Source organism: Ochotona princeps, chromosome 5 (assembly GCF_030435755.1).
Source record: "Ochotona princeps isolate mOchPri1 chromosome 5, mOchPri1.hap1, whole genome shotgun sequence".
In the NCBI taxonomy this organism is placed as follows: Eukaryota; Metazoa; Chordata; class Mammalia; order Lagomorpha; family Ochotonidae; genus Ochotona; species Ochotona princeps.
In genome coordinates this window covers 7,331,434-7,908,149 of record NC_080836.1, presented here as the reverse complement: position 1 = coordinate 7,908,149, position 576,716 = coordinate 7,331,434, and the positions used below count along the sequence as shown (strand labels likewise).

The following is a 576,716-nucleotide window of genomic DNA, read 5'->3' as shown; positions in this document are numbered from 1 at the left end:
GTTCATGTCAAGATAGATTTTAATGATTTCATCTTGACTATCAAAATTAGCAGAAAGCTAAATGTGCTGAAATCAGAAGAGTTAAGAGCAAACATCAATTGCAATTCTAGGAAAGTATTTGGTGATGAATCATAAAGATCTGTTATAAGTCAGGAATTGTATTTTTAGGGAGATGAAAAATATACTTTACTTTCACATTTTATGCCTTCAGCGGACTCATTTTCTCAGGTGTTAATATGAATAGACATAAATAGTCCAGGAAGTACTTTATGAAACACAAGCTATAAAATTAATCATCTCTGCCAAAGAGTCTTTCATTTCTCATCATTATAAACAAATTGGACATAAAACAGCCAGAGTTGATGTGCCATTGCTGGTAAGTTGTGTGTATGTGGAGAAATTTGGTTAGTGGATAGTGCTATCACCTTTATTTAGCAAAGGGGAGAGGAAAAGAAAATATAAAAACATCACATTAAATTTCATTGATCTAAAAATGACAGGTATTTGTTAGAATATCGGAACGCCAAAAGCCAAATTCGTGGCTTCGAAAGGGGAGGCAGAGTGGGGACAAGTACAAGAGCTGCAAGACTGTGACACTTCAGACTTAGAGCTGCTTACTCATGGAGGATGAGGTCTCTGCCTGGCAGACACATCTCTAGTTGATTTCTCTCCTTTGTCAACTCTCATGTGCATAGAATGAAAGAATGTGTTAGGGTTACACAGACTCCACCAGAGACGAGCAAAAGACAAAGTCCTTGATAAGAAGATACACTAAACTACGTAGAGCATTAATTTATTTTGCACAGCCAAAAAAATGGATGATGAAAGTCGCTTGTTTCATACTAAGATTTTGAAATACACACACACAAAGTGCATGTCCCAAGGTTAAATTTTAAAGTATATACCAGCATAGGGTCATAGATAAGATTTCCATTTTCCTATGAGACTTACCTCAGAAAATGTATTCATATCCTTATAATGTAACATATATTTATAGATTTATGGAGAAATGTAGACTTATATGTACATTATAGCATATAGATCTTTTTCATTTACTATAGAAAAATCATCTGTGAAATAGCTTGAGCCTATTATAAATATTTCGGGGATTGTATCTACTTAATTATAGCTATGTGTGATTATCCATATAGTGGTGATATATGTCATGGGAAATAATATTCTTTTTAAAAGAGTGGGTGGTTAAATAACTAAATATGCTTTTTCGAGGAGCAATGCATATCAGAACAAATATGAATTATTTGCTCTGAGGGCTAAAGGCTTATCATGTATCCAAATAATAACATCCAACCTCTATTTAGGGTGTATAATGTGTCAGCTGTAAGTATAAACTTCTTATATAAACTAATCTTTTGACAATAACTTTACAACTAGGGTATAATTACCTACACTTTTGTAGATGCTCAGCTGTAGAAGATGCAATTTCACTAATTTTTTCCAAAAGTCCCTCAGCTTCCAAGTAGAATCACCATTTTAAGCAAAGCTCTTTGGTGCATGGTCCTGAGTCTGGAATGAGTTGAACAGTGAATGGTGAGTGTACATAAAATAATGCAATATGAATGGGAGCACACCGTGGGATCTCAGCTAATTGTTACTGACAGCCTCTACTGCTAAGTTTTAAAATCTACTTATTGTCATTTAATGTGAAACAGACCCACAGATGTTCTATGCACAATTTCACCCCTTAAATAGCTACAACAGCCGATGATAGGTTATATTAAGGCAGGAAAAGGAAACTCTGTGTATGATTCCCAAGTGAGTGATGGAGAACCAAATCCTTGAGCCTTCATCTGCTTTCTCCCAGGGTGCACATTAACAGGAAACTAAATTTGAAGTGGCAGAACTAGGACGTGAATGGTGGACACTGAACCGTGGAGAGATTGAAAATATTTCAGTTAGTCAAACTATACAAATTAAAGCCAAAATGACTAACATATGTCTTTCTGTTTCAGATAAGAATATTTCTGAAGGTAACGACTTGATCGAAAGTTATCGAGAGAACAGGTTTTGATTCAGAATATTGATATGTATGTTCTTTCATTGACAGAAATATCAGAACAGCTGATGACTATGTGCAGTTGATGACAGGACAATCTGTGGCAAAGTCTGCGATCAATGTAATGTGAGCCATGGTCAGGGATGATGCTATCTGTGTCATCTTCTCCATGACATCTCATCTGGTCCAGATTAGTGTCCTGAGCGGAGGATGTGGAGTATCAAATATAAAAGTAATATGAGAGTTGCACAATAGTGAGGTGGTTTAAGGTTACACTATTAAGAGTTATAGGTAATAAAAAAAACAGATGAAAAATAAGAATCAGCAATGCCATACGCAACTTTAGTAAAAACCAAGAAACTCCTACAAGAAAGGAAACGCATACATTGTGGGAGATCGTCCCTGGACCTGCCTGCCTGGTCTATGTGGGAGGTTATATTCATGTGGCAAGTGGCACAAGATGTCCCCGGGGGAACTTCTTGATAAGGGTCTTGGCCCACTGAGAACTCAAACTGGCCATTCAGGCCATGCAGGCAAGGTTGGTGGGCTGCACCCCAGTCTCTCTTCACTGTCCTTGGACCAACTGTGTTGGGACTTCATTGATAAGCAACTCTGGGAAGTCAGGTGTGGTCCACATTGCCTGCCAGCCTTCCTGGTATACGTGACTCCCAGTCCAACTGCCAGCCGGGAGAGTTGTATCTGACCTGTGATATGACTGGAGGTTCCAGAGAGATAGACATGCCTTCCAGCCAATTACAGTGCCATTGGTGGGTGGGAGGGCTGTTGAAAGATGCCCATTTGCTTACCCTTACTTGTCTATATGAATTTGTGCCTGCTTTCCAATAAATAGACATGTTCAATCAGATTATCTTGGGTGATTCATGCAGAACACAAACACTGCCTCATCACTTCTGTGGTTGTGGGGGGAGCTGGTCAAGTATACATGATACAAGACCTGGGGCAGCTGAGCACTACCACTGTCAGGTGGCCAAAATGAACACCAAACTCTGGTGTAGCTATGATTCAGCAGTGCTTATAGTATAGGAAGATGGCCAACAGGCAGACCTGTGTGTGTGTGTGTATGTGTGTGTGTGTGTGTGTGTGTCCTAGCTGCATCCCTATACTGTGAAAGCTTGGCTCAGCCCTGTGCCCTTACCCCTGGTTCCAGGTTTCCTTGTCTGTCTCCCATAATACAAAGCTTCCTTGCATTATCTTTGTCAGAAAGAATTCACTAAATTAAGAGAAAGGAAAACTGATCCTACAAGTTTCTAACTCACAAGGAGTCCCCTGTTGTTTGTAGTTAAGAACCATAATAATCAGCATTGTCTGGAAGGGAATCTTGGGGAAAATGTAACTGCATTTACATAATCCTTTCCCAGTGGACTGGAGCCTACAAGACCAGGTCAGGATCTTAGCATGTGCACATCTCTCAGCTCCAATAATTGTCTATAAGGACCTTTCCCCCCGATTCCTGTGGGAACCCGGAAATTAAGCAATAGCAGCGAAGCTTCATGCTCTGTATTTAGCAGTGAAGAACTATGTTCTCTCACCATCCTTTTGTCAGTTTGCCAGGTATGTGGACTGCATTTGGGGTTCTACAGCAATGGCTCCAACCAATTTGGGGTGTTGTTTCACAACAGTACGCATCAATGAAAGTTACTCCACTGTTCTGTCAAAGAGTGACACAAATCAAAGCATTAAATTAAAGTGAATAACAGTAAACAGCAACATTATGATTAAAACCAAATACCAAAAATGTCCCTGCAAAAATTAATGTCTTGCTTGAAACTAGGAATTGAATTGAGAATAGCATAAACCTATTGTTTCTTTGTTTCTGTTAACTTTCATTTTTAAATTGAAAGGCAGAGATGCAGAGATGGAATGAGATGTGGAGATACAATGAGAGATCTTTCCTCTGCTGGTCCACTCTCCAAATGCCCACCACAGTCAAAACTGGAGCAGGTTAAGGCCAGGAGCCAGGAATCCCATTTGGGGCTCCAATGTGAATGGCCGGGACTCAACCATTCGACCCATTATCTGTTGCACCGAAGGCTTCACTTCTGCAGGAAGATGGATTGGACCTGAATCAGGAACATGAATATTAAATCTTGCTTGAACATTATAAATTGCTAAATATAATCATAAAAAGAAAGTAATAGCACTCACCAAGACCAAAGGCAAATGTGAAGATCATCCCAGTAAAATGACAAAAGACTAAAACAAACAATGAACAACCCTAAGATGACAGGGCCAAAATACCACCTATTCATACTAACCCTGAATGTAAACTTAAACTCATCAATCCAATGAGAATAATAAATTAGAAACTGGATTAAAAATATGAAACCCTATCTATTGCCTTCAGGAGACATACTGCACCAACAAAGATCAATGGAAACGATATCTCATGGATATTGATGTTTTGTATTTCATTTTCATTTTTTCAAAACAGTATTTTTTATTAATTTCTTCACTGTCTCATAAGTCGTACCATGTCTTCAAGAAGGTTCTTGATATTCTTCATTGTTTCAGAAACATGTTAGTCGCTCGGTAGCATGTTATTTAACTTCATTGTACTGTAAATTTCTGTTTTTCTTCCTGTTGTTGATTCTGTATCATGGTTTTTCATTTAAGGGGATGTACAGTAACTGTGTAAGAGACTATCATATCCAGATGTGAGGGTACAATGCAGTATGCATCTCTACTACTGAATCAAAGATGAATTCCCAATAAACTGTTAATTATATCTTGACAATAAAATGCTGGACACTCTGCCATTGTCCATGCCCGCAATGATGGATTTATGACTGTTTATGAAGAACTATATTGCTGTGTTAATATAATGGAAATTAGTGGGGAGAGGGGATGGGAAATCCAAACACCTGTGGAACTGTATCATAAAATAATAATAATTAAAAAAAAGGATGGTTCAAACTGTGTCTAAAACTACTGTGCCAAATATCTACCACATCACCTATTTCTCTATGTGCACTTATAGCTGATAAATTAAGCTGAGTTACATAAATGAATGCACAGGAATAGAGTTTTCAAACAGAATAATGGAGAAAGAGAAGGTGAGGCAACAAACACTTTGAAGTATGCACCCAATGTCGCTTGCTTAATGCTCGGGCTGAGGTTGAGTGTGAAACATACCTGTCACACTTCACTACTTCATGCTGCTTACACATAGAGGTAATTACAGCATGATTACAGGCAGACAGATTAATGCTAGCTTGTTGCATCAGAGTCAGCAGGCATGTCAGAAACTCCACTCTCCTCTGTGTCCTTTAACTCTAGAAAAGGAGACAAAGAACCTGCAAAACTCCTGGCTCACATCAGTCCTGTTTTGCTCAATTCCTCCTGCCTGAGGAATAACAAACTGTTACCTCCGGAGGCTGCCAGCATCTCAGGAGAGAATAGGAGTATGAAGATCGTTCTTATCTAGCCTGGAACCTTCTGGCCTTATGTCTTGTAAAAACAAAAGCCATCTTCACCAGCGTGTCCAAACGGTTTGCATATTGGTGGAGCCTTTAGTTTTGCCGATTCTATTCTCCAGCAGAACTTCAATCATGTTCAATAAATACAGAACATGTCCAGAACATTGTTCTCTCCATACTTTGCTCATAATGCCACTCTAACCCCATTCTTCTTTTCATCCAGGGGTCATATTGTCGAAACTTAAAATGTTCTAAACTGTTTTGTTTTATTCTTTAAAGATTCATTTTTTTTTCATCTGAAAGAGGTTTACAGAAAGAACAAGAGACGGAGAAAGGTATTATATCCACTGTTTCACTCCCCAAATGGCCAAAGGGCTATTCCTGCCTATCCAAAGCCAGAATCCAGGAGCTTCGCCCTGGTCTTGCATATGGGTATAGTGACCCAAGGACTTGGGCCGTCTTCTGCTGCTTTTCCAGGCCCAAATCAGGGAGCTGTATGAGGAGTGGAACAGCCAGGAAATGAGCTGGCACCCATAGAGCATGGTAATGTTTGCAGGTAGGTGATTAGCCTGTTGAGCCACTGTGTCAGTCCCAAAAGTGCTTTCCGTTTGCTGGTACATCACGTCTTGTTACAAAGCTGCACTTTTGCTGTCATTGCAATTTCCTGGGTGTTGAATCGCCACTATTTTCCAAGTGAATTATTATATTTCTGAAAGACTCTTGGCTGCTCTCACTCTTGAATACTTGCCAAGTTTCCTTTTACACTGTTTTACTTATATGGTGTGACAAACTGAACTGCCTGAAGCAGGAATTATTTCTCACTCCCCTTTTCATCTTTAATCACTAGTCCAAGGTCTTCCATACGATACTACTCCACTGTCCTTCTCAACTGAGTACTAATGGAAAAAAAAAAAAAACTGGAAAGAATACGGCTATGGATAGCCATTCACACCAGCCAGTGGCTCCCTCTGTCAAGCATGCTTAAATTTGTAAGAAGTGGGAGCAGAATGCAACTGTCACATTTTAGAACTGTATCTATGGAAAACAAGAACTTTGTTCTCTTCATGTTGATAATTAAAAAATGAAACCCAAATGTAATGGCTCAGTGGCGATAGCTCAGTGGCTAAATCCTCAACCTACACACTCTGGGATCCCATATGGACACCAGTTTCTGTTCTGGCTGCTCCAGTTTCCATCCAACTCCCTGCTTCTGACCTGGGAAAGCAGAGAGAAGACAAACTGGCAAACTTGATGGAAGGTGAGCTTACATACAATCCATGCAATAAATATAATGTATATAAAATGACATATATAGTAAAAGGCAATTGCATAAAATCACTTTAACCTTAGTGTATGTCTTTAAGAAGGTTCAGCCCAGCTTAGTCCACGGGAGCATGAAATATCTCGCCTTGGACACAGTGTGTGTTCAGAAACACAAAATGTTGTATTGTCTCACAATCTGTGAAATATTTCATTTACATTTTACTTTTTCATCCACGTTTTTCTTTCAACTACTATGCTTATAGACATAGATCTCTCTCACCTCATGAAAATGTTTACTTGATCTCTCTTCCCTCTACACCGTCATTCATTTTTTCATCACCTTTACCCTACCAGAATGTTGACAGCATTCAATTAATGCCTCTGTATAATAACCTGTCAGCCACTGCACATCCACCTGTCAGCCACTGCACTTCCACCTGTCACCCACTGCACATCCACCTGTCACCCACTGCACATCCATCTGAGTCTTGCCTCCATCACCGAGCAGGGAGGGACTTGGACTTTGCAAGCATATTTTGGTTTTCTAGATTTCAAGGGATTTTGTCTTTAACTCCCTGCACTCTTCAAGTAGATTTTCCCTTCCTAGAAAGATTGCCTTTTCTGTCCTTGAGTTATTATTTACTTTCTGTCATTTCGTTGTCATTTTTTTCTCTAGATATAAGTATAGATATAGATACAGTAGACAGTTATAGATATATATCTAGAGATATATCTAGATGTGTATGTATGATGAATATATATACTCATCCTATACACATACACTCATCATATATACCACCTTATATATAATCACCTTTCATTTATATATGTATATGTGTGTGTGTATAAGGTGGATATATACACACACACACATATATATATTCATCCTCTCTATATAGATGCATTCCTTTATGATGTTCTACGATCTTTTCTGGTTCTTACACCTGGCATCGTTTACTAAGAAATCACATCACTTCAATGAGTGCCTCAGTGTGCGTATAATCTCTCCAAGGAGGTTTCTACATTTTCTGTGGCTCTGAATCCAAGTCAGTATCAGCCAGGTGTGTGTGTGTGTTTAGATCAATTGCCTGGAGAAATTCCCATTATATGATACCAATAAAGGTCTGAGGGATTTCCTGAGGTTGTCCAGCCAGCAGATAACCAAGCCAAGTTGAAACTTTGGCTTCTGTCTGCATGATTTAAGCACTGCTCACACCTTGTGATGTCTTCCATTTGTTTGCGTTTTCTTAATTATACACAAATAATAGAACAAAGAAGAAGATTCTAGTCCAATGGACGCAAGTACTGGAGCAGGTGCTTAATCTGTTACCTCTCAGAGTGTGCATTAGCAGAAAGCTGAAGTTGAAGTAGAGGCAGGCCTCTATCCCTGACACTCTGGACTGTGATGGACACATTCCAGAAGGCTCTACAACATCAACGTTTGTTCAGTATTGAGCTATACGGTAAAAGACACACTTCTTCCCCCCAAAAAATTTGTGATTCTAACTCAATGAATATGCTTTATTTTGTCAGGCAAACATGAGCACAGAGCAGGCAATCAGAATGACATCGCATAGCTATCTTGTCGTCTGAAGCAACGGATTCTTGAAATGCATACGGCATAAGCTACCACAGAGGAAATTTGAGGAAGGATGTGCAATTCTGTCTTCCTTAAAATGCTTGTTCAGGAAATGTCAGTTTGACTGTAAATGTTCTAATTGCTTTCATTGCATGTCTGTATTTTGATATTTCACACACAAACACAAGCATGTATACATAGATAACTTATAAAATGTAATTTTGTGCGTATTAATATATTTAAATAAATCATATATAAGCTATATGCATACTTTGCTATAAAAATCTGATTTAGTCTCATTTTTAAAGACTATGATTGCTGTACTCAGAAATATTTTATCATACTTTATTAAATGATTTCTATTGTGAGTTCTGTTTGTGAAAAATTTGTTGTGATGTATATATTCATGTATAGGGGAATGCTTCAAAAGTTTTTTAGAAAATATAACTTACTCTTCAATTCCATTTTCCATGAACTTTTGAACTTTGACATATATATAATTCAATTTTATTTGATGTTATTTTAGTACTATGTAATGTGCACATTTTGAAATCATTTTTTAAGAGGATAGACAGGTCCCAACACAGTAGCCTAATGACTAAAGCCCACACCTTGTATGCACGAGGCTCCTATATGGGTACTGGTTCATGTCCCAGCTGCTCCACTTCCCTTCTAGCTCCCTGCTTGTGCCTGGGAAAACTGATAGCTGGAAGCATTGGCAGCTTGCACCCTTGTGGAAAACCCAGAAGCTCTCGCTTCACATCAGCTCAGTTCCAGCCATTGTGGCCATTTGGGGAGTGAACCAGCAGAAGGAATATTTTATTGTCTGTGTCTCCTTCTCTCTATAAATCTTTCTAAGTAAGTAAGTAAGCAAGTAAATACATAGATAGATAACTAAATAAATAAATCTTTAAAAAAAGAAGATAGAGACATTGAGCTTGCTGTACGACAGAGCTGGTCGAGGAATTATATCTATCTCAATGTGAGGGCAAAGAGGTTGGTTGAGGCTTGCTTCTTTGATGAAAAAGTACATGTAGTAAAGATACATTGAGAACACAAGGAAGGAGGAATGGAGCCTTGGAAATCTCTGCAAAGCTCGAAAAGACAGCGCATGTCCATCGTGACCTCACTGCTGAGTATGAGGAAAGCTCACCATACTCTCCCTAAACAACTCCTCTGAGTGTGCAACTTTGAAATTTATTGTACCAAAGATTTTTTTCTTTTTATGCTTCTCTCTGAAATAGTAGGTGAAAAGTCACACATTCATAACATCGACTTCAAGAAAGCTGTCTCCTAGGGAAACACCCTGGTGAATCATTGAGTGCCCATTTTCAGTAAGAAAACAATCCTTGAAACCAAAAATGTTCCCTGACCATGCTAGGATAATAAAAGCATTCTTATGGCATCATTTAGGTTCTCCTTTGCTCATTCCAAATGTCAACCAGAATAGCTCACTTCATCGTGGATTTTGGAGGATACATCAGTCATCAATTAATAAACAACCAAGAGATGTATAGTTCAGTTCAACGACATATAGCCAAAGCTTTAAACTTGACAAGGATTGGGCCATCCTTGTACAGATATCAAACCTGAAGCCTTTATGGATCCAGGGTCGCAAGGCTTTTCAGTGTCAAAGTGATCAATTATAACAGTAGTTGTTGATAATTGCTACATGCAATGTCATGGTATAGTGGGGATATTATGAATATTGTCAGTTTATTTCTTTTAATCTTGTGTCAAGTATCACATGATTTAAGTCTTGAAAATTGGCCCTTGTGTGTATGGTTCAGAATCAATTATTGCCTTTCTTGGGATTCATGTTGTCCTTTGAAAAATCAATTTGTCTTTTTGGTTAAGTAGAAACTCAAAGAGTTTTACACAGTTTACTGACTCAAACCATATAATTTTCAGATAGTAAATGCTGCTGTAAAATACCCAGGAAGAGAGGGCAGGCATTCGGCTTAGCAATTAAGACATCCACATTCTATAAAGCAGTATCGGGCTGTATAGTTGTAGACCCTAGAAGGCTGCAGTAATGGTACAAGTGGTATATTTCCTGCCTATGTTGGCAAACAAAATGTGTATTGAATTCCAGTTTTCTTCTGGCTTCAATGCTCCAAACTTGGGGCTTTCATGGAAATTTGGGAAATGAACTGCCAAATGAAAGCTACCTAATCTCTCAAAGAAATAAATAAAAATGTAAAATCACTAATATAAATGGCAGAGTGTGTGCTAACATTTACAGGAATGTCTTAGCGCTGGTGTCAATCACAAAAGTCCTATCTCTGAGTTTATTCTTCTTATGCACAAACCACTGGAAGAAGCTTTCAAAGACAGTCGCTTGGGCCCGGAACCATGGCTTAGCAGATAAAGTTCTTGCCTTGAATGAGGTGGGATCCCATATGGGCGCTAGTTCTAATCCTGGAGGCTCCACTTCCCATCCAGCTCCCTGCTTGAGGCCTGGGAAATCAGTCAAGGATGGCCCAAAGCCTTGGGACCCTGCACCCATGTAGGAGACCTGGAGAAAGTTCCTGGCTCCTGGCTTTGGATTGGCTCAGCACTGGCCGTTGCAGTACCTGGAGAGTGAATCATCGGATGGAAGATCATCTTTTCTGTCTCTCCTCCTCTCTGTGTATTTGACTTTCCAATAAAAACAAACAAATCTTTAAAAAAAGACAATTTCTTTAGGTCCTTAACAATTTATAGGATAAATGTAGTAAAATGTCATTTCAAGAAGCCATGTAGAAGTGAGGCAAAAAAGAAAGCTAAACATAAGGACCACATGATATAAATATCAGTAAAAAAAAAGCTAAGAAAGGTGAAAAATTAAGAAAGCAAATTTTGGAGAGCCATTTGTATACTTACAGAGGAATGTGGGCAGTCTGAATGTTATCTATAACTTGTGGCTGAAAACTAAGGGTAACAGAGTGTTGAATCAAGGGGATCCAGTGAAACCTTGTAAGTCAGCATTACACATTAGATAATACTGGTTCTTATCTTGATTTTGCATGCAGAGAACACTACATTTGAGGGTTTCTACTATTTAGTGAATAATGCATGGTAAGCCCTTGTCATATATACCAATTGTTTGGTGTCATAGTGTTATGACCTGATTATTATTCAAAATGACATTATGTTCATTTTCCTATTTAATAAATGGGGAAACCAAGCTGGAGAAAAATCCTCTAAGGTATTCAAGATCAGAGTTTAATGTCTGTACCTACTGGGATCACAAGCAGGGCTCTCTTGGTTTTATACTGCTATGTGACAAGCTTGGAATGAAAGAGAAGATGCTAGGTTGGAACAAGGTGTGTTTTCAGGCAGTCATGCTTTGCGAAGTGATGCTAGTTAAGATTCCACATGTACATTTTCTCATTGGTCATAATGTGGGCACCAGCACTAGTCTCTTTGACACAGAGCCATGAAGACTAATTAGACTACATCCATGCATCAGCTTCAGCTATTTGGAAAGGGTTTCTGTGCCAATCCCAAGCATGAGCATTCAAATAATATTGCAACCAAGTGCAGATTAAAGTTACTTTGAAGAATCACACAGGGTACACTTTGCCCACCTAAATGGGCAAATGTAAGAGAGAGATTTGCTAATGTTTTAATCTTAGCTTATATAATTCTTAATTATATAATACTCCAGGAAAGGAAAAACACACTGAATATTGATTGCAGTCATTTGTTTGTATGAATTCTAGCACCTGCTTTGGTTGCAAAGGCTGCTTGGAAATTAAATGGGTAAATTACTTGAGGTTTCATGAGATCAACAGCTTCTACCTGATAGAGAAAATTGTTCAGCAAAAGCAATCTCTTATCATTTTTCCAAATCCAATCAGTGAAATGCTTATCCATTTAAAATTCTTTACTATCAAAATCTTGTCTTTTTCACCTGTGTCTGCATCTTTTCTGAATGTATGAATAGTGGATGAATCCCTCTCATTTAGAGAGTAATTTAATTTCTGTGCCCACATGAATCACAGGTCTAGACAAGGAATTGAAGGGACAGTTTTGAACCATTGCCTACAGCTGGAAGATGGAGTTGGCCTCCCTATACTCCCTGCTCACCTCCATAGAATGTCGTCAGAGGACCTTGGCACTCATGTACTTTTTATTTACACACAAATGATATATAATAATTACAAGCAAGCTTGACTCCCATTTCAACCTAGGTTCTAGACAATGACTAATGTATTTTATATCAGAAATTGTTTATTCTGAATGTCATTTTTAAGCCATTCATCCCTACACACACACACACACACACACACATGCACACACGCACACACAAACACACATGTGCGCACCATTCTAGAGGTGACATTTGTCAGTTTGATCTCAGATATTGAGTGTGTGTTCACATGTGCTTGTGTTGCCATTTGTCTGTGTTTTGGGCTGCAAAGACAATAATGAACCACGCCTTTCTAAACTAATATATAGTAATTTATTAGTCATGTGTTTAATAAATAAATAAACTATCACTGAACTTTCTAATATCTTTATGGAACTTCCTTCAATATTAATGGCTTAACTATTCTCTCAAAACTGAAATTTCGTGGATAGGCTTTGGGGTTTAGACAGGGCAATATATATGAGAAAAAAAATAGATTCACAGAATCTGTTAACTTGAAGTATACAAGTATAATCAACATTTTAGGGCCTGGCACAGTAGCCTAGAGGCTAAAGTCTTTACCTTGCATGTGCCGGGATCCCATAGGGATGCAGGTTCTAACCCTGGCGGCCCCACTTCCCATCCAGCTCCCTGCTTGCATCCTGGGAAAGCAGTCGAGGATGGCCTAAAGCCTTGGGATCCTGCACCCGTGTGGGAGACCTGGAAGAGGCTCCTGGCTCCTGGCTTCAGATCTGCTCTGCACCGACCATTGCAGCCACTTGGAGAGTGAATCAACAGACAGAAGAATTCCCTATCTGTCTCTCCTCCTCTCTGTATATCTGACTTTGCAATAAAAATAAAATAAATCTTAAAAAAAATAACAAGTTAATCAGCATCTTAAAAAATACTAAAAATGCAAATCAGAAGCATAGTTACTTCACTTTAAATGCATTCAGTTCTATTTTAATGTCTGTCTTCAAAAACCAAAGTCAATAAACAAAAACTTATACTATGAAAATTGCAGCTTATAAGCCTAATAGCACAGGATGACAGGTTTTTTTCAGCTGTGTATTAGGATAGCATCTGATATATTGTACGAAGCTCATGTACAATAGATTCATTTTATTTTTATCTTTACAAGCAAAGTTTATAAAGAGCTGTTTACATTTATATGGGCATTGTTGCCTAACACTCCCCTCCAAACTGATTGGAGGCATTGTTGTAGAACTATCAAACTTGGTGTGTTTGCCAGACGTGCAGAACGCCAATCACGGACACCAGAGCGATGAGAGAAATAGGCACTTATTGCAAAGTGCAGAGCTAGGAGCTGAGCAACTAGTGCTTACATTCTTGGTTCTCTGAAGAGTTAATGATGAAGTTTCTTATGGACAGACAATTGGGGTTGATGGTGTACTTGCAAGGTTCTTAACTTGTCAACAATGCTGTGATCTGTAGGGAATTGTAGATGGTCTGGTGAGCTGCAGCCCATGGGAGTGGCTCCAGAGGGAGGTTACTTGATTAGAGTTACAGAGTCTCCTTCCGGACAATAATCGGCATCTAAATTCTTTTTTATTGGAGAAAAAAATGACTCCTTCAGTCTGTTGAGTAGAAGCCTGTAAACCTGTAAGGGCAGCTGGATTAATCCCTTAAGTCAGTAAATGTCTTTTACAGAAGGCCAGTGAGGACATTTTGTGCAAAGCAAACGGACAAGGGCACCTGGAGCTAGGGAAAAGGGCGTGGGTCTGGGCCTTGCTTTCACGTTATAGGGGCTCAGCTTTAGCAGGACAATACACGTGCAGGGCCTTATCCCAGGATGAACTAAATTCCCGGGCTCTTGATCATGTCTAAAAATGTGGGATAGATGCTTCATGACTGAGTCAATCAATCAAAAATTCTAGGTAATCAATCAAAAAATTTAATCTCACTATGACCAATTACAAACAAAATTAAAATCAGCATGTAATAACATTTTAACCCATCAAATAAGTTGCACTTCATATTGATTATAGAGCGCTTGATAACATTCTTACTGTTAAGCTTTGAGAATGCAAATGACACATGACACAATGCTTTGAGGTTTTTCAAATGCATATGAGAAATTTTAAAATCATACTGTTACATGAAGATCTTGTTAAAGTGTGAAAGAATTTAAGTCAATTAATAAACACACCCTAAGAAGAGCATTTGACCTGGTTGGTTATATCAGCAGTTACAATGTCCTCATTTTTTAGTAGCATACCTGGGTTGGATACCAAGTTTTTGCTAATTGTGTGAGATTTCTGCTTTTGTATAGCAGGAAGGCAGAAGCAGTCATCAAAGCAACTCATTTCCAAACATAAAGAAGGAAAAATCATACCTCACATTGTTTATTGTTAGTTTAATTAGAAGGTAAGATTTAGGGAAGTATTTATGAACCTGTCTTCAATTTTTTTTAAGTATTGGTTTTATTTTTCTTGAAAAATAATTTTAAAAACATTGGTTTCACAGTTATACTCTACATAATGATCACTCAGATTGATCGAAAACTGAGTCCAAATCTTATAACTCTTGATTTACTTCCTATTTTCCCGTATGTTTGTTCTTTCTAATCTAAAATATAAAGTAAAAAGTTAAATACTAAGAATTTCTACCTCAAAGAGTTTACTTTTTGACGACTTCTTTCAATTTTTGATTATGCTTTCCAATTTGCTTTGATTTTTCTGAAACATCCACAGGCTCGTTTTCATTAGGTAGTCAATAGTTTATCATCTATCCATATGTATTTCATTTATCTATAAACTATCTAGGACAGAATTTGGAGGATGCATGTAGCTAAGAAAAGCCTTGCGCCATTGGGAAGGTGTCTCTTATAACTTTGGAGGTCGTACCTATGAAAGATGAATCACACTTTGGGTATATGACATCCACGTCACCGCACTGACTTATACCATTCCAGGAACAACACAGATTAATGGTATTTTCACGTATCATTCAAGAAGCTATGTGAAAAGAATCAGCATTCTTGACATCTGATCTGTACAAGTCCTAATTTGTAGATTCTTGAAGTGTCTGAAACAAATAAGGATAAATGGCTACTCTTATGAGTGAAGACATTGATATGTATGCATTCGTTCTAATATTTTATTTTATCACATTTTAGAAAACAGCATGCATCCCAAGAAGTTAACAATACACAGAAGAAAGTGATGTCAAGGTCTGTGATCTCGGGCATAGTTTTTGCATTGTCCTCGTACGTCCTGTTGAATCTCAAGTAATGACTACAGTTGGACTGAAAAATCCATAAGCCAGAATGTACTTAGTATTTATTCAAAAATCTCACTTTTGAGAACCTATGTAAAGAAACAAAATTATTATATTGAATATTTATCTATAACATTTAAAATTTTCTAAAATCTTGTCTTGATAAGCTCAAATACTGAAAATTGATGTTGCCATTCAATTATTTTCAGTTTTAAAGGCATAAATCAATGCATTAGTGCATACAAGGAAGAGAGTAAGTGGGAATAGATGTTAATTATCTGTGTTTACAAACTCACAATAACAAACAATGTATTTTAGAAAGAAAGCTAATCAAATTGTAATACATACTTACGAATTGTATTTTGTATAATTTTAGTTCCTAAATTTCTCTAAATAAAAATATGTTGCTTTTATATTGAGAAAGTTAACACTCGTTTGCTCCTACAGTCCCTGTTCATACTGGAAGCAGTCGCTGGCAAATGTGCTTGCTATTGTCCTATGGGATGTGAGAGATGAATCATAATACCAAAGCTTCCTAATTTCTGCCCTATATTATCTTCCTACAGTTTTATCTACAGAATGAAAACCGTATCTTTATCTATCAGCAACAGATACATTTTAATTTAATTTTGTACCATGAAATTATACAGCATGATGTAATTTCTATAGGTGAAAGTTGTCAAATAATTTCTGTTGTAGTTGATATTAGTCATGTTCCTAGAGACATGTCAACAAATTTTTCTGTTTTTAAAAGATTTGTTTCATTTTTATTGGAAAGTCAGAAATACAGAGGGGAGGAACGATTGAGAGGAAGATCTTCCCTCCAATCATTCACTCCCCATGTGGCTGCTATAGCCGGAGCTGAGCTGATCTGAAGCCAGGAGCCTGGAACCTCTTCCGGGTCTCCCACAAAGGTGCAGGATCCCAAGGCTTTGGGCCGTCCTCGACTGCTTTCCCAGGCCACAAGCAGGGAGCTGGATGGGAAGTGGGACTGCTGGGAATAAGAACTGGTGCCCATATGGGATCCCAGCGCTTTCAAGACAAGGACTTTAGCCACTAGGCCATGGCGCCGGGCCCATGAAATGACTTTTTTCTTTTTTTTTTTTTAAAGATTTATTTATTTTTATTGAAAGGCAGATATACAGAGAAGGAGAGACAGAGAGGAAGATCTTCCATCCAATGGTTCCCGCCCCAAGTGACTGCAACGGCTGTTGCTGAGCCAATCCGAAGCCAGGAGTCAGGAGCTCTTCCTCCAGGTCTCCCACGCGGGTGCAGAGTCTCAAGGTCTTGGCTCGTCCTCAACTGCTTTCCCAGGCCACAAGCAGGGAGCTGGATGGGAAGTGGAGCTGCCGGGATTAGAACCGACACCCATATGGGATCCCGGGCATGCAAGGCGAGGACTTTAACCACTATACTATCGTGCCGGGCCCTGTCAATGCCTTTTTAAAACAAGAGTGATAACTCTGTCAAATTCTGCCCCCAGTACTCTCCCTTTCATTCAAATATCTCAATTTTTTTCTCCTTGTCACAACATACAGTTGCTTTTTTCTTAAACGATGTACAATAAATAGCTACTTGCCTTTGTGTTAGTAGCACAGTTTCTAAAAGTGTCATTTTTGTGACAACAATGCTTTGACAAATCTGACTTTTTGATAGCAAGGCTCATCTTTATGTGAATCTAGAGACTAGAATGATTGTCACTTCTAAACGCTTAGAAGAAAAAGTTATCACCATATTAAAATTCATCTGCATTTTCAGTCAGATTTTGTGGCATGAAGGAGGTGGGGCTCACATATGAGAGACAGAGTAAAGGTTTAATATGTCTCTTGAGTTCCATAAATGAGTGTTGTTTCATCATGAGGGTTTAGAGTCACTTTGTGGTGTTCTTCTCAAGTGTCAATCAAACTGAGGTGAAAGATTGTGAAGGGTTTGAACACAGAACAAAATAAGTTGGTCAAATTACCAAATTCTTTGAGCAAAATAGATTTCCACTACACTGTTTCACGGCAAGAGCTGCATGGCTTAATTTGATGGAGAAAACATTTTAACAGACTTGCCATAATCTGTTTCTCTTTTAAAAGTTGGTTTAATTGAAAAAGTTACAGTGAGAGGGAGAGACAGAGAGACAGTGCCAGTGTTACCACAAGTGTGAGCACACATGCATGAGACACAGAGAGAAAGAGAGAGAGAGAACTCTTCCGTTGGCTTGCTCACTCCCCAGAAGGCTTCCATAGCTGGTGGTCAGGCAGTCCAAAGCCAGGACCTAGGAGGCTGTTTCAGTTTCCCCAAGTTTGTGCAAAGACCCAAGCATGTTGGTTATCTTGTACAGCACTCCCGGGGTGTTAACAGAGGGAAGGATGGATCTACCATGATTTGAACAGTGTACGCAGGGGTTGACGGAGTAGAAAGTTGTACGGATCCAGGTATACCACAATGCTGGTACCTTTTAGAGCCTGTTAGCTTGATACACCAAATTCTGGCAACACCATAGCAAGTTCAGCGTCTTTTGTGACAATAAAGAAGACATACATGTGAGACATTTATTTTGACCAGAGCCACTGAGCTAGTAAGTTTAAATGAAAAAATAAACAGGGCCCAGTGGCATGGCCTAGCGGCTAAAGTCCTCGCCTTGAAAGCCCCGGGATCCCATATGGGCGCCGGTTCTAATCCCGGCAGCTCCACTTCCCATCCAGCTCCCTGATTGTGGCCTGGGAAAGCAGTTGAGGACGGCCCAATGCATTGGGACCCTGCACCCGCATGGGAGACCCGGAAGAGGTTCCAGGTTCCCGGCATCGGATTGGCGCGCAGGCCCGTTGCGGCTCACTTGGGGAGTGAATCATCGGACGGAAGATCTTCCTCTCTGTCTCTCCTCCTCTCTGTATATCTGGCTGTAATAAAATGAAACAAATCTTTAAAAAAAAGTTATAGAAAAAAAAAATAAAAAATAAACAAACAACAACAAAACCCTTTCCTCTTCTGCCTTACAGCTGTTTTGCTGTTATTTTTGTTGTTTTGTAAACCTCGTATAGAACCCTGACTTCTTTAACTGTGTATGTAGTGGTACCTTCTAATAGTAGTTTGTAGAGGAAATGCCTACATTCATTTTCAGCAGTATCTTAATTACAGATGCTAAATGTGTCCCATTGCAATCACATAAACTAGTATACCTGAAGCTATGAACTGTGAATTACATGTACAGAAATGATGTGTCACAATGATAGATACGACTCCTCATAGTGTTGGAACTGTAGCAAAAGAGAAGGAAGACTATCAGATGTCCTTTCAATAAACATTACCATATCATGCTACGTGAACTATAGTGGTTAAGGTGCTGCACCACTGTTGCTGTTCACTTAAGCTGGTTCCCAGGTACAGGGGCAGTGCCATTACAGCAGGGGGCTATGTTGCATAGAGCACATCAGATGGAACACTTAGTCCTTGGGTCCAATCTTTCTCACAGGCAAAATATGTTTCAATTAAAATGAAAGACAGAGGCACAGAATGAATGTTCTGTTCTTTCCTCTTGGACCCAGCAAATTCACTAGGGAAATATGTGCTGATGGAGTATCTTTAGGACGTCATTTAGTTGCATTTCCTTCAGAATTCCAGGTGTTTTTCATGCAGTGTTTGTTAGGCTGGAGATACCGTCAGTCAATTGCACAGGAAAATAATTGAGCTTTTGAATCCCGTTATTATTTATTTCAAGTTTATACGAATGCTGTTCCCTCAGATTCAGACCTGTATTTAACCTTACACTGTCTATTTTCTTGTAAAGAGATGAAGCAATTCCAGTGAATGGCTAAGAGCATACTTTCAGCAATTCTGACATCTGAATCTTTCAGTGGAAAAGTTATTGAAAGTTATTATACATCCATTGAATCAAGCACAATTTCTGAGATTTAGAAAGAGAAAAGCTTTTCCTTCACCGACAGTTGGGATACTTTTCAATTTTCTTCTCTTGAATTTCTTATTCCTTGGCTAATTTTCCTCTTGAAACAGAACTATAGAGCTGTGTTTACTAGAACGTTACCTCCAATATTCACTCTCCCAAGAAATACTATGTCTCTCTCTGGAGATATTGTCTCTTAGGAGTGTGGTACACCATAGGTTTAAAAACTTCAATGCGGACATAAATCATGTGGAACCACCACGTGTAACCTGTGACTGTTAGGCAGTGTCTGGTCCTCACCTTCATAGCTTCTGAAGCAGGTGTCCAGGCCCATCCAGGAATTTCTAATTCCAACTCCCTCCTAATGTGCATCCTTGGAGAAATGGTGACAGGGTAAGTCCCTGGGTCCCAGTCACTCATGGGAAAGACCTGAAAGGTCTTTTCAGTTTTCACATTTTTAGTTTTTTCATCTTATTTTTTTATTGGAGAGACAAATTTACAAACAGAAGGAGAGGCAGAAATATGTTGCATCCACTGGTTCACTCCCTAAATGGCTGAAATAGCCAAAGTTGAGACAAGTCGAAGCCAGGAGTTTCCATCTGGGTCTTTCACACAAGTGTAAGGACTCAAGGCATTGTGGCATCCACACTGGTCTCCCAGGCCATAAATACGGATCTATAGAGGAATTAGAGCGGCATTGCAAGAGGAAGATGAGCCAATTAAGCCACTGTGTCAACAGCAATTTTTGTTGTAATCTTTTGAAACAAACTATTGCAATCTACTTTTTAGGTATGCATGAAAAATATGTGCTGTGAATCCCTCTGAATCAGAAAATTTTTTTTCCCTTACTAAACCAATATTTCATCATGGTATTAAACTATACATTTAAAATATTTCCTCATAGAATTCTGAGGGCTCCAGCTGTACAAATTTTATTTCATATTACAGGACTTGAGTGATACAAAAATAAACAAAACACATGCAATGAAGATGGATATCAATGGAACACCCACAAAAGGATTCCTAGGAAGGACAGCGGAAAGGAGAGACAGAAAGAGGAGAATTCAGGGTCAGCAGATGGGAACAGGCCCAGTGACATGAAATGAAATATAAGTGCTCTCCTGCCACTGCTCATGAATGGCTGCAAGGCCACATTTTTGCTTTCTTCTTACCACCATGGAGCCGATCAATGCAAATCATGCTAGCAAAGCTGAGAGATACCAAAGGAGTATGAGTAACTACGATTTATTCCAACAAACCACATAATGCAAGTGAATTATGTAGGGATCTGACAGCAGATATTGCAGGTGACTGGTATTTTGCAACTGCAGGATTGTTGGAACTGCTGTTAGCACCCAGCAGGTGTTTGAAGACCGGTAATTTCTATGAAATCCATTTATATTACACTAAACTTCATGTAAATATTTTCTCAGACAATCTAGCATTTTATTGTAAACAAGCAAATACTAGAAATAGTTTTTCTTCAACAACACTTTCGGCAATTGCTCTTGAATTAAAATACAGAAAGCTCTAGTATACCAGTGTCATTTTCTGCTGTTGTTGTTATTTGTTTCTTTTCTTTTTTCTTTTTTGACTGTGAATGTAGTGGGTAAGCTGCTTATTACAGTGACTTACAGAAAAACTAATAAATTTAACATAGATAAAGAATATTTACCAAGATCTTTAAAACAATGTGAACTGACATTTTGAAAAGTGTGTTCACTTTGTTATAATTTATAATATGTTTTCCTTTTTTTATTTGTTTACTTAAGGAGAGATCTTTTATGCATTGCTTTTTCCAAATTGACTACGAAAGTGTCATTGGACTAGGACAAAGCCATGAAGCCAAAACTTCATTCTGATCCTTCATAGGAATTGCAGGTGCCCATGTTTGGGCACCATCCACTACCATCTCAGGTACATTATCAGGATCAGCAGTGAAGCAGGTATGGACTTGAACTGGTGCTTGGTCGTGCGACATCAATGTCAGAAGAAACTGTGGCATCACATCGCTGGCCCTTACAAACTTTAAGTGAAATCTTGACTGACATTTGAATTTCCTCAAGGAAATTACCCATGGTCATAAAGATATACTTCACATTTCCTTATCATTTCTGACTGTGTCACAATTGAATCGTAACAGAGAATTTTTAATTTTGTAAAGGAAATGTTACAAAAATGTGAATGTGTGGAATAGTATATTCCATGATACCCAACACATCTGTAGAAATGGCCATTCCAAGGTGATGTCACGGTGCTGGATCCAACAGAACAACAGCAGAAGAGCACTTAAGATGACCAGGCTCATCCTAGGCAGAGCAATCAAAACAAAGCAATGGTTGTAAGATATAGAAAAGGAATTCACAGGTTTTCTCCACTACTAGAATGGTCCAAGATGGGGCATGCCAGTCTTCATGATTTTCTCCCATATTCAGAGAAAATGTTTGGTCCATGTCACAGCTCTCATTAACCTGATGTATTCCTACACAGCTGGAAAATGGTCTACCGGATGCTCACATTTATAACTAACTTAGAAAGCAGGATTCGCTTGCTTCAGGAAATGTCCCAGCCTCTACGGCACAATGATGTCCTGGTAAGTGTAAACGCACAAATCAATGACATGCAGCCTGGGAATTCTTAATCAACTGATTGAAATCATCAAATGCTATTTTTTTTAAATTTAGCATAATTTAAGACTCATCTGCATACATTTAAAATGTATGAAATTGTACTGTCATCAATGATATTTTATGTCCCATTTATGAATAGTGGTTCTTTTTCCATTTTGTGTCTCATTACTAAAAATAGTAATATTTTTCAATTTTACCACAATCGTCTTCTCATGATACAGCAATATACTATGCATGCATACCTCAGAGTTTGTGTTTACTATTTTATTCACTCCTAAATCCTGAGCACAAGTTTTCAGTTATCTCTTAAGCTTAATTCACAGCTTCCATATCACACCAAGATTTTTGCATCATCATCTTTTTTAAATTTTTAGAATCTATTAGGTATTAGGTGCTAAACTAGACCTAAGGGATGCAAAAATAGACAAGCACATACTCTTCCAAGTTAAACGATCAGCCTTCCAGCCCAGAAGAAGTAGGAAGCCTTTAAAGATGACATTGAATAGGTGTTTAATATTTTGTGATGTATCCAACTGATGCTGAAGTACAGGTTTACATTTTCGACCTCACTCCATGGATGGATGCATTGCTAATTTATACGCATGCAGCCAATACAAAATTAGATCTGATGAAGAATTCGCTGCACAGGAAAGGGGCAGAGGGAGCATTCCCATGATCAGGGACACAAAGCAGTGACGTTAACACGACGCACACAAAGGTGAGGCCACTCTGGATGAGGTTTGCACCTGTCTGTCGAAGATGCCCCAGCGCAGGTGAATGCTCTGTGAGGACTGGGTTCAACCTCTTGCTCAGTAAACAAGCATTGAACTATAGGGATAAGATAAGGTTATTTATGTATCTGTTATAGTTCTTTTTGAAAAAAAATTTAATGAGGAAAATATCCACAAAATGTGAAATCTAATAATATATAGTGCACAATATAATACCATTTGGTAAAATCTTGGAGTTGCACACTCACTGTGGCAATCAAGTTTTTTTATTACACTGAAGTTAACCCCCAGCCATCTTATTTATTTTTTTCATTTTCCATTTCGGCTTGCTGATGTTTGTTTTCTTTGAATACTCAAATAGCTTAATTTTGATGATTCACAATTTATCTGTTTTATCTTTTTTTTTTTTTTTGGTAGTGTCAGAGCTAGGAAATTTTGCCTAATTTAAGCTCATAAAAGTCATAGGTGTAAAAGTGTTTTATAATTTGTTTATCCATTTAAGTCCTGGTTCTCTTGTTGCGCAGGTGTGCCTTAGGATAACCACAGTAAAACAAGCATCCCGAGAAAAGACCCACAGAGTCTTGCTTTCTTATGTTTGTTTTTTTTCCTCCTGTGGATATGACAATTATTACTTTCAAAAATAGTCCACAATTCATGTTCTGTTAATATGTTCAAGTTCTGGGTGAATATTGTGTCAAGAAGCCAAGCCCTAGAATCTCTCAAGGTGGATTTCCTTTGACATGTGCACACACACACACACACACGGCTAGGTAGCTTCGTGACTTTGCAGACTAAGGTACTACATGAAACACCCATATTCTGCATCAAAGGGCAGGGTTTTTGTTGTTTGTTTGTTTAAGTTCTATTGCTCTGCTTCTGATGCAGCTCCCTGCTAATATATAATGGAGAGCAACCAAAAATACCTCAAGTATTTGTGGCTGCCTCACCCATGGGAGGACCTTGATGGCTTTCTGGGTGCCTGGCTCAGCCTTGGTTGCTTTTGTTGCAATATCTCTCTCTTTGTTTCGCTCTCTTTTCCTGTTTTCACTGTCTTCCTCCTCCCAGAGTTATGGCTTTTAAAATGCATCTTTGTTAAAAGAAGAGAATAAATAATTCTAGGTGTGATTGCATTTTTGTGCTAAATTAATAAAATACTTAAATAATGTGTGCTATTGGTGGAAGAGAAAAATGAAGTCTGATATATGGGTAAAGTCAACGTTAATAAGAGGACAGATCTAAAAAACAAGTAAATGCAAATAAATGCGATTGTTTTGTGACAGAGTGATATTATGAAGAAATGTTTGGGCAGTGGAATTGGGTATGTTGAAAAAAGAGAAAGGTGAGGATCTGTGTAGTAAGCATAATCAGTAATATTGTCAATGGGTTCAAGGTTAATAACATTATTTTTCGGTATGAAGTGTGTTTAGACTTCCTCCCCAGTATACCCCAAGGAGACTATTAAATTCAAATTTCAGTCTCCTGGCCTAAGCTTGTAACGCCTTCATGAACATGATGGAGATGAGTTTTTAAGAAGCTACAAATGGTTAACAAATGTCTGCTGAAGTCCACAATAACTAACCAAATTTAAGTGTAGTTTAAACTACTTGTGGATAAAAATTGTGCATTGAAAATGTATTTTCTTGTTTCCACAATATGAAGCAATTTGTGGCATAAGAGCCATCTGAAAATAATGTGATTTTTCCGTCAGGACAACCATGGAAAAGTGCTTAATTTATTTTTTTAAGATTTATTTTATTTATTTTGGAAAGTCAGATATACAGAGAGGTGACGAGACAGAGAGGAAGCTCTTCTGTTCATTGATTCACTCCTCTGATGATCACAGCAGCCAGAGCTATGTTGATCCGAAGCAAGGAGCCTGGAGCTTCATCTGGGTCTCCCACGTGGGTGCAGGGTCCCAAGGCCTTGGGCCTTCTCGACTGCTCTTACCCAGGCCGCAAGCACGCAGCTGGATGGGAAACAGGGCTGCCGGGATTAGAACTGGTGCCTATATGGGATCCTGGTGCATTTAAGGCGAGGACTTTAGCTGAGAGGCTATTGTGCCAGGCCCAAAATTACTTAACTGAACTGCTTTGTTTCCATCACTAAATAACACAGGTATATTTTATGTTTAGAATTTAATGACATAATAATATATACATTGATACACTGAATAAAAGTGAAAAAAAAAGATATGTATTCCAATAGTAGATTTACTGGGTTTTAACCAGTGATCCAGTTTGTGGACAGTTGAGTTAAAGTAAATGATGAAGCAATAATGAGAAGCAATGCCTAATGATAAGATGAAATGAACTTCTTTTAAAGGTCACACACCCCTACCATCTTGTTGTGTTTCTAGCTCAGACTCTAACTGGTATTTGGTTTCACAAATGAATCCTTGATTAGCACCTCTGTATCAATGGAACGGAATTAATTTCATTTCTATCCAGCAAGATTTTATGTAGAAGTATTTTTCTATAATATATTCATTGCCAGTGACATAATGGAGTCACTTTGTGATTAAAAAGTAATGCATTCTGCAGCAAGCATCTGCTTTAAACCAAGTACATTAAATTTTGCTATTGGATACAATCTCATAGATGAAAAAAAAAGGGTTCTGTGTTTACATCTGTATTAACTATAAAAGAGATCTCAAACTCCCATCTCCATCCCATTTTCAGACATTGTAATCTGTTATGTGTGTATATATTTACTCTTTCCCTAAGAAGTCTTCCATGATCATCTTGCTGCAACAAAAATCTGGTCGATTTCATTTAAAACTACTTAAAATCAGGAATGCCAGAAAAGTGGTAACTAGTTCTTAGTGTTGCCTGAAAAATTTGCTAAAAAAATTCTGATTTTGAATTTTTTTAAATAACTTGATTTTAACTGATACATAAAGGCTGTAGATATTTCTGAGATACTATGTGTGGGTTTTTTTAAAGATGTATTTATTTTTATTGGAAGCCAGATATACAGAAAGGAGGAGAGACAGAGAGGAAGATCCTCCATCTGATGGTTTACTTCCCAAGTGGCCACAACAGCTGGAGCAGAGCCAATTTAAAGCCAGGAGCCAGGAGCCTCCTCCGGGTTGTCCAGCTGGGTGCAGGGTCCCAAGGATTTGGGCCGTCCTCAACTGCTTTCCCAGACCACAAGCAGGGAGCTGGATGGGAAGTGGGGCTGTCAGGATTAGAACCGGCGCCCATATGGGATCCCAGAGTGTTCAAGGTGAGTAGTTTAGCTGCTAGGCTACCGCGTGGGGCCCTGGGATACTGTTTGTTTTAATACATGTATATGCTATGTAATATTCCATCAGGTTAAAAACAACAGCCTCCTAAAATAGTTACAATTTCTTTATGTTCAAACATTCAAAACATTTTCTTCCAGTTATTTTTCTTGAAAAGTGTGTAAGAAATTATGCCTATGTATAGTCATCCCATTTTCAATAGATCAGAATTCTTATTCCTATATAAATACAACTTTCCATCAAACAGCATCCTCTAGTCAAAATTCTCCTCCTCTGACTTCTATTTCTTTCCTCACCATATAGTTATTATTATACCTTCCTTTTCTACCAGATCAACACATTTTAAGTTCTATAAGTGTGTGGAACCATGTAGTACTGGTTTTTGTATTTGGCTTATCTCACTTAACATAATCAGCTCTAATTCTACTTGCAAATCGCAAGAGGTCATCTTTTCTTTCGTTTATATGTGCCTCATTTTCTTAGCCATCCTTCACCCTCTTCTCTTTTCCTGGCTGTTGTGCACAATGTCACATTAAAAATGAGAGGACACATGTCTCTGACATATTTCTTTCTTTTATCTTGAATCTCCACTAGGTGGCAGGACTTCTTGGTCATGCCTTAGTTGCTTTTCAGTTCTCTGAGGACGAACCGCATGGTTGTGGACAAAGTGTGTATTCATTTACATCTCTACCAAGTATATCCCCCAGATCCTTGCCAAAGATGGTTATCTCTTGCTTTTCCAGAAGAAATCAACGCAGCTCAAGTGATGTGATGTTTAACTGAGGTTTTGATTGTCTTCCTCTGATGATCAGTAAACCTCAGTATTTCGCATGTAGCTTGATAATTTGCAGGTTTCCATTTGAAATAGTATCTGTTCATCCCTACTGCTTATATTCAAACTGGAATATTTGTTTTTTTCCTACTATTGACTTGTTCTTCATGATGGTGATTGTAAATTTCCAGTCACATGTGTAGCCTATAAACATTTTCTTCTGTTCCAGAGTTGTCTCTTCACTTTGCTTCTTTTTGTCTTTCTTTTTTTTTTTGTAAAGAATTTCTTTAGTCTGGCAAAATTTCTATGTATGTTTCACTTTGCTTCCTGTGTTTTAAGAATTTTTGTATCAAAATCTTCGCCAACTTCGATAGTTTGTGAAGCTTTTCCAATATTTTATTCCTATATTTCCAAGTTTCTGATCTTACATTGAGATCTTAAATGTATTTGGGGTTTATTTTACCGGATGGGAGATGCTCAGTTTAATTTTTCCGTGCATGGTTACCCAATTTCTTATTACTACTTGTTGAAAAGGCTTCCTTTTTCTCCTGCATATTGTTATACCTTTGTCAGAGATCAGTTGATTGTAGTTGAATAGCTGTGGCGTCATTAGTGCTGTGAAAGCCTAGCCAGTTGAAATCACCGAGAGGCCAATTCTGCTAGTTAGTTACTCAGACTTGCAAGCCACTGACCATGCTGCCCACATTACTCTCTTAATTGGAAACCAGCAAAGGATTGAATGAGCCAAAAGCATCTGGTAGCTGGGTGACAAAATGAACAGATTGGCCTTGTGCTGTTCTTTGAGGGACATAACAATGGGTCAGCCCACATGGACGAGCAGAAATTCTCATGTAGACATTTGTTAGGAAGGGCAACCCAGCCAATTCCTCAACATACCATCATATGTTATTACCGGAGCAGTGTTAACAACCGTGAACATATGGAATCAACCAAAGTCCCAGCATCCATTAAACGAATAAGTAACATATGTGATAGATACAATGTAATACTAGTCACTTATAAAAAAGGAATGGGAGTCTGTAATTTGCTGTGATATGTAATTAGAGGGCAATGTAATGTTAGAGAAATAAATCACAAACAAAATGTAAAATGGGGCATGCTCTCCTATGTGAGAGCTAAACAAACAAAAATCTGAACACGGAATGTTCTAGAAGGTAAGTGACTGCTAGTGACAGATGAAGATTGGATTAAAAGGGGGACTTTCTAGTGTAGTTTATGGATTGTGACAAATAAACTAATGTAATATATTAATAATGATTGGACCTGGGGAACCATACAACTCTAGTGGATTTTTGTTTCATATATTTTAAACTACTCTGATACAAAATACTAACTTGTTTTTGTTTCTTTAACAATGAGAGGGTGAGAAAAGACAGCTTTTCTCTTACAGAAAGCTCCCATCAGCTACTTAATTGCTCAAATGCCCATAAAAGTTAGGGCCGAGACAAACTGTATCTAAGAAATGGGAACTCAATCCATGTCTCTCATTCTAGTGGCAGGAAAAAGAATAACAAAAACAAAGGGGAGGGGGACAACCAAGAATTGTGTTTTTCTTCTTCGTTAACTATTCCTCTTAGCTGTGTCATTCTCCTTTGTTGTAGTTGGACAGGTATGACTCAAAATGTTTCCAGAATGCTGTTTTTCGCATGCACTGTGGATATATTACTTGTGTTTAAATCTTAGCCACATAACTGGTTGTGGAGAAGTGAGAGTGAAGCCTTCTGGGGGCTGGGTTTGTGGTGTAGTAAGCTAGCCTGCTGCCTGTAATAATGCCATCCTATACGGAAACATCTGTTTCAGTTCCAGACATTTTGTTTCCCATCCAGCTCCCTGCTGAATGCTTAAGAAAACTGGAAATAAGACGTGCTGTGGTTTGACTGGCCTGCCACTATTACAGTACTGGTTCATATCCAACCTGCTCAAATTTTGACCCTGCTTCCTATTAATATGTGAACCAGTGAATGAAAGATTCTCTCTCTCTCTCTCTCTTTCTCTCTCTCTCTCTTCATAATACCACATTTCAAACAAATTCAATGTGTACAAAAGAAAGAAAGCAGAAGAAGATGCTCCAAGTCCTTCTGCCCCATGACCCTCAGGATTCTTTGATGGAGCTCTGGGCTCCTGGCTTTTTGCCTGGAACAGACAAGACTTTCTCTCTCTCTCTGTCTCTGTCTCTCTCTCTCTCTCTCTCTCTCTCATACAAGCTCTCTTTCTCCTATTTCTGTCTTTCTCATCTATCTTTGTATCACTGCCTCTTCAAATAAGTAAATATTAAGAAAATAATGCACTTTGATGCAATTGAAGTAGACTTGTTATTTTGGATTAGCGTGATATAGTTGTTTTTTTTTTGATAATTGATTTTAATTTCTGACATTGGCTAACTGTGGGAACATGTTGCCAATTTATATTTTTTTTGTATTTTTTTTTTATTCATTGATTACGTTGTATTATGTGATACAGTTTCGCTGGAACTGGGAATCACCCCACCCCTCCCCCCGCCCTTCCCCCTAGGGTGGTACAAGTGTAAGATTTTTTATGCAACACAAGCAGCAAAATCTTCGATATTTACAATTCTTTTCTGACTTCTTCACAAAAAATGTATCAGTTCTTATAATGAACATATGAGGTACATGAAAATAATTCTTCTTAGGAGCACTAAGAAAATATATAATTATTCAATTTCACTTAAAATTTTTTCAATACTGTATATATATCTACTTTAATCATATAAATTTTAATGAATATATTATCGAAACCTGGTTTCAGTATTGGGGCAATGATACATAAATAAATGCTTTATTTGAAGTGATTTCTCCCCTCTTAATTTTTGGTTTTTCAATGTCAACTTCCTTCAGTAAACTCTTGTTGAGAATTTGCCTGTAAGAAAATTTCAAATACATCTCCTTGTGTTTCATGCTACTACCATGGATGTGGCAAAGGCTGTCTTCTTTTTCCATAACTTCTTGGGTCATGTAAATACTTGTAGTAAAAACTGCTTCAAGTAAATTGTTCTCTAAACTTTGAGTAGAGTATAATTTACGTAATTCAAATTATCCACTAAGTTTCTAACTATTCTTCGTCCTTTAAGAAAACATACTCCATTCTAAGAAATCACTGTCACTGGACTATGAATTATTTGAAGAAACCACGTTTTTTTGTTTTGTTTGTTAACTGTTGAGGCAATGGTAAAGGTTGCAGTTGAGATCTGGAAACTGAGAAAATAAATTTCCCATTCATGTTTGATCTTCTTGAGATTCCTATTAGCTAGGAGATCTTGAACATGTAGTTCAACCTCAATGAATTTTAGGTGCACCCAGTATACCTAAACAACCATAGAACCCACACAAGAAGATTTTTACTGAGATAATTCACAAGTGACCTGCACTGGCACTCTAACATCCTAAGAAGACAACAAGTATTTGCTCTTATATTTGCAGTACAGTAGTGAATGCCACAGCTGGGGAATATAATGGCTATTTGAAATTATGAACAAATAGCAAATGAAGGCATAGTAGATGTAAAACTTGGAATGCATGGTGAAAAGATCTGTTTCAAAGTGCCTGCCTACCTACCAGTGTCATCGTTTTTGCTATTTTTCTCTTCTTCCCCAATTTCCTAGTGTGTACCTTTTCTCTACAGGAATAGGTGCAGCTGTCTCAGAGTCAGGTGGAAAATAGACTGCCCCTTGGGGATTCAAGTGCTCGTGATTTTCAAGAGTCTTATTTGCAAAGAATTTGCCAGGACAATTTTCTGCAAACACCAAGCATGTCTTTTTTTTTTTTTTTTTTTTTGGTACTAAAATTGAAGTTGTCAACATGTTCCTGATTTTCTGCATGAAAAAGATGAAACAATAAAGTGAGACAAAAAGGAATTTAGTAACAGGAGTGACTCCAGGCAGAGCAGTGGAAACCCAAGTGCCTGTCAGTGGGAGTAAACATACCAATCATCTGCATGGCATACAGATTTTCATTTGCCTCAAAAATATGATAATGATTGGGCACTTTTAAATTCTTGGCACTCTCATTCCCATGGCTGTGCTTGTTTCTGCTCCACAACTATTCTCTCTTTGTTGTTTTGCAAGCAAATCAAACCTTTGAGGTCTGATTCAGTAACCCTCTTCCAGAATTGTTTTGTGCCAGTCATAAAAAGTGATACCTCCCACCTGCTGAAGATGAAATTAAGGTGAACTCTCTGTCCTTCAAAAATGGGAGTTTAGCAGCCAGATTGATGGACAGAAATCCAACAGGACAGAGATAAAATAAGCCCCCTTTAAAAGAAGTGAACTTTGGTCTTGTCATGTAGATGCAAATTCCCATTTATGTTTACTTCTCAAGGCCATTGAGTAGCAGACTTCAGAGTGTCAAATTAACTGTCTCTCTGAGTAAAGATTTGCAGTGTGTTTTTGAGCTCAACAACAAAACAGGTGACTCAGAACATTTCTCATTATTGGGAGCATTCTGGATTTTTTTAACAAAGAAATTTATCTTACAAACTGCCTTTTAAGAGATTTATGGCCAGGGTTGCAGGAGTGAATTGCATCATTTTGTGTACTAGGTCCTCATTGGCGAAAAGCAGGAGAAGGAATGTTGAGAACAGAGATTGTTCTGGCCCTACATCTGTTTCCAGTCAATCTCGGGGATTGTGTATTTTATTTCACTAAACAATTTACCTCCCTTGTATAGTTGGAAGCCTGTGAAATTGTGTTTGAGAGATTCTCATCCTATAAAGCAGAGAAAATCAATGACATCCAATCACTTCCCACTTCTCCATCCAGGAGGCAATCCTTCATGGAGCACTCACTTAGAAACCTGATTTTGAGTACATGAAAGGGATGGCATAGATACAGGCCGTACAGCACACTAGGAAGGAGGATGTGATAGGGAGGGGTGAGATCAAATGACCAAGATGCACTAATAGGGAAATGGGAAGTAGTATTTGTGAGCTTAGAATTGGTGGCAGATTTGCTGTGGGAACAGATATAAGGTGATGGATGGGTTGAGTGCATGGCTGCAGACTCAGGTATAAACTCTCAGTCTTATAAGTTAGCCTTAGTAGGGAAAAGAAATAGTTCTTCCATTTAGTTGTTCATTGCTTAACTTACTGCAGTATTCAGCTCTAGAACAGGCTGCAGATAGGAAGGTGGAATCACATCTAAGCCTACCATATGGTGGCTGGAGTACAAGTACTTGGGCCATCTTCCACTGCTTTCCTGGGTGCATTAATAGACAAGAAGGCTGAAAATGCAGGAGCCAAGATCTACCCTGGTGCTGAGATGCTGGCCCCATAAACAAACACTTGAGTGTGATTGTTAGTTCAAGTGCACAGTATGAATCATGGTAACAGGTTCAATTGACTGTTCTTTGAGAATTGGTTGATTGTTTATTTACTCCTCCATTTCTGAGATTTATTTTTATTTATTTGAAAGTCAGAGTTACATAGGAAATAAGGAGGAGGCAGGGAAGAGTAAGAGACAGAGCAGAGAGTGACAGAGAAAGAGCAAAAGATATTGAGAATTTTCAAACCAGTAGTATACTTCTGAAATAGTTCCTAAGGCCAGGGTTGTGCCAGGCAGAAATCAGGAGCCAGGTGCTACAACCATGTCTCCCACATGTGTGCAGGCCCACAATTAATTGAGCCGTCTTCTGCTGTGTTCTGCTGCATTCTTAGGTACATTAACAGGGAGCTGGATAGGAAATGGGGCAACCGGGTCAACCAGCAGCCATAAAGAATGCTAACGTAACAAATGGAGTCTCAGTTTGCGACACCACAATGCTAGTTTGAGCTTTCATACAATTTCCTAAAAAACTTTTAATAAGAGCTCTTGCTAGACAATACACACATAATGTGTGTTCGTGTCATCCAATTATATTGTCATGAAGATAAATTCAAAGAATCAAATATTCTAAAATGAATGAAAGTCAAGCTGCTGCCAATAGTGACACTAGCTAAACAATTGTTACAATCATAATTCATCTAGAAATTAGGACACAGAAAGTCGGACCCTAGTCATATGTTACAAGGTTGTTTAATGGGCTGATAGTGTATCTTCCAAGTCTGCCTCTTACTAGGATATCTATGTAGAACATGAGCGCCAATAGAGCAAAATGACACCTAGGTACTAAGTATTCAGTAAAAGGTAAGACCTTATAAACAGACAGTGATTGGTATGTCTCACAAATTCTTGTTCAAAATCAAAGGATCTCACCTCTCTTCCACCTGTTATTCTTTCTCCAGCCTCAGTTTTGAGTAGTGGTGTCAACGAGGTTCTTGAAGCCATGTGCATTCATATCAAGTGTGTTAGTTCTGGATTTCTAATCCTTTATGTACATTATTTTATCTTCATACACAATTATTACTATTTGTTTTATTAAGAGAGATAGAGTCTGCCAGTATTTTTTTTAATTTCTATAACTTTTTTTAAAAGATTTATTCATTTTATTACAGTCAGATATACAGAGAGGAGGAGAGACAGAGAGGAAGATCTTCCATCTGATGATTCACTCCCCAAGTGAGCCGCAATGGCCGGTGTGCGCCGATCCGAACCTGGGAACCAGGAACCTCTTCCGGGTCTCCCACGAGGGTGCAGGGTCCCAATGCTCTGGGCCGTCCTCGACTGCCTTCCTAGGCCACAAGCAGGGAGCTGGATGGGAAGTGGAGCTGCCGGGATTAGAACCGGCGCCCATATGGGAACCCCGGGGCTTTCAAGGTGAGGACTTTAGCCGCTAGGCTACGCCGCCAGGCCCTGATTTCTATAACTTTTAAAAAGCCTTTATGGTGTTATGGATTCTGCTAGAGACTCACAGAGCTACAGAAGGGCAAATCCAGTTAGCTATTATAATTCTGAAATCCACATGAAAGAAAAGCAAAAAAAAAAAATCATGATATGATTCTCAGGTGTTGATAACAGTTGGATGTCTATAAAGGAATTACTCATTCCCTCCTACATACATCCCACCATTCACCTTTACAAGTTAAATGTCCGTCTTGATGCGTACACTGCCAAATGTTGCATGATAATCAACTTTTAGAAAATAATATAAAATAAATTCTTCTTTGCAACCTTGATGTAATTGATGATCCATTTCATTCTTTAGATTGTAAAGTTATTTGCTGAAAGCATGCAGCAATATTTTCTTCATTTTGATAAAGAATGATACCCATTGTACATAGCCTAGATTTAGTTCCAATCAACCTTGACAATTGTGCTGAAGGGCACATTCGTGGTTTATTAGGGGAAAATCAATTACTAGTTAATCAGACATCAACATCAAATATCATAACACTCTTCCAGCAGGCATTAACAAGTGTCTTCCACTGAACACAGAGTTATGACTATTTTAAATCATTTGAGTCTAACCCCTACTTATACTGTGAAACTGTTCTTGACAGAATTTTCTCAATACCAATATACTAAGTTTTGTGGCATTTATACAACAATGTTCATATATTGGGTAATACCAAGATATAGTCTACCACAAATTTGTTTCTGATTCTAAATTTTTCCTAAAATAGAATTTGTTTTCCTGAAACAAATACGTAATCTTAAATATTAACAAACTATTATAAATTATTTCGTATTTCATATACTAATATAAAGAGATAATCTTTTATACAGTCTGTAGATGCAGTGGCCAGGGCTAGGCAAGGCCCAAACCAGGAACCATGAATTTCTTCTAGGTCTGCCACTTGGTTCTGGAGACCCAAGTACTCAGGACATCTTTTGTGTGTCTCAGGAGAACTCACATTAACACTCACAAGGAATGCTGTTATTATAAACAGAAGTGTTATCCACAGCACAGGCTCTGGGATCCAGCATTTAAGAATTAATGACTAAAACTTAAACCTGGTGCTGAATGGAAATTGTAAGTGCAATACAAAACAAAGACATCAACCATTTAAGTGCAATCAAAACCTTATGGAAACATGTTTGCCTTAATTTAAGAGGAAAGGATGTCAATCCAAAAAATAGTACTTGTAAATTATAATATTATTTCAACCTCAAACAGCCTTTATCACTTGCAATAAGATGTTGTAACTAATGAATCAACAATCAATGTATCAGACTGCTTATGATCTACATCAAAGAACTGTAAAACCTAATATACTTTCAATACCCTATGTTATTCCGTAATGGGGTGGGAGAGCAGAGAAATAGTCCACCTTCTTAGAATGTATGAGGAAGACGTTAAGTAGAATCTATCAAGAACATAACAGGTAACTTATAGGCAACAGACTCGAATCAGCATTAGACTTAACAAAACTATGAAGGCATATAGGGGGAATCAAGAGCGATACTGACAACCTCTTAACAGGAGGTCATATACACAGAGCATGGGAGGGGGGAATCTCAGAGTGGAGCAGGAGGACAGGAGGAGGCTTGTATTCCAACCCTGGAGACTCCAGGATCCTCACCTAGGACTATCAGTACGGGCACCAAGGGCTATATCCCAACTGCCAAGGAGACCAGTGGGAATTGGACTGTCCTTGTAGGGCAAGAACTCTGAGGTCATCCACTCCCTTTTGTGTGTTCATGCATCCACTCTAACTGCAACACGAGATGGCAGAAGCCCAGACCCTTCCTCACAGGATCCAATGTCATCAGAACAACAGCTAGGAGCCCTGAGTGGTCCTCAGGAACAGAAGAACAGTAAATCTCCTTCGGGACTTGGGAGGCGAGCTTTCTCTGGTCCTTACTTAGTTCCAAATTTGGATCCCCACCCTCTCTTGCAATGACCAGTAAGGTTGCTCTGGTGCCGCCCCAATAATTAAAATTAGATTAGATAGACAGAGATCAATAAGGAAAGTTTAGAACCAGGAAATGGACAGCTTGCACTCACATATACCTTACTAGGTAGGACACAAAAATTAGTTACTCCTCACTAAAGTGTTGAAGATTTCTCTGCATACCCCTCCTAAAACTGTTTTGCAGCTCAATTTTTAACATATGCTTAGTTAGAGTTGTAAGGCAGTTTGGACTATCCTAAAATTCTCCAAGTTCAGTAAAAATTATGCTTCAGTACTATAAACAGCTAAATATAAAAATGAAAATAGACACGAGACAGCTGAAGAGTACCCTATAACCATTTTAAGGCATATAGCAGCCAGTTGTGTATAAACTAAAATTGAAATGTCAATGAAGTAGTCACAGGGTGTGGCTAAGAACTTGTATTTTCTAACATATTGGTCACTCAATACCATGTCAATTAACTCCCCCCACAAAAAAATCTTGTGCAAAAGGGGCATTTAGCCTTTAAAGGCAGTGCAATGAGTATTATCTGTATTAATTTGCTTTTTCTACTGAACACTCTCCAGTTTAATATCAATGAATGATAACTCTGAATTCAGAAGTTGATCCAAGAGGGCAAATGTGTCATGGAATTGGATTAAATAATAATAATGACTAGGCAGCAGAGATTCCATGGCACATATTTTCGCTGTCTCCAAACTTCCTTATCAATGTAGTGTCATGTTTGAGAATGCATAATCTATCACATTAATAGGAAAATATGAATTTTATTTAGTCTTTACTCTTACTTGTTTCTGCCTTGTGGATATAAGAACTTAGATATTAATTGATATTGTTAGTTATAGTTTCCCAATTATGTAGTCACATTTGGGATTTGAATTTTATAATAGCTCCATAGTTGTTCAGTTGTTGGTTGATACATAGTAAACCACAAGTAGTTGAAACATATGTTGATGACAATTATAACTTGCTGATATTTTATTGTTACAAATGTATCACATTACTATTTCCTTTTTATCTTGATTTGTAAAAAAAATTTGCTATCATGGCTTTATTCTGACTCATGGTTGGGTTCACTATCATTTCATTGTACCTTTGGCCTCTAGTTTTGACATGCTGATTATATCAAAATGGATATATGAGTGTACCTTCATACACATGTGTAAATATATGTGCATCTGTGTGTGGCTTTGTGTGTTCATGCATCATGTATGTGTGTAAGCTCATATGTGCATGTATCTATGTAGCTTTGCTTGTTCCTGTGTGTGTCTGCACTTTGTGAATAATTACTGCTGATTGCTTTCTTCTTCCTTCCATCTTTTTTTAAAGATTTATTTATTTTATTACAAAGTCATGTATACAGAGAGGAGAGACAGAGAGGAAGATCTTCCGTCCAATGATTCACTCCCCAAGTAACTGCAACGGCCGGTGCATGCTGACCCGAGGCCAGGAACCAGGAACCTCTTCTGGGTCTCCCACGCAGGTGCAGGGTCCCAAGGCTTTGGGCCATCCTCGACTGCTTTCCCAGGCCACAAGCAGGGAGCTGGATGGGAAGTGGAGCTGCCGGGATTAGAACCGGCGCCCATATGGGATCCCGGGGTGTTCAAGGCGAGGACTTTAGCCTCTAGGCCACGCCGCCGGGCCCTCTTCCTTCCATTTTCCTTGCTTTTGGATAGATCAAATTCTCCTTTGCTGATAAACACTATAATTCTCTGTGATTTATTGTGGTTACCCCTATTCTATTTTGATAGAATAAACTGAAATTTACTATTCTGGTTGTCGTATCAATTTAGTTAGTGGGATTTCAGAATCAAAGAAAATAATGAAATAAGTAAAATAATAAGAAGTTAGACTGCAAAAACCATAGGATATTTTTGTACATCAAAGAACATTATTTTAAAATGTGAAAAGCTTAAATATTATCTAGGAGAAAGTATTTCTAAATTATCTATATTCTAGTGGGTTTTTTTAAAGGAATATACAAGGAACTTTGGGATTCACAAATAAAACAATAAGGAAAAATTAGTAAATGAGCATAGCATTTGAATAGTCAATTCTCTGAAAAAAAGATACACAAATAACCAATGAACACGTGCAAAGATCTTCAACAACATTAACCATGGAGACACAAGTTAAAATCACAGCAAGAAAGAACTAATGCCTTCTGGCATTTGGAAAAAAAAAAGTGAAAAGAAGAGGAAATTGTAGTGAGAATGTAGAGAAATTGTGACACACATGGATGGTGAGAATGTGAAGTGGAGCATTGTGGAACGCAGCCTATCACTCATAAAGAGTAGTGCTCAGAGTTAACTTGCACTCAGAAGACACCTTCATCCTCAGCCCAAAGAACCACAAACAAGAGCTTCAATAGATACCCTGACACTCATTCATGCTAGCCAAAAGATGGAAAAATCCAAATTGACATCAACAAATGAATGAATACATAAAAACTAATGTATACATTATATTATAATAAAAAAAGCAATATAATAAAAATACGTATTAGTTTTCCCTAAGAAAGGAAAACTAAACAGAACATCTGCTTTGCGATTACAAGGCAGCTCTTAAAAGCATTCTATAGTCGGGTGGAGGGTGTTAAACCAAACAACTCAGGACAGGCATTTTATTAATTTCACTAGCATGAGATATCTAGAGGCAAATCCCAGAGAAAGAAAGAATTACCGTGGTCTGTGAAAGTAGCAGTATGGGGAGCTATTCCCATATTGGGTGAAGAACTTAAGCTTGGGCTATTGTAAGTCATCAAATTGTACACTTAAAAATAGTTTAAATTATAACTATATATTCTAGCACAATAATTGTAAGTCTCTCCTAAACATATTTTAAGAGACTGCAAAATATATTTTACTTGAAAAATGCAAGTAAATAGTTTGATGTAAGGAGCAATCACTAATATTAAAATCTACAACCCATCCCCTTGTCAGAAATAACTAAATTAAAATGCACAAAGCATAATCAATTTACACAAGAAGCCACAATGGCTTATATCTGGAAAGATACACAATTTCAGTAAAGAAGTTAGAATCAAGCAATGGACAGATTAATGAAAAAAGATAAAAGATAAATTCAATTCAATAATTTCATATATTTAGAAGCTAGACTATCTTGATATATAGTTCATAGTACCTTATGAGGTTACTTAAATGTTCATAAAAATAGGAATTAAGAGATAGCATATATGATGCAAATTTTTAAAATCCTTGCAGATGAAAGGGATTCAGAAAGAAAATTAGAAAAAACAGAATGTTTTGAAAAAATTGTGATGATTTTTTGAACCAATATAGATATCTTCGAATTCCATTTATCAGTGAATATTTTGAAGGATGTTTGTACACTTCAGAAGCAGTTTTGAAAATAATTTGACCTTAACTCAAATCCAAAAGAGAAAAATAAATACATCAAATCAATCATTTTAAACCATCAGCTGTTGGTAAATGTGTTATGAAAACATTCCCACTTGAGTAAAATGTTCCATATTAAGAAATGTCCTCCCTAGCGTATATGACAGTGACCCAAACACTGAACATTGCCTGAACTCCATCAGCAGAACGCCCTGTGAAGGACTCTCGCACAAAGGAAGCGAGGACTCCATTTTGTACCCTCTAAGAAACCAGCCTCTGCCTTGACTTTTAACAATTGTTAATTACAGAAAATGGAACCCAAGATAAATGATCCATTTACCTAATAATCCAAATGATGTATGACCATTGTCAATTGTGATGAATGAGAATTTAATCTATCTACTAACTAGGTGTTAGTATAGCATATCTGATCACTTAGAGGGTGGTGTGAGTGGAGTGTTTATACGTGAGTATATGTGTTGAATTCTTGGAAACTTAGAATGTCTTTGTACTCTCAGTAATCAATGAGTTAACTACAGATAATGAGTCTATACTTGTAAGAAAGGTGAAAAAGTTATATTACATGTTAACATTTCCCTTTTTAACACTATACTTCAGAAAACACTAAAATTAATAAGCATTTTTCCTTATCTAGGATTACTACAGGAGTTTAAAAACCAATACTGGGACCCGGCCACGTGGCCTAGTGGCTAAAAGTCCTCGCCTTGAATGTGCTGGGATCCCATATGGGCGCTAGTTCTAATCCTGGAGGCTCCACTTCCCATTCAGCTCCCTGCTTGAGGCCTAGGAAAGCAGTCGAGTATGGCCCAAAGCACTGGGACCCTGCAGCCTTGTGGGAGACCCGGAAGAGGTTCCTGGTTCCCAGCTTCAGATCAGTGCAGCACCGGCTGTTGCGGTTACTTGGGGAGTGAATCATTGGACGGAAGATCTTCCTCTCTGTCTCTCCTCCTCTCTGTATATCTGACTTTGCAATAAAAATAAATGAATCTTTAAAAAAAAAACACAATACTGTGCTTTGAATTTTGTAATGGAAAGTCTCTTCATGGAAAGAGATAGCATCAATTAAATAAATCATGAAATTGAATGTGACTGCATCTATCTGAAAATCTGCCTGTAGATGAGTCCCAGCTCTTCTTCTGATGCTGGCCTCCTGTTACTACTGACCTTGTGTGACAGTAGGGGCTGGCATAAAGAGCGGGTTTTCTTACTCACACTCAAGGATTCCTGGATGGAGTTTCCTGTTATGCTGGCTCAATGTTGACTCTTGTGTCATATGTGGAGTGAACCAACTAACAGAAGTTTTTTTTTTTCCTTTTCATATAAAATAATGAAATAAAAATTAGGTTTAATTAAAAAAATAAAATGATAATTGTAAGAAATCGACACCTTGTTTGCAATTTAAAACCTAAGATATAAGTATTAGAGAAACATCATAAATTACCAATGGAAATCAATATATTGTGGTCTGCCAAGGGTCTGGTTGACAGTCAGAATGACAATGACCTGCTTCTGATCTACTGCACCTTGCAGAAGAGTCCTGATGGGGCTTGTTATGTAACATTATCCCTCAAAGGGAAAGCCAAAGGACTCCTCAGATTTCTGCATCCTTCCCAAGACCCATGATGTTTAAAGAAATGATCTTTAAAAAAATCAGTGTCGGTTTCATGCCCAGATCTATTTTGTTTTACCTAAAGTTTAACAAACATTTAATTAAAAGTTAGAAATTCAAAAAAAAAAATCCCTGAAAATGTCTTATCACAATGAATTAACTAAATAATTGCTGGTAAGTCATTTGATAGGGGTACTATACTTCATTGGAAATTAATGTAGGTGAAGACAATGTAATGCCTGGAAAAATATCAGTATGAAGAAGCAAAAAGCAGTATCACTGTATGTGTGAGATGATGAAAATTTAGAATATAATTATAGTATAGTATAGAGAAAATTCTGGTAGAAACATGCAAGCTTTCAACAATGGTTGAAAGACTTCGTAAGGTCTTTATCAGGTTTTTAAAACATTTTTATTAGAAAGTCAGATTTATAGAGAGACAAGATCTTCCATCTGCTGGTTTGTTCCCCAAGTGGCAGGCATGTTCCTGCAGGGCAGATAACAGATGCAAGCCAAGGAAATGGACCAGGTACACTTAGAACTTCATGACTAAATGAGCTGTGGGACTTCTGTCCAGAGGCGGTGCAACTGGTGCATAGGATCATTCCTTCATACTCATATCTTTGTGAGTTCCAGGCAATCGCTAGGGATTTTCTCACAGAAGGAGTTTAAACTGTCCCTGTAATGGCAAGCCTTGCTTTAAGGTTTATGCAATTTACATCGGTACCATAGTGGCCTTGTTTGTTGGAAACTCGTAGGCCACCATGGGAGGTTCCTAAGCCGGTTGGCATCATGGTGATGAAAGACATCACAGGTACCCTTATTCTGATGTAAGTGGCAGGTGGACACTCCTCCTTCAGGGTGTGTCTAGAACTGACCACTCCCTATCGCATCTGCTTCCAGCACCCTACAAGCAGGCATAATCTCTCAACCAGCTCATTGATGTCTAATCCTGCAGATGTTACTTACCAGTTAGTGGTGACTGTCATGAATTTGTGATCCATTACCCTCATAACAGAGAATATATTTTAAAATGTGAAGCTATGTTACTTTCTGTTGAAACCTAGTAAGAGCTCTTACAAATATAAAGTTTCACCTAAGGGCTACTTGCGTTCCCTCACCTGGTCCAGCACCTCTTGCTTCTTGCCTGGCTTTACTAGAACAGTGCTTATTGTCACATTCTGCCTCTGGATGGTGGAGTTGGCTGTTGCTTCTGAATAGCCTGGCCTTTGTTTTGCTGATAGTGCCTGGACCTCGCTCTCTTAATACTGTGCAGGTTAATTGTTTCATTTCTTTCAGGTCATTGCTTAACTTCAGTTTCTCAAAATCACTGGCTTAAATACCTTATTTAAAAATAAAGTCTCTTCTCAGACTCTTCTTTATTTTCTTTATTTTTTTTTTGCAGTATGCAACTTCATTATTATTATTAATATTATTGTTATTATGTTGCTGTGTGACGAATCATCATTCTGACAGCTATTTATTTTTCTTGCATTGCAACATGAATTTCACAGAAATGGTGTTTCTCTTCTCTCTCCCTGAAGTGTCATTTGCCATCTGTAATGTCTAACATATCCTATATATTCAGTAAGTGATTGAATGGATGAAGGAAGATATGAAATATGATGACATGATTGTAGATTACAGCTGTAAGAATGGTAACTGTTGCTGTAATTCCACCTGCCAGCTTGAAATGAACAGCAGTGAAGCCAAGGACAAGAGGATGGTGTTTCCTTGTTCTCTCAAGGTCTCTGTGATGGTAACTGTGCGGGTTTCCACCCCGGTCACTGTACTGTTCTGCCTCCCTAAAGTGAAACACGGTTCCTCTGGTGCACATAGTTCTGGTTCAAGAACTTTACAAACCATCATATAAATGGCATATTCCTTTCTGCTTACCCCAGCCATCTTGAAATGAAGGGATATATGTCTGTCATCTGGCACCTGTGTCATGGTGGACCAGAGCTCCTTCCAGCTGCTTTCCCAAGATACTCTCATCTAAAACAAACGCCTATTATTTAAGTCATACCTTTATCTTGGGTTTCTTTGCTTCGATCCAACCTGGTTTTATCACTAGTAGTAAGTGCCCTGCCTGGCACATAGTGGAATGAGGTAAGTAGTTTTGAACACAGTAATCAAGAAGTACAAATGGGAAAGGAAAGAATGGATGAAAGAAACGAGGAAGGCAGGAAGGACAGCAGGGAGGAAGGAACGGAGGAACCAGGCAGGAGAACAAAGGTGGGACTCCATGTTTTCATCATTTAGATCTGCTCTCATATTTTCATGAACAAAATAAATCAGTTAAGAACTGGGTAATAATATTTTACAAACAGTTAAGTGCTTGGAACTGTATTAGGTTCTCATATATGCTATGCTTTATGAAAATCAGTTACAAGAGCTGGGTATTCATGCTTCAGAGAAGACCACATGGCTTGCAAGCAGAGTTATTTGCTACTTCTGTGGCTTTGGGCAAGTTATTAGAGTTGTGCTATACCTAATTCTTATTAATAAAGTGAAAATAAAAATTATACTTTCTGTATAGCACAGTACTTTATGATGAAACTTAAAACCTGTGTAAAGTCTAGAAAATACACGTTAGTGAGTCCTGTGTAAAATAAACAAAGGCTCTGATAAATAATTTGCTCAAGATAAGACAAATGGAGGTGAGCCTGTAAATGGGATTGTAACTCCAAACTCTTGTTGTTGGGATACACTTACACAATCGTGCTGCTCATACATACACCCATAAAGTGATAGATTACAGAAAATCATATCACAAAGCAAGGTTTTTTTCTAGGTTAACTCTTCATGATTCTGTGTAGTTATTCATGCTTGGGAAAACGCTCTGTCCCTTATATGCACATACATAGAAGCACAGGCAATGCAAACTGCACTGAAAAGCAAGAACACAGTCAATATGCACTGAGATGGGAATGTATCACATTCCCTGGGCTCCGGCTTGGAAGAGCAAGGTCTTAATGTGCTTGGGAAAAGCTTGCTGGTAAATGTGGTCTTTCAGCAGTGGAAGACCTATAAAGGAGAATACAGGAAGGCATTGCCCTTGCAGAGGTCTCCTGGAACACTGATGTTGACACCTTTCCTTTGAAACTTCAGACTGAAATAGAAACTTGGAGGTGTCAGGTTGCCGGAGTGTTGGGGATCTGTATGGAATAAGAATTCATGTCATCTCCAGTGATATTTAGTTCAGAGAAACCATTGTTACAATTAATCCATGTCATCAGCTTTTTGTTTTGTATATACAAATACAATACATGTATAATTTGTATATATATATGCATACACATCCATATATATACATTATATATGTGTGCATATATGTATATATTCATTTAAATTCCCGAATCAACCCTCAAATCCTAACAATTTTCATACACTTAAGGATGATGCCTTTATCCCTGTGTGAGGAATGGTCAGAAAGTTTCCTTGAATGGCAGCTGACCCTAGGTAACGTCTCTACTGATGGACTTCCATCAGTGACACTTCCCTGTGATGCTTTCTGAGTAAGGATAGGAAGAAACATTCCCTGGTTCCTCCCATCACTCTGGTTGAAGAAGGAATACTTCTGATTGCATGGGTAGTGATATGGAGAGATGCCACAGCCACAACACATGAAGTCTCAAATCATACTATTTTTACTTTATCATGGTTTAAAAGTGACACACACTTAGAAAGACCATAGTTTAGGTGTTGCATTGAATCCTCTTGGCTAATAATCCATGGTACTGTATTTTCTTACTACATGGAGCAGGGGCAGCAAGCTATAGCTTGTAGTCAGTCATGATATCACATCTTTATCATATGTAAAGCATGGTTTGTGTTAGATGATTCACTCAACCATAGGCAATGTTTAAGGTAGGCCATGTTGAATGTAAGATGGTTTTAATCCATTTTCAATTTACAACAGTTTGAACTCATAGTAGCTCAAGATGCATCTGTGTGAAAGAGAAGGTATCGAAAATGTGGGGGGCAAATGGAATTAAAATAGGTTTATCTTGGCCCCCAAATTAAATCCAAGCATGTGAGGGGTTTTAAATAATTCATCAATATGGGCATTGTGAAAAAAATGATGGATTTTAAATTATGAACACCAAAATAAGCAAATCTGTTAATCCCCTCTTTCCATGAATTTTTAAAGAATCCTAAAATATGTTTAAGTGCACACACACATATAAGTCTACATGTATCTACATAAATATTTATGTGTGTATATGTATTTAAATTTGATCTTGTCTTTATTATCTATTGCTAAATCTGAAGTTACTCCCAAAAGTGTGAGTTAAGGTGATAAACAGGTGTTTCTGAGGCTGCCTAGCTTTGCTGTGTCCTCTACTTTAAGGTCTGTTATTTCCACTGTATTCATTAAAGTTGTAGTCCTAGTACCAGGTTCTACCAGTGCAAATTTGCTGCAGTATTCATAGCTGTGGTTGTTAGCAAGAATTTTTGTGCTTAGTGGAAGCCATTTCTCAATTGCAACCCTTTAGTTAATAAATAAAGGACATTTGTATAATTACTATCAAAGTTTTATTTGAAAATGCACTGTTTGGGGCCCGGCGGCGTGGCCTAGCGGCTAAAGTCCTCGCCTTGAAAGCCCCGGGATCCCATATGGGCGCCGGTTCTAATCCCGGCAGCTCCACTTCCCATCCAGCTCCCTGCTTGTGGCCTGGGAAAGCAGTAGAGGACGGCCCAAAGCTTTGGGACCCTGCACCTGCGTGGGAGACCCGGAAGAGGTTCCAGGTTCCTGGCTTCAGATTGGCGCGCATCGGCCCGTTGCGCTCACTTGGGGAGTGAATCATCGGATGAAAGATCTTCCTCTCTGTCTCTCCTCCTCTGTATATCTGGCTGTAATAAAAAATGAATAAATCTTTAATAAAAAAAAGAAAATGCACTGTTTGCTAATAGAAGTATCTTGGATATTTAGGGGGAAATGGAAGGGAAAACATGCAGATTATGGTTTAAATGAAACCCTTAATTGGGAGACTTACAAGCTTTATTGCACTTTTTGTTTCTAAGATTTCTATAACTGTCATATTTCTTTGAAAGGATGATTGTAAAATGACATAGATGCTTATTAATTACATTCATTGTCATTAGATGAAGATGTGAAAATCAGTCAGAAAATGTACTTGATCATAAAAGTACCATTTTTTCTCAGTTGTCATAATCAGTAAAATATAACTTAATAGGGATGAGGATAAATGAAAAATCTCAGTTACTCCCCGCATTGAAAACTTGTACACCCCACACCTGATGTGACTAACTCCATATTCATCAAAGAATTCTTTATTTGTTCTGTCTGTGGTTGTGAGACAAAGTCATTGCTACATTAAATAATTGAACAAGATAACATAGTGCTATTAACCAAATGAAACCGATATCTGAAGCTCAATTAAAATGCTCTGGGAGAAAGTTTGGCATGAAAAGTAAATTATTAAATTCAATAAGAACTCTACAATGGAGACATTTCTAGTGGAGGAGTCTTTAATCATCAAACCACTGGGCAATGCATGATAAGTCTAGTGGCTAAATCCTTACAGTGTGTTTGCCTGGCTCTCATATGAGCACCAGTTTGCATCCTGGCTGCTCTGCTTCCAGTCCATTTCCCTTCTTGTGGCTTGGGAAAGCAGTAGAGGATGACTAAAATCCTTGGGACCCTGCACCTGCCTCAGAGACCCGAAAGAAGCTCAAGGCTCCTGACTTCAGGTCAGCTCATCATTTGTTGTTGTGGCCATTTGTATCTCTTTCTCTCTGTGTATCTGCCTTTCCAATAATGCATAAACAAGCAAACAAATAGGGCCCGGCGGCGTGGCCTAGCGGCTAAAGTCCTCGCCTTGAAAGCCCCGGGATCCCATATGGGCGCCGGTTCTGATCCCGGCAGCTCCACTTCCCATCCAGCTCCCTGCTTGTGGCCTGGGAAAGCAGTCGAGGACAGCCCAGTGCATTGGGACACTGTACCCGCGTGGGAGACCCGGAAGAGGTTCCTGGTCCCGGCTTCGGATCGGCGCGTACTGGCCCGTTGCAGCTCACTTGGGGAGTGAAACATCGGATGGAAGATCTTCCTCTCTGTCTCTCCTCCTCTCTGTATATCCGGCTTTCCAATAATAATAAAATCTTTAAAAAAAAAAAAAAGCAAACAAATAAATAAATAAATGCATCTTAAACATTATTGAACCATCTGTTCTGCTTCTCATGCAGACACAGGTAAAACTCCCAATAACTAGTTCATCTATTTGGTTGTTTGGTGAATATCATGATTCATTGCCTGCTTTTTAATTATTGTCCATGCATAAGGGCAACAGGATCTTTAGAAACACACTCATTCAGTAGCATATTCATAGATTCACAAAATCAGAGAAGGTCAGAATAGGATAAAAGGTGCTGAAACAGATGGCGTATCCATTTTCCATTCGCGTGACTTGTCCGTATTCACAAAGTGATTATGGTCGTGATGGTAATTATGCCTTCCAAGAGCTTCCAACTTATTCTATCATTTTGTGACATGTTTTCTTGGCTAATCTTTACAGCAGAACACACATTATTAATTGTTATGTCCATTAAACTTTGCATTAAGAAAACTGTTTATTTTGTAGTACCTCTCAAAAGTAAATATTGAGGTATTCATGCAGCAAAAATATGAACACTATCTCTAACAAGGAAACTACACAAATCAAACCAAGAAAATCAAAGAAAAAATAAACAACTTGTGGGATATCCATGTTTGTGGAAAGCAGGACTCAGCATTGTCAACATTTGATTTCCTCACTGTGTAAACATTCAACAGAATTCCAACAACATCACAAGTTATTGTGGAATATCAGAAATTGATCCTAATTGCGCAAGGGGAGGGAGAAGGTCTTAAACACCCATCATAGTATTATTGAAGAACTGTTAAATGATTAATAGTATCAGACTTCAAGTATTATCACAATGCTTTAGCATTCAGATATTCCAGAAATAAATTAGCTAATTGTAAAAGAATTTATTTTTTTATTGGAAATTCAGATATACAGAGAGGAGGAGAGACAGAGAGGAAGATCTTTCATCCATTGATTCACTCCCCCAAGTGGACACAATGGCCAAAGCTGAACAAACCCAAAGCCAAGAAACTGCAGCCTTTTCTGGGTTCCCCACACAGGTGCAGGCTCCCAAGGCCTTGGACCATCCCCCACTGCTTTCCCAGACCACAAGCAGGGAGCTGGATGGGAAGAGGGACAGCCAGGGCATGAACTGGTGCCCATATGGGATCCCGGTGTGTGCAAGACGAGGACTTCAGGCTCTAGGCTACCACACAGGACCCACAGACAGATATTTCGTCAAAAGAACCAAGGTAAAAATATGGAGAAAACACATTCTTTCAATAAATGATGTTGACATGTTCATTTTACAATTAAAAGTATAAATAATTAAAATTTCAACATTGATTTTATACTCTTTTAAAAATTAATCCCTAATGGGAAAAGTATAACTTTTTTGCTTGTTTATTGTTTATATTACTTCTGTGATACAGAAGTGAATCAGTTTTATAGGTATACCCCTCTACACTCCCTTCATCCTTATCCATTCTCCCCTATGTCACTCTTTTCTACATCTTATTGAAATAGTTTAGTACCTCAGCTACAGGAATAAGTTCAACATTCTGCTATTTAAAGTGCATGACAGCATTATAAGTATAGGAGATGAGAGAATATCTAGCATCAAATTCTCAATGTATATTTAAGAAGAAACCCCAAATTAATAGAATTCCTACAGGATGATTCAAGGGAAAAATCTTTATGACCTTGCATTTGACATTCATTTTAGACACAATTTTGAAATGTATGAAAGAATCGATGACCTGCACATAGATCTGCTCTGAGAATTTGCAGGCATCTTTCTTTCAATTGGTAATGTTCTATTTATTTCAACAATTTTTTTCTTAATTGAAAGGCAGAGTTACAGCGAGAGTGAGAGCGACACCAAGGTCTTGTATCCATTGGCTCACTCAGCAAATGGCTGAAACAGCTGGGACAGCATTTTGGTCAGGCCAAAAGTAAGGGTCAGGAACTCCTGTGTCTCCCATGTGGGTGCAGAGACCTGTTTCCCAGGCCATTAGCAGGGATCTCATTGAAGTGGAATATCTGGGAACCGTGTGGGATGGCACTGCTGCAAGCAGTGGTTTAACCCACTTTGGGTCCCTTGTTCTAATCTCAACTGGCTGTGCCTTTACCTTGCTATTTCATTGTATATACATTTCTGACTATTCAGCTGTGACCAGAATGCTTTGTTTCCCATGTGTCATCCTCGTTAAATTCTGCAGGCTTGGTTTATGTAGCTTTTCTATTGTTACACCATATGGCCACTGGGGGGTGAATCAGTAGATAAAATTTCATTTCTCTTTCAAATCAACAAAATAAGGATTAAAAATCAGAAATTAACTGAATATTTGTTAGTCCTCTTGAATGACCTTTGGAAATCATTGGTTCCACATATCTTCTTTCACAGACAGGTAAGAGCCATGCTTGGAAAGAGTGCCATAAGCAGGAAGTCCTAGTTGCAGAGGAGTCAGTATGCTGATGCTGAGTTTCTGCAGTCTTCCCAGCTTCTAGTTGTCTTTCCTGTGCCCTGGAGCTTTTGGGTCTTTAGAAATAATTTGCATTCTCCACTTACCCAATGGTATCTGCCTGGCTTTGTTCCACTTCAAAATGTAGTCTCTTGAGCATTTGGAAATTGAGATCTGGAGCTTGCCACAGTCTGGAATATGAATTACAATCCACTGAATGCTCCAGATCTCAATTTGCTAACAGGAACGGTGGATGAGTAGAATCATCAGGTAGGTGATCAGGGCCCAACTTTATGGATGGATGGGACCAACTGTGAGGATCTGGCTGTGAACCTCATCTCCAACACCACTGCTTACCCTTGCATCACTCGCGCAAGCTGATGTGGACCTCTAGAAACAGAGAATTCTGATTGGCTCAGTGTCTCTTGTGAGCACTCAGCCATGCAAACTGTCCAATCAGCAGCTGTATGGGCTCCCTAAAATGGAATCCTGTGGCATTACCACTCTAAGAGAAGCCAAGATTGCAGGCAGGCTCTGCTGATCAGCAGAGAAACATGCTGAGTGGCTTAGGCTCTGCTTTCCTGGTCTTTCCTCATCAGAAGACCCAATAGGGAAGATGTCCAGACTCTATAGAAGCCAGGAGATAGTGAATGTGTGAGACTAAAACTCTTTGAGCCTTGTGTGTAACACGTGGGAATATGCTAGAAATAGAGTACGCTTCAGTACTCCCCATGGCCTATTCCAGAATTCAGATCTGAGTTCCATGGTGTGGCAGCTCGTTCCACAATCCATTTGTTCATCTGGCAGTGAACTGTGGCTATGCCATCCCATCACATCCCATCTCATCCATTTCCTGTAAGCTCAATCCTGTGAGACTCTTAGAGCAACTCCTCATTCAAAACCCAGGTTCCCCCACCACTATATATCATCATTGATTATGAAAATGTCATCACGAAAAACTGGGACTCTATTGCTGGGTTCATGTCAAAGAGGCTGTGGTGATTTTTTTTTGTCTCCCCAGTGCTTACCAGCACCCTTGAAGTTTCTGACTCAACACCCAGAAATGTGGCCCTTTTACAGACCTGAGTCCATGTGACTGCTTATTAACATATTTCCACCACCCTTGTAAGTTATAAAGAACACCGCTATTTTAACTCCAGGATATGGGCCAAGGTGTGCAGAGCATAATAACATGGACTCACAGAGAGTGTACTGGAGACACGGCACAGTTTGATTTAAAGCAGACCATTCTAGAGAAACCAGTAGTGGATTCTCACAAAATGATGAAGGTGAGATCTTGTGTTCTGTTATTGGATATATATACATCACCGCAAAGCCAGTATTAATCCACATTATATGATTCCAGAAAAGTTATTGTGAATACTAAGGCAAGAGAATGATAAGGAGGGATGAAAAGGTGAAAAAGAGGAAAGAAAATGTAAAAATGGAGTTGGAAGAAACAGTCAATATTCACAACTAATGTGATTTGGGTTATAATGTCCAGAGAAATCAGGTGTGTGTATGGGGGGTGTGTGTGTGTGTATGGGTGTGTGCATGTGTGTGTGTGTGTGTGTATGTGTGTGGTTAAATCACCTTTAGTAGCGTAAAATAACAGATACCCCAAATTCCATCTCAATGAAGTAACAATAATATGGAAAGATATCAAAGATTTATACACATCACATTGAATAACATCTGTATAAATGAGATAAAAGCTGTGTTGATGGCTGCATAGATCCGCATTATACAAGGCAATATCTCTATGTGATTAAATCACTTCCAAATGAAATAAATGTGGCTGTTCTTCATGTGTAGAGCAGATTCTACAAATAATGCAGAATAGAACTAAAATAGATATGACATTCTTAAAAATTTAAAAAAAAAAGAATTTCTTTTTGAGTACTGAGACGTCAAACAAAGTCATGAAAATGCTTAGGATTATATTGCCACATAAATAAATGCAGGGACTAGTTCAGTAGTCCGAATAATACTAATGACACAATGCATAAAAACATTTGAATAACAAGAGGAGGGGAAGTATGTAATTCTTCATGAGAATACTTGAATTTATATTTTTCAAATGATGGTACTGATAGTACTAATTATTTACTTATTAATAACATGACACTGACTTTCCTATACTTGCCATATTCCAAAATCAACATCAGGATTATGATAAATTCAATTATTAAAGGGGAATTTATGAAAACTTTAAAAATAATGAGAAATATTTAAAAGGTCTTGGGATGGAGATGTATATGCTAAGAGAGATTCAATAATCGCTAACCTAAAGAAAATGATACATTAGATCTATTCAAAGTAGAATTTGCTTCACAAAATAAGAAACAGAAGAGAGAGAAAGAGAGATGGGAAAAAAGATATAAAAATCCATCAGGAAGCAATTGACCAAGGACAACTTCTTTTATGAATTCTTCACTGTAGACAATAATCATTAGAAGTAAAAGTCCACTTGTAATAATCACAGGGATAAATAAATCTATATTAGGATATCAGTGCATTTATATTAATTAAATCTATTTCAGAAACAAATAACATGAAAAACAGTATTGATGATAACAGACTCTCAAAGATGATGTACAACAAGACACTCCCATTCTCTTCTGCATTAGTTTGGGGATGCATCACTGTCTGATACTCTATGACCGAACACCTATGTACTCTGCAAGGCCACACCTGAATTCCTGGGTAGCGTCTTAAGAGATGTTATGACAGGTATGCTAGTACAGATGCACAGGAATACTTAGAAGATCAGCATTTTCAGAGCTTGAAACCATTCATCTGTGCCTACATTAAGGACAGCATGCGTGACAATGTCACATGCATACAATGAAACAAAATATATTAACAGACAAAATGAATGAAACAAAGATATAGCAAGGTGCATGTATCTTATTAACTTGCTGAATGAACAAGACCCATAGAATTCCATTTTTAAAGGCTTATTTATTCTTATTTGAAAGTCAAAGTTAGACAGTGTATACAAATTCTTTCATCTGATGCATCACTCCCCAAATGGTCGTGCCAGCCAGAGCTGGGCTGACCTGAAGCTAAGAGGCAGGAGCTACCTCTGGGTCTCCCACATGGGTACAAGGGTACAAGGTCTTGGTCCATCCAATGTTGCTTCCTCAAACCTTAAGTAGGGAGTTGGATTGCAAGTGCAGCAGCTAGGATGTGAGTTGGGTCCACATGGGATGCTGACACTTTGGGAAGAGGATTAATGCCACAGTGTAGACCCCTCTTACAGTATTAATTCAGAGGTGAAACATTTACATCTAATTTGGATTCTTTGAAAGTGAATAAATGTGAAATTTATAAGTGAAAGTGTGGAAGTAATGAAGAGAATGATTCCAAAGGATTTTTTAATAACATTTATACTATCCTACCGAAAAATAAAACATGTTTTGGGCAGGGAAATTTTTTTCTCATGCCAGAAACACTTGAATTACATGCAGATTTCTTAACTTTGATTCTGTGTCTCATAAGAAATAATTTTAGTTTTTCTATGTAACTATGGAGATAGAATATTATATAATATCATTTAATATTTAATATTTATTTAATATTATTTATATAATGTTTTTCTATGTAACTATGGAGATATGATATTATTATTGATTATATAATAATCAACAAAAATATTAACAGCATTATTCTATAACAATGTAAGAAAATGGCTTTATTTAACATTTGTTCTTTAAATTCAAAATCAACAGATGCTTTTAGACATTTTTTCTTTTATTTTCTACATTTTTAGTTTCATTGAGTTTTGATTAACAAAATTACTTAAGTTAAAGGCCACTTGTGTAATGTTTTGATACAGATATAGCATTTATTTATTAGCACAATGAAGTTAATCAGCACCACTATCATCACACCTCATTGTCAGTTGTGCTTGGCTGTGTTTTGAAGTGAAAATATTTCTTATACTGTGATAAATATTTTGGGAGAATTCTGTAACTTCTTTTGGGCAAAAGCAAGTTCCAGGCTGCAAAGGAAGGAAAGAAAAATCACACACAAAGAAATTAGTAATGTTGGGCTCGGCGGCGTGGCCTAGCGGCTAAAGTTCTCTCCCTGAACGCGCCGGGATCCCATATGGTTGCCGGTTCTAATGCCGGCAGCTCCACTTCCCATCCAGCTCCCTGCTTGTGGCCTGGGAAAGCAGTTGAGGATGACCCAACGCCTTGGGACTCTGCACCCGCGTGGGAGACCCGGAAGAGCTCCTGGCTCCTGACTTCGGATCAGCACAGCACCGGCCATTGTGGTTACTTGGGGAGTGAATCATCAGACGGAAGATCTTCCTCTCTGTCTCTCCTCCTCTCTGTATATCTGTCATTCCAATAAAAATAAATAAATCTTTTAAAAAAAGAAATTAGTAATGTAAGTTAAACATACAAACAAAACACATGCTTTAATAACTGTGGTTCCCTTATGACATCTTTGTGCTTATATCAGCTAGTTAATCATTCTGATTAATAAAACACACATGAATAAAATATTAGACACGGTGCAAAGCATGTTCTCAGATAACAATGGAATTAAAATAGGAATCAAAAAGATAAATAGATCTGGCAAACCTTAATTAAGTGATATTTCTAAATAGTCCAGCTGTCAAGGAAGGGTCTCAGGAGAAATTTAAACAACATTCATTGTTAAATGAAAGTAAAATATAAATTCTAAGGCCTTGTGCCCTGCATTTAAAGCAGTGCTTAGTGGGAAATTTATAGCATCCTCTCTTCATCTTGGAGGAATGATGGTCATCCAATTTCACCATTGTGAATGGTCATTTCTAGAAGTTAAGAAGATCAAATAGATAACCAGTAGATTATTAGGGATGAAAATATTAGAGATCAATGGAATTGAAAACAAAAATACAAATAAAGGCCATCCATGAAACAAACAGTTGTTAATCAAAGCAATGACATACAGAAACTTTCAGCTGGCATATCCCTGAGAACAGAGAGGACAAGATGGCCAGGCCAGTCGATATCAGGCTGGGTGAGTGATTAGTCCTGTGTGGCTTTACAGTGGGCCCAGTGACTGAGTGAATACATTGGTAGAGATGTGGAGTTTGCATGGGCTTCACAGCCAGGACTGTCGCTCCCCAGCCTCTTCCAGCTGCTGTCCTATGAATGAGCAGCAGCCAGGTTCAGGACTGGGCAGATGGGCAAGCAATAGATTTTCTTCAGAGGATCACATGAGCCTCAGATTCAGTTTCTAAGGAAGAGACACTATGACTCATTGTAATTTGCTTTGCAAGTTATAAAACTTCAATGAATTTCATGTTCTAAAACAACCAATACATTGATTCCTAGGCATGAAATCCCAAGAAACATGGCTTCTGAACAGGGAATTCATCCTCTGATGAGAGGCTCTCCAAGGGGACCAATTATCATGGCCTTCCCTGGTTGTGTTATGACATACATCATTGCAAAATATCCTGACAGAGTGTGAAATGGCTGGAAAGCACATGAAAACAACATTCCAGAGTCTATTATGTACATTATAACATATATATATATATATATATATATATATATATATATATATATATGCAGTTATTATTTGAAGGTCAGGGTCACAGTGAAAGATGGACAGATAAAGAGATTATTCATGCATCCATTCACTCTCACAAAGACTGAAAAAATAGGGGTGGGCCATGCTGATTTCAAACGGCAGGAACACCACTTGGGTCTCTGATGTGGGTTGCTGGGATGAGAGCTTGGAAACCATCACCATCATCTGCAGCTTTCCCAGAAGCATTACCAACTTTTCCACATGGAATTTTCATAAAATGAAATAAATCCATAAATTTAGTGTAGTGCTTCAGTTCCTCAATTCTTACTAAACTATGACCCTCTCAGCAGCATCACACTGATATTTTAATCTCTGGCATTACCTCCCTTGTCAATATCATTTAACGTCACCAGCTAGCATGACTTGGGAATTTTGTATTTCCATAAAAAATCACAAACAGCGTCAATGGAAACTGGTTTGAACTTGGTCATTTGGAAGGATATCTGCTAATTTCTTCCATTTCTTTGCTTCACTCTTGAGTGTCTGCACAATGGCTTTGTTCAGGAACATTGTTTTGTGACTTCCAACTTTCTTTTGAGTGGGAGCTTTGGCCTGGCTGCAACTGGACCTGAACCCACCCTGTTAGGTGGAGCTACATGGCAAATTAATTGCACTCCAATTAATGGTGATTCTAAGGGTTTCCTAGCCACCCACTTTAAGTATTAGGCCTTTGACCACATGTGACCCTGTGTTCTGTGTCTGCTATAATGTTTCTTTTTTTCTGACATGTTATCCATTTATAGGCAACCAAATTTAGGTTCAGTTCATCATATTTTATTTTAGAATCTGTACTCATTGGATTGATAACTAAGATTTATATGCCATTACACAGCCTACTATTTCTGCAAATATTTCTTGCTTCTGTGATTTACCCCATTATGGTTAATATTTACATTTCCTAACAAAAATATAGCAGCATTAAGAAAAATAAACAAAAACACCTCTTTTATAGTTTCTGCATAAACAAATCTATTAGGACTCTTCTGATCTTTTGTTTACAAACATGATTTATTCTATTGTAGATTTTCTCTCTGCCGCTCTCTTCCTTTAGAATGTATTTTATGACAGCTATTTTTCTTTGACCACTTCAAGTCCTCCAAGTTTATGAATGAAATGTTTTGCAGATACCTATCAGAAATGTTTTTCCAACCAGATAAATATTTACAGAGAATTTATTGAAAAACAAAATGTGTTTCATATTTTAGACCCTATGCGTTACCAGTAGTGGTAAATCCATATCATGTCAGGAAGTCTGAGGTTTGTGTCTGGTGTGTTTGGGTGTATGTGTTTGTGTGTGTCTCTGCATGTGTGTCTGTGTGTGTCTCTGTGTCTGTGTGTGTGTTCACTGGTTACATCTGACACAGGGTATATCATCCTTGTCATCATTGTAATCCTTCAAAGTAATTAGCAATTATTGTCTTAAGGAAGATAACATGTGCAAAACCAGTCCAGTCTTGGATAAGTACTTCCTTTTCTTGTCATTTTACTTATTTGCATATTTTTGACTTGGATATATTTTATTTTATATTTAAACTATTTTCTTTACTTTTTAAAAATAGATACCAATTACTTTTGTCCCATCTTTATGTTATGCATACCACCAATACAATCTTATTAATACTTATATGAAAACCTAGGCTCATACTGTAGAACTGCAGATGAAGCTTCCCTCTAGAGATGCCAGCACTCCGTGTGGCACCTATACATGTTCTTTGTTGCCTCATTTCTGATTTAACTCAATTTTTGTTCAATTTATTTTAATATTTTATGATACAATTCCATAGGGTCTGTTATTTCTCTGTGCCCTCACCAAGTCCTCACCTTCCCATTGATTTCCCCTATATCATTGCAATAGTACAGTCCTTCATAATCATTCATAATCCCATCATTCTGCTATTTAAATGCATCCTGACGTTGTAGGTGCAGAAAATGACAGAATCCAGCATCCTACTGTCAAGGTACATTGAACAGTTTCATTGTTTATTAACTGTGTAATAGAGACTATCACATACAGATATGAAGATACAATGCAGTATGCACCTTTACTGTCAAATCAAAGATGGACTCCCTATAATTCACTTCTAAGTGTACAGAAAAAGCAGCAGCAGAACAAAGTATGTGAGGCTTTGACACTCAAATAGAAGACCTGGGAGAAGCCCCTCCCTCCTGGTTTTGCCTGGCTCAGCCTCAGCCAGGGCAGCTCTCTGGGGAGTTAACTAGTGGATGAAAGTGCTCTCTCTCTCTGTCTCTCACTGAAGCACTCACTTTCAAATACACAAACAAAATCTTAACATAGAGCTATATGAAAACACTAAATGGAAGCTATTGAATAAAAATTGCTAATTAAATGCACTTTATTTTGAAATCTCTAAAAATCGTATTGCCTTTTGGTTCACATGCTGTAATTTTACAGGGGATAATTCTAATATGGGTTTAAGTACAACATTAAGCAGTATTGAACTTACTGATTTCTGAAATACATCTGCAACAAATTCTTTTCTCAAATGCTTAATCTGTGTTTTTTTTCCCAGCAATTGTGTACAACATCCTCACCTCTGAAGATTGTACGAGATGTTGGAAACCACTGATGCTAAGCAATACTAGATGAGGTTATGAACTCATCACAATATATTTGGAGGAAGCAATAGCATCAATCACCTTTGATACAAAACAAAACAAGCAAAAGTAAAAATTGGGGGGAAATCTGTCATCATACAATTCAACAAATTATTGACTTGCTAGTGTAAAGCAAATGTTCTGTTTTAGATGTGACATTTAATAGGTTGTATTATTTAAGGGGAAACACATGACAAGATCATTTCCTCTCAGCTTCTGAGAGTTTAGCAGATTTCCAAAGAGGATGTAGTCACCCCAGGAAAATGCTCATTTGTTTCAACAATTCAATCCCTGATCTGTTGAGACAGGTCTCAAGACAAGGGGTTTATCCAAGATACACACAAGACAAGCAGCATGGGAAGCAAAACTAATACTTTATGTATTTATGTTGCTGTCTTCATTTGCTGAAGACACCAAATGAAAAGCAAATTCCACGATCACTTTTCGAATCTGTTCTTGGATGTAGGGTGTGAACCACAATTTGAAATTTGTGACAGACACTTTGATTATTTTGATCCTACTCACACAATTCCTTGATATAGAAACTCTTCAAAGAGTAGCGTCACTGCCAAGCTTGCACATAGATGTTAGCCTAGTGTAGAGTCTCACGGCCCCAGTGTGCATTTATAGCACAGCCACATTGCACCAATTATCTCTTCGTCTGTCATCTCTGCTTATGTGTGAGGTCTTACCTGCATTGAAGGCCTCCTAACTGATTGTTTCTAATTTTTGTGCTTTTTTATTAACACATTTCTCTTTGAAGAGATAACAAGAGGGGAATCCTAGCAGATCCATCAAGCCGTCTATGCTTTTGATCAGCTTCTTTAAAAAGATATATTCTGTCATCTGATTTCAGACAATAAATTTTTCTCATTATTTCATTAAATATAGAACCCTGTGTTTCTGTGTGTGGGTGAGTGTGTTTTTAGGACCCCAAATGGAAGGCCTGGCGGCGTGGCCTAGCAGCTAAAGTCCTCGCCTTGAACGCCCCGGGATCCCATATGGACGCCGGTTCTAATCCCAAAGTTTTGGGACCCTGCACCCACATGAGAGACCTGGAAGAAGTTCCTGGATCCTGGCTTCGGATCGGCGCAGCACCGGTAATTGCAGTCACTTGGGGAGTGAATCATCGGACGGAAGATCTTCCTCTCTGTCTCTCCTCTGACTTGCCAATAAACACAAAATAAATCTTTAAAAAAAAAGAACACAAATGGAAACCTTAAATATGTGTTGAAATTGTCTATGGATCTTATGGTACAAATTATGTCTTATGTACAAATGATGCCAACACATCGCAAAAGCCTTATCATGGCATGTGCGATATTTTCCACAGTGGACCTCACAAATGAAGCAAAAAAAAAATGTTTAGAATCCATTTCATCTCAACATTTCAGGTATGAACTGCTAATGCATCATAATGTAAGCCCCAGAATGACTTAGTATCTAACTGAAATCTAAAACAAAACAAAACAAAACAAAACAAAACAAAACAAAACAAAACAAAAACCTTCAACCAAAACCTGTGACATGAGATTGGCATCATCTGGGCCCTATTGGCCTGTAACCTTCAACATCAATGATTTCCCTTCTTTGTAGTCTTAGCCTAAAGTTGGCCAAAATAGATATTTTTCCTTACCCTAGCACTGTAACTCACTCTCCCAGAAACAGAACTGACATATTAATCCAGTTCATCCCTTATTTTTGCTCACACACCAGCTTTCTGTGTTGTACTAGTCAGGTTATTATTAAGATGAAATGCATGAAGAAGGCTAATTTTATGAAGGAAAATGTAGATTTTGCTCCTGCTCACAGTTCCGGAGTGACTAGGTCAGATCTGCAAAGTCCATATCTCATCACGGCAGAAGCCTCATGTCTCTGGTTCCATCGGTCTGTGATTTCAACCTCCAAGCACACAGACACCAGAAGTCAGTTACGGGAGAGTCTCAATCACCAAATCAACCCCAAATCGCCTCCCCAAGTGCTCACCTTTGAATAACACAACCAGGTTGGTTTCTGTTCTCTCTTAGCTTTTCATGCTCTCTTCACACTCAGGCCTGAGATCCAAAGTGAAATCGTATTTTTTAATCCATATAGCTGTATCATAGCGATATAGTCATAATAACATTCCTAGCAGATATAATCCCTTTTTGCTTTGGTTTGTACATTTCCTACTTTTTAGTATCTATTAAACTTTTATTATTTTTTCAAATATTTGTTTATGTGAAGGGCTTAGGTAGAGAACAGTAACATGAATCTGAGCAAAAAAGAAAAATAGAGAGGGTCCATCGTGATAGCCTAGTGGCTAAAGTCCTCACCTTGAATGCACCGGGATCCCATATGGGCACCGGTTCTAATCCCGGCAGCTCCACTTCCCATCCAGCTCCCTGCTTGTGGCCTGGGAAAGCAGTTGAAGACGGCCCAAAGCTTTGGGATGCTGCACCCAGGAGCTTCTTCATGGTCTCTCACATCGATGCAGCCCTTGGGGCATTTCCCATCTTCTACTGTTTTCTTAGGTGTATGAGCAGGGAGCTGGATTGTAAAGTGAAGCAGCCAAGATTGGAACCCACACTCACGTGGGATGCAGGAGCTGCAGTGATAGAGTGAGACACCATACCTCATCTGTCACACTTGCCATCCTTTTATTTATTTATTACCCTGGATTGTGAAGTCTTATAGGTTAATGCTGAGTTCTTTTCATCTTGGGGGTTTCAGTGCGTAGCTAACTGCTGGAACTAAGTATGGATGAAAAACATGTCATGGAATGAATGAGCCTACAAACCTGATTTTCTTAAGCTTAAAATTTAAAAATCTCAGAAAAAGCTAGTTTTGTCTGTTCCTTCTTTATAGGAACAAATATGATTGTGCTACAGAAACAATAAGAACCTTCAAGTTTTAAAAGCTGTGTGAAAGAATCACTTCATTAATCTGAAAGAGAGGCAGCAAGAGAAGAGTAGAAAGAGGAAGAGATAATGTTTCAGTTGGCCACAGGGATGAGGGCTGGATTAGATTTCATCAACGAACCAGGTATTCCATCCCTGTCTCCCACTTGAAGGTAAGGGACACTTGGTACTTGGCCATCTTTCGCCACTTTCATAGCAAGCTGGTTCAGAGGTGGAGCACCCAAGCCTGTTACCCAAATGCGCACATTGTATGCTGTGCTGCAAATCTTTATCCTTTGTCTCTCATTCACATGGAATTTCCTTTATATACTATAATTGTCCAGATACAGGATCCTGCTGATTCCAGCTGGGTGACCTATGATTTATGCAGAGCTTGTGCGCAGATGGTGTAAGACATGCTCACTCATCCCTCTAATTCGGAATTAGCCGCAGAACCAAGCCTGAGTGCAACCAAGAAGAGAGATAGATTATTCTCCTGAACCAAAAAGAAGAAATAACCTCACGTGGGTGAATCTTTTCAAGCTTAACAATTCATAAGTGGACAGAAACAATGAGATAAATTAATGGACAGGTAGATAGATGCATGATAAACAGTTGGACAGATGTGGAAGAACAGGTTTAATGGTAGTTGGTTCATGCAATTATAAACACTGGTAATCCCATATTCTACCTGTAAAGCATAGATTCCATAAGGCAAATGATGCAATTAATTCCAAATACAAATTACTACAATTGGGATTGGGATAGGTGACATCCTTGAGTAAAAGGGCATGAAAGATAAGAGCTACCAAATCTGACATGAGCATACACGCCAATGTATCTAGATACACCATTATACCTCTCTCTCCTTTGGCATTACCAAAAAATAAAATAGTATTTTTGCTTCTTAGTTTGTCCTTTCTTGAAGCTTAGAAGCATACTTGTCGGTAATGACCTAAAACAGGAAAGGCAGCTTTCATCTCTGACAGTCCTTCAGATTAGAAAATTCTGTCATGGAACCTAATGAGAAAAAAAAAAGTATGGAAAGAAAATTAGGGCTTGAATAGAGGGTCCAATGTGCAGCAGGCTACTTTTCTGATCCATTCTATGCTCATTTTTCTAAGTTCTACAAACAAGGTGATGCTCTCAGCTGTGGTGTTATTGTGCCCAGTTTCCAGATGAGTCATGCTTGTCCTAGGCTCACTGTATCAGTCCTTCTGTTGAACAGCAAGCAATTAGCCAATTGAGGCCCAGGAAATGTAACATGAGTCTGCTGTGGAAAAGCATTTTACCCCTTTATGAAGCATGTGTGGAATGGCCTTCTTATGCACAAAGCTCTCACGAGGAGAGTTGAAACAGGGGGTCCTAGCAGCTATGATATAGCTATTCCAGGCCCGGTTACCGAAACAATATCTGAGAACTTACATTCAATTCACCAAAGGACTCTGTGATAGTGAGCTAACCGTTGCTCCTTGTGGTTACACTGACCCATATTAAGATCCCCACTGGACGCAGTATGCACTCTGTACTCTTAGTCTGTTAAGGACAAGGTCATCACACTTCGCTCCACAGCCTGCAAGACTTAAGATGAAGGAGGCCACTCCTCTTTCAACTGTTTTCATTTTGTTCTATTCTGGGTGGAGGGAGTTCTGTCTGGGGCCAGAATCATCTTTTGAGTTTCCTCCCTGCTTTGCAGAAATGCAGGGCTGTTTCTCTCTGTCTCCTTCTGTAATCAGCAATTATTCAGATCCTACAGACAGCCTGTGCTGTGTTTAATTAGGTCACAAATCAAAATGTATCCCAAACAAAACCATCATATCCACAAGGTGATATTTTCTAAGCTCCCATATATATCTTCATCTAATTATTAGTCTAAGAATCATCAGTCAGTTTCTAGTACAGATGGTGGTAGAAGAGCAGTAAATTTCACCTGAATTAACAGATGGTCAAATTGGATTACAGTTTTGCAAATGGAAATTAGGAGCTTTGGGAAAAACTGACTTTTAATTTTTTTTTTATGGTAGCACAGCACTCATCAATGATGAGATCTTCATTCTCATATAAGCACAGTGAGGTAGAGAGCCTCAGTTCTTGCCACTTCACTCATTCCAAATTTTTGAGTTTTAGAAATCAATAATTTGCTTTGGAACCGTACTCATTTAATTTTAGTAGGGATAAATAGATACAGAAATTTGAGGTATAAATTTAATTGCAAGTTAAGAGTATAGATTTATGTAATCTGAAAAGTGTAGATACATTAGTCATATCAGTACATAGATAAGAGGTATAACAAGCAATATAACTTAAAGTTTAAATGCATATTTAATATGTAGGTAAATATATTTGTATAAACTTGCAATCTAGGTAAGCTAGAAGGGTAAATATTTACTAACTGTTGGAGTATAAATGACAAGTTTGGAAGTGGATATATCTACAGAAAGAAAAAGCACAAATATTTTCCAAAATGTGTAGGCTACAATATAGACATCTATATATTTTCTGTTCCATTCTGATAGATCAAAACTAAAATTGTCAGCAGTAACTTTAAGGGGAACTCATGCAAATGCCAAAGTGAGAAAAGAGAAACTTTACACCGCAAAGAACCTTGCGACATCTTTCCTCACTCATGCCCCGTCTTCTCTGTAGTCCGGGAGTCATCTTCCGCCTGTGTTCCTATGAGGAGTCCCTGATGCTCACTTGAGGGGTCAGAATGTTCCCTGTTCACAAATCATTGTGTGGGTGTTCATTTTAACTAATTAGCTCATATATACACAGATCTGTGCATGTATATGTATGTGTGTACCCATACTGAGTGTTTCCTTATCATATAAGGTATGTTATTTATTTGGCAGAGTCACCCCCATGCCTATAATGTCAAATATAGACCAACTTCACACCTGAATTAAAACCTGGGAGAGGGTAGTTTTACCCCAAGATAGGCTTGTAAGACCTGGGATTGAAGCACATTTTTCCAGACAGGATGAGTTGTCTGCTGTGGTCAGAAGAAGGAGCTAATAATAATGGCTAGCCACAGTCACTTGACAATCCCGAAAATTTAGAGACTCCTAATACAAATACATAGAATATCCTTGAATATAGTAGAAAAATAGGTAGTAGATACTGAGAAAAAATAAATCCAGGACACAAGATTTCTTACCATAAAAAGAGGATGATATTATGAAATTGTTGGGTAATAGTCCATAAGCGATTCTCATTATTCTTGGAATGGGACTTCCCACATTGAGCGTGTTTCTAGTTGGAATTCCTGTTGCATGCAACATCCCATTTTCACTTTTGTTTCCAAGTCTCACGGCTGATCATGCCCTTTTACAAGTTCTGTTGGCTCTGTAAGCTTGGTTTAAGTCTTTCTCTCTCTCTCTTTACTGTATTGCTATACAACCATGGTCCCTCTGATACTGTACCAATATACTCTAATTGCTTTATTCTTGAGAATCTCAGGTCATTCACTGAGAGTGTTTCGGAGTCTAGCACAAATCCTAACACACACTAAAGGTGAACACATGCCTAACTACAGACAAAGCAATGCTTACTTCAAACACAGCATCTAGTGCTAGAAAAATATATATGTGTAAACATTTTAAATAGGTCATCACATTTTCCTTTATTTTACTTCAACTATGCTCTTTAATTCCTGGCATTCCTCCATTCTGTCATAAAAAACCATTCTGATTCTGCAGTATCTGGAAGATTCTAGGTAGTTTGAACAAACATCCACTATGCTTCCAGAGTGTCCCTGATACTCTGAGAACATTTCTGATGTGAAATGATAAAAATTTCAGGAAGCAACATTACCACAGCTATCTTAAAGAAATAAGCAATATTTCTGTGGTGAATGGGCTTTGACTTTGAGGTCCACCATGATTCGTGGCACAGCTATGTTCAATTTAATCAATATGGATAAGCTTCAGTTTCCCTCACCCACGCAATAGAGTTAGGACAAGTGCTAGGAGGTTGCAAGAGTGCCTAGGACTTTCTAACTGCCATTAGTGCCGCGTAACAACTCCCCCATACAAGTAGGAATTATGAAAAACAGGTGACTGAATCACCTCCCTTGGGCACAACTTGTAAATCCTGGGAGTGATATTTCGACTCTAGATATTCTCTTTGAAAACCTGAGCTCCTAATTAGTAGACTATCATGTCTTTAAACACCAAGAGAGTACAAGTGGGAATTATACCTTAAATCTAAATATGGGCAAACTTCATGCCCATTGTATTGGACAGTTCTCGGTTCACAACTACCACTGGAATGAGTACATCAATTTACTGGTAAGAGTTGGCATTAATGAGGAAAAGAACATCTGCTTAAAGTATCCAGAAGAGAAGAAACATATATTTGAGGATTAGGGGAAGGAAGGGAGATAAAAGAGGGGTAGGAAAAGCCAGTACAGATTATTTTTTTTTTAAATAATTGTGTCTGACTCGACTATAAGATGTTGGACTCTATGCTTGGCATATACTTGCAGAGAGGGAATTTCAACTGAACTTGAACTATGGTTATGCAACAAGGTGGAGGAACCCACCATGGGGGGAGGGTGGGGGGAGAATCCCAGATTCTATGTAATTACAACACAATGTAATTAATGAATAAATTTAATTAAAAAAATTGTGTCTGTGCCAGGACCTAGAATGTGGGGATTTACAGTGCCATTAGGAACCCTCCTAACAGCATGATCGTTATGGACAATTTTTCAACATGTGGCTAAAATTGCATTTACAACTTAGCTTGCATAATGATACCTTTCAATAGAGGGGAGATTTGGATAATAGATAGTAAAACACAGACAGATAGAGGATCAAGTTCTAGTAATTCAATAGCACAATAGGTGATGCCAGTTTACAAAAAGTGTCCTTTATCTTGGGAAAGAGTAGAAAAGACAAATGTAAAGACACACAGTATTCAGTAAATGATATCACATTACACCCAATAAAATGTTCACAGTAATTACATGTTAGTGAAAAAGAAAATAATGAGATCTGTGCTGTTTCATAAAAGAGCTTACATTTCTCCCACCACTCCTACCCTGGTAATAGTTAAACCTCATTCATTTTAGATTAAAAAGGACGTTGGAAACTCTGGCCCATCTCCTCTGGCAGAAGCAGTGCTAAATGATGGCCTTTCCTGTGTAGTTTTTCTTCATAGCCACAAGGCACAGCACATCATAAGGTACATTTGAGTCATTCAAGGGCACAGAAAATGTAACCAACATTCTGTTGATTCTGGCCTCCCCAGGAGCAGTGCACAGCAACACTGCCTCAGGGACACACACAAACAACTCGAGGAAAGGCTTAAGCATAGTTTTGTTTATGCCCAGTTATTATAACTCCTTTCATCTGCTCTGTTCAAATCTTTCTCACTTCTGGTTGCTCAGAGTACAAATGAGTTCCCTGGGGATAAGGGCTAATGCTATTTAATCATGAACATCTGCTAATAAATCACACGAAGAAACATAATGAATTATCTGATCTATTTGGGGGTAGTAGAATCATCAACTTCTAAATGTCCTTTGGGAGAATATAAATACATCCCAAAGATTTTAATGGCTTATTGCATTAGCTGCCATCATTTATAAGTCCTGATTTTTATTTTTTTCTGTTGGAATTTTAATCTCAATATTTTATGGTAATATGGTTTATGATAATATGACTTTGGCTTGGCTAACAAAGAAAGGGAAGTCTTGAAAAATTTACAAAGTTGAAATGAAATTATCTAATACTACCATGCATCATTATTAAATCACTTCTTGTCATTGGATTCTGGGTATACCTAGTTAATTAAGTACATAATGAGTATAGGGTTGTCCCTCAAATATGTGCACAGTTTTTTGCTCAAAGTGGTTTCACAATAGTACTGTTTTGTGTTATGAATGGAAGTCCAAACATAATCTATGATTTTGTAAATAAACAAAACATGCAAACAAACAAACTGGGTGATTTCCACAGTCCTTAGCAAAATTGCACCCTAGAATCCACTGAATGTTTACTGCTGTTACAGCGTGTGAGAGGCCCAAGCTGGACAAAACCTCCTGAGTGAGCTAAATACTGTTATACAAGACATGTTCTCGCTAAAGAGAATGGAAGTTTGAAAAAGAGAATATCCAAAGAGGTTTGAACTGGCAATGAGCAGACCACAATATCAATAGTATGAGTTCTTTAGGTTTGTAGAGAAATAAGACTGAGACAAGTTTATTTTGGTGTTAAAACACAAGCAAATAAAACACATGATTCTTTTTTCTTCATTAGATACATTTTCCGTGAAGTTTTGGAAACTCCTGGTATCCATGAATTTTAAAATTATTGTGCAGCAAAATATTATTTCAATGTTATATTTTTTCTGTGAAATCCCTGAATCACTTTCATATCCATGTCAAACCACGTGTTAGGTTCTGGAACAGAATTAATCCTCCTATACGTATGGGCAGGTCAAACATGACCAAATATCAGGCAAATCAAGAGTGTTACCTTGATTTCCCAGGAAAGCAAGCAGTCAACAAAACATCTACAGAGATATACCCATTACTGGAGTATATTACTGATGGAGAAAAAAATAAATAGGAAGCTCTCCAAATCTGTGCCCCTCATTTTTCTACCACAGAAGATTGATTAATATGCCGTGTGATTCTAGGAGCTTAAGGATGCAGCAGCAAGTTCAGAAAAGATCTGCTTGCTTTAGAGGAATAGCGTTTTAGAGGGGCAAGCAATCACAGGGCAGAAGGAAATATTTGAGACATGGGCCTTGCGTCAGTTTTATAAAATAACAACTTTTTGGAATTGCATTTGAATTTGTTTTTAAAGATCCCTCTTAGTATATTTCTCATTACTGTCTTAGGTTTCCTCCTGGAGGAGTTCAGCCAAAAAATTTGTAACAACATAGTTCAAATCGATTCCAGCTTAAGCGCAATTGTTTACAAATATTTGAATTTATTTAATGTCATGCTAAGGTCACTCTATTTCCCTTCCTTTATACAGTCGTTGCTATTGATTATATATTCTCGTACACCACTATCGCATCATTATGTGTTGAATGCCAACTGCCAAAATCTGCTATCATTGATAACTGAAATTTCGTTTAAATGGAAAGCATGAGAGAATGACCCAAAACGCCTTGGGACCCATGTGGGATACCTACAAGAAACATCTGGGTCCTGGCTTCAGGTTGGCTCAGCTTCAGCCATTGTAGCCACTTGACGAGTGAACCAGTGGATGGAGTAGCTTTCTCTCAGTCTCTCCTCACTGTAAATCCGTGTTTCGGATGAGATCAGGTGTGTTCAGGGTGGTATGGTCATAGACTGTAAATCTGTCTTTCAAATAAAAATACATACAGCTTTTATTTTTTTAAATAAGAATAATGTCATGCCATTCACAGAAAAATGGGTGGAAGTGGAGATCAGTATATAATTGAAATAAGACATATGAAGACATAAGACATATGAATATTCTGTATTCTCTCATGAGAGAGAGAGGGGTGAGATCCAAAGTCAATCTTTTATACAATTCTCTTATGATTACCATTCCCATGACCCAATGACCATGTATCAGGCCTGATCTCCCGCAGTTTTCACCACCTCCCAACAGGACCACTCTGGGGATACAGCTTTCAATACATACACATTTGATGGGCATTCCACATTCAAAATTAAAAAATAAATAAAGTGAGGTTTTTAAAAGATTTATTTAATATTGCTTTTTTTTTTAAGAAAAAGAAACAAGATTGTAGAGAGAAAGAAGGAGAAATAGAAAAAGAGATATTCCATCCACTGATCCACTGGCTCCCTCCTTACATGGCTGCAGTAGCCGGAACTGAGCTGATCAGAAGCCAGGAGCCAGTAGCTTTCTCCAGGTCTTCCACATGGATTCAGGGGCCCAAGGACTTAGGTCATACTTCACTACTTTCCAGGCCACAGACAGGGAATACTACTGGAAATGGAACAGCTGGAATATGATCCAGTATCCATATGAGATGCTGTTGCCACAGGTGGAAGATTAGCTTGCGATGCCCCTCAAACAAGCCGTTTTTTAAACATGTCAATTCAAATAAGACTCCCATTTCTTCATCAAGTTCAGAAAACAACTGTATCTAAAATTTAAGAATCCTAAAACTTCACATCTTTCAATACATTGTATTCTTTAGAAAAAATAAGCAACTAACTCAAATATTTGGGTAAGCATTAAGGTCTGGTTTTATTTTCTTTTTCAAATCCAGTAGATCTTCCCAACCAGCAGTGCTTTCGCAATCTCCAAATCCAGTAGATCTTTTAGGATTTGTTCTTTATGATTTTCAAAGTTCAGATGAATTGAATATTTTTAAAATAATTTCAGATTTAACAAATAGATTAAAAATATGTTTAAAATCTGATCATAACAACCACTGCAGACACTGAAGCTATAATAAAACAATTTAAGATAGATTAAAATGAGTATATATTAATTATATGCAAATTAACAGAGCTTATAAGTCTTTATTTAAAAAACTGTGAAAAAACAAAATGTGGGAGAAAGCTACCCATGAAAATAATAGAAAACCAAAACATCAAAAAACTTTAAGGTACAAACAAGAGAAAACTGACGTATGCACCTGTACATGATGAAGTAAACATTTAAAAACTGCTCTATTGCCAAAATTAAAACTAAACAAAAGTCAGGATATTCCACTTTAAGAACTGACACACAGCGCAAGACTAATCCTTTTAGGAACAGTGCATGCACAGACAATGGCAGAGAGTCCAGCCTCCTATTGTCAAATACATGGAACAGTTTCATTGGGTGTCCATTTTTTATTTGAAAGTAGATATGCATACTGCACTGTGTCTTCATCTCTTGGTATGCTAATCTCCATTACTCAGTTCCTAAATGAACATATGTATATATATATACACATATATTATATATATGAATATATGTATATATATACACATATATTATATGTATATGAATATATGTATATATATACACACATATATGTATGTATGTATAAAATCTTAATGATCTATTAATCTTGTACTATAGGATGCCAGACCTTCTAACATTGTGTCTATCTAAATTATCAAGATACACTTCAAGAGCAGGATAATGGACTGGTCACTGTTGAAAGACTACCCTATTAACAATATAGGGGAAATCAGAGTGGGGGAGGAGGGCAAATGAAGAGGGTGGGAGGGGAGATTCCTGAACCTATGGGAATGTATCATGAGTTTTAAAAAATAATACTGCATGTAAATCAATAACACGTTAACTCATGACTCTACCTGAGGGCAATTTATTCCCTGGTTAAGAGAAGCAAAGGCTGGGCCTGGTGCAGTAGCCAAATGGCTAATGTCCTTGCCTTGTATGCTCCGGGATTGTAATCCCCACAGCCCTGCTTTCCACCCAGCTCCCTGCTTGTGGCCTGGGAAAGCAATAGTGGATGGCCCAAAGCCTTGGATTCCTTCACCCACGTGGGAAACCTGGAAGAAATTCCTGGCTTTGGGTTAGCGGCTGCTAGGGAGTGAATCAGCAGATGGAAGATCTTCCTCTCTGTCTCTTCTCTTTGTATATCTGCCTTTCAATAAAAATAAGTAAATCTTAAAAAGAGAGAGAGAGAGAAGTGAAGTTAAGGAGATAATGAAAGACTCATTGAGATTGTTGCAGCTGTTGAAAGAGATCACATTTTAATATTAGTGTTTTGAATAGGAAGATAGATAGGAAATAAACCCTGGAGTAGGTGTCCCCTCAAATCCTTGGCTGATGCTCAGTTACAAATGTCCAAAACATTATTAGGTCATGTACAGTGTAATTTCCATGGAGTTGAAAATGGAGATTTCAAATATCTGCATTGCACAGCAGCATGAGAGTTAAGGGAAATACATTATAATACATTTCTAACATCAACCAAAAACTCGAAAGTCCACACCTTTCAGGCTAATAGCCTAAAGAATTACTCACAAGGAAAGAAGCCAAGAATGAAGTTGATCAGTCTGTAGCAGGAATATAGCAAAGCATAGGGGTGAAGTTATGTCATCACGTAGTTCCACTCATAGGAACATAACATTATAAAATTTACATTATAAAACATGTTGGGTTATCTTTATGACTTTGGGGTGGGCTAGTATCTGTTGAACTAACGAAAAGAAAAGTAGCTAATTACAGAAGGAGAAATAAAACCACTTAAAAGAAAACATATATATTAAAACTCAATACGTAAAACTGATAAAAGGCATATTTTTCGATATTTTTCACAAAAAAGACTTTCTGAACATGAGAAGAACCTACATTATGTACAGGACATATAGTTGGCATTAAAATTTGGCTAAAGCTTGATGAGGTCCCATTTGTTTATTCTGGTCTTGATTTCTAATGCTTTTGGTGTCCTTCTTAGAAAGTAGGGACCTACCCCTAGATATTGCAGAGTATTTCCAACATTTTCTTCCAAAAGTTTGAAAGTTTCTGGATGTAGGTTTAGATCTGTTATCCATTTAGATTTGATCTTAGTGTATGGTGAGAGATGTGGGTCTATCTTTTTGTTTCTGCAGGCTATTAACCAGTTGTCCCAACAGCATTTATTGAACAGACCTTCCCATTTGCCTGGATTGTTGTTTGTCTTTTTGTCAAAGATTATTTGGCTGTATCTGTGTGGGTTCCCTTCTGGTGTTTCTATTCTGCTCCATTGATCTTCCTCTCTATCTTTGTGCCAGTACCAGGCTGTTTTGATAACCACTGCGCTATAGTATGTCCAGAGGTCCGGAACTGTGATTCCCCCTGCTAACTTCCTGTTCTTCAGGATGGTTCTAGCTATCCGTGGATTGGATAAGAAAGCTATGGTTCATTTACTCCATGGAATACTACTCAGCTATTAAAAAACACAAAATGCAGTTCTTTGTGGCCAAATGGGCCAAACTGGAAACCATAATGCTAAGGGAAATGAGCCAATCCCAAAAGGTTAAATACCACATGTTTGCCTTAATTTAAGATGATATGATGTTATGTATAACATGTTATGTTAGGTATGTTATATGTTGTGTATAAACTAAAATTGAAATGTCCATGAGGTGGTCACAGAAGGTGGTTAAGAACTCGCATTTACTTTTAACATATTGGTTACTCATTACTATGTCAATTAATTCCATAATGATGTAAATTTTTGCTGATGGTAGGTTGGAGCTTTTAATTGATCGGGATGATACTCTGCTGGCTCTGCCTTCAGACCAGAGAGGGTATACCTAAGAAGCCGTTGAACTTGACTGGACAATAAGATGCTGGACTCTGTGTTTGGTATATGCTTGCAATGGGGGAATCTCAACTGAACTTGAACTGTGGTTACGCAACAAGGTGGAGGAATCCACCATGGTGGGAGGGTTTGGGGAAGGGTGGGGAGAACCCAAGTATCTATGAAACTGTGTCACACAATACAATGTAATTAATGAATTAAAAATAAAAAAATTGGCTAAAGCTGTGAATTATTACAACATATGACACTGACTGGTAGAATGGCTATTTAAAATCTACATAAAATTGATAACATCTCTATAAAGAGATAGAGAAGTGAAAATCTAACTAAAAATGTATAATATGCAAAATAATGACAACCTCACAGTTATAAAGCTCAGTGATGAAATGAGATAGAAACAAGATTTTCTAACAGGATTATCAATTTATTGAGAAAAACTGAAGAAAACCTAACTCTATGTCACAGCATGTGTGCACAAGAAGGATGAGAGTTTTAAAGATGTCAACACTTGAATTTAATGCCCGCTGCATCAAAATCCTGATAAAATTTGTCCATGCAGATTAAAAACGTTATCTTTGCCATCCTCCCTGAATGAAGTTTTAGGAAATGACGGGGCACTGTTGAAGGAGATGGGTAAGATACTATCACACATTTTAAGTTTGTAGTGATTCAGAGAGTGTGTCACTTGCTACAAGTGAAAATGGATAAATGGGTCCATACACTTGTGAGAATTTGGTTCTGGCTGAAATATTTTATCAATGGATTAAGTTTGTATTTTTAAATATATTAAGCCCTGGAGTTGATATTCTATTCAGAAAAATAATGCAGTAAGAATTGTGCTTGGTGCAGACAGGGCTGTTAACTCTGCCCAATTCACATGATCATTAACATGGTTTTATTGTATTTGCATATTCTCCTGAAAATGCCCACATATTTTTCCTTCTGATAGCCACCCTGGAAAAAATTGGATATCCTCAAGCTCGATGTTGAGTTCACTCTTCATCCCTCTTCCATAACTAGGCCGATATATCTGACTCTATCTTCTGCCAGGAAAAAGAAATATCCATGTGAACGACTCTTTTTTTTTTTTTTTTGTAGTGTAAGGGTTTCTCTTCACTATTTACTTCTGGGATGCATCAGAAAAATAAATTAAAAACAAACAAATAAACAAACAAATAACCTGTTTGGGTGGTACCTTCATATCTTGCAGAATCCAGCATAACCTAGACCTGTTTTCTGTCTTCCTCTGTGAAATTACTAGAAGAAACACTTCATGAATCCATAATGTTATAAGGGAGAGAGGAGATCATGAAGCCAAGTGGAGATGGTGGGAATTCATGCCACTTCCTCTTGTAACTAAATAGAGTGTTGGGTGCAGACATCCGGTTGGGCGGTTGAGCTGGGCTTGGAAAGAGGTGTGGCTAGCAGAACACATTTTTGTAGAAGACAGGAGCTCACTGCTGAACAAATCTTAGCAAAGGATTAACTTAAGTTCACTGATCTCCAAAACTTCACATTCTCACTTCTCATAGCAAATTGCTCGTGTTCTTTTTCTGTTTTAATTTACCATACATATCATAGGCTTGACTAACTCTGAGACACTAATTAGATACGTTTAAAGAATTCTTACATTCCCTGGACATAAGGGAATTTTTAAAAATTAATTACATTGCATTATGTGACACAGTTTCATAGGCACTGGGATTCCCCCCCACCCATACCCTCCCCCCATGGTGGATTCCTCCACCTTGTTGCATAACCACAGTTCAAGTTCAGTTGAGATTCTCTCATTGCAAGCGTACACCAAGCAAAGAGTCCAGCATCTTATTGTCCAGATAAGTTCAATGGCTTCTTAGGTATACCATCTCTGGTCTGAAGGTAGAGCTGGCAGAGTATCATCCCGATCAATTAAAAGCCCCAACATAACATCAGCAACAATTTATAACGTTATGGAATTAAATGACATAGTATTGAGCAAGCAATATGTTAAAAAATGCAAGTTCTTAACTACATCCTGTGACTTCTTCATTGACATTTCAATTGTAGTTTATATACAACCAGCTTCTATACACCTTAAAATGACTATAGATTACTATTCAGCTGTCTCGTGTCTATTTTCATTATAGTATTTAGCATTTTATAGTGTTGAAGCATAATTTTGCTGAACCTGGCTTTTTTTAGGAAGTCTAGACTGGCTTATAACTCTAACAAGACATATGTTAACAGTTTAGGTGCAGAACAGTTTTAGAAGTGGTGTGCAGAGAAATCTTCAATACCCTAGTGAGGAGTAACTAATCTTTGTGTCCCACCTAGTAAGGTATAAGTGAATCTATGCTGACCATTTCCTGTCTGATTCTAAGCTTTCCTTGTTGTTCTCTGTCTATCTATTCTAGATTTGTTTGTTTGGTTGGTTCTTTGTTTGTTTTGAGGGGTATCCAGAACGATCCTGATGGTCATTGCCAGAGAGGGTGTGGACCCAAAGTTGGAACCAAGCGAGGACCAGGGGGCTCCCCTCCCTAGTCCCGAAGGAAGTTTACTGTTCTTCTGTTTCTTTGGACTGCTCAGGGCTCTTGGCTGTTGTTCTGATGCTCTTGGATCCTGCAAGAGCGGATTTGGAATTCTTCCATCCCATGTGGTAGATTCAACATAAGGGAATTTTGTTTGCTCTCTATACTTGATTTTGCTTCATTTGCCCCTCGTTTATATATCTTGCTCTAATCCTTGAGTGATGATTTTACATCTGCGTATTTTTTTTGCAATTGTATTTCTAAAGCTAAAGTATTTGAAGACTTGAGAAAGTATTTAATCATATACAAAATCTCTATTTTTTCATTTAAAGAAATTTCTCCAAAATTACATTTTACAGATATGAGAAAATAGTTTAACTTATTTAAATATTTAATTGCTATAGCAAGAAGAATTTTGCTATGCAAAATTTTCTTTTAGGGTTACAACAAGCCACTCTGGAAAATATTTGAAAATATTAGTGACATAATAGTCAATCTTCATTTTTATGTTTGTTTCGCCCAAGCTGTCTTCACATCAATGCATTATTTCTCTATCTATTGTGGAGGCTTTGTGCTGCCTCCCTGTTTCAATTATTCTCTCAAACATTCCTATTCTTGATCATTCAATTTTGATGAGTAACTCTGAACCACATCATTTCTCTGTTTCCACTGGGGGGAAAAAAACCCTATACTTAACAAAGTTGTTAAATTTGCATAGCTCCATCAACTGCTATTCTTTCACTAGAATAACCTATCATGACAAACAAGTGTCAGAAACATTTCTTTGGCCCTCGAAGTCCCAAATCAATCTTTACCCATATACAAAAGGACTAAAACAACTAATTTTAACCCACTTATTGCTAACATATTTTCATAGATTACACCTCACAGAAAAGCACTTTTAAGTGGGGAACAGTCAATTCTTGTTCTTTATACTTTTTTAAATCATTTCTCAGAATATAATTATCTTCCACTTAACCTCTTGTGACTTTCTTTTCTTTTAAAATTTATTTTTATTGTAAAATGAGATTAACAGAGAAGTGAGAAAGAGAGAAAGATATTTCATCCGTTGCTTCACTCCCCAAGTAGCCACCATGGTTGGGGCTGAGCCGATCCGGAAGAAGCCAGGAGCCAGGAGCTTCTTCTAGGTCTCCCACACAAGTGGAGTGTCCCAAGGCTTTGGGCAGTCCTCTACTGCTTTCCCAGGCTACAAGCAGGGAGCTGGATGGGAACTGCAGCAGCTGGGACACAAACTGGCACCCATATAGGATCCTGGTGATTTTCTTTTTTGATTTTGTTTTTCAGGATACAGTTTCATAATCTTTGAGAAGGTTGTTTGTCTCTGAGGTCGACACAGTTTGAGATGGCCTCTATCGCATGTTGGTGCGCTGTTCTTGAGTTGTGTCTCTGCTTCTGAGGCCAGCCACCTGATAACACACAAGGAAGCAACAGATGGATCAAATCCCTGGTCTCTAATGCCCCATGGGAGGCCCAGAATGAATTTCAGAATTGTGACTTTGGCCCAGACAGCATGAGCTATGGCTGGCATTTGGGGAAGTGAAAGTGTATAGAAATATCTGTCTGTGTTTAAAACTGATATAAATCAATAAATACACATAAAAATCAATTAATAAAGCATAAGATTAATCCTTCTTAGTAGTCATTAGTAAATGCTTTCATTTAATTTTGGAACTATAATTTTTATTTTCAGAGAAAAAACCCTCAGATTCACATATAATGTGTCATTCAATGTTTTTCACAGAATCATGTATTAAAGTGTTTGCTTTGAGTGGGGATGAGTTAACAACTGAATAAAATAGGCCAGTGGAGGACTAAAAAGATAGGAAGATCACTTCAAATAATTATATTTAGAATATGTTTAACAAAAAAATTTCTCTTTGAAGATTTGTTTTTCTAGTTTTTATCGTTACAGCAAATACTTGGAGAGAAGAGAACAACCTTCTGTCCATTGTTTCATTGCCAAAATGGCCACGATTACTGGAGCTGAGCCAATGTGAAGCCAGGAGCTTCTTCTTCATCCCACATGGATGCAGGGACTGAAGGCTTAGGCTGTACTTCCATACTTTCCCATGCCATCAGCAGAGAGCTGGATCCAAGGTGGAACAATTAGGACAGAACTGGGACTCATATGTGATGTTGGTTCTTGCAGGTGGAGGATTAGCCAGTTGAGCCTTGTGTTGGTCCCATACAAACTGTGCTTATTTAATGCTAAATAGATCAAAATCTGAGTTCGTATAAAAGTTAATCAGTGGAGATGAAATCTGGCAAAAAAAAAGATTATATAGTCTTAATAACATTCCAGTTCACACATTCAAGTCTGTCTCCTGCATTCTTACTTAAAAACTAGTAAAATGATTTTGCAAAAGCCACAGTGTAAACAGTTCAAGCCATAGTATTTTCAGGAACTTGCTGGAAAAAATGGTAGTGTACATTTCAAACTGGTCATCACTCATCGCTTCTTCATATGTGTAGAAATTAATATAAGATTCAATACTCATGATAGCCAACTGTTAATTACATTTCTTTCTTTTTGATGAATCAAAATAATAAAAGCTAAATTTTTACTAATCACATTATAAATATATTATGAATTGAGCATCTCTTATGCAAAAATTCTAAATACAAAATTTGAACCTTAGACTTTTGGAGAACTGACATATTTTCATAAGCGGAAATTTCAAGGTTGACTCATGTGACATTTTGCAGTCAAAATGCAGATGCTTTAAGAACATCTAATCTAGTCAGACTGATCGTATACGAAGTGTATGAACTGTAAGCCAACTTAGTGTTTAGACTTTGGTTCCATGACCAGGACACCTCACTATGTGCATGTAAATATTTCCAAAATTAAAAAAGAAAAATCTGAATCCGTTTTGGCCCTATAGGCTTCATATAGTGGATACTCAACCTGCATCCAGATAACCATAGCATCTGGGATTACAAATTCCTTACATATGTTCACACACATTCATTAAATTCTGTCTGTTATTGATTTTAGGAATATACCTCAAGTCAGGCCTGGCACGATGGCTCACTGGCCAAATCCTCACCTTGAGTGCACTGGAATCCCACACGGTATCTGGTTCATGCCTGAGCTTGTTCCTATCCAGCTCCCGGCCTGCATCCTGGGAAAGCAGTAGACCACGGCCCAAGGCCTTGGGACCCTGCACCCATGTGGGAGACCTAAAAGACACTCCTGGCTCCTGGCTTGGATTATCTCAGTTCTGGCCCCTTGGAGAGTAAACCAAGAAAAAGAAGATCTTTGTCTCTCCTCTGTAAATCTACCTTTCCAATAAAAATAAAATAAATCTTTTAATAAAGAATATGCCCCCGAACAATTTAAACAATTAATGCTAATTAAACATGGAAATGCATGTTACTTAGCTTGTCAGTTGTTAGCCAACTATCACAAGAATAAAACTATTTTCACATTTCCTATGGCACTATCAAGGAAGTATAGTATTTTTCATAAATATAAGATTTTAAAAGCAGTACCACACTATCAGGATTTCTGTGTGTTTAGTCTTTATTAACTCTGTCAGTCTTTGGTTTTGTACATTTTTTTGTTTTTTGGCAGCAAAGGAGATCAGAGTGATAGAGTCTAAGGATTTTTTTGCAAGCACATGGGGTAGCATAAAATGTTTATGAAACGCTCATACTGTGAAAACTCTATGTATGGATTTCAAAATGTGTTCCCCAAAGTAAACAAACAAATAAGTAAACATTTTTTTCTCCATTTTCCAATATTTCGTAGCATATAGGTATGAGTACAAGGTTATATTCATATATAGGGAAAATGAAAGCAAGTGAAATGGCCTGGGAATAAACTGGTCAATATTATCAAGGATAACCACTTTCAGTTTAAATGAAATGCATGATTTCTGTAACCCTAATGACAATAAACTCTCCCACTGCACAATATTTGGTATTTGGAAATGCTATTACTCATGTCTGCAACTCATTGTTTCCCGAGGCCAACAAGCAGCTCATTGTGCCTGTTCTTTTAATAGCAGCAGATAAATGGTGGGTTCTGAGTAAGCAAATCAGGATTTTTCTCTCGTTAAGAAAATGGGTAAATATTTTGCCACAACACACACAGGAATTCACAGAAGTGTTCACCCAAAACTCAATCTCACATAATTGAAAATGGAGATATTTCGCTCATATAGACTCAGGAATGAACGACCCACTGAGTCTGATTCAAAGCTATAATTGTAACTATTTTATAGCAGTTCATTCAAACATATAATGTAGGTGAAGAACTTACTTTAATACACAAAAAGACAGAAGCAAAGAATTTGGCTTTAGTCTTTCATTACCAGAATAGTATAAAACCACTGAAGGTTTCCACTACAGATACTACAAATCTGAACATCATATATTCTAAATAAGCCAGTCTCATGAACAGGAGTGTCCTTTGAGCAACCCACTATCTGAGTTTTGAGCTCTTGACTTTATTTCAGAACTGTTTAAAATATCTACAAGACGAGACGTCCACCCTAAAAATTAAGACACCTTTGTCACAAACTGGCATCCCTGGGTTGGGAGCTCAGCTCCAGTTCCTGCTTCCAGCTTCATATTAGTATATACTTATTTAATGGCTCAAGTAATTGGGTCCCTGAAACAAACGTGGGAGACCTATATCAAGTTCTGGACTTAGGATTTCAACCTAGCAATGCTCTGGCCATTGTGGAAATTTAGGGAAATTTGTAGAATGAAGCAGCAGAACTCTCACCCTCTCTGCTCCTCTCCTCTCCTCCCTTTCCTACTGCTCCCCTCCTCTCCTCTCTCTCTCTCTCTCTCTCTTTCCCTCTAAAACATTTTTAACCTTCAAATTATTCCTTTGTTGACACAGATGCTAGTTAACCTGCCTCAAGTGAATTTTAATAGACAATAATCAACAAAAACTGTAGGGCTACAAAACATGAATCCTTTTTAGAGCTGTTCTAGTCTACGTCACAGAAATAGTAAACCCTTTATACTTGGCATGGAGAAAAAAAAAATAGCTTCCCTTTTAAACATGAGATTCACAATGAAAAGGCAATTGCAATTAAAGCGATTTCGACCGGACAGCGGCCTAAAAGTTGTCACATAGGCACACAGACCACCTGCAGCCTTTTCTCCATGGCCCTGAATCTCAATTATGCTTGGTAAGATCCACCATTCCATGTTAGTGAGAGTGCCAGTTGTTGCTAGTCTCTGAGATTCTCAGCATCCCTTGCTGTTTTTAGGCTTCCGTTGTCCACATTTCTGAATCAGGAATTGTTATTATTTGCTTAAACACTTTCAAAGGTGTTGTATATTTCCCAGGTAAAATACGGCAGACACCACGTACTTCAATAACATGTCACCCTTGCCTTTCAGATAAAAACCCTACCCTATGTCTGGTTCCTGACTTTTCCACCTATTACAGCAACCCCTACATTCTCTATGCTCTCCCCTCTGTGTCTTTAGCACGCATATGTTTTTAAGATTCGTTTTTTCTATTGGAAGGTCAGATATACAGAAAGGAAGAGAGACAGCAAGGAAGATCTACCATGTGATGATTCACTTCCCAAGTGACTGCAATGACTGGAGCTGTGCCAATCCACAGCCAGGAGCCAGCAGCTTCTTCTGGGTCTCCAATATGGGGTGCAGCTTGCCAAGGCTTCAGGCTGTCCTTGACTGCTTTCCCAGGCCACAATCAGGGAGCTGGATGGGAAGCAGGGCAACTGGAATTCGATCTGGTGCCCATATGATATCCTCGTGCTTGCAAAACAAGGACTTTAGCTGCTAGGCTACTACATCAGGCCCTAATGTGTGTGTGTTTGTGCGTGTGTGTGTGTTAATACCTTATTGCTTCTCTCTGCACTGTGGCTGCAATAGTATTCTCCCTTCGGATAATAAAATGTGCATAAACTAAAACTGAAATGTCAATGAAGTAGTCATAGGATGTGGTTAAGAACTTGCATTTTTTAAAACATATTTGTTACTCAATACCATGTCAATTAATTCCATAATGTTGTAAAATGTTGTTGATGTTATGTTGTGGCTTTTAATTGATCGGGATGATATTCTGGCAGCTCTGCTTTCAGACCAGAGATGGTCTCCCCAAGAAACTGCTAAATTTATCTGGACAATAAGATGCTGGACTCTATGCTTGCAATGAAAGAATCTTAACTGAATTTGTACTGTAATACTGCAACAAGTTGGAGGAATCCACCATGGGGGGAGGGTATGGGGAGGGGTGGAGGGGAATCCAGAGCCTATGAGACAGTGTCACATAATGCAATGTAATCAATAAAAAAGATAAATCTCTAAAAAATATAAATGCTATCACTCTTGTGGTATCTAATTCTACTGGTTATTTGTTTGTTTATTTGAAATGGATGACGACAGGCATAGAGGGACACAAATATGCACATACTCTAAAGAGAGCATTTCCACTTGTTTGCTCACTAGCCATCTACTTGCAAAGCACAGGCCAGGACTAGGCCAAATCAGGAGCCAGGGGCTCCATCTGGGTCTCCCACATGGTCCATCCTCCACTGCCACCTTCTCAGCAGCCTGAGCTGCATCAGAAGCACAGGAGCCAGAATTTAAATTGACACTTTGTATGAGATATGGTGTATCTCACTATACCACATCAGATCCAATCTGTCTTTACAGATTTAATTCAATATTATCCTCCAAACAAGTCTTCCTAACAGCTCTACTCTGCCAGCAAAAGAGAAGAATAAAAGAAAATGAGATGGAAGGTTTTTAAGTGCAAACTCAATTGACTCCACCGTTTGCAACAGGGCTAGTCCGATTTGCACACTCGTTTTTTCCTATCACTATGTGCTCCCTTGGTAAATTCTGATGGTAAAATTCCAAAATTATTTAACACAGAGATGTTTTCCCCGTAACCAGTGAAATCTCCACTTGAAAAACAAAATTAAACTAGAGGTGTTTAATCTTTGATTACTTCAATAATATTTCAATGGCAGTGATTCATTTGCATAATCTACCTGTGTGTATTCTGCGCTTTATCTTCCCCTGGTATCTGTTTGCAGTGTGGATGAGTCCACAAGACTGTTTCAACGATTCATGTAGCAGCCCCTTAGCCTACAAGCAGCTGTCTTGACTTAATGATTTTTTTTTCACCAAAACCTGTAAATATTTGCTTGATTTAATAACAATATGAAAGGCAGAAGAAAAGACAAAGTATCATGAAAAGAAATACCATGAAGCCACCATGATGATTTATACAGCACAACCTGAAACACCTTTGCAGTATGTTTGTATAATGACAGCCTATAAAAAGTGAATGACTGGGTGGAATTTATTATACCCTGGGATTTGCACGAAAGATGAGTTTTCTGGTAAACAAAGACATGAAGAAAGCCTGAAAAAAATGGGAAAGCATCAGGGACTGACACATTTCTTTGACTGATGAGAAGCCTTAAGGTATAACCTCAAGGCTGATGTCCTGGAAAACTTGAATTGCACACCTGGTTGCACTAACTAAGGGCAAATGTTGTGGTGTTGAGTCTCAGATTTCTATTTGTATGAAGGGAAATAGTGCTAACTCACTCCCAGAGTAGGAGAGCTGGGAAAGGAAATCTTGGACTGGATACTTGACAGAGCAGTAAGGCTTGGTCTATGGTGGGCATGGTCATCATATCGCGACAAGCATCGCTCGAACCACAGCCAAAATGTCTTAGTCTCTCAGAAACATCTGCCATTTTGACACACAACAGAGTCTATGTTTCAATAACGCACCAAACCATTGTAGTAAAAATGATTGCCTTGCATATCCATTTAATAGTGCATATACTTACTTAGACAAATGTATAAAACCAGCATATGTATGCTGAACTTCCTTGTTCTACCTATATGCTTTCTTTCCGGTCAAGATAAAATCAAGTTAGAGTGGATAAACTGTAGAATGAAATATTATAGAAAATATTGGAAAACCAGTTTGAGGCCCAGATGCTCCAGTTAACACAATTCAGCTCCCATCTAACACATTTGGAAAAACAATGGAAGATGCATTGGGTACATGGGCCCTTGATACCTACATGGTATCCAGATGGAATTCCAGACTCCTGGCTGCAGATGCTTACAGACATTTGCTGGGTGCACTAGTGGATGGAAGATTTTATTCTTCTTTCTCCTTCTCTGCACCCTGACTTTCAAAAACGTAAGACAAATCTCAATAAAAATGTCAGTCAAAATGGTGACCACTTCCTTATCCCAGAAGGTATATTTTTGCCTTCACTTTTGTTCTCAGAGAGGCTGCTGCATGTACAGGAAGAGGATGTTCTGGGTATTGGTTGTTAGGTGGAGACTCAGAAAGCAGAATGGCTTTCTGACTGATCTTCAGGGACAGTGGGTGGTCTACGCTAACTACAAGGGGTTATTGATTAGGCAAGGATGCTCTGAACGTTAAAAGGTGCGAAGGACTAAAGTTAGAGGTTTCTGTGTAATGGTCATTTACTTTAACAAGTGGGAGTTGACAAAGGATTCTTTTTCTTTTAAAGTTATCATGATGATCCTTAATTGTAATTTTTTTTCTGGCTTAAAGTGTCCTAAGATGGCTTTTGTTCTGACTTGGGAAAAAACACATGGAATGGCGTGGGTTTATATTTAGCCATATTCCCTCTAGGTGTGGGAAGTGAAGCCGCTGTGACCCTGTCCTCTGCTCATCTTTTTAGTTGAGAAAAAAAGAGCAAGTTCCAGGGATTTCTATCAGCTATAAGCAACTTTCCCACTAACCTTCATTCAGCTTGTGTTGCATTATAGAACGGATCACTGACTTCTGAGTATCACTTCCCCAACAATAGCATCATCCTGTCACTCTGCTCCTTGCATCATGTCCGTGTCAGCCATCTTCCCAGATACAGCCAAAGTATGGCTTGACTCAAGAAAGCCTCAGCCACCTGCAGTCATTCGGCAGCTCCTTGCAGATTGCATCCCTCCTCTGACAGCTCCACCTCCTTGGAATGCCTATGCCTGTGGGCCACTTTGAGTGCATTACTTTTGTCATCTCAGCTATCACCTGAGTATGGCTGGCCCATGGACTATGTCAAACCCTAGGGAAGAAGCTGAAGGATCTGATGTCAGTGCAGAAGAGTTAGTACAGGCCCTCTCAGCTCTGTGGGTCCTGGCCACTCCAGTGTCAACACAACACATGGGAGCCAGGGATCCTACAATTCTTTTTAATGAATGTGACAGTTACCTGACATTTCACCATGATAATTTTAAGCAAAGTATTAACAGCTTCACTATTATTAAGCCATCCATTTTAAAACACAATATCTTTAAAAAAAAACCACTTTACTTATATTATTGAAAAATACATATCACATCGACCAGAGAAGGAGAGACAGAGAGAAAGATCTTCTACCTGCTGGTTCACTCCCCAAGCAACCACAACAGCCAGAGCTCAACTGACCTAAAACCAGGAGCATCTTCTGGGTGTTTCACATGGGCACAGGGTCCCAAGACCTTGAATCATCCTTCACTGCACTCCCAACCACAAAGAGCCTGACTGAAAGTGGGACACAAAGCAGTTTCCACGTGGGATCCCAGGGATTGCAAGATAAGGATCTCAGACATGAGACACCATGCTGGGCTCTGTCATCTCATAATGGTGTTCCAGATAATGTGCAAACATTTTCACCACATTCTACTTCCAAGCATTTTTATTATCTCAAAAAAAGAAATCCTGAAACTTCAGACCGATCTCTCCCTGTACAGTGCATTCCTGTCCAGCCCATCCCAAGAACAATTCATCTTCTTTGTCTCTTGCTTATTCACCCTGAAAGTATAAATGCTATTTGAATAGAATTGTATTTTCTGTGACCTCTGATAATCAGCATTTTTGGCTCACTATAATGTCCCCAAGGTTCATTCAAATTGTAGTTCCTTTTATGGTTGAATAATACTCAATATATGAATAAACTGCTTTATTTCACTCATCCATCACTTGATGGACATATGGTTTTTCTTAAACAGCTACTAACAGGTTTTTGTGTGAATATATGTTTTTATTTATCTTGAGTGTACTCCAGGATTGGGATTGCTGAGCCACATTACACATCTAGGTTTAATTATTTGTTGAATCCCCATGGTTTTCTAAAGTATCTGCGTCATCTAACACTTCAACCTCATGAGGACACCAACTTCTCCACATTCTCACCAGCATTTGTTGTCCTAAACTCTTGATTTGACCATAGGAAATGGTACTCATTATGGTTTTAATTTGTATTTACAGAATCTTTAATCATGTTACACAGATTTTCTTGCACTATTCAGCAATTTGCATGTCTTCCTTGGAGAAGTGTATATTCAGATCTTTTGTCAATATTCAATTGTGTACATGTGTAGCTCTGACTTGAGAACCAGAGAAACAATTTGGGAGACAAAGAAAGAAGCACACAAAGAGAAAGAGTGAGAGAGAGAGCTCGGTCTTCTTATTCACTCACCAAGTCATTACTTCATGGCCATGACTGGGCCAAACCAAAGTAAACACAAGAACTCCATCCTGCTTTACCACAAAAATGGTAAGAACACAACTACTTGATCCATTCATTATTCATTGTCTTTCCTGGTCCTACAGTAGCTGCGATTGGGAGCTAGAACGGAAAAATCAAACTCGATTACTCACATAAGATATGGGCATCTTAACTGCTACCCCTAATATTGGCTGGCTGGCCCATTATACATTTTTAATTAGTCATTGATAATAGTTAATACAGGTCACACACATTAATACACTATGAGATACAGACTTGTAAATATCATTTCCAGGTTTGTGAGTCATCTTTTCGATTCATCAGCCTTGTTCTCCAAAATACAAATTTTATGTACACTCCTGAGGACAGAGTGCTATGCTTTTATCTAACAGGTCTGTAGCTTTAGCTCTTAGGGTGTTTCACCCATTTTGAAATCATTTTTGTGCATAGTAGGACATAAAAAGCTGCTTTGTTCTTCTGCATACAGCTATTCGGCAGTCCTAGAAAACACGGTTCTTTCCTCACTGGATGGTTTCGGCACTGTTGGAAAATCAGGACTCTCCATTCTGTTCTGCAAATCTATATGGCTATTCCCATTTCATGACACCTTATATCTACAGATTTTGAGATATTGAGGCAAACATGCACATTTTTCTCAAGAGTATTTTGTTTTCATGCAAGTCAATCATATTTTAAGCTTGGCATTATACCTGCAAATATTCTGCAATGATTCCTATCATTGTCAACTCTGTATTTACTCCCCATGCACATGTACTTGGAGTGTGTTTCATTTCTCATACACTCCGTAGGATGCTGAAGAGCTGGCTTAGCATGGCCATCCCTGCGCTTGCCTTTGCTGCCTGCTGCTGCCATCTGCCTCCTCCATTCCCATCTCTTTCCATGTGTCTGTCCTGTGGATCCTGTTCAAGCTTGCCTCTGTTTCCTCTTTGCCAATGTATATAATTACATTTACATATTATCTCCTCTTTTACTACCATTCCTCTTTTTCTGACTTTTTATCCATGCACCTTTTTGTATCTCAACATGGTGTCATATTGCGTGTATGTATATTCATATTCTTTAACAAAAGCTCTTGCAAAAAAGCATAAGAACAATCATCTACTATTTTCTAGTATTTCTTGTGCACAGGTGCTGAGCTGAGCATCAGAGAGGCAAAAGACTCAATATACTCAGCCGCAATGAAAGGAGAGGAGGCCTCAGACTGTTTTTAAACTCTGCCATTGGATGCAGTTAACTTTGTCAAGTAAATCTGCCTTTTTGACTTGACAGTGTTTGAGCTCTTGACACTTACATGGAAGACTAAGAAGCAGTTCATGTCACTTGCTGTTTTGGCTGTATGGCACATCCCCTTTCTTTTTTTAAAAATTTTTTTTATTAATTACATTGCATTATGTGACACAGTTTCATAGGCACTGGGATTCCCCCCACCCCTCCCCAAACCCTCCCCCCATGGTGGATTCCTCCACCTTGTTGCATAACCACAGTTCAAGTTCAGTTGAGATTCTTTCATTGCAAGCATATACCAAACAAAGAGTCCAGCATCTTATTGTCCAGATAAGTTCAACGGCTTGTTGGGGAGACCATCTCGGGTCTGAAGGTAGAGCCAGCAGAGTATCATCCTGATCAATTAAAAGCCCCAACATAATATCAGGCACATTCCCTTTCTTTTCTCTCTTCTCTTTTGTCTCTCTCATAGATAGATAGGTAGATAGATAGATAGATAGATAGATAGATAGATAGATAGATAGAGAAAACTTTAAAAATAGTGCAAATTCATTTTATAGGAATCTACACATGGCTCTAAAATTTTGCAACAGAATAAACTACTCTTCATTTCCCATGAGTTGTTTGAAGTCCTCTAATCTTTAGTGCAGTATTTGAAATCAAATGCATAAAAGAAAATGTGTATAGGGGAAAAAAGGAGAAAATATAGAACAGGTGTATTTTAACAATAGAATAACTGATTAATAGAAACTATTGTGGAAACTGGGAATACAGGTACTGGAAATCTGAAAGGAATGAAGTTTCAGTGCAAAACAATCACTGAAAGCATGCTTGAGATCCTTGCGTGAAGTGGCCTGAGATGAGATGTTAGCTTCCACTTCAGGAAAGTCATAAAGTCTTGGTGAATTTCATGTCCATTTTAATAAATCATGGTACATGTGTTGCCATGATCTTCTCTATATTGTTTGTTTGTTTCTTTCTTTCTTTCTTTCTTTCTTTCTTTCTTTCTTTCTCTCTCTCTCTCTCTCTCTTTCTCTTTCTTTCTTTCTCTCTCTCTTTCCATTTCTTTCTGAAAAAAATAAAAAAAGAATTCATTTGCTATTCATTTGAAAGAGTGATAGGGAGAGAGAGAGAGAGCACGAGAGGGAGATCTTCAAATTTGTGATCAAAGGACACAAACTCATGACCTAGACCAATAAGTACTGAGGATTCATGAAATGAAACCACTTGAGAAGAAACATTGTGAAGTAAGTTTGGTCTGTTCCCTCCTCCCCCATAAATGTTGGCTTCTTAAATAAACACAAGTGTCTCCTTGCTTCAGCTGTCATCTCTGGTGAATTGGCTGTTCAGCTGCGAGCAGCCAGGGCCTAGTTTTGACTGTTAACAGAATTGCAAGCCAGCCAGGAGTAGCTGTGTAATCTCCAAGCAGTGTGGTTCTCCCAGGGGTCAAGCAGTCACTGCTGGTGTCCACCAGGCTGCTCTTGGTGAGCTGGCTCTGTGGTTGGGAGTTCATGGACATCCCAGAAGCTGAGGAGTGTCCAATTACTCAGTGTCCCTTCTGTCCTCGCTGTGGCGTCAGCTGCCTAAAACACCTTGTGGCTCCAAGGGGATGGTCCTTTTACCAGTCAGGAAGCTCCAAGGACTGATGTGTTGAACTGTGTGCACACTGCAATCCTGCTGCATTAGCATTTAGCTTAGGTCATTTATTCCAGTACTGGTGGGTGAGAGAAGATTCTAGGACTCTTATCCCAGGCCCTTAAAAAGAAGGCTTTAGTTTGGATGAGTATTCTGAGTAACCTTTGATGAATATGGGAAACTCAAATTTCATCCAGCAGTTTTCTGAAACCTTTCCCAGTTGATGAGGGCAGCCTGCAGTTAAGGTCCTGAGACTGAAAACTAACTTGGAAATACTGCATGACCTATGTATGCATTAGGTTGCAAAGAATGAGGTCCCCAAGATCTCATAAACTGGGCCATCGCTTCCTACAGAAGCAATAGTGAAAACTAGAATTATAATAAAGCCATAAAGCACCTTTCTAATAGAGTACCAGTGAAAGACTCTGACATTAGGAAGTAGTTTTGTTTACATTAGCAGATGTGCAATTCTTTTGCAGGGATTAGGCTTGTTTTGTGATGTGAATATTCCAGTTAACAGTTTTGCACAAGGGAGCAAGGGCTTAGGGGTGAGAGGAGTCATGGAAAGCTACACATATGCTAAAATAGGAGCTATCAGGCACGATTTTCACAGGACAGACACTGTGGGACTGGAAGGATAATAGCAAGCCGAGCAAGTGCGAAATTGGGAGCCAGTGCTAAACTGGGAGCAAAATCGTTTCCAGCACAGTGCATTGCACTGGTCCCCCAGGAAAATTTGACATTCTACAGGCTCCACCCCAAATAGTTCCAAGAAGCCCGCAGACTTAGAGGCCAATAGATGGCAGCAAGATAAGCACTGCTGACAACCCAGATATTTAGGACAGCTGGTATCTTCCTAATCCGGGGCACTGCTTGAACTAGATCCAAGAGAAAGGCTGCATAGACATCTCTGTGGCTACAGCACAGGATCACAGGAGGTGTCGAGCAGGTGAACCAATGGCTGAGATGATAAAGTCTATGGAAGAAGCCTAGTTGAAGACCCGAGACCTGAAACTCAATACAAGGAGTGACACATGTGACTATAAACAACGGGATACCAAACCCAATCAGGAAATCTGACTTGTAGACCTGTAGGTAACACACCTTAGAGACCTGCCCTGAGAAGAATCTGCTAACCAGAATTGCAGTGACCAAGAGTAAACAAAGAGACAGAGGAACAATGAATATGGCTGAAGACTCTCCAGCAAAAGAACAAGCGCCTTAGCCAAACTCAGAGTTAACTGAGGAAGACATGAAGAAAATGGGGGACATAGAATTAAGAACGCTTGTTATAAAACTCATGAATAAAAATGAAAAAAACACATAATACAGGAGGAGTTTAAGGAATTTAAGCAATATGTCACAGAGGAAATAGCAATGCTGAAGCAAAATCAAGCCGAATTATTGGAAATAAAGAACACAACAGAGTAAATTGAAAATTTGTGGGGACCCTTTGCAGTAGCCTAGTAGCTGGAATCCTTGCTTTGAACATGATGGGATCCCGTGCAGGCAGTGCTTTGTACCTGGAAGTCCTGCTTCACGTCCAGCTCCCTGCTTGTCACCTGGAAAGGCAGTCAAGGATGACCCAAGTCCTTGCGACCATGTACCTGGCTCCTGGTTTCAGATCGGATCAGCCTTGGGGCAGATTTCTAAGCTGTGTCACCCACAGGTTTGTAATTCAATTTTACTTATTAAAGTTAGTACACGACTCTTTGTTTGAAGTCACTTGTGTTACTCCCTCCAGCAAGTTTCAGAGAGCTGTTATGTTAGAATTCCACCAGGAACTCAGGAGCCCCACCTCCTGGCTCCCCATGCTCCACCGCCTCTGATCCCATGCTGAGACTGCACCTTTGTCTATATAACCTTTCAAACTTTGGGTTTGAGCAGTTCTCAGGATTAGAGATATACCAGGTGTCCTAAATAGCTAGGTTTTTGGCAATTCTGATATTGCTGGAACCTGTTGGCCATTAGGTCTAAGGGTCACATGGACCTATTTTGATCTAAGTGAAGCCAAAGCGAGTCTTATTTTCCCCGAGGGACCAACAGCAACGCACTGAGCTCAGTGAGTTCGCTCCAGGCTCAGACCATGCACAACTCATTTTTATCCCCACAGTCTCAAAGGCTTTGCCACACTGTACAAAATAGTGCCTCATATGCCACTTGTGGAGCTCTTGATCTATTCGTCATCTGGTCTGAGGGCTACCCTAATCGATTTTGAGTGCATCCTGCAGGATGTCACAACATTGCAGTTCACTGAGCCAGGGATTAGTTCACCCCAGCTTACTGCATGTGCAGTCTTGGCTCACTTTGCATTTGCGTCTCTACACAAGATGGTCTCCGATTTGGCTCTGCTGGGTTTCACTGCTAAATGAGAGACAAGATTACCATCGATGCAACATTGATGAAGTCAATTGCAAGTAGGATGCAGTTTCTAAATGAAATATAGTTTTCGGTAATTATTTGTTACCAAGAATCACTCTGTTCTAAAATGGGTAGCTAATCAGAAACACAGAGAGTGATGCAGTCTTTGGTCTCTTGTGTGTGTGGACTTCAAAAGTGTCTTCTTTTTAGGAAAACAGCCTGGTGGCTAAGATGCCCCTGTCTCCACATGAGAGGGGCTGGGTTGGAGTCCAGGGTTAGGTGGCTGACTCAGCTTCCTGCTGGTGCAAACCCTGGGGAGCAGCTTCCATGTTTCAAGAACCATGTCTCCGCTGCCCACAAGGGAAGCCACAGTTCACTTCCTTCTGCAGGCATGACTCGACTCAGCAGCAACTTCTGCACCAATTTGGGGAATAAACCAGCTGATGGGAATGTTTTCTTGCCTGCTCTCCTCTCTCTTCCTGCTCCTTCTCAAATGAAAGTTCAGTTGAGATGTAATTCATATCTAGTACAATCCACTTGCTTAAAGCACCAAACACAGTAATTTTTACTGCACTTGCACAAATTTGCTAACAGCCCCACAATATGGTTTAGAATATTTTCATCACTCCAAACAGAATTCTTTATCCACTATTTCAGCACACTCTCCTTCCCTATTCACTCTCCTTCCGCTTTCACTTGGCTTACATCAGACCTGGGGGGTTAGGATTTTAAGCGTTTCAAATTAAAAGAAAAAGCAAAAAGCAAAAACAGAACTGAAGGACGGATGCTTATGGGGATAGATAACTTGACAACATATCCCACAATATAAAATAGTAAGTTTCTGTTTATTTTTTTAAAGTTTTATTTTCTTTTACTCTCAACACTTTGAGAGACAGAAAGGAAAGACTTGCTAGATTTTCTGCATGTGTCAGAATTTGCCCGTCTGCCGGAATTTGTACTAGATTTCCAATATGGGAGTTTCGCATTGCTAGCATCGGCTTAGCCCACCTCACCACAACACCAACATTTTCACTTTTTTAAGATTTACCTTTTTTTTTCTTTCTCTGGAATTAAAAGAATACTCAGCAAAATACTCCCTGGATACATCTCAGGCAGAAGACCTGAAGTTCTGCCCCACATTGAGATGCATGCCCTTTAAGAGTTATCACATTGTAACAAAACTGAAATGTACTGTTTTCAATGGGTTAAGTTTTTGCTCAGCATTCTGTGTGCTATGCCTGCTTTGGTTATCTTCTTTAGTTTAAAGTTGAAATTCTCAACAGCCAAACAGGAAAATATATATATAAATACACATATATGTAATATCTGTATATATATGCCTAAGTCAATGGTGAAGCTTTTGCAGACATTCTGGGTTTGCATCCATTTCCCATGAAGATCCTTTACGACAACATTTAGCTCATTGATTAGCCTCTCACTATCCCTCAACTGCAATCCAAGCTAACCCCATGTTTCATCAAAGTCCACACTTACTATTCTTTCCACTTTGGCACATCATCAGAAACTGTGGCAGAACCTGCATTGCTTAAATCTAACGAGTCCCAATAGTCCCAATCGTAATAACATCATAAATAACTGATGCATGCCGAGTTAAAAAGCCCATCACGGGGCCCAGCAGCGTGGCCTAGCGGCTAAAGTCCTCGCCTTGAACGCCCTGGGATCCCATATGGGTGCCGGTTCTAATCCCAGCAGCTCCTCTTCCCATCCAGCTCCCTGCTTGTGGCCTGGGAAAGCAGTGGAGAATGGCCCCAAAGCTTTGGGACCCTGCACCCGTGTGGCAGACCTGGAAGAAGTTCCTGGTTCCCGGCTTCGGATTTGCACAGCACTGGCCGTTGCAGCTCACTTGGGGAGTGAATCATCAGATGGAAGATCTTCCTCTCTGTCTCTCCTCCTCTCTGTATATCCAGATTTCCAATAAAAAAATGAATAAATCTTAAAAAAAAGGCCCATCACACAGTAACATGTGTTGATATGCTTAAAATGGGTTTTGTTGGATCTGTGAACATTTATCTATATCATTATATGTTGCTCTGTGCTAAATTTCATAAACTTTGCCTTTTACATTTTACTTAATGATGTTTGTGAACTTCATGATCCATTCTGTTATACCTCCATCAAAAATCAGGGCAATTTAAAAGGAAGGAAAAAAATCAGGGCATAAAACAAATGTCGTAAGTAGTTCGATATATAACTCCTGCTGCAGCCTACATACTTCTGAAAGCACAGGGTTTATGATCTGAGGCTTCTTTATTTCAAAGCTGTTACTCTTTTCTTGACAGAATATTTAATGCCCATGAAGGACAAATATTTTAAAAATTTGATCGCAGGACTTACGAATTCATCTTATGTACCCCCTCATTATTCCTACAGGGGTTCAAGTTTCTGGAGTGCAGTCTCAGTTTATCTGCCCCTATGCGTCTGTGCTGCAGAAAATGAAGCAAAAATAAAAAGCATTGCTCAACGGTGTTCCTGCAGAGGGGCACTCTTGGTAGGTCAGTGAGATCAGAGCAGTGGTCCAGGGAAGATAACCATGCAGAAACGAGCAAAGGGCATCATCATCTCAGTGCCAACACATTCCCATTCGCTCCCAGAGGCTGCCATGGACTATGCTGACCCCAGAGAAATACGGGTGCATAGCATATACAGCTGACAGGGTTGAGGGGGACGGCCAGGGTGCGTTCTCCTCACCCTAGGATCCTGACAGCCTCCTTTCATTTCGCCTGACTCCGTGATAGGAGGAACTTCTTCTTCTTTTTTTTTTTAATAGAAAGTGAAACTAAAGGATACATTTATTCAGGTGAAGAAAATTTAAATTTGTACTTAAAGGGGGATCTCCAACAATCTCACTTACATATATTGGGGAAAATCTAAGCATGAATTCCAAAAACATTTTTGCACAAGATAGAGTTCTATCCCCGTCATGATTTCATGAATGTTTTCAGCAACATTATAGACGCCATTCATTGTATGAGTCATAGAACATTCCTTTCTTCCATGTTCCCCACATGGATTTTTCTGGCCACCATGTGCAGCTTGAGAAGGGTCAGCTTCTTTGGCACGCTGTAGCTTCTCTGTACCTTTTTGAATTTGCTTTATTTTTCTATCTCATGATATAGTTCAATAGACTTACGGATTTCCCCTACCTCTTCCACCCTGCCTAATTACCTCTCCACAGTGCTTTTCCTTATATTATTACAATAGTATAGTACTTCAGCAGCAGTCACAACTCCATCGTTCTGCTATTTTTGGCGACCATCACATTGCACATGGTATACGGGCACAGTCCAATATCCTATTGTCAAGATGTATTTAACACTTTCATTGGGGATCATCTTTCAATCAGGAGTAGATATGCATACTGCACTGTATCTCCCTTTAGTATGACAGTCTTCTTATATAGTTCCTCCAGATGAATATAGATATATGCAGGGTTACCTACATATAAATTGATCTTGTATTTTGTATGAAGCTTGCCGTATTTCAGAGAGAAGAGATGATATTTGTCTTTTTGAGGTCACCTGATTTCACTGAGCATAATGGTCTTCAGTTGGAACCATTGGTTTGCAAATGGTAGAATTTAGTCTTTTAAATAGCTGAACGGTATTCTCCAGAGTAGATACACCGCAGTTTCTTTATCCATTCCTCTTTCAGTGGCACCTGGGTTGTTTTCATGTCTGCTATTGTAGATTGTGCTGCTGTAAATATAGGATTACCAACATTCTCAAAAGTAAATATCATTGCCCTTGGATATATTCTCAGGTGAGTCATGGCAGATCACTTTTCAGTTCTTTCAGCAGTCTGTATACTGACTTCCATAGTGATTGCACTAGCCTCCACTCCCACTAACAGTGAAGGAGGGTCCCTTTCTCCTCACATCCACACCCGCCGGCGGTGCTAGTAGAGTTCTGAATGTAGGTCGGTCTCACTGGAGTCGGGTGGAATCTCAATCTAGCTTTCCTTTCCATCCATCTGAAAGTCAGGAAACTCCCTGTAGGTAGTGCTGCTTTCTCAATGTGCCCTAGAATCCCTGATGTTCTTTCAGAACTTCTGAGCACTTCCTGTAGTATTCGTGCAACAGGATCTTGCAGTCATTCCAAGGTGAGCAGAGAGCAGAGCAGGAGACTGTGACATCCAAGTCCAGAGCCAGTACTGCTCTTTCAGCGATGTGGATACATTTAGGGACAAAGGTCCTTGGGGACTCTCTCTTTGAGGCCCTGAGTTGAGCTTCGTAACTTCTCCTTTATTCTTCCTTTTCACTAGCAGAAGTGACTATCTCTCATGTAGCTGAAAATGGGAAAACAGGAAGTCAGGGAATGGCAAGCTGCTAGCTGATTGAGGTTTGGTACAGCCCTGGGAGGCACAGCAAGCCTTCCCCCTGCCCTGCACTTCTAACTCCTATTTTCCTCTAATAACTCATGTTGCCAAGAGTTGACTGATTTTATTGTTTTTCTTCCTCCTCCTGTGGCTGCTGTGGGCCAAAACACTTTGACTTTGATCTCATTCTGGAAACACCCTGTCCTGAGGCTTCTAATCAGCACAGAGCTGTCAGTTTTGATTCCCCGAGAAATTGCTGTGGTAGGTAAGAAATGGCAGCAAGAAATGGAGGGCTCACAAAAGAGACTGGCTGCTTTTGTGACTCATCAAGGATTCGTTTTCCAACTCACACTTCTGGTCAGGGGTCCTGGGACTTTCTCATGGGATCCTGTAACATCCTTCACTCCTTATGGAGGTCTGACTTTCCATTTGCTTTAAAAATAAGAAACATAAAATCATGGTAGCATCTAGAAAGCATTTCACAAACATGCTGAAATCATAAAAAGCTTTAAAACATCAGTGTAAACAGGCATTAGGCATATGTTCTTCGCATTTTGCATCAGAATCCTAGTATCAAAAACACAAATAAGCTTGAGAAATGGGAGCATGCTATCTACTGTGAGCGTTTCTGGGTAATGCAGCAGACAGTTCTGCTAGAGTCGTTCCTCCATTTCAAGTAACAGAAGTTCTAGGACACATTGTTAAATACAGAGCCATGTTTAACATGGAAGTTACATTCTAAAGTGTGGCTGTGGGAAATCGGGCTGTATATAAATAGCTCTGACAGCAGGTGTACAAACCTATATAACAACTTTATTTTTTTTTTTAATATTCATTTATTCATTAATTACATTGCATTACATGACACAATTTCATAGGTACTGGGATTCCCCCCCCTTCACCCCAAACCCTTCCCCCATCATGAATTCCTTCACCTTGATGCATAACCACAGCTCAAGTTCCGTTGAGATTCCCTAATTAAAAGTTTACACTATACAGAGTCCAGCATCCCACTTGTCCAGTTCAAGTTCAACCGCCTCTTAGGGAGGCCCTCTCAGGTTTGTAGGCAGAGCCAGCAGAGCGTCACCTCGATCAATTAGAAGCACCAACATATCATCAGCAACAGTCCAGGTATGATGAGGCTGGTGCAGAGTCCACTGATTGACATAGTCCGTCTTAGGGTTTCCCCTTGTCCAGTTTTCCGCTGCAAGCATAAAGCTGAGGTGGTTGATTCATCTACTCCATTTTCCATCTTTTTTTGATTAATGCTTTGATTCCTCCATTTTGTTCAGGGGAATCCCCCTAAAAAAAACTTTGAGGCATTCCCAGTCCAGGCTCCTACATGTACTACTAGTAAGCACAGTGCCCGCCACCGTCCATCACTCCGATCAGCTGATGGTTTTAACCCCTGGGTTGGTTCTCTTCTGAGCCCCGACCTCTATTGGAACCAATGAGTATCGCATCTCTCCCCGGCTCTGCCCATCACACTCTTGTCCCTCACCTAAACCAGTGGGAGGAGTGCTGGTCGGGTGTCGGGTGTTGCATTCCCTGCTAGCACAGGCCATTTCACCTTGGCATTTTGTGTTTTGTACTGTTTTTTTTTTTTTTTTTTTTTTTTTTTTTTTTTTTTTTCGCAACCAAACCCGGCCAGGCCCCCACACAGTTTCAGCACTTGGGCTTGCCAGTGGATGACGTGAACCGACTCAGCCTGGTCTGCCCCAACCCGAGCCAAGTGTATTCCAGTGGGTCACATTCCAAAGCCTCTTCTGGGTTATTTACCTCCATGCTTCTTGCGTTTATTTGTAGAGTCAGTGTCCTGTCAGAGGATCTGTTCAGGTTCCTCCCTCCGACTCCTTCATGGTGTCGGGCTTCACGCATTCCAGCAGGTCCTTCGGCCAGCTCCGCTCTTCAATCCATTCTGGTTCCTGCTGTTGAGAGTTTCAGCCCAGCCACGATTCCAGCCTAACACAGCCAAGCTTTCCACCACCTGCGCAGGTACATGGGGTGCGAGGCTCTCGGGCAGCTTTCCGATTTGCCGGGGTCCTGGTCTGATGGCCTCCTTCTGGGCGGGAAGGTTGTCCCAGGACCCTGAGAAGCGGGTTGGGAACGCCTCTGAGCCGCCATGCCAGGGCCTGGAGTGGGGGAGGAGCTAGCTAGCACGATCCAGGCGGGGGCCCAAGCAGCTATATAACAACTTTAAAGAATTTAAAGCTCCCAATAAAGCTAAAAATAAATGTGAGTTGGCCGCAGCTGCCTATTTGCAGGAATTTACACATCCAGCAATATGAATGTATTCATGCATGAGGGGACACATAGCATCCCTGTGCTTCGTTACAAAGTATTGGAAATAAATAGACACTTGTAGAAGATTGAAAGATCAAGCTCTGGCACCCCACTCTGTAATGAGTACATTTCCAGAATACACTGATAAATTAAAAATAAATAAAATAAAATAAGAATGAACACATATGCTTTTTGTGCAAGGGTGTATGGGAACTAACAACAGATGTGTGTGAAGCATGTTATCACTAAAATAGACCACAGAAAATTAAATTTTACATAAATGAGATTTGTTTCCCCTAGTGGGTGGCTATTAAATGGAGCTCAATTGTTGAGGGTGGAAGAATAGCCTGTCTTTGACTTTTGCTTTGCTTTTGTTTAGGACATCAGCTTAATATCTATGTCCTCTACAGTATAAAGTCATTAAACACAAATAAGTAAAACGTACTGAAGTGGAGTTAGAACAAGGAGATGATACAAGTATAACTGTTCTGAGCAGCAAAGAGGTGCAGCTGCAGCTGCATCCACACCAGCAGGTGCAGCTAAAGTAACCTCCTACTGCCAGACTGACTTCATCCCCTCTGATAGCAGCAACTTTACCTTAGGACAGGTAGGGAATTCTAGCTGATACTGTGGGTCTGCTCGCTTGTTACCAGTGCTGAGACTTAACACTTCTGAGACTGCTGGCTGCGACAGCCTTAACTCTCTCACTAATTTTGGAAACGTTATTTAATTGAGAGATAGATGAGCGATAGAAAGAATGGAATTTCTAAAAATCCTGGGAGATAAAAGACATCACGCCCAGCAGTTTCAGAGCTGAGCCACGGCAAAACACACAGGAGGTCCTCTCCACAGTGGTGTGGGCCACATCATCATCATCCCCTTAGACAGGGTAAGTCACATGTCCAAGACTGGTACCTGGACACAAAAGCAAATCCATTCTCAGGAAAATACAGCCAATCACTTGGGCCACATGCTGCTGCCAACATCACATACGTAGGACAAAGTAAAAGGCTGACAGTGGCTGCTTTGTAAATTGCATTGGAGGTGGAAGAAGCTGTAGAGGGAGTCATAAATCTTAAGCCCTGACAGAACAATTTTAGTAACATTATGCAGAAATATCTCCTTTCCTTCTCTGTACCACATATACATACTTGGACACACAAATACGCAGCGCATATATTCATAAAAAGCTACACTGTACACAAACTTATGTTGATGACTTTGAAGACACAATGTCACTTGTAAAATTTTCTCCAGCCTACTCAGATAGTTCTAACAGTAACTTTAAATTTGTTACGTATTCATCCATTCATTCATTTCTAGAAGTAGACAGAAGAAGAGTAAGAATGAACAAGGGAGAGCGAGAGAGAAGGTGCTGGAGTTCCATGTGCTGGCTCGTTTCCCAGACGCCTGCAAAGGCTGGACTGGGCCAGACCTGAAGCTGGGAGTTGGTAGTGCTGAGTCTCTGTATCTGTATCATGAACACAAATGCTTGTGTAATTGCAACTGCCTTCTGGATGCTGCATTAGCAGGAAGCTGGAGTTAGGACACAGAGTCAGGAATCAAACTGGGGACTCCGAGTTGAGACATAGGCAACCTGACTAAAATTTCAGCTCCTTCTTACAAAATTATGTAACATTTTCACTTAAATTTTAAATAATTTGAATTATCTATACTCTTCTCTATTTTAACTGTAACAAACCACTTTGGTGCTTAGATATTTTTTCTCATGTTTGTCTTTTTAGAATGGATTTCAGAAAGTACAGCTGCTCAGTGAAACCACTATGACCATACATACATTTTATGGACAATATTAAATGTCCTCCTACCAAAATTCTATGCCTGATTAATTGTATCTTCGTTTTTTAGACTTAGGTTTCATTCATTGTCCAGTGGTTAAATAAGCCCCATTCTGTTCATTCTTCTGTTGGAAAATCCATGATCGCAGAAATGAGAATAGAAAAAAAGTAGATTTCGCTCCTCCTGACTAATTATTTCTACATATACAAATGCCAACAATTTTTCCCTAAATACATTGGACTTCAGTCTTTCAGATTTTCCAATAAGCAGTAATGTTACTAATAGTAGACACTTCATGGCTTAAACTTTCAGTTTGAAGGTTGGCTTTCTGACACAGGTGGTTAAGCTGCCATCTGTGATGCTGAAATCCCATGTGAGCATTGACTACTTTCAATCCACCGCCATTCTCATGCACCTGGAGTGCAGTGGAAGATGGACCAGGCAACCTAGGACCCAGCCTCTCACATGGGAGACCTGGATGGAGTTCCTGGATCTGTGTTCAGCCTGACCGAGCGCTGGCTCTCATGCCCATTTGTGGAGTGTACCAGCAGATGTCTCCTTCTCTCTTTAACGCTGCCTTTTAAATAAAACAAATGCTTCTTTTAAAAAATAGGTTAAATCTTTAATTACTGCAAGCCTTTATGCCTCCTGCTCTCCCATAATGAGGGCCATACACAGGCTAGAGTGGTGAACCCTGAGGTGTAGTACCATGTTTAATGTGCCTGGTGATGGAACAGCAGGAAGGACCATGCTTCGTTATCTCTGACCATCGCGAGAGGCTCAGAGACTACCAAGACCCGGCATCTTTCTGCAGTCACATGTCAAGTAGTAAAGAGCAAAAGACTACATGCTCATGATCTTGTCCCACACTGTCCAGCTGCCCTAACGCTCCCTCTCAGCTCTGGGTATTGATTTCATGCATATTTTTTAAAAAATAGCATTTGAATGATGACAAGCACTGTATGTTGCTCTCCAGTGCCAAGAAGGATTTCCTTCAGGAGTCCGATTGGCCATTATAGGAGGAAGGACTTTTCTCACACTCATGGGGCATAATATTAATTTTCAAATAAGGCCCTATGACTGTTTGCGCAGATCTTATCATCCATGGTCAAGGTCAGATTTGATGAGGCCAGTTTGCCCAGAGGACATCATTGGAAAGTGTAGATTTTCTCTCCCTGTGCCCTTGGCCGCCACTCTCATTGGGAATTGTGAATACTTAGGGAAAAACATCAGCATCTGAATAGCATGATTGCCTTCATCAAATAACCTCCTGAAAATTTGTTCTTCTCTGTCTCTTTGTCAGTGACTGGAGAATGGGACCTTATTGACTGCATTTGTTGATGAACAAAAGAAGTAGATATTTGTTCCCCAACTTATCCATAATCCCAAGAAAAGGAAATGATTTGACTTTGAGTCTGCATCAGGGACTATTTTATTCACAATCCACCCTTGCTGTCTTCTATTGTCTTCCTGCACTTCTCTCATTTGGTTCAGTCCCCTGAACTCTCTATATGTCTTTGGTTGGGGTAATTATGTCTTCCTTCTCTTAAACATGGCAAACATCACATATGATTACCCAGTTCATGTAGGACCTCTTTTCTTCTTCTTCCTACATGATCTTGTCCCTAAGTTTTTCTGAACATGTGCCCATTTGTATAGTCAGAGATGATGTCCTATTCATGTCTATAGCTTAACTGATTTTCTTGTCACCGAGTAGATATGTAGTCACAGTAATCACCAAGCCTCTAATCACCTGTATACTTTGCATAAAGATTAACCATAGAATAGATAGGGGCTGCCAAGGTAGTATAGCATGCTAACCCTCTTTCCGCTAGCAAAGGCATCCTATAAGGGTGCTGATTCCTATTCTTGCTGCTCCACTTTTGAGCCACCTCTCTGTTTATGGCCTGGAAAAGTGACAGAAGTTAGCCCAAACACCCATGAAGGAGAACCGAAAGAAGCTCCCGGCTCGCAGTTTCAGATCACCTCAACTCTGGCCATTTTGGGAGTGAATGAGCAATGCAAGACCTCTCTCTTTCACTCCTTCTCACGTAAGATTTACTCTGCTGAAGCAAGACTGCAACATTTGTTTTGAGGACAGAAGAGGTATATATTGAACAACTTTGCTTGTTAAATATTTATATAAATTTATTGTATATTACATATTTTATTATATATGGTATATATTTATTTATATATTACTTATAAATATTTAGATATGTATTTATAAATTACATAAATACAAATATGTATATTTAACAAGCAGGCAAATCTCTTCTCTCTATTTGAGACTGGAGATCCACAAATTCTTACTGATGTTAAGAGATGTAAAACAGAGAGGAAATGGAGTCTGAATTCACAGACAAACGCTAGTGAACGGTAAGAGAATGATGATGTAGCTACAACGAGGAGCAACAATGCAAAGAGAACAGAAACACCTGGAGAAGATATAGCAAGAGAGACTAAGTCATGAGTTGGAAAGGGAAAGGAAAAAAAACTAACGCTGGCAGAACACAGGGCTGGTAGATAGGCACAAAGGAGAAAGGGGTGCTGCTGGGGAGAAGAGGGAAGGGCACTTAAGAAACCAACATCTTCCTTGGATTCCATATGGATTATGATGCTTCTCACCAGTCTCCCAAGCAGAATTTAGAAACAGTTAGGGAAATAGTATTAAATCAGAGTAAACACAAAGGGAAAAAGATCTGCATAATAGCATGTGTATGGAGGAATCATCTCTAATTTCCAGCTGGCTATGACTCTGTATTGGTTTTTATTTTATTTTATGTTGGCTGATTTGATTTTCCTAATCAGGCAGTTATCTTCCAATATCTTTAAAGAAGGCTGAACTGAATTGCAAACACATCTTTGTTCCCCGATTTGGCCAATTTACTAAAATAGAACATTCATAACTAAGTGGGGAAAAATAACTAGAGACAAAAATTGGAGATGCATTTTCACGGCCCTCTGTTGGTATTGGTACATAGTCAGCCCACACATAAGAAGCAGTGATTGACTGTTTCATTGCCATTCTATCGCCTGAAAAACTGGCTTATTTTGCAATTTTTTCTTCAGAAAGACTAGGCTAGCATACTTATAATAGAAAAGTCTTACCAGAGATGGCATGGGCGGTTCTTGTTTTGTTGAACAAAAATAGTAGGGATGGACGAGGAAATACATTTCAATAGATTGGTGTTTCTCCAAAGACATTTAAGCAGACTTTAAAAATACTTTTAAAACATTCAGATCTCCTGGAGAACAAAAGCAAGTGGTTGCTGTCTGTGTCTGTTCTGGCCCGTCTCTGAATTTCTCATCTGGCCTGAAGTCACTGGACTTGCAGCCATGAGCCCATCAGCCACAGTGAAATCAATGGCTGTCCTGGATAGGGAGGAAGGGCAATACGGAGATTTTTAGGTCAGGGCAGGCCAAGTACTCACTGTTAGATTCACCACTCGTCAAAATGTTAGATTCGCCTCTCACCAGGGAAAGAGTAACTCAGCCGAATATATGGAAAGAATTTAGATGGCTTTGATTTTGGGGAACCACGGGCTTCCCTTCCCTTCCCCATGCAACAAACAGACGTGAAGGAGTGGGCTGCAGGAGAAGAGCGCAGAAGAGATGGGGAAGGGCCTTTTTAAAGGAGGAGGTTAGGGGAAGGGAAGACAGCCTCAGAGCAGCTGCACCTGTGGATAATTCCGCCATCTGTTCCGGGTTTGGTTGGAAGCAAACTCCGCCCTCCGGCCCCCTTGGCAGCCATCACTCACAGGCAACAAGTAATAGTGTAGTGTGAACAGCCTCGTAGAAAATTTGGATGGTAAATTCTTAGACTGGAGGAAGGAGAATTCTAGGGGTAATGGTACCACTGCCCCTGCAGAGACACAAACCAAGGAAGAGACTTCTTCTACGTCCCATGACAGCAGTGACTGAACGGACTTACCCATGTTCCCCGCCCCGCCATTTTAGTCTCACATCAGTCCAGGAGCACAAAACTCAAGATTAGACTCAGAAGAAGATGAGTTCCGCCAAGGTAGTGCTTTTGTTGGAGGGAGATCAGTGGAGCTGCAAAGCATGTTTGTTTTTTCCTTGTATGTTCAATGAGGCTGGAGCCATTCTGTGCAATGATTGGTGCACCCTTTGTCACCTGATGTTTTGACTTTTTTTTAAAGTTTATTTATGTGTTGATTTGAAAGGCACAGTGACTTACAGAAATGAAAAATTCTAGAGAAAATGCTTCTGTCTGCTGGTTCACTTGCCAAATGCCTGTAGCAGCTGAGACTGACCCGGGTCCAAGCTGGAACCAGGAACTATGCAGATCATCTTCATTAATGCCATCATCTACTACTTCCCAGGTTTGTTAGCAGGAAAGTGGATCAGAATCAAAGGGCTTGGGCATTCATCCACTTTTCAGTAAAGGTTGCAGGTGCCCCAATTAGAGCTTAACCTATAGTGTTCTACCTTCCCCAGGGTCTTGGTTTATATTAATAGTTTTGCAAGTTTGGGACACAGGATTTTCACCTTTTCTAAGGTCCATTTTGGAGGAAAATTCCAGTCAGTAAGAGAAAACAAGAATAAATTTAAAATGCATTATAAACAGCTTTTCATCTTCCTGCCTCTTCATGCTTAAACTTTATTCTCCCTTTTCTTTCAAACAGTGCTATATATTTTATCCCTATCTTTCCAAATCTGTCACAGTCTATCTTAATATGGACCAACTTAAAGTGACACACAGCGATTTAAAATTCATGCATGGAAACCACCTTTTATAAAATATGCGCTCAAACTGATGCAGAATAGAAAAGCAAAGAGAGCCTGCGCTGCACATCTGCCCATACGTTCATGTGCATTAATATTAATGATGGCTCTCCATGTGCCAGTAAGTCTACTTGAAGCCGAGAAAACAAATCACACAGTTATGTTCGTTGTCAAGTGTGTTTGTTATTTAGCATTCAAAACCAGGATCTGTACAACAGAGGTAGCAGTATTTGTCTTGTGGAGCTCTGGTGAGGATTAAGTGTGCCAATTTGTGCAGATTTCTTGGAAACATGAAAGTCATAAAAGAAGTACTCAACAGATATCTGCTGTGAATATTTTGATCTATTTTCTCTATGACATTTGTTCGAACTCCTTTGCCACCTGCTTTTGTTTCATCAGAGATTTGAATGAGTCATTAATCACATGTACAACTCAAGTCTTGAATCAGGTGGACTCTGTGGTCACATTAGCAAGGGCTGTGCTGAAGGGAGTGTGATTGATTCCATGTCGATTTATGGTATGGAATAGACTTGCAAAAGTCCCCATAGAAGAGGAACTTAATTCAGTTAAAGACATTGGAACATGACAGGCAATTCCAAAGTTAATAAGGAGAGATAGAGAAGGAAGCATGGTGCATGCTGTATCGAGGAAGATTTCAAGTCTAGAAGAATCTGAAGAAAAAGCTGCCCCACATTCACAGTCTCAGTAATGGGGACAGAGGAGTGGAGAAGTCTATGACTTGGCATTCATCTCCAACAGTACATTCTGACATGTGCTTAACAACAGGTTTGTGAAAATACAACCAAATCGTAGCACTCACCGGTAGCATTTTCCAATGTCCATGCTTTTATTGATTTAATTCAGATGAATTTTCATTCACTAGTGTGTGGCATTCAACAGGGATTGGGGAAGATAGCACAAATTGGACTTCTTCTTCTTCTTATTATTATTATTATTTATTAGAAAGTCATATATACAGAAAGAAGAAGAGACAGAAAGATCTTCTGCCCACTGGTTCACTCACTAAAGTGGCTGCCAATTCTGGAGCTGGGCTGATCTGAAGCCAGGAGCCAGGAGCCTTTTCTGGGTCTCCCACATGGGTACAGGGACCCAAACCTTTGGGCTGTCCTCAATTGTTTTCCCAGGGCACAAGCAGGGAGCTGGATGGGAAGCAGGGCACCCGGGACAAGACCAGTGCCCATATGGAATCCTGGTGCATGCAAGGCAAGGACTTTAGCCACTAGGCTGCTGTGCGAGCCCCACAGAGTAGACTTTGAAAGCCAGCTGGAACAGTGCTGCATCAACAATACACTGTCCCTCCCTTGGATTTGGGGTAATTTAATGTTTCAGATCCCCCCTTTAGTTTCTTATAATGTAGGGACTGTGAGAAGCAGTCTTCTACCTTTTCTGCTTTTTAATGAAATCTGAATTTCAGTCATCCTCTGTGTGCTCAGACGTGAAAACGTGTATCCTCGGGCATGGAAAAGGCCAGACTTCGGAGGAGCTACCATGAGTTAACTAGTTCACCTGCTTCAGCTGAATTAAAGTGCCATGGGAGTTGCTTTGCATTTGTGAAGATTTGTTTTCCTAAGATGGTAAAAGTATTCTTTCAAGGTAAGTGTTAATGTGTCTGTGTCTGTGTATGTGTATGTGTATGTGTTTGTAAACACACACGTATATATGTCTATATGCTTGTATATATGTGTATTATATGTATACATACCCAATATGCACATGCTTTTATCATATATATACACACATAGATATACATACACAGTATATGTGTGTATATGTGTATATATATTAAGTACATGTTCACGTATCTTTTTCATTTCTCTCTTTAAAGATTGCATCTATACTTGATAAAAATATGTCACACAAATTAACAAATGTAATGTTGGACTTTGCCTATTTTTAAATCTGATTTAAATCATCAAGCTTGCTGGGCTCATATGAAGCCACAGCTCTGAGTGGGTACTCTGTAAAGAACACAAGTTTTGTTGCCCACATCACTTGCACTGACAAGTGCACGGTTAAGCTTCCAGTAGCACTGGCATTTGCTGAGGGTTTACTATCTAATGCATACATCGTTTTGCTTTTCTATTGCATTGTCCAACAAGCTCCCTCACACATTTTTTTGTAAGGACTGTAATTCAACCCTTGAGGCCAGAGTCCTCACAATCTAACCACATCCTCGAAAACCCTCCTCTTAATACTCTCATCTTGAGGGTTTGGTGTCAACATAGGAATTGGGAGAAGACACAAACATGCAGACCAGAGTGCTACCAGCTCAGAAGTTAATAACAGTGAGTGTCCACAGCCACGTGGTTCTGGACTGAAGCCATTGCCATCATGGCTCCACTGGTTTGCTTTCTCACACTGCAGCAGAGTCTCCCACTACTTGTTCTGAATTCCCATCTGGTGCTCATATCTAAAACAAGCTTTCAAGACTTGATCCATATTGTGTTCTTAGTGATTATGACATGGTCTGAATTCACTTTCATTTCTTTCCTACTTTTAGTGTGTTGGAGTACAACACTTTAAAACATATCAGTGAGCAGTATCAAGTATCTTTGATAGGCATGCCGAGCCTATAATTTTAATTTACACTGTGTCATTGGCACTGCTACATTAGTTCTACATAATTGAAAACTAAGGTACTGAAATATGCACCTCCTCCGTGTTGCACATACATATTTAGCCAATTGTATAATATTTAGCGTTTTGTGTTCCTATCCAAAGACTCAAACACGTCAATAAATCATTCTTCAAAAAATGTCATTAGGTATACATAGTAAAAGCAGCACTGACTTAGAAACAACGGGTTACGTGCTAGGTCTTATTCTATGTAACAATCTTGTGAATTTCTCATCACTTCCCACTTATTAGGAGATTTAGGTCCCTTGGCTGCTGCCACCAAGTTCTCCTCTGACTTCTCTTAGATTCCAGGTTCTCATTTACTTTCCTTTCTTTGAGCATTAGCAGTTGGACTTCTTCATGTGTTGATACTGGTCTGCTTCTCTTATTATATATTCTTCACAAGGACAATATCACTGTCAAGTGATTAAACTTCCAGGTGTAATTACCACTTATTGTAAGCTAAATTATATTCTATCTATATGCATTGTATTTTATTTCTATTAAAATCCATATGCTAAAGCTCTAAATCCCGGGATCTCAGGATATGACTGTGCTTAGAAGGTTACTTTAAAGAGAGAGATAAGGTAAATTGAAATCATATGTGTGAACCTCAATCTGGTCTGACTGGTGTCCTTATAAGATGAACAGAGTGGGGCACAGGCAGGCACAGAGACATGAGAAAGTAATGGACATCTGTAAGCCGGAGACAAAGGCTTTGTTTAGGGTCACCTGCCAGAATCTTGACCTTGTGCTTCTAAATTTCAGAATTGTGAAGAAATGCATTTTCATACAATCTACTGTGCATATATTTTCTTACAATATCCCTGGTAAGTTAATTGGGTAACTATATGTGGTGACATTCATATTTGTATCTGTAAAATCTCTTCTCTGAACCTAACATCTGAGCAAACAAGTTTGAAATATGCTATTTGAAAAAAAATGCATGTGCAAATTCAGAATACCCTGAAAACCACCTGTGCATCTGTGCTCGCCATCCACTTAGCTACATTTGACCTTGGTAATCTCTCTTCCAGCACGTGCAAATGCAAGATTATCTCTGCCAGTTCTGTCTCCCAATTCTCTATTAAATATCTCCATTCCTCTCCATTTTCTAAAGACCTAGTCTTAGTCTCTGCTAACATATCCTTCTAACTAGTATTTTGGAATTTTTTCTGTGTTTTCCAATTCATTTTCCAGGCTGCCATCAACCTTCTCAATAAATACTTGTCATTTCTCACTCCCCGTATATTTAGCAGAACAATCATACTTCATGATGATATGACAGGCACTTCTAAGTCGATACACCAAAAAGTTCGCTCAACAAAAAGCAATTTTTTGAAATATGAGAGTATCCTTGGTTTGTCTCCACTTTTTGTCAATATCTAAATTTGAGTCTATTCCTATTCCTATTCTTTGAGATCAAAAAGCAGTTTAACAAGAAACACATCAAGAAATAAAGCAAGTAAATAGTTAAATAAATAAAACCCTCAATTAGGAGGCCACTGTGTGTGTAAGTGAGCATTTATGCAGAATTTTGATTTTGAGGAATCAACTCTTAAAATTAGTTTTAGAACTGCCCCAGATGCACATGCTGAATTGGTGAAGGCCAGAGAAGCTGAACATTGGTTGTGTGGACATTGATTCCATCCAATAACCCTTCTGTTAGAAAGTAGATGTGCCATACATCAGTCATAACACCATTGGGTTGCCACTTGCTGCTCATTCTGTCTCCATTGGGATTCCCTAGCTTTTCTTTCACTGATTTAATTCCTGCCTTTTGAATTTGGAAAACTGCTACTTCATCCTCAAATTTTGGCTTTCCTAAATCACAAATTTTGCCCTCAGATAATGCATTAGTATGTACTCAAAGATTATATAGCCAGATATTTTGTCATTTGATTATTTGATCGTTGTCTGTTTTTCCAAAATTCTGTACTGCTCCATGTAGACAAAGACTACATGTGTTCTAGTAACAGCTGAGAGAGGCTAAGCCAGGAAAAGACTCAGTGTTGAAGGAGCAATTGAAAGCACACATAGTTGACAGAGCCCCTGATTTCAAGGTTCCTACAGTGTGGATACCAACAGGAAAGAGTCTGTGGTTAATCACTTTTGCTTTTGTTATGGATAGGCCCAGCATACAATAACCTATGGGAAAAAGAGGGAAGCCTACCTTAGTAGGCACAGGGAACCCACTCTTCAAGAAGAGGACTGTTCTTTTTTTTTTTAAAGATTTATTATTTTTATTGGAAAGGCAGATATATATAGAGGAGGAGAGCCAGAGAGGAAGATCTTCCATCCGATGATTCACTCCCCAAGTGAGCGCAACAGCCGGTGCTGTGCCAATCCGAAGCCAGGAACCTGGAACCTCCTCCAGGTCTCCCACGCGGGTGCAGGAACCCAAGACTTTGGGCCGTCCTCAACTGCTTTCCCAGGCCACAAGCAGGGAGCTGGATGGGAAGTGGAGCTGCCGGGATTAGAACTGGTGCCCATATGGGATCCCGTCGTGTTCAGGGCGAGGACTTTAGCTGCTAGGCCACGGCGCCGGGCCCCAAGAGGAGGACTGTTCTTGAAGAGTTAATCATTCAATTGAATTCCAATGCCTTGGGACTATGAGCTTTGGAAAGGTTACATTCGAGGTGAACTACGTCAAAGAGTTTGAATGCTTCCACTTATCTTTTGCCAGCTACCCTCTCTGGGCACTGCAGCCACATGTACTGAATACTTGGAGCACACATTGAGTAAAGAAGCTGGTGTTCATTTGCTCCCACAGGGTCATTAGAGAAGAAAAGAAGAGGCAGGTGCAGGTCAGGTGCCAGTCAGAGCAGGGTGATGAGCTGGAGGGTGAACTCCCACTAAGTGGAGAAAGGAACCTGCAACAGTTGGAGTTGTTGAATAGGAAATAAAAGCAGACCCAATTTTGAAATTATTTCTCATGATTGAAAATCCTCTCCCTCATTTGCAAAGAAACCTGGGCAAACAGATATCGCAGGACACTCATTACTTGTCTAAATCTCTATTTGAGAACATCAAAAGATCACAGTTAAGCTTTAAAAAAATGTCAAGTTTCACTTATAAAGAACCCATGGGGACCAATGCTAGTGAATCCTCTATGCTTAACCCATGATCTTATTAAAAACAGGAGAGGGTATTGGTGCAAAAACACAATTAAAGGCATTTTTTCTTCAGAGAGCTCCCTCTTCTGTCCTTTTAATGGGATGAGAAGACCCTGGGGATGATGTCCCATTCAACTTTGTTGCTCTCATGGAAAGGGACACCCCAATGTTTGTGGTAGTGGAGCTCAGCGAACAATTATTTATATCGTCTTCAGGGAATGATTACCCACACCTTCTTCATTTGCCTTGAGCTCTGTCCCTGTGCTAGCACTCACTGATGTACACACATCACTCAATGGCTCATTCACTGTCACATCTATATCAGATTTGTCCCTCACAGCCAATACTTTCAGTGTTACATTTGTCTCCCTAGACACCACTGTGCATCTGTCCCTACAGTGGTCTCCAGTTTCATGTATCCTTCCATGTGACCGCTTTTGTAACATCCATCAAACCTCTTTGTTCATGACTCCAGTGGGGATGTTGATGCTGTTCCTTGTGGTGTGGAGCTTAGGCAGAGCTCTGCAAGCCTGGGGAAAGTGCAGATTTCTAGCTCAGCAGCATGGCAGTCCAGTATCATCTTACTTGCTGTCTCCTTATTTTCTTCTATCTTTATCCCCAACTGCTATACTTGGCATGATTTCATGTGTCAAGCACACATGGGATATTCCAGAGCTCCTCTTCCCACCCTGGGCATTTGATTGGCTATGACAGAGACTTTCTCCTATGATTAGGTCTGAAATCCTACAGTAGTCCCAATGTCTTTGCTGAACATACACTCATTGTGAACATCTGCTCACGATGAGGTCAAACTGGCTTCATACCATTTTCTGTGTGGACAGCCTGAAGATGAAACCCCACTACACTGAATCGTATCTTTCCTGGAAGTCTACCTATTGCCCTCAACAGCAGCTCCAGCAGCTGCTTTGTCCCCTGCCTGCTAATGTAATACTTTCATGAGACAGTTTTTCAATCTGTCTGATGAAGCTCTGGGTAGCTCCCTGAATTTTGATAACTGCCTTTTCTGATGGAGACTTACTGGGCTTTTGTGGGAGATTCCTAGACCTTTTCTGGGGTCATTCTGGGTATGTCCTCAAACATAAATCAAATGCTAACACACAAAAATTAAAAATTATAAGCCAAATTCTAAAAACAAAACAAAGCCAATGATTTCCAAATTAAATAGTACAAAAGCAGCCAAAAGAAGAGAACAGCTATGCTTTCCTCCCAGCCTGAATGAACCTCAGCTCTGCAGGGCATCATTTCATGCCGTCACACTATCTAAGTAATTTTTCCCCCTCTCGATATGAAGGATCTTCAAAATATTCATGGGAATACATACTAAAAAATGAATGGATTTCAAAATTTGTTGCACTAAAATAAACATCTCTTATTTGGTTTATCTACAATTTTTAATCACCCTCACATTAAAAAATAATTTTTTCATAATGATTACTTGGTTAATCAGTGTGGGGCAAATCAAGGTTTAGGAACAATTGGATGACCTCATTGTTATTTCTTCTTGTTGCTTCAGGGTGAAGGAGAAAGACAAAGGGGGAAGCCACACAAGGCCTTGCAAATATCCTAGTACCCAGGGATGAGGAACCTCCACCTCATATCAACCCAGGGTCTCCATGTGCGCATATTCTGAGGGTTCTTCCCAAGTTGTTTGGATAGTTGTGAAATGCTGTTGATTTCACTGATCCAAGGGTGATGCCACCTTCCCAATGCCCATTGGGTGACATAGTAAGTCTCAAATCTCCGTTCACCAAAATTTTCTTTGCTGTCATCATTTGAATGGGGTAGTTGTTCAGTTTCTTCTGTTCTCCTTCTGCTACAGCACCAAATAAACTACCATATTTTCCTTTTACAACAGAGTCTGTGTCGACTGCTCCTCCTTTTTCACTAAATAGGACATGTTCTTGCAGGTGAGCCCAAATTCCTGGGTCAGGGATCCCAAGCCTTGTCAGATCCCCATCCTCTGGGGCTTACGAACCTGGCACCCATCTCATAGGATAGCCCCAGGACCTGGGTCAGGTGACCCGGATCCCCTCTGATCCCTCAATCCCCTGGCTCACAAACCCTGCACCTACCTAGTAGGAAGGCCCCATGACCCAGGCCAGGTGACGCAAACCCCACCTGGTCCTCCACCTCTGGGGGACTCTCACATTTCAAACACACCCTAACACCCGGCATCTGGAGACACCATGTTAAAATGTACATGATTGTAGCCTCAGGAACTTGGACTTGGTGTAATGGGAATCTGCCCTTTGTGTGATGTTCTCAGGAGCTTCCACTGGAAAGACTGAGAGGCTGAGAGCAACTCTCCAATCTGGCATCTGGGTTGTTGGTTTCCTGATCAAACTTCTTATCCAGAAGCTGAGGTTCCAAGAGCAGGTTTTCCAATAACTAAAGTGGAGGCAGCACTTGGAGCTTTTTTAAAATACATGTTGAAAACGAACATACAGGTGCTTTAAGTTTTAATGATTGGTGATATGGATCTCATTTTGTTGTTTAAGGAGTGATAGTGTGGAAACTGTTGAGTAGAAAATGTTGTTGTCAATATCTTTAATACAACCAACATTCACTCTTCACTTGATTATTTTGTCTTTCCATCCTGATAAGAAATGATTATGTTTGCAAATCTCCTGTTAGATGGATTGTGTATTTGATATGTCATTTTGCTTTCTCAGTTATTAACCTTTGTGACAACTCTGTTAACATGATGATTTGGTAATTTTTAAAGCATGTTTGCAAATTCTCTTCAATTGCATGAAAACAAATCATTGGTGTCAAGTCATTGTCCTGTGGGTTCAAACTGCTTCCAATGAACAAAATGTGCCACACATAGGAGTGTGACTTTTCAGACTTATTGGTTAAATGTGATGGTTCCCACCTGACTATCTTGGGCCATGACGTTTTAAAATCGTTTTATTCATTGTTTTATTGCAAAGTCAGATATGTATAGAGAGGCGCAGAGACAGAGAAAGATCTTCCGCACGATGATTCATTCCTCAAGTGACTGCAACACCCAGAGCTGCGCCGATCCAGACAGGAGCCAGTAGCCTCTTCCAGGTCTCCCACGCAGGTGCAGGAGCCCAAGGCTGTGGGTTGTCCTCAACTACTTTCCCAGGCCACAAGCAGGGAGCTGGATGGGAAGTGGAGCTGCCGGGATTAGAACCGGCGCCCATACGTGATCATGGTGCTTTCAAGCTGAGGACTTTAGACGCTGGCTCACCACGCCGGGCCTAACTTTTTAAAATTCTTTTGTGCTTCCTTGAAATTGCTAACCTGAAACATTTATAGAAAGAGCATTGTGTGAACAAGATACTCGAATCATCCAAGCTCAGAAACCAGATATGTAACAAAGAAGGCTTTCGATTTGATTCAAAATCCAATCATTTTATAAATAGAACCTTATAAGAACCATTGAACAAGAACCAGTAAACTGAGCCCTGTCACCTATCAGCACTCTAAGAGAAACAGTAATCAAAAATTACTGTTTTTTTCAATAGACAACTAATATTTAATCAGCAATGTCCAGTAAAATCATTTGAGCCTAACTTCATATATGAATATAAATATATATATATATATATATATATATGTGTGTGTGTGTGTGTGTATGTGTATGTGTTAGTGTATAGCTACAGGGATAGAAACAGATATGTGTGTATAAGCATGCATACATATACATGTATATACATACATGTAGTAACTATACATACATAGTTCTTTTGCTCTCATCATCTTGAATCTTCTTGCATGTTTCATCGCTTGAACTCTTGGCCTCTTGCGATGTGGCTTGCTCTCTGCTTCCGGTGGATGGACTCTGAGGGCGTAGATAGCAAACTCTCTCCATTAGCCTTTTACTTTCTTGCTCACTCTCCCTGAACATGACCCATGCATGCCTGCATTCCTAACTCTCTGAATAAATTCTTCAGTGAGCCTAAGATCATACAGTAGCATCATTTTCTTCAAGAAGGCTCTTGATTTCATTTCTTCAGCTATACATTAGTCATTCAGTAGCATGTTATTTAACTTCATGGCATTGTGAATTTTACATTTTTTCCTGTTGTTGATTTTGTTTTGTGGCTTTTCACTTAAGGGGATGTATAGTAACTGTGTAATGGAGACTATCATATCCAGATGTGAGGATACAAGACAGTATGCATCTCTACTTCCAGACTAAAGATGGACTCCCAATGAAACTGTTTACTATGTTTTAACAATAGAATGCTGGACTCTCTACCATTGTCCATGCTCACAAAAAAGGACATATGACTGTGAAAAACTATACTATAGTAATGATACAGAGAACTCAGTGAGTGGGGAGTGGGTTGGGGAGGAGATAAAGGAAATCCCAGGGCCTACGGAACTGTATCATAAAATGATAATAATAAAAAGAAGTAAAAAATTTTTTAAAAGGTTGTTATGTATCTGGCCCACACGATATCCTAATTGCTGAAGTCCTCACTTTCCATGTGCCAGGATCCCATATGGGCGCTGGTTTGTATCTCTGCTCCACTTCCCATCCAGCTTCCTGCTTGTGGCCTGGTAAAGCAGTTGAGGATGGCTCAAAGCCTTGGGACCCTGCACTCATGTGGAAGACCTGGAAGAAGCTCCTGGTTTCTGAATTCAGATTGGTTCAGCTCCAGCCATTAACGCCACTTGGGAGTGAATCAGCAAGTAGAAGCTCTTTCTATCTGACTCTCCTCCTCTGTGTATATCTGATTTTCAAAAAAAAAAAAAAATGCCATCTACTTCAAGAGATTTAAACTATGATATGATTTTTGCAGTATGGAGATAACAGGGGTGCTTTTACATTTTTGCAGTATTGGTTCTGTTGACAGTATACGTGTGTGTGTGTGTGTGTGTGTGTGTATGTATATGTATATGTAATTATTTTATTTGGGAGGCAGAAAGGCAGGAAAAAGGGCAAAGAGGAAGAGAGAAAGCGCACACGGTCAAGTCGGTGACTTTCCAAATACTCACAGTTGCTGCTCTAGGCAGGGTTGGGGCTGATGCTGGGGCCTGGGACAAAATCCATGCAGCCCAGGTCTCCCATCAACACGATAGAAACAGTTGCTTGATCTGTCACTACAGTCTCCTCTGGTATACACTGACTGTGAGCTTCATCTAGGAACCAGAGCTGGGTGGGGGTCAAGTTCAGGCATGTCACTGTGGTACCACCAGGCTGAATGTCCACTGCTCAGTATTTTTATATTGTAATTCTATCTTGACAGCTTTAAAGCAATCCAAATAATTTTAATTGACACATACAAATTGCACATATCTATGGGGGTCATGTGATGTCTTGATATGTATGAATTATGGTATAGAGTTTAAACCAGAATATCTGATGCCTCAAAAGTTTGTTCTAATGTCTTCAAAATTTTAATTTACTATTTTCTTATGTGCCTATCAGAAATAAAATGTCTGCATAAAAGAAAAACATAAATTGTGATATTGATAAAGATTATCAAACTGGTAAGTTTATACTCGCATCAGCCAGAAATAGACAGGTGTGATTATTAACTTCAGCTAAGGAGTGAATGCTCAAACTTACTACCTTTCATTAATATGATAGATTAGAAACTGTTTTGATGTAGTTATAAAATTGAGCATCTATTCATATGTTTAAGGATAGTTTGTATATATATATGTGTGTGTGTATGTGTGTGTGTGTGCGCGCACGCATGCTAAATATGTATTTTCATGGTCTAATCATACCATTGCCGATTTTTATCTTGGTTATTCACAATTTCAGTAGTTTGTTATATATTCATTCAATAAACCTTTTGTCTTTTGTATGAACAGCAAAATAATGTGATATGAGCAAGCAACTTAATTTGTATTTTATCTAAAAAAGAATTGGATTCACTCATTCAGTAGACAGGAGTTAAATTATTTTTACCTGAAGCATTCATTTGCTTGATGTATACTGAGGCCAAATAATTTCTGGCAAAGAAAACGTTTAGATTTTGCAGAAAAAGAAATGACTCTAACTGCATTAAACAAAACATGGTATTTATTAAGATATGATAGCTCGCCTTCCGATGGTAGTTGGGAAAGCACTTTTGGGCAGCTACTTGATGCTGGACATGACCGCAAGATGGAAAAGCTTATATATGCCATCCTCTGGTGCCAGATCCTGTCTTGGCTGAGCGTTGTCTCCTGCACATGTTTGCCTCACTTCTGGTTCAGTCTGATATGCATGGTTATGCCACTGGAAACACCTATGTTTTCTGTCCTTTGTCTCTGCTGGCAAAACTAAGAACAGCATGATCTGAGTCTGACAGCTTCAATGCGGGGGGACATGTAGTTTCCTCATCATGGATGAGAACTTGTGCAGAGATCTGGATAACAGGCAAACCAAGGGTCACTCAGCTCCCATGTGTACAAGCAAGCACACCTGTAGCATTAGGAAGAGCTGATCACCCCTCGTTACAGGTAGGGCCATGAAAAATCTCTAAAGCAGCTTGACCATTGAGTGAGCGAAGTCATTCAGGACTGCATCTTTGTATGGACAAGCAGAATTATCTGCAGAAGGTCTTGGATGGAGGCTCCTTGGAGAATTAGACTTTGCAGTCAAGCAGGAAGTAGGCTAGTCTCTAAAATACAGCTGCACGTGCTAATAGCACTGCTCCTGCATTCAATGTTGTGACATGAAAAACTCATTCATTAGATTTATTCGATTATTACTTCCCTTGTGTATTTATTTGCTAATTTTTCAATTTGAGAATATCATCAAGACGATAAAGGATGTTCTTTGAGGAACCTACGGGAATTGTGGTGAATGCATGCCATAACATCACAAGATGACATGGGGATTGATGTGTAAGCATTGATTGAGCAGTCCTCATGTATCTTGTGTGATAAGTACAGTAACTGAAGTATGGGCAGCGGTGGCACAGGGCTGATTTAATATAACATAATGTGCATTAGAGCCAGTAGTTGGTAATTATTACGTGCATTGAATGAAAAATCATAATACCATTTTCTAATTTGTAAGGTCAAGAAATCACTGATTCTAATTATTTGTTTCCATGGCAATTATTCCTTTATTGGAAAGACTCCCTGCCTTCATTTCCCATAACATAAAACATTTTCCCACTAAGTAATCTTTAGTCAGCAACGTGGGATAACTCCAAGATGATTTGGAAAAAGAAAATATGTTGAAGATTTACACTTTGTATTTGTTCTGTGTGAAAAGGAAGCAATGAAAATATTTAGGTAAACAACACACATAATGTGAAGGTAGTTACAATGATAATGATTAAGAAAACTTCATTATTCTCATTATTATCAGTTATAGAGGTGAAAGCCTAGCTACTTCGTTGTCTCAAGTGGCTCACTTTATGCATATACACACTAATTTGTTTTCACACCAAAAAAGTACTCTGTGTTAAAATTATTCTAGACAGAGTATGAACAAAAGAATACAGCACACATCATACTGTGAAATTGTAAGGAAAGTATGTCCTTACAATTAGTTGTAATACGTCAGGTTTTTCTCAAGCGTGTGCAAGTCAGGCCCAGCGTTACAGTTCAACTTGCATGTTCTCGGATGCCATATGGGCACTGCTTCATGTCCTGGGAGCTCCACTTCCATCCAGCACTCTGCTTGTGGCCTGGGAAAATAGCAGAGGACGATCCAAAGCCTTGGGACACTGCACCCACGTGGGAGACCTGGAAGAAACTCCTGGCTCTGAACTGTCTTAGTTCCATGTTTTGCACATTTTGGGAGTGAACCAGCAGAGGGAAGACCTTTCTGTCTCTCCTTCTCTTCATAAACCTGATTGAGCATTACAATAAAAAATAAACCATTTTAAAATTATTATTTGTTTTTATGATACAGCTCCATAAACTCTGGGATTTCTCCACCCCCTTCCCAAAGTCCCTCCCTGTATTGATTTTCCCTCTGGTATTACAATATGTGGTTGTTCAGGAATAGTCATAAGTCAATCGTGCAGCTATTGAAGGTTTTCCCGAACCTGTAAGCATGGACAAAAAGTAAGAAAGAAAGAAAGAAAGAAAGAAAGAAGAAAGAAAGAAAGAAAGAAAAAAAGAAAGAAAGAAAGAAAGAAAGAAAGAAAGAAAGAAGAAAATGCAGTTCAAATTGGAGAGCGCAGCTCTTTGTGGAAGACAAAGCTACCCATAGCATAATATCAGCTATAACTACTGTGATGGGAAAGTCAGGGAAAGAAGAAAGAATTAGTAACCCACAGATGGAAGTATTGAGTAAGGAGTTTGAAGATGATGCACCCATTGAAGCAATCACTTAACTGCAATTTAATATAAAATAGCACAACAAAGAAAAATGAAGAAAAAGAAACCTTTAGTCTCTGTAGAGATACATGTTGAAGGAAATCTAAATCTTCAGAAGGAAAGTGAAACTTGGTTGCTAACCACTGCCTTACTCCAGCTCAGTGCAACAGAAGATGCATTCTGTGGGGTTTCCCTCACACCACAGATGTTAGTAAGGAGAAGGCCAGCCGCATGGTTTCTGCCCTATCCCTATTTGTAAGCTTTGTCTTACAAATAATGCTTAGTCTTTGGAAAAAAGATTTATTTATTTTTATTGGAAAGGAAGTTATACATAGAGGAGGAGACACAGAGAGAAAGATCTTCAGTCCGCTGGTTCACTAGCCAAGCAGCCGCATTGACTGTAGTTGAGTCAATCCAAAGCCAGGAGCCAGGAGCTTCTTTCGGGTCTCCCACATGAGTGCAGGGTCTCAAGGCTTTGGGCCATCCTCGACTTTTTCCCAGGCAGGAAGCTTGGTGACTACTACTCTAGCATTGTGGCTAAAGTCCTCGCCTTGCATGCGCTGGGATCCCATATGAGCACTGGTTGGTGTCTCGGCTATAACACCCCCAATCCAACTCTTGGCCTGTGGCCTGGGAAAGCAGGTCAGGGAAGCCCAAAGCCTTGGGACCCTGCACTCGTGAGGGAGACTCAAGAGACTCCTGGGGCCTGGCAGCATGGCCTAGCGGCTAAAGTCCTCGCCTTGAAAGCCCCGGGATCCCATATGGGCGCCGGTTCTAATCCTGGCAGCTCCACTTCCCATCCAGCTCCCTGCTTGTGGCCTGGGAAAGCAGTCGAGGACGGCCCAAAGCTTTGGGACCCTGCACTCATGTGGGAGACCTGGAAGAGGTTCCTGGTTCCCGGCATCGGATCGGCGCGCACCGGCCCGTTGCAGCTCACTTGGGGAGTGAAACATCGGATGGAAGATCTTCCTCTCTGTCTCTCCTCCTCTCTGTATATCTGACTTTGTAATAAAAATAAATCTTAAAAAAAAAAAAAGAAAGAAACTCCTGGATCCTGGGTTCAGATCAGCTCAGCTGCAGCCATTGCAGCCACTTGGGGAGTGAAGAAACAGATGGAATATATCTTTCTCCTTCTCTCTGCATATCTGCCTTTCCAATAAACATAAATACAACTTTAAAAAAATATGATACATTTTCACAGACATATGTGGCCAAAGGACTTGGTTCTCTACACACCACAGATACCAGGACTCCCTACTGTGATGTATAGAATCACATAATCCTCAAGAAAATACTAAATGTGCTTTTTCAGAAACTATCAAGCTGATGTCAACATTCATTTTCAACATAATTAATGCAGATAAGCCAAAACAATGTAGGGCAAAATTAACAGATTTAAACTTTTCATTTAAAAGCTTTCTATAAAGCTGCAATAAGTGAAGCAGTTTGGTTTAGCAGAAGATTATGAAGATCAGACCTAGAATTGGAGATTTAGAGATATATGTGAATCTTCAATGATTTTTTTACAAGGTTGTCAAGGCCGTTCAGTAGAAATAAGAGCAGTGTTTTCAACACATAATACCAGGAAATTGAATATCCATGTACAAAAGAATTGTTGGGCTTCTTCCTCATATCATGCACCACAACTTGGCTAAGACAAAATAGAAGTATATCTTGCTGACACTGAGTTAGGGTTTGTATTGTTGTTGGGTGCTGTTCAACAGGGATGGTCTTAGCTCAAGGAGCCAATAGTCTGCCTGGACTACCAACTGATGGTTAATAGATAAATTTTATTACCAGCATTGGACGTTTTAAAGAGAGGTCACATTCGCATCAGGGAGGGAGGCTTGATGAATCTACATATCAACAGCAAGAGGCAGTCCCCTAATACACAATTTGTTCCTCTAGTAGTTTCCTTTCCTTGGTCTGTTAATTCCTGTTCTTCTGCCTGGGGGAGGAAGCACCTCTCTTTATTCTATTATCTAAACTGGTGGACTAGGGCATTTCCTGTCTATTCATTTCTATATAACTGTTCCCAGGCCCCTCCTGGTGGAATTGGAAATGTTGCAGGGTGTGAGCAAGATCACACCAGACATGTCTAAGGTTTATTAAGGAGTCGTCATTAACCAAGCTTAGTGATAACAGGGCTTACTAGAAATACCAAGTCACAAATCCATATGGCAATCCAATCGATCATAAACCCAAGAGGAACAAATGGCCTTTACCCTGAAGTCCATCCATTAAGCTAAAGACCTATGTCCCAGCTTCCCCAACAATTTAAGTTATCCTAACAGACATGCATTGAGTAACCTGGACACACTTACAAACCTGCAGACATTCGCCTTTCCCCGGCCCAACTTCCCACACTCCATCACTGCCAGGCCTCACCTCTCGTGGAACGTCCTACAGCACACAAACCAGAAATACAAAGCATCCTAACACTCTGTGTTCATTGTCCTACCCCCAAAATGAACAGAGGGTGAGGGATACAGACATTCAGGGGCCATGCTCAGGGACTACCTGTCCTTGGAGTTTGTCCCCTGGAGGGTGACCAAGAGAGTAAACCCCTCCCTACCATGGGTTTTTTGGGGGGTGGGCTTGTGAGGAGAGAGATTAGAGCATGATGCAATATCTCTCCTCTCAGGTTCCAGGTGATGATAATGAGAGTCACAGATGGGCAGAAGGGAACACCTAGGTGGTGGGTGGGGAGTGCCTTCCAAGCTCATGACCCTGCACTGGCTACCTACTCCCCAATGGGTCAAAATCAAAGTCAGGGGGAAAAAAAAGGTAAACTATATCACATGAAAATGATCAAGTTTGGTGTTGGAAGCAGAATCATCAGTAACATGGAAAGATGACAGAATGACAGAAAATTTGTAAATAAACTGCATGCTGAAAAAATGGCACCCAGAATATATAAGTTCTTACTACTTGTAATAAGAGACAGAGAATCTGATTTAAGATGATTAAAGGATCTCAGTAGATATTTATTTTAAAAGATCTATTTACTTTTATTGGGAAGGCAGATTTACAGAGAGAAGGAGAAACAGAGTTGAAAAAAAATGATTCAACCACTGGTTCATCCCCCCAAATGACCACAACAGCCGTAGCTGAGCAGAACAGAAGCCAGGAGCCAGGAGCTTCTACTGGGTCCTGCTAGTGAAAGCAGGGTCCCAAGCCCTAGACTGTCCTCCACTGCTTTCCCAGGCCTGACAAACAGGGAACTGGATGGGAAGTGGAGCAGCCCTGACAAGAACCAGCATGTATACGGGGTGCCAGGAATTGAAAGCAAAAGGTGAGCCTTTTGACCTAGAGTACCAGCCCGGGTAGACATTTGTTAAAAGAAGAAATCTGTGAGTGCCACAAAGGCACATGCAAAACTTGCTGGAATTATTGGCCATTAGAGAATACAAGCTAAAGCCACAGTGATAGGCCAGTTCACTCCTATTATGGTGATTATAATAAAAGAATACGTATGTAAACTTGTATAGTCAGAGGGTCTTCAAAATGTTACATTGATTAACAATATTACATGGTAATTCCCAGAGAGAAAAAGAAAATGAATGAAAACACTCCATATAAAAATATGCACAAAGTTTGGTCAAATGTTATTCACGGGAGACATAAAGACAGTTCAGATCTCTAGATTTGTGATGGAGTGAACAAAACATGCTGTGTTCATGCAGTAGATTATTACTGAACAACCACAAGCATCGCAGCACCAATACACATGAGTGTACGACCAGATTATGAAATAATCTTGCTAACTCACATAAATCAATTGCAAAATAGTATATATTATACAATAGCATTTCTATGGTTAGAAGAATAGCTAAATCCAGGCTAGTGTTGGTGGTGCAGTGTATTAACCCACAACTAGAGACACCAGCAGCCCCCTTTGGACATCAGCAGCTCCTTTGCACCCAGGCTGTTCGGCTTCTAATTCAGTCCACTGTGAATTTCACTTGGAAGCTCCAGATAACAATTCATGTACTTGGACTCCTGCTACCCCTGTAGGAAACCAAGATGAAGTTCTTGGTTTCTCGCTTCAGCTTGGTACAGTTCCAGAAATTGGGGGCAACTGTGAGAATGTATTAGTGGATGGAAAGTTATATCTCTTCCTCTCTTTCTTTCACTATGACGTTCAAATAAGAAAGTCCATAAATAAATAAATAAATGGTCCTTAAAAATGATTACTGGAAAATCTGAGCCTGGCATTGTGCCTAAAGTCCTCGCCTTGAACACACCGGGATCCCATATGGGTGCCTGTTCTAATCCCTACAGTCCCATTTCCCATCCAGCTCCCTCCTGGTGGCCTGCGAAAACAGTTGATCACAGCCAAGCCTTGGGATGCTGCATCCTCATGGGAGACCTGGAAGAAGTTCCTGGCTCCTAGCTCCGGATCAGCGCAGCACTGGCTATTGAGGCCACTTGGGGAGTGAATCATTGGACGAAAGATCTTCTTTTCTGTCTTTCCTCCTCTCTGTATATCTGATTTTGCAATAAAAATAAATATTGAAAAAATGATTACTGGCATATCTGTTCTTAAAGAAAACAGATTGATGGCTATCAAATGATAGGGCTAATATAATGGGAAGTTATCACCATTGAGTAAGGGCATTTTTTAGTGCTATGAAAAGATTCTAAACTTATTTTGCAACTGAAGTTTCATAAAATTGCCAATATACAAAATCCTTTGAATTACGTGCTTTTACTATTTTTAATTTCTTTATTTTTGATTTTTCATTGTTGTTATATTTTAGATGATGTTTACATAGCTGATCAGGGTAGTAAGGATCAAGGGCTAGCAAAAAAGTGCATGAGATCGCTGTTTCCAAATTTTCTATTTCTTCTTCCGGCTCCTGGGTGGAGAGGGGCAGATAACCAGATAAGCCATACCTAGCCTCCCAGCCACCCAGGGTCCCGATGAGGCACATGCTCCAAAGGTTCTGTACAGGTTGTTTAGATAATTCTGAAATGTTGATCTTGCCAATCCAAGAATCACCCATTTGCTGACATAGTTGATATTACAGTTCCCATTCACTCTGATATTGCTGTCATATTTTGGCTGGGACAGTTGTCAAATTTGTTCTTCTCTCCTTCCTCTGGCATGATACCAGATGTCCTAAGCAGGGCCTAATGGGCTGCCATATCCTGTATGTGGATCTGGGCCAGCTGTCCACTACTCTGACTTTTCCACTGAAGAGGACCAGTTTTGAGAGGTGTGCACGATGACCAAGGCCAGGAGACCTGGGCCCTGCAGTACTTCACACCCTCAGGGCTCACAGATTCAGCTCTTACCATGTAATTGGGCCAAGGACCCAGGAAAGGGATCTGGGCTGTGCTGGACCATTTGCAACTTGGAACTCCCACATTTTTTTTAAGATTTATTTATTTTTATTGCAAAGTCAGATATACAGAGAGGAGAAGAGACAGAGAGGAAGATCTTCCGTCCGATGATTCACTCCCCAAGTGAGCTGCAATGGCAGGTGCTGTGCAAATCCGATGCCGGGAACCTGGAACCTCTTCCGGGTCTCCCACACGGGTGCAGGATCCCAAAGCTTTGGGCCATCCTTGACTGCTTTCCCAGGCTACAAGCAGGGAGCTGGATGGGAAGTGGAGCTGCCAGGATTAGAACCGGCGTCCATATGGGATCCCGGGGCATTCAAGGCGAGGACTTTAGCCGCTAGGCCACCGTGCCGGGCCTGCAACTTGGAGCTAGTGGACCTGCCACCCACCAGGCAAGCAGACCAAGTACTTGGATCAGGATACCCAGGCCTGCCGTACTCCTTGCCCTGGGGCTCACAGAATTGGCATCCACTCTTCAGACAGGCCCAAGGACCCAGGCCAGTTGAATCAGATCCCCTGCTCTAGGGCTCACGGACCTGGAAGCCACTGCACAGGTGGGCTAAGGACATGAGCCAGGCTACCCCGGCTCACTGAAATCCCATCATGGGGCTCATGAAGCCAGCACCCATCGTGCAGGCAGGCCAAGGACTTGGGACAGGCTACCTGAACCCACCAGACGCCCCACCTTGGGGAATCATGAACTTGGCATCCACTGTACAAGTAGACCCAAGAACCCTGGCCAGGTAATTCTGACCTCCAACCCTGGGGCTCATGGACTCAGCATCCACTAAAGGTTGTGAAGGTTGGTCAAGGACCTAGGCCAGGCTACCTAGGCCCCACGAGAATACCCACCCCCAGGACTCTTGAACCCTGCCCACCATGCATCTGGATCCAAGGATCTGGGCCAGGTGACATGGACCCAACCGGACACCTGGCCCTGGGGTTCATAGACCTGGCATCCACTGGGCAGGGTGGCCCAATAACTTGACCCTGGAGACCCAGGACCCCAGTTCCAGCTCATGCTGGTGGGTGGTACAGTTTAGCCAGGACCAGTCAGCCCCCAGTCCTGGCCCTAATGTGAACTGGCTGGTGTTGCAGCCTGATCTGGCCCCATCTGCTTCCTTTTCTGGTTCTCAGATCTGCCAGTAGATATCATGAACTGGCCCAACCTGGCCACACCCCAGACCTGACCCTCATGTATGCCAGTGGGTGCAGTATTTTGGTTTGGACAGTTCCTTGCCTTGGCATAAGCTCATCTGCAGAGACTGTACCCTGATAAAGGAGTTTTCCAAGCTCCTCTATCAGGCCTTCTTCCAGTAGTAGATGCCATGAATGGTAGTAGGTCAGTGGCCCAGGTTGATTTTGCCCAACTTTTGTCCTGGCTGGAACAGTGGTCTTGCCCAAAAGGTCCACACCAATTCTGATTCTTACTATTGAGTGTTTCAGCCCAGTCACACCTGGTCTATGCCCAAACACAGCTCTTGTGCTTCAGCAGGAGCTGAAACCTAGCCCAGCCCATTCTACACACATCCTAGATCTCATGAGTACAAGCTGGTGCTAGAATCTAGCCCAGTCTGGTGTTTCCCAGACCCAGTCCACACCCATGCTCAGGGAGACTGCAGTCAAGTCCAGCCCAGCCCACTGTTCCCATTCTGGCTCCCACACTCACAAATGGGAACCCCAACCCAGCCAGGGCATCCGCTTAGCTTCCCAATCAGGCCTGTTCCCAGCCACAAATCTTGTGTGTGCCAATGCAAATTGCTGTTCTACCAGGGAGAGTACCCATACTGTCCCACAGATCCTGCCCCCAGACTTTATTCACTCACATGCTGGTTAGTGTCTTGAGTCAGCTTCACATTACCCATTCCCTTTCTGACACTTACTGTTGTGTGTTGTGATCTAGCCCTGCCAGTTAGGTCCCCGGCCCTAGCTTTAGTGTGTGCTTGTCTGTGGTTTGGTGATGGTCGATGCTAATTACCCCAGCTCAGGCCTCCCATGTGTGCTGGTACTTCAGTCTGGCCTTTAAAGGTCTTCTTGTTCTCTGTTCCAAACAGCTCAGTCTCAGGCCCCTCACTTACCTGCATGTACAATTGCACTATCCATGGAAGCTTTTTAGAAGTCATCCCTCATCTGGATGTAAATTCTCAGGTCCCTGCTCACCCCCACCTGTACCATACCCCAGGCACCCCAGGCACCCTATAGGCCGAGACCCCCAAGTCCCCATAGCTCATCACTGGGCAACTTGAGGGTTTCACCTTGTACCATTGGGCACCCAGGCTGCTTGATCAAAGACCCGCTGGCCTCAGCAAGGCTGCCAGTGGGGCGAAAATCCCAGAATTATGCAATTTTAAATGGACAACTATTCAGTGATTGATTTATACTAGAAGAAAAACTATTTAAAAAGGAAAACTGAAACTGCTCTTCATCTATGCCTTTGAGGGATCATCTTCGTTTGTACACATTTTGTATATTACTTAACTTTCTCTAAGTTACCACATGAGTATATGCAAAACTCACACTAATAGCAATAACCCTGGTCTCCTGGAATGCGATTTGTTCAAGTTGAGCCACAATCCAAAGTTGTCCCTCTGGAGTAATGTTTCTGAGCTTCTCCCATACAATCACCAATGGGCTTGCCATTACAGGCAGCCTTTCTGCTGTGTCGTATGCCTGGTGTTCCCCTTTCACCACCTTGTCTCTCCACTGGCACTCTATCTTGCTCCCCTTGTCACACAACAGGTCCTATACAATGCCTCCAATGTGTTTGTCTGTCCAGTGCTAATAGCATGATCTCACCACAATCCACGGACCTCCTTTTTTGATATCTCTGTCTCTACACATCCTTAAGGACAGGCACAATGTATTATCTAAGTTTGCTTGAATAATAACTCGAGCACCTATGTAAGTTACTGAGCAGACACTGAAAAATGTGCATGAATAAATGAATCAAGTAGTCCCAAGGCTTATTTGTTTTTCGCATCAGTCTTACCTATGAAGCTCTTTGAATTAACAGCATGTAATTCACCAAATGACTCTAACAAGCTGTTAGAACTGAGTTCTTACTGGATTCAATTGAATGTTGAGTAATTTGTTAGCATAAGAGAATTATTCATTCATTAAATATAAGAATCAGCAATTGGTTGGCAACCGATTATAACTGGAGCCTTTTATGCTGCTGTATGCCCTAGATCCTTGCAGGCAACATTAAGATTTCAAAATGAATAGTAAAGGAAGCATTTGCATTTGATATTTCTGCAAACAGACTTTCAATCAACAGCCTTTGGACTCAAGCTAGAGTGAAACAGACAATCATATTTCATCTGCAATGTGAAATAAAGCTGCTGTTTGATATTCAGTTCCTGTGTGGGGAAGCCTCTCTGGCTTCTCTGGATTCCAGTAACTGTCTGTGTGCTGTCCCTTGCTGCAGACCTTTGCCACCCGCCACGTGCCCGCCAGACGTGGGTTCAATACTAAGAAGGAAAAGCCTCCCAGAAAGCATAGAGAGATACTGAAATCAAACACACTTTTAAAATGATTGTTTTTCATTTTCCACTAAACCATATCTCTGGTGACTGTTCCTCCTCCTCCCTGGATTTCAAAACTCTTGGTAAAAATAACTAAAAGAGAAAGTCATTACTCACTAATGTCTGCGCACCGGAAGGGTAGAGTCAGTTTTTCTTTCATGTGTTACTTATGTCAACAATGAATCTTTTTTGTGTTTTGGATTTCGTTCTTTAGATTGAATGGCTCCATTTTGATATCTCTTCCTTAACTATGACATAGCAAAAGAATTTCACCATCAATCTATTTCTTCCACTGTGAATTCAAGTTCAAAGTCAGAATGGAAGATTAGAGAACACAATGGGGAAATACGCTTTCTGCTGCTTCAGAGTAAAGCACAGTCCCCAAACTTCTAGATTTGGGCAGAAATTTTCAAAGTCCCTCTCTATTGATTGTTACCTTGTCAAAGTTTTGATTCTATATGTGCTGTCACAGTGCACACAAGTGCCAGTGGCAATATTACCCCGTCCCTTTATGTCCCTTTATGTCTCGTATCGATGAGACGTTATTCTTACAACGATTATATAGTCATATTATGTTGTGGATAAACTTGTGTCAAGATGGGTTTCAGCCTACCCGGCCTGCACTGAGAACCAGAGGTTCTGGGTGGAGCTTCAAAAGAAGCCTAGAGATTCCACCTGATTGGAGTACGCTTAAAGTGCTCCAGCCTCAGTATGTGCCTAGAGACCTCAGAGACTAGACACACATTTTGAAGTCCGTAGGCCTTGGCACTTGTCTAAAGACTCCATAAACTCGATGCACTCCTAGATACCCCACTGGACTCAGCGAATTCCTAGAGGTTGCTTGGACTCAGCAGATGCCTGGAGGCTCCCTGGCCTTGGCCTAAGATGGCTGACAAGAAGCCAGAGCCTCTGGCACACCTCCCTCCCTCATCTAAATCTTCTGGTAATTGGGTACTTCCTTGTAACTAGGTCACTTCCTTTTACCACCTGCCATTACCAAAAACTAATTTCTTACAAACAACTACAGGATGTGGGTTGGGTTACACAGTGCCATGTAGTGATGTACTTGACCACGAGGCATGTACATGAACTTTAGGCTGATTGGCTAGGCTTGTAGTACATCATATATACTCACACTTTATGAATTACTGTTACTAACCCCATATCTGTCTTCCCTGACTTACCCTATATAGGCTTGTGCTTAACTGCTAAAAATGGACACTGTCTGTGGTGACTCACTACTAAGTGTGCTGTGCCATATTCCTGACTGCTCGAGCAGCAACTGGATAGAGACTCTCACTACATTATGAGGGCTAAATTATGAGCATGTCAGTAAAATAGCTGACTTGGAAGCTCCTTAACTGGATTGTTATGTAACCAGATACCCACTGGCTGGGGGGGATCTGAAAATCAATGACTACAGCAATCACACTCAGAAAAAGGGGGCGTGGTTCAGATTTGAGGAGTAGTGGGCCTGTGTAAGCTCCAGCTGCTTTACTTCCACTCCAGCTCTCTGCCCTTGCAACCAGGAAAGTAGTAGAAGATAGCTCAAATGATCCCCTTGGCACTGTTATGGGAGATTCAGATAGAGTTTTAGACGCCTGAGCTTTTGTTTGACTGAGTTCTGTTTTAGAAACCCTGTGGGGAGTGAACCAATGGATGGAAAGTCTGTGTCTTATTTTGGCTCCTTCCCCATCTCTGTAACATTACCTTTGAAATAAATATATTGGAAAAGCAGATTCACAAAGAGAGGGACAAACAGAAAGATCTTCCATCTGCAGGTTCACTCCATTAATGACCTCAATAGCCAGAGCTGAGCCAATCTGAAGCCAGGAGCCTGGATTGTCTTCAGTGTCTTTCATTTGCATACAGAATCCCAAGGCTTTGGGCCATCCTAAATTATTCTCCCAGGCTGTAAGCAGAGAGATGGGTGGGAAGAGGAGAAGCCAGGACACAAATTGGCACCAGGATGGGATGCTGATGCTTTCATGTGGTTGATTTGCTTCTTGAACTCCTACACCACCACTTCAGATAAATAAATCTTAGGAAGAAGAAACATTGAAAGCTGTAAAGAAATCACATTTTGTTTGATTCTTCTATTTCACGTAATTTTAGTATAATTACATATTATTTTAATTTAATATCAAGGAAAGCTAACATTCAATTCTTTCTTGTCAGTGCGCTTTGTTTATGAGTCATTTCTGAAACTTCTGCAAACCAAGGAACGCATGATTTCATAAAACCAGTTGCATTGGTTTTATGATTGGATGTGAGACTTTAATGAAAGACCAGATTAGAGGACGCCATAAAATCAATGCAAAAATAACTATGTTTCTTGTAATAACAAAAACTTCTAAAATAATAGTGAGGACATAATTTCATTTCATATTACCATAACAATGCAAACATTGTTTATATTTAGAAATATCTAGCAAAAAAATTAATCAAAATAATAATAAACTTATGCTTGAAACCTGCAAGCATTGCAAAAAGAAATTAAACACACAGTAAGTAGAAAATCATACCATCTTCATGGATTAGAAGGCTTAGCATGTTAGAATATCAATACAACTTGAACTGATGCAATGAATTTCCATAAAATAAATAATGGTACTTTTCTAGAAACAGAAAAGTCAATTTTTAAATTTATATGAAATCTCAGGGAATATTGATATTGCACACCCAACATAATGTTGGTAAAGAACAACTAACTGGGACTTCTCATACTTTGAAATTCAACATTTAAAACCAAGTTGTCATAACCAAAATTGAGCATTTCTAGATCCAAATAAATCAATGAAATAAAACAAAGAAATAAACCTTTACACATATAATCAATTGCCAGTATAATTTCCGAACACATGATGGCGGATTAAGGAGAAACTAAGTACAAAGGAATGAAATTAGCCCTTTGTCTTACTCTGTGAGCAAAAAATAAACTAAAAGTTGATTAAATAACAAAAACAGCACCATTTAAACTAGTAAATCACTGCAAGTATAATGTTCACCATGATTTCTTGGATTGAACTCAAACACACAAGCGATGACAGAGAGTTTAAACATATCAAAGTCGATAATAAACTCATGGACTGTGAGAAATCACCTTTGAGTCACATATTTGATATGTGATTAATATCTATGTCATATACTAAACAGTAAAATAGTCTCATTTAAAATGTGCAAAGGACTTAAATGCACATGTTCCAAATGAAATATCCAAATGGATGATAACAGACATTAGTCACAAAAATTGCTCAGCATCACTACTGAAGTCATGAGGAAAGTGAAAATCAAAATTGCAATGAGATATTTCACACTTGTTAGGATGGTTACTATTAAGACAGAATATAGTTTCTGACTAAAATATGGAAATTGGAACCATCATTGCCAATGGTAATGTAAAATACACACTGAAAGAGCAGCATAGTGGTTCCTCTACAAATGACGAAGGTAATTACCATACATGAAATCACCAGAAATTCCATCTTGGAATAATTCCATCAGAATAATTTAATAATCAAAAATGAAAACAGATATTTGTGTACTTGTATTCCTACCAGTATAATTTGTGAGATGCAAATTGAAACAACCCGAATTTCCACTGACAGGTAAACTGATAGATAAGATGGGAATACTCACTGATAGTTAACAGCAATATAAACACTCAACATAATCTTGTAAGGCTTCAAAAATAGTGAGAATCCAGGTTTGGTGCCATGGTATAATAGGCTAGGTTTCTGTTTGTGGTGCTAATGTTGCATTGACACCTGTTCAAGTCTCCACTGTTCCACTTCTGATCAAACACCTTACTATGGCCTGGGAAGGAATAGAGACAGCCCAAATCCTTCACCCAATAGGACACCCTGAAGGTGCTCCTTTCACTTGATTTAGGGTCAGCTCAGCCTTGGCCATCACAATTATTTGTTTTTTTATTATTATTTTTAATTCATTAATTACATTGTATTATGTGACACAGTTTCATAGGTACTTGGATTCTCCCCACCCCTCCCCAAACCCTCCCACCATGGTGGATTCCTCCACCTTGTTGCATAACCACAGCTCAAGTTCAGTTGGGATTCCCTCATTGCAAGCATATACCATACATAGAGTCCAGCATCCTATTTTCCAGTCAAGTTCAACGGCTTCTTAGGGAGACCCTCTCTGGTCTGAAGGCAGAGCCAGCAGAGTATCATCCCAGTCAATTAAAAGCTCCAACATACCATCAGCAAAAATTTACATCATTATGGAATTAATTGACATAGTAATGAGTAACCAATATGGTAAAAGTAAATGCGAGTTCTTAACCACCTTCTGTGACCACCTCATTGACATTTCAATTTTAGTTTATACACAACATATAACATACCTAACATAACATGTTATACATACCATCATATCCTCTTAAATTAAGGCAAACATGTGGTATTTAACCTTTTGGGATTGGCTCATTTCCCTTAGCATTATGGTTTCCAGTTTGGCCCATTTGGCCACAAAGAACTGCATTTTGTTTTTTTTAATAGCTGAGTAGTATTCCATGGAGTAGATGAACCATAGCTTTCTTATCCAGTCTTCTGCTTATGGGCATTTCGGTTGCTTCCATGTTTTTGCAATTACTGATTGCATCACAATTATTTGTTGAGTGAACCAGTAGATGGAAGATCTTCCTCTCTATGTGTAACTCTTCTTTTCAAAAGCAAAAGCAAAAACAAAATCCTGAAATTTACTGCAACATGGACGAAACTATGAGGTAATACAAGTGGAATCAGCCAGAAACATATGGCTTTTATATATTTCCATTCACATGATGTACTTATCCTAATCATTTTAATAAAAGTATAAAGTAGAATGGCAGCTGCAAGTTTACCAGAGAAAGTGTGAACAAGAGTATCTTAGCTTTTGCATGAACAAGTTTTGACTTGGAAAAATTGCAAACATTATGTAAATGTATTTTGTTGATGGCTGGGTAGCAACTTGTTTATGGACAATGAATTATAAATCTAAAATAACAAATGTATTAATGAGTATATTGCATTAAAATGTTTAGAGAACTTATTGGTTATATTTCTATTGGAAGACAGAGTTTTCAGAGGGAAGGAAAGACAGAGTAAGAGATCTTGCATTGTCTGGTTTAACTCCCCACTTGGCCACAATGACCAGAGCTAAGGCGGTCTGAAGCCAAGAGTTTCTTCCAGGTCTGCCACATGAGTGTGAGGGCCAAAGGACTTGAGCCATTCTCCTTTGCTTTCGCAGGCCATAATAAGGGAGCTGGATCAGAAGTGGAGCAGCCAGGACGTGAACCAGCATGCACAGGGGATGTTGGTGCCACAGAAGGTCACAGCATACTACACAATGACAGAGTCCACAGGCCCCTGAATTATGAAAAGAGGTTTACTAAGGACATAACAGTTATCCAATATTTTTGTCACATTTTCAAAATATGTACTAACAGGGTCCAGCAGCGTGGCCTAGTGGCTGAAGTCCTCGCCTTGAATGCGCAGGGATTCCATATGGGCGCCGGTCCTAACCCCAGCAGCCCCACTTTCCATCCAGTTCCCTGCTTATGTCCTGGGAAAGCAGTCGAGGATGGCCCAGAGCATTGGGACCCAGCACCCACATGGGAGACCTGGAAGAGGTTCCTGGTTCCGGGCATCGGATCAACATAGCACTGGCCGTTGCGCTCACTTAGGGAGTGAATCATCGGACGGAAGATCTTCCTCTCTGTCTCTCCTGCTCTATGTATATCTGACTTTGCAATAAAAATAAATAAATCTTAAAAAAAATATGTACTAACATTTTTATTTATTCAAAAAGGAGATAGGGAGAGAGGCAGGCTGACTCAACCCAGTGATTCATTGCACAAGTATCCATGTAACATCCAGAAAGGGGCCAGATTGAAGCCTGGAGCCTGGAAGTCCATCCAGGGCTCTGTAATGTGTGAGAGGGACTCAAGGACTTCAATCTCCCCGGATTAAACCAGCAGAAAGTTGGATCAAAGGCTGAGTAGGCAGACAGGAAAGGCAGCACTCCAACATGAGATGCAGGCATCCAAAGGCAGCTTAACCTGATACAATCTCTCTTATCTTTATTTTATTATGATTAACACTTTCAAATAAGAAACCTCATAAATCTAACAAAGACTAGAATTAAAATTGACAAAGGTATGACAACACCATTTGCAAAACAAAGTCAGGTTTGATGTTTTAAGGAAAGGAATCAAGTAACACAAAATAAAAAACAGAAGCAGAAAAAGAAAAAAAAAAAAACCAGCAGGCACTGGGAGCAGAGGGGCAAGAGGGGAGCAGAACAAAACAGATAGAAGGAAAAGTCCAGAAACCATGAAGTGAGTAGAATGGAGTCAGGTCATGCTGCAAAGCTCTGAGAATAGAACTTTTAAAAGAAAGGTGAGTCCATGCCAGGATTAGCTCTTTTGGAAATGCTCTGCAGGCTAAGATAAAGGAATGAAAACACAAAATTCTTGATGATTGTCACATTATTTGAATACCTTCTTTTGAGAAAATGGGCCAAAAGATAGGTTTTCAGAGTAATGAAACCAGAAAGTGAGAAAGGACTGAGAGAGCAATTGCCAACTCTCTTTTGCTTTATTTCAGGAGTTAATAAACATCCTGCAGAACAGTAACCAGGACAGGTACAATCCATATTCACAGACAAAAATTCAGACCTCTAGGAACACAGTAACTAGTTCTGGCCAAAACATAAGGGAAGATAATACATATCTCCTTCAGACTGAATCATTTAATGGTGTGTGTTTAACATTCTCCAAGAGTCTTTAATAAATCACACTGAGAAAGAGGCAGAAGGAGATAGCGACTGTTTGTCTACCTGCGTCCCTGAGTAGTATTCCATGACAACCGAAATGCCAATCAGCAGAAGACTGGATAAGAAAGCTATGGTTCATAGCAAGAGTTTGGAAGCATTGCCACCGTTTCTATTGCTTGAATAACTTGTGGAGGATTGGGGCAAGTTCTTGAAACATTTGGTAGAATTTTGCAGTGAAGCAACCTGGTCCAGGGCTTTTTTTGATTAGGGGGTATGTAAGTATTGGTTCAATCTCATTCCTTATGATAGGACTATTTAGATTATTAAATGACTCATGATTAAATTTTGGTAGATTGCATGTCTCCAAAAATCTATCCATTTCTTCTAATTCCTCTATTCATTGGCATACAGTTGCTTGTAACTGTTTCTGATATCATACATATGTCTGAGGTATCTGTTATATTTCTCTTTTTCATCTCTCATTGTATTGATTTGTATCTTCCCTAGTTTATTTTTTTTTTGAAGGGGGCAGATTTGTTGGGCTGGTTTGGTGTTTATTTTGTTGATTTTGCAAAGAACTGGCTCTTTGATTGATTGAACTTATGTGCTGTTCTCTTGGACTCTATCTGGTTTATTTCCTGCCTTATTTTGGTTATGTTTTTTCCTTCTAATCTTCTGCTAATCTTGGGATTGACTTTGGTGTTGTTTTTCTAGCTTCTTCAGATGTATGGTTAACTCATTTAATTGGTGTGTTTCTAATCTCTTTACCTAAGCATTGATTGAAATGACCTTTCCTCTTATCACTGCCTGCAGTGTGTCCCATACGTTTTGTCAAGTTTTAACGATGCCTCCATTCATTTAAAGCATTTTTTTTCATTTCTCTTTTGATTTCTTTTATAACCCACTGTTCATTTAACAGCATATTATTCAGTCTCCAAATATTTGCCTATTTCCTGGGATATTTTGGCTTTTTGATCTTCAGTTTCACTCCATGCTTATCTGAGAAGATACATGGTATAATTTCATATATTATTTTAATTTGCAGAGGTTTGTTTTGTGGCCTGGTATATGGTAAATCTTGGAGAAAGTTTTATGCACTGATGCAAAAAAAGTGTGTTCTCTGTAGGATGAAAGGTGCTAAATATATCAATTAATTTCTTTTGTTCTAGTTCAATTAAGTTCTGGGTGAACTCTTGTTTCCTTGCTGAGTTTATGTCTCATCATTCTGTCCTTTGAGGTTAATGGAGTGTTAAGGTCCCCCCTTATTATTGCATTGGAAACTATTTCTCCCAAATATCTATTAATATTTGTTTCATGTAGCTGAGTGCCCTGGAATTTGGTCCACACATATTTATTATGGTGATTTATTCTTGATGAAATGATCCCTTGATCAAGATGTGGTGTCCTTATTTATCTCATCTAATTTTTTTTCATGTCGAAGTCTACATTATGTAATATAAGAATGGCTACATCATCTCAATTTTCCTTTACATTAGCATGGAATATCTTTTTCCATTCTTTCTCTTTTGGTTTCTGCATATCTTTCATGTAAGATGTGTCTCTTGTAGGTGACATAATTTTTTTTCCAGTCCACTAATCTATGGCATTTGATTGATGAATTCAAGCGATTTATATTCAGGGCTAGTGTTGATAGAAAGTGATTTGGTCTTGGTATTTTAGCAAAGAGTGGCTCATTGCTTCATTTAGCCTTCTTTATTATCTTTATTATTTTATTTATCTGTAGAATTTCTTTTAGCAGTGTTTGTAGTATGGGCCTGGAACAAGTGAATTCTTTGAAATTTTCTTTGCAATAGAAGTTTTTTTTTTTTTTTTCATTTTCAAAGACAAAAGAAAGCTTTGCTTGGTAAGATATTCTAGCCTAACATTTTTTCCCTTTTGGGATTTGGAATATGTCACCTCACTTTCTTCTAGCCTATAGTGTTTCCTCTGAGAGGTCAGCTGTTTGTCTGATTGGGGCTCCTGATACGTTAAATGATTTTTTCTCATGAGAATATCTCACATTATTTTCTTTGTGTTCCACCAGTGAGAATTGTGTTATGTGTCATGGTGGGGACTGGTTTTAGTCAACTCTATTGGGAATTCTGTGCCACTCCTGTATTTTTTCCCCCAACTCTTTCTCCCTGTTGTGAAATTTCTTACTTATTATTACTCTGAATATATTTCTTAGCCTAGCTGGTTTCCATCCCTTCAAACACTCCTATAACATTACATTCAGCTGTTTGATACGGTCCCCTAACTACCAGCTGCTTTTCTTAGCTTGACTCAGTTCCCCTTTCAGCTTTTTGTCTGTTTCAGACTCACTGCAAAGGTGTCTTCTTCTGCCGGGTGTTTTTAACTTGATGCCTGGTGTGCATCATTTTAAATAACTCAGCATCATTTTATTTCCACATTGATATTACCTTGTAACATATTCTTTGAACTCCGTTATGTGATCCTCACTGTTGTTTATGAAGCTTCATAATTATTTCTATCTTGATCCATAAGTTTCTCTATGTCTTCCTCATTTAGCCTGAGGCTGACATAAGCTTTTGCTCCGTTTCAGGGGAGGCGCCAATTACCTTATTAATTGTGCCTGTGTTTCTGCTTTTTCCTTTGGCCTTTGTAACTTTGGTTAGCAGATTATTCTCCTTGGGGCTGGTGCTTAAGCTGTGTTGCCACAGGTATACCAGATGACTGTGCTGATCCCATTTAGTGCCTGTTTTTTTTTTTTTTCCAGTTACTTGTGGCGCTTCCTGTGCCAAAATTCCATTCCAGGATCCCATGCCATGATCTCGGATCACCACTCTCCACCCCCTGTAATCCCATGCTGTGAATGTAGTGTTGCCTGCAAAACTTTTCTCCCACTCCCATTTCCATCAGTAGCTGGACATTAACTGTCCTATGTTTCACTCTTATTAGTAGTGTCAGAACTAATTTGAGCAGAGCCTGTGGTAGTTGAGTCTGTGTTGTTTTCCTGGTAGGATTGGTGCAATGTGTTAATTCAGGAGTGAGTTCTTCCCTGGCTTAGCAAAGTTTACTATTGTCGTTACTCCAGTTCCTTTGCCCAAGTTCACAAAATGGTTCTGAATGTAGTACTGCTGGGGTCTGGCCCATGAAACAGGCTATGTACCCATGCCCACCTATGTACCCATGCCCACCACTGTGCTGCTTCTGCCTGTGGTAGAATTGAGCAAATCAACAGGGCCTGCAGTTTTGTGACTGAATTTACTTCTTGAATTCCTGGCAAATGCCCTTCCCACCTGGCTTCTGGAGAAGCTTTTCTTGCTGATACCTACTAGTAGCGGGTCTGCGTGCAACCCAGATGCATTATGGATGAAACCCATGGGGTGCTGAGTTGGTAATGTTTTCTTGCAGGGACTAGCACAATGCCTTAAGCTGGAAGTGGGTTTTCCTCTGGGTTAGTATACAAGCAGATCACTGTTATCCCTCCTCGAACACCTTTGCCTCAATTAGCAGATTGAACATACTGCTGCTTCCTTGGCCTTCTAGAACCATGCTGCTTATTAAACAATCTGCTGTAGGAAGAAGATGAGGCGCACAAAGTTGGAGAAATCCCCACTTATTATTTCGTCAATAGAGGTTATTACTCTAGTAATAGATGCATCTCTGTGAATGGTTAGTCGATTACTGTCTTGCATGAGAAACCAGAATAGCATCCTTCACTTGCATCATATTTGGTGATGTCTCCGAACCCACATTTGAAAGAGGATTGTTCCTGTTCAGGAAACTGGCATGTAGTTAGTTGTTGATAGGAAGACGATTCAATGATTTCACAGAAAAATGCCATTAGAATATTTTTCTGCAATTATTTTGATGGCCATACACACAAAAGTTTTCCAAAAACTCATAGAAGATGTGCATAACAATAATAAAGAACTATGCATGAGTTTTCCTCACTGTTCTCTTGCACCAAAATAAGCTTAAATTTTGACTCCATTTCTCTACAAACTTAAAGTACTCATAAAATTGTTATTGTGATGTACTCATAATAGCTCAAACTACTTTTTCATGTTTTAAATTTTTTTTAAGATTTATTTATTTTTTACTACAAAGTCAGATGTACAGAGAGGAGGAGAGACAGAGAGGAGGAGAGACAGAGAGGAAGATCTTCCATCCGATGTTTCACTCCCCAAGTGAGCGCAATGGCTGGTGCTGTGCCGATCCGAAGCCGGGAACTAGGAACTTCTTTCTGGGTCTCCCACATGGGTGCAGGGTCCCAATGCATTGGGCCGTCCTCGACTACTTTCCCAGGCCACAAGCAGGGAGCTGGATGGGAAGTGCAGCTGTCAGGATTAGAACTGGCACCCATATGCGTTCAAGGCAAGGACTTTAGCTGCTAGGCCACTCTGCTGGGCCCTTATGTTTTAATTTTTAAACTTCTATTCTGATCAGTTAGAAGAATGACTATTGCCTTCCAATGTTACAACAGCACTGTGTTTTGTTACTCCAGGAGGTATTGTCCAGCTTGGGTCTCTTTTACATTGTTATAGCAGTAAATGTTCACAGGTGAGCATTAAAAGACTGAATGAAAGAGAGTGCAGTGGTTACTAAGGTGTACTTTTGCTAAGGACAAAGGAAAACTCAGAAACTCAATGGGTCACCTACTATTTATTTATATATTGCAAAATCACAGTTTATGCTTGAACTTGGATTCTTAACACAGAACAGTACTGTTTTCAGAACATATTGAAGAAAATTATGTACATAATTTAAAGTAATCACCATACTCATTTGTTCTTCATTGATTAGGTAAACTCAGAGACCAATGACAAGAAGATATTTAACAAAAATTGAAGGTAATAGCAGAAGATATTCTCATTTCAACTTTCGAAAAATATTAAGACTGCTCTTTCACTGTTAACTGAGCCAAAGTCTTAATGTGCTCATAAAATATCAAGGTTAAAAGACCTTTCACCTGTATGAAAAAATTTGGAACTTTTAAATGATTATAGCTAATAAAAATGACATTAAAATGTAGGCTATATTCTTATTTCCCAAAGGATATTTAAAAGTAGATTACTTTATTACCCTCAAAATGGGTTAAATAATCAATTATGTATCTACCTTAACATGATTTATCAGTAGGTACCTGGAATTAAGTGGCATCAGCCCTGATCTGCAGGGAAATAATTTGCACAATGAGAAACCAGAAATGAAGAAATTTGAAATGGATGATATTTTAGGAGCAAATAAAATGAGCTCTAACTTTACATAAATAAGATTATTTTTAAGCCTTTTCTTTGAGTTATTTTTGTGTGACCATAAGGCAGGTTTGTTGTGCAGTGCTCTGCCAGGAGGTTAGAGGAAAGTGTTGATAACATTTCCAACAGGCTTGAAGATTTTATATGCATCCTATGATGTTTTGTGCTTTGTAGCTGTGAAGAAAAGCTACCCACCAGACTCCCTCATTTATCACTGCTTCTGACAAAGGAGATGGTGCAGTTTCCAGAGTCCTTTCAACCATCAAGTTGATCAGAGGCTTTCACTATTACAGGGGACAGAGTAGTGGAGCAGATGTAATAGATGTAGTGTCTTTTACAAAGCAGAGTCAGTATTTATAATTCACAAATGTGTGTGTATATATATCTATAAATAAATAAATAAATGTATGTGTGCATACATATTTATATATACACATTATATATAAATATATGCACACACATAATCTATATCGATATATATTTTATATATGTCTGTATAAATATTTGTATAAAAATACGCACACATATATAAATTTATATAGTGATATATCATTAAATATATCTAAATACATATGTATAATGACATATCATTATGTATCTATATCATTATATACATATATCATGCTATTGCTGTGAGCATTTCATAGGGTATAATATGATATCTTCTATTTTGTTCCTCAAGTGCCTTCAAGTTCTTTTCTAGTTCTTCACAAGACAAATGGTAGACTCCTGTAACCTAGAGACACCCAACTGTACTATGTAGCACTGGAACTTATTCCTTATCTCACTGTGTTTTGCTATCCATCATTGAAATCCAGATGAAACTATGGTGTCAGTCAGGTGCCAACAAATGTCCATAAAATTAGGCTGTTAAAAAGGTCCCTAGTGATGATGAAAATCCCCACATCTAGACATGGACATAATTGTTTTAAAGAAAATAATCCTTACTGTCATGCTCTCATCTCCCTTTTATCTCCTGTTACTTCTACACAATCCTCCAATTTATGTATGTTTACTACGAATACACAAACCAGATGTTCTTTTTCCAAGTTGATGCCAATGTGACCTGAAAATGAATTTACAAGTGTTGGCTGTGAACCCAGTGATGTCCATGAATTTGGCAAGCACTGCATTTGTCCACATTTAAATTTAAGATGTAATTGTTGCTTGTAGTTTCTACTTTTTAGTTAGAGAAACGGTAGTGTACTGATTAGGAGTACAAGTTTTCAGTTAGAAGTGCTGGAGTTTTAACAGTACTATCCATCATTAACAAGTGGTGTCCTAGGAAGGTGGCTTAATTCATCCATTTTTCACAATTCCTGCATTTATAGGGTAGTTTTTATGTAGCATTAATAATGATTAGCGCTCAGTGGGCATTTTTGAAACCTCATGAATAAGTACTTTTCTTAACTCTATTACATGGATGAGGGAACTGACGTTTAGCTATTTGGTGAAATTGAACATAGCCATGACAAGAATAATGATGGAGCTCAAATTTAAATTCCACCCATCAAGAGGTGAATTTTTTTCAGATAAATGTGGGGTTAATGTTGCTTTCCCCCAAATTTTGCTGTTTCACAGTAGGGTGTGTGCTCTAGAGCTTCAGGGATACTCTGGAAGCACAGCAGGTGAGTGCTTAGATCACCTAGAATCTTCCCATCTTCCAGATCCCACAGAATCAGAATGGAGTGGTATGATAGAATGGAATTCCTTGGATTAAAGAGGATAAATGAAGGAATAAAAGTGAAGAAAATGAGCTAGTTCGTTAAAATGATATTTATGAATACTTACTTTTTTTTGGAGGGGGTAACAGATTTTGTCTTTGAAATAAAATTTTCTTCTCTTTAGTCTGTAAGTCTGCATTTACCTTTAATGTGTATTAGGATTTCTGCTAGATTCCAAAAAGCTCAAATATCTGCAGTTTTCTCAGCCAAAGACCGACATTCTCACAGATAAAATAACAAAAGTGCATTTGCTGCAATATGATGGTAAACTTCAGGAGTTACAGTAATACAACAGAATGCTAATTAACCCAAGCTTAATAAGTCCTCATATCTTTAGAGTTGGCCAGCCAAGAGATCTGCAGGCAGAGGTAAAGTTGAAATGTTTGTGCTGTGGGAATCCCAAACATAAATGCACTTAATTGTGTGAAGTCACATTCCAGGAATTTGTGATGAGAAACTTTCACGTAAATGGTTTATAGAATAATAGCCAAATGATAATATTTTTGATAGAAGGTCAAGGAGCATTTCATTATGGGAAGGATTACTATCTGCTGATTTTTTCCCCCTGAGTATTGTGACCTATTTTACTAGTAACAATTCAAATTTATTCGAGAACTCTCTACGTATTTGCAAGTATTATATGTTTGCCTCTAAGTTTTCAGGATTCTTATGTGACTGGCTCGGGAGTAAGCGTACCTCATTCATTCGTTCACTCCCTCTCTCTCTATCTCTCTCTCTCCCTCTCTTTCCTTCTCTTTCCCCTCTTTTCCTTTCTCCCTCCTTTTGAAATACTTAAAATCAAGAGCAAGTTTGTGGCATAGTGAGTTAAACCAACATCCCACATGGGCTCAAGTTTAGGTTCTTGACCTTCCGTTTCTTCTCCAGCTATCCACTATTACACTTGAGAAAGTGGCAGAGGACAGCCTAAATGCTTGGGGGCCACTTCATCCATTTAGGAGATCAGCATGTCAATCCTATTTCCTAGCTTTGGTCTGTCTGAACCCCGGTGGCTGCAATCATTTGAGGAGTGAAGCAGCAGATTGGAAGATCTCTCTCTCTCTCTCTTTAAAGATTTATTTATTTTTATTGAAAAGTCAGAATTACAGAGTGAAGAAGAGACAGAGAGAATGATCTTCCATTAGTTGGTTCACTCCTGAAGTGGCTGCAACAGCCACATCAAAGTTAATCTGATTCCAGGTCTCTAGCATGGGTGCAAGGGCCCAAAGAACTGGCCTGTCCTTGACTGCTTCTCCAGGCCACAAGCAGGGAACTAAAAGGGAAGTGCAGCAGCCAGCGCATGAACTGGCACCCATACGTTAAGGATTTTAGCCACCAGACCATCATGCCAGGCTTGGAAGATCTATTTTTCTCTCCCTCCCTCTCTCTCTCTAATCTGCATTTTAGATAACTAAGTCTAAAAATAGTTAATTAAAGAAGTCAAGGTCAAAGTGATATAATGATAGAGGAATGCATGTAATATAGTGATTCCAAATGTAACGTTTTTAAGCACTGCCATGCTGTTTTCCACAGTGGTTGAACCATTCTCCACAATGTATGAATTTTTTTTTTATTATAATGATGATTCCATTTGGTACTAAATAGTATCTCATTCTGGTTCTGACTTGCAATTGCCTTTTGTATCAGAAATAGTCACTACTCCTCAGCTTTTCATGCACTTATTAGTTATTTGTATATTCTCTTCAGATGAATGAGTATCAAAGTGTTTTGGCTGTTTTGGCTGATATATGTGTACAACTGCTTTGAAAGTCAGTTTGGATGTATAAACTCAACTTTGATGTATGTATTACCTGTGATCAGTCATTTCTGCTTTTAGCTTTATAAGGAATGGAATCCGTTGACTCAGAGTCAACGATGCTTATTTAATGCTATTCTTTTTAGCCATGAGACCAGCAACAATCAAAATATCTGTCAGCAGTAGAATGTTATAATACATTGTGGAACACTGATATCGTGAAATTCAATGCAAGATTAAAATGAATACACTTTATGATAAAGATATAAGGGTAACTGTTACATAACCTGAGTGTATGATATCAATAATCCAAAGAATACACACTGTAGGATTTCATATTTCTGCTGCTTCACAGAAGTTTCCCCTGAGGGCTGGGAGTGAGGATATTGGCTAAGACGAGGAAAGCAGCAGCACAGTGACTGAAAGCATTCCTCTGGCAAGACATGCAGCATGGAGTCACATTGCAGCTTGAGGTTACTCCATGTGTGGCAATCTCGTCATAACCCGTAAAACTCATGCTACATGGCTGGTACAATTCTCCAAGGAAAGTTCCGTCGAATGATTTATGCTATGTTAATTATCAATGAACACATTCAAATGCCTATAGTGCTAGTGATGATAAATAAACATGCACTCACCATTTGCTGAAGTGAAGATGAGAAGTCATGTGAAGTTACGGTGGTGTGACAGTATTTGAAAACCCAGGAGATCATGTAACCTGTCATGTGGTTGGAATTGAATTTCCGTCCAAGCTGGTGAAAAAATCCTAAGCTCAAAGTCAAGCCACACAGAAGAACTGGGTGTGTGATAGAGTGCACAGTTTTGCCAATGGAAAGAAAAAATACATCAGCAAGCTACCATCAGCAAACCACTATCCTGGCTGCCTCCACCACAGAAGGCCCTGATGGCAGAAACAGAACGGATGCCTGCTTCTGTCTCCCATGGAGTGTTGTCCCAAACTGACTCTCATCAAATGCCTTACACTCTGCAGCACTCCTTGTTTAAGGTCTTGCATAAGCGTGATGGTCAGGCCTCACAAACACACAATTTTACGTTTCTCAGATCTGCTAAGTGGAAATATGCTATGGATATTTTCTTGTAAAACAAATTGCTGAAGCTATTTTCACCTGAATTTTGCAGAACCAACATTTCAATGGCATGGGAATATTTGAGAAATTTAATGACAAAAACAGTGTGTATGAAAGATACTTCAAAGGTGGAAGTGAAGGAGAGTATAACTGATTGTACACAACTTTAAGAAATTGGCGTCAGTTTCTCACACACGTCATAATTTATTCATGTATTTCATGCTTTAAGGATGATGAAAGATGTCTTTATCATGATTATTTTACATATTCTGTGTAGATGTATCAAAATATATGCGTTTCCTTATATAGGCTGAACTCCCCTTTGAGTTATTTTTAATTCCTTCATTTGTGACAAAGTTTTTTCATTAATTATCCTAGAGTATACCTTACAGAGAGTTACCAAATATCTTTCACATTCCATGCACATACCCCTACTCATATGCCAGGATACTCTAAAAAGCCTGTGGAAAAATTGAAATAAATGATAATATACGGCTACACAGAAAGAATAAGTAGTTAATCTTACACACCACTGGGAGTCACAATAATTCAATTTATTTAATAACTTAGTAGAAGCGAGAAATTCAAAAATTTTTAACATAAAGTAACACCAAACATGCATTTCAAAGTGACTCATTGGTGATTCTCATACACCTATTGTTTTATCTTTGGGTTTGTTTTTAGCTTTAATTTAACTGTGTTTTGAATTAACTTATAACAATTGCATATATTTATAGCGCACATATTTGCTACCATTGTGGCACAATGAGATAAACCAGCATGCACAGAGCTGGTCTCCCTTGTTGAAGTTCAGATTGGAGTTCTGATCCAGCTCCTTGCTACTATAGCTGGGCAATCAACGGAGGTAATAAAATTAGTTGGGGCTCTGCCACCATGTATGAGACACAGATATATTTCTGGGTTCTTCCCATTTTTGTCCCAACTGTTGTCATTTCCGCAGTGAACCAGCAGAGAGTAGATCTCTCGCTCTGTCTCTCTCGCTCCCTCTTTGTCATCTTGTTCATAATCACCACCTATTCCTTTTTGTGTCCTTGGCAATCTTTTCATACCTGGTAGGTCAACGTCATTTAGGCAGTGTGATGGCATCTTTTTTCTGTTTCCTGCACCATCTCAACTGAATGTAAATATTTCTCAGAAAAGAATGATACACTCCAGTTATTCAAAGCCTATTGTTTCCCTACAAAATTTCTGTTCTCTTTATAGTAATAAAAAGAGAAAGAATAAAGATGATTTAAAAGTTAATTAATTAATTAATCAATTAGCTTAATAGGATGAGGATTCACCTGCATAGCAGTTAGTCAAGGCCATAATTGTATCAATAAGTTCCTAGTAAATTATACCTGTATATTACTGGATTTGTCCATCTCTTCATATTGTTGTTTAGTTTGTGGTTCTCTAGCAACATGAGGAAAGACAGAGAGGAAGATTTTCACTTATTCCCCAAACAGCCACAATGGCCAGAGCAGTGTGATCCAAAGCCAGGGGCCCACAGCCTCTTCTAGGTCTCCAGCACGGGTTCAGGGTCAGTCCCAAGGTTTTGGGCCATCCTCGACTGCTTTACCAGGGCACAAGCAGGGAGCTGGATGTGAAGTGGGGTTGCCAGGATTAGAACCTACACCCATATGGGATCCTGTTGAGTGCAAAGCTAGGACTTTAACCACTAGGCTACTGGGCTGGGCCCTTGTTTTGTTTATGTTTTTGTTTTTGGCATATTTTAGAAATGAGTTAGCAAGCTGTTTTGGGATTTCTTCTGTGGTGGATTAGCAGCTCATACCTGGAATGTTGAGCTAAAATGAATTTTGACCATGCTTTCATGTTATTTGTGAAGTGCACTGTGGGAAATCACAGCTCTTCCCATGATATAATCTTTACAATTATCTTTACAATAAAATTTCAGCACATATTTAAGACTTGTGTGTTTGTTCTTAAACATACTAACCCCACCATCATGCAGCATTCTGTATTTAATCAGACAAGGACATGAAATTAATCTCTGAAATCGATTGACAGAATACGTCTTTTTAAAGAAGAAAACCAAGATAACAGCCTTTGAACTATCTTGTAGAACTTTCCTTCAAAGAGAAACCTGTGATTGAAAAAACACAATAACAAGAAAAAAAAATCAAAGAAAATTCTCATTCCAGACAATGCCTTATGCATGTGCACAAAAGACAGGTTGAAAGCATGGTGGAGTGTGTACATGCTACAGAATGCAAAGTTGGGATTGTGAGACTCTACACTGGGCTGGTATCTACATGTTAGCTTAGCAGTGACACTACTCTTTGCAGGGTCAAAGAATTGTGTGACTTTGTTGGAATTAACCCAAGTTTCCATCATAAATTGAAACTGTGGTCCATGCCCTGTATCCACAGCACTGACTCAGAAGCTGAATGTTTGAGTATTTCGCTTTTTGTTCACTGTCTTCAATAGATAGAGACAATAATATAAAACATAAACTATTGTTTTAGCCTCCTATGCTGACTTTCTGGTACGGGTTTTGTATAAACCTGTTGGATTGAGATTTATCTCTGTGGATCAGGAATTTATTTGTCAAAAGCAAACAAAGCTTTGCCTAAGGCAATCATGTCCTCTTCATTAACCTCAACACTCGAAAGCTGAGCTGCGATGTCCTTAGCTTGTGTTTCCTCGCAGACAACATAACAAACCAAATATACACCTAATACAAGACATCTGGATAGCACTAACAAACCACTGTTTTATCGAATTGTGTGATGTCATATTTCTGATTTTCGTATTTGTAAGGGATGTGACTGAGGTTACTGCTTCCCAGAAAATCTCGTGACTGAATGTCTGGCCCCACCTAGTCTTGCTGAGTACCAGTGGTTTCTAATTTCTCTTACAGAATCTACACAAGAGATGTGTGAACAGGAGCTGAGAAATTTCCAAACCAGTGGTTGAGAGCAGCACTGCAGATGCCCCTAAGAAACTGGTAGGTTCCAGGCCTGGTGCTTTTGCCTAGCAGCTAGGGTCCGTGCCTTGAATGCACTGAGATTCTATAAAACCGCTGGTTCTAGTCCTGGCAGCCCTGCTTCTGTTCCAACTCCCGTCGAGGACAGGAAAGCCATCGAGGACAGCCCAAAACCTTGGGACCCCGCACTCATGTGGGAGACCCCGAGGAGTCTCAGGGCTCCTAGCTTCTGATTGGCTCAGTCCCAGTGTTGCGGCAGCTTGGGGAGTGAATGATCTGAGGGAAGCTCTCACTCCTTGTCTCACCTCCTGTCTGTATATCTGGGACTTTGCAATAAAAATTAATAAATCTTTAAATAAAGAAATTACTAAGTTCCAAAATGCTTAAGTTTATACAAAAACCCATATTACAAAGTAGTTCCTTGCAAAACATAACATACAAACGAAAAAGAAATACATTTTTAGCAACCTTGAAATAAATCATATTTTGTTTTCAGTTTCTGATTAATAGCTTAGAGTCATCAGAGTTTAATATAACTGCAGTTTATGATTTTGTGTTTTTGAAAGTAAGAGTTGCAGAGAGAGAGACAGAAAGGGGAAGAAAGAGAAAGAGGGAGAGACAAAGATAGAGATCGAGAGATCTTCCATCCTGCTCATTCATCCCCCAGAGGGGTGCATTGTGCAGTGGTGGGGGATGGGAAGGTCCCACATACTTTAGCAATCCTCTGCTGCTTTCCCCATGTCATTAGAATGCAGTGGATCAAAAGTGGAGCAGACGGATATTGCAAAGATACTCACATGAAGCTAGCATCTTCAGGAGAATGGTTTACCTGCAATCCCACAATGAGAGCTTAGAATTTCATACTGCTGTCAAGAAAACTGTATTAGGCATATGGATATCATAAAGCTGGAAAGGAAATGGAGTTCATGTAGATTTTTTTAACATATTTTATTATTATACCTCAAATACCAAAAATGATAGAAGAGCATACAATTAAAATTATAAAGCAGCTTAACACATAAATAAAGATAGAAAGATTTTTGACAAAATGTTTTAAGTCTTGCCTGGCAAAACTTAAAATGATAATACATCAAGACAATATATTTTATATCCCTTAAATGGAAGGTTAGTTCATCTTCTAATACCTATCTAATCAACAAAAATATTATCATAACAAATTGGCAAACAAAAACCATGACCATCACCATCAATGCAAGGGCCTTTCATACACTTTGAACACATCATTTTTAAAAAGGAAAATACTCCTATTAATGGGACATAATATGATTAAACCATCAAAGAAAATTACTGTTTTTTTTTTTACTATTTTTTTTTTCGGATTGACATCATTTCATAACAGCCACATCGATCACAGCAACAATAACAACAACAACAACATCAACAACACATTGTAGCACCCTGATAAAATAATGTGCCACTGAGTAAGCAACACATGCATAACCAAAAGGAAACACAGAAGTCTCCTAGGAACCATGACGCCATCGCACACTTCATGGGCATTTAATGGAGTCTATTAGAGAAAAGAGACTATTTGGAAGCAAGCAAACCGCATCAAATCATATGAGATACAGCCAAAAGAGCAAACAGATACTCAAAAAAACAGTATAGATTGGACCGCTGGAGTCACCCCTTCCATGTTGGCCTCCTTATATGAGAGAGAATATATGGTATTTGTTCTTTTGTGATTGACTCATTTCACTGAGCATAATGATTTCTAGTTGGGACCACCTGGTTTTAAATAGAATAGTATCATTCTTCTTGACAGCTAAATAATATTCCATTGAGTAGATGTACCACAGTTTCTTTAACCACTCTTCCTTGGACGCACATCTGGTTTGTTTCCATGTCATTGCTATTGTAAATTGTGCTGCTGTAAATATAAGATTACAGATCCCCTTCTCATATACGGATTTCACTTCTGTTGGGTATATTCCTAAGAGCGGGATTGCTGGGTCATATGGCAGGTTTATTTGCAATTTTCCAAGCACTCTCCATATGGATTTCCACAATGATTGTACTAGTCTACACTCCCACCAGCAGTGAAGGAGGGTGCCTTTCTCCCCACATCCACGCCAGCATGTGTTGTTTTTCGGATTCTGAATGTAGGCCAGTCTCACAGGAGTTAGGTGGTACCTCAAGGTGGTTTTCATTTGTATCTCTCTGATAGCTAGAGAGCCTGAGCATCTTTTCATATGTCTGTTAGCCATTTGAATCTGTTCTTTTGAGAAATGTCTGTTCATTTCCTCTGCCCATTTTGCTAGAGGGTTTGTTTTTTCACCGTCCCTGGGTTTCTGAAGCTCTTTGTAGATCCTAGATATTAGTCCCCTATCACTTGTGTAGAATGCAAAAATTTTCTCCCATTCTGTTGGTTGCTTCTTCACTTTGTTAATTGTTTCCTTTGCTGTACAGAAACTTTTTAGTTTGATGTAGTCCCATTTGTTCATTTTGGATTTGATTGCCGTTGCTTTAGGCGTCTTTTCTAAGAAGTCTTTCCCTGTTCCTATATCTTGGAGTGTGTTTCCTATGTTTTCCTTTTATAGTTTGATGGTTGCTGGGTGTAGGCTTAGGTCCTTGAGCCAGTTAGAGCTGATTTTTGTATAGTGCGACAGGTGCGGGTCTTGCCTCTTTATTCTGCAAGCAGCTATTCAGTTGTCCCAACAGCATTTATTGAATAGACCAGGTTTTTTACCTGGATTGTTTTCAGTTTTCTTGTCAAAGATTAGTTGACTATACATGTGTGGATTCCCTTCTGGTGTTTCTATTCTGTTCCACTGATCTTCTTCTCTGTTTCTGCACCAGTACCGGACTGTTTTGATAACCACTGCTCTATAGTATGTCTTGAGGTCTGGAATTGTGATTCCTCTGGTTTGATTTCTATTTTTCAAGACAGCTTTAGCTATTCGTGGTCTTTTGTGTTTCCAGATGAACTTCTGTATCATCTTTTCTATTTCTGAGAAGAATGTTGCTGGGATTTTGATTGGGATTGCATTGAATCTGTATATTGCTTTTGGTAATATGGCCATTTTGATAATGTTGGTCCTGCCAATCCAAGAACATGGTAAGGTTCTCCATTTTTCAAGGTCTTCTTCTATTTCTTTTTTAAATGATTTATAGTTTTCATCATAGAGGTCTTTCACATCTTTAGTTAACTTAATTCCTAGGTATTTAAGATTCCTTTCCTCTATTTTAAAGGAACTGTACTTACAATTTCTTTCTCAGCGGTGGAATTATTTGTATACACTAGTGCCATCAATTTGTGTTCATTAATTTTGTATCCTGCTACTCTGCCAAAGTGTCTTATGAGTTCCAATAATGTTTTGACTGAGTCTTTTGGTTCTCTTATGTAGAGAATCATGTCATCTGCGAATAGCAATAAGTTCAACTCCTCATTTCCAATTTGTATTCCTTTAATTGCTTTTTCTTGTCTAATTGCTCTGGCAAGGACTTCCAAAACTATATTGAAGAGTAGCGTGAGAGTGGACATTCCTGTCTAGTTCCAGATTTTAGTGGGAAGGCTTCCAATCTTTCCCCATTTAGTATGATACTGGCATTGGGTTTATCGTAAATTTTTAATGTAGATTTTAAAAATGGGTTCTAAGGAATATGAGATCAAATAGAATAGCAAAAGGATAGAAAAAAAATGTCAGACAATAACTACGGCCACAGCCAGCTTTTGTATTCACATGAGCATCATCATTTAAAGGATCAACAAGTTGTACAGGAAGTACTACAAGACATTGATACAAGTGATGAATTCTCAGAAGCAAAACAACAAGAACTAAACAAATGGGCTTATGTCAAGCTCAGAAGTTTCTTCACAACAAGGGAAATTATCACTAAAGGGAAGAGATATCCCTTTATTAAAGAAGAAATATTTTTGAGCTATCTACCTGACAAGGATTACTATGCAGAATGTACCAGTAGCTTAAAAACAAAGACCCCACAAAACCTCAGCAACAAAAACCAACATTGCAGTAAGTGGCAACAGAAGTTCTATAAGAAATAAATGCAAACATCCAACAAGTATATGAAAACTATCAACATCACTGGACTTGTTAAAATTACTAAAAACTGAAATATATGAAGAAACAAATGCTTATAGAGAAGTAGAAAAGCGGAGATGCTTTCACACTGTGTTAGGTACGCTAATCAATGATACCAGTGTGGAAAACAGTGTGGAGATTTCTTTAAAAATAACAAGCAAACCAAGCTAGAAATAGACTCATCCCAAGGTCTGTAAGAGACATGATCATGTTGAGTCAAAGACATACATGCATCATGATGTTTATAGCAACAATGTTCACAGTAACCAGAATATGCAATCATAAATGAGTGGATAAATGGAGTGTGGTATACAAACCACAATGGAACATCATTCTGTTTTGTAACTAATCAAATTCAGTTTCAGGAAAATTGGTTACAGCTGGCTGACATGATATTGATTGAAATAAGCTAGACACAGAATGATATGCTTTCCCTTTTATGAGGAAGCTAAACTAAACATAGAAGCAAATCAAAACCAAACAAACAAAAAGCTGCAATGTATAGCAATACTATGGAAAACGTATTTTGGCAAACTTTGTTTTAATTTTCTTTGAAATTGGTGTTGAGGTATTAACACTACTATGGTTTTAGTGATCAGTATATTGCTTTGAAATTGGCTGCATGTGTGTGAAATGGTTGCCTTTCTGTTTGTGTTTTCGCTTACATTTACAATAGATTAGGGCCTTTTGGCTGATGGAACTCCATTTTTTAAACAATTCATTTATTGCTTATCTGAGAAGTAAAACTGCAGAGGAAAAAAAAAATAAAATGAAGAAAAAAAGAGACACACACACACACAGAGGCTTCCATCAGTTGATTCATTCCCCAAACAGTCACAATGACTGAAACTGGGATCACGTGAAACCAGAATCCAGGAACATTTTTGAGATCCCCCAGAAGGGAGGAAGAGTCCAGAGATTTGACCCATCTGCAGCTTTTCCAGTGCCTTACAGTGATGCTGAATTTGAAGTGAAATAAGAGAAACTCACACACCAGGCCCCTTAAATGCTGCCTATGCTGCAGCTGTTGGCTTAACCCACTCCGCTATAGCACTGTGCCTTGATGACCACTTTATTAAATGGAGCATTAAACCAGTGGCTTTAATGTTCCCTGGCAAAGCAGTCCAGGATGGTCTAAAACCTTGGGACCCTGCCCTTGCATGGGAGACCTGGAAGAAGCTCTGGCTCTTGGCTTCGAATAGGTTCAGCTCCAACAATTGCGGTCACTTGTGGAGTGAAATTAGCAGATGGAAGATCTTTTTCTCTGTCTCTCCTCCTCTCTGTATATGTGATTTTGCAATAAAAAGAAATAAATCTTAAAAAAGGAATGAAACACCCCATGTCAGATTATATTGTGAACACACACACAGACACACACACAAACCACAGACTTCTTGACATGGATGCACCGCTATTAGCAACTGCTATGATCAAATGATATGAAACAAACTTACTTTTATAATGCAACTTGCATAAATGACTATCTGATGGCTATATGCATAAAGCATTTTATTTGTAAGCTGAAAGAAATTGTAGTAGTCAAAGAAATATTGCAATAATCACATATTCTAGGGAAATGGAGATAATGGCAGAGAGAAAATCAGAATAGAGTGATGATGTTTATATGTAAGAGACACAAGAAGAGCACTAATAGATTTGTTGATAGGAAACCATAAATGCTCAAAGAAGTAGTTTTCCTGTTTATTTGCTTGTTTGTTTGATTCCGTCATTGCTTGGGAACAGAAATATTAGCCAAAATGGAGTAAATCACAGAAGTGAGAATTATTCACAGAAACTGTAAACTGTGTAATTTATTAAATCTTTTTTTAGAGATTTTGTTTATTTTTATTGGAAAGGCAGATATACAGAGAGGAGAGACAGAGAGGAAGATCTTCCGTCCGATGATTCACTCCCCAAGTGAGCGCAACGGGCTGGTGCTGTGCCGATCCGAAGCCAGGAGCCAGGAGCCAGGAGCTCTTCCAGGTCTCCCACATGGGTGCAGGGTCCCAAGACTTTGGGCCATCCTGGACTGCCTTCCCAGGCCACAGGCAGGGAGCTGGATGGGAAGTGGAGCTACAGGGATTAGAACCAGCACCCATATGGGATCCAGTCACGTGCAAGGCGAGGACTTCAGCCACTAGGTCAAGGCACCAGGCCCGATGCCATTAAATCTTACAGTTGAAAATTCTAGGAGTATGCACTCCTAGAACAAAATGCATTTCTAGAGATTAAAAGAAAATGACAGTTTTAACCTAAAGTTTGATTGTCTATAAATTGATAACATGTCAGAAGAAGGAAGTACCATAGCAGACACAAGATGCAAAGTCCCAGGCTGTCAAAGACCCAGTCCTTAGGATAGAAGGGTAGGAAAGCCTCAGAATCACTATTCACTGGCGCGCAATTAATTTGCGGTCTAGCTCTACCTAGCAGGGTGAGTTCAGATCCAGGAACTAACAAGTCAAAGTTCCCATTCAAAGAAAACTCGAAGATCACAGAAGAACTGCCCCTGGGCAGAAATAGTTCTACAGACTTTTCAGGAATAAATCAAAACCATGAATGAAAATAACTGAGCTCCTTCCGAATAACTGAATCCAAACAAGTTCCTGCTGGTACTGCTTCATTTGTGAATTTACACAGAAATGTAGAGCACCCAATCATGCTAACAGCTGAGTGATACTGACCAATAAAATAATACTGGAGATAAAAATTACTGTGATTAGGACACACTAATCAGATCAGAAGTTCAGATTTTAATAGGCCTTTAGGTATTTAAGCAACATTTCAAACTTTTCATGAGACTTCTCTGTGAAAGATTAGAGTAATTCCCAAAGATATCCCTGCAAATGCTGCTGGGAAAGCAGTAGATGATAACCTCTGTGCTTTCATCTAACCAACCCACATAGGAGACCACAGTGGAGCTCCAGGCTCCTGGCCAGGGACTCCAGTCTAGCCCGCCCCTATCTGCTCAGTCAATGGGGCAGTGAACCAGTACACTGGAGATTTCTCTACTGTCCATCTTTATCTGTGACTCTGACATTCAAATTCAAATGGATCTTTTTTTTTTAAAGATCCATCAAGGTGTTCTGATGTTTTTGAAAGCAAGAAGGGTATAGAAAGATATCTACAAGGAAACTTCAAGGAGGAGCAGAATCCTGCTGGGGACAGGGAAGAACAGGCCCAAGTGTCTCCATACCCTCATTGTTCAGGTATTCCCAGGGCTGTGGTCTCAGTTTGCAGGCTAAAGCAGCTCCTTGCAAGGGAACACTAGACGCTTTCTTCATAGAGGTGAGAACATAGGGTCTCCTGACTGCTACTAAATTCCACAAATTTGCAAAGCAGACTGCAAACCATGGACTAGAATCTCAGGGGCTGGAGAGTGTTGAGCCAGGAGTAGGGGCTGCAGAGACGGTGGTAGAAACCTAGCATGAGAGCCTGGGACTGAAGCTTGCTGGAGGAAGTGGCACAAATGATTGCCAATGAAGAACCACATACCAATCAAACTCAATAAAGTTAACCTGTAGAACAGTGGGTATCACAGCTAAGAAACTAGCACTAAGGAGTGGAATCTGCTAACCAGAATGGGAACGACTAAGCACAATAGAGACAAAGATATAATGCATGTAATTAATGCCTTCCCTGCAAGAGAAAAAACGCCTATGTCAACCTTGGAGATAATTGAGGAAGACATTGAGAAAACAGGAGATAAAAATTAAAATAAACAAACAAAAAAAAACTTGTTACAAAGATTTTTATCAACAAGGAGAAGCACAGACAGGCATTCAAAGCATTTAAAGAATATGTCAAACAGGAAATAGCAGCAATGAATCAAATGAAGGCTGATCCATTGGAAATTAAGAATGTGATGGAGTAAATTAAAAATTCAGTTGGAAACCTCAATAATGGAATGATTGAGGCAGAAGAAAGACACTCAGAATTGGAAGATATTTCTTGCCACAATGGGGAAACAATTAAAAAGCTCGAAATAGATCTAACTGAAGCCTCCCCCTGTCACCCCTCAAAAGATACTCAAAAATTAAGAGACACATTTAAAAGGCCAGAGACTATAGGAACTCATAATATAGCAGAGCACAAAATCAATGAACAAAATTTGATGATCCAAATATATAAACACAACTATGGCTGGGAAAGAAAGACTGATTATTTATTTATTTATTTATTTATTTATTTATTTATTTATTTTTATTGGAAAGGTTGAGATACAGAGAGGAGGAAAGACAGAGTAGAAGATGTTCCATCCGATGGTTCACTCCCCAAGTGAGCACAATTGCCGATGCTGTGCCGATCCAAAGCCAGGAGCCAGGAGCTCTTCCTGGTCTTCCACGCTGGTGCAGGGTCCCAAGGATTTGGGCTGTCCTCAACTGCTGTCCCAGGCCACAAGCAGGTAACTGGATGGGAAGTAGGGCCACCGGGGTTAGAACCGGCGCCCATATGGGATCCAGTGGTGTGCAAGGTGAGGACCTCAACCACTATGCCATCCTGCTGGGCCCAGAAAGACTGATCTTAAGCATGCCATTTCACTTTTTAGTTTCAACACCCAAGGCTGGGGCCAGAAGTCAAGGCTTCCATCTTGGTCTCCCATATAATGACAGGACTTCAAGCCTGGCTCATTATCTGGTGCATCTCAGGCACATTAGCAGGGAGTTCAATGGGAAGCAGAGTAACGGGGATTCAATGCAGGAGGCCAACATTGAAAGTCACTGTTTATTCAGCTGCTTCACAATGCCCACCTGGGGAGGGTCAAGGGGAAGAGGCATGCCTTCTGTCCAAGTACAGTGTCATGATCGGGCATGGTGACTGTCAGAGGAAACCCTCCTGCTCTCCCCTTCCTTAACCTTATAAACCTGCAATTTGAGCTGAATAAATGGACATCCCTAGCCAGTTTGTCTCCGGTGGTTCTGAGGCCCAAGAACACCATTGCCTCACCCTTGGTGGTCTTGGGGCCTGCTGGCAGGTTTTTCTGAGAGTTTAGATATTAGAAAGGCTTAATCTATGACATAAAAATACTCAGAACAGATAAAATAATCAGAAATGTATTTGCATTCAAAAAGAAAGAGAATGACATAAAGAAGGCTAGAACAAGGGACTCATTGTTGTAGTAAAATCAGTTAAGCTGTGAACTGAAGCATTGCATCCCATAGGAATCCTCGATGCTCCTCTTCCAATACATTTCCTAGCAAGTGGCCTGAGAAAGTAGAGGAGGACAGGCCAAGTCCTTGGGCCCCTGAACCCACTCTGGAGACCTAGAGAAAGGTACTGGCTCACAGCTTTGGGCTGGCCCAACTCCAGCTGGTGAAACCATTTGCTGAGCCATTTGCTAAATGAATCAATGGGTACCAGCTCTCCATGTCTCAATCACTCTCTGTAACTCGACCTTTCAAAATAAAATAAAAATAAAATAAAATAAAATAAAATAAAAGTCAGAACATCACTAATTGTAGGAACAATGCCTGTTATTTCCCATAGCAGTCTTTCAGGAACCTAATCAGGAGATCACTGGCAAAGTATACTTTCAGCATGTGGGAGTTCAAACTTTCTCCCTCCCAAGGTCCCTTGAGAATATTGTGAACGAAGGTGACACTCACGCAGAAGCCTCTGTGTTACTGGGGAGTATTCATTCTCTTGGGAACTGGCTGGGGAAACCCATGACCATCCTTGCTCTGTATCCAGAATGAAAACAAAGCTGCTTTTTCTCTATAGATGAGGTAAGCCCAGAAGTCATGCAGCAGCTATAGCTTCAGGATTTTGACTTTATGGTACAAAAAAATGCATAGAGTTTCACAAAATATATATTACAATTTCAAATGGCCAGGGTCTATTGAAAAAAGCCTGGCTCCAGGATCTCAATTCTAGGTGGCAAATGAATAAATCCATGCATGTATTCATTTGTGGCTGTTTTTCCAGGGACCTCGGCACGGGGATAGGAAAGGAAAGTCATAGCCAAGACTACAGAATCTTGAAGTATTGAATCAACTATTTCAACCATATTTTAAGGTTGTGAAGTTTTGTTTCTACAACAGAACACCAGTCATTATAACAAAATATTTTTCCCTGAATAATCAGCAGTGCTTATGCCTCACAGGTTACTTAATGAAAAAGCTACTTCCAAAGAACACTTCAACATTGTTTTAGCCTTTGAACCATTTCTGAAATGACATTTCAGATTATACATAGCTTCACGAGCATTCTCTGCATGGTTCTCAATACCCTCACTTTCAAGGAATTAAGAAGATTGCTTCTCTTTAACTTCCTCACTTCATTAAGCCACACTTGAAAGTCTTCTGGATTAGGCAAAACTTGGTGGATTTTAAAAACTATTTATTAAACAGGCCAAAAGAATCATAGAGAGAATACCGTAATTCTAAAATGGCACTCTAAAACGGGATATGGTCTTGTAACTACTAGATCAAGTTCCTGTCCCTATTGGAGTTTTCAAAAATAGGACTGACCACCACACTTCACAAAAATATTGAGAAGACCTGCATTGAAGAACAGGTGTGTGAAGGGAGCAGTGGAGATGGGTGGAGCACTGGCTCTGACCTGCACAGGTGTTGAGTGGCCTGTGAAGGAGGAAGTACACCATCTCTCTGCTGAGTAATGAAGTTCATAGCCTCCTCACTTGTCCACTCGCGTTCCTTGTTTCTCCCTCCTTCTGCTGTTTCAGCCCTTTTCTCCCTGCCTCATGATGGGATTCTGTGTCATGGCCCTTTGTCTTTTCCTGGCAAGAGCAGAGAACCAGGTACTAACATTTTCTTTTGAGCTTGTGTGATGTGATTTGAAGTTGCATTTTTTTAAAATTTGTTAACATCCCCGTAACTGTGGACAGGACTAAGATGGAAGAGTGTGTCTCATGCCATAAAAAATATCTGAATGTCCACCTCCAGGGCATTTTCACTGCCTTGAAAGCTGTCTGTGCCTGAATTATGATGCTTTCCTCCTCATCTACACCCTGAAACCAGTGATCATTTTATTATCTCCATATATTTCCCTTTCCAGGATGTCTCATCACTGTAATCATACATTATGTAACCAGTATATTTTGGTATACTTCAGTTAATAAGATGTTGGTTTTCATTATTTGCTATTTATCATTTCTTTTTAGCACTTAATTGTATGCAATAAGAAGGTGAACCACATTACACATTCACCAACTAAGAGATATCTTTGTAGCTTTAAAGCCTATAAGAACATATGTGCAAGTTTTAGTGGAAATATATGTTTAAACTTTTTGCACAAATGCTAATGAATATATTTTCTGAATCTTATGATCACAACATGTTTGGTTTTATAAGCTAATAAACATTCTTTACACTAGCTGTAATCTAGCATCTTCTACAAGCATTGAATAAGAGTAACTATTGCTCCGCTCCTTGGACAACGTTTGGAGATGTTAGTGATCTGAGTTTTTTTTATAACAGGTGCTCAGTTATTTCTTCTTGTTGCTTTAATTTTCTTTTGTCTGATGACATGTGATATAGAATTGTTTTCATATGCTTTTTCAGATATGTAGGTAATTATATGAAATTTATATACATGTGTATGGGCCCTTTTTACTGGGTTATTTATTTAGTTATTGTTGAGTTTAAGTGATTTTTTCCCATAATTTTGAGTAGCAATCTTCTCTCAAATATGTCTGGTACAACTTCTATTCTATAATTGGGCTTTTTTTTTATTCCCTTGATGGTATCTCTCCCGTGATTAGAATTTTTTCAGTTTTAATGGAGTGCAATCATTGATTATTTCCTAGATCATGACTCTGCTATGGCATCTAAAATCAAAGCCAAATACAAGGTTGTTAAGTTGGCCTGATCCATTCTGTAGAAATATTAGGATTTTGAGGTTTCTTGTAAAATATAACTTGAGGGCCCGGCGCAGTGGCCTAGTGGCTAAAGTACTCACTTTGAACACACAGGGATCCCATATGGGCAATGGTTCTAATCCCAGCAGCCCTGTTTCTCATCCAGATCCTTGCTTGTGGCCTGGGAAGGCAGACAAGGATGGTCCAAGGCCTTGGGACCCTGCACCCATGTGGGAGACTTGGAAGAAGCTCCTGGGTCCTGGCTTCTGTTACAGTCCCTGGGGAATAAGGAAGATGTTGCTCTCTGTCTCTCCTCCTCTCTGTATATCTGACTTTGCAATGAAAACAAAATTAATCTTTGAAAAAATAAATAAAATAAAATAAATATACCTTGACAATACAATACTATGTTTCCAAACATTGTCTATACCTACCATGTCATGATACACTTAAATAGCATGATGTTGCACGAGTGGCTATTGCTGGAGGACTATACCATCCTAATATGATGGAGAACAATCACAAGTGGCACAAGTGATAGACTAGGTGCAAAATCACTTCCAACTCTGTCCTTTGCATTGGTCCCCAGAGGAAACAGTTCTGAGATAGCAGCCTTCAATATCAAGCCACAATAAGTTGGCTGCTTCAGACTTAATGACCAGAAGATCCAGAACTCCACAGTGTCACATCAGGCAACAATTTGTGTAGGGTGACAAAGGCTGAGGGACTAGAAGGAAAGCAGTGAGTACATAGGCTAAGCTGGAGGCAAAATCATTTCAATCTCAATGCCTTACACTAGTCCTCCAGAGAGGATAGTATCAATGTAGTACCCAAAAGGCTCCATCCAAGTTAGGTTTTGGGAAGCTCTCAGACCTAAGAGCCAGCAGGTTTCATCAAGATCATCACCAAAAACAACCTAGCTATTTAGGACACCTGATGTCTCCTTAATCCTTGGCACTGGTTGAGAAAGAAGTGGGAGGGAAACTGTATAGACAATGGTGTGGCTACAACATGGGGTCACAGGACATGAAGAATGCTGAGCCAGTAATTAGGGCTAAGAAAGGAAGCTGTCGTGGAAGCCTAGCATAAGAGCCCAGGCCTGAAACTCACTAGAGGTAGAGGTATAAGCGACTACAAGTGACAAATTGGTTACCCAACTCAATAAACAGTTGATCTGTAGACCTGTAAGTAACACAGCTTAGAAATGAGCCCTCAGAAGAAGAATCTGCTAACCAGAATTGTAATGACCAAGAGCAAAAGCAGAGACAGAGGTACAATGAATATTACTGTAGATGCTCTTGCAAAGGAAGCAAAAGCTCTGCCAACTCCAGAGTTAACTGATGAAGATAACAAGAAAATGGAGGATAAAAGCTTCAGAAACCTTATTATAAAGCTTCTTAACAATAATGAGAAGTACCTATGGGAGTTCAAGGAATTTAAGGAATATGTCACACAGGAAACAGCAACAGTGAAAAAAGATTAAAGTCAAATTATTAGAAATGAAGGGCAAAATGGAGCAAAGTTAAAAATTCAGTGTAAACTATAATAGAATTAACAAAGCAGAAGAAAGAATCTCAAAAGTTGAAGTTTTTTTTTTTTTTTTCACAACAAGGAAACAATCAAAAAGTTGGAAGCAGAGCTGGGTCAAGCTAAAAACAGAAGTATTCAAGAATTAAGAGGCACAGTTAAAAGCCCAAATATAAGAATTATGGGAGTTCCAGAAGGCACAGAAAAACAAGCTGGGTTTAAACTGATATTCAATGAAATAATAAATAAAAACTTCCCTAATATGGAGAAACAATTTGGAAACAACCTCCTGAGAAGTACAGAACTCCCAACAGGGTAGGCCAAATACGATCTTCAGCAAGGCACACAATAATTAAGCTCTTTCCAATTGAGCATAAGGAAAATATCCATAATTACACATGAGAAAAAAAAATCAATTGACATGTAGAGAAATGACAATCAGACTCACAGCTAACTTGTCACAGAAAACTCTGCAGGCCAGAATAGAATGCGGTGACATGTTCCAGATTCTGAAAGGAAGAAAAATGTCAACCCAGCAAAGCTTTACTTTGTCTTTGAAAATGTAATAAAATTATCCCATAGAAAAGAAAAGTTTAAAGGATTTGTGTCTTCCAAACCAGCCCTATAAATGAGACTTAAAGATATTCTTCCGACAGGAAAAAAGAATAACACCTACCAAAACCAAAGGCAAATGTGGAGAGCATCCCAGTAAAAAGACAACAGAAGATTAATCAAAGAATAATCCATTGCTAAAATGACAGGAGCAAATTATTACCTATCCATATTAACCCTGAATATAAATGGAATGCATTACATCAGAGATTAGTGTAGTCAACCAAGAACCAAAACACATCGATCTGTCACCATGAAGAGACAAATCTCAATAATAAAGCAGAAATTGAAAGAATAGAAAAAGATATTCCAGTATAATGGAAGGGAAAATGAGCAGGTGCAGCCGTTCTTCTACTAGATAATATAGACTTTGATGTAAACAAACAAATAAACATTAAAAGAGATGAAGAAATCACCATAATAAATGTATACACATCAAATTCCAGGACATCTAGCTATGTGAAACAATGAACAGATTTAAAGGCATAAATAGACTCCAATACAATAACACTAGGGACCTTAATGCCTTATTAACATCAGTGGACAGATCGACGAGACTAAAACTCAGCAGGAAAACAACAGAACTCACTCAGACACTACAGGAAATGAACTTAACTGATACCTAGTGGAACTTTAATCCCATAGAGATAGAATACACTTTTTTTCAGCAGTTTAACTTTCTCCAGGATTGATCATATTATAGGCAACAAAGCAAGCACTATCACACTTTAAAAATTTGAAATTATACATGCACCTTCTCAGGCCATTACGGAGTGAAACTGGAGACGGATAATTCAAAACACCCATGAATACATGCAAATACATGGAGACTGAATAATAGGCTACAGAACTTCATCTGGAAACACGAGAGACCACAAATACAAAGAACTGTATTATTGCATAATGTGGGGGAAATCGGTCAGGGAGGCAAATTTTGGGAGGTTAGGGAAATCCAAGAGCCAATGGAATTGTGTTATAAAATGAAAAATAAAATAGAAGCATGCTTATTATTATTATTATGGAAGAAGAAGAAGACAATGCATGACAAAAAGCGGGGGTGAGGAGGAAGATCTTGAAAGGCTTAATTACCGTCCCTGACCGTTATCAGCTTGTGAATCTGGTCAGTGAATGTATATGGCAAATGGGAGTACCATCTGTCAGCATCATTTTTCCCATTCTGTCCATCTCTAGTTATGTAGATCTATAAATAGCAGTGAATGATTGAGTGTGCTTCTAAAGAATCCTGTTGTTTTTATGTATGAACACCTGTTAAAGGCAGCCACTGAGCCATCAGCTCCTCCAAACCAATAGATGGCTGAACTAACTCTTGGGAGTTTTACTTGTATCTGAAGAAAAAGCAGAGCAGATGGCTTGTTAATTACAGCTATCCACTGCTGATGCCCCCACTGAATATTGATACTCATTTACTTCTCATGCCAGCCTTTCTTTCTCCCAGAGCGATGCAATTGACCTTCAGATACTTGCTTCATTTCACGAATGGCATACTACTGAGTTCAGTTATTCAACTATAGCTATGACTTTGTTTCATAACCACAGAGTCAGATTGATTATATGGAACAAAGAAGGAAATTGTGCTGAATTCTTCAACAAATATACAGAGTTAATGACGAATGTCTTTGTGGGACTCACCGACTTTCAATGGGGAGTATCTGAGGCTCTTCTCCAGCTTTCCTAATGCCTACTAAGTTACATTTTATTCATTATGTCAACTGAGAAAAAAACAGTAGTTTTTTTGTAATAAAATACTTTTGCTGATTAATCTTGGTATCTTAACATAATGGCAATAAATACAATTTATTTAACTTCTATGTCTTTTACAATGATTCATGCCAAAAAGGGACAATTATAAAGTAATTGTTTCAGCAACATATGTAACAAATTTGCAATATCTTCCAACTAAAGTTTTCATTTAAATCATATTTCTACTTCTATTTTCCCTTCCTTTCCCCCTAAATGTCCAAGATAATTCTAATAGCAAACACTGCAGTTTGAAATAGTATTTTACAATAACTATCCACATGTACTTTTTTTTAAAAAAAAGAGATTTATTTTATTTTTATTGAAAGGTCAGATATACAGAGAGGAGGCATTCTGTCCAATTATTCACTCCCAAAATGACCACAATGGCTAGTGCTGAGCCGATCTGAAGCCAGCAGCCAGGAACTTCTTCCAGGTCTCCCATGTGGGTGCAGGGTCACAAAGCTTTGGGCCGTCCTCAACTGCTTTCCCAGGCCACAAGCAGGGAGCTGGATGGGAAGCAGGGCTGCTGGGATTAAAACTAGCACCCATATGGGATCGTGGTGTGTGCAAAGCGAACACTTTAGCCACTAGGCCACCATACCGGGCCCATCCTTCATTTATTTATTTATTTATTTAGAGAGAAAAGTTGAAATGGAAAAAGTGGCGTCCATGATCAAACAATCTTGTCAACAACCACAGGTGTGAGTCTTGAATTAGATATTTTGCTAGTAGAGCCTGGCAGTAGGAGTACAACCTGAATTAGTACTTGGTAGTCTGTGAGAGACCTTGAAGTAGAGTAAGACCGTGACCTTCATCAGTGTCCTGTTATCTGTGAGAGGCCTTGAATTAGAGCAGGAGTACGACCTTAATTAGCACAATGTAATTTGTGAGAGATCTTGACGTGGAGGACACAGTTTAGCCAAGGAGTCTCAGAAACAACTGTGCGTTATTTTAAGTCACACTTTGGAAATAACTTATGAATTAATGATAGGTAATGAACACAAAAATCCACATGAGAAACAGATACACGTACATCTACGTATTTGTAGACATATGTAGATTAAGTGTGTGTCTATGGTTAAGCATATTTTAGCATTCTTTAAAAGTCCATGCAAAAGGAAATAAAAAGATGACTTTATTTGGGTGCAGATAACTTAAAATTCATGCTTTTGTTTTCACAATGCCCACGTTGATTATTTTTCACAAACCCCTCTCATGCTCTGATTTATTTTGGACGCCAAAATAAGCATATTTTAACTCTACATTTTCCTACATTTTTATGTCTTCTCTATCATACTGATGCTTCTATAGCTATAATGAGCCATTTGTAAGCTCACACTGTTGTAAATTGAAAATGGATTTAAGCCATCTTATCTACAGCATGGCCTATCTTATTTTTAATGATACATTTATTTTTATTAAAAAGTCAGATATACAGAGAGTAGGAGAAACAGAGAGTAAGATCTTCCGCCCGCTGATTCACTCCCCAAGTGAACACAATGGCTGTTGCTGTGCACGACCTGAAGCCAGGAGCCAGGAACGTCCTCCAAGTCTCCCACATGGGTACAGGATCACAAAACATTGGGATCCCAAAGCATGGCCATTCTCAACTGCTTTCCCAGGCCACAAGCAGGGAGCTGGATGGGAAGTGGAGCAGCCGGGATTAGAACCAGTGCCCATATGGGATCCCGGGGTGTTCAAGGTGAGGACTTTAACAGCTAGGCCACCATGCCACCAGGCTCAACATGGCCTTCCATAAACATTGCCTATGGTTGAGTGAATCATCTGACGCAAGGTATGCTGTATATATGATAACGATGTGATATCATGAATGACTAGGAGCCACAGCTTGCTGACTCCGATCAATGTAGTAAAAAAATACGATTCCACATATTGTTAGACTGAAAGATTAAAATGCAGCATTTAAAGTACGGTCTTTCCACCGCCGCAAGGCAGTGAAGGGGTCCCTGGCTATGGGCGGCCTGTGCACCAAATGGTGCCAGGCTCTGCCTGCTGGCTGCCCGGCGGCAATTTCGGAGTTTTTATTATCAGAAATAGCTGCTTAGGGCCACCCTTAAATAAGGCCATCCTTTGTGTAGGTGAGAGATAATTTTCTGTGTATTCCCAGTAATAGTAACCATAAACACTTGGGCAAGAGTGGGACAGAGACCTGAAGGTTTGAATGAGAGCACCCATAAGAACTATTAGAGCCAGACTGATCCACCAAACAAACCAGGACCCAGAAGCTCGAGTGGCCTAGTAGGGAGATAGTGGGCACCTCCTTCGTAGATAACTACCCCACTGATGAGCACGAAACCAGGACAGGGGTGGGATTGCTAAACAGAAACACACATGCCAGTATTTATGTGGGCTGTGTAGAGGGCTGGCTGGGTCGAACTGGGCTTCAAATCTTGATATCCAGTACTGGATTAGTCTGCTGCACATGCTGGCAGACCAGGATAGAGGGTGAGCCTGGTTGGGGTTATTGTGGGTCACTCCAACTAGGCTGGGATACAGCCCCCACTGGTTGGTGCGAGGGTCCAGTATATGATGGTCAGATCCGGGCTCGACAGCAAACGCCCATTGGTTCCAGTGGAAAACAGGGATGGAATGTGGAGCCAGCTCAGCAACTGCAACCACCGGCCGATAGGGGTGATGGACTGTGCTGGGCCCTGTGCTAGCTGGTACATACAGGAATCTCACAAAGTTTCTTTTAGGATCACCGCAATCGAGCTTTCGGTCTCTGGAAGATAAACATCAAATGACAGAGGACAGAACAAGTCAGTCGACCACCTCAGCTGTGTGTTGACAATGAAAAAATCGGGCAACTGGAGACTATATGATGGACAATGTCAATCAGTGGATTCTCCAATGACCGCATCGTGCCTAGAGTGGTGAGACTGGCAACAATACAGTTCTGTAGAACTATCAAAACCACTTTGCCTGCTCTGCCTTTGGACCAGAGATGGTCTCCCCAAGAAACTAATGGACATTTTTGGACAATGGGATGCAGGACTTCTTGCCTGGTGGATGCGCGCAGTGGGGGAATCCCAGCTGAATTTGATCCGTGGTGGTGCAACAAGGTTGAGGAATACATTACGGTGGCGGTGGGGGAGAATCTCAGGGCCTATAGAACCATGACACATAATGCAATGTATTCAAAAAGAAAAAACAAAAGACAAAAAATGTAATATGGCAACAGGGTGGGGCGGTCCACTGAGGGGAGAGGGTACAGGGAGGGGTTGGGCAAAAAAAAAAAGTATGGTCTTTATAAGTGTGTGTTACTTTCAAACCATGATAAAATAAAAAACATGATTTGAAACTTCATGTGTTGCGGTTGCGATTACCTATATAGTCAGACATATTCCTCCTTCAACCATACTGATGGCAGTAACGCCAGAGAATGTGTCTTCCTATCCTCGCTCCAGTCATATTTCAGGGAAGTGTTAAGCAAAAAGGAGTGTGATGTTTAGTTGCTGATTTGCAATGCTGTTTGAAAGATCTGTTTATCTCTCACAGGTACCACTTGCATCGGCGGCCTCACATTGAAGGAGGCAGGACCGTACAGTGACCGGGATGGAGAGGTGCTTGGTGAGCAGCAGAGACTGTGAGAGAATGCCCCAGCGGAATGTCCTTGACTTCACTTCTGTTTACTACAAGGAGGCAGGTGAACAGGGAGGAATGCTTCACACTCACCACATCTCTAACCCATTACTGTTCTCTCACCATTTTTCATGTCTCCCTTCCTCCACTCAATTATTTACTGACTGTACAGGACATGTTAGGTGCTTCAGATATGGTGAACAACATAAGAGAGAAAGTGCTATTCTTGTAAAATTTATGTTGCAATTCAGAAAAAATAGTTGTCAGAATGTTGATGCTTCACACGGCAAACATAATAATAATAATAAAGCAAATGAAAAATGCATACTGCAAAACAAAACAAAACTACGCAAAGGAAAGATCCTGGGAAGAGACTCTATTTTTTTAAAAAAAAAAAAGGTAATTATGGTCAGTTCTGCTGAGAATGTGAATTACAGCAATGACTTGAAAGAGATGAAAGAATGAACCTGGGCAGCGCTATTCAGAAATAACGGCAAACCCCTCCACCTGAGGCACTGCTTCTCAAAAGCCAGGTAAGCCCCATAACATTGAGGCAAAGCACAAAGGGTGCTGTGGAGAGGATCTAGACAATGGGAGTGGCCCTGTCGACCTTAGAAGGAATTTGAATTTCATGAATATCTGTAGGAGAGCTTAGCAAGTTTCAACAGAAAGTAGCACATTCCCACATGTTAAAACAGATTCTCTCTATGGAAGGAGTGGATCAGGAGCCACCATCAGAGCCAGAGTTGGCAGTGACAAGCTATTTGAGAGCTTATGGCACCTTCTGGGGTGGCAGAAGCAGCTGTAATGAGGAGTGGCCATTTATAAATGTACATTAAAGGAGGATTTCTTCCCTGACATTTCTATCAGGTTAAGGGAAGGCACAAAACATACGTTAGTGTCTTAGAGGCCTGAGTTAGTCCGGTGATGTCACTTAGCACTGTGATGCAGTTTAGCCTAGGAATTTCCAACCTTAGCCCAGGAGTTACCAAGGAACAAGGCCACTGCAGCACAGATGCAAGCTGCATAAAACTTAAAGCAATGCTTGCCTTTCTAGGAATAACTTTAACTCCTCTATGGGAGAATCCTTGGTAACTGTCTGGAATGAACAAAGGGAATTAAGGATAACCATGCACTGTTAACACAGTTCCTAGCCAGAAATCCCCACGCTCTGTTAATAAGGAACCCCTGAGTGTACCTAGCCCATGCCCTTAGCTTGAACCTGGTATCTATCTTCAAGGAGCACTAGCAAATTGAACCACTGAAGCAATTGATGATGTTGAATACTCATGAAAGCTGCAGGCAAGGTGCTAGCGCAAGGGTTAAATCCTCACCTTGCAAGCATAGGCCTCCTATTAAGTCAAGGCACTGGCGTCTGAATTGAATGCTCCACTGCTCACCCAGCTACCTGCTTATGCCCTGGCTGGGAAAGCAGTAAAGAACGGCTCAAGCCTTGGAACCCTGTACCCACATGAAAGTCCTGGAAGAAGTTTCTGTTTCCTGGCTTTGGACCAACTTAGCTTCACCATTACAGCTATTTGGTTGGTGAACCAGCAGATGGAAGATATTTCTCTCTGTCTCTCCTTCTCTCTGGAAATCTTCCTTTCCACTAAAAATAAATACATCTTAAAAAAGAAAGAAAAAAAAAACAAAAAGAGGACCTTGTGCGATAGCCTGGGATCCCATATGAATGCCAGATTATATACTGGCTTCTCCACTTCCCATCTATCTCCCTGCTTGTGTCTTGGGAAAGCAATGGAGGATGGTCCGGCTCAGCTCCAACTGTTGCAGCCACTTGGCGAGTGAACAGAAGACTGAAGATCATTCTCTCTGTCTCATCCTCTCTGTGTATCTGCCTTTGCAATACTAAAAAAATAAAATATAAAAAAAATTAAATAAATAAATAAAATGTTTAAGAAATAAAAACCAAAAACTGAAACATGAGTTTAAAAAAAGGAAGGAGGAAGAAAGAAACAAAGACAGAAAGAAAGAAAGAAAGAAGAAAGGGAAGGAAGGAAGAAGAAAGGAGGAAAGAAAAGGAGGAAAGATGCAGTCGGGAAGGTAGGGTTACCCAATGACCTTACCTGAAATTTTATCTTGCTCTGGATCAGTCGTTCTCTGAGCCTGAAAAATGAGTGACCTCTATGATTCCTTCCAGCCCCATAGAGAGCTACATGGGAATTGAAGTTCTGATAGAGCTAGAATGATTGCCTGAGGAGGTCAAAGATAAGCCACTCCATTCATTTGGTGGATGTTTACAAAGCCCCAGCCTAGCTCTTCATTCTGAAATTTTGAAGATAAAATAAAATAATTCCCTGATCTTACAGGCAGCCCTCATCTAGTGTGTAGGTAACAACAGTAGCTAAATGGTAACAGAAGGAAGGGCAGCAGAGCAGCTCACTATTGCACTTGCCTGGGAATGATACAGGAACAGCTCTGTGTGGTATGTCATCGAAAAAGCCCAGAGAAGATGCTTCATGGGACAGTCACTGGGTTCTCACTACCTTAGAAGCAGCACACTCATCCCTCCAAGTCAGAGTACTGGCGGTCCTAAGTACAAATTCAGTAGGAAGGTAGCTTAATAACTCTCATCTTTGAAGGTTTTTTGTTTAAATATATGCTGTGGGGAATGAATTTATCACTTTCCAGTCCTGATTCTTGTCACTCACAGGTAAGAGACACTATGTGAACCCTAGTATTGTGTGCCAAAAAGGGCAGGGTTAATTTAACAAAAAAGGGAATAAGCACACTCATGCACTAGGAGGGAGGGTTGCACCACATGGAAAGATACCAAACATAGAGGTCACAGAATTGTCTATTCTAGAAGAGAAAGAAAAACTGAAGAAAGCTTCTCCATGTGCAAACAGGAGAGATGCCCCCAACTTCCTGAAGGTCCCTGTGAGATTAGACCATGGCAGAGAGAGAGAATGAAAGTTCCATTGGAGTGCATCCCACAGTGGAAAGCAAGTCTTTTCCTGCTGTACATGTCTGTCTATAAAGGAAGTGGTGTGCTTCAGTGAAGGCAACTTGGGCGGGGTTTGAACATATAGCCTAGTCCTGGATTTGACATGTGCAACCTGGGAAGATAAATTCATTGATCTAACAATTAAAAAATAGTGCTTACAGCATAGAAATACAAATGTTTCCATGTTTCCAGTTCATGAAGAACTACCTCATCGCATCAATACTACATACCCTTCCTAAGTTTTTATGTGTTTAAAAAAGTTATAGTGGAAAAATATATTTGTATATATGAGCACATATGTGTATATGCTTTTATACATGTGTATATGATATGTATGCATGTGCTCCATTTTCCACTTTACTTGTAAAAAAGTTAAATCATTCTCAAGCAGCAACTGCTCAAAAGAAAGTGGGAAAGATGCATTTACTTGTTACAGGCAGCGCAGACAGGTGCAGTGCACTGAAGAATCTGCCTGTCTAAGAAGCAGTTTGTCAGGACTTTCATAGTGCCCAGGTGTGGAAAGAGAGCTCATTGTACAGGCTCACAGGCGGTGAGTTTAGTGAGTTTGGCAGCTTTCCTTGTCTGTTGTGCTTTGGCCTTTTCTGGACACAGTGTTGTAAGATACTATTCCTTGGTACCCCTCTGATAAGCAAACTCTTGAGATTTGAGCTATGCCAGATCCTCTGGCTCTGTTCCCATTATCCCTGTTGATGACAGATTTTCCATGGTCCTAATCTGGGCCAAACACTTGCCCTTGGAGCAAATTTTCAATTTAGAGCTCCTAGTCATTCTCCCTTAATTTCTTGATGGGAAGCTGTGGGTTTAGAAAATCTGACAAAGACCCCTCATTTGAACACATTAAGATAACTTTGCTGTTTCAAAAAATTACCTTTTTTCCTGCACAAAAATTCTAGTTACAAGCAGCATCCAATCCTGTTGAGTTTGCTCCTGATTGGATATGGGGTGGATAGCCACCTAAGTACCCAGGTTGTGTCACAGTTGCAAGGCTTTGTGAAATGGACCTTTTAAAAAGTAATTTTAAAATTTAAAAAGTGATTTTATGCTGAATCTGAAGGTTGAGCCCGTAAATCTAAATCACACAGGTTTGTCTCTGTTTTCTGACCTTTGAAAACAGGGAAAATAAAACGAGCAACTGAAATAATCCACCTGAATTGTCTGGCATAGACGTTGTTCCAATGATCTTGATCATTTCATCACTATTATAAGTTATATTATTGTCTCATGCATCCATCAGCATGGTTTGGCCCTAGGAAGAAATAAGACTGACCTAAATATGTTTATGTCTGTATTTCTGAGAAGAAGATGATAAAAGGGAAGAACAAGCACATGCTAGTAACACACATTTTAGTAATGTTCTGAGCAGGGACTCGTTGAAAATGCAATTGTGACAGAGAAAGAAGAGCTGAAAAATAATGGGCTTCTCAATTCTAACACCAAGCTCTCTTGAGGGGATTTGATGAAACAAACAATATCTAAATCAGTTTCATAATAACAAATGTGACATATATGAAAAAACAACAAGAAAAATTATGGATGGATTTCAAAACTACTTTCAACTGAATCATTCATTTCAAAGTCAGAGTTACACAGCAAGAGCAAGGGAAAGGAAGAAGGCATAGAGATAAACCTCTCTGTTACTTCCTTTTTCAAATAGCTTCAATGGCTTGACTGGGCTGAGTTGACTTAAGGAGCCAGGAGACTCTTCAAGGCTTTCACTTAGGTCAGGGTCCAGATTACTTGAGTCACTCTTCTTAGCTTTCTCAGGAACATTAGCAACATTCATATGAGCTTGTAAGAATCATGACAGGGATTAGCCTGGGCCAGATCTAATAGAGGGCACAAGAATTGGGTCTAGAGACAGGCGGGTTGCTGTAACTGTGCCTTTGTACTTACCAGTGTGCATGAGATCCGAGGCTGGGGATTGGCCAGTTCAGACTGCCACATGCACTGGCTTATGCAGTAACTGGGGCAAGGGCTGAGCTGGTAGGGATTCTGGAGGGCCCCCCAACTAGAATAGATGGATACATCCACAGACCTGTGCAGATGGAGCACACAGTAGTCCAGCTCAGGCTGCATCTCCCTCCAAGAAATACAAAACCTAAGATTGGGGTAGACCAGGTAGTGTGACTTGGTCAGGAGCAGAATCCCTGAATCACATGAGTACCTTAGTCCAATAAGATTGTCATTCTCACGGAATATCTCAAGTGTTTGTGATCTGAACGTGGACCACATGTTACCGCACCTGGCCTGCCCAGTAGCTGACTCCATAAACTGGGAGTGCCTATCCAGACACAGATGAAAGACAAAACAACTAGGGAAGACCATCAGAAGACCTTAAGTACATCTTCAAAGGGTGGAAAGAAAAGCAGGTGCACAACACTTTGGCCAAGGTCAGAGGAAAGCAGCTGGGCTTGTGGACAGTCCAGAGTAGATATGGACAACCAACAGAACTCAGAATTTACAGAGAGAGAACAATGAGAAACCCCTGTGAGGATAGTTAAAACATGACACCTGTGACACAATGAGCACTCAATACCCTCGAACATTCTTTCTCCCATCTGAGGTCCTTAGGTGACATTAAGAGCCCATTTCCATTACCGCACTAATGGCAACAAAGAGCAGTTCATGCTCTTCTCCCCTTCCTCTCCACCACTGCAGCCATATCTCTCACCTCTCCTCCATCCCCTGAAATACTCCATTTCTACCAGAGGCTCACATGGGTTTACAGTGTCCACCCTTTCACCTCTCTATTGAATGTTACAAATTAATAGTTAAAAAAGAATAAGTTGGGGATTCAACACAATGCTGCAAAGGCTAAATTCTCTCTTTGCAAGCACCAAGATACCATATAGCCACCAATTTGTCTACCGGCTGCTCCACTTCCCTTCACATGAATCAACCTGTTTGTAGCCTGGGAAAACAGCAGAGGATGGCCCAAAGCCTTGGCACACCGCAACCTTGTAGGAGACCCAGAAGAAGCTCCTGGCTCCTGGTTTCACTTGAATCAATTGAGTTTTGGCTATTACAGCCATTTGGGTAGAGAGTACTTTCTTTTTTTTTTATTTTAAGTTCATTAATTACATTGTATTATGTGACACAGTTTCATAGATACTTGGGTTCTCCCCACCCCTCCCCAAACCCTCCCACCAAGGTGGATTCCTCCACCTTGTTGCATAACCACAGTTCAAGTTCAGTTGAGATTCCCCCATTGCAAGCATATACCAAACATAGAGTCCAGCATCTTATTGTCTAGTCAAGTTCAACGGCTTCTTAGGTATACCCTCTCTGGTCTGAAGACAGAGCCAGCAGAGTATCATCCCAGTCAATTGAAAGCTCCAACATACCATCAGCAAAAATTTACATCACCATGGAATTAATTGACATAGTAATGAGTAACCAATGTGGTAAAAGTAAATGCGAGTTCTTATCCACCTTCTGTGACCACCTCATTGACATTTCAATTTTGGTTTATACACAACATATAACATTCATAACATAACTTGTTATACATAACATCGTGTCATCTTAAATTAAGGCAAACATGTGGTATTTAACCTTTTGGGATTGGCTCATTTCCCTTAGCATTATGGTTTCCAGTTTGGCCCATTTGGCCACAAAGAACTGCATTTTGTTTTTTTTAATAGCTGAGTAGTATTCCATGGAGTAGATGAACCATAGCTTTCTTATCCAATCCTCTGTTGATGGGCATTTTGGCTGCTTCCATGTTTTTGATTACTGATTGTGCTGCTATGAACATAGGAGTGCATGTTGGTTTCTCATAAAACAAGTGTTCTGGATATATTCCTAGGAGTGCTATTGCCGGGTCATACGGTATGTTGTACTTGAGTTGTTTGAATGTTCTCCATACTGATTTCCATAGAGGCTGTACCAGCCTGCAGCCCCACCAGCAGTGGAGTAGGGTTCCCTTTTCCCTGCAACCTTGCCAACAAGTGTTGTTGGTGCTTTTATTTATGTGGGCCAGTCTTACTGGCATTAGGTGGTACCTCATTGATGTTTTAATTTGGATTTCTCTTATTGCCAGGGAACTTGAGCATTTTTTCATATGTTTATTTGCCATTTGAGTTTGTTCCTTTGTGAAGTGTTTGCCCATTTCCCGTGCCCATTTCTTGAGTGGCTTGTTTGTTTTGACATTTTGGTTGTTTTGTAGCTCTTTGTATATTCTGGAGATTAGCCCTCTATCACCTATGTCGTGTGCGAAGATCTTCTCCCATTCTGTGGGTTGCCTTTTTACTTTGTTGATTGTTTCTCTAGCTGTACAGAAGCTTCTTAGTTTGATGAGGTCCCAATTGTTTATTTTGGTCTTGATTTCTACTGCTTTTGGAGTCTTTTTTAGGAAGTGAGGGCCTACTCCTAAGTGTTGCAGTGTGTTTCCAACATTTTCTTCCAAAAGTTTGAAGGTTTCTGGATGTAGGTTTAAATCTTTTATCCATTTGGATTTGATCTTAGTATATGGTGAGAGATGTGGGTCTATCTTTTTGTTTCTGCAGGCTATCAACCAGTTGTCCCAACAGCATTTATTGAACAGACCTTCCCATTTGCCTGGGTTGTCGTTTGTCTTTTTTCAAAGATTATTTGGCTGTATTTGTGTGGGTTCCCATCTGGTGTTTCTATTCTGCTCCATTGATCTTCTTCTCTATTTTTTTGCCAGTACCAGGCTGTTTTGATAACCACTGCCCTATAGTATGTCCAGAGGTCTGGGACTGTGATTCCCCCTGCTAACTTCCTGTTCTTGAGAATGGTTCTAGCTATTTGTGGTTTTTTGTGTTTCCAGATGAACCTTTGAATCATTGTTTCCAGATTTGTGAAGAATGTTTTGGGCAATTTGATTGGGATGAGAGTACTTTCAATAAAAATGAATCAATCTTTTTTTAAGGATTAGAGTAGGAAAAGCTATGAAACAAAATACATTTATTATTGTTATTATTATTACTATTATTATTTGCTCAGAATGGTATGCCCTGTTCCATAGCCTGGTAGCTAAATCCTGACATATGCTGGGATCTCATATGTGTGCCTGTTTGTGTCTTGTCTGCTCCGCTTCAAATGCATCTCCCTGTTTGTTTCCCGGAAAAGCAGTAGAGGATGGACCAAAACCTTTGGCTCCTGCACCCATGGGGAACTTGGCGGAAGATCCTGGCTCCTGGCTTAGCATCAGCTCAGCTTCACCATTACAGCAGATGGAAAATTTTCCTCTCTCTCTCTCTCTCTCTCTGTAAATCTGCCTTTCCAATAACAAAATATATATAAAAAACAAACAAACAAATAAAACAAGCTAGCCTGGTGTGATAGCCTTGCTGCTCAAGTTCTCACCTCACATGTGCAGGGATCCCATATAAGTGCCGGTTCTAATCCTGACAACTGCACATCCCATCCAGCCCCTGCTTGTGGTCTGAGAAAGCAGCTGAGGACAGCCCAAAGCTTTGACACCCTGTATCTGTGCTGGAGGCCTGGAAGAGGATCTGGGCTCCTGGCTTTGGATGGGCTCAACTTCAGCCACTTTGACCACATGGGGAGTGAATCAATGAATGGAAGATCTTGCTCTCTTTCTCTCAATGATTCACAGATGGTGAATCATTGGCCAGGGTGACCACAGAGGGCAAAATCCAGGAAATAGGAGAGGACAGGGTGATGGCAGAGGGACACCTGCAGGCTGACAGATAAAAAAGCAGCAGAGAGAACACTATTGTTTTGCAGTGACCAGGTAGCTCAGTTGCAGTCATTGATGACCTAACAGAGCTCCATCAGCAGCCAGGGGAGTTCACCAGGAGCTCAGGAGTTGAACGCAAAGAACTGCCTGGCCTGCTAATTTGTTTGCTTCAACCAGGAGCAGATAGAACAGCAGACCCCAGACAAGCAGTGTATGAACAGGGTGGATTTCACAGCACAGACCCCTACCAAGGCCACATTAGAGGTCATTTTTTTGTAGGTAGGCAAAGGCTTTGGGACAGGTCTGTGCATGCAATAAGCTGGGAGCAGGCTCAGTGCATTGCACCAATGATGTGGCATCCTACAGATTCCACCCAAAATAGACCTGGGTAGCCTCCAGATGTAATGGCCAGCAGATCCAGAACACTACTAGTGGAAAATCAGGCACCATTTTGTACAGTGTGGCAAAGGCTGTGCTCATGGAAAGAGTTGGGAGTGAGCTCATTTCCAGTTCAGAACATTGCACTGGTCCCACAGGTCAAATAGGTTTGACATTCTACAGGTCAAAATAGGTTTGAGTAGTCACCACATATTATGGCCACCAGGTTCTGGCAAGATCAGCCCCGCCAACAATCTACTTATTTAGGACACTTCGTGTCTCCCTAATCATGGGAACTTCTTGAACCAGAAGTGGGAGAAAGGTAGTACAGACAACTGTGCAATCACAGCATAGGATCACATGAGGTGGAGAGTGGTGAGCCAGGAGTCGGGGCATCAAAGACCATGGTGGAAGATTAACTCAAGAGCCTAGCCTTGAAACTTACTGAATGGAGTGGCACAAGTGACTGGTGACAAAGAATCAGGTACCAAACGCCAAAAGTAAAGTCAAATCGTGGACCTTTGGGTAACACAGCTTAGAAACCTGCCCTAAGCAGAAGAATCTGCTAACCAGAAGAGCAATGAGTGAGAGAAAAAGAGGCAGAGACACAATGAATATTACTCAAGACTCCCCTGCAAGGAGCAAAAGCATCTGCCAACCTCAGCATTAACTGAGGAATGCACTGAGGATATGTGAGATACAGAATTTAGAAAACTCGTTATAAACCTTCTTATCAACAATGAGAAGCATGTATAGAAGTTCAAGGAATTTGAGGAATATGTCACACAGGAAATGGCAACACAGAATCAAAATCAAGCTGAATTATTGAAAATGAAGTGTACGATAGAGCACATTAAAAATTCAATGGAATGTCTCAATGAGAGAATGAAGGAAGCAGATGAAAGAATCTCCGAAGTGGAAGGTATGTCTTGTTACTGCAGTAAAACAACCAAAAAGGTGGAAGCAGAGCTGGGGCAAGTCTTAATTGACTGTGATGATATCCTGCCAGCTCAAACTTCAGACCAGAAAAGGTCTCCCCAAGAAACTGTTCAACCAATCTGGACAATAAGTAGCTGGACTCTATGCTTGGTATATGTTTGCAATGAAAGAATCTTGACTGGATTTGAACTGTAATACTGCATCAAGGTGGAGGAATCCACCGGGGGGAGGGGAGGGGGAGGGAGGGGGGATTCCCAGAGCCTATGAAACTGTCACATAATGCAAAATAATTAACAATAAAAAAAAAATTCAAGAATTAAGAGACATGAAGGAAAGGCTGAATATAAAAATTATGGACGTTCCAGAAGGCACAGAAAGAATAGCTGGGTTTAAAGGTATGTTCAATGAAATAAAAGATGAAAACTTCTCTAATCTAAAGAAAGAATTAGGAAACAACATCCAGGAAGGACACCGAACTCCCAATAGGATTGACAAAAAAGCGATCTTTATCAAGACACATGATAATCTAGCTCTCTTCAGTCGAACATAAGGAAAAGATCCTTAAATGTGCATGAAGGGAAACAAAATCAACTGACATATTGAAGAATTGCAATCTAACTCACAGCTGACCTCTCAGGGGAAACTCTACAGGCCAGAAGAGAATGGAATGACATATATCAGGGTTATGGTTACTCTGTTTTTTTTTTTTTTTTTCTGAAACAAACAGAAAATGATTTTTTTGAGAATCAAATGCGACACTTCATATGTTGCTTCATAGACATTTTCAGGCTGTTGACTGTATGTCACTACTCTCTTTGTCTTCCTGAGAGGAACCACTACTCAGTATATGTTCCCAAGAGTGACATTACCATAGGAAGATTGGCCGATTTATGCATTCTTGAAAAATAATGTACCAGGAATCTTCAGGTTATTCACAGAAAATTGAATTAGTTATTTTGTGTAAGTACAAACATTTGGAATTTCCATTTCCATAAGTTTTCTGAATACCCATAATACTCATTTGACATTGAAGTGACAGAACTGTTTATTACAGAGTAATCTTTTCACCCATTAGCTCCATGCCCCAATCTTCTATCTATAGTAACAGCATTCAAATAACTATTAATTTATTCATTTGCATTTGCTCTGTTATTTCAAGTGATTTGGGAATATTCTATAACAGCCATCCTTGTATATTAGCTGTAACTCACAATTTTAAAGTCAGTTGTAAAAGGATCCATATGTCAATTGCTCAGCCATTGTGGGATTGAAATTCAGCTGAATTCTATCTCAGCTGAGTGCATTTTAAGTCCAGTTTTTACTTGTGCTGCTCCTATTGTTTGCATTTACATACCAAAGTCCCTAATGTATACTGGATGTTCCAAGATGCCAACATTTCATGTACTGAAATTTCATGTTTCCACGCCTATTGTATTTCATTTCATCATTCCAAACTTTCTTCACCTGCTCATTAAGAGACCATACCAGATCCATTTCTTTCTTGATGTCTTACGTGGCTGCTCAGGCACCATACAAGCTTCCACACTCTTCAGGATTAATGGTTATTCCATATATATTATCCCAGTTACCCTTATACATGATAGCAAGTAACTCTGGTATCCTTTAATGTTTACAACTATCTCTGAATTGGACATTGATGATTCAATGCATAGAGGAGGAAGCCAAAGCACAGAACATTTAAAATAATTGTCAGGAACACGTAACTCTGCAATCCCAGGGCTGAAGCTTAAGGAGAAGGTCACTTGACTAAAAAATTCGGCTTAATCAGAATTTCGTGCTATTCTACTGTCCGTTAGTTTGCTTTTCCTGCTGCATTAAACTTACTAAAAATTTCATATATTCACTTTTAATAAGTCATTTCTCTTTCCCAGGATCTCACGTGCATATTTCAACTGCCTTGAAGATAGCATATGCCAAACAGTTTTTAATACCAAGTGGAAAGCTAAGAGACACAGCTGAACGAATATTACCACACAGTCCAAGGAACAGCTATGCCAGTTGAAGCTTGTGTTGATTTAGCTTTCTCAGACATACCAAGATGTCTGAGAAAGTAAAAAATTTTAATAGATATAACATTAAGAAATCAACAAAAGTCAAGTAAGAATGCTTGTGCCTTTGGTTGTAAAGCAACTCCTTAGTTTACCCAGAATAGCACAAAAGATAGTTAAGCAGGTAATAATGTTGACATCGATATGGGTCCAGCTGCTGCTCTCCTGGATAATGCTCATGGAATTTGTTAGATTTTCCTTTTCTATGTGACTTCATGCCTGTGAGTAACACCCTTAAAAATGATATTAACTTGTTACTACTTGAGGTATCATATTTTAAAAAGGGGGACATAAAATATGATGCAGATATTATTCACTTGGTTTTAAGCAAATTTTGTGTCTTTTGAGGTCTTAAAATGAAACGAAGGAGGTTTTTTTAACTAACTTAAACACATAGTAGCCAAAATATCATTCAGAAGAGAAAGCTCTGTGACTAGTAGAATAGATACAATTAGAAACTAAATTGCTAAAGCAAAACACGTTTCAATCGCTGTGGTGTGTCACTTTTAATAGGAAATAAAGTCACCGAGAAGGCAATTCTCTGCTGGCAGTACTGAACCAAATCATCAAAATTCAGACAGGCCTATGAGGCATGAAATCCCATCAGCAAAGTGCACAGTGGGTTGCAATATGAGATTGTCTTAGCCCTTGAAGATTTTTAATGTATGCCTCAATCATTGAAACACCTGTGTTGATTAGTATTTGGCCTATATAAATATATATATATATATATATATATATATATATATATATATATATATATATATATATATATATAAAGCTAATGTCATAACCTCTTCTGAATTAATATAACATTTCATTAGGCCATATGAATACATCAAAAGCACAGATTTTAAAAAGCCCTGCAACTGAAAATATGTTCCCCAGGTCTGATGAGGACTTACACTGCCCCTTTTCTATGACACCCTTTTAATTGCAGATCTCCATGAAAACACAACCATTATGTGTGTGTATAATCTGAGAGTATGAGCCTCCACCAGCTTTAAGCCATGAGTATAAACCAACATTTGTGATTGGCATTACTCCTTGACTTTGAGCTCCAACTGTGAGATTACTTTTTCCTAAGACTGTTCAGAACTACTTTTGGCGCAAAAGCAATTTTTGCAGTTTTTTTTTAAATGATATAGCTGGAAATACTTCAGAAGGTTAATGTGTGTATATATATATATATATATATATATATATATATATATATCCCATATATATATCATCTCCGAAGAGAAGCAACAGAAAGAATAAACCCACTTTGATTTTGCTTATTGGTGTACGTTACAGGAACTGGGGAAGGCAAAACGTTTATGGTGTGTCTAAGTGGATTTATCTTAGTGATCATGACAATGAAGTACGAAGGCTCAGGTTGACCCACCTTGCTCTGAAGTGACACACTCCACAAGTGAGGCTTGATTTGACATGTGCTACCAGTCATTGTTGCTCATTGTGACTACCTGGTCACACTAGAGACTCTCCTGAGAAAATCTAAATCAGTAAATGTTATATGTTGTATGCGGTTATTTTCAGGAGAAAAAGTACACCAGTTTTACTGAGGGATTTTATTCTATTCTTAGTTTACTTTTCAATATTTACAATTTTGAAGGTCCATTCAGTCCAGCACCATGAGTAGAAATGTATGTGAATTATTTTGCCCTGAAAATATGAGTTACACATGAACATTGCCCTTAAGGTTCTCATGGCGAGTTGGCAATTATAAAGCAGTGTGGGAAGTCCAATGAAAGTGGTGAGAGCTGGATGCTTTGGGAATAGATTGCATAGCCTCTCACCACATCTGAGTGGTGCTTGCATGACATCAGAGGGGAGGGCTTCCTGAAGGGGTTGGTAAAAAGAATTTAGTCCTGGATAAGGCCTGATGTGAAATGCTGGGAAACACTGGGTAACAGTTGCTGAAGACATTACAGAATCCCTGCTTTCAATTAGGAGAAGTTCAACTTCACATGTTTCCAAGAAGAAGAAGTTGCCTATCAAAAGTTAAATGTAGTTCTCTCCATAACAGATTTCAAAAAACATAGCATGTTTCTGAATTCTATCAGCCCTTTGTCAACAAAGCTGTGCACATGTGGCATGGTGGTTTGGGGCATTGTTAAAAGCTGGTGTGTGTGTGTGTGTGTGTGTGTGTGTGTGTGTGTGTGTGTGTTTTGTTTTTGTTTTATCCTGTCAATCTTTATTCTTATGGATTTAGAAGGTGAGTTCAAACGGAATAGCAGTTCACTAAAAATCACTCCTTGGTTTGCTGTAACCCGCAGAGTGTTCTTCAGGATTCACAGTTCCCTTTTCCTATAGAATTTTTAATACACTTTGCAAGATACAAGTAAACATCTTGCTGTATGCTTAAACACTTGTCAGGTATGTAAACACTTCATTTTTGGCATGGAATATGCAGTGATTGCTTGCATTATTGTAAACCTACTTATTATTCCATTTAATACATATATCTAGGTTATGGAAATGGTTGGGCTGTTTTACTTGGTCAATGGTGTGGGCAAAATAATCTTCTGGTGATAAACAAGACAATGAATCACAATCAGAGACTAATTATCAAGTAAAATTTCTTGTTTTATATATGTACACTTAATTATTTTCTAGTGTGAATTATGTTTCATTTATAGATGATCGCTGCAGAAAACACTGGTAAATATAAAAAGTGTAGTACAGAAAAAAAGAGAATTTCATGTTTAGATACAGTTGTAAGTTATTTTCCTCCAATAAAATCATTCTCTCCTGTTACCATACAGGGGACTGGAATCAAAAGCAAGGTTTGAACTTAAACCCAAGCATTCCTAGTAGAATATGGGTATTCTGACTGTTAGGAAAAATGTCCTCTTGTTTTAAAGCAAAATTAAGTTCAAGCAATGAAACCTGTTTCTATATTTTCTTTTACTTAACAATGTAGGAGGACCAAATGAGTATATTTTATTGTTCATTTAAATATTGAAAGGAAATATCAAGAATATAAATTGTAGTTTAGTTCCAGATATAACAATTACATTTGGAACCAATGTGTAATGGCTAATCTGGTGTTACCATTAAGGTAGTAGAAGCATTTCAAATTCACAGACTTGCATTTGTTAGATGTTACATTGTGCCTTAATCCTGGTTAATGTTTAAAAAGCTGCATATTTTTAAATACATAAATTTTAGGATTTTTAAAAACTTTTATTTAAAAGTTGAAGAGAACTGACTGTGCAATCTATAACTGGACCAAGTTATAGCCAGGCATCCAGCACGCCATTCATTTCTCCATAGGGATGGGATGCACTGAGGTAGAAACAGCTATATTTATGGTTATAACTTATTTAATTGATGCTATCTCTTTCTGTAGAGAACTCTACATAACCGTATACAAAGTACAGTGTTGGTTTTAAACTCCGTAGTATTCCTTGAAAGGTCAGACATTTACCTGTTTTCCTAATTACAGCATTTAAAAGAAAATTATGAAATGTAATACAAGTTTGTCACTTCTCTTACAATATAGTGTCATGAATTATAGTTAACTTATCAATCAATGAGAGTATAAAGACTTTCTAACTCATTCCAAAAATTCAATACACACTCTCCCATTATACACACTTGACCATCCTATGTACAGGTGATCAAATATTTTTTCTTTTCAAACACAAATGAGAGTTTTGCTGGATATATTATTCTGGGCTGACAGTTTTTCTGTCTCAGGATCTGAAAAATACCATTCCTTTCTCTTCTTGCTTGATGGGTCTTTTCTGAGAAATTGGTAGGGAGTTTAATTGATTTTCCTCTCTGTGTTGTCTCATCCTTCTCTCTCTCTTTTTTTTTTTAATATTTCTGAATTACTCATTTTTTTAAAGATTTATTTGGTTTATTACAAAGTCAGATATACAGAGGAGGAGAGACAGAGAGGAAGATCTTCCGTTCCATGATTCACTCCCCAAGTGAGTCGCAACGGCCAGTACTGCGCCGATCCGAAGCCAGGAACCAGGAACCTCTTCCGGGTCTCCCACGCGGGTGCAGTGTCCCAATGCATTTGGCCGTCCTTGACTGCTTTCCCAGGCCACAAGCAGGGAGCTGGATGGGAAGTGGAGCTGCCGGGATTAGAACCGGCGCCCATATGTGATCCCGGGACGCATTCAAGGTGAGGACTTTAGCTGCTAGGCCACGCCTCCGGGCCCTATCTGATCCTTTTCTCATGTGTGTTTCAGTATTCTTTCTGTATGTTTAGCCGAGAGAAGCTTGACATTGATGTGTACATGTGGGAATCTTTTTGGATTGAATTTGGAACTCTCTGTCCCTCCTGTATTTGACTCCCACTTATATTTCCAAAGTGTGGGTAGTTATCTTCAATTTCATTGAAAACATCCTGTTTTCCTACCTCTACTTCCATGCCTTCTGGAATTCCAATATTTCTCATATTTGATTTTCTAAACATGTCATTCAGTTCTTAGATTGCTTGTCCTCAAATAAATTATCATCAATTTCTGATATTCTTTCTCCTGCCTCATTCTTTCTATTGATGAAGCTTTATGTCACCTTTTTATCTTGCTCTATTGTATTTTTTCATTCAAGTATTTCAATTTTGTTCTGCTTTACATTTTTTAAAGATTTATTTTATTTTTAATTGAAAAGTCAGATATGCACAGAGCAGGAGAGATAGAGTGGAAGATCTTCCATCTGATGATTCACTCCCCAACTGACCGCAATGGTTGATGCTGCACCAATCCGAAGCCAGGAGCCAGGAACTTCCTCCGGGTCTCCCACACGGGTGCAGGGTCCCAAGGTTTTGGGCCATCCTACACTGCTTTCCCAGGCCACAAGCAGGGAGCTGGATGGAAAGTGGGGCTGTCAGGATTAGAACTGGCGTGCATATGGCATCCCAGCGTGCTCAACGCAAGGACTTTAGCTGCTAGGCCAACACACCGGGCCCGTGTTTTACATTTTGTATCCCTGTTGTGATATGTTTCTCTAGATCATTGAACTCTTGCTGTGTTTGTTGCTCACTATCTCTGAAGAGTTTTATAGTATTTTTTTATTATTATTATTGTGTGTGGGAGATCCTTGATGTCTTCATCCTGTAGCTTTACGATTCATGAGGCAAACATTGGTTTACTCATTTATGCTGTTTGCTGTTTTTCTGTCCCCCTTTCCCATGGCCTTTCAGATCTGTGCGCTTTCTCTTCAAGCCAATTTTCATCTTTGTGTGCGTGGCTTCTAAGTTTGTAAGCAGGGACGCTTCGGCTTCAGTCTCAGCAGTCATTGCTTCCCCGACTATTTTCCCTAGCTTCTTGGATGATGATTTTTTTTCTCTCTCTCTTGTCCTGCCCATAGTTGTGGAGCAAGAAGCTCGGCAGAATTTTGTTTATGTCATTGCTAAGGCTGCTGCTCTGTTCATAAAATTATCTCTGCCACTGTTTTCCCAGTTACTGAGTTAGTGGGGCTGCTCCAGCACGCTGCCAGTTGGTTCCTGCCATGGTGTGCATGTCCCTGTGGTCTTCATGCTCCTGGCATTGAGACATGGCTGCTAGGTCTTAGTGCTCGCTGACTCGAGTATGCCTGAGCTTTCCTTGTGGTTCACTCTGAGATTTGTGCCGTTGATCCCAACCTAGCCTCTGATTGGCTCCAGTATTTCACCTGGACTGGACGCTTAAGGCACAAATCTTCCGAGTATGGGGTGGGTACTGTCTTCATTCCCTGAATATTGCTCTCAGCCGCATCACCCTCCTGCAGCTAACTCTCCAATAGCTGGTTCCAAAACAGTGTTTCTGCTCCTAATCTGGGGTGTGATGTATCAGAGAACCTATGAGCTTGCACTCAGCCTTGCCTCCCCTCACCAGAACTTTGTCCTATGGAGCTCTCTCTCTCTCTCTCCCCTCCATTTATTTATTGATTTGTTTATTTATTTATTTATTTATGACCGGGACAACTTCCACAGAGAGTCTGTCTGCTCTTTTTACCCTTATCCTGGCTCCACATTCATTGGTCCATTGTGGGTTGGTGTGTCCTCTAGCAGCTTGCTTGTGCCCACCTTCCTCCTGTGCTGCTAGCTGTTAGTTTCAAAAGATTTTCTTTGTCTGTAACAGCCCCACTTCTCTCCAGTGGCCTCCAGGGAGCTTTGGTCACACAGTTCAGCAGTTTTCTTTTTCTGGCTATGAGCTCCATTTGACCTTGTCCATGGGTCTCTTGGCACTCTTGGCTATACCTTCCTGCCCCGATCAACCATCCTTGCTTGACCTCTACAGTGACATTTTTAAAGGTCAGAGAGTTCATTTGCATTTCATCCCCAGCAGGTGAAAACATGGCTTTTTAAAGATGCAATTTTTGGCACAGGTACAAAACAATTCTAGAGAGAAAGATTACAAAGCCAGACCTAAGGCTTGATTTGCTAGTAAAAGAAAAGATTATTGATGTGTTTCACTCCTACTGCAAGGCACTTGAATTTCCACTGCACTGCCAGGAGTTACTCTTCAAAATTTCTTTTCATTTTGTTTAGTTTTGTTTTCATCGTTTCATCTTTTTCAGGGAGAAAATCAAGAATGTATTGGAACTTTAGTAAATAAGGAAGATGTTGTAGATCTTTGCAAAAAAAAAAAAAAAAAAAAAAAAGTCCCCAGCAAATCCTTCGCAAATAAAACCCTTGAAGAAGTACTGGGTACTGAAAACCGCAAAGTCAATGTATTTTCCTCCTGCTTCTTAGCTATTTGCACTTGTTCCCATAGAGGAAAGGTACACACTGGATAATTGGGTAGCAATGGGAAAATAGTAAAAGCTTTCAAGAGCATGGACATATAATACAGTTAAATCTTGAGGTACCCTGAGGGAGACCTCATCACTGCATTATCCAAGTTTGAAGACTACTTCACCTCCGTTTGTTATTTACTCGTGATCTCAAATATCCATGTTATTTCTCAGCAGTATTGCAAATAAAAAAGCAAATGACTGTTTACTTCTTATGATGTGTCACACACTGTGTTAGGGCAGGCCACATGTCATGTGAATCCTCTTAATAAAAAATCTTATTGTATGGGTTCTGTCATTGTTTATTTATACTGGGTCCACATGAGAACTCATCAAAATTGAATGAGTTGTTCAAGATCTCCCAGGTAGGAGGAATTTCAATAAAGTCAGACATGAATTGCAAATTTCTTTTGCATTAGGTTGAACTCTTCTGGGAGTCTTATGTTATGACATGCTGGGTGCCCCTCTGCTCCTTTCTTGTGCAGGGAATCCTCTTCATAAGATCTAATTTTGCATCAAATGAATAACCATGAATAATCATGAATTACCCATGTCTCCATCCTTAAAGGGAGGTTGGCAGAAGAAATAGGAAAACAGCACTTTATTAGCACTTTGATACATCACAAAACTTAAATACGTGTTAAAAGTCATCATTTTGGCCCAGTGTGGCATTCTAGTGTTGAAAGTCCTCACTTTGCATGTGCTGGGATCCAATATGGATGCCAGTTGGTGTCCTAGCTGTTCCACTTCCCATCCAGCTCCCTGCTTGTAGCCTGGAAAAACAGTTGAGGACAGCTCAAAGCTGTGGTACCCTGATCTACATGCGTGACCCAAAAGAAGCTTCTGACTCCTGGGTTTGGATCTGCTCGTCTCCAGCCATTTCAGCTGCTTGGGGAACAAACAGAGAATCAAGGATCTTTCTAACTCTCCATGTCTCTGAAATCTTACATTCCAATAAAAATAAATTCATAATAAGAATAAAAAGCTTTCTTACCTTTCTTGTTCCTCAACAGTTTCTCAGAATTGAAAGAGTAACCTTTAATCTACATTTGTATATTATTAACGGGCTCATTGTTAATAATAAATAAAAAATGAAGAGATTAACCTTATTGCACCATGAAATCTTTGAATTAAATAAAAATATAAATGTAAAACAGTGTTTACCCAGAATCCAACTATGAGTAACATAGTAAGCACAACCCCTGGATTATATAAACATAGTCTATAATAGCAAAATATGAAGAAAATTGTGATTAAATAAAAAAAATATTGTTGCAGTAATTGGACAGAAAACAAAAAATGATCACTTTTCAGAAACAGGACACACAATAGAAGTAATGACTTAGCCCAATGTCAAAAATTCCAAATCTGCTCAGATGGGTTTAAATGTGAATTACACTAAATTAAAAATATATATACTATGTTGTTATTTCAATCAATGGAACAAGAATTTCCAACCTCGCAATGATTGATTTGTACATATCAGCTTGTCAGGATGCCACTGTACCCTCTGTCTGGGAGATGTGCTCATTTGCAAGTTTCCTAAAATAAGTGAGTCTTTTTCTTTTCCTGGATAGTATGTGACTTCTAAATGCCAGCATCCAGTAGACCATGCAGCAGGTTGGAAGCAGCACTAAAACTCAAAGAAATCTGTGGCATAAAGCAAAGCATTTTATCAGGTTGTAGGAGAAAATCATGAGTATTCAAATGGCCTGACTTAGACCATTCTGATAGTGGAAAAAAAAAAAAAAACTGTGCAGCTCTCTCCAAACATCTCACAGCCATTGCTGTTTTAATTGCTCTGCCCGGGATGAGCCTGGTTTTTCTATATGCTCTCTGCTGTCATTCTGTTGGATCCAGCACTGTGACATCACCTAGGAATGACTCTTTCTTCAGCTGTATTGGAATTCATTGAACATACTATTCTGTATCTACTCAATATCTTAAAAAAAACTTTTGAAATTAAAAATTTCAGTCCCTTTGTTACGGTTCTGTTGTGAAAGTCAGAAGTGAGAAGGGAAAGGGAAGTGTGTCCTTCTGTCCATGGACACTCAAACATGCAAACTTTCATATTCTGGTGGGGGCTACAGTCAGAAAGAGAGAGGTTCAGAACCAGCAGTTGGAAATAGCCCAATGACAACAAGTTGAGCATAAACTCTAAATGCTCTCTTGCCAGATCTACTATTGCCGTTCCATTTTGTCAGCAATGGCACAGTCCAGCATTTAGAACTGCACAGCAGTTGCTGGAAAGAATACCAGAAAGAACCAAAATTAATATGTTGCAAAGAATGACTTAGGTGGATAATAGATATTTTTTCCATGTGCAAATATTTGTTGCTATGCGCTGAAGGAAATGAAGAAAATGTAGTAATGAAATGGCGGTGTTGCTTCAGTAGATGCATGAAAACACAATGCGTTGACTAGATATGCAGCAGCACTCAGAATAACATAGCCCATGATGATACATAAGGCAGTATATATGTCTTAAGTCTCTGATTCCATTTCCCAAGCTGTTCCCTGCAGTGAGTCCTGAGAGGAGTAGGTGCCTAGTCAACCCTTGCCCGTTTAAAAAGCTGCAGCATCCTTTTGGTTTCTCCTTGTTCTTGCAACCTGTGAATGTGACCCACACTGGCCAGAGCCTGCTTTTATGTTTCCAACAAAAAATCATGTGTTGACAGTTTTACATAAAATAATTTGTGAAAATTCAACACAGAAGGCAAAAAACAACCTGATTATCACTTCTTTGTGGGCAGAGATTGTTACCAGCAAATTTTGATGGTTTCTTTACTAAGTATGTTGCAGCTATAAAAAGCTGTGAATTGAATGTAGACGAAGAACTTTTATTTGTGATGTGAACAAGTGAACGGGGAATGAAATGCAAAGAGAAAGCACCTCCTGGGAAAGAGGGAGGAAATGGGTTTTCTCCCAAAAGGAGATAGAGAATGACGCAGAGTTTTCAGATGTGTTCTGAGATTATAATGTTTCTGACACCTGTTTCTGGCCAAGAACCTGCAGGGGTGAAATTTTCCTTTAATGGTCTCTTAATCACTTAAGAAATGGCTTGGAAATGTCTGTGCTGTGCTCCTAGAAGTGTGATTTCCTGGCCCCGTGCTAAGGGATGAATGCTGACATTTCCAAGAAATGGCAAGTTTCCCTTCTCAGTGAGGTGTTAGGCTTCACAGTTTAAACACAATTCTGTTTTTTCCAGTACTCACAGCACATGCCGACATGGGGCAGTGAGAGTGGCCCATGAAGAATGGTCTCATAAGGCTTGTACTTGGACCTGAAATACGATTCTAGTGGGCTTGATTGGTCTCAGAGACAAGAGCAGAACAGAGGTGTCTGAGTTGTGATATGTGAAAAGAAAAGAGTTGCTCTCACTGGTGGTTCATAGCTTTGAATGGTGCTCTATGTGCAACCTCTACATAACTAGACTCTGTGTACTGCTCAGATCTTATCGTGATTTTACCCAGGTCACTACATTATGCTAAACAAAAGCAGACTTTCTACCTTACCCTATGCCGTGTTTGCTTTGTTTTATTTTTGCCGCCACTCATTGGCAGTCCTTAGTAGGGATCCTTTTGCAAGTGCTCAGTTAATGTTCACATTCATCCGTATGCTTTTCCTTCTTTATCACTCAAATCCTGTAATGTGAAATTAAATCTGTATTGATATAGACCCAGTTTAATAGCTCCATTTCCAATTATACACCAAACACTATACTGTCCAAAACATGGCTACTCAATCAATCTCTATAATCTACAAAGTCCCTGCAGTGTATTCCCAATCATAATGCGCTTCAAATTAAATTTCTATTTCACCCCAGAATACCCTAACCTAGCCTTTATATGTTATTCAATAACAATAATGTTGAATTTAAAAATTACACACACACACACACACACAATTAACCTTGAATTTCAAAATTCTTGTGCCAAATGAATTTCTTTTGATTTCACTTTACATGTACTTTCTGAAGTATCCTCACATAGATAATCAATGTACTTGTAATTTCTACACACACAGAGAGAGAAAGAAAAGAAGAACAGAGAGTGAGAGAGGTACGTATGTTTTTAGCTAAATGTGTTTTCTAGATTGTTGCTAAAAGCAAGTTGCCTAATGACAGGTAGTTTTACACACATGCATCCCACCAAAAATACTGTCATCCATCTCCTGACTTTCTGTCTTACTAACTGAACCCGCTGTTTGACATTCAGCTTTGCTTCACCGTGATTGATGTTTGTTCCAGAGGTACATAAACATCGCTTTGCTTCTTTACCTGTTTAACCTTGAATGATAAATAATTTCACATCTCTTTCTGATTCTCCCTTTGCAGAATAGCCTGAAGCCTCAAGGGCCTGGCCACACTAGGCTACTCAAGCCAACTACTAATTTCTTGCTAAAATAATTTGGTCAGGTAAGCAGATCTGTAGAATTAATTTAAAAATTAACTGGCATGAAAGCCCTGTGGCACCTGAAAGGTTACATCCCCCAGGGTGAAACTCATTAAGAATGAAATTCATTCTGTACAGGTTGTGCCATGGTCCTGGAGATACTAAGAATACAAAAGTATGGCAAGTTTTCCTATTGATGGGCTTGTACCTCCTTGTGAGTTTTCTTTAAAAAAAAATCTATTTTAACTCACTTGTTATGTACTTGAAAGAGAACAAAGGTGAGACTCCACCTGATCGTTCATTCTGTAAATGCCCCCATCACCCAAGTTGAAACAAGAAATCAGCTGCTCAACTTGGACTCCGATGTGGTGTAAGCACTTGCATCAGCACTTGCCTTTCCAGTTTCAGTCTTGAGAAGTTGTATTAGAAGTAGTCTGATATCAAATGCCAGCACCTTCAGTTACAACTTAACTGTCTTCCCTGTTGCATTTACCCTATGGTTTTATAGTAAAAACAAGCTGTTGTTTGAAACTAACATCTTCTGTAATTGATTAACAACAATACTTCTAGAGTAATTACTGCTACTTGAAAAAAGTCTGAAATGTATACCTTAAACGAGCATGGTCAGATGTTTTTGAATAATGCAAAATATTACAAAGTGTAGTATAAAACATACAGACATGAAATTTTGGTCTATATGCCAGTTCACCAATTGCATATAGGAGAATTTGGGCAAAGTTAATTGCAATTTCTGCATTTCACTTCTTTTTTATTGAATGAACCAATAAAATAGGAAAAAATCTTTGCATGCTACTTAAACTATAGGGAACTGATAACAAAGATTTACATAATTCCAAGCAAAAATACCCAAAATAATCCAAACCGAAATACAGACAATTGACAAATTTACCAGCTCCAAGATGAGGAGTTTAGCCACTAGGCCACCGTACAGGGCCCATGCTACGTCTTTTTCACTCATGTTATGATTGATGTATTTAATGTTTCATGAATTAAAATGTTTGTACTTCTCAAAATTAGCCAATTTGACTATAGTTCTCCATTAGAGATGGTCAAAGTCATGCAAATTTCCATAAATATTACATCAGGTACATTTAATATCTAATCTCTCAGTGAGTTTTCCATAGTAAAACACAGTATCATGAAATATGATCACTATATTTTTAAATAGGTGACTTTATCTGATTCTTCCCATGTAAATAAAAATTGCTATCCTCTGATAAAAAATGGCTTAAAATGCATCTAGTCGATTTGTATCCATTTCCTACGTGCTTTTGAAGGGAATATTTATGTTTGGCTTTTTCATGTACTGGGTCAGTCTCTTAATTTGATATCTGTCCTGTAGTGTTGATATTCCTTCATATGTTCTGGATATGTTAACATCATATCAGTTGATGTATTGCAAGTGTCTTCTAGTTTAGTCTCTTATTTTCATTCTCTTTATAATGATTTAGAACAAATCCCACCATAATTTATTTAATCCCACAATCCCTCACTGGATCACCTATGGGATTAAGTCAGCCTCAATTAAATGGGAACCCAAGAGGTATTTTTTTTTGGCAACAATTTTTTTTAAAGATTTATTTATTTTTATTACAAAGTCAGATATACAGAGAGAAGGAGAGACAGAGAGGAAGATCTTCCATCCGATGATTCACTCCCCAAGTGAGCGCAATGGCTGGTGCTGCGCACGATCTGAAGCCGGGAACCAGGAACCTCTTCCGGGTCTCCCACGGGGGCGCAGGGTCCCAAAGCTCTGGGCCGTCCTTGACTGCTTTCCCAGGCCACAAGCAGGGAGCTGGATGGGAAGTGGAGCTGCTGGGATTAGAACTGGCGCCCATAGGCGTGTTTAAGGCGAGGACTTTTGCCGCTAGGCCACGCCTCCGGGCCCTTCATGCAACAATTTTGTGTATCTTGGAATCCTTGACTAGAAGAGGGAGACTACACAGGATGCGCAGCAAGATTTTAGCAACAAGAATAGCAGGTGCACAACACTGAAGAAAAGGATTACAAGAACAGATTCCATCTTCAGCACAGGACAGCAGCATAAACGAACAAGCAAAAGAGAGCCAGATAGGGTCAGTTTCAGAGACATCATTTTCAGCAAAAGAGTGAAATGAAACTTGTCTATTCCCACAATTCCATGAGGTACTTAAACCACAAAATGGTAAACCTGTAACTAACTAAAGGAGTACAATAATAAATGGGAAAACAGTGGAAGCAGAAATTGGAGCCAGACAAAACAGAAAAAGTGGGGATACCCTCTACCTAAAAATGGCACCATGGGACATGTTGCATTTTGTTGTTGTTGTTTTGTGCTGTTTTATTTTGTTTTTCTGGGTCTCCAGATATACTACAGGGTAATGGTAATCAAAATGTCTGATACTGACACAGAAACATCCAACAAAAAGCAATGCAACAGAATACAAATTCCAGAGGTGAGCTTACACATGAGCAGCCAACTAAAAGAGAAATAGAATATCCAGGGAAAATTTTTAATCTTCACCAAATGTTGTTGGGTCAATTGGGTATCAGTTTGCAGAAGTAGGAAAAAAAAAAGACCCTCACCTTTCACCTTATTAAAAAAAATCATCTATAAATGGATCAAAAGCCTAACTCTGCCTCCATAAACCATCAAGCTATTAGAGGAACACGTAGAAAGCTGTTTGCAAGACAAAGGTATTGGTAAACACTTAGAAAAGTCACCAAAAGCACATACAATCAAAGGCAAAGTAAAGGTGTCTGTACATCAAAGAAAATGGTCCAGAAAGTGATGAGGAAAGTGATGGGATAAACTCTTTGCACATTACTCAACAGGCTAATATGCAGGATTTAGAATGATAGAATTTACAGAAACAGAAAAGGAAGACAATTTGTGAGAAGACAGGTTGCAGGGAATTGAGTACATATTTTTCAAAAGAAGATATTAAAATGGCTGATAGATTTAGGGAAAAATGCTCATGCTCTCTAGTTGTTAGGGAAACACACACACAAATCACATTGATGTTCCATAGCGCCAGTGAGATTGGTCTGCTTTTAGATATGCACCTGCAATACATGCCTGTGTAGATGTGAAGAAACATCTATTCTGCTCCATGGTTGGTGGGAACGTAGGCTAGTGTAGCAACTGAGGAAGTCAGCACGGAGAGTGCCTAGAAAATTGATCACTGTTCCATGGCATAGTGAGTTAAGTTGTCACCTGGAGTGCTGAAATCCCATACAAGGAGTCTCAGCTGATCAATTACAAATTCATTTCCTTGCTAATGTCCTGGAAAAGCAGTGGAGGATAGCTTAATTCCTTGGACCCCTGCTTTCCCATGCAATTAATTTAATAATCTCCCATTCCTGGTTGCAGCCTCACCTGGCCCCAATTGTTGCAGCCATCTGAGGAGTGAACCAAAAGATGGAATCCTCTCTGTGTGTGTCTGACTTTCAAATAAATATAATGAAGTGTGTCCTGTCCAGCAGGACAGTCAACGGGGTCGCAGCCACCTAGGAGAGAATGAAGGGACAAGAGACACAAAGAATGGACAGCAAGACAGTAGGTCTGATCAAGCTGTCAGTTTATTGATTTCAACTGAGGGTTTTTATATTCTTCAGTAACTAAGGCTCAGGGAAAGAGAAGCTGGGACGCAAGCCATGGTCTCAAGACCGATTGTTCTTGAGCAGCCACCATATCAACAATAGTAACCAGCATATCAACAATAGCATAGGTAATCAGTAACAAGATGTCGGTAAGTACAGCATCAATCACATTCTGAAACAGTTGCTAGGACAATTGAAGCTAAGCGTGTGATTAGTTTCATAACTTCTTTCCCAAGCATCTAGCCAAGCGGGGGTTTCCACTATCCCATGGGTCTATATTCAAAATGGCTTCAGTGTGGCTATAGTGCACGGCTCCCGACAGAAGTGTTTTTTTTAAGTTGAGAAAAACAGGAACATTGATATTTGCAAGTAAGCCTGATATAAAAATTAGTTATTACCACACCTGTAAATATTCAATGTATTTTAAAAAGTACCACACAACATAACAAGTTAAGACAGAATTTCCCACCCATTGCTAATAATCATGTGAATGCTAACTATTGCAACAAAAATCCTTAAATTATGGGCCAGAGATGAAGAGAATAAGAGTAAATGAAAAACAAATTGAAACTTGCAGAGTAATAGTAATATAGTGCTTCATTAATAGTCAAATGCTTATCACTCTGCTATTCAAGTGTAACCTTACATTGTAGGTATGGACGATGTCATAGAGCCCATGTCCTATCGTCAAGATAGGTTTAAGAGTTTCTTTGAGAGTTCGTCTTTGGTTTGCAAGTAGACATGCAAAATGCATTGGCTCATTGCAACTGGTTATGATAGTTTCTATTACACAGTTAGTATACTTCCCCTTAAATAAAAAGCCATAAACAAAAATCAACAATAGGAACAGTACAGAGCCATGAAGTTGAACAGCTTGCTACTGAATGAGCAATATGTCACTGAAGAAATGAATCAGAAATTGAAAACCTTCCTGAGGAAAGTGAAGCTACTGTATGACCTATTTGTAATAGAAGAAATTAGTAGGAGAAACAAAAAAAAAAAACTTTTTTGAAGTAATGAAATTAAAAACAAAACTATAAGATTCTATTATATGTAGCAAACACAGTAGTAGGATATATATATAGTATCTCCCCTCCCTTTGTTTTATAGTAAAATATCAAGTTTACATGGGTGGGTCATGACACACGTGACATACACAATGGTAGAAAGTCTGTTACTTAGCTATAATTTAGAAGTTTCATTGGAGGGTCCACTTTTATTTGGTTCTGTAGATACTTTCAGACAATTTTCTTAGGTTTCTGGTATTCTGGATGCCTGTACATTCTTCATTTGTGAGATTGCAAGTGTATATTTGTTTACCTTTGTTTTTGATTTGCATTATCAATAAATATATTATATTAGAGCGTATATATTTGTTCTTTTAGATTTGTCTTATTTTACTGACCATACTGGTCTCCAATTGGAAACATTTGGCTGAAAATGGTGATATTTTGTGCTTTTTAACAGCTGAATAGCATTCCATAGAGTAGATGTACCACATTGTCTTCATCCAGTCCTTTTTCAAGAGACATCTGGGTTGTTTTTTGTAATTGTTGATCATGCTGCAGTGAACATAGGGGTGCAGGTTGCTTTCTGATGTGTATGTATCAGCTCTCTTGGATAGATTCCCAGGATTGGTATTGCTGAGTCAAGTGGTAGGTATGTTATCAGTTGCCTGAGTATTCTCCATATTGACTTCTAGAGTGGCTGCACCAGTTTACAGTCGCACCAACAGTGGAGTTAGGTACATTATCCCACACATCTTTGTTAACAGGTGTTGGTAGTTTTCTGTGTGTGTGCCATTCTCATTGGGGTTAAATGGAAACTCAGAGTGGTTTGTATTTGAATTTTGCTTACTGCTAGAGAGCTTGAACATTTTTTTCTGTGTCTGCTAGTCATCTGGATTTGTTTCTTTTGAAATATGCTCATTTCTTTTACCCATTTCTTAACTGACTTGTTTGTTGTTGTGCCTCTGGAGCCCTTATTATATCCTGGATATTAGCACCCAATCTGTTGTGTAGTGTGCAAAGATTTTCTCCCACCCTGTTGAGTTCTTCTTTGCTTTGCTGATTGTTTCCTTTACCGTGTAGAACTTGCTTAGTTTGATTTAGTCCCATTTGTTTATCTTGGTCTTGATTGTCTGTGCTTTCTGTGATTTTTCTATTTGCTTATGCCTATATCTTGCAGAATATTTCCTAACTTTTCTTCTAATAGGTTTATGGTTTCTGGATGTAAGTTTAGATGTTTTATCCATTTAGATTTGGTTTTATTTTTGTATGATCAAAGGTGAGGGTCTTGTTTCTTACTTATGGCATGCTAATTTTGACAAGTACCATTTTAGTATCATTCCTGTGACGTGGTGGCTTTTGTTTCAATTATCTTCAATCAATTCCAAGCAAGCATAAAATTCAGTGAAGTAGATGGAAGTGTATTCCCTAAAAACTGTCAAACTTGCCTTCATACTTACATAACTAAAATCCTCAGATACATCTATTGTTGGATTCTTGATAAAAATCCAATCGTTCCAACATTTATGAAATACGGGATATTCTCAACTTTTATACTGAAGTCCATATGCAACATTTGCTGACAGATAAAGTATTTATGCACTTTCTTTGTCTTAGTGATGCTTCTTCATAGCACAATATATAAGAATGAGGATATTCACAAAGGGTTTTTTTTTAGGATAAAGCATTATATTTTAGCACAAAAGTATTTCAGTGTTCTCCATAGAATACTGATAAATGCATTACACATATGTCTACATATGTGCATTTCCCCCCCCAGGAAGGCAAGTTATAGAATGATACTGTTGTAGGCAGACAAAGACATATACTTCCTCTGGGAATCTTTATTCTTTAAATAAAAGTGTAAACCAAATTGTTTTGATTTTGAATTGTTAGAGAGACAGAGGTAGAGAAAGAGAAACAGAAAAAAAGAAAGTGAATTAAGCTCTTTTCTACCGACTCACCCCTGTAAGTCCACAGAATGGCTACGATGGGGTAAACCAAAGCCAGGAGCTGGAACTCCATACAAGTCTCCACTCTGGTTATCAGGAAAACAACTGAATCTTCCTGCTGCATGCCGAGGTCTGCAGTGTTAGGGAGTTGCAACTGGGAATCTAAGCTAAGGACAGAACCCAGGTACTCTGATATGGGGCATATGCATCTTAACTGGCGTTCAATTTGCTAACCAAAGCCAGATTCAATGCAACTACTTAATGTATTCTACTAATTTAACTTTGGGAAATTATAAACATGATAGCTGGTCCATTCATGAATATATTTATATCTCAAACATGTCACAGAGCTCACATGCATAAAACTGTATCTCTGTATTTATCCTCACTGCATGCACAGAAAGAAGACATGATTATAGAAAATAATTAAATTGTAGAAAATTTAATTGGATAATCATTTTTCAAACAAGATACTAATGTTAGTACTAAAAGAGACAGTAGGAAATAAAGTATATTTGTACAATTATTTTGCTGCATGGAACGGTACAGTACAGCTCCTCTATCCCTGCTCTAGCACATCTCTAGGTACACAGGGAGAGTATTAGGGCAGGAAGAGTACAAAGTCCTTGCCTGGCACTACTAAATGCATTTTGATATTACATATTTTTAGTCCAACTACAGTGATTACTTGAGATTCAAAAGGACTTACTAGGACAATGGAAAATTACACCAGAGATCTTTACCTGGACCACATCACTTTCTTCTGTATAGTGTTAGCTTCCTGAGACACAGGCTGTTTTGTAAAACATTATATATATATAATGAATATTCATATATATATATGAATATCAGTATCTGCATGTGTAGTTGCCCTTGGTTTCAGACACTAAAAAAAAAAATCCACAAATTAGAACTTGTACAGATCAGGTGTTAAAAATGTTGATTCTCCTTACCTAACTTCTTGAGCAAGGCGTGAAAATGCTACCAATCTATGTTGTTTCCTACAGACCTAAGTATGACTCATCCTTTAGGTTTGTGACCTCACATTCCCTCTGTTCTTAGCGTTAAGATGGACTTTATTCCATCAGCTTAAAACAGCAGATTGAATCAAGCTTCAGGGACTGCTAATCCTCACAGACAGAGTGCTACTAGATCAGGGAAATGTGAAAATTTCACACCGAAACAGTGCTTCAGTAGTTGCCGTGTCTCTATCCTGGCCCGAGGATTAAGTGGTTGAGTGACAAGTATAATGCCCAAGTGTGTCAAGTTTCCCTTTGGGACCGGCCACTTTAAATAGTCATTCCCAGTCATTTAATTGTCATTATTTTAGAGACATTATTGCTTGAGTTGTGCTTCATTGGAATGGTAATCACCATTGAAGTTCATTCAATTAGTAAGGACACACTAATAACTGTAACTAGTCAGCTATCAGCCTAAATGGAACAAAGCATATCATATCCATCCCATCAATCATCTTGACAAGAGCTGATTGTGCCAAACTGTATCTGAAGAGAGAAACATTTCTGTCATTGTGAGAGGCAATGATGGAGCTTTTTTGAGCAGCAAGGACTTCCTGGTGATTCAGAAATATCATAAGCATTCTAAAAGAGGAAGTAGGTATTATGTCCATTGAACTAGGATATATATTTATGGGCTTCAAATTCATAGAAAATATTAGATTTGTTAAAAGTCACTAACAACCAGGCTTAAATGAGAATCTGTGTTTTAAAACCTATAACCTCTCCTGAAATTTTGAGTAGGCTTATTGTTCCCAGTGTATGTCCCACTCACGTACACTCGCTCTTCCACAGTTAGTGATCTCTCTAAAGATGACATAGTAGGGATAGATATGCCCAGAACTATAGAGGAAATTTAAAGGAGAAAACAAAAATGGATAACTGTTCTTTCCTGCTACGAAGATACCAAGAGAATTTTTCTAGCAAGTGTGTATGCAAATTGTACATGGTTGTGTGTGTATGTTGTGGGGAAGAGTTTTTAAGCCACTCCCACGACTGATGTATTCCACATAGAGGTGCTAGCTCGATTGCTGATATCTCTGCTTCCCAGTCGAGGTACCTGGATGTTGGATGGTGGCCCAGGTACTATGTCTCTGCCCAGTAGAATTTCAGCGTCCTGGATTTGGACTGGCCCATCCCTGACTGCTGCGGGTGTTTTATGATCGCCTGGAGAATGAAGCAGTAAATGGAATCTCTGCTCCTCCTTCTCTGTTATCATAACTTATAAACCATTCTTTCAAAAACATTTATATCACCAAGTTTCAGATTCTCTAATACTCCATGTTGGCAAGTGGTGTCTTGGTTCAAAATTAAGTTGTTGCTCGATCATCCTAGATCGTGTCTTGTCAGAAGTCATTGTTCTCACAATGCTTTCCTAGCATGGCCAAATAAGAGAATTAATTGAGCTGTCCTTGGACTTAGCATTCATTTTTGGTTTCTGCTAGGAGAGTAAACCTCCTGAAATGGGGTACTGCATAAATGAAATGATTAGGGCCCAGTGGCGTGGCCTAGCGGCTAAAGTCCTTGCCTTCAACGCCCCGGGATCCCATATGGGCGCCGGTTCTAATCCCGGCAGCTCCACTTCCCATCCGGCTCCCTGCCTGTGGCCTGGGAAAGCAGTCAAGGACGGCCCAAAGCTTTGGGACCCTGCACTCATGTGGGAGACCCGGAAGAGGTTCCTGGTCCCGGCATCGGATTGGTGCGTAGCGGCCCATTGCGGCTCACTTGGGGAGTGAAACATCGGATGGAAGATATTCCTCTCTGTCTCTACTCCTCTGTGTCTATCCGGCTTTGCAATAATAAAAAAAAAAATAAATAAATGAAATGATTTTCAGAATGAAGGCACAAGAACACGTGTCTCATGATCTTGGGGCAGCAAATAAGGACAACTCCACCAAGGACTTACTCCTGCCTTCATTAACATCAGCCTAAAGTGTGCCTTTTTTACTGCCCACCACCCCACCCTCTGCATTCCTCCAACCTCCCAGCCCCTAGTGACCAAGGTTGACCAAGGTCAAAATGTAGGTCAAAGTGCTTGCAGAAACTACTTCCATCCCACCCACATCCCTAATTCTGAAACACCTTCACTCTTTTGAACATCTCAAGACCTCTAAATTACAGAAGCCTTGTCCTGCTGAAAGATAGGGCAACTGCCCCTCATTCTTCCATCTACACACTGCCCGTCAGCCATCCCCTAAGGACGCCCTCTTCTTTTATAATAAATTCAATTTGTGTATTTATACACTGCCCCTCTCTGTTTTGTGCCTCTTTTTGAACAGTCTTAAGTTTTGCAGTGAGTATGTCACTGCGTGGTATGCCTGTAACCCATACTCTATTAGTGCAGCTTTAACTTATAGCTTTGCTCATACTTTCAGTTTCTTGTCAATTTGCACCTGAGTCATCATGAGTGTAATGCTAGGTTAGCTATCATCTGTGTGGGAAATCATCACTAAACTTTAGGCTCCTAGCTTTGTTGTTTTATCTGACCAGCTCTGGTTGCTATGGTTTTTAGGGGAATACACAAGTAGATAGACCTCACCATCATTCTCTCACCCTACCATTTAAATGAAATAAAGAAATATCTTTACAGAGTATTTTTCTCTGGTTCATGATTCTAGAAGCCCAAGGACATCATATCAACAACTAACAAGGAATGCTCCTGGACTATGGCACAAACTGGCAGAGATGTGAGTAGGGATTAACATCTCTGCATGGAACTAAGTTTGCTCAGTAGACCTCACTTACATGCTTAGCAGAAAAACCAAGAAGGAACTCTCATCAGTGGGATTCAGTTTCAGATGTCCACCATGATCCCAGCCTGGAGTTTAAAGCAGGAGCCAAGAACTCAAAAAAAATTCTCTTATTTGAGTGGCAGTAACCTAATTACCTCAGTTAGTGCTGTTCCCCCTGCCCCCTTTAAAATGCACAGGTAGGAAGCTAGAGTCAGGAATCAGAACCAATTTCAAAGTGAAGAGTTTTGATGTGACACATGGGCACGTTGTCAGGTGTCTTAACTGATGACCCAAGTTCGACCCCTGGCCTCACATTGTAATAATTCTTTCTCGTGAGGATTAACACATCCCTCAATGTAAGACAGCACCTGCAGTGGCCTACTCAGCTTCTTTTGTATCTGCTACTTAGAGGTTGCACCACCTCAACACTGCCATACCTTGCACTATTAGGCTGCTAGCACAACAGCCCTTGGGAGCCACACTATATTCTTGGTATTTGGTAAATTCAAGTTAGGAGGCAAAATATTAAGTCACTGTTGATACAATTGGTCAAAATTGACTCATTGGGAAAATCACAATTCCAATATTCCTTGAAATTGTCCTCTCTATGAAATGAGTTTTTGATGGCTGGTGGAAGTTAGAAGGAAGCTAACATCATGCTGGTAAGTAACATTAGAACTGAATGTGCTAACTCTTACTTTGCTGTGAGTGCTTAATTAAAAATCAGGCAATCTCAGAAGATGTTCATTTTAATGGCTATGTTTAAGCCTGAATCTGGATATAAGTCAAGAAACTTTTAGAAATTAAATTATGCTAGTTGTGCTTCTGTACCAACTGTAAGAAATTCCAAGCTATACTTTTGTGATAAAATTATTGAGCTTTTATGTCTAATTGCTCCACTGAAGCAAAAGAAACCCAGCATCAGAGCAGACTTGTGAATTAACACAAAGAACCAGAGTACAATGGAAATCAAAAGGAGGCTAAAAGGCAATCAAGAGAAAATGAATTATAGCAAATGGCACACATCGTAATGAAAGAGGCTAAAGTTTAACATTAGGTCAGTAGACAATGTTTGCAGAATTCTTTCATGTAGCTCAGATTGATGCATAATGATTGGTTTAGTTGGGGTTTAAGAAGCTTAACCCAGAACTAAATAAACATATCCATTCACGATTACAATTCACAGATCTGCTGCTACCTGGAGACTGAGGTCAGGCTTCCACTGACTGGCAGGAGAAGCATTCTGATTTCATTTCTTGTGTTACCAGTACAGCTCCCTGGGGTATGGCCTGCTGCTGAAAATTTGTGTAGGCTGGACAATTGTGAGCTTTTATTTACAAGGCAATAATAAAGCATTGGAAAGACAAAAGGCTGCTCCAAGCAATAAGCTCTAAACGGCCTGAGTCAAGGCATATTGAAACACATTCCCAATGCACCTCATTCTGTGGGTTTCTCTTGTCAAAGAACTTTCACATTTCCATCCTTGGTGAGCTTTCTCTGGTGGCCTAGAACTTGCTTTAGGAGTCTAAGCTGTGTCTCAAGACTTAGGTTGTCTTGATGTAATCTTTTTATGTATGACACAACATTTTTTGCTGTGAATCAATTTCTGTGGGTCATTCAAGTTACATTATAGGTAAGAAACTGGGAGTTTTCAATGCGTCCTCATAGATTGCAGTCTAACTCATCTTAACAGTCTCTGTTCTCAGAGATATTAGGCTTTTCAGAGATTGATTTGTTAAACAAATGGCATGCAGATTTGCAAAAATAAAATGAGAAAATGAATAAAACTAGCCTTAAAGTGAGCCTATAGGCAGAAAAACAGATTTTAGGGCTGCAATGGGGGTATTTTATATGCAGATGAACATTCTTGCTTTTTTTAAATAAACACTTTTATAACCTGGCTGCTGTGTGGATCATAAAAATGAATACATGGTAGGGCAACTATGCAAATGGTTTTAGAGATGTGATTAGAGATGTGCTTGGGCACCCCGGCCATGAGTGTTAAATCGTAACTGCAAGTTGTCTAACTTTTCTGATGGCTTCCATGAACGGGAGACAGAATGTCCATACATATTGTGATTTGTTTTACTCACTAATTGCACGGGTTCATGAAATGTTGGCATAGTAGAAACAATAATGATAGAATGTTTATTTATATGAGACAGACTTGCTGGACTGGTTTACATGGTCACAGAATGTGCCTCGCCAGAGCTATCTGCCAGCTGGAGAGCCAGCGAAGAGAATGTTCAGTCCATGAGCGCGAAATTGCAGAACATGAGAAGGTAAGGATGCGGCCCCCACACTGTGTCCAAAGTCTTGAGTCACCTTCTCTCCCTGAAGGGCCACTGGTGTAAATCCCACAGACAGAGGTCAGCAAACCCTGAAGCTGAGACCCAGGGCAGCAGCAACAGAGAGAGCTTCTTCTGGGGAAGGCAGAAATGGCAACAGACAGAAGACAGAGACACAGCTTTCTTTCCATCTGTCCGTCCCCACCTCTGCCCTCCACAAAGTCTACCAGATGGGCTACCCCCATTCAGGGGGAGTCTTCACCACCATGTCCACTGAAATACCTGCCACTACTGACATGGAAACACCATCACAGCCCCTCAGATGTAACACTTCACACTTGCCTAGGCATTTGTCAATCCAACTACATTCATTCAGAATTAACACCAGCTCCCATTGTGCCGATTCTTACATAGTTCTCTGTTGTTAATACTTTTCTTTTTGTTAGCATGACTGGTTGACATATTCATGTTTCAGTGATGCTATATTCTCCAAAGAAACTAATCTGATGAACTATGATTCAAAAGGAGAGCTGTTAGTTGATACTCTGAATGCTGTGTCTTCTTTTAGATCTTGAAAGACAGAATTCTCACCTTTGCCCATTAACTCAACGAATTATATGCATATGCTTTGAGTTTTTAATACGCTAACGCTGATCAAAACCATGTTGCTAATGCTAAGTCGATTAATTTGTTTATTTAAAAGACAACAAAACAGAAAGAGAGACAATCTTCCATCTGCTGGTTCTCTCTCTCATTGATCACAGTAGGGTCAGGTCAGGGGCCAGGAACTCCATTCTCGTTTCCTACACTGGGTTGCAGTGGATCTAAGGTTTAGATCTTCTGCATTCCAGTGCATGTTGGCAAAAAGACAAATTAGCAGTAAAATAGTGAGACTTGAGTCAGCAGAACAAGCGCTCTACAGGGGACCACAGCAGTTCTGTGGAGTCCTCAGCTGAAGCTTTGCGATGGAGTCACAGCCAGCTGGTTGCTCTGTCACCTCTAAAGCTAGATGGATCCTCTTTGTTACCAACCTCAGTTTTTCATGAAAGGAGATGTGACTGCAAGCAATGACTGCTGAAACAAGATTATATGGTTTTTTTTTTTATTTTCTGTCTTCCCCTGCCTGCACAGCTGTAATAGTGCAAACTTTTAGAAATAAAAGTATTTGAACACATAAAACGTGCATGGCTTGGATGGCTGAGACCCATTAGTAAATACGTGAAGAAAGATGCAGTCAATAAACACAGTTTAGACAGATCTGAAAATGGGCATTCTCTGTATTGTCTGTTGTAGGTTCCTTTCAATATGCACTTCCCACTCCTTTGGGCCCAGCTGGCTGCAGTGTCTCGCACGGCTTCCTTCAACTTTAATAATGGTGCTGCCTTCCTCTGTGTCATTGTTACATGTGTGCTGCTTCTCTGAAAGTTCCCTCTCTCCAGCTCATATCTGTTGCATCATTGCTATTCTAGAACATTCCGCACAGATAACAAGATGGTCCTATCAGGAATCAAAAAACTTAAAGTCAGGAAAAATCCATATCAATGAAAAATTGAGAAAAAAATAACCTTCTTTAATGATGATTAACATACTCAGAAAATACACAGATGAAAAAAATAATCAGCACATAATAAGCACTAAGAATCTTGTAACAAGAGAGGTGCCAGGATGCTCCAGGGTTAATTAGGAGATGGATAACTTAAAACTTATGCTTACTCTAGCGCTCTTTAAACTGAGCAAGTGTTGAGGCAGAGCTAATTCAGCTGACACCTTCAATGCCGGAAACCACATGAATGCCAGTTCTAACGAGCTTAGGAAAACAGCATAAGGGGACCCAAGTGCTGCAGCCCTGTTACTCATGCAGAGATCTGGAGGAAGTCTGAAGGTCTGGCCTATGGCCTGGCTCTACCCTTGCAATTTAGTCTTTTGGGGAGCAGGCCAGAAGATGGAAGATCTGTCTCTCTTTTCTTAGTTCCTCCTTTTCTCTGTGTGTACCTCTGCCTATTAAATAGATAGATATAGATATAGATATAGATATAGATGATATAGATATAGATATATAGATATACATATAAATGATGTTAGTTTCAGGACATTTTCTCAATGCAATTACTGTGCTGTGTGTTGTGTCCAATTCTAGGGATCAGTAGATGAGTGATGAGTGAATTCATTTTTCTCATTGTTAACAGTAGTCTTTAGAATATGTATGTGATCTGCTGAGGGAATTAGAGAGATAGCATGTAGGAGAAAAAAATGGAACTGCTCCCACTCAACTAAGGATTTGCTTCAATTTGTATAACCACGGAGTACTTTTGTCATGCTATTACATTGTTTCCTACTGTGATGTTTTGTTAATGCATCTTTCTTTTAAGTCGTAGAATTGCACTCTTTGATCAAGATTTCTTGCCAGAAACACTTTCTCTTGATTCCCTCAAACAATGACGTGCCATTTATAGGAAAAAGAATGGAGGTGTGGGCTATATTCATTTCACCTCGATGCTATAATGAGGAGCCACAAGCTCCACTGTTTTAAATTACATAAATAGGTCCTTTCACTGCTCTGAAAACTGGAAGTTTTAAGACATTTAATTAATGCTTAATGTCAGGGCTGTTACTTGCTGTGAACACTGCAGCAAAGTGTGCATTTCCCTGTTTGTGGTGTATACCTGTAACCTTTATTTCCTGAGTGGTAATCTCCTTCTATCTTCAAGCAAGTGAATAATCACTCCAGCATGCATTCAATTTTCCCTTCACTGCTTTAGAATCCAGTTCTATCTTCCTTTCTTTTACAAGGACACTAACAATTTTATGGTGCGTCACCAAGGATATTCCAGGATAGCATTCTATTGCAATGTCTGCAAATCCCCTCTCCAAGTCTTTTTACCTAGGGTTTGGGATGTCTTACCCAATGAGATCAGTTATTCAGCTAACATAAGGGGCTAGATGATATGATGGGATGAACTTGGCTTCAATGATTGAAGGATGAAAAAAGCAGTGATTGGGAATATAGGAGCTAGAACGCAGCAGTGGGGGGCCTGGCAGCATGGCCTAGCGGCTAAAGTCCTCGCCTTGAAAGCCCTGGGATCCCATATGGGCGCCAGTTCTAATCCTGTCAGCTCCACTTCCCATCCAGCTCCCTGCTTGTGGCCTGGGAAAGCAGTCGAGGACGGCCCAATGCTTTGGGACCCTGCACTCGTGTGGGAGACCTGGAAGAGGTTCCAGGTTCCCTGCTTCGGATCGGCGCGCACCGACCGTTGTGCTCACTTGGGGAGTGAATCATTGGACGGAAGATCTTCCTCTCTGTCTCTCCTCCTCTGTGTATATCTGGCTGTAATGAAATAAATAAATCTTAAAAAAAAAAAAAAAAAAAAACCACAGCCGTGGGGATCTAAAGATGGAAAGCAGAAACCAAGAAAACATCACGGATACCTAAGTACAACACTGCATGTAGAAAGACATTTCAATGAAGCATTTTGTGAAGAATATTTCTGACACGTATAAAATGTGGGTTTGAGTTGCCTCCATGACAACTCCTCAGCAATTACAATAACATAAAGCTCTTTTCAAGTTTGATTTAATGTACAGTTTTTCTGCTTGCGTTAACATTCAGGGAAAGGACTTTGAAATGTATGTTGGCTGTATTACATAAAAAAAAAAGAGTTTTTGGGCCCAGTGCGGTGGCCTAGTGGCTAAAGTCCTCACCTTGCATGCGGCAGGACCCCATATGGTTGCCGATTCTAATCCTGGAAGCCCCAGTTCCCATCCAGCTCCCTGCTTATGGTCTAGGAAAGAAGTCGAGGATGGCCCAAAGCCTTGGGACCCTGCACCTGAATGGGAGACCCAGAAGAGGCTCCTGGCTCCTGATTTTGGGTCAACTCAGCTCTGGTCATTACAGTCGCTTAGGGAGTGAATCAACAAACGAAAGATCTTCCTCTCTGTCTCTTCTTTCTGTATATCTGACTTTGCAATTAAAATAAATCTTAAAAAAAAAAAAAAGAGTTTTCTTTCCTACTTGGGTTTATCTAGTGAACAGCAAAGATATAAATTTCTTCAAATGCTATAGCATGAAATATTTTCTTCAAACAAAACTTTAGGCTTTGGAATGGCTCAACCCTAACAATCATGGCCCCTATGGAAGTGAACCAGTGGATGAAAGGGCTCTCTCTCTGACTCTTTTCCTCTGTATATTTGGCCTACAAGCAAACAAAAATAAATGAATAGATGAATAAATAAATAAACAAATCTATTCAAAAATAATAAAATGACATTAGTTAGTGTTAAGTGCAAAAAGCTGAATGTACAAGACAATTACAATATCACCAAAAATGAGCATGTGTGGCTGCCTCCCTCCATCCTCTCCTTTCATTTTTTTTCCTTATTTGTTTCTTTCTTTCTATATTGTCTTTGGAAAAAAAATAGTGCATGATTTATAAACTTATTTTATAAATCTGCTATTTTCTTATTTTTGAGCAATATTAAAATACCTATTGGCACAATTAAATTGATCCACAAATTTATATTCACACTATAAATATTTTAAAATACCTATTTATTTTTATGAGTAGATCCTTGTTGTTGCAGGACTTCAGTTTCTGTTTTTATTTCTGTTATCCCTTCATTCTTAAATTATATTGCTACTGGTATCTACCTAATTATCCTTGTTAATTTAATTTCCAAATTATTTGTATTCAGATAGAATGAATGAGAGTCAGTTCAAAGGTATATCTATGAATTTTCCCTTTTTCTGATTATATATTTAGTACATGTTTTCCTGATATGCCTTATTCTCTATTAACTAATCCTGGATTGATTGCTGTCTGGTTTTTTTTGCCTTTAAAATGTGTTTAAATCGATACATTTGACTATGAAATGTGTGGTATAGAATATGTGTTTATATTTTATTTATGTTCTTTATTATTCATTGATTAATACATCATCAAGCTTTCTGGTATAAAACTTCATGTACATACAACATGCTTTGTGGAAATCAGAAGCAGATACTGGTAATAGTGGAGCATGTCAGAAAATAAAAGTACTCAAATGGGCCTGGCTTTGCAGGCTAAGCTTCTGATTCATCTGCAATTGGTCTAGAAAATTGTGGGAGATGGCTCTAGTGCTTAGGTCCCTGCACCCATGTGTGAAACCTGGAAGAAGCTCCTGGCTCCTGGTTTCAGACCAGCGCAACTGTGGCACGGTGGCCATTTGGGGAGTGAATCAGCAGATGGAAGGTCTCCCTTTCTCCTCTTTCTGTAAGTGTCTCTCATATAAAAAAATAAGTAAATCATTTTAAAAAAGGCTTACTATGGACAAGAAAAAAAATGATACATGTCTATTTCTTGGAGGGCATTTTGCATTAATAATAAACATAGTTGCAATAAATAACAATAACATTAGGAAGTTAAATTTAACCAAAACCTGCGAATTTAACTAGGGGTTACCAAGTGATTTTAGGCAGAAAGAACATCAAAGCAAAGAGGTTGCCACTGTTACGTCCAAGGACAGGAACACAGCTTTCCTGAGGCCTTGCAGCCGTTGTGACAACACTGGACTTATACTGTGACACAGCAGAGCTGGGCTTTGCCTCTTATGGTCCGACTCCTGTGTCAGTGGTGGCCTTCTCTGCCCTGTGGAGAACACGCTGTCAGGACAAGACAATCAGAGTATGGTATATGCTACCGCCTGTTTATGATATATCTGAAGGCAGCTCATGGTGGCTCAGACCAAGGAACATAGAGGGAGGGAGACAGAAGTGCTTAGATCCCTGGTGCAGTTGAAAGGTAGACATTGATAAATGTTATGCATGATTTTTACTTTTAACATTAATAAGCTGATGCTGAAGGAAATGTTTGCACTATTAGCTCTTCAGACACTTGAACATGTTTGTTGATAATACATAACATTTAAAATGTTTTATTGTTCCATATTGTTTCTGTTATTAAAACAGTCTAAGGCTACATTTAAATTGTATATGCATGGGTTGTTATAAATTAAGGACTGTATATTCAGCACTGCACTCCGTGGCAATCTTGATTTTTTCCTTGCCTCTCCACCAATTTTCCTTTTACAAATTTCAATGCTGTTACTTGACATAAAAAATTATGAGTTACATTTTCATTGTGGCTTCTAGTTTTTACCAGCATAAAATGAACTTCATTCATTGCTTTATGAGAATCTACTGTCTGTTAAGAACACTTTCATTGTTTTTAGGGGAGTTTTGTGACTGTTGTTCATCTTCTTCTGTGCATGTTATCATTCTTTATTTTTAACCTTTTCTTTTTTTACTTTTGATCGAGCACTAGCAAGAAATACATCAATCCCTTTTTAAAACTGTTCCCTTTTTTTGCCTGCAGAATAAAACAAGACTTATACAAATATATAGCACCTGTACTCAGGATTAGCTAGGCTATGAAAATGGCTCCATCTAAAATAACGGAACCGCAGCATCTGAGAACAGAACTTTTTCTGTCATGACACAGACACAGAATCACAGACTTGTGTTTCTTCTCTCTCTCTCTCTCTCTCTCTCTCTCTCTCTCTCTCTCTATATATATATATATATATATATATATATATATATATTTCTCAGAATAGGAAATTTTTTATTGTTACATCACAAGAAGAGTACCCTGTAAAACTCAAACATCATAAACATTTCCCTTAAAATTGAAATTAGCTAACTGTACAAACCACTGCTATTTTATTTTTTGTTTTCTCATTTTATTTCTTTGAGACATATTTGTAAGGCCAATACAGAAACGGGTGTCAGAAAGCACATTCTACAAAACTCAAACATGTAGATCTTGCTTAAAAGTTAGCTAACTTTAACAGTGCCTCAACGTCTCCTTACCAGAATTTTCTCATATCATAAACCAATGATTTCCTTGTAACTTTATTTTTTGTTAGTTTAATCTCTTCAAAACACTTCTGATTAAATTATTCAATGACTCATAGATCATACAATAGCATCATTTTCTTCAAGAAGTTTCTTGATTTTCAACTCTTCAGCGACACATTAGTCATTGAATAGCATGTTGTTTAACTTCATGGTGTTGTTAATTTTTTTCTTACCGTTGTTGATTTTGTATTGTGACTTTTTCATTTAAGGGGATGTATAGTAACTGTGTAATGTAGACTATTATATCCAGATGTGAGGATACAATGCAGTATGCACCTCTACTTCCAGACAAAGATGAACTCCCAATGAAACCGTTTACTATACTGACAATAGGGTGTTGGACTCTGCCATTGTCCATGCCCGCAATGATGGACTTATGGCTGTGTCTGAAGAACTATACTGTAGTAATAATATAGAAGAACTCAATGAGGTGAGAGGGAATTGAGGAGGGGGTAAGGGTCATCCCAGGACCTATGGAACTGTATCATAAAATGATAATAATAAAAAAGAAGTAAAATTATAATGGGATGTTCCATTCTTTTATCCTGAATGAGCAGAAACCTATAAATAGGAGCTACCATTGATCAAGCTCACTAGACACTGAACCACGAACCTGAGCTACAAAGCTGGATTTTTTTCCCCTTAGCAGAGAGGAGTGAGTAGCATTTGCATGTGGAAGGTACATAGAAGACATTGAGGGATGAATAACTTAGATTGTATCACATCCCCCAATGGTTAGTTGCCCCACTCAAAAGGAATATGTTAGCTTCCTTAACTATTACCTGGCAGTCTTGGCTTGGTGGCTTTTCTGGGTGCATGAGTTATCATCATGAAAATCACATTTCTCTATTAAACAGAATATTACCAATTATCCTTCAATATTTTGTGTCCCAGTGATAAAAAATTCCAGAAAGCTGAAGTTCCAGTACAATGGGTTTCAGGTTAGAATCAACTATGATGAGGATGTGACTAAATAAATAAATAAATAAATAAGTCTTGACATACAACAACATATCTAATTCTTGGTAGTCAGAGCATCGTTAAATTAAAGCTCAATCATGACACAATCTATCACATACTATAGTTCACTTTGCCCATCCCAGGGAAAAAATTGATACTAAGAAATATTATTCATTGTTTCTACCCAAGGATGATTGTCCCAAAGTATTTTTACTTCTGTTTCTTATCTTGATGAATTCTGAAATAAAATCAGCAACAACACAAAAAACCTCTAATATGAATACTTATACAAGTTACAGCTCAGTCTACATAGAAGCAACACTTCCAAATTAACTCACTAACTGGTAGCAGAAAGCTCAGTGGGTGTGAAGGCCAAGGGAAAAGGGACACATTTCCTAAACATGACGGGATTTCTAAAGAGAGGTGGAACTAGAGGAGAGATCACGCACTGTTTTCACGCAGGACCTTGCTTCCTTCCAGAGGCAGAATATCAGGGGCCCATCCTTGAAGAAGAGCATCCTGAGGCTGCAGCAAAGCATGGACTCAGAGGTCACCATCGTTGGGAATAAAGTAACAGAAGGAACACAGTGGCCATCCCAGTGAGGCTCAAAAGAAATAAAACACAGTAAAGGTGTAAAATCAGCCTTAAAGAATTAAAAATATATCAGCCAGAGAGATCGTTCTAATACACTGATTTTTTAATTAAGATAAAATGCTAATACACACACAATGGTTCTAGGCAACCAATTGTGAATTGTATTATTTCTGAAATTGTAACTTAGCTGATCTTTATTGTTCCTCATTCTGTGACTTTTGCTTCTGTCTTTCTCTTTTATGATGAGCATGACTCGTGTTACAATGATATCATGCTGCTAAAATGAACCACCTGCCTTTGCAGGGAGCTGGCCTTGGGACTCATGGGAAGATCCAGGCAGGCACCGTGAACGGAGCAGGCTTCCCCGTTCCTATGTCCTCTTAGTCAGCAGTCATTCTTTAGAGGAAGCCTCTTAAGCTCACACTCCTTGTTGGCACAGCAAACTGCTCAACTCAGTTGATTTCAACTTTTACGTGTTGGTGCTCTGCGTTTCTGACTACATTCCCATCTACATGAACAATGAAGTCTTGGTTGAAATAATATATAGAAAGCACATGCTGGACAAAATGGAAAGGAGGCAGCCGATATGGCCCAACTGTGAAATGCACATTATGCTATTGATTAAAAGGGAGCGTGTTGATTGCACTTTAATCAGTACCTAGTGAACATGAAATTGACCTTGATGTTATGGCCAATATCCATGTGCAGGTCCCCGTCAATTTGACTCAACAGGTGGAATCGAGGCAATGAAGGAGCAAGTATTGTGCCCGAAGGCTGAAATGTATTGCATTTTCAGTGAAAACAATTGATGAAATAAGATGATGGTTTTGCTCTGAATTGTTTCATTAAAGTTTGAGCAGAGAGAAGAATGTTTCTATTTAACTTCAGAAAATGCAATTTTACTTTGCACTCACAGAGAGCTTTTTGCAGTGTTGTTCATGCCAGTAAAATGCACCTCTATGAATTATATTTCCTTGTGAAGTGCTGTTGCAAAGGCCTGGCAATCAAGATTAATAGAACATATTCTCCTTGGACAAAACAAACTGCTTGTGTTGAATTACGGTCCACTTGTAACATTGGCCTGCAAGCATCTTGTTGACGTTCTCAAATCTTTGGGACCAATTAAACAGTGACTGTATTTATTTCTGTATGCTTCACTGGGTAAGGAATATTTCCAAATTCATTTATATCAGGTGTTAAAAATTCAGATTTTTGTCCTGTAGGGCTTGGGGAACAATAAAGGAAAAACAGGTTAGTTTATGTGATTTGAGAGACAAGATTCGGGCTATTTCTCTACTGTACTCCACCACAACAAACACGGTAGAAACAATTTAATTTAAAAATAGTTCTTTTTGGGCCCGGCGACAAGGCCTAGCAGCTAAAGTCCTCACCTTGAACTTGTCGGGATCCCATATGGGCGCCGGTTCTAATTCCAGCAGCTCCACTTCCCATCCAGCTGCCTGCTTGTGGCCTGGGAAAGCAGTCGAGGACGGCCCAAAGCTTTGGGACCCTGCGCCCCCGTGGGAGACCTGGAAGAGGTTCCAGGTTCCTGGCTTCGGATTGGCACAGCACCTGCCGTTGCGCTCACCTGGGGAGTGAATCAGCGGACAGAAGATCTTCCTCTCTGTCTCTCCTCCTCTCTGTATATCTGACTTTGTAATAAAAATAAATAAATCTTTAAAAAAATAGTTATTTTTTGTATGAGACTTTTATTTTAAAATCTCACTGAAATCAGAATTGAATTTTATTTTTGTTATTATTTATTTCAACACAACAGTCATAGAAAGTTTTTTTAATGATATTGTTTAAGAGCAGGAGGAAGCTCTACTGGGACCATATTTATTTTTCCCTATATGCATCCCTCACAGATTTGTTAACAAGGGTGGTGTCTTAAAAAGAAACTAGTAGGCAAAATATGTTTTACAGAAAGAACATGAAAGATTCCATTCATTCCTATAACAAAGGAAATAAAACATTTTCTTAAACTTTTTTGCTGCTCTTGTTATTTAATCTGACACAGAAAATCAAGACTAAAAACTTGTGGTTTGAAATCTAAAACTTCGTAAATTAGATGATCTCCCTGTAGTCACCAGATGCGCATACACACACACACTATCAACACCACAGTTTGAAGTGTTATTATTGGTCCTCATCTTCTCCATCACCTGATGTATATCTCGTGGTGCATTCTGATTATCCTGTGTGGTAAGAAGAGGATGTCCTTGTGGGTCTGATTCAGTCACATGACCCTTTCAGTGTGAGAGCAAAAGACCAGAGGGAGTTGAAAACAAAACAGTCCATGCACCCTTGCTGACTTTGAAGAAGGAGGGGATATAACCTAACATGGGTGGGTGGGATTTGCCAGCTCAGAACAACAGAAAGTAAACAGTCTAAAAGAAAATAACTCATTTCCCTAAATGATCCCCTAAAAGTTGGGACAGAATGAATGTCTGGGATTCCATCTAGAACTCGTACAAGGATATAAGTGGTCTAGAAATTTGGGCTATGTTCTGCTGCATCACTAGGCAGGTTAGCAATGAACAGAAATAGAATCACAACAGCCATGACTTAAAATGAACCCATGCTCCGGTGTGGGACATTGATATTATACATGGTAACTTCTCTTACTCTGCTACAATGCTAGCCCTCAACGAGGGTCTTGTTTGACAAATCATTGCTAATCCAAAGAACAGCAGAGCAAAGCTATGGATATGAGGGAATAGACACTTGGACACATTTCCAGAATTCTGGGGATGTGCTCACTCTACAGATCATTTAATCTCTTATTATTCCCAGAGTTGAGAACACACAAGCTATTTGCAGGGAGTCCTGTGAGTTCCCACAAACTTCTACTAAAATTGGGTTTATGGAGCAATAGTTCAACCTGATACTAAAATATTATGGATATGACCAACCAAATCTTGTCATTCGTGGAGGCTCAGTAGGCCCACTTGTGCTTTCATCAGAAATTACTCATTTTCCTTCTCCCTTGAACTTCACATATTTTTCGCTCAGCAAAACAGGTCAGGGTTAGAACTTTCTTCTGTTAGTCTCAGCTCATGCCCAGGATCTGTTCAGTCCACAAGCATTTCAAGAGTGGATAGGAATGGACACTGAAGAAATACCTTCCTCACAGCACAGGTGTCTGAGGTTCAAGCTGAGAATTGTCTTTAGTCAAAATGCTCACAGAGAATTAGATTTATAAGGCATTGTCAGTTAGGAAAATACTACACTCAAATACATCTTTCCAAATGCGTGTCTAAAGGGGGAAATGTAATTTGATATTTACTTCTATGAGGTGTAGTGTCTGTGTCATTTGAAAAACGATGAAGACAGAGGCAAATGAACATTACTGAAGACGTTCCTAAAAAAAGAGCAAAAGCCTTCAGCAACCTCAGAGTTAACTGAGGAAGACATCTAGGAAATGGAGGGGGGTGGGATACAGTATTCAGAAAATTCATTATAAGGCTTCTTTCTTATTAAAAATTATAAACATACACAGGGATTCAAAAAATGTAAGGACTATGTCACACAGGAAATAGCAACACTGAAAAGAAATCAGGCTGAATTATTGGAAAAGAAGCATACACTAGAGCAAATTAATATACAGTGGAAAGTCTCCATAATAGAATGAATGAGGCAGAAGAAAGAATCTCAGGATTCAGGATTGGAAGATAGTTCTTGTCACAATGGGAAAACAATCAAAAAGACTGAAGCAGAGTTGGGTGAAGCTAAAAAAAAAGTATTGAAGAATTAAAAAATACTATTACAAGGTCAAATATAAGAGTTACAGAAGTTGCAGAAGACACAAAGAGAAGCTGGATTTAAAAATGTATTTAATGAAATAAAAGATGAAAACTTTCCTAATATGGAGAAAGAATTGGGAAACAACATCCTAGAGGGGCATAGAATTCCCAACAAAGGTGACCAAAAGTGATCTTCACCATGACACATAAAAATCAAGCTCTCTTCAGTTGAACACAAGGAAAACATCCTTAAACAGGCATGTGAAAAAAAAATCAACTGACCAATATAAGAATTGCAATAGACTCATAGCTGGCTTTTCACAGGAAACTCTACAGGCCAGAAGAGAATTAAACAAAATATTTCAGAATCTGAAAACAAAAAATTGTCAGTCCAGATTAATGCACCCAGCCAAGCTTTACTTGTCGTTGAGAATGAAATTTGTTTACAGTGAAGAAAAACTCAAAGAATATTCCTCTTTCAGACCTGCCCTACAAATGGTACTTACAGATGTTGTCTTGACAGAGAAAAGGAATAGCACCCACCAAAACCAAAGGCAAATGTGAAGAACATCCCAGTAAAATAACAACAGAAAACAAAATCAAACAATGACCAACTCATTGCTAAAATAACATGACCGAATCACCACCTATTCATGCTAATCAATCCTGAATGTAATTTGTTTAAACACATCAACCAAATATCATAGTTTAGTAGACTAAATTAAAAACAAAACAAAACAAAACAAAACAAAACCCATCTATCTGTTGCCTGTAGGAGACACTTCTCACCAGCAAAGATCAGTGCAAACTAAATTTCATGGATTTTGATGTTTTTGTTTTTATTTTTATTTCTTCAAAACAGTTGCTGTACTACACTAAATTCTTCACTAACTTATATCATACAGTAATGTTTTCTTAAATAACATTCTTGATTTTCTTTTTCATTTCTTCAGTGACACATTAGTCATTCAGTAGCATGTTGTTTAACTCAATGGCATTATAAATTTCTATTTTTCTTTCAATTGTTGATGTTGTTTTGTTGTTTTTCATCTAAGTGGATATATGGCAATTGAGACTACCATATCCAGATGTGAGGATAACACATCTCTACTTCCAGATCAAAGACGGGCTGCCAATAAAACTGTTAAATGTATCTTGAAAATAGGATGCTGGACTTTCCGCCATCATCCATGTCCACAATGGTGAACTTACGATTCTTTTTGAAGAACTATACTAGTAATAATATAGGGGTTATCAGTGAGGGGGACATTTTGGGGATGAGATAAAGAAAATGCCAGAGCCTATGGAACTATATAATGAAATAGTAATAATAATAAAATGTAAAAATAAATAAAAAGAAGAAAGACAAATAGTAAGAGCAATAATAATAGTAATAATAATAACAATTTGGCAAAGCTATCAAAAAGAAAAAAATTATCATTGGACCCATGTTCATTCTGTTTGAATTTTTAAGAATGAGTTGGCTTTTAATGAAGCATGAAAGAGTTTCTTTAAACGTATGTTTTACATTTAAAGTTGTCCATTTAAAAAACAAGCTGAATACATTTAGAGGCCTGGATATGTTCAGGAAAACATTGTAAGTCAATTGTTGATAGATATATAAAAATTATTATGGAGATTGGTAAATATATTCTGGAAATGAGTATTTTTTAACTTCATTATAGAATATAAAGCAAATTAGAAAACTGCTCTTTTGTTCTTTAAGACTTAGCATTCAATCTGTCTTAACAAAATTTCAGAATAAGTAATCTCCTTTAACACAAGGGAAGAGAAATTTCATCAGGATGATGCCAGATCAGACATTAGCTGGAAGAGTCCAAGGTTCTGTTTATAGCATCAGGCATGGGAGAAGAGGCAGATCCCAACCAGGGCGAGGCACACAACCACAGCAGGGCAAGGTCACTCAGGGGTCTGGTCAGCCCTCACCATCTGCTCTACTATCTCACCGAGATGTCTTGAAGATGGAGGACAGCAGAGCCCAGAAAAGCTGCACAATTGAGTAGCAACACTTGCTGTGTATGCAACCTTTGGCTTTTGACTTTTTTTTAAAGTCTTTGTCTTCATTTAACCTGAAACAGAAACATACAGAGAAGAAGGGAGTCCTTTCCTCTTCTGATTCTCTCCCCAAATGGCCACAGCATCTGGAGGCTAGCCAAAGTCAGGAGTGGGGAACTCAGGCTGGGCCTTCGCCATGGTAGGATAGGACTCAAAGCCTGAGCCATCACCTTCTAGGTTCCACATTGGCAGGAAGCTGGAATAAAATCTGGAACCAGTGCTTTGATATAGAAGCTCCTCTATGGGGTGTGGGCATCCCCAGTGGTGTCATGTTGCTGAGTCACTTTCCAATATTAACACTGGGAACTTCACATAATTCTGTATGTGGGCTAAAACAATGACATATTCAGGAAGGAAATGCTATTTTTCTTAAAGAATACCAGTACTCACAAAATGCTGTAAACTCTTTGTTCTAAGTTATACAACATGCACATTTTGAATGGAAACATATGTAGATTCTTGCGCTGTGTCATTATATTCCACTTCTTAGCTACAAGGTTTGTCCCTTCCAAAACCTCTTCACACCCAGTCTGCACACTCCATGTGGAATACGAAGTGTCCTCACATTCTCCGGGGAAATCACATTAAACTGTTTCTTTCCTGAATCTCATTTAAAATTTTCTGTACATTAATTTCTTCCATTATGCCCACTCATGCCCAATTTTATGTGGATAGATGTTCACCAGTCTTTAAAAATAATTTCTCCAAATTATTTTAGAAGGATATTTAATTATAACACTTGAAGAAGCACAAGCTTTGTATTCATAACCATGTGACAGTCATATGAATTCTTAATGTCCATTGGCAATAAAAAGTCCTTTTTATATTTGGAATGCAGTAATTTAATTGTTAATTGAAATGTCAGTGCATATTTCTTGGGGAGCTGAAATTCTAGAGGCCTGAGTTTAAATGTGAGTAATTTGATGGAACTGCTAAAATGGAATGAAAGGTCAGACATAATTCATCATTGCCACAAGTAATCATGAGGATTGTTATATATGCAAGAAATTAATCATAGTCATTTTTTACAAATATAAAATAACCATTTTACAAATATCAAAATGTTGAAGAGCATAAAAACATATCATTTTTGCTTTCACCTTTTCAAGAACAATCCCCTATCTCCCTCCTTTTAGCTATTGTTCTATTTCTACCTTTCTTATCCAGTCATTTCTTCAAGGACATTTCCACCTTTGTAGCTTCCAAATGTGCTTGTGAATTCTCTAAGAAACCTACTCCGGGCTAGCAGGCATCCCATGAACATCAGTAAAGATACACCTGTTAGTCCTGACTTCTCACTTACCAAGAGTAGTACTGCCTTCGTAATGCAAGCTTCATGGACACTATCCTTCATCTGCAGGACAGTTTCTTCGTTGGAATGCCAGGAAACCACAGTGGCATCTTGTTCTAAAGCTAGCGCTTCAGAGTAAAATTAATAATTACATCAATCAGCTTATCAAGAAACAGTCATACTATATATTACAGATGGAAATAGGAAGGCAACACTGCAATTATGTAATTATTGCATTTGCTCAATCCACACATGTATTTTTGTTTGCAAAGATAAATAAGACAATAAATAAAATATGGTAAGATTTGGCTAAGAATGTAGACAAGGTATGTGTTTCTTTGTTAGGAGATGTGAAAAACCAATAATGCCTTTCTGAGGAAGCAGACAATCTAAAAGGGAGTCAAAGGGACTTTATTTTAATCCATGCTGCGTGAGACGATTTTCACAGTGATTCTGATGCAATATATTTGTTACATAATAACTTAATCAACATAAAAGTGAAACTATCTAAAATTGGGGAGCATATGTCAGTAGATGTATGCCTCTGGATGTAGAGTTTTGTCTCTACACAGATACATGCATGCATCCATATGTATATTGTAGAGGTAGGGACAAAACGCTCCCGTCTACCAGCTCACAGTCCAGTTTTCTCAAGCGGCAGAGTTACAGTCATACCTGATCTTTTGCTATTGCCTGGCAGTGTGTGCCCCAGGAGGCAGCTGAAATCAGAGAAGAGGGCAGCTTCAGGTACTCCAGATGTGTATATCCTAACGAGGGTCTTAAGCTGCTAGACCAAAAGCCCATTCTACACTTTCAAATCAAACAGCAAGAAGGAACAGTTTGCAATTTGGATGGGCAATTGTGTTTGTGTGTGTGTGTGCTTATGCTGGCTACAGCTTTCATTTTCATTTCCTTGTTTTCCTTTTGAAATCTACCTGGTGGAAAGACACTTGAATAAAAGTTACCTCAGGGCATATGGCAGCCAATTTTCTTTCTCATTGTTAGTTACGTCATCTTACTTCCAGGTAAAAGTGATTCTAGTGAAAAATCCTTTTATGCGAACCTAATATCATTTCGTGAATGACCACTCATCTCAGTTAGCTAAAGGAAGGAAGGAAATTAGAGGTGCAAAGTTCCCTTTTGAATTTGTACCTTAATCAACTAGTTAAATTATCTTGGGACTTAAGAGAATTTAATAAATGACTCCTATTACAGAAGCTTTTTGAAACAAAGGCACTCTCCTGGTGCCTGCCTTTCTCTTCTGGTGGCTACATTTCATTTCTTCTCTTGCTAATGGCTCCTTCTATGGTAGCCATTTCAAAGTTCCTCTGGAACAAAGAATCCAGGAGGACATCATGTCACCCACTGCTGATGTCCCCTCTGCATCTCTGCATTTGCTTTCTCTTGCAGCACGCCTCCAGAAACCGGGGATGATGCTGTCATTCTAGTCCAATAAAAATCCATGGAATACAACCATGCCTCAATGCAAATTCTCTCTTCCAGCTTTACCGCGAATGCATACACAGTGACTCTCGCATGACTCGTTTCATGTTTTTCTGGGGGTACTAGATCAAACTGGTCTTACCACACTGCAGAAAAGCTCTTGACAGGATCCCCAGGGGGCATGTTTAACGCTTCACATGGTCTAAACTAAGTTTTAGTTTAGAAGGTGGATTTCAACCAAACTCTCTCAAGTTAGGAGACCAGGACTGTAGCCTCTCCCAAGGAAGGTGCTTCACAAATCCTCTCCATGATGTGTAGGTATCATTTCCTGGAGCTGGCTGATTGAAAAGGAGTTGAAGATGTCTTTCCTCTTTAAGCACTGGGAAAGCCCGGGAAAGTAGTGGAGGATGGCCCAAAGTCTTGGGACCCTGTACCTGTGTGGGAGACCTGGAAGAAGCATTTAGCTCCTGGATTGGATCAAATCAAAGACTGCCATTGTGGTCATTTGGGGAGTGAACTAGAGGATGGAAGAGCTTTATCTCTATCATTCTCTCTGTAAATATACTCTCCTATAAAAATAAGACAAAACTTTAAAAATATGCACACACTAACCTATGAATATATACAATGTATAACCATCACTGAAAATGAAAAGAATAGCATCCTATTTTAACTGAATTCAGAAATACTACAGAATCAGTGTATAGCATAGCAGATAAAGATACAACCTACAGGACCCAGCGCAATAGCATAGTGGTTAAAGTCCTCGCCTTGAACACTTCAGGATCCCATATGGGCACTGGTTCTAATCTTGGTAGCCTTGCTTCCCATCCATCTCCCTGCTTGTGGCCTGGGAAAGCAGTCAAGGACAGCCCAAAGTTTTGGGACCCTGTGCCTGCATGGGAGACCCAGAAGAGTCTCCTGGCTTATATCTATCTTTCCAATAATAATAATAAAAAAAGATACACCCTACAATGTCAGTACTGTATGTTAGGTGCTGGTTCAAGTCCCAGCTGCTACTTTCCACCCAACTCCCAGCATATAGCCTAGAAAAGCAGTGGAAGATAGCCTAAGCAATATGTGGAACAACTGGATTGAATTCATGGTTTCTGACTTTAGCCTGACTCTCCACGGTCCACCGTGTCCATCTAGTGAAGAACCAACAGATGGAACATCTCTGTGTCGCTCCCATTTATTTCTCCTCATTCTCTGTAGTTCTTTCAGATAAATAATAAACCTTGAAAACATGTTCTTCTTGTGTAAAAAGCAGTGTGTGTGTGTGTGTGTGTGTGTGTGTGTGTGTGTGTAAGGGCAGGAGTATGCATGCATGCCAGAAGGAGTTCATTGTAGAAAAATGCTCAAGCAAAATGCTAGTAGCAATGGCTGGGGATGGGCACTGGAGGTCCAGGGTGCCAAAAACATTGTCTCATTTCATTGTGTGTCTCAGGTTTTAATATGTGTATATTAAATATATACTTTATAAAGAAGCCTATTGCCATTTCAAAGTGCCTGGGTCTGAGTTCTAGCTCTACTCCTGATTTGACAGCCTGCTAGGGTACACCCTACGAAGCCAAGTTTGAGAAACACAGAAATATTCTCCACATCCTGTCCTCAGTCTGCCCACATCAGCCAGTGTAGGAATTTAATGCATGAACCAGAGAATGGAAGCACTCTCTCTCTTTTCTTCTCATCATTATATCTTGTCAGGGCAGCCACAACATAAGCTGTAAACTAAGGAGTGGAGAGAGAATAGGTCAAACTCTTGAAGAGGAATCAAAAGAACAAAGTTCCTAGAAGACAATGAAGCGTTACAAATCCTAGCATATGCAATTGCAAGAGGTTGCAGTGCATTGTGTCTGCATAGTCATGTAGAAAGGAAAATGAAAAAATTGGAACAGCCAGTTCAGAAAGGTCCCCAGAGTGTGACAGAGTGCCTGTGCTGTGGTACTGTATAGTCAGCAAGGGGCTACCATGATAGAGCAGTGCTGCCACGCATTCGTTCATGCACTCAGCTGGTAGATGCCATGGTGAAAGGGTTGTGGCTATAATGGCAGGCTGAAGAGCTTCTACATAGCAGAGAGTTATGATTTTCAATTATGCAGCATCCTCAAAGTCTGGATTCAGAGCAAAGTAGTGCCTGCATGTGGTTCCTGGAATTACTGGAACTGAGCAGCGGGGAATCTCTGACACACCTTCTCATCTTTCTCTAGATCCTGAAATGTGGAGGCAGGTGCTAACCTGGGGATCAGAGAAGTTTGGGCTTCCGCTTTAGATTTGTTCTACTTTGGGAAATATTTTCCACTGAGTTTTCAAGTCTGAAGTTTCCCCACCTGCCTAAGTTTCATCTTTGGCAAGCAACTTTAGAAAGATTTGCACCCTACCCCCCACAACCCGCCAACCCAACACATGATTACTTTGTACTGCATAAAAAAAATACGAGAAAAAATGTCCCCAAAGGTAGGGTTTGCTTATTCTGTTGACATTTGTGTTTGTAAAGTAGAAAAATGGGTGCAGCACACAAGTTACATATCAAAAACAATAACATAAACTTTCACAAAGGTTTCCCACTGATCTTAGATTCTTCCAACTTTGGTGCATAATGAATATCCTGAATATTTAATATAAGAAGGAAAAAGCAATAGTCAAGATACCTGCCACTGTCTCAAACCTGCAAAGCCCCCTTATCCCATGACAAAATCTGGATCTGTCACCAGGAAAACACAACAGCTTTACATCTTTAGTCAAATGTCAGCATGCATTGTAAACAGCATCTTAAACAAAGAACAGGTTCCTATAGGATGTGAAAAAGATCAACCCTTTTGCCTGCAGGTGAATTCATACCCAAAGGCCATTATAGCACATAGAAAATCCCACTGCAGCTGCTAATGCACTTTCTTTTTCCACTCCGACTGGAGAAAGTGTATAACTAAAAGCAGGTAGGGATAGGCATAGAGAGAAGCTTGAGAAAAGCAGGGAAGCAAGGTTTGCTTGGGGAAAAATGTTAGGTCAGGCAAAAAGTGTGGGGAATGATGGGCTTAGCATGCCTTGGCTTTTGCTCTTTGTAATAACAAAGACTGCTTTCTTCCTTCCCTACTTTCTAGCTCAGGGAAGACCCAGGTGCCTCCCAACCACATACAGACTTTTTTTTCCAAGAAATTAAGTTTTTTTTAACTGAATTTACCTTCAAAATGAATTAGTTTAGTATATTATATGAACTGTGACTTTTTCTCTTCCTGTGTTTATTTAGCATTTTGAACATAATAACAGAGACCAGGAGAAAGTATGGCAAAGAGAATGGGCTCCAAAGCAATTGATTTTTCTTTGCAGAATAATAATAATAAAAAGTTCCACCAAAAGAAACCTGAGGCTTCCTTTTTAGGGGGAACCCTCTTGCACTGCAACTTCTCTCTTGTCAAACTGCTGCCTTCTCAAAACAGTTCTTATGACTGTATTTTCCTCACTTTCATTGCGATCTTATTGCTGCCATAAACAAAACAGAACCAAACGAGATGAGCTACATTTCCTCTTGCTCTTCTGCATTAACTTGAATGTGTAGATGTTTGCCTTAACAAAGTGACCACGAAACTGACAAGTCGCGAAACCCAAGGTCAGAAATCATTAAATACTTCTGCAAACTTGAATCTGACAAATGTGCCCCAAATCACACTGTTTTTAGGTTTTTTTTTTTTTTTTTCAGGATGTTACCTTTGTAAAACATCAGCCTTGGAGGTTATAACATCTGCAGATTCACAGCGAATGGATGAGTTAATCAGTGCTTTCCCCTGATTTAACATGTGTCTGAAACCAAGCTGGAAACAAGAGAGGGAAATGCAACTTGTAGGTAATGTTCAAAACTTACGAGCTATGTTGAGTATGTTCTCGCCTTCCTTTTAAAGCGTGGGCAGAAGTTACTGGGAGCAGCAAAGCTTCCTTTCATTTCACAGGAAAATGTCCTTCCCAACGGGCTGGTGTTGTGGCACTGCTGGTGATGTGGCAGGCCAGGTTTAGGACCCAGTTGCTGTTTCTGATCCAGCTCCCTGCAACATGACTCTGTACATGCACAAGGAAACAGAAGTTTACGTAAAGAAGAATATGTGTCTGTGTATTTCCCATTTGTTGATTTTTCTCACTCAACTTTCTTACATAAATTAAAGACAACCCAATTTAACCTTTTAAATAATTGTTGCTTCCTAATGTAAGCTCAACAAAGCTAGCCCTTTTGTGACAGGCATTCAAAGTTGGGTCCCGCTTGGTATTTATTTTGTTTAGTCGCTGGCTTGCTTTGCAGTGATATAAATCATTCCATGCTGAATGCCATTGTACAGAGAAGCCCACTTGAATGTCACATCTATCTGAATAGAAGGTCTCATATCTGAGATTACTAGGTTAAAGGATCTTTTTGTTTTAAAATTTAATAGATATTGACAGACTCCTTTAGTATGCTACAAAATCAATCCACTGCATGTAATCAATAGGAAAGCCGCTATTTCTCAGTGGCTATGCCAGGGATAAATGTACATCGGTAACGTGCATTTTTCTCTCCTTAGGTTGTATGCTCGTAGACTCTGAAAATTGTTCTAACTATAGTTTGTGACTTCTCATACTATTTTGTCTATTTTTATATTGAAAGATATGCACTCAAACACATATATATATATACACCCTTATAGTATGAGTCGGGCATGCTTCACTTTCAATATAGTGTTCACCTATTAGCTTTACAAGTATTTCACAAGCATGTGTGAGTCTTACATTTTTCACGTAATCATATATTACGTTTTCCTGTAGTTTCTAGTTCTTTTCACAGTAAATTATTATCACTTGTATGAAGTTCACATGGCTGTTTACCTTTTCTCAAGTGTTATAAACACAATAATTTTACTTTCCAGTTTCAACATTTATTCTTATAGATGTTGTGGTATAAGTCCTTGCCTTGAAAGCCCCGGGATCCCATATGGGCGCCGGTTCTAATCGCGACAGCTCCACTTCCCATCCAGCTCCCTGCTTGTGGCCTGGGAAAGCAGTTGAGGACGGCCCAATGCATTGGGACACTGCACCCGCGTGGGGGACCCGGAGGAGGTTCCAGGTTCCTGGCATCGGATTGGCGTACATCGGCCCATTGCGGCTCACTTGGGGAGTGAATCATTGGAAGGAAGATCTTCCTCTCTGTCTCTCCTCCTCTGTGTATATCTGGCTGTAATAAAATGAATAAATCTTTAAAAAAAAAGAATGCAAAGTTGGGTTTTTCTTTGATTTAAACAAATAATAATTTCTGCAACTACTTACTGAATGCTTCAGCAGCCCCAGAATGGCTAATGTGAGTCAATGTCAAGAGTCAGGTTTTGAGCTCAGATCTTCCATGTGAGAGCCAGGGCCCCAGGGCTTCAGCCGCCTCCTGATACATCTCTGCATTTGCACTGGCATGAAGCAGGCATCGGCAGGAATCAGCAGCAAACCTGGAAATCACACTCAGACACAGTATGGGAGTGGGTGTCTCAACCACTAAGCCATTCATCTTTTGTTTTTCACTCTTTGATGGATATTTGTTTGCCTAGTTTCAGCTTCAAATGAAAATTTTCTCTATTTTGATGAATTTTTCATTAAAAGTAAGTACCTATTCACGCATAGTAATATATTCCTCATGTAGAAACTGTGTTTTTCTAAGAATCGTGGAATTCTTCCTGTTATTATATCGACATATTAATTGCTGCTATAAATTCAGAGAAAAAACATAAATTTTAAATTTTTTTTGCCAAATTCAGCAAATTTACTGGAGCATTTTATGAATATTGTATTAGAATGTGTGAGGCTTTATTTAAAAATCCTGTTTCATAACCAATAAATAGCAATAAAATTTTATGACTTTTACCAGTTTTAATCATCTTTGGAATGCTATATGAAGTTATCAAACCATTCATCCATTAGTTTTTAAACAGTATTTTTTTGACTAGTTAAAGGTTGAATATAAGTGCTAAGGGACTCACCTCCCCAGTTGTTCAGGCATAAGTAACTGTGTAAACAATATCCCACTCACCTGTTATCCAAATAGTAAGAAGTTGCACAACAAGTTATAAATAATACTAAATAAGACACGTGTTATGCCCTTATCCTTAATAGTATACAGTCACAGTTACCTGAAAAATAAAGCAACAATTTAGACCGTGTGACTCAGGATTCTGTCCCAAGCAGAATGGCTGTGAAGGGAAGCCTGAGTCACACAATGAATGGTTTCTATGTCTGAACTTCCCGTTCTGATCTTCCTCACTTACACTCCTGTATCGACTGGGAATTTGGGTAGCTAATCATAGTGCTTACCAGTGCGTACCCTTAGGCTATTATAAATTTGTAATTTTTGCTTTCTTTTTCTTTCTCTCTGTTTTTCTTCTTTACTTTTTTATTCAACTCCTTTTGAGTAATATTGAGTGGAAGCCACATTATTAACAATTCTATTCATGTTCCTGACTTGCTGGGAAAGGTTCTTCAAATCATACCGCTAAGTATAATGATTGTCATGGGTTTATGAGAGATGTTTTTAATCAAGACTCCACTTACTGTGCTGTTCCATTATTTTGCTGTCATCTGGAGCAAGGATCGCAATAGAGACTCCTGTTACATTTCAATTGGAGCTTACCCATATCTCAGTGACCCCTAGGAACTTTTGGAAACAATTCTTTTGGTTCATTTTCAGGTTTCTCCGCTTCTTTCAAGCTGACTTTTGCTTTTAACTAGGTGTCATTACTATCCCACAGCCTTTTTCGTCCTAAGTCAGTGTAATTTATTAATGCCACGAGCTAGTCATAAATATATGAGCCAAAGGCAGACATGAAAGGATTGGTTCTTTTGGGAATAAAGCTTAGAATGTTGAGACTAGACTCCAAGAGATGCCTTCCAAGAGCTCCAAGGCTTTCTCAGCTACTTATATCCTCCAAATACTGTCGTATGTGACTTATAGAGAGGTGCAGCGCATATATTGATGGGTGATAAATTATTGGCTGCCAAATAAACACTGATCTGTCTGTGTTTCAGAAGAATCAAAATAAACAGGAAGGGCCCGGCGGCGTGGCCTAGCAGCTCAAGTCCTCACCTTGAACGCTCCGGGATTCCATATGAGCGCCGCTTCTAATCCCGGCAGTTCCACTTCCCATCCAGCCCCCTGCTTGTGGCCTGGGAAGGCAGATGAGAATGGCCCAAGCTTGGGACCCTGCACCTGCGTGGGAGACCTGGAGGAGGTTCCTGGCTCCTGGCTTTGGATCGCCACAGCACCTGCCATTGCGGTCACTTGGGGAGTGAATCATCAGATGGAAGATCTTCCTCTCTGTCTCCGTTCCTCTCTGTATCCCTTCCTCTCTGTATATCTGACCTTCCAATAAAAATAAATAAATCTTTAAAAAGAATTTTTAAAAAATAGGAAGGCATACTCAGAAATTGAAAGAAGTTATGAAGTGTTCTTTTGAGGTAGAAAGTCTCAGTATTTAATTAAAAAAAAAATTAGTATTGGAAGACAAACACATGGGAAAATGAAGAACAAATCACCAGTTATAAGACCTGAATTCAGTTTTTTATCAACCTGAATGATAAGTATGTATAGCATAACTGTGAAGTCAATCTTTTTAAAGAATAAGTCCAACATTTTAAAATAAATTTTAAATACACAGATTGATAAGTACTCCCCCAAATTTAACCTTCTTGAAACTAGCAATAAACAATTTGAAGTGTATTTTTGAATTCCTTGCCTAAGGAAATCAATCACCTGGGAGATTACTTCTGCCTCCCAGGGTCTCCGCAGCAGAAACCTGGAGTTGTTAGCTGGCACTTGGGATCGCACGGGGCATGCTCATAAATGGGGGCATTGGAACTGGGATGGATCCACCAGGTCAAATGCCCACTGTCAGATATGACTATTAATCTATGTAAATTCTTCACACTTGTACAATATTTTCATATCAAAGCCTGATTTTAAAATTTTCATATGTCTTTGATAAACCTCAAGGCGTTGTGCACTCAGTTGGTATTTATCTTTCTTATGTGGTCAGCAAATCTAACCACCCATTTGGCATCTGGGCTCATCCAAGGCAATGACTTTAACCACTAGTCTACCACGGCAGACCTGTGATCTAATTAGTCTTTGTAGTTCTGTTTAAAAGAGACTAGTGCCAGGAGCCCCATTATCACAAATGAGAAAATATACATATGAAATCTGAACCAGCATCACTTAGCAAAGTACGACTATCCGAAGACGCACCTCATTCTGACCAGGTTTCTTCTCTTTCATTCCAAGCTTGTCACATAGTGGTATGAAGCCAAGAGAGCCATGTTGGTAATCCCAGCACTGGCAGACATTGAATTATGATCTTGAGCATCTTTGAGGATCTTTTTCCTGATTGACTTTCTCATTTATTAAATAGGAAGAGTGAACATAGTGTCATTTTGAATAATAATTTAGCCATGCTTCTATGGCAATAAGCACTGTAGGTATTCATGGCTGGATGTTAACCATGCATTGTTAGATACATAGTAGAAAGCCTCAAATGCAGTGTTTTCTGCATGAAAAATCAAGATCAGAACCAGTATGTTATTTTTCACATTGTCAGATTTTAAGGGGATAACCATGCTTCAAACCCCATGTATACAGATCAATTGCTGACTCCAGTGCTTGCCATCTTGGAAAATATGAGCAAACATCCTGTCATTTATGTTAGTGCATTTTAAATTATTGTTTATTTCTTTGAGAGGTCAAGTAACTCCCATCTGAATGTTCATTTACCAAATATCCAGTAAAGCCCATAGGTTCGGTCATCAAAGGCAGAGGAATTCAATACAGAGCTCCTTTGTCAATGGGGATGGGAACACCACCTGAACCATCACTGCAGCCTTCCAGCGTCTGCAATGAGATGTCAGCTGAAGTCAGGAGCCAGAGCTAGATATTAAACCCAAATACTGCAACCCAACTTGGGATGTGGGTGTTTTAATGGCTAAGCCAGAGGCCTGCCCCTTTTACCTGGTGTTTTGTAACAGCATTTATTAGCCAAAAATTATGTGATTTGAGTCAGTAAACTGTGCAGCACAATTACAAGCAATATGAGTTTCCACTCAAACACACAAGTTGATTTTTGAAAGGATAATATGAATCCCAAGAAAGTCAGCAATTTGGCCTGAGCCATACGCGCAACGGACAATGCAGCCAATGTTCAAGACTTAAATCATGTGATAATTGATACAGATTTAAAAGAAATAAACTAATAACATGAAAGAAAATACATATATATTGGAGAAAACAGTATTGGTGGTGGCTGAGGTAAGAATAACCCTGTATAACTAGAAAATCATTCCAGAATGGAAAGGATTTTTTCCTCAGAAGATTGCAGGCAAGATGAATGACATACTTAAGATGTTGAAAGGAGATAAAATCACTAATCTAAAGCCTTGTTAATCAAAACTCTTTATGAAATTAGGAGTCTCTTGAAGAAATAGCAGTGAGTGATGCTACCGTTTGCAAAGCTGGCATCTGACATCACAGCCTCATTTCACTTCCCGACTGCTCTGATTTGGGTCCAAGCTCCTGCTAATGTGCATAGCAAAGCAGTGGAAGATGACCCACACCCTTGGTCTTCAGCCATCTATGGGGTAGACCCAAATGGAGGCCAAATCCCTGAATTCAGCCTGACTCCACTCCAGCCTTTACAAATCACTGGGGAGAAAACAGAAAAATGGAACATCTCTCTGCATCTCTCCCTCTCTGTGAGTTTTTATTACCACAAATCCCAAAAGCCAGATGCAGTATGTTAAAAGGAGGTCTTGTAAGAAATAGGCCAGAAATTCAGCTACACATAAAAAAAAAAAAGAAATTGTGATGTAGAAGCAATATGAGAGCAAAATAATATCTTCCTCTCCGTTTTTTTGTTTGTTTGTTTGTTTATCAAATTTGCAAAGGAGGGGGCTGTGAAGCAAAGGAGCAGATAAATAGGTGATGGGGAAAAAGAGAGAGAGAGAAATTTTCCATATGCCTGTTGACTCCTCAGATGGCTACAATGCCCAGAACTCTGCCAGGCTAAAACCAGAATCCAGGAGCTTCTTCCAGGTCTCTCATGTGAGTGCAGCGGACGAAGTGTTTGGGTCATCACCGGATGCTCTCCCAGGTGCTTGAGCACAGGGCTAAGAGATATGTGAATTAGTAATGTCTCACACCTGTGCCCATAGGCGATGCAAATCTTCAGGGGGCAGCTTAAGCTCCTGCACCACAGCAATGACCCTGTCATGTTCTTCATAATATGCGTTTTCCATGAGCTTTGGAAAAATTTCTGGCATTCCCATGTGGATAATTAGAAAGTTCAAAAGACTCACACTTTTATTTAGCAATGACCCTGTTGAAACCTGTCAGATCTGCTTCATTTTCAAAATTACAATCCAATGATTGGGAGCTGCATGGGTGCTGCAGTACACCTTTTCGAGCTGCTTCTTAGGACATCTGGGGCTCTGCTTCAACCAGCTTCCTATAGGAAGCCTCCCAGAAGGAGCCTCTGTCTCCACACAACTTCCTGTAGGAGCCTTGGAAGCAGGACCGGCCTCTGCTCCCACCCACTCTGGGAAAATTCAAGCGCTTGGATTCTTGTTACTTACCTGGAATATCTGGGTGGAATTCTTGGCCCCTGGCTTCAGCCTGGTCTAGTCCACAGGCATACCCATAGATATGTATGAAATATAGAGAGCTGATATCTTTATGTCCTTTTATAAAAACATTATCCGGAGGTGACTGAATTTATTTTCCCTACTAATCATTTTCTACTTATCATTATTTTTGATAAAATTTCTGTAGGCTAATTTTTTATTATTTTATTTAAAAGCCAGATTGACAAAGAAAAGGAGAGACCTCCCCACCCCCACGTGGGTGCAAGGGTCCAAGGACTTGAGACATGTTGTACTGCTTTCCAATATCATGAGTATCAGATCAGAGGCAGAGCAGCTGGGATTCGAACCAGTGCCCGTATGCTATAAAGATGCTGCAAGCCAAAGCATTAGCCTGCTGAGTCACTGTGCAGGCCCCATTCCTTGGGTTTTGAATTTGGTTGTATAGTATTTTCACTTTCATTCTACACAGAAATGATAAATGCTGTGTTCTTTAAAATTATGGTTAAAAACCGCTTTGTGGAAATGAAACAGCATGAAAATGATTCTTTGAGGACCCAGCACTATGCCTTAGCAACTAAATCCTTGCTTTGCATGGGTCAGGATCCAATATGGACACCAGTTAATTTCCAGGCTGCTCTACTTCCCATCCAGCTCCCTGCTTCTGGCCTGGGAAAGCAGTGGAGGATGACCCAAAGCCTTTGGACCTTGTATTCATGTGAGAGACCCAGAAGAGTTTCCTGGTTCCTTGGCTTTGGGTCAGCTTAACCCCAACCATTGTGGCCACTTGGGGAATATCTTTCTTTTTGTTTCTCTTTCTCTTTGAAAATCTGCTTTTCAAACAAACAAACAAACAAACAAACAAATATTTTTTACAAAGAAAACCATTCCCTGAACGTAGCAATTTTTGCATTTTATATGGAGACACACAGACATTTGGATTTGCTTCCTATACCTACAAATGCAAACACATATGATCCCTTAACTGTGAGGCACTTGCACACAGGAGTAATAACATGGCGAAATGTTTCGTGCATTTGCAATCAAATACTCCTTGATTTCTTTTATTGCCTGTGTGATCTTGACAATTGTGTTCCTTCTACTATAATGTGTAATAACTACTCTTATTATCTTTTTTAAAGATTTATTTATTTTGATTGGAAAGGTGGATATACAGAGAGGAGGAGAGACAGAGAGGAAGATCTTCTGTCTGGTGATTCATTCCCCATGTGACAGCAACGGCTGGAGCTGAGCCAATCCCAAGCTGGAAGCCAGGAGTTCTTCCAGGTCTCCCACGTGGGTACAGGGTTCCAAGGCTTTGGGCTGTCCTCGACTGCCTTCCCAGGCCACAGCCAGGGAGGTGGATGGGAAACAGGGCTGCTGAGATTTGAACTGGCGCCCATGTGTGATCCCAGCATGTGCAAGGCGAGGACCTTAACCACTACTCTATCGCACCAGGCCCATACTCTTATTATCTTAAATAGGTGCATGAAAACTGTATATAGACAGCTTCGGTGTAACACATTTTATATATAATATTCAAAATTATAAAATCAATATCATTATGTATTACATATTCTATATCAATTTGTAATAGGTATTCAATATTTACTATTTTCCGTCATTATTTTTTGTATATTAATTTCATTAAAATCTGAATTGATTCTGTTTTTTCATATTTTAGAGGAAATCATTGAAACCAAGAGAGTTTAAGTGACTTGCCTAAATTTGCATGATGTCAAAAAAAAGTGAGGTGATGAATAATGATCATGTCTCGCTTCTTCCTGGACAAAATCCCATTATCACCAACCTGAGGCGAAGGTAGATGCTAGAAATGTGGATGCTGACACCACCCCTTGGTCTCATTTTAGAGCCTCTAGGTAAATACCTCAGAAGAGCACAGCCTGCTCACATTGAATCCAGTCGAACCGGTCTGGAATTTGAGTAAATTAAGCATTGGCTTTTGTTACCAATCAAAGATTGTGATTGGTTATTACAAGCATCAATTCCACATTTCTAGGATGATGGATACTTGAAAAGATAACACATACGATATTAATGATATGGCATTGTGGCATATAAGGTAAAGCAGCCACATTTGATGCTGGCGTATAGGCACTGGTGTAAGTCCTGGCTGCTCCACTTTCTTTCTTTTTTTTTTTTTTCTTAAACACTCCTTTTATTTCCTTTCTGCTTTTCTTTTTTTTTTTTAAATTATTTATTATTTAACTTCAGTAATTACATTGTATTATGTGACACAGTTACACAGATACTTGGGTTCTCCCCACCCCTCCCCAAACCCTCCCACGATGTAAATTTTTGCTGATGGTATGTTGGAGCTATCAATTGACTGGGATGATACTCTGCTGGCTCTGTCATCAGACCAGAGAGGGTATACCTAAGAAGCCGTTGAACTTGACGGGACAATAAGATGCTCCACTTTCAATCCAGGTTTCTGCTAATGTGCCTGGGTAAAACAGAAGGAGACGTCCAAGTGCTTGGAACAATGCCCCAAGTGTGATGTGTGGCTGAAGCTCCTGTCCCAGACTTACATTATTTCGGGAATGAATATGTAAAAATCACTCTGTCTGCCTTTCAAATACATAAGCAAATCTTATATAGACATAATAATCAATAATTAATGACCATAAATGTGCCACTAAACTAAATTCCGAAGATTGTGCCGAAAATTACAGCAGGCTTTGTCAACACTGGTACTGGAGACATTGTGTGACAGATTTTTTTTTTTTTTTTGTGATGAGCCGTTGAGTGTGAAATGGCTCAGCAGCATCTTTAGGTGCTACCCACCAGATGCCTGCAGCACATCCTACCTCACCACCAGTATGATAAGTGAAATCATCTTATGACTTGTCTGCAGAAAAGAGGTGTGAGGGCATGAAAATATCCCTGGTTGGAAACCATTACACTAACAGGATATCCAATTTTTTCTTTAGCTGGTGAATAAAGACTAAAAACAATTGCTAAGAGGAAACAGAACTTTCTGGAGGGTATATTGCAAATTAGAAGAATGAACAAAGTGAACCAGCAGGAATGGGAACTAGATGGTATCAGTGAGAAGACAAAGAATAGTAGTCAGGGGAAATGACTTGGCAAATGTAGACTCAGCAAGGACGACTGAGCCTGTGCCTTGGGGAAGAGGCAGGGTCATTATTCCATGATTCAGGCCAGTGTTACCATTCTCGTCTTAATCCCTGAAACACAGATATTGCTTTGTGTCTTTTCTTTCATCTCCATGCAAGGACAGACTGTGTGTGTGTGTGTGTGTGTGTGTGTGTGTGTGTCCTCAGTGTAATGATAAACAAAGATGTACACCTGATTGATAGTGACCTAGAAAGAGAGCCAGATGAAACACAGAGAGCTCCTTAGAGCAATAATGCGCACAGAGGCATGTGCTGAAATGATGTGATCATTAGGACGATAATGTAAGAATCAGGGAAGATTTAGAACACCATGAAGACATGCCACTTTGCAAAGAGGATGGATAGAAGGAGAGGAGAAAAGAATAATGGAATGACAGAAGATAAATTAAAATGCCAAGTCAAGGACAGAATAGGAAATCTTTCTTAGATGGTAAAATTCACTTGAATAGTTCAAGAAATTAACTTGAAATCCAAGATCAAAACAAGTGTACAAAGTCCAGGTGACTCCTTGCTCAGTGGTGGAGGCAGGATTCTAATGGATGTGCCATGGGTCATGAGTGATTATACAGAGGCATTGTTTGAGTAGTGTCAACAGAGCAGGGAAAAGAAAAGCATGGTTGAAAACCTGAAATACAAACTAAATGTTTCAAACTCTGTGAGTCTAGGCAGCAATTGTGTTTGTGAAGACACCCTTGTGTCCCAAAACAGTAATGTTCTACTCTCATGGCCTGAGCTGAGAATGAACATTTTTAAAGACACAGAGATGGATACAGTTCAATGCAAGTGTTCCTTATTGATCATTTATGTATATATTAATTTTGCTGCATGTATTTAAGCCAAAAAGCCCAAATTCCTTAAAGCTGGCCATTTTTTAAAAAATTTCAAACTAGACTGAGGAAAGGGGAAAAATTAGCTCTAGTCTCTAAATGCCAAATTGTGAGCAAGCGCATGTCCAGAAGAGTCAGTACTGTTGCCGTATTTACAGCTAGCACTCCTCACATGCAGAAATGGGTCTCAGGTGTTCAGCCCTGACAGTGGCGGGCCTTTGGAGAGTGGACCAACAGAGGGAATCTCTCTCTCTCTCTCTCTCTCTCTCTCTCTCTCATCTCTTTTCATCTTGGCATCTCTGCCTTTTAATTTAAAAATGACAGTAAGTTAACAAAAATAAAGAAACAATAAACTCCTGCTATTCTCAATTCAATTTATAGTCTCTCAAGCAAGGCTGCAAGATTTACAGGGAATATTTTTGGTATTAATTTTGAATCCTGACGTTACTATTCACTGCTGTTCACTTTCATGCCACACAGTGATTACTGTCACTCCTCCATGGACTAGAGGATTTCTTTTTTATTGTCTTGTTCTGTTGCTAAACAACACCACAAATTGGTTGGACACATTACTGTAAAACCCCAAAATGGGGTCCACTTAGCTTGCACACTGACAAAAAAATAAACAAAGCAGATCTTCCCTGCTTAATATAGAGCATGGAGCCGGGCAGCTTTGCTTAATTCCCAGGCTCCTAGAAAAATCATGGTTGAAAGTTGTTATGGACAAAAATCGGGGATGAGAGTTGCATACATGCAATGCTCCTGATTGATCAGCGATGCTGTGCTATTTAGAGAATTTACAATGTTATGGGGGGATTCCAGTCCAAGGCTAGGGAGGATTGCTTGAATGTAATTATATCTCTTTTCAGACAAAGCTGTTTATTAAGGTTCTTATCCACAAATAGGCAATTCCTTGTGACTTAGAACAAGTTAGGATTATTGTTGCTCTGTCTTAGTTTATGAATTCCTTCTGACATAGAGCGGGCAAGGAAGCCTTGTGCTAAGGGAGACAGACAAGGACACCTGGGAATATGAGAAAGTTCATGGGTTTAGGTCAGCTTTCACATTAAAGCTTCAGTACTGGACCCTACACACACACACACACACACACACACACACACACACATCTGTTCATCAACCACCTTCCTATTCTCTAACCAGTGTTGAATCATAGTTACACGTAAGTTTGGGGTTTCCCTTGGTTGCCTGAGAGTGGTGGCTTAGAGTGGCTCTACGTCTTGTGTTATACAGACTTCTTCTTTCTTAAAGGATTTACTTAGTTTTGCTGAAGTCAAAGTTTGGGATTGTTTCTTGTTTTTCATCTGATTCATTTCCTAAATCTCATGACATTATGGTGCTAATCTATGTCGCTATTGCACAACTTCAGTACTTGTGTATTTGGTGCACCACATCCTCCATTCAGGACAATAATCTGTGCCAGACCACGTCACAGAGAGAATGGTGCCAATATTCCCAAACCCTAACATGGCTCACATTACATTAATTGCACATTTTGGTGCACAGAATGTCCCTTCATCAACTTCACATAGCCACCAGCTGTTCTGGTATTTTTTTTTCCAGTGAAAGAACATAAAAATTGGCATTCTCATTCAAAACTTGCGCTCTTGATACATTTCAGTCAAGTTGATTATCTTCAGAACTACTCTTGTCTAAAAGAGAATGGCGCTTGTCAGTCATTCTGGCTTTCAAAGTGTGAATGCCCAGAGGTAGGAGCCAGTAGATCTGAATAGTAATTTCACTAGTTGGAATATTCCCAATCTATTCACAGTTGATCCTCTGTTGTGCAAGTCCTGGTTCATCCACTTTAAAGTCAGCTTCCTGCTAATGTGTAACCTGGGAGGAAACATATGGCAGCTCAATTACTTCAGTCTCCACCATTCACTTGGGAAACACATACAGAGGTTTCAGTTCCCAGCTTTGCTAAAACCTGACCTCAGCTGTTCTGGCCATTTAAGAAGTGAACTAGTCGATAGAAGATCCGTCTATAGAACATCTGTCGATAGAACATCTGTCTACTTTTTTACACAAAATTACAATAAGTAGACTTAAAAAATGTACAGTGGAGGATATAGGGGACAGCAGGCTGAACCTCAGCAGAGTGCTCCCACTCATACTGCATTCCTGGGTAGGCAATCATTATACTCGCACCCTTACAGAAAAGGGTGAGTTTACTTGCTAACTAAGGAATTTGGGCGGAAAATAATGACTATCTACCAAAGTGTTGGTAATTAGACCCATGTTATAGGCTATTTGTGAAAGATTGGATAGATTATGTAAGAAGTTTAGAATTACATCTGGGACACAATATACCTTAGATAGAGGTCTGATGTTATGCTTTGGATACATGGTAAGCCTGCAGCTCTTTCAACAAAAAGTTTATATTTGTTCAGAGATGTATCATTCCTTAACACAATTTGTATTTCTATATTTATGTGTTTAGTCATCAATTATTATTTTTTAAAAAAAGATTTATGTATTTTTATTGGAAAGTCAGGTATACGGAGAGAAGGAGAGACAGAGAGGAAGATCTTACATCTGCTGATTTACTCCCTAAGTGACTGCTGGAGCTGAGCCTATTTGTAGCCAAGAGGCAGGAATTTCTTCTAGTTCTACCATGTGAGTTCTGAGTCCCAAGTCATTCTTGATTGATTCTCCAGGTCACAAGCAGGGAGGTGGATGGGAACAGGGGCCACCAGGAAACAAACTGGCATCCATATAGGATCCTGGTACATGGAATGAGAGGACATTAGCCACTACGATACAATGCTGCGTTCCACCAATTCTTTAAAACTTTTTTTTTCATGACATATCATCACTATAGGGATAGTAACCCTTACCCATAATTAAATAGACACAATCCCCAAGATATTCATGATTAACCCAATCTATCTCATAGGCGACATCTCAATAGCAAATAATACAAATCTGTATTACATAATACACATAAAAATCTGTATTTCTGTATAAATCTATATCACATAACATACATAAAAATACATTTGCTTTGCTATGTTGAATCGCATGGGAAAATGGAAATCATATTTATGACTACATGTTTATACATACTAAAAATTCTACCATGGAACATACACTGAGTACCAACCAGGTAGCTTTCATCTTCCATTTTTCTTTTGATGGGATGGAGGAAATAAATTAAAGTTCCAATGTTTCCAATTATTTGATTATATTTTCCTATCAAAAACTCTGTTTCTGACTTTTCTCTGGTGAAGTCTACATAATCGTAACTCATTCTTTCATGCTGTTCAGCTAGAAGAAAGGAGAGAAATAAACGACGGATGTATCTGCTAGAAACAGAGACCTCATTCTCAGTGAGTAAGCATTTCAAAGTTGACAGGTTCACAGACTTGTATTTTTTCTGTTACATCCCCTTTATCTAATCAATGGGTTGATTTTCAAATTAAACTTTAGACTTTCGCATTCCTCAGAAGCCATGAATTTGGCTTGTGACATTCAGGTATTCTAATAAACACATGTCCTTTTTAGATCAAAGTAATTTCATGTGTTACTTTTTTTTTCTCTTTCTCTCCCCTTTGCTAAATAAAGGTGATAGCACTACCTACTACCCAAACTCCCCCACACGCACGCAACTGTACCAGCAATGGAACGTCAAGTGGGACATTTTATGTTCGATTGTTTATCATGTTGAGCAATGAGAGAACCTTCAGCAGAGATCATTAATTTTATACCTGTCTTTCAAAAAGTACTCCCTGGGATATTTACAACTCTTCACATTAACACCTGAGGAAATGAGTCTGCTGAACACATAAATCACGAAAGCAAAGTGTATTGACTGCCCCCCTTAGATATAATTCTTGACTCAGAACAGATCTTTTTGACTTGTAACCAAATACTTTCTTGGCATTGCGTGTCATGTTTGCTCTTAAGTCTTCTGATTTCAGCACATTTATATTTCTACTAATTTTGGTAGTCAAGATGGAATCATTAAAATCTATCTTGACAGGAACAGACACTCTGAGTTAATTCATATGATGATCATGTGTGACAAAGTTTTCATCCAGAGATGAATTATCTAATTGTAGAGAGGGGAGATACAAAATCACCTGAGTTCTCTGTGATGTCACTTATTTTCAGCCTAACACAAATAATAAAGTTTAATACACAACCTACACTCAACACTGGAAGTTGAACCTCTACTCTCCTTTCCCCATCTGTGGTTCCCATGAGCTCTATCAAATTATTTCAATCTAAGAAGGAGGGAAAGAAAAAAAACATACATACATACATACATGCATACATATATATACACATGTGTGTATTTTCTGAAAATATTACCAAATTTTCCTTTATATTGTTTACCAAGTGAAAAGATCGAGAGAAGTGTAGGTACTTTGAAAAATCTCTAGACAAACAAAAAGCATCCTTTGAATTTATGATTTAAAGCCACCGTGGGTCAAATAAGTTTCCCTATAGCTGTCAACTAGTATCTATTCTTCTCATGAGGGAACCTCTCTCAGTCTTTAAAATCTGTTCACTACTCAAGAACCCTTGATGAAATAGTCACATATAAGGGCTGGTAATGTGTTTTGTCACAATAATGCAGGAAAGTGTGAGACCAATTGACCATTTTCTCCCACATCTAACTTTGATGCAGTCATTTATGATGCAAAAATTAATACTACATCATTATTATGGGTAAAATAGTTTTATTTAGATTTGATCAGCCACCACAATGAAAAACCATCATTACATTTCTTAAAACACAGGGAGAAAGCTTTGGTTAGTAGTTAGCTGCCTAGTCTTGGGTAGGAATGGAGAGCATATCCAGATGCTTTTGAAAGACAAGACAGTCAGCTCATCTACATCAAGAGGGGACTCAGTGTAACTCCTCAAAAGATGAAAACAGGACAACTTGCACAGAAGTCAAGGTTGCACGCTACACTAGCACTAGGTCTGGGGGCACAACGAGGTACAGAAGGGCAGCCAAAAGGCCTAAGGATCTCCCGCCACTCCTGTAACTAACCAACGTCTCAAAACAATCAAGGCCGCTATGTAATACCCTGAGAACACACTTTCCCACATCAATGTCTCTGAGGTGACATTGAATGACTGCTTCTGCCCCATGTGATGATGTAGCCTGCCAGCAATGACGGCTGTACTCCCTCTGCACCAGCAAAATGGGAGAAAAAACAGAAATATTTATGTCCCCTGTTCCAACCCTCTCTACACTATCCATCCTAATCAGAGACTCACATAGGTCTTCAATCCCCCAGGTAGATAGATTAAAATTGAAAAAAAAAATTGAAGCTCAGATAAATAAATGCTGAGTTATAGACAGAACTTAATAAACATGTTGAATAAAGAAAAATTCCAACATGGAAAGCAGTAATTTAATTCATTGTACGAGAGAAAACAAATGGCGATCTTTTTTGAGATTTATTTATTTATGTTGGAAAGGTGGATATACAGAGAGGAGGATAGACAAAGAGGAAGATCCTCCGTCCAATGATTCACTCCCCAAGTGAGCACAATTGCCTGTGCTGTGCCGATCCGAAGCCAGGAACCTGGAACCTCCTCCAGGTCTCCCACGCGGGTGCAGGGTTCCAAGGCTTTGGGCCATCCTCGACTGCCCTCCCAGGCCACAGGCAGGGAGCTGGATGGGAAGCGGGGCTGCCAGGATTAGAACCGGCACCCATATGGGATCCCGGGCGTGCAATGTGAGGATCCCAACCACTATGCCATCGCTCTGGGCCCAACAAATGGCAATCTTTCCTAGATATGTGTTAATGCATCTTTTGCAAGATAACTCATTCTTTCTCTAAGTTTAGGTAGCCAATGAGTACTTAGGACTCTGTGTCTAAATATATTAAGGAATTTCAGATAAGAGAATCCTGCAGAGTTGACTGAGATGTAATACCTGAGTACTTTGAAACAAACTCCCCAAACCACCGTGTTCACTGCTGGAGAGTCAGAGAAGAACCAGTGGGTCCTTACATTTATCTTGTAGAACTAATCCTGATTATATTATCTTCCACAATGTTTTATACAAACTGCTAGAACTATTCATAGAAAATAATCTAAGCACAAATGTGTTTGATAAAGAACCATAAATCATTCATGCCAAAGAAAATGTAAATTACTTCAGAGTGAACTACTCATCACCGGCCTCTTATGAACAACCTGAACAATGAATGAAAAATCAAGAATTTGTACAACTGGGAATCTCAGCATCATGGACTGAAGAATGACCAGTGGCTGGATGTAACGCCAGGTGATAAATAGAGGCCATTCAGGCAGGAGGGTTCCTATGAGATGCTGCAGGGATAATAGTAGGCTTCTGATTAATGTATCAATGTTATTAATGACCTAGAAAAGAAGATAAGTGAGAAATAAATGAGCAGGCTATAGCAATCTGGAGAAAGTTGCATACCAATGCAATACTATGATGGCCCCCAAAGCAAGCTCTGCTGAAATGGTTTAAACCAAGGAAAAGCAAAGCACACACATTTAAAAATGCATAATAAGAGGAATGGCATAAAAGAAAATACCAAGTTCAAATAATTAAGAGACTGGAGTGTCTCCACATATATATTTGATTTTTATGGATTCAAGCGGCTAGGGACCACTTAGCACTATATTTATTCCCCCTTGTTGCGCCTCATCACGGTTTTAATGCCAAGTTAGTACAGTAATGCTTGTTGTAAATGTTTACTTAAGGAAATAAGTGTGTTCTTAGTGACATTCATTTAGGGAATACTTCATAAACTGAAGATAAAGGCGTAGAAAAAATTTAGCGTTAAAACTTCCATTTCCGGTTCTCATCAGCATAGAAGCTCTTCCCCGTATGCATCATTCAGACACAAGGGGTCAGGAGTTCTTACCTTCCTTTGAATTCTGTACCCTTTTTAGATAAAAGAGATTGCTAATGCACATGCATGTGGCCAGTTCACAAACCCACAGCCTTACAAAGTCCTCTAGGAGCCCTTTCTATCTGATCCTAAGTCTCAACTCTAGGGTCTACAATTCAAAATTGGTGAACTCACAAATTGTGAATAGTACAAGAAAATAAATTAAAAATAGTATGAACTGTGAACACACAGAATATTCTACAGACTATATAGCCTCAGTTGAATACACATTATGACCATCAGGGGCAGAAAGAGCTTGGCTGGAATGGGAGACAACCAAAAAGCCTCAGAGAGTCTCCTTATTGACTCCTGCTGTAATAGACTTTAGGCAGGTACATAAAAACTAGAAAAACACTAAAAGTCTCAAGAAGCTGCCAATCTGGTCATCCATCGCCTAAATTATGTTGGCTCTGGACATGGTAATTGCATTAAAACACTCTCAGAACACAACAGCCAACTACCAAATTATAGACACTTAGAACAAGATGGGAAATTGAGTCATCTATATTAACCTTCCCACTGGACACATAAATTCCAGATAAGTGGAAATGTAACCTCTTATTGCACTCTTGCAATGATGTGGAATTCACTGTGTTACCTGGCCATTCATTCAATTTCAGAACAACCACAATTATTTGAAAATTCTTCCTTCCATTAAGCCAAAACATAACTTCTAAGGATATCCTCTCTGAGGCCATAGATCCTTTGTCTAAAACTACAAAATGAACAAAGAATAAAAGCATCTCTACAATTTTCTCCATAATATAGGACACTAGTAAATGAAGACAGCCATTAAGTCAGCCTAAGGGATGTAGATAGAAATGCTGACAGGGAATTGCTTAATTTCCCTTGGGTAGCTTGCAGGAAAATTTGGAGAGTTTACTTGGAAGTGAGGATCAGACACAAATCAAATCATTGCGTGTAGCAGCCAATAGAAGACAACTGACCCAAAAGGCAAAAGGACACATTTGTAAGAAAGATTATTTAAAAACATACTAGAACAGTGATGAATGAGGGCATGAACAGGGCAATGTCTAGAATAACATAATCAGCCAATTTTTTTTGTAATTAGTAAAGAGATGGTAGCAGAAATTAGTGTGAAATGAGTTTGGACTGTCTCTGGGCAGAAAGCAGTGCTGGGAGTATAATGCTGTTGAGTGAGGAGCCCTGGTGTGGAACATGAACTTTTACAAAGATCCAGACAGGTGCAAGGCAAAAAAAAAAAAAAAAAGAAAAAATGATGTTATGTCACATGCAGACCATGATAAAGCAAAGCTCTGGTTTGATTTCTTGCATCTTCCCATGAAGGTACCTTTTTCCCACAATCTAGAAACATTAGGAAGGGGTAATGTGAACCACTAACCGAAGTGTTACCTTCATAAATACATCACGGGCATGTTGGCTCTGATCAATGAAGCAGTTGGTTCCATGTTAGCCCAGTAACCTTTTAGGGTGATAAGTGGACTAAGGCTCGAGGAGACTGTGTGTGACCTTGTTTTCTTTTTATTATTTTAATTCTGACTGTAAGTCCTGGTAGATCCTGTTTACTTGGCAAACTTGAGTTTGCTTGATTGAATCATTTTGGATTATTTCCATTTGAATATGAATTATTTACATAATATTGCTCTACTCCCAGCTGCTGAGCCAGCTACTCTTTGTTCATAAATCAAAGAGTTCTGTGAGAATGTTCCTTTTTTTGAAAGAGAAAAGTTCAACAGTGATTTCTTTAGAGACCAGATCAGATGAAATTCATCACCTCCATAGGGTTTGGTGGAAACTACCAGGAAAAGGAGAGGTAGAGGGAGGAATTTACATAGTTTCGTCGAACAAATAGTGAGTACAATTGCAGAACAACTTTCAGATAGTCTACCACTTCGGAACAGAAATAGCTGCTAGATAATTTAATACAGAGTGTCACCAGACCACAATACAATGGACAAAGTCCATTTCAAAAATAAAAGTGTCCCAAAAAAGCACATCTACTCCTGGCATTGGGCTGTGAATAAGCCTGATGGATCGCTGTCTTCCAAAGTGAGCCTGCCAGATTCTCTTCCATGTTTACTGAGGTCATTTCCCAATGGATTTGTGAGTTTGAGGAGCATTTCAGGTAACAGAGTGCAGGAGTGCAGGAGTCGACATGCCAATAAAGGAAGAAAACAGTAAACAAATCAGCTTAAGGCAGGCTCATCCAAATCGAAGCCTTAGCGATGAACAAATCTTTCTTCATTAGAAGCTTTCCATTTTGGCAATCTTTCTGGAGTCTGCCAGAAATCCATAAGCTGCCCAGAAAATTGGGTAGGAATATAACACAGCAATTGGAACAGGCCTGTCTATCCCTCCTCTCCCACAGACTTTGACCTTGCTAAAGCTGAAGTGTTCATACAGCCCATCTGATTTAACTTATCAGTAATACTGAATGAGTCTCCATTCTGAAACAGCTTTTTATTTCTGGGTTCCACAAAAGTGTAACTTTAATAATAATAATAATAATAGCATTAATAATAATAACAATAAGAACTGTACATTATACATATTATATTTAATATATGTATATATACATATGTGTGCACATATAAATATATAATAATATAATATTATATAAGCATATGCTTATATAAATGTATACACATATATTATAAATATGTATAATCTATATAGTGGTTCCTATAAGCTGGTGTTGATGAGAATGTCACAGTTGCCAGGTTTGATGTGGGCATCTGAAACAATGATGACACCAGAACTTGATCTTGACTTATGACCAAGTAAATGAACTTTCCTTGTGCACATTGGAGCCAGAATGAAGTCCAGGGTAACCCAGCTGAGCGATGAGAAAGCACATGGAGCCATTTTTGGCTTTGCTGAAATCAATTGGCCCAAAGAACATGAGCTTCAGCCTTCTCTAGCCAGCCCCAGGTCAGGCCCTCTGGGAGTCAGTGGTCTCAGGGATGAGTCTGGGAGCTCAGGGATTAATTGTACAGTCCTTAATGAATCCAAGAATGCACAACAAGACACATTTGACTTCCACACAAAATCATACAAAAGTCTCTCTTTATTAAATGTATGTTATTTACAGTTTAAGCTTTTTTCCCCTGTTTAACAGTGACCATAGAAAACAAATCTAAGGCTAACACTAATTATCCTCATACAGTTGATTAAGACAAGTTATGTGGTCTATAAAACTGACTTGGAATGAGGCAAAATCACTTGGGAATCTTGTGTTAGGATAAAAGTCATAAAATCAAAAGGAACAGGGAGATTCGAGCAGATCTATAAAGGAGATGGCGTGTTTTGTGCATTTACGCTGAAGAACAGCCAAGCATGTATACCGGAGAGAAAGATGGCTTACATGGTCTCTATAGGCTAAATGCCACCCTCTTACTCTTCCTCATTCCTCATGCAGAGGGCCCAAACAACACGAGGAGGACAATTTTTCCATCTGATTGCAGTGCTATCTTTGAGACATTGGTGGACTATAATCAATAGATCAGGCAACACTTGCTCCTTATGATAAAATTTTATTGGCTCTTGGACACTTTTTAAACAGATGGCTGCCTGCCTGGCTTGAGCTAGTTAACTAAGGAAAGTGTCAGTTCAGTAAACTGAATTTCAGGAGGAAAAAAATTCCTGATCTGTGTTCTCACTAAACACAGAGTTTCTCAGAAAAAGCACATCACTTCTAACGTGGCTTTTGTTGTTTTTGTTTTTGTTGCTGTTGTTTTTCAAGATTTAATGCAGGAATAAGTTACATAAGTTGATACTACCAGTCAAAGGAAGACATGCTGTTTATAGTTTGTTTGGGAATGTGTGACTAGACAGATGCTCATCACGTTACACAGTGAGTGTCCCCCTGAGGTATGTTTTCCACAAAAACTGTAGGTGACTGTGTGTCCAGGAACCTCATTTATGCCCTCCAAGGCCAATTCTTGCATCTGAAACAAGGATGAATGAGACTCTAGGGTAAAGAAGGCCAGGCTTTAGTGGTTAACATCATTCTCCCCATCATTGATGCTACCCTGATTCTTCCCTACTAGTTTATAGTTTCGGTGTCTGCATTCAGTAGAATGGATGACAAACATACTCTTAGATGGTGTTGGATGGTAGATTCCCCAGCAGTGTGTTGTCAGCAAGGAAGAGTGCTATTCCTTCCTATTCTCGCTGGGTATCTTGGAACAGCTGAAATGATGAAGGCTGGTATAACTGCTTGAACCATTTCCAGGATTTCAAGACATCCTCTTTGGGTAGAGGGGAATCTGGTTCAGTAAATTGGACTTAGGGAGATTTCAGCCCATTACTTTCCCTTAAATCCATGTCTGGTACTTATCCTGAGCACTTTAGGTAACTGGGGTGATTACTCTTAACCACCCTGGGACAGTTCTGATCAGTTTTTTTGAAAATTTGAATAAAATATGTTGGGTTGATCTGGGGATGATCAAAAATGTTATGCAAAAGTCAATCAAGGATTCCTCATGCAAAGGCCACTATATTGCCTCTTTATTCTCTATGTAAGACCATGACCTAAATGCATTAGAGAGAATCCTGAGTTAGGAGCCAGAGCATTGTAAGATCTGCCATTCCTAACTCACAGTTGAGCCAATGGCCTTCCCCACCAGTGAGCACCAATTGCTGCCATGAATTCCCTCTTCTGTTTCGTGTGTTCTCTGCAAGGCAATCAAAACCCTGAAACCAACTTTTGCGTTCATACTTTGATTACGTACATTCAGCCATTTAGTAGATTACAAACATTATAAAATACAACTAGCATACAGATTACAATAGCTCACTAAAATTTGTGCTTTTCTGGGGCCCGGCGGCGTGGTCTAGAGGCTAAAGTCCTCGCCTTGAACGCGCCGGGATCCCATATGGGCACCGGTTCTAATCCCTGCAGCTCCACTTCCCATCCAGCTCCCTGCTTGTGGCCTGGGAAAGCAGTTGAGGACGGCCCAAAGCTTTGAGACACTGCACCCGTGTGGGAGACCCGGAAGAGGTTCCAGGTTCCCGGCATCGGATCGGCGCGTAGCGGCCCGTTGCGGCTCACTTGGGGAGTGAAACATCGGATGGAAGATCTTCCTCTCTGTCTCTCCTCCTCTCTGTATATCCGGCTTTCCAATAATAATGATCTTTAAAAAAAATTGTGCTTTTCTACTTATCCTCAGTGTACATTACTTCAAAACAATATAAAATTCACATAAAGCAAAATGGTTCAATGTTAAAATCTCATACTAGTGTTTCAACTGTCAATACAGTGGGGAAGTTTTTTTTCTTTCCTGGGCAAAAGATACATTCAAGAACTCCTTGTTAAAAGCACTCAATTGTCCTTCAAGTCCTCAAAATGTCTTGAGTTTGCTTATGCCTTCTTCTGTTAAACTCTTTGGCCATCTGTAAGAACAGCAAAGTGTATTTATTTATTTAATCTACACGTGACTTGTAGAATAATTGAAACCATCTCTCCAAATCCTAGGTATGAATAGGGAACATATACAATTTTCAAGCTTACAAAAATGCACCCAGGGCCCCAAAGCCAAAGTTTACGTAGGGCAAACAGTGTTCATTCAGTTATTCAAAGATGAACTTCCTGTGATTCTGAAAGTTTTTCTAAATGTTCACCAATATAAATGAATGTTTGCGGAAGAGCTGGATGGCAGTAAAGCCATGTTGCTCCTTGAAGGAGTGATGGCATGCACTAAGGTAGGAAGAGATGGCAGAAGAATTAAAAAAAAAAAATGAGCAAAGTGTCAGGGCTGAAGATGTCCTTCAAATGAGATCCTAAGTCTGTATTTAGGTCTGGCTGTGGGAAGGTAGAATGTTGCAATCTCAAGACCAGAAAAAAAAAAAAATCAAGGCAGAGAAAGAATTCAGCTACCTTCAAAGTCAGTTAATGACGGGAACCACTTATTGTCATTCCCATAGGTTGTACCCACTACTTTTCTAGAAGCGGATTTGCTTTGAGGAGAGGAAAGAAAGAAACTTACCAAAAGCTGAAATTATTATGAGGATTCCCGTAAAAGCACGCAGTTTTTGAAGTCTCCAGGAATTAACTTTACAAAGAAGTACTTGTTGAAGGTCTTTGTTCTGCATTCTCCAGTACTGTGGTCAACACCCTCTTACTACACAGTATTTGCCTTTCCTGCTTTGCTGAGCTTCCCAACAGCAAGAGCAATGTTTAATGTATAGGTTTGCTCCCAACACCTAGTGCGAACCTTAGAGTATTGAACATTTAGAGATGTATTTATTTTTCTTGAGAAGGCAGATATATAAAAAGGAGAGACAGAAAGATTTTCCATCCACTGGTTCACTCCTCGAGTGGCCACAACCTCCAGGAGAAGCTGGTACAAAGCCAGGAGTCAGGAATTTCTTCCAGGGTCTCCCACAGTGCAGGGTCCCAAAGCTTAGAGCTATCCTGTGTTACTTTCCCAGGTCACAAGTAGGAAGCTGGAGAGGAAGTAGAGCAGTTGGGACCTGAACAGGAACCCCAATGAGATCCCAGTGCATGAAAGTTGAGGATTTTGCTACCAGGCTATCCTGTCAGGCCATTCAATGAATGCCTCATGAATGAATAAAGGGAGGTGAGAGCAATCTTTTTTTTTTCTTGATCTCCTCCCTGCTATATTCTGAAGGCTGTGATCCTGAAAAATGATATGTCAGGTTATCAATAGCTCTGATATTACTAAAGAGAACAAGCAGACTTACAAAAAGAAATTCCAGCATCCATAAAAATAATCTCTGTTATGTAGCTAAAAATCAATAAGAGGCTATGAGATTTATATGTAATATATATTATAATTCATATATATATATATATATATATATACATGTATATATATATAATCTGTTTGCCCAATGAGTAATTCAGTGAGTGCTAAATATATTTTGGAATCTGCAGTGTGCTGTTGCTTGCAGAAAAAGATCCATTTGGAGAAAATAATATCATTTAAATTGATACCTTAGAAAATGAGATTTTATCTTTGTTTTTGGTTTTTCTGTAAAGTGATAAAATCCATGAAGTCTTTTTCGCCAAGACTGCACTCGAACAAGTGGAGGAGATAATGGAGGTATACTTGGTCTAGCATGAAGGCAGAAAACATGAGGACTATAATAAAGGGAGATTAGAGATCAGTGTTGGGGTGTACTGGGCTAAGTCATGACCTGTAACAGAGGGTTCTGATATTGGAGTGACAGCTTGATTTCTGGCTGCTCTGCTTCCAGTCCAACTCCCTGTCAATGCACCTGAGAAAGCAGATGGTAGGTGGCTCAGATGTTTAGAGGACCTGAATGAAATTCTGGGCTCGTGTATTCAGCCTGGCTCAGTCCTGACCATTGTGATCATCTGGAGAATATATCTGCAATTGGGGGAATCTCTCTTTTTCTCTCCCCCTCTCTTTTTCTTACTCTTTTCTGCTCTTTTCCAAGTAAATAAAGCATAAACACAAAAAAAGGAGGGGGTGGATTAAGGGAGCACTTAAAATGCTGGTAGAGAATAGAGAAGTATAGCTGCTGAAAGATGGGGACCGGCAGTTGAAACACTGCATAAGATACGGTGGGTCTTGGTGTCACAGAAAGAACAGATGGAATTAGCATTGTTTCAAACTAGAATTTATATTTTGCTTCACAGAGTGCATGTTGATTGATTTTTCCATACATACCGTGGATTTAACCCTGTAAAAAGAACTCTACTTATCCCCGATACTGTAGGTACAGTGAGAACTGAAGGCTGGGCTTTTCCGGCATGCATCTTTTGGTATGCCGGGTGTAATGCACTTGCTATCTGCTCCACATGTCCGAAAAGGGTGCCAGTGGGTTCGGGGATGCAGATGTGTTTAAGATGGAGCTTCACAAATGCTTCCTCAAACACAAGTAAGTACAGACTTTTGTAAGCAGCCGAGAACATGACGCATCCCGAGGTGGTATTTGCTAATTCTTCCTGTTTTCTACTAGCACAAGACAGCAAATGACTGCCCAGATGTCTGTGAGGCTTAACTTAGGAAGAATTCTAGCTTTGCTTTTCACCCTTTCTTGTCCATTTCATTACCAGAGATGCGGCAGGTTAACCCCACTGCACTTCACAGTCGCTTTTCTTTTAGGAAACAAAAGAGCATTTCAACCAAGCCAAAGTCTGATTCATACACACTTTGGATTGTAATGCAAAATGAAAAAAATGAAAATTGGATAAATGGGAAGAAATAGCATGGGGAAGTGGTATTTCAGCTTACTAAATGATCACTCATCTTATTATATCTAGAAAGGGAAAATGATGCCCTGGTTAGAATCATGGTAAAATGCATTTGCTAGAGCATCCTCAAAAGGACAGAATGAAAACAATTGCATGTTAAAGAATCTACAGATGTTTTAAGCAGTGTTTATGCAGAAAGTTGAAAAGCATTGGGTTCCCAAATTAAGTATGTGCCCTACTTGCTTTGTCCCAGAAAACGAAGTCATGAACTGGCAGCTGAAAGGAACTGGTGAGTCTCCAAGCAGAGCAGAGTTGAATAGCAGAAGTGATGGATACACCAGGAAGAAGATACAATTTCTCCTAACAATCAAGGCTGGGTGAGAGTGGGGCTGTAATTTTTTTTTCCAGATAAAATGTGCCTTGCAAAGTGGAAACAGGTCTATTTCCCACACCTGTGCGTCACTATATTGGCATTTTAAACATTGCTGGCGTTGCTTCTACCTTTTCTCCAAGAACGGCCACGGTCAAGGATTATGTATTTTACTATAGGAAAATTATTTGGAATCTCACCTTTATCTCATGAATGAAAACAAAGTGTCTTCCTGAAGGGTCCACTGTGCTGTTTTGTCATCTTAAAGGGCCTGGTATGTTTCACCACCTCACTTAGAAGTAGAGGCCTGCAAAAGAGCTGTGTGGGAGGAGAAGGGCCTTATCCTCATGGTATGCAAAATCTTTCAAAATATAGTGTGTTGCAGAGCCATGGGGGCCCCTCAGAGCTCAACATTGCACAGGAAACAGCTCAAAGGAATGCTCTCCTTCTGTTCTAGGTTGTGACACCTGTAGTCCTGCATTCAGTTTGTGCTCCAAGTATTTGCTATGTGTGGAGAAGGGAAGAACTTTGGCATTTCCTGTCTTTCATGCATTTTTTTCCACCTTTCCTTTCAAATCAAGTTAGGCTGTTTTAGCTTGTTTGCAAAATCATATAACACTTTATACTCTTACTTGATTTTCTTCATGCTGTGATAGCATATTTATATATCTATATTATATATGTGTGTATTATACATGTATATGTATACATATATTATCTCAAATTAATTACATATATACACATATATACATATATATATATTAATTACATATATTACATATATTATCTCAAATTAGATTATAGCTAACTTTTCTTACGAGAGTGAAGGAAGCAGCTAGAAATTTGTGAAGTACCTACTGCTGAGCAACTGTCATTTTTCTTCTTAGAGTTAAGCTACTATTTCCGAGCTGTTCTACAGTCATAACCCCAGGGGGTGGAGTTCAGCCATGGGCAGCAGCAATCCTAAATTTGCAAATATCCAGAGGACAAGGGTCACTGGGGTTATAGGTTAAGAATTAGCGCACAGGCTGCCTCTTCCTAGGACATTTAGGGGAGTGCAAGCACACATTTCTTTCACCTTATCCAATGCCTTTGTTTCCCTGATAGGAACGGATTTGGAAGCGGGGGCGGGAAATGTCAGGGATCACCACGCGAGCTTAAAGTTATGGACCTCAAATGTCAAGCAAGTTTGCCAGAAGAATGGGTGTAAAACCGAGGAACATATAACAGAATATGTATGTATGCACACATGTGTCTCCTTCTTGTTCAGAGCGGTAACATCACCACGACAGGTGTCAGAACGGAAGGCATTGGCTGCAGCTGCCTGGTTTCTTAAGCTGGATCCAGGGAGTGGGAATCAACCCCGGTGGGTGCGAGCAATTCAGAGAAAAGAGAATGGCCCATTTAAATATCAAGAATCAAGAGTGGGAGGAGAAAAAATAATAGCAAGAATAACAAAAAGAGTATCAGGTGACCCTGTAGATGTTCAGATGAAATGCTCGTGTTTACGCTCATTCGCTGTGTCCTGTAAGTCAATCTCGTTTCTGAAGGCGCTGGCCAGATCTTCAGGGTATTCGTTCTTCATCTGGCTTGTGCGAAGGGACTGCTGGTGCTGGTACAGGAAGCAGATCGTGACACTTATGCTGCAGGCGGTGACGAATATCACCAGTGCTATGACCCCTGCAGAGGGAGGGGAGAGAAGAGAGTCAGAGGTGGGACGAGCAGTGCCAGTGACCTTCCTCTACTGTGTCTGCACACGGCGCACTGGGAGAGCAACGCAACGCAAAGTAACAAATGCATAAATAGACCTGCTGCGGGGCCTTCAGCCTTCAACACAGGAAAGCATCTGACGTTTAAAAAATAAAAACATATATGGCCTTACTTAATTGACCAAGAATTCAATACTGAAAGTAGGCAATTGCAAGAGCAAGACATTTAACTTTTTTAAAAAAAATCTGTTTTGAAAAATGTGGTGGCATCATTTGCAATTGGCATATTTTTATCACTTAAAAATGGAATATGTGAAGATATTTATCATCCTAAAGAACAACATTTAAATATCTTTCACCCAAATATATACTACTTGCATATATTTACAGCTATGTTTGTGTACTTTAAGTACATCATTAACAATGAAAGTTTTACTAAAGCAACAAGGTGTTCCAACACTGGAATACACCTGCTAGTCACAGGCTCACTCACAGAGGGAAAGTCCCGGATGTGTTATGCTTCAGTTCAGTTCCATCACGTATTCCCTTTCTATGCTCTGTGATTTTGTCCGCTCTATTTTGTAACTTGTTGCCACTAAACCAGAGATCATATCCCTACCTCTTCCATCGAGGCTCTTCGGACATGAAAGGCTAGTGGATGTGGCAGTAGGACAAAGGGTTTCCACATAAATACAGAGTTCTCAGAATTAGAACATTTGAAGATATTTATTTTTATCAATCATAATTTTAATTTTAAGAAAGATAGATACTGCTGCTTTATTTTACTTCCCAAGCCATATAAATATTGATAAAAATTGTCCACTATTGGAAGATGTCTTCGTATGCCTTGCAACATGATGTGCAAAATCATAGTCATTGAAGAATTAAATGTTTTAATTGGATGTTTTCCACAGTTTTTATTTAAAAGCTTGGGGTGTGATTGAGACTATGTCACATTTTAGAATATAAGTATATTTATTTTTTCAGAATATATTTCTACACTTAAATACTATATACTTATATAGTGTAAAAGTGTCTTTATACATTAAATATGTATTTATAAGTCATTATAACATGTTCTCCAATCCTTGCAGGGGAAGGTAGAGTTAAACCATCCAAGATAACACAGGTCTAAATAAAATGGGTGCATCTAAGTGACACTCATGAGTTAGGTTTAAGTTTAAGGGATGAGGGCCCGGCGGCGTGGCCTAATGGCTAAAGTCCTCGCCTTGAAAGCCCCGGGATCCCATATGGGCGCCGGTTCTAATCCCAGCAGCTCCACTTCCCATCCAGCTCCCTGCTTGTGGCCTGGGAAAGCAGTCGAGGACGGCCCAATGCATTGGGACCCTGCACCCGTGTGGGAGACCCGGAAGAGGTTCCAGGTTCCCGGCTTCGGATCGGCGCGCATCGGCCCGTTGCGGCTCACTTGGGGAGTGAATCATCGGACAGAGGATCTTCCTCTCTGTCTCTCCTCCTCTCTGTATATCTGACTTTGTAATAAAATAAATAATAAATCTTTTTTAAAAAAAGTTTAAGGGATGAAACAGGCAACCATTTTCTGCTTCTTCAATGCCTGGGATAGTCAGAGATGATGGCTGCACACACTTCTGGAAATTTTCCTCTGTGGCTGAGGTAGCTTTCCTGATCAGAAGAAGACTTAACTGGTCAGTTCAATGGGTGGCAAAAAATGCGCAGTCACAATTCTTTTCTCCACTTTGTCAAATGAGGAACCATGAGAGATTGGGATATATTTATGTTACACACACTGATTTATGCCCAGCAAAAATAAGACCAGACTCTCCTCTCTGAATCAGAAATGTGTTTTGTGTGTTTGAGAATTATCTGTAATGAAAGGGTTATGGTTATTGCTAATTATAGTTCTACTATCAGGGCAGAACTTTGTGTTTCCACAGTCAAATCTCTACTTGTTGTTGTCTGTTGATCACTGGATCCTAGGAGGACTGTGGCTGGGTCTTTTATTGTCCTACACCTATACATAGCATATGGCCTGATCTTATTCATTACATGGAAATCAAATAAATGATGACTGTCAGCATTCAAGACTTTACGTGGTATGGCTCCATTCATTTAAGCTGCCAGTAGGTATGGATCTGAGCACCTGAGAGTGTTATTGTTCTTATATGGGAATGCAATTAGTGTCTGCATTTCCAACAGGGATCCTACAGTCAACAAAAGTATCTTACAGTCACCAAAGACCATGAGTTAGTTACTGTAAATTGCAAGAGCCTGAAGGCAAAATGAAGTTACTTAGAGACAGCAGCTGAGTTGAGGGAGAACCAGAAATGGGGAGGGCAACAGGCAGTTAGAGGAAAAGCATGGTAGAGGGCTGGAGCTGTGTACACAGTAGAGCAGACATCTACACTTATAATTATATACGCAGCTGGACTGGAAACTGAGGTTGTGTGTCTACCTGCTGAGTGGATCAAACCCAAATCACTTGGTGGGGCAAACTCGATGACACTGCAGTTTCCCCATCTTTCTGCTCCAACATAGCTTCATTTCCATATGTAGCTCTATTGGCCTGCTTTGTTTGTGCTCTAGGAAAAGTGACAACTGGATGAGATGAACAGAAACAGCCAGACTGCTTCTCTGTAGATGAATACTCCTGCTATTGTCTTGGTAAACGTCTGCCTGATGAACCACAGGAAGTGTGCCCCACGGAGCATGGCAGGCTGTGGACAGCAGTTGCCTGTGATCCCAGCACAGGAGAGTGTCAGATGAAGGCTCACAGTGCTGTAGACCAGGCTGAGTTCCTAATGCTGGCAGGCTTTGGATAACATCCCCCGCATTGGAGGACTGCTTCTTTACTCTCTGCTTTTGAAGACACTGAATGCTTTACCTCTGAAGATGGCTGAAACACTTCGAACTGCACTAGTGAGTGGTTCCCGCTCATCTGCCTTCTCAAAAGGATCTAGAAAAGAAAGAGACGTCAAAATCCACCCCTCAGTGGCACTGACCAGGAAGAGGTGACACACCTGTCAGTTACACCTGATGCTTTCAAAAAGTGGTGTTGACACCTTGGAGAGAACCAAAACACAGACAGACAAGAAGAGTTATGCATTGCTACATCCCATGGATCCAAAGCCTGATAGATTCTATGTAGCTTATAAGATAAGTTGTTGAGTCAGAGAATGGTATAGCCTTGTCTGCATAGCACTCTCTACTCTAGGGTGCTTTTTTTATTTCTGAATGGTTCCTGTGTATGGCTCCTTAGCTCCAGCACATATGCCACAAAAGGAGCGACACTCGTGCTGGAGAAACAACATCCCTAGGAGTCACCATTCTGAAACAGAGATTACACTGCAGGTGCATTAACTCAGAGGGCACTGCTCTCTTTCATGCACATTACCACATGTGGCACAGGAAATGGAAGCATTTAGCCTAAAGGCACCCAGATCTGGCTCTGAACCTGACTGCTTCTCGTGCTGATCTGACGATGTTGAGCAAGATCTTTCTCTAAATGTTTAGTTATTTATTTTCCTCTACTTGAAATGAGGAGCAATGTAGGAGCAATGATCTTGAATCTGCTGCTTCACTCTCAAAACACCAGCAACAACCAAGGCTGGTTCAGAATAAAACTAGGACACTGGCACACACATACGGGTAGCAGGCCACCAAGCACTCACTCCATCAAGTGTTGTCCCCCAGGATGTATTAAAAGGAAGCTGCACTGGAAGCAGAACAGCCAGAACACAAGTTGTTCCTCTGATATGAGATGTAGGCTTTCCAAGCAATGGCTTAACTACATTTTTTTCACAATAATTGCTTCCAGATATATTTTGAAAATGGAAAGCGTAACGATTTAAATTAGTAAAAGCAGATAATGATATCTATGTGTAGGTGTATATATATAAATGTAATTTCAAAGATTCACTATATTACTACTGCAGAATTTAGTCTTCAGGAAATGATAGCTTGGTCATTACTTTCTGTTCTTACAGATGAGGAAACTTGTTAGAGACCCGTAAGTAACTTGTCCAAAGTTCTACAGTTCATTCCCAGATGTTAACGTACAAAGATTTTCAACTGCCATGCTCACGTTCATTGTATTCTACTTCACCATCTCTAGGAAGACAATGGGATTGGGAGACTATTGGGAGTAGCAGAACATAATCTCCTTTCTTGGCCACAATTATCTGGGATTCAGATCATGCTCTTTTATTGACTTCAGCATTTTTAGTTTATAAAGAACTTTTTACATTAAAATTCAAGGTAGCCAGGATTTATTCCAGATCTTTACCTTAGAATATTTAGATAATTATGTTAGCATGCATGTTCTCTGTTTATTCATTTTAATTCTAATATTTACCAAAGCTGAAAATAACTGACTTGCATCTGATATGATCAAAGTACCGATGTCATAAATACAAACTTGTAAAGAATTCCATGCCCTTTAACCATTTTGAGGAAGAACTACTGCAGAGTGACCCAATGGGAAGTGATTCACTCATTTGAGTAGTCTCCCCATATGTCCATATTGTCTGTGCTGTCTGTACCATATTGTCTGGAGAGCCACATTGTGGTTTTGAGTTCCCTCCTCCTAACAGGAAGGGCTCTAAATACCACTTACGACAAATTTGTTCACAACAACAGTCTTTCAACATCTACCTTCATTGTCCTTAGTGTGTGTCAGGAAAGTAAGATCAGGGCAGAACGTGACAAGAATAACCTGAATCTTTAGACTCTCCTCAGCACCACTACTTGAAAAATGCCTTGCTACTTGTCAGTATTTCTGATTAGATTGAACATCAGATCAATTGTATGTATTGATGGGGCTGACATGGTGGCATAATATGTTAATCCACTGCCTATGGCAATCCAAAGGCTGTATTCAAACAATTCTATTATTTAAACTAAACCTGCCAAGCTAATATTTCCTTTGCTACCCCAAATTCCAGAACTAAATATTGGACAACTGAAAACTATCCTCATACGTAGAGCCTTTGCCCAAAATATTAAAATTATCCAGTCTAAACTTGTTCAGATTTTCCACCTCTGACTCATCTATTGCTTCCCATACAAACTGAGCCACATTTTTCTCCCTTTCCTCCTGCCTTCTGACAAATCCCACACCTGCTCAGGTGTCTCAGAGTGACACTTTCCTTGGAAGCTATTGGCAAACTCTTCTATGAAAGACAGTTGTCTACATAACTGGCACTTCAACATACATGATTAAAACAATTCCCAGATACTTCCATAACACACAGATGGTGATGACGAAATCACAAACAAAAGATATTTAAGGAGTAGTAAAGCAAAAAAAAAAATTATGAAGGGTGAGGCTGTGAAATTCTGTTTTTCTTTTCAGAAGGCAGTTATGATTTTGAATCAGATATAAACAAATGATTTAGTAGTATTAGCCAGCTCTTCAAACTAGAAACTTCCTAAAGATGCCAAAAGTAGATTTAATAGGGGTATTCCCCTGATACATTCCCTGGAAAATACCTGATGAAGAATGCTCAGTGGTCACTGCATTGGCAGTTGAATCCACCATGGAGCCACAGCTGGCTTCTGCCAAGGTCCCTTGGATGGTCACAGGTGCAGTGGTGGCGTGACGCAGGGCTGCCTTCAATGGTGCTACGTGGTTATACTGGACTGAAGACAGGCATCCGAGGAAACCCAAGCTGTTTGCTTTAATGACTTCAGAATCCAGGACAAGACTCTCTGAAATACAAAAGCAGTCAGAGGACTCTTCACAAACTAGGTGCATGTTCTGTTTGAAATATATCTAAAATTACAAAAATGCTTGACACTCCCCTATTCTTCTTGGTTCTGAGTTAGTATGAACACACTGCATCTGGCATGATGAGAGAGGATAAAGAAATTATGCCCAATTTCTGTTTAGGATAAAACAAGATGCAGAATGGAAAAGAATAGTCAAAAGCAAACTCACTTGCCAGCGGTCATTCAGGTCTCAAACACAGGTCTCTTAGTCCCTAACATCCTATTCTCCCCTTGTGATATCATGCTTCACATCATTCTATAGACACTTATTGCTGATTAGCTATTAAGAAAATTTGCCTCCTTGGCCTGGCTTAGCAGCTGAACTTTCTCTCTCTCATTTAGTTGACATGTGCTACCAATCAGTTGTTCTTCCCTAAATATGTAAAAGGGCTTTCTATCCTTTGAATATCTGCATAAGCCACGTTTCTGTTGTGCAAAAAACACATCTAATGTCCGCCTATGACAACTAAAGTTCCAAGTTTGATGGTCGACTTGCAAATGCCTAGTAAATAGAGATGTCCGCCCAACTCCAAGAGCGATCTGACAGCAGAGGGAGGTCATTGCACATCATATGTAAGGCACTGGAATGTCAAGTTGATGTTGCAGGATTAAGGAGAATCTGGGTTGAGTTAATAATGTCCACAGTTCTGACTCCTTATTCTTCTAGCATTTATTCCACCACAATAATATGCATCACTCTAATTGTCAGGAAGCCTGTCATTTTCAAATATTTATCAACATCTACAAAGGGTCCGGTATGCAGAGCAACTATTTTGTAAACAACTGAAAATTGAGTTAACAAATGAAAATTTAACGTCTTCTGCTATATCATGATCAATGCAGTTAATTACTACTATTTGACAATACATAGAGGCAATTTAGAAAGTTCATGGAAATGAAGTAAAAAAGAAATTAATCTTCCAGAAATTTTTAAAAATAGAATGTACAGGAACCATTCAAAATTGTATAAGGCAACCTTCTTTCAAAATGAAATATCAATATCCCTTTCAATATCGGTTTTGCTACATTTCATGGGTTTTGTTACTTTGTTTTGATTTTCATTTATTCAAAATAGTTTATTTTATTAAATTCCTAAAGACTCATAGTTCATACAGAGGCATCATCTTCTTCAAGAAGGTATTTTGATTTTCTTTTTCCTTTTCATTTCTTTAGGGACACATTGGTCTTTCAGTAGTAGCATGTTGTTTAACTCCATGGTGTGTAGACTTTCCATTTCTCTTCCTGTTGCTGATTTTGTCTTACAACTTTTCACTTCAGGGGATGTAACTGTGTAATAGAGATGATCATATCCACAAGTGAAGATACATACTGCATGCATCTCTGCCTCCGAATCAAAGATGGACTCCCAATGAAACCTAAATATATCCTGAAAATAGGATGCTTTAATGTTGCTTTAGAAAGTTTACATAAAAAGGAGGGCTGATTTTGTGGCATACTGTGTTAAGCTGCTACTAGCAATATATGCATTCCATATAGACATCAATTTTTGTTCCAGCTGCTCTTCGGCATTCATGAAGATGGCCTGAAAAAAAAAAGTAGTGGAAAATGTTCCAAATATGTGGGCTCCAGTCAACCTGTAAAAGACCTGGATGAAGCTGCTGGCTCCTGGATTCAGACTCATCCAGCACCCCATAGCTGGATGTCACAGACAACCAGGGACTGAATCAAGAATGAATCTCTCTCTCTTTCTCATAGCACATTTCCCGCTGTAACTGTGACTTTTAAGACAAATTAATAATTTTAAGAGTTATGTAAGCGCGTGTTATAAGAACAAATATGCATGCACCTACATTTTTTGCACCAAAATAAATTAAAAATTTCCTCTGTGTGTATGTGTTGGTTCGTTTTTCATTCTGATAATTTATCAATAAAAAATGTATATATTTTTACATTCACAGTACAACCTTCATTCCAGAACTCCCTTTCATGAGGAAGGTGGGATTATGATTAGAGGTTGATTAATATTTTTATAGCTAGCTCTTCCTCTTGTGCCTCACATGCACAAGAGCATCCCTCTTCATCATTTTTTTGCTATCTTGACACCTGAAGCCAAATAAACTGTGTATAATGCAACCTTAGTAGTGATGTAAGTTTGAATGGCATCTATCATGATCTCTATTCCGCATATGCTTTATGAATCAGTGTCCACATATTGAGCCGTCTCCAATACACTGTGTGAAAGGCAGTTCTGGTGGTGTCCAATGTGCACATCTCCTCTTAGAGAGGATTTACTCAGGGATTGTGGTTTGGGACATCCCTCCAAGGAGGGCACGAAAACTTACACAAAGCTTGAATTCTGTTAGGAAGCAGAATGGGTACAAAACTGACCTGGGGTGGACAAGTGCACTTCTACTCTCCGTGTAAAGTACAAGCCAATCTCTGGAAGACAAGCCCGGCATTCTTACATGAATTACATGTTGATATTGAAAGTTGGCTCATTTGTGGTAAGTTATGCATTGACCTCCAAGACTGCTGTTGTGTAATGTGTAATTGGACAGATATGTGATTTCGTCATATGTTTTATAAATAATATATATTAAAGGAGCCAGAACCATGACAGTGGGCCATGCTCTCAGCCAGCATCCCATAACAGCACCGATTCAATTTTGGCTGCCCCATTTCTGATCCAGCTCAATAGCACAGGTGGCCATAGGCATTTGGGGAGTAAATAACCAAATGGACAATCACAGTCTGCCTGTGATATTCATATGCCTGCACAAGTGTGGACATGAATGTATCCACAATCATAGAGAAGCGTACAAACAGGTATGGGTTCATGCATACCAACCTGCACACAGGCATGTTCTTTAGCATGTGCATACACTCACGCATGTGCGTGCAAATGTATGTGTGAATATATGCATATAATATCCCCATTAAAACTGTCCCTACACACAAATGCCAATGATATGCATAAAGTGTTGAAAAATCATAAAAAACACATACACAGGGAACAGTTTGACTTTTCAAAAATGTTTTTCCACTCTAGAATTTCTTTCCTAGGCAACTAGGTTGCTTTAAAAATAAAACCCTAATAAATGAAAAATTATTCTCTGAAATAAATTAAATGGGATTTTGCCTAAGTGAGGTGACTGCCTTTGTAAATTAAACCAGTTGATTTGCCCAGAATATTAGGTTTCGCGGTACAGTACAATACATGTAAGCAGGGCTGGCATTTATAGTGTAGCATGTTAAGTCTCTACTTGTGACATGGACATCCCAGTTCAGTGCGCTTGTTCAGGTCCACACTTCCCTGCTTCTGATCCAGCTTCTTCCTAATGTACCTCGGAAGGAAGTAGTGGTCGCCTAAGTACTTGGTCTCCTGCCATCTATGTGTGAGACAGCAGGGAGTTCACAACCCTGGCTCCAGCCTGTCCTGTCCCTGGCTATGGAGGCCTTTGGAGAAGTAACCCAGGAGTAGAAGATACCTTGTTGTCACCCTATCTTTCAAACAAAGAAGTAAATCTTTTGACAAGAAATAAGCAATATAGAAACAGAGTTAGAAAGTCTAACAAGCATGTAATTCACATTAAAAATTGGGAAAGTGAGGGGGGGACCCCAGACTACACAGAATTGCATGATGCATCTAAAAAAAAGCAATAAAAGTAGTGATTAAGTGACAATACTAAAAAAAAAGTGAATAGAGAAATGAAAGCAGGAATAACAATTGATAGGTTGAGATTATTTGATAATAAATGAACATGATCCGTATGGATAATGTTTGTGAACCAGCTACATAAATATATGTAGCAACTAAGAAATGGATAACCATGAGCACATCCAATAAGATTTTTCAGAAATCCTTGTGCACTAGAAAACTAGAGCCAGATTCATGACAGAAAGCTGTGTAATACAATAATAATAAGAAGAAGAAGAAGAAAAAGAAGAAGAAGAAATGAGACAAACCTCAAAAGTAGCTGGCCAGTAAAGGTGGTGAAGTTCATCTGAGCACCTCCAGAATCAGGGCAGACTGCTAGCACATGATTCAATCACAACTACTGAACCCAGACGACATAAGTCAAGGATGCACCGAATAAAATTTAAAATCGGCCCCTCAGCAGTAGTATTTCAGATTTCCAAACTGCGAGCTCTCTATCTGGAAAACTGAAAGCCGCTCTCACCACACCACTGAATGCAGAGCTGGGGAGAGAGGGCTGTGTATAATTGCTTCACCGAGTCAGTGCCAACATGCTCCGTTACAACACTGCATGATTTCTCAACTTCATGAGAACAAGTACCCTTCAATACTGAGTTGTATGTCTGTCTAAATTAACCTCCAAAAGTCAAAGTGAAATGACAAGCATTTCATTTTCATATAGAGTTTTTGAAAGTTTCCTTAATCTGGCAGAAATGTGAAAAACCCAAGACATAAGAAGGAAACAGAAAAACAAACATGTGTATGTGTTCATAAAACTTACCAGTTTTTACAGAAACTATTATTGTTAATCAGAGAGGCGACTGAATGGGAAATAAACAAAACGCAACACAGACATCAACACTGATTGATTAGTTCATTCAGATGTCATGTGAGAAACTGAAGTTAATATTTTCTCAATCCTATTGCAGTAATTTTCAAGGTTCATGTTCTGTTGTGGGAATTACAAGTCCTCAAGGAATCAAGAGTTAGGGCCCTGCCTATCCAACTTACCTACCATTAAGCAAAGTTGCATGACTCGCTCTCTGTAACCCTCAGAGACCTTCTCTCCCTCTTGGGAGAACGGAGTGGCAGCCCTCAAAGACCTTCCTCACCTCTTGGGAGAACAGGGTAGCAGTACTCAGAGACCTTCTCCCCCTCTTAGGTGAACAGGGTGGCAGCCCTTAGAGATCTCTGCATTTGGGGGAGAACAAGGAGCCATGCTTTGGGAGCTGCTGCCCACCCTTAGTGGGGGATAACTTATCAGATGGCCAACTGATTTGCTTGTAATGACTTGAGGATGCAGCCCAAAGAGGCCTAGTAAGAACCCACATCATGATCAGTGCAAGCATTTGATAACCAACTAAATTTTTGTTATATGTTCTTCCCTGCTAAAACACTAAGAGGATAATATTTTCTGCACTATTCTGTGACTAAGAACAAAGAACTTACTGCAAATCGCAGAAAAACTTGGAGCAATAAAAACGAAAAAAACAAAGCAAACCAAGCTGTACACATAAACCACCAAAGGAAAAGGACATATACCTTTTATTTCTAAAACAGAAATGGCCAGATTAAGTATGAAATAAAAATCCAGTTATATATTCTTTACAAGGCTATAAATAAGGATTCAAGAAAAGAGAAAGATTGAAAGGAAAGCCATGAGAAATAAATGGGCAGGTGCTAGGAAAGGCAAAATGGTAATATCTATATTAATAAGGAATATCTAAGCATAACACAAAATACCTTCATCATAAAAGTTAAAAAAAGACAGCTTAAGTCTGAAAAATGTGCAATTTATCAGTAAAAAATTTAGTTCTTGAAAAAGACAAAAAGGATGTCATGTAGAAATTAAAGCATCACATTTTCAGTCAAAATAAAAACAGTGTAACAATGGCAAATTCCAATCACTGTTCAATTAAAATGTGCTTGAGCCAATTAATCATTCTGCAAATTTTGATTTCCTTAGCTATGTTTATATAAAGTAAAAATTAAGCAAAATTTAAATAATAAATGTATTTTAAAATTAAGTGGATATTTGTGATTTTACTAAATGACTTCAAGAATGTACTTCTTTCAAGCAATATAAAATGACATAAATTCCAGTCCCCATCCTTATCACATACGCATCTCAGCATTTTTCATTACAGCAATCTGAATGTCAGATCTTGGATGGGCTTAAGGCTCCAGATTTTAGTGGTCGGGTTGACAATGTGTGTATTCACTTGTTTATGCTAACAGATCCCACTCCAGAGGTGTGCACTGAAACAGCTGACCTGTGACTTTGCCCAGGGTCAAGGACCTGGCCGACCTAAGCTTGGTTTCCAGGGAGAAGTTACAGCTGAGCTGGTCCACCTGCCAGAACACAGAACAAAGAGCCATCAGTGGAGATCTGCAGGTGAAGGGCTTTTAAAGATTCCAATCCATAAATAGCTGGAAAAAAAGAAGCAACAACTAAATTACATTCAGAGCACATAGAGCAGACCCCTGTCTAGGATTTTCTCTCCGGAGAGATTAGAAATGCTTCACTAATTCTCTCACAATACACACAAATTTCCTTCTTTGTAAAATGCTTGGTTTCACAGAAGCCTTCACACTGAGACATTTTACGCAGCTTTTTGAGAGGTACTTTTCTTCCCACTGAGATGTCCTTGCAAATTCTTTGCTGAAAACAAGCAAACAAATGAAATCTGCTCAGGGATTAGCCCTGCAGGATTAGTTTTAAACAGGCACTCATTTCCTGTCTCTTCTTGTTCTCTTGAGCATCCATCCCTATTCTAGTCTTCTCCACGTTCTGTGTTCTCATTCCGGTCCAGGCTAGGGTGCCATACACGCCCGAAAGACAGATGACAAGATGTGTTGTAGGGAAGAGAGGCCAGCTGCACAGTTACTACCAATCATGCAACTGAGAACCACACCTTCTGGAGTGACTGAAAGTCACCACTGAAGTTTACAGGACTGAATTTTTGGGATCATCCTTCAGGCATCCGACCCTTTCACCTTGCTCACTGATTATTCCAGCCCCATCCCTTTATCCGGGGATCTAGCTCCAGCACAGCCACTGCTTTCAGTCTAATCAAATCTATTTCCTTTAGACTATGTTCTTAGTATCCATGTGATCCTATTTCTGGAAAAGCTTCTCATTGCCCTATGGTGGGGGGAAAGTGTCTTTAATTCACAGAAACCACATGTTAGGGAGAGATTCATATGTGCATTTGTAGCACATAAATAGATATGTTGTTTAACTCCATTTTCCATTAAATTGATAAAGTATACATGAGGTTAGCTTAGGAGAAAGAGGCTGTCTGCCTAATTTGACCATGTCCATGAAGCCACGATTCCAGGACTAATTTACCACTGTTCCCTCCTCCCTTTTTCTCTGCACTCTTCTTCCCTGATTAAACTTTATTTGCCCTAGGAAAGGGCCATTAGTGGTGTCCTGTGGTGCAAGACTATATGCTTGCTACCTTGTGGTAATGTGCATCAAGTATTTAACACTTGATGGTGTGTAAGACAAAATGCAAATACATCTGTCCAAACATACTCCTCCCTTGAATATTATAACAATTTTACTAGGCAATGACTGATGTTTGTGTTAGCATTTTCCCACAAATCCAAGACACCAGACACAATCAGTGAAGCACACGAGAGGTCTTTATTTTCATGGGGGACAGAGCCACGGGGCAGGGAGAAAGTGAGAGGAGAAAGAGAGCAAAGGGGAGAGGCATCTTTTATGGCTTCAGATTGGGGTGTGGGGAGCACAAGGTCAGGGATTGGCAGGTGCACTAGATGAACACCAGAGATGGATGCCTCAAGGGATTGGTGGAGTGCACTGTTTGGACTTGAAGGTCTCTAAGCTTAGACAAGCAGCCGCTATGGGACCATGACCTAGGAGATTGAAGGTAATGTTGGGTAAGCAGGTATGCAAGGTGGCCACTGGGTTCAGGATGGCGGGGTCAATCTTTTGGTCACTGTTTGAGCATCTCCTTACAATGCATGTGACTGGTGTGTGTGTGTGTGTGTGTGGTGTGTGTGTGTGTGTGTGTGTGTGTGTGTGTTTGTGGGTAGGAGTGTGATACAATGAAGCCAATAACTTAACAATGTGGCTAAGGTCATGAGGAGCCAAATGAATTGCCATGTGATCCCTTTATTATATGACATCATGTCTGCTTTATTTTGTTGTGTCTATGGATATTTGAGAAACTAGTAGATTAAAACTATCTTCATTTCTGAGTTTTTAGTATGTTCATTTAACACACCTGTATGTATCTACTTAAATGTCATACTGCTATAAATCCTTCTCATTTGTTATATCTTGAATGATTTTATGATGTTCTGAATAGTTTAGTTGATGTTATTGACTCTGTCCTGCTTCTGATATTTTGTTTCAGGTACTGCATGAAATCAATCTTCTCTCTCTCTCTCTCTCTCTCTCTCTCGCTCTCAATTACTCCACTAAACCCTTGATGCCTCGAGAATAAACATTGTTATCATAGTCATGTATGTTTTCTGGGGGTCTATTCTGGGAACTGGCCACGTTGTTTAAGAGAATAAAATGAATGGTTTAATCCCAGTATTGCTTCTCCTTCTACCTGGTGCTGTGACATCAGAGTTCACCATAACTCTAGGGTGTCTTTGGTGACATCTCCACCCTGGCTACACGAGGGTTTTGGTATCCTTGATTGAAATCCAAGACTTGAGAGGAGGGTTTTTCTTCCTGAATCACAGCGAAGCTCTAAATAGATATAATTGTAGACATTGAAATTTAAGTAGACTAGAGTTTATAATGTTAGCTTGTCTGGGATCACACAGCAAAAATGATGGAAGCTGAATTCACAGCTGAATGAATGTATAACGATGCTTTTCTTAATTTTAAGAGCATCATCCCCTCTGCCACCAGAAAAGAATGATCTAGTTGATTTTAAACTTTCTGATCCCTTTTTCTTTGCACCTTTGTTTTGTGCTGGCTTTTGCTTATTCATGTCTAATCTATCAATGCATTTTATATAAGGACACTGAAATACACCTTTATCACTATTAAACTTTGGGGGCATCTGAACCTTAAAAAATTACCAAGTTCCAAGAATTCATGCTCCTGAGTGCAGGCTCAGGCTCCAAGTTCTCCTTTTTTGAGTTCAAAAAGAGGATAAGTGAGACCAGCATTATGGCTCATTTACTAAATCCTCACCTTGCACAGTCTGGTATCCTATATGGGCACCATTTTATGTCCTGGCTGCTCTACTTCCCTTCCAGCTCCCTACTTGTGGCCAGGGAAAACAGCAAATTATGGTGCAAGGCCTTGGGACACTGTGGCTGCATGAGAGACCTGGAAGAAGCTCCTAGCTCCTGATTTTGCATAGCCTCAGTCTGGGTTGTTAAGTCATTTGGGGAGTGAATCAGAGAACAGAAGATATCTCTACATCTCTTCTCTCTGGAGATCTGTGTTCCCAATTGAAAAAAAAAAAAAGAAAAAGAAAAAGAAAAAGAGAAAAGGACACAAAGGAGAAACTACAGCAGCTCACATCCTGAATCTGTTGGATGAATGGGGTTAGATGTACATTGGGACAAGTACATTATATATATATATATATATATATATATATATATGAATGGGGTTAGATGTACATTGGGACAAGTACATAAAATAGATAGATAGATAGATAGATCGATAATGCATTATGCCCATGCGTACTTATATATGGCATTTACAATTTGATGCTGAATGAGATGTGCCAAGGAGTGAGTACAGAGAGAGAACAGAGGTATCTTTCAGTTCTAAGGTTCTCCAATGTGCATTGTCATGTACAAACTGAAGACCAACAGAAAAGAGTGAGCGATGCACACAAACAGGAGAAACACAAGGTGATAGTGGCATCCTGCAAGCATATAAGAATTAAACCATTTTCAGAGTAAAGAGCCTCCCATGGCCACCAAGAGGACAGGAATGATGAAGTGCTGGCAAGAACATTGGAATTTGCAAGAAAAGACCATGAATGCTTTGAGAAGTACTAATCCACTGCGGCTGAGAGGGAAAAATAAATCTTGATTTGCTAAAATTTACCAAGTTCAATAAAAACTATGATTCAACACTATAAACTCCAAAATATAAAAATGAAACACAAGACAGATGAATACTACCCTATAGTCATTTTAAGATGTAAACCAGCTGGTTGTATATAAACTAAAATTGAAATGTCAATGAGGTAGTCACAGGATGTGGTTAAGAACTTGCATTTTCTAGCATATTGGTTACTCAATACCATGTTAATTAACTCCATAATGTTGTAAATTGTTGTTGATGTTACATGGTGGCTTTTCATTGAATGGGATGATATTCTGCCAGCTCTGCTTTCAGACCAGAGATGGTCTCCCCAAGAAGATGTTGAATTTATTGGGACAATAAGATGCTGGACCCTATGCATGGTACATGCTTGCAATGAAAGAATCATGACTGGATTTGAACTGTAATACTGCAACAAGGTGGAGGAATCCACCATGGCGGGAAGGGCATCGGTAGGGGTTGGGGGAATCCTAGAGCCTACGAAATTGTGCCATAAGATGAAATGAAAATTAAAAAAAAAGATAAAGTGAACTTGAGAAGTGAAGTATACAAAAGTATTTCCACAAATTTGGGAATTACGATGTGAGAGAAAATGAAACCATACATTAATTTAGATAAATGCCCTTCCCTTCTGGGAGGTTTTTGTTTGCCATTTTTAAAATATTTATTGGTTTATTTGATTTGCCTTACAAACAGCACAGGGCATGGGGTGATTAAAAAAATGCTCCTTTATCCACTGGCTCATTTCTAAGTTGCCACACAGCTAGGATTTGGCCAGGCCATCGCCAGAAGTCAGAAACTGACTCTGGACTCTGCATGTTCTCCAAGAGAATGGAGAGAACGTGAAAAGACAGTGATGCAGGCAAATGCATGAATGGCTCTGGAGAGGGGCCTGCTATGCTCCTCTGAAAGGAAAGTCAGTCCTTGAGAACGAAGACAGAGCTGCCACAGTTAGCTGGAGAGAGTAGAGGACATGAGAACTAATCTGAGGTGATGGCCGGGTAGACTGAAGGGCTTGCTGAGGGTTCTGGATTCTATAAACGGGTGATGTGAACTCCGTCTAGTCTCCTATGTGGCCTGCCACTGTCTACTTCTGGTCCTTTTTTTAAGATTTATTAATTTTTTATTAGAAAGTCAGATATACAAAAAGGACAGACACAGAAAAAGATCTTGTGTCCACTGATTCACTCCCCACGAGGCCACAATACCTGAAACTGAGCCAATCCAGGCCAGGAACCTCTTCCGGGTCTCCCACATGGATGCAGGGTCCCAACCAAGGCTTTGAGCCGTCTTTGACTGTTTTCCCAGGCCACAAACAAGGAGTTGGATGGAAGGTGGGTCCACGGGGATTAGAACTGGTGCCAATATGGGATCCTAGCACATGCAAGGTGAGCACTTCAGCCGCTAGGCTACCACATTAGGCCCTGGTATTGGTACTTTATACAGAGAACATTGGAGTTTCTCACAATTTTGTACACCATGTGTGCACATTCAGACCCAGTTGAGTCCTAACATCAGAACACAAGAATTGATGACCATAAAACACCTGTGCTCTCCCCAGTGCTCCCTGTCTCTTTGGCATACCTTTTCCACTGCCCGTGCTGGAACCTATTGTGACTTCTCTTATCCATGTGTATTCATGACCATAACCCAGCCTGGGTGTTACCTGTTTAACCAGATAACACAATCACCTGATGTTCTTCTCTTCTCCCATATTTTTCCGGTTCAGTTAATCTGACATGAGGCCCAAGGACTTATATTTCTAGCAATGCTGTAGGTTTTCTGGGTGACTGAGGGAGGAATAAACACATCTTGACAACCAATACTCTAGTTCTCCCAGGACTGGGCTATGTATGAGTTATGTTTCGATCTGGCTATATCTGGCTTTGGCTTTGGGTAGAAGCTTAAAAAACCTCGACTGATCAGCCAAGGCCTGTTGGCTGATTGTGAATAAGGGAGGTGAGTTACCTGCATGGTAAGCTCCCTCCCCTCTCGGTTTATCTTCAAGTGATGCATCTTTCCATTAGCAAAGTTCTCTGTATCAATGGTGAATACGTGGGTGTCTTCCTTGCTCAACTGATAGCGAACCTGTAAGCTTCCTTGAAAGAAAAATGGTAGAAATTAATATTAAAAATTGTTCCCATAAAATATCTAATTGTGATCCGATTGTCATTGAGTTGATTTTTACTATGTGCCAAGAGCCTGCTCCTGAATTCCTGTTATTTATATGTTTAATATGAGTAATGTAGCTCATCAGGGCCTCAACAGAAAACTCAACTACTAATACTATTACTACTACAAAATGAAAGAGAGTGAGTGTGTGTGCATGTCTTTGTGTGTGTCTGTGTGTGTCTGTGTGATCAGAAACCAGAATTCCACTCTGGAAAATAAGGGAACCAAAAGCCTCTTTTGTAACTGGATTGATAAAAGTTTACTAAAATAGAGGTAAGGTTAGTTCCACTCTATCTCCAGTTCCTTCCACTTCCTGTAACTTTCTGCTCCACTTCCCTACTTCCACTTCGACCTAAAGGAAGATGTGGTGAATCAGCACCTGTCTCCACTGATGGAGACAGATGCTACTGGTTGGTGTGTGCTGTAGTTATGGCATAGCAATTCACGTTTACCCTCAGTGGGCCAGTGGGACATTCAGATTTCACTAGGAAACTTTTTTTCCAGATAGATGTTCACTACTCATTGGAGACCAGGGAGGTCAATTTACTGCATCTCAGCCAACATTTCTTACAAATAGAACAGGACTGAAAAGGGAACCTGAGAATCCCAAGAGACAAATTATCCACAAGTATAGTGTGTGTGTGTGTGTGTGTGTGTGTGAGTGTGTGTGTGTCAGAGAGAAAGAGAGAGAATGCTAGATCACAAAGTGGATACTTGGCTATGGGATCATACTATTAGAGTGCACAAGACACTCCATATGAGAAACTTGCCTGAAAATGCAACTCTACTACCAGATGGAATTGTTAATCTCTCCTGTTTAAACTCAGTTTTTTCATTCTTTTTTTTGTGGCAGTTAGTGTATATCAATGTTGGTAGATTATAAATGGTCTGTAACAGTTTGTGTGTCCCATGGAGAGAGATAAGATGTTCTCATATGAAAATTACAAATATAGCCAGGGAGCAGAGGTTAAGCACTACAGCTCAGAGATCCACATCCCTCATCTGAGTAGCTGGGTTCAGTGATTGGCTCTGGCTTCTGACTGCAGCTGTCTACCCATGGAGGCAGAAAATGGACACTCAGGTACTTTGGTTTCTGTCACCTGCATGGGCGATCTGGACTGAGTTCACAGTTCCTGGTTTCAGCCTTGGCCCAGCTTCAGCTGTTACTTGCTCTTCAGGAATAAACCAGCTGATGGAAACTCTCCATGTCTCTCTTTGCCAGTTTATATCTTCATGTTTTAGAAATTTAAAAAAATCATATTTGAATAAAACTGTTGAGCCTCTGATATGCCTTCTTCTCCAATATGCTTCTAGAATATATGTATTTGTAATCGAATGACATTTTTTCCCAGATACACAATCTAGAAATCATGTTGAAAAACACAAGTTAAATTTAGCTGCTTTTAAAATAATGTATTCAGTTAAAATCTGTGTCAGTATTTTTAGAGCACAAGAAGTACTAGGGATAGCACTTGAAACTTGCAAACATCTACATTTTAAAGAAAGTATCAAAAAACGAAAATAAACAGTCATCTTCTCATTCTGAGGAAGGCACCTGTTGCTTTCTGCCCTGTTTCTTCCTTGGTTTTAATACACATGCCATTGTGACTGAGTCCTACTTATCTCTCAACCTTCATCTGAAACTCTTCGTCAGTAAAGTGACACTGTCAGATTTAGAACCTAAAGCTAGCCAAATCCAAACAAGAGCTGAGTTTTCCCAAAGAACACAGTGGCTTCAATGACATTTCTGGGTAGCACGCTCCTCCACAACAGTCTCTCCCCTTAACTTTGCTCTCCACCATCCTTCAGAAATTGCTGCAAGGTCATGTCTTCCAGGAAGCCATCCTGGACTTCTCCAAGGGCTTGCTCCTGTAGGTTATGCGTGCTAACAACTTTCACCTTACACATAGCACATTACCTCATCTATTTACTTGCCCAAACCCCACACAAGTCTGCCCAGCACATCCTGGGATTTCTAATACATGGTATGATGAACACACAGTAAATTCACGAGAGCCAAGTCTCCAATTACACCTGGGCAGGAACACACTCTGTGTTGTGCCATGTCACTGAACTAGAGTGTTTGATAAGCAACTGTATTAAATGCATCTGTGATGCGGGACATAAATTCATAATAAGCTGAGAAGTGTCTGCATACCTATTGCACTTGCTGTTAATGCCAGTCCCCTTTGTCTCCCTCCTCTTGAATTTAAGCTTTCCTAGGAACAATGCTTGTTTATCTTTTTTGTTTGCAGAGACTAAATCAGGGTCTGCTATCTGAAATCTCCAGAAGACACCTGTTGAATAAAGCCACCATTCTGGAGAATGTTATCTCCGCATCACCAAAATTTTGAATTGACATCATTTCAATGCTTTCTCTGTGTAATGTTCTAGAGAACAAGTAGCTACAATGATCTTTATTTAAGAAGCATACCATTGGGCTCGGCAGCGTGGCCTAGTGGCTAAGGTCCTTGCCTTGATCCCATATGGCCGCTGGTTCTAATCCTGGCAGCTCCACTTCCTCTCTATCTCTCCTCCTCTAAGTATATCAGACTTTGTAATAAAAATAAAATAAATCTAAAAAAAAAAAAGCATACCATTTAGCTGAAAGAAACAAAAACATCATCATACCTCTTCTGATGTGCCTACCGTTTTTAGGTGCTTTGATATTAAATACACTTTTAAAGTCAAATCCTGAAATTACAGATCAGGGTTTCATGTAGTGATTAAGACACTGCATCCCATTTCAGAGTGACGGGGTGAGTACATTTGATTCCTAGCTCCAGTTAATGACTCAGTGTTCTTTTTTTGTGACTTTTTAAAAAGTTATTGGAAAATCAGATATACATAGAGGAGGAGAGACACAGAGGAAGATATTCTTTCCATTGATTCACTCCCTAAGAGGATGCAATAGCTGAAGCTGAGCCAATCCGAAGCCAGGATTCTTTTCTGGGTCTCCCATGCAGATGCAGGGTCCCAAGGCTTTGGGCTATCTTAGACTGCTTTCCCAGGCCACAAACAGGAAGCTGGATGGGAGGCAGGGCTGCTGGGATTAGAACCGGCGGCCATATGGGATCCTGGCACATGCAAGGCAACGATGTTAGCCACTATGCTATCATGCTGGGCCCCAGTGCCAACTTTTGTGATCATTCATGGAATGAACCAGCAGATGATTTTTTTCTTCTCTCTCTCTCTTTCTCTCTCTCTCTCTCTTTCTCTCTCCCTCTCTCTCCCTCTCTCTCTATCTCTCTCTCTCTCTGACTTTCAAGTAAGACACATTGATCGTAACAACAGAAAAGGACATCTATGGACATTCACTCAAACAATCTCCCTGTATTAAAACTTACAGAAATTCAGAGCCACAGAAGCCTCAAATAGTCAAAGCGACTCTGAGAAAAAAAAAAGCCAAACTGAAGACAATACTTTGCCTCACCTCAAAACATACTACAGAGCTAAAAGTGTATTGCTTCAGCATTGGAACTGAATAGAATGACTAGACATACACCCATATTTTTATGAGAGAGAGGGAGAAAGAAATCTTTCACCTGTCAATTCTCCCTACAAAGAACTCCCAAGCCACTATCCTTTAATGCTTTCCTGCACAATAAAATCATGCCAAAGTTTCAAGAACACATAATAGGAAAAGGCATTTTTTCTTTTTTTTTAAACAAATGACATTGAAAATTGGATCTCTATACACAGAAGAATGTAGTTGGATAGACTCAAAATAGATTGAAAATCTAAAATACAAGGTGCCAAATCACAAAATCACTACAAAGAAGTGAGAGAGGAACTTGTCAGGGTACTGAACAGGACTGCAGAACTACTGTTTCAGACATGACAACAAAAGTACAAGAACCAGAAATAAACATTTACCAAGGAATTACATTAAACCAAAAGGACTCTGCACAGCAAAGTGGTGGACTGATAAATGGAAGAAGATAGTTTTAAACTACAATTTGACAATTAGTTAATATCAGAAAATATAGGGCATTTGCACAATGCAAGTGGAAAAAATCTAGTCCAACTTGGAAAATGTGTGAGCAGATATTTGGCCTAGAAGTTAACGGCAGGTGTTAGCATGCCTGTGATTCTCATCGGAGTGCCTGGGAGCAAGGGCTACCTCTGGAGACAGATTCCATTTTACTGTTAATGTGGACCCTGGGAGATAGTGGTGAAGACTCAAGTAATGGAATTCTTACCACTCCTGGGATAGATCTATATTGCCTTTCTGGCTACTGATGCTAGCTCCTACCCAGCTCCAGCTGTGGTAAACAACTGAGGACTGAGCTAACCAAGAAGAGATCTCCTCAGAATCTTTCTGCTTTCCAAATACATAACTTGAAAATCAGACTTAGGATCTGAATAGATATTTCTTACACAAAAACACACGAATGCAGAGAGGTATATGAAAACACACTCAACATCACTAATCATCAAGAATCATGTTCCAGTTAGGCAGTTAGGATGGTTATTCATAAAATGAGAAATGTGGCAGTTGTTTGCCAAGGGTGTGAGAAAAGGGGATTCTTAGACATTGTGGGTGGGATCTTATATTGGTAACACAAACCTGGAAAGCTGTATGCATATTTCTGAAAAAAAAAATAGAATTATACCAGTACTAGGTATACGGAATGAAGTAATATCAATAAGTTTGTTGAGTTACTGACACATTCATGTTCTCTTCGCCATTATTCAGAATTGCCAAGATGCACGAACAGCCTCAACATCCATCAGAGGAAGAAAATACAGTATATACATACAATGTGATATCATTAAGACACAGAAAAAGATACAATACTATTGCTTTTACAATATAGATGGAGCTGGAGGATACATGGTGAAAGAAAATGTATCAAGAACAGGTAGAAACCTACTGTGTTACCTCAAGTATGTGTGAAACCTGAAAAAGTTGATCTCAACATAATCTGAAAATAGAACAGAGGTGACCAGAGACCATACAGAACTGGAAGAAAGAAAAGCAGAAAATCTGCATTAGCATGTGTAATCTAATTGAAGGGATATGTCCTGATACTCTGTTGATCAGTACACTGAACACAGTTAACAATCTTGCTCTGTGGGTGTAACAATAGCTAGAAGAGAAGGATTAAATTGCATTCATAAAAATGTTGAAATTTTACAGCAGTGTATGTACTACCTGCTCAGGTTTGACCATTACACAATGCATCAAGACATGGAAAGTTCATTATGCACCAGCCAGGAGTAATGATAGTAAGAAAAGAATGGTAAACAAAGAGACCAAAGTAGAAGACACATATTAAAAGAGTGACAAGAAAAGAGACCGGAATAGAAAGACCCATACCTGAGTGCTAAGAAATTTGAATTTATGCAAACAGTGATCCTATAAAGAAATTGAAACACATGTGAGGGGGCACTTTTGACAACAGTGTGCAAGACTCCACTTAGGCTCACTGCATCTTACACCAGATGGTTCTATTCAAATCCTGGCTTTGCTTGAGCGTCCAGCTTCTTGCTAATGCACATCCTGTCAGGTAGCAGGTTATGGCTCAACCTCTTGGATTTCTGCCAGCAGTGTGGGAGATCCAGACTTGGCTCCTGATTCATAGCTGCCAAAGAGTGAACCAGCAGATAGAGTCTATTTTCGTATTTGTTCTTCTCTCTATCTTTCTCTCTCTTTGTCTCTGCTTTCAAACAAAATGAAAACACATACTACATAAAAAAAGAAACTAAGAAAATGTGTGAAAATATCAGCTTAAAAAGCTATCTTAAGGCTGTCTCAGGTACAACATCACACATTCCAAATGCAAAGGAAGTGATTTGATACATTATATCTTGTCAGAATACTGAAAGGGGGCACACTGCAGGAACTCTCTCCTCACTGTGGGTTGCACCCCTGTCTCACATGATCAATATCCTGTGTTATCATTTCACTTCTAAAGAAGCAGTTCCCACACAGGTTAAACATTTTCTGCTCTTCATCAGTCTGCTTTGATCCCAGATTCAGACAGGTTTCTATACACCAGTTATTTCGTACTAACCAGATTATCCTCACCAAACAGAACCTCCTCTGATCTTCTCCACCTCATTTAATGGCACGACTTTCCACTAACTATTCATGTCAGGATATTGGGAGCTAGCCATTCCCCTCCGCCACATTAGGAATCCTACACAAATGCTTCACATTTATGTCATCTACTGCCTTGTGCCCGCCCACCATTTTCCAGCTCCACAATCACACCCTAATGCAACATATTACCACATCTGTCAGATCATCACAGTACAGTCTGCACTTATCTCTCCATTTCCAGTATTATGGTATCCTTTCTCACTCCCATTGATTCTAGAGACAACAGAGGATCCAAGTATTTAGGCGATAAGACAGATGTCACTGAGTAAACTGTTTTAACATGCCTCCCATGCACTCAGAATTAAAGCCAGATCCTTTGCAGAGGTATAAGAACCTGTAAGAACTACACTTTGGTTTTCTGAAGTAGTTGCATTCCACACTTTCTCTCTTCCTTTGAGCTCCAACTATGGATAATCTCCTTTGGGCTCCCCTAAGGTAAAACTCTCAGTCCAGCCACAGACTTGCTGCACCTGTTGTTCTCTCTGTCTGGGAAGCTGCTCTCACAAACCTGTGTCAGAAGACCCCTCATCATCCATATTTTAGCTTTCATATCATCCACATGGTGATTCCTTTCTTACAACCTGCTAAGTGTATCTGCAGAGCCAGTTTTGAAACCAACAGTCAGTTGACTAGTGTACCAAGGAATCGATATGTAAGATTACCAGATTACCATAGCTCCTTTATAAACACAATTGTAAGGATTCCAACGTCTGACTTCCTGGTTTATCTGATGCCAACTATCTCCCAATTCTTAGAGTAAGAATTAACCTCACCTAATACACAATCCTCTATCATGTTCTGTCTGTTCGCATTACCTGCCTCATTATACAACCACCTTATCATGCAGGCTCAGGTCTCCTGACTCATGTGTGCCTCACTGAATGTAACTATTTGCTCAGTAGAACTATAATTGCTTATTATACTCCAACAAGTTTTACATGACAGAAGAAAACACAAATCATGCCTCCTGCTTGTAAACCACCTTAAATGCACAACTGCCAACTTCACATTTTTTGTTTCTTGCGTCTTCTCAAATTCAAACCAACTTTACTTTTTCTCAGATATCCATTTGTTTCTGAACTCTTGTCTTTTCTAAAAGAAGTGAAGAGATGGAAAAAAATAACCCACAAACTTTTGTTTCTATTAGTAATCAAAACAGCAACTAGTGATAAAATTATTCACTTTTGGGACATTTCATCAGAGAAACACAGGTATAAGCCACAGTAAGACATCATCACACTATCATTCAAGTGACTATTAGAAAAACCAAAATGTGTCAAGACAGATTTTGTGGCACAGCCGGTGAAGCAACCACTCGGGTGCCCATATCAGATTGTGGTGATGACTCAAGCCCTTGCTTTTGTGCTTCTGATTCAGCTCTGCTAATGCATCTGAGATACAAGAAGATGATTGTGCAAGGGCTTGGGTCCCTGTCATCCATATGGGGTACTCAGATGGAGCTCCAGGGCTTTGGGCTTGGACCAAACCCAGTCCTAGGGGCTGCGAGCATTTGAGAAGTAAACCAGTAAGTGGAAAATATGTCCCCGGTGCCTGGTATAATGGCTCAGTGACTAAATCCTTGCCTCGCAAGTGCCAGGATCCTATATGAAAGTTGGTTTGTGTCCCAGCTGCTTCACTTTATATCCAGATTCCTGCTTGTATCCTGGGAAACTAGTACAGGATGACCAAAAGCCTTGGGACTTTGCACCCACATGGGAGACCTAATTACTCCATGTGTCCTCCACCATGCTGAGAACACTTTTGCAATAGCCTTTTTTTAAATATATATTTTTATTATACTATTTATGTATCTGAGGTGAAGGGGTATATTGAGGAAGAATCCCCACCCATTCTCCCACCCGCCCAAAGTCCCGGATGTGGGGCATGCTCTGAGATACTTGCTCAAGTGGTCTTAATAGTCCTCCAGTTATGGATTGCTGCCAGTCACATCACTCCCTGCTCGATTAGGTCATTGAAGAAGCCACTGATTGTCACAGTCCATCACAGAGTCTTCATTTGCCCAGTATTTCGATGCCCAACGTTTAGCTGAGGTGGTTGATTGACCTGTTCCGTCCTCCGTCCTCTCCTAGCCAGGGCTCTGGGTCCAGCAGTTCGATTGGGAAGATCACCAAAGAAACTTTGAGGTATTCCCAGATCAGATTCTCGCATGTTCCAGCAACACCGGGCCCGGCACAGTCCATCGCCACAATCAGTTGGTGGTTGCAATCGCTGGGCTGGCTCTGCTCTCAGTCCTGACTTGCACTGGAACCAAGGGTGTTGCAGTCCAGCCTGGTTCTGCCCAGCATGCACTCGACCCTTTCATCAACCAGTGGGGGCTGCAGCCCTGTCAGGGCGACCCACAATAACCCCCACCATACCCGCCCCCCACCCTGGCCTGCCAGTATGCATAGCAGACTAGTCCAGTCTGTCCCGCTTCCCATTTGGCTCCAGTACCTGTCAATGGGCATTGAAGCTTAGTTCCCTCCAACCAACTCAACTATCCAGCCCTCACGGATATTGCTGAGTGCCTCTCCTTCCAGCCACCCCAGCCCCCGTCCTAGTTTTCATGCCCTCCCATGGGAGTAGTGACCCAAGAGGGGGAACCCCACCACTTCCCTCTTGGGTCTCTCTCAGTCCCAGTTTATGATCTCTTTGGGTGGACTTTTACTGCAATCAGCCTACCCCAGCTTGCTCAACCCAGCCCATCATCAGCTCTCAGCACTGAGGACTCTCCTTCCCAAAAGACTCCTTTGCTCCATTATACCAATACCCATTCTCAGCTCTCAGCACCAATGACTCCCTCCCAGTAGACCTCTTTGTTGCTACTGCCCTACACTGAATGGCACCTCTCAGTGCTCTGCACTGTCTCACAATTCCTCATTGCATTTCTACCACTGCAGATAATTTATACATATTCAACTCCTCTAATGAAATGCAAGACCCAAGAGAGAGGAGATTCTATTTGATTCATCTCTGTACTTTGAAGCTGGCATGAGCTAGAAAATGCATTTCTATCTAATGAAGGAAAGAGGAAATTGATAGCAGCAAGACACTAACGAAGGAGGGGAAAGGGAGAATTCATAATGTGAAAAGATGCTTGAGCCACTAAGTCTTGTGTAGAATACTACTTGTTAAAGCAAGAAATGGGAGATTGGAATTTTTGAGAGATAGCAGAATCATAATGGAGATGTAAGAACTCAGAACAGGAAGTGTGTGGAGGCTAAAATTGTGATCTATTAATGGTGTACTTTGTGTAATAAGAATTCGTTATAATCAGTTGGGACTGTTTCCTACAGGAACGTTATTCCCAATTCTGCAACTGAGATGTTGGATATGATGCAAGAGAATAAATTCCTTATTGCTTCCTAGGACTCCAAAATTGCTTTCAATGACAGTTCCCTGACACAGTGGCTGATAAGGTTTGGGTATTAGTTCAGATGTTGATATCTCTCTCATAAGGTTCATGTGCTAAAGGCTTGGTCCTTAAACCCAGTATTGTGCATAGCTGGTTACACCAACACCTGGGATACCCACATCCAATATTGGTGGTGCTTTTGTGTCCTGGCAGAGCCACTGCTGATCCAGTTCCCTGTTAGTGGCCTGAGAAGAGCACAGGAGAATGGCCCATGTTTTTGGCTTGTTATATAGACATAAACATCGTCGCATGACTCTCCTTCTCTTTCCACACTGGCTCTCCTTATTGTTGAGATCAGAGTCACCTGATCTCAGACTGCATTGTCAGAAGTGTGAACCCAAATGGATCTTCCAAAGTAATCAGTATCAATTGTCTTATTATAGTCACAAAAAGCTGTCTAATGCATTGTCCTATTTTAAACCTGAGCTTGTGTCTTCATCTACATGTTTACTGAGGAATAGGCAGGGTTGTGATTCAGAGCCCATTTGACTAGATCCTGTTCCAATATCTTCCCTGATAATCCGGTGAGACCCCGGCAAAGCACTTGATTTCCCATCGTGCCCCTTCCTTTGTATGCAAATTCATTCAAATATTATAATCTTCCTAAAATTGTGAAGCTGATGTTCTGTCAGGGTTTCCAGATTATGTGGTGTGTGGCATTCATGAGTGCTAACTAGTACTACAATTATGATCTTGATTAGTAGGATGTATTATTACCTGAGCTACATGCTCAGGAGTCAGGATAAAAAGGGCAATGGCGGTGACGACAACATTGCTGGCTGGCTTGGTCTCCATCTTTTGTGTAATTATTTTTGTTATTGTTCAAATGACTCTGTAATGAACCCTTAAGGCAGAACCATCTTTAAGAGCCACATTTGCACCGCAGGGAATTGGAAATAGCAGGTTCAGTGCTGAAAACTGAAATGGTCACCTGGAGAGCTACTCATATTACCGAATGTGTAAAATTGAATGTGTGCTATTTGTGAGTTAGGCACCAGCATACATAGAAGCATCTGAATGATTCAATCTTCATCTCAAGTTCAAGTTTTTGTCAAGTGACATGGAAATTCTGGAGCAGAAGGCTTGCACGGAACACAGAAAGGGAGATGCAGCTCTTATTTATATACTGTTTCCTGAGCACAAGTATGGCATTAACTTTAAATGTGCTAGATACAAATTCAATTGCAGTGGAATTCAGTGTTCAATCTAGAAACGGCCTGAATGCATACATTCCCCTTTCATTCAGTGAGGAGGAAATGAAAATAGAGCAAACTGTCACAACAATAAGGCCTTATGATGTGAGCATATTTTATCAGGACAAGCCTGGGCAGAAGCTACCAAGGTGAAGTTGAGGGTTAATCATTTGGCTCAAGTTGGGGTTAGTCATTTGGCATTCAAAACTAGTTAATGAACTCTGAATTGACTAACTGCAGTACCTGTTAAACAAATTCCCTTTCTTTCCATCTTCTTTCATTGATTTAAATTCCCAAAGTCTGGGCCCAACACGGTAGCCTAGTGGCTGAAGTCTTCGCCTTGCATACACCAGCATCCCTTATCGGTGCTGGTTCATGTTCCGGCAGCCCTACTTTTCATCCAGCTCCCTGTATGTGGCCTGGGAAAGCAGTCCAGGACAGCTCAGAGCCTTGTGACACTGCCCCTGTGTGGGAGACCCGGAAGAGGTTCCTGGCTCCTGGCTTCAGACTGGTTCAATTCCAGCCTTTATGGCTACTTGGAGAGTGAATCAATGGACAGAATATCTTCCTCTCTGTCCTCCTCTATGTATATCTAATTTTCCAATAAAAATAACTCTTTAAAAAATTCCAAAATCACCAGTGAGTTGAAAAGTATGTTTTTCTTTGTAGGAGTCAGTTCTAGGACCTCTTTGTTTTTTGCTACACCAGCTCCAAGGTCATCCCCACACACGTTGGGTTAAACCCATACTCTTAGCGTTCCATTATCCCCTCTTGCAAAGTTGGCAGAAGCTCAGCCTTACCTTTGGATTGTAACAGCATAAATCACTGCTTGAATGTTAAGAAACACAAGCTTAAACCCTTAGATATGGTCTCATAGAAATCAAAAGGTTTATTTATTATTTGTAATTCATATTTGCAAAGATATTGGAGCTCCCTAGGGAAAGCTGGATCACAAACTGTAGGCATGTGCACAATTAATAACTTCTCAGAGGGGATGATTATCTTCCTGGTAAGCATGTATTTATACATCAACACAGATTTGAGACATCATAACAATTTCAAAGCAATTGAGGCCCTATTCCCCCTGGATGAGGGAGAATTTATTTGTAGAAAACTGTCACGGTCACAGCACAATGTAATCCATTTGCATCCTGGGAGACCACAGCCCATGCTCACACTGAGCTGGGAGAAGAAATCACCTCTGCTTACCTGGGGACAGACAGGAAGCAGACTGAGAGATCCTAATGAATAAATACCCTCTTGCGAAGAAAGAAGAATCAAAGACTGAATCCACACTCCTGGTTCTCCACTCCAACAGCAGCCCACGAAATAGACATAACATGTTTGATCTGAACAAGCAAACTGAGTTTTCCATGACAGGAAGAGTCCCATGGTTAATCCACTTTAATTATATAAGGCATTATGATTTCAATACGTGACATGGCCTAGCAGTATTGACTAGTAGTATTAGCCACTCACAGCTGCATCTGCGTGGGGCTTTACAGTGTAGTTTGTTAACGAGTCAAACACTGCAGAACATTGCATGAAAGTTCTAAGTTCTTAGATTTCTGAAATCTTCATTTGGCTATCTAGTTTCCTATAGTTATCTTCTGGAAAAGATCATCTCATTCTCAATGTCTCAAATTGTTCCCTTCTACACATCTTACCTTGAAATACTTGATTTTGCCATGGATCAAAATAAAGGTTTAGTTTGTACCTTAACTTTATCAACCTTGGTTCCAGCTTGTGTCTTCTCTGATGGACTTTCTATCATGTTTGCAAAGAATTAGTGCCCTCCTTTAATGATGCAGAGATTATCTGAGATGAGAATGCTTTTACATGTCACTGAGTTGGTTAAATCAGAAGCAAGGCTCAGATAGCCTTTTTCTTCTATGTAAGTTCCTGCTCCTTGGTTAAATAATCATATTCAAATTCAATGTCTATTGTACAGAATTTCATAAAGATTTTGAAAAGAACAATGAAATGCTCTAGCCTTGCTCAGAATGGAACAGTGACTCAAGAATAGCAATTGCTAAGAAGTCTGATGCCAGGCGCTCTACATGGGACAGGACAGTACTAAAATCCACAGTAGGGTTAGGTTACACAACTTGCATCTGATTAACAGCATGCCACACTTTTTGACATGAATATGGATGTTGCACCCTGAGCACCCAGAAGACGATCACCCCCAAATAAGCATATACATTCTACTATTTTGGCTAAAGGTGCCTTGCCATGTATTGCACGAGTTCTGGCAATTTTTCAGCATATCTCTAAAGCCCTAAGGGAATACATATGCATTTGGATCTTGCAATTTCCTTAGTCAGAAGTTACGGAAGCCAATCATTGAACCCTTAATAATTGAACACAGCAGGGCCTGGAGCGTGGCCTAGCGGCTAAAGTCCTTGCCTTGAACGCCCGGGATCCCATATGGGTGCCGGTTCTAATCCCGGCAGCTCCACTTCCCATCTAGCTCCCTGCTTGAGGCCTGGGAAAGCAGTCGAGGACGGCCCAATGCATTGGGACCCTGCACCCATGTTGGAGACCCAGAGGAGGTTCCTGGTTCCCGGCTTCAGATCTGCATAGAACCGGCTGTTGCGCTCACTTGAAGAGTGAATCATCGGACAGAAGATCTTCCTCTCTGTCTCTCCTCCTCTCTGTATATCTGACTTTGTAATAAAAACAAACAAATCTTTAAAAAAAATAATTGATCACAGCAATAAAACAATAGCAAAATGTAAAAAAATACAAACACTGATAGAAAGAAAACAGGGAAAAAAGAGTCCAACAATAAGGAAAGTATGTAAATTGAGAACAGTTTGGTATAATTTATCTGTAAATAAATAGTATTACAACAAAGATATATACAACATAGTATTAATTCAAAGTTTTTAAAAGCAATGTGTGCAGTGTAATTATATTTGAACTTAAATATTCAAAGATAGATAAAGTCACCATTAATTATGAACCATATGTTAGGTACTGTATTTTACCTTTGCTATTTCATTTAAATTTTACAGTGAAGCTTGAGAGTAGATGTTATTGCTATTTATAGAAGAAAAGGACCAAGCAATTTATGACCTAATCAAAAGCAAAAATAAGTTTATACCAGAACTATGGTCCTAGCCCAGAACTCTGCTCATAAATAACTAGTTAGCTCGCTTCTGAATCTAGATTATAAAACCTTGCAGCATCTGTCCTGGGGATGTGATTAAGGGTAACTTACTACTTCTGCTAGCATACATTTACTTGTTTTTACACTCTCTTCTGTAAATATTCAATAGATATGTTTTTAATGTGGTATTGAGAAAGCTTGTATAAGGTGTGTCTTAGACCTTCAGTTTTCTCTCTGTAACTTTATCTTTCAAATAGATAAGTGCATTTTTAGAAAGAATTATCATAAGTATTCATTAACCATCAAATTATGGGTGTCTCATTGCAGAACTGCCAGACCAGTACTTTTAGGGAGGGGCTTGTGATGGGATGTGTGAGTACCTGTCCACGGAAGCTCATCTAAGGAAATTTGGGATTAGGAGAGAATTTTGAAAGTGTCAATAGAAACTGAATTTAAAAAAAAATGTTGTTTGTGGATTGGCCTTTAGCCTGTTGCTGAAGTCATCAGCATGGATTTCCCGGGTTCCATTTGAGGCTCTGACTCCTAACTCCAGATTCCTATCAGCACAGACAACAGGAGGCAGTACTGATGTTTCAAAGAGCTGGGAACCTGACACCCACAGAGGAGACCTTGATTTGGTTCCTGGATTTTTGCTTAATCCCAGCTGCTGCTAATATTTAAAAATTCAATCAGCTGATGAGACTTCTGTCTGTCTCTGTATCTTTTTCTTGCTGTCTCATGTGTACAAAACAAATAAAAAACAAAAACAAAACAAGTTCTATTTTGGTGCAAACATTTTATCAAAGCTGCATCTGAAAGTATTTGAAAAGGTAGTAAATATAGGAAAATGCATAGAAGGAGAAAAACTATGCATGGATTTTTTAATATGCGCAAAAATAAGCTTTTGAGTTTTAATTCTCTTTTCACATGCATGGCACATGCTCCTTCTCTGGCTGTGATATGGTTTTCACACCAACATCACAACCCCCCAGGGAACTGCAAACACTCAGAAAGCTGGGCCATGTCTGTGAGTTTCCGTACAGTATGTGTGGAAGGCAGGCTGGAGGCTGAACATCAGGCTTTGCCCTTTAATGATTCCTGGAAAAATAGCTAGTGCTGTTGGTCTGAGAGCACAGGACCACAGAATTCAAAGAACCATGCAGGGATACAGGGAGTAAGGAAAAAAAGCTGCCTAATCACTGGATGAAGCGGTTAGGCTTGGGGTTGGGTCAGGAAGTTGCACTCACCAGCTCATCCTATCCCCTTTTCTCTCCAGCCCCTACAGAGCAACCTTCTGGATCTTCCTAATATGTCCCCTCCCAGTTCAGAGTCTCCTCCCTCAAGATCTCTGAACGTTAATATGGCCCACGTTGATTAGAAAATATTATGCTTATATCTTAAAAGAGCTACCCCATGACTAACCAGGGAATGTGCAGAATAAGGCAAAGGCTTAATTGTTGACAGAATATAGTGGATTAAACGTAAGACACTCACAACTTATACTGGAATGCTAGTTTGAGTCCCAGCTGCTTCACCTTCCATCCAGCCCCCTGCTAATGCGCCCGGGGAAGCTGTAGAAGATGGCTCACGTATCTGGGTTCCTGACACCTGGATGGTGTTCTTGGCTGTTGACTTCAGCCTTGTCCAGCTCTAGCTGCAGTGGAGAATTGAGGAACTCGACCAGGGAAAGGAAGATTTTTCTTCCCTTCTGCCTTTCCAATAATTGGAAAAAAAATTTTTTAAGAGTATTTAATTTAGTCATTGATTTTTGGGTAATGTTGTAAATTCCAAATGACTCACTATCTAAAACAGCACTCGATGTTTGCATACAGATTACATCAACATAGATTGTTTTGATTATATGAAATTAGAATATACAAAAATACAAATCCATCCTAAATTCACTCAGATGTTTAATCCCTAAATGTACTTGTATTTAGGAGACGAAAGAGTTTCAGAAAGATTTCTAAGCCATCATTTTTTATTCAGTTATGGTTGCTTTGGGGATTTTAATAACAGCTATGGGTGCATTGTATATAAGGTACTCAGAGGAGCCATGCCTATGGATCAAAGTGCAGAAGATCTCAGATGCCCTGCCTGGACTGACCATCATGTGTGCCTTCTAAGAAGGTCAGTATTGATAACACCAAAGCAGGTCTTCAGCAGAGTATGTATTGCCTCTGCCTTATCTTCAGATACCAGAGGACACTCTTGCTCTTCAGTCATCCCTAGGCCCTCAATTACAGTGCCCCACATCCTCCTCAGGTAATTGACACTCTGATCAGGAAGTGTTCCAGAGAAGGGAGAAAGAGCTGTGATGATGTACTCCTTTCCTTCTTTGGAGATCTGCTTTCAATCTGGGATGTTCTATCCACAGGATAAGGAAATATTTCCTAGTTAACTTTGAAACTTCTGTGTTGGCCTTTTACAGCTTTGCCTTTGTTAATTGGGTGGGTCTTTCCAAAAAGATAGCCAGGTTAAGTGAGATATTAAGATGCACAAAGGTGTGGGATATACTGATATATAACAGATATATAGGCATTTAGGTAGATACAAAAACTCACGTATAACAGGTATAATACGTACATAAAATTCATATATGTATTTTTGAATGTAAGAATATATTTGTTGAAGATTTTAAAAGACATAGGAAATACGTTACATCAGAAGCAAATGACTCATTAATTATATTATATTATAATATAATATTTTTTTTTTTTAAGATTTGTTTTATTTTTATTACAAAGTCAGATATACTGAGAGGAGGAGAGATAGAAAGGAAGTGGAGCTGCCAGGATTAGAACCAGCGGCCATATGGGATCAAGGCAAGGACCTTAGCCACTAGGCCACGCTGCCGAGCCCATAATATAATATATTATATTACTATTTTTCCAAATATTATGGGAAAATTGACTGGGATCCTCATGAATAATAAGAAGTCAAACATATCCACTGCTTCACATGTGACAAAATCGGATACGTTGACCATATTAAGGCGCAAGACTTTCATCAAAACCTCCCAAAATCAATGGTTTAAGTATTATATTCATTTAGTGCTAGATCTGCTGCTCCGGCAGCCTCTCAAGCACCATCCCTCAAGGAGAGGTTACCTCTGAGCCTGCTCCAGAGCTGTGCTCTTTCACTGCAGTAAACAACCAAGAAGAGCCCCCACACCATGCTCACTGTGTGAGTAAACTCACAATTAGCACCTCTTGGTATTCAGATATTTTACTGCTGTGGAAGTAAATGCTTGGTTATATTTATTCTCTAAGGAACTACATGCTCGCTGTCTCTCTCTCTCTCTCATTTTGATTTACGGCTGTGTATGGACTAACCATTGCTCTCCCACAGCAAGCATTGTCCCTAGGACAACGCAACCTCTGGGTATTGCAAAATCATTCATTGAACTTGATAACCCTTTAAGGTTTTATACATTTCTACTTCCGTTCTGTTAGAATTGCCCTAAATATCCAGTCAGCCACAAGAAGATGGAATTGCAGAAAAATTAAGTTTATGACCGAAGTGCACCCGGTGGTGTTGCGATATCTGTCATATGTTATATCCTTTTTGTCAAATTATCACATAACTATATCTGTTTGGAAAAGTACCTGTAACTACAAAGCTCTGCACATGCTCTCAACACGCCAGCATCTCAGAAACCTCACAGGCCTTATCATTACTACACCACAGGTCAACCAGTGTTGATTTCTAATCCCATAACGCAACGGTGTATGCTTTACAATCCATTTTATAAAGAGTTTGCCTTTGTTAGACCTGGAATATGTCAACATGACTATGAGATTTATCACTCTTATTTTCATATAACTCACATATTTCTTTGTCTAAAGTCAATATATACCGGATGTCAAATTTTAATGAGTAAGAAGCTTTACTGATATATTGGGAAGATGTTAAAATGACCTTAGTCTAAAATCCCACTCCTGGGTATAGATGAAAGTGTCACCTAGACTTAGAAGGAAAAAAAAAGAAACTGATTATAGAGGGAGGGAGGAAGGGGGTAAAGAGAAAAAGATAGTCAAATGTCAAAGCTGTGACTTGTGTTTGACAATTGGAAATATAATAAAGATGAGTGTCATGCCTATGATTTGATTATGTAATGTCATGAAGGCAGTGGGTAGCATGGGTACACACACACACACACACACACACTCACACACACATTGTCATTCCCTCACTGGCATAAAGAAGTAAATCTCAAGTGCCTGTGGAGACTGGCATGGGTAAGGGCCCATGCTGGGTTCAAGCGAATGGGAACTGAAGCTCACAGCAGTCAGCAAGAAAACACATGCTTTGATTATGGGAACAGAAGGGCTGAAGTTCTGCCAATGGACCCACTGGGCTTGAAAACAGCTTTTAGTCACCAGGACTCTGAAGAGACTTAAACCCCATTGACAGCTCAGTTGCAGGCTATGAGTCCCAGAACTAGGGACCCAGAAAAATTCCTTAGCCTTGGAAACTTCAAGGTAAGATCTGTACAATGGTTCAAGCTGCTAAATTTGTGGGAAAGTACGATTTACCAGAGCAAAAAGAATGGAGTGATACTTCCCTGTAGCACAGTCTCTTTCAGTCAGTCACACTGAATGTGTGAAAATAAAATTTCTAAGAACATCTGCCAATTCTCCTTCCATAGTCCATCCTCAACAGCATCTGATTTCACCAATGTAGATGACATGGGAGATGGTTACTGACTCGGTCATTTTAAACATACACCAGTACCGTCCATTTATTTATACGCTCATTTATGATTTGATGAGATACAAACAAGGAGGCAGGTGAAAGAAGCTGAGCTTGGGCAGCGGGAGATGATTTCTTGAAAGCATGATCTCAGAGAAGGAAATTGGATGAAAAAAGAGAGAAAGGAAGTGAGGGAGTAAAAAAGAAAGAGAGAGAAAAGGAAGAAAAAAGAGTGATGGGAGAAGGGAGGGAGGGAGGAAGGAACAGAGGGTTCAAGGAAGCGAGGGAGGGAGGGAAAGAAGGAAGGAGGAAGGAATGCAGGGATGTATAATTTTCTGATACCATTTTCAGCCTGTGTTTCCCACAGTCACATAGTAAACACTTTGCAGCCATGCCAACCCTGGTGCAAGGTGGACGTAAGTAAATATTGTCACAAAAGAGGCCTTTAGTAAGAAGACATGCTTGATACAACACACCTACAGGCATGAGAAAAAAGCTGGTCTGTTCCGAGAAATATGTTTCCCCCATATGTATCACCCACTCCTATTTGTTTTATCTTCATATTTGATTCATTACCTTTCCCCATTTTTCACATGGCAGACTCTTTGGCTTTCAGCACAGAACTCTATCTGAAAATCTATTAAATTTATTTGTAAGACATACAAAATTTTTGGCCATCAAAATTAAACTACCAGCACAAAGACTGGCTGTTCTTTAAAACTGGGGAGAGTTTAGAGGATATTTTTACTTTATCAAAACTTATTTCGGTTACGAAACTGGCATCCATTCTTCCAATGCCTTCAACTGTGCACTAATTTATCTTCCACCTCACATGACCTTCATCTTTCATTGTCAATTTATGGAAAAGCCAGAGGGATTTCAATGGTCTGTGTTATAGTACACCCACGTTTTGAATCAGAACCTTCCAAGGGGAATTCTATAAGCTTCTTTCTATTGAATGAACTCCAAACATTTCATCTGTAATCTCATGTGTCTTTTCAGAGCTCCTACCCAAGGAAGGCCACATAAATGCCTGAGAGCCTGTAAATCTATCATCAAGGATTTGACGATTTGGTCTCATTTCCTTTTCTTTCTCTCTATTTTTAAAAAGTACGACTTTATTCACTTTAAAATTACTTTCTGTAGGTATGTTTTTCCTCAGCCTTTAGTATAACTAGAGAAGTAAAAGGAGCATAAAAAATTAGAAAAAGGGGCCCGGCGGCGTGGCCTAGCAGCTAAAGTCCTCGCCTTGAACGCACCAGGATCCCATATGAGCGCTGGTTCTAGCCCCGGCAGCTCCACTTTCCATCCAGCTCCCTGCTTGTGGCCTGGGAAAGCAGTCGAGGACAGCCCAAAGATTTGGGATCCTGCACCCACATGGGAGACCTGGAAGAGGTTCCAGGTTCCCGGCTTCGGATTGGCACAGCACTGGCCATTGCGCTCACTTGGTGAGTGAATCATTGGACGGAAAATCTTCCTCTCTGTCTCTCCTCTCTGTATATCCCACTTTCCAATAAAAATAAATAAATCTTAAAAAAAAATTAGAAAAAGAGGGTGAGAAATGCACCTTTTACTATTGTCTACAACTTCTTGAAGGGTGCTCATTCATGCAGCTTCATGTGCTACGATAAAGCTGTTATCATCTTTAGCACTTGCCCACCTCCATTCTTGGAGATGCTTTAAAGCACTGTGAAGATAGGGCCATGAAGTCTTCTAAATAGGATGTACTGCACATTGCCTGTAAGAAGGAGCTCTGGCTTGGAATCAACAAACATGCTGTAATGTTGAATGAAGCATTAAGAAATTTCTGTAAGAAAAGTTGAGTACCAGAATGGAGAATTCATAGAAATGGACATGGAACTTCCCTCTTCCTCCACTCATGGTTCAAGGTCACTTGTCCTGAGTTCTGGAATTGGGAGCATAGTGTGCATACAAGTGAATAGTGACTGTGATCATTCGCATAACTGAGTGCCATAGGAATTATGAGTACAAAGAATGAACGTTTTTGAGAGAATCAGAAATGCAAGCCAGAAGATGTGACATTAAATAATAATTTTGTGGCAAGGGAAGAATGCCAGTAAAGAACAGTAGGAGTCCAGCAAAGGGAATGAAACATGCACAGAACCTCCCTGAGGGCAAAGGAAGACTGGTGTGTTCAGTATCCACTTTCATATCGTGGAAGGCATGGTGGGGCATTCACAGAACAGTTTGAAACTTCACAGCAAAGTGAGAACATGGAAGTGAGGAGTGAGTGGAGTTGAGCCTGAGGGCCATGAGAAACTGTTGAAAGATGAATGAAAGCACTACATTTGAATTTAACTATAACCCTAGTCAGAATAGAAAGTGGATGTTAAGGAACCAGTCTTAGAGGTTAAGACTGTTGTAATAACCTAATTCCAAAGTTAGGGTGGCTAGAACAAAAAATTAAATCAATGTAAGAGACTGGAGGAAGTAAAGTACAGTAAGACAAAGCAAAACAATACTTGATGGGGGAATAGCTGTCAACTGACACACCCCGGGCTGGTGAAACCTGGAGGGGATGGGTATTGCGACTTGAATATTTGATCCCAGAATTCATATAGAAGCTTAAACTCCAATGTGATAAGTAAATGGCACTGAGTAGATAAAACCTGAATCCAACTAAGTTTAGTGGTGAGGCTTTTGGGAAGAGGTTTAATTGAATTGGGTCATTATCGCTTCTCGGCCTTTTGGCTAAGATTAAGTGAATTGGGTCATTAAGGTGGACTCACATCCCAGTGGCTTTATAGGAGACACAGACATTAGGTTCCCTGACCTTTTCCACATAATGCTGGGACTCTACCAGGTTGAATGCCATCACCAGAAGCTGAACCAGTGCTGCCTTTTCCACCTTGACCCATGCATGATCTTTCAGAATTAGGAGCCAAAAGAAACATCTTTGCTTTATAAAGTTAGGCAGCTTATAATTATACATAACTGCTTAATAAATAGTGATGGTTTCTTTTCTTTTTTTTTTTTAAAGATTTATTCATTTTATTACAGCCAGATATACAGAGAGGAGGAGAGACAGAGAGGAAGATCTTCCGTCCAATGATTCACTCCCCAAGTGAGCCGCAACGGGCCAATGCGTTCCAATCCGAAGCCGGGAACCTGGAACCTCTTCCGGGTCTCCCACGCGGGTGCAGGGTCCCAATGCATTAGGCCGTCCTCAACTGCTTTCCCAGGCCACAAGCAGGGAGCTGGATGGGAAGTGGAGCTGCCGGGATTAGAACCGGCGCCCATATGAGATCCCGGTGCGTTCAAGGCGAGGACTTTAGCCGCTAGGCCACGGTGCTGGGCCCAATAGTGATGGTTTCTGACTTGGGACATTTGGGTGGATGTAACGTCCTTGACTGAGAAAGCAAAAATAAATAAATAAATTAATAAACAAATAAATAAATAAATAAAATTCAAGGAGAAAAAGATTCAGCTGAGAAGATGGTATTATGAGCTATCGGTCGGTGAATGTGCAGCCTTTTGGCTTTCAGTAGGTTAGCTAAAGGATACATACCACATAGATATGTACAGCTTCCTCATAGGTAGTGAGTCAGTTCCCCGAAATCTACCTAGAGTCATACAATGCAAACATCTAGATCTGAGGTTCCAGAGTGTGTAGACTCCACTGAAGTCGTGGGGATGGATGAGGTGTCCGAAGGACAGGCTCAGCATCAGGATTATAGAAAGAGATCAAAGAAATGGCCAATGTCTCTGGTATCTTTGGCGACAGAATGACAAGCTGCAGTTATTTCATGAACATTAGGGTCTGAAATAAGTCAATGAGCAGTTTATTGTAGACCTTAGCATGGACAAATAAAAGGTAAAGTGCTTAAGCGTGAATCAGCTACAATTATTATTTCCAACTAAAATATTTCATCATTCAGTTCTTCATTCACTCATAAGAGGACATATACTTATCATTTCTATTTAATATTTACACACTTGCTTGATTCCATAGTTTTGGAAAACAGAAGTAAGCCACTGCCTGCAGCCCCGTTAGCCAATAATAGCATCAGTTCAGATCCTGGCTGCCGCATGTGCAATTCCGTTTCTTACTAATGTGCCTGGGAAAAGCAAAGGGAAGTGGCTTAAGTGCTTGGATTCCTGCCACAGGGGAGATCCAAGTGCGTTTTCACATCCTGGCTGCATTCAGCCTGGCACAACACTGCTACTGCAACTATTTGGGTAGTGAGCTGCAAGACAGATGATCCAATTGAATCTCTATGTGTCTCACTACATCTGTTTAATTTATCTACCTTTCAGATAAATAAACCCTAAAAAGTGTGTCTTTATATAATACACTGTGTACAAATGCAATATATCATTCCTTGTATGAAGAATATTGACACTGGTAGCATCCAAATGACATCCAATATCCTCTTACTCCTGGTGTTTGTACTCTTGTGCATTGTCCTCCCAAACAGTAGTAGGTCTTAAAAGATTCAGATATTTCTTGCACACTCTGTTCCTCTCCTCTTGCTCTCTCCTTTGCTCCTTTCCACTCTTTGTCCTCCCTCCCTTTCTTGCTGCTTCTCTATCTCTATTGCTCCTTCTTCACATTTTCTGGGGAATGACAGCTGACCAATCGTGGGAGCAGCCCTGTTGAAGAGCCAGCCTGTTCATGACTTGAAGTTAAGAGCCTCAGGAAGGAGTCTGGAAGCAGATTGCCAAGAATTCCTACTTCTTGCAGTGCAGGACACACATGTGATCCCCTAAAAGAGCACGAGCTGCAGCCAGCACCTGAATCCAAGACTCCTGATGTGTCTCACCCTGTGTGAAGTAATCAGTGGTTCTTGTTTGAAAGTGCTGACTTTGGTATCATTTTGTAAGCAGCATTAAATAATCAATGCATGTAAGTCAAGTGGTATTCCTGTAAAGTTGCTTTAGATGTGGTAAGTGAGATCACCATACAGGACTGATCATCTTAATAAATAACAAACTCTAGATGCATCTTAAACTGAGTCCTGATCCTCTTGGAGGATTCAGCCATGGACCTCGACTTTCTCTGCTCACTGTTCTGAGGAAGGATCAAACTTCTTCTGTCAATTTTTTTTTTTGTTAAGTATTTTTCAATTTTAAGTCTACCAATATCTCATCCTCATGCATTTTCTATTTCTGTAAATTCTCTTAGGTATTGGATCTCATGCCTTTATCTCAGTTTCTTTTGTTATTTCCATGAAGTCTCTCTGTTTTTGAAATGGTCAACATGTGGGGAAATCTCTTAGCTTTTATCTCTCCATTTGATAGATTTTAGGAAATTTCTTCTGCAATATTATGCAAGGCAGATTTCCAGATTCCATTTTTCTTAGATTATGTTTGTTATTTAAAAGTCAGAACTGCAAAAAGAGAGACGGGGGAGATTATTTGTTCACTGGTTTACTCTGCAGATGACTAAAACTTCCAGGGGCAGGTCAGGTGAAGGTACATCTGGAACTGTATCATGGATTTCAAGGGCTGAAACACTTGGGTCATCTTCACTGCTCCCCTAGGCCATTACAGAAAGCTGGATTGGAAATGGAGCAACTGGAACAAGAGTGAGCATTTCTATGGGATCCCAGCAGTGCAGGCAGTGGCACAATGTGCTTTGCCACAGTGGTGACTCCTCCAGTTTTAGTTTAATGAGCCATGCTGTATTTCACAGGTTTTTAAGTTGGCCTACTCTCAGGAAACATTCCCTTTAATGTTTGTCCAGACTCCTGTATTATTCCTGTTTTCTCCATGTAGCTTTAGTATCTCTGTGCTTTACATCATCTTTCATTTTGAGTCTTTATCCAAGTGTTGGTAGGTATTCTCTGTCTAATTGTACTGATGATTGAGTTACTGCAGATTTGATTGAAACTTGCCAAAGAAGGGGCTGAGCTTGTCCACAGGACAGGTTCATAATCAGGTTATCATAAAAGTAAACCATATTTTCTAGCTATAACCTAATTTGTTTTTATCTAGACAAGTGTTTCACTGCTGGGAGAAAAGCAGCCAATAACTGGCTGAAATTCTAGGCCTACCTAATGCCAACTCTGTTAACTATACCAGTATTTCAGCACATTCTTTATTTTATTTTATTTATTTTATTTTTTAGATTTGTGAGGATGGGGGCAAGGCATTTTCCATGCCACTGTGGGCACATACTGTCCAGGGCTGTCTTATCTCCATTTCCTGGGCACTGTACAAATGGTGTGCTGAGCATACCTTGCCTGAGTCTAGAGAACTGGGCACAGGCTAGAATGGGTATACCTGATAGCCCATTTGCCAAATATAAAATGATATAAGGGGGCTTAAATGGACTGGGTCATCACACTCACAAGTAAGCATGAAAAATAAGAAGTAGATCGAATGGGGAAGTGCAGGGAGCCTTCCTTTGTCAAGTCAACTCACCTGCCCGCATGCATGAGAGCCTGAAACTGAAACAAGGTCAGTTGAAGCACCCACTTGTGAAAGCAGGGATTGGAAGCAAGCCAGGCCAAGTTATGGCACAGTACCATCAGCACCATCCAGTAAGTATCAGGGCTAGGGACAGACCTGGTAGTGGATTTGGGGACACCTCAGGTAGGCCAAGGCACCTGTTGGGACACATGAGAGATGTGTTGCAGGTAGGCTGGAGCACACTAAGATATAACACTCACATACACATATGAGAGCTAGGACTCAGAGTGGGCTGGGTAATGCTGGGACACAGTACCTACTGACATATGCAAGAACCAGGGCTAGTGGTGGGCCTGGTAGGGGTTTTTTGGGGACACTACTGGACTGCTCCACTGGTACTTGCAAGAGCTAGGACTGGGGATAGGTCCAGCTTGGCTAGACCTCAGCATCCACTAATACATGTGAGTAACAGTGCTGGGGAATAGACATAGCATGATTTAGTAGGGATTATCCCAACTAGGCCTCAGCACTGTGAAAACTGTGGGTGGGGAGGGGTGCATTGGGTCAGGCCACAGTATCTGCTACCATACACAAATGTCAGGGCTGAGAATGAACCAGGTAGGAGTTCTTCAGGGTGACCCCAACTAAGAAGCAGCCCCCACTGGTGTGTGTGTGTGTGTGTATGTATGTGTGAGAGAGAGAGACAGTCAGGCCTACGTGCAGGCTGGACTTAGCTAGGCTTTGGCACCTGCTGGTTAATATGAGAGCCAGCACTGAAGGCAGGACTGACCAGGCAACTGTACACTATTGTATGTGCATTGGCTGGTTCAGGGGGTGGAATGAGCTCAACCTATACTAGCTTACACATAACATAGCAAGGTTTGAAGACCCCCCAGATGAGGCTTCTTAAGTAGCTCCCCAGCTAGACCACCATGCTCAATCCCTGGCCTCAGGAAAAATCAAATAGGCATGTGGTCTGATCCCAGAGCACATGTTGCAGGCCTGGGCCACCACTTATTGACCCTCAAGTGGAAATGTTGAGCTTACTCAGATAAATATGAAAGGGAAGTCAGCCAGCTCATCTAAGACAAAAAATGACTTTAAGTACCTCATTAAAAATGGAAAGAAGATGGCTGAAAAACACGGCAGGCCAGACTCTACAGCAAGCATGTAGGCAAGCTGATAGATAAGGACAGCCAATAGGCCTTAAAAATAATTTCTTACCTCTTGCATGATTAGGCTGACAACAACTCGAATATTTCCAAAAACTCAAGTACCTCCCTTGGGTCATTGTTTGTCATATCAGAATCTCAAAATAGCATTGAAGAATTGTCTCTGTCACTGGGAACTCCTCTTGTAATGTGACAGCAAGGAGTGGCACAAGATTTCATCTCCTCTTTGCCTCCATCTCAACAGACATGAGAGAGAAAATGGAAACATGGCTCTCACGCATTGTCCCCACTACTACCCCAACACTTTCCTTCGTAATCAGAGGCTCATTTGGGTCTGCAACTCCCAGACCATTGCAATAAATATTAAAATAAAACAATTAAAATTAAGCTATTTTATCAGTGATGGCACACCCACCCACCCACCCACACACACACACACGCACAATCCCTTTCCCCATAGGTTACTTAGTTCTATGGAAGAGAATTTTCGGCTCCTGTATGGAGGAAAGAACGCCTATCTTAAGAACTCTGGGAATGAGGGAGAAGATAAAATTAGGAGTTCCATTGACCAGTGTGCAGACAGTATTGCATCAATATTGCACTCAAAAATGGATACTGTTGGACTCCATCCAACAATCGAGTCTATAGTGTGGGCAGAAAGGAACAATATGCTTTTCTTTCTAGACAGTTCCATCTGTAGCCATGATATGCTGCCCAAGATGTTGCAAGAGCATAAGGCCACACCCTTTCCTGGTACCTGCCAGCAGAGCAGCCTCTGCCTGAATGTGAAAGAGATCTATGAATGAGAGGTGATCTGATAGAGGAACTTGGGGAACTCATTTATCCGGATGCAGTCCCTTCAGGTGAACGCAATAACCAAAGCTGGGAGCAGCACAGACCAAGCCAGGTTACAGTACTCACTGGCATATATTTGGGTCAGTTATGGGGGTGGGCCAGGCTGGTCCACTTCATAGCTCCTACTGGCAGACATGAGACCCAGGATGGGGTGTAGGACAGACGTGATTGAGTATAACAGTTGCAAGGTCGAGATAAAGACGGTACTGGAGGCTGACTGGACTGGGAAAGAGTGCAGCATCTAACAGCATGAGCTGGAACTGAGGGGAGACTGGACTAAGCTAGGCTGCAACACTCGCTAGTGAATGCCAGTGTGAGGCAAGGACATTCCAGTCCAGGACGCAGCACCTGCTAGCGCAAGTAAGATTCCAGATCGGGGGAGTGGGGACTAGCCCAGTAGTGGGATTGTAGGGGCTCCTTTGCTGGGCCACTGCTCGCTCTGGTGAGAGTGAGAATGGGGACTAGGGCAGACAAGGCTGGGCAAGGCTGTAAAACTCATTGGATTACATATGATCCAGGTTAAAGGGAGAGCCATGTTGGGCTAACTGACTGTATCTACTGGTGCATTCATGAGCCAGAGTGAATGCTGGCTGGTTGGGCTTTGCTGCTGCATCAGCTGGCAGGTGCTGGGACTGGGTTTAGACTGGGTTTTGACTGTTAAATCACCCAGAGAGTGTAAGCTCTGGGGCTGGGTGTGGGCCTGGATCAACAGGTGATGGCTCCCATCAGCATGAGTGTGTGGTTAGATAATGGGATTGGTCAGGCTGAGCTATGTTCCAACACCCATTGGTGTATACAAAAGCTGGATGAAATGTGGGATGGACTGAACCAGTTGTCTGCAAGCCAGCATGTGCAGGAACCGGGGCTGGGAATAGGCCCAAAGGGAGTTATTGGGTGTTCCTCCCACTATGCTATAGTTCCTGCTGGTGTGCATGAGGCTGAGTGTGTGGTGGGCACTGTTAGCTGGGCATCAGCATTCATTGGTTTGTGTAAGAGAAGGAGTTGAGGACAGAACTGACGAGGTGATTGCAACCACCAGTGTATGTGTTGGCTGATGTGGGTGATGGACTGAGACAGATCCTCTACTGGCTGGAACACTTAGCAATCAGGTTGCGGTCACTCCCGGCCAGATTACTTTGGGGAACACCCTAACCTGGATCACTAGACTCAGAATTCAAACCACAGTGAAAATCACAGGATATGTGATCTGACTGTAGATTACACGTGTCAGAACTGGGTCTCCTCAGTTGCAGAGGCCTGGGAAGTAGACAGCATGCACGGATGCTCATCAGGGACATGACAACCAGTTCATTGAGGCCTGCAACGAACATCTAAACCATGGAGGACAGACCAAATTGGACAACTCTGCCAGTCAAGCTTTGACCTATACCTGGGTGAGTGGAAATTCTAAGGTGGGTCATGTCAGCCAATGGAGCCTGGAAGGATCACCTCAGCCTTGGAGCAATGAAATCAACATCATCTCAGAACTATCAAAATTACTTGAGCAGTACCCTCAGAACCTGTTCCTCATTGGGAACACTGGAATGACAGCTGGTGGCCATCCCTCATTCGTGGGCACTGTTGCAGTTGGGCTGCTGACAGCGGTCCGCTTTCCCCAGATACATGGAGAGAAAAGCAGAATGGAGGCAGTTATCTTTTCCACTTTCCCCTATTTCTTGACCGTTCCCACCCTTATCAGTAATCAACATGGGCATTCACCCCTCTCAAGTGTGTAAACATCATCAAATGTAAAGTGAATTTATTGTTTTAAAAAGTAGATGATAGTAACGCATCACATAGCATTTGATTCCAAAGTTTTCAGACATTTGAACTTTTTTATCTTTTTAAAATTTCTGTTAATACAAGCAAAACGGATAATGTAAGGAAAACATTATTCTGGAGTTTAAAAAGAGAAAGCTGGTAATTGTGCCCAGTCAGCTCATGCTTAGTAAAGGCATGCATTTGTTACATGGGATTGGTTTCAAAGCCATGGAGTTCCACTGAGTCCTATCACTAATTCTTGAAACAGTTGCTATGAGGCAACAGCACTCTCTGTTGTGTATGTTCTCCTCAGCATTTCAGTTGACAGTGGCTGTCACATAAGGCTGGCTAGTGTCAGAGCTGGACTCTAGCCTAGTGCTGCAATGAGCAGCTTAGAATGGGCACTGATGCTATTTTTTCACGCTTCATTGTGCACCAAAGGATAATTTGCCCAATATAGCAAGATATGTAGCAATTGCTCCTCAACAGAGTTGTAGCACTCCTTCCCAATCATCCATCATCCCCAACTTGCCAATGCTGCGCTCAGAAAGATCTGTGACCAGAACAACTGTGGTGGTCACAGGAGGCGAACACGGATGCCTTACGGAGCACAGAGCCTGTGTGAAAGCTCAGGTAAACACCAGAGAGAAACTGGAGGTTCTGTGACAGAAGTAGCTCCAGTACAAATGAAATGAGCTTGACATCTGAATTGCCAATCCAGAACTTAGATGTCACAGAGCTAAGAATTCTGCAGAGGCACAGTAACATGTACAATTCAGAACAAGTGTCATTTAAAAGATGACAGACTGAATAGGAACTCATGCGAGTGTGCTGCCAGTGGTATACCATGATGAGTGAACCTGAGAGTTACTGAGGGATGGGATAATGTCAATACTCAGCATCACCTCAACAGTAGCCAGGGGGAAAAGACGGCCCACCCATCATGCCCAGTCTTTTCTTTTTCTCAGGTAGGAAGTAGTTCCTTAATTGAATAAATAAACAGGGTTGGGTATTAGCTGGCATAAAGTCATCTGGGATTTTTATGGCACATCTACCTGGGTTTAATTTCCACGAGGACATCATGACATCATTTCCTTGGTCACAGAGAAGACTCGGATGGAAGGTGGGTGTTTGAAGCACTGGCAGGTGAAAGGAGTGCATCATATTGCAATGCTATAAGGATTCTAGCTCACCTAGACCAAATTCCCAACTGATTCATAGTGTATTACAGTGAAAAGTGGTGAATTTTGACATCTAGCCCCACTTGTTCTTTACTGTATCTCTGTAGGCGTAAATGTGTTCATCTGTGAGAAGGTCAGACACCAGCACCGATTTCAGACTCCAGTGTCACACTGAAGAGTTGATGTCACTGAGTACTGTATTGTGTCCCACAGCAGTACTTTAAGTATGAGGACAATTTTAAAAACTCATAGATATGTGAAATTAAACGATAACCTCATTTTGTGGAAAACAGTTTCAAACTACATGCTTTTTCATAATATACATTTCCTGAGTTTTTGAAGATCTTTCATATTCATGAATTTCAAAATATTTTTTGCACCAAAATGTCATTTTCTTTTAACTGCATTGCTAACTGTTAAAGTTTTGGAGTAGTCTCACATTCGCTCTTCTGAACTACTTTATTTTTTTAAGGTGGGAGATGGAGAAAGGCATCATGTGGATGATGGCAGGAATGAACTTGACTTTTTTATATGAGTTTTTCTCAAAACTTATAAGTTTATTTGTTTGAAAGTAGAATCAGAGAGAGAGATGTTCCACCTGCTGGTTCACTCCCCACGTGATCGCAACAGCTGAGGTTTGGCCAGCCCATAGCTAGGAATCAGGAATTTTATATGAGTCTCCCACTTGGGTGTCAGGGACTCAAGTACTTGGGTCATCATTTGCTGACTCCCAGGGTGTGTGTTGGCAGAAGTGTTTGGGAGAGTCAAAACTCAAGCTGGCATTCTGATTCATTTTGGATATAAACACAGTAGGCAATGGCCTAACTCCTGTACCAGCTGTACCCCTGACCCCTTCAGCTTGACCTGTAAGTCCCTCTTTGACAATGAGCCTCTTAGGGAGTCTAGAGTGGCTTTCAGAACTGTCGTTTCTAAATATCAAGGAATCAAGCCATGTACTTAAGTGGAAGTGCACCTGCCATAATCCTGAATTAGGAGAAATAATGATAATCTGGGGTCTACTTGGTGCCCAGAGAGATACTAACTAGGGAAAGCTGAGCCGGCCCTAAACAAAGGCTTTCTGTGATGATGTATTCACATCTGAAGACATCCATATTTTCTGGTCAAGTGCTCAAAGGATATAAATCTAAATTTTCTCTTGGAAAAAAATTTATACAGTCTATTTTCTGAACCCCTAAACTTCAATTAGAGTTCTTATCCAAATGCTAAATACTTACCTTCTCCCGCCATTCTCTTCACCTCTAGTTTAAGAATACAAAAATTCCCACATCCCTGCAACCAGCCAACTCCATGTTTATGATCTGGGAAAACAGCAGAGGATGTCCCAAAGACTAGAGACCCTGTACCCACATGGAAGATGTAGAAGAAGATCCTAGCTCCTGATTTTGGATCAGCTCAACTCTGGCTACTGCAACCATTTGCGGAGTGAACCAGCAGGTAGAGCATCTTCATCTTCGTCTTCTCTCTCCGTAATTCTGATCTGCCTTTCCAATAAAATTAATTAAATCCTACAAAAATAAAAAAATATAGAGAGAGTCTCATTCCAGAGTCAAAAGCAACTATCCTGGTTCAGAAAAATCAACAGTTGCTCAACTTTCAGCACATCTGTGAAGAGTTGTTTAATCTGGGAAAATGCAAAGTGCAATGGTCCCAAAGGCTCAAAGTAAAAATATGCAGCAATACTTCATAGATCTCTCTGTACGGTACTGACACCACCACATGTACTTGACCACTTCAAAATAAACTCAAAAGTACCTCTGGTACTGGTGTTGACACACAGTAGGTCAAACCAATATGTAGGAACCCACAGCCCTCATGTCCATCCCTGGCTAGAGTACCTACTGCTCTGCTTCTCTTCCAGCTTCATACTACCCATGCCAGGAGGTATGTCTGTAGGTGTATGGCCCAGGTATATGGCTTGCTACTCCCACAAGGAAGCCCTAGATAGAGTCCTGGATTCTGGTTTCACCCTGGCTCATGCCATTTGAGGAGTGAACCAGAAAGTGAAAGCTGGAGGAAAAGCAGGTCTGCCAGGTTTAGAACCATCATCCATATGGGATCCTAGCGCTTGCAAGGTGAGGACTTTAGCCACTAGGCTTCCACGCCGGGCTCTCCAAGAACATTTTAAAGCTCCCTCATGAACGTATAACACAATTCAATATGTAAATACAGTTATTCCTATTGTGTATCATCAATATTCATGACCTGAGATGTACGAATATTCCTGTAAAACCATATACTACAAATGCTTCGGAGGAAGCTCAACATTCTAGAATTCTATAACCGCAGTATCAAAGTCCAACCCCATTATAAGATGACCAGCTAAGAAGGGAGGCTGATAGATTGATTTCTGGGAGCCAATTTGGCCCTACTCTGTCATGAATCAGCCATGTGGCCCACATTAGACTTCTCGAACATTCCAAGCCATGGTGTGCTCAACCTGTCTCCACAGCTGCAAGGACTATTGCAGGATATACAACTTGATGCTATGGGCGTAACCTTAATCTTAAACCAAACTTAATCAAAAGCTTAACGTTACATAAACTTAATGTTAGTCAGAGAAAGTTATGCTGAAAAACAGGTCTAATAACTCACAATGCTTCATCTTTTTCTTGTAGGCTTTTTCAAGGCCAAATGGACTGGCAAGAACCAAAATGCAATGTTGGCCCTTCTGTCATTTTTTGCTTTTCTTTGGCTTGCTCTTAGAATGAATAAGAACCGTTAAATCAGACTGGCCATTAACATTAATGTACTCCATGTTTCAGCCAATCCAGAGGCTCCTCAGTTTGATTCCTACTTTTAGAATTGTAGATCATTCTTCGTTTTTGATACTGTGCAAAGTTGCAAGCCAAGCTGAAGCACAAGAAAAATGAAAGCACAGCATAAGGATGACACAGATTCTCCCAAGACTAAAAGACATCCAGGGACTGATTCTGTGTCACTGCCCACTAAGCCACAGGTTGCACTAGCTGGGGCCCGTTATTCCAATGCTGCTTTGGATCAGATTTCAATATTTGCTCCGATTCCAATCTAGTTCCCTGATAATGTGCATGGGAAAGCAGCAGATTACTCAAGTAGTTTGAGTCCTGCTACCTATGCAAAAAACTTAGGTGGAGTTCCTGAGTCTTGACCCAGCATAGTGCCAGCTTTTATGGCCATGGGAATGAAACACTAGACAGAAGACATATTTTTCTTTCTTTTTTAAAAGTTTGGTAAGTTTTATTGGAAAGGTAATCAGATTAACAGTGAGAAGGAGAGACGGAAACATCTCCATTCCGCTGTTTCACTCCCCAAATAGCCAAAACAGATGGAGTTGAACTGATCTGAAGCCAGGACTAAGGAGCTTCTTCCAGGTTTTCCACATTAACACAGAGTCCCAAGTCTTTGGGCCATCCACGACTGCTTTCCCTGGTTACAAGCAGGACTCTGGATGAGAAATACAGTAACCATGTCAGGTACCAGCAACCCTATGGGATCGCAGCACTAGCACGGTGAGGATTTAGTGATTGAGCCATCTTGCCTGGGCTGAAAGATGTCTTTTTCTTTTGATCTTTCCCACTTTATTTGTTACCCTATCCTTCAAATATGCTTATTATCTTTAAAATAAACTAATAGGGCCCAGAGTGGTGGCTAAGTTGGTCAATCTTCCCCCAAGTACTGGGATCCCATATCTGAGCCAGTTTGTGTCCCTGCTGCTCCACTTCCCATTTGTCTCCCTGGTTGTGACCTGGGAAGTCAGCAGAAGATAACCCAAGACTTGTGTCCTTGCACCAAGGTAGGAGACCCAGAGGAGAATCCTCACTACCAACTGATTCACCTCATTTCTAGCCATTGTGGTAACTTGTGAAATGAACAGATGACTAATTTTCTGTCTCTTCTCTGTCAAATCTGCCTTCCCAATAAAAAATAAATGAATCTTTTAAAACTTAAATAACATTACACAAATAGTGAAATAAAGGGTTCCATTTATACTGCATCTTCTAGGATTCCTTTCTGTTGTCTCAGCAGTGTTTTTGAGATTGTACAGCCAGGACACTCTTGTCTCTGCACTCCACGCCTGATTGAACAGCTATCCCTCTGCCAACATTTGACTTCACAGCATCCTTAGCCATTCTCAAGTCTTAACCCTTGTAGAATGGAGTCAACTAGTCCAGGACGAGTAGCCACCACTTGCTTACAGCTGTCATTATCTGTGAACCTCAGCACTCCATATAGGAAGAGAGTTCTGCTCCTTTCTGATACTCCATTTTGCCCACAATATTTCCAAAATTTGATGCTTACCTTTTCGCTAATAAGGGACAAGTTAATATCAAGACGCTATGATCTATTAGAAGCCCTGCAAATCAATAAATTGAGTGTTTCTCAAATCCTGTGAAAATAAACACATCATGGGTCCAGAAGTAGAAAAAAAAATAATGAAAAGTCCCCTGGAAACATAATAAAGTATATTTATTTATCATTAGGGAATAAATTTCCTGAATTTATTTTGTTTGTGAGTTTTACAGCAAATAATAATTATCATAAAAGGAAACAAAATATTTTTTAATTTATAAAACAACAGTATTACAGCTTTGTCAAAGTTTTGAAACTCGTTGCTCACAACAGCAGTGTCAAAAATGTTATCTGTAATTCATATACATATACATTAAACCTCCGAAGTCACCTATTCTTTAATGTTATTACTCATATATGTTACTTCCGCTCAAGACCTAGACCACTGACACCTGTTTATATAGTAGCCTGCATTCAGGCTAAGTGTGTTAATAGCCCTTAGTGTTGAAGACTACAGCAAAGATGACTACACCTAGGTGGCAAGCATCCTGAAATTCAGTTGCACATGTGATCTTATCTATACTTAATGGATTGTAGCAACAAATAATAAATAATCACTGCTAAGGAGTGGAGGCAAATTAAGTCAATGCATTTGAGATTTCAGAGAAGAATCAACACTGGCTCTGAATATCAATTATAACTCAACAAACTAAAGGGTACTGAATGTATGGAAGTCTAAAAATGAGCTGCTCAGGTGGGGCCCACAGGGACTTGCAATGATGCTGAGACCTGGAGGACAATGGTGGTCCCTACAGCACAGCCTGGCACTCCCAGTAGGCTTGTGGCCTCTAGCACTTACCATTCTTGTAGAGAAGAGCAGCCAGGAAGTCCTGAGAAGAATAATTAATGAAGAGCAAGAGGCTGGGTGCCTGACCTGTCGTGAAGGTAAGTGCAATGTTCTCCTTGGATGGCGCTGCATCTGCATAAATAGCTGAAGATGATAGATTGAAGTTCTTGGTCACAGCGTAGGGTTCTTGAAATGTGTAAGTAACCGATGATGTTCCAGCCTCAAAAACAGCAGAAACCTCTGTGAAGTATCAAAGTAAAAACACACTCAGCAGAGATGTAATGGGTTACTTTTTCCCCCCTGGGCACCAAATACTGTGCAAGGAATTTCCCCCAGAATTTCTGAAAGGGTAAACAGTATTACTGTTATTATTATATGTGAAACTGGAGCCTTACAGAGGTTGAACAAGGTGGCACAGACCGAATGGGGGCCAGTTTCTTCTGGTATTCAAATTTAGTTAACACATTGAAGATGTGTGACTGGCAAGATGACTACCATATGACAACCACATATCGATGTTCTGCCCCTGCTTGCAGCAAATTTATAACTCTGAGATGTTGGTTTTCCTGATGTCTCTGGAGGATAATGAGTGGACTCTAGCTGAGGAGCCAAGAATTATTCCCTGTGCGATTGAATCAAGGGTAAAAACTAGGGCAGACACAGCAGTGTAGTAGGCTAATGTTCTGCCTGTGGTGCTGGTATCCCACACGAGTGCTGGTTTCTGTCCCAGTGGATCCACTTCTGAGCCAAATTCTTGTGTGTGGCTGGAAAGGAAGTAGAGGATAGTCTGAGTACTTGGGGCTCCTGTACCCATGAAGGAAACCCAGAAAAGACTCCTGGCTCCTGGCTTTGGATCAACTCAACTCCAGCCATCATGGCCATTTGGGCAGTCAAACAATGTATGTAAGTGCTCTCTCTCTCTCTCTGCCTTCCAAACTAGAAAGGAAAGAAGGAAGGAAGGAAGGAAGGAAGGAAGGAAGGAAGGAAGGAAGGAAGGAAGGAAGGAAGGAAGGAAGAAAGAGATTAAAAGGTAAGAAGAGCCAACGAAAATAGCACAAAAAGGATTTGTGGGGAAAAGGCACTGGATTCTAACCCCTGAACTCAATGTTTTTAGATGTCTAGGCATTGATATTCAGTGAGAGAAAGCAGCAAATATTTGCACAACAGCATTCTCTTGAGAAACAATCTCTACAGCACAGATCTACAGGTGGCATTCAGCTGCCACCACAGGGCAACAACAACTAGAACAAAATTAACTTAGCAGGAAGTACAATTCATGCAATGTCTCTGTACATACTTCTCATGCCATCTGCCATATTAATGCCAAAGTGCAGCATAGATTCCAGCCTGCCTCTGGACCTCATGCCAACTGTATGAGACCATGCCAGTGCTGCTACCTCCAAGTCCTTACTTCAAATTTCACTTCATTTTCCTTGGTGAAATATGCTTTAAGGCCACACCCTAAGTCACAAGTTTGAGAGACTTTTCAACCGCATGACACCCCATGCATATCTGTATGACTCACTCTTTTTCTCTTGTTAACTGGTTTTTATTAGGCTCTTGCCCCAAGGATTCAAGGAAGAAATCCAATTCAATTTCCCAAGCCCCAATGGTTCCTGGCATCTGATGTCGCTGAGGCCCAGAACAACCTGGGGAATCCTGAGATGAGAACTCAGCAGTGACTGGTCCCTGAAGTGTGGACCCTGAGGAACCAGTGTGACTTGAGGAGAGCACCCGACTAGCTGGGGAAAAAGGCTGTTCTGCTCACCTCAACTCTCCTGAAACACTGCTCAATCTACTTATACAATATGAGTGGAGCTAAGTTCAATCTTTGCAGGTATTCAAATTTTAGAGGGCACAATCTAAAAGCACAAAGCACATGGGGCTTTAAGCCAGTAGTATTTGGCCTTAATAATAGTTTTGGAATTAGACTGAGAATGAGAGCGGTTATAAAGCCCAGTCCTTGATAAGAAGTAGGCTGGTGGTTAATATCAGATTAGTGAATTTGTAATTAACTTATGAAAAATCCATTTAAAGATAAATGAAATAAGTAGAAATTTGACCACTGATTGAATATTTTATAATGTTAAATATATCATTATATTGTTATTATTACATAATTACTTGATAATGATCCTGTGGAGATGCATTTTTAATGAGTTCATAACTGTTAGCAATTCATGGTGTAATAGTTGTAGATTAAGTGACATTATATATGGAAACCGCTTCAAAATAACATAGGAGCAGCACAGGATGTGACTCTAGGGAGGTCATGACATTGGTCACAAGTTGGTAATTGTGGAAACCAAGTAATGTGAGCTGGAGTGCATGTTTAAAAGTTCTGTAACAAAAACAGGAGGAAGGTATATTTGGTAGGAATACAAACATCAAAAATGTTAATAAATCTTTTTAAAGATTATAGAGGGGGTGGGAACAGAGAGAAAGTGAATCCACAAGTTCAATCCCCATGTGGTCGCCTCAGCAGGGCAGAGCCAGCTTGAAGCCAGGAGCTTCATCAGGGTGCTGCTTTTCAAGGTGCATTAGCAGTAAACAGATAGAAAGCAGAGCAGCCAAGACTCAAAATGACACCCATGTGGGACGCTGGCACAGCAGGCAGCAGTTTAATTGGATGTATCAGAGAACCTGCTCCCAAATCAAGTAAGATTTTGGTCAAATGTAACAAATGAAGTGGACATTCCCATTTTTAACAGAAATTCGTTGAAACAGTCAGAAATGCATGGGTGTATCACATCATTATTTACAGAAAAAAATCATACATAACCTAAAAGCCCCAAATAATAATCAGAGAAAGCATTCAGGAAAATTTTATATACCAGGAGTTACTCCCAAGTGCTTCATGCAGGGCTAGTCACCTTGGAAACAACCCCTGTGAAACTTTCCTCTTTCTTGTATCTTAAAGATGAGGAATTCAGGAAGCCTTGAGGTCAAGTTATACAATCAGTGGTACATGATAGATAATAGATTGTCAATGAGCTAATCCGAATTTAGGTAGGTTTGGTGAAGAAGAGCAAAGCTACTTTTTGATGTGTTAGGCTCAGGTGATAGAATGGATTAAATAAGAAAAAAATGTACTATACAAAATCTTTTATAATCATTACACATGGTGCTTACAAATATATAAAAGAGAAAACTTACGAAACAAAGCTAAGTCAAATCATGATATGAAATGTAATAAAATACAATTGTCACTGAGTCATTAGATTGGGCTAAATTACATGTTTTCTAACATTTCAAATTAAGAAGAAAATTCAGGAAACACATCATAATGGTGATATCCAGATCTGATGTGAGTGGTAAGAATTCTTATACGTTGCTGATAGAAAAAAAAAAGTGAAGAATTTGAACAGATTTCTATCCAAAGAAGATAAAAACAGACAAAAAGAACATGAGTTTCAATATCAACTGTTACTAGGAAAATGCAAATGATGCCATTCCCTAGTCCACAGTGACCATTTCATAGTAGGATACCCAGCTCTGAAAAGTGACGTGGTAGGGATGATCATTTAACCTAGCCTTTAAAAAGTCAGTTAAGACAGCTGCATTTCATAGTGGAGAGACCAAGTGCAACACATATTGTGTTCCCAACTACAAATTCTGGATAATGCAGAAAAGAGGACTCAAAACAGACAGGAAGTTCCTCCACCTCTAACACGTGTTAGCAAGGCACTAAAACTCCAAATCCCTCATCTGCTAAACATGGTTATCAATGCCTATCCTACTAGTGCGGGTGTAAGATATACACTCACAAAAGTTGGCTCACTGCTATTTCATTTTAACATAAATTTGCTATGCACTACTGTCTGAAACAAAAAGTGAGCTGAAAATTCCTAGCTCTGACCCAGGCGTGGGTAATTAAGCAAATGTCCATCAAAGATGCTTCCAGAATTTGTATACCATTTCTCTAAAAGCTAATACCTTAGTACACAGAAAGGATGACCAGCCTGTGTTGAACTGTCTCTCTCTCCTTGATCCACCATACTAGTTTCAAGCTACCATTTCAAGAGGCAGCTGGCATTGCTAAAAGATTTTATATAACAGCCCATCTTGTATTCTATGCAATTACTCAATAGTGAGTGAATCATCTCCTGAGAGTTATCAGAAAGGAAAACAGTTTGGAAACCAGCAAATTGAGCCATGCTATTATTATATATATAATATTTAACTTATGAATAAAAATTTTAAAGAAATGAAACGAGATGGGAAAGTTCACAGAGAATGTTCCAATATACAATGCAGAAAGACGGACAGACAATTAATAGGGGTCATTTCAAATAAAAGGGCCCACCCACAACAGCAGTTAGAATAAATGTATAGTCAGGTCTATACTTGTATCTATGAAACAGTTGACTAACATCCCTGGAGAAGGGTAGAGCGAGTCAAAATTAGGATGTATGTATATGGAAGCTGTAAAATAAGTCATGCTCGTGGCATTGAGCAACTGGTCCTAGAAATGTGTATCCTGTATTTGTTTTCGTTAGCAATGTTAGGCTACTCTAAGTGTGGCACATAAAGTTTTGAAGTTATTAAGCAATTACCCAGTGTGAAAACTCACTAGTTCTTGCTCTTTAGAGGTGATAGGAAATCTGCAGGGTGAGTCCAGCTTTGTCGCTTGGCCCCATGTAAACACAGCCATTCTTATTTCTAAAATTTTCGTCACCCATTTTCTTCCAAGGGGTAGAACATGCTTCCCAAACAAATAATTCAAAATAAATGAAAAGAGGGTCTGATGAAAAAAATAGAGTTATAATAGAGAGTTCTTCAAATAAAACATTGCATTTTTTATCCTATTGTATTTAGATTCCAAGACTTAATTGGACTGAATATACCATTGTTTGGTAGACTGTCTAGAAAATGGGTTTTAATGAATTACCAAGAAATAGTCATAACTGTTATAACTGAGTGAAAACCAAGCCTTGTTATAACTAAAATATTTTAATATTAATCTTAAAATATTGTTTATATTTCAAGGCAGACATTTTCTTTTTAAGCAATAAACTTTTGAATTAGTAAAAAATATCAGTAACAGTCATACTATTTTGTCCTCTATGAAAAATCACCAAATGTGTGTGAGGACGCTTCAGAATGACTTGGGAAAAGCAGAATGAAGAGGTAGATTTACCTTGCTATAAGCATTGTTTCAAATCTCTTCGATGACTTTTTATGCTATGATTACTCCATGGAATTTTTGAAATACGTATCTATATCAAATAATAATATTTCAAATGTTTTTTGGTTCCCTTGAGTTTTTCTAGAGAATTCACATCAGTATAATCACAGATGAATATCAAGATAGATATTCATCATGACAAACTGGGTCGGTGTGATGAATTCACAAAGTCAACAAAAAGTATTGAATGAGCACCAGGGCAGGAACTGTGTGTGACTTTTTATTAAAGTCTCAGAGCAAGCTGAGTTGAACAGGAGCCCCTGAGCAGAGCTTACAGTTTTATGAAGTGTGTGTTTCCTGGCATTTAAGATGCCTTTGTCTTATAATTGGAAGTTTGTGCTTGGAACTCATTGTGTTCTTCATCCAAGCTTCCTGCTGTTGTAAATTCAGGGAGGTGGCAGAGCTGGCTCCTGTTGTCAAGGTTAGTGAATCTCACCCATGTGGAACACATCTATGTGTGACAGTATATTCAGCTCCTAACACTCATTCCTATCCCAGACTTGGGCATTTGGGGAGTAAATCAACAGATGACAGCTAGTATTATCCATCTCAGCTTGTTGTTTTGCCTTATAATAAGCAAGCCAGAGAGTGAATGAAGGGTTCAAAACCAATCAAGATAACTTAAATACACATTTTTCAATATCTGGAGAATTGGAGTATTTTGCTAGATATTCAATGTTGTTTTTGCAATGTTTTCTTTTTTGCCAAACAACACAAATGTGGATTCAACTTTTTAAAATATTCCTCCAGGGTTACAGTCTATGGTCCTTCGGTGACATTTGCAGACAAACATACAGAACAGGAGCCATCATGTGTCATAGTCGCTGATGCAATAGACTTGAGAGTCTACCACTTTCAGCCCTCAGGTGTGTTCACTGCCAACAACAATGTGGTGTGCTATAATTACCCACCTAGCTCAAGTGCATCTTCAGTGAACACAAGTCAGGATGATGAGTCTGTGCAATGATGTTGAGTCTCTTAACAAACGGAAATCAAGGGAGAGCAAGCTGCCAGCATTAACCCACTGCCAGCAATGCAGGTGTCCTACATCGGAGAGCTGGTTCAAGTCTCAGCTGTTCCTTTTCTGATCCAGTTCCTGGCTAATGGGAATCAGCAGTGGGGTGGCAGCAGGAGATGGACCATATGCTTAGGTCCCTGTTATTCCCATGGTTGACTCAGGAGGAATTCCAGGCTGCCATATTTGGTTTGGTCCTTTCTTGGCCACTGGGGCCAATTAGCCAGTAAGCACCATGTTGAATTTTTTCTATTTCTCTGTCTCTCCCTCTTTCTTTCACATCAATATTAATATTTTAGCAATGTGGCCTACATACCTTTGCTGCAAAAGGCCCCTTCATACGGTGAGCTGGTGCAGTCACATAGGTAACCACTGTGCTTCTCCACACACCTGCCCCCGTTGTGACAGATGCTGCCATAGCTGCTGCAGTGGCCTGGGCAGCTGGGCCTGACTCCAGACGTGCCCCTGGCCCTCTCCTCCAGGTCCAGGTTCTGCCCATTCATATGTAAGGAGCGGATACATCCTTGGAAGCCTTTCTGTCTCTGCAATCCTGGGCCCAGCTAGACAACTGCATTCCTACAATACATAGACTCATGCCCTGGGGGTGCATGGATCTCCTCTCTGATATGCTGTAAATACATGTTGTAAGTTTTCACCCTATTCACGTGAATGAAAGGAGTTAAACAGGACACTTGGATGTGTAACTTTCTTACCCATGATGATATATAAATAAATGTCGATACTTAAGTTCAGATCCAGTTATTGCCATCAATCTGGACTGCTATCAGAACTGACTTTGCATTTCTGTAGTAAGTTGCATATCACAGAAGCCAGCCAGATGGCAGTCATAGTACTAATGGCTGAAATGAGAATGATGGTTGTACTGGTGGTGATCATCAGGGTGGTGGCTGGGTGACAGAGGTGATGGTGGTGCTGTAGTTTGGTAGTGACAGTGAGAATGGTGGTGGTGATGATGGGAGTCTCTGGTATGGGGATGATGATGTAACTGACTATGATGGTGTTGCTCATGAAGGTGGTAATGATGTAGTCTTGGTAGTGATGACAGTGACAATAGCAGAGGTAATGAGGAGGTAGATGTTATATGGGATGGGGATATAATTGACTATGGTGATGGTGCTCATGGGGGTGGTGGAAGGTGGTGATGGTCATGATGCAGTCACAATAGTGATGACAGTGAGAATGGTAGAGGTGGCGAGGAGGTAGCTCTTATACGGGAAAGTTGACATAGATAAGAAAGGCAGTCCGATAAGTTCAATGAGTTTTATACCAGACACAACACCAAGCAATGACAATGGATTCTGTTATTTTAATCAACGAAATGACCCCAAGTGAAAAGTATTATTCTTGTTTTATGAGGAAAAAATGTTCTGGAAAAAAAAGTTGGTTCAAAATTTCTGAGATACTAAGCAAAATCTAACTTCAATGGCACAGTTCTTCACCATTCTCTTCTCTCTTCCAAACACATTAACTTATTGATTTAATCACAAAAGAATTTTCTAAAGCTTAAAGAAATGGTGAATTAATTATAAGTGAAGGCTAGCATGTCAGTCACCTGTGGGTAACTACGGCTTCTGCATGTCTGACTGTCTTTTCCTGTTCAGTACCTTGCCGTTGTCCCTTCTTTCCTATCCCACAGAGAGATAGCAGGAATATACCCAGAAAATAGGCATCTGCTTGACTGAATCATTAACTCCACAACCTCAGTGATTAGAGACATCCAAGCCCAAATGTCTCCATGGGCTACTACGTTCCCAGCCCTTGCATCCTAAGAGAAAGTCAGATTTAGGACAGAATGCCTCCATATGCAAAGTGTCTAACTCAAGAGCTGGGATCACGTCCCATGCTACTGAGTCCTGGCATGAAAAAGAGGTCATGAGGTCAGAGTAGAAATGAACCTGAGTTCTAAATCCTCTGGAACTTCAGGCAAAAAATAAAATCTCATTATGTTCTTATCTGTAAGATGGGACAAAAGCAATTCTCCATCATTAGGTTGTTTATACATGAATTCTGAAAAAAGTTCTTAGAACTCTGACAAGTAGTGTGTGCTCAGTAAGTAGTAGCTAGTACGATTTCCATATAACACGGTCTGCCAGCCCAGGTACATTGGCCTTGGCTTACAAATCCATGCGTTAAAGGGAATGAGTTGATGACAAATAAAGACCTACAGTAAAAGTGACCTTCTGTGTTGTGCCCTGATTCTAACGCAGACCACCAATAAAAACTTGCAGCCCTGTGCAGTATGACTGACTCCCCATTGATTTCTCTCTTCAGAACCCAGGGAAAGACTTCTGAGACTCTGGTGGAGGAGCATTGCAAGTTTGGGTAAATGTCTTCCTGCCATACTGCTCCTGTGGTTTTACGGTCCACCCATGACGGATACCCTGATGGATGACCGCGTGGTCACTAGCTGTCCCCCACCGGACTATTTTGCAATCTTTGTGCAAACAACCTCCCTCATTATACACTCAGCACCTATTACTGTCCTTCCACAGGGAACTCTCAATTAACTAAGTTTTTGTTCACTGAAGCATTGTCATGCTTAACATAGGAATGTGCCAGTGCAGTTTGCTTCAGATATTTTTAGATAGATACCAAGGTATTAGCTTAGTTCAGAGACTTTTTTATTATTTAACTTTACTCAAGTCTGTCTTGAAAACTTTAATATCTACCATGTTTACCTTCCTCTTAGAACTGAAAGGGAAATCAGTGAAGCACAATAGTTTAAAGGTACTTCAAAATTCTCATAGAAAGTAGAATTAAGAAATGCTTATTTTATGTAAACGTATTTCTAATTCCACAATATTTTTCATAGCATACATTTTCATTGAGGCTTGGGAGATATCTTACAAACACTTCCTGTGTATTGAGTGCTCACCACAAACCAGGCAGTTGCATGAATGAACACAAGCATTTTCCATGAATCAGATGACTAACAATGCCTCGCTACAGGTTTGTGAGACTCATGCTATTTTACACACAAGAGTATCAGGCAGAAGCATCTAAATAAACTCCAGTGAGGAAGGCTCACAGTCAGGCTCGGAAGCTTGTTTGTAATTGTTTTGCAATGCAGAATTCTTTCTTATGTTTGTATTTACTTATTTTTATGAGCTATAGAATGAAAGAAGGGGAGAAAGAGAACTCCCATTCACAAATTCCCTGTCCAAACACCCACATCAACTGCATTGTGCCAGGCAGGTCTCCCACGTGAGTGGTGGGGACACATCACTCAAGTCAGTATGTGCTCGCTCCAGGCTGTGCATGAACAAGATACATGAGTCAGGAGCAGAGCCAAGACTCAAACCGAAGCAGCCTGTTAGAGGTTGAGGATACCCGAACCAGTGTCTTAACAGCCACGAGACCAGCCACCCATCCCAGACTCACTTTGTAAACATCGTCTTCTGGGCCAAATTGTTGAAACAGATGCAGATTTCCTGGGAAGAGATTAAATATATAATGCAGATGCCTAGGAACAATCGAATTGAAAACTTAGCAAGTGTTCTACCCTACATGAGCTGGCAACTTTGTGGTGGGACATGTGAAGCAAACAGAATCCATCGCCGCCCCCTCATTCCGCCAGCTGGAGAGGTGGATATGGCCTAGTGGTCCTGGACAGGGACCCAGCAGTCTCTGGGGTAGGGAATGGGTTAATCATGAGTGAACGGTCTGATCTCTACTTCCCTGAAGTGTTCAATGAATACTTTGTCTGCAGCTCCTGCTTTGTGGATGAAAATTACTCTAAGAAGTCAACTCGGCTTTCAGTGTTCCATGTTTTGCTTTTCTTTGCTTAACATTTTTAATGGATGGACTTTATTTGATTACAGCCAAGCTCTTCTCTGGACTCTAGGGATTCAGATATGAGTGAAAGAAGATGAGCTCTCGTCTTGATTTTGAGAAGACTGACCAAAGCAGGGAATGCTAAATTTTGTACTACTAATAAAATACCTACCAGGTGCTCCTTGGAGAGGTGAAGCCGTCCTGTATTAAAACCTCCTGGAAAACTTCCCTCATGACCTGGGGCAGAATGCATCATGGTGCCTACTGGGGAAGCCTCTACATGCCTGCTCAGCCTTCTTCCCAGGACCGGGTCTGGAATCCTCATGACCTGGGCCAAAATGCATCATGAGGTTAACGGGGAAGCCCCTCCAGGCCTGCTCATCCCTCCTCCCAGTACCAGGCCTGAACTTCCTGAAATGCACACCAACTTCCATTTCCGTGCCTTCAACCTCTACGCAAGGATGTGGAGAAACCTCAGGGCGCATGTATGAACTCCAGAACGTCAAGATCTCCGGCTAGAATTTGGCTCAGCCTTTAAGATGTCACTTAGATTGCCCATATCGCACAGGGTAATGCCTTGGTTTTAGTACCACTGCTTCTGACTCTAGGTTCCTGCTAGTGCACTCCTTGGGATGCAGAAATGAAAGCTCAAGTGCTTGGGCCCCTGCTATTCATACAGGACATTCAGACTCAGTTCTCATCTCCTGCTTTTGGCCTGGACTAGCTCTGACACTGTGGTCATTTGTACAGGATTTCAGCAAAATGCAAACCTCATTCTGCATCTGTTTTGTTCCTTCATCTATCTCTTTGCTTTTCAAATAATTTGAAATAAATTATTAATCTTTTATAAAAAAAGGTGTTGTGAAGTCTGCATGTACCAAGTTACTCCTTCTGGCCTGCTATGTATTCATATGAGCTAAATAAAGATCATTAACCTTTTGATGATATGGATTCTTCGAGGATCACATGGTATTTATGTTTTGTATCTCAAAAAAAAAAAAAATCCTGAACAAAAAGGACAAAGAGTTGTTTGAAAACAAAATGAGGAACTGATTGCCAATTTAGCATCTAATCAGAGTAATCATTCAATAACCTGGTAAACAATAATTAGCATTTTTTACTATTTTCTGAGATTTTGATTGTAATGTCTTCAAATTTGTAACACATTGAGTGATATCCTTAGATTGATACCTTTGAAATTCAAAAATTAAATATCTCTTTCTGTGTATTTATTATATATATATACAATTATACATGCTTATGCGCATGTGTGTGTATACATGCATATATATATATATATATATATATATAGTTAGTTAGTTAGGGATCATACAGACAATTGGAATGAAAAATGGAAAGATTAAGTCTTTTGTTTTAAAGATTTATTCATTTTTTATTGGAAAGGCGGATATACAAAGCGGAGGAGAGATAGAGAGGAAGATCTTCCGTCTGACTGTTCACTCCCCAAGTGACTGCAATGGGCAGAGCTGAGCCAATCCGAAGCCGGGAGCTCCTGGATCTCTCAGGCACAGGTGCAGGAACCCAAGGCTTTGGGCCATCCTCGACTGCTTTCCCAGGCCACAAGCAGGGAGCTGGATGGGAAGCAGGGCTGCCGGGATTAGAACCGGCATCTATATGGGATCCAGGCACATTCAAGGCAAGGACTTTAACCACTACGTTATCGCGCCGGGCCCAAGATTAAGCCTTAACCACTTAGAGAATACGATAATAACATATCCTGCATTAGCTCAGAAATAATATTAGGAACTATACTTCAAGCTAATAATTTTCATATATTGAAAAACAATATTTACTTATTAGTTTCATGTATTTTCCAACATTTTTTAGAAATTATATATTTCAATCCTGACAGTCACTTCAGAAAATAGCAACTGATTGCTCATGCCTGTCACCCTCTTCCTGATAGTATCCAAAATCTACTTTGGAAAATGACCTGCTGCTTAATTCTTCATTGAACTTTAGAAAAAGTTGGCCCCATTGCCAAGCATATGAAATGAACCCTGATATGAACCCATCTGTCAATTTTTACTGTTCTGGTCAGAATCACTGGTTGGCATGGGCTCCAGTGCATTTTACATTAAGGGTTAACGTAGAAAGAGGCGCCTATAGCTTTCTCACAGGTAGGGCTGGCTTTGGACTGCAGCGTCAGAGTAGAAAGTGAAAACACTACATGAGTAACAACACTATTCAGCTGTGTGCCCAACCAGCCCTGTGTCATCAGGATTTAGCCACACTTCCTACAATCAACACCTTCCTATTGTCTTATTTGCCAGTTCAGGTCAAGTTAGTAGTGGTCAGATATATCTGATTGGAGACTGCCCATATAGTCCCTTCGTCTACACAGCCCCTGTCTCATAGTTACCGAGACTTCGGCATATGGTGGCTCTGTATAAACCACAGACTAATGCCAAAAGGACACAATTTGAATGTCACCCCTCCAAGTGACACAGAAGGAAGTGGAATGAAAATTTTGGAAACATGCGATTCATTGTACAAAAATTTGGATAAATCCACTTGGGGAGCTGCTGTTTACACAGTTACAGGGAACACAACTTGGTGGTGGGAGTAATATCTATTCTGAGCCATCACATCTATTAAAGGGCCATTTCTTCTTCAAGGAGTTGGACAACAGAGATTTCTTGCTATGAATGATTTAGGGCACCGATATCATCTGCCCAAAATGAAAAATATGAATTCAATTATATTCCTGAAAAGTATGAAATACAAGATTTTCCTCCAATTTGGACTTGCTTACTTTCAAATCCCAGTAACAAAAAAATTAGGGATACATAAAATCTGGTTAAAAATTGTTATTGATTTAGAAAGTCAAGTTCACCAATTTCTTGATGAAGGATACTCTAACTAATAGCTTATATCTATGGATTTTAGATTATTTTTAAATACCAACTTACATCAAAAGCATTTTGTTTTGCACAAGCCGAAGGGCAAAACACAGTATGACAAAGTCTAAACATTGATATTACATTGTTATGTAATTAGCAGTAAATCGTCACTGATTACCATTTGGTGATACATCGTTGACGTTTGCTCATACTTCAACGAATCAAAAAGTCATATGACCTAATTTTATCAGGTTTACATTGAGGCTATTATGTCCATATTTTGAAATGCCTGGCACTGAATTTCGCAGTTTCAGGCCCTGGCCAATTTAAGTATAAGTGGTCTAATTTCACACCAAAGCCGCAAGAGCTCCCTCCCATTAATTGTCTTGCATCCTGGAGTAATAGAAGGTGTAAGTATCTACTTATAAGACCCCCTTCCTTATATGTATTGTGCTGTTACTTCAAAAGAAGCCCGTAGCTAAGTACTGATTGCTGGTGACTTACACAAACGTCTCTACCACCTCCTCATGGAATAGGTTTTGTCTCCTTTGCTGGAGCTCTCAGGTTCCCAATATTTGCTGCTCAGAGCCTACACTCAAGATTGTTTGACACACTGTTGTTACTGTGAAATGCAACACAGAAACTATCCCTTTATACCCAGAGAGACAGGGCATCTAACAGCAAACCTAAATCTTCAGGGTCATAGAGGCCAAAGTATTGAATACAGTCCATTCTGAATACAATATTAAGTGGGTAACACTGATTGTAGAGAACCTAAGAACAGTAGCATAAGTAACTAAACTTCTTATATTTCCATCTACACCATACATCACTAGTTCTTTAGTAATGCCAGGGATAATGTATTCCCCCACCAAAAAACAATCTATCTATCTATCTATCTATCTATCTATCTATCTTACATATCTATATCTATATTTATCTATCTATATCTATATATATATATTTGGTATTTAAACAGATCTATATATAATTGATGTTTAAACAGATGTAAATATATATTATATAAATATATATAGCTGGTGTTTAAACAGATGCGTGAGTTATTGTTAATTTTTGCTTATAGTTTAAAAACTTTTCAATCATATAGTTTATTGTTTATCATTTGATAATTATATTTGGGATGAACATTAGCACAGAAATCTCTAGATTTGTTTCTGAAAGAACAAGTACTCAGAATCTGATTTCCGCGTGTCACCATTTCTGCGCTAAGTATCTACTGTCAAAGGAACGAATGTAGAAGACAGAAATGGTGCACCAAGCGAGCTCTAGCAATTCTAACCTCTTAGCGAGGTCTAGATTTTTACCTATTAGATGAAATTTATGGTGAGCTTTGCTTTGAAAATATCTTTTGTTTGGGCCCAGCACCGTGGCCTAGCGGCTAAAGTCCTCGCCTTGAAAGCCCCGGGATCCCATAGGGTCGCCGGTTCTAATCCCAGCAGCTCCACTTCCCATCCAGCTCCCTGCTTGTGGCCTGGGAAAGCAGACGAGGACGGCCCAAAGCATTGGGACACTGCACCCGTGTGGGAGACCCGGAAGAGGTTCCAGGTTCCTGGCTTGGGATTGGCGCGCACCAGCCGTTGCGGCTCACTTGGGGAGTGAATCATCGGACGGAAGATCTTCCTCTCTGTCTCTCCTCCTCTCTGTATATCTGACTTTGTAATAAACTGAATAAATCTTTAAAAAAAAAGAAAATATCTTTTGGTTGCAGAGATGTTTGGAAGTTTTTAGAACTAATGAGGAAGGAGTACTTTGGCAGTTTATCATTTGGGGAATTTACTTAAAATAAAATTGACTTAAAATATTTACCAAGTATCTCTTTACATTTAGAATCCTTATTTGCATGAACATGGTTTCACCTAGAAAAAAAAATGTTCTACTTTAAGGTGAATTGACAGCATTCTTTGATCATTGAAAGGAAAGACAGAAGGAGAAATTAAGACAGTACTCTATATTCTCACGGGAACATGAACATTCATAGAGAATTGACTGATGCATTCATAGATAAATCTGAATAAGTGAGATTTCAGAAACAGACATTTTCATGTTATCACTGCAAAATAACTCTACATTGCATTTTCCCATGTTTCATAAAAAAACATTGGAATTGATCTAATAACAACAAATCTATATACTTTACCTTTTGTACTTATATATGCACATACAAATGTATGTATAGATGTATATATATAATATATATGTATATAAATATAAGTGTGTATATGTGTTTGCATCACACAAAATATTCATTAATATTTCACTTTCTCATCTCTTCATTTTACTTTATAATTGTTGTTGCATAGAACTGCTGTGTAAGGGGAGGGTGTTAAAAATGTGTACACTCATATCAAATGCAACTGATACAGCTCTGCAGAAAAAGCATCAGACCTCTTACTGGGTCATCACACTCTCCTTGTGGAAGGAGCAGCATCAGAGAAATTACCTTTGAAGTAAAGGTGCAGTGAAGCGATAAACCCCCAAAGTGACAGAAATATAATATTTGTATCTTCTTTCCGTGTGAAGTGTAATGAGAATGGCCCTGGGGTGCAGAAGCCTAAAGTCACAGATAAGGAGTACTTGTCCTTTAGACAGTAGAAACTGTAATGGGAATTCTTGGGCATTTTTTGGATGCATACAGAGTAAATTGTAAATGCTTCGCTGGGCATGGTAGAATACTGGCTAAAAGTGCAGCAGGAGTGAGTTGGGCTCACCCTGATGAAATGTTTACAGTGATTGACAGGTGCTGCCTGGACCCTATCTCCACCTGAACTAACATATACTCAATGCTGCACGTCATAGGCAGCTGGCCAACACACCCTGGGAACATGCATGTTCCAGAACATGCACAGAGCATGCACAGAGCAAGAAGTCTGCTCAACCTCGTTTCCAGGCCCTTGGCGAGGGGTATATAAAATCCCAGTCTCTTACACACTGGGCGGCTGTTCCCTCCATCAGGATACTGTGTCAGGTAGAAGTGTTCCATCAGGTTCTTCACAGACTAATAAATTTTGCTGGGATTTATTGTAGCTGGACTGCACTATTATCAAAATACAGAGGGAATACTGTGGGGAAGGGAGGGTGCAAGGGGAAATCCTTGAACCCAAAGAACTGCATCATGAAAAATTTAAAACATTAAAACTTTTAAACAACGCTTTTTTAAAAAAGGCTTATTCATTTTATTACAAAGTCAGATATACAGAGAGGAGGAGAGACAGAGAGGAAGATCTTCCGTCCGATGATTCACTCCCCAAGTGAGCTGCAATGGCTGGTGCACGCCGATCCGAAGCCGGGAACCTGGAACCTCTTCTGGGTCTCCCACGCGGGTGCAGGGTCCCAAAGCTTTGGGCCATCCTGGACTGCTTTCCCAGGCCACAAGCAGGGAGCTGGATGGGAAGTGGAGCTGCTGGGATTAGAACCGGCACCCATATAAAACTTTTAAACAATGATTTTTTCAAAACTCTCTCTCTCCATCTCTTTGTTTTTCTCTCTCCTTTCTAACTGCCCTGGAACCTAACAGTAAAACCAGAGATGAACATGAGATGACCACTGCAAATTTGATCAAGCTCCAGTGAAAGTAATTTGACAGTACATCAATTTACTAGGGGCTGGTGGAAAAGACAGGCGTTAAACATGTTCTGATGACTGGTGATGTTAGGTTTGTATCTCACGGCACTTACAGCTCATTTCAAGTCGGATGAAGTCTTTCATGCCAAGATTTTCCAGGAAAACTCCAGAAAAAGCCGTGGTTTTAAAGCAGAAGGAAATGTCGGCGCTGAATTCCACATGGAAGGCAGGGAAGTGGAGGAAAGAGCCTTCTGTGTCAAATGTGACTGCATTCCACAAGTGTCCTGCAAATGAGAAAACCCTTCAGCATCGGTCATCATTTTCCATGAGGTGTGGATGCCTGGGGATAATGGAATGTTTCAAGACCAGGGCACACGGGAGAAGAACCATCTTGTGCTCATGTAATGCAGAAAAAGCGTATTTTTCAGGTTATACTCACGATCTCCATAGCAACGCAAGGGACCAATTCTCCAAGCAGCGTCTAAGTTTGATCTGTTGGTATGAGTGATAACTATTTGAGTATCAGGCAACTGTTCTTTGAAGGAAAGCAAACCAGTATAATTCGTCCTGCAAAATATAAATTTACACACACACACACACACGAGAGGACAAAATGTGGGTGATCCAAGGAATCTCTGAAAATGTCCCTGATTTTGTAAAAAAAAAAAAAAGATTCTGCTGTTTGCAACAGGGCAACCACTAGATAAGGGGAACAGAAGGCCTTTCATGGCTCACCAATGTGTGCAAAAAGCTGGAATGCCAGTTATAAAATCTGTGGTTGGCTTCCAAACACAAATGCATTTTGCACTTTCCTCAATGTGCTGTTCAAAGTGCACTTTACAATGATTGTTACAGCTCATTGTGATTAGTAGCATCTCTCCTACTGGATGCAGTGCTAACAAGACATTAAACATCTTTCTTTCTGTTCAAGAGATTGGTTAGCCATCAGTGTGTTGGTTCAATGCGCTAATCTTTGAAGTGCAAGAACCAGCATCCCCTATGGGTACTGGTTCCTAGTTTGCATTCTGTCTACTCCACTTGTAACCCAGCTCCCTGCCTTTGACCTGGGAAAGCAGTGAAGGATGGTCCAAGGCACAGAGACCTGCTCCCACATGGGAGACCCAGAAGAAATACCTAGCTGCTTATATCAGTTCAGCTCAGCTCTGTCCATTGCAGCCAGTTGGGGAGTGAACTAGAGGATGGAAAATCTTTGTCTCTGTCTCTCACTCTGTCTGGTAATCTGCCTCACCAATGAAAAGAAAAACAACAAAAAGGGAGCCAAGGACTATCTTGTAGATAACATTAAATAGCCATCATAAATCCTACTTGAAGATTACTTCAATTTGGAAGTGGAGATACCTTTCCATATTCATCTCTATTTGCAAATAAAAGGAGGATGTAAAATGAAATCATTAAGTATACCGTGACAATAGAATATTAGACTATCTACCGTTTCTTATAACTATAATGTCATGACACACTTAAATAGTAGCATGTTGGACTTGTGACTATTGCTCAAGGATTATACTACTTAAATGATGAGAAACAGAACCGAGGCTAGTGGATGGGAGAATCTCTGTGCGTATGGAACTGTATCATGAATAATAATGTTGATGATGATGATGATGATAATAATAATACTAATGCAGACTATGCCAAGGTTGCATTTCAGACACCTGTCCGTGAATTTTCAGGCACCTTTATCTGCTTCTTATCAACTTTTAGCTGTAGATTAAAAGCAAGATATTATAATGAGAGTAGGGCATGTGGTTTTTCATTGTTCCATTCATGTCCAAAAGCTTGGCTTGGATAGATTTAAAATGCTCCTGCATCCAAAAAAATGATGTTTTTGAAAAGATTTTTTTTTGTTATTTGAAAGGCAGATTTTTCAGGAAAAAGGAGAAATAGAGATGTTCTTTCACTTACCCTTCAATCCCCAAATAGCCCAAATGGCCACAATGACCAGAGCTGAGCCTGTCCCCAAAGCTGGAAGCCAGGAATTTCTTCTTGGTTATCCATGTAAGAAGTTTGTATTTTAAATTGTTTTCCACACACTTTTCTATATTCTGCTATCTTTTTTCTCTATTATTTTATTTATTGCATAGAATAAGAAAAAATTTCAAGGGCAATGAGACATTAGAGAATTTCTAATTCTGATCCGCATTCATTTTCTGCTGTCTTATTCATCTGTCCACCTACTACTCACGTTCCTTTGATGTCAGTTGACACTCAAACTCACACGCACGACCTTCCTGCACTCATTGCTTTGTTCCAGTTCACCTTTCATGTGGGTACTTGTGATCTCCACATTTGTACTGCTGAGACTACAAACCCTGCCGTCTTGATTTCTCCCCTCTTCCTTACCTCCTCCGTTATTCTTGATGAATCACTTCCACTGCTCTATCATCATCTTCCCTACCTCGGTTCTAACTGGAGGCAGTCCAGTCTCTTTCTAGGTCTTGGGGATGGACTCCAAAACTCGCTTGCTGCTTCCTTCTCTCAATTCTCTGACTCCTCTCAGAACCACATTCTCAAACTGTGAATTGTTATTCATATTGTATTGCTTAAAAACATTTTAAGCAGTCTGTCTCTTATAGGTGAAGTCCAGGTTCCAATACACTTGACAGAACAGAACAGACAACATTATCATATTTAAAATTGCCATTATTTTTTATATAAAGAAACAATATTATTTCTGCGTCAAATGCACTGCTAGTGTTTGGGGCTACTATTCCAAGAATGTGGCGAGAGTAACAACCACAGCTTTGGGCATGAGTATGGCAGGTGCTTCTTCCTTCACCGACCATTGCTGTGTTATGTAAAGGTCCATGCACTACCTCATTGAGTCCTGAGAACCACTCTATGATCATGCTGTGACAATGACTTCAAAGACAGGAAACTGAGGTTCTGAGGGGTGTTGAGCCATCCTGGGATGGAGCATTTGCAAATGGAGAAAACAGAATTTAATCCAGAATGAGTTGCTAAAACATTCACTTATAAAACCACCGTATTCTGTGCTTCCAATACTGAAAATAAAGTGAAATTTGTTGTTTCTCATCTTTAACTTACATCTTCCAAATTGTGCTGAACTGATAATTCCAAACACACATCCTTCAGCTGCCCTTGGTCACTCTCAGGCTGACTGTCCACATTCTATTCACACAGGCTTGCTCCACACAATTGAAGCGCAATTGATTAGGATTTAGTTTGCTAATTTACAATCACCTTCCAATCTTGCATTCCCAAGATTCACTTGGATCATCTTGGCAGGGTTTCTGGGAGTCGATGCCATCTTCATTGTCAAGCTACACGATTACTCATTTGGTTTATTTCTGCTCAATGCACATAGCAATTTTTTATACGTAATTGCCCCAATGTTGCAAGAAATGGGGCCTAAATCATCCAGAATTTGTGGATTGAATGACATTTGATTACTCTGAAATGCTATTATTTCTGTACTTTTATTTATTTCATTGCATATATGTATACTCTCCTTCAACACTGGTCTAGCTTCCAATAGCCAGTATTGTCTCTCGCAGTTTACTGAAGTGACTGAGAAAATAAGAAAATGAAGGCATGCTAGATACATAGCTTATTGCTAACTCTGCCAATGCTTTTGAGACAGATACTGCCCCTTTTAAATAAAACAAGAATCTGAAGCTCAGAGAGATCAAACAATTCAGTTTCTTTAGTTAGTAAATGATAATCCTAGTATCTGAGCATCCTATTATATAAAATGTTACTTAGAAATTCATTAACTTTTGCATCCAGAAAATGGTGGTGCTGCCAGCTGAAGGTGGGTGTGTTCTAAATGTATCATGTGTGTTAACTCATGACATTTTCCCATAACCCTTACAAGCCAGAGATGTTCAGGAGGTGGGATCATTTTCTTTTCTTCTACATGATAAAAATAAAATCTACTCTTTCAGCACAATCCAGACAAGGATATTCATTTTCCCAGATAGAATGGCCAACCCTGAGATTGGGGAAGACCCTGAAGAGGACCCCAGCATTCCACTCTGCAGTCATATTGAGATGAAGGTGCCACTATGATATGCATGAAAAGAAGTAGTTGTGTTTTCCTGTGCAACTGTGTTCTGACTTCAGGGAGTTGTTAGCAGTCCTGAGCAGTGACAGGTTCCCCACCCCCCGCCCCACACGGTGTGAATATCAAATTTCAGACTGACACTCAGTGTTCTCTGTGAAGTCCTTTCAGCAATTTGACCTCTTCTCTCAAAAGCAAATATGCAGCACCTGAACTTCTAGGCTACGGTTCTATTCAATAACAACAATTGAAAAATGGGAACTCATTGTTGACCTAGTGGCTAAAATACTGCTTTGAACAGCTCAGGCGTAATTCTAGAATGCCTGATTTCATATCCAGATCACCTGTCTACTATGACATTCTGCTAACGCACACCATAGAAGATATCGGGAGGATGGCTCATATTGCTTGGCTGCCTCACACAAAAGCGACACGAGCAACAATGGAGAACTTTCAAGCAGTCTCTCTGTCTCTTTCTCTGTGTGTCTCTGTCTCTGCCTCTTCCTTTTTCTGTGTTTTTTTCAAACAAATGAAGTAAACAGTTAAAAAAGTATGTAAGATAAACTCTTTTGTAAAAAAAAAGATCGAAAAATTTAAAAAGGATAAATTACATTAAAAATTCCTTAACACACTGCTTCTAATCATGAAAATCACTTAAAATCAAGCATTCAATATGAAGAAATTATTCCATAAATATGATCATAAAAGTTATGAAATGTTGTGCTGTTGAAATTGACAAGGCACATCCATTTACTGTTTATGTAAGAAGGCCAATGAAAAATTCTAAGATATATTTTGCTTTAAAAACAAAATTCTGGAATTTGGTTTCTCTGATATGCTGCATGAGACGCTCCGTGCTGAACCCACAGTACTCTGAGAATAGGTATTAGTCCTTAAGCTTTTCAAAGGCATTTAATCTTCCTCTGAAGAACCTGTAGTCACTTTATAGTGCCGATCGTCAACATCAGCTCACTTAAAAGGCAAAATTCCGGGCTTTTCCAGCAGGATGCCCCATTACCTGATAGGATGAGGGATCAGCAGAGGGGTCACAGAAGGCATTACTATGACACTGACTGGCATTCAAAAACCATACTCGGGGCTAGAATGTGTAAGGCATACGTGGACCAATGCCCTGACACTCTGACCCCATTGGACGGTTTAGAAGGGCCGGTGGAGTCTATGCAGGAGGCATGACAGTCTATAGGACGCTCTGGGCTGACCAGAGCAACCTCTGGCATAGTCAACACTGGCTGGCAACAGGCCTGGTTGGAGAGCGTGGTGGAGGCCTTGGCTGCGTGGAGCCTACCACTAAGGGGCACAGGAACTGGAGGGAGGCTGAGTTCTGGTCGGGTCACAGTTGTAATCCCTTGGCACAAATATCAATTCGGCTTTGACGCACCATGCCGGATTAGACCACAGCACAGTTTGGTGCTCTGGAGGACCAGGATAGACGTTGGACGGGCTCGGCTAGGCCTCAACCCCATCTGAGCCATATATGAGATATGCGTGGGTATGGATGAGCCGTGGCTGGGCTGAAACTCTCAACAGCAGGAACCAGAATGGATTGAAGAGCGGTGCTGGCCGAAGGACCTGCTGGAATGCGTGAAGCCCGACACCATGAAGGAGTCGGAGGGAGGAACCTGAACAGATCCTCTGACAGGACACTGACTCTACAAATAAACGCAAGAAGCATGGAGGTAAATAACCCAGAAGAGGCTTTGGAATGTGACCCACTGGAATACACTTGGCTCGGGTTGGGGCAGACCAGGCTGAGTCGGTTCACGTCATCCACTGGCAAGCCCAAGTGCTGAAACTGTGTGGGGGCCTGGCCGGGTTTGGTTGCGAAAAAAAAAAAAAAAAAAAAAAAAAAAAAAAAACAGTACAAAACACAAAATGCCAAGGTGAAATGGCCTGTGCTAGCAGGGAATGCAACACCCGACACCCGACCAGCACTCCTCCCACTGGTTTAGGTGAGGGACAAGAGTGTGATGGGCAGAGCCGGGGAGAGATGCGATACTCATTGGTTCCAATAGAGGTCGGGGCTCAGAAGAGAACCAACCCAGGGGTTAAAACCATCAGCTGATCGGAGTGATGGACGGTGGCGGGCACTGTGCTTACTAGTAGTACATGTAGGAGCCTGGACTGGGAATGCCTCAAAGTTTTTTTTAGGGGGATTCCCCTGAACAAAATGGAGGAATCAAAGCATTAATCAAAAAAAGATGGAAAATGGAGTAGATGAATCAACCACCTCAGCTTTATGCTTGCAGCGGAAAACTGGACAAGGGGAAACCCTAAGACGGACTATGTCAATCAGTGGACTCTGCACCAGCCTCATCATACCTGGACTGTTGCTGATGATATGTTGGTGCTTCTAATTGATCGAGGTGACGCTCTGCTGGCTCTGCCTACAAACCTGAGAGGGCCTCCCTAAGAGGCGGTTGAACTTGAACTGGACAAGTGGGATGCTGGACTCTGTATGGTGTAAACTTTTAATTAGGGAATCTCAACGGAACTTGAGCTGTGGTTATGCATCAAGGTGAAGGAATTCATGATGGGGGAAGGGTTTGGGGTGAAGGGGGGGGAATCCCAGTACCTATGAAATTGTGTCATGTAATGCAATGTAATTAATGAATAAATGAATATTTAAAAAAAAAAAAGATGATATGATGTTATGTATAACATGTTATGTTTTGAATGTTATATGTTGTGTATAAACTAAAATTGAAGTATAGGTGAGGTGGTCACAGAAGGTGGCTGGGAACCCGCATTTACTTTTAACATATTGGTTACTCATTACTATGTCAATTAATTCCATAATGATGTAAATTTTTGCTGATGGTATGTTGGAGCTTTCAATTGACTGGGATGATACTCTGCTGGCTCTGTCATCAGACCAGAGAGGGTATACCTAAGAAGCCGTTGAACTTGACGGGATGACGGGACAATAAGATGCTGGACTCTATGTTTGGTATACGCTTGCAATGGGGAAATCTCAACTGAACTTGAGCTGTGGTTATGCAGCAAGGTGGAGGAATCCACCATGGTGGGAGGGTTTGGGGAGGGGTGGGGAGAACCCAAGTATCTATGTAACTGTGTCACATAATACAATGTAATTACTGAAGTTAAATAATAAATAATTTAAAAAAAAAAAAATAAAGTGAATCAAGAAACCAAAAAAAAAAAATAAAAAAAAAATAAAATTGCAGATGAAGATATCTAGTTTTGCCTCAAATTTAGTTACAACTTAAATGAAAAATTGTCAATATTTGTGAAGATACCTTATAACTCAACTACCGTTTCTAAGAGCAAATTTTTTTTCATTTAGAGTAAAGTTTACGAGGATTAAAAGTGGCAATCTGGCAGGAGATTCTGCTTTTGAATTTTAAAACTGCTGAAATATTTTGATTCTTTTAAAATAAAGATAATATATGTTTTTATTTTAAAAAGTAATCCTATTTTAAAAGAAAAAAATCACTTTGATTTATGTAAGATTTTGCAGACCAAACCTGACAACACTAATGAGACTATGAAAAAGACTAAAACGGCAATAATTTCACCCTACTTATTTGGATCTAAGTGAAAGCTAATCTTACCTGTGTGATCCATGAACTTCCTGGCAGGCAATATATTAAAATAGATGCCCATAACTAGATGTTTGTTGTAGTGAATTAGACACCACTTCGAATGCTATGTATTGAAGCACACGAATTCTAGCGCTGGTTACACTCTCAGCTCCAGCTAGAGAAAAGCCTGTGAGTGTCGGCTTAAGCAGTTGGTCTCACACCATCGATGTGATGACCTGGATACAGCTCTTGGCACCTGACTTTATCCCAGCTCAGTCATTGCTTTTGTTATCATTATGGGGAGTGAACCAGCAGAGGTGAGGTGTTCATTGGTCTGTGTTTCTCTCTCTGCATCTCTGCCTTTTGAACAATCCAAAGAAGTAGGGATCAAAACTGCATGACCTTTTTAAGTGAAGTTGTATTTGTGTATGCCAATAGTTCAAGTCAAATGTTGCATAAAACACACAAATGCAAAATATTAACCTTGGTACCGACTTTGAGTTCTATATCCAATGCAATGTTTGTAATTGCTCAAAAAATGAATTCACAATTTTTCTCGATTTGTGGAACTTGAAAGATAACTAATTACAACTTCAGTACACATCTTTGTTTCTTATAAGTATAAAATGAGCATTTCTTAAGTATATTTTGCTTTCTAGAATGCATAGATCAAAAACTATTCATAATCAGAATATTCCTGATTGGATGATAAATGGTAGCATCATCAAATAAAATGAAAAAAATTCTCCTTATTGCTATCCGATTCAAAACACCAACTACATAACTCCGTCTTTGGATCTATAAATTAGTGATTTCAGTTTTGAAATTAAACATTAAAGTTTGAGTGTGCTATTCTTTCATTCATGTTCTTCTTTTTAAATGTGCAATGCCTTTCTATGCTACTAAAACACATAAAAAACATACTATCTTTACAAATCTTGAAGTAGATATTAGGTGTAGTAATTGAGATAGAGCGTGGGGCACTGGTATTCCAGAGTAGAGTGACAAAATGAAGCTCTGGCTCCACTTTTGTTTCCAGATTCCTTTGAATGGCCGTCCTGCAAAGCTGTAGGTGATGACTCAGCTTACTGTGTCTGTCACCCACATGGGAAACGCAGTGGAATTCCTGAAAATCCTATATGAAGCTACTGCAGCATATATAGCATGCAGGGAAATACAATGGCTAAACGGTATACAATAAAAACAACAAAAATATGTTATTGACCAGGTGGAGAGGATGAGAAGAAAGAAAATCACACCATCGGTCCATCCATCTATTCATCTATCCATTAATTTACTCATTCATTCATTCAGCAGTGAGTGCACAGATTCTTACATAGCAAGGTTTTGAACCTGGTTATATTGCGAATTCTATCTATTAAATAGGCGAATGAGTAGAAACTCACACAGACCATTCATCATTTCTGTCTGTATGGGGAAAAGTTACAACCAAACTCAATAAGCTATAGAAGAAATCATGAGTGAATTCACAAGAGGTACAACTCACCCATTAGTGATCACACAGCATTAGCTATCTGGAAGGCATCCAGCCGTGGTGTGTCATAACTGATTTTCCTTTCCCTTAGGACTCAGGATTTGAGCCCTAGCTTAGATGCCACTAACGTGAGGAACCATGAATCCACACAGCCTACAGGCCTGCGAGTTACATAGGTTGATTTCTGTCTAAATCAAAGGCAGTCTGGGGCACCAAAAATTAGATTGAATGAAAAAGCTGAGAAGCCCTAAACTCCTAGGAATGTATCAAGCATTATCTCAGAAAGTTTCTCAAGAAGGAAATAAAGGATGTATTTGAAACTCAAAATCCTGGGACCTCTAATGTTTTCCAAAGTCACAAGCAGGGAGCTTAATGGGAAGTGGGGCAGCTGGGACTAGAACCGGTGCCCATATGGGATCCAGGCACATGCAAGGTGATGACTTTAGCCACTAGGCTCTTTCGCCCAACCTAAATAAAATAAATCTTTTTAGAAGGTTAAAGGGCTGTGTGTTCATGTGTTATCAAATGTGTGAAGACGGAAAGGCTGGAATCACAGGATAGGAATACCAGTGGACAGCACCAAAGAAGACAAAAGTGAGCCTATGCTGACGGTAGCAGGTATTTTTCTGTCGGCACAACATTTAACAGCCCCACAGGGGCCCATTCCCAGAGTTTATAGTTGCCATACTTTCATGATTCCTGTTCTTCAAAATTTCCTGAATTTTTTTGGATGTTTGGCACCTACATAGAAGACTGAAATTGAGCTGTACATTTCTGGCTTCACCATAGCCTACACTGACTGTCACAGGTGTTGCGGGGTGGTGAAAAAGACACATCACCCTCTCTTTTCTTCCTCCCTACAGTCCTGTCTCTTTCCCTCCTTTCCTCCCTTTCACCTTCCCTCCTTCTCTTTTCAAATGTATATATACTTTCTAAATACATGTAATTTAAAAGGAAGAGAACAATCGGAGGTGACTAGAACATCAGTGAGAGAGCTGGGGAAATGTCTGTGTAATTACTCCTGGCTGTGTCTGCCACCGCTTTGCTCCACACCTGTGTTCTACCTGTTATAGAATCACTCTTTTAATTGCAGAGGTCACGGCTCCATTCTACTCCTTTTGAGTATGCGTTAGACTAATACAGAGATTGTGATGTGACCACATACCTTTGGTTGCTTCCTTCAGTCATAGCACATAAAACACTAGAATTGACCACTTTCAGTGCTAAAAGTCATCATTACCAAGAAGGGGCCTTCACTCATTTGAATTTCTCATCTACACCTTTCTCTCTTTGGGGGAAGTTTTATGGATCACTGTATGTGCTGTGAAGACAAGTAAAGACAGTTCACAATTCCTCTTACCATTCGTCCTTGTCCATATCACAGTTGCAAAAGTGTGGGATGTCCAGGAAACCTTTGTCCAGGCCACATTCACACTGCTGGGAGGTGGGTGGGGAACCTCCCCAGAATGGAAACTTCTCCTTGGACCGCCCGATCCACCAGATGTATGGTGCTCCATCTGGAAGACAAAAGACTTCACAGGTCAAGGGGAGACTGAAAAAAGACATATTTATGAATACATACTAGTGCATATAAGCAGTGTTTTCATCAGAGCTATTTTCAATAGAGAGTCTTCAAAAAGTTATTAATAATGGAACTTCAAGGCACAATCATTTAAATACAAAAACATTTTTAATTTCACACATATTTTAGTGGTTTTTGAAGTCTCCTGTAGGAGAATTTAAAAACTGCTTTGCACCAGAATAAACCTATATTCTGGTTTAATTTCCCACAAACTTCTTGTTTTAAGTTTTATTTGTTTATTGTTTGAAACTGAAAGAGAAGAAGAAACGATCACAGATACAATTCCTATGCACTGCTTCACATTTCAGCTTTGCTCAGCAACTGGGCCTGGACCAGGCTGAACGGAGGACCTAGCAGTGAATCCAGTTTCTAATACATCCAGGAAGCTGGCATCAGGAGCAGAGTTGGATCTTGAAGCCAGGCACTCAGATGTGACCTAAACCTGATAAGTAGTCAGTTTGCACCAAAGGAAAGGAAAGGAAAGGAAAGGGAAGGGAAGAGAAGGGAAGGGAAGGGAAGGGAAGGGAAGGGAAGGGAAGGGAAGGGAAGGGAAGGGAAGGGAAGGGAAGGGAAGGGAAGGGAAGGGAAGGGAAGGGAAGGGAAGGGAAGGGAAGGGAAGGGAAGGGAAGGGAAGGGAAGGGAAGGGAAGGGAAGGAAAGGAGAAGAGAAGAGAAGAGAAGAGAAGAGAAGAGAAGAGAAGAGAAGAGAAGAGAAGAGAAGAGAAAGAAGGAAGGAAGGAAGGAAGGAAGGAAGGAAGGAAGGAAGGAAGGAAGGAAGGAAGGAGAAAGAAAGAAAGAAAGAAAGAAAGAAAGAAAGAAAGAAAGAAAGAAAGAAAGAAAGAAAGAAAAAGCGAGCCAAGCAGGATACACTAGTGTCTAGACTGTAGCCTTGCATGTGCTGGAATAGCATATAGGAGCTGGTTCCTGTCCTACTGCTCCACTTCCCTTGCAGCTCCATGCCTGTCACCTTGGAAGACAATGGAGGATGGCCCAGAGCCTTGGGACCCCCAAACTGCATGTAAAACCTGGAAGAAACTCCTGGCTTCTGGCTTCTGGCTTTGGATCAGCCCAGCTGTGGTCACTGGGGCCACTTGAGGAGTCAACCAGCAGAGAGAAGACCTTTGTCTCTCATTGTGTCTGTAAATCGAACTTTCCAGTGAAAATAAATAAATCTTAACAAGAAGGAGACAGAGAACAAAAAGAGCAAAAAGAATAAACAAGAAGTCAGTAAGAACCCATTCTACAAATGTCTACAAGAATCAAGATTCCCTTCCAATTAGCCACATCAATGAAATCATGAAGGAAATTGAGTTTGGCTTTCCCATTGCTAATAGACAAACTGCTCTTCATTTATTTCTGTTTTTGAAACATAAACAATGATTGTGTGTCTCATATTCATTAGAGGAACAGACAAAAATTTGGTGGAGCCCACAGACTGCACACATTAGTGAAGGCTGGAAGCAGAGCACAGCAGCCCTGAAAGACGAATGGGTGAGGACAGCTTTTCTAATGAATACGATATGAGGAAATTTGCAATTACCCTGACCAGAGAGAAGTAGCTAGAGGATCACCAGCCTAATAATATCGCAATAAAATAGAATTGTGTGTTGCATTTCCTATCTTACATTCCCAAATCTGAATAATATTTATTAAGCATCCTTCTGCTTATGTTTATTTTAAGGATTAGGAGAAAATAAAATGGGGGTAGATTTCCTGCCTTCAGGATTTTCTGTTCTATTATCCACAAAGTCCATTTAATTACTCTGAAAGATATGCAATTGTAAATAGTTGAAAATAGTCATCTTGGTATTTTGAAACAAAAAAGTTCATTTAAAAGAATAGTTTAAGTGTTAAAACTTATAGTTAAATGTTCAAAGAGCAATCAACTGAGATTTTGACAGTAATTTACTTAAAGACAAATATGATTGGGCCTGGCGAGGTAGCATAGTAGCTAAGGTCCTCACCTTGGAGGTACCAGGATCTCATATGACTCCGGTTTTCCCTGCCACCCTGCTTTCCATCCAGCTTCTCCAGGGGAGTCAGGAAAGGCCTGATTACATTCTGTTGCTCATGCATTATGAATTCATGTTGTCCTTAATCACATCCTGGGAATTTCAACAGCCTTTTGTCTTGCATATGAGCCTACCAAGCGTAGGTCGGTTCAGAACAAATATTTAGGATTTGAAAATATAAAATAGCTAACTTGCACATTAGGGTGTAATTTTCATTGAACCTCATTTTTGGATCATGAAAATTCATTGAGGTTTCCTTTCCTGATTTGTGAATTCACAATGTGATCCTTCAAAAAAAGATGAAGGGACTTCAAAGCATCTTATGGTCGTTAATCTAGTATGTTAACACTTAAATTCTCAATGTTGCCTCTGTAATAAATATTCCTTTGATCATCTTATATTCAGCTATAACTTGTTGGAACTTCAATACCAAAACAGACTGTGTATGTAATACAAATAGGTATCTAGAGATATATCTCTTTTAAGAAGGAATAATATTACATGTATCTACTCACCTGCTTGATTTATTATATTTTCAATGAAGTATGATCAGCAAATGTGAACACACAACGAATGAGTAAGGAGACTGATTAGACACATTTTCCTACAGAGAAAAGCATCCAGAACAGAAGAGGTGAACTAATGTTGGATTGATACATGACATTATTTTACATAGAGAAAATTCTAAAGTCTCCACCAAAAAATGCTGTCAGAATTAGAATGAATTCAATTAAGTTGCAGGATACTAAATCAACAAGCAGAAAGTAGTAGTACGTGTATACGATAACAATATCTATCTGAAAAAAAGACACAAGGAAAATAATCCTGTTTCAAGTGCACCGGAAGAAAACAATGCTTAGGGCTGAATGTAACCAAGGACGTGAAATGATTCTGCAGTGAACACTGCCAAGCATCAATGGCAGGCATTTTAAATGACAAACATAAATAGAAAGATCTCCTGGGTTTATGGAATGAATGAATTTATATTGTTGAATTGTCTAAACTCTGCAAAGTTGGTTGCAGATCCAATGAATTTACTATCAAAACATTCTGAAATTTTACAGAAACAGTAAAAGTAATTCTGCTAGATCATAAATGATCCCAAATTGCCAAATCAATCTTCAGTCAGAGGAGCAATATTAGATTTACCACATTTCTGTTTTTTAAAAAGATTTATTTCTCTTTATTGGAAACTCTGATTTACAATTAGAGCAAGTGAAAGACAGAGAAAAAAAAAATCTTCCGTCTGCTGATTCACTCTCCAAGTGGCCACAACGGCCAGAGCTGAGTCGATCTGAAATCAGGAGCCAGGAGCCAGGAACTTTTTCTGGGTCTTCCACATGGCTGTAGGGTCACCAGGCTTTGGATCATCCTCTACTACTTTCCCAGGCCATAAGAAGCAGCTGAATGGGAAGTGGAGCAGCTGGGACACAAATCAGTACACAGGGATCCTGACACAAGCGAAATGAGGGCTTTAGCCACTGAGTTATCATGCCAAGCCCCCACCATTCTTGTTTAGAAGAATAAAGCTACTGTAATCAAAGTAGTGTGATACTATCATAAAAGCAGACACATAACATCTCTGTAAGACAGCTTTCAATTTGCATGGGAGTTACACACATCCCAATTGATTCATCATGGTTGACTTTAATAATAAACAAAAATACACTGAATATATCAAAACCTCTAAAATACCATAGCTCAGCATGAAACTCCATTATAGCTTGGGTTTTCAGTGCCTGTGACCTAGAACTGCCCAGGACTGCAAGGATGAACCTCACAGCATCTGGCTAGCACAGCAAAAGATCAAAATTCAAAGCATGACTTATCCTGAATGTGTTTCTTTCGTGCTACTATAATGTCAACATATTGTAAGCTAAGGAATATTTATATTTGGAGATAAGGGATTAAAAGAATAAAAGCTAAGCTAAGAAAGGCAATTCTTGTGAGGTCCTGATGCAGTTTGACAGGTGTGTTTACACAGCTAATATTTTAGGAGAGACCCTAGGGTTCTCACGAACTGCCAAAGAGGAGAGGTGACAGAAGGAACAGAAACCTGCCGGAATGTTGTTGATGGACTTCCATCCTCAAAAACTGTGAGCAAATGCGTTTCAGTCACCTGGTCACCCTGCCATGGCAGCTCTAGTGAAACAAAGTAGCAACGTAAAGGTTCGTGCTGCATTTTCAGAATTTTCCATTTTAAGATGTCCAGGACATTGAAGGCGAGCTCTAACTTCCCTTAAATATGAAGAGGAATAATGCCCACTGTGAAAACAGTGATACAATTTTAGTTTGCTTGCTTCTTTTCAGAAGCTTCTCACTTAGATGTCTTCAGTTTGCTTGTTTCTTGTCTGGCCAATCTGCTGCCAATGCCTCACAGGAGCCAGGAGCCAGGAACTTTCTCTGGGTCTTCCACATGGGTGTTAATCCTTTATTAAGGATTAGCAAAGCAGATATCTGTGTGACAGTTCTGAATGCCATAAAATCCCAATCCGGCATGGACAGGGAGGTGGTTGAGGGCGGGATGACTGTGAGGATACACTCTCTTCCTCTTTGTAATAACATTAGCCATTTCCTCCCGGCAGGAGGTGTGCTGGCATTGAGAAAAGGTAGATACAGGAACAGAAAAATGCTTCACCGAGTATGGAAGAGTTTTACTCATGCTGATAGAAACTGGTGTATGCCACAGGTATCTTCAACTGAAAATCTAACACTCAACATTCTTCAGAGTAAACAATTTTTGAATACCATCATGGTGTCACAAATGAAATACTTCATTATATGAAATGATGTTTCACGTGCAAAATGATAAAAAATATTTCATGAAATTATTTTCAGGCTACAGATATAAGGTACAAGCAAACTTTAGCTAACCAGCAACAGTAGAATCCAGGAAAGATCCCAGGGCATGCTGGATAGGCTGTTTGCATGAGCCAGGGATGGGAACAAATTGAGCAGGGCCAGGTTCCAGCACCTGCCAGGAAGTGTCAGGACTGGGGCCAGGCCAGGTCAGGCCAGGCTACAGCAACTAAGGCAAAGGCCAAGAGAAGAGGCAGGCTAGGTCATGCTGAGTCAGAGCAACCATGGGCACATGGAGGATCTATGGCTAGGAACAGGCCTGACTGGGGAGCTAAGGGGATACACTGGCTGGGTAATGGTTACCACTGGTGAGAGCGGGTGCTGGAGTGGGAGCTGCGTTCTGGTCTGGACATGGTTGCATTATCCCTCGGCACAAAGGTAGGCTGGGGCTGGTGCACCGGACTGGGCTAGACTCCAGCAACAACTGGTGATTGTGAGGACCAAGGTTGGTGTAAGACAGGCTAGGCTAGGTCTCTGACCCTACCGAGCCATGTGTGAGCTGTGTCTGGGTGTGGACCAGCCCTGGCTGGGCTGAAACATCCAACAGTAAGAATCATAATGGGTTAAAGGCCAGTCAGGAAAGGCCATTGTTCCTGCTAGAACAGGAGGTGGACTAAGTAGGACTGGTCCATGGACCAACCGGAGTGCGCGAGATCTGGCATTGGGATAGGTTCTGTTGGAGGAGATTGGGAAATTTCTCTGTCAGGAAAGAGTCTCTGCAGGTGAGTGCAAGAACAACAATAGGGACAGCCTACACCAGGCCAGGAAACACAGGCACACATTCGGTGCAGTTCAGGGGCAGACCCAGGTGGGCCAGTTCACATCACCCACTAGCTAATCTGAGACCCAGAATAGAGTGTGGATTGGGCCTGGTTCAGTCGCAACACTTACCAGTACACATTAGGCTGGGGCTGGGTGCCAGCTGAGCTAGGCTAGGCTGTAGCCCCCACCAGCTTGAGCTGGAATTGGGGGTGGGCTGAAAGGGCACGCCACAGCACTCATTGGGAAATTCCAAGGCCCATGCTAGACTGGGCTGCAGCACCCAAACAGCACACGTAAGAATCAGGGGGTGGGGAGGCAAAGCTGGTAGAGGGGCTGCATGGGATTCCCCTGTTGAACAACCACTCCCACTAGTGGGTGTGAGTTGGAATTGGGGCAGACCAGGCTGGGCAGGGCTATAACACCTCTTGGCATCATGTAAGCTGGATCACGGAAAAGCCTGGCTGGGTTGACTGTTCCTACTGGTGCAAGCCTAAGTCAGAATGGTTGTGGGTTGATTGGGCTTTGCCGCAGCATCAGCTGGCAAATGCTGGCACTGGGGGCTAATTCTGTCAAGTTACCACTCCCACTAGCATGAGAACCAGGATTGGGGCAGGCATGGCTAGACAGAATGGCACCCATGGACATGTGTGTGGGCTGGATAGAGGGGTTGGTTGGGTTGAATTAAGCTTCAGTGCCAATTGACATGTATGAGAGCTGAATGGGATGTGGGACAGACTGAACCAGTGTGCTGTACATAATGGCAAGCACAGGAACCTATGCAGGGGACAAAACTGGTGCTAGTTATTCTGGGTGGCTCTGACCAGGCTGCATTTCTTACTGGTTTTCATGAGGGCGAGTGTGTGGTGGACAGGATCAGACTGCACTGCAACAACCATTGGTTATTGCAGAAGACTGGACTGGAGACAGAACTGACCCAGCAATTGCAACCACCAGCATATGCATAAGCTGATTAGGGCAATGTACTGTTCCAGACTCTGTACAGGAAAGCACACACAAGAATCAGGTGTGGGATCACCTTAGACACAGTTTCTTTGAGGATGTCCCCCAACTGAACTGCTCGACTCAGAACCCCAAACAAGAAGAGAATTGCAGGTTCCACGGTCTGACCATGAAGTGCATGTGCCAAAGCTGAACCTCCTCAGTGGCTCAGATGGAGCAGTGGAAAGCAAATCCAGGTGCACATGGAGAACATGGCAGTCCACCGGAGGCTGCAGCGGACACCTGGTACCACAACAGAGGACAGAGGACAGAACAAATTGATCAACTACCCCAGCCAAGAGTTTTTAGTAAAAATCTAGGCAAATAGAGATTCTAAATTGTACTATGTCAGCCAGTGGATTCTGGAGATATTTCATCGTGTTTGGAATAGTGAGATTGGCAGCAATTCAGAACTGGTGAATTATCAAAACCTCTTGAGCAGTGCCCTTGGAGCATGCCCCACATCGGGGACCCTGGAATGGTTGGGAGGGTGGGTGGGGCCTTTTCCCTTTGTCTCCCCCACACCCCCAGATACGAGAGAGAGAGAGAGAGAGAAAGAGAGAGAGAGAGAGAGAGAGAGAGAGAATGTGGAAACAATGGTTTAACCCACTTCCCTGTAGCCCTTGACTCTTTGTGCCCTAATCAACTATGTAAAGAGCGTCAAAATAATAATAATAATAATAAACAAATTTAACATAAACATGAAGCATAAATGAATTTTTTGTTTACACACTTTTGGGTTGCATCCTTGACTTACCCATTATGTGAGCATAAATATACCCACCACACACAAACACACACCTCCAGGCTGAAACCACAACACAAATAGAAAGCCTAATCTCTAAAACGCTGCTGGTCTTAAATGTGTGCATAAAGGATCCTTACAGTCTCAGTTTTATGCAGTAGCGTATAAACTGTTAACGTATAAATAAATTTAAAATTGCTATTTTCATTGCTAAAAGGTTATAGACACACAAGTTACACATTTTTCATGTTGAGATTTTATAAAATACAAAAGAAGGACTTATATAGAAATAAGATTTAAGGTGGAAATTTTGATTTCTGATTATCATGTTTTGTATTTTGAAGTTTCCCAAGAAGTCTAATTCTATGAAAACACATTTTCTGGACCTGTCGTTTCTCCCTTGATGTCAAACAACTAAAATAACTCTCAGAGCATTGAATTACCAGAGAATTAAAAAAAAAAAATTGCAGAGTGATCTTAGTGTAGTGACCTGCGTCTTTTCATCCCTTGCCACAGCCATCTGCCATGGGATGTCACAGCAGGGAAGCCCTCAGCAGCTGCCCCAGTCTGGATCATTATATCACACACTCAACGATACTTGCAAAACAGGAAAAACACCCAACAGACAGTTCTCAGAGTGTTATCTTTCCTATCAAGTGATACCGGGCTGCACTCAATATTTCCTAACTCAGCAGCTCCTCCTTGTTTGCTGTGAAGAAACAAGAGCTAATCCCACGTATCAAGGGATGGCAGGTATTTGAAGGCCATTTCTTTGAACTTGAAATATTGGCAGGTCGAATACAGGTTCTTATCTGAAGAAGCTCATTCTAGTGCCTAATACAGTCTTCCAAAAGGTTACAGTCCTTAACCCACAGTCCCATCAGTCCTTGGAAAATGAATGAGATGCGTAGAACACTCAGACATGCCCAAGCCCATGCTGGAGAGAATGCTTCAGGTTGAGGGTAACAAAACAAAAAAGAGGGATGGACAATAGGCCTTATGTCCCTTTGCCCAGCATTTGAGGATAGGGGCTTGGGTTGAGAATAGATTCTCATTGCCATTGGTGCTACATCAAATTTTATTATTGAAAGGTTTCACTCTTTTTTCAAAAAAAAAATTGAAATCCTACCAGATAAGTAGATGCATATTGAATTATTTTAAAGTGTTTGACTAAGGAGATGGGGGAGTGCATTCTCTTCACAAATCTCTAATTGCCAATGTCTTTAGGCTTATAAGTGGAATGTGATGAATCAAAATTGCAAAGCATAAATAAATGCTATTTAGGGCCAAACATAAGTAAACATGTGGATATACATAATCTCTGGAGTCACTCAGCATGAGTATAAACCACAGTAGTTATTATCGTGGTCAGAAGCATTTAGCTTACGAAGCTTTATTTTTTAATCCATATAATAGTGCGAGGAATGTTATCTGCTAAGACAGTTGTGAGGATTAAGTGCTATAAAGTAAGTAACAGCATCTGACACGCTCATACTTTTCTGTCATCATTGTTGCTACTGCTACTATGAAAATTTATTTTATTTGTTTGAAAGGCAAAATTACAAAAAAAAAGTGAAACGGAGAGAAGAGAGAGAGAGAGAGAGAGAGAGAGAGAGAGAGAGAGAGAGAGAGAGAGAGAGAGACTCCAGCTGTTGGTTCATTTTCCAGATTGCTGCAACAGCTTAAGTTGGCCAAGCTGAATCCAGGGACCTGAGACTTGATCAGGAGCACTCAGGTCAGTCATCACTTGCTGCTTTCCCAGGCACATTCTGAAAGACCCGGATTAGAAACAGACCCACCAGGACTGGAACCAGGGGCTAACACCTGGTATGCCACAATGCTGGGCATACTGGGCATACTGATCTTACTACAAGGAGTATTAGCACCTGTTACTTTTATGTGCCATATGTGAATCTCACTGAAAGTGGGAAACAGAACAGCAACCGATATAACCTCTTCAATGTCCTTACTACTTTTTTGTGTAGAATTGTTTTAGATAGAGATATATTAGACAAGCCTGGCCTCCAAGATGTAGAAACATGCCAGTTGAATCACTTCAGAAGAGCTGTCAGGAGGAGCTTCTGGTAATGGATGTAATTATCTCTGTTAAGATTCTTGGACTTCTATGTACCTGTAGAGAGTATGAGAGTGTGGCTTAAGGTAAACAAAGCAAAAAACAAAAAATAGAGGAGAAGCTATATGACAAGATGTTGAATTAAACAAGCTTAGAACTGTACACATACAAAACATTTTAGTTGAGGAATCAATATCTCTGCTGCGCAAACCTTCTTGCACTAAATTTTGTTCATTATAGGCTAGTCATACCAGAATAAGATGAGTCTAAATGAATGCAGAGGGAAACAGAATAAACAGCTGGCTTGAGCAGTATAATTGATCCAGAGTATGAAGGACCAGTGCCTATGTGAATGTCAGAGGCAAGGAGTAAAGGGGTAGTGTGTGATGGTGCCATTCACTATGAGGAACTTTAGAAAAATGATTACTGAGGAGAAATGAGAAATTCAAGATTCGGGAGAGGAAGTCAGATAAATCTATAAGGAAATCAGTGGGCAGAGCTAATGGAAGAAAAGTGGTGGAGAACACTCACCTAGGTACTGAAACTGGTTTTGAAAACATCAGAAACAACTTAAATGCCACAGGAGTATCCAACTGGATTGACCTAACATTGTTTCTCGGGTGTAACACTGCAGTAGTCCCAGATTGTTCCACAGAAAACAGTTTCAGAGACATTCATAAGGAAGAGCAACCCTGCAGTTTTCTAGCACTTCACTGGGATCACAGGCAGGATATAGGACATCAGTTTCCCAAATAAAAATAAATAAATTTTCTGGAAAAATAAAATGAGAACAAAGCTTTATTTACATGCATTTTTATTTGGAATGGTGAGTTGTTAACCATTTACTATGACATTTTTAGGGACAAGAAAAAAACCTGTGATTCTCTGTTGCTACCACGCAGTTGAGTGAATGATTCTATTTTTCATACTAATGTTTCTGGTCATAAAACATAAAGGTCATTCCAATCTCTGTTTATGCTCTTAGCTTTGCACTGCGCAACTTGGTGTTCAGTATTTGCCTATAGGTGACTAGGGAGTGACACCATAGTGTCAGCTATTGGCAGACTGACAAATTGAAAATTCAACCTTGCCCTTGCAAGCTACTGTTACTAAACAAATTAATTACTCATTGCTTCCTCAAAGAGTCAAACATGGCTTACTAAAATTTCAAAATATTTTTTTATCAACTGTAACAACAACAACAAAAAGACATCCCTGTGTAGATTCATCCATTAGGCTTAGGGGCAGCAAAGAAATTCACTAAGTGGTTTACAATATGTTTCAATGAGCATACAACACATAGTTCAGTAGATGTTTACAAAACTAATTGTGAGCTAAAAAGGGCTCTGTTTGGTGACTTCTGGTTAAATTATCTGCTTTTGTATACTGGCAATACTGGTATAATTAAATGCATCTGGTGTTTGACACACATGCTATCTCAAATAGAGTGGTTGGAAAACTTGAGAATGTTCTGGTCCTTTCTACATCCATGTAGTTTAGTTTCTTATCACTCAACAATCTAACTTTTGTTTCTTCCCATGGCTGCTGAGATCTCAACAGAATAAGATTAAAATGTGCTAGAGAGAAAAGAGGCATAATCAAATGCTCAAAAAAAAAAAAAAAAAAAGTCCTAGGGACCAAGTAGACTAAACTCACGAGAAGGGTATGCCATCTCTTTGCAGAAGGAGTGGCTTAGTGCTGCAGGAATGGAAGGGATTTATGGTGACCTCTTTCACCAATAATCTACAAATATTTTCATCAAGCATATTGCACAGCAGTGTGATAGAGATCCAAGATAAATGAACACAAAGATTCAGAGTCTAAAGAAAAAATAGCAGAATCCTTGACTGCATGGGAGGAATGATCTATCCCATCTCAACATGGATCATGTCTGAAATAGGAATAAGCGACTGTGCTCGAATGCCAAGGTTATAAATATAAACAGACATACCTCCCTATTGGAGCTCAAATCTATGACAGAGATCTGTCTGAATGAAAAGATTTTCAGCAACATTATTAATTCAAGAATAGAAATATGATTGGCAAAAAACCACAGGAGTATTCTGAAGACGTTGAGGAAGGTTTTGATAAAGAGATCACACCATGATAAAATCTTAATGAATATAGAAGTATTAAAATGCACCATGTACACATCCTAGGCAGAGAGAGCGTGTGGAAATATGAGGATGCTAGAAACAGCTCGGCTGACTAGGGCAACTGCAGGAGAAAGCAGGAACAAGGATGGAGAGTTCAGAGTTCATTGAGTCACAAAGGAATTTAGCAAAAGCAGAGTTTCACTGGCAAGCAAAAGCGACCTTACGTGGGAAGCCAGAATGTCAGGAAGTCAGGTCAAGTTGTAGCATAGGGACTGATGGATAAAGAATGTCAATACAGAGATATTTGCTAGAAGGCTATTGCATCACTGCAGGGAAGAACCTTGGATAATTTGGGGGAAATATGTGTTTCAACGTTTTGCACTTCTTCATGCTGCCCAGTGAGGGGGTAAAAAGTCTAAGTCCGAGGAACAACCATACCTGAGCAGGAGTTCTCAAGGGAAGAACCAATGCACAGCATGTTGACTTGCCAGAGGAACACTTGATTAGACCTGTGAGCAAATCTAAAAACTCAACCTGACCTTCGAGAATCATGTTGTTTTAAATTTTTCAACCAGACCTTGCTCTGAGACTTATTCCTTTACAAATATAGATGGCTTTTATTTTTGCTTTTCTATCGTAAGCAAAAATTAATAGCAGTGTCTATATGTGTCTTTTTAAAAAGATGTATTTATTTTTATCGCAAAATCAGACATACAGAGAGGAGGAGAGACAGAATGAAAGATCTTCCATCCCGTCATTTACTTGCCAAGTGGCCGCTATTGCCTGAGCTGAGTTGATCCGAAGCCAGGAGCCAGGAGATTCTTCCAGGCTCCCCACACAGGTGCAGCATACCAAGGCTTTGAGCCGTCCTCGACTGCTTTCCCAGGCCAGAGGCAGAGAGCTGGATTGGAAGCAGTGTTGCTGGGATTAGAACTGGTGTCCATATGAGATCTCGACGCATTCAAGGCAAGGAATTTAGCTGCTAGGCTACGCTAGGCTACGCTAGGCTACCGTGCTGGTTTCTAAAGGTATCTTTACAGCAACTCTTATTTCACCTCAAAATTTTTGCAAATAGGTTGTGCTCATCCGAGGAAATTTTTCCAAAAAGTAAAGATGAAACAGAGGTGTAACAGAGGCTTGTGTAGAGAGAGAATAGTACAGCTTGGCTGTCTGTCTGTCTGGCATTTTCCTCCTCCCTACCCTCTTTGCTTCATTCTGCACAAATATGAAGATTCATTGTTCTTCCCTGGACACAAGCAAACAAAACAGAAGGGAAAAAAATCAAGCTAAGTTGGCACCTGTAAGAAGCTTCAGTTCAAGTCCTCAGAGATAATTCAGTTTATATATATAGATAGATAGATAGATATAAAATTATGAACTGAAAATTGAATCTCTTTTTGGTCCGCATTCTAACATTCTGGGCCTACTGACCTGCACTTGGTTCCGTGGTCCGCCCTCTTCTCCAACAAAAAGACACACACAAATGCATTCAAATACATCAACACAAGCACAATCACTGTTGCACAAATACACATGTATGGTTTGTGGAGCCATACACAATCTTGATAGGAGCATATATGTCAAATGCATGAGCACCAGCACATGATGCACACAGTTGTGCATGAACACACTAACAGTTACACATATATGTGAAATCCTACAAATGCACCCGTACTTAGGGTACACACATACAGAGGTATACAAGGCCATACACACATACTCACCCATGGGCAAGGTTGTTTAATGGCCAGCTCTGCCCCAGCTACATGTTTCTGTACACACTGCAATCTTGCAAATCCCTACTCTTACATTAAAACTATACCATGTATAATGTATTTATAGCTACAGGCTATAAAGTCTTCCATCAAAAAAACTGCTTTATTTAAAACCACTTGTCTGCTTATTATCTCCTCCGTTTCAGTGTGAGCCCGCAAGGAGCAGAGCTATGGTCACAATCACCACTCTACCCTCAGGAATTAGTACAGATCCAGGTAAACTCAATGCTTCACAGGTGGCTCAAAGCTGGGTGTGGCGGGATGCAGAGTATAAAAGGGTTGATGAGCTCATTAGGAAAACAAAGTTAGTAAATGTTCATATTCTAGATGAGGACATTACCCATGCATTTCGTGCCTGCTATTACCAAAATGCATTGCACAGAACTCAATGGTTTTGTCACTTTTTAGTTTTCACATGTTTCACATCTAACTTTTTGCTATGATTGATTGCATATTTTAAGTGGTTGTAAGAACACTGACCTTGTCTGTATGGGACACACATATATCTTCCTATTGTAAAGACATACAGTGGGAATCGAGAGTGATTATGACAGCCTCTTAGCAGGGGGCCATATGCACAGAGTGCAGGGGGTGGCGGGGGAGGAGCCCGAGTGGAGCAGGAGGACAGGAGGAGGCTTGTATCCCAACTCTGGGGACTCCTGCATCCTCACCAAGGACTATCAGTATGAGCACCAAGGACTATATCCCAACTGCCGAGGAGACCACGGGGAATTGGAGTGCCCTCGTAGGCCGAGAACTCTGGGGTCATTCACTCCCTTTCGGATCTCCCACAAGGGATGGAAGCAGTCCAGATCCTTCCTCATAGGATCTAATGTCTTCGGAACAGCAGCCAGGAGCCCTGAGCAGTCCTCAGAAACAGAACAGTAAACTCCCTTTGGGACTCGGGAGGGGAGCTTTTTCTGGTCCTTACTTAGTTCCAAGTTTGGATCCCCACCGTCTCTTGCAATGACCATCAGGGTCGCGATGGAGCCCCCCACCCCCCAAAAAAAAGACAAAACTAGGTTAGACAGAGACCAATAAGGAAAGCTTAGAACAGACAGGAAACAGTCAGCTTGGACTCACATATACCTTACTAGGGTATTGAAGATTTCTCTGCACACCCCTCCTAAAACTGTCCTGCGCCTCAATTGTTAACATATGCCTTGTTAGAGTTATAAGCCTGTTTGGACTACCCTAAAATTAGCCAAGTTCAGTAAAAATCATGCTTCAACACTATAAACTGCTAAATATAAAAATGAAAAATAGACACGAAACAGTTGAATGATACCCTATAACCATTTTAAGGTATATAACATCTGATTGTGTATAAACTAAAATTGAAATGTCAATGAAGTAGTCACAGGAGGTGGTTAAAAACTTGCATTTTCTAATATATTGGTTACTCAATACCATGTCAATTAACTCCATAATGTTGTAAATTGTTGTCGATGTTATGTTGTGGCTTCATTAGAGGGGATGATATTCTGCCAGCTCTGCCTTCAGACCAGAGATGGTCTGCCAAGGAAAGTGTTGGATTTATCTGGACAATAAGATGCTGGGCTCTCTGCATGGTACAAGCTCGCAATGTAGCAATCATGACTGGATATGAACTGTACTACTGCAACAAGGTGGAGGAATCCACCATGGGGGGAGGGCATGGGGAGGGGTTGGGGGAATCCCAGAGCCTATGAGACTGTGTCATAAAACTGAATTTAAAAAGAAAAAAAATAATTAGCTGACAGAGGCAGGCGACTGTATAAGGCTAATGACTTTTCATCAGTTTGACCACAGGGCTTCATAGGTCCGTCTGATTTTGTGTCACAACCTTGTTCTGTAATTTTCCATCAAAATATAATAACACTTACGGGCCCGGTGCGAAACCACAGCTGCTAAAGTCCTCATCTTGCACACGTCATGATCCCATATGGGCACTGGCTTCCCATCCAGGGGGGCCTCCTTCCTATCCACCTTCCTGCTTGTAGCCAGGGAAAGCAGTTGAAGATGACCTAAAGCCTTGGGATGCTTCTCCTGTGTGGGAGACCTGGAAGAATCTCCTGGCTCCTGTTTTTGTATTGGTTCAGCTCAGGCTGTTGTGGCAATTTGAGGAGTGAACCATTGAATGGAAGATCTTCCTCTCTGTCTCTCCTCTTCCCTGTATATCTGACTTTGCACTAAAAATATATAAATTTTTTTTAAGATGTAACACTTATTCATTAACTATGTGTCCCCAAAAAACTCAAGAAACTTCTGACTGTATAAAAATGGCCCTAATTAACCACATCATCATTTACTGTGTTTTTAAATTTATTTTATTATTTTATTACATAGTTCCATCGGCTCTGGGATTTCATCCCCTCTCCAGTTATGTCTCCTATTTTGTTACAATAATATAGTCCTTGACAGTCATATGCTAATCATTCTGCTATCTAAGTGTATCCTGACATTGTAAGTATGGACAATGACAGAGTCCAGCATTCTATTGGCAGGATATGTTTAACAGTTCATCAGGAGTCCATCTGTGATTTAGAAGTAGAGATTCATATTGCTTTATATATTCACATCTGGATAAGATAGGTTCTATTACACAGTTATTATACTACCCCTTAAATAAAAAACCATAAAACAAAATCAACAACAGGAGGAAAAATAGGAAATTTACAGAAATATGAAGTTGAAGAACATGGTACTGAATGACCAACACGTTGCTGAAGAAATGAAAAAGAAAATAAAAACCAGGGCTCTGAACATTGGCCTAGTGGTTAAGGTCCTTGCTTTGAATGCACTGGGATCCCATCTGGACGCCGGTTCTAATCCCAGCAACTCCGCTTCCCATCCAGCTCCCTGCTTCTGGCCTGGGAAAGCAGTCAAGAACGGCCTGAAACCTTGGGACCCTGCACACACGTAGGAGACCCTGAAGAGGCTCCTTTCTCCTGGCTTCGGATTGATTCAGCTCCAGCCATTGTGGTCACTTGCAGAGTGGATCATCAGATGGAAGATCTTCCTCTCTATCTCTCCTCTCTGTATATCTGATTTTGGAATAAAAATAAATAAATCTTTAAAAAACAAAAAAAGGGAATTAAAGAACTTCTTAAAACAAACAGACATTGCATGATCTGTGCATCACTGAAGAAAACAAGAAAAAAAAACTTTTTTGAAAAAATGAAAATAAAAACAAAAAATAACAAAACCCATGAGATGTAGCAAAAACACTATTAAAAGGGACATTTCATTGGCTGTTTTCATCAAGTAGACTTGTCTCCAAGAACCAAGAACTGCAGATCATCCTGACTTCCCTACTCCCTTAACTGAGCTTCTTAAATTGATTAAATTCCTAAAGTATTCTTCTTAAAATATCTACTTATTATCTTAAAGATTTATTTATTTTATTGGAAAGTCAGATATGCAGGGAGGAAGAGAGACGGGAGGAAGATCTTCCATCTCCCCCAATGGCCGCATTGTCTGCATCTGAGCCGATCCAAAGCCAGGAGCCTCTTCCAGATCTTGCAAGCAGATGCAGGTTCCCAAGTCTTCGAGCCATCCTCAGCTGCTTTTCCAAGCCACAGGCAGGGAGTTGGGTGGGAAGTAGCGCTGCTGGGATTAGAACCGGCGTCCATATGGGATTCTAGTGCATGCAAGGCAAGGACTTCAGTCACTATGCTACCTTGCCTAGCCCAAAATTTATGTGTTTGACAGGAAGAGTGACAAAGGGGGGAAATATATAGACACAAACCCATTTAACACACCTGAGAGAGGAGAGGGGAAGAGATATTGAGAGATAAATCTGACATCAGGAGCTGGGTCTCTCTCCTGGCTTCAACATGGTGGCAAGGGCGCAAGTACCTGGACCAGCTGCTGCTGCCAACCAGGCACAATAGAGAGATCTGGGCTGGAAGGGAGGCAGTTGGGGTTTGAAATGGTTCTCTGATAAGGGATGTCAGCGTCACAATCAGGGACTTAACCTGCTGTTCTGCAACTCCAGCCCTAAATTCTTCAGGTCTTAAGTTCTCCTTCACCAATGCTCATTAGATTTTTCTTTTTCATGGAAATTTGCATCTCCTCCACCGTTATTTACCCGGGCCTGATTCATTACTTCTATCCGCAAATGAGGTAAAACTTTCCATAAATGAATATCTGCTTCAGTACAAAAAAAAAAAAAATTAGAGAAACCTCAATTTACCAAGAGGAAATAGTATTGTGCAGCATTGTGGTGTGTTGATTGTGTGTATGTGGTTACTCATGATCACAAATGACTCCTTTGCATTTATTAGAGCCAGGAGGTTTGCAGAGGAGCTGTTTCCTCTAGGGGAAAACAGGTCGCTGCAGCTCTGCCGGATCCTGCTGTACGTCACTTATAGGTTCCTCTGTAGTTTCCCTGCACAGGAAATACTGTTGCTGATCATAGAGATTGCTTCCTGTGATTGGCAATCACCTTGTACATTAATAGTCTTAAAACACTCAAGAGAGGAACTGAAGAGAAATGTAATTCTGGATGAAAAGGAAACCCATGAGCTGTGAAGGGGCTTCAAGAGCAGCAAATTTCAGATTTAAAAATTAGTGTTGGGCCCGGTGGCGTGGCCTAGAGGCTAAAGTCCTCGCCTTGAATGCCCCGGGATCCCATATGATTGCAAGTTCTAATCCCAGCAGCTCCACTTCCCATCCAGCTCCCTACTTGTGGCCTGGGCAAGCAGTCAAGGACGGCCCAATGCATTGGGACCCTGCACCCTTGTGGGAGACCCGGAAGAGGTTCCAGGTTCCTGGCATCGGATCGGCACGCACCGGCCGTTGCGGCTCACTTGGGGAGTGAATCATCGGACGGAAGATCTTCCTCTCTGTCTCTCCTCCTCTCTGTATATCTGACTGTAATAAAACAGATCTTTAAAAAAAAAATTAGTGTTGAAAAAGGCCTAAAGAGCCTTTAGAAAACATATATATATTATATTACATATATAAATATATAACAGATATTATGCATATGCATATATAATAAATGTTCAAGAAAGCCTAACTAGTAGCACTAGCTCCATCGCCAATACAAAGTGGGAGAACAATAAAAAAAAAAGAGTGGTGTATATGGATTGCACCTGCACCCTTATCAGCCAGGGTCTGACATACAGGGAAGTGCTTGTGCCCCTTCAAGAATGGAGATCTCAGGATGAATATGCTGCTGTAGCACCACTGGCATCCCATACAGTCATCCATCCATGCCCCAAGTACTCAACCACACTTCCTGTATACGGTTTTGGAAGGCAGCAGGGGAAGTTCTAAGTGCTTAGACCCCTTGCCATCATGGGTGACCTAGGAGAAGCTCCTGGCTCTTGGCTTCTGATTGACTCAGCTCCAGGCATTACACATTGTGGCCATTTGCCGAGTGAACCAATGGATGGAGGATCTCTCTCTCTCTCTCTCTTTCCCCATCTCTCCTTTTCTCCCTTTATGTCTGAGGGGGAGCCATTGTTCACAAAATGTGGATGTTACACATTGTCTTGGCAGAGACATTGATACAGGGAGTCTTGACGAGAGCTCCACAATTCTTTCCCTTGTCAGTCACCCAACTCCACCCAGAAGCAATATGGTCGCTAACTCCGCAAATCTTTCAGCCCAGCCACTGAATCCAAGGATTAAGAAAGGAATTCTGATCCCCAACCAGAATGCATCCACCCTCAGAAATCTTAAATCTGTTTTGTGTTATCCAACTGCATGTAGTAATATGGGATAAAATTTAAATCAATTCTCATTGTAAACAACTGAAAAGCCTATTCCTTATTAACAGTAAGGATATTTCAAGAGCTATACAGCCAGACTAGGCAATGCAACCATGGACATTTCCTCTACTGACGTAAAGTGCATTGGAAATGATGATTAGGGAATTTATTTTGGGTTTTAAACACTCTAAACCTTGAATGCTCTGGCCAGTTACAGGGTATAACACAGAGCAATGTAGGTGGCCTCTTGAAAGCAGGAGAACTGGGGTATGGTGACTTAGCAGGCAAGGTCTCAATCTGTAGCACCACTGGCATCCTACATGGGTTCTGGTTTATGTCCCAGCTGTTCTACTTCCAACTCAAAATCCTGCTTATGGCAGCTTAAGCCACTACCTGCGATGCCGGCCTGACACATGGCAGTGCCACTTTGAATCCAGGCTATTTCACTTCCAAAGCACACACCTGCTGATGCACCAGGAAGACAGTGGCAGATGCTGTGTGTGCCTGGACCACTGTTGCCCATGTGGCAGTCTAGGATGGAGAGTTCTTGGCTTCTGACTTTAGCCTGGCAGACTCCTAGCCATTATAGACATTTGGAAGGTGAAGAAGAAGTGAACCAAAGTTCTCTTTTTTTCCCTCTGACACTCTGCATTTCAACTAACTAATCAATTAAATTTATAAATAAACAAGTAAATAAATCTTTTAAAGAAAGAAATCAAAAAAAAAAAAAAAGAAAAAAGAAAACCTTGCATCTTGGAACTGGCCTTGTGCTGTAGAAAACTAAGCCACTGTCTAGGATTCCCTCTTCCAGTTTGGAGTAGCTCATTTTTAATTCAAGTCTTCTTTACTCCACAGCTTCCAGTGGATGTATACTTTGGGGGAGAGTAGATAACGGCCCAAACACTTGAGTCTCACACCGAAAGAGATCCTGCTTCAGGAATTTGGGAAATGAATCAGAAGGATTATTCTCTCTCTCCCTCCCTCTCTCTCTATTTGAAATAGAAATAAGCAAAGAAGTAAAGATTTTGAAAAGTAAAATTTAGGGTTGACTTGTGGCTCAGTGGGTTGACCTTGTGGCTCAGTGGGTAAAGCTGCCACCTCTGAAGCATAAAAGCATGGTTGTGTACCTGCTGATTCACTTCCACTCCCAGCTCCCTGCTAATGGACTCAGCAAAGCAGTGCAAGATATCCAAGTGTTTGGACCCCTGCACCCACATGGAGGACTTAGATGAAGCTTCTCACTCTGGTCTTCATCCTGGTCCAGCCCCGGTCATTGTGACCACGCAGAGAGTGAAGCAGTGGATGGAAGGTCTCTTTCTGTGTGTCTCTTCCTGTGTCTCTCTCTAATTGATTCCAAACAAATTAATCTTTCAACAGTCAGTCGAGCTTGTATCTAGAAATCAATGAATGCCAAGTTATTCTGACCACTTGCAGTGTTAATATTTCCCTTCTGTTTGCACAGCTTTTATCTAACTTCAAAGCCTTCTACACAGTCCAGCCAACAAAGCCTAGTGACTTTCAGGATTAATTCTTTCTCAGAGTTCTGCAGGCTGATAAATTCTGTTGTAGATATTTACCTAGGTTTGTCTGAACTTTTTCAGACTTCCACAAGCAGATAGCAGGTGGGCTTGACATATCCAAGGTGACTTCCTCCCTGGGTCTGGCATATGGGAAAGGACTGCTCAGTTGGAGCACAGGGAAAGCTGGCTGTCTCTCTTTCATTCTCTCTGTCAAGCTGGTCCCAGGTCCTCTCTCCCTGAAGTTGGCCATCTCTAATATGTCCACACTGCACTCCCTTGCTGTGCAAGTGAATGATTCTCTGCATTTACACTTCAATAATTTGCTGCTAACTTTCCACTGCTTCTCTAAGAAGAGTTTTCAAAAATGTTTTGGTAGTTGGCATCAGAACACATCAGGTTAAGCTGTCATTTGTGGCACCCATATGCCATATGTGTGACAGTTTGATTTCTGGCTTTTCATTTTCAACCCATTTTCCTGCTAACATGCCAGGGGCAGCAGCAGAAAATGGCCAGGTACTTGATTCCTTGCCACCTATGTGGGAGTTCCAGATGGTGTTCCAGGCTCTGATGCCAGCCTGGCCTTTTCGTTAGCTGTTTCAATTGTTTGGAGAGTCAAATTAAGTCAAATAGCAGATAGAATACTGTAGAAGGACGTTGTGACCCTAGAAGGTCAATGAGCACAGGATTACAATTGATAGGATAACGTTTGTATGATAATAACTGAGTGGGTGCCATTCCTATAACTAAGTGTATATCATTTGTATGAATACAACTGAGTGGATGGCATGTGAATGAGAACACTTGATGGGATATACAAACAAAAGAGTTCCAAACAAGAGTATGGAAACAATTGATGGGTTCCATAGCTAAGCTCAATACCTCCTCCCTTATCCTAAATACCTCTCAGTCTATAAAGTCTGATGCCACTAATAGAAGGTGGCTTTTGATCACCAGTCAGAGTCCACACATTATTATAAGCTCCATGCACCAACTCCATCGCTGCAGGACAGTGAAAGAATCTCTCTCTCTCTCTCCCCCCCTCTCTTTTACTCTATAATTCAAATAATTAAATGTTTTGAAAAGAAGAAAACATTTTTGAAAAAAATTCCCTTTAAATCTGTTTTTTCAGTAACTTTATTTGACAGGCAAAGAGAGAGAGAGAGAGAGAGAGAGAGAGAGAGAGAGAGAGAGAGAGACCCTATGTATTATTCATTCCTCCAATGCCTGTGTCCTATATTGAACTGCCTGGATTTGAGTCCCAGCTCTGCTCCACATTCCAGCTACCCACTAATGCAGACCCTGGAGTGCAGCAGGTTGTGGCAGAAGAACTTGTATCCCTGCCCCCCACCTGGTGACCCAAATGGAATTCCTGGCTGCTGTTTTCAGCCTAGCTCAAATCCAAATATTGTGGAGGATTTGAGGTTATGACCTTGCAGATAGGGGTTCTTTCTTTGGCTGTGTCTTTCATATAAATAAAGGAAACACATTTACTTATTTGTTTTCAAAAACATAAATAACTCTTAGGCAACATGAACATGAGTCTCTAGAAGCACTTATTGCCTAGGTGAGCAATTAAGCATTTTTGTCCTTCTTTCTTCACCCACCCGAAGCTTGCTCTCTCTCTCTCTCTCTCTCTCACACACACACACACACACAAACACACACACACACACACACACACTTCACACATTGGGAAAGTGGGTGTCTCTAGACTTTTAGGAGGCATTTATGACAAAGACCATCCTGCCTATGATGACTGCCTAGAAAATAATTGTCCTTGATCTTCAAAAAACTCATTTGTAAGGAGCACAGTTTGCTCTCCTGGACATTCAGATGTTAGTGATTCAGAATTGAATGCCATAAAACTGTTTTTGTTTGCAGCAGAAAATATTTACAACATCTCAACTCGTTGCAAACACCAAGTATGACTACATTTTCCTTTCATGCACACATGCTGGACTATTCAGACTCATAACCTACAAGGAAAAAAACATATCAACTGCCTTAGCCTTTGACACAGATATTTCTGTAGGTGATTGAGAAGTAAAAGGCTCTGTATCTGCTACCTCTGACTGCCCAAACTTCCACCACGGACTGATCGTCCCTGCCATTTCAGGGAACTGCCGTGGACATGTGCAGCTTGAGCTTCCTTGCCACAGCCCAGAGTCAGCGCTGTGACACTGACTAATGGGCTGTCACACTTTGCTAATTTACATATTCATTCAATTTTGCAAATCATCTGATTAAAGAAAGACAAACCTTATCCTCTGAAAAGACAACACATAATCAGGCCTTGCACAGAGAAAGAAAATGAAAGGCCCAAGATGGTAGTTCCAAACAACTACTTCCAGAGTGGTTTCATGTAGCTCAAAGGTTTATTCAGTCAATAAAGTAAGGTGATTAGGCAGTCAAGAAACATTAGTTGCCTAACATTTTGCATGATTGATTAGAAGACACTTTTTTTCTGTTATGAAGAATGTAGTATAATTAAGCGCAACACCTTTCTTCCTGTGTGTTCAAATGTCAACAACAAGCAGAATTTGACATAAGGAAGCCAAATTGCCCATTTGCTCCTGGTGATAAAAGAATAAAACAAATAAATGTTAATGGAATTAATGGCAAATGTCTCAGAGATTTCCATGTTTAAAAGCCAGCAATGGTGTGCAGAGGGTTGAACTAACACTTATTCTGTTAGAATCTCATAATGGAGCACAATTTCAATTCCAGAGGCTCTGTCTCACATCCAGTTCTCTGTTACTGAAAAGCAGTGGGGAGATGGTCCCTGGACCAGGGTGCAGCAATTGGTTCCCGGATTCAGCCCTGATGGGGCCATCTGGGGAGTGAGCTAGCAAACAGAAATGTTCTCTGTCACTCTGCCTTTGAAATACATTAATCTAACAGAAACAGCAATGAATCAATTGTGGAGTTTAAGATGCAGACCTACAAAGATAGGGAAAAAGTGGCCCCTCAACAGCTGATCTGCACACCTGATCCATAGTCTGCCTACAGAGACACCAAGTTAATCAAGATTAGCCAGAGAAAACACCAAGAATAACATGTTTCAGTTTTACAAGCAATTGGCTGTGCTCCAATAAAATGCTTTGAGTTTAAGTAAACAACACACACACACACACACACACACACACATCGCCATTACCTTTCTGCAATAAAACAAACCTAAAATCAAGATTAGATGAATGCAAATGTTGATGATGATCATTATTATTGTTTGCAGTAGTCCATGTTCTTTCTTGCAGCTGTCAAGATTCTGAGCTTTCTTTCAAATCCCACTGAAACTTCCAGGTTCAACATGGTAAAACAGGTATCTTTTGCAGACTGAGCACTTTGGTGCATTCTTTCTTTCTCTTCCAGCCCCTGCAACTTCATTTCAGACACAATATAGATAAAAATACTAAAATCAATCACTTCAGAATCCTAACAATTAACCTAAGCCACAGAAGCACCAGTAGACTGCCTATGTAAGTGACACTGCCAATTGTCAGGAAGACAGAAGGGTATGTGATGCCCCCTGTCCGAGTTCAGTAGTGTGTTAGCCGGAAGCCTGTGTTCTGTCAGACAATGGAAAGACCTGAAAACTTCTGAGGCGTCGCAGGAAATGCACCATCATCACAGCACAGTCAGCATGTCGCACCAACTGCAATGCCTGGCAAGTCCCCATTCACGGAGTGTCATAGCTCTTTAATGTAACTCTGAAGTCTACTGGATAAGGAAACGGGAGTTGCTGCTTTGGACAGTAGCATCCCATATCAGAGTGTTGCTTCATGCTGGTTCATGCCCCAGCTACTGCATTTCCAGTACAGTTTCCTTCTACTCCTCAGGCAACAGGAGATGGGTCACGTTCTTTGGTCCCTACACTGATTTGGGAGACATGAATGAAGCAAGCTTTAGCAGAGTAAGAACATATTTAGCTAATGTGACCAGTGGAGAACAGATCAAATAATGAAATCTCTCTCTCTCTTTTTCTTCTCTCTCACCTCTTCCATTCAAGTAAATAAAGTTTTCAATAAAAAAACTAATACAAACAAGATGAAAAAACAAAAGCTAACTATGAACCCAGAAGTTTCAAACTTCTGAGAATACAGAATTCGTCCAAGAAAGTTAGCAAATGCATAAGCACTTACAAAGGAAATTGATAACTGTGATAGTGACTGCAATCTTAGTGGAGTTCGATAAGCCATGACCTGCAATATTAGCACACCACATTGAACAGCACCCCAGGTCCTGGCTGCTCTGCTTCCAATCTAGCTCCCTTCTACTGCAACTGGGAAAGCAGCATGACCCAAGTACTTGGGACTCTGCCAGCCCTGTGGGACATCCAGATGGTGATCCAGGCTCCTGGCTCTTCACTCTGGCCAATCCACTGGACAGTAGAGCCATTTGGGGACTTAAGAAGTAGATGGAAGAACTCCCTCTTTCCCTTGCTCTCATTTCTCCCAGTGTCTCTTTTCTCTCGCTGATGACCTGCCTTGCAAGTGAATAAATGCATAAATAAAAATATTCAATATGTCTTTATATGTGTATAAATACAATAAGCTTATTTTAACGTATTACTCAAAATACTCCGTTCTCGATGCAACATTCTAAAGCAGAAAATGAAAGCTGAAAGCCTGCTACACGCAGAGCTGAAAGGCAATCAACAGAGCCTGTCCTTGAAAACACCTAGGTTTTGGATTTAGTAATCATGGAACCTAACAAATAAGACTTAGGCATTCATACAGGGCACTTTCTCAAGATGAATGATTTCAGGGTAGCTTCTTAGCTTCGGAGTCCTTGCCTACTGAGGAGATGAAAGAGAACCTGTCCTTCTACCTCTCCCATGGCTGCAGTCACCAACTGCACTTGCAATTGTTCCGAAAATGTCTTAGGGCTTTAGAATCAAAAGGAATGCTGTGAGTACGGTAGTAATAATCATTTTCAGTAGCAGGAGAAATTGAGGAACAAGGCAACCTGTTCCCACTAAGTAAGAATAAGGCTCCTGCTTCCCAAGCACTGCTCTCTGAAGCACATAGCAGCAGCCGGAGGCAGTTCTTAGCTTGACCCGGCTCCTTGTGCTCTGCCATTTTGCAGGTTATCTTGTCTGCTGTAGGTGTACCTCCTGGACCATAAGATGGTACATACCTCTGTGTCTAGCCAGTGCTCACGTGGCTTCTGCACCTTACTCCTGCCCATTCATCCATCACCTTATGGAAGATGTAGGCACAGCTGACAAGGCTTCGTTGCTTTCCTGCTTGAAACACGTGCAGAGCTGAGGTTTCACCACACCCTGCCTGTGATCTATTTGGAATTCTACAAAGAAAGATGCTTGGGGTCATGTTAATACTCCCTAGATATTTAATAAGTGTCTATTAAATGCCAAGCATTTTGCCAAGTCCCACAGATGCAAAGAAGTGATTAGGAATCCTTGCTACACTGAAGAAATCAGAGAAGTAGCGGTGGAGGTCCTGGCAGTGAGACGGAACAAATAACGGCACAAGAGTGGAAGGAGCCCGGAGAAGTGGGGGTCCCACCTGACAGCAGTCAGACTAGGGCACTATGGAGAGCCTGGAGCGTCCACTTCCTACTGCTGGCTACACTGAGGGGTGCCACATACCAATGTCCAGTTTCCCATCCTCACATCAGAGTTCTTGTGGAATCAGTTAACACACACGCCAGGAGGTGGTACCTCACTAGGCTGAGCCTCAACATTTTTCTCCCCAAGGTCCCAAGAACATCCATCTGGAATGACTTCTGAAATTCTGAAGAATAAAAAAAAAACTTTCCAACACCAGTGACTCCACAAATAGAGCAGGAGCCTGGGCAGGTGTGGAAAACGTGTGAGAGTACTGCTTGGGATGCTGACAGCCAGCGTTGGAGTACTGATTTCAGTCTCCAATATTCCTAAGGCACATGAGAAAAAGGACACTGTGTCCCAAATACTTGAGCCCCTGCCACTGATGTGTGATACCCAGATGGACTTTGTGGCTCATGGTTTTGACCTGGCTCAATCCTGGCTGTTGTGGGCATTTGAGGAATGAGCCAGCAAAGGTCTCTACCTTAAAATGAATAAATAGGGCCCGGCGGTGTGGCCTAGAGGCTAAAGTCCTCGCCTTGAACGCCCCAGGATCCCATATGGGCACCGGTTCTAACCCGGCAGCTCCACTTCCCATCCAGCTCCCTGCTTGTGGCCTGGGAAAGCAGTCGAGGACGGTCCAAAGCTTTGGGACCCTGCACTCTTGTGGGAGACCCAGAAGAGGTTCCTGGTTCCTGGCTTGGGATCGGCGCGCACCGGCCCATTGCGCCTCACTTGGGGAGTGAATCATCAGATGGAAGATCTTCCTCTCTGTCTCTCCTCCTCTATGTATATCCGCCTTTCCAATAAAAAGAAATAAATTTTTAAAAAAATAAATGAAATGAATAAATAAATGTAAAGTAAAAAAGTACTAATAAAAAGTATGATTCATGTTTTGGTATCATGGCCTGCGATGCTGGCATCCCAAATCAGCAAGTCTTAAAGACGGCTGCTCCTCTGAATTAGCTCCCTGACAACATGCCTGAATGTGCAGAATCAAGATGGGTCAAGTGCACTTGTCCCTGCTGCCTACACGGACACCCTCACGGAATTCCAGACTCATGGATTCAGGCTGGCCCAGCCTGGCCATCACAATCATTTGTGGAGTGATCCAGGTGACAGATGATCTCTCTGTTTCTCCTACTCTCTCCATGAGCCTGCCTTTTATGTAAACAAATAAAGCTAAGACCCATAAAACAAAACAAAACAAAAATTTACTCAAAATTTTAAAGGCCATTTTTTTTTAAATTCTGGAAAATAACGGAGGTTCCAAATAGTCAAAAGGATGTGCATTTCAGGAAAAAAATTGAGTCACAATAAGAACAGCAAACTTTACACTATCTCATCTTACCTCACTCCTGTTCTTTCCTTGGTCCCACGGTCACTTGAAAAGCTACCAGCCTCACCAGTACATAGACTTACAGATGATCCAGAGAGAAAAATATATTTGATTCTCACCCCAAAGTCCCACTCCTAAGAATTCTCACTATTAGGACTTCACCACAGCTCCTGCTAGTCTGTATCCTCAGGGACTGTCTTTGTGATTCCTCACTCAGTTAACCCTGTTCCAAACACTGTTGAAAACAGCAGCAAGTGTTTAAAATCTCAGTTGCCTGAATCAGTGATACCACTGGAGGCTAAGAAGAGTCGGACAAAGTATTAAGAGAAACATCAGGGGAGAAGAATTTCATGAGGCATTGTTAAAAGTTCCTGGGGAAGCTGAAGGCTGCACACTCGAGCTGGGCTCTGCAGAGTTCACCAAGCACTAGGAGGGCCCTGGGTTCTCACAGATGACCGACTTCAAGGGTGTTCAGATGCCAAATATGAAGGCAGAGGCAGTTGCAAGCCTCCTTGTCTTCAAGTCATGTCTAACGTACATGAAGAACCCCTTGGGCAACCTTAAAGTATTCCTTAACTAGAGATATTTAAGGAAATCTCTGTACAAGCCATGGCAGTGATGTGCAAATTTCACTGGTCAGAGGCAAAAAGAAATACAAATTTTTCAGACCTACTTCAGTAAGATCACGAAACAAAAATCATCAACATCTTAACTGCAATGGTTAGGAGTATAAATGAAACCCGTGGAGCCAGGATGTGAATTTTGGAAGTGTTAACAATACAAGAAAGAAGATATCCAGCTTTAAAAAAAATGCAAGATGTAAAACTTATTTCATATGTGATCGAAATGAATAGAAACTGTCTGCAGAAGTCCAGATGTTTACCAATTTAGGTAAAGACCTACAATTAGCTGTTACAAATGACCAAAGATGTCTAAAATAATTAAAGTAAAACAGCAATATGTCATCAAATGGAAGAAAACTTTTGCAGAGCAATAAATAAAAACTGTATCAGTAGTTTTATACAATAAAAATTATCTGTATTGCATTGAACATGAGAGAAATCCACAGTGCTGGTAGAAAAAATGTTCATACACTACTGAAATTACATTAGCATTATTTTGAATTTTTTTATTTTTAACGACTTATTTATTTTTATTACAATGTCAGACATACAGAGAGGAGGAGCAGAAACAGAGAGGAAGATCTTGCCTTTGATGATTCACTCCCCAAGTGACCGCAACGACTGGAGCTGAGCCAATCTGAAGCCAGGAGCCAGGAGCAACTTCCAGGTCTTCCATGTGGGTGCAGAGTCCCAAGGCTTTGGGCCATCCTGGACTGCTTTCCCAGGCCACAAGTAGGGAGCTGGATGGGAAGCAGGGCTGCTGGGACTAGAACCGGCGACCGTGTTGGATTCCGGCGCATGCAAGGCGAGGACTTTAACCACTGTGCTATCACACTGCGCCCTATTTCGAATTTTGAATTTTATGCTACAATGCCATAGAGTCTGGATACGCCACTCTCCCCCCCCAAATTCTCACCCCCTGACTGATTTTTCTCATATCATTACAATATTATAGTCTTTCACAAGGAGTCCTAAGTGGGGTTGTTACAAATGTTCTATAGTTAGATAGTGGTGATGTGTGCAACTCCTTGAATACACCAACTGCCACTGAAGTTGACAAGTCAGGGAACAAATTTCACAGCATGTTAAATATGTCTTAATTAAACTGTCAAAACTGAGCACTTTATTGTGAAAACAACTGGAGAGTTTTTAAGAAATGAGGTAAAATCTCCACTTTTCTGACATAGCTTCATGACTTCAAAATTGACCAGTTTTTTTTTTATGTGTCTTTGGTGCTTCTAGATAAAGAAAATGAAACCATGTAAAGTTTGTTTTGTCCTGTTTTTCTGTCACAAAGAAATGATTACTTAATAGGTGTTGCTTTTAACTGCCTTGTCGATAGTTTATGTTGTATACAGGGGAGTCCCAGCAAACCAAGTTTAATGTGCATTCCTGTGTCTGAAGACTTCAAGAAATACAAAAAGCCTATAAATTTTAGAAAATCAACTTGAGAGCCGGAAAAGTTAATTCATAAACACCCAGGCATTGTTTATGATGCTGCATTAACCATCACCATGCATGCCATCAACACAACCACAAGGAGCAGCTAAATCCATTTAAAAACACACACACACACATTCTGAGAACATGTCAATTTCTTCAATATGTGATAATTTTTGAAGTTGATGTCATGCTTTAAAATGTAGCATTATAACTCTGAAGCTAAGTCAACGCTTGTTTCTTACCAGCTCACTATTGCTAGAATCAGTGATCTTTACAGAAAGACGTATTTGCATCTTATTTGATGGACAAAAGAGAGAGCGAGAGAGACAGAGTTTTTTTTTTTTTTTTTCCATTAATCCCCTCCCCAAATGCTGGTAGCAACCAGGACTGGATAAGGCCTAAGGCAGAAGCTAGTGAATCCCATTGAGTCTCCCACCTGAGTGGCAGTGACCCAAGTGCTAAGGCCATCTCCCACTGCCTTCCCAGGTGCATTAACAAGAAACTGAATTGAAGGGAAGTGGCCAGGACTCAAAATAGCACTCTGAATGGGATGCTGGCATTGTTTATAGCAAGTTAACCTTCTATACTCTAATAGTGGCCCTTCTCTTAAAGGTATTGTACATCAGCTCTACACGCAGATTAAATTAAACGCATTGCTCACATTGTGAGAATTCCCTTGGGAAATAGTTTTCTTCAAATCTCACAGTCTCATTTAACGAAGGAGGTAACTATATCTGAGAAAGATCGACACTGATGTACAGCCACTCAGCCGATAAGCAATGATGACTAGTCATTGCTTATTACCCCTATATTTAACTGACACCAAGGTTAGGTTGCACTGTTTAATAAGCTTAATTTCAATTTAAGATGATCCTGGAAATCCCACATGCGTTCTTGAAAGCTAAGCTCACTTCATTGCCTTCCAAAGTAAGATATTTCTAATTATTTCTTGTTAGTGATGATGTTCTAGCTAGTATGGCAATGATTAAATGATGGCCAAAGTCAAGAAAGGTGGGGAAGGAAAACATAATCACTTACACTTCAGAAGAACTCAGTCTCTACTGTGGGTGTCAGGGACCCACCAACCTAAGTGACCACTGCCTGTTTTCTCCAAGGTTGTGCATATGTAGGACTCTAGAAACGAAAGTTGAGCCAAGACTCAAACCAAGGCACTCAGACATGGGATGTGCAACTCTCAAGGAGCATTTCAACCAGGATGCCAAAAAAGGCCCCTCATCTTCCATTTAAAACATCCTCCCCTTGTACTTTTTTGAGTGTATTTCAAGTTTCCTCTGGGATATATATGCGTGTCAAAATAAACTCATATTCTCAAACTACTGTTATCCCTTTGCAAATCTGCCTATGAGTTTTATTTCTTGGGCTGAAGTACAGCTTAGACGCCCTTCCATGCACCATATAAATGCTCCTGCTTTTTCACCCCTTGAAAATCCCTGAACTCACACATAGATGGGGCTTTCAGAGAGAACCAACAGAAAAAAAAAAAAAAAAGACGTAGATCAGCTGGAATTTGCCAAGACCTGGTAAATAAAGTATTTCTGAAGGTCTCACTGCGCAGCACTCAGTGTCCTGGGTAATTTCTTTCATGCTTGTAATGACTCCACATATGTTAGCTGTTTCAGATAGCTCAGTGTTTAAGTGTTAAGCACGGGACCCGTTTGCCCATCCTGAGTAAAAAGTCAAAAGGGAAAGTCCTGGACTGACAAGTCTGGACTGGGCTCATGCTGCAAGCCCTTGATGAGGAAAGCATGCTGTAAGAGACCGACAGGAGGCCCTAACTATTATGCATAAATGGAATTTTATACCAGAGAGAGTTGTCAGGAAATTCACTGATTATCAACACCAGTCACTTATATTTAACCTTTACAATATTCACTCTATACTGTAATGACCTTTGAATTCCAGGAAGTAAGAAAATTTAACAATTTATCATTTAATTAATGTGCTTCATCGTAACTCTCTGTGATAATTTCCCATCCTTGGGCCCCCTCTTCCAATTAATGACATTGACCATCAAAACAAACTGCTGAAGGATGCTGCTGCCTTTAGCTACTGGGGAAAAGAGAAAGTCACCAGCAGGAATGATGATCCCTTTTCCTCTTTCATCACCACAGGTGTCATTCCACCATTAGACTTTCATTAAGTGTTTCAGGGAGGAAATATAAGGAAGAAAGAATGGACATGGAAATGACTTCAGCTTTAAAAATGAAGCCACAGGGAGTGCTTTCCATGGACTATTAATGCTAATGCAGTGGCGTTGCTCCATCCTCTTAATTAGACTCGTAAGTCTTAACCTTTAGGTAAACTGTGATTGTAGGCATGGCAAAGGATGAGAAATGAAATTAGTATTGCCCTAAGGCAAGACAGAACACTCCCTCCAAAGACCCAAGGGTCCTGAGGAAGAACTGTGGGAGGCATTGTACTGACCTTCACCAAGTTAGCCTCCCAGAGCAGGTGGAGCCCAGCACCCACGAACACTGTTACTCTGTGATGAATACTCCATTACTTTCCAATTGCGCCATGAGTAGTTTCTCTAACACACCAGACATCTGGGTTGTCAGGGACAGACTCTGAAGCACACATATGTGCAGTAAAGCATTGAGACAGTGCGAACCGGACACCCTGCACCCAGCAGGAGGAATGAATGCTTTACTGGGGCTTCTCCATCAGACTGGAGTGCTGTTAGCAGGTCCCACACAGATGCCACCACATCCACTGCAGCCAGGACCAGCCGTGTCCCCTTCTTTCCTCTAACTCCCCAATTTCTCCAGCTGCCAAGAGGTTTAATGCTCTTCATTGTATCAAATGATTTCTCCCAACCTCGTTTGTGATCTGTCCCTCACCTTTCATCAGACAACACCTCACATTTCCACAAAATGTGGACGATGCTCCCCTGGACTCCTGGTCCCAGGTTTGCTTACCCACAATGAGCTGTCATCTGAAAATACAGAAGGGACATTCCAGCAATAAACAACTCAGAGCATACCTAGGCTGTGTATTAAACATGCCCAGTAGTGACTTCTATACATTCAAGTGAGGATGGCACTGCAGAGGATGAAAGAGCAGATGGAGTGAGCAGAGCTTGAACTGTTAAACACACTGCGAGGGAGGAGCAGGCAGGCAGGGCAGGTGGGGGCTGATCCTTGTTGTGATACAGACTGCAGTTTGAAGGACATACCCTCAGAGGCAGTTCCTCCTTAGTAAATGTAAGTGACCTTCATGTTCTTTGCAAGGGAGTGATGGGCAGGACAGCCAGAAGCTGTCCACTGGAATATGGATGTGACTCCAAGGAGCACACTTGGAAAGGCTTATTTCTCCAATGAGGGAATGTCTGGTGGCTCAGCACGTTTTCCCAGGTAGTTTATTGACATCTTTAGGAGGAGCCAGGAAAGTCTAACACACAAACCTAGAGGAATCCTCCAACAGCCTTTGGCTACCCTTCAAATCTTAGAAGCCGTCTGAGTTCTAGAACCACTGGTCTCTTGGTATAATTCTTCAATTATTTAATTAGTTTGCTGAGAATGTTGACAATGTACCTAATTTACAAAGCACCATGGTAGGTATGTTTGGATAGAAGAAGAAGAAAAAAAAGAAACATAGTACACGCAGGGTTTGGTCTCAAAAGCAAATTCAGGCCCCCACCTGAGTCTTGTATCCAACATTCACAGGAACAGTCTCCACCATCCTGAATTCATCTGGGAATCTTCAGAAACCAAAACACTTTCTCCAGATATAAAATATGAAGCAGCAGAGGATTCTGTACTGGGTTACCAGTATTGTGGTCCCATGATTAAAACAACATCTTATAATGCCACTATCACATTTCAGAGTGGCTGTTTAAAGTCCCTGTTCTACTATTTCCAATCTAGTTCATGCTTTGGGAAGGTGGTAGATGATGTACAAAGATTTTTTAATCATAAAAAAACATTTATTTTATTTTTATTGGAAAGTCAGATGTACAGATAGGAGGAGAGACAGAAAGGAAAATCTTTTGTTTCCTGATACACACCCCAAGCGGCCACAACAGCTGGAATTGTGCCTATATGAAACCAGGAGCCAGGAGACTTTTCTGAGTCTCCCGAGTCTATACAGGGTCCCAAGGTTTTGTGCCGTCCTCAACTGCTTTTCCATGTCACAGGCAGGGAGCTGTATGGGAATCAGGGCCACCGGGATATGAACCGGCACCCATAGGGAACCAGGCACATTCAAGGCGAGGACTTTAGCATCTAGAATACCACACTGGGCCTCAACCTGCTTTGTACCCTGAAACTTGAGGGAGCCCAGGATGAAATTCTTGGCTCTTGACATCAGCATGGCCTAGACCTGGTTATTCCCACCATTTGGAGAGTAAGTCAGAAGATCGAAGATGGTATAAATGTGTCAACTCTGCATTGTGGCGCACTCTATGCATACAGACAAGCAGGGTAGATAGGGGAGCACTGCATAGGTGTGTCACTTTGTGCATATTGACAAACATGCATGCTAATGGACACTGCTTAGAGACAAGTTTATGAAAGATGACATTGAATGTTTGAATCTTAAAACTGTATATATTTTTTTAGCAGCCAAATAGATTAACACGTGTATATGGAGGGAATATTATTCACACATACGGTAGAGTTTTTGATGAGTACAAATTTAATTTTGAAAATTTGCCTTGCTTTTCCAACAACAAAAAATGAATAAAATAACACTTCAGAAGTGTGAGCTCTCCAGGTGATTTCGACAATTACACGAACTAACACTGAAATTATGCCATTACCTAAGAGTAAAGCTACGTTTGACACTAGCCAAATATTTGATTTTAGCTAAAACCAAAAGTCAAGCTATGCATATTCATGTTAAATGCAAACCTAGGAGTAGACAGACAGGCTTAATCATCACTGTTAGCTTTGAGAGGCCTGATACATTTGTCTTTTGTTTTCCTCACCTTCCGGAAATGGGAAGGACGCAGTCACAGGCATTTTTTTCATATTCATTCTCTTTGCAATACATTTTTTTTTATTTTTTCCATTTTTTTCCCTCTTATTGTCTATTGGCCAGCAGACACACAGGTTCCACACCAGTGAGTTCTGCATTTCTGCAGCTCAGGGTCAGGTTCAGATATGCTCCAGTCTCAGGGTTCATCCTGGACCAGACTTGTAAGCGGAAAAGAATGACACCCTGTACAGCAGGTCCTGGGCCTCTGTTCCTCTTGCACGGTCCCAGCGACCCTGACAGAAGAGCTGGGCCATCTCTCTGGGTCTTTCTGGGAGGAGTTGCAGTACAGAGCTCCTGGACAGACCCTGAGAACTCTCTGACCTAATTGAGCAGTGCAACCTTCAAAATACTGCTTCTTCCTTTGCTAATAGCTTTTGATTGTAATTTTTGTTCCTGTTACTGACATAATTTAGTTTATCTCGGCTGCAACAGGAAGGCAGTTATGATTTTAACCTCTTTTTGATCATAGATTATATGGTTTCTGTTCATTTTAAATAGATATTTATCTGCTTTAAAGGAAGAGGGATGGTGATTTCTGTCTATTGCATCTGTCCCGAGTACCTGCAACAGCCTGGGCTGGGACAGGCCACAGTTAGGAACCAAGAACTCTGTCTACCTCTGTCTGCGTCTGTCTGCATGGCCCCGAGTCTTTGGTGAGAAGCAGGGGGCAGGGTTGGAGAGACAGAGCAGCTGGGACTCAGACCAGTCCCTGATACTGCATTCCAGTGTTCTAAGCTGCAGGTTAGCCCACTGGGGATTCACGCAGGCTGTTCCGATACAAGAAAAACTGGTGAGCATCGCTTTGTGTCAGTGCTAAGATGGTTCTGAAGATGTTCAGGAATGAATGCAGCAAGCTTTAAGATGCTTCCAGTTTCTTGGAAAACATGTAACAGTGAGGGATTTTTGGAGGCTGACAAAAAAACACCTGAAATTTGTGCATGTTTTGTCCATCTAATGGACGATCTGCAAAGTTTTGAAAGCATCTCTATGGCCTGGTGGCTATTATGGAAGGAGACAGAGCGTTGGACAATTCTGATTTGGAAAAGGAATTATTATTTTGGTTTTACCACAAAGAAAGTTTGTGTCCTCTGTGTCTCTTCACCGCCAACAAACAATCCACCCTGAGCTCCTCTGGCCACCGCAGGCCTGTTCTCATCCTGAGCTCCTCCGGCCACCGCAGGCCTGTTCTCATCCTGAGCTCCTCCGGCCACCGCAGGCCTGTTCTCATCCTGAGCTCCTCCGGCCACCGCAGGCCTGTCCTTCTCACCCACAGCCCCTGTGGTCACTGCAGGCCTGTCCTTCTCTAGGAGGTTCACTGTGGGGCAGTACCTTCTGGAATAGCTTGTGTTCATTGATGTATGACTCCTGCTTTCCAACATCTGGACTTGGGATCCTTGTGAAACTGTCATAGGGCCACTAACACCCATGATTGCCTTCACAATGAAGATCTGCTCAGGTAAGATAGAAAAATAACAGAACTGGGGATTCTGATTCAGACAGCACACCAAAGGGTGTTCCCTTACTTGGCTGTCTCCTCTCCCTTTCCTCTCCGTTCATACCCTTTGTGGCCACATTCCTCCTCTGCTCCCTTTTCTTCCTCTCTTGTCTCTTTCCCACTCTTACTCTCTTGAAAGTAATTTTTGCAGCTACCAAGGATTTTCACATCTTACCCTTTCTCAATTCTAATCCCCAAATTCTGCTGAATGTACAGATTTTTACCGTATCAGCAACTTCATTTCTAATATCTTGCTCATCTAACTTTTTCCCCAAGAGTGACAGAGTCACAGAAAATTGGTTTTCTGTTATGGGGGGCATTTAATGTGATGATTACGCATATAGATTTTGAGTGAATTCTGACTTAATCTGGACAGGTTTACTAGATAAAAACCAGTTTAGTCTTGATTCAGTTTAATAGAATGCAACTGGTTTGGGAGTAGCTAGTGGAGTGGCCGATTCAAGAGTAGAAAGTTTGTGGCTGGCAGCAGAACCGGATTTAACAATAACACATTTAACTTGATACATGAGTAATTCTATAGAAAGCAGGGGTTTGTGGCTTTAACTGGATTTAGCTTCATTGAGTGTCAGCTTCCTGATTGATAAAACAAACAAACAAACAAAGGAACTCCGCGTGGTTTCCTAGATGCTAAAGTCCTTTCCTTGAATGCACCAAGATCTGATAAGGATGAGGTTATAATCTAGATGGCCCTGCTTCCAGTCCAGCTCCCTGCTTGTGCCGTGGGAAAGCAGTGGAGGGTGCCCCAAAGTCTTGGGACCCTGCACCTGCATGGGAGTCCTGGAAGAAGCTCCTGGCTCCTGGTTTCAGATCGTCTAGCTCCGATTGCTGTGGCCACTTGGGCAGTGAACCAGTGGAGGGAAGATCTTCCTCTCTGTCTCTCCTCCTCCTCTCTGTTTATCTGACTTTCCAATAAAAATAATGAACTCTTAAAAAAAAAGAAGGATTCCCAATGAAAATGTGAAATATGTTATGACAATAGGATGCTGGATATTACATCGTTGTCTGTATCTTAAACATCAAGATACTTAAATAGCAGAGTGATTGACTTGTGACTATGGTTGAAGGACTCCAATTTTATAAATAATATAGGGGAAATCAGTAGGGGGATGGAATTGGGGAAGAGGGAGGAGAAATTCCTGAACCTATGGAATGGTTTCAAAATAAATAAATGATTTTGTTTTTAAGAAAACAGAGTAAGCAGATAAAGGTTCCATGGATTGAAGTGAGAAAGTTACAGGAATGAGGAGATCTGGGTGGTTTGCTAATGCAGTTTTGACATATTCTTCACTGCATCTATAGATGAATACACTGAGTGTGAGAAGCCACTGTGCCTGCAAACCATCTGGAGGCCAACTCTGAACCTGAAGTTGGCATTAGTACTGCTTGAGAGCCCTGCATGGCACATTGCCCTTCCAGGGTTTCAGTCACAGTTCTGCCTCTGACTCCAAGTTCATGGCCACACACACTCTGAGCGACAGTAGTGGTGATTCTGGCACCTCAAGCCCTGCTATCTACACGGCCAACCTGAACTGAATGCAAGAATCCTGGGTGTGACCTGTCTATCCTCGACTGAAGGACATTTGGGTGTGACCCAGCAGATGGGAAATCTCACTCGTCTCTCTCTCTCTCTCCCCTCTCTGTATTTCAAATGCAAGTCAAATTAATTTACTAAAAATAACAGAAAAGAGGAGTGGCATTGTAGCACAGTATGTGAAGCTATCTCATAGGACAATGTTATCAGACATCAGTCTCTGGTTTGTGTCCCAGCTCCCATGCTTCCTTTCAATGTGCCTGGAAGGCAGAGGACAATGTCCCATGTGCTTGGGCTACAGTCTCCCATATAGCAACTAGGAACGAGTTTCTGGCTGGCTCCTGACTTTAGCCTTACCTATCCCTAACTATTGAAGGAATTTGAGAGTAAACAAGTGAGTGAAAGATCTCTGTCACCCCCAGTTCCTTCTGTGGCCCTTGATTTCATATATATTGGAACTACTGCCAATATCCAACAGCAACTACAGAACTGTTTGTGATGGAAATTTCTGATGCTCCATCCCTCTTACCACCTTCAAGAGTGGCATGCCAGCTAGCATGGAGTAGAGTGGCCGGAACCTTCTTAAACCGCAGAATTATGCACAAAATAAATATTATTGTCATGTTAAGCTGCAATGCTTAACAGCAATTTGTTACACAGGAGCTGATTATGGGTACCGAAGAACTTTCCTTTGAGTACATGAACCTGTCTTATCATTTTCTCTCCTTTTCTCCTCTCCTCCCCTTCTAGTCTCTCCTCTTCCTTTCCCTTCCCTTGCTAGTGATTAAGCAAATGAGTTCCTGCCGCTCAGACAGGAGACCTGGCTTGAATTTCTGGCTCTTGGCATTGCCCCAGCCCAATCCTATCCACTTTTAGGATCTAGGGAGTTCATCAGTGAACAGGAGCACTTTCTTTCTCTTCCTTTTTCTTTTTCTTTCTCTCTCTCTTCCCTTACTCATGCTCTCTCTCTTCTTCTTTCCCTTTCTTTTTCTTCTTCTGCCTCTCCTTTCCCTTTCAAGTAAATAAGCAGAACAAAATTCATGTTTGAACTGATTTCTTATTATAATACAGATTTTGAGCCTTCATTGCTGGGATGAGGGCTGTGAGCGAGGACATGCTGTCTTACTGAACACCTGACATTTGCCAGGCATGATACTGGAAGCTAAGACTACATTTTTCTTCAATCCTTCCAGTAACCTTGTTCAGGATCTCCCTGCAAATTTTTCCCAACAATAAAATTACAACTATAGAAATGGACCAGCCCATAGAGGGTCCCATGAGGGTCAGTGACAGGATAAAGTTCTCAATTGCCAAATAAAGTTCTCAATCACCATGTGGCCTTGTCCAAAATCCTTGATCTTCCCAATTCAAATAATGGTGGCATTGTGGGTACAACTACTTGCCTGCAATGTTGGCATTTCATATGAGTTTCAGTTTGTATCCCCTCTACAATCTTCAATCTCCCTGGGAAGAAAGAGTAGAAAATGGACAAGCCTGGGACATTATTGAGAGAGACCCAGGTGACATTCCTGGTTCCTGGTTTTAGCCTCACCCAGCGCTTTCTACTGCAACTACATAAGTAGTGAAACAGTGGATTGAAAAGCTCCTTTTCCCCCTTGACTGTACAATGTTTTCAAAATAAATAAATTAGCCTTTAAAAATTTTGCTTGGGAAATTTAGGATTTTATTTTTTTAGAAAAAAGTACATGTACAGAGGAAAATGAGATGAAATTAATTTCACAAGATACATACCCTTAAGGAAATTGCATAATCAGAGTGAACATATTCCATCTAATACCAAACTGAGTCCATGGAAAAATAGAAGCAGTGGGACTAAAGCTGTGACTCAGTTAGCTAAGCTGTCATTTGTGATGTCAGCTTTTGATGTAAAAGCCAGTTCTTACCTGGCTGACCCACTTCTAACCCAGCTTCCAGCTAATGGGACTGGGAAAGCAGTGGCCCAAATTCTAGGGTCCCTGCCAGTAATACAAGAGATGTGAGCGGAGCTCTGGGCTCTTGCCTTTGACCTGGGCTAGCACCAGCTGTGTGGCCATTTGGAAATTAAACCACTGGACTGAAGATCTCTCCATCTCTCTTTCTCCCTAACCCCCATTTTGCCTCTGTAATAATCAGATTTTACAAAAGTAAAACTAGAAGCAACACATAAAAAGTGTGAGGGCAGCTTCTGGAGACAGACACCCCAAGAATAGCACTGTGAATGACACAGTGGGCTGGACTGTCTGGAGAGAGGCAGATATGAGCAAACACAGACATTGGCTAGTACACTGATTTCTGTGAAGCAGGGCACTGAGATCTGCCCTGATCTAATCAGTTTTCAAGTATGGCTGAATCCAAGGAGGCAATAATAACTATTTTCCACAATGATGAGTCTGAGTCATCAAGAAAATGTTGCATTTTGTGTTCAAAGCTTCCTGTTTAAAAAGGCAAGGAAGCATGTAATCCATTTGAGAACGACCTTCATTTCAAATAGCTATGAACCCTTTCAAAGATCTATGGTAGTTAAAGGGATAAATGATGTTTATCAGCAAAAGACTTCAGCTCAGCAAGGCATTCCGATGTACTGAGTCAGTTTTCCCTCACTTCTCTGTTGGTGACACTTCATTTTCCCTCCAGATTTTCCAAATTCTTGACACATATGCACTGAGTGCTGTGCTTTCTAAGACTAGAGTTTCTTGGATATGTCAGATCCTTGAGGTCCTGCTTTTTTTTTTTTCCAACCATGAAATAACTTATGATTATGAATGAATGACAAAGTGGGTATAAATTTTGACATTCTCCTTCCTGATCCCTGTCATGATCATTTTGGGTTTTGATTAACAACCCTAGAAGTTTTGTTGTGTTTTATCTGTTTTCAAGTATGTTTATAATTGAATCAAACATTCACTCAAAAAAATGCCATAAGAATAAATAAGTTGCATTACTCTTTTTGTTTCTAACAGCAAACATTATCTGTAATCCTTTAATTTATTGGAATACATTTGAAAGTCAGAAAAGCAGAGAGGGAGAGAGAAAGATTTTACTTCCACTGGCTCATACCCCAAATGTCTGTAAAAACCAGGGCTAGTACAGGCCTGCCAGGAGACTGTAACTTCCTCTGGGTCTCCTATGTTAATGGCAGGTACCAAAGAGCTACCTATGATTTCTTTTTTTCTTTTTAAAGATTTATTTATTCTTATTGGAAAGTCAGATATACAGAGAGGAGGATAAACAGAGAGGAAGATCTTCCGTCTGGTGATTCATTCCTCAAGTAATAGCAATGACCGGAGCTGAGCCAATCTAAAGCCAGGAGCCTGGAACTTCTTCCGGGTCTCCCATGTGGTGCAGGGTCCCAAAGCTTTGAGCCGTCCTCGGCTGGTTTCCCAGGCCACAAGCAGGGAGCTGGATGGGAAGCAGGGCTACTGGACCAGAACCGGTACCCATATGGGATCCGAGCACATTCAAAGTAAAGACTTTGGCCGTTAGGCCACCGTGCCCGGCCCTACCTGCTGTTTCTTAAGATACATTATTGGGAATCTAAATCAGAAGCAGCACAGTTAGGCCTTGAATGAGCACTCGGATACCTGGTGTGGGCTGGGCAAGCAGCATCCTGACCTGGTTTACTGTAGCACCCACCTCTGCTTCGTCCTTCCAAAGAGGTATTTCTTTGAGGCCTCCGCACTCCAGATAACACAAGTACTGTGAAACTTCAAGGTGTCCCCTGCCTGCATGTTGCTGCACCTGATGCTCACTTTACCCCAGATTGAATTCATCGTTCTTGTGTCAATATATTGAGATACTTGGCTGTTTTCTCATGTTCTCTTATTCCGAGAACGAGAACCTTCCCAGACCATACTTCCCCTTTTTGTCTAAATGCAGTCTTTAGTAAGAGTGCCTTCAAGAAACTACTGGCCATCACACAAGGGCAGCATGGTTACTGTATCTTTCTGTTTTGTGAAGATGCAGGATAAACCTTGAGAGTCTTCAGAAGTCACCAGGTTACAAGCTGCGCATCAGAGCAAGCACTGAGCATGCCTAGGCCCCCTGGTTCATGTGGTTTCACTGCACAGTGAGCACCCAAGACAATATCTCCTTCCTGTCAAGGACCTGACCTTGCTATTCCACTGTGGGAGGCCACTACAGAACATCAGGGGCAGGCCATGCCTTACCTGCCATGTTGACCAGGTGAGACCTCCTACAGTGAGACCTCCTGCAGTGCTCTGAGCTGTCAATCAGAGCCTCCAGCTGCTCCATGCTGCCGCCGTAGTCCAAGGTCATAGTGTAGGACTTCTCATGGCTGTAGCCCTGCACATGTGTCAGCTCTGCATTGTTGTGCTGCACTGTTGTCCTGATCTCGTCCTCTGCACAGACAACACAAGACAAGGCAAGAGAGGTCAGAGGCAGGTGGGAAGAGGATCACATCAGCAGTGTGCTGGGTCACTCAACAGACAACTCTAAGTCACCTCCTGAGTGCTCCACTTAGGCAAAGAGGAAAGCCACGGAATTCCGTACCTCCTGGAGCTGGTATGAGAGTTAACAATAGTCTGGAGAATCCTTATGCCCTGACTTTATGCTAAACATCCATGCGTGTTATTTCATAAGCCATTACCTCATCACATTCAAAATTAAGTCACTATCTCATCATCTCATTGATCTTCCCTAAGCGTATTTCCAGGACCTCCTATACTTACCCCAATCTGTAGAAGTTCACATTTCTAACATGTAAGGATATGGTATTTAAATATAATTTACATTAATATTCCTATATACTTGAATTCATTTTTAGATTTTTTTTATAAGAGTTTATACAACGTAAATGCTAAGGAAACTGTTGTGGTACTGTATTGTTGGGGAGATAACTAAAAACAGTCATATCATGTCTAACACAGCCAGAAATTTGCTTCTATTTTGTTTTTGCTTTTGATTTCATTTTTTCTAAAATATTTTCACTCCCAGGTTGGTTGGTTACTTGAGTGTAGAGGTATGGGAAGTGAGGGAGTCAATAATGGCACATCTAAAATGAGGGAAATATGTGCAAGAGTAAATCAGCTCTTCCAAGTGCAGACAGTGAATGAGTGCCCCAGAAAAGGACTGTGGCAAAGGGCAGCCAGTTCCTTCTTGCTACTGGCACATTTATTTATACAAAGACTAATCAACACAGATGATTGTTTTTGAAGATTTGCTTTATTTTTATTACAAAGTCAGAATCACAGAGAGGAGGAGAGACAGAGGAAGATCTTCCGTCCATTGATTCATGCCCCAAGTGGCTGCAAAGGCCAGAGCCAAGCCTATCCAAAACCAGGAGCCAGGAGCCTCTTCTATGTCTCCCTTGTGGGTGCAAGGTCCCAAGGCTTTGGGCCATTCTTAAATGTTTTCCCAGGTCACAAGCAGGAAGCTGGATGAGAAGTGGGGCCATCAGGATTAGAACCGGTACCCATATGGTATCTTGGTGCGTGCAAGGTGAGGACCATAGTTCCTAGGCTACTGTGCTGGGCCCTTAGATGATTCTTCCATAAGAAGCATAGGTATTTTGTTTAATATAACACACATAGCTTGGAAAACACCTGCAAAAGGTGCATCATTGACAAGATTGCTTCTGTGCAATATGTACTGTATTTGCAATGCACTTAACAGCTGCTGTTAAAATTATTTGTTCTCTAAACGAACTATTTCTGGCAGGAAAATGAATGTGTCAAGGTTTACAATAACAGAACCTTGCTACCATGAAGACCTTTACAAGTGGAAGCACACAATTTACTCCTAAAAGGCAAGAAGAGAGGAGAGAAATATGAATTTCAAGAGTTGAGAGGTCGTTCTTCAAACCTATTTTAGGCAATAATAAGCTTGGATAATTCTCTTCATTTTTCCAAAGCTTGGTTAAGAATACAATAACTTGACAACAAAAGCCGGCTAGCAGTACCAGCAATACAATGGCAAGGCTGTTAATGTGGAATAGCAATCCAGAATATAAAGCTACAAGGACTTACCTGGGATGCATCAGTCACTCTCTAATAATAACCTGCACTAAAGCATTTATTGCAATTGGCCGTGCCCTTTTATTCTGAACATCCTCACAAATAAAGCGAAACAGGGAATAGGAAGACTGCAACAGCCTTTGTCATCTGAGTATCTAGCCCACATTACACTTCCTAAGCTCTGAGTCCTGACAGGAACCTAATGTAGACACCATGTGGTTTCCTCCCTCTTCCACACTGTTAGTCGAAGGGAAACAAAGGCCCACAAGGTAGAGGAATGACTCACAGTGAACACATGTCCTGAAGGTAACCATTGCCAATTAGCAACAAGTTACAAGTGCACCATATATGCCAGGCTCTGCCTGCTGGCCACCCGGCGGCAAGTTATGGAATTTTTACGATCAGAAAAAGCTGCCCAGGGACACTCTTGAATAAGGCCAGCCTTTGTGTATGTCAGAGATGAATTTCTGGTGATTCTCAGCAATAGTAAACATAAACACTACGGCAAGAGTGGGACTGAGACATGAAGGTTTGAAAGAGAGTACCCATAAGAACTATTAGAACCAGATTGAGTTACCAACCAAACCAGGACCCAGAAGCTCGAGTGGCCTAGTAGGGAGATAGTGGGCATCTTCCTCTTAGGTAACTACCCCTCTGATGAACACGAAACCAAGATAGGGGTGGGATAGCTAAACAGAAATGCACATGTCAGTATTTATCTGGGCTGGGTAGAGGGCTGGTTGAGTCGAGTTGGGCTTCAAAATGCATCAATAATTTCCAGAGTTTAATGAGAGGTAGGACAGACTGAACAAGACTGCGGTAACTCACTCACATGCATGGAAAGCAGGGACGGGTGTAGATAGTGCGAAGGTTGTGCGGAGTCATCCCAACTGGGCTACAGCTCACGTTGATTTGTGTGGGGAGTGAGTGTGAAGTCAGTAGGATCGAGCTGGAATACAATACCCGTTGGTCCAGATGGATGACAGAGCTGGAAACAGAACTGACCCAGCGGAGTCCTGTCACTTTAAGCAGGGCTATGACATTAACAACACGCCAGAGAAACATATAGGGGGAAGACTCAGTTGGGGAGGCGAGGGCCAAACCCTATAGAAATTCTAGCCCCACAGGTCACTTCTAGAGATGGAATGGTGATGGACTAAGCTAGGTGTGACTGGGAAGCATGCCCTTGACCACAGATTGGAGAACCCACGGCAGTCTGGACTAGTTGGGGCAGCAGTGCTCGAGTGTGCATCCTGAGGGGGTGCGGGGTGGGCCGGACTACAACGTTCACCAGCTCAAGCAAGGCAAAGGGGAGGGCCGGACTGCACCGGCACTGGCCCAAAGCGCAGTGGCATGTAGGAGAACGGGATCCGGGAGGGGCTCAAAGGGGAGAAACGTGAAGTTCCCCAGGCGAATTATATCTCCGACTGGTGAACTGGGGGTCGGAAAGGCTGGGCAACGCTGCATCAACAGCTGGTCAATGTATTAAAACGGCAATGGAATGGGCTCACCGGGCAATACAGAGCACACCTTAGCCCACAAATAAGATTGGTAACCAGGGTGGAGCACAGGACATGCCCAGCTAAGTTTTTATACCAACTGGTCTGCGTGAGCCACGGACGCTGATCCACAGTGTCTAAGGCTAAGGTTGTGACAGGTGAAGGGCCAGGCCAAGCGGAGTCAGAGCAACCACAGGCAGGCAGATCACTGGCTGGGAACAGGCAGCAGTTGAGGGGCTAAGGGAACACTGTAGCTGGGTGGAGGTTCCCACCAAGGGGCACATGAGCTGGAAAGGGGCTGCGTCTAGTCAGGATACAGTTGTCTCCCTTGGCACAAGTGTGGACTGGGACAAGATGCACAGGGCCAGGCCAGACTGCAACACTTTCTGATAGGTTATGATGTTTTTATGTCAGTCTGGTTGCTTCCAAATAATCTCTTTTCACTAGTAGAATTCATCACGTGCTCATGAAGTAGACAATAGCATCATTTTTTCCAAAAGACTTCTGTGTTTCCTTTTAGTTAAGCATGTGTTGGTTACTCAGAGGCGCATTATTTTATCAGGGTGCTATAATCTGTTGTTGGTGTTGTTGTTGTTGTGATTGATGTGGCTGTTATGAAATGATGTCAATCCAGAAAACAGTAATATTATTTCAACCCCAAACAGCCTGTATCTCATGCAATAAGACATTGTGAAGTAACCAATGAACCAACAATCGATATGAGTCAGATTGCTCATGATCTACATCAAGAATTATAAAACATAATAAACTTGTAAGGCCCTATGATACTTGGAAATGGGGAGGGAGAGCAGAGAATTCTTATATCACCCTAGTAGGTGTGAGGAAGATGGGAAGTATAACCTATCAGGATCATAACTGGTAACTCTTAGCAGACTTGAGTCAGCATTAGACAAAAACAAAACTACAAAGACATGTGGGGGGAATCAGGAGCAATCCTAACAACCTCTTAACAGGAGGTCATAGGCATAGAGCAGGGGGGACCCCAGAGTGGAGCAGGGGGCTAATTTCTCACCTTGAGCATGCTGGGATTATGTATGAGCACTAGTTCTAATCCTGGTGGCCCCACTTCCTATCAAGCTTCCGGGTTGTGACCTGGGAAAGCAGTCGAAGATGGCCCAAAGCCTTGAAACCCTGTACCTGTGTGGGAGACCCGGAAGAGGCTCTGAGCTCCTAGCTTCAGAGTGACTCAGCTCCAAGCATTACGGCTGCTTGGGGAATGAATCAATGGATGGAAGATCTTCCTCTCTGTCCCTACTCCTTTCTGTATATCTGACTTTGCAATAAAAATAAAATCAATCTTTTATAAAAAGCATGGTAAACAATAATTTCTCCTACTACAGCTGTTTTGGAAGACAGCAAAACATTACCAACATGTTTAATTCTTAATTCCCTTTAGAAGAGCTTCTGTGGAGACCTGATAGAGGAGAGTGGGGGACTCCTCTTCAGGATGTAGTCCCTGAGGGCAAGGATGAAAACCAAAGCTGGCAGCAACCCAGGTCAGGCCAGATTATATCACCTGCTGGCATAGATGTGAGTCAGGTCCAGGAGCAGACCAGGCTGGCACAGTTCGTAGCACCCACTGGCTGATATGAGAATCAGGATAGGGTACACGATAGGTCGGGTTCAGGCCACAACACTGACCAGGTCATATTGAGGTCAGGACTGGGAGCTGGCTGAGCTGCACTATGCTGCAGCACCTATAAGCATGAGCAACAACCGGGCACAGACCCAGTCTGATAAGTCTATAAATTCCTGCCAACAGATGCCGAGATTAGGCCAGCCATGCCAAACTGGGCTGCAGCAACCAACAGTTCATATGAGACCCAGAAGGAGGGGTGTGATCCTAGTAGAGCAACAGCACAGGCTTTCCAGCTGGGTCACTGGCTCCAACCATGAACATGAGAATTGGGATTGGCGGTGAATCAGGCTGGGCAGGGCTATGATGACTTTTGGCCTGCATATAGGATGGGTTGGGAGGAGAGCCAGGCTGACCTAACCGACTGTATCCAATGGTGCATGTATAAAACAAGATAGGTAGGAGTTAATTGGGCTTTGCAGCAGAATTGGCTGGCAATTTCTGGTACTGTGGGCACATCCTGAAAAGCTGAACTGCAGAACCATCTGGAAAGTATAAGATCTGGGATTGGGAGTGGATGACAGTTGAGCAAGACATATTGGCAAGCACACACGAGTCAAGTCTGAGATCACTTCACACAAGGTTTCTTTAGAGAAGGTTCCCAAACAAACTCCTGGACTCCAACCATGGGGATGATTGCAGGATTGGTGGACTGACTGTGGAGTGCATATGTCAGAGTTTGGCCTCCTCCATGGCTAAGAAGGAGCAGTGGCAGCCATGCCCAGTTGCATATGGAAGATGTGGCCATCCATGAAGGCCTGCAATGAATATCTAGTACCATAGCAGAGGAAGGAATGAAGAAGAAATTGATACCAGCCAAGCTTTGGAAGTAAATATCTGGGTGAATGGAGAGTCTAAGATGTTCCATGTCAGCCAATGGACCTTGGAAGGATTTCCTTAACCTTGGATCAGAGAGATAGACACCATGTCAGAACCATCTAAAGCATTTAAACAGAATCTTTGGAGCAGGCTCTGCATCAGGTAATCTGGAATGGCATCGGATGGCCTTTTCCATCCCTGGACACTGATGCATTTGGGAAGTTGGGTGTCACATCACTCCTTATCTCCCCTCTTCCCAAGATACAGTAAAAGAAAATGTGGAAACAATCTTCTCATACACTTTCCCAATCCTCAATCCTTCACACTCTTATCAACTGTGTAAACATCATCTCAAATATATATATATGTAAATCTTAAAATATAGATGTAAATATGGGCCCGGCAGCATGGCCTAGCGGCTAAAGTCCTCGCCTTGAAAGCCCCAGGATCCCATATGGGCACCGGTTCTAACCCCGGCAGCTCCACTTCCCATCCAGCTCCCTGCTTGTGGCCTGGGAAAGCAGTCGAGGACGGCCCAAAGCATTGGGACCCTGTACCCTTGTGGGAGACCCGGAAGAGGTTCCTGGTTCCTGGCATGGATCGGCGCGCATCGACCCGTTGCGGCTCACTTGGGGAGTGAATCATCAGATGGAAGATCTTCCTCTCTGTCTCTCCTCTTCTGTATATCTGACTTTGTAATAAAATGAATAAATCTTTAAAAAATGTATATATATGTAAATAAACCTCATATATGAGCTTTCATGGTATGTTTGGGGTCCCCGGCAGTTCCTGAATTCTTCAGCAGATTTTAATTTTAATAGTTCTAAACCCTGTAGCTTTGGAAAAATATCGCCCTCTGACACTGCTTTTCTCTATTCAGAGCATTCTTTTTCATTTCCTCTGCTGCACCCAATTCATTGTTCTCTTGATGAGGAACAAAACCTCATTTCTCTGACTGCTCTAAGCTATTGAACCACCCATATAAAAATTTTCTACCTACTCATTGGAAATTTAGTAGGGAAATAGGGCCACTTTGCTAAACCCCCTGGTTTGCTAAGGTTACAGTTAATATATAACTAAAATATTTGCTTCTCAAAAGCCATTTTCAGCACAGTGATTTGTTGTGAGGGTGAATGCTCTCACAACTCAAACCAGCCCAGCTCCAGCTAAGGAGAGAGAGGTGGAGGGCCATCCGAGTACAGGCAGGATAAGGTGCTGAAGTAGCCTTTCGCAAATAGCCAAATAATGTTACATAAATGGGTACTGTTTTCTCAAGCTGCACTATGATGTTTAGCTTTCCAGCTGATCTCACTGAAGCCATGAGATCTTCCAGGATATGTGTGCCAAGTTATTCTCTGCACACACCTAGATGTAAAAAGGGAATTACAAACAATGACAGAGGAGCGACCTGGAGATCGAATGGGTCAGAGACGGCAGCAGTAGCATTTCACTCAAGAGTTGGGGAACTGCTCATACTCACCCTCAGAGCCTAGTCTGGCACTGAACACTTTGGGTTTCCAGGATGTCTCATGAGGAGACTCGATTAATTCACCCCCATTTGTATTTTTCTAGGTGTCTGAGTTCCAGTATTTCCAAAATGTGTCCTTCATGAATGCATATCATCAGCAAATTTCAGTGAAGGAGTTGCAATTCTTTGGCCCAGCATGATGGCTCCATATCTAAATTCTCAACTTGAAAGTGTTGGGATCCCATGTGGGTGCTGATCCATGTCCTGGCTTCTCCACTTTCCATCCAAATCACTGCTTAGCCTGAGAAAGCAGTAGAGGATGGCCTGAGGACTCTGCATCCATGTGGGAAACTCAGAACACACGACTGGTTCCCCCCTTCAAATTGGAAAGGCTCAGCTTTGCCCATTGCAGGCATTTGAGTTGTAAACCAATGACTGGAAGACCTTTGTCTCTCCTCTGCATAAATCTGAGCTGCCTTTCTAATAAAATATTTTCTAATAAAAATACTTTTTTAAAAAGTTACAAATTTTAAGATTAAAGTACATAACAACAACAAAAAAAAAAGAACAGCAAGAGAATATCAAAGCAGGCTCTACACATAACCAGCAGGCTAGTTGAATCAGCAAATTCTAGAACATTCCGTAACTAACTCCATGTGTACAACATGTCCCATTTGTCAATCCGGGAAGGCACATACAGCACTGCCAGCCCTCTGTCTCCAAATGGCACACCTGGATCCCCAGCTCCTGTTTCTGAGCTGGAATCTGTTTACGTACAGACCCACAACTCTATTTTTTTTCACTCATTATATTTGATAAATATTGTTATTATGATCATTATTTTATTAACAGTAATTACAGATGCTACAAATTCTTCCATTGGTTGCCATGGAGATCACTTCTCAGAAGGAAAAAATAAAAGAGTAGAAAAGGAGACACAATAACTCTCTACATTATGAGATTTCATTCTGTCCACATAGCTGTGGCTGCACAGTGAAAAAAAAAGCAAGGAAGGAAGGAAGGAAGGAAGGAAGGAAGGAAGGAAAGAAGGGAGGAAGGGAGGGAGGAAGGAAGGAAGGAAAGAAAGAAAGAAAGAAAGAAAGAAAGAAAGAAAGAAAAAGAAAGAAAGAAAGAAAGGAAGGAAGAAAGAAAGAAAGAAAGAAAGAAAGAAAGAAAGAAAGAAAGAAAGAAGAAGAAAGAAAGAAAGAAAGAAAGAAAACTTTGACTTTTCTATTAGTGTGCTTGGAAGACAGGCCGATCTACAAATTATTAATGCCAAGCCTAATCACAGAGTGACATCACTACGGGGAGATATTTATACTCATTTGCACAGTGTACCAAGTCACTTACACTCCTGTTGTAATAGCATGGTCCCAGGGGTCGCTTTAGGCACAGTTATCCATGTTGACCAGATGAGTTTTCTATGCCAAGGGTTAGGGCAGCTGAGAGAATCCTCCAAGCACTGCCTCTAACAATCAGGTGCCATCTACTCAAGTGTGATCTGCTTGTGGCTCCTGTCATTTTTGCAATGCCTATTCTGTGTTTCACATGTTGTACCTTGCCTTCCCACTTAAATCACAGCAATTAGTGCTGAGCAGGGATCACCTTGGAAGGATGTCCATGGTCCATGGAGGCAGATGTGTGGGAGGGAACCCTGGCTGAGATCAGAGCACCAACTCCACCACCCAGCAGATTCCCAACCATGGGAGAGCCAGTCACCTCTGAAACCTCCATCTCCTTATCACTGCCCTAGAAGTAACCCACTGAGCATGTTCTTCTGGGCAGTAAAGAAGCAAACACAGGAGTAGGGACTAGTCCTGTGGTTCAGTGAGTGAAGCCGGTACATGTAATTCGGGCATCTCATATCAGATTTACAGTGTGAGTCCCAATTGCTCCACTTACGGTCACTTGGTAATGTACATGGTATTATAGAAGACAAGGGCATGACTGTCTGGACTGCTTCCATCAGTGTGGGAGACCTGGATGAACTCATGGGCTGCTGGCTTCAGTCCATTATGGTTATCTGTGGACTGAACCAGCAATAGACCTTTCTCCCTCTCTTCCTCACTCTCATTCCTCCTCTCACTCTAACATTAAAATAAACAACATTAAAATAAACATGAAAATAAACAGCATTTTGGGTTCAGTATTCAGCAGAGAGGTTCAGAAGCCACTTGGGGCATGAGCATCATGTATCACAGTGTCTGGTTTGGGTCCTGGCCCCATCTTCCAATTCAGTCTGTGCCGTTGTCACATGGGGAGGCAGCAGATGATGGCTCATGTGCTTAGGCCCCTGCCACCCTCAGGAGAGAGGCAGACCATCGTCCAGGTGTCTGGGTTGGCCCTCCTTGGGCTTGATTGCTGTGTGCATATGGAGGAATCAACAGGTAGAAACTTTCTCTGTGTCTCTGTCACTTTCAGCGAAATTGAAATAAAACAGACATGGGGTTGAAAAGACAGGCAAGACAACACTTGATCCACACAGCTGTGTGGAGTCTTCTAATTGAATCCACTCAGAGAGAACTTGAAGACACCATTTCATAAACAGAAATGGGGAGAGCTGGCATCCATCCCACTTCTTCCTCCCCACACCTTTAAAAGGAAGAGAGACAACTAGCATAAAGTGACTTCCTATATCTGTAAAAGGCTCAGAATTCCCCTGGGCATGCTTTCCTGGCCCACACATCCTGGCCAGGGGCCTATGCGAGGCTCTTAGGGAGTGGTCAGCACGCAGCACTGCTTCCTCACCCTGTTCATGGAGCAGCCATCACTGCCCGCAGCCTGCTGACGTCCAGGAAACTCACTCAGCTGTGATTTATCATCACTCCTCTCTCCAGCCCTCACTTGTTTATGTGCTGTTCCTGGCTGTTATTTCTTTTTCTATTTTTTTTTTGTCTTTTTTTCTTTGCTTCCAAACTTTTGATCAAAGAGACCTGGGGCATGTGTTGTATTAATGGTTTGGAAGACATGGCAGTATTGCAGACAAGATTCTATGCATTTGGGATCCTTTTCATTAATTGAAGGAGAGGAGAGGAGAGGAGAGGAGAGAAGAGGAGGGGAGAGGAGAGGAGAGGAGAGGAGAGGAGAGGAGAGGAGAGGAGAGGAGAGGAGAGGAGAGGAGAGGAGAGGAGAGGAGAGGAGAGGAGAGGAGAGGAGAGGAGAGGAGAGGAGAGATTAAATTTCCACCCACTGGTTCTCTGCCCACATGGTTGTAACTGCTGGGTATGGGCCAGTCAGAAGCTATGAGCCTGAAACTCCATCTCAGTCTCCCACATGGGTTACAAGGGCCCAGTGCTAATATGTGACATCTGTGTCATTTCTGAAGCCAGCTTAACTTCTCGCATCTAAAGGCCCACCCCAGTATTGGTTCATTCTGAAGATAAGACTGGGAATTAACACAGATCCAAACTCAACTTCTGGAAGTGCCTTTTACTGGCCGAGTGGTACCTAGCAGGCTACTTCAAAGCCTCTCTGTTCTCCTGCTTTAAATGCCTCCTGCTTTATTGTGTAGACTGAAGGAGACACACTGGTAGAATGTATGACCCCATGCCTGGGATACAGGTGTACTGGTAGCAGTCCCCGGGACGTTGTTGATGGGATTACAGGAGCCTTGTAGACTCCAGAGGGCTGTGGCCCCCAAGTTGCCTCTGTCCCAGAAGAGGGATAAAAATTGGCACCACTTGCATCTCCTCTTGCCTCTTCCAGCATGACCATGTCTCCTTACATTCTTGTTTGAAGACTAACAAAGAATACCAAAAGGTGAGAAGAATTATTCATCTTCATTTCAGCTGACCACTCTCCTCTGGAGCTCCTCCCATTATAGATGATATTGGCCGAGCATTAGTGTCCTGTCAGGGGGAACCCTTCCCTAGCTTCACCAGTGTCCTGCACTCCTCGAACTCAGGGACTTTTCCAGAAACCCATTGCACAGATACCTTCTACACTGCAAATGCTAACAAGAGGCTGTCTAATACATCCCTTGGATGCTTCACTCCTATCACAGTGGATATCCACTTAGTTACAAGGTAAACAGTCAACAGACAACCAGGACGTTTACTCATTCACAGAGAAAGTTGTTGAAATCCGCAGGAAAGTGAGAAATGATAGGAAAGGGTGTTAAATGTGCCCTTGCAATTACCGTGAGTTGCCATAGTTATCCATTGCTCATAGCAGAGCACTTAAACAAGTAAAATTAACTGATATATTGAATATTCTGAAAATTTACAAAGATTTTGCAAAGATATTTGGAGTGTCAATATACCAGTCACTCAGATTTCCTTAATTTCCCCATTCGTGTTTGAGAATATACCAAAGTGCTTCAATCCAGGCTAAAACAATGATCTTGGTAACACTAATATCTAAACTTAATACTTTCCCATGTTGGACTAACCTTTCAACAAATGCCATTTTTATTTTCTGTTCCAGGATCCAACCCTGATATCCCACTGTTATCTCCTTAGTCTCTTCAGATTCATAAGCTTCTCAGCTTTCTTTTCTTCTTAGAATAGTTGATGTTTATTTTATTATTTTTTCTCAAGCAATTGGTCTCTAGTGAATTATTGATTAATAGGTTTCATCACAAGATCTTACCACTAGTGGTACCAAAAACTAGGAAGAACAATAAGATTCACAGGTACAATTTTTAGATTTGACATTGTGGTATCTTGCATTAAAAGAAACCTATGATATCTGACCTTTAGGGATTGGCTCATTTCCCTTAGTATAATGGCCTCCAGTTGGGCCCATTTGACCGCAAACATATTTCATTTATGTAATAGCTGAATAAAATGCATAGAGTAGATGGAACCACAGTATCCTTATCCAATCCTCTGTTAATGGACATGTTTTTTAAGATTTATTTATTTTATTTGAAAGGCAGATGTACAGAAAGGAGGAGAGACAGAGAGGAAGATATTTCGTCCGATGATTCACTCCCCAAGTGGCCACAATGGCCAGTGCTGCGCCAATCCGAAGCCAGGAGCCAGGAGCTTCTTTCCGACTCTCCGACACGGGTGCAGGGACCCAAGGCTCTGGGTCCTCGACTGCTTTCCCAGGCCCAAGATGGGAGCTGGAAAGGAAGTGGAGCTGCCAGAATTAGAACTGGTGCCCATATGGAATCCTGGCACGTTCAAAGCGAGGACCTTGACCATTATGCTATCAATGGACATTTTGGTTGCTTCCATGTTGTTGCAATTATTGATTGCACTACTATGAACGTAGAGGCACATGCTGCTTTCTAATGTAACAGGTCTTTTAGATATTCCTAGAAGTGGTATTGTTGGGTCATATGGTAGGTGGATTTTCAGTTGCCTGAGCATTCTCCATACTGATTTGCACAGAGGTTGTATCAGCTTACATTCCCACCAGCAGTGGAGTAGGATTCCTTTTTCCCTGCATCCTCACCAACAGGTGTTGTTGGTAATTTTCTGTATGTGGGCCATTGGTACTGGAGTTAAGTGATATCTCAGTGAACTTTTTATTTGAATTTCCCTTATTGCCAGGGAGATTGAGCATTTTTTTCATATGCCTGTTAGCCATTTGGATTTGTCCCTTTGAAAAATGTCCATTTCCCTTGCCCATTCCTTTATCGGTTTTATTGTTGTTGCTGTTGTTGTTGTGGTTGTGATTGCTCTGGATTTCTTTGTATATTCTGGAAATCAGCCCTTTGTCTCCTGTATAATGTGTAAAGATTTTCTCCCATTCTATCGGTTGGTATTTTAAGTTGCTGATTGTTTCCCTTGCTGTGTATATGCTTGTTAGTTTGATGAAGTTCCATTTTTTTTTATTTTGGTCTTGACTTCTCTTGCTTTGCATGATTTTTCTAGGAAGTCAGTGCCAACACATATATCTTTTGGAGTTTTTCCAACTTTTTCTTCCAAATGTTTAATGTTCTATGGATGTAGGTTTAGATGTTTTATGCTTTAGGATTTGATCTTTGTGTATGGTGAAAGCTGTGGGTTTTGCTTCTTATTTCTGCAGGCTATTCCCCAATTGTCCTAATAGCATTTATTGAAGAGAAACTCCTTTTTGCCTGGATTGTTTTATGTTTTCTTGTCGAAGATTAGAAGGCTGTACATATGTGAGTTTCCTTCTGGTATATTTGTTCTGCTCCATAGGTATTTCTCTATGTTTCTGTGCCAGTACTGGGCTGTTTTGATAACTACTGTCCTATAGTATGTCCAAATGTCTGAGATAGTGATCCCTCCCAGTAGGTTCTTATTTTTCAGGATGGTTCTAGCTATTTGTGGATTTTTGCATTTCCAGATAAACCTATATATCTTTTTTTTCCTGCTCTGTGGAGAATATTCTTGGTATTTTAATTGGAATTGTGTTGAATGTATATATTGCTCTTGGTATTATGTACACTTTGACGATGTTGCTTCTGCCCAGCCATGAATATGGTATACATCTCCACTTTTTGAAGTCTTCTTTTATTTTATTTTTTGTAATGCTTTTTAGTTTTCTTCATAAAGGTCTCCAACATCTTTAGTTTTGTTTATTCCCAGGTATTTCATTTTTTTCTCTGTTATTTTGAAGGGTACCAGACTGGTTAGTTCTTTTTCAGCATTGGAATTTTTTGTGTACACTATGGCTGTTCATTTTTGTTCATTTATTTTTGTACCCTGCCACTTCACCAAACTCTCGTGTAAGTCCTAGCAGGCTTTTTATTGAGTCTCTTGGTTCTGCTATGCATAGAATCATGTCATCTTGTAGAGATAGCTTGACTTCCTTGTTTCAACTTGAATTCCTTTGATTTCTTTTTCTTGTCTCACAGCATTTTTGAGTACTTCCAGTACTATGTTAAATAACAGTGGCAATAGTGGAGATCCTTGTCTTGTTCCAGATCTTAGTGGGAAGGCTTCCAGTCTGTCCCCATTCAGTATGACACTAGCATTGGGTTTTTTCCTGTATTGCTTTGATTATGTTGTGGAATGTTCCTTACACGCCAAGCTTATTCATAGTTTTTAGCATGAAATGATGTTGGATTTTATCAAAAGTTTTTTTTCTGCATCTATGGAAACTATTGCATTATTCTTGCTCTTCAATTTTTTGATGTGGTATATCACATTTATTGATTTCTGAATATTAAACCATCCCTGACTGCAAATAGGAAATATTAAAATTCCAGAAAGAACAATGCCTCCCTAGGAAACCAGCTGAGTCTAGTATAGGAAAAAAAAAAAACAACTAGTAGACATAGAAAAAATGGGGAAATAACATCTACAGTAACTTTAAAATTCATTATTCTATCTGACCGTACACCCCTGGAGAAATACTGTCTATGGTTAAAAATTAAAAGTTGGAGAAATATTCAAGTTTTATATGCATTTGTACTAACATCAATGATATATTTCAGAAATCATCATTATATGTATTATAAGATAGAGATGATTAACAAATATTTTAGTATCACTGGGGCAATTTCTTACAATGATGGAAGAGGGGCATAGAAAAGAGAATGATGGGAAATATTGGATAAAATTGCAATTATACAGAGAACGCCCTATGAACTCATAATTTAGATGCCGCTACATCAGCAACAGCTCTGTCCACCGAAATAGTTTAGAGATCAATTGAACGTATCAACCTTGATTTGCAAATAGGAAATATTAAATTTCCAGAAAGAACCATGCCTTCCTTGGAAAACAGCTGAGTCTGGTGTAGGAAAAAAATCAAACTACTAGTAGACATAGACAAACACCTGTTGATAGAAAGCAATGGTATGCAGCAATATTGGTACACATCCATTAAAACCATACAGAAGTAGAACTAAAGGAACCATGGCAAGGTCTTAGAGGAATAATCTGAATATGAAAACAATAAGAAGGGCAACAGTATCATCGTTTCAAAATTAAATGATTTATGGGTCTGTGGTGAGAGGAAAGGATGTAGAGACAGTGCAAGAAAGGAAGAGTTCTTCTGTAGAGATGGAGGCCAAAGACAGATACAATGTAGAGGAAATACAGCCCTGGAAATATAATGATAGAAAACAATAATGCAACAGTGGAAATGTGTGGGCCATCGAAAGACTGTGAGGCAATGTGGGAGAATGGGTATTCACAACATCATCATGCGGTGCTTCAGGTCACCTGCACAGTGCAGAGATGTAGCAGAGCATCCTAAGCCACACAGGGAAGCTGAGCAAATCCAGTCATGGGACAGACTGATGTTATGGGGTTACTGATGGATACAAGGAGAAGCAGACATAACCCAGGAGGTTTTCTTGCTGAAAATGTTCTAACGTAAGTAAATAATCATGGGAAAAAATACTCCCTTTGGGACATTTTATATTATGACTAGAGTGTACTCTTCAAAAAGATCAGCAGCAAGAAACCCAACTAATAACAGGAACCAAGCTGGAAACCTTGCAGAAGAAAAGAGATTTAAGGGCCCTGGGTGTTTGGTACAATGACTGCATCCTGCATCAGAGTACATGGACCTTACTCCTGACTTCCATTTCTGCTAATGCACAGCCTGTGCTTAGGGGTGCCACAGGGCAGCTTGAGTAGTGGAATCCCTGCTACCCAAGACAGAAGCATAGGTTGCAATCCTAAGAACATGATGATTAGGAAGGTGAGTGGGCGCAATAGAAAGCTCCTTTCCTTGGGATTGCTTCATGGAGGACCTTTCGTCCGAGGCACTGACTGAGGGGACGTTGAGCAATGGGCAAGGCATAGTCCACTGGGGATGGTGTCTTGCGTCGGTTTGGGGACCTTTTCTCACATCAGGAACTCTCTCCCTGAACCCAGGGTTGAGAATACCAGCTTACATTCTTGTATCCCTTGTTTGTCCCTTGGAAGTCTTAGTGGTTGAGATTTCAGTGCTTTGCCATACAAAATGGAGAGAGTGCAATTTCTCCCCAGGGCCACTGGGAAAACTACATGGTATTGTGAATGCAAGATATCATTACCATTGACTCATGCCAGGATATACTCAAGGAATGTTACCAATGACAGCTTCATAGGCAGCTTCTCCAACCACCACCCAGTCACCTTGTACACTTGTGTTGACCTCACCCTTTTTTATTGTCCCCATACCATCTGTCAACTCCTATTCTTGCACCATGAATACAATCATCTGTATCCTCCTGTTTCTACAGAACAAGAATGAATTCATTCAGTTGATAACCTCAGTGTCTAGCTCAGCGCAGCAATTGGAAGTTTACCTTAAAGGCTTATTTTCTGAATGGCTGCTTGAACTGATGAGTGAGATAATGAGAAATGAGTAAGTAACTGAACACAGGAAAAATAAAGATGTAATAAATGGAGATGAGTAAGGACTTGAGGAAGTCAGTGAATGACAAAGGAAAGCTGCGACAATGGAAATCCCATTTCTATCACCTCCTGTTCTTATCCATGTGGGCTCGAATCCGCTGGCTCTGCTGAATGTGTAACAGGAATTTTTCTAAGAACCTGCTAACATTCTTGTCAATTTAAGGCTGATAATGCTTTAATTTCGGGGTAATGCTACAGCTTCTTTATTTAGTAGTTAATTTAATGGCCTAATTTAGCAGCAGATTGTGCTATGTGCCGCTTACTGAGAGACTTCGTAAAGCCCAAGCCTTCAACACAAGTATTACTGCTCCCAAGCTCCTCCCTAAGAGATTAGCTTTCTAGAAGACCCTCACGTTTTTTTTTTTAATGCACAATGCATTAAACAGGAAGAAAAGCACCTAGACAAGACCATCATTGTCTGAACTATCCAAATGTCTTTATAGTCCCTAGGATTAGGCTTGTATTATTATTATTATTATTATTATTATTATTATTATTATTATTATTATTATTTCATGATACAATTGATTTTAGGCTCAGAGACCCCCCCCATATGTTGTAACAATAGTTTAGTCCATCAACAACCGATTTTAGTTACAGAAAGCAAGTTGCTGCTATGAATCTTAACAGCAATGCCAATACTGTTGCAATGGTTTCAGGTGCTCCTGAGCGACAGAGTATGAGCTCCAGGAATGAGTCCAGGCAGGAGACACAGCTGCTGAGACCTTCTCCCTGGTGACATGAGACCTGTGTCCAGGGGGGAGGGACAGCTCATCTGGAAAGGACCTCAGATCCCTTTCTGTTTGCTGGGTGGCAGTAACTCTCCAATAGTCTTCATCCCCTCACTCGTTGCATTGAGTAGATGCAGCCAGATCATCCTCACTCTCTATTGGTAGAGACAGATGCCAAATACAAAGATTGAGAGTCCTGTCTATGGCTCTTCTAAAAACATTGTAAAACAAAACAGTAATGTAGCATTTCAGAGACTGCAATACGCATGGATGTTGTTCTAAGAATTTTAATTGATTCATGTCAATTCATCAGTCTTCACTAGCCTTTGAAAATTGAAAACCAAGGAGAAAGAACCTGCATGGATGCAGGTGGAGGTCAATGGGATGAGGAAGCGTGGCCTTATCTACGTTTCTACAAGATCACTCCGCCTGTGTCTCAATTATGAGTCTGGGTGGGCGAAGACGTTGCAGGTTTTGATTATAAAGTATATGAAGCCCAGGAACAGGACTCACATCATCTCTATCCTCTCATTGGTTCATTAGCACTCAACAACAGAGACTACAATGCAAACTGATGCAAAGCACTAAAGGGTAGTCTGTCCTGGCCCCTAAGTCTTTACCTCACCTCTCTGTGATAAGATGTATGGAGTACAGAGCAAAGCCTTAAACCTAGACAGCAACAATTTGTATTCTGCTCCTAGAATTTATTAGCTTCCCTAATATAACTGTGAACTGAAAATTATCCTAGATGCTTCACAGTGAAGCAAGCTGCACTGGCATGGTATCCTGTAGATAATCAACATGATTTTATTGTAGTCTGTAATCAAGTGACACAATTTCAACATGCTACTTCTACAGTCAATACTTACTCAACTTATGATAAGCAATAAATGTGAGAACATGAGCACAGCTTGTTCTGTGAGTCTTTGGCAAGGAAGTGGTGTGTGAGAAGAAAGAGGGTGTGGACAGTCATGCTTTTCAGTAGGAGCCTGAAACTTTCTCACAAAAGCATAGGGCACAGGCACTGCATTCTTCTTGTTTTTCCATACAGTGCAACTCCCAAAAATTAGCTACCTGTGTACAAACAAATGGCCAGTCGAGCAGCCCCATCCTTTGTCCTGGATGATGCTTAGTCTCCTGCAGCCTGGAGGTAAGCCACCACCATTGCTCAAGCTGTGCCAAGTGTGTAGGAAAATGTTCTCCTTACTTCCCAGCAAAGCTGGGATGATAACTGATTACCTGTAACCACATTGCATAATTATGTACAAGAATATTGGGCAGAATTCAAAAACAGCTTCCCAATAAGCTCCAGTATGCACAATTTGATAGGTTTTAGTGAAAAGTAAAGGCTTCTGCCCAGGGAGTGGGAAACAGCATTGTAACAGTTTGAGAAAAAAAAAAGTTCTGCTTTAGGTATCTGGCTACATGTTTATGGCAAGTTCTTTACAGTACCAGATGACTGCCACAAAAGTCCACGCGTGAAGTCGGCATTGCGCCCCTCCAGACACAAAACAAACATCTTTTGCTAGTGATTCTAGAAAAATAATTTTGCATGTCAACATGCCGTTGTGCCTTATAAAGCAAAAGCATCTTGCTACTTGGAAATGTATTTGACATGTTTAAACTGAGGCGGATGTAGTGAAATGTCGAGTTCCAAGGAATATCTTGTCACGGAGCTTTTTCATTTTATTCTGCCCTGTGGGTATTGGAAGATTCCCCTGAGACAGGCACCCCACGGGTCCTCAGAGCCTCTGAAACAGCACAGCACCTGTAACAGGGGAGCGTGGATTTTACAGCCAACAATAGAAGAAGGTTGTTTTTATGGCTAAGGTTACTATGAAAGAGATTTTAAGGAATTATATGAAAAATGGAATTAAAGATGGGTACTTTGTTTTTCAAGATTCATCCTTGTGACCAGTGCAGTAGCTTAGCAGCTAAAGTCCTCACCTTGAAAGCACCAGGATCCCATATGGGCGCCGGTTCTAAACCCAGAAGCCCCACTTTCCATCAGCTCACTGCTTCTGCCCTGGAAAGGCAGTTGAGGATGGGCCAAACCCTTAGGACTCTGCACCCGCGTGGGAGACCCAGAAGAGGCTCCTGGCTCCTTGCTTTGGATTGGCTGAGCTCTGGCTTTTGTGACCGCTTGGAGAGTGAATCACCAGACAGAAGATCTTCCTTTCTGTATATCTGACTTTGCAATAAAAATAAAGTAAATCTCTTAAAAATTATTAAAATATATGTAAAAAATGGATGCATCCTTATGTGAAAGGCAAAATGAAAGGAGAGGGAGTTAAGGAGAATATGTATTCACTGATTCATTCCCAAATGTTCATTAAAAGCCAGGGTTGGGCAATCCTGAAGCCAGGAGCCAGAGATTTCATCTGGACTTCTCCGTGGGTGGTAGGGTCCAAGTACTTAGACCATGGCATACTGCTTTCTGGGTACATTGCCAAGTTCAAGATTGGAAGCAAAGCATCTGGGACTCAAGACTAGTATTTTTCTATTAGATGCGGGTGTCACAAACAGCAGCATTACCTGCTGTACTCTGCCCTGCTGAAAAACTGTATAATCCAAGTACAGATTTCTGTGCATAGCTGTTTAAAAAATATGCGTTTTAAATTATTTTTATTAACAGAAAGGCAGAGTTCCAGAGAGAGGAAAGACAGAGAGAAATGATCTGTTTGCTAACCCATCCCTCAGTGGCCAGTTGAAATCACGAACCAGGAACTTCTTCTGTATCTCCCATGTTCGCCTTGTTGGAGGCCTAGAGTTGCTCCAACCTCTGCTGCTTTTCCAGGAAGTTGGATCAAAAGTGGAGCAGTCAGGATTGCACTGGTACCCCTGCATGGTGGAGCCTTCAGCAGAGGCATCGCCTGTAATGCCACCTTGCAAATTTTTGAAATGGTTTCATGCAGATATCTTCAAAAATATGTAGACAATATGTAGTATGAAAACATGGGGCCAAAATACATGTACAGCTCCTTTTACTTCTTGTTGTTTTGGAAGTTTCCTTGTGTTGTCCTGACCCCCTCTCTAGGTTTTCAGGAATGAAATTCAAATTCATGGAGGCAACTAGCAGCAGGTGAGTGTTTTTGTTTTTTTTTTTAATTGAAAAGTCAGCCATACAGAGAGGAAGAGAGACAGAGAGAAACAATTTCTGTCTGTTGACTCACTCCCTAAGTGGCCACACTGGCCAGAGCTATACCAATCCGAAGCCAGGAGCCAGGAGCTTCTTCTGGGTCTCCCAGGTGGATGCAGGGTCCAAAGACTTTGGGCCATTCTCAATTGCTTTCCTAGGCTACAAGCAGGGAGCTGGGTGGGAACTGGGCCACCAGGATTAGAACCGGCACCCACATGGGATCCCAGCACATGCCAGGTGAGGACTTTAGCCACTAGGCTACTGCACTGGGCCCCAGATGCTCCTGTTTGGAACTGTACTCATAGACAAGATAGCAAGTGGAGGAGATAACTTAAGTACAGTTTGGTTAAGCACTAAGGGTTGTTTCATGACTGTTATTGATTTCACAGGACAGAACCTCAGCCTAAGATAAATTGTGGAAAATAGAAAGATAAAGACAGAGAAGTAAAGATTAGTCTTCAGTTAAGCAATGATTTCTCAGAGTTCAACTGACATTGGATTTACCCAGTGTGTGTGTGTGTGTAAAAGCAGATTCAAGGATTTGCCATACTCTGTCCTTTATTTCTTACGAAGGAGCTCACTGTTAGTGGGGAAACACAAGTATACACGGTTGTAACAAATTAGTGTTGCTGGTGTTCTGTTAAAATTTACAGAAGAGGAGAGTGGAGTGTTGGCACCCTAACCCAACAGAATAAACAGTGTGTGTGTGTGTGTGTGTGTGTGTGTGTGTGTGTGTGTGTGTTTGAGAGAGAGAGAGAAAGATTTCAAGGAATTGAATTATAAAAGCTTAACTGTAAGTTAGACCAGCAGGCTAGAGAGAAAATTGCAGCTCACGTTCAAAGACATCAAATGGCAGAATCCTTTCTTGTTTCAGCAAGGATTGCATTTCTTCTACTAAAGTCTTCACTAAGTGGATGATGATAACACACGCTACAGAGAAAAATCTTTTTTGAATCTCATTGAATTAAAGTTAATTTTACCCATTAAAACACCTTCACAGAAAATATCTAAGAGTATTTGACTACACATGTGGATGCTGTGTTCCTGTCAATGTTATAATTCACCATCTGATCAAGGAAAAACAACCTAGCTGCCTATAGAGGCACCTGAGCTGTTCACTAATCTGAACCCTTACCCTTGCCCTGTTTTTTCTCCACTCCTGACTTTTCCTGGGTAGAAGCCTCAGCGCCAAGACATTTTTTATTGTCTGATGGCATCTTACCTATCCTGCAGTCCACCTAAGTACCTTTTCACCCACCATCTCAATTCTTAGTCCAGGCTGGATTCCTGGTTATCAGAAAACATCCCTCCCTTCTTGACCAATAGACTTATGAAGCCAAACGTGATAGCAGATTTTGTCATCAGCCGAAATGATGTGATTTTTGCAAGTAGATAGTGGATTGGAGCCCTGATGCCCTTTTTAACAAAAACAATGATAACAAAAATTTGTTTAAATATGTCAGGCTCCTCTTGGCTATCTTCTTGTCTCTGAATTACTCATAAATTGAGTACCAACCTTTCGGGTTACTTGGTTCCCTAAGGTTATTTATTCACTGTGTTTCCCAAATTGATCCCAACTTTCCCTCACTCAATCTTCCCAGTTAAACAAAAATCCTTCGTGGTTGAGGATAAAGCTCATTACTCCAGGATTCACTTATTTGCACAGTTTGTGGCTTTCCCTTGCAGTCTGCATCCAAACTACCAACTGTGGTCAATGACGAACCAAATTATTTTTCCCTACTCCTTTGGTGAGTCCTTGAATGAAATCAATGCAGATCTTTCATTCATCCCACAAGACCCACCTTCCACATTGTGCCAGCTTTCTCTGTGCCTAGGAAAAGCTGACTGCTCTGGACTTCTGGATTCTGGATGGATTTGGCCAGTATAAAATCTAGGCTAGAGACTGACAGCCTGTGGAGAGACTGAGGTAAGTGGCCGTCTGCTCTGAGCTGGGTGTCCGTCAGGTGATATCTCAATTGCTCTGAAGGCTCAGCTTCTCTTCTGGAACCCACTACCCCACCCTGACTTCTGGCTGCCGGTGGGAGGACGTCTGTTCTAACTATTGCACTATGATTCCTGCCTGTAACTTCCTTTCACATGCTCAGCACACTGAACATAATCCGCAGTTTTAGCAAGTCACCTACCAGATACTCTGTCCTCATGACAGGGAATCAAAGATAAAATCCACTCACGGTGTGATGACGCTATCTTGCTTCCAATGCTTAGAGTGATTTTGTGTTTTACTCGGGATCAGCTAAATCATATGGTTTTACTCAAGAACCATCTGAAAAATCTTTTCTCTCTTTCTGTTCCTCTGGAGTTCAGACAGGAGATCCCCTTGATTAGAAACTCAAGGTCAGATCTGGAGCCTGACGCAGCTTTGGCTTGCACCTGTTCAGGCGAGTTGAGGTTTTGATCTAGCCATTATGATGTCTGATTAAGATAACCACATCCCATACTGGAGTACATGGGTTCAATATCATGTTCTGCCCCTGATTTAATTTCTGCTAATGTAGACTCCGGAAGGCAGCAGACACCAGCATGTATATACATAGATCTTTGTTACCATGTTTGGAAAAAATATATAGGAAATCATGTCCCATCCCAGACACTGCTTGAACATGGGGTGTGAACTACAAATAAGAGTTCTTCCTCTGGTTATTATGCATGAACGAAATTGTAGTGGTGTACCTTCTGTGCATATTTTTCTATCACTTAATTGCTCAATAAATCAACTGACTTTCCCATCATAGGGGAGCTGCTACTTTATATTACTTGGGGCCATTGCCTAGGATCATGCTGCAAAAAGCTCAGCCTGCTGTCATTGATGTGCACAGACAGAACTGTCTCGGGATGGGTGAGGAACTCAGGCGGCAGACACAGAAACAGCTGTCAGGACAGAGGAGTCGCCCCTTCTCAGGTAGCGAGCTGCGGGACCGTTCTTCAGGAGGCACAGGACCAAGGTGTCGTGGGATCCAGAACCACCACATGCACCTGACAGTGTCTTGCACGCTGCTTAGGAGAAACCTCCATGTGACATTCTGGATCCTGAATGAGCACAATGCTGTGAATCCATACTGCCTGGAGAATTGGGTCACTTGCCCTCAGCTGCCTTCAGCAGGAGGACAAAGGAAATCTACATCCCCCTGCTACACACACTATTGTTATTCTCTATGGGATTCCTCCAAGGATGCTGCTGAAAACTGCAGAGGACAGCAGCTTCATGTTTTCAGAAATTAACCCTAAGGGCACAACAACATTCATTTTCAAATTATCCTTTTTCTTTTTTAAAAAAATGTGTTTATTTTGTTCAAAGGCAGAGTGTCAGAGAGAAACACAGAGAAAGGGATCGTGTATCCACTGGTCCATTCTCCAAACGACCACAGCAGCCAGAAATAGGTCAGACCAAACCCAGGCATCCAGAACACTCTTTGGGCCTCCCACACAGGTGCATGAGCTCAAGTACCTGAACTGTTTCCAGCTTTGTTCCCTGGCATATGAGCAGGGAGCCAGAATAGAAGTGAAGTCACCAGGATCACCACAGGAACTGCAAAATGAGGCGCCTTAGTCCCACAGCTTAAACTACTGCACCACAATGCCATCTCCCAGTTCTGCTTCTTCTGTTTCCCTCACTCTTTCCATTCCCCTCTGCTCCATTCCCTGCACAACTCTATCATATTTTACATCATGACATAAGTTGCTCATGTTTAATAATGCTGAACATTTAATTGGAGGATATAATTTTCAGTGAAATAACCCAAACACAGAGACAAAAGCCGTATGTTCTGCCATACAGAGATGCCATGTGTATTAGTTTTTACTGCAAAAAGTGTTTTATTGATGCACTGTTTTGAGTCTCTGTAAAAAACTAATGAACAGAAATTATACACTACTGTAGTGTTAATGATTTTGTGACTCTTCTAAAAGTTGAAGATTCTTTCATTTGATAATTGTTTACATGACTTACTGGGCTAAGATTGTTTCACATTTATTTCTGGAGCTTTTGCTTAGTAGAGCCATGAAGTCTTTGACTAACATAAATGAAAAATTAGTTATGTCGAAAAACAGTAAGTAAAATATTTGCAAACCTTCCAAACAGAAATATGTACATAGTGCTACTTACTTGCATATTATAAAATGTCAAATTCATCGTGAGAGGTGTGTATTCTGACTTCTGCAAAGCGTTACTCTTGTATTTATGGATGCTTCATGGGAAGAACATACAAAGACGTACCTATCTTGTTCACATTCCAAGGAAATGCCCAGCGTGCACTGAGCCTGTTCAGCTTGGACAGAGTGAGAGGCTCCGCTGGCCGCAGAATCCCATCAGACACTCAGCAACCTGCACTTGCCCTCATGAGTGTCAGCTGGTTTACACAGAGTGGAACAAGTTCACATCTTCAGAAGCAGATGGCCCCACGTGATGAAGCTGATAGGATTTGCCTGTGAATCAGTATTCCCCTCTGTGGCTTTGCAGTTACATTCTTTGTGAAAGCTTAAAATTTTATGGTTATTTAATGCATGCACTTTAACTTCAGAATGCATTTCAATGATATAGTAAAGAAGTACATTTGGATTCTGGAACCAAAATTATTAACATGCATATGCATATGTGTACAAAAATGCCCATTTGGTCCTGGCGCAGTAGCCTATGGCTAAAGTCCTTGCCTTGAACGTGCTGCCCCACTTCCCATCCAGCTCCCTGCTTGTGGCCTGGGAAAGCAGCGTAGGATGGCCCAAAGCCTTGGGACCCTGCATCCGTGTGGGATACCGGAAGAAGCTCCTGGCTCCTGGCTATGGATCGGCTCAGTTCCAGCCACTGCAGCGACTTGGGGAGTGAATCATCAAATGGAAGATCTTCCACTCTGCCTCTCCCCCTCCTCTCTGTATCTCTGACTTTCCAATAAAAATAAACCAATCTTTAAAAATTTTAAAAATGCTCATTTATAACAAAGGTACCTAGACAATTCCAACAATATAATGACAATGGCATCCTTGAGATTATGAATAAATGGGAACATTGAAATTTGCTTCTGATTTTATATTTCCCCCTCAAACTTTGTAAAATGACCACTGATTATTTTGTAGCAAAAAGTAATAATTGAAAGCACTTTAAAGCAAAATAATGTCTCAATCCACAGGCTTTTGCTGAAGCAGAAGAAGGTTTATTAGCTTCCAGAATTTCCATGTGTGGCCACAGGATGTAGTACGTACCCCACTAAAGAAAGGAGCATATTGTCTTTTCTTTATTTTTCTTTATAAAATGGAGATGTGAAACATCTGCCCTAGACATTTATTATGAGGACTAAAGGAAATGATAGTTTCCAACTCTCATCTAAGTTGCCAGTGACCACGGATACACAGTAATCGCTGGCCGTCTTACCCCTTCCTTTAATTTTTGGAGATGAAGGATTAGGGAAATTTACATAAAAAAACTCAGAAAGCCTAGGAAATGTAGTATTATGGAATTCCTAATTGTAGAATGTCTGCAGCTTGGAATAATTAATGTGTTAATTATGTTTTGAGAAAAGTTAAGATCCAATTCTTTCCTTGTTCCCATTACACTAATGAGCAGGTCAAGCTCCTCACACAGTCCTCAGTACTAGACATGATGCCAAGTTTCCGACTTACAAAGAGAAGGTTTCTCATTAATTCTCAGACTTTTTTTATTACTATTTGTTGCTTGTTTTCTTTGTGCTTGTAACTTTTAAGAGAGAAACATTTATGGCAGCCTTTTCAAAAAATGTTAGACAACTGAATATTGGTTCAAAAACACCTCCTTAGGTTCAAGGATCTACTTTCCTCTCCTTCTTGTTCATGAGGAAATCTAGCCGCTAATTGCTATGAAAATTTGTCCTTGAATATTTCAACCACACAGGTGTCTTCTTCCACAAGAGGCCCTTTTGCTTCAAAAGCTGAGGGTAAGTGTGATATTGCAGTACATTTGGAGAGGTGCCAGGGGCCCGCTGCCATCTGAGTCGATGTGGAAGAAGCCGGCTGTGTTCCCTTGATGCATGTACACCTCGCAGGACTGCTCATAGATGGCTGAAAAGACACAAAATCAAGGGAAAGAAAACGTTCGCTGTGGTTACCCCCTGTAGCAGTCAGTAACTCTTGCTTCTCCTGACTTCCGCGTGCATGCCTCTTCCGTTGGCAGGCTTGACTTTCTTCCCAGGCCTTCTCAAACCAGTATACAAATGTGTGTCATAGACACATTTACCAGGGCTGTTCCTTCATCCTTCTTCCTTCCTTCTTCTAAATTCACCTCATAGATTACATCGCTCTCAAGTCTCTTACCTCTTTTAAGGCCCTCATCTTTACAGAATTATATGTCCCTTCCTTATACTCCATGGTATATGGATCTATGTTTATCAATCTATTATTCTTTTTCCCAGATTGGGAAAGTAGTCATCGTGTGTTGTTTAACAATGTAGTTTAACATCTACTACTGTACTGTGACACTCAGGTAAAATTTCAATGGATATTTGCTTAGTGAACTTTTAAGAATGCCTCTAGGGGGTTGTTTTATTTGTGTAGCAGGTTAAGCAGATGGTTCAGATGTCCCTACCTCCACTATTTCTGATCCAGGCTCTCTTTTTATTCTCCTGAAATGCAATAGATGGTGTCTCCAGAATTTGAGTTTATGTCACCCATATGAGAGAGGCAAGTGGAATTCCCAGCCCCTGCATTTCCCTGTGTCTGTCAGTCTACAGGTACCCCTCTACTCTTGTTCTCTCTCCTCCTGTTTCCTGGAATGCTCCCTCTCTACTTCACACTGGGCAATGTTTCTCCTTCTGTTTAAACATGTCCTTACCCTATTCTGCCATCTTGATTCTCCTAAAATTGTTATATCTTTTTTTTTTTTTAGATTTATTTATTTTTATTGGAAAGGCCGGATGTACAGAGAGGAGGAGAGACAGAGACGAAGATCTTCCATCTGATGATTCACTCCCCAAGTGATCATAACGGCCGGTGCTGCGCTGATCCAAAGCCAGGAGCCAGGAACTTCTTCCGGGTCTCCGACGCGGGTCCAGGGTCCCAAGGCTTTGGGTCATCCTCGACTGCTCTCCTAGGCCACAAGCAGGAAGCTGGATGGGAAGTGGAGCTGACAGGGCCAGAATTGGTGCCCATATGGGATCCTGGTGCTTTCAAGGCGAGGACTTTAACCACTACGCTATCGTGCTGGGCCCAAATTGCTATGTCTTATACAAGTTCTCCATTGACCCCCAAAAACATCCATGATGAAACCATCATGTTTTTGTCTGGGAAGAATATGGTAACATCCAGGAAAATCAGAAAAAAAAATTAGTATGTAATATTTGTGTTGAAGCAGCAAGTAGTCACCCACCATGATGTTAAATGGGACAAGCTCACACTAGGAAAATAGATGTACAGTGAATGGTACAGTGACAGATAAATGAAGCCTCTTTAGCACAAACTTTACATTAATGTGAACAGGTGCATAGCATAACGGTATAAAGCACGTAGATCTGCATTTTCACATCAGAGAAAAAACAGTCTGAATATAATTCAGCAGCTAATTTACAGCCTATGGTATAACTGAAAATGTCCTTGTGATGTCCACGCTCATTACAGGTAATGATAGCATTCTGAAAGCAAAGTAGTTTTATTTCGAGCTCAACTTTTCAATACCAAGGTCAGAGCTGTAGTCCTTTTGCCCCATTATTTAATTCCTACTGTAAAACTACAGATGCAGACAAGAAGCATGACAGCATATGTGTTTGAGGCCATAAAAATGACTCATTTCTATTTGCTTTCCTCATTCTTTGTATTCTCAGCAAAATAACAATTGTGACATCAATGTATATTTAGTTACCTGTCTACACACAGAACCTAAACGTATACATAAATCAAATAAATTCTCATAATCAAATAAGTGCTTGTGAATCATTTTGCATTCAGCAGTCTTTTATTTACTTATGCTTATCAAATCCCTCATACGGTGCATTTCAGGGACTTTGCTTTGGCCTATTTTCATTGAAGGGGGAAAAATATTAAAATGAATGGGATTGCTGAAATTAGTTTAAAAACGTCAGGATATTAAGTTAGAAAATACATTATTTTTGATGTTCCTATTTACAGATAGCTGGAGCAGTCTTAAAAATCGATATTTTCATCACTTAGAGGGAGATTGGGTGAAGATGAACCCAAATTAGGATGCAACCCATGGATGGGAGAGAGGGTGTGTGTGACTATACAGGGAAAGTGTGAATGACAGCTGTCATGAAACTGTTCTGGATTTTCTTTATGATGTTGATCACAGAAATTTGCACACAGAACTAAACACTCACCATTGTGCTTATTGCAAAAATGCAAGTGTCTGACTGAGTGGTTAGGATGCCTGTGTCCTACAATAGATGATATGAGATCAAGTCCTGTCTCCAGTTCCAGATTGCAGATTCCTGCTCAAGCACAACCAGGGAACTGGTGGTGATGGTGGCCAGTCATTCACTTCCCACCATCGTGATGGGGTTCCCAACTACATGATTCACCCTGGCTGAACCCTGGCTGTGCGGGCACTTGAGAAGTGAACAACTGAATGGTAATTCAATTTGTCTGGGAATTTCATTGAAGACAAAATGCACATCAACAGTTGCTAATTACAAACAGAACATTCTATGAAAAATTTTTGTTACACCACATGCTATCTTAAACTTCTGGAATCAATAATTTACAGAAACTTAATCATCCTTCATATAAAGTAAATATGGTCAATTAGGCATGTTTATATAATTCTTTCCTGTAAGTCACAGCTAAATTTCATCCAGTCTTTGGGAGTAAAGTCATGGGTATGTCAAGGCAAGGGCTGCTATGAGCCTCAATGGCATATATGTCCTGGAAAGCTGTGGGTCTTTAGCTGAGTAACACAGCCATCAGGTCCACCTGAGCTTCATAGGTTCACATGCACAGTTGAGGACCTGTCCTGATTTGCTGGCACAGATTCTCTTCAGAGAAGGTTCTAGAAACTTTACCCTATCATCAATGGGCTATGGATAAATAAACTTTGCAAAGTCAGGCCCATCTCAGTAACCTAGCAGCTAAAGTCCTTGCCTTGCACACTCTGCGATCCTATATGGGCAATGGCTCTACTCCCTGCCATCCCGCTTCCCATCCAGCTCCCTGCCTGTGGCCTGGGAAATCAGTTGAGGATGACCCAGAGCCTTGGCACCCTGCACCCACATGGGAGTTCTGGAAGAGGTTCATGGCTCATGGTTTCAGTTTAGCACAGCTCTGGCCATTGAATCCTCTTGGAGAGTGAATCAGCAGGTGGAAGATCTTTCTCTCTGTCTCACTTCATATCTGTATATCTAACTTTCCAATAAAATAAATATTTCCAAGCCAAATAATGACTTCAACTCTTTCAAAATGCTGTCTCTAATTTTTGATTCTTATGATCTTTAAGTTCTTTTCAGGAAAATAATCCTCTTTCAGTTGTGAAATCCAAGAATATTTCATAATTCACTGACTGTGTAACCCTACTCATGGCTAATAATCTCAATAATGTCCCACTCTGTGCCTTTCAAGACTAGATATTTTCCAGGCTGACAGTTCTGAACTCAAAGTTTTTCCTTCCATCTCTGATAACAGAAGGGAATCACCACAGACAAATCTTCCCAGCATAGAAATGGAACTAGAGAAATCACAAGCAAATTTGACTTCTTCAGTTTCTCCCAACATGTTTATGTTTCCACGGGTTCAGACTTGCGGAGATCAAAAAAGCTGTAGTGTTCGCCATTGAGGAGACTGGAGGGCAGCCAAACTTCTCAGCATCTACTTTGAGTGGACTTTCACTGGAGTCTATACTACTGTGCAAGCACTTTATATGCTGGAAAATTGGCTTGTCTTATTCTTACTATTTCTTCAGTTGAAGAGAGGTTGTAGAAGAAGCAAAGGGCTAAGGAGAGGAAGAGAGGAAATGGAGGGCAGAGAAGGGGAGAGTGAAACAGAATTCTTCTGTGCTCATCCATTCTCCAAATGCCCCCAGCAGCCAGGATGAGGCTGGCAGCTGGCACTCAATCTTGAGCCCCCAGGAGAGTAGCAGGGATCTGAGTACTAAAGCTGTCACTTCATTCCATGGTGTAAGCGGGAAGGAAGCTGAAATGAAGAGCAGGGTTGTGTATCAGATCCAGGCATTGTGGTGTTGATTGCAGATGTCTCAAACGTGATATTTTGGTTAGGCCTGTTCTGTGTGAACCTTATCAGAGAGCCCCATGCATGACATGGAATATTTTTATACACTCTAGGATTGGAAGACAAACTGTTTCATAGCTCGTATAGGACTCTGATTCAGAGTGTCTTCTGACACTCTGCAGCAGGAGAAAACACTCAGCATCAAATTCAATATTGTGGTAATAGTCAAGCTTTACAGATGTCAATGTTTGTAATCCAAATACTTATTTGAAATTACTCAGGATTTTAGTTTATGTTGGAGCCCCAGCACCACAGGGAATTGAATAGAGGAGGAGAGGTTACATGTCTGGTCCAATGGAAAGGAACAGATGAAATCATCAAGATTAATTGTAGGGGGTATCTATAGGAGACACAATAACCATGTGCTGTAACAGTTGCTGTTGGTCAGCATAGTGCCCACTTCCCATAAGGATCAGCTTCAGGCACACTGTATCCAGCATCCCTAAACTCATGCAGAGAAATAATGTGCATTGTATTATGTGACACAGTTTCATAGGTACTGGGATTCTCCCCACCCCTCCCCACACCCTCCCCCCATGGTGGATTCCTCCACCTTGTTGCATAACCGCAGTTCAAGTTCAGTTGAGATTCCCTCTTTGTAAGCATAAACTAAACAGAGCCCAGCATCTTATAGTCCAGTCACATTCCTCGGCTTCTTGGGGAGACCCCGTCTGGTCAGAGGGCAGACCAAGCAGAGTATCATCCCCATCAATTAAAGGCTCCAACATACCCTCAGCAACTATTAGCTTCATTGTGGAATTAATTGATATAGTATTGAGTAACCAACATGTTGTAAACAAATGTGATTTCTTAATTACCTTCTGTGGTCACCTCATTGACATTTCAGTTTTAGTTTATACACAACATATAACAGCATACATTTGTAATTATTTTGTTTTATGATTTTAGAGCATCTATTTAGTGTATTTTGTGATTTCTCTTTTTTTTCTCACTTCTTACACATTTTACATTATGTTTGCAGAATATGTCTGGGAATAAATTTGAAAAAGTAAAAAAACAAAAACAAAAACAAAAACATCTTCTAAGAAAGCCTTTAGATAAGAATTTTACTTTAGTCCCACCTCTCTCTCTCTCTCTTTCATTCACACACACACACACACACACACACACACACCAAACATTTAAGAGCAAAAACAACCAAATCTGAAGCTCAAAGGTATCACAAGCTTTTACGCTATAGGTCAGCCAAGGCTCCCAGCTCAGAGTTCCGGGTCCAGCCGCCATCTCTTTGAGCTCACTCAGTGAGTGATGTCATGGTGTTCTCGTCATCACACATGGGAGAAACTCCTACTAAAGTTCAAGGCCTGGATGTTGTAAGCAGATCAGATTGATGCAAATCCACTGTTTGACCTGTTCAACTTGAAACGGAATCTCTCCTGACACGGTGACACAGCTCACTCAGTGGTCGTTGACTTTAGGGACGGAATGCACACAAAGTAATTGGGTATTTATATATGTGAGAATCCCTGACTGCTTTCCCCAGGAATGAAACAGAGGAGCCCACAACATACTGTCCTCGACGGCTCATTCTAGATCTTAGGCTCCAGTCCCCCTTCCCTTTGAAAGCCTTGGTCTGGTTGGCCATTCAGGAACAGGTGTCCATTGTGTTTGCCATGTGTTTGCTTGTCTCCAAGGCATAAACCTTGAGTTTACAACCAAATGATGATGTCAAGCCACACAGAGGAGAGCACATGTTGCATGCTATTAAATGGAAATGGTTTTAAACCAAGATGTTGTGAGTAAAAATTCTGTTTGTGCTCCTTATAAACTGCATATGCCTGGACTTGTTCAAGTGTTCATCAAATCAAGAACTTGGCTGCAATTTTCAAGCTAAATAGAGAATATTTACATCAAATCTTTCCTTACTTAAAAAAAGGACTTCTGCATAGAAAAGCTTACAGAGATGCAGTGAATGTGATGAGAGACACTATGGCATGGAAAAACAGGCAATCAGTACTTAGAGTCCAACAGCACCTGAGTTCATATCCAGCAAGTGCTGTGACTATGTGGGCATCTCCCTGGATACTGAAGATACTTCCTGTGCCATTCATGGCACATTCTGCACATTGCACGTGTTTCACGATTACTGGTAACTACACTGTCATTTTTTTACATGTTTTGAAGAGCAACCAAAAATTCTTGTTTCCAACAGAGTAAGAGGCATGCCAGGACTAATCTTGTCATGTGGGCTTGTTTATGACAAAGACAAAGAGAATGTAGGTAACCTTTGATGATAAGAATATCCAGTCTGTGAAAGGCACTGGTTGGGTGGTGTTCGGGCTGATTGAAAGCTAAGGAGGGAGTTCCAGGCAGACGTGCCCGCCTGCTTCCTTCCTGGTAGAAATGACGACAGAGCATAAAGCTCAGGGGAAGGACAGCATTGAGGGTTATAGCTGACTAGGGATAGTTCGGTGTTTCTCAAGCAGAAATGGAGCAGGACGCATGCCCATTTCCTGTTATGTGCCTGAAAAATCCCCCCTGTGTGATTCTCATTGCCTTCATTTCTGCTGCGTGAAGATCCCTGAGGTCCTGGAGTGCAATGCAGAGAGGAGACTGAGGTTAACTGTGTCTTCATTCACCTCCATGGACTGACTCCAGGGCAGTGAGATGTGAGCAAGAAGAAACAGCTGCTAAGTCCCTGGGTGTTGGAATTCTCTGCTGAAGCTACCATGCCTTTCCCCAAATCCTTGCTGCTTAAACATTAGTCCAGCGACCAGTATATGTCAGAGGGCAAAGCCTGCTAACATGCACCCCTGTAGGCTCCTGAAGATCATCTGAGATTGTAAGTAACTAGTCCAAGGACTTGCCACCTGAAAAGGTGTGCTCTCAGTGAATGTGTCTTCCTGTCAACTACTCACTGTCTTACCCAAATGCTGAAGCAAAATCTCATATAGAAGTTGTCATGTTTCCAAAATCAAACCCAATCAGCAAAGTAATTAAGATAATCCTGGTGAATCTTGACATGCCTTTATGGATCTTAGAAATGAGTCCACGGCATTCACTTGTCTGTATTTTATCATCAATGCTGATCAGTTCAGAACCCTTTGTACAGACTCCACAGAGGTAAAATAAATGATTTTTCCCCCATTGGCATGTTGTAAGGACTTGTCCTCCTACATGAATTGGTCTTTGACTTTTCTCGGTTGTGATAAAGACACTTTGCAATGAAAAAGTGTCTCTCTTTAACCTCTGTAGTCCATGGGATATTTGACACTATAGGATTTACAATAAATACAGGCAATTGGGTCAAGGAACCAGCAGAGGATCTGAACAGAAGAAATACAAGTGGCCAACAAATGCATGAAGATATGATTGGCATCATTACCCCTCAGGGAAACAAAAACCGAAGCTGCAATGTGGTGGAATGTCACTCCAGTTAGATTAACCATTATAAAATAAAGACACAAAATAACAAATGCCTTACAAAAGTAGCATGGCCATCCTAGAGAATAGTACAAAAGTTCCCCCAGAAATTAAGGGCAGATCTATCATATGACTCAGCTAGCTCACTTTGTGGTACATATGTGAAGAAAATGAAATCAGTATATGCAACCCTGTATTCATTGCAGCCCTATTCACAAGAGCAAAGACAGAAAATGAACCTAGGTTTCCACCAATGGATGAGTGGATTAAAAAAAAAAAAGTAGTGTTGTGAGTATATACAAATAATAGTATTCTGGTATTAAAAAGAATGCAAGTTTGAGATTTGCAATGAAATAAATGACACCAGAAGCAATTCAGTGAAAGTTCAGATCAAATAAATCATCATTATTAGAAAAAGTTGAAAGAGTAGGAACATACGGAAGTTGTACAAAAGGTAATAAAACATAGTCAGATACATGTGGTAGGTCACAGCACTCCACAGCACTGTGGGTGACTCCTTCTCACAATCATGAGGGAGGATGACAGGCTTCAATATCTTTAAAGATAAATAAATGAAAAGTCTAATCTCCTGGTTTGATCAGTCTACCCATTTGTCTGGGTTGATGTGCAACAAGCGATTCATTTTAGATTGAATTCAAAATACTGTAGCTCTTCCAGCAGATAATGCTTATAATGTATTTCCATCATCAGAGTGCTCAAAGAATACTGATTGCAACATGATATCCAAGAAAGGAACTGGGACACACACTTCTGGGCTAGAGGTGATCAACTATAAAGGTAATGGGACTCAAGTCTCAGGATCACCTTGCCAAAACCCAGAGTGATTTTTACAATGTGGGTTCCAGCAGTGCACTTCCCAGGTTTACATGAACTCTGCGCAGTTAGAAGGAGTTCAAAGAGCAGTCATCCCACTAGGCTCTTGCACCTACTGGTCTGCGTGAGTCAGGGATGCCAAGCCACAGTGTCTAAGGCAGAGGTCGGGACAGGTGAGGGACGGAGCCAAGCTAAGTCAGAGCAACCACTGGCATGCGCGTGATCTATGGCTGGAAATAGGCCCAGTTGGGGAGCTAGGGGGACACCCTAACTGAGTTGAGGTTCCCACCAAGGGGCGGGTGGGCTGGAATGGGGGCTTTGTTCTGGTCAGGAAACAGTCGTAGTCTCCTTTGGCACAATTGTGGACTTGGACTGGACACAACACGCCAGGCCAGACCCCAACACCTTCTGGTGTCCTGGAGGACCAGGGTAAATGTGGGACAGACTAGGCTAGGTCTCAACCCCTACTGAATCATGTGTGAGCCGTATGTGGGTATGGATGAGCCGTGGCTGGGCTGAACCATCCAACAGCAAGAACCTGCTTGGGTTGAGGACCAGTCAGGAGGTGAACTGAGTAGGGCTGGCTCATGGACCCCCTGGTATGCGCAAAATCTGGCATTGGGAAGGGTTCTGATGGAGGAGCCTGGGCAACTCCTCTGGCAGGACACAGTCCCTGCAGGTAAGCGCAAGAAGCATGATAGGAAACAGCCCAGAATAGGCCATGGAAGGTTTCCCACTGGCATACATTTGGCATGGGTTGGAGGCAGACAAGGCTGAATCAGTTCATGTCATCCACTGGCATATCTGAGCACCAGAACAGAGCGTGGGTCAGGCCAGGTTCGGTCGCGACAAAAACCAGTTCACAATATGGAATGTCAGGGTGAGGTTGCCTGTACCAGATGTGACTGCAGCACCCATCCAGCACCTGTGAGAACCAAGAAGGGAGGGGGCAGAGCCTGTAGGGGATTAAGGGTGGTCCCCTTGCTGGACAGCTACTCCCACTGGAGAGTGTGAGCTGGGAATGGACTTCCTGGAGTACTATTTATACTGTAAACATGACTGTTAAGTCTCAGTGAGGTAGCCACAAGCATGATGGAAATGATCCCTATGCTATGTGAGGCTGGGACCTCCACAGACAACACCTCACATTTTTCTTTGTTAGATTTGCGTTGTGGGGTCCTGCTTTGCCTCCGTGCACCTGCCAGGTTCTGGGTTTAAATGAATGTCTCTCGCCTGATAGATACCTGTGTGCTTTCTCTTCTTCTTCACTTTTAAGTCTTTAAAAATTTAAATGTAAGGTAAATTCAACTGAAACTTGCGGCTGTCCTTTGATGATGATAATGATTACTATTAGCTGAAAGCCTTCAGTATGATTTGTTTGTCAATCACTGCTTAACTTTCGTCCACATTCAGCAATGTCTTTGATCAGATTGTTGTATGCTTTCATGCTAGAAAATTGAAAATGAAAGCACTTTGATTTCTTGGTAGAGAATCACATAAGGGAATCTGTATGTTCATCTTTATTTTTCATCCTGTCACTAGAGGATTGGAACGTTTTAAGCAATCACAAACACATTCTGCCAACCTTCACACCTTCCCTTCTTGTACTTGTATTGCCACCTCACTACAAATTTAGTTTACAGTCAAGGAACCTGGGATGATCCTTGCCAATACAGAAATGGAACACTGTTTCATTCACAGGAGAATTTTAAAGACCTATAATGTGTCAGAGGATAGTCTTTCCTCTAATCACTATTGTCCCCGAGCCTGGCTGCCCAGAGCCTCCTCAGGGCAACTCTCCACTCCAGTCCAGCCACAACAGCCCAGCCCATATGATCCCCTCAATGCCCCACAGACCAGCTCTTCACTGCCCCCCACTGCCCGAGTTCCATGGCCCTGAAGATCAACCCAGCACACACGATTCCCTCAGCGCCCCACTTGCCAGCTCTTCACCTCCCTCCCTGCTCATGTTCCATGGCCCCATAGAGCACTCCAGCCCACATGATTGTCAGTACTCTACCTGCCAGCTCCTCCCTGCCCATGTCCCATGGCCCTGCAGTGAAAGTCTGGAACACTAGCCATTCCTTCTGGTTTGAAGGACTCCTGCTCCCCATGTCCTCTGCACCTGATGTCATAAAAGGCATCCTGCAAGGATGCTCTTTTCCTTTCTTTTATACACCGAGGACTGGCTTAGAGATGCACTATTTTGTTGTGAACCTGCCGCTTGTATCTACAAGGGAGCTTCAGAAAATCCACATAAGGGGCACACGTTTGGCTGAGGAGTTAAGATTCTGCTAGGTGAGCCCATGTTTCATATCAGGAGGACTGGATTGAGTTTCAACTCTGCTTTGAAATCTGTTCATTGCTAATTCATATCCTGAGAGGCGCTGGTGACGGTTCAAGCACTTGGTTCCTTATTATCTAGATTGAAAGCCCTGGATTAGACTTGTGGCTCTTGGCTTTGACCTGGCCCAGTCCCAGCTGCTGTGTGCATTTAAACTGGGGGTTGGACCATCTTTTTCATTCTGCCATTTTGCCTGTCAGTTGAAAATGAAAATAATAATAAAAATGTTAACAAAAAGATGATGGGTAGATATGTAACCTAGTTATTAATATATGCCCAGCTTCCCCATTGGAGGATTTGGCCGGGTTCAACATCCAGCTTGACATCCTGACTCCATCTTGTTGGCAATACAGACTCGGGAAGAAGCAGTCCTAGTTCAGGTAACTGGGTCCTCCTGCCCACCCCGTGGGTGACCTGCATTCCAGTCCGGGCCCCTAACTTCAGCTCCAGCACTAAGCCTGCTGCTGTGGGTGCTTGGGTGGTGAGCCAGCTAACAGAAGCTTCTTCTTTCCCACTCCTTCTGCATCCTTTTGTTGTTGCTGTTGTTGTTGTTTCTGAATTCAAGTTCCATAAGAAACTCCCACTTTCTAATTCCGTTTTGCATAGTGTGACCCTTATATTTCAATTATTGCACACGCCACCAGAGGGCAGCACTGCAGGTCAGTGGGTTCAGCCACAGCCTGCAATACCAGCATCCCACGTGTGCACCGGTTCTAGTTCCTGCTGTACCACTTCTCCTCAAACACACCTGGGAAAGGAACAGAGCCGACTGAGGTGATTCTAAGTCTACAGCCATATGGGAAACCAGGGTGGGATTCCTGGGCTGGCTCCTGGTTTAGTCCTGAAAAATTGTCAGTTCAGGAGTGAAACAGTAGGTTGGAAATCTCTAACTGTGCCTTTCAAATAAACAGACACATCCTTAAAATATGGAACCATGATGTATTTTATAGAAACTGTCGTAAATGTGTACATTTTTCTCTTATGAATGCTTTAGAGGCAAAATATTTAAATGTTCATGCATACTCACATACAAATTTAGTTCACAAGTTCATGTAAATGTAATTAAATAATGTATTAGTATGTCCAAACTTTCCAAAATCCATGAATATAGGGGCCCTTAAAAACTAAGGGAATTTTTTGTGTTATACAAAATGATATATATGGTCTTCAATCTTTTGCAATAAATAAACTCCTCTTTTTACTCAATTTTCTACTGACTGTTTGCATGTTTGTAATGGGCTCACAGAAACCCCCAGTTTATAGACAGCAATCGATAGAGTGGTGGATGGATAGAGAAATAGGTAGGTAGATTGGTAATGGATATTCAGAAAACTGTATTGTATATGTCACTAGTAAATCAGTGTATCTCTGGCACATTGGAGGTTACGAGGAGGAGGGCCAAAGGTTCACCAAGCTCTTTCACTGTTTTACAGACCTTTAACTGATGCTGTTTAAACTGTTTCACAAAGTGATGCTTCGAGTGGCAAAAATGCCAACATTTGCCAGCATTCTACGTTACTGTGTCTATAGGGAGACCAGCACTCCTGAATTCCTAATAAGAGTAGGATTCAGTGCCTTCATGAGCCAGCTTGTCAATATGCAAAAAAATCACATCTCACTGTTGGCACAGCAATCTCTCTTCTAGGAATGGAACCTACAGATACCTGTCTGCTTACAATTTTACAAAGTGTCACGCATTCAAGTTTATTTGTTGCATTTTGGTTTGTATACGATCATTAAAAGTCTAAAGAATGCCCATCAAGAGGTGATAAACTAAATGAATTATGGCATGATTCTACAATCAAATTAACCTGAAAGAACAGCACTGAATTTAATGCCAACCCGGATTCTCGCCCTTCCCTTGCTTTCCCTTGCTGTGTGTGGGTCAGGACTGGCTTCCGGGTGTAGAGTGAGTGTGCAGGATGAGTCGTCCTCTGCACGCATCTCATCGGCTCCCCCTTGCCCAGTGCCTGTGCTGGGCTGTGCGTCTCCATCCACCTCTAGTACTGCGTTATGTTCTGAGTACACGGTGCAGCACCGCCCCCTTCCTAACCTTAGTCCTTGGAAACAAGAGTCAGGTCCTCCGTGGCCGCAGTGTCGCTCAGAGTGTTTGGCTCCTTCTGCGAGCCAGACACAGAGTACCCACTTACTCACATGCGGTGTGTATGTGCGTGTCCTACATGGATGGGTAGCCTGGAAGCAGGAGAGACTTGCCAGAACTGGCACTGAAGAATATAAATGTCTTGAAGAAATTTCATATTGAGAAAGCACAGCAGCCTGGGGATGCAGTAAGCCCTAGTCTGTGACTTGGGAATCAATTTTAGTTATAATGTACTGATGATAAGAACTCTGCACACTAAGGGAAGCAGAAAGCAATTTCTCTGTTAGTTGTTGATTATTTCTAAGTCCTGTGACTTACAAACCAATGAAGCCCACACATATCTTACTTCATGCAAGAGAGTGAAATGTGACAATATTATGTACAAAATACATAATGCTTATTCACCCTTTTTGAGGGATTTTATACAACCTTGCTAGAAGGGTACATGGTAGGTTCACCATCCTAGGATAATTGAGGCCCCAAATAAAACTGCCTCCAGAAAGCCAGAAGGGTTGAAACACAGACACAGCAGGAAGCATTGATCCACCTGTTTCTAAGTCATCCACGTGAGGACAAATTCAGAAGTCACACTCGTCTTCACACCTCACTTTCATTTCAGGGAAGTCTGAATTTCTCACTAGTACAAAAGTCATCCAAGAATACCAGAACATGGAGAACTGTTAAAAAAATGATGAAGCAAATAAGGAACCCATCAAGTAACCCCTATATATACACTATATCCAATACTGTAAGTGCAGCCACTTTTAGTGACCCAAAAAGTTGCTGAGACACAAATACCACTACCTTTATTTTTTTAAAAAAAGACAAAGTTGGACCCAGAGTGATAGCATAATGATTAAGGTCCTCGCCTTGAATGTGCTGGGAACCCACATGGCGCCAGTTCTAATCCCGGCAGCTCCCCATCCCATCCAGCTCCCTGCTTGTGGCCTGGGACTGCAGTCAAGGACGGCCCAAAGCCTTGAGACCCTGCACCCGTGTGGGATACCCAGAAGAAGTTCAGGGTTCCTGGCTTCAGATTGGCGCAGCACCGGCCACTGTGGTCACTTGAAGAGTGAATCATCGGACAGAAGATCTTCCTCTCTGTCTCTCCTCTTCTCTGTACATCTGCTTTTCACACAAAAATAAATAAATCTTAAAAAAAATAAAAAAAGAGAAAGTAAAGATTTATTTATTTCTATTGCAAACGCAGATATACAGAGAGGAGGAGAGACAGAGGAAGATACTCAGTTTGATGATTCACTCCCCTAGGAGTAGCAATGGCCAGAGCTGTGCTGATCCAAAGACAGGAGCCAAGAGCCTCCTCCAGATCACCCATTGGGGTACAGGATTTGGACTGTCCTCAACTGTTTTCTCGGACACAAGCAGGGAGCTGTATGGGAAATGGGACCATCAGGATTAGAATCAGCACCCATATGGGGCCCTGGTGTGTTCAAGGCAAGGACTTAAGCTGCTATGGTATTGCGCCTGGCCTGAAGTTGTATAACTTTTGCCTAATGACTCAGTTAATCATCACTGGATTGTGAGGTTGACCCCAGGGCATCCTTATTTCCAGAAGTAATGTTCATTTATCATCTCCTTACTAACAAAAATGAAAACCAAGACAGACTTATTTTCTGCATCATTGACTGTCCCCTGCTGATGTTGTCAGACCAAAGACTCCTGTTGGCAGGTGCTAGAGAGCACGGATCTTCTTTCTGAGCGTCCAGGGTCTCTGATATCCCTCGTCTGCACAGTCACTCCAAGGAATGCCCATTTAGACCACATGTGGTCATGAAATCTAACAGCAGCAGACATAAACACTTGGTTCTCGCACAGTCATCCTAACACTGGCATCAGGGAGAAGGCTGAGAGGGAGTGGTTGCCAGGGTTTCCACTACCACACTGTCGGCAAAGAGGCTGTGCAATGCATCGCTAACAACTCAGTGGTTGACAGACTCAGCTGAGCGTCCTGAGTCCTGCTACAACACTGGAGAATTCCACCTGGTATGTTTTCTACACATACTTACTCAACCAAAAGTCTTACTTATTCCAGTGGCTTAAAATGGTGCACTACAGTTGTATTAACTACAGGATGACTTGCAAGCAAGTGTGATCATTAACATGACTTGATATGGGAATCATTAAGAAATAGACCCTATCTAAAAGTCAGAAGTCTCAGTTCCTTCGTCATATTAGACATGGTAATTTTCTTGAGGCTGGACCCCTGAAGTTATATCTTAAGCCCACACCTGAGGTGCTGGAATTCCACATGGGCATCAGTTCAATTCCTGGCTGCTCCATGTCTGGCCCAGAAGAGGATATCTCAAATCCCTGGACCCTGAACTCCCATGGAACCTCAAGAAAGCTCCTGACCCCTCAACCTCAGACTGACTCTGCTCCTGCAATCGCAGCCCTTTGGGGAACAAACCAGCCAAGGGAGAGCATCTGTCTCTGCTTCACTCTGTAACTTCTCTCTTGTCTCTAGGTGCCTTTCAAGCACACACACACACGTGCGCACGCACACACACACACACACACGCACATTTATACCTGGTAATCAAAGAATAAAATCAACATATGCTGTGAGGTGTGATGTGATTTACCATCTCTCATCTTCCCTTCGGGGAAAGGGCATTAAAGCACGCCCTCAAGAAGCTGTGTATGAGTAGAGGACCACGGCTTCCTTCTCCCAGCACTTCTTCCTGCCTGGGCAGCACTGCAGACCAGGCTGTAGCTCTGTCAGACATGGAAAAGAAAAACCAAAGTTTCTGGTATCAAACAACTGGAACTATCGGTAGAGAAAGACCCAAAGGAGAGCAATTTCTGTCACAGGTGCAGAGAGTGGCCTGGCATACAAGTCAGGACAATAACAATTGCGAGTCTGAAAGGCGGCAGTGGTAAAAGGGATTCGATGTGTTTGAGGAGTGATGAGTAAATAGAAACACACTCCGACCTACTCCTCCTCCTCCTGCAGACAACACTGGAAATAGTTTGTGGCATAAGAGGGCTCTAGATAGCGATGAACACAACTTTCTGAGGTGAAGGATCATGTTCTGTGCTAATTATTAAGATCATGAACAGTCACCAAAGCATTTCCAGCTGAGGCAGTGGCAGGATGAAAGCTGCTCTCAGAAAACAACAAGGAAAACGAATAACCTTGGAACATTAGTTGAAAGAATTCACCTTTTCCTGAATATGATGCAGGCTTTTGTCCTACTTGGGTCTTGAACTTGATTTCCTTGCACTCATCATGCTATAAGGCTCTGAATCTCATGTTTTTGCCTTTTACACCAAAGGAGCACTCGAGCTTTCCCTCCGAGGTTGTGCTGTGCACACAGTGGTGTAAATACCAAAGAAAGAATCTGTAAGGAATGGATATGATCATGTTTCTCAGAGAGATTCAATATGCAAGGATTCAGAAGTTTATTCCAAGAGGAAGGGCAGATTCTATTATCCCTCTTGAATGTGGCACAGGTTATACCCAAGATGGTGAAACCGCTTACCTCAGATCACAATATAATTGTGCTATTGAATTTTAATGAAGAAAAGTTTTGTGAATTATATACTTAAAATTCTTTAACAAGATTCATATCAAATGAATTCTGCGTTTTGTAGTTTAATCATCATTTTTATGGTCAAATCAGTGAAGAGTTAAAAATCAGATAAGTCGGGCCCGGCGCAGTAGCCTAGCGGCTAAAGTCCTTGTCTTGCTCGTGCAGGGATCCCATATGGCCATCAGTTCTAATCTCAGCAGCTCTGCTTCCCATCCAGCTCCCTGTTTGTGGCCTGGGAAAGCAGTCAAGGACAGCCCAAACCCTTGGGACCCTGCAACCAAGAGGGAGACCTGGAAGAGGCTCCTGGCTATTGACATCACATTGGCTCAGCCCTGGCCGTTGTGGCCTCTTGGGGAGTGAATCAACGGGTGGAAGATCTTTCTCTCTGTCTCTCATTGTCTCTGTATATCTGCCTTTCCAGTAAAAATTAAATCCTATAAAAAAAGATAAATCACGTTGAGTAATTGTCTCATCTCCTATCCCTGTATTCCTTATTAGTCTTTGAGGATACAGATTCCCAGTGACAATCCCAGAAACATGTTAAATGCCTTATTCCTGATCTACATAATTGTGTATAGGAGCTACTATTTTATGTATCAAGAAATCAAAGCTGAAGAAATGTTGTTAGTTTGTCTAATATGGGAGGGTCATAGATCTTGGTCTATCTAAATTCAAAGTTTCTGCACAGATGAAAAATTATTTTCTATATTTAATTTGAAGTGTAAGTGTCTGCCAGATACCTTCTTTCTCCTGGGAAATACTAGAGTGTGGGGTCTCAGTAATCATTCATCTTCAGTTGACTGGAATATTTTGGAAATAAGTGATGATTGTTCCTGTTTAATATTCAAAGTAACTGTCAATGATTCTCCAAATACAACAACATCGGCAGTTAGCTTTCCTCCAGTTAATTATCTATTGCCATATTTTGTGGGATATTTTTGTTGCTTCCTAGAGTATGCAAAGAAGCCATAATTTGTGATAACATTTATTTCACTTTAACAGCAAAATCTGAACCTTGAAGTTGGCTTCATTGTTGCCTCAACTGATGAGGAGATAAGAAAAGTTTGAACAAAAGGAAGAAATTTATTAAGAATTGGCTGTAGGAAACTCTCCTACACAGATTCCAAGAGAAGAAAACCAGCGCAAGGTGAATATATATATATTGGGCTGAAAATATATTATATATATAAATATATATATTCAGGCCTTGCAACACCACTGGCTACTCACTTCTGAGCCTTGTATGTACAGAGTCTTGCTCATCCAAAATGTCTTTCACATTCAATTCACCCACCCTGATCAGTGTTTCGCAGAGCAGCCCCATCCGCACACTCAGGCCTATTCACTCAATTATACACTTTCCAGGCTGCTGGTCTCTTCCCTTGTTGGACAATGAACTCATCTTCACAGCAGGAAATTCCCCTGAGCTGTCCGGGTGTTGACAGTATCTGGGATAACAATCCATCAGCAAATGCGTCAGGAACAGAGCATTCCAGCAGGTGCCGCTGGTGGAGCTGGGCAGAGGAGAATCGCACATGCATATTCCCTTCTGAGCTTTTCCTTGCTCTGATCACCCTTTGCTTGATTCACTTCTCCATCGAGTTGGAGAATTGGGAACTACTGTGGTTAGAGAGTAGCCTGAAGGATGACGCACAACTTCTCTACTCCAGAATCATCCTTCTCTCTAGTTAGGACATCAAACAACAAAAAAATCTTCCTTTACTTTGGTCTCACGATTGCTTCTTATGTTTTAGATTTCTTTGAGATGTTTACATTCCAAGTTTTCCCTAGTATACTTAATTGACTTCATTTGCTGGAAAGGTTTTAACAATTATACAGCCGTTGATTCAGATTTTCCTTTCGGGAGCCATTCTAGAGATTGCTATCTACTTTTTCACCCAGCAAAATGAGGATGCCCATGTTCAACTAGTGCCAGCGTCCATCACATCTCTTCTTCCTGCGCCTTCTGTATCAATTCAAAAGGAAATCAGAAGATTTTTTTTATTTGCCAGGCATCAGGAGCATACTCGGGATGCTATTTTATTTGATTCTCATAATATTTGATATTGTGTTTGTGGTTATTTGTTCCATAGTACGGAAAAAGAGATTAATACTTATGAAACCAGCACAGCTTGTCTTAAGCCATGGGTCTTGTCATCTGCAGGGCCTGCTCATAAAATCAGACTGTCATACCAAGCTGCATCAAAAATCTTACTGTTCTTCAACCATAAAATCTTACATGCCTATCTCATCTATGCTCATCTTGCCTTCAAGTTTGGCTTCATTTTACATGCACATTTTTATCTTGTTTTTCACACTTGGTCTCTACTTTCAAGATGTATCTGATCCTCAGTAGTTGCTGCCTACACAGTTGCAAATAGTATCTCATAGCACCTCATGGAGTACCCAGATCTTTCAACTTGCGCACACATTCTCCCACGCTACCTTGAGCATAGCTACAAAAGTTACTCAAAAACAAAGTAAACATCAGCACACCAAATGTTAGCAAGTCAATCGCCAGCACTTAAGTGAGACCGGCTGGGCCCAGCTTCCAGTTAAGAAGCACACCCTTTCTTACATTATCATTTGTTTTCTTACCTGACTCAATTTCTTGAGTCAACATTTTAATCCATGTCATATTAAATCCTGGATTTGTCAGATATTCCATAGCCCTTGTTTGTGGTAAGAGTTTTCATTTCCCTGAGCACCCGTTACTTTCCAATCCTGGAAGGTCATTCTCTGGGCTCTGCTCTCTTCATCCTTCAAGTCTGTTCGGAAAGGTGAGTTATTCTGAAAACCTTTATACTTTCCCGGGATGAATAAATGCTGCTGTTTCATAGCTTGGCACTACTCTATATGCATAGCTTGTGGTCTCAATTATCTATTTGCTAAAATTCAAAGAGGATATATCTACTATATTGCTTTGGATAGCAGAGGGAACTGAGCACTTAAGAAAAATTCAGACACCATTCTCTCCTCAAGGAGCTTCCATCTAATCCACTGAGTTATCCTTTTTGCAAATGTATCTCACCTTTTGCATGATACACCATACATGCCACCACCGACTTGGGTGTGCTTAGTGTAAACATAAGTAGGGAATAGCTTTTCCCTGAAGACTGTTATAGAATCACTAGAAAAGGAGACATGAGTAAAAGTTTTGATGGTACAAAGGACTTTCATTAGTATCATATAGTGAATCCGTGTATGGAGGTAACAATCTGGGCATCCTTCCTCCCCCTCGTTACTGATGTAGTTGAGAGCAACCTTCTAATGAGATCCATGGTTAATAAGCTATACGAACTTTTTTCAGATCATAAGAAACCTGTGGAATTATATTGGGCTAAAAACTGAGCTGAGCAGGGAAAGAGAAGTCATGCTTTTAAAGAAATTGTCTTATTGCTTTACTGGCTACAACCTCCATCCTTTCATTCCAACCACTCAATTGATGTGCAGTCACAGGACCCCTTAGCTACTGTAAAAGTAGCAAATGTGCAAGCCCTCTGCGATAACTACTGCAGTGTGTGATAGCCACGCAGCTTTATATGCTTTCAACCAATACATGGCTATTGATTCTCCCACAACAGATGCAATATAACAGGCTTGGAAAAAGAAGAAAGTTGATGTCTCCTTGCAAAGCCAAAGAACTAGTTAAAAGGCATTGTTATGATGTCAGAGAAGTTACAATACAAAAAGGCAATAGTAAAGGCTGAGACATGGTGCAGAGATCCTGAACAGGACATGTGAATGCCATCAGACACTGGTGTTGGAAAGACCTAGAGCAGCTCCACTCAGTAGGAGGACCCAAAGGGTGATGAAATATAAGTGCTTGCACCACTTACTGAGCCAGTTCACTCCGACAGTTATCACTGAGTGCATAGATACCAATAGCACATGTACTTTTGAAATAATACTTGCTGAATGGTAAAATAAACGCCTAAGAATGTAGGCCCATTCCTATTTCACAATCCATCTATTAAAGGACACTTTTGTTCATCTAAAGCTCACCCATGATGGGCAAAGATAATTTCCATTTCTGTGTGTAAAATATATGTCAATTAGTTTTATAAATGATAGTAAACAATTCTGGCAGGGAAGAGAAAGCAGGGCCTTAGGAATGATTAAAGCTACAATATAAGACTTTGTAAGGTAAGTTGGCAATATACATTAAGTTCCTTAAAATTCCCCTTTACCTTTGACTTAGCAGTGCCTATATTGTAGCCACTTCAGAACCTGATGGGCTTAAGATTAAAACTGTCTTTGAGTCTTAATTTATTCTATTTCCTCCTTTCATAAGATTCTTAAGATTATTCTAGAGAACAAAGAATTTCTCATTGCTCCATTTTCCAAACTGTTATCTGGAGCCAGGATGTTGCACTATCCTTCCGTGTCCTAAGCAAAAAGCGGGGGAGGGGGCGTCAGAGATGTGTCATCATCAAGTTCACATACAGAAGTTTGCGGATGTTCTACTGGCTTGCTCTAAACATCTGGCATCTTCAGAGGGCCTTGACTGAAATCATAACAATATCAGATACTGGTTACTTGACCTTGAAATAACTATGGAGCTATTGGGGTTATAATGTGATCATCTATAAAATGAAGATAATACTACAAATCTCACTTTATCATTATATTGTAATGATACCATCTATGTATCTATCTATCTATCTATCCACCTACCTACTGAACCTCTACAACCAAAACATTTTCTTTTTCATCTTAGTTTGGGAGTTTAGTAATATGGACAAGAAATGCTATGCCTAACATACATTCTCTGACCTTAAGCCTTGATTTAATAACCTCCTGATTGCATATATTGAATAAATTCAATAATCATGGCAACTCTTTCTGGTAATTGGAAGGTGCTAGACATTGAATGGGTTGCCAGGGCTTCGTGTATGTGGCAAATACTGCTTTCCCTTTAATTTCGCCTCTGTGAAAAAAAAGCACACAGGGAGAAATCTCTGTCTGCAAAAAGGAAGAGACATCGTATGACAGGGTCAAACTGAGGCGTGATGGGGCAGGTGGTGAGTTCTGGTCTCCTCTGCAAAACAGGAATTGTCCACATACCCACCCACCCTTTTTCTTTTAGAGATTGTTTTCATCAAAAAATGTGTTTGAATTGTGGTCTAATGTGCATACCTGTGTTCACTAAACATTGTCAGGAAAGAAGAAGACAAATGAAGATGAAATATAAAGACCTGAACTGCTGAGAGCGACCTGCCATGTCAGAAGACCTTGGCGAGTCTCATATTTCCACTCCTTAGAGAATACACCGTACTTCTGCCTTACTTTGATCTCGCTCCTTCCCTCAAAGTCTGTGCAGAAAGAAGAGAATCCTATTTGTCCTGAATCAGGTGAGTGCTATTAGAGAGCACTAATAATAACAATGAATCTTAAAGAACTCCAAAATAAGGAAGAGAAGATTCAGGAAGCACCCCTCCTTTCAAATATGAATGTCTGATCAACCTGAAAAGCTCATATTTATCATTATGATTACGGATGGCTGTTTCCATAACATAAGAGTAGGATTGTGGGATTGTATTCATTGTTGCTTGAGGACATCCCACCTACTAAGCTTCTACAACCAAATCATTTTCTTTTTCATCTTAATTTGGGAGTTTACTCTGACAAGGAACAGCATGCCTAAGATTTCTGCATTTTGATGGCTTTCACTGACATGCATGAATCATACTTGTGGAGGGCACCAAAGCAGCTATTGATTTACTGAGTTTACAAAGTGACTCAAAACAAGGCTCCTCACCCAATAGAAAGAGAGGGAGATGAATCAAGGGAAAAGACAAATTCCTGAACTGCACTGGAATCCAAGGTGTGCTTGCCAAACATCACTTCTGATTTGCTGTGGCTGGAAGCCAGGAAGGGAAAATGATGTTTCACAGTTGTAGACCAAGAACATTTACAGAAAGAGGGATGGAATGGCGAAAACAAAACAAAGCAAAATGAAAAATATTTTTAAGGTTTTATCTGCAGAGTCCTGCTCATCAGTCTTGACAGAATTCCTTTAAAAGTCAGCACCTGAATTTGTGCCAGTGTGCTGGATGGCTGCCACCCTTTGTGCCAACAAGTAGAGTGGCTGCCAGCATTTGCAATGGCACGCCAGGCATCAAGCTTATGGGGACCTGGAGGTGTGGGCTTGCAGGGGGCATGGGATGTGGCACCCAAGGAGGTGTGTAGGGACCTGAGGGTTTGTGTCCAGGAAGGATGGAACAGGCCTGGGAATTTGCCCATACACTTAGTCCCAGGAAGGTTTGAAGGAGAAGAGGAGAGACCCCTAAGCTAACATGGCATGGGGTGCTGGTGGATTGGGCATGAGGAACTTTGAATGGGCTTTGATCTTGGGTGTGGAGAGGGGTAAGATCACAGGCCACCACACATGCCAGGAGCTTGGGAATATAGTGGGTGGGCAGTGCTCCAGGCTAGCACCCCACCCTGTTGGAAGACTAGGCTTCAGAAGACTGGGTTGGGGAACCCACTTGTTCCCAGGCACATGGGACTATGGATTGCTCAGGGAATGAGTATGGGCATGTGTTGGAAGGAAGGTATCTGAAGGAGTATGCTGTAGGTGAGGAATGACTTCTAAGGACTTCCATTGAAAAGGACACTATACTTGCAGGTAAGCAAGGGTTCTGAGACTGAGCTGTTTAGAGGGGGAAAACTGGAGGAATTGTCTGGGTCCCACGGATGAACCTGCTCATGTGGGAGACATGAGCTGGGTTAGATAGGCATGGACCAAACAGACAACCACCCACCCATGCACTCTAAAGCTAGGGCTGGAGACCTACCTTGCAGGGCTAGATCATAGTACCTGCCAGTGAGTGTCATAACAGGGATTAGACAATGTTAGGCTGAGCCATAACACTAACCAGAACATGAGATAACCAGGTCTGGGGGCAGATTCTGTGGAAGATATGTGGGCTCAACCCTGAGGAACCACAACTTACACTGGTTTGCTCAAGAGCTGGGGGTAGTGAAGGTCTGAGCTAGGCATGACGGTGCAACCCTCTGACACTCACTCATGGGCACTGGGACTGGGAACAGGTTGGACTGATCCAGGCTGCAATACCCTCAGGCACACCCAAGAATAGGATGTGGGGAAGGCTGGACCACAACATCCACCAGCTCATACAAAAGCCAAGATAAAGGCAAATTCTGCATGGTAATGGCCTAGGACACACTGCCACATGTGAAATCTCAGTCTATGATTGGGCCTGGTTGAGGAACATGGGAAACTCCCCTGGTTGGACAAAGATCCTGCTGGCGAGCATGTGATTCAGGCTTGAGTGTTGATCAGGCCAGGAAAGGCAGCTCCAACCATTGGCAAGTGTGTCAGTTGGTTCTAGAAGGGGTGAACTGGGCAAGGCCAGGCAAAATTTTAACCTACTCACATGTGCAAATTTCAGCCTGGCTGTAGTGTCAGTCATGCTGGGCTTGGCTATTGTATCTACTGGTTTTCATGAGCCATGGATAAGGACAGACTGGGCAGGGCTAGACTGTAGCACCCACAAGTGAGAGTTGGGTGTGGGGGGGGGTGGGCAGAGCCAGCTCAGGCTGCGGCATCCAATAACAAAGGCCAAGATGGGGAATAGGTTATGCTAAGTTTGATCAAAACAGCCACTGGCATGAGCAAGATCTGTGGCTGGGAGCAGACCTGGTTGGGAGCTGAAGTGACATCCCCACTGGGTTGTGGATCCCAATAGTAACCACAAATGCTAGAATGTAGGCAATATTCTGGACTGATCATTGTTGGGAGCCATATATTATAGCCATACTGAAGCCATTTTTGAGTATAGATCTAGGTCAGAGGAAAGTACCAGCTAGCAAAGTGCAAGAGAAACCAAGTTTTAAGACATCCTGCGGTTTACAAGTCATTTAGCAACCTACCCTGCTCTGACCACCCTTGGTGCTCATGACAGGATGTTGGCTCATGCCCTACCTGCCAGCATCCTCTTGTGAGCATAAGGGGGTTTGGGAAATAGCTACCCAGAAAGAGTTGTGAAACCATACCCACCTGTTGTGAGCATGTGGGGCTTTTAGAGATAGCTATCCAGAAACAGCTGTGAAACCATATCCCAGACCCTGCTTCCTCCTTCCCCTCACCCATAGATCCTGTTTACAGATTATAAAGCCTTGTATGTGAAAATAAAAATTGGGTGGCTTGATCAGACAACCTGTCTTGCTGTCCATTTTCATGTCTCTTATCCCCCATTCTCTCCTAGGTTGGTTGCTACCCCTGTTGACTGTCTTGCTGGATGGGACAAAACATGACTGTAGTTTCCTTGGTATGGGTATGGACTGGGTCTAGCGTTTACCAGACTAGGCTAGACTCACAAGAACCAAGGTGATTGTAGGCTAGACTGGGCTGGGTGTCAGCACCCATTGAACCATGCGAGATTTGTGTCAGGGTGTGGACTATGTATAGCTGGGCTATAAAACCCAACAGTGATAACTGGAATGCATGTGGGCCAGTGAGGTAAGGACACTGCTCCTGCCAGGACAGGAGGTGGACTAAGTCAGTCTAGGCCAAGAATCCACCAGTATGCATAAGATCTGTCATTAGGAAAAGACCTGTTAGAAGAGCCTGGAAAGCTCCTCTGTCAGGCCGTAATCCCTGCAGGTGAGCACAAGAACCCAGGCTTGGAGCAGCCCTCATCAGGTAAAGTTACAATACCCACTGGCAGGTCTGAGGTTAGGGTGGGGTGGGAGGAGGAGCAGGGTGGACCAGTTCTTAACACCCACTGGCAGATCTGAGAACCAGGACAGGGTGCAAGACAGGCTGGGTTAGACTGCAACAATAGCCAGTTCACATTGGGGCTGAAACTGAGGGCTGGCTAGGTTGTGCTAGCTTTCAGCATCATCAGCATGAACTGGAACTGGGGACAGTCTGAATAGGGCCAGACACAATATCCACCCCCAAATGTCAAGGTGAGGTGAACCAGGTCATGTCAGACTGGGCTAAAGCCTCCACCAGCACATATGAGACCCAAGGGCAGAAAGCAGGGTTAGGCCCAGTAGGGGGAAATCATGGGCTCTACTGATGGGCCACCTCTGCTACTGATGAGCATGAAAACTGAGACTGGAGGCAGACCAGACTGGGCAGGGTTTCCGCACCCATCAGCCTGCATGTGAATTGAATCGGGGGAGAGCCAGGCTGCATTAACCAACTGTATCCACTGGTACATGCATGAGCCAGAGTAAGTGATGCCTGGTTGTACTTTGCCACAGCATTGGCTGGCAAGTGCTGTGGCTGTGGGCAAGCCCTGTCAAACAAGACTGTAGAACCACAGGGAGAGTGCAAGATCCAGGACTGAGATTGGGCCCAGTAGGCAAACTGTGGGCACTTCTCTGATGGGCTCCAACTCCTACTTGTGAGCATAAGAACCAAGACGAGGGGTGGACCTGACTAGCAAGGCTCCCACTGGCACCCACTGGCATGAATGTGGGTTGGATAGTGGGGTTGGTTTGTTTGAACTAGGTTCCAATGCCCATTGACGTATGTGAGAGCTGAATGGGATGTGGGATCAACATTCTGGCAAGTACAGAAACCAGGCTTGGGTGTGGGCCTACTGGAGTTTATTGGGCATCACTCTGACCAGGCTGCAGTTCTCACTGGTGTACATAAGGGCCAAGTATGTGGTGGGCTGAAATGCAACATCCTTTGGTTTGTGTAAGAGATGGGGCTGGAGACAGAACCGACTCAGGAATTGCAGCTATGAGAGTGTACATAGGATGATGTGGGTAATAGACTGAACCAGACCCTATACTGACAGGCATGTGTAAAAGTCAGGTCTGGGATCACCTCAGAAGAGGCTTCTTTGAGGATCCCTCCCCCCAACTAAACCACTAGACTCAGAAGTCCAACCATGAAGAGTCTCAAGATCTGTAAAATAATCCTGGAGTACATGTGTCAGAGCTGAGCCTTCTCAGTGGCAATGATGGAGCCCAAGTATGTGGGCATGGACGGCACACCCAAACGCACATGAAGGATATGGCAATACAACGGGGCCTGTGGAGGACATCTGGTACCATAGCAAAGGGTGGAGAAGGGAACAAATTGGACAATTACCCCCAGCCTAGTGCTGACAGCAAATAACTGGGCAAATGGAGATTCTAAAGTGGGCTATGTCAGCCAATGGGCCTTCGAAAGACTTCCTCATCCTTGGATTGATGAGGTTGACAGCAGTTCAGAACTAGCAAAACCACTAGATCTGAACACTTAGAGCATGCTCCAAATAAGAGATTTGGGATGACGTAAGTGGCCGTTTCACATCCCTTGATACTGAGGCAGTTGGGATGCTAGCTACAGCTTTTGCCCTTCTCTTCCCCATTCCCCCACATACAGGAAGAAGGAAAAGAAAATTTGGAAGCATTGGTCTCTTCCACTTTCCCCTAATCTTTGACTCTTTTTTTTTAAATCTTTGACTCTTGCAACCCTAACCAGTGGTCAACATGAGCCTGTATCCTTCTCAATTATGTAAGCATCATTAGAAAAATACAGAAAAAAAGTAAAAGAAAAAGCACCCAACCTCCACTTATTTTCAACTTCACACTTATTTTTCAAGATCTAGAAATCTGCTGTTGGTATGATGGATGGTGTAAGTGAAAGGAAGCCAGCACTCATGCAGTTGCTAAATTACATTTGCAGGAAATGAAAAGAGTGACTTTTTAAAGTTGTAGGTAGGCTGTAATGTAACAGCTAAAATTTTGCTTTCTTTCCTTCACTTTCTTCCAGGTTCTATTCTTTCACTCACTATTAAATTGATGACCACTCCACTCCCTTCCAAACTTCTTTCAAACGCAATGTGTTATATACAATAACCTGAAAAATTGATGACTCTGTGTGTGTGTGTGTGTGTGTCCTACAATATTTCCTTGCAAATGCATGTTGCTCTTGGCTACCTGGGGATACCATTTCTGGAATCAGATTTCAACTTGATAGTGTCTATTGTAAATGTTGCATAAAAACATGTAATTCTAGCCTACCATGGGCCTACAAAATTTCATAAGTTTTCTCTCATATCATTTTCATATGTAGGGTGCTCTACAGTGTTAATAATATGTATTTATTCAAATATGAGAGCTCAGTAAAATTAAAATCCAGGTTTTTTTGTTCCTGCCTCTACACTGTTCCAAATGTTTAAATAGAAAAAAAAAGTAAGTAGATATTTTATAATAAGGCCAGGCAGCATTGTCTCTTTCCCTAGGCAACTATGAAAAATGGTGAGGTTCACTGGGTTAAAGTCTCTGGTTTGGTGAGACATCTCTCTGTTGCTGCTGAGCGCTATGTTCCAGGGCACAGGGGAAGCTGTGTGCCAGCTGAGACTTCCTCAGCAAGGAGGGATCCACACTGTGCATTCCTGAACAGGGTCAGGTCCTGGCCCCACTGGCTCCTACAGCCAGCTACCTTTCTGAATTGCTGAGTGTCAATCCAGCAACAGCAGGAATAGAAGAATCCCAACATGCTATGTCCAGGCACAAACCCCACTAAGGTCCTCAGGATGGTACCAGGCTTCGGCTCAGTTATGTCTAAAACTCTCTTTGATGATTTATTGATTTCACAGACTGAAACATGGAGAGAGACAGAAAACTACCTTCAGTTCATTCGATCCCCAAGTGCCCAGACTGACTGGGGATGGGGTTGAGCCCACAGCAGATAGCAATGCAATTTACATCTCCCAAGTAGTTTCCAGGGACTCAACTTTGTGAGCCACAATAGCTGCCACCCCAAATTTGCACATGCAAAATCCAGGGTCCGCAGCAAGAAATTGTATCTCTTGGCATTCCAACATAGGATGAGGCGTATGTACTCCCAAGCTAACTATCCACCTCTTGGCTTGGCTGCTTTGTCTTTCCAAAAAGTATCACTCCAAGCCCTTTAGCTTCTAATTTTTTTTTCAAATTTCACATTCCCATGAATTGATAATAAAACTATTCTCTGCAAATTCATGTCTGTTCCTTATACTCAGAACTGTCAGTTTGTAAGCAATATTCTAAATGAAAACTTTCCATTCCCATCCCATGATTTGTTCAGTGGTCACAACAAAACTATACAATTGTGTGTCTCAGAGATCATCTTACTGATTTATTTCCAGCTCCACACTCTATCTTTTGTACAGGCTGGACTATATCACTCTCTGCCTGCTCCTCACTCAGCACCTTCCAGCCCTGGGAACAACTTGTACATTCAGACTTTCTCCACAAGCTTTATGCTTTGATGCATTTCTTCACCTCTAAGTACCTCGCCTGATATCCTGCTATGGAGATAGTCCAAGTATTCTGTATTAAGGCTTTCTAACCCTGTGACTAGCTGGCAGTTCATCCATACATCTCACCCACGCTCAGGTGTTATTTTCACACATTCCGTAAATTGCATATCATCCTCTATTGAAGGTAAATGTGTGTGTGTGGCTCTATGTGCCCAATCGGAGCCTGGGGAAGGGAGGATTGACATATTTAGGAAGAAGCCTTCAAAGGCTAGCACACACTTCCTTGTACTTGTTTCTCCCTACAGTGAAAACATTTCGGACAATGGAACCTTTGTCACCATCTCAGAATAAGGGCATTATGGAAAAAGACCTCCCCTCAATGTGTGATGGGTATGTAACACAGGCATGGCGTGACTACAAATAACCAGAACAAATGAACAAACAAACAAAAAAACCAAATAAAAACTAACCACTAAGATATCAGGTTATTGATTCTAGCAGTGTAATTTGTAAAATCAACTCCATTTCATTGACTGAATAGGTCTTACCTATGCACCTGAAACCTCTTATTTTGTCTCTCTCAATAATTATTCAACTCCATTTCTGTTCATTCATTTCCTATCTTGTCAGTAGACCGTGGACTCACAAGCATGTGACTCACGAGTGTTTGGCACAAGCATCCCCTCAGAAAACACACACATTCAGTGGGTTAACAGTAAGTGTTCATTTGGCACTGAATGCACCTTGATGCTAACGCTGGTGTCTACTCACAGTTATGGCAGGTAGCACCACTGTAGCCCGTGCCACTGCAGTTACAATGGAAGGTGGACCAGGACTGGGAGCAGCTCCCTCCATGTTCACAGTAGTTTGGCAAACACCTAAAGGGAGAGAATCAAGAGCAAACAGACTAATCCAGGGCAGTTGGAACAATTGTGTATCATATTTTTAAAGCACAATGTCAGTATACCAAAATTAACAAGTTATGACAAAACACTGCAACTTCAACCAAAAATGTAACAGACAGAGCCTACATAACATGAAAACATCAATATAAAAGATTGGCTATGGGACAAGTTTCTGTTGTAATGGGTAACGTCACTGTCTTTGCCACTGAGCTATGGTTTATGCTCCATCTTTCTACTTTTGAGGCAGCTCCTTATTAATGGGAGCAATAGTACATGGCCCAGATTCTGGGGGCCTGTGTTCACTTGGAAGACACAGCTGAAGCTCCCAACACCTGACATCAGCCTTGTACAGCTCTGGTCATTACAGTCATTTGGGCAGTGAAACAGTGGTTAGAAGACCTCTCTTTTCCCCTTCATCTATGCTTCTCTATATAAAAATCTTACTTTCAAGTGAATCAGAAAGAAATCTCTTTAAGAAAATGAAGTATGACTTTAACCAAATAAAATAAACACTTAGAAATTTTAAAACAAATACATTAATTTCAAAACTGGTGTAAACAAAATGTATTAGCAACTGCATGGGTTAACAGAAGTAAAGCCAAAATTAATATCTTCTATCTAAGAGGTGTCGAATTTAGGGAGCACATGCCAGGATGCTTTAAAACAGTTCATGTTAAGTCTGTATTATGAAAACACTCTTCATGAGTTTCAAAGCATGTTGCACTAAAATCAATTCGATTTCATTTCAACTTTTCATTAACAGCTTTGAAATACACTCTTCTGAGTTCGCACTCCAACTCAGCCTCGTATTATTTGGAGCATATGACTAATGACCACAGCAGTAACATTATGGTCAACATCTTACTGTTGCCACTGTGAGACAACGTGACAGGTATTCAATAGATGTAGTAAACAGGATTAAGAATAAAACCCAGAACAAATGCCATCATTCTTTGAGATACTCCTCCTGTGAGTCTGAGAGTGGAATGAAGAGTGTTCTATTATCTACCAAGGAAGACAATGTAAGCAATAAACTTGCATAGCTGGAATAATGCATCAAACGATTTCCTTGTGGCCATACCAAGATTCAGACAAACAAAATGTGATTATTTACCCTAATTCTCTACATAGGCATGAAACCCTCCAGCAAAGATTTTTTTTTTTCAAAATCAGAAGCTAATATCCATGGATGTGTTCAGACATTTTGATAAAAATTTTCTGCTTAGCAAAGGAAAACACCCAATGGTGTTGAAGATGCTGATGGTTGCCAAATCTTGTTGATAACTTCGTGATATCCAAATGTCAAAAATCCCATGCATGGAAAATTGCAATGTAAAAATTACTATTTTGTTGTGTCCATGTTTGAAATGCATGCATAATCTTATATATATATATATATATATATATATATATATATATATATATATATATATTTTCTATGAACTTTAGTACCACCCTTATGTGGCTTAAGGAATGGAAAAACATGGGCAAATATATTCACCCTAATCAGCCAAACAAAAACCAGTTCTCCGCGTCACAAGCATTCTAGCCTTCTTAATTTACTCTCCTGACCTTAGTTGAGAAGGAAAGAAACAGACTCGGCACTCAAGTGATCCAGACTCCCAGTCTCCTTGCACTCCTATACTATAAAGGGAGTTAAGTATATCTGGAGCATCAGTTTCCTTATTAATGTAATCCAAGTATGGAATTTGGCTCTGGGCATGTACTAAAGAAAGCACTGGGAGAAAGCACTGTGCTGAATTAGCATCTATCACTACACCTTTGTAAATTTGGCATCCCACAGCCCCCAGCTTATAAAATCATATCGGCTATAGTTTAACTTACGCCCAGAAATTCTCTGTAAAGATGACAAATAATTGCATGATTTCTCTCTTCTCTTACTTTCCCTAGTTCAGGTCTCTGCCTCCCAAAATACACACCGATACACACGCAATTTCATCCCTGGAAAATAATGGTTCTGTATTTGTCTCACCCAGGGAAGTGCATATTATTCTAAGAAAGGAAAGCCAGATCAAAACTAACAGAAACTCTTCCTAAAATATAGCCTCTTTGTGGTGTGGAAGCTATAAGAGAGAATACTACAAGGTTCTCAGTGACCCTATTTTTAGACAGGTGAACAAAATTTGTCTTAGGACTGTGAGGCAGGAAGAGAAGAGCTGATCCATGGAGCATCAAGGAGATGGCAGTGTGAACTCTAACGATAAGTCTGTAGTTTGCTTCTGTTCTTTCCCAAATGGGGTTGAACACGTCGACCTGCTTAGGGATGCTGGTGACTTGATGGCCTTCATTGAGACAACCTGAAATCTTTCCAGGAAAATTCTCATTTCACTCAAGTTACTTCAAACTGAGATTGACAGCATATCAAAACAAACAAACAAAGACGAAAAGAAGACACATCTGTCTATGTCTTTTATTCTTGCACTTTATAAGTCCCAGCTTCCAATTGACCAGCAGGAGGAAAGGGATCAAGGATGCAAGAGATATGTTTATTTTCGTGCATTACACACTGTGATTACAAAAACTGATCTGCAAAATCAATATTTGAAATAAAAGCTGCATAACACAAATTTACTCATTTAAAATGTGCTGTTTCACAATTACAATTTCCATATTTTTCAATTAGTTTATTTTGACTAATGTCTTGTTTCCTTTTTCCTCCACTCTCCATGAACTGAGCACTTAAAGATACGAAGACAGAAGGGGAAGATCATAGAGCTGCTGCATTTAGGAGAATTTATGATCTGAGGACATCATCACAAGCTCAGATGTAAGGTCTTTAACTCCACTTTTCAAGGGATGTTCACTTTGGACACAGGTCTACAATCCTACAGGGTCACTTATATAGATAGTGAAGGGCAGATATGGCTTCCACTTGTGGACAGTGTTCAACAAAGGCCACTTTCAGTGTGGACACAACAGCTTTTTGCATCTCTCCAAAAGCTCAGCTAAGATGGCATTCCGTTGTGTCCTGTAGAAGATTAAGAGAATACACAGGACACCTTGTAAGCTGCTTTAGATAAAGGGATGAATGAAAAGGAAGGCATAGTAGATTTGAAAATCAAAAGGAAAAAAAGTTACACAGATTTGAGTTATTACGGTAATTGGTAGAATGACCATTAAAAAGGGAAGTCTCCCCAAAGGGAGGGAGGTTATTGTCATATGGAGCTTAGACAGCCAGAGTGCGGATGCATTGGGAAAGTTCATGCTGAGGCACGCAAGGATTGCATGGGTGGATGCAGGTCACCCTCCAGGGATACACAGCCCTGGCCTCACAGCTATTGCTTTTCATGCATTTGCCTTCTCACAGAAGATCGAAGGAAAAAAAAGTCTCCCCCTGAAGATTGATACACAGACAAAGAGGCAGACAGCCAGGAAAGCTGTTTGAGAAATGACAAAGGAGTCTTGTAGCCTTTGGAGATATCGAATCATTTGGGGCAAGGCCAGAAGCAGATATTTCTGGGAACTGAAGCTGGAGTCCAGTTTAAAGCATCCTGGCAAGAAAACTTTCAGTGGCATGATCTCTCTTTCTGCTGCCCTATCCAGATGTGAGAAACAATACAAGGATCCTTCACAGAAGTCTTCTGAGGCAGAAGGAAGGCTTCTGAGACAGAAGCACAAGGAAAATGCAGTCTGCCAGGTTGAGTTTTTTTTTCCCCTGTTACAAAATCTCCCAACAGAAGCAGGGAATTTTTTGTCTTTGTTAGAACAAAATGCAGTTACTGAGCCGTAGTTAGAGCCAGTTTCATGACAATACCCCATCGATTTCCAAGCTGAAAAGTGGGTTTGCGTTATTGCTCCCTAGTGGACAGCTCCACTTGCATGCCTAATCCATGCCTTGAAATCTGCATATCCAAATTTGACTTTCTGATTTTTCAGACAGCCCATTCTGTGCCTCTGCTCATACCTGTTCCAATCATATCTTTCCCCATTGTATCTGATGGCAATTTTAGTATTGCCAAATGCTCACCAGTGTCCAGGTTTGCTTTACAAGCTTGAAGGGTCCCATCTCACATAACCTACACCAGAGAATCAGCCAATCCCATAGAGGAGCCTCTGCAATCAGCTGTGAATCTACCCCAGTCTACTGCCTTCCCTGTTGTTACCTTGTTTTGGGTCAACATCAGTTCTCACCTATACAACTGCTGTTATCAACTAGGTGGTGCCAGGTTTCCGCCCTTGCCCCCTTTCAACAGAAGAACAAAGAGCAAATTTTTGAAACCCTCTCCAATGGCTCCATGTGTTTTTCAGGGTAAAAACAGCATATCTACTGCTAGACATAAATGGCTACTTATTTGCAGCCCCTTGACTCTCTAAGATTCACCCCACAGACTCTTCACTTTTCTACAGTGATCCTTCTCATCATCAGGCACTCCGGGAATGTCCTCTGCTCAGGATTTTTATACTGATATTCTTTCTCTCTACAAGGCACATCCCCCTTCCTCTATAGCTAGTAAATATCATCGAATGATCTGCACCATGAGTACAATTCTTGGAGTACTTTTTGTCCTCTCTCTTTTGACAAGATTTTTTTAAAATTTATTTATTTTTATTATAAAGTCAGATATACAGAGAGGAGAGACAGAGAAGAAGATCTTCCGCCTGATGATTCACTCCCCAAGTGAGCGCAACGGCTGGTGCTGTGCCAATCCGAAGCCAGGAACCTGGAACCTCTTCCTCCAGGTCTCCCACGCGGGTGAAGGGTCCCAAGGCTCTGGGCCGTCCTCGACTGCCTTCCCAGGTCATAAGCAGGGAGCTGGATGGGAAGTGGAGCTGCCGGGATTAGAACCGGCGCCCATATGGGATCCCGGGGCTTTCAAGGCGAGGACTTTAGCCGCTAGGCCATGCTGCCGGGCCCTTGATAAGATTTTTGTAAAGATTTATTTTATTTTATTATTGAAAAGGCAGATATATAGAGTGAAGGAGTAACAGAGAGAAATATTTTGTGTCCACTGATTCACTCCATAAGTGGCCAAAATGATCGGACATGAGATGACCTGAAGCCAGGAGCAAAGAATTTCTTCGGGTCTTCCATGTGGGTGCAGGATGCCAAGGCTTTGAGCTGTCCTGTACTCATTTCTCAGGCCACAAGCAAGCACAGGATGGGAAGTGGAGCTGCCAGAATGTTATTCTGGACTCATGTAAGATCCAAGCAGATGCAAGGTAATGACTCAGCCTGTAGGCAACTGTGCTGGGCCCCTCTCATCAAAGTTTTAAACTGTCTCCCTGCCAATGAATGTAAGTTACATAAGCATGACGGAAATTCTGGCAAAAACTGCCTTTTATACAACACAGGGAAAGTTATAAAGAAGGCAGATACTCAATACAGGGCTGTTGATTGAATGGATGGACGGATATTTCCAGTGAGCAACACCCAACACAGCATTACTCTGCTTACTGCAGAGTAAGCATTTTGCTCTGCCTCTGCAGTTAATTACACTTTACCTGGCTTGTATTCCATTTAATTCTACCTGTTGACCACTGAGCAGTATAATGGGAGGTGAGTGGAAAAGAAAGGAGACAGAAGACCTTCACTTTTACTGCTTTTCTAAATGGCCAGGCAAGTAAAGACAACATTTTTTTTTTTTTTTCCCAGTGGGCAAAGATTGATTTGGGAGCAGGAACTGGTTCCTCTGAACAGAGAAGTGCATGGACACTGTGCTGCAGCTGTTCCAGGGTATAAGTAGATGGTGTCCTTGAGTTTTAGGTATTGAGCTACAGTGTGGTGATGTCCTTTATTTCGATCACTGATGGCTGCTGAGCTGCAGTGTGGGGCACTGATGACTTCATCACATAGAAACTTAGAAAGATGATTGTCCCCAGATTGAGTTGGAAGCACAGGAATTTTGCAACATGTCACTTAAGACTCTTACTGGGAAATACATGGGATGCCTAAAATAATCTGCATGTGTTTTTGGTTGGCGTTAATGAGAAAAAAGGAAAATCTTCCAGGACATCATTTTATAAATTATCTGCAATAGGAAAAAAAAGTTACAATTTTATTTTTAAAATCCCTTCATTATTAATTTTTGAAGTCCTTGAAACAGAGCAATCATGAAATCAGTCCTTGTAACTTCTCAGTTTTTATCTATACTTCAATGGCAGAGGCTTATTATTTAAGTCTTTCTAAGTTAACATGGTTGTTTCCTTGTTACTAATACTAAAATCAGATAAAAAAATGCATGCCCTGGTTGCTTCCTGTAGCAAGACCTCAGACATTATTGTTACAAACCAGACAGAACCATTTAAACCAATTTAGTTCCATGTGTTAAAAATAAACCTAATATTCGTTTAATCTTGCAAACTCAGAATAATGCAGGATGCCTCAATATCTGCTAGGCAGGTGGTAAGGACATCCCGGGCCTACTTTTGGTCTTTAGATGAGGTGCCCTGCTTCCTGCTTTTGGTCAGTTACTTTTGACGCTAAGGGGACTTTGGTAGAACATCTATGGGTCAATGTGCTTTACAACGGACCAGCAAGACTTATAACCAAATCCTTACGAGTTAGCATGCTTTATTCTAGCCACCCCACTTTCCTTTTTTCCTAGAAAACTTTGAATTTGGTTTCGTAAATTGAATTAAAATTATAGAGTTAATATTGGGAGTTGAACAAGTGATATGATACTGAAATGGAAATTTATCCCAAAGCTGTCCTAAGCCAAAAACATGTTAATAATGCAATTTTTTTCCCTAGGAAGAAACTCCTAAATTAAAAAAAAAGTGTATGCATGGATGTGATGCATTTCTTAGGATTAGCATTCGTTATACCTTGAGAACGATTTCCCAGGACTTGAAAGTGGCTTGCATCAAGTCTAATAATCACTTATTGGGATTGCAATTTGCTGCACATCTGTTTATTTATGCATTATGCATAATCAGGAGTATGAAATTCTCCACTTGATCCTATGACATTACCCTGCCAAGAATTAAACTGTGCATCGCAGTACATCTCTCCTTATACTTTTTGGGAGAATTTGATCTATTTGTGTCTAGACTTTATAAACTCCAATTTAAGTTGTATGTTTTGTCATAAATATAATGTTTTGATCAACCTTATTCTCTGTATTTGTCAAACTATTTCTTATTAATGCTTTTGTGACTATTCTAAATTGTATGAGCAACACTGACCATCATTTCATGCGATTATTGCTTATGGTCTTGTGTGCTTTTCTGTTAGTCTTCACTTGCAGCTGTTGAACATTTTATCGAGAAGAAACCCTAATCCTTTGACTATGATGCCTAATAAAAATATGCAATCACACATAAAATTAATTTTCAAAAATTGTGAACATTCAGAATTTAGACTTTAAATGAAAATTGTTCCTTTCTTGCACAATAGTAAGTATTCATTCTATGCATATTGAGCATTTTTAAGGTATGTTTTTTTCCTTTGAAAGACAAAGTAATAGACACAGAGAGATTGACAGCAAAGAGTATCGGAGATTTTCACCCACTGGTTTGGTCTCCAAAAGATCTTCATGGTCAGGATTAGATCAGGCCAAAACCGTGAGTCAGGAGCTTCATCTGAGTCTCCCTCCTCCCCCACGCCCCCGATTGATGGCAAGGGTTCAAATACCTGGGACATCACTGGGTTCTTTCCCAAATGCATTAGCAGGGAGCCGGATGAGAATCTGGGTAGCTGGGACTGCAACAGGAAACCAGCATTGCAAGCAGTGGCATAGCAATGAGCCATAATGCCAGCCACGGGAGGTTGAGATGTTTTAAAGTACTTGTGACATTCAGCTTGTTAATGTAGTAAAGTGATATAAAAGAAACAAAATACTATATCAACATTGTTTAAGAAACTTGAAGGTGTATACTTAGCAATTACATCCATATAGTGCACTAAAGTTTTCAAAGACCTTTAGACAGGTAGTTAAAATCTGCCTGAATTATACAAGTGTTAATAGTTGTATAAACCTACTTTCTAAGGAAGAAGGAAATAAAACTAGAGAACCAGGCCCTGTGCGATGGCTCAGTGGCTAAATCCTCACCTCGCATGAACGAGATCCCATATGGGCACCCATTCATATCCCAATTGCTCCACGTCCAATCCAGCTCCCTGCTGTGGCTTAGAAAAGCAGTAGAGACTGGACCATCATGTTCTGAGACAAGGATGGACACATAGAGGAAAGAAAGAACAGGCACAAAGAACTGCCATCCAGGAGCTGAAGCAATGACTCAACTGGCTGATTTTACACCTCCAAGCATAACATCACATATGGGGACCAGTTCATGTCCTGGCTGCTCCAGTTCTGTTCAGCTCCTTGCTTGTGGCCTGGAAAGACCTAAAGCTTTGGGACACTGTATCTGCATTGCAGAAGAAGCTTCTGAATCTTGAACTTGGATCCGTTGCTCCGGTCATTGTGGCCACTTGGGGAGTAAACCAGTGGATGGAAGATCTTTTGCTCTGTATCACCTTATCTCTAATCTGCCTCTCCAATAAAAATAAATAAATCTTAAATGTCAAAAAAAAAAAAGAAACTAGAGAACCAGATGATCACATGTATAAAGAACCAAGACATCAAATGTATAGTCATAAGAAATTCAAAGATACTGTTTAAAGCCAAAAATAAACCTTGCCAAACATAGGAGGGAGGCACCCTAGGTGGGCACAGAACATCTGCCCCAGTGGTTGATGGGCTCCTTCTGCAGACCGGAAATCCTGACTTCGAATCAGCTCCAGGATGAGACTAGCTGGACAAGAGTAAAGGCTTAAGTCATGAGGCCAGGCCCATGTGCATCCAGTGGTGATAGAGAACATGCTTGCTGGCCTTGCAAGGTGCCAGTCCTCTCTGGGTGACAGTGCATTAGCATGGTGGTGACCTCCAAGGAGTGCAGTGGACTCACCCTGTAACTACAGAAACTCGTAAAGCTTCTGATGCTGAGTGGACACCCGGATCACCAGCCAGAGCAGCATGGGCAGGCAGACTGTCCAGCATCTTCATTATACCCAGCAAGTACAACTGAGTGGGCCAGCCCTTTACCTCTTTGGAACAAAGCCCATCAGGTAATACACGCCTGACAACTACTGTCCATTATAGCCATCTAGCCACCTCTATGTCATGCAATAGCTGTAAAATTTAAAAGAAAATGTTCTCTGTCTAAACAAGTTAGTACTGTGTGTCATAAGTCCATGGTCTTCAGTCTTTAGGCAAATGACCTTTATATATATTTATTACATAAATATAATCTTTAAGAATTCAGTTGTCAGTTGTTGTCAAATAGATCAGCACCACAAAATACCCTACGTACATAAATAAAATGTATTAACAGACCAACAGGTTAAGCCACAGCTGACAACACTAATATACCATATTGCAGCAAACATATGAGTCCTAGCTGCTCATCTATCTACCTATCCAGTTCCTTGTTAATGAACCTAAGAAAGCAGTGACAAATGCTTCAAGTGATTGATATTCTGCCACCTTATAGGAGATGGGGATGAAGTTCAAGCATCCTGGCTTGGGCTGGTGGAACCCAGGCCATTTTGGACATGTGGAAAATGAGTCAGCGAACATAAGCGTGTGGTCTCTCTGTTCTATCTCAAATTGCCCTCCCCTTTCTATATGTGAGTCTCTTTTCTATATAAACATTTTTTAAAGTATTGGCACATTTTTCCCCTGGCAGTTAAATTGAGGGTTTAAATTAACGGGACACCTGCTATAAATGGTGCTCCCCATAGGACTAATGGTTCCATAACTTGTTAAAACTCCTCACTCCCCTCTCCCCCTTTTTGTGCACATTTGAAGGTCAGTTTCAATTTCCATATTGTTTTTCTTCTGCAGGAGAGAAAAAAACATCTTAATACTTCTTGAAATGCAAAGTGCTATAAGCTGATTAATGAAGCTAATATATTAGAAATTGTATAAATTGTGTTGCTTCGTCTGTTTACTTTAATCAGCAGCCAACTGTGTTGATCTTGGTTTGGTCAAATAGCTTTTCTGAAAGCTTTTTTAACCTATTTATATGCCTCTCCCTTCTGACAATTATCATAATCCTATTCTACCCATTATTTATAATGGATCTTCATTACAAATGAAACATGCTGTAATTACAGCAGATGCAGTTGTTTAGGGATACAGTCAATGAAAAGTGTCAGAAGTCAGCTCCCTAAATCTTCCCAAGGCCTAGTTCAAGCAAGAAGTCAGTTGTGGATCCTTGTTGAGAATTTCCCCAGCTAATGGACCAGCAAGATGGATGAATGTGTTTGTAGGGCATCTCACAGCAGGGCTCCTGAAAAACCTAAAATAAATAGACAAACAACAAAAAGTAGAGCCTGGAATCTGACAGGAAAGAGCTGGCGTGGATTTGCTCATGCCTCGCTGGGTGGGACACAAAGATTAGTCACTCCTCACCATGATGTTGGGGATTTTTCTGCACACCCCCACAAAAAAAATGTTCTGCACCTTAATTGTTGACAAATGTCTTGTTAGAGTTACAAGCCAGTCTAGATTATCCTAAAATCTGCCAAGATCAGCAAAATTATACTTCAACACAACAAATGGCTAAATACTAAAATGAAATAGACACGAGACAGCTGAATAGTACCCTATAGCCATTTTAAGGTATATAGCAGCCGGTCCTGTATATAAATTAAAATTGAAATGTCAATGAGCTAATCATAGGATGTGGTTAAGAACTTGCTTCTTTTTTTTTTTTTTAACATACTGTTTACTCAAAACCATGTCAATTCCATAATGTTGCAAATTGCTGTTGATGTTATATTGGGACTCTTAATTGACTGGGATGATATTCTACCAGCTCTAACTTCGGACCAGAAATGGTCTCCCCACGAAACTGTTCAACCCATCTGGACAATAAGTAGCTGGACTCTATGCTTGGTATATGTTTGCAAAGAAAGAATCTTAATTGAATTTGAACTGTAATACTGCAACAAGGTGGAGGAATCCACCAGGGGGAAGGGCGTGGGGAGGGGTGGGGGGATTCCCAGAGCCTATGAAACTGTCACATAATGCAAAATAATTAATAAAAAAAAAGACAAAAGCAAACAAAAAAAAAAATAAAGGGCACAAGATTATCATTAAAAAAAAAAGAGAGAGTGCCCAAGCCATACAGTCTTCTTTTCCCCACTCTGATATCACAAATGTATTATCTGTGTGTTAGGCAAGCTTTTGCAAGTTTGGAGTTGTGTAGCTACACCTCAAATGAAGTAACGTGGTTGTTCTGCAACACTGTGGGCTCAGGGGCGTGGGCACTCTTCAAAGTCCAATTCCTTAAGGCATGGGAAATTAAGAATCAAGAGAGGACCCGGTGCTGTGGCCGAGCAGCTAAAGTCCTCACCTTGAACATGCCAGGATCGCATATGGGCGCTGGATCTAATCCTGGAAGCCCTGCTTCCCATCCAGCTCCCTGCCTGTGGCCTGGGAAAGCAGTGGAGGACAGCCCGAAACCCGTGGGATGCTGCACCTGCGTGGGAGACCTGGAAGAGCTCCTGGTTCCGAATTGGCACTGCACCAGCCGTTGCGGTCATTTGGGGAGTGAATCATCGGAAGGAAGATATTTCTCTCTGTCTCTCCTCCTATCTCTATATCTGACTTTGTAATAAAAATAAATAAATCTTAAAAAAAAAAAGAATCAAGAGGAATAATCAGCTTGGCCCAGCAAAACATTTTTAATAGAAGAAGTGATCGGAGTGAAGTAAAGTAACTGCTGATAGCAGCTACACTCCCTGAGGAATAAAGAACCAAAAAAGACCACAAAGGACGAGACTCCTTAGCTGGATTGCAGGTCATTTTGACAAAAGAGCTCATACTGAGTGCAGGTCTCCAGCTGTGTAGCTCAGTGTGCTGTTTGAACTCTGACAGAATGGGAATATACCTCAGAGTTTACAGATGGGTTCTGGGTTTCCGGGGAGACCAAACTGGTGCGACTTTCTCACTCACAGTGAGATAAAAGGATTTTTGTTGTCTGTATGATTGTGTTTAATGGCATGGAGAGCTCTCAATTGAAAGGCATACCAGAGCTAAATTTCAGGACACTGCTCATACCCCATTGTGGATGGGAACCATTCTCAGACTTTGATGATAAAGAAGGTGCTGATGTTGTAGGTCTGAGTAAATAATGTTCTGCATTTATTATAAGCCCTCAGGTGACAGAGCTACCCAGTGCCAGACTGCATGCAATAGCAAAGAAAAATCCTGCCTCCAGGCCAGAATCGCTGTGTTGGGACGGAGCTATGGCAACTGCAGGGGTTTATTCCTTTTCTTAGTTTTGATCTACTTTTATAAACATTTCTAATTTGTTGTAGTTATTAAATTCGAAGAGTGTTAGACATCAGATTCTAGTACTTTCACCCGCCATCTGCTAGTTTTGTACTGCAGGTTCACTGTGAAGATCTTGATGTCAACTCTGACCTGCCTTCCCTGTGTATCCATGGGAACTCCTGGTCATATTTGCTTCAACAGGAAAAACATACAGGGTACCAGGAACTCCTCATCTGGTCTATACGATTCACATAAGTGGGGTTAATAAAGTGAGGGCACCAGGGTCCCACAGCCTCATCCACTTATGGGCAGCAAAGTTACAGCGCACTCTTCTGAGATACAATAAAACCGGAAATGGGTGGCAGTGACACCAGTACATAACCTAGCACAAGCAGCAACATAGTGACTGCACAAAGTTATGGATTTTCTAAGGAATGCACACAATTTAAATTTGAACATTTGAACAATAGCCATCATGCCTTGCTTTGAATGTTTCTTGTCACGCTAACCAAAATACTTGCCATTGCAAGACTAGGTGTTCTCAGCCTTCACTAGAGAAAAGCTACATATTTGTGTGAGTCAAGATTGTCTGAAGATTCAGCAACCGAAAGGAAATAGCCAAATAAAATAGATCCTGAGAGTAACTTAGGAGTCCTCTGTGACTTCCTCCACCCCTCTAAGTCAAAGCTGTTCATTGTTTTCATGGACCATGTTTAGAAAAAAACTGATCTCCAAATACTGCCCTTATTGGTTATGGGGAGATCTCAAATTGTATTTTGCAAAACAAAATAGTTTGATACGTTGAAAACATTGGAAATAGCTCATATGACACAAATAAGGAAGGGCACAGGTCACGAGTGGGTTCATTAATGTCCCCTGCCCCCCGGTTTTCTGTCCAGGGTTAATTCCACTTGTAGGAATTTAGGATGACCCTTGATTGGTGGCCACTCACTGCCTGACCTGGAACCCAGAGATGGTGTGAAGAGGTACCAGATGGGCCTGGATTACTCCAAGTGCTGATGAGTTTGGGTTTGTTGCAAGGTTCTTTAACTCACATCCTGGAACATGATTACAATTGACTTGGTTTTGAGTGCTGGATAATTAGAGACTAGACACACAGCCAAGTATCTAAGGATGGAGACTATTCTGTGATAGAACAGTAATGCGAAACAATGGCCCCTGTTAGCCCAGGTGATGTGTCTTAAGGGTGCCTTCATAGTGCTGACAGAGCATGCACTCAGGTAGCCCAGGCTTCAGAGGAGAGTGTCAAGTTCAAGTCCAGCTTTGCCTCTTTCTAGCTACATGACCAATGAAATTGTGTATGCCTTTCCAAGCTTGTGTTTCCTCATTCATAAAAACTATTTTGGATCCTCGTGGGACTTCAGTAAGTTTCTAAATTATCCAAAGCAGTGTGAACTCTTATTACTGTTGTCCTCTATATTCACACATAATCTGCAATAGACATTGACTGTCTCTTTGCTCTCACTTCTCTGCTTTTCTCAATTTTTTTACATACTGACCAGGAGACTGTTAGACCTTGCAGCAGTCACCAAAGACACTTTATTTCTCAAGCTCAGCCTTTGTGTTTGACTTGCCTTTCGTTGTGCGAAATTATCTCATTTCCTCCTTAATTGCAGGATTATCATAAAGTGTTCGCTACACTTCTTCCCACTCATTATTTATATACTACATTGTTACATACATCGCTCCAGTCTGCCTGATTCACTAGTGTTTACAGAAACATCTAAAACCATGCCTAACATGGCAGCTGACAGCAGCCTGGTTTATATCAGGCACTCTTTGCTAATCAAATAAAGTGTGATTTGGGGTGAGCTGCACTGGGAATTTTTCAAAATGAGAAACAGGTGAAGAGCTTTCATTTTAAATCTTGGACAGCAGCCTCCAGGATTTTGAGTGGGCAAAGTTGTTCAAGATCATTCAGTGTCTCTCTTACCTCAAGGTTATTTCAAGAGGCTTGTTGAGTTCACCAAGTTTCATGTGCAGTTGCTTCCCAGTCATGGAGAGCAGAAACTGCTTCACCTCAACAGGCTTAAAGGCTCCAGGAAGCCATTGTAAGGCATATGATGTCAACATACAGTCTTTGACATAGAAGATGGCCAGTAAATGCATGTGAGTAGATTAACAATTCAGGCAATATTCAATAAAGATAGGTAGCAAGAGAAGCCCATGGGAAGTCACAAAAGACAATTGGAAATACTGAGAGTCTTGTGTGTGAAGCCTTAAGGACCTCCATGTGCTAGACATCGTATGATACATGGGCAAATTCTGAAGTTCACAAGGGCTGGAGTTATAATAATACATATATGCTGTAATAAAAATAGTGGGTCTAAGTATTTAAAGATAGCTTTACTTGTATACAATAAATTTTGAAATCATATATATATATATATATATATAGATATATATATATATAATTTTCCATGAATTTTAAGATCCTTCATGTAAATATTGAGAAAGAAGGACATGGCCATAATGTCTGCTTCTCCCACATTGGTACAGGATCCCAAGACTTTGGGCCATCCTGCACTGTTTTCCAGGCCACAAGCAGTGAGCAGGATGGGAAGAACTGATTCCCTTTCGAATCCAGGCACATGCAAGGCGAGGACTTTAGCCATTAGGCTACTGTGCCAGGCTCAGGAGAATTCTTTTAAATTAAGTGTATCATTGACTCCTAGGTAATTGTTGCACTCCTTTCTCCTACTTGGCTTTCCTCTGCTTCTCAGATGCTTCAGGCGTTGGTGAGATCTTGACCAACACCAAAGAAGATAGTGATTTGTCTGATTCACATTATTGGTTCACATTTCTTCTGGCCACATATCTTCACAACCTCTCCTCCTCCCTGCACCCCCCAACAGCTCCAGAGTTACAGCTTAACATGAGTTCCCTTAGCAATTGTAGGACATTTAAAATGTATGCTCTTCTTGTCACTCCCAGATCCTTGGAATTTTCCAGATTGCCAGCTGTCATATCATCCCATTTTTATGCCAGTGTTTATTATGAGTAGGCCAGCTTTTACTTTTTGTGTACTGTATCTCATTTTGAGTAGCTATAGCTTAAATCTTATTGTACTAAATTGCAGCTCATTAGTAGTGATGCTGGCAATGTTAGAATAGTGAACAGTTATAATTGTTCCCTTTTTCTGTTAATAATCTTTTGCTGTGCCTAATTTATAAATGTAAACTTTACTATAGGTATGTATATATAAGGAGGTTTTAGTACTATCCATATTTTCCTACATTGACCAGGGTGGAAGAGTGGTGTGTGTGTGTGTGTGTGTGTGTGTGAGAGAGAGAGAGAGAGAGAGAAACACAACATTCCTTGGACGAGCATAGAAATCTATGCACATGTGTGCATTCAGTCAAAATTTTAAATCCACTTGCTTAAAACTACCAATTATTTTAACATCTAAAGCTGAGATAGCCTTTTACCTCATTATGACAATTTTATGATTTCCCAAAATTACACTTTCAGAACAGGAAAGACCAGGTGGCGAGCAATGTGATTCTAACATTCTCTGGTAATAAGGTAAAGGTGCCCAGGACGCCCAGGATTCCCCTAAGTGTGGAAAAGGTGGAGCTTGGAAATGTGTGAAATTCTACTTCATCTGCATCCTCTCAGTACACTCGCTGTGTATTGCAGTTGTGCTCCTCGTATTTGCTACATGCTGTTATCTCTACTTCTGACTTGTTCTGCAGCACATCCGGAAGCTGTGCCCTTTCAGTGGCCCCTTAACTCAAGTCAATGATGAAGATGAACTGGAGAAAAGAGTTCAGGTTGGTAGATCAAGTGGAAACTTCGATCATAAGCCCCAAACATAAGATAGATTATGTATGTAGCTTAAGAAGTGTCATCCTTTCATGCCTGTATATAGATTTTCTAAAAGTTAGCTGCTGATCTGCAAAGAACTGCATTCATTTCTGTCTCTCTTACTTTTACATCTAAGAACTTTCATCTTTCTGCTCATAATTTTTGCCAAAACTTCAAGGAGAACGAAGAGTATTATCTTGATGATGCTGAGCACGTTAAATTACACAATGCATTTGATAACCAAAGGAGCTGATACAGGAAAGGGTTAAATGATAACTGTGCCCCCAGTTGGGCTAAAATGCAAAAATGAGATTCACCACCAGACAATCTGGTTTATTCCCACTTGGAGGCAAGTTAATAACTTTATGTCAGTGTAAGAATGTAAATTCATTGGAACCCAAGAACACTGATAAGTCAAAATGCATAGTCACACACATACACACACACACACACACACACACAGATCACCATGCATGGAATACCAGAGAATATAGGAACAGACGGATCCAATTCTACATTCAATAGTGTAATACACACTACTACCACAAGGACTGATTTGAGTTCTATCAACTTCTTCAGAGATTTTCATTCAAACTATAAATGGCATAAAATTAACTTTAAATTTAAATTTCATAGCAAAAATAGGTGATCTTCTGTTGTGGGTGAGATCTACATTTTCCCCACCTCCAAATATTTTCAGTTCCATCATCTTCTTTTTCCTTCTCCTCCTCCTTCTTCCTCTTCTTCTTCATCTACTTTTCTATTCCAACTGTAGCTATAAATAGTGCTTATAAGAGACAAACAATAAATTCCTTTTGGCCCAAAAAACAAAGCAGTTTTGAAAGACTTTAGTCTTTTCTCCTTTTTAAAAATGATTTTGTGATAGTTTCACAGACTTTGGGATTTCACAGGCTTTGGAATTATCCTTTCCCTCTCCCCAGACCTCCACACACTCCCACTGCTTTCCCCGTATTATCCCAGTAGTAGAGTCCTTCACACACAGTCATAAGCCATCATTCTTCTCTTTATGTGTATCCTGCCATCGTAGGAATGGACAATGGCCAACACTCCAGCATCCTATTGTGAGGAGGTATTTAACAGTTACATTGGAAGTCTATCTTTGATACAGAAGGAGAGATGCATAGTGCATTGTATCTTCACATATGAATATGATAGTCTCTATTATACAGTTCTCATACATCCCCCTAAATGAAAAGCCATAAAACAAAATTAACAACAGGAAGAAAAATAGGAAATTTACAACGTTAAGTTAAATAACACGCTACTGAATGACCAATGTGTTACTGAAGAAATGAAAAACAAACAAAAAACTTCTTGGGGAAAACAATGCTTCTTGAAGAAGAAAACAGTAACTTATGAGTCAATGAAGAAATTAATAATTAAAATCCATGAGATGTAACAAAAACAGTATTGAAAGGGCCATGGATTTCACATGAAGGTTGCCTTATATCAGTGAGAATATAAGACATTTGTCTTTTTGGGATTGACCTACTTTATTCAGTATCATGTACTCTAGTTGGGGCTATTTGGTTGCAAATGGTAAAATTTAATTCTTTTTTTGAGATTTATTTATTTTCATTGTAAAGTCAGCTATACAGAGAGGAAGAGAGACATAGGGGAAGCTCTTCCATCTGATGGTTTACTCCCTAAGCGATCATATTGGCCAAGATTGACTCAATCTGAAGCCAGGAGCCAGGAGCTTCTTCTGGGTCTCCCATGCCAGTGGAATGTCCCAAAAAGCTTTGTGCCATCCTCAATTGCTTTTCCAGGTCACAAGCTGGGAGATGGATGGGAAGCAGGACCACTGGGACTAGAACTGGCCCCAATATAGGTTCCTGGCACATTCAAGGCGAGGACTTTGGCTACTAGGCTATAGCACCAGGCCCTAGAATTTCATTCTTTTGAGTTAGGATGAGTCATCCCTCATCTTTTGAGTCAAGATGAGGAAAAAAATGAAGGTGGCATTGGATTGCAGAAGGCAGCACTGCAGAGAATTTGAAAACTGAGTGATAGAAAATCCCCAGCTGAGTGTTGAAGGAGAGCTCACGGAGATGCGCTTCGCATGAAGGAACCAGGGCCATCTCTTTCTTTGAATAATTAATTTCACATGTTTTCCATCTCTCACATCTGACCTGAAAATCTTAAAATCAACATGTTCTTGGGCCTGGCGGCGTGGCCTAGCGGCTAAAGTCCTTGCCTTGAAAGCCCCGGGATCACATATGGGCGCCGGTTCTAATCCCGACAGCTCCACTTCCCATCCGGCTCCCTGCTTGTGGCCTGGGAAAGCAGTCGAGGACGGCCCAATGCATTGGGATCCTGCACCCGCGTGGGAGACCCGGAAGAGGTTCCAGGTTCCCGGCTTCGGATTGGCGTGCACCGGCGGTTGTGCTCACTTGGGGAGTGAATCATTGGACGGAAGATCTTCCTCTCTGTCTCTCCTCTCTGTATATCTGCCTTTCCAATAAAATAAATAGATCTTTAAAAAAAAAAATCAACATGTTCTTGTGCTTCCAACATAAGCACAGGTTTCCTTGTGTTCTGTGTTTTCTAAAACAGCTGAAGTTCTTAGTCCCAACATCTCTCAGGGGAGATGATCTAGTTGTGTGGGGATTTTGATGAACGTTTCTGAGTACTCCCCGGATGTGCGCACGACACCCCACTCTTACAACCATTGCTCTTGGCATGAGTCCATGTTCCTTGGAAATGCTGTGATAGCTCACCTGGCTCATGGAAGTGGCTGTGTTATCAGAATCAATATTATAGATTATCACTAGTGTTTGAGAGTGACGCTGGGAGGGGGGCAGTGACAGTGGGATTCAGAGCATTGGGACAGAGTTGAATGTGGTGCCAGCGTGGGCTTGGCCAGCTCTCTGTTCCTCATGAATCAAGGTGCCTTGACGCCCTTTCTCACACACAGGTGGAGCAGCACCATTTCATCAAGTTAATGACCCACTTTTCTTGTGAAAACAGTGTGAGGAATGGATAAAGTTTATTTATTTCTATCAGATTTAAGTTTTGTGTTCTTCCCAAGCTCTGCTTTCTTAATGAGACACAAACAGTCTGAGACAGAGGGTGGGACAAAGTGTTGTCTATGTGACTTTGAGAAAGGTGTATGATGCCCCTAGGTCTCAACTTCATTCTTTGTACAATGGAGTCAATATTTCCTGTTCTAGGGGCTGGTATCATGAGATAGTTGGTAAAGCCATCACCTGCAATACCAGTTTTGCAGATGATGGCTGGCTCCTGTCCTGGCTGCTTTATTTCCAATCCAGCTCCCTACTAATGGCATAGCGAAGTAACAGCATATAGGCTAAGTGTATGGGCCACATGTGGGAGACCCAAATGAAGTTCATGGCTCCTGGCATTAGCCGGGTCCAGCTTGAGCCATTGCAGCCATTTGAGGAATAAAGCAAAAGATGAAAGGTTACTCTTTCTAACACTAACTTTCAAATAAATGAATATATGCTTTTAGAAAGTTACGTGCTTCATTGTCTCATTGTATCAAAAATCAAACACACATATACACATACACACACACACACATGCAAAACGGCCTAGCCACTTCATTAACATTACATAAAGATTGGCTATTATTAAGGTTGTTACACAGATTTTAAACTGCTTTCTGTTCCCTCTGACATTATCTTAAATTTGCTTTTAGTGATGATGCCTCAGTACAGTCCTTCTTATCCCGCCGAACCTATGCCCAGTACCTCACCCGCAATCTGTCCCAGTCTAACATCTGTTACCAGAGTCCCTGAAGGGGCCTGGCCTGACCTCCATCAGCCCAGTTCACCCTTGAAGTTCCTGCTCAAATATCGCAAAATGTTTGCATCCAGAGCCACTGCTGTGTTGGCACAGGTTCAGACATTGCTTGTAATACCCGCATTGCATTTAAGAGTGCTGGATCAAGTCCTGTCTGCCTCATTGCTCTCCAAATTCTTGCTAACTGATATAATTGGGAAGGAAACAAGAGATGCCTTTTGCAACACAAATGAAATTCTTGGATGGAGTTCATTGTTCCTGCTGGAGCCCAGCCCTGGCTGTTGCAGCTGTTTGGGGAGTGAATCGAACAACAGAAGGCGCTCTCTCTGTCTCTCTCTGTCTCTCTCTCTCTCTCTCTCTCTCTCTCTCTCTCTCTCTCTCTTCTCTCTCTCTCTCTCTCTCTCTCTCTCTCTCTCTCTCCCTCTCTCTCTTTCTCTTTCTCTCTCTGCTGGACACATCCTGGCCACTTGAATGCCTTTCTCACATCTGTGGTTCTTTAGCAAAATTTGCATAGATTGTGGAATCTCATAAACCTGTGATTATTAAATCATGGCTGCTGGAAACAGGAAATTCACAGCCTCAGGCACTCACTGAATTTCCCCCAAGCAACAATGTTGCTACATGTAAAAGGCAGAAATGAGGCAACAAAGTGGTTCTCAAATCTGAAGACTCCTCAAAATCACAAGTGAGACCCCCTACCATTTATGGTCCACTGGAAAGGGGGTTGGACCTGAGTATATGTGTTGATAACAGGTTGGTGTTACTGGGCTAGGGGGAATATTTGGGGAATCACCTTGAGGTATCCAAGTGGGGAAAATGAGTATGTTGTTCATTGTTTTATATATAATATAAATATAACTTTTTGTTTTTCTCGTTAAAATAATAAACATGATAAAGAAGTAGAAATGATTTTGTTTTGATTTTAGCTTCCTCCCATTATGAATTGTGGAAGATTACCATATGGTACCAGTTCTCACAGTGATGTTAGAAGCTGTGATTGTGTGGGCATTGCCCTTACCATGGCTTTCCTGGCATCCAACATAAAAGCTTTCAGATTTACAGAAGAATCAAAAGATATATATTACCCCCTCCAGAGCAGCATTTTTTATATTAGCCTCTGTTTTTAACAAACTCCTCCCCACAGGGTAGGTTTTTAGTATGAATCTGTTTATGGAGGATGATCCAACATCAAGTGTCCTCAATATGAGTGCTCACAACTCTCAAAGCCCAAGATGGGAAATGTGGAAAAGACTTGACCCAAGAGGTTTTACTTCAAAGATACATATGGTGGGGGAAGAAGGGTTCACAAGAGCAGAAATCCCACTCCATAACTCATGCCCTGACCTGTCTATGACCACACTTTGGAAAAAAAAACAGTTGCTTGATTTTAGAAAGAATCAGAGCCAAGAATCTGCCTTGTGGCACATACTAGCAACAGCGGCACAGCCCCCGCTTCTACCCGTGCGTTTGTTGCTCTCTGAACTACTTCCATGTCTGCCAGTGCAAAGCTAGAGCTGCATGGGGTCCACGAACCCTCCCTAATGACATAACTGTCTAAGGAAAACATGGAGGGCATGGGATCTGAGGAGGCCCCCAGGACACGTTGTTGAACCATGAAACTTGCACGTAGTAATGTTGATATAAATGTGCAGACAATGGTTTTTAATAGAGGGTAAAGCCTACTTACCATGCTGATAAAATCTCAAGCCAGGAAAAGAAAACTAAGACTTTCTGTAGGGATTAGCCAGAAACTATTTTCATAATAAAAGGGTGTGCTATGTTTGCTGAGAGTTACAGCTATCCTCAAGTCATCTACCCACCAAAAAAAAAAAAAGTACTATAATCCTCCCCACCCTGATCCAAGCATTCTGCAGCTGGGACACAAGCAAGAGCTGAATGACAGTGGTCAAAAACATCCATAGGAAGAAGAAACTCAGTAGTCTCCTACAGTGTTCCTTGGACTGATTTTGACTTCCATTTGGAGAAAGGGACTGTTAGAGCTGTGATGTGTGAGACTCTGGCTACAGGACTACCAAGAGCTTGGCTCTAGGTCTGATGAGAATCATTCCCTTCGCCTGCCCATTACCACCTTTGCAGGCTTCAGGCAATTCTGAACATTCTAGGAGATGCTTTAAGACAGTCCAACCATAGAGGTAGGACCCAGCAAATTGTTAGAAATGCATCATCCCTCAGCAATGTGGTGATTCTGGGGAAAAGTGTTCACTTTTGCCTGCAAGCCTCAAGGAAACCTCACCCACAGGTTCCTGAAAATGTAGGGTCATCAGATGCATGAGTCTGGAGGGAACAGCCTTCTTCAATTCTGCTGGTTTGGAGGTTGATCCTTTAGGGAAATACAAGGACCACAACTTTGGCATCTAAATGTTTGCTTTCCCCCACCGTAATGAGTGGTGACTGGATACCTGGAGGAGCAGGGTCTCCAAGCATGTGAGAACCCAAACTCAAAAAAAAAAATCACAGGGTTGAATGATTTGGGGACACATGGGAGATACATCACGCATATCACCCCCACCATTTACAATGAATAATCAGCCATGGTGGGATTTGGGATATCAGAGAAACACCTATCCTCTCCTCTCTCCATGGAAGCTAGAGAGTTGAAAACTTGCGGAATTTGTCTAAACAATGCCAACTGCCAGACATGCAGCTGAGTAACTGTCTGTCACATCTTTAACTTAACCTTCAACTATTGCTTCTATCATCCTGGCTTGGAAAAGAGGGAATGTGAACAGAGTTTGGAATAACACGTAGCCTTGTCAAGGTATTTGCCTTTCCAAGTCATTGTCCCCTGCACTCCTGCACTGGGATTCAGGAATTCCTACAGGAATGACCTCCACTTGCTATGCTTGTCTGATTCTCTCTGGCCCCTCTTGCTTTGAATTTGTATCTCAGAGATCATTATCTGTTCACTTTGGTTGACATTCATGTGTAATTTTTTTCTGTTGCTGTGGACCTGGAGCACCTTAGGGCTTTGACTCTGCACCTGACTTATGCCCCACTCTGATTCTGCCTGACATGGCCCAGAACTTCAAATGCATCTCTTTTAAACAGAAACACATTAAATATGATAAATTTACACAGCTTTGCATGGATTGCCTAATCCTGAAAAATCTAGTTGTTGAGCAGAAGGTGGGGTAACATACTTAGAGTCATAGAAACACAGTAGCTACTGCTTCCTGGGGAGTGTGTTGGATAGTATATGGGGAAGATACAGTGGCAGTATGTATCTATTAGTTGCAATTTTAGCCCTGTGTGTCCTTATAAAACCTGACATGCCACTCTGAGTCTTAGTGCTTCTGAATTCTTGGGCACTTAACAGCCCCGCTGGTACCCTGTCATACTCAGGGACATACAAGAACCCTTTGCCTGCCTATGGGCCTAAACCATAGAGGGTGATCAACAGCTGTTCAATGAAAACAATAATATTGAAGGTGATTTTTCTCTGTACTATCTAAAGCAATTCTGTCTTTCCTCCTATCAATTTTAGGGAAGAGTCAGGATGGGCTCATGAAAAAGAGAAGATAAAGGACAGAGAATATGAGGACAGTGGTCAAGGATGGTTAGAAGAGGGATAGTGGTGGCTCACTGTATTCCTGTTTTCTAGAAAGGCATGTGAAAAAGTGTGGGTCTTTTTCCATCCTGTGCTTGGGCCATCAGGTTCTGGGTTCACCTGAAGACCACACATTCTGTGATATGCACCTGCTGAAATGTGCCAGCTCCTTTCTTACTAGACGTCCTAGGATGGTGTCCTTTGCCCACCAATGAGACCCAAATTGATTAAAATATCATAATAATCGAGAAATGACACTGCAAGTTTTTACTCAAGAAGACCTTTCAGAGGTGATTTGCAAAATGCACAAATGGGACAGTAGTCATTCCAGACCACATATCAAAAGGAGAACTTTAAGGATCCTTGGAAGGGAGATCTCTTTCAATCTGGAGATATTCATAACCATTATGTGAATACAGCCTTGGATTTCACTTATCTGATGTCTTCACAGTGGCCAACAATAAATAGTCTTTAAGCCTATCTGACACATAGATGGGGCTAGAAGAAAGGGAAGCTGAGAGAGATGGCTCCCGCCTCCTTTGGAGGAAGAAGCGGGGGTAGTGATAGCAAGGAAGGGGACCTGCATCTCTGTGTCCCCTGAGGAAGAGGAGGAAGAGGCCTGGGGAGGAACTGGGGCAAAATACTCACTCAGTCAGAAGACCAAGAAAGATGTATCCACACACTCTTCTATGCCCACACTAAAGAAAAATCACAGTAGAGGTGATTGCATTTGTCCTGAAAGGAGGTTTGCATTGGTTTACACAGTCAAAACAAACACCAAACTGAGAAACCATTTGTCTTTCTAGCCTCTGATCCTCTTTAACCAGTGTTAAAAAATTCATTTGAAAACTAATGAGGCAAGCAAAGCCTTTTGCCACATGTTCCCCTTCTGCTAGAGGAGTGTCTGGTTTTACTCTCTAAACTAAACACAGGGCCCAGTGCAGTGGCCTAGCAGTGAAAGTCCTTGCCTTGAACATGCTGGAAACCCATATGGGTGCTGGTTCTAATTCTGGCAGCTCCACTTCCCATCCAACTTCCTGCTTGTAGCCTAGGAAGGCCCAAAGCCTAGGGATCCTGCACCCATGTAGGAGACCTGGAGGAGGCTCCTGGCTCCTGGCTTTGGATCAGCGCAGCACTGGCCATTGTGGTCACTTGGGGAATGAATCATTGGATGGCAGATCTTCCTCTCTGTCTCTTCTCTCTGTATGTCTGACTTCGCAGTGAAAATAAACAAATCTTTAAATATATAAATAAATAAACTTGAACATAATCATTTCTGATACAAGTAATCAAAACTACAATTGTAGGTACCACAATTATGCAGACTACAATCACACAAAAGAAAGTAATGATGCAGTGTAGATATCAATGATATCCACATACTGGAAAGTAATGAGAACTTCTTTGATTAGAAAATAAAGTACCATAGAAACCCCTATTGATAAATGTTCTTTGCACTGACGCATGCTTTATAGAAGCTATGCCAGCTGATGGAGAAGCATCAACCATGGCTAGAGACTAAAGGGTTCAACCACCCACTGTGAGACTTCCAATTCTGACAACTCCAAACATGCACATTACTGAAGCACCTCATTTATTACCCACTTCTCCAGCTAGTTCAATAGAAAACACAAATAAGGCAGAAAAACCAGCAAGCCTATGTGATTCGTGGATGGCCCCATGTGTAGTAGTATTCACAGAAAAACATGTGTGCAAAACTCCAGCTAATTATATGGGTCATTCTTGGCAATAACTGTCATTACGCTCCACAGAGCTGACCTGTGTGCCGCTTCGCAGAGGCACCTGCTCCTACCCTGGGCTGGGGCAATCACCATCCTGTCTATATTTCTTCTCTTCCAGTGCTTCTCTCTCTCCTGTTTTGGAGTACCCCATCTACCAGGCAGATCACGTCACCCCCGTCATGATTCTTGCCTGAAGCCCTTCCGCTCACATTTCCATGGAGACATTGTTGTTATTCTTTAGGCACAATGACTTGTAAAATAATACAATCACCTCATCCATTCACTGGAACAATAAACATCATCAATTATACTATGATATAGTATAGATATAGTATCAAGTATAACATGTATTCAGGTTTTAGAGACCTTACATGTTAAAATTATTATGAATTTAGTACTATTTTTGGTACATAGGAGTGATGCTTCAATGTGATTTATCTTACTCTATTGTAATTACTCATTTGTCCCTGGATAAAACATTCAGCAAAAATACCCTATCACCAACACATAGATAGGCACTATGTTTATTTAACGAACTGAGAAAAGATGCGCTGTGTTTAGTTAGCAGAATTGCGGTAATGTAGGAGGCAGGTGTCCAAGAAGGAGGGTTGACCCCCTAAGAGACACTCAGAATCCACCATTTTGGATTGTCTGTATAATGTCTTTAAATCTAGGAGCCCTGGTTATGAGAGGAGCCAGAAGCCAAGAGGAGAGACTGAGCTTTCACTTCCTGTGGCCTGCCAAATAGAAGTGCTGAGTCTCACTAGCCAAGCCCTGTGTCTCTCAAGCTGAAGCAGCAAGTGTGAGGTGGCACCAGCAATGATCAGCCTCCCCACAGGCTGCTGCACGCCCCTGGGCACTGCCCGGAGTGCGTGGGGAGGCTCCCAGAGACCTGCTGCTCACCAGCCTGGGTAAGCTAAAGGCACCTGATGCAACAGAGTACGCACCACTTGGGAAAGGAAGTAATACCTCCCTCCTGTTTCCTTTACTCCTGACTTCAAAGGAATCAAATGCCGTTCATGCACAAAATTTTAATCCTTTCACAAACTTGTATTTTGCATCTCTCAATACTGCTAGTCAATATGAGGAAAGACTGAACTAATTGTAACCATTTTTCCCTGGGCCCACAATCCTTTCAAAAATATTTTCTGTTAGGTGACTCAGTTATGTTCAATGTGGCTAATGTTGGTGGATTAGACCTTTGCTTAGAGAAACTCAAATGTAGAGAAGAGAGAATGGAAAGGGGTGGAGCAACAGAGAAGAGACAATCATTACCTGTCTTCGATGCTGCACAGATCAGTGTGTAAACCACTCAAATTCCCCAGGGCACCTTGCTGAACTGAAATGAGGTCCTTGGGCTGGTTATCAAAGAAGATGAGCCTCATGCAGCCTTGGAAAGCCTTAACGGGACTGAGACATTGGGGCTCGGTGAGACGGTCGGGGCATCCTGTGGGACAGAGAGAACAGATGAAGAATGCTGAGATGATCCATCATGGCTTTGGAGACTTATCGAGGGAAAACCTACAGATCTCTTTATTTTGATTTTTCATTCACAGCAGTGTAAGCATGTCCTGCAATACATGGGAGTTGATGGGATTGGTACAAAATGGGTCATACTCTGTCTTTGTATAGAAAATGGATATATGTTGTAAGGATTACTGATACTTCAGAATTATATTTCTGATTATTTATCCCTGTTAGTAAACTCCTTGCCACTCTCTTCCATGGTATCCTTCTTCAATTCACAGGAAGCTGGGACCACTTGGAAATTCTGATTTGTCGAGAAGCCTAAGTTGAAGTGAAGCATCCAATGTTGAATTACCCCTTTACAGGAAAATGTGCTTTGGGTAAGTATCGTGACAAAGCAATTGTCTAATTGTCAGCATTAACAGGCTTGGTTCCCGAGAAAGGTACATGGAGGGATGTTACTGGAATTTTGAATTGATTAGCAAAGGAAATAGATGCTTTAAGGGAATTAAGGACTTAAATGCATACAGTTTGAGCATGTAATAACACATGTAAAAGGTTAACATCTGAGCTTTTAGAAAGCAATTTTTAAATGAATTGAGCTGATTTAGCATAACTGGCAAGCAGCACATATCCACTTCTCATTCAGGCAGGTAGAGGGCAGGGCAGATTTAGGAGTGCTCACCCACTTGGCAGACTTCCCCAGTGGTTGTAATTTGTTCACAGCATACGGGAACACAAGCTTGAAAATATGGCAATAACTCCTAACTAATCAGGAATAACCGCAGCCATTGTTAATAGACACTTACTACTGGGCAAGCGCCTGGCAGCTGGTTAACAGCTCACAGACACTCTGTAATATGAAGAGAAATACGACTGGTCATTGAGGAAGTCAAGAGAATTTACGCAAGTGGGCTGTTCTTACTGAAACTGATTTTTTGCCTTCCTTAAATTTGCAGCCTACATACGAGGCATGTGGTTAAACTCCATGAAAAGCATAAATGAATCTTCACCAACTGAACCCAGTGTCCCTGAAATGTACTTTTAAGAACATGCGTCCACCTGCGGAAGGGCAATCATCTCTGCCTTTAAGAGATGTCAAATGCATATTGCTCCATAATTATTTAAAACAATCTTCTTTAGACATCCCTTTCTCTCTCCCTGATGTATGACCTAACATGCAAATGAACACAACCTGTGAGGTGTGGCCTAGGGGTCACAGGATCCAACATTTTTGTTACATCTGCTGTCCTTTCTATCTTCACTAGTGGGCCATGGATGGCATATAGATCTGGTTGTGAATTCTTGTTCGCCTGTTCATCGCTCACTTCATGAACCTGTGTCATGTCTTCATTATAGCAGAAAACACCCTTGCTATCTATGAAGTGGGAAGAGTATCTGCTATGCAAGCGCGTCCCATGAATGAACTTAAAACAGACATCACATTCACGGAGGGTGGAGCTGCAGCTCTGAAAGGATGTGTGGCCTTTGCACAGGTGGAGAAGACTTTAGGTGAAGGACTGAGGCCTTTCCTCCTCCTAAAATCAGGCCAGCAAGGCATTGCCACACATGATTCCCTACCAGAGATGCCCTCTATGGACTGGACTTGCAACTCACACTTACATAAAATCTCTTATAGATTTCAAAACTTCTCATCCCACATTTCACTGCGTATGAAAGAAGAAACTTGGATAATCTATTTGAGGTACTGCAGTCCATACTTCTCCATAATACTGCTTTTCTCTTGGGGAATGGGGAGAATGGGGAGTTGCAGCACAGGGCTCAGCGCAAGCCCACACCTCTAAAGGCTGAAGCCAGCTGGATCGATCCCTGCCTGTGGCCAACACTAGCATTGGTATCTTAACCTTGACTCCCCTCTCCTAGCAATCCTGAGGATGAGCCTACCCCACCCCAGCCCAGACAGTCATTTAAGTGTTTTGCTTAAGGTCAGATATTTAATGTCCCTCTTCAGAAATTATGTGTATAATACAAACTATTGACTAATACATCAGATACTCACTTAAATGAAATCTTTTAAGATACACACACACAGAGATCTATAGATATATGCATATCTATAGATATAATGTAATAACTGTGTCTAGACATGCAAGTACTTCAAAAGGTGTGTGGAAGGGTGGGAATTTGCATCAATGTCTAGGACTTCACTTGGGATGCCCACATGCCACATAAGAGTGCCTGGGCTTGATCCCTGGATGATTCGTGACCCCAGGTTCCTGCTACTGTGCACTCTAGGAGATGACAGGTAATGGCTCAAGTAGCTTGGTCCCTGAGGCAGACGCAGGAGACCTGGGAGGAGCACCAGGCTCTTGACTCTGGCATGGGCCAGCCCTGAGTTCCCCAGGCATTTTGGGGATTGAACCGGCAGGTTCACAGCCTGTCTCTCTCTCTAGCTCAGTCTCACTGTTTTTCAAGTCAATAAAATGAATAAATAAAATGGAAAATGTCATTAAAAGCAAATCATTACACTTCTTTTAACTGTAGAAAATGTCTATCATGATCAAGCCATGTATGGACTTCAATTTTATTTTTGTGTTCAGACCTGTAATTCCGCTTTCCATAAACTTTTGGAAGTATACATCATATTTGTCATCCTAATTATCTCCAAGATATTGTACTTGGAAAGATTAACGGGATTCACGTAACATAGGAGATGGTGGAATCTGAGCTGGCTACTCTGTGTAATTACAAGACCCTGGGCCTCCTTTGACGCCTCCATTGTAGGTGCTCCAAGCCATGGGCACAGCCTCTGCGTATGTGAGGAGGGAGGAGAGGGGCTGAGAAAGCAATAGGTAGAGAAATGATTGGGGTTGCAAAGCTGGATGCTTCTACCTGAGTTTCCGCCTTGCAAATCCTGCTGACTTTTGGTGAATTTTCTCCAAGTTTTCAGCTGAGTTTGTCTTTCCAATGTGATCTCAGACCCAGGTGTAACTGCAGAAACGTTCTTTGGCTGAGTTATGTAATTGCAGTCCTCGTAGATACAATACTTTCTTTTCTCTGCTCTGTCCTAGGTAATTTCTATGTGTATGGCTGTGAGACCATATTCAGTGTGTGTGTGTCAGAATGAGGTAACTGTCCCCTGCATTTCTCCCTCTCCACCTCTGTTTTCAATGTCATATCCTGGAGAACTTACCTCTGAGGTAGTAGCTGCCTCCTGAATAAATCTGCACCGGAGTAGTGTCTTGAGCTGTGGATTCTGCGTAATTATCGACAGTGAGAGTGACGCGGTTCCTTCTGGCGCTGAGGCTGACCACATGCCACAAGCCATCATGCAGATTGCTGCCTGGAACAGAAACAGGAAGAGCAGGTGTCGGGATGATTGATGCTGTGGTCACGTGCATCCTGAGCTAAACCCTCCTGCCTGGGCTCCCAGTGCTTATCAAGGATCATCTCCCTTCATCTCACAATTCCATTTGTGTTTGTCTCTCTCTCACTCTACCTTCCAGCCTGCCTGCTTGCGTTTCTTCTTCCTTCCTTCCCCTTCCTTCCTCTTTTTGCTTCTGAAAATGAATAATCCACCTTTAATAAGTTTTTCTAAAGATCAAGAGGGAAAAACACAAAATTATGTGTGTATATATTATATATACATACAGATTTATTTGACACCCAGTGGCATGTTATGTAATAATACTTACCTAAAAACGAAGAAGAAAAAAGCATTTGATATGCTAAATAATCAACTAATGTGTATATGCAGAAGACAATGCCAAAAACAAAAACAAAATCAAAGTGATACTAATGGCTTCATGAAGTTCTGGCTGGAGCAGTCATGTGTGTGCAGGGGAGTTAACTCCATATGAAAAGTCCAAGAACATTTTGTTTTAGGAATGTTTTGAAAATGATCAGGAATTTGCAACAAGTTGGACAAGAAACACAGGAAGTCTACATGGGAGTTCAAAAGTCATGAAGCTAAACAGGACAGAAAGATGGAAGGTGGCAAGTAGGTCCCATCACCTAGAGGCTGCCCCACTGCGGAAGTGTATCTCTGGCTCTCTCTCATCTTGTTAGGTTTATTTAGGGGAAGCTCAGACACACTTGAGAGAGGCTCTTAATCCAGGCAAAGTTTAATAAAGGGTCTGACGGACCACTTCCACCTGGTGTGATAGCTGCCAGAGGAAAATAGCAGCCAGCGAGCACGGCTTTGGGTTTTAAACACCGCGCCTGAGTGGCAGAGAAGGGAGGGGCAACAGAGGCTTCCTGCCTGGCTCGTGCTCCGGGGTGTTTGGCGCGTGCTCAACGGTTGTGCGCTCACCTGTCTATGACGTGTAGTTGCGGGGGCGGGGCTCAGGGGTCCAGGTGGTAGCCGTTAGTTACTGTAGACATTGCTCCTGGGATGAGCCAGGGGTGATCCATTCCTGGGCTCATTCCCACTCTACCTCGGGCCATCGTTCTACCCTGTGCAGCCTCACATCTTCCTGCTTCGTGGCCGCCTTTCTACTCTGAGTCACAGAAGCCAGCAGCTTCCCCAGTTAGAACCGCGTTCCTGGGAACCCTTCCACAGAGCTTACAGGTATCACTTCCTCTCATTACCCTTCTGTCTTAAGTTCCAGAGGGACTAGGACACTCGAGCGGGAGTACAGAGCACTATACAGAGACCAAGAAGAATCCACTATACCCACAGATTCCCCTCTCGGTGTACCAATACTAGAAGGCAGCGTTTGTCCCATCATGTGGATGTGGATGTCCACTCTACACACAGCATACAGCAAGATTCTGCCCAGCCAGGACACAGTTTTAGAGATTCTTTCTCCAACCCCGGAAAAAAAACTTTTCACATGGTTCTGTGATGTGTTATTTACACAGTACTGCCTTGCTCAGGACCCTGCCACTTACAATTTAATAGAAATTTAGACAAGCTCCTTCATGTTGCTAAACCTGCTTACTCATCTTGCAACAGAAGCAGAACTGATTGGCTTGAGAGCCTCTGAGTTTTACTTTCTGATGAAAACCAGAATCAGGTGGTTTTCCATGCAGTGTCATAGTTGACCTTTATGATTCAAAGCAGCATAGTTCAGGGAATAGCAAAGGTGCTGAATAATTGAATGAATTAACAAGGGGATGAATTGATAAATCAGAAAATAAATGAAACAAAATTTCCTGAACTATAATAGAACCTGGCATTTCCTGCGTCTAAATTCTCATAAGAAACTCTGCCTGATCTATTCCCTTGGGTCATATCATTTACTGCCTGGCAGTCTTAAGCAACAATGTATCAATGTGTTTCCTCTCTCCAGTGGGGTTACAGGTTGCTGGGGGTGGAGTCTGAGTCAAGCTGAGGTGTCCTCATTGGTTTCAACAGGGCAACGTGCCCTCTCCGTATGTTCACTAATTGACTGAACATCAGAGCAGCTGAATCTGAACTGCCAAGGGTCACCACAGGGTTCTCTCATTTGCATTGTTTAAATCACAGGTTAAACCTCTCCTACTTGCTAAGGCACGGCTTGAAATTCATGTTAACCTGGATCCTGAAAACCCTTGGTCAGCGTATGAACAGAACAATATCTGTGATTGCCATCCATGAGAATCTAACAGGTACAGGTTTTGTTGGGGGTGGAGGGTGAAGGATTTTTTTTCCTGTTACAGGTCTCAAAGTTGGCTCAATTATCCACATGTTAATCACTGAAGTCAGAGCATCCGAGAGCTATTCTGTCACTCCATTCAAAGCGCAAATCTGCCTCTAGGGTCTATAGTGAAAACGCTGCTTCTCTTCCCCTCCTGCTTGACTTCTGTGTCCCAGGTCGCTGGAGCTCCCAAGGAGTTTTTCACCCCTGAGCTTTGTCCTCCCTTGGAGTATCACCTTGCTCTGTTTAGTCACCATAGTCATGATGTACAGTTTGCACCTCTAGGACATCTCCCTTTTCTAGTCCAGTTTGTTGCCTCTGTGGCAAGATTTCCCTACCCACAAGCACTTGTCCTCCTGCCTTAAAATCTCTCTATTGTCCCTCCCAGCAGGGCCTCTGCAATCCTGGGGGCAGTACACCAGCTGCAGGTTGGAACACACAACATTGTCACAAAACATGGTTTGAAAGCTTCCTGAACTAAACAGAAGAGTGAGTTACATGGCGGAACTGTCACAGTGGAACATGAAAGAGCAAAGGGAGCAATAGCATGTCTGATGGTAGGGTATTCTATAATCATCATCATCATCATCATTTAGCTCCCCCAGTTCCTTTTTTGAATAAAACATGGGGGAAGGAAGAGTAGGTTCAGAAATAAGGTGTCTCAATTATCATTATTCAGATGCCCATGACATCATTTTGGTAAACATCCAATCTTTCTTGGCAACGTAAAGCTTGGGTAATTTCATTTCTCCATTGCTTATCCAGAAGCATAAGGCCTCTTCATGGTGTGGTATTCTAAAACTTGAACTTTGTGCTCAGTTTGTGAAAGCCACAGCCCATTGTGTGGCAGTTTAATTAACCGCAGTGATGGTATTTTCTCATTATTTTAGTTAAAACACAGAAGCATGAATGGCAACGTAATTGAAGCAGAGGATGAAGTTCACAGACGAATGTGCAGATGTGCAGATGGCAGGTAGCTGCCAGTTGTTTATACGGACATGGCAATATTTGAGGAAGAGCTTAGTTAATTGCTGGTCAGTAGACTGTACACATCTGACTGCCAGGATTACGATGTTGAGCGCTTCCCTCCTGTGTGACAAGGCTCTCCAGGCCTCCTCCCCACCTCTGGAGACCTTATAGCCTTTTCAATCATGTTAGAACTTTCCCTTGGAAGAGTTCATTCTTGTGTGTGACATGTTCTACAGCACATGCTGCATATGATTGTCATAAAACCAACATTGTTAAAAACCACTTCTAATCTAGAACTAAGTTCTTCTGAGTGGAATGAAGGTCAATTCCACTGGTTCCTTCATTCAGTCAGGCACTAATTCAAGCAAAAAGTACGGTTGCCCTATCCCCTTTGGAGACAATCCCATGGATGTTTAAATTCTTTATTTAAAATAGTATACCAGTTGCCAATAATCTGGATTAATTGCAATAGCTAACATAACTAAATGATATTCTATGTAAATACAGATAGTAGTATTTATTTGGTTTTATAATACAAAAAAAGAAGGATGTCCATGTTCAGCATAGATTAAATTAAAAAAAAAATGACCTCCAATTAGTTGATTTTTTGTGTGTATGTCCACAGATGAGAACCCTCTGGATTGAAAGGCCTGAAGGCAGTCACTGAGGCCCTCTGGGAAGCAGGTGTCTCACTGAGCCTTCAACAAATGCAATGGGTACAACAGGTAACCGGGTATTTAGTTCTGTACCATATGGTGGAGAAAAAGACCCTGGACAGCCAATCATATGGGAAGATAGCCAATATATGTAGCTATGAGGTGAATGCCCTTCCAAAATCATGTGTTGAGAATTTAACCTCCATTGCCTAAAAAATACAGTGGCATTTTGTATGTTCATCTATATCTCCCTTTAAATCCAGAAGTAATTGCTTCACGTAGCTGGGTGCATCTGGAGTTGGAGCATAAATGTTAAGAATGGTAATTACTGTTCTGCACCCAAACTGTTGACAAATGTGTTGTTAGAGTTATAAGCCAGTCTAGACTATCCTAAAATCCGCCAAGTTCAGCAAAGTTATGCTTCAACACTATAAAATGCTAAATACGAAAATGAAAATAGACACAAGACAGCTGAATAGTACCCTACAGCCATTTTAAGGTATATAGCAGCCAGTTCTGTATATAAACTAAAATGAAAATATAAACGAGCTAATCACAGGATGTGGTTAAAAACTTGCATTTTTTTTATTTTTTTAACATACTGGTTACTCAAAACCATGTCAATTCCATAATGCTGTAAATTGTTGTTGACGTTATGTTGGGCCTCTTAATTGATTGGGATGATAATTCTGCCAGCTCTACCTTTAGACCAGAAATAGTCTCCCTAAGAAACTGTTCAATTCATCTGGACAATAAGATGCTGGACTCTATGCTTGGTATATGTTTGCAAAGAAAGAATCTTGATTGAATTTGAGCTGTAATACTGCAACAAGGTGGAGGAATCCACCAGGGGGGAGGGGAGGGGTGGGGGCTGGGGGGATTCCCAGAGCCTATGAAACTGTCACATAATGCAATGTAATTAATTAAAAAAAAATGCAGTGGCATTTTGAGAGATGAAGAAGCAAATTTTTTTTAGGACACACTACTCTTTAGAGAATAGGAAATTAAGACAAAGTCACACATGGAAGGGAACAGTTGAGGGCATCAGGAGAAGATGGCCGGCTTTAACCCAGAGAGGTGCCAGAATATCAGTTTTGCCAATATTCTCACTTCAGTCTTTAGCCTTCCAGAACTGTAAGTAAAATCTACAGTGTTTGTTCTGGCCCTCCTAATAGACTAACACAGAAGAAGGAGCTTCAAAAGTACTTAGAAATGAAATTAAAGTACAGGATTTTTGTTGCAAAGAGCATCTGCAATCCATGCGAAAGAACATTCACCAAAAGTTTCGTGTGAGATGTGTACTGTAGTGAAGTCTGCATGGACTCCAAAAGTGTCCTGTTACTATAAGAACTTATATTTTCATTTCATTTTCCATGAACATTTGGAAATACCCCCATACAAACTATCAGGACAGTGATACAAAGGAGAAATGAAAAAAAAAAAAAGTTTCAAACTTTCTTGAATAGCACTAAACATTCCCAAATTTTTCTTCCATGTAAACTACCAAAGTGGATTTTGGTTTCGTGAAAAGGCAGTGCAGTACAAGGCTCCTGGAAGGTGTTCCCTATTCCAAGGCCAGGCCCAGGACTCCACATGGGTGAAGAGCACTAGGTATGAGTAGAATGTAAATGGCCCTGCACAGTAGGACAAGGTCGTGTGAAACAGATCCCAAAGACTGACCTCACGTCAGTTAGTAGCCTTAGTCCATTGAAGACAGTCCTCGTAAGGAGTCAGCCTTGAGCTATAGAAAAACATTTAAAGGGTATATACTAGATACTCAGTAAATGTTTTGTGTAGGGTATGTGTTGATAGATATGCATCACTTGCTTTAAAATATTCTATAAAGACTGTTAGTTATTTAAAAAGGTCGAGTTCTAGTTCTAGTTTATAGGATATTGCGATACTATTACATGCAGCTAATTCCCACAACCTGGTTCTTTACCGTGATCTGAAAACATCAGACGCAATGAGGTATCTTAGGAGGTTTGTTCCAGCAGGGCAGGAACGGGGTGGAGGTGCTGGAGAGAAAAAGGGAAAAGGGGAAGGAGAAGAGAGAGAAGAGACAGAGCCGCACCTGGGGCCATTTTGTCTGCAAGGTATGGGGGGCAGGGATTGGGAGGGATAGAGGGCAGGCCCCAGGGGATTGGCGACTGCAGGTGAATGCCTAGGGATGATTGGTGAGTGGGCGGGGTTGGGGAAGGGGCTGGAAGATTGGGGTGGGGTTCTCAGGTGGAATGCGGGGTTACATCTATTGGTGGGTGGTTAGACTGGCACGAATTTCATGAGCTATGAGGAAGACAGAATGGTGCCGGGTCCAGAGTGGGATATTCGAATAACTCCTTACAGCCTTTGCTGAAGTTAGTGACCTTCTCATCTTGTATGAATCCCAACTAGCCCGATGCTGTTGGCTCAATATGACTTGGCTCCCCAGCTGATGCAGACATTTAGTCCCCAAAGTCATAAATTAATGGTGCTGAGATGGCAGAGAAACAATCAGCTCATGGTGTGTGGTGAGGGAACTGGATTGGTGAGATTCTCAGAGTGTGCCCCTGTGAATGTATTCTGGATGTTCTACAGGGTGAGAGATATCACACACACACACACACACACACACACACACGATTGAGTTTTCACCTCATACATCAGCTTCCTGGATTTCCAGGTGATTTCTCTCTGCAGGCACTTCCCCATCCACTGTGTTCATTAGACACATAGTGAGAGGACTCTCCAGTGATGGGCTTTGAACCTCCAAATCTATGAGCCGAAATAGCCTGCTCTGTGAGTGGCTGTGTCTGGCATTTAGTTGCAGAAGTAAGGTTAACAGAAAAAATGCTTCAGGAAGACCTACCTTTAAATCTCAAATAGTATATTTTCCTAAATAGCCTATAGTACATACAACTGTAGGGCTTTCTTCTCAAGCACTGTTTGTTTTTAATAACCCTTACAATTGTATTATTTTAAAAATAAAAGCGAATATTCACTTTGTATTGGGTAGCAATGGGATATATTGAAACTACCATGGACTTGAGAGCTCAAATAAGCAACTTTAGGATGAACATTTTCTGATTCAAAAAACATACAGTTTATTTTTATGACATGTCATCTGCGGAACAACTTAATTCAAATAACTTCTATTTTAAGGTTGTTTGTGTATTTCTCTGAGATTGCCAGCTCAGAAAACAGTAAATTTCCTCCTCCTCCTCCCTGTGAAAATCACGCATACAAGACGAAGCCCTAGAAGTAAGTAAGGAAGGAAGTGCCAGGCATCTCTGTTGTTTAACTTTTATAACTCTGAATATGAAAATATAATTCTGGGTGGTTAACTTACCACCATGACTGGAAATCTAATGAGTTTTATAAAACTCCACTAACTTTACAAATTCACTCTCAGCTTTTGTGACTTCTTAGAATGAAGCCCTTCTACCTCTAGATCTTAGGTCAGAATGGAAGAAAAGGGAATTTATTAAATAGCTACTTAAGATATCTGAGAATTTGAGACATCTTAATCTGCTTTAATGGCTGTCACTGCCCTCCTTATTCATTGCATTGGAATAGCAGAGACACAGACAGCGTGAAGGAATGATTCCGACCCACTGATTCCTTACGTAAATGATGACAGCACCTGAGCTTGAGAAAGTCAGCCCAGGTCTCTCAAGTGAGCAGCACACACCTAACACCTTGAATCTTCACCTGCAAATTCCCTGGATGTGCAGTATAGGAATCTGGAGCTAGTAACAAGGCCAAACTCAAACTCTAGCACTCTATTAGGAAATGTGAGCATCTCAAATGAAGTCTTAACCACAATGCAATTATCTATCCCCAGTTTTTAATTTCCTGGAACAGGCCATTTCTAACATGACCTCCTGATCCACATTTGATGATATCCATGTCTGTATACAATCTTTTCTATATGAACATAAAGTTGACTTCATCTTCCACTTGGAATGAATAGACTGACAGGAGAATATTGAGACACTGCCTCCAATAACACTGTTTTCAAGGGCTGGTTTTTTTTTTTTTCTGTTGGGTGTTCCGTGTCACTTTCTGCAGGCTGCTTTCTAGAGAGATCATGAGAATGAGATTGGCAGTGGATGTCCTGGCCCCACTTGCGACTCTGAATTTTAGCTCACAAGCAGAGCTCCCTGCAGGAAGCCCCATCGATGACTGCACTTTAGGTCAAGTGAGGTTCTGAGTAAGAATCACATACCCAAGTGACCGCTAAAATCCTCACCAACAGAAACTGGGGTAAGGTGTCAGCAATCAAAACTTTTAGTGTCCTGTAGTATATAGCTGTTGGTAATTACTGCACTTATATTTGCATGAGCAAAAGCTGATATGTTTAAACAGGACCACAGGACTGAAGAAAGGCTACCTTCAAGTTTATTTTTCTGATTCCCGGCTTGAGACACTACTGCGTTTCTCAGATATCCAACTCGCCCTTCATCTCCCTTATTGACATTAAGAATATTCCATGGCCTTCACTATTACGCTATATATTTTTTTTACTATTTATGAATTTCCCTTTATCTGATTGATTATACTCTCACAGTTCAGGAGGAAAGGAAGGGTACTAAAATGTAAGGAAAATCAGGCAGTCCAGTCCTGCATGATTGATGTTGGCCCTGGGTACAAAGCAGAATGAGACTTGAGGAAGATTCCTTCAGGGAGGGATCTCCAACGATCCATGGGCTGATCATCATGCCTTAGTCCCTAGTGCAGGTTCTGGCATGTCGGTATAAATGAATGTCCATAGTACATTACCATAAATAGAAATAGAGCTTCCCAAATATCAGCCATTTCCAGATCATTAAAAGCAAAACAAAACCAAACGCAGTCTTGGGGCTGGTGTTGTGTTGGAGCAAGTCAACATTGCCTCTTGCAACACTGACATCTCCTACTGGAACACCAGTTTAAGCCCCAGTTACCCTCCTTCCCATTCAGCTCCCTGTTAATTTCCCTGGGAAGGCAGAGGAGATTATACGTATGGGAACACTGTCATCTTTGTGGAACCTCTGTGTGGGGTCCTGCTTCTGACTTCTGGCTAGCCCAACCCTGTATGCTATAGTCATTTGTGAGAGAAGTTTTTGTTTTTCTGTCTTTTATGTAACTAAATACATGCGCACAGACATCTTAAAATGTTTTGCTATATCCAGATGCAATATATAGTATTGCTTATAAATTGTTTCAAAACACATCTTAAATATGTATTCTAAGTATATGTATATGCTTGAATGTATACTTTAAATATTGATATGTCTTTTTATAGATTTGTTTACCTATTTGAAAGTCAGAGATACAGAAAGAGAGAGAGAGAGAGAGAGATTCCAAGTGCTTGTTCACTCTCCAAATGGCTGAAAAATCTAGGCCAAGCTGAAACCAGGAGACCATTCAAACTTCTGTGGGTGACAGGGACCCTGAATCTCGAACTATCTCCTGTTACTCTCCTAGACTCATTAACAAAGAGTTGGAAGTGACATGAAACTTCTGGGTTTTCAAAGTAACTTATATGGCATCACATATCACATGCTGTAGTTCAACACTTTGGGCCATGTCAGTCGCTACAATATGCTTCTTGACACTTTTTTCATTTTTTTCCTTGAAGTTGAATTGAGAATTGTGAAAAAAAAATCAGCTCTGTCCTTCAGAAACATGTCGTTGTGAAAGCCATTTCTGTTGCTCCTCTTCATCACCTTCCAACTAGAAAACATGGCCTTCTACGAGTGAGGGCAGCGAGAATTCCAATCACTTCAGATCCAGTCTAGAGGGGGCACACATACCTGAGTGCTCTGTCAGTGAACACTCCTACACGAAATATTCCTAATCAATAATTCCTTAAGATTTATGTATTTTTATTGCAAAGTCAGATACACAGAGAGGAGAAGAGACAGAGAGGAAGATCTCCCATCCATTGATTCACTCCCCAAGTGGCCGCAACAGCCGGAGCTGAGCTGAGCTGACACCAGGAGCCAGGATGCTCTTCTGGGTCTCCCATGCACATGCAGAAACCCAAGATTTTGGGCTGTCCTTGATTGCTTTCCCAGGCCAAAAACAGGGAGCTGGATGGGAAGCAGGAAAGCCGGGGTTAGAACTGGCATCCATATGGGATCCTGGTGCATGTAAGGTGAGGACTTTAGCCACTAGGCTACTGCACCAGGCTCAGGAATTCTTATCCCCACATCATTGATGAGGATGTTGAAGGGGTAAGGAAATTAAGCCACCAGTTAAAGTTCACATACCTAATGTGAATTTCACTTGAGAAAAAGTTTTTCTTAACAAGAACAAAAGTGCTGCCTCTATAGAGTGGAGCAGCTGTGCAAACAATGGGCCTTCCCATGAACCTTAGAGCCAGCCTCTGTGTGTATCAGTGAGAGCCTTCTTTCTTAATGTGGTTGAACAAGAAGCCCTCTTGGCCGGCATCAGCACACATACCTGTGAGGATCTCTGCGACATGCTGGGTGGTTTTCTGGATGAGGAGCCTCAGGATGCTGCCCTCCAGGCTCAGCAGCAGGGTCCCTGAGCCCTCAGACAGCTCCGTGGACAGAAGCACCCCATCCTCATTCCATGTTCGAGACTGGAAACTCACTGAGAGCCCATCGATTTGTGGGGTGCCGGGCAGGAGCAAGTAACTGTTGCAGGAGTTGACAAATGTGATGGGAACGATGGGTGGTTCAGAGCAGGAAAACGTGATATTGCCCTGGAAACAAACATACAGAAAAATCCAACAGAAAAGCTAGGACTTATTATTATCACTATTGTTATTATCACTATTGTTATTATTCTGCTTTCTGATAGGTGATATAAACAGCCACCTGGGGCTGAGCTAAAATTCATGAACATTTCACATCCAGCTACAAGATCTTAAAGGCACAAAGCATAAGCTTTGCTTAGAGACACTTCTGAGACCATTTTGTCCTGGGTGAAGGGTTCAGTGCTGTGTGCAAAGAGGATATCTGGTATGGCAGCAAGGGAGGAGGAGGGAATTGGAGCATTTTCAAGGGGACCTCAGATGGAAAAATAGTTGCACTCACTCATTGCACAAATCCACATGGCCTGCCAGCCACATGGCACATGTTTGTGGTGGTTTTTACAAAGATGCTTGTGGAACAACTTTGTTACACACTGAGATGTGCTACAAACAAAGGAACAAAAACTGGAGTCCAGCTCCCATGGAAACCTGGCGTAAGAACTAAACAAGGAAAGGTTTAACAAGCACGTGGTCGGAATGACAGCAGGTGAGGGATGGGAGTGAGCTGTCGGGGGCATTTTTACAAGGGGCAGGATGTGAGCAACAGCCTGCAGAAACTAACACAGCGGCATCCCTGCAGTCCTGGAGGCACTTTTTTTCTTGTAAGCAGTAAGTAGGTCATGAAGGGCCAGAGAAAGAGGAGAGGCTGGAAAGGTGAATTGGTAACTGGGAGTCAGAACACTCTGATGCTGCCTATGCAGTTTTCCTTCTAAGTCAGGGCACTTTGAAGTATCACAAGCTACCCTTGTGATTAACAGTGACAAGGGGCGGAGAGTGGACAAAAAGCCTGAACTTGGGCATGTGAAATGTCTACGCTGCAGAAACAAGAAGAAGACTATTATCTCCAACATAAGCAAATTTCTCCAAGTTGATTGGAGAAAAACTGCAGTAGATATCTATATTTGGGGGTTACAAGAAATTAATATTCACAGAGCCATGTGTTTGGTTCCCTTTCCACACATGAGTTAGGAGAAAGCCTGAAATGCATGCAGCATTGTGAATACGTCCTATCACAAAAATCATTTAGAATTCCAATTGAAAACTCTGTATTTCCCATTCCTCCCATTTGTCACCTTCAGGTTCCAAGCATTCATGCTCACAGCCATGTAGTGAGTTGGTTCAGGTGAGCACATCCATGTCGCTGTGATTGTCTCCTGTCAAAGCTACTGAATGCAGCCTTACACAGCACCCTGGCTCTGCCCTTTTCAGCAGCCGCAGCAGCCAGCATCATGTATGTGAACATATCAGGGATTCTACCCTAGGCACCATCATCTGGCTGCCTGAGGGATGGAAGTTTGTCCTGATGGTCCAGATGTCTGCTCCCCCATCAGAGCATCTGTATGCAAAAACCAGCTCCATGTCCCCAATGCAGCTTCCTACCATTGCAGACCATAAGGGACCCTAGGGATGACTTAACAGATGGGTTTCATGACAGGAAATGCCCAGCTGAAGTCCTGGCTCCTGCATCTTGGTTTTGGCCCTGACCCGGCTCCATGTGTTGAAAGCACTTGGCGAGTGACCAGCACATAAGTCTATCTCTCTCCATCACTGTATTTCTTCTTCCCTCTTGAGTAATGTTGAAAAGAATAAAGAGGAGGAAGAGAACGGGAAGTAGCAATCAATTAGGATGCCCACATTCCTGTATCTTAATGCCTGGATCCATGTTCCATCTCTGCTCATAATTCCAATAGCTGCAAATGTGGATCCTCAAAGACAGCGATGATGGCTTAAGTCATTGAGTTCTTGTCACTCATGAGAAAACAAGCTGAAGTCTGCGACTCCTGGCATTTTGGTCTTCTCTGATTCCTAGATGTTGCAAGCATATGGGAGAAGAATGAGCTTTCTCTCAGCCTTTTACAAAAAAAAAATTTTTTAAATGGTTATCAAAGAAATGGCTACCTGGATTCAGCTTTTCCTTGCAGTGGTCACATATAGAGTAAAAATGCCCAATATGGCTTTAATCCTAGATGTGATTACAGAAACCTCTCTCACAGGAAAGCATCCCTTATGTCTCTTTCCTAAGAGTCTTGTTTTACCAAAAACAACTTCTACCAACAGTTAATCATCGGTCAGGCTTCCAAGAGCATATTCTTTCATAAATTTTTTGTTGTGGTGATTCAGACTTTTTTTTTTCATTAGGGCAGAGCTCCAGAAGTCACTGAATTGTTAAAGGGTGGAGCCCTGCACATTCATCAAGAAATTGCTTTCAGTTTACATTGCCTACCGTGTCAGGCAGTAGGCTCAGCCTTTATAAGCACATGCCATGAACTCTGTACAGCAATGCCTCAGGCTTATTCTCTTCACTTCAAGGGGGTACCAATTGGGTTTAGAAAAAATGGTCTTCCTCATAGTGATAACAGAAGACAGTCTCACACTTGTGTGGTGCAGAGCCTTTAGGGTTGGCCACCACTCCTGATATCTCCTTCCTCTGCCCTAGGTGTTCCCATGCTTAAACCTCAATCAACTGCATTTGCAATCAACTCTATCTTGTGCTGAAATGATCATAGTATGAACTTGTGGTGTGTCACACAATATTTATTTGCTCAAAATGGCCTCCCTCCCACTAGAACATGTGTTCCCTGACTTGCAATTCTAAGAGCCAGTAAGAGCCCGCATGCTTAGTAGATGATATAACTATAATTAGATTGTACACATATCCCTCCCACACACACACACACACACACTGATAGTTTATCAATTGTGGCATAGCTGCCATTTGGAAGAAGCAAAATTACAAAATTCCTATGGAAAGGTTAATAATAGTTGTAAACTATTATTTTTTACTTTGAGAGATCACTCTAAACTGTTTCAATGGCAAAAGTTCAGCTGTACCAAAATTTGAAGGGGAATAGTTGGGACGTAGTGAGGAAAGATGACAGATTTTAAAAGCATATATGATCAGGCCTGGAGTGGTAGCCTAGCCTTTAAAGTCCTTGCCTTTCATGCACCAGGATCCCATATGGGTGCAAGTTCTAATCCAGGCAGCCCTACTTCCCATCCAGTTCCCTGCTTGTGGCCTGGGAAATCAATTGAGGATGGTCCAAGGCCATGGAATCCTACAACCATGTGGGAGACCCAGAAGAAACTCCTGACTCCTGGCTACGTATCTACTCAGCTGTGGCCATTTCAGCTACCTGGGAAATGAATCAGTGGACAGAAGATCATCTCTGACTCTCCTTCTCTTTGTATATCTAACTTTCCAATAAAAATAAATACATCTTTTTAAAAAAGCGTATATGATCATAACCCTCCCCCATTTATTTCCTGATTCAATACTCAGGGTTCAGCCCTCTGAGCACTCTTTTGTGTGCTGCTGGGAAACAGTGATGGAAAGTGGGCTCAGGTCAGCTCTAGGCACTGATGTTCTTCGCTATTTAGTTCATTCATGCCATTTCTCAGTCTTCCTGCTTTGCCTTATTTATGGAGGTTAACTTTACAGGAGGCTCAGAAGCTAAGACACCCTTGGATTGGACCCCTAGAGCAGGAATTTCTAGCACATGCCTTTGGAAATTCTCAGTGTTTAAGAAAAGGCTGGGAATGGTAACCAACATCTTAATTAACAGGGAGCAGGGATGCCTCAAATTACACTGGGTGGGTTCTGTGCCCTTGCCTGTCCCTCAGATACCCTGCAGTGTCCTGGGTCACTGAGAGTCATGCTTCTCTCTCCTGTGCCCTAATTCCTTTCTCTCTTTTCCAGGTCATCTTTGCCCTTGCATCTCTGAAGTGGTCCAAATTTGATTTCAGTACAGGTCTTTGTTTTCTCATGGTAAATTCAAAAATGAATAGCAAGAGAGTAACTGAGGAGTCCCTTCCAAATCAAGTCTGACCCAACTTTCCAGAAGAATGTAGAAGTTCAGAGCTCAGCTCCCACAACACGCCTGGTGTGTGCGATGGCTACTTGTGCTTCCCATCTCAGCTGTGCTCCTTGCCAGCAGAAGGGCTGTACAGTGCTGAAGATCGTCAATGCCAGCCCCATCTACCAAGGTAGGGTGGAAGAAAAATAAACACTATCTGGGTGTAAAGGTGATATTCTTTTAAATCATCAAGGCTTAGGTGATCATTTACAATCATGCCATTTTTGACTTTTGGGTCCTTCTTAAAAGTCTTAATGGAATGGCCACCCTTCATTGAGACAAGGAACCCCAGGAGACAATCTGCTTCAGCATTTTGTCGAAACAGACTTGGCCAGTGTCCACAGATTTCTGCCTTATGTAACTCTTCCCTCGGTTTCTTCAGTGTCCATTCCTCACTGATACGGGAGAAAGAGCCCCGTTCCTCAGAGCATCTCCGTTCCTCTCAATATTTGGTTCATTCAAGGTTTCCAAACTCCTGCTAGTTTTTCTCAAACACTGTACAACAGTGTCCTAGGCACAGGCTGTAAGTCCGTTGCACAAATGTGGCTTAGCCATTGCACATATGTCACGTTCATAATTAGTATACAACTTCCCACTCCATGAGGGTATATGTTGTGACTAAGTCAGGAAAGTAGAGTCAGTGCTGCTTCAGAGACTGAAAAGCGAATGGAAAGAAAAGAAAGTCATCCTACCTTGGAGGAGAATCATCTTAGAGTAGTTTAGCAACTCTGTAATTTTTTATTTCACTTGTTTCCATTACTTCCAGATCAAGCACTTCCTGCTCAGTCTTGAACCTGGACGTGATAGTCATCAGCAGAATTCCACCTGCTGTGGAGCTTTCTGAAAGCAAACCCTCCCCAGAGCCCTTCTCTTACCAGGTAAGGGGCGGGCACAGAGATGGATTCTTTTATCATGGATTTCTGGAAGCAGCTTGAATAGATTCCACCCACAGTGTCAGCAGGCAGGGACACACCTGCTGGGTCCCTTGCTGGTACCCAGGTCACTGCTATGATGAATCACCTGTTAACCTTGTTCTCCTCTCTGATCTTGCAACTTGCATTTAAAAGTAGCTAAAAGGCATGAGCAAGATGGTTTATTGAGCACACATGTTCAACCATTAAACAAGTCCAATTCATTAAAGAAATGTCCAGCCTTAGTGGCCAGGAAGAAGGCAGGGAAGAAAGGCGAGAGACAATGTTTGAAGTGGATATTTTTTAAGCATAATCTATATGCATCTGGAGATAATGAGAGGTCATGGACAAAACTACTAACAAGACCAAAATTGTGACCCTAACTTTTGCTAACATAATAAGACATTGACATTGTGTGATTAGCAAACCTCTTCCCTGTTTCTAATAATAAACTAGAAACACAGAAAGGTGGGGTACATCTGACTGACAACACCTTTTGGGGAGGAGCAAGCATCTTGCACACATTTAAAGGCTTGTGTTCCTTCTTTGCTCATTCCAGTGGGGACACCACCCTGAGTACCTGTTATCCCATCTATCATGTGGCACCTTCTTCCCAGTAGAAGGGACCCTAACTGCTGGTAGGAATACGGAGTGATGACCACGCTGGCTGCTTTGTGCTCTAAAAGAGAAGGACATTCTTCCAAGGGTTGACCTAAGTGTCCCAGGAGGAATGTGGATTTCCTCAGGGGTGGGGGGCAGAGGTGTTGTCTGAAATACTACCTGGAACTTGAAGGCTTTTAGATATTTAGCCCTGTATAATAAAGAAAATAGGCTGTTCCTATTTCCCCTAATTAAGTAGTTCAGGGGTCTAGCTGGAGGACTCAAGGTCCCGGACTCAATTTTCAAGCTTACAATATAATAGAGTTGTCAGAAGTTTAAACCCCTGTGAAAGTAAAAGACGTAAGCAATTTCTCCAAAGCTTTAGATTATATCTCCTTTAAGACTGAAGTCGTTAAAGTAATTCAGTGAAATAAAGGTAACAGGAAATACAGCAACCATCCCTGAGATGCATTATGTTTTGTTATTTAGGTCAGTTAGGAAACAGAAAATTTTTAATTGAACAAATTACCGCATGGTATACAACAATATACAGAATATTAACACATAGTTACTTAAAAACAAAAAAAATCCTTAATTTCAAAATAAAGCAATTTTTGAATCCAAGTGGGCAATAGGTTAATTTTTTCTTCACAATTATACTTTGCCAAAGTGCTGCAAATCCTAGGAATTGTCATATATTCTTCAACTTAGACTCTGCTGTGTTTTTTCTGGTTACTGGGTATTGAATTAGGTCTTCTTGTCACAATTCAGAAAAAAAACATGTTTACTAGGGTAGCAGAAATGAGAGGAGAGACATTAAAAAAAAATTTATTTTGAACTCACTTCACAGCTTCCTGATTGAACATGATACACTTTATATCACTGATGCATAAAGGCAAATTTCAGACCTGGCAGTTAAAGGCAGCCATACCTGATTTGCCCCTTTGCCTTGTGTGTCTGAAAATAATTCACACTCTGTCTAGCTAACCTGGTGTTGGTTGCAGCGATTGTAGGTTATGGCTACAGCAAGCATTCATCGATGAACTACAGGTAGGTAGTCTTCAGTTGCTGGCATTTTCTTTATCGCAAACGTGGACTAGTGGTGTTGCATTTGCAAGGTAATGTACACTTATTACAACCCAAGGACACCTACTATTTCCTTTTATTGCTGATGTAAGCCATTTAGCTAATTTGTGGAACACTCCTAAGAAGTTATCATCTGCTCTAAGAATGGTCATCTGAAAATCAAGAATCTACAAATCCAAGTGAGCAGTGTCTAAGATCAGTAGTCTCTGGGCTGTGGCTTATTCTCCTCCAGCTGTTTGCCACTGCTCCCTGACTCTCTGCTAGAATTTCTTTCCATATTTATTCACAGCTCAACAGCTTGGCAATGACCCAGATCTAGGCTCATGTCATGTGGGATGAATAAAACAGCTATAGTGAAACATTCAGTCTGTTGAATAAACAGCTAGAAGTTACCCACCAAGATGTGCTGTGGCTAGATTGATCCAAACAGGACAGATCTGGTTACCAAGGCTGGGTTAGAGGAAGGATGGCATTCGTCATCATGGAAAAGGTGCTGAATATTCTCTTATCAGAACACCTTAAATTCAGTCACAGTGAAATTCTAGTACACCTTAAGTATTGAGAGTCACAGTGGTTGTCTTACTGTACCAAAAATCCAATTTCCAAACTGCCTTGGGAATATGGCAAAATCAACTTGAAGTTCTGCGTTCTGCTTACACTGAGTGCTTTGGGAGTTTTTCAAATGTGCCACTTCCAAGGGTTATACTATTTACTGAGTTATTGTTTATAATGAATTTCCATTGAAGGTATTTAGTTTGTGTTTAATCATTGTCCGGACATCACAACACCCTTGTGAGTGCAATACAAGACAGGAGTACAAAGCTGAGCTTCAATCATAAGGCTTCAACCAAAGCCAAACAAGCATTGGCAAGCCAGGGAAATGTCTCAAATTCATCTAATCTGTAGGAAAAACTTCAAATTGAGTTCTTGATTTTTCCAATGTGTATAATGATTTCTAAGTTGATTTGTCTGAAAACTCCCAGAACTGATCATAGTATCAGTCATACTAATATCATATCATATCATATCATATCATATCATATCATATCATATCATATATCAGTCATACCAGACATGCTTCCCTGTTTGTCTGGAAGTTTCTTGGTCCACAAACTCAGGGCCAGTGAGAGGCCAAACAAAGGGTTTTTTGTGTGTGTGTGTGTGTGTTAGGGGACAAAGGCTATTTCCTTTTTAAAGGCATTTCTTCCGCATCAATCCATGTAAGCCAGAATTGGTCCTTTAGCAAAGCAGTCGGCTCCAAAGAGGGCAGGCACATAGCTGGGAGAGCCGTGAGATGGGAGTCACAGGACAGAGTCTAGTGCTGGGAAACTAAAATGGAGCATTGCATCAGGGCAGCTTAAAGGAGCTTTTGATTTGACCTTCCAGGTTCAGTAGGATGGGATACAGTTGGAGGCAGGATTTGGGCGGAGAGGAAAGAAGCACTGGGAAGAAGGTCAGGGTGCATTTGGAGAAGTTAAGAAAACAAAACACCTGACATCAATACTCCAGGAGGAAACGTGCTCTTTCTTCCAAAGGAAGTCTTCAAGCAGAGCATGTGTGCTCCCCGGGCTTTCATTTGAGAGGCATCTGAGAGAGAGGCTTTGTTAGAAGTCAGGTTTTGGCACCCAAAAAAATAAGTGGGCAGTTCAAAAGATGGTCTCCCACCAGGCCCTTTCCTCTGGCCTCCCAGCAGCTATCCACAGAGCTTCCACAGGACAAGCACTCTTTGGGACTTAGCGGTAGACTTCACCCTGACAGATTCTATTTAGATTTTGTCAGCATTTTGCTCTCTCAAAGCAGCTCCAAATTTCAGCTTCAAGATTTGGATTCTGCTGTTGTTTCATGGTTTGTGTTTACTCCCCATTTAATGAGGCAGCACACCCCATCCAGGTTTCTAGATTTTGAGGATGGTGGTTCTTTACACTTAAAGGAAAAAGTCAGAGGGCAATCTTTGAAATTGGTGAGTCGGAGGAAATGAAAATCAGATCTATGATTCAATTGAAAAACTTTTTAATTTATACTAGAAAAGATTGCACCTCTATCCTGGGCACTGTTCAATTTCTTTTTTTAAAAAAGATATATTTATTTTTATTGGAAAGGCAGATATACAGAGAAGAGAGACAGAGAGGAACATCTTTCATCCGATTGTTCAATTCCCAGGCAGCCGCAATTGCTGCCACTGAGCCAATCTGAAGCCAGAAGCTGGGAGCTTCCTCTGGGTCTCCCACGTGGGTACAGAATCCCATAGCCTTAGACCATCCTTAACTGATTTCCCAGACCACAAGCAGAAAGCTGGATGGAAACTGGGCTTCTGGGTTTAGAACTGGTGCCCATGTGGGATCCTGGCACGTTTAATGCTAGGACTTTAGCCCCTATGCTGTTGCTCCGGGTCCTGTTCCATTTCTATTGCTGTATATTGTGCAAAGCCATTTGAAAAATAAACAGGTAGCTAAAAATAACAATCATTAACGAATGTTATTAAAATACTGATAATATTTTTGGTATTTATAAAATTGAAATATCAGGAATCAATTCAATATTAGACAAAGGTTCATATCCCAATGACCACTATTTATAATTGAAAATTTGTGTCCCTGCACCCACATGAGATGCAGAGGATGTTCCTGGTTTCTGATTGACAGCTCTGGCCATCATGGCTACTCGGGGAGCGAACCAGTGGCCAGAAGATCTTGTTCTCTATTTCCCCTTCTCTGCGTAAATCTGGGTTTCCAAAAAAACTAAATAAATCTTTTCAAAGATAGAAATTTGTGCATATGAAGAAGGCAAGTGAATCTATGTAAATACGTTAGTATGAAGCAGTTGACTAATTTGTTCAGGAGTAGCGTTCTCTGAGTGAGAAGCACAATTAAAACTTTGCCCACTTCCAAAGTATTTAAAGTTAACACGCATGTTTAAAAAAAAAAACTAAAGCTTTAATTACATAATTTTCCAGATATGATTTCATTTTGCAGCTTTCAGGACAGCAGCAAATCTTAGTAACCTTTGTTTACAGAGCATCTGTGTAGAGCAGTGACTAGGTGGGAAGAGAAGTCATTTTGTTTGAAGGCAATTGACTACTTTTTGTTTTACTGGTTTTATTTCCTGCATAATTTCAGAAATGCTTTTCTTCTTTTTCTACATTCTTTTTTTAAAATTTATTCATTAATTACATTGTATTACATGACACAGTTTCGTAGGTACTGGGATTCTCCCCGCCCCTCCCCAAACCCTCCCCCCATGGTGGATTCCTCCACTTTGTTGCATAACCACAGCTCAAGTTCAGTTGGGATTCCCTCATTGCAAGCATATACCATACGTAGAGTCCAGCATCCTATTTTCCAGTCAAGTTCAACGGCTTGTTAGGGAGGCCCTCTCTGGTCTGAAGGCAGAGCCAGCAGAGTATCATCCCGATCAATTAAAAGCTCCAACATACCATCAGCAGCAATCCAGGTACGATGAGGCTGGTACAGAGTCCACTGATCTGATTGACATAGTCCATCACAGAGTCTCTCCTTGTCCAGTATTTCGCTGCCAACATATAGGTGAGGTGATTGATTGGTCTACTCCATCTTCCATCTTTTCTTGGTTAATGTTCTGATTCTTCCATTTTGATTGAGGGGATCCCCAAAGAAACTTTGAGGTGTTCCCAGACCAGGTTTCTACATGTACTAGTAAGCACAGTGCCCGCCACAGTCCATCACCACAATCAGCTGGTGGCTACAACTACTGGTTGGTTCTATTCTCAGCCCCGACCTCCACCGGAACCAGTGAGTATTTCAGTCCAACCTGGCTCTGGTTGCTAAAAGAGACACATTAGCATCTGAGTAATTCTTCAGGAACATAGATCAGGAAATATTGCGGTCAGAGTGCATGTGCATATGTGTGTGTGTGTTTGTGTGGTTCCTGTGTGTGTCCTTCTACTTAAAACTTCATTTTTTTGGACCACAAGCAAAAATATCTTTACTCTGCTCACAGATGTATGGGACTCTGGAAGATCAAATTCTCTTTAAGAAGTAATCCATGTTGGTAGTTTTGACTATAGGATTCTAGGTTTTTAGCAGACTGGAGGAGTAGCGAATGTGTGAGAATGGCAAGTGCTGCCAGCTGACCTGGACAGAAAGTTGATTTCCAGCTCCAGAAATGACCATAGAGGTCAACTTTTCTATTGCATCAAAAGCATCTATGGAAAAAGCAGAGGAACACCCAATCCTCTCTCTAATTATGTCATGAAAATTTTCCCAGTTTTAAAAGTAAAAAAAAAAAAGTGAAGCTGGTGTGCTTGAAGAATGAATGTGTGTGCATGTGTCTCTCTATGTGTGTAAACAGAAAAAAGGATGTCTCAACATTCAATATCCTTTTGTGGTAAAACAAACAAACAAAACCTCAATGGATTATGTATAGGAAACTCAGCATTGCAAAGCTTACATATGACAAGCCCATAGATAATTTATAAACAATCAGGAAAAGTGATTGCTTTAATCTAGGGTCAGGCACAGGTCAAGGGGCTTCCTCTCACTCTTTCTGCTTAATTTAGTAGCGTATGTCCTAACACAGTGAGTTAGTCAAAACAAAGAAATGAAAGACACACACGATCAGAAAGGAAAATGTTAAAATGTTTCTATTTCCAGATGACTTAATCTTCTATATAGAAACTTCCAAGACTATACATACATACATACACACACAATATTAGAGATATGAATGTACTCAGTAAATTTCATAACAGAAAAGTAGCATGCAGAAATCATTTGGATTTCTATGCTCTGATAAAAGAAATAATCAACTCCATCTAAAATGTCATCAAAAGGGATAAAATATTTAGAAATAAACTTATCCAAGCCACTGAAAGATTCTTTTTTTAAAAAAAGATTTATTTATTTTTATTGGAAAGGCAGATACACAGAGAGGAGAGACAGAGAGGAAGATCTTTTGTTCGATGGTTCATTCCCCAACTGACTACAACAGCTGGAGCTGAGCCAATCCAAAGCCGAGAGCCAGGAGCTCTTCCGGGTCTCCTACATGGGTGCAGAGTCGCAAGGCTTTGTGTCATTCCCGACTGCTTTCCCAGGCCACAAGCAGGGAGCTGGATGGGAAGCAGGGCCTCTGGGATTAGAACCAGTGCCCATATGGGATCCCGGTGCGTGCAAGGCGAGGACTTTAACCACCATGCTATCGCACCGGCCCTGAAAAATTCTTATTTGGAAAACTAGAAGATGTAATGAAGGGGAACCACACACACCAGGGGACATGTGCCATGTGTTCCCAGAGCAGAAGCATTAATGCTGGTAGACATGTTCATGTTAGAATGAATTAATTAAGAATTAATGCTGGTAGACATGTTCATGTTAGACATGAATTGATTAAGAATTAATGCTGGTAGACATGTTAGACATGTTCATGCTACACAAAGTGAGCTAGCTACATGTTCCGTGCAATCCCTATAAATCTCCAAGAAGAAAGAGAGAAAAGCCCTAATAAGTCCTATCAAACCACAAAAGCCTGTAAATACCAAAGCACTTCTGAGAAATAACAAACCTGGAAGCTTCACACTTCCACTTTGGAAGTATGTGAAAAACGCAGCAACCAAAACTACGACACTCGTATACAGATGACCGATACAAACAGAAAACACAGCCCCCCAAACAGGCATAACAACCTATCGTAAACAAATATTTGAGACAGGGGATAAGAATCAAAATGGTGAGAGGAGAATCTGTTCAATAATGTCAGAGGGAGAAAAGGAGACCACGTGCAACAGGATGCATCTGGAGCCTCACTTCATATGCCGCAAAAAGATACTCATGATGAATCAAGAAATTTTAAATATAAGACTTAAAATGTAAATGTCTTAGAAGAAAACACAGGTAAAATGATCCTTAACATTGATCCTTTGAGTGACTCTTTCCCATATGACTTCAAACACAAACAGTAAAAGCAAAACTGGGATGATGCCAAAATGAAACAATTCTGTAGAGCAAAAGAAACCCCCAAATGAGAAAAAGCAACTAGATTGAACTGCATATCTTACAAGAGGCTAGTAGCCAAACTATACAAGAACTAATGTAGTTTAATAACAAAAAAAAAACAAGCTATAAATAATCTTACTAAAAACTAGCATATGATTAAGATATTTTGGTAAAGAAACCATTCAAATAAGCAGAAGAAAGGGGGAAAAAGTTTAATGTTTTTTCCCCCATTTTCCTGAACTATTTACTTTTTTACTTATTATTTATTTATTTTATTAGGTTCTGATATAGCTTCGTAGGCTCTGGAAATTTCCTTGTCCCTTCCCTATATCTTTTCCACCCCCCTGATTTGCCCTCTGCTATGACAATAGCACAGTTCCTCATAAGCAGTCGTAAGTCCATCATTCTGCTCTTGAAGTGTATTCTGACATTCTGGGCATGGACAGGAAACAATGACTTAGGAGTTAGTGAATAAATTAATAAGAAACTCTTTTGAAGAAATGAAAATAAAAACATCAAAATCCATGCGATAGTTTCCACTGATCTTTGTTGGTGAGTTGCAGGCAATAGATTGGTGATATTTTTTTTTTGATCCAGTCCTCTAATCTGTGCCATTTGATTTAGGAATTTAAGCCAGTTATACTCAGGATTAATATGGATAGGAGGTAATTTGATCCTGTCATTTTAGCAATGGGTTGTTCCTTGATGTAGTCTTCTATTGTTATTTTACTGGGAAGTGCTTCACATTTGCCTTTGGTTTGGTGGGTACCACTCTTTTTCTCTTTAGAGAGAACATTTGGAATATCATTTTTAGGCCAGGTCTGAAAGAGGAATATTTTCTGAGCTTTGCTGTGGAAGCATTATATTTCATTTTCAAAGACAAAGCAAAGCTTTGCTGTGTACATTATTTTTGGTTGAAATTTTTCCCCCTTTTAGAATCTGAAATATGTCACTATATTCTCTTCTGGCCTGCGGAGTTTCCTGGGAGAGGTCACCTGCGAATCTGATTGGGGTTCTTTTATGTGTCAATTGATTTTTTTCACATGCAAATTTAAGGACATTTTCCTTATGCTTAACTGAAGAGACTTAATAAGCTTTATAACAAGGTTTCAAAATTATTTTTCCCCTATTTTCTCAATGTCTTCCTCAGTTAACTCTGAGGTGGCAAAAGCTTTTTCTCCTTTGCAGGGGAGTCTCCAGTAATATCCACTGTGGCTTCTTTAGCTCTTGGTCATTGCACATCTGGTTAGCAGACTCTTCTCTTTAGGTTAGGTTGCTAAGCTGTGTCAGCAACAGGTCTACAGGTCATTTTAACTTATTGCCTTTGGTGTCCAGTTATTTGGATGTAGTCACTTTTACCAATTCCTCTAGTGAGCTTCAGTATCAGGCTCTTGTGCTAGGCTTCAACCAAGGCCCTCCTCTATAACCCCAGTTCTTGGCGCACCACTCACCACTCTCTGTGATCCTATGCTGTGGCCGAACCATTACATATACAGCCTTGGTTTGCATGGTTGAAATTCAGGCTGTACTTCTGTCAACCTAGCAGCCTGTATCCTGGAGGCATCATGCTATGGCTCAAGTATTGGGAACCTGGATTCCTGCTATTCATAGAGACCACCAAGAAAAAGATCGAGTTCTGGGCTTTTGGCTTTAACCTGGCTCAACCATAGTTCTTTTGGGCATCTGGGGAATGATTGAGCAGATGGCCAAGTAAATGAGTGTGGTTCATGATGTACATCATGTCAGAAAACATTGGATGGAACATCCTAGAAACTCCTGTTTTGGGCCAACAGAACCAAGGGAAAGCCACTTTTAGCCCCACGTTTTCCTTCCCTCTGCAGCCTGGCATACAATTATACCATTGTCAACTTCTGAGAAAATAAATGAATGTGGATGATCCTTAACAAATTGTCCGATGTTTTACAAAATCATCTGGTGTTCATGATTTAATATGGCTGCCTGTGAGGTTTCAGACACTACTGAACATGTTTCTTAATCACAGCCAGTCCAGAAAGAATAAATTGATTCAAATTCGGCAGAGTTTACTTCTCTAGATCCCCCACTTGAACGGAGAAAAAACCTCTCCTGACACTCTTCTAACATGGCCTCAATGACTCAGAGGAAAGAGGCAGTAGCTAATGGATGGAAGCATCCAAGATCATCTTCTAGAAACTTGCTGGCTTTCATATTGGTCAGCCAGCCTCATTGGTGAGTGGACTCAAACCCCTGTGCCTCTCTGAGCAGGTGAGCCCTCATAATGTCAGGAAACACAGTCGTGTTTTCTTTCTTACAGGCAATAGGTCCACAGGGACAGCTGAGTTACAAACCAAAAATTGTGTCCAAGTGCCACTTATTGCCAAATCCTGGAATGAATATTTGATTTCTGGCATGGAATGATTACAAACAGATGCCCAGAATGCTTGAGTACTTTTTTTGTTTTGTTTTGTTTTGTTTTGTTTTGCCAGGTATCAAGCAGAGTTAAAAGCCTGATGTATTTGTAGTTTACTGAAAGGCTTTGGAAAATATGTTCGATGGTCATAAAGTGCTTCATAAACGTGAAAAAAATTAAAGCTATATATTTTGCTATAAAGCAATGAAATTCACATGTATTTTTCATAATATGGATTTTACGTGACCCATTTGAATAATTTTATATGCATATACTTATTTTTTGCAGCAAAATAAACTTTTTTTGTGCAAGACGCAAACAGACAGGGAAAAACAGAGAAAGAGACTTGAGATCTCCTCGCCTGTTGACTCACTCCTCAAATGTCAACACTGGGCTGTGGCTGGGTCCGGAGCCAGGAATTCGGTCCAGGTCTTCCACATGGTGGCAGGGACCCAAATATTGAGCCTGATGCTTTCCAGGGGTTATGCAACATGAGTAAGTTGAAAGTCCATTACAGCAGATACCTGAAACCAGGCACTTGTGTATGGGGTGCAGATGCTCCAGGTGCCATTCTAACCACTACCTCAAACATCTGCCTCTACACTTATCTATTAATTAGGTTTTCCACATAATTTTTAAAGTGCCCTTGTTTGCGCCACACCCATGGAATGAAGCCCACTCCTCATCACTTGCCTGGAAGCATCTTCTAGGGATGCTCAACTACCACTCACTGTGGGAAGGTGACACTGAGTGTTCCAGCGTAAGGGGCTAGGAGGATATTCCTCTACATGAGCTGTGATCACACATTATCCATCATAATAGCACATGCAACTGCATTAAATAGTGGGGTTAACATGACCTCCACCCAATATGTGCAGATTAATGATTTTGTCAGACTCACCTGGGTTTTTTGGAAACGAAATATGTCCTTTCATCCTTATTCACAACCTCAGGAATACAATCTAGAGGCCAATCCTTATTGTTCATTTTAAAGATTTATTTTTATTGGAAAGTCAGATATATAAGAGAGACAGAGAAGATTTTCTTTCTCTTGAATCACTCCCCAAATGGCCACAATGGCCAGAGCTGCGCCAAGGTGAAGCTAGGAGCCCAGAGGTTCTTCCGGATCTCCCATATGGCTGCAGGGTCTCAAGGGTGTGGGCCGTCCTTGACTGCCTTCCCCAACCACAAGCAGGGAGCTGGATGGGCAGTGGTATAGCCGGGATTAGAACCGTCGCCCATGTGGGTTCCTGGCGTGTGCAAGCTGAGGACTCTAGCTGCTAGGCTACCATGCTGGGACCAATAGTTCATTTTAAATTATCATCTTCATTATTACTGTTATTATCGAAGAGATGATGCTTTTCCAGCTATAGGCTATCACTGAGGCAAATGAAACAAAATGAGCATTCCTCAGTATATTTGCTTTCTTGGTAGAGTCAAGGCAAATTGTTGATCTTATTATAGCAACAGAAATAAAATGATCAAGTGATCCTGGGTCAACCTGAGGGAGCCTGGATCACCTCAGTGACTGAATTGTCAGGGAAGTGATGAAGCAAGGTGTCAGAGAAAGTATAGAAGGAATGGACAGTAATGTCGAATAATTTCAGAGGATGAGCTGAGTGAAAAAAAATCTTTAGGTGAAATAAGAGAAAGTTGTTGCAGAAGCTAAACGTTCAGGAATCATTACATGGAAGGGATTAATTGGGCCACTCACTCAATCACAAGTTCACCGCAAAAGATATTTTCAGAGGCAAAGCAGTTCTTAATAAAACACATTACATAAGTTAATGCACTACAGTCTTTGTTTTGTCGGGAGGCTGTGCAAGAATAAAGTTAAAAAATAACATTTTACTAACCACAGTTGTGTACACCAATAATTGAGATTCTGCACGTCACAATTTTGAGTGACAGTCTGGCTTTATCCCAGCGAGCTCCCGAGATAAATACAAAGTCATCAATGAATGGATACCTTCCTTTGCCTTTAAAAATCTGTCTTCAGAATGCCCTGCACCTGTGGTTTTTAATATCCGTTTAATGGGAGAAAACGTTAGTAGTATTGCCTCTTCCTGTGTCTGAGTGTTAATTCTAAAAGCACCTGTGCTGGCCGTTTTCATGAAGAAGCTGCATCTTGTATTTCTCCTTTCAGCTCTGGGATTGCCAGGCTGTGTCAGTAGGGGGCACTGGATGACCACCACAGAGTTGAAGGCTAGGGTTGAGGGTGTGGGGTGTTGTCAGGCTCTGTTGCCCTTCACTGATTAAGAAAAGCTCAGGGCTGTGTATGTTTGTGCTCCACCTTCAGTCGCCACACCCCACAACAAAAGGTGGGACTCAGTCCCAATCACTACGCTCTGGAATTTGGGCATCCCAAATGGCATCTTAAGTGCTTAGCCCGACACTCACTCCAGCTACAATTTCTCAAGAATCAGCCCTAAGTGATCCACATGCACTAGCAGGTCCTGCTTATTCAACAGAAAACTTACAGAGAATGTTAACATTTTATAGAGGTGGAGAAAAAGGCTAATTATGTTTAAGAAGTAATTATTTAATCATGTGTGAAATGTAACCTGGACTTCTTGACATGTTGTCCACAGATAAGCTTCGGACATAAGTTAACCCTGAATAATGTTATATGAAACAAAATATAACCATCATTTGCATTATATTCTTAAAAGGGTGTGTGTCCCATAGAATATAAATGATCACTATGTACTGTGCTTAATGTTGGGCTTCTTAAAAATCTTTATAGAACAGGATTGTGATTGCTCAAAGGACTACAGTCTTTAGTTGACACGCAGTGAGAGGTGCTGAGCTAAATGGAGCAATAAAACTAGCTGTAATAATATTCTTAGCTATTAGTGATTCCATGAAAATAAGATCCTGCAAAGAGTGTAGGCAATATTGCCACTGCTATATGGAGGAAGAATCTAGAACAAGGAGAGGTAATGCTGGGATTTAATCTCATTCTCTTCATGGGTCATGCTCTATATCAATGTGTTTCAATATACCTTCATATAAAAATATGTTTTTCTAATATTGACATATTTATTTGAAAGCCAGAGTGACAGAGAAAGGAAAACAGATGTCAAGAAAAAGAGATTGTTCATATATTGATTCACTCCTTAAATGGCCACAATAGCCAGAGCTAGGACAAAGCCAAGAGCCTGAAATTGAATCCTGGTCTCCCATGAGAGTGCAGGGGATCAGATGCTCTGGACACCTTGCACTGCTGTCCCAGAAACCTTAGTAGGGAGTTGGGTTAGAAGCGGAACAGCCAGGACTTCAACCAACACTTGGGATAGGATGATAATATCATTTGCAGTGATTGCTACAATACCACTTCCATGTACGTTTTCTGACTGTCACATGTTTAATATCAGGAGTGACAGAGAATATTTCCTTTGTGAAAGGTATAAAATACCTGAAATAATAGCAGTAGTTCTTGTAAAGACAGAGTGGAGCCTGTTGTTTATTCTCACATTCAGCTTTTGCCTGTAAAATGTCCCATTTTGGACTGGGTGTCAGTCACCTTGGAATTGTGTAAGCAAAGCCCTTTCTTAGAAGACAAGCTTAGTTCTTGTGCTTTATGGATATTGTTCCTGAACTTACCAACCCTGAGGTTTCTCAGATTCTCGAAAATAGGATATGGTAATGTGGGGAGTGGTTGGCAGGTGTAATGAAAACAAGGGAGTGAGACATTCAAAAAACAGCAAACAAGGAGAAACCTCAAAGAGGTGAAGCAAATAGAACGAGTGTCTATGGAATCATAAGGGCAAACGAGATGAGAAAAGAGAGTTGTATATCAAAACAGTGGCCAACACAGCATGAAAGTGGCTGTAATGTGGCAACCTAGGCAAATGCATCAGTTTTGAATTCTGAAATCTGAAATCATGACATAATGCCAGTGTGTGGTGGCTGAGAGCAGGCGACAGTTGAGGTTTTTCCACCTCTGGAGGTAACAGCCATTTGCTGTGAGTACAGAAGATACCCAACTCTGTTCAGAAGCCAGTAACTCAAGTGCTAAGTTGTGCCATGTGTGTATGTGTAAGAATCATGGCAAGGAAAGCATCATGGATCTGGGAGTTTGAAGGAGATTCTTAGAAGGTGGAGTGCAGGATGTATTGGATGTGATCAGTAAACTCAGCATAATCAACATGGGTTCCTGTGGTCAGTCTTGCTCAATTGTGATTATAAATCACATCACTGTCTCCTAATAAGTTCAGATATGGCTTGATAACTCTCAGCATTGGGCTCTGGGATGCCACTGAGCACCCACAGGTATTAACAAAGTAAAATAGGACTGCAGCAGTCACACAGTAGTACAGCCAAATATTGGTTCAGGCTAAGATTTTAAACTTTAGTGTGATTTGCTATAAAGTTGGTGGTCCAAACTCCAAGTGGCACTCTGCCTGTATTCCACTCTCCTTGGGCCGTGTAGAAACATATTGTCTTATTGTTGGCACAGCCTGGAGATTTTGGGATTTTGCTTTACTTCTGAGAACCAGTTAGGAGTTTGGGTCACCATGATGTTTCAGAAGGTAAAGATTACTTGAGATTTTGGAGCGGGTTGGCTAAGTGTATCTGGGTTACAGAAGACAGGAAGGAGAAGGACAGATCAGCTGGCCCGTTTGACACAACAGAAGGATGGAAGGAGAAAACACACAGGGTGAATTCCAGAAAGGGTAGTCAACCATCTGAGGCTTGCAGGAAGAGAAGAGGTGCTGGTTGGAACAGGAGGGGAAACAAAGCCCTGCACACTGGAAGAGCCGTTGTACTTTGAGAGCCACATACTGAGGGTCACACAGGAAACAGAGTGTGAGCTCCTAACAGGGTCCCTGTGCAGTGCTATTAGAAACCTCCTTGAACCCAAGAGGACGCTCACTGTAAGCAGGTTGGAACTGAAAACAGAGGCCTAGGATGAGTGGATATTGCTCTTCATTGAGGTTTTCTTTCTCTTGCCAAGGACTTGGGTTTTTCCAAGTACTCTTGCATTGCGAGAGACACCCAAGAGAGATGCCCACCCTGGGGCCATTTCTAAAATATCTCTCCAATCTTACGACTCAGCAAAGCAGCCCTACACAAGGATGTGTTCAACCTTGTGTTTTCTTCATTCTGATGTGAACATGAGTCAGCATCCCAGAAAGAATAGATGAGTGCTAAAACTGAGAAAAGGCAAGGATGTAGCATTTTCTAGCAGAGGAGGAAGATGACTATGGGTGACACAGACACTGGGCGTGAATCACTGACATGCTCCAGTGCTTCTGATGTAAAGCAGGGATAGTGATGTCTAATCCCATCTCCTGCCTCCGAAGAAGTGGAGTAATAGGCCACAGTTCCACTGGGCATGCCTTCAGGTTATGCTCATGATGTTCGTGGAGAAGGTGACTCAATAAATGCAGAGATCCTGAAATTAAAGAATTATCAGTGGTGGGAGGAAAGAGTATAAGAAAAATCGCCCTCCGCTCATTAATTAGAAGGTCTGTGTAGAAGAAAAACACTTTAGGGTTAGTGTTACAGTTTGGATTAAGTACAGCCTCAAAAAATATGGGCTTATTTAAAAATGTGTTATCTTTGAGACTGAATAGTTGAATTTCAAGCCAGCTATCTTATATTTTGAAACTTATCTTTTTGCATCATAGTACAATGTTAATGTATTTTGGGTGATGAAAATTCAAATTTTAATACACTGCACTTTTAAATGGGCAGTGGTGAGTTGATTTGATACTTAGATAATATTTGTAAATAAAGAGGCAAAAACTTTTAATGAAGATTTAAAGATATTGAATAAATCCTTTGAAAAACATTGGCCATATAATTCAAGTTATAAAAATATCAATAGCATATTGCTTTTTAAAATACATGTTTAATATGAAAATGAAACATGTAGAGATGAAATATGTAGAAGTAACTTGAGTGCTTTATTCTACAACTTGTTATTGTTCATTATAAAATACAGCAATATTTTCAAACATTCTAAATAATTTTTAAATGAGATGCTTATTTTATCAAGTCAGTGAATGAAATTGTTCCCACAGGAAAGTGTGTTGAAACAATTTTCAGAGAGGGTAAATGTTAGTCTGTTGATGTATATCTTCCCAAATTCCTGTTGAAACCCAATCGCTAATGTGGTGGTGAGACAAGGTGTGCTCCCTCAGATCGGGAGTGGGTCCTGAGGTCAGGGAAGTAGTGTTCCTAGAAAAATAGGTTCGAGGGAGTTTATGTGCCTCTCCACATGTGAGGACACAGTGAACACTCTTCCATCCTCAGCCTGGAATGGCGTCCTACGAGACCCAACAGTGTTGGCACTTTGCCCCCCTTACTTCCCAGGCCCTGATACTGTGTGGGCAAAAATACCATCTGTTGGTTATAGGCTACTGATACTTGTTGTAGGAGCCCTGATGAATGGAGTTAACAGCCACCTAAGAGCTACACATTATTATTATTATTATTATTATTATTATTATTAATTTATTTTACTTTAAGACACTATTCTTCATGTGACCTTGAAACTACTTAGTTTCATGTTTCTTAAAGGAAGAAGGTAATGGTTCTAGAAGCTAATAATTGGGAAATCATCCTTTTCCCCTAAGTGGGAAGAACAGATGGAGATGATTTGAAAATCAGATTGATCAGAGGGTAGTGATAAAGACAGCAGTGATGTGCCGAGAGATGGAACGATAAGTTAGCTGCTTTTCAAATGTTTCCTTCCATCCTGTCAAAGTGTTTTGTCATGCAACATACCCAGCGAGATGAAACGTGATTCCAAGGTGCAGCTGAAAGGATTATAGGCTTTGCTAGATGTTTGTGAGTTCTGTTCTGAGCATTTTTCAGGAGCTTCTGGATTAGAGGAAGGTAACCCACAGTTTGGTGGGTGTGTGTGTGTGTGTGTGTGTGCGCGCGCGCATTCTACCTGCACAGTCACTGACCTCTGAATCAGAATGTTCCTTGCTTTCTGAGTTGCAAGAAGTAAGTAAACCTGCACTCGTGGCTTCCAGTGTGTGAGGAGTCAGATGGCATAGCAGGCAGTTAGGGTTTCTTGTCTGTGGTGAAGTTACTTTTTAAAGATTGTGTTTCTTCCCATTTCTTAACCTTGCAAGAGCATGTTCTTCCCTTGAGAGAGCACAAGGGGCAGAGTTAACATATTCATTCCCTATTTTAGAGTTATTGTCATAACAAAAGCTAGGAGACATGGTTAACCTAATCTCATCTCTGGGTCATTGTCAAAGAGATTGTGCCTGAATACTCACTTTACCATCAGAAGGAGAGGGAAAGCTGCCATCCTCACTCTGATTCTGGACCAGATGCTTGATAGCTGCTCATTGTGAATGAGGGTTTTTTTTTTTTTCTTGACATTTGAGTGACTCCCCTGAGATAGTGCATTTACCATTACCTCAGGTTTTTTCCCTTGGGACTTTTCCTTCCTTGGGAACCCCTCTGTCCACAATGGCAGGAGCCCCATTTTCTGCCTTTTCCTAAATAAATCCTGCTTCGCAAGCTAGAGTTGCCCACATGAACATTCTTCTTTATGTGAGACAAGAAACAAGCTTGTTGCCATGTTTGACGTTGAATTCCCTGCAAAACCAGGGCAGCATAGATGGAAATAATGCTGTCAACCATCCTCAGAAAACAGTATTGCTACTTATTTTCATGGGTATGTTACTCAAATACTCTAGGAGGGAAACAAAAGATTGCTTTAAAACACAGTTTGTCATTTGATTAAATATGGACTAGAACTTGCCATTAAATTCTTCACATGAATAAAAACAGTTGAGTATATAATATATTTACTGTAAGTCTACTTAACTACTTATAATGAATAAGTTAAAATTCAGATTCATACATACAAAAATATAGCTACCATTCAATCTACTTACTTTGATTGTTTGGAAATGATCTATATAAATGGTATGTCTTATTGGTTCACTGGTCAGCTTTACCTGGGTGGGTAGACAGATGTTTCCTTTAGTCATAGTGCCAATGTGTTGGGTGCCTCTATAGACCACACACTGTTTTAAATCCATGACAGCTGGATTTGTGCTTCATAGTTCTTTGAGAAAGTGAGACCATCCAGGCATGCTGAGGTCTTGGACATACCTTCGGGCGGGTGGCACAAGCATTGCCCTTCAATTTCCTGACTGGTTAGGAGACCACCAATGGAGAGCATCTTACCTGCAGGTTTTTCACCCAGCAAGGAAGGCTTAAACCCAAAGACACTCCCAGAGACCCCTTGGTTTTGCTCCCTCTCTCCTTTTAAGAGGCACCCCAGCTCCCAGCTTTCTCTTGGGTGGTGCTTTCCCCATCCTTCTTTCTCTGCCCATCTGGTCCCTTAGCAAATGAGCTTTTCTGTCTGGAACTGGTTCTCGGGTTTTTATTTCCTTATTGAGCTGAGGAAAGAACCTACCAGGCTGTTCTGGTAACAGAAAGCACTAGAATAGTCCACATTCTAAGTTTGAGAATACTGATGGTTTGCAACTTGTTCAAGGCTCTGTAATAGAGTGACTTGTGGTGGGGTTGTGAACTCAGGCATGCACCTATGCAGTCTATATTACCAGGAAGAGAGGATTGGATCCAACTGGCTTCCTCCAGAGTGAGTGGAAAGAATTTTCTGATTGTAACTTTAGCCACAATGTTCATTGTCGGGATGAACACTACTTGCGCCTCACACAGGCCATTGTCTATCCAATCCCTTGATTCCAATTATTGAGTCAGAAAGATACCAATGTCAATTGACAAGCTCAATGAGCACTAATATTGTTTCTGTAACCTTGGTCTGTTACTAGTGTTGTTGTTGTTACTATTATTATTAGTAGTAGTATTCTGCCATTCTCTGGAAGAAAAAGTAGCATGATCATTTGTATTATGTTATCACTTCAATTGAAAAAAAAAGTTTAAAGACCTACAGTGAAATGGCTGGGAATTCAGGTATATCCCAATCAAGTTATTCTTTTTTTAAAAGATATATGTTTATTGTAAAGTCCGATATACAGAGAGGAGGAGAGAGAGTGAGAAGTTCTTCCATCTGCTGATTCACTCCCAAAGAGTCCCTAATAGAGCTGCACCAATCTCAAGCCAGTAGCCCAGAGCCTTCCTTGGGGGTCTCCCACACAGGTGCAGGATCCCAATATTTTGAGTTGTCCTTGGATGCTCTCCACAACCAGAAGCAGGGAGCTGGATGGGAAGCAAGGCCTCCGGGACACAAACTAGCACCCATATGGGATCCCAGTATGCCCAAGGTAAGGACTTTAGCTGTTAGGTAGCACCCCCAGTCAAGTTATTGTTGTTGCCTCTGTGAAAGAAGATGTAACACTCAACTTAGACTACTCAAAAAAATTGATCATTTCTTTTGAATAACAATGCTTGAAATGAATCACATTTCAGAAACTATCAGGGCAATGTATTTCTTATTTGTGTATGTAAAAATCCACATTATAGTTACTCTACAGACACATCAATGAGCCATTTATTTCCTGATTGTTATATGTTGCTCTATTTAGTACAGCATGGAGAATTTGAGCAAAAATAGTGAGGTATTTTTATGTCTCCTTTAAGCTGTTACTTTTACTGCATTTTGACATATAGAGGACCATCTTTTATTCAGATCAAGCTATAAAGACTGAATTGAATTATCCACAGGAATAGCTGCTAAATCTCCAAGGAATGGGATGAGGCAGGCAAGTCCCACGGGAAAGGATGCCAGATTGCAATGGGGATGCTGCCTGAGGCTGTCTACTGGTGACTCTGGTGCTGCGCAGACTGTGGGCTGGTGCTCCTTGAGCCTTCAGTCATGGTATGCATTTCACAGGTATTATCATGTTCTTGCTGCTGTGACTCTTTAATTAAACTCTGAGCTGCATAACACACAATAATCTAGAGAGTCTATGAATGGAGGAAGGACCAGAAATCATTCTTTCCCAAAGCCATAATTAGTACCATTCTAGTTTAGTGAAGTGGAGCTAGGCTGATTCTGCAACTGATTGCTGTCTCTGGGAGAACCTTTAAGCTAGAGCACAATACTAAGGATTTTGTACTTCACTATTTAACAGTGTAAACCATTCCTTCCCACATGGAATTTCTAGGAAATAGGCCAGACCTATAAATGTGTGTGTGTGTGTGTGTGTGTGTGTGTGTGTATGAGTAAATGTTATATTAATACAGATTCTCACACTAGCAAGTTTGATGAAAGCGATTTAGGAGAAAAAGAAATCACATATCCTTCAACTTGTGAAGGTTAAAACCAAGGTTATCTACCTGCCCATTTGAAAGAGTTTTTTGAGGGATATTTTCCAAGTTAATCTTTGCTAATTGTGTTCTCTGTGCAACACTGATAAGCACTGATAAATAAAGGACAGCTGTAATATCTTCAGCAACTAGACAAGTGTTGCCCAAGTCTCAAAACTGCAAAGAGATTGGCAATTCTCTCGGAAAAGATGGTTAAAACTGCCCACAGTGAGAACCTCGGACTTCTCCTTCTCTGCTGGATCCATGAGTGTGATGAATATGTGTCAGCAGTGGAGATAGTAGCTGAAACACTGTATGTCTGGGGAGTTCCTTTATGAATGACACTGTATGGATATTTGCTATTCATACTGAGGTGCAGTATCTCAGATTTTCAAGTCTCAGTTTCTGAGCAATAAATGTGAGTGACATTTCATCTATTCCTTATGTTTCCATTTGCTCTGCCCAGTCTGAGCACAATGGCAAGTCATTCATGGGACATGCATATAAGTATTACATCAATCTCAAGGCTGTATCCATAGACTGAGCTCAAGGAGGCAAATATCTTACAATATTTTCTGAAAAAGCAACACTGACGTAGTGAAGAAAAAGAAAGTGCTCTTCATCTGCCATGTGTTCTGACATAAATGCTCAATAACGGCCATTAGCAAGCAGGTGCTTAAGTGAATGGACAGCAGATGCTCACATGGGAAAGGGAGACACTGCTCAGGTGACCTGGGTACCAGCAAGGAATCAACAAGACATGGCCTCAGATATCCTAGAGCCAGCCAATGGATTCAGTTCTTCCTTGAGCCATCCTCACACTTCTAAAGTACTTAGAAATGTTGCACATATTCCAGAACCCTGACAATCTTTAACACAAGTTAAAGAAATCCAACAGAAATTTTGGAAAAAAATAATGGAATAACTCCAGAAAATTATAAATGTTCTTATCAAGAAGAAAATACAAAATGATTCAAATATTATAGTGTGTCCACATTGCACAGATAATTGGAGTTTGCAGCAAATCACTCCCAGCAGTATCGGTATAGATTGGATGTGGAGCTAAAGCCCTAACCACAAACAGCGATAATGAGGACACCTCAAACCTTGCAGAAATAGTATCAGAGAAGGCTTAGTGCAACTCCTTCTACACTAGAGTCACACACATGCAAGAAACAAACACACACTGTAATCTCATTGGAGGTCACCTGGGGAACTCTTGTGTGTCCTTATGGACCAACACAGCTGAAGAAATATCAGGGAAAACCTATCTCTCACATGTCTGTTCGAATTGTATGACCCTTCCACTCAGAGATATGCCACAGAAGCTGAAAGGGGAATCTAAATGTGGTATAGCAAGGTTGCATCTCTTGATCGGACAGCTAAACATTCCAGGTAACATTCATTATAGCACGTGGAATTTTAGGTTTCCCTCAAACACTTCTTGTGATACCAAGAAATATATCTCAGATTACATTTAGAATGATAATCAATAGATGCCAATATTAAGACGATGGGGGACCTGGCTCAATAGAATAGCTGTTAAAGTCATCGCCTGAACTCATTGGAATCCCGTATGGGTGCCGGTTGTAATCCTGGCAGCCCTCCTTCCCATCCAAATCCCTGCCTGTGGCCTGGGAAAGCAGTCAATGACAGCTTGATGTCTCCCACCTTGCACCCCTGTGGGAAACCAGGAAGAAGCTCCTGGCTCATGGCAGCGAATTGGCTCAGTTCCAGCCATTGTGGCCACTTGGGGACTGATCCATTGTACAGATCTTCCTCTGTATCTCTCCTTTTCTCTGTGTATCTGCCTTTCCAATAAAAATAAATAAATCTGAAAAAATAAAAGAAAATGATGGGGGTGTTAAAACTACTTGACTAGCAAGTTAAATTAGCCATTTAAGGCTCAATTACATATTAAAGTGAATAAAAAATAAGTCTCATTAAAATATGAAATCTTGGGCCCGGCGGCGTGGCCTAGCGGCTAAAATCCTCGCCTTGAAAGCCCCGGGATCCCATATGGGCGCCGGTTCTAATCCCGGCAGCTCCACTTCCCATCCTGCTCCCCCTGTTTGTGGCCTGGGAAAGCAGTCGAGGACGGCCCAAAGATTTGGGACCCTGCACCCGCGTGGGAGACCCAGAAAGAGGTTCCTGTTTCTCGGCTTCGGATTGGCGCACACCGGCCCGTTGCGGCTCACTTGGGGAGTGAATCATCGGATGGAAGATCTTCCTCTCTGTCTCCTCCTCTCTGTATATCCAGCTTTCCAATAATAATAAAAAACAAAAATATGAAATCTTGGAGCCGGAGCAGACTAAGCCTCTGTCTGCAGTGACAACATCACATTTAAATAGCTTTTTGAGTCCCGGATGCTCCACTTCTGATACAGCTCCCTGCTGGTGATCTCGGAAGGCAGCAGAGGATGTCCAAAGACCATGTACCCCTTCATGCTTGAAAAACCTGGGTGAAATGCCTGGTTTTTGGCTTGGGATCAGCCAAATTCTGGCCGTTGCAGCTATTTGGGGATGAAATACTTCTGTCTTTCCATCTTCCTCTTTTTCTCCTCACTTTCTTTACATGTAATTCTGTTTTTAACATTAAAAAAGAACAAAACTTTGACAAATAAGTATTAGCAAAGATTTAGAAAATTAAGACCTAAGTGAAAATACTAAAATACCAAATTATCAAATAGATGATAGACGAACACAAAAATCAGAATGATAGAAGCAGAAAACGAATGTGCAGATAAACGTAGCAAGAATAGCATATCTGGAACAGGGTGTGGGGAGAGGGAAAGGTGTTGAAACAATAAAACATGAGATTCTAATGAAAGATACCCTGTTCAAGTGGATGCATGTCATAAGTCCATGAGGAATAGTCATGCCTGAAAAACCACTTGTCCAGCTTTACAAATAATGCTTGTGGGCGTGCTACCTGTAGAATCAAAGATCTATCACTATAGAATGTGAAGATGAAAATCCTCAAAAGGAAAACCCAAAGGAATTTAACTGGACACTAGGAATACTTACGAAAGTCACTACTAATCAATAATATCCTTTTATGTTGCTTTCCTTTGCTAGTCTGGGTAAAGCATCGTTTTGCTCATCCTGTTGCTAAAATGGCTCCTCCTTGTTGCAATTTGTAGGTTTCTAGATTCAATTTCATTTATTTTTGTTGTGATTTTATCATTTCTTGTTTCCTGTTCATTTCTTAAGAATAAGTCCTTGCTATGCATTATTAGTTCATTTATGTGACACATTTTGAATTTTGAAAGCAACTAAAATTATAAATGTTATAAATGTCCATTTCAATACTGTTTTTTGGCTATATTTTATAGGTTTTGATATTTTTGCTTTTATTTTCATTTCTTATTTTTTTCTAATTTATTAGTGACACATAGGAAATATAGTGGCAGCATTTTCTTCAAGAAGATTTTTTATTTATTATTTTTAAAAATTTCTTTAGCAACACAGTAGTCATTCATTAGCATGTTATTTAGCTGCATGGCATTGTAACTTTTCTACTTTTCTTCCTGTTATTGAGTTTGTTATGGTTTTTTATTTAAGGGGATGCACAGTAATAGAGACAATCATACCCATATGTAAAAATACAACAGAGTATGCATCTCTACTTCCTTATTAAAATAAACTCTGAAAGAAGCTGTTAAATATATCTTGACAAAAGATGCTGACTTCTCTACCATTTGCAATGTGTAAAATTTCAAGATACAATAGCAGAATGATGGACATATGAATGTTTGTGTAATGCTATATTATTAGGAAAGAAGGAAGGAAGCTAGAAACAAAAGAAGGAAGGAAGGAAGGAAGGAAGGAAGGAAGATATAGACTAGCCTAATGGATTAAAATAAAAACCATTCATTTATTTGCTATATACAAGAAGCACGTTCCACCAAAAATTATGTAAACAGACTAAAAGTGAAAGCGTGTAAGAAGGCAATCCATGATAATGGAAAGCAAAATCAAGTAGAAGTAATTATCCTAATATCATTATATATATTCGTGATATATTTTGTATATTACATATACATATATAAAATATATATTTTGTATATACACATAAATATATATACATGTTTTATATATACATATAATGATATTTGGATAATTCTGCTTGATTTTTATATATATATTTCAGATATTGTCATGAATATATGTATGTATATATTTCATATAAGAAGAAACTATACAAAGAAATAAAACTATATAAATAAACAAGGAAGGGAATTATGTAGTGATTAAGAGACCAATCACACGGAAGATAAGACTATTCTAAATGTTAACTGTTGAATTTATCTGGACAATAAGATGCTGGGCATGGTACATACTTGTAATGAAAAAATCATGGCTGATTTTCAACTGTAATATTGCAACAATGTGGAGGGGTCCACCATGGAGGGAGGGCTTGGGGGAATCCCAGACCCTATGAAACTGTGTCATAAAATGAAATGTAATTTTAAAAAATAAACTAATAAAGGGAAAGCATTAAGTATTCGAAAAAAGACTATTCTAAAAATTTATGAACTCAATGTTGGGCACTTGGTTATTTAAAATAAATATTAATGGATAAAATGGGAGACATATGCTCCAAGAAAAGAAAAAGAAATTAGTTCAGCATTTCACTTTTATCAGTATTTGCTTCACCTGTACAAAACTCAAGGACGGCAGAGTTAATTTATACTATGTGCCAAGTGAACTTAGTTGATATCTATGGAAGGTTTCATCTCACAGCTGCAAAATACCCCTTCTCTTCATGAACGCATAGAACTTGGTCTAGAACAGACAATATACTAAACCACAAAATGACCCTCAACAAATAAGGGAACAAATGAACTGTGTATCATTTCTAACAGGAAATGAGTTGCAAATCGACAACTCACACACTCTAGAAAGTATCCAAATACATAGAGTCTAAATAATAAGCTTCTGAATGAACACCTGGTCATAGAACAACCCAAGTGGAAATAGAAAATTACTAGAAAAGAATGAAGATGACAAAAGAATATATAAAAACTAATGGGTACAGCATTATGAGATACAGTATTAGGATGCATAGAAGGCATGAAATAAACAATTTAACAAGGCATATTGATGGTCTAGAAAAACAAACAAAGCTTAAACTTAGTAGAAAGAAATAATAAAAAATGGAGGCAAAATGTACAAAATTTAAACAAAAAGTAAGATACAAAACAAAAATGAAATATAGACCCAAATTCTTATTTTTAAGATTTATTTAACTTTTATTGAAAAATCAGATATACAGAGAGGAGGAGAGACAGAGAGGAAGATCTTCCCTCTGCTGATTCACTCCCCAAGCAGCCACAATGGCTGGAGCTGTGCTGATCAGAAGCCAAGAGCCGGGAGCTTCTTTCAACCCTGCGGTTGCAGGTTGCCAAGGCTTTGGGCCGTACTCTCCTGCTTTCCCAGGGCACAAGCAGGGAGCTGGATGGGAAGCGTGGCTGCTGGAATTAGAACCGGCACCCATATGGGATGCTGGCACATGGAAAGGTAAATACTTTAGCCACTGGGCTACTGCGCTGGGCCCTAGACCTAAATTCTTCAAAACATAAGCAAAATGACATATCATTGGTTTAAATAATGAAAAAAAATGGGAGAAAATTCAAATTAATATAATCAGATATGGAAAAAGGAAGTATAACAACAAATATTACAGCAACAGTAAAATCTAAAAGAAAAGGTCAGATCTCTTTAAGCAAGCAATTTACCAAAATTGAGTCTTGAAGTCATAGGAAACTCAAATAGACCAATAACTAGGACAGAGAATGATTCTCTCAACAAATGAAAGTCTAATACTGGATACTCTACCACTTTATACTACACTTTTTTTAAGAGTTATTATTTTTTATTGCATTTTAGATATACAGAAAGGAGGAGAGACAGAGAGGAAGATCTTCCATCTGATGGTTCACTCCCCAAGCAGGGACATGAGCTTCTTCCAGGTCTCCCACGCGGGTGCAGGGTCCCAAGTCCTTAGGCCATCTTCGACTGCTTTCCCAGGCCACAAACAGGGAGCAGGATGGGAAGTGGAGCTGCCGGGATTAGAACTGGCGCCCATGTGGGATTCCAGTGTGTTCAAGGCGAGGACTTTAGCTGCTAGCTCACCGTGCCAGGCCCAATACTACTACACTTTGAAAGAACTAATTATAATTATTCTTAAACTATTTTAATAACGTGAAAGTGACAAAATCATCCCATTTTCTCTGAGGCATCATCACCTTATATCCGGAACCAGAAAAAGACACAGAAAAAAAATAGAAGTATATAATCCAATATCTCTGATGGACACAGCTGCCCATGTCCTCACCAAATACCAGCAAATCAAACTCAGCAACACCCAGGAAGATTATTCACCTGGATTAAATGAGAAATAACTCTGTTTTGTAGGCATGATTCAACATAGGCAATATAGTAAATATGAAACATATCCGTAATAAATAAAAAACTGAGGTACCTCGTTGGCGCAGTAGGTAGAGTATCCGTCTCATAGTAATTAAAAAAAAATGAAACAAAGCTGATTACCCCTATAGAAGCAGAGGAAGTGTTTGATAAACTAGAACATCCTATCATAATAAACGATAGAAAAAAATCTGAAATCTATTTTGTGTAGAAAAAACATAGGTCAGGACAAGCCAGGCGATATATGACTAACCCATAGTAGGCTTCATGCTAAATGGTGACCGAGCTGGAAGCATTTCCACTAAGACCTGAAATCAGACACACAGAAACACTCAGCATTACTACTAAATGTAGTGCTGTAATTTTTAGCCGGAGCTTTAGACAAGGAAGAGAAATCAAAGGGAGATGAATTGGGACATAGGAAGTCGAAGTGTCCCTGCATGATCCATTTGCATAGCAAAATGCAAGCTCTCCAGGATGAGACTATTTGAATTCATAAGAAAGGTAAAGTCTTAGGATAGAAAACCAACACTCAACAATCACTAGCCTTTGTATACACATTAAACACCATGGCTGATAATGAAATATTTAGGAGCAGTTCCTTTCACAATAACTACAAATCATTTCAATACCATGGGGTAAATTTAACAAGGATGTAAATGTGGTCCACAATGCTAGTTACAATTCATTAAGGAAAGAAATAGAAAAAAAAAATAAACAGATGGTATAATATTTACTGTTCACATATGGGAAGAATTAACACAATCAACTTGTTCATACTATCTGAAGTGATTTACAGATTAAATAAGATCGCATTCAATCAAAATACCAAACATTCTTTACAGACAAAAACAAAACAAAAAATGAAAACCTAAACAAAAATTCTTAGTAAATCACAATAAACTCCAAAGAATTCTAAAGAATCCTAAATAATAAAAATAAGCTGATAATGTCACAATGCAGATTCAAGACACTGTACATGGAAAATACAAACAACCTGTGCTCACAGACACACACACACACACACACACACACACACACACACGGATCCATTTTTACTGTAGCTTAATTATTAGCTAAGATATTAAGTCAACACAAGTGTACATCAGTTTTTGACTAGATGATAAAAGTGTGGCATATATCCAAAAGGGAATACTTGGTAATTCTCTAATAAAAGCAATGAAATCATCAAAATGATATGTTGCTCACATAGGTTACAGTTTTGGTACTCACTATTAGTTACCACAAGATTTTGAAATTTGATTCTTTTTTATAGCCTTTATGTATACTCTTGAGGAATAACTCTCTCTATATATATTTATATATTTATACATGTATATATACATATATGCATATAACATATATATATATCATGCTCTATGCTGAAATATTTGATTAATGGAGTGTTAGGCCTGTAATTGCGAAGCGAGATGGAAATATACCATTGTGTAATTTTTCTCTTGTTTTAAAGATAGAATTGGAGCAGGAGGAGGGTGGGTGGGAAATATAGGTAGGAGGAAAAATAGGGCATAGAGTATCTAGATGCAACTGATTTGTGAAATATGTGAAACTGTTTATACACATAAAATATATTTAAGTCACAAGAAATCAAAACCTGGTTTTTCAAACAAAAGGTGATTCATTCGGAGACGATTATGATAGTGCAGAGAGTCGACTCCCAAAGGAAAGCACGTTTCAGCCTGTGTGCGTAACATGCAGAGCAAGCATGTACGCGCACGAGTAAAATCTCCATTGTGAGATTTGATTCTGAAGCTCTTGAAGAATAATGAATTTTCCTCTTACTAATTCTTTTTCTAGGTAAGAATTAAGTTTTGATTGTAAGGTAAATTGAAAGTAGCTTATTTTAATGATAAAAACAAAGATACAAAAAGCAGTAGAGAGCATTGGAGAGGGGAGTGTTACATAGTATACTCTTAAAGCTGCATATAAAGTACAGGAAATTCATTTCCATTTGGTAAATGAAGATATTTTTAAAATCAAGAATAAACATGATCAGGTATAACTAGCGAGTATGATATCCTCTGTTCCCGAAGAACTTGCTATTTCCTAGAGGAAAAGAAATCCATGTTGACCCAGTGTGTACAGCAAGCCCTAGCTACAGCTGGATTTTAACCTCAGCCCAAAAAGCTGCATTCTCCATTTGCTCCCAAAATGCGTGCGTCTCCCAGTGGCGAAATTCACCGATTTAGTCCATGCTGTCCAGTTTCAACTGGGTACTACCCGGATACTCAGAGAGCTAAAGAGACATACACAAAACTGACAGAGATGACAGGAGTAAATCTTACCCTTAGGAGATATAAATCATCAAGATAAAGGCGGGGCGGGATTTCCTTACCACAGTGTGGATTTGATGCTTCCGTCTCTTAGCCAGGTCAATTATGTTTACTCCGTCATAGTAGAGATTTTCAATACATCCATGAAAATTTTTCTTTAAAAAGGTCCCAGGTTTGCCTGGTACTGGAATTCCTCCAAAACTGAGCTGTATGGAGAGGAAATCAAAATGAGCTCTTGCTAATAAGTGCTAAAGAAACAGACAATAAAAGTAAACAAGTAAGCAGATTACAACATGTGCATGAGCCAAGTGGCTCGAGTAATTATAGATGACACTTGACTATCCATTTAAAAGGATACTAATTAGGGCATGTAAAAAATCTGTAATTGCTTGAGGACTTATTTTACTAAACTGTTTTCATTCACTTCTTGAATCTTTTGGCACTAAAATAAAAAAAATTTTTGAAATGGAGAGAAAAAACAGAATTGATGCCATTGTATGTATCACTTTTGTAAGCATCTTAGAAAATAGGGCCATACTAAAGAGACAAATAAAAATAGCTCTCTTTGACTATACAGAGATCTAGATAAAGCCTACATTGTATGCAAAAGGATTAATGAAAATGATTACTCACAAGGTATTATCTATATGAATGGAAAACAGAAAAAATAGCAACATTGCTTCTATACTTTTGTAAGGCAAATAAAAATCAATATCATGGGATCTTGTGGCATTATCAGTTATGCTGCTCATTCGACATTAGTGGTAAAAGGGGAATAGATAAAATGTAGAATGAGTTACTTATGAATTGTCAAGTGTTTCAGATTGCTGTGTTGACAATCAACAATGGTGTTTGAAATACAAGCAGATAGCAAACAAAATCTACTTCTAATGGTAGAGAAGATGTGGGATAATACTGTATTACCACTTGTATTTCCAGCAAATGCAAATACAGATTATAATTTTTAATAGATACATTATTTTAAAACAAACCTGGGCTATTGGGAATGCTGCCCCTCCCATCTAGAGAAGCAGAATTATCTCTGTAGTCATAATCGTGGTAACCATTTCATGAGTAACCTCACTTTCCCCATTGATTTGAAAGGTCACCTTCAGCTTGGACGTAAACTATAATCCAATTGAAAGATTGCTTGCTATGTCTTTCACCCTGTCTTTCATACACACACACACGCATGTGTGCACAAATACACACTGTAAATGGTGTGTGCTCTCATTCAGAATGTCTTCTCTGAGAGGCTAACGAATGTCAAGGGTTACTTTTAAATGTTGATGTTTCTCTGAAGTCTTACACTACCTCTCTGCTCCTCCCAGTGTAGTAGATGATAGTGATTCCTAATTCTTCTGGAATTTTTTTTGTAAATGAACCTGTATTTATTACTGTTTGGAAGGCAGACTTTACAGAGAAAAGACAAATGAAGAGAAGGTGTGGTATCTGCTGGTTCACTCCTCAGCTGGTTCCAACAAGCCAGAAGTTGAACTGATCCAAAGCTGGGAGCCAGGAGCTTCTCCCAGGTCTCCAACGTGGGCTCAAGAGCCCAAGAAAATGTGCCATCATATGCGATTTTCCTAGGCTAGATGGCTAGATTTGAAGTGTAGCAGCTGGAAAACAAAGCTGTGTTCCTGTGATGTGTTGGCACTTTGGTAGAAGGATTAGCCTGCAGTGCCACTGTGCTCCCCTATGCCCACTGCTTATCCTCTCTCATATACATGCATATTCATACATATATACATGAATACTGATGTATACATATATGTTGATTATCCAAATGTGCATGCATACATATTATCTTCCACATATGAAATAAAACATAGCATTTGCAAATTTTATCTTTTACACATACTTTTAATTTTTATTTTTGATGATGCTTACCTAGTTCTGGGGAGGAAGGATCTGGGCTTAGGGAAAAGTGGTGCTTTCATTTTTTTGAAATTTTCTATCTCTTCCTGCTTCTGAGGGAAGGGCAGAGACAAAGGGAGAAGCCACACCCAGCCTCCTAACTACTCCAGTAACTACTGAGCGATTGGATATGGTCATCTGATATCAGCCCAGGGTCCCCCATGTGGTGCATGCTCTGAGGGTTCTGCCCAAGTGGGTTTCAATAATTCTGAAATGCTGTTGATCTTTCCAATCCAGCGATGAGGGAACCCTTCCAATGTCCATAGGCTGACAAGCTTGAACTTAGAGTCTTCTTTCACCCATATTTTTGAAGTCATCATTTGGCTGCAGTAGTTGTCCAATTTGTTCTGTCTTCATTTCTCTGCTATGGTACCAGATGTCCTCTGAAGGCTCAAACCGGTTGCCATATTCTCCATGTGCATTTGGGCCTGCCATCCACTGCAGAGGCCCAGTTCTGACACATGCAGTCTCTGTCAGACCACCAATCTTGGATGTGAGACCCCAGGGGCCTGCACACCCCCAGCTGTGCCATTCCCCAAACAACTATAAACCCACACACCAAGTCCCCACAAGCATCCCATGGGACAGCCAGTAGGCTTTCCCCAGTGCTATTGGTGACCCAAGCTACCCAACCAGCACACACAGAGCCAGCACCCACTGTGCAGGCAAGCCCAAAGACCTGGGCCAGTTGGCGTGGGCACTGCCAGATCCACCACCCTGGGGCTCATGGGCCTGGCACTCACAGCACAGGTGGGCACAAGGACTACAATACAGCCCATCAAAGAGGAGTTGCCCAGTTTCCCTACTGGGCTCACTCCCAGTCCTAGATCTTGGGCTCTTCAGATGGTTCTGCAGTCTAGCTATATAAGATTTGCCCCTAGTCCCAGCACTTAATAGTCAGCATGTGGTTAAGCCCAAGAAGCCTGCACTTACTCTGGCTCATTCATATGGGAGTGGATGCAATTAGTTATCCCATCCTGGCTGTCCTCCTAACTCAGTTCACATGCAGGCCAACAGGGGTTGTAGCCCTGCATGACCTGGTCTGTCCCTAGTCCCAGTCCCATTGCTCTCTAATGAGGATAATGGAACAGCAGTGGAGATGATGATGCCCGCCCCCCGCCCCAGCGTGCTTCCGTTCTCCGACCTAAGCCTCATGTAATGTATGCCAGTGAGTACTTTAACCTGGCCTGGTCTGGGTTGTTCCTTTCCTTGGTTATTACGCTCAACTGCAGGGATTGCATCCTGACAAAGGAGTTTCTCAAACTCCTCTATCAGGTCTCCTTCCAGTGGCAGATCATATTTACACTAGTGGGTCCTTGGCCCAGGTTGCCTTGTCCACCTGTTGCTCTGAGGACACAGTGTGCTAGCCCAACCAGCCCACACTCATTCTGGTTCTTAATGTTGGGTGTTACAGACCAGCCACACATGGTCCACACTGAGCTAGAGCTCTCACGTGGTTCTCTGGGATCTGAGACCTAACCCAGCCCATCCTTTACCCACACTGACTCCCATGAATACCTTTGGCTGCTGGTCTGTCCCAGCCTGGTGCTCTCCAGACCCAGTCCACACCAATGCTCAGGGAGACTGCAGGCATGTCCAGTCATGTCCATTCATGTCCAGTCCAGACTGCCGCCCCCATTTGACCCTCACACTCACCAATGGGAACCCCAACCGAGCTGAGGAATCTCCTTAGCTCCTCAATCAGGCCTGTTCCTAGCCAAAAATCTTGTCTATGTCAGCAGAGATTGCAATCTTACCAGGGTGAGCTCATGAATGCTTCCAGAAATTCTGCCCCCACATTTGATTCTCTCACATGTTGGTTAGTATCATGGCCCAACCTAAAATTACTCACCCCCTGTGCTTTCAGTGTTTTGCTTATCTTACTTAATACAAAGAGACCCAATTCTGCTCACTTTGCTGTGTCAGAATTTCATTCTTCTTATGGTATATATATATGATATATATATATATATATCATATATATATACCATAAGAAGACATATATATATATACCATATATATACATATATATGTATTTATATACCATATATATATATATCCTTTACCCAGTCATCCATTAATACACATCTAGGTTAATTTCAAACCATTGCTATTGTGAAGAGCAGTGCAAACAGAGAGAGGAAAATGTAACAAAGAGACTTTGCATCCACTGATTTACTCCAAAAGGACTGCAACACTTGGATTTGAATCAGACCTGATAAAGAAGACTGAAACTTTCCCTTATGGACTGGGGCCTGGATAATTGGTCCATCTTTAGCTGTTTCCCCCATGCACATTATCAGGAAACTTGATGAATAACCTAGACTGGAACCAGTTCTCATATGAGCTATCAGGCACGATGATGGCTGACTCAGAATGCTGTCTCAAGTATCTTTCCACAGGCTGACATCATTCGTTTTGTGGATAACTCAATCATGTGATGGATGCATTTGTAAATTCTGTATTCTCTTACTGGACTCCTTAGTATTGCCAAACTATTGTCTTTTCTCTACCATTTTTCTTCTTAACTATTAAGGATCATCCATATTTCTATATGAACTTAAGGTTATTTCCCATAATTCTGAGGATAATGTCATTGATGCTTTGATAGAGATTGCATTAAATGTTGAAATTGTATTGAACCATATAGAAATATTAGCAAAAGTAATTTTTCCTTAGTCCTAAACACAGGACATCTTTTCAAACTTTTGTTCTTTAACATCTTATTAAACATTTTATCATTTAGATTGTAGAGGTGTTTGTGATCTCTAGCTACACGTATACCAAAGTATTACCTTTTTAAAAGATTTTAAAAATTTTTATTGGAAAGTCAGATATACAGAACGGAGGAGAGACAAAGAGGAAGATCATCCTTCCAGTGATTCGGTCCCAAAGTGGCCGCCATGGCCAGAGCTGAGCAGATCTAAAGCCGGGGGCCAGGAGCTTCTTCTGGGTCTCCCAAATGGGTGCAGGGTCCCAAGGCTTTGGGTTGTCCTCTAACACTTTCTCAAGCCACAAGCAGAGAGGCAGTTGGGAAGTGGGACCACTGGGACATGAACCAGTGGCCATACAATATCCTAGTGTATGTAAGGCGGGACTTTAACCACTAGGCTGCTGCACTGGGCCCAAAACAGTTCATTTTTTTTTCAGCTACTGAGAATAAAACAGCTCTAATAAGTTCTTTATCAACAAGTTTATGGTGTGTGAAAATATAACTGATCTTTGTGTTGCTTTCATATGCTGCAATTTTGCCAAGTATGTGGGTTACTTATACCGTATTTGCACTCATTAATTTGCCATACAAATTATCTGCCTATCCTGTTGTTACTGATGATTTTTTTCTATTTAGTTACTTGTGTAGATTTTAGACTAAAGTTGTGTAGTTGCAAGCTAACCTCAAAATATTTTGAAAAGTATAACTGTAAGAGAGAGGCAAATACTTCAAAAATTTTGTGACAACAAAATTTAAATGTAAGTTTATTTGAGTGCAAAAACTTGAAGTGTGCAGTCTTTGTGTGTTATGATATTTCTCATGAATTGTTTGATGTCCCCCTTTTGTGTAAAGCACTATTCTTTTGCTGATTAACTTTCATATATTTTTCCTTATTTTATTATCTTGGTCAACACTTATTCAGCTCTACCCGTAACTTTAAGCAACAATAATTCCATAGATCGTTCAAAACATCAGCATGTTGCATGCCACCACAGAGTGTGAAGGCCGCGCATTGCGCCTACAGATTGTCCCTGCAGGGAAGGTGATCTGGGGACATGCTGGAGTGACAGAAGACATGTTTGACAGGATAGCAGTGACTATTGTGGGCTTCCACAGATGGGGCCACTGCACTTGCAGATAGATAAATAGCTAAGTTAGGGTGGTTTTTAAGGAGGCAACTGGAGTGTACATCTACTTCTAGCCAAAGCACACACCTTTGTGGGAGACCTGCATTTGGATAATCTGGGGCTGGGGGGAATGTTTGGGTGGCTAGGGTACGGCGCCTGCCTTTCAAATGTTGGGTCAGCGAGGACAGCAGCACTGATCAGAAAGTGAGAGAACTGTATCTGGGCACCTGCTTGGCTGGGGTGGGTAGCTGCATCTATTGGTGCAGTAAAGAGCCAGATTTGATATGGACCAGAGGGCACAACACCCACTGGCAAGTGGCAGGATTAGATGCTTGTTATGTCAGTTTGCAGTGTAGTACTCCCTGGTAAGCTCAGGGTTTATGGCTGGGAGTGCTCCTGTCAGGGGGATTATAGGCATTCCCCTGGTAAGTTATACCTCCTGTTGGTGAGCACGAGTCAGAGCTGGGAGCGGCCAGGACGGATAAGGTGGCAACTCCTATTGACATACATATGGTCCAGGTTCAGTGGCAGAACTGAGCACAAAAGAGTCAGATAGGATGCAGACAAGGCTGCTATGCTGCAGCACATGCCAGCACATGCAAAATTTGAGGCTGGGGGAAGGTCTGGTGGGAGTTATCAGGGGTCACCCCAACAAACTTTAGCACCTGCTGGTATGTGTCAGGAAAGGGCCTGTATTTGGGTGCACTAGGTTAGATTATTTTACCTGTAGGTTCCTGTGAGAGATGAGGCTATGACTATAGACAAATTGACCTGACAGCTGCATTAACCAATATGTGCATTGGCTGGGTAGGTGACAAACTGGACTCTGCACTGGCTGATGCACGCAAGAGTTAACTCTGAGGCCACCCCAGGTGAGGTTTCTTGGGGGACTATCAAACAGATAGTTGAACTGAACCCCAGGCACAGGGAAAATCACAATATCTGTTATCCTTCCTTGGATTGCTTATTTGGTTGTAATCTTTGTTTTGTTTTGTCTTAAAGATTTATTTTTATCATAAGGTCAGATATACAGAGAGGAGGAAAGTCACAGAGGAAAATCTTTCATCTGTTGATTCACTCCCCAAGTGGTCACAACAGCTGGAGCTACACCGAGCCAAAGCCAAGAGCCTGGATCCTCTTCCAGGTCTCCCACAGGGGTGCATGGTTCCAAGGCTATTGGCCATCCTTGACTGCTTTCCCAAGCCAAAAGCAGGGAGCTGGATAGGAAGTAGGGCCTCTGGGATTAGAACCTGTGCCCATGTGAGATCCCAGCACATGCAAGGCAAGGATTTTAGCCTGTAGGCTACTGCGCCAGGCTCAGAGTGTTTGTATTGGGACTAGACCATCTCCATTACTGAATCCTATGCAGTGGGGAGCGTGGCAGACTCTCACAGTGGACATGATAGCCAGCTCATCTCCAGCAGAGGACACTGAGTGCTTCTTCAGAAAGTGGAAAGCACAGGTGTTCGGACAACTCTTAGACCAAGTTTGCAGCAAGTGCCTGGGTCTGTGGACACACTGAGGTGGAACTTGTAAAACCTTTCTCAACCCTGGTGCAATGAAACCAACAATATCTCAGAACTATCAAAACCCTTCAAGGGACACCTTTAGGACATTCTTCTATATTTTCATTCTTCTATATTTTGAGGTCACTACGGCACTATCAAAAGACTATCCCCCATCCCAGGTGCTGATGTAGTTTGATAGCAAGGAGCAGTCCTCTTTCCCTTCCCTGCTGTAGATACAGAAGGGAAAAAAATTAAAGTAAAATATATATCCGGAACATTTGTGCCACCCATCTTCTTCCTGGACCCTTCTCCACCTAGCCAGAGGCATGCAAAAATATGTATCCCTCTCAGCTGTTAACAATATTTAAAATAGGCTGGTCCAAGTACAGTTGTGGTTACAACTATATCAACATAAAATAAATTCAAATGAGAAACTGAATTGCTTCACAGAGCAGTTAGGAGATGTGATCAAATGACAATTAAGTCAGGGAGTTCCACCCATGAAAGGACAGAAGCTCATCACACAGGTTTAATTATGAAGAACAGCAATGGTTGCTGAAGCAGTGGGTTGCTACCAAGACTGATGTCTTCCCCTCACCCTGTCTTGCTGCATTTTTTCACCATGTTACCATTCTTGCACTTTCTCTCTCCTTCTGTATAAATCATAAATCCTATGTGGTGTGTCAGCCTGCCTACCATATGATTCTCCTTTCATGAGATGTGCTCATCAGAAAATGACACAAGCCCATGTTCCTCATCTTCCCAAATCTCTAGTCAAATTTATTTTCCTTATAATAGCACCCAACCTCAAGTAGGTGTAGATAAAGGGTTGTTAGGGTGCAATGCCGAGCTGCTCCCATGTGGGTCCCTCCAAACCTTTTAAAATTGTTACCATAAAGAAGGAACTTTTCGGTAATTTTTCATCATCGTTTATTATCCGTAGCATCTATCCTATAACATATATTGGCTAATTAGAGAATAAACTGCTTGAAACAGTGGTTTCCAATTTTGAATGAAAGTACAACATCTGTAATATTGTGAAGTAGTTTCACTATCATTGGGAGAAACAGTTGTTTTCTTCAGAATTTTCTTCCTAGTTTAAAATATGTCAGAAAGTGTCAGTGTGTGCAGTCTGAGGTAAAAAAAAAATTGTAGCAGAAGTTACTTTTTTGTTTATGAATAAGATTGAGAATCTTCATCCTCACTTTAAAAACAGTGGTTTTTAGTCTTTTTAAGCATTGTTTTATTTGAAAGTCAGAGGAAAACAGAGAGACAGAGAATCTCCCACCCACTGAATCACTTTCCAATGCTCCTGAGCCCGAGTCTGGGCCAGGATGAAATGAGCAACCAGCAGCATCATTCAGAACTTGTATATGACTACAGGGCCCCAGACACTTGGGCCATGTTTTGCTGCTTTTCCCAGGCACACTAGAAGGGATTTGGAGCAGAAGTAGAGTATCTGACTCTCCAGCAATTGCTCATATCGGCCGCTGGAATTGCAAACAATGGCTTAACCCAGTATGCCACGATGCTCGGTCCTAAAAAGAAATTTTAAATGCTGATTTTTCTTGACCTATTTTTCTACTGGATTGCCTGTATTTTAATTTCAAAATATTATGTTTGTCGGGAAATTGCTTTTCGAATTTGTAGAATGTGACATCATATGTATATATTTTACCTGAGTGATCAAGTTGGTTTTGAGAATGTTTTGGCAGACAGAAATTCTTATATATTTTATTTCATGATTTTTGAATTTTTCCAAAATTAATGAGAACTGTTAAAAAAAACTTCTATAAAACTTAATTTGGATATGTATAGACACATATGAATCTTTCATTTCTCAAAACATTGGTTTTAAATTATACTTAATTCATTTTTCTTTAAATATACTTCATATTTTGAAAACCATGCTCTTTCAGCATATGTGGAATAATAAAGGTAAACCATTTATTTTTAAAAACACCATTTGAACGTTTAGGAATCTTATAAGTGGACACTGTAAAACAAAGGCACTGAATGTTGGTGATAGGGAAAGACTGATGGGATTACAACGATGCTCGGGAAGGACCAGGATGCTTAAATGACCTGCTGCCCAGAGCTCTTCTCTGTGGGTTGAACACAGAGTGACACACTCAGCCTTCCTCACTGCCTCTCCAGCTAAGATGTACGATGAGATGCCTTGGGAAGACAGCTCAACAAGAAATATAGGATCTACATTTCTGCTGTCTATGGTTTTGATGGAAAATTCTTTTTTTTTTTTTTATGATTGATTTTTACTAGAAAGGCAGCTTTACAGAGAATGAGGGCTGAGATAATCTGAAGCCAGGAGCCAGGAACTTCTGTGTCTTCCACAAGGGTGCAGGGTTCCAAGGCTTTGAGCCATCCTCGGCTGCTTTCTCATGCCACAAGCAGGGAGCTGGATGGGAAGTGGAATAGCTGGGACATGAACTGCAGCCATATGGGATCCCGGCATGTGTAAAGTGAGGATTTAGCCACGGAGACAGTCCATCAGGGCCTCTATGGAAAATCCTAGGAACCCTGCACTGTATTTACCTTCTGGGTGGCTGGAGGAAAAGCTGACAACTACATTTGCCATAGTGTACCAAATCTCCCCTTAGTGCCTCATAGAAGTCATCCTGCCACGTAATCCATGTCCTTGAGATGAAGAAAGGGAGGGCACATGAGTGACACCGACACCCTGAAACTTGGTAACAGTACATATCCTTCCATGTACACATGATCCTATGTACTACTTGTGGAAGGTTAAGATCACAATTGTAAAGTAAATTCGAAGTATGTTGTCACAAACATTTTTCAAACAAAGAAAAAAAGGAGGATAGAGGGCCCAGCATGGTAGTCCAGCAGTTAAAATCCTAGCCATTAATGTGCCGGGATCCCATATTGGTGCTAGTTCATGTCTCGGTGGCCCCACTTCCCATACAGTTCTCTGCTTGTAGCCTGGGAAAGCAATTGAGGACAGCCCAAAGCCTTGGTACCCTGTACCTGTGTGGGAGATCCAGAAGAGGTTCCAGGCTCCTGGCTTGGGATCAGTACAGCTTCGGCTGTTGCGGCCACTTGGAGAGTGAATCAGCAGATAGAAGATCTTTTCTGTCTCTGGTCCTCTCTGCATATCTGAATTTCCAATAAAAATAAATATATCTTTAAAAAAAAGGATGGTACAAGTGAGGCAAGAAGCAAGAAAGGGATGGTGAAAATTATCAGTATGTCCTTAATATGTTATGTATGAAATACATATTTCATATACATATATATACATATATATATATATACATATATATTTCAGCAGCCTTGCCCAAATAGCCCACACCAATTCTGATACGTATCGTTGGGTGCTTCAGCCTAGCCCTGTCTGTCCTATACTCAGACCCAGCTCCCATAATGATTCAGTAGGTGTTGAGACCTACCTAGCCCAGCCTGTCCTACCCCCATTCTGGCTGTTGTGAGCACCAGAAGGTGCTGAAGTATATCCCATTCTGGCATGCCCCAGAACCAGTTTGCACCCATGCCTAGGGATACTGTACCCATGTCCAGCACATTTTCCCACACCCTTTCCTGCTCTTGTCCTCACCAGTGGGGACCTCAGCTGAGCCAGTGTGTACGTTTAGCTCTGCGACAAGGTCTACTCTTAGTCACAGACCTTGCACATGGCAGTGGCTTCTCTGATCCAGCTTGGCAATCTCATCACCCATCTTGGACTTTACCAACAAATACTGCATTGGCCCAGAATGGGAGCCCCTGCAGCCTCCTATTGGGTTTGCCCCCATCCAATTCTTACATGTGCTTGTAGATACTGCAGCACAGTCAGGCATGGCTGGTCTCACTTCATGGATTATTGGGGTTTGGAACAGTCCAGGCTGATCCAAGCTGATCCAGGCTGTAGTACCCACAAGTACACCCAAGAATTGACTGTGGGATGTGCCTGATAACAACATCCACCAGCACAGACAAAAGCTAAGACAGAGGGGGCAGATTGTATTGGGTGAGGGCCTAGCACCTGTTGGCATGTGCAATATCTGGGTCTGGGAGTGGATCTGATAAGGGAACTTAGGGAACTTCCCTGGTGGACTATCGTTCTCACTGGTGAGCATGTGAGTAAGACCTGGGTGTTGGTAAGGCCAAGCAGGCTGTTTTACTTGTTGTGATGTGTGTGGATTTGCTCTAGAGGGGCAAAACAGGCAGGGCTGGGTCAAACCATAATACACTGACAGGCACGGGAACCAGTATGGGGTGTGGAACATGCCAGGTAGGTTAGATTATCACATACACTGGTTTTCATGAAAGCCAGAGAAGTGGACATGCTGGGCAAGGTGAGGCTGCAGCACCCACCAGTGAGAGTTGGGATTGGAGACTGGCCAGTTCAAGCCTGATTTGGTACATTAATACTCACAGCCCTTGAGTAAACCAGCTGGTTTTGCAATCCCTTGGGGATAAATCCATGATCCCTTATAGAATCTGCTTCCAGACTCAGTTCTCTCATGACCTATTTAGTGTCATGGCCAAGCCCAACATGGCTCACATTCTGTGTCTATACTCACTTGCAGGTACTATAGTCAAGCCCTGCTAGGCATATTCCCCACACATGGCTTCCATGTGCAGTAGCAGGCAATGGTTGATAACAATATGTCCACCTCAGTTGTCTGATGTGGGTGGATATACTGGTTTGTTCCTGGAAAGACCTCCAGTTTCTCTCCTTTAAAACACTTGGTTTTAGCCTTCTCATTTACTTTCAAGTGCAGTGGCCTGATTAATGGAAGTCACTGAGAAGTAACTCAACTGTCACATTGTTCCATACCAGTCCTTGCTCCCACCCATCCGCAGACCTGCTTGCCTTTGCAATAGACAGCTCTTTATGCCTGCAAGCATGCAGAAATCTAAGCAAGGTCCGATGGCAGTGTGCCATGCCAAACTTGGGCCCTGCCTGCCTACATACCCAGGGTCCACACACATTTATGCATGTGTCTGCAAACCCTCTCTGCTGGTGCACCAGTGTCTGCCCTCAACAATCTTGAAAAAAATGAAAAAAAAAAAAAAAACAGAATAGGCAATTATGCTGAGACACTGGTAGATTCAACATAAATTTGGCATTAACCAGACCTGATGCCTGCCAGCTATTTTCTCCCAGTAGTTGCCTAGGACAAAAGCAACCTAAGCAGTTGCCTACAGATGGAGCTTTCTCAACATCTACTAACATGGATGGAGAAGAGATTCCAACAATATTTACCAATGATACTACATAATATTGTTAATCCCTGCCCATTTCAGCCTAATCTGGACAATCTTTTCTCCAGAATTCTTCATGGACTGGCTGGGAGCCAGTGAACTTTGTGGTGGGTGCCAGTCAAGGACAGAAGTGGAGGGAAGGGTGTACCTCCTTAAACCTGAGACAGGATCTATCTGTTAGACCTGGGACAGTGTGTATCTCTTAGACCTGGACAGTGTGTATCACCTTAAACCCAGGACAGGGTGTTTCTCTTAGACCTGGGATAGGGTGTATCTCTTTAATCCTGGGACAGGGTGTATCTCATAGACCTAAGATGAAGTTGGTGATATTCTGGTTCTCTGAGGAAGGTCTGCTCTGTAAAGCCTGCTCCATGAAGCTTGGTTCTGCCTACTTGTTTTCCTGAGCTCTTAGGATGACCATACTGGGCCTCAAGGAAAGCTATTTTATTGGCCCGAATTTCTTTTAGTCATTGTGACCAGAAGAGATTGTCATACTCAGGGATACTTTGGGCACAGAGCCTTCCTCCTTACCTCAGAAAGGCGTAAGAATGACTCTTCACCTTCCAATAGTTTACTTCTGATAGACAAGAGAAAAGACATAGTTGTCCAACACTCACGTAATGCCACAGATCCAACAATCCTTACAACATGGCACAAATTCTAAAGGTACAAAATGAGGAGGAAGCAAAGAAAAAATGGTCCATTAATGGCCGTTTTTGGCTAGATGGAGGAAGCCTGATTTGTGCTACTAGACATGTGGCTTCTCTTGATGTGGAAGAGTAAGGGGAGTCAGAATTATCAAAATGACCATTAGGAGTATTTTAAAGTATTAAAAGAGTGCTTGGAACATCCTGTGTGTCATTCACATGTCTGTCAAACAAAATAATTACAGAAAATGACAGACAACTCTCAAGTGTGTGATTAAAATACCAGAAGGACCATGTAGAAATACAAAAAAAAAAAAAAAGACAGTTTACACTTTAAACATGCAGTGTGCCTGCTGCACCAGAAAACCAAATTAGTAATATGGATGATCAGTTGGAAGAAATATCTTTCAACAGAAGACAGCAATTTTTAAGAAGAATTCACAATATTCAAGTGATCTGAAAAAGGAATTCAGAAGATATGAAAAAGGACAAAGTTAATCTAATAAAGGGAAAAAGATGGAAATAATGTAAAGAATCTTCCCTGAGTTGAAAGAAGGTTAGAGTTTGCATGTTCAAACTGCTCATGGAGGAGCAGGCCTTGAGTGATTGGTTAAGATATTTCTGTTGCCTCCATATCCCATTTCAAGTACCTATGTTCAAATCCCAGCTCTGCTTCCACTTCCAGCTAGACCTGCACTGAATTCGGATGTCCAAACCTCAGCCTTGCCCAGCCCGACCTGATGTGGATTTTTGAGGTGTGAAACAAAAGCTGCCTTCATATATGTCTTAGTGTCTTCCTATTCTTCCTTAATGATGCCTGTCAAATATGTGCATATATGCATTCATATATATGTATACATTATTGCAAACTCTATCCTGGTGAAATCCTGTTGCTTCTAGCCTATAAATGTCTGAACTGCTAAAACCACATGTAGCTTTCAACTGGCTTTGCACAAGGAGAGGCACTGGTGGCAAGCTGGAGGGGGAGGCAGAGGACAAGAGATAACAGGACATGTCTCCACCTTCCTCCCTGCCTCAGGTCACATCTTTGGTAACAGTCACAGCTCCCCTATAACCGTAAATCCTACCAGACACACTTCTGCCAGATGACCCTGACACCTGGGTGCCCGTGAGCATCACTTTTTTTCTTCTGACACTTGAACTTATGTGTAGTAGGAATTACCTGCTATTGCTAGTCTCCAGATTTCCCTCACTATCTACTGTTTGGTGTCAGTTCTTCCATTATTTGCACAAATCATTTCCTGCAGTATCATACTTTTTCAATTGTATTTGTTCCCATTTTGGGAGCTCTTTAGACACTGTATTTTATATAAAGCTCCCCTAAGATAAACTTTATAATATTATCTCAGAGATGGGTACTTGGTGCTATGTTGAAGACTCTGAATGGCCCAGGTCTCCTGTTGGAATGTCTGGTTAGTCTCAGCTCTGCTTTAAAGTTCAGGTTCTTGGTAATGCATACCTTGGACACAGCAGGTGAAGTCTCAAGGGGATGGGTGCATGCTTCCCAGGTAGGAGATCTTTACTACATTGTGGTTTCTGAGACTGGTCAAACTACAGGTATTGCAGGCATTAGGGAAGTGAACCAGCAAATAGGAAATAACTCCCTCCCTCTCTCTCACTGTCTTTCTTTCAAATATAGTAAATAAACCTGAGAGAGAGAGAGAGAGAGAAGAGAGAGAGAGAGAGAGAGAGAGAGAGAGAGAGAGAGAGGAGACTGAGGACTGAGCAACTGGCTCATTGCCCAAATCCACATCAGCCAGGGAAGAGACAAAGCTGAAGCTGGGAGGCGGGAACTCAATGCAGGTCTCTCACAATGGGTGTCGGAGAGCCAATCACTTGAGCCATCACTGCTGCCTTCCAGAATGTTCAACGACAAGCAACTGTATCAGAAGCAGAGTACCTGGAACTCAAAACGAGTACTTCATATGAAATGCAAGAATCCAAACACGGTTCTTAATCACTATGCCAAATTCCCAGTACATGCATTCTATTTTAAGTATGCAGATCACTTCCTAATTTCTAGTTAGAATCTAACTAATAATCTTACAAAAAGAAATAAACCTAGATTAGATTTTTCATCTACAGCACAGAAAGCTATAGACATGTAAAATGTCATTTTTGGAAAATTAGAGAAAAAGTGCTGTTACGTGAATATCCTAAGCCAAGAAGGCTGCTTCTGAAATGGCTTCCAGGGATCTCTTGCTCCTGCATTCACTCTCCTGTGTGAATTCTTCTGGTGTTTTTATTGCATTTAGTGATCATGGGAAAAATGATGAATGACATTTTACGATTATATTGTTTCTCACGTTGTCATTCTGTCTGGTGCTTCTGATTGCTGTAAAAATAGCCTTAGCCCCTGCCCGTTTCAGCCTAATCTGGGCAATCTTTTCTCTAGAGTTCCTTGTGAATTGGCTGAAACACTGTGGCCTTCTTTGTGGATGCATACCAGTCAAATGACAGGAGTGGAGGACTGGGTATATTTAGATCTGGGACAGGGTGTATTTCCTTCTACCCTTCCAGGGTATATGAAGCTTGAATCTGCCAACTTGCTTTCCTGAGGTCTTAGATAACCATACTGGCCCTCAGGTGAAGACCTTGATGGAAGATGATGTCCAGGTGGACACTTTTAGCACAATATTAGGAGAAATCCTGAAGCCAATGTCTTAAGGCCATGCCGGGATTAGTATGACATCATAAATATGGGCTGCTGAAGTCATTGTCTCAGAAAAAAATGATATTCAAAATCAAAAGATTAAAATTGCAAAATGATGTGTGAGTGGTTCAATCTATTTTAAGTATGCAGGTGAATCATCAACCATTATAAATTATTACTGCAGCTTAATATTTGAAACAAAATCTCTTTGAAACTCATGGCATGTAAAAAAATAATATACCAACATTGCCACCGTTTTAGAAGACAAAATGCAAGTCTCGACAAAAATTAAGCTAAAACTGCTTCCCCGACCTTTGGTAAGATCAAGTATAAAAATCAAGCTACAGAGCAGTTGTTTGTTTTTGTTTGTTTGTTTGTGCCTACTAAGGAGCAGGACGCTTAATGCGTTAGTAAAACTTTTTTGTTTTCTTTAAATGAGTGACGGGACAATGGAGATTCAAGTCTCACTTATTTTATTTAAACTTGAGCTGAATTTCTCAATGGTGAAGAGCTAAACCACAACCAGGATCAGAATTCCCGTTAAAGAAATTGAAGGGAAATTGAAGGGAACAGCCACCACAACAGAAGGAGAAGGCAATTCTGCCCTGTGCTAAAGTTCTTCCGTAAGTACACAGTTTCTGTCACTGGAAACTATCTAAGCTCCTCAGCCCCACCAACACTTGATGCACAATACCTGCTCCCTACTCTTGCCCCAGGCACAGTCAATTCCATATAAAGAGTCTGAGATCTAAGAACATGTTGGGAAAACTGCAAATGCTTTTGGTCACGTTCTTAAAGAACCCAGGACCCAGCGACATATCCTCTGTGCGATCCACATACCTTCCACTGCTCTGCAGGCCCCACCTCTGAAGCCATTAGCTGGAGCAGCACGCTAGCAGCATCCTGCAGTGGGCCTCGGTTTCCCCATCTGTAAAACGCAGACGTGACAGTAGGAAGGACCTTGGGTTTCTAGATGAAACTTACGGTGCTCCTCATTGTACTGGATCACTCGCTGCTTGAACGGGGACTCGGAGACCCAGGTGACAAAGTCCTTCAAGTTGCATGTCGCAAGGAAAGGGCAGGCTCCGTGGCCACCACCTGGGGTCCCTTGCACAAGTTCCCCACCTCCATGAAGGGCAACAGGAGACTGAAGTGCTGTGCCATGGTGCAGCTTGACAAGCACGGTCAGGCAGGCCATGGCAGCAGCCCAATGTCGAGACGAAGGCACAGAGCTCACGTGGGGCGCGTGTAGGTACCAGGTGCATGGGCCGCAGGCGCAAGCGCCTCCTGCTGTCCAGCGGTAGGCATGTGGCAGAGTCGCGTGCGTGACCGTTAGCACAGGGTGGTCTTCTCACCGCCGCAGCCGTTAACACCTCTTGACCGCTAAAGCTTGTCTTCCAGAACAACCAGCATGTCTCGCTGCCTTTACAGTTAACTTGTCTTCTTTTCTGATCATCAGCGACAGCTGGGCACACCATATGGCAAAGTTTTGGCATCTTTAAAACAGAGTTGCTCAGAGGCAAGTGCCAAGCTCATTTGTTAAAGGCAACAAAACATACGGGTATGCCTTCAAGACAGCATCTTCAACTTCATCAATTGAAACATTATTGGATTGTATTTCCCTCGATGCTGACATGACAGTTTATATCACTAACTGTGATCTAATACAGTCTATTCATATGAAACCATTGATAGGCAACTTACAAGTTGGCCAGAGCATTAGAGAGAAAACATTTAGGGGAGATGGAGAAACTTAAAGATGATTTTATGATTCTTCACGTTCATGAAAGAAATCTGTTTCCTTTGAAATAACCTTAATACATTAGGTGGTCTTTTAAAGTCAAATAGGCATTTAATAAAGTAGATGATATTCCTAGGCTTCTAGTTTTCAGAAGCTAAAAAAAAAAAAATCTAACTATTCTCTTAGGTTCTGCATCAAAGTAACAATCCCTTCCTAGAAGTTAATAAATGGTGTATGTTATCCAGAGTATCCTATGCTAATGTTTGGATTCAAAGAATAGATCCTTTTCACAGCTCATAACAGATTAAAACCTCTTGGGTACCAGTTTTTTCACTGCTCCTATACCCATCACCATCGTTCTGTTATGTAATCAATAATTGATTGCAGTTTCTGTTTGGCAGGGTTTCTTCTTTCAACAGCTCCTTCTTTCCTTCTCTGCAAGCAACAGAATCCAGGTTGCCATGACCCTACCATGTCTCTGCTGGACAGCCTGGTTCTCAGCCATTGGAAAGCAAATGGTCAGCCAGGGTCTTCTAGTAGAGAGAATGCTAATCCCTATCCCCAAGTGTCTGACTCACATGTCTGAGTGGGTCGGAAAACTTTCATTTTGTTCAACTTTCCAAAGACTAAGCCTTGGACTGGTCCTGAACAGACCTAAAAAAGTGCTAGTCCAAAGCATGAAACTAGCCATGTCATCATCCTGCAAAACAGCTCCTGAGTGGTGCCTTGTCCATCACAATTCAAGTTCTTTAACCTGGCTCACATGGCTATCACCTCACTCTCACTCTTTTTTTTTTTTTTTCTAAGATTCATTTATTTTGATTGCAATGTCAGATTAACAGAGAGGAGGAGAGAGAAAGATCTTCCATCTGATGATTCACTCCCCAAGTGACCACAATGGCCAGTGCTGCGTCAATCTGAAGCTAGGAGCCTGGAGCTTCTCTGGGTCTCCCATGCAAGTGCAAGGAACCAAGGCTTTGGGCCATCTTCAACTGTTTTCCCAGGCCACAAGCAGGGAGCTGGATGGGAAGCAGGATTAGAACTGGTACCCACATGGAATCCTGTCGCATTCAATGTGAGGGCTTTTTTTTTTTTAAGATTTATTCATTTTATTACAGCCAGATATACACAGAAGAGGAGAGACAGAGAGGAAGATCTTCCATCTGATGATTCACTCCCCAAGTGATCCGCAACGGGCCGATGCGCGCCAATCCGAAGCCGGGAACCTGGAACCTCTTCCAGGTCTCCCACGTGGGTGCAGTGTCCCAATGCATTGGGCCATCCTCGACTGCATTCCCAGGCCACAAGCAGGGAGCTGGATGGGAAGTGGAGTTGCCGGGATTAGAACCGGCGCCCATATGGGATCCCGGGGCTTTCAAGGCGAGGACATTTAGCCACTAGGCCATGCAGCCGGGCCCCAATGTGAGGGCTTTTAACTGCTAGGCCACAGTACCAGCCCTATCACCTCACTCTTGTTTAGTGTTATTGATCACTACAACACACAATATGCTGTAATTATGTAAAAACAGGCTGTTCAGGGTCTCTCCCTCTCTCTCTCTCTCTCTCTCTCTCTCTCTCTCCCACACACACACACACATACACACACACACACATTGCTTTCTGATCTAAGCTATGCATCTTGTATAGTTTGCAAATAGTAATAACATATAGAATCTCTGTTTTTTCTGAATTCTCTAAGTCCCATTTTTTTAATTATTAGAAAATTTCTTTAAGAAACCATTACAAAAATACAGATTAGTTCTAACCACACAGTGTAGATAAACAAGCTGTAAGTCAGGCTTTTAGCGTGTTGACATCTGTTGAATTACTAAGCAAACTCTCAGATTTTGAGGTTTATCAATATTAGTTTGTAAAGACTTTTACTGTGGTGGATTTCAAAGTATCGAAGGGACACCCTGAGCCTTTTAACTGGGAAGAGATAATCTGTAGCCACACAGTTGAGTGTATTCCGACCACCAGATAGAATATTTAAAGCCTCAAAAAAATAGTTATGGATGTAGATAGAAATAAATCAATTAGATATAATATTATAAAATAACCACGAGGCAGGGGATTTATATTACATTTTCAATTGTTCACAAATCTGTTTGACCTAGAGGTTTTTTGAAATCATGGTTGTCTTAACTGTCTAGCATGAAATTCCCGCAAATTCACTCTTTGTTCCTCAGGAAGAGGACAAGCTGGCTGCAGCACACCATGGAGCTGACTGTTTTGAACACTCTAAACTCCAGAATGCAAGGCATCAAAATCCCCTTGTGTTGGCATGTCTTCATCATGTTCCACTCCAGGACCTCCCGAGAGTAGCAGAACCTTCTGGAAGGCATCTTTCTGGGCTGAGATCCCGTCCTCTGCATCCCGCCAGTGCCCAGGGCTTCACTGCCTGTAGTCTGCCCTCAGCTATTGAGCTGTTACCACCGTCCCCCAAGTCTGGCATAGGGCCTCAGTGAGCTGTGTTGAGTGTTCCTCAGCCCAACGCTCAGTGGACTGTAGGGGCAGACTATATACTTCTGTATATCCATAGTAATTAGTCTTAGCTGTCAGTTTCTAGAGCTGGGCTTTTTTGTTAAAGCCACGTCTGCAACAGAGCAGGAAACCAAACCAAACCAAACCAAACCAAACCAAAACCAAACCAAACCAAAACAAACAAAAAAAGAAACAGCTCTGTCTCTACAAATCAAACATCTGCATGGGGGGTGAGAGTTAAGGATAAGAACTTATCCTGCAAATTCCAGATTCCTGGAGATTACCCAAGCTGACTGAAGTTGTTGTTCTAGGAGGGAATAACTGGGCATGGACATAGACAGGACAGAGCAAAGGCCAAAGCAGTGAAAAGGAGACCTGCTGCTTTAACCTACTCAGAGTTTGGCTGTATCTCCTGTGTATGTCCCCACCTCACTGCCAGGGTTCTGAAGGGACCCTATCCCTATTTGACCATGAAGCACTGAGGATGGGGAGATGAGACCCAGAGGCAGTCACATTGGTACCCAACCCCTTCCTTTACCTGTTCTGTTTACAATTTATTTTTTATCTTTTGAGATCTTTTTGTTTGTTCATTTCCTGCTCTCCCTCAAGCAGCCTGGGGATGTATGTGCAGGGAGCATCAACTCAACTCACAGTCAATGTCCAAGGAGTCTGCTGCACCCTTGGACCTGAAGTGCTGCGTGTGCCTGTCCACGGTGAAGTTCACCTGCTTTCCCACCTGCTCAATCAGGACTGAGTGCCAGTGCTGGTCATCGAGGAGGCCGCCCAGGGTGGCTGAAGGTGGGCTGGTGCAGATCCTGGCCGTACTGTCATCTATGATAGGGCTAAGAAGCAGAAGACAGTTTTGAATGTGGCAGGATGAGCATCCCTAATTGGAAGTATTACAAGCAAAACGATTCAAAAATTCAAGGTTTTCAATAGAAAATGTAACATTGCAGGAGGAGAATTTCACATGAGCTGACCTCATGGCAAAGAGTTGCTTTCAAAATGCAGGCTTACCAGAAATACAATAGCAAATTATCCTTGGGGTATCGGCATAAGCTTTCTATAAAAGATGAGTGGAACTTGTTTTTGAGTTGACTTGCACCCTTATGATGTGCATGTGGGTTTAAATAAATCGGGAGTCTGAAATAGTCATGGCTGCATAGAGTTCGTACAGCTGGGACTCAGCCTGGAGAACATGTGTCTCTATGCCGTAGCTCTCTATCTCAAAGTTGGAGAAGGCTCACCTCTGTGGGTCCCCAGTGTGGTAGAGTTGTGAGGGACTAATGCTTAGCACACAGACGGGACCACATTGAATAGCTGAACTGATGCTTTCACTCCCTTCCTAAGATGAAATGGTGAGCTTTCAGGACTTGAACAGTTTAATTAAAAATGCATCATTTATTTGAGATACAGAAAGAAATCAGGAGGTAGGAGTGTGTGTGTGTGTGTGTGTGTGTGTGTGTGTGTGTATGTGTGTGTGTGTGTGTGTGAGAGAGAGAGACGCCCCCTTAGTTAGTTCGCTACAATAGTCATATTGAGGCATACAGCTCAGTGTAGGGCTTCTACATGAACTGCAGAGACACAGAGAGCTCACTGTCTTCCTTCTCTCGTCCCCTCCCTTATCCAGAAATGACCAGAGTTCAGGACAGGGGTCCTTGTCAAGTCCCTTGAGTTTAAATAAAAACAGAGAGAAGAAACACTTGTCTCCCTGCATCTATGTGCCATACAATGTGTCTGGATCTATCTAGATTATATATCTGAGACTACAGAGATTTTATTCCTGGAAATACCTGTTTTTCATTCCAGGACCTATCTGGATTTTATTCCTGGATTTACCTGGATTTATTCTGGAATCTATCTGCAAGTCATACGTGAATCAACCTGCATATTTTTTCCAAAAACTTTGTGTATTTCATTTCTGAATGTACAGGGTTTTATTCCTGTGTTTACCTGGATTCCATTCCTGAATCTACCTTTATTTTATCCATGGATCTACCAGGAATTGTTTCCATGATCCACATACAATCCATAACCTGGGTTTTATCGCTGAATCTACTTAGATTATATACCTAGGTCAGTCAAGATTCCATTCTTACAACTGCATGGATTGTAACTAGGATATGTTTTTTTTTTTAACTCAAACTCTACCTGCATAACATTTCTGGATATTTCTACTTACATAACAAGGAATACATGGATTGGATTTCTGGATCACCCTGGACTTTAGTATGGGATATACCTGCATTGCACACTGGATCATCCAGGATTTTTTCCTGGAATCTAAATTTCATTCATGGATGTACTCTATCTTTATTTCCGGATATACCTCTAACTATTTCCAGTAAACATCGGCATTCCATAGCTGAATTTATCTCAGTATTATATCTGAATCTACTTGTACTTGATACATAAATCTATCAAGATTCATTTCTTGGATTTGCAAGAATTTAACTTGAGGATTTACATGGAGTTTATTCCAGAATTTACATAGCATTCATTAAAGGATTAAAATACAATTTAATACTGTCACTGCGTGGTTTTCATTTTGGGATCTACTGCATTCCAACCTGGATTATCCTGCATTATTTCCCAGGAGCTATAGGTATTATACTCCAAGATGACTAAAATATATTCCTGGATCTAAATTCATTAATTTCTGTGGATCTATATTGATAAAATTAATGGATCTACCTAGATTTTTTATTAATGAAGCATCCTGAGTCCACCTGCCTTTCATTTCTGCAATTATCTTAAAAAGATGTCTATATATATGGGGATAATAGACAGAGACTACAAGGATTTTAATCGTGGACTAACAGGTTGATGTTTGTGGAACTATTTGAACTATTTGGGAAACTATCTAGAATTTATACTTGCATCTACTTGGGATTTCTACATGGATCTACATGGAATTTATTCCTGTCTCTGCCTGGTTTTGATGCCGGGATATGCCTGAACTCCATACCTGGATTATCCTGCATAATTTTCCTGGAGCTCCGTTTGTTGTTTCCTGGATGCCTGAAATTTATGGCTGGATCTACCTGCATTCCGTTTGTGGATCTATCCTGATTCGATTCGTGGATATAATTTTTTTTCCCTTATCTTCTTTGTTTTTCTTCCTGGATCTACCTGCCTACAGTGCCTGGATCTATCTGGATGATACAGCCGAAATTACAAGGATTTTATTCGTGCATCTACCTGGCGGTGTGCTTTGTGGATGTATTTGGAGTTTGTTTCTGGATCTACATGGGATTTGTTCCTGCCTCTGCCTGGTTTTTTTTCTGGGATTTATCTGTGTTGGATACCTGGATTTTCCTGCATAATTTTCCTGGAACTCCGTTTGTTGTTTCCTGGATGCCGGCAATTTTTGATTGGATCTACCTGGATTCCATTTGTGGATCTATCCTGATTCGATTCGTAGATATAATTTTTTTTTCAAGGCCTTCATTGGTTTTCTTACTGGATCTGCCTGCCTACAGTGCCTGGATCTATCTGGATGATACAGCCGAGATTACAAAGATTTTATTCGTGGATCTACCTGGTGGTGTTTTTTGTGGATGTATTTGGAGTTTCTTTCAGGATCTACATGGAATTTGTTCCTGCCTCTGCTTGGTTTGGGATCTATCTGTATTTGATACCTAGTTTATCCTGCATAATTTTCCTGGAACTCTGTTTGTTGTTTCCTGGATGCCTCAAAGTTTTCCATGATGTACCTGCATTCTGTTTGTGGATCTATCCTGATTCGATTCGTGGATATAATTTTTCCCTTTTATTTCCTTGGTGTTCTTTCTGGATCTACCTGCCTACGGTGCCTGGATCTATCTGGATGATACAGCCGAGATTACAAGGATTTTATTCGTGGATCTACCTGGCGGTGTTTTTTGTGGATGTATTTGGAGTTTCTTCCTGGATCTACATGGAATTTATTCTTGCTTTTAGTTTTTCGTGTATGTAGCTGAATTCCATACCTGGATTATCCTGTGTCATTTTCCTGGGGCTCTGTTTCTTATTCCTGGATGCCTGCAATTTATGCCTGGATCTACCTGCATTCCGTTTGTGGATCTATCCTGATTCGATTTGTGGATATAATTTTTCCCTTTTATTTCCTTGGTGTTCTTTCTGGATCTACCTGCCTACAGTGCCTGGATCTATCTGGATGATACAGCCGAGATTACAAGGATTTTATTCGTGGATCTACCTGGTGGTGTTTTTTGTGGATGTATTTGGAGTTTCTTCCTGGATCTACACGGAATTTGTTCTTGCTTCTGCCTGGTTTTTTTTCTGCAATTTATCTGTATTCGATACCTGGAATTTAGTGCATAATTTTCCTAGAGATCCGTTTGTTGTTTCCTGGATGCCTGCAATTTATGCCTGGATCTACCTGCATTCCGTTTGTGGATCTATCCTGATTCGATTCGTGGATATAATTTTTCCCTTTTATTTCCTTGGTGTTCTTTCTGGATCTACCTGCCTACAGTGCCTGGATCTATCTGGATGATACAGCCGAGATTACAAGGATTTTATTCGTGGATCTACCTGGCGGTGTTTTTTGTGGATGTATTTGGAGTTTGTTTCTGGATCTACATGGAATTTGTTCCTGCCTCTGCGTGGTTTGGGATCTATCTGTATTCAATACCTGGATTATCCTGCATAGTTTTCCTGGAGTTCTGTTTGTTGTTTCCTGGATGCCTGCAATTTATGCCTGGATCTACCTGCATTCCGTTTGTGGATCTATCCTGATTCGATTCGTGGATATAATTTTTCCCTTTTATTTCCTTGGTGTTCTTTCTGGATCTACCTGCCTACAGTGCCTGGATCTATCTGGATGATACAGCCGAGATTACAAGGATTTTATTCGTGGATCTACCTGGCGGTGTTTTTTGTGGGTGTATTTGGAGTTTCTTCCTGGATCTACACGGAATTTGTTCCTGCCTCTGCCTGGTTTTTTTTCTGCCGTTTATCTGTATTCGATACCTGGATTTTCCTACATACTTTTCCCTGGAGCTCCGTTTGTTGTTTCCTGGATGCCTGCAATTTATACCTGGATCTACCTGGATTCCGTTTGTGGATCTATCCTGATTCGATTCGTGGATATAATTTTTTTTCTTGGGCCTTCTTTTTTTTTCTTACGGGATCTACCTGCCTACAGTGCCTGGATCTATCTGGATGATACAGCCGAGATTAAAAGGATTTTATTCGTGGATCTACCTGGCGGTGTTTTTCGTGGATGTATTTGGAGTTTGTTTCTGGATCTACATGGAATTTATTCTTGCTTCTGTTTTGTCGTGTATGTAGCTGAATTCCATACATGGATTATCCTGTGTCATTTTCCTGGAGCTCTGTTTCTTATTCCTGGATGCCTGCAATTTATGCCTGGATCTACCTGCCTTCCGTTTGTGGATCTATCCTGATTCGATTCGTGGATATAATTTTTCCCGTTTATTTCCTTGGTGTTCTTTCTGGATCTACCTGCCTACAGTGCCTGGATCTATCTGGATGATACAGCCGAGATTACAAGGATTTTATTCGTGGATCTACCTGGTGGTGTTTTTTCGTGGATGTATTTGGAGTTTGTTTCTGGATCTACACGGAATTTGTTCCTTCCTCTACCTGGTTTTTTTCTGGGATTTATCTGTGTTGAATACCTGGATTATCCTGCATAATTTTCCTGTAGCTCCGTTTGTTGTTTCCTGGATGCCTGCAATTTATACCTGGATCTACCTGCATTCCGTTTGTGGATCTATCCTGATTCGATTCGTGGATATATTTTTTCCCTTTTATTTCCTTGGTGTTCTTTCTGGATCTACCTGCCTACAGTGCCTGGATCTATCTGGATGATACAGCCGAGATTACAAGGATTTTATTCGTGGATCTACCTGGCGGTGTTTTTTGTGGATGTATTTGGAGTTTGTTTCTGGATCTACATGGGATTTGTTCCTGCCTCTGCCTGGTTTGGGATCTATCTGTATTCGATACCTGGATTATCCTGCATAGTTTTCCTGGAGTTCTGTTTCTTGTTCCTGGATGCCTGCAATTTATGCCTGGATCTACCTGCATTCCGTTTGTGGATCTATCCTGATTCGATTCGTGGATATCAATTTTTTTTCTTGGGTCTTCTTTGTGTTTCTTCCTGGATCTACCTGCCTACAGTACCTGGATCTATCTGGATGATACAGTCGAGATTACAAGGATTTTATTCGTGGATCTACCTGGCGGTGTTTTTCGTGGATGTATTTGGAGTTTCTTCCTGGATCTACATGGAATTTATTCTTGCTTCTAGTTTGTCGTGTATGTAGCTGAATTCCATACATGGATTATCCTGTGTCATTTTCCTGGGGTTCTGTTTATTATTCCTGGATGCCTGCAATTTATGCCTGGATCTACCTGCATTCCGTTTGTGGATCTATCCTGATTCGATTCGTGGATATAATTTTTCCCTTTTATTTCCTTGGTGTTCTTTCTGGATCTACCTGCCTACAGTGCCTGGATCTATCTGGATGATACAGCCGAGATTACAAGGATTTTATTCGTGGATCTACCTGGTGGTGTTTTTTGTGGATGTATTTGGAGTTTTTTCCTGGATCTACACGGAAATTGTTCTTGCCTCTGCCTGGTTTTTTTTCTGCAATTTATCTGTGCTGAATACCTGGATTTTCCTGCATAATTTTCCTGTAGCTCAGTTTGTTGTTTCCTGGATGCCTGCAATTTATGCCTGGATCTACCTGGATTCCGTTTGTGGATCTATCCTGATTCGATTCGTGGATATAATTTTTCCCTTTTATTTCCTTGGTGTTCTTTCTGGATCTATCTGCCTACAGTGCCTGGATCTATCTGGATGATACAGCCGAGATTACAAGGATTTTATTCGTGGATCTACCTGGCGGTGTTTTTTGTGGATGTATTTGGAGTTTGTTTCTGGATCTACATGGAATTTGTTCCTGCCTCTGCCTGGTTTGGGATCTATCTGTATTCGATACCTGGATTATCCTGTGTCATTTTCCTGGGGCTCTGTTTCTTGTTCCTGGATGCCTGCAATTTATGCCTGGATCTACCTGCATTCCGTTTGTGGATCTATCCTGATTCGATTCGTGGATATAATTTTTCCCTTTTATTTCCTTGGTGTTCTTTCTGGATCTACCTGCCTACAGTGCCTGGATCTATCTGGATGATACAGCCGAGATTACAAGGATTTTATTCGTGGATCTACCTGGCGGTGTTTTTTGTGGATGTATTTGGAGTTTGTTTCTGGATCTACATGAAATTTGTTCCTGCCTCTGCCTGGTTTTTTTCTGGGATTTATCTGTATTCGATACCTGGATTATCCTGCATAATTTTCCTGGAGCTCCGTTTGTTCTTTCCTGGATGCCTGTAAGTTTTCCCTGGATCTACCTGCTTTCCGTTTGTGGATCTATCCTGATTCGATTCGTGGATATAATTTTTTTTTCCCTTATCTTCTTTGTTTTTCTTCCTGGATCTACGTGCCTACAGTGCCTGGATCTATCTGGATGATACAGCCGAAATTACAAGGGTTTTATTCGTGGATCTACCTGGCGGTGTTTTTCGTGGATGTATTTGGAGTTTCTTCCTGGATCTACATGGGATTTGTTCTTGCCTCTGCCTGGTTTTATTTCTGGGATTTATCTGTGTTGGATACCTGGATTTTCCTGCATAATTTTCCTGGAGTTCTGTTTCTTGTTTCCTGGATGCCGGCAATTTTTGATTGGATCTACCTGCATTCCGTTTGTGGATCTATCCTGATTCGATTCGTGGATATAATTTTTCCCTTTTATTTCCTTGGTGTTCTTTCTGGATCTACCTGCCTACAGTGCCTGGATCTATCTGGATGATACAGCCGAGATTACAAGGATTTTATTCGTGGATCTACCTGGCGGTGTTTTTTGTGGATGTATTTGGAGTTTGTTTCTGGATCTACATGGAATTTTCCTGCCTCTGCCTGGTTTTGGATCTATCTGTATTCGATACCTGGATTATCCTGCATAGTTTACCTGGAGTTCTGTTTCTTGTTCCTGGATGCCTGCAATTTATGCCTGGATCTACCTGCATTCCGTTTGTGGATCTATCCTGATTCGATTCGTGGATATCAATTTTTTTTCTTGCGTGTTCTTTGTGTTTCTTCCTGGATCTACCTGCCTACAGTACCTGGATCTATCTGGATGATACAGCCGAGATTACAAGGATTTTATTCGTGGATCTACCTGGCGGTGTTTTTTGTGGATGTATTTGGAGTTTCTTCCTGGATCTACATGGAATTTATTCTTGCTTCTGTTTTGTCGTGTATGTAGCTGAATTCCATACATGGATTATCCTGTGTCATTTTCCTGGGGCTCTGTTTCTTATTCCTGGATGCCTGCAATTTATGCCTGGATCTACCTGCATTCCGTTTGTGGATCTATCCTGATTCGATTCGTGGATATAATTTTTCCCTTTTATTTCCTTGGTGTTCTTTCTGGATCTACCTGCCTACAGTGCCTGGATCTATCTGGATGATACAGCCGAGATTACAAGGATTTTATTCGTGGATCTACCTGGCGGTGTTTTTTGTGGATGTATTTGGAGTTTGTTTCTGGATCTACATGGAATTTGTTCTTGCCTCTGCCTGGTTTTTTTTCTGCCTTTTATCTGTATTCGATACCTGGATTTTCCTGCATAATTTTCCTGGAGCTCCGTTTGTTGTTTCCTGGCTGCCTGCAATTTATGCCTGGATCTACCTGCATTCCGTTTGTGGATCTATCCTGATTCGATTCGTGGATATAATTATTTTTCTTAGGCCTTCTTTGGTTTTCTTCCTGGATCTACCTGCCTACAGTGCCGGGATCTATCTGGACGATGCAGTCGAGATTACAAGGATTTTTTTCGTGGATCTACCTGGTGGTGTTTTTTGTGGATGTATTTGGAGTTTCTTCCTGGATCTACATTGGATTTGTTCCTACTCTGCCTGGTTTTGATTCCGGGATATGCCTAAACTCCATACCTGGATTATCCTGCATAATTTTCCTGGAGATCCGTTTGTTGTTTCCTGGATGCCGACAATTTATGCCTATATCTACCTGCATTCCGTTTGTGGATCTATCCTGATTCGATTCGTGGATATAATTTTTCCCTTTTATTTCCTTGGTGTTCCTTCTGGATCTACCTGCCTACAGTGCCTGGATCTATCTGGATGATACAGCCGAGATTACAAGGATTTTATTCGTGGATCTACCTGGCGGTGTTTTTCGTGGATGTATTTGGAGTTTCTTCCTGGATCTACATGGAATTTATTCTTGCTTCTGTTTTGTCATGTATGTAGCTGAATTCCATACATGGATTATCCTGTGTCATTTTCCTGGGGCTCTGTTTCTTATTCCTGGCTGCCCTCAATTTATGCCTGGATCTACCTGCATTCCGTTTGTGGATCTATCCTGATTCGATTCGTGGATATATTTTTTCCCTTTTATTTCCTTGGTGTTCTTTCTGGATCTACCTGCCTACAGTGCCTGGATCTATCTGGATGATACAGCCGAGATTACAAGGATTTTATTCGTGGATCTACCTGGCGGTGTTTTTTGTGGATGTATTTGGAGTTTGTTTCTGGATCTACATGAAATTTGTTCCTGCCTCTGCCTGGTTTTTTTCTGGGATTTATCTGTATTCGATACCTGGATTATCCTGCATAATTTTCCTGGAGCTCCGTTTGTTCTTTCCTGGATGCCTGTAAGTTTTCCCTGGATCTACCTGCTTTCCGTTTGTGGATCTATCCTGATTCGATTCGTGGATATAATTTTTTTTTCCCTTATCTTCTTTGTTTTTCTTCCTGGATCTACGTGCCTACAGTGCCTGGATCTATCTGGATGATACAGCCGAAATTACAAGGGTTTTATTCGTGGATCTACCTGGCGGTGTTTTTCGTGGATGTATTTGGAGTTTCTTCCTGGATCTACATGGGATTTGTTCTTGCCTCTGCCTGGTTTTATTTCTGGGATTTATCTGTGTTGGATACCTGGATTTTCCTGCATAATTTTCCTGGAGTTCTGTTTCTTGTTTCCTGGATGCCGACAATTTTTGATTGGATCTACCTGCATTCCGTTTGTGGATCTATCCTGATTCGATTCGTGGATATAATTTTTCCCTTTTATTTCCTTGGTGTTCTTTCTGGATCTACCTGCCTACAGTGCCTGGATCTATCTGGATGATACAGCCGAGATTACAAGGATTTTATTCGTGGATCTACCTGGCGGTGTTTTTTGTGGATGTATTTGGAGTTTGTTTCTGGATCTACATGGAATTTTCCTGCCTCTGCCTGGTTTTGGATCTATCTGTATTCGATACCTGGATTATCCTGCATAGTTTACCTGGAGTTCTGTTTCTTGTTCCTGGATGCCTGCAATTTATGCCTGGATCTACCTGCATTCCGTTTGTGGATCTATCCTGATTCGATTCGTGGATATCAATTTTTTTTCTTGCGTGTTCTTTGTGTTTCTTCCTGGATCTACCTGCCTACAGTACCTGGATCTATCTGGATGATACAGCCGAGATTACAAGGATTTTATTCGTGGATCTACCTGGCGGTGTTTTTTGTGGATGTATTTGGAGTTTCTTCCTGGATCTACATGGAATTTATTCTTGCTTCTGTTTTGTCGTGTATGTAGCTGAATTCCATACATGGATTATCCTGTGTCATTTTCCTGGGGCTCTGTTTCTTATTCCTGGATGCCTGCAATTTATGCCTGGATCTACCTGCATTCCGTTTGTGGATCTATCCTGATTCGATTCGTGGATATAATTTTTCCCTTTTATTTCCTTGGTGTTCTTTCTGGATCTACCTGCCTACAGTGCCTGGATCTATCTGGATGATACAGCCGAGATTACAAGGATTTTATTCGTGGATCTACCTGGCGGTGTTTTTTGTGGATGTATTTGGAGTTTGTTTCTGGATCTACATGGAATTTGTTCTTGCCTCTGCCTGGTTTTTTTTCTGCCTTTTATCTGTATTCGATACCTGGATTTTCCTGCATAATTTTCCTGGAGCTCCGTTTGTTGTTTCCTGGCTGCCTGCAATTTATGCCTGGATCTACCTGCATTCCGTTTGTGGATCTATCCTGATTCGATTCGTGGATATAATTATTTTTCTTAGGCCTTCTTTGGTTTTCTTCCTGGATCTACCTGCCTACAGTGCCGGGATCTATCTGGACGATGCAGTCGAGATTACAAGGATTTTTTTCGTGGATCTACCTGGTGGTGTTTTTTGTGGATGTATTTGGAGTTTCTTCCTGGATCTACATTGGATTTGTTCCTACTCTGCCTGGTTTTGATTCCGGGATATGCCTAAACTCCATACCTGGATTATCCTGCATAATTTTCCTGGAGATCCGTTTGTTGTTTCCTGGATGCCGACAATTTATGCCTATATCTACCTGCATTCCGTTTGTGGATCTATCCTGATTCGATTCGTGGATATAATTTTTCCCTTTTATTTCCTTGGTGTTCCTTCTGGATCTACCTGCCTACAGTGCCTGGATCTATCTGGATGATACAGCCGAGATTACAAGGATTTTATTCGTGGATCTACCTGGCGGTGTTTTTCGTGGATGTATTTGGAGTTTCTTCCTGGATCTACATGGAATTTATTCTTGCTTCTGTTTTGTCATGTATGTAGCTGAATTCCATACATGGATTATCCTGTGTCATTTTCCTGGGGCTCTGTTTCTTATTCCTGGCTGCCCTCAATTTATGCCTGGATCTACCTGCATTCCGTTTGTGGATCTATCCTGATTCGATTCGTGGATATATTTTTTCCCTTTTATTTCCTTGGTGTTCTTTCTGGATCTACCTGCCTACAGTGCCTGGATCTATCTGGATGATACAGCCGAGATTACAAGGATTTTATTCGTGGATCTACCTGGCGGTGTTTTTTGTGGATGTATTTGGAGTTTGTTTCTGGATCTACATGGAATTTGTTCCTGCCTCTGCCTGGTTTTGGATCTATCTGTATTCGATACCTGGATTATCCTGCATAGTTTTCCTGGAGTTCTGTTTCTTGTTCCTGGATGCCTGCAATTTATACCTGGATCTACCTGCATTCCGTTTGTGGATCTATCCTGATTCGATTCGTGGATATCAATTTTTTTTCTTGCGTGTTCTTTGTGTTTCTTCCTGGAGCTACCTGCCTACAGTACCTGGATCTATGTGGATGATACAGTCGAGATTACAAGGATTTTATTCGTGGATCTACCTGGCGGTGTTTTTCGTGGATGTATTTGGAGTTTGTTTTTGGATCTACATGGAATTTATTCTTGCTTCTGTTTTGTCGTGTATGTAGCTGAATTCCTTACATGGATTATCCTGTGTCATTTTCCTGGGGCTCTGTTTCTTATTCCTGGATGCCTGCAATTTATGCCTGGATCTACCTGCATTCCGTTTGTGGATCTATCCTGATTCGATTCGTGGATATAATTTTTCCCTTTTATTTCCTTGGTGTTCTTTCTGGATCTACCTGCCTACAGTGCCTGGATCTATCTGGATGATACAGCCGAGATTACAAGGATTTTATTCGTGGATCTACCTGGCGGTGTTTTTTGTGGATGTATTTGGAGTTTCTTCCTGGATCTACATGGGATTCGTTCCTTCCTCTACCTGGTTTTTTTGGGGATTTATCTGTGTTGAATACCTGGATTATCCTGCATAATTTTCCTGGAGCTCCGTTTGTTGTTTCCTGGATGCCTGCAATTTATACCTGGATCTACCTGCATTCCGTTTGTGGATCTATCCTGATTCGATTCGTGGATATAATTATTTTTCTTGGGCCTTCTTTGGTTTTCTTCCTGGATCTACCTGCCTACAGTGCCTGGATCTATCTGGACGATGCAGTCGAGAGTACAAGGATTTTGTTCGTGGATCTACCTGGCGGTGTTTTTTGTGGATGTATTTGGAGTTTCTTCCTGGATCTACATGGGATTTGTTCCTACTCTGCCTGGTTTTGATTCCGGGATATGCCTAAACTCCATACCTGGATTATCCTGCATAATTTTCCTGGAGATCCGTTTGTTGTTTCCTGGATGCCGACAATTTATGCCTATATCTACCTGCATTCCGTTTGTGGATCTATCCTGATTCGATTCGTGGATATAATTTTTCCCTTTTATTTCCTTGGTGTTCCTTCTGGATCTACCTGCCTACAGTGCCTGGATCTATCTGGATGATACAGCCGAGATTACAAGGATTTTATTCGTGGATCTACCTGGCGGTGTTTTTCGTGGATGTATTTGGAGTTTCTTCCTGGATCTACATGGAATTTATTCTTGCTTCTGGTTTGTCGTGTATGTAGCTGAATTCCATACATGGATTATCCTGTGTCATTTTCCTGGGGCTCTGTTTCTTATTCCTGGCTGCCTGCAATTTATGCCTGGATCTACCTGCATTCCGTTTGTGGATCTATCCTGATTCGATTCGTGGATATAATTTTTCCCTTTTATTTCCTTGGTGTTCTTTCTGGATCTACCTGCTTACAGTGCCTGGATCTATCTGGATGATACAGCCGAGATTACAAGGATTTTGTTCGTGGATCTACCTGGCGGTGTTTTTTGTGGATGTATTTGGAGTTTCTTCCTGGATCTACACGGAATTTGTTCCTGCTCTGCCTGGTTTTGATTCCGGGATATTCCTGAACTCCATACCTGGATTATCCTGCATAATTTTCCTGGAGCTCCGTTTGTTGTTTCCTGGATGCCGACAATTTATGCCTGGATCTACCTGCATTCCGTTTGTGGATCTATCCTTATTCGATTCGTGGATATAATTTTTCCCTTTTATTTCCTTGGTGTTCTTTCTGGATCTACCTGCCTACAGTGCCTGGATCTATCTGGATGATACAGCCGAGATTACAAGGATTTTATTCGTGGATCTACCTGGCGGTGTTTTTTGTGGATGTATTTGGAGTTTGTTTCTGGATCTACATGGAATTTGTTCTTGCCTTTGCCTGGTTTTGGATCTATCTGTATTCGATACCTGGATTATCCTGCATAGATTTCCTGGAGTTCTGTTTCTTGTTCCTGGATGCCTGCAATTTATGCCTGGATCTACCTGCATTCCGTTTGTGGATCTATCCTGATTCGATTCGTGGATATCAATTTTTTTTTCTTGGGTCTTCTTTGTGTTTCTTCCTGGATCTACCTGCCTACAGTACCTGGATCTATCTGGATGATACAGTCGAGATTACAAGGATTTTATTCGTGGATCTACCTGGCGGTGTTTTTTGTGGATGTATTTGGAGTTTCTTCCTGGATCTACATGAAATTTGTTCCTGCCTCTGCCTGGTTTTTTTCTGGGATTTATCTGTATTCGACCTGGATTATCCTGCATAATTTTCCTGGAGCTCCGTTTGTTCTTTCCTGGATGCCTGTAAGTTTTCCCTGGATCTACCTGCTTTCCGTTTGTGGATCTATCCTGATTCGATTCGTGGATATAATTTTTTTTTCCCTTATCTTCTTTTTTTTTCTTACGGGATCTACCTGCCTACAGTGCCTGTATCTATCTGGATGATACAGCCGAGATTACAAGGATTTTATGCGTGGATCTACCTGGCGGTGTTTTTTGTGGATGTATTTGGAGTTTCTTCCTGGATCTACATGAAATTTGTTCCTGCTTCTGCCTGGTTTTTTTCTAGGATTTATCTGTATTCGATACCAGGATTATCCTGCATAATTTCCCTGGAGCTCCGTTTGTTCTTTCCTGGATGCCTGCAATTTATACCTGGATCTACCTGCATTCCGTTTGTGGATCTATCCTGATTCGATTCGTGGATATAATTTTTTTTCTTGGGCCTTCTTTGGTTTTCTTCCTGGATCTACGTGCCTACAGTGCTTGGATCTATCTGGATGATACAGCCGAGATTACACGGATTTTATTCATGGATCTACCTGGCGGTGTTTTTTGTGGATGTATTTGGAGTTTGTTTCTGGATCTACATGGAATTTGTTCTTGCCTTTGCCTGGTTTTGGATCTATCTGTATTCGATACCTGGATTATCCTGCATAGTTTTCCTGGAGTTCTGTTTCTTGTTCCTGGATGCCTGCAATTTATGCCTGGATCTACCTGCATTCCGTTTGTGGATCTATCCTGATTCGATTCGTGGATATCAATTTTTTTTTCTTGGGTCTTCTTTGTGTTTCTTCCTGGATCTACCTGCCTACAGTACCTGGATCTATCTGGATGATACAGTCGAGATTACAAGGATTTTATTCGTGGATCTACCTGGCGGTGTTTTTCGTGGATGTATTTGGAGTTTCTTCCTGGATCTACATTGGATTTGTTCCTTCCTCTACCTGGTTTTTTTCTGGGATTTATCTGTGTTGAATACCTGGATTATCCTGTGTCATTTTCCTGGAGCTCCGTTTGTTGTTTCCTGGATGCCTGCAATTTATACTTGGATCTACCTGCATTCCGTTTGTGGATCTATCCTGATTCGATTCGTGGATATAATTTTTCCCTTTTATTTCCTTGGCGTTCTTTCTGGATCTACCTGCCTACAGTGCCTGGATCTATCTGGATGATACAGCCGAGATTACAAGGATTTTATTCATGGATCTACCTGGTGGTGTTTTTTGTGGATGTATTTGGAGTTTGTTTCTGGATCTACATGGAATTTGTTCTTGCCTTTGCCTGGTTTTGGATCTATCTGTATTCGATACCTGGATTATCCTGCATAGTTTTCCTGGAGTTCTGTTTCTTGTTCCTGGATGCCTGCAATTTATGCCTGGATCTACCTGCATTCCGTTTGTGGATCTATCCTGATTCGATTCGTGGATATCAATTTTTTTTCTTGGGTCTTCTTTGTGTTTCTTCCTGGATCTACCTGCCTACAGTACCTGGATCTATCTGGATGATACAGTCGAGATTACAAGGATTTTATTCGTGGATCTACCTGGCGGTGTTTTTCGTGGATGTATTTGGAGTTTCTTCCTGGATCTACATGTGATTTGTTCCTGCTCTGCCTGATTTTGATTCCGGGATATGCCTGAACTCCACACCTGGATTATCCTGCATAATTTTCCTGGAGATCCGTATGTTGTTTCTTGGATGCCGGCAATTTATACCTGGATCTACCTGGATTCCGTTTGTGGATCTATCCTGATTCAATTCGTGGATATAATTTTTCCCTTTTATTTCATTGGTGTTCTTTCTGGATCTACCTGCCTACAGTGCCTGGATCTATCTGGATGATACAGCCGAGATTACAAGGATTTTATTCGTGGATCTACCTGGCGGTGTTTTTCGTGGATGTATTTGGAGTTTGTTTTTGGATCTACATGGAATTTATTCTTGCTTCTGTTTTGTCGTGTATGTAGCTGAATTCCATACATGGATTATCCTGTGTCATTTTCCTGGGGCTCTGTTTCTTATTCTTTTTGGATGCCTGCAATTTATGCCTGGATCTACCTGCATTCCATTTGTGGATCTATCCTGATTCGATTCGTGGATATAATTTTTCCCTTTTATTTCCTTGGTGTTCTTTCTGGATCTACCTGCCTACAGTGCCTGGATCTATCTGGATGATACAGCCGAGATTACAAGGATTTTATTCGTGGATCTACCTGGTGGTGTTTTTTGTGGATGTATTTGGAGTTTCTTCCTGGATCTACATGAAATTTGTTCCTGCCTCTGCCTGGTTTTTTTCTGGGATTTATCTGTATTCGATACCTGGATTATCCTGCATAATTTTCCTGGAGCTCCGTTTGTTCTTTCCTGGATGCCTGTAAGTTTTCCCTGGATCTACCTGCTTTCCGTTTGTGGATCTATCCTGATTCGATTCGTGGATATAATTTTTTTTTCCCTTATCTTCTTTGTTTTTCTTCCTGGATCTACCTGCCTACAGTGCCGGGATCTATCTGGACGATGCAGTCGAGATTACAAGGGTTTTATTCGTGGATCTACCTGGCGGTGTTTTTCGTGGATGTATTTGGAGTTTCTTCCTGGATCTACATGGGATTTGTTCTTGCCTCTGCCTGGTTTTATTTCTGGGATTTATCTGTGTTGGATACCTGGATTTTCCTGCATAATTTTCCTGGAGTTCTGTTTCTTGTTTCCTGGATGCCGGCAATTTTTGATTGGATCTACCTGCATTCCGTTTGTGGATCTATCCTGATTCGATTCGTGGATATAATTTTTCCCTTTTATTTCCTTGGTGTTCTTTCTGGATCTACCTGCCTACAGTGCCTGGATCTATCTGGATGATACAGCCGAGATTACAAGGATTTTATTCGTGGATCTACCTGGCGGTGTTTTTTGTGGATGTATTTGGAGTTTGTTTCTGGATCTACATGGAATTTTCCTGCCTCTGCCTGGTTTTGGATCTATCTGTATTCGATACCTGGATTATCCTGCATAGTTTACCTGGAGTTCTGTTTCTTGTTCCTGGATGCCTGCAATTTATGCCTGGATCTACCTGCATTCCATTTGTGGATCTATCCTGATTCGATTCGTGGATATCAATTTTTTTTCTTGCGTGTTCTTTGTGTTTCTTCCTGGATCTACCTGCCTACAGTGCCTGGATCTATCTGGATGATACAGCCGAGATTACAAGGATTTTATTCGTGGATCTACCTGGCGGTGTTTTTTGTGGATGTATTTGGAGTTTCTTCCTGGATCTACATGGAATTTATTCTTGCTTCTGTTTTGTCGTGTATGTAGCTGAATTCCATACATGGATTATCCTGTGTCATTTTCCTGGGGCTCTGTTTCTTATTCCTGGATGCCTGCAATTTATGCCTGGATCTACCTGCATTCCGTTTGTGGATCTATCCTGATTCGATTCGTGGATATAATTTTTCCCTTTTATTTCCTTGGTGTTCTTTCTGGATCTACCTGCCTACAGTGCCTGGATCTATCTGGATGATACAGCCGAGATTACAAGGATTTTATTCGTGGATCTACCTGGCGGTGTTTTTTGTGGATGTATTTGGAGTTTGTTTCTGGATCTACATGGAATTTGTTCTTGCCTCTGCCTGGTTTTTTTTCTGCCTTTTATCTGTATTCGATACCTGGATTTTCCTGCATAATTTTCCTGGAGCTCCGTTTGTTGTTTCCTGGCTGCCTGCAATTTATGCCTGGATCTACCTGCATTCCGTTTGTGGATCTATCCTGATTCGATTCGTGGATATCAATTTTTTTTCTTGGGTCTTCTTTGTGTTTCTTCCTGGATCTACCTGCCTACAGTGCCGGGATCTATCTGGACGATGCAGTCGAGATTACAAGGATTTTTTTCGTGGATCTACCTGGTGGTGTTTTTTGTGGATGTATTTGGAGTTTCTTCCTGGATCTACATGGGATTTGTTCCTACTCTGCCTGGTTTTGATTCCGGGATATGCCTAAACTCCATACCTGGATTATCCTGCATAATTTTCCTGGAGATCCGTTTGTTGTTTCCTGGATGCCGACAATTTATGCCTATATCTACCTGCATTCCGTTTGTGGATCTATCCTGATTCGATTCGTGGATATAATTTTTCCCTTTTATTTCCTTGGTGTTCCTTCTGGATCTACCTGCCTACAGTGCCTGGATCTATCTGGATGATACAGCCGAGATTACAAGGATTTTATTCGTGGATCTACCTGGCGGTGTTTTTCGTGGATGTATTTGGAGTTTCTTCCTGGATCTACATGGAATTTATTCTTGCTTCTGTTTTGTCATGTATGTAGCTGAATTCCATACATGGATTATCCTGTGTCATTTTCCTGGGTCTCTGTTTCTTATTCCTGGCTGCCCTCAATTTATGCCTGGATCTACCTGCATTCCGTTTGTGGATCTATCCTGATTCGATTCGTGGATATATTTTTTCCCTTTTATTTCCTTGGTGTTCTTTCTGGATCTACCTGCCTACAGTGCCTGGATCTATCTGGATGATACAGCCGAGATTACAAGGATTTTATTCGTGGATCTACCTGGCGGTGTTTTTTGTGGATGTATTTGGAGTTTGTTTCTGGATCTACATGGAATTTGTTCCTGCCTCTGCCTGGTTTTGGATCTATCTGTATTCGATACCTGGATTATCCTGCATAGTTTTCCTGGAGTTCTGTTTCTTGTTCCTGGATGCCTGCAATTTATACCTGGATCTACCTGCATTCCGTTTGTGGATCTATCCTGATTCGATTCGTGGATATCAATTTTTTTTCTTGCGTGTTCTTTGTGTTTCTTCCTTTATCTACCTGCATACAGTACCTGGATCTATGTGGATGATACAGTCGAGATTACAAGGATTTTATTCGTGGATCTACCTGGCGGTGTTTTTCGTGGATGTATTTGGAGTTTGTTTTTGGATCTACATGGAATTTATTCTTGCTTCTGTTTTGTCGTGTATGTAGCTGAATTCCTTACATGGATTATCCTGTGTCATTTTCCTGGGGCTCTGTTTCTTATTCCTGGATGCCTGCAATTTATGCCTGGATCTACCTGCATTCCGTTTGTGGATCTATCCTGATTCGATTCGTGGATATAATTTTTCCCTTTTATTTCCTTGGTGTTCTTTCTGGATCTACCTGCCTACAGTGCCTGGATCTATCTGGATGATACAGCCGAGATTACAAGGATTTTATTCGTGGATCTACCTGGCGGTGTTTTTTGTGGATGTATTTAGAGTTTCTTCCTGGATCTACATGGGATTCGTTCCTTCCTCTACCTGGTTTTTTTGGGGATTTATCTGTGTTGAATACCTGGATTATCCTGCATAATTTTCCTGGAGCTCCGTTTGTTGTTTCCTGGATGCCTGCAATTTATACCTGGATCTACCTGCATTCCGTTTGTGGATCTATCCTGATTCGATTCGTGGATATAATTATTTTTCTTGGGCCTTCTTTGGTTTTCTTCCTGGATCTACCTGCCTACAGTGCCTGGATCTATCTGGACGATGCAGTCGAGAGTACAAGGATTTTGTTCGTGGATCTACCTGGCGGTGTTTTTTGTGGATGTATTTGGAGTTTCTTCCTGGATCTACATGGGATTTGTTCCTACTCTGCCTGGTTTTGATTCCGGGATATGCCTAAACTCCATACCTGGATTATCCTGCATAATTTTCCTGGAGATCCGTTTGTTGTTTCCTGGATGCCGACAATTTATGCCTATATCTACCTGCATTCCGTTTGTGGATCTATCCTGATTCGATTCGTGGATATAATTTTTCCCTTTTATTTCCTTGGTGTTCCTTCTGGATCTACCTGCCTACAGTGCCTGGATCTATCTGGATGATACAGCCGAGATTACAAGGATTTTATTCGTGGATCTACCTGGCGGTGTTTTTCGTGGATGTATTTGGAGTTTCTTCCTGGATCTACATGGAATTTATTCTTGCTTCTGGTTTGTCGTGTATGTAGCTGAATTCCATACATGGATTATCCTGTGTCATTTTCCTGGGGCTCTGTTTCTTATTCCTGGCTGCCTGCAATTTATGCCTGGATCTACCTGCATTCCGTTTGTGGATCTATCCTGATTCGATTCGTGGATATAATTTTTCCCTTTTATTTCCTTGGTGTTCTTTCTGGATCTACCTGCTTACAGTGCCTGGATCTATCTGGATGATACAGCCGAGATTACAAGGATTTTGTTCGTGGATCTACCTGGCGGTGTTTTTTGTGGATGTATTTGGAGTTTCTTCCTGGATCTACACGGGATTTGTTCCTGCTCTGCCTGGTTTTGATTCCGGGATATTCCTGAACTCCATACCTGGATTATCCTGCATAATTTTCCTGGAGCTCCGTTTGTTGTTTCCTGGATGCCGACAATTTATGCCTGGATCTACCTGCATTCCGTTTGTGGATCTATCCTTATTCGATTCGTGGATATAATTTTTCCCTTTTATTTCCTTGGTGTTCTTTCTGGATCTACCTGCCTACAGTGCCTGGATCTATCTGGATGATACAGCCGAGATTACAAGGATTTTATTCGTGGATCTACCTGGCGGTGTTTTTTGTGGATGTATTTGGAGTTTCTTCCTGGATCTACACGGAATTTGTTCCTGCCTCTGCCTGGTTTTTTTTCTGCCTTTTATCTGTATTCGATACCTGGAATTTAGTGCATAATTTTCCTGTAGCTCCGTTTGTTGTTTCCTGGATGCCTGCAATTTATGCCTGGATCTACCTGCATTCCGTTTGTGGATCTATCCTGATTCGATTCGTGGATATCAATTTTTTTTCTTGGGTCTTCTTTGTGTTTCTTCCTGGATCTACCTGCCTACAGTACCTGGATCTATCTGGATGATACAGTCGAGATTACAAGGATTTTATTCGTGGATCTACCTGGCGGTGTTTTTTGTGGATGTATTTGGAGTTTCTTCCTGGATCTACATGAAATTTGTTCCTGCCTCTGCCTGGTTTTTTTCTGGGATTTATCTGTATTCGACCTGGATTATCCTGCATAATTTTCCTGGAGCTCCGTTTGTTCTTTCCTGGATGCCTGTAAGTTTTCCCTGGATCTACCTGCTTTCCGTTTGTGGATCTATCCTGATTCAATTCGTGGATATAATTTTTTTTTCCCTTTTATTTCCTTGGTGTTCCTTCTGGATCTACCTGCCTACAGTGCCTGGATCTATCTGGATGATACAGCCGAGATTACAAGGATTTTATGCGTGGATCTACCTGGCGGTGTTTTTTGTGGATGTATTTGGAGTTTCTTCCTGGATCTACATGGAAATTTGTTCCTGCTTCTGCCTGGTTTTTTTCTAGGATTTATCTGTATTCGATACCAGGATTATCCTGCATAATTTCCCTGGAGCTCCGTTTGTTCTTTCCTGGATGCCTGCAATTTATACCTGGATCTACCTGCATTCCGTTTGTGGATCTATCCTGATTCGATTCGTGGATATAATTTTTTTTCTTGGGCCTTCTTTGGTTTTCTTCCTGGATCTACGTGCCTACAGTGCCTGGATCTATCTGGATGATACAGCCGAGATTACACGGATTTTATTCATGGATCTACCTGGCGGTGTTTTTTGTGGATGTATTTGGAGTTTGTTTCTGGATCTACATGGAATTTATTCTTGCCTTTGCCTGGTTTTGGATCTATCTGTATTCGATACCTGGATTATCCTGCATAGTTTTCCTGGAGTTCTGTTTCTTGTTCCTGGATGCCTGCAATTTATGCCTGGATCTACCTGCATTCCGTTTGTGGATCTATCCTGATTCGATTCGTGGATATCAATTTTTTTTTCTTGGGTCTTCTTTGTGTTTCTTCCTGGATCTACCTGCCTACAGTACCTGGATCTATCTGGATGATACAGTCGAGATTACAAGGATTTTATTCGTGGATCTACCTGGCGGTGTTTTTCGTGGATGTATTTGGAGTTTCTTCCTGGATCTACATTGGATTTGTTCCTTCCTCTACCTGGTTTTTTTCTGGGATTTATCTGTGTTGAATACCTGGATTATCCTGTGTCATTTTCCTGGAGCTCCGTTTGTTGTTTCCTGGATGCCTGCAATTTATACTTGGATCTACCTGCATTCCGTTTGTGGATCTATCCTGATTCGATTCGTGGATATAATTTTTCCCTTTTATTTCCTTGGCGTTCTTTCTGGATCTACCTGCCTACAGTGCCTGGATCTATCTGGATGATACAGCCGAGATTACAAGGATTTTATTCATGGATCTACCTGGTGGTGTTTTTTGTGGATGTATTTGGAGTTTGTTTCTGGATCTACATGGAATTTGTTCTTGCCTCTGCCTGGTTTTGGATCTATCTGTATTCGATACCTGGATTATCCTGCATAGTTTTCCTGGAGTTCTGTTTCTTGTTCCTGGATGCCTGCAATTTATGCCTGGATCTACCTGCATTCCGTTTGTGGATCTATCCTGATTCGATTCGTGGATATCAATTTTTTTTCTTGGGTCTTCTTTGTGTTTCTTCCTGGATCTACCTGCCTACAGTACCTGGATCTATCTGGATGATACAGTCGAGATTACAAGGATTTTATTCGTGGATCTACCTGGCGGTGTTTTTCGTGGATGTATTTGGAGTTTCTTCCTGGATCTACATGTGATTTGTTCCTGCTCTGCCTGATTTTGATTCCGGGATATGCCTGAACTCCATACCTGGATTATCCTGCATAATTTTCCTGGAGATCCGTTTGTTGTTTCTTGGATGCCGGCAATTTATACCTGGATCTACCTGGATTCCGTTTGTGGATCTATCCTGATTCAATTCGTGGATATAATTTTTCCCTTTTATTTCATTGGTGTTCTTTCTGGATCTACCTGCCTACAGTGCCTGGATCTATCTGGATGATACAGCCGAGATTACAAGGATTTTATTCGTGGATCTACCTGGCGGTGTTTTTCGTGGATGTATTTGGAGTTTGTTTTTGGATCTACATGGAATTTATTCTTGCTTCTGTTTTGTCGTGTATGTAGCTGAATTCCATACATGGATTATCCTGTGTCATTTTCCTGGGGCTCTGTTTCTTATTCTTATTGGATGCCTGCAATTTATGCCTGGATCTACCTGCATTCCGTTTGTGGATCTATCCTGATTCGATTCGTGGATATAATTTTTCCCTTTTATTTCCTTGGTGTTCTTTCTGGATCTACCTGCCTACAGTGCCTGGATCTATCTGGATGATACAGCCGAGATTACAAGGATTTTATTCGTGGATCTACCTGGTGGTGTTTTTTGTGGATGTATTTGGAGTTTCTTCCTGGATCTACATGAAATTTGTTCCTGCCTCTGCCTGGTTTTTTTCTGGGATTTATCTGTATTCGATACCTGGATTATCCTGCATAATTTTCCTGGAGCTCCGTTTGTTCTTTCCTGGATGCCTGTAAGTTTTCCCTGGATCTACCTGCTTTCCGTTTGTGGATCTATCCTGATTCGATTAGTGGATATAATTTTTTTTTCCCTTATCTTCTTTGTTTTTCTTCCTGGATCTACGTGCCTACAGTGCCTGGATCTATCTGGATGATACAGCCGAGATTACAAGGATTTTATTCGTGGATCTACCTGGCGGTGTTTTTCGTGGATGTATTTGGAGTTTCTTCCTGGATCTACATGGGATTTGTTCTTGCCTCTGCCTGGTTTTATTTCTGGGATTTATCTGTGTTGGATACCTGGATTTTCCTGCATAATTTTCCTGGAGTTCTGTTTCTTGTTTCCTGGATGCCGGCAATTTTTGATTGGATCTACCTGCATTCCGTTTGTGGATCTATCCTGATTCGATTCGTGGATATAATTTTTCCCTTTTATTTCCTTGGTGTTCTTTCTGGATCTACCTGCCTACAGTGCCTGGATCTATCTGGATGATACAGCCGAGATTACAAGGATTGTATTCGTGGATCTACCTGGCGGTGTTTTTTATGGATGTATTTTGAGTTTCTTCCTGGATCTACATGGAATTTGTTCCTGCCTCTGCCTGGTTTTGGATCTATCTGTATTCGATACCTGGTTTATCCTGCATAATTTTCCTGGAGCTCCGTTTGTTGTTTCCTGGATGCCTGCAATTTATACCTGGATCTACCTGCTTTCCATTTGTGGATCTATCCTGATTCGATTCGTGGATATAATTTTTTTTCTTGGGTCTTCTTTGGTTTTCTTCCTGGATCTACGTGCCTACAGTGCCTGGATCTATCTGGATGATACAGCCGAAATTACAAGGATTTTATTCGTGGATCTACCTGGTGGTGTTTGTTGTGGATGTATTTGGAGTTTCTTCCTGGATCTACACGGAATTTGTTCCTGCCTCTGCCTAGTTTTTTTTCTGCAATTTATCTGTATTCTATTCGTGGAGTTTCCTGCATAATTTTCCTGGAGCTCCGTTTGTTGTTTCCTGGATGCCTGCAATTTATACCTGGATCTACCTGCTTTCCGTTTGTGGATCTATCCTGATTCGATTCGTGGATATAATTTTTCCCTTTTATTTCCTTGGTGTTCTTTCTGGATCTACCTGCCTACAGTGCCTGGATCTATCTGGATGATACAGCCGAGATTACAAGGATTTTATTCGTGGATCTACCTGGCGGTGTTTTTTGTGGATGTATTTGAAGTTTGTTTCTGGATCTACATGGGATTTGTTCCTGCCTCTGCCTGGTTTGGGATCTATCTGCATTCAATACCTGGATTATCCTGTGTCATTTTCCTGGAGTTCTGTTTCTTGTTCCTGGATGCCTGCAATTTATGCCTGGATCTACCTGCATTCCGTTTGTGGATCTATCCTTTCTCGATTCGTGGATATAATTTTTTTTTCCCTGCTTCTTCTTTGTTTTTCTTCCTGGATCTACGTGCCTACAGTGCCTGGATCTATCTGGATGATACAGCCGAGATTACACGGATTTTATTCGTGGATCTACCTGGCGGTGTTTTTTGTGGATGTATTTGGAGTTTGTTTTTGGATCTATGTGGAATTTGTTCCTGCTCTGCCTGGTTTTGATTCCGGGATATGCCTGAACTCCACACCTGGATTATCCTGCATAATTTTCCTGGTTCTACCTGTTGTTGTTTCCTGGATGCCTGCAATTTATGCCTGGATCTACCTGCATTCCGTTTGTGGATCTATCCTGATTCAATTCGTGGATATAATATTTTTTTCCCTTATCTTCTTTATTTTTCTTCCTGGATCTACCTGCCTACAGTGCCTGGATCTATCTGGATGATACAGCCGAGATTACAAGGATTTTATTCGTGGATCTACCTGGCTGTGTTTTTTATGGATGTCTTTAGAGTTTCTTCCTGTATCTTCCTGGGATTTGTTCTTTCCTCTGCCTGTTGGTGTATTTAGCTGTATTGTATACTTGGATTATGCTGCATAATTTTCCTGGTGCTCCTTTTTTTGTTTCCTGGATGCCTGCAATTTATGCCTGGATCTACCTGCATTCCGTTTGTGGATCTATCCTGATTCGATTCGTGGATATAATTTTTCCCTTTTAGTTCCTTGGTGTTCTTCCTGGATCTACCTGCCTACAGTGCCTGGATCTATCTGGATGATACAGCCGAGATTACAAGGATTTTATTCGTTGATCTACCTGGTGGTGTTTTTTCTGGATGTATTTGGAGTTTCTTCCAGGATCTAAATGGAATTTATTCCTGCCTCTACCTGGTTTTGATCTCGATCTATCCTGGTTCTGTTCTTACCTCTGAATTTTTTCCTGGAACTTCCTTTAGTTTTTTTTACTGAATCTACCTGCCAGTGTCTGAACCTGTCTGGATAATTCCCCTCACAATATTAGCCTCTTATTCATGTAACTTCCTGGTTGTTATGTGGATGTATTTGAAATTTACTTGTAAATCTACCTGAAGATTATTCCTTGTGCACGAATTTATTTTTCTTCTAGCTGTTTTTGAATCTGAAATCTGCCTACATTCCATTACTCAATTATCTGGTTTAATTTTCCCACAGCCCTGAGTATTGCATTCTTGGATGCCTGAAATTTATTCTTGGATACACCTGCATTCTGTTTATCTATCCTTATTCCATGTGTGCATCTAATTTTTTTACCTGGAGATCTGACTTTTATTCCTAGTTCTACCTACATACATTGTCTGGATATATTTGGTAGGTACACCTGATACTACGTGGAATTTATACATGGAGCTACATGGTTATTCTTCCTGGATCTATTAGTGTTCTATTCCTGGGTCTTCCTGGGCTTTAATCCTGGAATTTCAAGCATTGCTGCCTCAGATTGGTTTTTCTTCTGAACCCCCATCTATCTATTCCATATCTGAATCTGCCTGGATTCCATAACTCTATCTACCTGGATTCTACATCTGGATCTACTGGATTACTACCTAAATCTACCTGGATTCCACAAACTAATCTCTTTGCAGTCTACACCTGGATCTACCTGCACACCATGTATAAATCTACCTGGATTTCACTCCTGGATCTGTGTTGATTCCAGACTCTGCCACGCATTATAAGCTTACTTTCAATTAGCCTGAAAGGTGTATTCATGAACTCATACATTTCCTGTCATTAGTTATTATATTTTGTAACATATCTTCTATTAAAACAAATGGTGTTACTGAACAAGAGAATCTGTGTTTTTTGTTAGGAAGCGCGGTTCTGATCCTACCAAGGAAAACTGAAAATGGCGCCTTGCAGAGCATCCCCCTGGAAATCCTCACCATTAGAAGTTACAATGAGGAATTATCAAAGTCTTCATCTCAGAGTATCTGGTTTAAGGTTTATCATGTGGCTGGCAAAATTTAATCACCAGGTATAACCAGTTTCCAATTTATCTTTTTTATTTTTTTAAAATATTTATTCATTTTTATTACCTAGTCAGATACACAGAGAGGCTAAGAGACAGAGAGGAAGATAGTTCATCCGTGGATTCACTCCCAAGCAGCTGCAGCAGCCAGAGCTGAGCAGATCTGAAGTCAAGAACCAGGAGCCTCTTCTGGGTCTCCCACACAGGTGCAGGGTCCTGAGGCTCTGGACTGTCCTCTACTGTTTTCCCTGGCCACAGGCACGGAGCTGGATGCGATCCAAGCTGATTGGATTATAATTGGTACCTATATTGGATCCAGGCATGGTCAAGGTGTGGATTTTAGCTGCTGGGCTAGTGCATCAGGCCCCAGTTTCCGATTTATTAAGGCAAGATAAAACTCTCATGGGCAATTACGAAGCACAGAAAACAAAAAGCTGTGCAGAAGCTAACTTGTGGGAAAGAAGCATAGCAGGAAAAACTTATTTCTAATTAAATGAAAACTTGTCTCATGCAATTGGTAATCCATGCAGATTGGTATATTGCTTATTTCCTGGAACCTTTTAAGTTTTTTCTTGATACGTTGCCAATTTTATTGTTCTGTATTGGGAAAAGTGTATATTTTTGACACCAGTTTGTGAGTACCTTAAAATATATATATATATTTTTATTTTTACTTGAGAATCAAAGAGACAAAGGTGTAAACAGATCTCTCATCCACAGGCTTATGACTTAAATATCCTAAACAGCTACTGCCAGGCCAGGCCCAAGAAAGCAGCCCAGGACACAATCCAAGTGCAACTTTGGGTGTGAGAGCTACAGCTGCTCGAGACAGGCCTTGCAGCTTCCCAAGGTGCGCACTGCAGGAAGCTGGGATAGGAAGCAGAGCTGGGATATGCACATGGTATTCCACTCAGGATTTTGGTTTTCCAAGCAACCGTTTAAACTCTATAAAAGTATTCTTTCCTATGAACCTTTAGAATGCACGAATATTTAATTAAGACTTTATAACTATCACACCAAGTCCTAAGTACATAATTGTTTTTTTCAGATAAAACCACCAATCCTTCTCCAAGTTGCTGTATATAAACATCCATTTGTTTCTTTCTGACTTGAAACTCATATTTTCTGGACAGTTGCATATATATAAATTTCACAGTACTTTCATCTGAATGCCTTCTCTAATTTTCTTGCTAAGTCTAACGTTAACAAACAGTTCCAGCACAGATGCCGTTTTCACTCCCACTATTCGTGAATTTCAGATAATGGGGCAAAAGGGAGATGGGAGGACCATGAATCCGCAGAGGAAGGCATTCTTGGGAAGAACTGCAAATTGCCAAGTGTCGTTTGCCTGAGGTTTCTGATCCCTGCCTTCATCTGGTGTTCTGAACTTCCCATCCTTATTCTGTCACATTACCAAGGTGGGATTCACTTACTCATTAAGCCTCTCAGACACCAATAATATTTTGCCTGTGCAGTTTCCAGTGCTTTTTACTTTATGATTATAAGGTCATCTCCAGAAACCCAAGTGGTTATCCAAGGATATGATGTGTTAATATTCAGACACCAAAGCAAATATTCACCCCCACAACCCTTACTCCAAGAAGCAAGCCTGCCCTAAAAGTCAGCGCTTTCAGACATCTGCTGGCTTCAGTCGAGGTATGCAGGGCTGATGTACTGATATGTGGCAGTGCTTTCCAAAGGAACAAAGAATTATGTGACACTTAACAGATACCCCTGGTGACTGCCTACAGCATGCATGAGTAGGAAACACTTGATTGAGGCACACAGGGGGACAAGATGGTACTCCCTAGGCAGATGAAAAGCAATCTCTGAATGGTGGAAAACACAGAAAATTAAGTTCTTTGTGCTTACTCCATCATTATGTGAAGTTTCACAGCACCACCAACATGGTTAACTATGTGGGTCCAATGGAAAGACTCACTCAGCCATCTTATCTACCCCTGCGAAGAGAAAGTCCTTTTTCCCTGAATGAACCCACTTATTTTCAAAAACAGATTGCAATCCATGGTGGGACTCTCGGAAATCACTACAGAATAAGTGAATGACTCTGAGATTCCATTTTTTGGTATTTGACCATGTTTATTATTGACACAATTTTTTGGTTTTTTTATATCCACTCTATATAAGATATTTATTAAATCCAAAATTAAGAATGATGACAAGGATCAGAGGTTATATAATTTTTATGATAAAGAAATCTGGCAGTGGCATTGTGGTTAGGTCAGGCCGTCATGACAACTCTGACATCTGGTACTAGCATGCCAGTTTGAGTCTGTTGCTCTGTTTCCAGTGCAGTTCCCTATATTGCAACCGGCAAAGTTGTGGAATTTAACCCCCAAATTGGACTACTACCATCCTGGATGGAGGCCCAGGTAGAAATCCTGGCTCCTGACTTGGCCAACCATGGCAGAGTTCTGGGAAGTGACCAGTGGATGGGATATCTGCTGCTGTTTCTCTCTCTCCTTTCCTCTGAGTTCATCTTCTTTTCAAACAAACAAAAACAAAGCCTTTCAAAAGAAATAGGAAACAAAATGTGATTGTACTTGTCTGAAATCCAATCAGGATCTATGGTATGGGATCTCTGTTCTGTGCACGTCATAATGTACCCATGAATACATCTGCTTTACAAGGCTGGACTCTACATACTGGAACACAGTTTGGGGTCAGAAATTGCAAAACAATTTGACCAACCTAAAAGAGAGTGACAAGAAGATTTGAATGTGTAGCCAATGAAAGGTACCTGCACCACTGTGGACAGGTTGCGGCATTGCACAGGCCCTTATCACTCATGATCTTCACCCCACACATCCTTTCTCCTAAAAGCTGCAGGTCACTGAACGGATGCTTGTAAGAGTAGTGCTTGAGCATTTCGCCTTCTGACAGCTCACACTGCAGCAAGCTCTCAGGTGACAATCAGCCCATTACTTTGGCAGCTAATTGGCTTGCCCAACTCTTTCGGGTGAGGTTCTACTGCATGAGAGAGCTCTCTGGAATACATTCAATCTAATGCATCAGTTAAGAGGCCTTGACATTTGGAAATTCTTTAGGTTTTCTCTACGGGTGTTCAACATGGCTGCCAACGAGGTCCTTGAGAATGCTTGAAATAAAGAGCAGTGTTGTCTGATTTCAGGTGTGAGTCAGTTTTCATCTTCCTCCTCGTGGATCTATTGATAATTTTTTTTAAAAAATAATCTTATTGTTAAGACAGATTTATAGAGAGAAGGAGAGATGGAGAGAAAGATCTTCTCTCCCTTTGCTCATTCCCAAAGTGCTGCAATGACTGGAGCTGGCAAGTCCAGAACCAGGAGTGCCTTCCAGGTCTTCCACACAGGAGCAGGTTTCCAAGGATTCTGTCCATCCACTACTGTTTTCCCATGGGCCAAGCAGAGAACTGCAATGGAAGTGGGACACCCAGGACATGAACTGGCATTCTTATCTGATCCCAGCTCTTTCAAAGTAAGAATTTAGCCACTGAGCAATTGCACCAGGCCCTCTACTAATAATAGTTGAGATATCTGTGCTTTGGTTCCAAACTCCACGCAATCAAATCTTGCAAAACATGTTCTGTTAGGACTTTCATTTTTTCTTTAAAAATAAATAGCAGTGTATTTTTTAAAGTTCATGTAAAATTAAACCCAACATTATTGCTTTTGGTGTTCACAATTTTTTGAAACTGTATATTTTTTAACTTTTTTATTTTTTATTATATTTTTGACAATCTTTACATTGTTAATTAGGCTAAAAAGGTACAAGGGCTATAGGAAAGTGGGTTAGACTATTGTTTCCATATTGTTTCCTTCATATATCTGAGGTAAAGGGGGATATTGAGGAAGAAGCCCCACCCAGTTTCCCTCCCACCCCAAGTCCCGGATGTGGGGCATGCTCTGAGATATTTGCTCAAGTGGTTTTGATAGTTCACCAGTTATGAATCGCTGCCAAACTCGCCACTCGAAGCATGATGATGTCTTTGAAGAATCCACTGATTGACATAGTCCATCATAGAGTCTCCATTTGCCTAGTATTTCGCTGCCAACATATAGCTGAGATGGTTGATTGACTTGTTCTGTCTTCTGTCGTTTCTTGGTTAGGGTTCTGAGTCCAGCATTTCAATTGGGGAGATCCCCAAAGAAACTTTGAGGTATTCCCAGACCAGATTCTTGTATGTACTAGCAAGCACAGGGTCCAGCACAGTCCATTGCCCCAATCAGCTGGTGGTTGTAATTGCTGGGTTGGTTCTGTTTTCAGCCCCGACTTCCTCTGGAACCAATGGGTGTTGCAGTCCAGCCTGCTTCTGCCCAGCACATACTTGGCCCTCACATAAACCAGTGGGAGCTGCAGCCCAGTCAGAGCGACCCACAATAACCCCCACCAGGCCCTCCCCTACGCTGGTTTGCCAGTATGTGTAGCAGACTAGTCCAGTCTGTTCCACATCCCATTTGGCTCTCGTACATGTTGATATGTATTGAAGCTTATTTCTATCTAACCAGTTCAACTATCCAGCCCTCATGGCTGTTGTTGAGTGCCTCTCTGTCTAGCCACCACAGCCCTCCCCCCATCCTAGTTTTCTTGCCCTCCAGTGGGAGTGGTAACCTAAGAGGGAGGAGCCCACTATTTCCCTCCCAAGTTGCTCTCACTCCAGGATTATGCACTCTCCAGGTGGTTCTGTGGTTTAACTTGACAGAATTAGCCCCCAGTGCCAGCTTCTGCCAGCTGATGCTGCCGCTAAGCCCAAACAACCCTCACTCACTCTAATTTTTGTTTGCACCAGTGGGAACCATCAGCCCAGCCTGGCTTTTCCCTGATCTAGTCCACATGAGGCCCACAGGTGTTATAGCCCTGCTTAGTCTGGTCTGCCCCCATCCCAGCCCACGGTCTCTAGTGGGTGTAGCTGTCTGGCAAGGGGACCCACCCACCCCCTTATTCCCCCTGCCGGCTCTGCCCCCTCCCTTCCTGGTTCTCACACGTGCTGGTTGGGTGCTGCGGTCACATCCGGTACAGGCAACCTTACCCTGGCTTTCTGTATTGTGCACTGGCTTTTGTCGCTACCAAACCTGGCTCGATCCACACTCTGTTCTGGTGTTCGGATTTGCCAGTGGATGACGTGAAATGATTCAGCCTGGTCTGCCCCCATCCCATGCCAAATGTATGCCAGTGGGAAACTTTCCCTGACCTCTTCTGGGCTGTTTCCTATCATGCTTCTTGCGCTTACCTGCAGGGACTGTGTCCTGCCAGAGGAGTTGCCCAGGCTCCTCCATCAGAACCCCTCCCAATGCCAGATTGTATATATTTTTTTCATAACATACATTTGCATAAAATTTTTAGGGTACCCCTCTGGAACTAAAAGGCAATGATCTCCCCACATCCTTAGTAGTAATCCAGAACAAATCCACTTTCTTCAGCTTTGCTCTTACTATATTTTGCTTGTTAGTTTCCCTGTGGAGTCTGATTGTACACCCCTGGGAGTCCACTCCCTGCTGCCTGTACTAGACTGATCCTCCCAAATGCCTTTGATCACATACAAGAGGTTAATCTCCCCTCTCTCTTGCCCTGGGGTAGCAAACTGGCTACAGTGAAACACACCTCAAACACACCTCCCTGTAGTGATGGAAGCCAGCCCACAAGGAGAGGTTAAGTCCTGCCTGTGTAAGAATCTAGAGGTAGTCCTACAGTATCCTGACTGGCATTTGCCCACTCTGAGGTGCACTTAAGCAGTCAGGGCATTTAAAGAAAAGGTCCCCCTTGGGCCTGGTGCAGTAGCCTAGCAGCTAAAGTCTCCTCCTTACAAGTGCACTGGAATCCCATAGGGGTACCAGTTCTAATACTGGCAGGCTCACTTCTTATCCAGCTCCCTGCTTGTGGCTTGGGAAAGTAGTAGAATATGGCCCAAAGCCTTGATAACCTGCACCCACATGACAGACCTGGAAGAAGGTCCAAGCTCCTGGCTTTGGATCAGCCCAGCTCCCGCTGTTGTGGCTGCTTGGGAGTGAATCAATGGATGAAAGTTCTTCCTCTCTGTCTCTTGCAAATAATCATTTCTTGCTGTATTTACAATGAAAATAAATAAAAATCTGAAAAAAGGGAAAGGTCCTCTTTACAAAGTCTAACCATTTCCAGATACTTACACTTCCCATGCCTCAGAATAGGTTCGCTTCACTCACCAAAACCAATAATCAAGCCAAAAAAAAAAGTCCTTCTTCATTTTTACTTTTAATTGATATCTATGTTTCATAAGTGCAGCTGGCAGAATAGATTTTGAACAAGCGCCATGATAATATGCAATTAAGCAGAGAAGTTATGCACTTGTACTTGGCATTGGAAGGACTAGTCTCAGCACTTGATTCCTGACTCCATCTTCTTGCTCACACAGACCCTGGGAGGAAGCAGGTGAGGGCTTAGTAGCTGGATTGCTGCTTCTCATGTGAGACACAAAGATTGTGCTCCCAGTCTTGACTTCAGCACACTCATTCTCTCACTGTAGGCATTTGGGCAGATAACCAGTATGTGGGAGCACTCTCTCACACTCTTCCTCCCCCTATCCATCTTTGGTTTTGACTTGTATCAAAAACAAATAAACCTTTGAAAATAAACAGATACATTTTCTAAATGTACTTTAGAGCTTGTGTTACTAGAAGGAATCAATAAACAGGATGGAAAGTGAATCACTTTAACATATTGTAGCATTTCCTAAGTAGGTATGCTACCTTGTGTCAAAGAATATCTGTGGTGTAAACATGTCAAAACCAAATCGCTTCTCTACCCTTGTAAGAATAAGGGTATCATGCCCAGTAAAGGAGTCCCTCTTGGTCTGGCACAAAGAAGGAAGGAAACCATGCCTGTCCTACCCAAGTTGAGATGCAGGGCGAGCCTTCCTTTCTGGAGCTCCAGGGAGATGTGGTCTCCGCGCTGACCCTCTCCATGGAACAGGACCCAATCTCTATGCAGGCTCTTGAACTTGAGGGAGATGACGTCTTTGAGAGTGCTCATCAGCTTCTGACTGAACCTGTACAGCAGCGAGCTCCGGCCGTCAAAGTTGGCAATGTCAGATTCTATACATGGAGAGAGTCCAGGGAGAAAAAATGTCAGCGCGTGTCCGCAAAATAACTGCTCGTTTCCCACCCCAGCTGCTCTCCAGGTCACAGCATTGTTCTCGATGCCTGAAACGTCCTCTCTCAGAGCAAGTCCATAGACTAGGCCAACCCTGTTCAAGATTAGGGGAATTACAAGAAGCAGAGCCATATGCTACCTGTGTCAATGCCAGCTGATGAGAGCCTGGAGGTAAGAGCTCCCGTTAGTGCCTTGCCAGCTTTGACTTCAGGGCAAAGGCTGAGCATGTTCCAAAGCCAGCCTATGCTTCATTGTGTAGTGGCCACTCACCACTTAGCTTTCCTATTCATCCCCATCTGAGAGTTGCGGCCTGCTCAATTTACTGTCTTATGCTCACTATTGGAAAACGTAAGTGCACTTTTATGGCAAGTCTGGTTAAATAACACCATCTGCCTAGGACTCTAGGCCCAGGAGGAGTCCTTTAGCAAAATGGTATTTGAACATACAGGGGAAACAAAAAAACTTCATCATCTTCATGGAAGATGTATACTGTGAAAACACAGCAGTTTTCAAAAATTCTTGTACCTGGATCAACTTAATTTTAAATTCCATTTTTCCATGGACTCTTCAATATTTACTCTCATCCTTTTGATTTCTGTCTTGCCCTGTGTTGGTGAAATACATCACTTTAGTGTTTATGGACAACAGTGCCCATTCATTGTTGTTAAATCAGAAAGGAGAATGCCAGGTTAGTCGTGATTTTGATGGGTACAAACATATCTGACAGCCTATAGAACTGTGTCAAAAATAATAATCATAATTTTAAAAGAAAAAATATCTCACAAATTTGTACCAAAAAAGCCAAAAGGAATTTTATGTGAGACGGCTATTGCACATTACCTCCATACTATTATCCTATTTTTCAAATTCTAAATATATTTCTGAGGGATCTTATGCATTTTAAATAACAGGTATAAGCCTATTTAATCCTAACTTACAGCATAATTGGCATTCCCTGTCTTATGTGTCATAGTGGCAATTGGGAGTGTGGAGTGTTTGGAATTATTCTTATTTCAAATTCAGCAACCAGGAAAAACCATTTTTATTGATAATGCTGTTAAAATACTTCAACTTTAGAACATAAATAATTAAGTGCTTTGCAAACCAAAAATCTGTAAACCTCCTTTGTAAATTTCAGTTTCTAACACCAAAATGTATAATTAAAGCATGCTTTCTTGCAATTAAATTAATTTCACGATTAATTGCTATGGAAAAAAAAAATAACTCCAAACAATGAAAGGGGCTGAGGGATTCTTGGGTGTTAGAAGAAACTAGATACAGAAAGATTTTCACCAAGATTTTCACCCTTTTTAGGAACTCCCCAGCTCGCATGCACTTAATTTGTTGTCTGACAGACTTTTTCCCCAGACACAAGGCTGCTACATCCAGCCAGCAACCATTCGTCATGCAGTAATGAGGGCCACTGTGTGGATCAGAGCATGGATGTTCAACTAGCCTTCCTTGATCACCCCGGGCAACCTCACCACATTAAGGATGTCTTGCTTGTCTGCAAAATGAGAATCATTATGTGCATTAGGGAAGACTGCTGTGAGACGCAAAAGTACTAATAAAGTAATAGAACATACAAAATGAGCTTGTTCTGCTTGGCATGTTATGCTAATTAATTCAGCAGGAGTTGTAGCAATGATTATTATGCAAAGCAGAGTCTCTTATGCCCAAATATCCACCTGTGGTGGTTGTCACTCAGTTGCCACCCTAAAGGAACATTTTCACTTATTGAGTCAGCAGCTTCTTGAATAAGGAACTCTAAGTTACCCCCAAATATCCTGCCCTGCTACATTCTGTCTTAGATAGTCCAGATTAAATTGTCCAAATGTGCAGGGTAGACATATTTGTTTTTGTTTTTGTTTTGCTTTTTTGCCAGTTTTCCACTGTGACTTACTGTTGAGACAATAATTGTGTCATTAGGAAATTCTCTGACCAGCAAGGAGTAGCAAGTTCACACTGTGTCCCTCAAAGACTGGAATGAAGAGGGCAGAAAGTTGTGCAAGTAGAGGAAGTGAGCGGGTAAATTGGTCTCAAATGCTCCTTGTGGGAAGAAAACAGTCTCAAGGGTTAGAGAAGGGGTGGTGTAAAGCAAGGTACAGGAAACCTGCAGGTTAGTGAGGGATGGAAAGGAAGATGTCTGCTTCCCAATGCGGTTATCTCCTTTAGGCTGAGTCACAGCACAAGGGCTATCATGTACACAGCCGTGTAAATGTCACATATAGCCCTTGATGCATTCCCCCCGTTGCCATAGGCATGCAATGTTAAAACTTGGGCCTTTGTAGCACAGAGAACACTTCTGCATGCCCACTCATTCCGTGCCCTGTTGGAGTCACTGTTCATAATTTCATCATTCTACATTGCTCATTCCAAATGTGTGGTAGAACATACATGATGGTGGGTTACCATCCTGACACAGTGAGCTCGCTGAGAACCACCAGCCTCAGCGTGAATGAGAGACAGAGTAAACAGAGCCCTCTGATGGGAGAGAAGATGGATGAATGTGGTTGCTAGCTTCCTGGAGCATCAGGGTGAGGGTGAGACATGACGGGGGTGCCGTCTGATGGGAGAGAACACAGATCAGAATGGCTGTTACTTCTGTGGGAGCAACACAGAGCAAAGGGAGCAGCCAGCCTGGGGAGCTGCTCCCCCACCGGTCCTTTGGCCAACTGGTGCTAGTCTGTGGGACATGACTATTGGTGCATGATATTGTCCATACTGATACACCTGATTGTAAGGCTGCAATAAGAAAGCTCATGTTAAAAACTGCATCAGTAAATACATACGAATAAAATGTATTATTTTGTTTTCTCTGATACTTTTCATTCATTTAATTTTCTCGTTTTTTGATGGTTTTTTGCCACAAGGACACCTCTCAAAGGAAATGAGGAAATGAATTACTTTTTGGTCAAGTTCTGGTGGTCACACATTCTTTTTCTCCAACTGGACTGCATGCCCTCCTTGTTTGTCTATCACAGAAATTATGATCTCAGCTCCATCTGTTACTGCCACTTGGTGGAGTGAATCAGGGGATGGAAGACCTTTTTTCTCTGTAAATCAGCCTTTCCAATAAAAAAAAAAAAAAAACTTTAGAAAAAATAGATTGGAACCACAGTCAGGTCTCTGAAGATGGAAGTTCAAGAAACAATAAAATAATGTGAGTTTAGATTAAGGCAAAAATCATTCCATCATTCTTAAATCATTTTCTGTAAAGAAAAATGAATGATGGGTATATATTGTCAGTAAGAACTCTGGCTTTTTTATGTGCTTATTTTTGTTTTCTGTAAAATTATCTGATCACCTGCTGTCTTTGTTTCTATTGCTATCACAGAATATTTCAGGCTGGGGGTATATAAGGAAATAGACTAATGTCCACGTGGTTGTGAAGCTGGCATGGCAAAACGTGCACATCCCTTGCTGTTTCAGTTACTGGAAGAAAGTGGAAGGTTGTGTGTGGATGGGAACAGTCATGAGAGATCTCTTTGATTTATGGTAACAACTCATGGTCATAGCAACTCAGCCAGTCTTGCAGGAGTGAGCAGTTGCTCTTTCCTTTACAATTCATCCAGTCCTACGAGAAATAAAATTATCCCACAGAGGTTTCACCACCCAAGAATATCACAACAGCAATTACCGGGTGACAGGCGCGTGACACAGGGTTTAAAGTGCCACCTGCATCAGCTGCATCCCAGGTGGGAGCGCCTGGTTTCAGGCCCAGCTCGGCTCCTGATTCCAGTTTCCTCCCAAAGCCCAACCACATCACTGGGCCATCCAGCACCTGCTGCTTCACAGGATGCATATTAACAAGAAACTAGTGCAGAATTAGAGCCAGGACTCAGTGCCAGGCACTCCCACCTGGATGTGAGTGAGTCCAGGGTGTCCACAGTGACATCCTAACTGCTACATCCAATAACCACCCCACCTAATCATTGTTGGGTACAGTTGTCAGAAGTTTACTTCCTGGAGCAGAAACTTTTTCCTCTTTTTCTACAAATTGATTTTTATAATCTCATTATTGAAAACTCAATTTAATTTGTAGTTTGTTGAAATGATGATGCAGTGAAGAACTCCGTAGAATGTGAAAAGCCAGCCAATAGATACAGAAATCCTCAGGATAAATGCCAAGTCTTGCCACAGCCTTTGCAAAGGCTGATGGAGATGAGGACTACCTTCAGGTAGCAAATACTCCCAATGCATCAGTACAGTTGCTCCAGGTGTGACCTCCCTGACTATTGCTCCGATGCCCATGTACTTCAAAACACAGAGAAGGCCTGTTTGACTTAAATAGGTGGGGTGGAGGCGGAGGAACTTGAAAAAAAAAAAAAAAAACCACTGCCCAATATGGAGTTTTATTTTCCTAAAGAATCACAAATTTCCATTAGGTAAAGAAAGCAAAGGGATGCTTACTTCCCTTTTTAAAGATTCATGTATTTGTTTGAAACAGAGCTACAGAGTTACAGAGGGGTGTAAGGAGATAGCTTCCATCCATTAGTTCATTTCTTAAACAGCCACTCAAAACCAGAAGCTTCATCTGGAGCTTCAAAGCAGGCTAAAAGAGCTCAGACACGTGGGCCATGTGCTCCTGCCATTCCCAGGTAATTAGCATGGATTTGGATAAGAAATGGAGCAGGTGGAACACCATCTAATGTCCAGATGTGATGCCAGCATTGTAGGCAACATGTTGACCTACATGCCACAATGCTGGCTTTGAGATTTCACGCATACCATGATGTGCATGAAAAATGGGGTTGGGGAGATTGTTCTAAGGAAATGGGAGATTACTGAAGCACAGGACATCAGGTGAATGTAGACAGAAGTGTGTATTTTCAAAGGTGCAAGCGCAGGGATTTAGATTGTATTCAGAAGGAATGAATCACAGAGCTACCATGGGTTGTAGGTAAGTTGCACAGAACTCAAGTCAGTGGCAAAGAAGAAGTAAGCTAATGAAGGTATGAGTAAGCTAGACTTAAATATCTGCTATATGAAGTTTGGGGTATGTGTTTTACTTTCAATTACAGATTTCCAATTGGCAATGGCAAAGATCATTCCAGAGGAAAGGCCAAGAGAAACAGCTTTGGGGAAAACATACAGGTGGTGATGCTCTCATGGAAGCCGGCTAATTCAGGTGGGTAAGGATCAACAAGAGAATAAGTAGAATGTTAACACTGGGACCTGGGAAATACCAAGGTTAACAAGCAAACCAAGAGGATAAGCAACTTTTTTTTTTTTTTCAAAAAGAAACAGTATGTGAATCGAAACCCACTGCAAGGCCAAGTGAGATGAGAAAAATGCAGCGAACACAGGCATAGGTCTCTAATGACCTTGACTGAAGTCCATTCTTTGAGGTACTCTGCAAATCAAGGTTCTTCCACAGAAACAGACCCAGCGGGAATTCTGCCCACACTGAAAGTGTTATTGCAAGAGATTGCCTCATGCAGTTCTGAGGCTGGCCAAGCAAATGTGAAACCTGTAGTGTAGCCCACACAGAAAACAGTAAATTTACACTCCATAGATTAATTTTATTCTTCTCCAGTGAAGGGTCAGCTGCCCTCAGCAAAACTCAGTGCCAATTGAATCCAGCCAGCTCAGATGGACCAAGACCAGCCACTTTCTTTAAAATCTGTGATTGATGCTTTTTTTTCCTTGTTTATCTCTTCTAAACATTTTCTTTCCCATTAAATTCTTCACAGACTCACAGATTATACAATAGCATCATTTTCTTCAACAAGGTTCCTAATTTTTGCTTCTGCGGCAACACATTAGTCAATCAATAGCATGTTCTTTAGCCTCATGGCATTTTTAATTGCTCTTTTTCTTCCTACTGTTGATTTTTGTTTTGTGGCTTTTCATTTAAGGGGATGCACAGCAACTGTGTAATGGAGACTGTCATATCCAGATGTAATGATGCAATGCAGTATGCATTTTTACTTCCAGATAAAAGACGAACTCCAATGAAACTGGTAGCTATATCTTGAAAATACGATGGCGAACTAGCTTCCATTGTCTGTGCCACAACGATGGATTTATGACTGTTAATGAAGAATTAAACTACAGTAATAATATAGGAGAACTTAGTGGAGGGGGATAGAATTTTGGGAGGGGATCAGGGAAATATCAGGGTCTAAGGAACTGTATCATAAAATTCTAATAAATAATAATAGAAAGAAGTAAAAAAGTCTGTGATTTTTACAATCAGACATTTCACAATACTCTCTTGATTACTGTTTAGTTGGATATATCTGAAATATCTCTTAAAAAATGAAGTTTAAAAAAGATTATTATGGTGCAAAACATTTTCAAATTCATGCATAGTTTTTTTTCATTGTACACATATCATGTGAACCTCTTAAAAAACACTCTTGGAGCCAGAATGCTTTCCTAATTGTTATGTTTGTCAGCACATAGAATGGAGTTTTATGTTTAGAGGAATCACACAATTTAAAAAATGATAAGAAGATTCTGGAAGGAAGAATTAGATACAGCAGAAACATAGAACATGGATTTTAGATTGAAATTGAGGTTAATATTCCCCCCTCCACAAGGATAAACATGAAAACACCAGGTAGGAATTCAGGACTGCACAGTCCTTGGTTTGGGGCTCCCGACAGGAGACTGTGTGACTACAGTTCCTTAAGTGATTCCCTGCCCATCAATAGACATCTTTCCCTGAGGAGGTTTATTGCCTGAGAGGACCTACTAGACAAAGGATCCAATTGGGCTTCAGTATACCCATGAACCATCTAACTTTTCAAAGAAATATGCACACTATTGCAGGTATTTTTTTTCTAATTGGAGCATGCATAAATACCCACGGCCAGAGAAAGCTCAACATAAAACTCAAAGGCGGCCTTCAATTTCATTGTACATATTTTACCCCCTGCTGCTCCAAGTCTTTCTGTACAAGTTGACAATGCAGATGAACACGAAAGACATCTCAATAGAGTAGGAAGAAACACAAGAATGAGGGCATTTTAAGGAGCAATACAATTGCTATAGACCAAAACATATGGCTGGCAAAACAGCAGAAACAAGTAATTTGTCAGCATGAAATCTTCGTATTTCACTTAAAAATAAATATTATTGAACTGGCTTGGCCACATATTGTCAAGGAAGGGATCAGAGGAGATTCTAGATTCTAGGAAGAGGGAATCTATGCCCGTTAGATGCCCTGTGTCTCCTGATGCTGGGGAACAAGCAGCAAGCAGTCCTTCCTTGGCCCATTTCATTGCTGATGCCTATGTTCTACACAGCACTCTTTTAGAAAGTGCTTCTGCAAATAAACACAGGCATTTGAGCAGCAAATTACCATCCAGAACTTTACTCTTATCAACTAATCTATGCTCGTATTGTACTTGGGGAACTTCTTAACATTTTTTAGCTGGGAATGTAGGGGATCTCTGTTCCCACAAATCATCTTCTATGGGATGGAGCTAGAAGATTGTGACATGTACAGGGAGTTCCACGTTCTACTGTCTGTGTGCAATTGATGTCTCTGAGGAAAGTGTTGTATCAGCCATTCTGCAATTCTGCAACCATACCCAGGAACCTGAAGAATTGATTTAGATCACAATGGTAGACATCAAGTGTTATCTACTAGTATCCCTTGTTTTTTGGCACAGGAATAGCACAGATTTAGTACTGAAGGTAAAAGTTTTATTATGATAAAACTAGACTTCAGTGAAAAAGAATGAATTTTAGGGATGAAAGACTCCTGGCCTACTTTTGGTCGGGTTCTACTGTAATGCCAATGCTGCCCATGTTTTTAGTCATCCCGTGTAGACAATAGCGTTCCACTTTTACATTCAGTAGAAATAAGCTACAGATGAATCAGTGGAAGGCATCACTCCAAGACAGAGATACTTTGTGAGTTATAATCTGAAACATGCCTTCTTCTATAACAGAACTATTGTCTGTTGTCTCAGGAAGGGAAATTTCATACTAACTCATCCCACATCTGAAAAAGAACTAAGCATAAATTCTCTTTTATTCCAAAGGAAACAATGTTGTTCCAACGGCAAAAGCTCTTGACTTAGATTTTTACTGAGTCTCTACGATATTATCACATTTCAAATCTTCAGCACTAAATAGATTTTTTCCCTGCTTCTGCATTGATTAGTATGTCTTACAGTACACACACATACCCTGTTACACATAATACATTTAATATATACTTTCAAATATTTTTATATTTATTTTATATTTTATTATATATAAATATATTTAACATCTAGAAAAGGTTTCAAAATTGTTGTCACTTAAAATAGATTAACCAACATTCTGTGTTTAATGCACTGAAACATACAGGACAAGTATAAATGCTATGTGGGGTACTCACTGTAGGAGCAGCCATAGACCTCGACCCTCATGCCAATCTTCCCACTTGGGTTCCACCACAAGGGCACAAAGCGAATGAAGCGGGCTCTCACAGAGTGTGGGAGCTTGTGGTGCACCACGCTGTCAGCATTCATGTTCCCCAGGAAGGTCGACAGAGAGAAAGAGGACAGCTGAGCTCCGTGACACCATGCACAGTGGTGGGAATCCTAAGCCAACCACAGCAAGTCTTTGAGAGAACTCCTCAGTTCTCCAACCAATTCCAAATAAAAACGTGTCTTGGGTGAAAATTAGTTATTTTTTCAGAAGTGCTATACAATATGCTTAAGGCATTCCTCATCTCAGTCCCAAATTTTATGTATAAGGCAATCCAAAAATGTCGAAAGACAAGTCACTTTAAAGTTCATAAAATCTTACAGCACAACAAAGATATTCAAAATTGGAATGAAACTGGAGAAAACTGACATCTCCTCTTACAAAGAAATGTTTTAATTGGAGCAATGATTATCATTAACTGAGGGCAGTTACTATGCTAAATTGTTTTATCATTACCAGCTTTCACAGATGAAAAGGAAAAGTAAAACAAACAGAAAAACATTGAATTGTAGATTGAGAAACGAAGGAGCCGGAAGTCTCTGAACCTCCCCATTGGTTAGTAACTGGTCTGAAGTTCAGTTCCAAGGTTGACCTATTCCAAAGCCTGTGGTCTTTCTACAACCTTGCACTATTCTACTGTCCCATGGTAATTACTGCAAAAGGCAGACGATACAACTCAGGCAATAACATGTTTACACATTCCCTTGTAAGGTTTAATCAAAGGAACCTGAGCATTGGACAATCTGCCCCGAAGACAATTTATCTAACAGCTTTCATTTTGATGAATGACTGTTGGAGAATATGTTTTTAGCTGATAAAATCTTAAAGTTTACTCCTCCTTTTTCATGTTGATCAGACTAGAGTAACATACTTACAGCTTAAGATTTACCGTTAAGATTAGAATACATCCCAGCAACAAGAAGGAATATAGTAGCGATATCTACAACAACAGATCTTGCTCAGCAAAGATGCTGTATTTAAAAATTAAACATTGTTTTATTTCACAACTAGAAGGTTCCAAGAGCTATAAAACTCTGATGACCAAAGCCGGTTCACTATCAGTTTTGAAAGTTTGAGGAAATCCATGTTGCTTTCATTTTCAGATGAGAAGACTTGGGTTTGGAGATGTTAAGTGAGGTGCCCAAATGGAAATCAGGTCACACATCAAGAAGATCTATGAGAAACTGGGACTAGCCATCAGAGGTTATGATTACAATGCATTGATCCTTTAGCTTTATTCTTGCTCTCACCTCCGTATGTAACTGATGGACAGTTTCACTTCCTTGGTCTTCACAAAGGTGCGTGCATACATGTGTACACACACACACACACTTAACCTCTCTGAACTCACAGTCCATCTGGCAACCGTGTGGTCAGTTAATTTGGTGTCATCATGTCACAGGGGATGACCCGAGGCTCACATAACTAATGACATGAACACGCACATAATCAGATCCTTGCTGATGTTCAATCTGAGTCATATTACATCTACCACTTCTCAGAAGTCTATGCGCTGTCTGTCTACCCCAAGTCAAAGCAGCAAGACACAGAAGTTGGAACAGGATCACACAATTTTTATAAAATAAAAGCTACCATGACTATGACTATTAAATACTGTGTGTCTAGGCCTGGCACAGTATCCTAGAGGCTAAAATCTGTACCTTGCACACACTGGGATCCCACATGGGTACTGGTTCTAATCCCTGCAGCCCCATTTCCCATCCAGCTCCCTTCTTTTGACAAGGATGGCTAAACGCCTTGGGATCCTGAACCCATGATTGGGAGACCCAGGAGAGGCTCAGTGCTCCTGGCTTCAGATTGGCTCAGCTCTAGTCATTGCGATCCCTTGGGGAGTGAATCAGCGGACAGAATATCTTCTTCTCTGTCTCTTCTCTGCTTTGTATATCTGACTTTCCAATAAAATAATAAATAAATATTTTCTTAAAAAAAATCCTGTGTGTCTGATCCTTAACAGTGCAGCTCAGGGCAAGAGTTGGCCTTTCCCCAAAGAACCTGAAACTCAGAGAAGTGCAAGTATTGTCAGGTTGTCAGAGCTCATGACTTTTCAACATGTTCTTTTAAAAACACTACTAACTCCCCGACTCCTCTTTTGCAAATCGTTCACCACATATGCCCCAGAAGTGCTAATAGACAAGATTGATAGTATGCAAGGATAGATATCAGCTCCTGCTTCCCTTTCAAACCACGCTTCTTGACAGTCAGTACAATTTGTTTCATTGATGCATTCATCTGCAAATGTGATGACCATATTTGTGGTCTTTCCCCAATTTCTGTGACTGAAATTCAGTGGGTGTGAACTGTGAAGCTATGATAAAAATGTGCAGTGTGCTTAGCTACGTACACTGACTAGGTCGGGGTTAACCTTCCTGAATGACTCACTGGGATTCAGTGATGATGCCATGTTCATCCTAAATACAAGAGGGAGTCAAACAAAGGCAAAATAACATGCTCAGGGAAGTTTTGAACCTTGAATCTGATGCACATGAAAGTAACATTGCACTCAATTCGATGTTACTAGTGTAAGTCACATATTTGCTGAGGGAGTAGTTGGGAAGGCAAGTTCCAACTGGACAATCCTTAGCAAATATCTTTTTATTACAGTGTACTCTCAAGTAAGAGCCTTACTGCTCTCAGGCCCCCCAAGCAATTTAAGCCAATCATGCTTAAATTTTCTGAATGGAGTTCAAAATGTTCTACTCCCTACCTCCCCCACCCCCCAACAAAAAAAAGACTGAAAACTAAAGCTATCAAGAGTCTAATAGCCCAGGGCTAATTACAAATGCATTTTTTAAAGCTTGATAAGACACTTAATAAATAGTAATTAACACACAAGCCATAAAGTTACAACTAAGATTGATGAACCCATTTAGTCTTCAGTTTTCTAAACAGATGTTTTGGGGCCAAAGACAAAAATGATTTCTGGGACCAGCGTAGTGGCCTAGCAGCTAAAGTCCTTGCCTTGAACATGCCAGGATCCCATATGGGCACCGGTTCTGGTCCCAGCTGCACTACTTCCCATCCAGCTCCCTGCTTGTGGCCTGGGAAAGCAATCGGGGATGGCCCAAAGCTTTGGGACCCTGCACCCTCATGGGAGACCTGGAGGAGGTTCCTGGCTCCTGGCTTCGGATTGGCGCAGCACCAGCCATTGCGGTCACTTGGGGAGTGAATCATCGGATGGAGGATATTCCTCCCTGTCTCTCCTCCTCTGTGGGTATCTCCCTTTCCAACAAAAAATAAATAACTTAAAAAAATGGTTTCCATTCATGTACTTACAAAGCAAAACAAAAGAGGCAGGGGTTAGGTACTGGCCTCTCAGGGGAATAAATGGGTGTTCTGGAAAGAAGGGCTTTAAAGGGGAAAATGAACATGAACCACCTGAGCTCTTTTTAGGACTCTTCCTTTTGTGGCACAGTGTCCATTATTTCCTTCTTACTGAACATAGTTCACACATGCTTGTCAATGCTTGGGGAAAGCTGTCCAATTTGACTAAGAGACCACTAAGAAAACACATGGCACAAACAGATCTACTCATATCCCAATATTTGGCAAACTAGGATTCTGGAACCATGCCACTCTCCATCCAGCCTCCGTTACCTAGAGAGCAAACCAGGTAGGGATTTTAGTCACTATAGGGAGGGCATAACTTACAATGGTTTCAGGGATGGTTTTTAACCTGTGTGATGCCACGCATGAGGAGCTTCACTGGAATTCAGAATTTGCAGCCATTTCCAGGCTAGAGATATGTGGTTCTTTCCATGTGGTGATGCTAAGCGGTGGCATAGTTCCATCAGCCCCGTGGTCATAAGGTGGAAATACACAAATCCTAGCGCATGTTGTCTTGCTGGCCTCTGATGTGTAGTGGGCTCAATGAACACAATGCATTGATTAGTTATGGAACTTCCAGATTCTGAAAAGCTTATCATAATGGAAATACCGTCTCCATGGAACATCCATAGAGAAAACAATCATTTCCTCCTTCTCTGATGACCAGGAAGGGGACAAAAACTCATGCGGCTCACTAAGGATGAGCTGTGCTCATGAGAATCAGTCACTCAAGCTGTGTCTGTCATGAGGCATAACTACCCTCCCTGGGCTCATCCTCCATTTGGCCTCTGTAGCTGCATCATAAAAGATACATTTCCTTTTAGCTCTGTTTCTGGAAGCAGAGATACCTTCCTTGGTTATTTAGTGTCGCTTCAATCCTGTCCCAGCGCTGACACCACTTGTACCCTTGTGCAGTCAATGGCCCAGGACTCTTTCTGTTTCAAATCTCCCTGTTCTGAATGCAGGTACCAAGTGTTGTCTTGAAAGGTGGTGTGACCATCTTAGAAAATGAACTTTTAAAGAATATCCCAATGTTGCAAATGTTGTTCCTGAGTCACCTATATTGAAATTATTTCTTGGGGAAAAAATTTTCAGGTATGAATTCACCCAAACACACAACTGGAACTCCACTGACCCCATTATATTCCTTTTGTACATTTTTAATATTTATTTATTTTATTGGAAAGTCAGAACTACGGAGAGTGGGGGGAGACAAAGAGAAAGATCTTCTGTCTGTTTGTACTCTCTCTAAGTGTTTAAACAGCTGGAGCTGAGCTGATCCAAAGCCAGTAGTCAGGAACTTCTTGGTCTCACATATGTGTACAGGGTCCCAAGGCTTTGTGCCATCCTCAACTGCTTTCCCAGGCCACAAGCAGGGAGCTGGGATGGGAAGCAGGCACACCTAGAGTGTGTCCCGCACTTGGCAATTATAAGGTGAGGACTTTAGCCACTAGGCTGCTGTGCAGGGCCTTCCTTTTGTACTTTTTAAGGTGGGATGCAATAAACCCTGAAGACATTTGTGTGATGGCATCAATTAAATGCCTCCCACACTTGGAGTTATCAGTGTGGACTGAGTGGCCATGCAGAAAAACCTGGCTCCTCAAAGATGTTGTACCCCAAGGCCAAAGAGTGAGTAGTCACTCTATTCCATCATTACCCTTCAGATTTGATGAATCAGGGCCTCCCAGTAAATGATTTGCTTTCAAACTTTTCTGCTGGGGCTGGTGCTGTGGTGCAGTGTGTGAAGCTGCTCCCTATAGCAGCAGGCTCTCTCCCTTTCAGTCAAGTCCCTGTTAATGCAGCTGGCTAATCAGCAGAGAAAGACAATGCCACCCATTCAGGGGACCATGAGGAGCTGTAGTCTTTTTTTTTTTTTTTCTTGAGCGGTACAAGGCGTGACCATTTGGCTTGTGAATCAGTGCATAGAGGCTAGTTTTCTCCCTCTGCCTTTCAAGTAACTAAAATAAATCTTTAAAAAATTACAGAAAAAAAAACTTTTCCAACAATAAATGCAGCATAGACAGTTTTTTTTTCAAATTTTGACGTAAGAGCATCAGTGTATATGCAGTCTATTGGTTTCTCTCAGAAAATTGTTACTAATGAGCCACTTACTGATTTTAAAAACATTGCCAACCAATACAGAAATCAAATCTATCAACTCAGAATGAAACAGAAATGGGCTTTTGAGCTCACCTCATAGGATGCAATCTAGACCACTGATCACCCTTGAGGGCCTTATCAATGTCACGATGAATATCTGCCAGAGAAATAGGTACAGAGATGAGAGCAAGCTCCTAGGCTGCTGTTGCTGACCTCTGCTGAAGTCCCGGACAGTGTGTCCTTTCTGCTGTGAGGCCTCCTGCACCTTGCGGAAGGGACCTGGATGAAGCTCCTAGCTTTGGCCTGGCCCAGCCCTGACTGTTGTGGGCATTTGAGCAGAAAACACATTGGTCACACACCTCTCTTGTCTTTACTTCTCTTTCTGTAACTCCTGATTAAATATGTATATATTCAGCTGACAGCTGAATGAACAGTAGTTTTGCCATATGGTGCAAACCAGGACAAACCAGGAGAAGCCTGACACTATTAGCAAATCAGATTTTTCACACAGCACTACAGGAAAAGAAAAAAAAATGGTTTTGTTCCTTGCCATTCTGAAAATTAAAAACGAAAGCTTTTCCAACTCCCTCTCCGAGGAAATAGGAACTGGCAACAAGAGAGTTGATAACAACCTTGGGCTTCTGTTGCAGGACCTGGAGATGAAGGGAGAAGTTGTAACAAGGCGCAGAACCAACAAGATACAATGAAGCCAAGTCACTGGGAAGAAGGAAAATGGCAAACCAAGATACAAAGGCTGATGCATTTGTCAGCCCATTGCCTGTCACTGTGTGCCTGGTCATTTGCAATCCAGCACTCTAATCCTTTCTCCTGTCCCATTTCATGTCCCTTCCTAGATGTTACCGACAATTTATACACATAAGTTTAAGATTTCTGTTTACCTATAAATTTGCATTTTAAGTAAGTATATAATATATTCAGGGTAAGGAAACCTCTTATTTTCCACCAAGAATATTTACAATAGAATTATAATCCTTGTTTGCACTCCTAGAGAACAATGGTCTTCCTTCTTTTTGTGTTCAATGGCATGGCTAGTGGTGAACTAAATCAGTGTGTATTGCACGGACAGAAATTATGTCTTTATGAAAATGAAAAAAAAACAAAGGAATGAAGGAGGAAGGACTGGGGGTGGAGGAGGGGGACAGGAAATTATAACGGTTCCCTTAGAAATGTACCTATGGTCCTGAAAGACTTCCCTGCACTCCCTCCCCATCACGGATTAACATAGCGTATTGAGAGTATAGTAGGCTTTACAGTTTTTCAATGTAGATCCTAAGTATTCTGACATTAATTGTTGGTTTATAGATTATATCGCATTATCTTACTGCATTGGATACAGGTTGTTAGAGACTGCACTAATAAAAAGAGTGAGGAAAAAGTACAATATAGCCTATCAAGATCAAATCTGGTAATTCATAGACAACAGACTCAAAGCGGCACTAAACAACAATAAAACTACTATACCAATGCATGAGGGGGGAATCGGGTGCGATCCCGACAACCTCTAAACAGGAGGTCATGTGCGTGGAGCAGGGGGGCACTCCAGAGTGGAGCAGGTGGTAAGGAGGAAGCTTGGATCCCAACCATGAAGACTCCCAGACCTTCACCACAAACTATTAACACGAGCAACAAGGACTATATCCCAACTGCCAAGGAGGCCACAGGGAATTGGATGCCCTCGGAGGCCGAGTACTCTGAGGTCACCCACCCCCAACCGGAGCTTCCCCAGGGGATGGAAGAAGTCCAAACGCTACCGTGCAGAAACCAACATCATCGGAAAGACAACCAGAAACCCTGAGCGGTCAGCAGAAACAGAAGAACAATAAACGTCCTTCGGGACCAGGGAGGAGAGCTTTCTCTGGTCTGAGCCTGGCTCCACCTCGGGAACCCCACCCTCCCTCGCAATGACCATCGGGATCGCTCCGAAAACCCCTCATAGCAAACAAACAATCATACAAACTAAAAAAACCTAAAATAAATAGACAAACAACAAAAAGTAGAGCTTGGAATCTGACAGGAAAGAGCTGGCATGGATTGGCTCATGCCTCGCTGGGTGGGACACAAAGATTAGTCACTCCTCACCATGGTGTTGAGGATTTTCCTGCACCACACCCCCCCCCCAAAAAATGTTCTGCACCTTAATTGTCGACAAATGTCTAGTTAGAATTACAAGCCAGTCTAGATTATCCTAAAATCTGCCAAGATCAGCAAAATTATACTTCAACACAACAAATGGCTAAATACTAAAATGAAATGGACACGAGACAGCTGAATGGTACCTTATAGCCATTTTAAGGTATATAGCAGCCGGTCCTGTATATAAACTAAAATTGAAATGTCAATGAGCTAGTCAGAGGTTGTGGTTAAGAACTTGCTTCTTTTTTTTTTTTTTTTTTTTTTTTTTTTTTAACATACTGGTTACTCAAAACCATGTCAATTCCGTAATGTTGCAAATTGCTGTTGATGTTATATTGGGACTCTTAATTGACTGGGATGATATTATATCAGCTCTAACTTCGGACCGGAAATGGTCTCCCCAAGAAGCTGTTCAACCCATCTGGACAATAAGTAGCTGGACTCTATGCTTGATATCTCTATTTTCTTTTTTTTTTTTTTTAAAAAGATTTTTTTTTTTTATTACAAAGTCAAATATACATAGAGAGGAGGAGAGACAGAGAGGAAGATCTTCCGTCTGATGATTCACTCCCCAAGTGCGCCGCAACGGGCCGATACGCGCCAATCCGATGCCAGGATCCAGGAACCTCTTCCAGGTCTCCCATGTGGGTGCAGTGTCCCAATGCATTGGGCCGTCCTCAACTGCCTTCCCAGGCCACAAGCAGGGAGCTGGATGGGAAGTGGAGCTGCCGGGATTAGAACCGGCGCCCATATGGGATCCCTGGGCGTTCAAGGCGAGGACTTTAGCCTCTAGGCCACGTCGCCGGGCCCGGTATCTCTATTTTCATTCTGGTGTGGATTGTCACTTTGAAGCTCGAGGCGAACACCGCTGCTTTTGTTTCCTAATGGGATATTTCTAACCTAATGTCTCCAGTTACCTTGGGCACGTAGGTTCTTCCTTCCCAATTTTTTGACCGTTGATTCTTCCTACTTCACCTCATTTCTCATGAATGCTGTACAAGTTAGACGCCTGTCATGACGTAGAAGGACAATGTCTGCACATGACCTAGCTGTTCCTTCCCAAGGGCACTGACAGTGTGATGCATCCAGCAAAGCCCTGGATGATCTGCGGCCAGCAGGTTCCAGTTTACTAGTGTTGCTGTTATTACATTTACTCATCTTTCCTGTCTGGATTTCCAATAACATGTCAATTTGCTCTGATCTATCGTGCTTTTTTTTGACACAATTTTAGATTTATTAAACTGACTGCAAAACAGTGGAGATATAATTTTGTAATAGTCTATCCACTTCAGACAATGGCAAATCTTTATAGCAATCACGCAAACACTAAAGCAAGAAAATTAGACAGATATAAATACCATTAATTCTGCTACAGCCTTTATTCAGGTTTTAAAAACCAAATTTTCTATAAAAGCCGTGTTTCTATTTCGGTTCCGTGGTAGGAAACCACATTGCAATTATGCTTGTGAGCCCTTCCGTCTGTGACAGACTTTTCATTCTTCCCGTCTACCAGATGTCAAAAGCATTTATTGGTCAGTGTCTGTGGGTGTATGTTTCTAATACTTTGACTCACTTGGAGCAAGAGTGCCAGGGAGTTACCTACGTTGGGAGAGTGTAATGTTGCCAGATTTCATAAAGGTTGAAGTTCATGTCCATCACTTGGTTAAGACAGGGTCCACTGGTTTCCTTAATTGTGAACTTAATATTTTCCAGTTTCCAATTAATAAATGTATTCATGGGCTATGAAGCTGTTTTATTCCTCCTCAAATGTCTATCTACTACTTTTCCATCCATGGGGAATGCTTGTCTGCAGCAGTTACTAGAGCCTCGGGGTTGCTATCTATTACCATGCAGCTCTCTTGTTGGTGTTCTATTTTGTTCATTCTACTTTTGTTAAGTACAGTTCTTATATGCTGAAACGCTATTCCCTCTGCCTTTTAAAAATGTATTTATGTAACTGACTATTTACTTCTATTGTGTGAATCCATGGGGATTACTACATTCTTTAGATTGTAGTATAAAATGACTTCCAAATGGTTCTAGTTTTGAGTACTCCTTTACATCAACACCTGTGTCCTCACGATGTACTTCCTATAGCTCTCTTATTGTTTGATGTCAAGGATGCACCAGGTCCATCGTTATATTTCTAGTCCAGCTCTTGTGTCAATCATTTCTGCAATGCATCTTATTTCTGGTCCTTGAAGAATGGTGTTTATAAAGCACAATTGTGCCACAAGGTGTGCTCATGTCTCATGGCATAGATCTAGTTTGTTCTACATGTCCTCTTACTAGCTTGTAGTCACTGCTATGTCAAAAGCTAGGTGCATGTAAACTAGCTTATTCTATAATGTTGTCTGGTATTGATTGCATAACATACACTTGATTGTATAACATACACTTGATTGTATAACATACACTTGATTGTATAACATACACTCATGGATTCCATCATCTTTATATTCTTGAGAATAAAGACTCTTGTGGACCATTTACAGAGTTTGTTTCTGTGTGTCTGTTTTCATTTCCTAACCAAAATAGTCTTGATATTTTTCCTACTAATGTGTTTAAGGTAAAGAGAAATTACTTGTCTGAAGAATAAAACTAGGAAAAAGGAACTTGTTTAGATCACATAGAATCTATTAATGAACTTCATAATATTCATTTTCATATCCATAATATTCATAATTTTCATTTTAGCATTCATCAGAACATACTCTTCCTTCATAAATAAGCTTCACATACAATAAATTAATTCTTTCTAAATAGTCATTTTATCTATTTCTGATATAAAAATCAATTTCTGATTCATCAATTCTTAATAAATGTAGCTTTATTATATATTTATAATTTAAGGTCTCTTTAAATTAAAAAGAAAGGTTTGTTATTACAAAGTAATGTGAGAAGCACTATAGAATAAGAAATCTCATAATGTCAGAGATCAACACCACATCTTAATGTTTACATAGACACACATGTCTCTATACAGACAAAATCAGATTGCACTGCATGTTTGTCAATGTGTTGTATTATGAAATACTGAATATGCTGTTATAAGAAGTGCAAGAGTAGCTACGGTCCTGGTCCCTGGTGAAATTTTCCTTAGATAATATGCAATCTTGGTTCTCCTTAATTACTCCTTGAAAAGACAATTTTCTCCCGGCTTTCAGATTCACATTGGATTAAAACCAACTAGGCAGCCAAATGTAGCCTCTATTAAAATGTCAATCCCTGTTCTCTGAGCTTCAAAGTTTTCTCTGTGTGTGTGTGTGTGTGTGTTTTATTTTGTTTTGCTTGTTTGCTTGTTTTTTACACAACAACAAAATTCAGGAAGTCTTTTTTGAGAGAATGTAAAGGGCCTGTCTCCCGAAAACTATCTTTGAACCAGTTAAAGTGTCAGCCAACCTTCATCTCTGAATTTTTATCATGAGGAAGCAAGGAGATGGTACTTGGATTTTAGCTTATCCAGAGAATGGAAGAGAAATTTGCAATCACATCTTTCTGCTGGTCCTTTTGTTCTGAACCAGCTAGAAGGATTAGAATTCTATTCTGTGATTGCCAGTTGTTATTCTCACCAGTCCCTCAGTAAACTTTTTTTCATGTGTGTGGGTCTGTGCAAGATCGCCCCTGGATCTCTGCCTGCTGACCCCGTGTGGGCAGCCATAGACACACGGCACACCGTGTCCCCCAGGGAACCCCTGAGGGGTATCTTTGCTAGCCGATTTCCCTACATGGCCTGTTCACTGGGCACACATCAAGAGTGATGGGCTGCATGCCAGTCTTCTCTCTTCTCTGACTCTTTAATAAACTGTGCTAGGACTTCCTTGGTAAACAACTCCAGGAAGTCATATGTTACATTCATCCTGCTTTTCAGCAAATGTTGCCCTGAGAGGTAGCTTCCTGGGCTTCTGGTGCTTCATGACCTTTAACTTCATTGGGGGGGTTCAAAGTGATAGACATACCTATTAGCCATTCAGAATGTCGGTGCTGGGTGGAAGTAATGTAGGCATCTCCTTTCTTCCTGACCCATTTGCCTACTCTATGTAAGTCTGTCATTTTTTCAAAGAAACAGACATCCTTCACCACCAGTTTGTCTCTGCTGCAGAAGAACATTGAGATTCATTCACCCCTTGATGGACTCAGGACCTGCTGGATAGAAGACCCTCAAGATCAATCAATGGTGCCAATCACTGCTTAGAAGGATGCTAGTCCTATTGGGTTACAACCTCACTGTATGATTTAATTTATCCTTCATTATGTCCTTAAGCATCCAAACACAATCCCACTCGGAATTATATCTTCATTCTGTGAATTTTTGGAGGGCAGACTACAGCCAGTTATTGTCTGCTTCAGTGAAATTTATCTTTTAATGATCACAAGTGTTGGGCACCTTCCTGCAGGAGTGCCCAATTCCTTCCTCCATATAGACCTAATAATTACAAGACCAAAAATAGAATCCAAGGGAAGGTGGTTAGGAGTTTCACAGTAAGTCACACGTTGAGTATCCACATGGAGTGCATGTGTTGTATTACCGCCCATGATCAGAATAGAAACACTTACCCTGGGGACTGAATGAGGTCATCATCCATCCTCATTGTAGCAGTTTCAGCTTCTGCCTGTCAGTACAGAGTGTTGGTGGTAGCCAATGAAGAACATAATACAGCTCAACATGTGTGGGGAAGAAATATCAGGTGTATTAAGGGGAGCTACTTAAAACTTATCAGTAATGATGTACGCAAGTGCAGCATTCCTGTAACTGTTTTATCGCATTACAACATTCAAAGATGTGTGTAACCATATATGGGAGATAGAGAAGCTAAAGAAACAGATAGAAGCAGATGCTCCGCTAATAAAGGGCTCCAGTCTGTTGCATATGACTTCACTGAAGCCTTAGATCAGCATTATCTATCCGCTGGTTCACTCCCAAAGTGGTCACAACAGCTGGAACTAAGCCAATTCAGACAGGAGCCAGGAGCTTCTTCTGGGTCTCCCACATGCGTGCAGGTCTAAAGGCTTTTGGGTCATCATCTGCTACTTTTCCAGGTCACAAACAATTAGCTAGATTGGAAGTAGAACATCCAGAACATGAAATGACACACATATGGGATCCCGGTGCATACAAGCGAGGATTTTAGAAATTGAGCCATCACGTTGGGCTGCTAATTGTACTTCTTTACTGGTTAAAATGCAATGGTCCCATGTAAGTAATATAACAATCAAATTAGGGCAATTATATCTATGTTTCACTTAGACACT

The 576,716-nt window shown here is 40.6% G+C and overlaps 1 protein-coding gene and 1 long non-coding RNA gene across 2 annotated transcripts; one reads left to right on the top strand and one right to left on the bottom strand.

Moving 5' to 3' along the window:
• Positions 1–249,065: 249,065 nt before the first annotated feature.
• On the bottom strand, positions 249,066–576,055 carry LOC101533345 (contactin-associated protein-like 5). The gene is made up of 27 exons (XM_058664175.1): positions 576,021–576,055; positions 575,423–575,559; positions 569,403–569,466; positions 566,227–566,293; positions 563,773–563,977; positions 555,170–555,373; positions 521,774–521,953; positions 504,025–504,029; positions 501,136–501,276; positions 467,008–467,272; positions 456,526–456,675; positions 453,180–453,351; positions 426,602–426,708; positions 397,109–397,225; positions 370,787–370,981; positions 328,837–328,993; positions 318,813–318,940; positions 318,487–318,657; positions 318,394–318,414; positions 308,928–309,181; positions 308,449–308,674; positions 301,942–302,169; positions 266,718–266,848; positions 260,965–261,043; positions 254,755–254,973; positions 252,149–252,220; positions 249,066–249,259 (listed from the first exon to the last, which is right to left on the bottom strand). The coding sequence occupies exons 1-27, from the start codon at positions 576,053–576,055 to the stop codon at positions 249,066–249,068; spliced, it is 3,924 nt and encodes a 1,307-aa protein (XP_058520158.1).
• Positions 457,704–459,469, top strand: LOC131480345 (uncharacterized). Its single transcript, XR_009245415.1, has 3 exons — positions 457,704–457,902; positions 458,803–458,924; positions 459,342–459,469. It is a non-coding gene; the product is annotated as an uncharacterized LOC131480345 (long non-coding RNA).
• Positions 576,056–576,716: the final 661 nt, after the last annotated feature.

Coding starts and splice junctions, on each gene's coding strand:
- LOC101533345 (XM_058664175.1), bottom strand. CDS start 576,055: ATGAGGATGGATGATGACCTCATTCAGTCCCCAGG. Junction 566,294..569,402: donor TCTAGATTGCATCCTATGAG/GTGAGCTCAAAA, acceptor TCTTGTATTTAG/GATGAACATGGCATCATCAC. Junction 521,954..555,169: donor CGCCCTGCATCTCAACTTGG/GTAGGACAGGCA, acceptor GCCCTATCATAG/ATGACAGTACGGCCAGGATC.